Raw genomic sequence first — 503,067 nt, forward strand, 5'->3', positions numbered from 1 at the left:
TCTGTGTCTCAGTTCTCTTACCTCCAAAACAGTGATAAGAAAAAGTAATTACTTCATAGAGCTGTTATGAGTTGAATGAATTAATATGTGAAACAATTAGAATAGTGCCTGAGGATCTTTTGAGTTATTATAGGAACTTTTACTTCCAGTTAAGCTCTGATGTCATCTTTTCCCTTCTCTCCAGCTCCAGCCTGAACAAGGAGAGGAGGGGGGTTATGATTTCTTCTTCTATTCCTCCCTCTTCCTCATCTCTTTCTAGCTTTTCCTCTATTGGGAATAGGGAGAGAGAAGAGAGTAAGATGGAGGAAAGGGCAACTTTTATTTTTATTTATTGGAATTACATTGAATCTATAAAACAGTTTGGGAAGAATCTACAGATCAATATTAAGTCTTCAATATTAGCCTTCTAAGACATAGATAATCTTTTAATCCAAGACCATTGTTTATTCTGCTATTTATTTAGGTCCTCTTTTGCAAAAACTAGCATCATTCAAAGATATTCTGGAATTTAGAGCCTATAGGAAGAGAGATTTCAACATTATTCATTGTTGTTGAAGAGAAAGTAATCCCCAAGCCATATATATTATGACTTGCCTGGGTCCCATTCATTTTATGATAGACATAGATAACAGATAAAATAACCTTAGTACATGTGCTTTGTATTCTGATAATTGGTTAAACATAGAGGATAGAAATCCTTCTCAAATATATTTCCCAAAAGTAGTGGTAATTATGGAAAAATTTTTGGACTATTCTGGTGGCCACATGACAGAAAACCACCACCTCATTCTCCTTTCTCAGAAAGAACTACCACTATATAATTTAGTGTGATGGTTTGAAGCTGTATGTACCCCACAAAGGCATGTTCTTAAAACTAATCCATCCTGTGGGTGTGGACCTATTTGGGGTGGGACCTTTTGTTTAGGTTATTTCAGTTGAGGCCTGCCCCAGGTGTGTCTTAATCCTCTAACGGGCATCCTTTATAAGAGGATAAAAGACAGAGAGAAGACATAGAAAAAAGCCCCAGAGAAGCTAAGAGATGCAATTCAGAGAAGCACGCAAAGAAGCTAAAAGAGAGAAAAGCCAGAGAAGCTGAGAGACAAGGACACATGCAGAAGTTCAGAGAGGAAGATGCTGAAGCCAGAAGCTGGAAGCAATGGAAGGGCAGAGAAGGGGCAGAGAGAAGGGAGAACCCAGCAAATGTTGCCATGAGCCTGGCCACAGGACAGAGGAGCTGAGGATTGCCAGCAGTCGGTCTGGTCTTCAGGGAGAAGGTATCGCCCTGTTGATGCCTTAATTTAGACATTTTTCATGGCATGGGAACTATAAACTTGTAAGTTAATAAATCCCCATTGTAAAAGCCAGCCCATTTCTGGTGTACTGCATTTCAGCAGCTTTAGCAAACTGAAACAATCAGCTTTACTGAAATAAAATTCACATACGATACAACTGACCCATCTTAAGTGTACACTTCAATGGCTTTTAGTATATTCACAGATTTTTGCAACCATCACAATTAATTTTAGAACATTTTCATCACCCCAAAAACTAACACTGCATTCAGAAGGCATTCCCTATTTCCCCTCAGCCTTCCCAGCCCTAAGCATCCACCAATATATGTTCTGTCTCTCTGGATTTGCCTATTCTAGATATTACATAAAATAGAATTATATGGGACCTTTTGTGTCTGACTTCTTTCACTTAGCATTATGTTTGCAAGGTTCATGATGGAGCATGTATCAGTACTTCATTCTTCTTATTACCAAATAACATTCCAATGTATGGATATATCACATTTTTATCCAGCCCTTGGTTGATGGGCATTTGTTTCCAACTTTTGATATTATGAATAATGCTGCTTGGACATTCATGCACAAATTTTTGTGTTCTCTTGCATATGTAACTAGAAGCGGAATTCCTGGGCCATATAGTAACTCTCCAGTCAACCCTTTTAGGAACTGCCACACTGTTTTCCAAAGTGCCTGCATCATTTTACATTCTCACCAGCAGCGTATGAGTGCTCCAATTTCAAAACTGTCTTTTAATGAAAAAAAAAAAAAATGAATATGCTGCAGATGTATTAACTTCAGTAAATGAGGTGAGATTTTTCTACTTGCAATGAGGGAAGATATTGGAATTCTCTCAGTCATCAAGGAAAAGAATGCACCCTCCCAAAGTTCCTGACTGCATCCAGGGAGCAGTTTGGGAACTGAAACAATCTGGCTCAGATGCAGGGAAAAATGATCACTTTCACCTGTTTTCATTATAGATTAATTTTAACTTCTATTCAACAACTTTGGTTAAATGACATGAGAACTATTTTTATGTGGATAATTATCATTTGGGTATGTATAATGGTGAAAATATCAAACTACTCATCAAAGGATGTGACTTTCCTTTAAAGTTAAAACTAGAAAAATCTAGTACTGTATGTACATAAAGTACCGCCATCCATAGGATCTAATTCCTAGCAGATCCTTGTGCCACTTTGACAAAGAGCTTAATCAAGCATCAGTAATGCTTTTACATCCCTTACAAGGGAAAATCAAATATAGCACCCTATGAGCCAAGACATTAGAAACCAATATAAAAAGAGATATCTGTGTATTGTATAAATGGATATGAAAATAAGTTCATTTATCAAAAGAGATTACCTGTTCACAATTCCTAATGAGGGATCCCATTTGGTGATCATTTGGCTAATACCTCAGCAGCTGCAGAGCATTATTACTTAGTCTAATTATTTCCAAGGAGATATGATCTATGTACTACAAAAATGTATTCAGAGGAAAGAATAGGTCTCAATGTTTCTAACTATTCCAAATTAACCACAAAATGCAATAAATAAATAAACACAATATTTACCTACCAATGGGCCACCTATATTCTCAATGTAATGGTAAGTCCAGATCATCAGTGACAAAGCATCTTGGAGATGAAAGTAATTATGCAGATAATTTAAGGAAAAGCAATCATTTGTCCCCCTCCCTTTTTTCCCCTTTACCTCTCCAATTATCAGAAAATTAACATGAGATTTTTTTTCTTTTAAAAAGTGAACTATATGAATAATTGCTTTAATTTTCAGCTGGATTTTCCTAGAAGAACCGTATCAATTGAGAATTCAATTGTAAGGATTTGTTTACTCCCCAAATGGTTAATTTAAGGATTGGTGACATGCTCACTCTTCTACGTGTAGACAATGATATCAAGAGTCTCAATTTGAGTTTGAGTTACAAATTATCTGGCATGAGGGATGCAACACCATCAGCAGTTAAAGGATTGATTATTTATTGTTTCCGGGACCAAAAATAAAAGCTAGGAAAAACATTTTTGTGACAATTGGGAAATTTTGAAGATGGATTTTATACTAGATGATATAAGCAGTAATTTTAATACTCTTGAGTGAAATAATGATATTGTGATTCTCTCTTAGGAGATGCATGCTGAAATATTAAGGGATGAAGTATCCAAATAGATACAAATTACTTTTAAGCCCCAAAAAAGGTAGTAAAGATAAAGGTGAAGATAAAGTGAACATTGAAAAAAAATAAAAGATAGGTGACTCTCGGTCAAGAATAAATGGCTGTTGTTTCTTTCCATGTTTTCTAGCAGGTTTGAAATTTTTCACAGCATTATCTAATTTGGGGAGGAAATGAGAAGACACTCTTGCTGCGTAAGGAAAATCTAAATATCTTTCAAATCCTGGTTTAATTACCATCCCTTTTTTAGGGGGTGGGGGTGCGGGGAGTCTTGTTATCTATCCCATTTTGAACTGTCTCCAAATTACTGTAACACTTTTTGGCTATCCACTGAATTAACAATTAGTCATGTTCTACTCCCACTGAACATTTGTCAATTGATTGATGCAAGTTTGAAGGCGAGGCTATATTTTGTTAAGAGCTGATAGTACTAACATCAACGACAATGACAACAGCAGCTCACATTCATCTAATGCTTTTTGTGTGCCTAGTGTTGGGCTAAATATTTCACATAAAGCCCATCATATCATCTCAGTTACTTTTGTGTGTAATCCTGGATTTTCTGACTATATACATGAAGCAAAACCCTGGTTTACCTTAATAAAGCAGTTCTAGTGCAACATGGTGCTAAAAATGAATGAAACTCAGGATGTGTCCTTTCTTGTGGTGTTTAATGGAGTTTGCAGGACTTTAAAACCCAAGGAATAAGCCTTTGTCAGAACAGAACTACAGAGAAACAATTTGTGGAGGACGATGTAGTGGCTCAGTTTATACATGAGGATTTCATTTTCAGGGCAAGCTGCAGTGGAATAACCCTGAGGCAGTCAACAAACCAATCCATCAGGGTGCTGGGCTCTCTTGATCCTGAATTTACTCAGCAACCTGCTGAATGCATCTTCAAACCATCTCTGTCAATGGGTAAGATTAATTAATAGAGAGAAGCCTGGGGTCTATTTCCAAGATGGTGATTGTCTTTTCCATCTACATAAAGCTGTTTAAATGATACCCCATGGATTTTATATTAGGTGTCCTTGATTCATGACATTGAAGAAAGAATCCTTTAGGCAGAACATTGTGCATATAACTGTGAGACATCTATGGAGATAATTACACATGTAGCTCCTGGCAAAACAATTTGTCACAGCAACACTGAGGCTGGCCTAAGGATTCACATGGTTGTTAAGAAAATCATTGACATGGATTCTGTAAAAAATGGGAAGTCACTAGAATTTTTAAGGAAAGGATAAAGAATAAGATTTTTACATTCAACTTCAACATTTTAGATGTATGTTGTTATCTTTGGGTAATCAAATAAGAGTAACAGTACAGTAAATAAAATGAGTTAATTTACTGTCAATAAATTGTAATGACATATTGCTGAATTATCTCTTGGGAGAGACAATGGGATTATTCATATTTTTGAATGATTATCTTTAATCAGTAAAGTTACACAAAGCAGAGTTAAAATATTTTTTATTGACTAGAATTCCCTTCTTTGTTTCATGAAATTACTTTAACAACCCAGAAGTCTCAGTTTGCCAGAGATGCTATCAAAAATACCACACAATGGGTTGGCTTAAACAATAGGAATGTATTGGCTCACAGTTTTGAGGCTACAAGAGATCCAATATCAAGACATCAGCAAGTCCTGCTTTCTCCTGGATCTTGTAGCATTCTGGTGCTGGCTGCTGGCAATCTTCGGACTTCCTTGGGGTGTAAGCTTTGCCCCCATGCACATGGCAATCAATGTTCTCTCCTTCCTCTTCCAGGTTCTCGCTGACTTCTGGCTACTGCCTCCTTCTTGGCTTTCTCAAACTTCTATCTTCCAGTTTCTTCTCTTCATAAAGCCTCCAGTAATATGGGATTCAGACTACCCTCATTCAGTCAGACAACAACTTAACTAAAAACATCATCTTCAAGAGGTCCTATTTACAGTGGATTCATACCCACAGGAATGCAGATTAAGATTAAGAACATGTCTAAATTGATGTACCTATTTCAATATACCACAACACTTTAACTTTTTTTTTTAATAGAATATATTTTAAATACATTAGGTCACTTTGGTATTTGACCTTGGTGTGCCTCCATCTCAATAATGTCTGTCTACACAGGACCAATAGTAGAGCAAAGCAAAGGAAACATGTGTAGCCTTGTCTTCATAGACAGACCAACAGTAGATTTATAAACAGAGAGCTGGAATATTGGCACATTAATATAGCAAAAAAACTGCTCTGGAGTTTAGCTTTACTCAACCCAATGTCATCTGTTATTCCAGGTGCCACACTGGCCATTTGTAAGTACTATAAACTTGCCAAGTTATTTCCCAAGTTAGAGCTTTTGCGTGTAGCTCCCTTTGGCTGGAATGATTCTAACTCCACTCTTCACACAGCTGGGTCCTTCTCATCAATTGGGTCTTGGCTTAAATGCCACCTTCTGAGAAAGACCTTTCCTGACCTTGTTCCCATCTAAAGTCACCATACGCATGTCTTAGTCTCTACTCTAGTACACTATTTATTTCCTTCATAGCACTTATTACAACTTAAAAATATTTTGGGATTTTTGTTTACGTTTTGCTCATCTATTTATTGTCTGTTTTCCCCCATTATTCTATATGAGCCACAAATGAAGGGTCTGAAGTAAAAAAGAGAATGAATTCATTTAGATTAGGTCAAGTCCTTCTTCTAGTATACTAAGGGAAATTAGACCATGACAAAAAATAGATACAACCATTCTCCAATAATAGGAGTCAGGACTGCTTAGAGAAATGGTTGATTCTAGGACTGGCAGGAAATATAAAAGATGAGGCTGGAACCTAAAGTAAGGAAGTACTCAAACACATAAACACACATTGATTGGGTACATCAAAGAAGCACAGGAGTCAACTGAAAGAGCTCCCAGTGACAAAATGAATGAAGTAGTACTAGCTTATAAACCAAAGTATAAAATAAATATCCAGGAGTCCGTACTGATTATAAATAAATGATTGAATATATTAATATATGGGAAAGAGACAAATATTCCATGCAGAAGGATTCTAAATAATTTATATAGACAATCCACCCTCAAGGAAGTGGAGCGTAACTCTTCAATTCTTAGGTATGGGCTGCACAGAGTAAATTCCTACCAAAGTGTATAGTATTCTAAGTAGGGGGGAAAAGAATAACTGCACAGTGGAGAAACCTGACAAACATTACCTCAGCCAGGTGATCAAGGCCAACACCAACAGTCATAAATTATGTTGATAATTCCTACCCTTGATACGATGTGATGAAAATGGTATGATACCATGGGTTTCTCCCAGTAACCCATAATCCCAGTGACATGAGAAAAATGTCAGACAAATTCCAGTAGAAGAACATCATATAATGTGCCTGAACAGTCAAGGTCATCAAAAATGAGGAAAGCCTGAGAAAGTACCATAGCCAAAAGAAGCCTAAAGAGACATGACAACTAAATGTAATGTGGAATCCTGGATGAGATTCCAGAACAGAAAAAGGGATTAGGTAAAAACTAAGGGAATCCAAATAAACTATGGTCTTTTGTTAATAATAAAGTATCAATATTAGCTCATTAATTGTAACAAATGTATCATACTAAATTAAGATATTAATAATAGGGGAAATGGGTGCAGGGTATTTGAGTAATTTCTGTGCTATCTTCTCATTATTCCTATATATCTAAAATTATTCCAAGAATATTCTATTAAGAATAGATGCAAACATATCATGGCTTAACACAGTACAAGTTTTTTCTCACTCATGAAATAGCTCAGGGTGTTTTTATGAGAAAGGGGGTGGGAGTAGAATGGCTGCATTGGGCTGAAAGCATCTCTGCCATCCCACACGTGGCTCCCAAGCTCACATGGGGTTTGCCATTCCAATCAGCCAGAAGGAAAAAGAGCAGAAAAGAGTGCTCGTGGAGGTTTTCACAGGTTCGACCTGTGGTGGGCACTATCACTTCTGATTTCATTCCATTGGCAAGACTCAGTTTCGTAGCTACCCTATCCTCAAGGGAGTATAGAACATATAGTCTAATTATCTTCCCTCAAAAATTTTGGATCAACACAAGGAAAATGTTTATTTTGTTTGTTCATCCAACAAGTGTTTGTTATAGGCCTGGGTTTGTTAAAATGAATAGATCCTTCCCCATTAGAGCTCACAGATGAGTAGGGAAATACCTACGCAAATAACTAATAGCAGTATACCACGACACATGGTGTAATAAAGTTGTCTGTGATGGACCATGTCAGGAAAAGGGGGGAATAAGGGAATACCCCAAAGAGTCATCAAAACCTGAGTTGGGTCATGAAACATGAACATAGTTTGCCAGATGGAAAAGCTATTAATGGTGAGAACAATGTTAAATGTAATGTTGTAAAATTTCAAACTGCAATGTTATAGGACTGAATAATATGCACATTACATTTCAAATAAATACAACTGATACAAACTAAGCATTAAAAGCTTGGTAAAGTTTTATCCTTACAAACATAATTCCCCATGAAAGTATTTTAATAGACTGTGTTGTCCATTCCAGAGTATGAAAAGTGGAAGACATGAAATAAAATGTTTTAAAAAAATTAAACTCAATGGATAAGGCCAAAGCTTTGTAATCAAGAAGATAAAATGGAAAATTTTCTGAAATAATATTTATTCTGCATTATAGGTTTCATTTTTTGTGCCATTGTTTATAATATGTACTGGTACAACTGGAGGCATTTATTTCATTCTCAAATATTTATTAAATCAATAGTAACTTCTGAGTCCTGGAAAAATAAGAAGAAACCAGTTACAATAGTCCCTGCTGGTGGGAAAAAAAAAAATAGAATTTGTTTTTGCTTTATAGAAATAGCTCTGTGAAGTCAGATGTCCAATTACCAACAGGCCTGTAGGGTAAGTGCCAAGATAAAATGTCAGTGCTTTCTGAATAATAAGGACTAATAAAATCAACCAACATTCTCTAGTGAAGTTAAAGAATAAAAATCAGTAAAGTCCTAGAAAGATAATTAACACAAGATGGTTGAGTAAAATCAAATTACATGACAAATAATTTGGTGATTTCTACACTCTCCTAGAAGAGCAGGTTGATAAATGCAGATAATTAAACAGGAAAAAAATCACAGATATTAACTGCTATAAGAAGGGAGGTAGAGGGTGCTAGGGAAGCAAAGTGAAAGGTAAGTGCCGATTTGGCATGTCAGTAAGACTTTCTAGAGAAAGTTGCATGTCACTGTGTCCTGAAGAATGAGCAGGAACTAGGCGGGCAAACGATCGGTGTGAGGGGATATTAGAGGCAAGGAGAGTGCTTCAGGAGAGGCACGGAACGTGCAAGCTCTCGGAAGGATCGTGTCAATGCTGCATTAGAAAAACCGAAAGAACTACCCTCTTCAGACTTCTGTTACCCACGCGCCCCGCCCCCACCGGTATATCAAAGACCCGGATGTTAATCATAGGTAGGTTGGAGATTCGGTAGCATCCAGGGCCTGTCCAGAGAAAGAGGTGACACGGGCTGGCGCCCCAACTCTCAAGCTTCACACCCTTACATTTATTCATGACTCCAAAGGGCTCTTGTTTGTGCGGATTATAGCTATCAAGTTCACACAATAAAAAGGAAAATATTCATTAAGATAGCGATAATAAATCGATACAGATTAACATAAATAAATTTTAGGAACAAAAACTATATTTTCCGAGATAGTGAGGCGAGTAGATTCTCATTTGTGCCTCTGCCTCTGATCTGCTGCTTTTGGTGTTTGGGTTGAAGTAAAACGAAGAAAATCTGGCCCCACTCAGATATATAGTTGGAAAATGAAGAAGTATTTTAATAGCTGCTTCAGATAATTGTAGATATCTTTCTATAATTCTAGATATACCAAAACTCAACTAGTGGTAGTTTCTTAAAGGTTATTCACACTGTGAAATCTGAAACCATATCAATGAACATTTTGCACTGTTAAATTAAAATCCATTGGTCTATCTTGCACTTTGAATGGATCTTTTACCAAGGCATGATTTTGTAATATGATACATTTGTCATATAGAAAATATTGACTTAGTGAGTTACATAGATCTTCTAAATGATGCAACATTTTATTATACAATATGTTTAAAATTACATGTGTTAGTATCACCACCAATCTCATTAGAAATCCCTTAAGGTTGGCAAAGCTATCACTCTCACATTGGTCGATGCAAATTTTTCCAAAATTCTAATTTTTACTTGAAAGTCCTTTATTTTAAATCTTTAGGCATAAATTCATTCAGTTGTTTTCCTTGAAGTGACAGATCTACATCACTTCATTTTTGAGAAAATGTCTGCCAAATATCCAAAACTGAATAATCACAGTGAGTCAGATGCTCTTTCAAGTGAAAAATTGTGTTCCATGAAAAATACAGCAAGTTCAGTTCACAGCTCAATTGCCTAAGTTCTTTGACTCAAGTAATTTTATGTGTACTTCCTATGTCATCTTACGAAATATTAGAAAATCATATTTTTATAAGCCGTGTACGTGAGATGTGATGCCCTTCATTTCTCTGCTTTATTCTGCTGTTTGGTAGTAAACAGGGAGCACCACCTACCCTCCTTCATAAAGGGACTAGCTTCCCATATGGGATGACACAAGCACGTATTTATCTGAAGCATTCCCTACAAAGCGTAAGGCAGAATGATTTAATTCAGAGCCTTCCACTATATTAACATGAACTTATGCTCCCAGGGAATCTGGCTGGCAACTCTAGAGAAAAATACAGAATTTGGAACAGTCTCACATGCTTCCATCTTTGTTAAAATACTTTCACTGTATCTCTACTACATTTGAGATAATCAGTAGTGACTTCTAGGCACGACAAAGTAAAAAAAAATTCATTAGAATCCCCTTTCTCATATTAATATAAATAGGCATTTTTAAAGGCTTTGGATAAATATCACCCAAAAAAATGCAACCACTCTATGGTGAAGTGTAATTCACCTTACTATGAAAATGGACATTTTTAGAATTCTATTTTATGAACATGAATCTGTAAAATGTGTAGAATGTTAATAGAATTGTAGAAAGCCTGAATATGTGACCTTTTGCAAATGTAAAAATGGTCCTCTAAAATTTCTTTTTGTCATATAATTGCAGTAAAGCAGTACATTTTTCTCCTTTTGATAATCTATTATCCTTTTTGGTTCTATTAGGAAAAGTTCTTATTACACTGAGGGACTTTTGCTTTCTCCCATGTGGTGACTGACTCTTCATTCGTCAACCCCCTCGTGGCTGATGAAGTACTCTTTCCCCAGTCTGGAGGGGTTGCGTTTAAGCCCTGGCTGACCTAGAACCTCCCCGTTTTCCCTCCAAGAGTTAAAGTAGGAGAGTCTCTTTGCTCTTTATTTTTCTCTTTAAGATAGTGTTTTCCCAGAAGAGATCAGGCTTCCCCTGGAGCTGTAGGAGAAAAAGGAAGCCACCAACCCTAATGCCCAAGCCAGATATCCAAAACGTCAGGGACCTGTGGAAGTAGAGATGTAATGGGTCTTATTTTCCCCAGAACTTTCTATTTAAGATATTATACTTTTCCAGAGATAATACCTCCATATCACCCCTCAAGTTGTTTCTGCTGCTTTGTATGGTGTGTTCCCTCTTCTTCTCTTACTTCTGACCATCTTCCTCATTTCCTCCGCACTGCCACTGTATTGAATATACGCCAACAAATACGCACACCCCTTCTCTCTGTCTGAGATCCAAATTCCGCATAGCGTCTGCTCCTTCATAACTGTGTTTTCACATGCTCATCCGGCCTCTTGAACTCCTCTCTATACCCTGACCTTTCAGCTGTGGCTCCGACTGATGACTGCCACCTTCTCTTGGCCTGTCGTAGTTCAATTTCCTGATACAGTATAGGCAGTCTGGCAAACTCAGTTCTTCGTTCCTTTGCAAACCATCTCTAGGTGGTAGGGCAGTCCATGTACTAGTTCTGGCCACATCCCCGTATGAAGGAGCTGGTCGGGGGAGTAATTGTGTAGGGAGTGTGATGCCATGGCACATGGCACATGGCACAGATGTTTGGCTTTGGCTGGGGCTCTGGGCTGAGAAGTTTGCCTTACAAATGGCTGTGGGTGGGCAGGCACCGTAATTTGCTACCTCTAGTTCAAACTAGAGGGCAACTGCTTTCCTAGGTTGGTTTTATTTATTTATTTATTTACTTATTTATTTGTTTATTTATTTCCTAGGTTTTATTTCCTGCACCTGGCAAAATCCCTGCCACACAGTTCAGAAATATTTATTGAATTAGTGAGTGGCTAAATGAATGGACCTTCTATTCTGAACTCCAGAACACCAAGTGGGTTCTGTTTCATTTTTTATACCAAGCACAACTAAAGTTAACTCTACATACATGTCATGTGTATTTTGTCCCCAAACCAAATACAATTTAATGTTTTAAAACTGATTTCTCAAAAAATCAGGTTTTCTAGTGTTTTAAAGTTAACTAATCATAGTGGAATACCTAAGTGATGGAAAAAATACTTTAAAATGATTTTATATGTTGAAATATTAAATATTCTATTAAAATAAACTTTCTTATACAATCCTTAACAATTTATTGAGCTAATGTTAAATATTTTACTAAAATTATGTCATGTTAAATTATAACATTATTGGAGAAAATCCTAAGAGAAACTGTAAAACATGTATTATTGTTAAAGGACTTAGTAAATTAAAAAAAAAAAAAGCGAATATATCTGGATAATTTTTTAAGTTCTTTGCAGCATTGAAAGTATGTTTCCTCTACTTATTAATGTATTATATATCTATCATTTAAATCTTTTAATCTTTCAATAGGTGTTAATTGGATTAATTGGCACAGTAATTCACATTTTTGTATAATAGTGTATGATTTATCTAGTTATCATAATATGCACTCTTTATGGATACACTATAATTTGTATTTAAATAATTCTGGTTAAGCTTTAAGTCTTTAAAGAAAAGTTTCTATTTAAAAATTCCTCATATCCTGGGGAATGAATTAAAAGGAATATGTCACTTTTCCTGCCTCAAAATTCCTTGATGAAGAAAAACTCCAAATCATGAGCAACGCAATGAATCATCTTCAATCCAACTATATCAAAGGATATAAAAACACTTAAAGAAAAGTGATACATCTAAAGAGTATAGAGTAAATGAGATATGCGAGACACATTTAGTTTTAACTGTTCAAATTTCTAATCAACAGACTTCATGAAAAATGTTTTAAAAGAATTTCTTGCAGTTTTGAGTTCAAGGCACCTAAAATTTATGCAAAAATCTTGTCAAAATGATTGCTATAGACTTTTAATTACAAAACCCAGATATTCCATCTAGAGAATAAGTTACTTAACATTTTTTTATCCTGAACTGTATTCTACTCTACAAAAGTTAAATTACATTATTAAATATGTCATTTGGAAATGAGCATCTCCTTAGTATAACAAATGTGCAGCAAAGCAACCAAAAGAGAAACTTAGCCACAACAGTGCTGAGAAATTATTTTATCTGCACTATAATATTAAACTGCTAATACTTTCCTAATAAAACTTTAATAATAAAACTTTAACAGCTATTGTTTTTGATAAAATATCAAATTTTCTCTTTTATCCCAGAAGTTCATTCTCTTATTGGTGATGTTTGGCCTCAGCATTAGCTGAATGTGGATTTTAAAAAAATATTATTAGAGAAGTAGGTTTAAAGAACAATCATGCTGGGATGGGGACAGATGTTTGCTCTTACTTCAATCACAGGATCTAGGACGCAAAGCAGAGCCAGGCATTTCCTCCTTTCTAATGTATCAAGTTTTCAATTTTGAATCTTTTCCTAATGCCAACTCATCCCTCGTCCTTTGGTGGAGATGATTTGTGAGTTAAATAGGATGTCTAGAATTGACTGGTAAGGTTTGAGTGTTCAGAGAGCCTCCTAAACTGCTTTTCCTGCCACCAGCCTAAAATGACCTCTGTTTGTAAGATACGTATATTCCTGTTAAAATGTAAAGCAATAAATTATTATTGGCTACAAAAAAAGAACAATCATGCATAAAAAACAGTGCTCCTGTATACTTCCTATTATTAACACCTTGCATTGCTGTGGTACATTTTTTACAATTGATAAAAGCACATTTTTATAATTGTTCTATTAGCTATAGCACTTGCTCATTTGGTATTCGGTAAAATTCAGTGAGCTTCCAAATCAATATTCACATACATACATGTCCTTTCTACACAAATAAGTAATACTACAATACTATTCAAAAAATAGCTTAATGATAACATAGATCTATCTCATTCTTTATAGTTACATTTCATTCTATTGACGTACTCTAATTTATTTTATCACCACTTACCAATGGAAATCTAGTTTATTTCTAGGAGTTTTTTTGCAAACAGTGCTTAATGAATGTGATTTTACATTTATCTTCATGTACTTTCACAGGCGTACTTTCCTAGAAGTGGAAGGGCTTTCTCTGTCTGTGCATTTTAAACATTGATAGAGATTGCCAGTAGCACTACAAAAAGTAAATTGAATAAGCTTTTCTCCCACATCCTTGGATCTCTCATCATTACTTTGATTTCCTCCAAATATGTATTTTTACATGCATCAGGGATAAAAGTGAAACCCCCAAAAATTAGAGGCATTGGCTAGCTGGAAAATATACAGATATATCTAAATTTAAAAATCAATCTCATTTAATATAATTTTAACTGTTACTAAAAAAGGCAAATCAGTAAACATTAAGGTCTTTAAAATCCACACCCCTCCTCTGTTATTTTTATTTATCCATTGTTGTCTTATGAAGACTCATGGATTTAAAAAACCCCTCTAGGGCCTGGTGTTGAGAGACCCTTTTGAATCCTTTCAGAGGTTTCCAAATGACGTCCACCAGATGGCCCTCCTTCTCCACTGAGGATGCTTTTCAGAAATGCCTACTGCTTTGAGAAACATCTACTGGCAGAGTAAAACAAAATATTCCCATAAAATTTGTTTTCATTTTCTCAGGGCCAAGTTCATCTCTTTAAAAATAAACATATGAAAAGGCTTCTTTTGGAACTAGTACCTAACATGAATGAAACTGGCCTGATACAAATAGCATTTCTTCCATGCTGGGGAGAAAAAATGGACTGTTACCCGTAATGGGGAAAATTTTTTTCAGGAATATATAATTATATATATGCATCTTAACATAAAACTGGTTTACCGAAGAAAATCTGCCAACTGAACTAATTTGTTCTGATATAATAAGGATAAACCCTCTTCTAACTGAAATATTTCTAACCCTACTTAAATTTCGATGAGACCCTTCTTTAATACTTCCAAAGCTTCTCAGGGGCAAGCTCTTTCCAGTGAAGCCAATCTACACAAATATTTTTTAAACTTCCTATAGCACTTGGTATAGGCAGGGGATTCACAAAAACAAAACAAAAAGACCCTACATTTATGAAGGAGCTGGGCCAAGCAGGTTAAGGGGTGGGAAATAGAAAGGAGAACCTCAAATAGCACAAGAGAAAACGAAGTTATTGAATTTTGAATAGTTTTTATTGAGCACTAACTAGCCTTGGCAGAAGTCCATGACTGAGGAAATAAGCAGGTCAAAGTTCTCTTAAGGTGAAGTCAGATGGCTTTAAGGTTAGCAAGAGAGCTTACACTGAAAGAAGTGGAAGAGGAAAAAAATAACATGAGTTCTTTTATCACTGCAAATCTTTCAGCCCCTTCTACCTTTCTAATTTCCCTGCAAGTGGTTTCCTTAGAATTGAATGTGCAAAAGAAAAAATAGAATTCCCATCCCCCATCATCTAAAACTCTCTCATACAAGAAGACAATACTGATACTCCTATTTCTCAAAGTGTTATCTCCTTTAATGCTCCTGAAAATGCTGCAAGCTTTATTAGCTATGAAACATGGAAAGAAAAGTTAAGGAACTTGCCTACCACATATACTTGGGCATACCTAATTTGGGACCTGAACACTGAGCTCATAGAAAATTTCACCACATCAGGTCATCTTTTATATACACAGCCCCTTTCCCTTTTGTACCTCCAAGTTCCTAAACTTCTTGCCCTTCAAAAATAAATATGATTGAAACTGATCCTATGAAATTCACCAAAATAAATTTCAATGGATCAAAGTTTATTGTAAAAAACAAAATGGCATTTTAAAGAAGAAGAAAATGTATTTGGATATTTATGTAATTTTTAGGATTGGAGAAAGAAACTTTACACATAGCACTAACAGCAGAAAAATAAAGGAAAAAATAATTTTCCTTTATTTTATACTTCTGAATGTAAAGCACCATAATTAAACCAAACAATTTTATACTTCTGAATGTAAAGCACCATAATTAAACCAAAATATGGAAATGTTTGCAATTCGTATTACAGGCAAAAGATTTATCTTTCCAATGTACAGATATTGCTTATGAATCAATAAAAAGAGATGAAGACCCCATTAAAAATGGGCAAAAGACATGAACAGGCAAGTTCCACCCCAAAATACATGTGATGAATAAACATGAAATAATATGAACAAGCATGAAAACACATCCACTCTCACTAGTAATAAATGAAAAAATAAACATTTGGGTGTTTAGTTGATCTTATATCAATTTGGGGAAGATTTAAAAATTGATACTCTTGAGTTTTAGTAATGGTGTGAGGAAATTAGACATTCATAGATTTTTGGTAGGAAAGTTAATTAGTACAACCTTCTAAAATGCAATAAGGTAAAATGTTTAAAAAATCTTAAAAATATAATACACTAACCCAGAAATGTTAGATACAGCAATTTATCTTATGTTCAAAATGATTCATGTGTTCAAAGATATTTATTGATGTGTGTGTGTGTGTATATATATATATTTAAACATATAAAAATTGAAATCGACCTAAATGTCCAACTATAGGGAATTAGTTAAATAAATTACAATATGTTGTTACAATAGACTATTTACAGCCATTTAAAAATACCTTGTTGTAGAGTAATAGTTTTTGACATGAGAAGAGTTTATATTGCTAAGTTGGTAAAAAAAAAAAAAAAAAAAAAAAAAAATAGACCTCAATAAGGTATTTACATTATGAAAAATTTGGGGGGGAAATAATAATACCTATGTACAGAAAAATGAGTCTAAAGAATCATAAACCAAAATGGTCACTGGATGATGATATTATGGGTGATTTTTTTTTTTCTTTTCCTATTTTCCCAGTTGTCTTTGGCTTTGAACAAATTTTATTCTTTGCATTAGGAAAATAATATTAAAATCTAGAAGGACTACACATAGCATACCCTTGAATTCGTTTATGTCAGGCCCAACTTACTTCAGCCTGATGCTGATCAGGACAGCTTCAGAGCTGACAGAAGTATTGAAACTCGTTAGGATTTCCTTCTTCCAGCCCCCATGCAAAAGACTATCTCCAGGGGAAGGACCCTCTTTATGCATTATTTCCCTTCTGCCATTTAGTGAAGTATCTTTTTACTATATCACTATAATGAGTATTATTGCTATTTCCACAAAACAGAAGGTTTGGGCTGAGCTCTCTAATTAATTTCCGCATGTCGGTATGTGCTTAAAGAACAGTTCTCTTGCTCTTCAGGTAAAAATGACCTTATGGGAAGTTCAAGGTAAGGTTACTGATGAGCAAGCATATTTGAGTTTGAAGATATTGCTCAATCAGTAGCTTTCCTCTAATCATCCCCGTGGTAATTCAGGATTATTCAAGCCAGAGATTGAGACATCAAGGTTTTAAACGATTTAGCAAGAGCCGCTTTTTGTTTCCCAGAAGGCCTGAGTGTCTCTGGCGGGTGGGGTGGGCAGGAGTGGGAAGGGTGAGTCGCTAGGAAGCTTCTGCCCATTCCACTCCTGCCCTCTGGGATGAGAAACCTCAGTGTGAGGCTCTACTGGGAAGGACCTGGCCTGGGGGTCCCTGCTCAGTGGTTTCAGAGTCCTTCTCAGAGCCAAAACAAATGCCTCTTTCCTTCCTCAGTTTCCCCACCAGATATGCCTTTGTCTCAACTGGTTGCCTTGGGTGTCCTAAGTTTTATTGTTTTCTGACTCCAGCTCTTCATTAAACAAAATTATTTTAATGTTGAAAGATGTAATAAAGCAGATGATTAACTTTCTTTTATCAGCTTTATTTAGGAAAACCAAAAAACAAAGGTTTAATACATCACTTCTGGACTAAAAATGGGAAATGTAAATTGAGATTACTCGGGCAGATACAGTTTTTGTGGTTTATACTTTAAAAAGTAGTCAGTAATCATGAATCATATATATAGTTGAGGGGAAGAAAAGAGGAAGGAAAAAATGAACCAACGATCTCCTAAACACTGTTCTACTAAGAACAGTTTGAAGGTAAGTCCAGGGAAATTCCATACAGTACCTCAAATTCTCTAATTTTTAGTTTGGTAGCTTAAGATTTCTTGTATTAAAGTGTTTTATTTGTCAGATAATGTGGGGAAATTTATTCCCATTTGGCCAGATCTTTTGAGTGACATGCTTTATGAACTTCTCACAAGCGTGCTCCATTGCCGAAACTTAGAATGGTCGCATTAGTTAGCATTGTTTTCATGTTAAGGGAAGCTTGGTTCTTTTAAAATTCTCTTTCTTTCAGGTGCTTTTCACAAACTAACATTATTAATATTTCACTATTATTATTTTGGTGGATTCTTGGATTTTTATGTATTATCAGCTTTAAATTATCTGGTTTGCTCTGAGATGTGTGAAAGCTGGTGTCTGTAAGAAAGAGGCTCACATTTTCTTCTAGGCTTTATTTGTATGATCTTCAAAGCTCTGTGACTATCAACTTAGGGCAGATGGTATTTTCACTTTTTCTAAACATTTCACCCTGTAGTTGATCAATGGTTTTCATTTTCCTTTTTGTGCCTGATTGTATTCCAAGGGAGAGGAAGCTTCTCATGGAAAATAGATAGTACAAGTGCCGTGATTAAAACCCCAGGGATAATCTGAAACTATTTATTTGATGACATTAATTCTGAATTTCAGTTCAGTGTTGTGCTCATGGTGAATACTCAAACATTTTCAACTGTCTGTTTTAGAAGACACAACCACAAAATTCATAAAGACAATCTATCCCTCTATTTTGTTTTCTTGTGAAATAGTTAATTCCATCAGTCTACAAATACTTCCTATCTACTCCCATTTTTAACCACGAGGAATTAGAGGCAATAGATTTACTAGTGGATTTAGTTTTAATTTTTGGAGATTTCACTGACAATTTTCTGTCATATAATACCAGTGTTGGGTGAATTTTGGATGTTTGGAATTAACCTCACAGACTTGAGTAGGTTCCCCATCTTATATTAAATCTACCTGCCTGTGGGGTAGGAGAAGGAATGGAGCCTCCTTTGCCCTGTAGTGGAGAGTGGAGAGATCATGGTGAGAGGTCTCTGGATGGATGAACCTTCTCAGAGCTCAATCACAGGGGAAATTCATTATTCCATCTTCTAGTTCCTCCCCTTGCTTCTTCCTCTTCATCTCCTGCTCTAAGAGTGAATACCAGGCTGAGGAAACCCTCTAAGGGTTGTGTTTGGGCGGCTGGAAAGCCTTTTTGCCCACATTCGGCAGCGGTGTGGTGGCTCAGGGCCTCCACACCACCGTGCTGAGCTCCCTGGACAAGTCAGGGCTAGGCGTCCTGGGGTAGAAGGTGGGAATGGGGACAAGTGGAGCCCAGGGTAGGACAGGGTTGGCACCACGTGTGGCCTCAGGGCCCTGTTGGCTCCAGTACGTGTCGATGTGTCTGTCAACCCGAATGAAAGAAAGATTTGGCTACGGTGGCAAATGCAGAATGTCTGCGGTGGGAAGAAGAATTGAGAGAAGTCTTCTCTCACCCCCATCTATAGCTTTAGTAAGCTCTATGTGGCTTCCTGCAAGAACTAGGAACAAAGGATCGATCGGACTAAATTATGGGTAAGGGCCCAAATTCCTGCTCTGTTGTTTTGGTAAGCTGATTAATGACTCCCCAAAGATGCCCAAGTCCTAATCTCCAGAACCTGTTAGAATGGTACAAGAGATTCTTTAGGTGTGGTTAAGTTAAGGCTCTTATGAAGGGGTGACTATCCTGGATTATCTGGGTAGGCCCCAAATGATCACCAAGGTCCTCATAAGAGAGAAGCAGGAGGTCAGAAGGGAGAAGGTGATGTAAAGAAGTAAGCAGGAATTGGAGTGATGCAGCCCTGAGGGAACCAGCCGCACTGATCCCTTGACTTTAGCCATGTAAGACTTGTTTTGGACTTTCGACCTCTAGAACTGTAGGAGAATAAAGTTGTATAGTTTTAAGCCACTAAGAGTGTGATAATTTGTTATAGCAGCAACAGGAACAATACCAGCTAAAAATTCAGATTTGGGTCTGGAAAGAGGAGAGACGCTGGTGATGAGGCATGGTGAGTTAGCAGTTTCTTTGGCTCTATCTGGTTAAGCATGAGGCTTTCATATGGAGCTGCTTACTGATCATTGAGTCATCTGGGGAGATTCTAAGAAAGCAAAATTGACATGTACCTGCAGTCATACATATTGACTATCTGTGAAATTATTCAATAATAGCAAGTCAAGACAAGTAATGCTCTGATTCATGGTTGATCTAAAACCATTTTGTCGGGCAGAGAAGCAGGCATAAAATGACTTAGCTGTGACAGCAAATCTTCCTCATAAAACCAGCTCTCCCACTGAGAACCTGTGCCATGAAAGCATTATAAAGACATGAGTTGTGACTATTATTGGTCATAAGAACAGAAATCCAGTTCCTTGCCGAGAAATTTTGTGGTTTTCTTTCAGAGGAATGCTCCTGGGCTGGGAAGCAACCAAGAATGGCTTGAGTCCTGGGGGAGACTGGCTTGCCCTCTTTTTGAGCTGCTTCTCCAGGTTGAGACCTCAGCCAGGGCTTTGCACATCATATGTAAGAAGGTTCCTTAGGCCAACCTTGCAGGATACGATGATAAGACCCAGTTAGATTGCAGTGATCCGGAAGTTGTTCTCCAGTAAATCAGCTCCTCCCTCCCACCATTCCCCAAATACAAAATACTTAGTGGTGCTTGTGTTTTCTCTGCCTGGAAATCCCATTCCTAATCTCTGTCTGTTAAAATTCTGCCCATCCCTCAAGACCAAATTCAATTACTCCCTTTTCCGTATAATCTTCCCTGATCCCCCAGCAGAACATAACATCCCTCCAAAGCTATCTCAGGTATTTTGCCTGTTGGTCAGGGTTTCTCAACTTTGGCACTATTGACATTTTGAAATAATTCTTTGTTGTGGGGACTGTCCTGTGCATTGCAGGCTATTTACCAGCATCCCTGGCCTCTGCCCACTGGATTCCAGTAGTACCTCCCCCAGTTTTGACAACCAAAAATGTCTCTAGATATTGCCAAGTCATCCCCATTGAGGACCACTGATCTAGAACTATAACAACACTTATCACACTTTGGGACAATTGGTCAAATTCGTACGTCTTCCCATCCCTGAAGACTGTCAGTTCTTTGAAGGAAAGTACTGTATCTGATTAGTCTTTCTATCTGCACTCCATTTTCAACCACATACAAAGAGATGAGCACACCCTTATATATGATGGGTAAATATTGAATGTATGAATGCATTCATCTATGTCCATTTCCCCTCATTTATTTTCCTGATTTGGAGGGAAGAAATCATATTATAAGAGGACAGAAAAATTGGGTGCGTAAAAGAAGGAACCAAAGGACAGTCTCATTGGTCTAAAATCCTTGTAAAATCCAGTCTACTCCCTCCTCCACAAAAAAGGGAAGAGGCTTGGGGGAGTAGAGTCTGGTTGCCAGGGACACGGGGCAGCATTAATCCATTGGTCTGGGCAACATGACTCTTTCCTTCAGTCCCTGTCAATATGCAAGTCTACTGAGGCATTATCCATCCAAGGACAGAGAGGCCATGTGGCCGAATGGTTAAGAACATTAGCCCTGGAGCTGGATTGCCTGGGTTTGAGTCCCTGATCTTCCATATAATTAGCTGGGAGACATAGGCTGTGTAGTTTAAATTCTTTATGCCCCAGTGTCTTCATCTGTAAAATGTGTGTTACGTAAGAACTCAGTGAATCGATACATATTAAAGCTCTTACAACAGAGACTGGCACTTTGTTAGTCCACATTGAATGTGGATTCATTATTCGTTTATTTGTTTACCCTTTGCACACCTATTTGAAAGCTTCCTATAGTCTAGTCCCTCTGTCAGGCCCTGAGAACAATTAGTCATGATGAAAATGACAATCTAGGAAGAATATAAACTGTAAGCCGTAGTCATGCAAACAAATATAAAATTACAAAGTGTACTAATGCTATGAAGATAAAATTCAGAGGTTAGAAAAGAATATAATTAATGGATATAATTTAGAGTCAGGAAATGCTTTTATAAAGAATAGTAGGAATTAGCCAGAAGAAGAGTAGAGAAAAAGCATTCTGGATAGGAGGGCAATCAAGCCCAGGGACCCTGAGGTGGGAAAGAGTTGGTGTGTTCAAAATACCAAAGCAAGTCCCATGTGGCAGTTGTTTGTGAGCAGGGGAAGCGGTGGGAGACCCTGGAGAGGGACTTGAGACATTGGGGTAAGTTATTTTGGGCTTTTTAAGCCATGTTAAGGATTTGAACTTGCTTGTGCTCATTGGAGCACATTGATCTGCATGCAACTTGCTCACCACTTGCATCAGCCTAGCCCGTCCTTTGCTTTCTTTCCTGTGGTGGTGAAGGGGAAACTTCCAGGGTCAGCTAGCCCGATAAATGGCAGGAGAGAACAAAATGGCTTAAACCCCACGCTCTGTTAAGACCAAATGATGCTGTCAACCTGCAAGCCCATGACACAGTAGAGTCATTGTTGTCCTTCCTTTGGCCCTTAGCCAGTGACCCTGAGACAGCAAAGTCAGAAAGTTATTTGATCACAGATGACCTTTAGTGCTCAAGAGACATCTCCCACAGTCTGACCTCTATGTGCTAGGCTTTCATGTATCATAGAGTAGACAATGAATGAAAACTGCTCTACTGGAAAGTTGGAGTTGACAAATACTGCAGGGTAACATCTATTTCAAAGGAGATGTTTCAAAGTATAAGAAGCTTTAGTGTTGAATATTAGGCAGGTCCTGAACCACATTTCAATAAGTGACCCACTTCCATCTCCACCTGCCCACTGATTATTCCGGGTTCCTGTCTTTAGCCCCTTCCCCCTCTCCAATGCAACTTCTTTCTTAGGATTTTTGGGATCTTGAATCTCCTTTACAGTAATAATCAATTGACAAAAGAACCTGTTCCAAGGGGTGAGTGGGTTCTGGAAATCAAGAATCATCCCTTTGCACAAAATTTACTCAGATACTTTAATACTAATCCTTTGGGAAAAAAAGTAAGGGAAAATGTAAATTTTAGTCAACTTCCAGGCAGGCGGACGGTTTTAAGAAGACTAGGAATGAAGGTCATAGGTTAGCTACTACTAATACTTCCAACTGATCTGAAACTCCAGCAGGCATCAGAATCAGCAATACTTATTAAAACACAGATCACGGGGACATAATCTCAGAATTTCTGATTCAGTAGGTCTGGGGTGAACCCTGAAAATTTGTATTTCTCACAAGATCGAGAAGATGCTGATGCTGCTGGTTGGGGGTGGGACCTTCACTTTGAGAATCACTGATTGGAAGAGCAATTGCTCTAATTCTTTGGTATATGACTTGGCCTTTTGTTAACCCACTTGCTTTTTCTGGAAACATCTTATCTTGCCTCCTGCACTTGAGGTGGGTTTTCTGCTCCGTGAAACACTTGTTTTCCTGCTCTCCACAGGACCTCTCCTGGTCCCAATCTTTTTTGGCCCTTTTCTCTCTTCTACTCAGAAAGCTTGATGAAGACTTTGGCCAGTTGTGAGATTCTGGCCTCTACCATCTGTCATCTCTAGATTACAGACCCTTCCTGATTAGTGAACCATCCTCTCTCAATGATAGGCCCAGCCCTTGGCTATTTGCTTGCTGCCCTGATTCTTTGATTAGGAACTGAATTAAACAAGGAGCTTTCATTCGGTTCTCGTAAGTAATATCTTCGTTAAAATGAGTGACTTGAGAGGGGGTGTTTTAGGGTTTATAGGGCTTTTCAGCTCACACCATATAGAAAGCCACATATTCCATCTATGTGTCCATTAATGCAAAGTAAGTGAAGCAACGAAATGAGGTGAAATGCATGAATGGAAGGTACTTTGTAAAATATGTAATTAAATACGTAAGTTGATAAGGTGATTAAGGGGCATTAGGTCAGCCTGGATAAATGACTCCCTCTGGAAAAGATTCCTGCTGTCCTAGCCTACAGATTTCTTTATACAAGCAATTTAAAATAGTTTGGTCCCAGTAGCCACCTTTGTTGGAGGACGAGAGATGCCTCACAATTTAAGACAAGAGGCAGTTCACTGGAAATATTCTAGAATGGGGAAAATGTCCACGCTGCCAAATGATGTGATTGAGCATTTATTTTTAATATAGGTGAAATGGCTGAATAAGGGAGATGCTTGACTCTGGTTTAGGAACTGAATTGTTTCTTCTTGATAGAGTTCTGCAATTCCCCAGGAAGTCAGAGGACTTAGGGCACATGAGGAGTGTCTCTGTTTTTTGTAAATTCCCAACAAGATACTATCAGTGCTGCCTAAAGATATGTTGTTACAAGCAAAGAAACTTTGGTGAACAAGAGAAGAACTCCATGCCTCTGAATAAAGCCCCTTGACTCAGAGGTTCCTAAGAGATCAGGGCCTTCAGATGCAGAGCTGCAGATGATAGTAATGGAAGTTGGTCAATGAGACGTGGAGTAGGAGGATGGATGAGAAGAGAAGAGAGGGTAAGGAGAATAGTCTGTGCACAATATGGTACATTTCCCATTGAAATTATAGTGTAAATCAGTGTGCCTAGAAGAACTGGTATATCCAGAATTCAAAAGCAGGACTCCATCCCCTTCCTCTGGCTGGCAGGTATGTCTGGGAGGGCCAGATCTCTCAGGAGGTGACCGGAAATCTCAACTGTGAACTATACTATTACGGGTTGTACTGAAATCACTTCGGTATTCTCACATGGGCCCCAGAGTGCCTCCTTTCCCTCAGGTATCTCCACTTGACAGGAGCCAACCTAGTAACCATATTCAAGTTGTGTTAATGTCTGATGTCGACTTCATGTGCTGCTCCTTTTTGGTGCTCCCGTAACTTGGTGTATGTTCTACTATTAAACTTCTCTCCTTATCTCCTTTACCTCCCAGTTTCAGGGGGTGCATTGTAGTGTCTCCTGTTCAAGGCAACTCCCATATCCCTAAAGACTCTTCTGCTTTGGTCTTAACTATCCCCTTTTTGGAGTAGTTATATGTTTCAATATTTCACTATCTATAAAATAATGATGGCCACCTTTGTACATGAATCTTTATCTGTATTCCTAATTAATATCCCCTTTATGGATTCTATAAGCAGAAGTACTATGTTGAACACTAAATGAATTTTTAAAATCTTGATAAATGCAGCCAAAGTGTCATATGTTCTTATATGGTCTCAAACATTTTAAAAACATAGAAAAGGAAGGAAGGAAGAAGTTATAGTGGTTGCTTCTGGTGCTAAGAAAATGGGTGATATTTTTCCTTCTCCTCCCACACACTTACTTGAACTTTCCAATTTTGCTGTTTGCAATGAACATATACCTCTCCTGTACTACAAAAATAAACAAAAATTAAAAATCAGCAGAAGTTCTAACCATTCTTTAAACCTCATCTCAAATGCTGCCTCTTCCCTGGGTCTTCATTGGGTTCCCTAAAAGAGATTGTGCCCAAACTCACAGAGCCCTCAAGTTGTACCATCTGATTCCACAGATACTGAGTACTTCAGTTATTTACCTCAGACCAAATTCCTTGGGGGCAGAGATTATTTTTAAATGTTCTTCTCATGCCTTCAGGAACCTTAACACAATAAATATGTGGGCAACCCAACAGATCTTATCAAAAGCTAGTTCTTTGGAAAAATCCTGGTGTCTGCCATCCCAGCTCAGTGAAGTTTAGCTGGAGTTTGGTTGGTGCTTTGCATTCCACTGAGAAGTGGAAAAAGTAAGATTCCTTTTCCAGCGGTAAATGAATTTCAGTTCGTTATTCACCTTAGTTGCTTTTGAGGCTGTTAATCCCATAATCAGTCATGGCTTGGAAAACTCTTTGAAATGTTGTTTGATTCACTCAGATTAATAACTTCTTGTAGATGGAAAATAAGAAGGATAAATACTCTCCTTCTCTTCAAAAGCAAGGTTGACCTAACTAGGAGCCATGGGGATTTTAAGGCAGAATCATTAAGAAAGTGCTCAAACAAGCATATTAGGTAGTGATCTAAGAAGCCATCAGTGCTTTAGCCCAAGGTAGTTACTGATGCAGGAAAGTTTAGGTATTTGTACAGGCCTTTAAATAAGTCATTTATAACTCAGTCCAGTATAGGCTTCCGAAGGCTATTTGGAAAAATGCAAATGGATTGGAGTTGCTCCTGATCTGCTCGTGCAGCCGCACAATGAGCCCCTGATTGGACGTTTACTTTGCTATTGTTGTTGGGAAGTGGACGAGATTCAGGGCATCAGGTGCTACCCACTGAGAACAAACTGAGATCCAGAGAGAGGCATTAGGGGAAGAACATATGTTGCATAACTGACTGGGTGGAATCAAAATGGAAAATAGATTCTAGAAGAGGGTGAGGAGTCAATGAAAATAGTCATCACCGACTCAACAATTTTCTCTAGGATTGGCCCCAAGATGAATTATGAGTAACCCCAGTGTTTACAATGAAGATTATAATAAAATTTAGCATGCACTGACATATAAACACATAGCATATGTTACCATTATTCTACTGCAGAATATTAACCTATTTAATATCAAAACAAGTCTAAGGCCTATACTGCTATTATACCCATTTTACAGATGAGGAATCTGAGATTTGGATGGATTTGGGGCCTAGACAAAGTCATGGCTTATACATGGAACTGTGATCCAAACCCAAGTCTCTCTGCCCCCAAAGCCCATATTAATAGCTATGGTGGATCATATTCTCATTCTTCTAGAAAAACAGAACCCTACTGCACCTGAAGTGAAGAATTCCAGTGTTCTTACCCATGAGGGAGGAGAGTAATAACAACAACATCCATTGATATGATCCTTTACCACTGCAAAGTGATTTTGTGCATGTGGTGCCATTTTATCTTCAAAGTATCTTTAGAAACAAGTTTTAATATCCCCATTTGATATAGGAAGGAACTGACACCAATAAGTTTGAAAGATTCTCCCAAAGCCATGCAACTGGTAAGTGGCAGAAGCCTCCGTTCTGCCTAACTGGTTCCATGCCCAGTGCTGGCTCCACCACCCAGGATGCCCTCTCAGGAGAAGATGGTGCCAGGCCATGTTCTTCATGAGATGTTGCCATTCTGTCACAGAAGCAAGTCACGAATCCCTGGCAAGCTCAGAGCCCTATCCCAGAGAGTGGAGAGAACTGAAGAAGTATTCAAATCACCCTCCTGCCCTGGATCGCCCTCAAAACCAGAATAATCTAGCCCATTTGTCAAGAGTAGTTGATTTCTCTGTGCCTGTGTCACTAAGATGTCCTTTGGGAAAAGGTTCTATGAGCATCGGAAGTACCATCTAAATTAAAATAAACTAAAACATGTATTTCATTCACTAAAATAAATATTAAATATTTTTTTTAACCTTAATCTTTCCACACCGGAGTTGTCTTCACAGGTCCCAATAATTACTATATATATATATATATATTATCTATATATATATTATCAGCAGAACATTATTTTTCTTTTTAAGTGGTTTTTTTGCTTTGAGGAGACGTGTTTAGATAATTGTCTCACTGCGACTTAGCCAGCTCGGACAGCACCCTCCATCTGTTGCCCTTGCAGGAGGGAAGGTGGATCTTTTATCTCCCACTGACCTCCAGCTTCACCAAATCACTGCAGGCCTTTTTACTTGATTTTTTATTTTACCCAACCTCTAACCTCTATTCAGATTTGAGGTAACCTTGTAATAATACTTTCTTCAGAAGCTTCAACTTTCTTGTAACATTTCTCTTAGTCTAAAGTCAATATTAGTTGTAATTTTCTGAGTTTCAATTTTTAATTTGAGACTAGTTAAGGGAGAAGAAATGGCCACAAATATTCTGGGTTGCAGGGGAAAAGCCATCGTTGACATAGGAATTCGCCGTTATCATCACACTGAATGACAAGGAGAGCTAACGTATACTGAGCAATTGCCTGGAGTCAGGCCACTTGTTCTAAGTGTTTTTTACATATTAATTCAGCCTACACTGCAGACCTGTCAAGTAGTTGGTATTTTTATCCCCACTTTCTGGATAAAGAAACTGGGGCACAGAGAAGTTGTCATTTTTCAAAGGTCACACATTTAGTAACAGAGAGGTAGGTTTCAAATCCTGCGTGCCTGGATTTGGCATCTGTTACACTTTAACAGTTCTACCAACTATATTGAAAGACAAACATAAAACCCTTTGGGGCCCAGAAAGAAGAAAACCTGGACCTCAAGGAAAATTGAAGATATAGTGGAAAATTGAAGATATAGTGGAGAAAACATAAAGAGTAAAATGTCAGTGAAGAACATGCTTTTTCTCCCAACTGGAACTAAAATACATAAAAATAGCAATTAACAAAAAGTGAGTTAAAAAAAAATTAATACACATAGGAAAAAAATTAAAATGGAAGTTACAAAAATTTAGAAAAATTTGAAGTGAAGTTTCATCTTAGCACAGAGCCCAAAATCTGTTTCTAATCTTAGCTTTATCATGAATGCAGTGCCAAGCCAGATAATACAGGTAAAAAACCCCTTATGCAGAGCCTGCACATACCCAGCTCTTGCCCAAGGTTGTCCTTCGTCTAAACAGTGAGGAGTTTGGTTGGATGATCTCCAAGGTTCCTTCCTACCTGATGTTTCTGTGATAGTCAGTGCCTTAATATATCGAACACTTGCTTTGTTCCTTCTTCTTGCCAGCCACAGGGTTGGGTTCTTTGGGGATGCACGAAAAAGTGTAAGACATTATCCACTCCTTCTGGGAGGGGCTCTCAGTGCTCACCTGTGCCAGGTGAACCTCTTGAAGACCTGAATCCTTGGCCAGTGGGGCTTACACCTGTCACCAGCTCATCCTGATTCTGTAATTAACCACATCTGAATCATGATTATTAGACGTGTTAAATTTTTGCAACTGTCAGGATGTATATAAAAGAGATTTGAAGAGTACCTGGGGCTCATAAAGAGATTAGGAATTTGGAGTGAAAGACTTACTTCTTCCTCTAAAAATGTTTCGATTTCATTGTGGGCAGAGGCTCCTGGTTGTTCCCAAATATTTATTCTGCTTCATTTCCTTAGAAATAGAACCCAAGTTTTAGCTGGTCACATAAACATCCAGAATAAATAGTACATTCCACTGCCTTCCTTACAGCTAGGTGTGGCTGTGTGACTAACTTCTGGCAACGGGATAGAAGGGCTGACTGCAACCTCTGAGAAGTACTCTTAAAGGGAAGGATCAAGCTCCTCAATTCTCTTCCTTTCTGCTTGCGGGAATATAGACATAATAACTGGAGCTAAGGCAAACATTTTGTACTGTGAAATAGAAGCCAACTATCTCCAGTCTTTTAATGTGTGAGAGAGAAACTTCTATATATTCTTCTTCCATAACTTCACTATTATTTAGGAACATGTCACAGCTGATTGCAATCTTAAGTGATACAATTGTCCTTGATGTAGTAAGTAGTAAGCAATGTTTTGAGGTTTCTTGCTCCATTTGTAAGATAAGCCCATTTCTTCCATTTAGGACATCTGCAAATATAGAAACAAATGCAACCTATAAAGAAGAACCTATATTTCAGAATTTCTTACAAACCAAAATGTACTTTAAAGCAAAGACATATCAACAATTCCGATGGAAAAGATGACGTTAGTTTTTGTGCATAATCATTTTTGTTCCCCTGTATGTTGTTAATCAATCACACATTTGTTTTGTTTGTCCTTTGCTTTGTGGTACATTATGGGCATTTTCAAACTCATCTAGTCTGATAAGTGCAAAAGCAATGCATGGAAGAAGCCTCAGATGAAGTCAGTGTACATGGAATAATTTTAAAAAATTAAAGTGCTGGGGAAAATGATAAGCCTTGCATGTGATTTTAGGAAGAATTGTTTGATGGTAGGCACCATTTTGAATGACAAAGACTCCTGCAAAACATGGAAAGTGCTCTCACTATGCAATGGCAAAAAGCAGCCAAAGGTGACAAAATTGAAACTTTGCCCTTAGGATAACATCAATATTGGGTCCTATCACTGTAATGGTGATTAAGGAGAAGTCTAGAAGTTTTTGAGAACTCAAAGACTAAACAGGTGAAAGAAGGCAAATAATAATTTGTCAGAAAGTACAAATGGTTCCAAAGTTTCAACCATTTGTACAGTTGTACAGTATCAGAGCCAGTGGCTTAAATAGATACCTTCTACAAGGCTTCCCTAAACTACTGTGAGCATTGTCCTGGAGAAGGGCTAGAACAGATTTTCAGAGTAGATAAATAGGCCTACGTTTGGAACAAAATGCCCAACAGAACAATTTTCAAAGAAGCACCTAAAGGCATGAATTACACTCTTATTTGGTGGAAGTGTATTTGAAACCTGGAAGTTTTAATCTTGCTTGACGTTACTCTGGATTTAAGATCAAATGGAGGGACTCACAAAAGTGGTTGTAGAACATATTTTAAACAGAGAAGTTTCTTGACTGATTTTAAAAATATTATTCATTCTAGTTCAGTGAATAGATTTTTAAAATAAAAATATTAGAACATATATTTGGTTTGATATTTGTTGAATAAATCATTAAAACTGGATGGTTATTTATTGATTATGGATACTGCATTTACTATTTTCATAATACTTTACAAAATTTTTTTCAACTTATTTATTTTAACTTCTGAAGACATTTTTCACAACTCTTGACTATTTTACTATCATAGTAAACCATAGAAGTCTAAAGCAACTAAGAATCCAAAAAATCATTCCCATTCCATTTCATAAAGCAAAGAGAACTGATCAAGACAACCTTAAACAGAATCTCCTCTAACCCAATATCTAACCTAGGAAATTCATTACTAAGAAAAGATACTCTTTAAACACAAAGAATATATGCTTCCCATATTACCATCCTGCATTCTGTATTACAGGTAAAAGTAAGAGAAAAATAACTACAGCTTTTACCAAAGCATCTGGTTACTTTGGATGGCTTCTAGAATGCAAAATGTTTAATTAAAAAAAAAAATTCTTTATTGGCTGTACATTTATTAGGTCTTTAAAAAAAAAAACTTTGTTTTGCCTATAACACACATATGAAGAGTTTAAATTATATAAGATAGCACATTCAGTTTTCTTTTTCACAAGCACTGAAGTCAAAAGTACAATAGTAAAAAAAATTATTTTAATATATGCTGGGGATTAGCCCACTTACTCCCCTGTATTTGGGGATTTTATCTAGAGCTTCAAGAAATTTCCTTTCTAAAATGTAAATAGTACCTTTCATCACTCTTATATTCTATTACTGAATGATGTTTATATAATAAAAAATTATTCTTCAAAGACACATTTTTACATTTTCCAGTGTCTGAGAAAATAATACTAACTGCCATAACCAGAAATTATCTAGAGTGATGGCGATTCTAACCTCCTTTCTTAGAGCCTAATTACTCACTGAGGCCTCAAGGTCTCTGCTAATTCAAATGGCCTTTTATTGACTGTAGTAAACCAACCTAGAATTATATACAGTACAAAATCTTTTGCTACAGGAAATCTTTAAAAGAAAATATACTTTTAGAAAATATTTACAATCTCCAATTGCACACAAAATTGTCAGCTGGAGATCTGCATTCCAATGTCAACTCATAAGGTCTGGGTCTTTGGCATGGAGCTTGCCTTCTCTAGAATAGTCTTTCTCCTTTTGTACAGTCGGGAGATTGGGGGTAGGGATGGACAGGTTGCTGTAACTCTAAAGTTCTTTCCAGATTGAGAAGTGTATTCCAGCAAGAATATAAAAACCATTGACTAAAATACCTTTTTTCATGGTAAATTATCAGCAATGTGTCCTCAAAGTTACGGTATGGAGTGATAAAATGACTTCATTTTCAAAATGTATAAGTAGCAGTATATAGTATTTAGTGAATAAGCAAAATATAAAATACAGAGAATAATATTGAAAATATCAATGAGAAAGTGCAGATTCATGAACTATATCACTTTCTACATTTGAAGTGTAACTGAGTATTCTACTAAACCTTCCCTGGCACTCTCATTTTCTCTTTTAATTATTTCTTGCTGCTTAAATCCAAACCTTCACTCATTTTCAGCTGTCAGCCTTTCTCTGACACCTTCCTTGATTACTCCAACCCTCACTGATTATTCCAACCCTCTGTTTTTTTAACTCCCCAGTAGAAGAACCCTCTGTCATGATCAATATGTATTTAAAGAATTGTTCTCATTAACCACTTAAATTAAACATTTGCTTCTGCCCTACTGGCAAACAAATGCTGAAAATAATCTTGAATATGAGCATATAGAGAGCATCAGTAACAGCCAGGTGGTATATACTGGCTCAAGAAACAGCATGCAGGGAGCTAAGCACAGCAGGACTGGGTGGGCTCTTCAGCTGTGGAGTCCTGATTAGTGACCAAGGAGGCTGGTTTTACAGGAAAGGTGAAAAAATATTCTGTTCCCTATCCTGGATGTGTCAGTCAGGAACAGCTGAAATGTTTCTTTTCCAATCATTTGAACACTGGTGGGCCCAAGACTGAGCCATCGCCACATGGAAAGCCAGTGAAGATGGAGCAAGATCTCATAAGCCAAAGAGAGGTAAGAGCACCTTGGATCTGTCTCCTTTAGGGTGAAAATGTTGATGTGACTTGAGGAGAGTTGAGGGATCAACAATGTCACCTGCCATATTCAATGACAACGTCATGGTCCAGTGTTGTGGGTTCACTTGTCTTCATAGCAGGTGAAGTCACCATGGTTGAGGAGCTTTGGTTGGCCACAGGAGTAGAAGGTGGTATGGTCTGAGATCCAGGCAAGGGAAGTGGGGTAGAACCAGGGATACAGGTAACATGATTAATCTTTCCATCTGTATGAACGGTGGTATTATTTGTGGGTTTGCAGAAGTGGACAAAATATAAGACCAGAACTACAACTGTTGTGGCAATTAGACAGGCCAATAGAGACACCAGAAATGTTTTCCAGAGTGACCATGGCTTTGCTGTAACCTGCAAATGTTTATAAAAAGTGGATATTTCAATAAATAATATAGTGGTGATTTAGGTATACTGATTTCAGTTAGAATAAGGTTAACTTTTCACACTACTCAAAATGCTACAATTTAGGGCACAAAATTTTTTACCTCCCTCTCTCTCACACATGCATACACATATCTTATTCACAGAGGACTAAAAGCCCCTTTTTAGTTACTTTTTTGTATTAAAACACTAACAGCTTCATCTCAAACGCAAATAGGTTACCTCAGAGAAAATATTACATTGTTATTATCAGCTATTAAAGTCTCAGAATAAATTAAAATATCTAATTAGTCCTAATGAAGAAAAATAATGGAAAGGCATATCAAAATATTTAGATTGGTTGTCTTTGGACAGTGGAAAATTACAGTTATTTTGTTCTCATTGTTTTTATGTCCAATTTTCCATGTTATGTATTGAGATTTTTATAATTTGAAAGTTATTTGTTAAATACATTTTTATTTGTTAAACACAAATAAAATGAATTTCATTGAGCTTGGAAATACATCAAAGTAAAAAAAAAAAAAAAAAGCTCTGGCATGGAGCAGGATCTTAAAAGGGTAGAATACAGGGCTGATAATCTGTGTGGGCGGCAGATTCCTTTTGTTGCCAGGAAACTGTAGCCTGGAGGCATGGGAGAAGCACAGGGTGGCAAGAAGACTTGTGGGCCAGGGAGTGGTTAAAGGAGAGCAAAGCCCAAGGGCGGATGGTGGGGCAGGGGGTGCCCATCCGTCCCATTTTCCCATAATTCCAAAGGACTCTTGGAGATGTCCCACCTCCCGCCAGCCCCCAAAACTTACCCACTGCGGTTGCAGGGTCTCAGGATGCATTCTACAACTACAGTGGTATGTTCTTTCCTGGGAATTGTATGGATTTCTGGGCAACTGTGTAGAAAGAATATTTTTAAAAGAAAAAAAAAACAAAACACTGAATGTTAACGATAAGGAAACTTTGTTATATCCAGGAATATAAACATATAAAATAAATGTAAAATGATGTGAATCCAATATTAAGAAATAACCAAGATCTAGGAGAATCTGAAATTCTAATTACAATTTAATGATATGAAATAAGCTAATAGAGAGGAACCTAAGATGGTGACTAGGTGAGACAGAGAAAAAAACACCTCCGTGGAAAACACTAGATAAAAAACCAGAAAGGACCCAGAACACCACTTCCAAAGTAGCACCAGCTGGACAAGTTCTGCTAAAGCCACAGGGAACATGCATTTGGTGAATCCAGGAGTCTGCATCCTGAAACGAGTGAGTAAACTGAATCCCTCAGCCACGGTGCGTTGTCTTTTTCTTACTCCCTTGTTATGGTCTCTTTGAAATGTTCTTTTATTGTATGTTTTGTGTTTTTTTTTAATTTTTTTTTCATACAGTTGATTTAAAAAAGAAAAAAAGTTAAAAAAAAAAAAAAAAAAAAGGAAAAAAATATGTAGTGCCCCCTTGAGGAGCCTGTGGAGAATGCAGGGGTATTCGCCTACCCCACCTCCATGGTTGCTAACATGACCACAGACATAGGGGACAGGTGGTTTGATGGGTTGAGCCCTCTACCATAGGTTTTACCCTTGGGAAGACGGTTGCTGCAAAGGAGAGGCTAGGCCTCCCTATAATTGTGCCTAAGAGCCTCCTCCCGAATGCCTCTTTGTTGCTCAGATGGGACCCTCTCTTTCTAGCTAAGCCAACTTGAAAGGCGAAATCACTGCCCTCCCCACTACGTGGGATCAGACACCCAGGGGAGTGAATCTCCCTGGCAACGTGGAATATGACTCCCAGGGAGGAATGTAGACCCAGCATCGTGGGACGGAGAACATCTTCTTGACCAAAAGGGGGATGTGAAAGGAAATGAAATAAGCTTCAGTGGCAGAGAGGTTCCAAAAGGAGCCGAGAGGTCACTCTGTGGGCACTCTTATGCACAATTTAGACAACACTTTTTAGGTTCTAAAGAATTGGGGTAGCTGGTGGTGGATACCTGAAACTATCAAACTACAACCCAGAAGCCATGAATCTCGAAGACAGTTGTATAAAAATGTAGCTTATGAGGGGTGACAATGGGATTGGGAAAGCCATAAGGACCACACTCCACTTTGTCTAGTTTATGGATGGATGAGTAGAAAAATAGGGGAAGGAAACAAACAAACAAACAGACAAAGGTACCCAGTGTTCTTTTTTACTTCAATTGCTCTTTTTCACTTTAATTATTATTCTTGTTACTTTTGTGTGTGTGCTAATGAAGGTGTCAGGGATTGATTTAGGTGATGAATGTACAACTATGTAATGGTACTGTGAACAATCGAAAGTACGATTTGTTTTGTATGACTGCGTGGTATGTGAATATATCTCAGTAAAATGAAGATTAAAAATAATAATAATAAAAAAATAAAATAAATAAAAGCAGCCCGGGAACAGCTGCAGATAAGATGGGAGCAGTCTGGACTAACGTCTTGGTGTCTGGGGTGGAGGATACCCCTTCCCACACCCACTGCTGATTGTCTCGGGTCCAGGGAAACAAAGGGGAGACACACAACTTGCAGCAGTCTCCCCAGCGGGTGGGGCTATTCCTGCCTGGGCCAAACACACAGCATGGAGCTGAGCCGAGAGGCCCAGCCTCGCAGCCATCGCCCCAGCCCAGGGCCGAGCACACAGTGCAGAGCCCAGCCGAGAAACCCAGCCTCACAGCCATCACCCCGGCAGGCAGGGCTGCTCCTGCCCGGGGCCGAGCACAGGGCGCAGAGCCCAGCCAAGAAACCCAGCCTCACAGCCGTCGCCCCGTTGGGTGGGGCTGCTCCTGCCCGGGGCCAAGCACACGGCGCAGATACCAGCCTAGAAACCCAGCCTCACAGCCGTCGCCCTGGTGGGCAGGGCTGCTCCTGCTCGGGGTCGAGCATACAGCGCAGAGCCCAGCCGAGCAACCCAGCCTCACAGCCGTCACCCCGTTGGGCAGGGTTGCTCCTGCCCTGGGCCGAGCACACGGCGCAGAGCCAAGCCGGGAGGCCCAGCTTCCCAGCCGTCTCCCCAGTGGGCAGGGCTACTCCTGCCTGGCTGAACACACAGCACAGACCCGAGACAAGAAGCCCAGCCTGACAGGGAGTCTTTCCCACAGCATCGCTCACATGACACAATATCGGCCGTGGACAGTGGCCTTGAATACACCCACGGCTGATTGTCCCGGAGCTGGGAGAGCAGAGCTGTGCAGAAAGGGGGAAGGTAACGCGTCCCATTCAACCATCTTTGAAGCGGGCTGGGAACGCCCCTACACAGTCCGGCGGCCCAGGGCTTCCCTGGAGGCCGGTGCTCACTTGTGACGTGGCACAGCCCTCCCCCACCCCAACAGAGGTCCTGGAAAAGCACAGCAGGGAGGGGGGAACTGCTCGGAAATCCCAGGGAACCTATGCCAATACCAAGGACTTTTGTGTCAGTGGCAGAGAACAGCCTTAAATCTCCGGGAACACCTGGGAGATGTGAATGTTAGACCTGCCCTTCCTCCCTAACCACTCAGGCACAGACCCCCTCATTGAGGGCAGACAGACCGACAACACACCCAAATTAAGTGCACCAATTGGACCCCAAAAGAATCAGATCCCCACATACCACAAAGTTGGGGAGAACTGACTTGAGGGGAATAAGTGACTCATGGATGCCATCTACTGGTTAGTTATAGAAAGTGTATGTCACCAAGCTGCAATTGTAACAAATTAAAGACTCACAGATGCCATCTGCTGGTTAGTAAGAGAAAGTGTACGTCACCAAACTGTGTCTCTGAAAAATTAGATCAATATCGTTTTTTTTTGATACAACCTGAAAGAACCCTATCAAACAAAACAAATGCCAAGAGCCCAAAAACAACAGAAAATCTTAATGCATATGATAAAACCAGACGATATGGCGAATCCAGCTCCAAACACACAAATCAAAATTTCGGAAGAAACGTTGTACCTCGCAAAATTAATTAAAGAACTACAGTCAAAGAACGAAAACATGGCAAAGGATTTAAAGGACATCAAGAGGACCATGACCCAGGATATAAGTGCCATAAAGAAGACCCTAGAAGAGCATAAAGAAGACATTGCAAGAGTAAATAAAAAAATAGAAGATCTTATGGAAATAAAAGAAACTGTTGGCCAAATTAAAAAGACTCTGGATATTCACAATACAAGACTAGAGGAAGCTGAACAACATCTCAATGTCCTAGAAATCCACAGAATAGAAAATGAAAGAACAAAAGAAAGAATGGAGAAAAAAATTGAAAAAATCGCAATGGATCTCAGGGATACGATAGATAAAATAAAACATCCAAACTTAAGACTCATTGGTGTCCCAGAAGGGGAAGAGAAGGGTGAAGTTCTAGAAAGAGTATTCAAAGAAATTGTTGGGGAAAACTTCCCCAACCTTCTACACAATATAAACACACAAAGCATAAATGCCCAGCAAACTCCAAATAGAATAAATCCAAATAAACCCACCCCAAGACATATTCTGATCAGACTGTCAAATACTGAAGAGAAGGAGCAAGTTCTGAAAGCAACAAGAGAAAAGCAATTCACCACATACAAAAGAAACAATATAAGACTAAGTAGTGACTACTCAGTGGCCACTATGGAGGCGAGAAGGCAGTGGCATGACATATTTAAAATTCTGAGAGAGAAAAATTTCCAGCCAAGAATACTTTATCCAGCAAAACTCTCCTTAAAATTTGAGGGAGAGCTTAAATTTTTCACAGACAAACAAATGCTGAGAGACTTTGCCAATAAAAGACCTGTCCTACTTCAGATTCTAAAGGAAGCCCTACCAACAGAGAGACAAAGAAAGGAGAAAGAGATATAGAGAATTTTAACAGACATATATAGTACCTTACATCCCAAATCACCAGGACACTCATTTTTCTCTAGTGATCACAGATCTTTCTCCAGAAGAGACCATAAGCTGGGACATAAAACAAGCCTCAAGAAATTAAAAAAAAAAAAAAAAAAAAAAAAAAAAAAAAAAAATTGAATATACTCAAAGAACATTCTCCAAACACAATGGAATACAAATAGAAGTCAATAATTTTTGAACTATAACTCCACTATTTGCTTCCTACATGATAAAAAATACACAAACTCTAAGGACAAATCAGTGGTTTTGAACTCAATGTAAAATATGTAATTTTAGACAACTATATAAAGGTGGGGGAATGAAGGAGTATAGGAACATAGTTTATGTACCCAATTGAAGTGAAGGTGGTATCAAAGAAAAACAAGATTGATATGGATTTAAGAGGTTAATTTTAAGCCCCACAGTAAACACAAAGAAATTATCAGAGAATATAACCATAGAGATGAAAAGTAGAGTTTGGGTTAAGAGAAATGGGGGAAGGGGCAATGGGGAGTTAAGAAAGGAGTGTAGAGTTGCTGTTTGAGTGTGAAAGGAAATTTCTAGTAATGGATGGTGGGAAAGAGCATAACATCATTCTAAATGTGATTAATCCCACTAATGGTAAGTCTAGGGAAGGGGTTGAATGGGAGGATTTAGGCTGTATATATGTTTCCACAATTGAAAAAAGAAAAAAGAAAAAAAAAAAAGACAGTCTAACTGGACGACAATTGAATGCTAAGGATGAACTTGGATGGGATTGGAAGGTGGAGGACAGGTGGCTCAAAGGGACACAGTTGAGACATAAGGAAAAGGAAATATAGAATGTAAGCATTGTATCATTGTTGAATCTCTTATACTTCTTAGCTGTGCTTAATGGAATTACATAAAAGAATATTCTTGTTCATGGGAAGTACATATGTGAATTATAGTGTATGTTCAAGGATGTGTGCAGCTAACTCTCATATGTTCAGAGGACAGAGAAATATATGATGGATGATAGGGAGGGAGGGAGGGAAAGAAATAGTGATGTGACAGCATGTTAAAGTTGGTGGATTGAGCTATCGGGGGAGGGGGGTCAGGGTATGATGGAATTCTGTGTATGAGGCTCGTATTGTTTTTGCAACTATTCATGTAACTTCGAATTTATTTCAAAATAAAAAAATAATAAGCTAATAGTTTGTTCACATCAAACGAAAGAAGGAAAACCAAATGATCATATCAATAGATGCTTATGGGTGACAACACATTTCAGCATCCAGTCCAGACAAAAACAGACAACACAAATCTCAATAAACTAAGAATAAAACAATGATTTCTAAATGTCATGAAGACTGTTGGCCACAAAACAATGACCAGCATCATCTTTAATAGTGAAACAACAAGGGATTCCTTTAAAGTCAGGAGAAGTGAAAAATAATTCCTACTATCAATATCAGATAATAGTTTGGAGGAAGTTCTAGTCATTATTTGAAGACGATATGATTATCTATCCAAAGAATCCCAAAAAATAAACTACATATCTATCAAAAGTAGTAAGAACCCATTAAGTTGGCTGATTATAAAAACACGAAAAAATTTGTAACAGCAATTTTTTATATACATGTGTGTTTACTGGCAATTCTTATTCACTAGCAACAAAACACATATAATATACCTAAGAAACAAACTTAGCAATAAGTACACAGGACTTCTCAGAAGGTAACCATAAAACCAGTTCCTGAGGAACAAAAAGATAACTTGAATAAACATCCTCTTATAGAAAACTTCAATAGTGAAACATCAATTCCCCCAACTTCAGTTAAAATCTTTAAGGAATTTTTGGAGGAAAAACTTAGGTAATTTGACAAAAATTTCAGGTGGCAAAATAAATCAACCAACAGAAAATTTGAAATAGAAGACTGATGCACTATTTCATGGTCTGCTTACTGTTACAGTGTGAAAAGTGGTTTAAAAAGTGAGTTACTTACACAGAAATAGATAGAAGGGAAAGGTCAGGAAAGTGCCCTTTTAAATAAGTATTAAATACATATTTTTAAATACAGCATTTCAAATCAGTAGAGAAATGAAAGAATATTGATTAAAGTGTTCCAACAATTGTTTAATTATTTAGAAATAAAATCCAAAGGTTTGCTCTCTACTTCAGAACCTACTCCCAAGTAAACTGCCTCTGGATTAATTAGTTAAATGCTGAGATGAAACATAGGTGAATGTTTATCTGATCTTGAAGTAAAAATTAACCTTTCTATGAAAATCAGCAAAGAAGTTACAACTAGAAAATATTGATAGTATTGATTGCTAACAACATAAAACATCTACCTATAGAAGACCATTAAAAATACAATTTAAAGGCAAATGATAAAAATGAAGTTAAAGTGCAAGTAATAAAGGGATAATATCTTTACTAATAAAGCAGCTAATGAGTCAATAAGATAATGTTAAAAACCCCAATAAAAATTGAGTAGATAATTTAAACATTCATTTCACAAGTAAAGGAATAGACATTACTAAAAGCATGACAAAAATATTCAGTATCTCTAGTCAGCAAAATGCTGAAAATTCAATCAATTCAACAGCATTTTTGCCAAGCAAGTTAGCTAAAATTAATAACAGCTTTTGAACTTTTCTAAGACACTCTGCCAATTGCTTTACGTAACTATTATTGAATTTAATTTTGACATTTTCATAGGACCTTCATATGTGGAAACGTGAATAATATTGTTAATATTTGCTATAAACACAACATTTGAAATCACCAACTTAATTTTTTCTCTTGGTGCCTCATTACCAGTTTCTGCTATAAACATCAAATTTTAGGCAAAAAGTCTAATGCACAATTCCTATTTGGCATACTAATAACTCCCTCAACACTTAGGATTACTGATAGTAACATCCTAGATTTCATTTGTCCTGTAATAGCAAACATTCGGAAGGCTGCAACTTAGTTTTCTGGAAGGGTTAAATGTTAAAAGCAAAAATATTACACATGAAAGCAATTCAAAGATATTTATGGTACTCACCAGCTCGGCATCATTTTGTTCAATATCCACAGCATGTGACCCTCGTTTTCCAAACATTCTAATGACGCTGGTATGGCAAATGCAGCTCCAAAAATGCCTGTATTGACTTTTGTTTCCTAAAAGTTAGGAAACATTGGATTCATGTTAAATTAGTGATTGTGCCTTTATTCAGTGTGGATTACGTAAACTTTATTAGGTGGGAGAAATAGAAATATCTGCTCCCTTAAAAAAGAGCATGGAGAAAATTATCTGTAAGAATGATTATAGAGCTCTGAGCAGATGTAAATACTTGCCCTCTTTATTTCATCTGACTTATTTGAAATCATTGAAATTCGATTTCTCACAAGTTAGGAATTTAGTTTTGCTTCTAAAGGAACCACAAAGACACTCCTTGATTATGAATATTGTAGAATTCTATAGCCAAGTAAACAGAAAGATTACAATGATGACTAATTTCAAAACTGTCCAAAGATAAGACAATGAAGTTAGTGGATCAGGTAAATGGTGGGGAAAACACACTATGCTCTACAGGAGTAGACAAGAGAAAAAATAAGACATTAAAACTACTTTAGCTATATTTCAAGATAAAAATAGTGTGTAGATACATTTCAGTGGCTCTTTTCTGAATCAAGGATTATCCAAGGTAAATCTTGTTTGCTTCTTATGACATCTTGCTTTAGGCTATATAATTATTTTTTATCTGTTTCTGATGAATCCTAGTCTTTTAGCTCAGTAGGAAATAGAAAAAAAAAGTGTTTGGCACCTTTCCACTTCTCACAAGGTAATATGTACATGCTACAGCAGGCAAAATTGGGTGGTGTTTCCCAGTTTGAGAGTTGATGCTCTCTGACAGTTTGGCAGAGTAGTATGTGACGCAGAATAGGAAAAAAAACGATTTAAAGACCCTTCTTAGTCATGCATTCCCTATAGGCCAATAGCTTCGGGGGAGGGTTAGTGACATGAATTTCTGAAATATTAATAGACTTATGCACATCAAGAGCAGACACATCTCTATATAAAATTCAGTGTGGATTATGTAAACTTTTATTCATGAAATGTATATTCATGAAACATAAACATGTATGTAACTGAATTCCAAATCTCTGGACTTCTCATTAAACAAACAATAAATGATTCTATGCTTTAAGTCACTTACTAATAAGTAAACATAATAAAATAGGGTTTCCTCATCTAATTTATGGCCAAAACAAAGCCTCCGTAATTAATCCAGTGTTGCTCTGTTTGGATCTGAACCCACTTTATGTAAAGGTTGGATGACTTGGGATCATCAAAGTATAATTCCAAACTTCTCAGCAGTAGTAGAAATATTGGAATAGCAAACAATGAGACAAAGCACCTCGAGAAGTTAGCTTCAGGAACCTGGCTTCCCACCCTTTTTTACATTTCATTAGATAGAAAAATGACTTCTCAAAAGCAACAATGAAATCTAGAAGACATTGAAAGTTATCCTCTGTGCTGTAAAAACAACTACCGCCAAACTAGAATTCTATACTCAGCAACAATATCTGTCAAGCACAGAGGTAAAATAAGACCAATTTTAGTCAAACAAAAATCGGGAAAGTACATCACCAATAGACACTAAAAGAAATGATGACTTTAGTCAGAAGGAAAGTCATCTAAGTTGGAAGGGTTGAGGTATAAAAAGGAAAGCAAGCAGAGAAGATGCTAACTGTGACTCAATTAGCACCAACTACATAGAATGTCTTAATAAATGTTATAAGGTATTAATAAAATACGATAGAATTAAAATACCAAACAATAGCCAGAACCTGTAAATTGGAAGTATTTGGAGTTGAAATATCTGAAGATCGTTGTGTTACTGGAAAGAAAGGTGAAGAATTTTGACTTGATTCAGTTGAATATACATAACTGTGATTTCTCAAAAGTCATCAGAGGAGGAGAAGCAAAGTCTAACATAAAATTGGTAGAGAGTAAAAGGTGGAATGATTGAAAAATAATGATAATAAGCAGTTGGTGAAAGAAAGAAAGGAGAGAAAGGGGAGCATTGGACAGGCAGCACAAATGGAAGGCACTAGGGTAAAATGGAGGCTTGGAGCCAAAGTATGTCGATAATTGCATTGAATATGGATCAAATTGATGCTCCATTTGAAAACTGGGGATTGTCAGACTTGATGGAAGAACAAAATCCTAATGTGTGCTCTTAAAAGAGATAACTATAAACCTAATGATCAAAAGGCTGTTAGTAAAAAAGAATAGAACAAGATACGGGATACAAATTAAAAAGTTAGAGTAGCCATATTAATATCAGACAAAATAGACTGTAAAGGAAGACATATAACCAGAGATAAAGAGAATAATGAGAATACAGAGATAGTAAGAAAAGATGAAATTGACCAGGAAAATAAAATCACTTTTAAATTGTATGTAACTAAAAACATAGCCTTAAATATAAAGAGTGCAAAAGAACTAAAATGAAAAATAGACATATTCTCAAATATAATTGAAGATTTTATATTAAATACATATATTTATATTTAACATACTCCTCTTATAAATGATAAAACAAGCAGACAAAATTTAAGTAAGGATATAAATGACTGAAAAATACATTCACAATATAGCCTAAAGAATATACCTAGAAAATTGGACCCAGCAATTACAGAGTATGTCTTATTTTCAATATAGATAATGGAGAATATACAAAAATTGGCCATATGCTTAACAATATAGCAAGTACCATACCTTTCAAAATGTCAAAATAATACCAAGTATGTTCTCCAACCACAATGCAGTTAATCTAGAAATCAAAAATAAATAAATTAAAAAGGTAGCTAGATAACCCCCATATGTTTGCTAATGTAAAACTCCACTTCTAAATAACCAACAGGTCAAAGAAATCATAATAAAAATTAGAAAATATTTTTTAATTAATCTGTAATTAAACTATTACATATCAAAACTCAATGAAAGGTAGCTTAACTTGAATTTAGAGAGAAATATATCACAAATGTATACCCAATATTTTAAAGGTTGAAAGTTGAAAGTTATTGAGCTAAGCATTTATCTCAAGCTGTTAGAAAAAAGAATCACCAGTAACAAAAAAGAAAATACATTATAAAGACAAAAGCAAAATATAATGAAATAGAAAAAAAGCACAGCTAGAGAAGATGGAGAAAGCCAAAAATTTCTTTCAAAAGACCAATAAACTTGTTAATCATTTCTGAAGAATCTCTGAAAAATCAGAGATGGCCAAAGTAATCAATATCAGGAATAAAAAAAAACTAGACTGTACCACATCGGGAGAATTAAACAGATATTAAAAGCTATTTAAACAATTTTATGCAAATTTTTACTTTAAAAATGTGGCAAAATTTACAAAACTCTTCTGGTTAAAAGAATGAAAAAAATAAAGGAACACTCTCTTATTCATTTTTTGAGGCTTGATATTAATCCTTGGAGCAAATACGAGAAAGAAGAATTGCAGACCAATATCACTAGTAAATATATAGATGTAAGACTCCAATACAAATGATAACAAACTGTACTCAGCAATATATGAGAAAACTTTAATACCTTATTTTTATTCTCAATAATGGTAGGTTCATTAAGGAATGCAAGGTTGATTTAACAATAGAAAATCAATGATAACAGTGAACTATCATAATATCATAACATTAACAGATTAAAGGAGAAAAACCACAGAGAAATATATTTGACAATTTTTAACTTTCATTCATTACCAAACTAATAAACTAGGAATAGAAAAGGACTGCCTTAATTTGATGAAGTGTATCTAAAAAATTAAAGAAAAGAACCAACAAACTAACAACGTTTTAAAATCAGGAAACTTTAAAAACTCTCACTTGGAGATCTCTTTGAGATTGACACAAGAAAGAATGCCCACTATCACCACTGCTCCACAATATTGTACTGGAGGTCTTCAGCATGACAGTAAGATAAGAAAAAGAAATTAATTATCTGATGATGCTAAACTATCATTATTTGAAGATAATATAATGGCCATAGAAAATCCAAATAATCCACAAGCAAGCTATTAACCTGAGTAACAGCTTAGCAACATTACTGTATACACAATTGGCATACAAAAATCAATTTTTAAAAATCAATTGTTTGTCTATTATACCAGCAACATTCGTTTGGAAAACTAAATACTTAAAGAGATACTACTGGAAATTTTCAAGTATTTATGAATAAATTTGCTAATAGATGTGCAATAATTATATGGGAAAATTATAAAATTTTATGGAACAAGCCATTATGGAAATCCTAAATAAATATACTGCTAGCAGCAATATAAAATGGTAAAGCCATTAGGAAAACATTTGACCTTCTCTAGTAAATTTGAAGATATTCATATGCTATGATCTAGCAGTTCCACTCCAGGTATATTCCCAAGAGAAACACACACACACACACACACACACACACACACACACACACACACACACACGAATGTCGATAGTAGCATTATTTGTAAGTTTAAAATCAGACAACCCGAGATGGATCGAAGATGGCGACTGTGGATCCAGAAACCAGCCCTACTCCTAATCTCCCAACTGCAGAAGAGGAAACAGAATCTAAACCTGAGGTGAATCCTATATTAAACATCTACTACAGAACAGATGGAGGCTTTGGTTTTTTAAAAACGATAAAAGCAAAACTTGGCAAGCAAACCTTCGGCTGATCTTTAAGTTTGATACTGTTGAAGACTTTGGGCTCTGTATAACCATATCCAGTTGTTGTAGTGTTATGCCTTTCAATGACTTTTTAAGGATGGTATTGAGCCTATGTGGGAGGACGACCAAAAAAAAAAAAAAAAAAAAAAAGCGAGGAGGACGATGGCTAATTACATTGAACTAACAGCAGAGAGGAAATGACCGCGATCACTTTTGGCTAGAGACCCTGCTATTCCTGGCCCAGTCTGTAATCGCTTAGTAGAATTACCATTACAAACACATTTACCCATCCACAATATTCACAAAAGAACTTGCATTTCTATACCTTAAAGGGAAAAAAAAAATTCTATATTTCCATTGTATGCAGGAGCATATTTTGCTGGTTTGAAAGAATATGATGCATACAGTTTTCTAGCAATTTTCTTTGTTTTTTTTTTTTACAGCATTGTCTTTGCTGTATTCTTGCTGATGTCTGTTAGATTTCAGTTTATTTGTTTCCCTGTTTGATAACATTAGTGATTCTGATTTCAGTTATTCATTTTGTTTTGCTTTTGTTTTTTTCTTCATGTAACATTGATGAAGCATCCAGGAATATGACACACAGATGGAATAAACATTAATTTGTGCAGTCTTTGGTAATTTTTTTTGTTTTTTTTTATAACTACAAAGCTTTGCTACAAATTTATATATTTCATGCAAATCAGTGATCTATGTTTGTGTGATTTCCTAAACATAATTGTGGATTTTTAAAAATATAACATCATAATTACATTCCTAACTAGAATCAGAATGTCTAATTTTATGCTGTATTTTAATACTTTGTATTACTTAGGTTATTTTGCTTCAGTTAAAAATGGTTCAATAGAGAAGCGGTCCCATTCATACTAACACAGTGTACAAAACTGTAAATAAAAATGTGTTCAGTGAATTGTCAAAAAAAAAAAAAATCAGACAACCCAAATATATATATCAACAGCAAAATGGATAAACCAATTGTGGTATATTTAAACACCACTATTTATAATTTTCACCAGCAAAAATGGATGAACTATTGCTAAATATATCAATGTGCATGGATCTTACAAACATAGTATAGAGGAAAAACTAATATGGACATTAAAACTAAACTATATGATTTACAGTTACATACATAAGTGATAAAGCTATAAAGAAAAGCAAGAAAATTATGAATATTGAACTCATGATAGTGGTTACCTCTCAAGGGAAGGAGAAAGCAGAATTTTGGCTGGACACAAAGTAGAGGGATTGTGTGTCTTGGCCATGTTCTATGACCTTCATGGTAATAACCTGTGCTCCTTTTATAACTATCAACTACACATGAAAATTTTTCTATGTATATTACACAATAGATACAATGTTAAAAATATTTGGTGAGCTCTGTCTGATAAAATTCACATTATACAAGTCATTTGAATTTTTTTCAATACCCTCTCTTTTCTCTGTGTGTTCACAGCAACTCTGGCAAGTAACGTCAATGGCCATTTGTCTGAAGACAATGCTTGTTGCACTGAAAGCTCTAGTTTAAAGGCCTGATGGTGGAGTGAGAAGTAAAACATAAAATGGACTAATTTATATTTGGTGCCTCTCTGTGGGGCAACAAGGTCGACAAAGGGAAGCCACATTCTTGGTATTAGTCGTTGTGTACCCTTGAGCTCATGCGTAGTTTGCTTAGTTAGTTTGCTGGTTCAGCAAGTACAACAATTATGGTCAATCCTTGATCCTGAACCTGAACATTGTACCTTATGGTCTGGCCTAGTTCCCATGGCTGAAGCTGTTTTGTTCCATCTTTAATGTTTACTTTCACCTTTACCATTAAAGACTGCAGTGCTGCTTCTCTGAGAAGGTGGCATGGGGGTAGGGGAGCTCCTTTCCCCAGTTTCTGAATGCTTCTGGAAACCAGCCAGGGACCATGAGGTATTAGAGAATAGCAGCCAATGTGCATCTGGATTTCTGGTGATATTTCTTAGACTCAATTTTCTTTATACACAAAGGAAAAATAAAGGGAATTCATTGTTCAGAATCCTTAGAAGAACTGAGGAGATTCTGTTTCTGGATTCTGTCATAAATATGAAATGAAAAGTTTATCCATAAGTCAACGATTATGGAACAAATTGTAATTCACAGAATTGTCAACTGTTCAAAGAAGCTGATAATATATAAAGAGATGAAATATATTGCCCGGAGAGAATTTAGACCTTGGAACCATTTGCTCCTTTTCTTGGCTCTGAGTATAAGATAGACATCACAAGGCAGGAAGATCAATTTCTGATTCTCTCCCTTTCCTGTTTTTGTCTTGTCTTAGGACTCACTAATGGGGAAATGTACAACTTTTGAGCTAATTATCTGGAAGATCAGAAGAGTAAGGAAAAAATTGATAAACCAAAAAAAAAAAAAAAAAAAAAGTGAAAACTCTCTAGGATTGTTATTAGATACGCATCCACTAAAATAGTAAAGATTCTGTGTGAAATGCCCAAGTATTTTTTATATAATATTTTATATGTATAATTCATTGTTTGTCTGTGAAAACACATAGACCTTATACTAATACAAACACTTACTTGTAAGGGACTATGATGGGGACATAAACTAATATAGTCTTCAAAATTTCCCTCTGAAAAGTATTATCATGGCCATATTACAGATCAAGAAACCAAGACTAAATGAGTTTAAGAAACTTGCTTCAATATACAAAACTAATATTTGTTCCAGGGCAGAAATTCGAACCCTAGTGTAAGTAAAAAGAAAACACAGATTCTTTTACAAACCAGAAAATTGATTCATTTTACTTAAGGATTGCAATTGACCAATCACTTAGTAGCTAGATACCCTGATATAAATAAAGATTTGAGATAACCTATGTTGGTTGGATTTACTCATGATCTTTTTGGATTTTTTGTTGTTGTTGTTGTTCCTCAGCTTTAAAACTATGTTTTATTACCACTATTAGGGAACTCAAAGAAAATCAAGCATCCATATTGAAGCAGGATTCATCATTCTACCTTAAATCTATTAACTTTCATTCCATTACACACTGTCCCCAATTTACTGTTTTGCATCTACCATTTTTTTTTGAAGGAAAAGAGCTGTGAAACAGCTCATTATACACCTTTTCCAATTATGAAAGCAGTACCAACCTATTTTATAGAAAACTTAAAACAACAATCATGTATCTATTGTATCATGTATCTATTTTTTTTTTGCATGTCTTCCAGATATTTTTCAGTGAATATATAGGATATTTATTCTTTGTGGGTGTTTATTGGTTTCATAAACTCCATTACATAAAAGTACATTGTTAACTTAACGATGCCTCCATGCTTATATATTTAGATTGTTTCTATTTTGCTGCCATAATATTCAATCTGATAATCGTCTTTGAAATATTTTTTTCTTAATTTCTGATTGTTTCCTTAGATTGCAATTCAGAAGTGGAATTAGCTGGATCAAAGACTCTTGAAAAGTATTGCCACCTGACCAGCAAGAAATTTGTACCAGGTTATAATCTACTAACAACCTAAAAAAGACTGCCGCATTTACTTCATTCTTCCTGTTTTGACTATTTCCTCAGTCTTTGCTAATTGAGACTGGTAAAATATATTTTTTTATGTGTAAATGAGTGTATGTGTGTAGTCATGTCTTTTGTTTTTATGATAAATTCTAAAATTAAATATATTAAAATAATATATTAGTTAATATTCATGTTTCTAAATTATTCATTTGTACAAATATTCAAATATTCTTATTTGTGCTTTATGCCAGTTTAACTATTATGGTTTAGTGTTTTTTTTCCTAACAAATGCTTCATCTATCAATATATGGTTGGCTTTTTTTTTTCACTTTTCAAAAGTTACATTTATTAAGAAATTGCAAATGAAATAAAACCTTTCCTTGATTTAAAAATAAGAAAGAGAGAAAAAAAGGATAAAAAATAAAGAGAAACTACAAATCTGTATTTGTTTTTTAATCCTGACAGTCATATATCCCAATCTTCCCCAAAGCATGTTTTTTCTGCAAGTTTATTGAGATATAGTCACATACCATACAGTCATCCAAAGTGAACAATCAGTTGTTCACAGTGTCATCATATAGTTGTGCATCCATCACCACAATCAATTTTGAACACTTTCATTACTCCAAAAAAAGTAATAAAAATAAAACTAAAAGTAAAAAAGAACACCCAAAATATCCCATCTCTTCCACCACCCCTTCCCCATTATTTACTTTTTTGTCCCCATTTTTCTACTCATCTGTCCATACACTGGATAAAGGGAGTGCGAGCCACAATGTTTTCACAACCACATAGTCACCCCATATAAGCTATATAAGTTGTACAATCGTCTGTAAGAATCGAGGCTACTGGATTGCAGTTCAACAGCTTCAGGTATTTCCTTCTAACTATTCTAATACACTAAAAACTAAAAAGGGATATCTTTTATATATATAAAATGATAAGAATAACCTCCAGAATGCATAAGAACAACCTCCAGAATGACCTCTAGACTCCATTTGAAATCTCTCAGCCGCAGAAACTTTGTTTCATTTCTCTTCCCCCTTTTGGTCAGGAAGGCTTTCTCAGTCGCAAGATGCCGGATCCAGGCTCATCCCAGGGAGTCATGTCCCACATTGCCAGGGAGGGTATCCCAGTCCATCTGATGATTAACTTTTGTATCCTATGTGTTGCAAATATTTTCTCAACATTTTTTTCCTGTTTTCTATTTTTCTATTGTAAATTATTTTGGTCAAGTTCTCATAAATAATTCAACCTAGTTACAAGCAAATTTAATTATTCAAAAAGAGGCCAGGTCAATTAAAGGTCACTTGTTGGATATTTTGCCCATATTGCCCATATACAGGGCATCAGTATTTTGACAAATATGACATGAGCATCCAAACTTTTATGCTTTATTTGAGCTTTAGGAAATTGGTCTACATATGTTACATCTTATGAGGTTTATTAATAATTGGTTAAACACCTGGTTGAGTTCCAGATGACATTCTAATGTGTATTCTACACAATAATTTCCCTGATCCTTAGCAACTAATATGGGCACTTGACTTTTGACCGTTGTTCTTTCTTTTGACAACTCCTTTTTCTGAAATAACTTACTCCCTGCAATTATCGTCTGAATTTTGGCATTTTCATCCTGTGATTCTGCATTCTTTCTCTACAGATATTTCAGTCTAGGTTAGTTCTGTCATAGGACAAAGCACAAACTGTTGTAATTAAATATATTGTAATATTAGTTCCTTGAGGGTGGGGACAGGCCTATTTTTTTTTTTTAATGAATTTCTTCAGTGGTTGGTTCCCAACTACACAGTTTACACGAACTTAATTAATACTGAGTGACTAACTGATAAATTGCTGGTTCAGGATTACAAAGTTCTTTAAGTATGTAGTTTATGATAATTAAAAAAGAGGCTCTCTTTTATTTGGGAGTGCATGACAGCCAATAGATGCAGAGGGCATGTGTCTACTAGTGCATGTAAGCATTGGGTGTTACTTTCTTCATCTGAGAATTCTCTCCACCCTATAAAATGTTTCATTATAATCTAGGTTTTAAAGTTCTCATGTTTGCTGTCATGATAGGAGTTTTCAATCCTGTGTCTTCTCATATGGCTGTATCTTTAGTTTATTCCCCTGCTTTATGCTGGTCTGCAGCAAGTAGAGGCTAAAGTCCCTTGTGACCATTGTTCCTACAGCTACGACTATCTCCAGAAGTCACACCCTTGAAGGGCATCCAAGCTGCCCATTGGGGCGTGATGACATGAGGAGAGGGCATGAGGTGGGGGCATGAAGTGAGAGCATTATGGCATGAGGAAGGCAGATTGCATTTGTTAACATTATGAGAGTTTCCAGACTTTCAAAGAAAGATACTCACAGTAAAAAATATAAAGAATAATAAGACAGACATCTGTGTATCTACTGCCCACCATAAGAAATAGAAACTACAAATACAGCTGAAGCCCCAGGATGCACTTCCTAGATAATATCCCTTCCCCCCAGAAATAGCCAGTACCCAAAATTTTCTGTTTATCATTCCCTTGGTTTTCTTAAAGTTTGACCCCATATCTGTGCAGCTTTAGAAATACGTACATAGGAAAGGCGTCAAATATTTGCTTCTGCACTTGCCTTTAACTTTTTTGTTAAGACACGCATGCTGCTATGACATTGCTGTCCATGAATCCGGTACTGCCCTAGGGTATATACACCTAAGAGTGCAGTTGCTGTGTTACAGGGTCTACACATTTCAAATTTACCAGAAGATGCCAAAATATTTCCCTAGGTGGTCATGTGTGAGACTGCCTGTTGTTCTAGATCACTGCCAATGCTTGAGAATTTCAGACTTAAAAAAATGTATTTGCCAATCTAGTGAGTGCAAAGTGATATCTCAATGTGGCTTTACTTTGGACTTTCCTGGTTATTAATGAGGCTGAGCATCTTTGGATGAGATGTTTATTAGCCATTTACATTTCCTTACAAAAGGCCGGGTATGCTCGAAGGCCAGGTGACCTGGGAAATGTACCAGGCCAGGACAACTGGGACTCCTGAGAGACTTTGGGGAATGTTGTAAGACTTCCAATGCATTATCCCATTCTGGATAAGCTGGTGATGTGGTGGCTCACAGCAGTTCACCAATCTCAGCAATCCTTTCCCGGCTTGAGAGTCCCTAGAGCCATGAACTAAGTCGGCGATAGAAAACAATTGTGCATTGCTTATCAAAATAAAACGAGGGACCTGTCGTCCACAGGACTCCCTACCCAAGGAAATTTACTTTTATTCCTACCCTCTTCTTCATGGTTGTGTAACCAAACCACTTCCAAGGAGAGAACTCCTACTGGCTGTCCCCATCCCGCCCTTTCTGTTCTTAGCCAGTCAGAAGAATGCTTGGCACAGCCACCACTACTGCAGTTGGGCACTGTGGTGTGTAAGTGTCCTCTTACTGCTGTAACAAATTGCTACAAACTAAGTGGCATAAAACCATACAAATGTATTATCTTTCAGTTCTGGAAGTCAGAGGTCCGATGATCTCACTGGGCTAAAATCAAGGTGTCAGCAGATCTGTGTTCCTTCTGGAGGCCCCAGGGGAGAATCTGTTTCCTTGCCCTCCTCAGCTTCTGGAAGGCAGCTGCATTCCTTGGCTCATGACGCCTTCCTCACTTCAACCTCTTGCTTCCCTCGTCAAATCCCCTAACACTGACTCTGATCCTCCTGCCTCCCTCTTATAAGGAACCTGGGATTACAGGGGATCCACCTGGATAATCCAGGACAACCTCCCAATTTCAAGAAGCTTAACTTAATCACATCTGCAAAATCCCTTTTGCCATGTAAGGAAACATATTCATGGGTCCCAGGGATTAAGACAAGGACATTTTTGGGCGACCATTATTCAGTTTACCATACATAGTCACTAAAAGTCCATTATCTGAAAGGAAAGAAAGTTTACTAACTTTATTGGGGATTGAACAGAATTTGTTTCTAGGCTTGGCTTAGTCAAAAGCTAGTCTGATAATCGACCGCAACAACAAAGCAAGATCACCACTTCTGGGTCTGCTATAGCATCTCTGCGTGTTCCTGTAGCATCCTGGCTTTCTTCTATCACGGTATTTATCACCTGCATTGAAATGGTCACTTCCTCCTATCTCACTTTCCTCTGAATTCCCAGCATTTAGCATAGTGCTAGGCACATAGGAAAAATATCCTGTAAAGTGTTTATGGAATAAAGTGAATGATTTAGAAATATTCCTTATTAGAGGATAATGTTTAGCATAGTGCCTTGAAAATATCATCATTCAATTAATATTTGCTGATTAATTTGGTGAACCAGAAAGATTGAGGCTCCTTTTAGTACAGAAAAATCCTATTTAAATTAAAGCTCATCAATAGTTAAATACTCACTTGCCCCTGAATACTTATAATACATTGCCCTATTTTAAATTCATTATACAATGATTTACAACCAACCCAAAATTATTCAAAAAGGTATTTATTGTCTTTTGCAAAATAGAATGAATAGGCTTAGTAAGTATTTAAATAGGATTAGGAACCTACTCTAATAATAATGACACACATCAGTATGATTTACACTGAATAGCCATTTGGCAAAGATTCCCACATTTGGAACTTTAGCTAATTAACCAAAAAGAAACCTAAACAAACTGACATTAAATGGATCTAGGCAATAAGAATTGGACTTACATCAGTTCCTAAGGATTAAATACTGATTTATGTTGCTCACATTAAGCCTGAATGATAGTTAACAAGCGTGTCCACACAGAAGCCAGTGTCATCATTTTAAAGCACAAAGCAGATCCTTTATAAAGCCCTTCAATGACTTTGCATTTCGCTGAGAAGGAAATCTACAAAAGCTCAGTGTAATGTGGCTGCTGCCTCCTTTCCAAATTCCTCTCCTTTCACTTTATAGCTCCAACCACACAACGCGTGTCGGGTCACTGATTACCCCAAGCTTCTTCCTCTCTGTTCCTGTGTCTGCAAAACTCTTCCTGAGGCTTTATCACTGGCTTCTTTTTATCCTTCTAGTCTCGTTGGAAATGTTAGTTTCTTAAAGAGTCCTTCCCTGATCATCCTATCTAAAGAAGACCCTCTCCCGCCCCACCATTATTCTTTGTCACAAAACCTTGCTTATTTCCTTCACAACACTTATAGTAATAGCTACCAGGCCATAAATGCTTTATAAATGCTAGTTGTGATTGTTGTTACTGTGTGTCTAGTACAGTTCTAAGTTCTTCAATCCTTACAACAATGAAATGAAACCTGATGATAGTCGCCATTTTACAGACGAGCTTGAGAAGGGGCTCACGTTCACAAAGACAGTAAGGGGGGAGTGAGGATTTGCACCCACAGGCAAACTGGCTCCAACCATGCTTTTCCAACTATGTTACAGGTGCCTCCATCTGGAATTGGGGTATTTATTTGTATTTTATGCCTCCCTCACCAGAATGTAATATCCCTGAGTCAAGGATGTTGTCTCTCTTAACTATGACCTTACACCTGACACTTAGCACAAGGCCTGGCTCACAGATGGGGCTTTGCTCACAAGGTGTTTAATAGATGAGTGACTGGATGAATGGATGAACTTCACCTCAGAACTATAGTGTTTAAAATATAAATGGAAAAGGGCATGATGGCAAGCACTTGGGAAGGAGTACCAAATGTAGAGGTCAGTTTGTAAGGGTCTCCAAGCAGGACTGAGAGTTGAAGACTGTAGCATGGCTTTTAGTGAGGAGAGGATGCCATTCTGCCTCACCTTTCTCTCCTCCCCTCAGCATCATCACTTGGAAAGAGGAGGCTTTCCTTTTGGGGCGCTGTAAGCTTAGTGGGGGAAATGAATAGATGAGGGTTGGGAGGAGGAAGAGGCTGCTCTAACAGGTCTCCTTCTCATTCCCCACCCACCCCGAAGTTTTTCCCTAGGTCTTTCAGCATCACATTAGAAAGGCCTGGCTCATCTGCAGCTCTGGGAGAAGGCCCCTCTAAAGCAGAAAATGAGAGGAAAGGGGAAATGAAGAGAAGAAGAGCTTGCTATCCCTGAGCCTGAGGGACAGGCAGAGATGGCGTCTCTCTTGTTAGTCTTGGAGATAAAAGCCTTGAAAGCCAAGGAAGGTCTGGGCTGGGTTGGTGATGCTTCCTGGGTGCTGGAAGAGGTTCCCCTGCTCTCTGCCAAGCACCCAGGGAGTTGGTACACCTCCCAGCAGCCAAACAGCTGAAATGAGGGAAATGAGGTGCTTCTTCAGCCATTGCACACCACTTAGGGAAGCAGCCCAGCCGTGCCCAGAACCGCACGCCCCACACTGTGCTCTGGAGGACATTCTTGAGGAGTTGGCAGGGAGGAGGCCTCTGATGCCTGCACCTTGAGAGATGACCAAGTGGCCCAGTGTAGTAGCAGCTACATAACCAACCAAACAAGCATTTTGGGGTAACGCTGTTAAGCCAAGCTTGTGATAGTGACGGAAGTTTCTATTATGTAAAAAACAAACAGACAACAACAAAAACAGAAAAACCAAGACTAGAGATTTTGAGCCCTAGCAACTAGCTGGATGTCAATAAATATGATGTGTCAATAGACCAGAAGAGGTCATGGAAAGCAATGAAGTGATATGGGCAAAAGCCTTCAAAATCTAATGGTTGGTTGTCATAAATGCAGTATGGTCCTCTTGCTAGAGCACTTTTGTTTCCTTACTAAATAAATCTGCCTGAAAAGGGAGCAGGTTGAACTGGCAGTAATATTGGGCCCCCTTGATCACTCTCCCTTTCTCCATACCATTTATTCTCTGAATTTCCAGGCTGCCAATCTTCTGTGGTTCTTTTCCTACCACTTGAACCACTCCTCCTCAGAAAGTGTTGCTGGTTCCTACTTACCCTCCCACTTCTGATTACTGGAGTCCGGGGTTCAGCCCTTGGGTGGCTTCCCGTCTCTACTTTCACACCCTAGGTGAGGTCATCCAGCCTTATGGTTTTAAATACCGTCCACATGCTGATGACTCCCAAATTTCTATCTATAACCTGGAATTATCTTCTAAACATCACACATATATTATACATGCTTACACAACATCTTCCCTCTGATACGTAACAAACAACTAAAACTCATCTGTCCAAAAATGAATTCCTTTTTCTTCCTCTCATTAGCCCCCAACTCCACAAAACCTATTGGTCCCTAAACCTGCACCCATTTCAGTAAATGCAAACTCTATCTCTCATGTTGAACAAGGCAGGAAAGATGAAGTCATCCTTTTTCTCCCATGTGCCATAACCAATTCCTCAGCAAGTTCTGATGGCTCTGTCATCAAAATCGGCCCAGACTCCTAGCCTTTCCCTTCCCTCCATTGCTACCTGACTGCTCCAAGCCATACTCGTCTCTCAGCTGGATCACTTCACTTCTCTCCTAACTATTCTCCCACTTCTACCCTTGCCCCTTTACAGTCTGTTCACTAGACATCAGCCAAAATAATTATTTTCATGTAACTGTTCTGCTTAAACTCTGCCAATGGATTTCCACCTCACTTAGAAGTTGGTCCTAACAATGGTGTACAAGTCCCAACACAGTCTGCCTCCCGCCTCCCTCTCCCTGCTTCTCGGCACTGCTGTTCCCGATCTGGCCTTTGTGCTTGCCTGTCCCTCCAGGTAGAATGATCCCCCCACAGGTAATTGCATGGCTTGCTTTTTTCTTTAGGTCTCTGCCTTTCTTCATAATCCTGATATAAAATAGCACTCCTAGGCACTCCAGAATCCCCTTATTTTTCTCCATAGCACTTATCCCCAATGGACAATGTATAGATTTTTCCTATTTGTCCTTTTTATTGTCTGTCTCTACCCCTAGGTTGTATGTTCCATGAGGGCAGGGAATTTACTCTATGTGCCCTTCTTTATCCTTAGAGTCTGGAACATTGTCTGGCACATAATAAGCAACCAATGCTTATTTATTGACTGAATGAACAATGAGATTTAACCTTGAATGACTGAGTAGGGTCAACATCTTCTATACAAAGAGCTCAATGATTGTCATGTCATTTATAATGCAAATTTTTTATTCTAATTTGTTCCCTCCTTTCAGCCTACAAACATATTCAAGTCTCTGGGACTACTTTAGCCCTGCATCCCCTTTGATAATTCTTCTACTCTTTACTTCTATTTAGAGTCCAGAACTCTGTAAAGAGGGCTGAATGCAGTGTCTCTTTCTTCCCCTCCCACCCACACATCAACCCTTGCTATTTAGCTTCTCCACCCAACATTCCCTGAAAATTACTTGTTATTTTCTTAATTACTCCCTCATTATTAAATCCAATTAACTCGTGTTTTTTTCTTATTGGCACTTGCCTTCTCTGAAGATTTGACACCGTTGAAGACAACTCCTTTCTGACATTTTCCTCCTTTGATATTCATTATACCATTATCTCCCAGTTCCCCTCCTACTTCTTGAACAAATCAGTATTAGTCAAGGATCTTCAGGGAAACAGAACCAATAGGAATTTGAGATTTTTTATGGGAGTTGGCTCAAGCAACTATGGAGATGGACAAGTGTGAATTCCATAGGGCAGGCTGAAAACTAGAAACTCTGATGAAAGGTGCAAGTCCTTGGGTAAGAGTCACTCTTAAACTTAAATTTCCCATAACTTAAATTCTATGACAAAAAGTTAATTCAACTTATGTTATATGATAAGAAGATAAGACAGGAAAGGGAATAAAGATATTTGTTATCATATAACTTATGTTATATGATAAGAAGATAGGACATGAAAGGGAATAAAGATATTTGTTATGAATATATTTGTATACATATATTCATAACAAAATGAGGAAATATTCATAACCATTACAATCCTTGTTTCTGTAACAGGTCAGATGATTGTAGCTTGTATTTATATCTACTTTCTTCCTCTGCCCTTTCCATATTTCCTTTATCTTCAGCGAGCATCTCAGCTGGCCATGGTTCTTTGCCTGGGGAAAGAAGTTTCACCTTTATCCAGAAGTTTATGGGCCATTTGTAGTCCTGCCCCAATTGGTTTGTTGCTGTTTTTTATTGACTTTAATCACATGGCTTGTAGTACTAAGAGACACCATAAAGGAACTTCTATATTTCCGGGACACTCTTCTTTACCTCCATTGTATAGTAGCAGCCCTGTTTCCCCTTGATAGTCAGGATCAATCACCCCAGCCAGTACAGTAACCTTTTTTGCCTGTTGATTCAGAGGCACAAGGAGCCCTAAGCGGCCAAGTGGCAGTCTTAATTTCCAGTTCAATGGAATCATTGTTGTGTCTCCTAGTGGAAGCACTCCTCCTTTTGGAGTTTTCTCTTCCTCAGTCACCTGATTGTAAGGAACTCTCCAAGAGGCCATAGCTCTGGGCTGGGAAAGATAAAGTAATGTAGCAGGAGTGGGGGCCGTGGGCATTCGGCCACTTCCCCACGCAACTTACTTGTGCCTTCGGGACCCGCTCGAGCCAAATCTTTTATATACCATTTCCATTTTATAATGGAGTGGGAGCCATGGCCATTTGGGTCACTTTCTCATGTGCTTTTGGGGCCTGCTTGAGCCCTATCTTGGATATACCACCTCCATTTTATGATGGACTGCTGCTGTGCACACCCAACTTTATGGCTTGGTAGGTCAGACAACAGCAGTTCATTATAAGCAACTCAGTTCTCATGGTAACTTGGAGGCCCATGGGTAAGTGTTTGCCCCTCTACTGTGGTCCAGTAGCAGGCCAAAAGCTATTTCTCCAAAGGAGAGAAGTTATCTTCAGAGGATAGTAGGGCTTTGCGCCAAAATCCTAAGGGTCTGCACTGTAATTCTTCTTTAGGTGCCTGCCAAAGTCTCCAGAAAGTATCTCTATTTGCCACTGAAACTTTCAGCACAGCTTGTACAGCAGCCTGGACCTGTTAGAGAGCCTCCTCTTATTCTACTCCCCACTTAAAATTCGCAACTTTTTGGTTCACTTGGTAAATGGGCTGGGAAGCACACGCAAATGAGGAATATCTCGTCTCCAAAATCCAAAGGGGACTACTAGGCTTTATGCCTCTTTTTTGGTTTTAGGAGAGGCAAATGAAACAGCTTATCCTTCACCTTAGAAGAAATATCTCAACATACCCCACACCCTGGACACCTAGAAATTTCACTGAAGGAAAGACCTTTATATTTTTTTTCTTGCAATTTTATTGCGATACAGTCACATACCATACAATCATTCAAAGCATACAATCAGTTGTTCACAGTATCAACATAGATTTGTGCTTTCATCACCACAGTCATTTTTTTTTGAACATTTTCATTACTCCAAAAAAATAAGAATAAAAATTAAAATAGGAATAAAAATAAAGGTAAAAAAGATCACCCAAAACAACCCATCCCCCACCCCCCAGTCTCCCTATTACTCATTTACCTTTTTGTCCCCATTTTTCTTCTCATCTGTCCATACACTGGATAAAGGGAGTGTGAGCCACAAGGTTTTATACAATCACATGGTCGCATTGTATAAGCTATATAGTTACACACTCATCTTCAGAAACAAGGCTACTGGATTGCAGTTCAACAGTTTCAGATATTTCCTTCTAGCTATTCTAATACACTAAAAACCAAAATGTATAAGAATAACCTCCAGAATGACCTCTTGACTACATCTGAAATCATTCAGCCACTGAAACTTTATTTTGTTTAATTTCTCTTCTCCCTTTTGGTCAGAAGTCTTTCCCAATCATGATGCCAGGTCCAGGCTCATCCCTAGGACTCATGTCCCACTTTGCCAGGGATATTGAAACCCCTGGGAATCATTTCTCATGTAGGGGCAGGGCAGCGAGTCCACATGCCAAGTTGACTTAGGAGAGAGGCCACATTTGAGCAACAAAAGAGGTCCTCCGGGGGTGATTCTTAGGCACAATTATAGGTAGGCTTAGCCTTTTCTTTGCAATAACAGGCTTCATAAGGGCAAGCCCCAAGATTGAGGGCTCAACCTACTAAATTGGAGGTCCCCAGTCTTTGCGAGAATATAAAGAATTCCCCAGGTGAGTAAATTTAATATTTCCACATGTTTCTCCAGTCCCTCAAGGAGGATTTTCAAATACTTCTTTATCTTCTGCCCAAATAACTCTGAGGCCCTTGTATTTTTGTTAGATTTTTCTCCCATTCTCTGACACACAGATGTCTTACCAATTAAGTCTAGAGTAGTTGCTACTTCTTGTTCATTAGGTCCAATCAACATGATATCATCAATATAATGGACCAGTGCTATGTCTGTGGAAGGGAGAGACAATCAAGGTCTTTGTGGACTAGACTATGACATAGTGCTGGAGAGATGATGTACCCCTGAGGTAGGACAATGAAGGTGTATTGTTGGCCTTTTAAGATGAAAGCAAGCTCTTTCTGATGGTCTTTACTAACAGGAATTGAGAAAAAAGCATTTGCCAGCCCAATACCTGCCTACCAGGTCCCAGGGGATGTGTTCAAGAAATGATACCACCTCTAGAACAACAGCTGCAATTGAAGTCACCACTTAGTTAAATTTACAAAATCCACTGTCACCCTCCAAGATCCAACTGTTTTCCGCATAGGCCAAATAGAAGAGTTGAATGGGGATGTGGTGGGAATCGCTACCTCTACATCCTTCAAGTCCTGGATGGTGGCACTGATCTCTACACTCCCTCCAATAATCTGGCATTGTTTTTGATTTACAATTTTGCTAGGTAGGGTCAGTTCTAGTGGCTTCCACTTGATCTTTCCTACCATAATAACCCTAACTCCACAAGTCAGGGAACCAATGTAGGGATCTGCCAGTTGCTAAGTATGTCTATTCCAATTATGCATTCCAGAACCAGGGAAATAACTACAAAATGGGTCTGGGGACACACTGGACCCACTGTGAGATGGACCTGAGCTAAAACTTCATTGAACTCTGTGCCAGTTTGAATGTATTATGTCCCCCAATATCTTTGATGTAGTCTTGTGTGGGCACACATATCAGTATTGATTAGATTGTAATTCTTTGAGTGTTTCCATGGAGATGCACCCCACTCAACTGTGGGTGATGACTCTGATTGGATAATTTCCATAGAGGCGTTGCCCCACCCATTCAGGGTGGGTCTGAATTAAATTACTGGAGCACTATATAAGCTCAGACAGAAGGAGCAAGCTTGCTACAGCCAAGAGGGACACTTTGAGGAATGCACTGTAACTGAGAGAGGAGCTTCAGCTTACAGAGACATTTTGCAGATGGCCTTTGAAAGCAGACTTTTGCCCCAGAGAACCTAAGAGAGGACAAACGCCCCAAGAGCAACTGAGAGTGACATTTCTGAGGAGCTGAAGTCTAGAGAGGAACGTCCTGGGAGAAAGCCATTGTAAGACCAGAACTTTGGAGCAGATGCCAGCCATGTGCCTTCCCAGATAACAAAGGTTTTCCGGACACCATCGGCCATCCTCCAGTGAAGGTACTCCAGTGAAGATTGTTGATGACTTAACTTGGACATTTCATGGCCTTAAGGCTGTAACTGTGGAACCAAATAAATCCCCTTTTATAAAAGCCAATCCATTTCTGGTGTTTTGCATTCCAGCAGCATTAGCAAACTAGAACAATCTCCCCAAGAGGACCCAGCCTTCCCTTCATTCAAGGGGTTCTACATCTATAAACTATCTCAAGTCTTAGAATTGTGGGGCCATGACTCTCTGTCTTTGTGATTCAAGTTAAACTTTTGTTCACTTAGCCTAGAACTCTTCTGCCTAAACAGATCAAGTAAGAAGTTAGACTGCCCATCTACTTTACTTCTTGGTACCTCTTACTCTTCATAAAACTTGGATTTCTTTCCTCAGTCTCCATATTTGCCATGATTTCACGAACAGCTTCCAAATCTTGACCTTCAGCCCAGATTTTTTCTGATCTTTAGACAAATACATGACATGTCTCTGGCCACAGTCTTCTGTGTGTTCCTCCAGAATTTTAATGTGTTCCACACAGAACTCATCATCTCCTCAGAATGTCTTGTCTTAGTGAATAGTATCATTGTACACCTGGTTTTCCAACCTGTATACCCTAGAGCACTCCTAGACTCTTTTTCCTCCCTCCTCACCTACCTTTCCAACAATTCACCTTTCCATGCCTATTCTAGGTCTTAAGCAGCTTACAAAACCACCTTCTCTTGATCCCTTTCTCTAGTCCCTTATTTCAGACTCTCATAATGCCTCATGTGGACTATGGCAATCTTCTAACTGTATCACTGCCTCCATTCTTCCCCCTTTATAATCCTCCCTTCACAGCACTAACAAAATGATCTTTATACTTTTGTTTGGAAATATTTTTTAATCTTTTTGAAATTATCTTTATAAAGTACAAATTTGATCATTTCACTCCCTTAAAATTCAATTATTCTCTATTGTTATTAAGATGAACTGCAAAATGTTCCTATAAAAGACACTTGTTGATATGGTTTCTGTCCATATTGCTAGACTCATATATGCCATTTATATGCCATTAACTCTAAATAAATTGATGCTTAACCCTCTGAACTGATTGCTATTCTATGAACATGAATCTTATCTCAGATTCCTGTGACTTTATACAACCTTGGAACATCCTTCCCATCTGAACTACTTGAACAAAATAATTTTCCTTCAAGATTTGGCATAAGCATGACTTTCTCTATTAAGTGTTTCCATATGATTTCCTACTTTGTATGTTTCTATCATACTTACCACTACCTCTAATAATACAACATTCACACAGTTTTATGAGACAGTTTAGTTCAAGCACATTTGTTGAGTACCTGCTATGTTCCAGGCACCATAATAGAATACAAATATCACTACACCTCAGTCCCTGCTTTAGAGGAGCTCATAATCTATGGGTGGAAACCACATGGAAACAACTGTTAAAATACAACAACAAAATTTGGGGCAGGACTCAGAATTATGCGAGAAAAGCAGGTGATTAAATTTTTGGAGCAGTGAAAGCTTCAAAGAAGATTGGTTAAAACACTTAGATTATAATCAGTACAGATAATATTAATGCATTTTTTTCTCTTCAATGAATCATGAAATATAAACGACATGAAGACATTAAAGTTATCAAGAGTTTATAAGATAAAGTGAGTGATGGCACATTGAAAATATTCAAATATCTTATTTGCAGGTTGATGGGGACTATTTTGAAATCAGCACTAGAGTAAAAATTATTTAAATGATGTTAGAATTTGATAATGTTTGTACATAGACTTTTGGACATTTTTTAAAGTTCTGCATTTGAACAGTTCTTTGGAATATTATTTAATAGTCTGCAAATGTTAAATGGCAATATATTTTAGGCTGTTTTATGCATCATAAACTTGCAGACTGTGTCAGTTGCTCCATTTTTAGATTATCTATACCTATCTCAGGCAGACACCATGTGTTTAATGCATCTTTGAACCCTCAGATTCAAGAACATATAACAGGTGCCTAATTCACCAACTGAACGCATGCACGCGTGAACACCCACAAGCAGGGGTGCAGTCAGGGGTAACGGTTAATTATGCTGGCTTTAAAATCACACTGCAGAGATCAAATCCTGCCCCTCTCATTCACTTGACATATGACTAAGCACCTTTGTCAATTTAATGTCCCTCTCTCAGCCTCAGTTTCCTTATTAGTAAAGTGAGGATAATAAAAACTACATCATAGGTTGTTGGGAGGATTAAACAATGTAACAGATGGAAAATGCTTAGGGTGGCACATGTCATATGTGAGAGCTTAGTAACTGTTAGCAGCCATTGTTACTGTAAGAACCAGACACACAAAATAATACTTATTTCAAAGGCTATTTGCACAAGAACTCAATGGTTTTAATCATGTGAAGCTCTTTCACGGAATAAGCCATCCAAAGAGAGCATTAAAGAGTGATGATGAGTGTGTGCGAGTGGAGGGGACATGCCTGAATGTGGTGGTGGCAGTGGCCATCACGAGCTCTTGTGTTAGAGAAACATGCCACGCTAGAATCTGTCCTAGATGGTACTTGAGATCAGGGAAGTAGATCTTATGGGTCAAGCTGTTACGATGGGGCTGTGAAATTCACAGGATTAAAAAAAGAATATGAAAGAACTGTGATGGTGTAAGCCAGGAATATCAGAATGGTGCCCTCATCAGGCAAGGCCTCCCTGCCAGGTTGCTAAAAAAACGTGAGGAGGTGCAGTGATATCTCCTTATTAGCCTGGGGCTCCTGTGGGATTCCAGTGAGCAAGGCAACTCACATGACAGATTCCCTGTTGCTACGCAAGAGGGCCAACTTGCCTAGAAACAAAGCACATCAGATGGACAGCTGTGCACCTTCTGTCCCCAAACTCACATCAGAATCTCAGATGGATAAAAGGTCATAGCTCCAAGTTCTGGAGAAAACAAAATAAGATGGACAGATAAGCCTGGAGCAGCTCATGAAGCGCTCTTACCATTCCAACCACTTGACATGTGTTAGAGACGAGAGGGTAAGACACAGATAGTGAGAGCAAAAATGAGAAAGAAGGACAGAATGAGAGAGAGAGAGAGAGAACGCCAGAGAGGAAGATAGTCTAAAAAGAGATAGGAATGAAGGACAATGGATCTAAACTGCTTTCATCTTAGAAAAGCCTCCTTCCCAGGATCATGCCAACATTCTGACTCAGTGGAGCAAGAGAAGGCAAAAAGAGAGAAAGAGAAAGAGGGACTATCAGAGGTCCCAGGCCCCACTCTTTAAATGAAACAAAAAAAAAAAAAAAAAAAGAAGAAGAAAAGAAAAAAACCCTCCACCCTCACCCTCACCTCCCAAATGGATTCCTTCCTCTGTGCCTCCTGGCACTTTGTCTATTTATATACTAATGCCCTTATCAAAAGCTGCCTTCCATTTTTTAGTTGCATACCTGCATCACGTTCCTTCTAGCCTGTGATGACTTTGAGAGAAAGCAACGCATTTTGCTCACTTCAGTAACCCCAGAATGTCACATAATAATGAAACTTCCTAAAGGTATGCATTGAATGGAATTTTTCTGCCAATATGTAAAAGTCTACCGATTTTTTTAATGGTGAAATAAAGAGGCAGTTTTCTGATATGGGACATTTTCACTGCTAAAAAAAAAAAAGGATAAAAACAAGCCTATGTATAAAATCAATATTTGGGCAATTGTTCTCATTTTGCATAAGGAAACATTGGGCTAATGATGCCATAATTTTATGGTGTCATGTTTTCTACTGGATGGAACATAAAGACAAGGTAGCCAGGTGTTATTCAAAAGAGGGGAGAAAGGAGACCTTCCAGGCAGAGGGAGCTCATGTGATCATAGCAGAGATATAGGAAAAAGTATGTGACATCTGGGGAACTGCAGAAAGCCAGTGGGACTGAGCAGGATGGAGTAGGGGAGTGGAAAGGAGGAAAGAGATGAGGCTGGAGATTTACGTAGTTTCAGATCATTCCAGATCTTATAGGCTATGGGAAGGAGATTGGGTTTTATCCAAAGGAAGTGGAAAACTATTATGGAGCTTTAAATTTAGGAAGAGAAATGTTCAAGTCTATTCTTTTTAAAAAACATTTCTCTGGAAGCTGTGAATTTGGGTGGGGGGGGGGGATGCGTGCTGTGTGACTAGAGGACTAGAAAGCCAATTAGGGGTGACAGTAATACAGGTCACAAGTGATCAAAAATCTTGCCAGGGAGTTAGAAAAAGTGGAATGACACAAGAAGTAGTGCACAGATAAAATTGACCAGAAATACTGACCAATTAGTGTCAGAGATAAAGGAGAGGAGAAAATAACAGTTGATGTCTAGTTTTCCAGGCTTATGTCCTAGAGGAGGTGGCACTGTTCCCTAAGAAGGGGACAGCAGTGAAGGAGTGAATCTAGTGGAGACTATAACACCAAAACCATTTCATCTTGTGCAGATCTTTCTCCTGAGTTTGTACATGTGGTCCCTACTACAGCCCTTCTCTGGTATATCCCAAAGACACCTCAGTATGCACTGGGAGGGTCTGGCTGAGGCCAGGGCCCAGGAATTTGGCCCACTCACTGCTGGGAGAAGCTTAGAAGACAGACTGTTTGACTTAACATGGATTGTGGTCTTTCTGGGAGAACAGTGGAAGGAAAGAAGGGGAAAAGTTGAGGTTGAAGTGAATGGATAGACAAAGAAGTGAAGAAGTGAAGCCTGAAGGAGGATGAGTTTTTGAGGAAAATTAAGAGGCTTAGCAGTTCCAAGGAGGTCCACGAACAGGTATAATTGAAATCAGCAAACAGGTGATCCAGAAAACGAGTTGTGTTCTGAGTATAAAATTGAAGTTTGAACTTTCAGAGGTGGAGCAGTTCCCATAGATGACCAGGTCTAGGGTAGGGCCATGGGTTACTGGAGGCTAAATGACCACTTATTACATGTGGTGATGGTCACTCATTTTAAAGTAGTCAGAAAATTATGATGATGGCAGTAATTCGGTAGACAAAAGGACTGAGCTGGTGCCAAGTGGAAGTTCCAGGAGCTGTATAATGATTATAACAAGCAGAGATAGAAGGCAGAACAGTCAAATGGCAAGAGCCTCAAATAATGTGTTTGTTTTATGAGAAAAGAGAATTGTTTGCTAGCAACAATACGTAACAAGAATGTTTCTCTTCTCCTCACTCCTCATTCCAGTTCTCAATCTGCCTAGTATTATGCTACCAACGATACTGTGTAACAAACAGTAGTCACTAGAGAAGACGAATGAAACATTATCCTATGGGAAATTTTCCATTAAGGTAAAAAGACAGTGGGATCATTATTTGAAAAGACTGAAACATAGGCAAGTTTGTTTACTTGGGATGTAGCGGGAAAGATTAGGAAGAAAGGAAAGAATTGACGGATGACCCACAAAAGAAGAAATAGAGAGCAAGATGAGAATGAGAATCAGTTTAAGGACTGGTGATGAGAAGGGCTTTTACCTAGGTCACAAACCAGGTGGAATTTGCAGATTTCAAGATTCCAAGGAGAACTCTGGTTAAAGTGGTTTCAGACTTACAAGCCAATGCCTGATGATGACACATTCATAGAATGAGTCAAGGTCTAGTTCAACATATTCAGCAAACATTTTCTAAACATATATTATGAGCTTGGCACTATACTAAGACCTGGGGATTAAACACTGGTATATCTCAGCTTTAGGACTATAAGTACAGTTAACTTACAGAGCTGCTGTGCTCAATGAACACAATTGCTAACTTCCCTAAACTTTGATTTTATTGCCAATCTTTTAGAGTTTATTCAACTTGTCCAGGCCTGGACACTCTGAAAAACAAATATAAAGCATTTCATTAAGAAACTCTGACTCTCTCAGCCAGCCTATTTTGCAGATTCTCTCTGCCCTATGGGAAGCCTAGTTCTCATAAACAGGCTGAGGAAGAGTGTACAGAATAAGGACATAAAACTTCCACTAAGACTGTGCACTGCCTTTCTTACATCATCTTATTTCAACTCTTGGAGAACAAGACTCCCTCCACCCCCACTCCAGAATCTTTTCTGAGTGGTTTATGTAAGGATTACAAGCACAAGTCCATTCTGATACACCGGTGGAAGAGAATCTTCTAGAAAAAGCAGAGATCTTTTAAAGTACATATTGTATGTGGCACTATTAGTAATAAAATGGTAATAAACAAATTGTTTCTTAAAAAGTTTTCTGTTGAGGCTCCAAAAATTAGTTTCACTTTGAGACTGTGGTTGCTAAAGTCTTACCTAAATCCTCGTGAACCATCTAGAGATTGTCCTCTAAAATAACGTATTCCATCTTTTATCAGCAGTTGCATTAACTGGTTATGTTCAGGCTCTACTAATTGCATAGCTAATATTGTGGAAATACGTCGACTCTATAGTGTGCAAAAAGTGTTCCCTCAAATGGTTGAAACTGAAAAAAAAATAATTTAATAATATATTTAAATGATTACAGTTTAGTCACTTTCCCTGTGAAACTGTGCCTACTTTAATCTTAATATAACTAAAATAAAAACAATTGCAAAATGTATAAATCAACCAACTGTTTTTCATGACAGGTTGGAAACTCCAGGATAAGTTAAATGGAAAAAGTAAAAATATTATTTATACTATTCACTGTTTGTATTTGAAGTTGTTCAGTGTCTCTAGACTGTGTCCTATATTTCCCTTCCATTCCATAGTAACCAATTTCAGGACCCCATCTCTAGAAATATTTGTCACTTCGTTCAGTGCCTTTTTTAGTTGCAGATTTTAGGAAATACTGGGCTTAATTAGCACCAAATTAACTATGATAAATCTATTCGGGGTGGATTCAGTTCAGTATTCATTATTTCATATTATCAGATACACCTTTTGGGGATAGGATGTTTGGAACATATACATTCTGTAAAACAATAATATTAGCCACTCTACCTTTTGTCTGAAAAAAATATACAGCTGCTTTCTTATGAGCCTGCATAGCAAGAAAATGACCCTGAAATTCCAGTACGGAATTTCTTCCAACAACATATCAGTGTGTTAGTATCAATGCATTAAAATTCCCCAAAAGAAAGAGATGGACTACTTGTTTTGGCAAAAATCCAAACCCTTTGTATAATCATTAGAAAACTCTACCTGCCACCATGAAAAACATTGTAAGTGCTATCTGTGTTTATTCTCCCCAACGCCTCTCAGGTACACTTTTCCTTAACTTCAAAACCTTGTTTGGGTAAAGGTGTCAGTTACCTCCTGCTGAAGAAAAGACATCAAAGATCTATTTTACCTTCCAGCCTCCTACTTGAATCATGACTCTAGTTTGTTGTCTTGATTTGTGTAATGACTCATCTTATTTTTTTTAATTGAAACTTAAACTTAAGGGATCATAGTAATCATCTAGCCCAATTTCCTCATTAAACAGATTTGCAGAATTGTGGCAACCAATTCCACCACTCAACAATTTCTGTTCTTTCAGTTTTGTTTTAACATTCAGAGAGTCAGAAGTTGTAGTTGAGAAGCTATAGGTGAGCAAACAAGCAGAAAAAAAATCAGAGTGAGGTGAGAAGCCAGCTCATCTAAAATGAAGTAGAAAGATGGGGCAAGAGTGTTCTTTTCGCAGTTAGAAGAAACTGGCTTAGAAAAGCTCAGCCATGTATACTGTGTAAATAATCAAGTTGCCTCTAAATAAGTGGTTGCCTCCTTGCTCTTTTAAGTCCAAGCTTTTCTTTCAATTGGTAATCCTGCTTAAGACCCACATTTTCCACTAACCTTGCCTGGTGAGCTGATAAAGTGTCAATAACCATGCCATTCATTCCCTGATGACTTTATCTTCTAGTTCATATATGCAATAATAGAACAAATTATTCTGGATATTAAACCATTATCAGATATGTGGTTTCCAAATAATTTCTCCCATTGAGTAGGCTACCTTTTCACTTTCTTGACAAAGTCCTCTGAGGCACAAAAGTTTTTAATTTTGAGGAAGTCCTATTTAGCTATTTTTTCTTTTATTGCTTGTGCTTTGGATGTAAAGTCTAAGAAACCATTGCCTAACACAAGATTCTAAAGATGCTTCCCTGTATTTTCTTCTAGGAGTTTTATAGTCCTGGTACATTGTAGGATAACACTCTACTGGAATTTGTCTTATGTCTTAAACATAATTAGACTGAATTTTTTCCTTCATTTTTCAAATATATGGTTGCTGAGTATAGGATTTGGGGTTGACAGTATTTTTTTCAACCTTTAAAATTCCATTGTCGTTCTGTTGTCTTCTAGCTTGCAGTTTTCTAATAAGAATTCTGCTGTCTTATGTTTTTCTTCCTCTGTATATAAAACCCTCTGCATTCAACTATCTATCTTTAGTTTTCAACAATCTGAATATGTTTTGTCTTAGTGTGGGTTTTTGTTTTTGTTGTTGCTGTTGTTTGCTTGTGGTATTTGTCCTACTTAGAATTTTCTTTGCTTGCTGAATCTGTGATTTGATTCCTTTAATTATTTTTAGAATGTTCTCAACCATTATTTCTTCAAATATTTGTTCTGCACCATTTCTGACTCTTCTTCTTTTGAGATCCCAATTACAATTGTTTTGTGGTGTTTAACATTGCTTTACAGTTCTTAGATTCCCTGCTATGTTTTATTCCTTTTTCTTTTCTCTTTGTGCTTCAGTTTGGAAAATTTTTACTGATTTTTTCATCTGTTGTGTCACGTCTACTGATAAGGACATAGAAGACATTCTTAACCTCTGTTACACTGTTTTTAATTTTGGCATTTTAATTTATTTTATAGTTTCTATCTCTCTACTAAAATTCTGTCTGTTGAGCCATGCTGTCCACATTTTCCAAGAAGCCTTTAACATGTTAATCATAGTTATTTTACATTTGGTTTGATGGTTTCAATAGCTGAGTCATACCTGAGTCATATTCTGTGTATTGCTTTGCCCCTTGACAGTGGGTTGTTTATACTTGCTTTTTTGTATGCCTCCTAATGTTTTATTGAGTGTCTGACACCATGCGTAGGATATAGAGACTAAAGTAAACAGTGTTTGTGCCTGTCTTTTGTTAATCTATTAGTATGTGTCTGGCAGGAAGGGCAGTAAGTCAACCTGGTTATATGTTGAGCTGAATTTGAGTTTTGCTATTGCTATTGTTTCCTTCAGTGCATGATGGGCTTCAAAATCCTTTGGTGTCACTTTGTGCTTAGGGTGAGGTTTGGTTTTCGAAGGGTTTTCTTTTTTTAATTTGTTTTTAACATTTTCTTTCAAAATACTTTCAAACTTATAAGACAGTAGCAAATATAATATAAACCCAATACAGAGAATCCCAACATACCCCTACCCACTCACCCGAGATATACACAACCACCAATTTTAACATTTTGCTACATTTGCTGTATCATTTAATCTGTCTATCTATCTATCACCTATCTTTCCACTTTCTGAACACTTGAGTGAAGGTCATATGCATCATGCTCCTTGAACAAGGATATTCACTTATATAATCACCTTGAGTAAAGTTACCAAGTTTAAGAAATTTAACATTGATATAAAGCTTAAAGTTTATATTCACGTATTTTTCATGTTCCAACAATGTCCTTTTGAGCCTTTTCTCTGCCCTTGCTATTTCCCATCCAGGATCATGTATTGCAGTTCATGTCATTGTTTCTTTAGTTGCTTTTTCTTTTTTTTAAATTGTGGGAACATATATACAACATAAACTTTCCCATCTCAACCACTCCCAAGCGTATCATTCAGCAGGATTAATCACATGCTCAATGTTGTAGTAAGCTCATCACCTTCCATAACTAAAATTTCCAATCTCCCCAAACAGAAATCCTACACCCATTATGCCTTTGCTCCCCATTCCTCCTGTCCCCCACCCCTGGCAGTCTGTACTCTAATTTCTGTCTCTATGAGTTTGCATAACCTCTTATATATTTTTTGCGGTTGTCATGAGGCTTAAATTTAACATCTGAAGTCTAAAACAATCTCATTTGTTTTGATACCAATTTAATTTCAAGACTCTACATAAACTATGTGCCTATACACTTCTACACCCTGACCCCCCCACACACACCCCTTTATATAGTTCTTGTGACCAATTACATGACTATATGGTATGAATCCAAAATCATTGATTTATCATTGCATTTAATGCATTTACCATTTAGATCCTGTAGGAAGTAAGAAGAGGAGTTAGAACCAAATATACAATAGTATTTCCTTAGGAAACAGTTTCTTTTTGGTTCCGAGAGCTGCACTGTTTGCCCTCCTGCCAGCAATCGCTTGCCCTGGGCAGCCTCATTTGGCTGCTCTGCCACAGCACCGTATAGGGGAGCTCTGTGAGCTGTCATCTATGTGCAAGGCAAATTCTGGAACTGCAAGCTTGCAACAAGTATCCTGGTTCATTCCCTCGGGCCACTACCAGAGAGATTGAGCCAGACACACATGCTCCCAATTTGTGCACAGAGTTTACTCTGCTCCCTCCAGAACTGACCTGAATGGCACTGGGAGGGTGGGCAGACTCCATGCCAAGCCAGTGGTGGGAGAAGAGGAGACAGCCAAGGCATCAGGAGATCCTACTGCTTTTAGTAGACTTTTTCTTGATTCAGTACTCGCCCTCTTACTGCAGTGCTTTAACTGTTTTCTGGAGCTTTGAGAAAGATGTTTCTTCCAGTTCTTGCTGGTTGTTTAAAGCTTCTGTAGATGGACTGAGCCCTGAAGCCTCTCATTCTACTATCTTGATCAGGGTGGGGCCCAGAAGTTGTTTCTTAATACCTCCGCCATGTTCACCTTTAGGCCTTCCCTTTATGCCTGGGCCTGGGAGCAGTAGACCGCAGTTTCTCATCACTGGGTGCTTGCTAGCCTGGTCGAGGAGTTCAGGAGAACCCTGGGTCCAGGTGCTCGGCTCTCACAGTGATCCTGCCCGTCCCCCAGGAGTGCTGGACTTGCCTTTTTTCCCTTTTACCAGCCAGAATGGGGTTTTTCAGTTTGTTTCATTTTTGCCTGGATATAACAGTCCTCTCCTCTTTATCTAGTGGCTTAAGGCTTTTGTTCCTTAAGGATAAAGGATCTGGGCAGGACTTCTTTTTTCTGCTGAGGTGGCTTTCCCCTCCATGCCTCACCATCAAGGGAGCCCTTCTCCAATCTTCTCCCCAGCCGTTCTCACGAGTGCCCTGGGTCAGTCCATGGAGAAGATCCTGTGCGTGGGTACAACTCCCCTGGGTGTGTGGCTCCCAGTGTTTCTACACTCGCATGCCAGCCCACACTGGCCCTTGGAAGTGTGTCAAAAGTTTTAGCTGAATTCCTACCCGCTTATACAGTGATGCCACCTTCTGTCTGTGCTCTGACATAAGTGTGCCAGTGGCTGAGTTCCACCTTTCTTTGGAGGTATCTGTCTTTTTTTGAATTTCAGGCAAGGTGGTTGCTCTGTGATGTCAGTTCTCTGTTGTGTTCAAATAAGATATGGCTTTGTAGATTATCTAGATTTTTCTTGTTAGGGCGAGAGTGCTCCTTTTTCCAGATTCCTACATCCTGGAGCACTGATGTTTTAGGTAACATACTTAACTGCACTGAATTGCAGTTTTCCCCTTTAAAAACTAGAGACACTAACCCTTATCTCATTGAATCGTTACGAGGAATTTATGAGATGGAAAAATATCTAGCCCATAATAGGTGCTATTAAGTGTCCTCCCACCCCCATAATACCCACCAGTGTTTATTAGGAACTTGTTAAAATCTGCATTGCACAAATCATATTACTTCTACACACTTTAATGACTGGGTGGTGATTTTGGTGTCTCTTTCATCCAACATGTTTCGACATTCTTTCTGAGCTTAAAATAGTTGACGGAGGTAATAGGATTGCAAAATTCTAACCAGAGCATCAGATCAAAGCAGATCTAAAGATTTAAGAGAGACCATGGGATTTCTTTCCCTTTTATTTATTTAATTGATTCATTTATTCAACAATGAATATTAAGCTCCTACTATGTGCTCAGCTAGGTATTGCTCCAGCCTGGCTTTTATATTGCCATGACTTGGTAGGAAAAGTACAATGCAATTGGAAATTATGTATGAAGCAGACCCCAATGTAGGGCAAGTAAGAGAAAATAGGCTGAAATCAGAATGAAATGATCAATTAAGTTCCCACTTTTTCTCACAGGAAGAAAAGGGGGTACCATTGAGGGGAGTCTCAGGGAAGCAGAGATATTGAAATGTTAGCACTGAGTTCTTCACATAGCCCACTCCTCTGCCATCTGCCCCCAGATTTCCTTCACCACATCGAGAGCATGGGCAGCCTGAACCCTCCCACCCAAGACTCTCTCCTTATTCCTGCTCCCTAGGTACAGATTCTACCCAAAAGGTACCAGGTGGTCTTGTTCCAAATTCATAAAGCTATTTTCAAAAGAAAAAAAATAAAAGTGTACCAGTAGGTGGTCTGTGTTTGTTGAAAATGCAAATCAAGTTTCTTAAATAATACTTTTTCTGAATGATAAAAATATACTGGTAGAAAATTTAGAAAATAGATATAATCAGCCAAACTCCTTCTCTTTGAAGCAATTATTTTTAGTAAATTTCTTTATTTCTTTTTACTTTGTATTTTATATAGTTATAATCATATTATATGCTTTATGTTTTTTTGACTATTTGCAAAGTGTCTGAAAGTATCAGGGCTAAATTGTATTACATTGGGCAAATCTGCTTTTGGACAGCTAATTTCCAATATTTTGCATCTTTAAGTAAAGCACAAAGAAATTCTTTGTATCTTAAAAGTTTTTCTATATTTCAGGTATTTCCATGCATAGAGTCCAAAAATCAGACTTACTCTGACAAAGGGTATACAATTTATAGTTTTCAATACGTGCTCCCAAGTTTTCTCCCAATGCATTTGGGCTGGTTTATAGTACCATCTAGTAAATGTATGATTGCCTATTTTACTCTATGCTTACCAGAACTGAGTGCATTTTATTTTTTAACACTTCCCAAAACCATTAAGAGAAAAGGTAGTTATTGTTATTTTGCTTTGTTAATTTCTGTTGATGTTTTTCTGCTGAATTATTATTCTGGTTGGTTTTTTTTTTTTTCATATTTTTCCTTAACATCCTTTCTACACCTAATGAAAGCAACCTCAGTGATCTTCTTAGAGCACAATTATCTTAAGCTTTTATAACAAGTTTCTATTCCTAAGAAATGGCATTCCCCTGCCTACTCCACAGATTGTGATATATCCCTCAAATTCCAAAATACAACTACAGGAGGACATTTATTCCTTGGAGGGATTCCTTGTGTATCTTGAAGAAAATAATGGGAGGAAAAGAGGAAACTTTACTGAAAGGCACAGGGATTCGGATGCCAAAAGCTCAGAGGTAAGCCCTTAAAAATACAGTTTTTGCAAAATGAAAATGTTGGACAGGCCTTCCCTGATCCTCTTTCGGTGACTTAATCCTAAAACCGTCATAAATTTATGGACACATATGCAAAAACAAAATGTTAATAGTTGCTCTGTTTTTTAATGGGGCTGAAATCTGAGACTTTTGGAAAGAATCTCTAGGCTACATTGAAATATTTCAAAGGATCTGAAGTTCAGCCAGCCTTGGTGATGATTCAGGAAGTGGTTTTCCTTATCTTTACTTGAAACTATTTCCAATCTCAATTTGGTGGCAGTAGGCCTTAGCTTTGAGAAAAAAAATTCATGTTAGCTGCTGAGAAACCTAACATAGAAGGAGGTGCTATGACTCAAGCAATGAAAATCCTAAATAAATTGTATTATATATTTAGATTTGTGGCCAATGGCCTCAACTTTTACCCTTGAGAGGAAGTGCTGATCAAAGCAAGGTCCTGGATTGTCAAGTTCTAATGGTGTTCTACCTCTTCTCAGTCCAATGGCTGAGAAGCCATTTAAGTTAGTAAAATGGAAGCAGTTTAAATTTGTGGGCCAAGATTAAGTGCGGTAGAAGCCATTGCAATTCTTGAGGGGTGATGATATGCCAAGAAAATGGAAGAGTGTTGCCAGAAACATTAACAGATAAGACAACCGAGAAACCTACGCTGTGGCAGCCAAAGAAGAGTCACAGCACCATTCAGGAGAATTGAAGCTGAATATAAAGATCAGGGGCCATCAGGTGTGGTCCTGCAACAAAATCAAGTAGATAGAGTTTGGGCCGTGATTTTGTTGCAGCAGTCATTTTGAATGTTTATGTTCCATTTATCTGGGAAGCCTTGTCCGTCTTAAAGCAGTTGTATTCAAAAGTTGTCTGGCAACTAGCTGAAACCAAACTAGGTATTGTCTTTGATACACCCAGAAAAGTTGTTAAGTCTCCTGTAATATCATTAGGAAGGAAACATATTCAACAAAGTTTAAAGCAGCATACGCTGAAATCTGGGATAAGTGACAAGGAAACAGAAGTATAAAATGAAAGAAAGGTGTATAGAGTTTCAGTAGATAAAGAGTGGGAGAAGAATATTCCAGAAGAGTCAATGGCAAGACAAAGGTTGATGAGATGAACTGGGTATGAAATACAAGGTGGGTAGAAATAATGTTATAGGACCTGTGAGCAGAAGATTCCTCTTGGGAATGTTTAGATAAAGTTCCTCAGTGGATAAGGTATGGTAATTTGAGGAAAGGTGAATTGGTTTGAAGAAAGATAAGAAAAAAAAGGGAAACAATTAGAAGCTAGATGTCTAGCAAGATGATTAACAAGATGTCTGGTACTTAATTAATTGTGTGTTAAGTAAATAAATTGAATATTTCTTAGAGAATTCCACTTACTCTCAGCTCCCTGGAAGGCTAGGGAATTTAACCTAGCCTTTCAGGGAGAAACTAACCTATGTGTGAAGAAGTGTCAGATAATCACACTTTAAAACGGATGATACACTTCTTCACGTTGGTGAAACATCAGTGCCTGTCAGCTCCCTAAGATGCACAATACAAAGAAGGTGTCACAGCAGTTCAGAGGAAAGGATTGTGAAGTGATCTTATTTCTTTACTCCCCTTTACATACACACATTCATGTGCACACAAATCTGTAATTTGCCTATCTACATTCTCTCACACCTCCTGGGCTCCCACATTTCAGATTATTCATCCTCTTCTCTAGTCAAAGACTCAGTTAACCATTCTCAGCTAAGGAGTCTTTGCTTCAAAGGTTTCTATACTCCAGGGGAAGCCCTCTGTTGCTTCTTTTCAGCATCAGGCAATCCATGGTGTTCTCTGCCTCGGTCACCACATGGCTTACAATGTCTGGATCCAAATTTCCTCTTCTTACAAGGACATCAGTCACATTGGATTAAGAACCCAGCCTTCACCAGTATGACCTCATTTTAACTTGCCTAATTCCATCTGTAATGACCCTATTGCCAAATACGATCACATTCTGAAGTAGTGGGGATAAGGACTTTGTTTTTTGGGGGGAGAGGGTGGGGGTGGGTAAGGGACAATTCAATCTATAACCAGAAGGAACATTTATTTTAATAAAATCGCTTTAATTTCCAAAGCTATGTTGAGTCCAAATATTGTGGATGTTTTCCCGGGCCTCCATGTGCATCTTTCTAATGAGAGATACATATCGATGATTGACACTCCCATTTGTTATGAGAACTACATGATCTAGAATCTTATGAAGGGTTTCAAAGTCTTTTAAGCTTAAGATCTCATAAGAATAGTGTGCTAATTACTCTAGAAGTCAGAGATACAATATTCCTGGTTTTATGGTGAACATTACATTGATGATACTATTAATCAAAAAAGAAATTCTATGTTCAGAGAAAGAATAATGATGACCTTTATAGCTGTGGTTTTAGAAATATAAGCTCAGTCTGTGATAGTGGTGGTAAGGGTCGTGGACTCAGGTGTTGGCATCCTGGTAGCAGTGGCATCACTTCTTGTTGTAGTAGTGGCGACCACAGATTCTGCAGTTGGGTAGTCTACCATATCACTGGTGTTCAGAGGCTCAGATCTTTGGCTAGTAGTGACTACAGACTTGGTTGATATAATGGTGGTGGCTGTAATTTGCCTGTAATGGTACCTGTAGTTTCTATTGTGATGATCATGTTAACATCATTGTTAGACTTAGTTCCCCATATTCCCCTTCATTCACTCTGGTTTCTAGTTAGAAAGTGATCCTCAAACCCAGACATCGCTTTCCTACTTCTGTGCTTGTCTAGAAAGTTTCCTCCTCCTAGCAAGCACTCCCATGCATGCACTGGCATTGCCCACCTTTCTTAAGGTAAGCATAAGTGATGCACCTGCCAAGAAGACTCTGATCTCTGTAGCCAGAAACCATCTTACAATCCCCTAGATTCCCATGGTTGTTAATTTGAGTCAGTTTTATGGTGAGTAGTACTCTTGATTGGACCCAATTGTTGCTACCAGCACAGGACCCCACTTGGAGTAGCTGTGTTCTCTTGGGGCCTGGCATAACAGAGAACACTGAAGATGGCCTTAGGACATTTTTATTAATGTCATGATTCATTCTGTATCATGATTGGGAATAAGGCTATGCAGAACTTCTACTGAGTCAAAAACAGTACACTTTGAATAAGGCTAATAAATCTATTAAAAACTCCTTCTTGCCATATTTCACCATCTTCTATGGGCTTCTGAGACCACCTCTACTCTTCCCAACACAATAACCCCGAGTCCAAGAAAAGCAGAGGAGCATATCGAGAGAGCTCAATCTCCCTGACAGGTCTCATGCTTTTTCAGGCTTAGGGTTACTGGAGCTTTATAATATGCAGAACACATCAATTGGCATTTCAAAATTTCCAGATGGGTCTGACTTGATTTGGCACCAAAGGCATTGCTTTCTCCCCAACCAGGATCAGCATAAGATAAGATGAATTAAAAAAAAAAAAAGTAAAATCAAATCTTTTATTGCAGAAATTGAGAAAGCAAAATATTCTGAGTAAAAAGTATAGATTATTATCCAATATAACAGATAAATAAAATCTGACATTATATTATCACTTTACACTAGAGACACTTATCTCCTTCTCTTTTCACCCCCCTAAACCAGTTCATCTGACCTTCTCTCTGATCCTTGAATGTGAAAAAGCCCCATGGATTTCACACTTGCTTCCCTTTACCTGTACATGCTGACTCCAGACTTGCACATGACCCCTTACTTTAACTCTCAGCTCAACATCGTCTCAATAACCACTCTATCTAAAGGAGTAGGTAATTTTACCCCCTCCCAGGGACATCTGTCAATGTCTGGATGTATTTTTGTTTGTCTACAACATGGTGGAAGATGCTACTGGAATGTAGCAAGCAGAGGGCAGGGATGCCGCTAAGCATTCTACAGTGCACAGGTCAGCTTCCAGAACAAAAAAGAAAATGAATCCAGTGCAAAATGTCAACAGTGTTGAGGTTGAGAAACCTTGATCTAAAGTATTCCTGTTTTCACCCCCACTATAGGTTATCTCACCAGTTTTCTCAGTCCTCTGGCATCCGTTACTATCAGAAGTTATCCTGTTTATTCTTGCCTTTGCTTATTTACCATCTATCTCTCCCTTTAGAGTGTAAACTCTGAGAACTGAAGACTTGTTTTTCTTGTTTACTGCTTTCTTCCCAGCATCTGATACTTAGTAGGTACTGAATAAATAATTGTTGAATGAAGAAATTAGGAAATAAGAGAATCAATACATTGAACAAAGGGCAAGAAATATAAGCCAAAGAAGCTGACTCCAAACCCTGTCACTTATGAAGTGGGATCAGAAGAGCTTCCCAATTCAGCTTAAATGTAGTCTCAGCAGTAGCTATTACTTTATATCTATGTGTATTAAATCCTCTAATTAAAGTGTTAAGTCCCTCAAGGTCAGTGTCTACATCTTCCTCATCTCTAGCACAGAGCCAAACCAAGCATGGTGTGGTAGAGAGAGGGCAGACTTAGAATCACCACAACCTGTGAATTCAGGACCACCCCATGCTTCCTATAGGATCTCACTGGGCTATTGTGAGGGTTGAATGGGATATGTTGGCAGAGTGGCCGGCACAGTGCCTGCCACAGAAGAGAAGCTCAACAGATAGTAATTTCTTTACTGAATCTCATACTCCCAACTTGACCCTGCATATAATAGACACTGAATAGATATGTGTGGAAGACATGCCACTCATATATTCTTTGTAGAGATTCATTTATTCAGGCATTCTCTTATTCAAAAAATGTGGCCACTTCATGTGTCCAGGATTAGGTGTGCAGTGGCAAACAGGCTGCTCTAGTTTGCTAATGCTGCCAAATGCAAAACACCAGAGATGGATTGGCTTTTATAAAAGGGGGTTTATTTGGTTACACAGTTACAGTCTTAAGGCCATAAAGTGTCCAAGGTAACACATCTGCAATCAGGTACCTTCACTGGACGATGGCCAGTGGTGTCCGAAAAACCTATGTTAGCTGGGAAGGCATGTGGCTGGCGTCTGCTCCAAAGTTCTGGTTTCAAAACGGCTTTCTCCCAGAACATCCCTCTCTAGGCTGCAGTTCCTCAAAAATGTCACTCTTAGTTGCGCTTGGGATATTTGTCCTCTCTCCACTTCTCCAGAGCAAGAGTCTGCTTTCAACATCCGTCTTTAAACTCTCTCATCTGCAGCTCCTGTGCTTTCTTCAAAGTGTCCCTCTTGGCTGTAGCTCCTCTTCAAAAGTTCACTCTCAGCTGCGCTGAGTTCCTTCTGTTATGTCAGCTCATTTATAAGGCTCCACTGATCAAGGCCCACCCTGAATGGGTGGGGCCACACCTCCATGGAAATATCTAATCAGAGTTATCACCTACAGTTGGGTGGGGCACATTCCACGGAAACACTCAAAGAATTCCAATCTAATCAGCACTAAAATGTCTGCCCCACAAGATTGCATCAAAGATAATGGCATTTGGTGGACATAATACATTCAAACTGGCACACAGGCATATCTGATATCTGCCCTTTTGAAACTTGCTGTCTTACAGCAGTGTATCAGTGAGCTATAGCCACAAATCGCTGCAAAACAAACACTCACAAAATCACAGCAGAATATGGGAATAAACATCCATCATGCATCTGTGATGCTCAGCTCATCTAGGCTGCCTAAGCTGGTGGTTCCACTGGGCTTGCTCATAGATCTAGAAGCCAGCTGGACATTGGTTGATGTAAGCCAGCTTGACTGGGGCACCTCAGCTTTGCTTCATGTGTCTTGCATCCTCTGTCTTCCTACTGGGACCAGTAAGTTAGGTGAGGCATATATTTCTCATGTGGGTGGTGGAAGAGCAAGAGGGCAAATGAAAACAGACCCAGCTTCTTCAGACCTAGGCTCAGAACTGTTACTCTATCACTTCTTCCTTTTTCCATGGGCCAAAGCAAGCCATATGTCCCAAATGGGATCTCAGCAGGAGGGCATTGCAAAGTTACTTGGCAAAAGACATGGATACAGGGAAAGGAGAAGAACTGGGGCCATTAATGCAGTCTGCCATAGGAAAGACAATAAAGCACAGATATATCTGAAACCACGAATTGTGTCAAATGCTATGAAGGAAATATTTTTAAATTGTTACTTTTGCACAAGTTTCTTTCACATGATCTAGCCAAGGTTGCTTTAGTTAAGGAAGGTTAAGATTTAATGAATACTTTCCCTCCATAAAATAAAAATAAGAACACTAATTTCTGAACTTATATTACATACAAAAAATCTTCACTAAAATGTTCTAATAAAGCAATGACCATGAGATGAAAAATGTAAGTGAAATTAGGAATTAAATACAGAAGAGGACTGCAAGCCAAGAAAGGGCAGAGCTTAACTGTACATGTCAGAATTCAAGATTTTTAAAAACCTAAGTACTTCCTAGGCAGGGAACAAGGTGTACTTGCAAAAGCTCTCACATAAACTTTTCAAAAAGCTAATAAAAAGATCAGCCCCACCTGAAATTGTTGAACTGCAACACAGTAACCTTGATTCTTAAAGATGATTGTATAATTATATAGCTTATAGTGTGTGTGATTGTGACTCACACTCCCTTTATCCAGTGTATGGACAGATGAATAGAAAAACGGGGACAAAAATTAAATGAATAATTGGAAGAATGGGAGGATGGGGTGTTTGGGGTGTTCTCTTTTACTTTTACTTTTATTCTTATTTTAATTTTTTTGGAGTAATGAAAACATTCAAAAAATTGATTGTGATGAATGCACAATTATGTGATGGCACTGTGAACAATTGATTGTACACTGTGAATGACTGTAGGGTATGTGAATACATCTCAGTAAAACTGAATAAAAAATACAAAGAAAACAAAAAGCAAGGCAGTATCTGCTATTTTATGATACACAGTGACTTAAAGAGGCTCTGAAAGAGGGACTGCTTTCATGATTTTCAGTTAGCATATACAAATAATTCCATTCTTATATGCAAATACATGCCTCTTGATTGTGTGGTTTTTTTTCCCTTAAATAAATATTATTGCTTAAAAAAATATTAGCCCCTCTGTGTCTCACATTTCCTCAGTGTCCCTTCCCTTCCATAAGGGTCCTACATAAACAATTCTCACCACATTATAAAAAATTTATCCCTTAACATTGTGCACCAACCTTGGAAACATTTTCCTTTTTAAAGAGGACATTTGGAAAGGATATGAATTATTTAAAACTTTATTGCCTGAACTGTAGGAGGTGAGGAAGAGGTTTCTGGCTCAGGTGAGAATATCATGTACTTAACTGCTTAGCTTATCACTAACCAGGTACTGGCACAGGTACTGGGATGCCAGTAGAGATTTGGTCTTTTGGGTAACAAGAAGAATTTGCATTCAATGAGAAATTAATGTAGAATAAGGCTGTTTTCTAGCCTCTAAAATTTGCACCTGAGGTCACATCCCATCCTTCCCAAATAAAGAGTCTGTATAGCACAGTTTGGGTAGTGATTTCCTAGACATCACATCATTTGACCTCCATCATTGATTTACTTGTATAAAGACCAGCAAAATGGGATTAAATCTTCTAAATGTTAAGGAGGCTTAAAACTGAATAAAGATAACATTCCTCCTGGTTCTGGAAGGGAAGAGACCCTCTGTCATGCATCCCCACTGCATCCTTCCCTCCAGATGAATCTGGAAATGATAAGATGATAAACCAAGACAGCCATTTCCAAAAGGTTTAATTAGAGAGAACTCTTCCAAATAATGTGCATTAAATACACTAAAGCTGAGAAGAAAATCAAATACAAGTGTTGCACGTAGAAAATTCTCTAGCTTGGAGATTTATCAGAATGAAGAAGATGCTGGAGCTTATAGTGGATCGCAAATGTATCTTATGGTAAAAAATAACATGACACAAAATATAAATATGAGCCAAATGTATGAAAATCCTTTATAATCATGCCTGATATACAGTAATTGATTAATAACTACTGCTGCCTTCTCCCTTCCACCATAACTCCTCTTCAATGATGAACAATGATCTGAAACCTTCGCTGGGTACTATGAGAACTTTTGTATTCTAAATTTCTGAAAACTTTGAGCATTCAGAAAATAATCAAGTCTGTTATTAAAGGCAGAAAATAATTCTTGTGAAAAAAGATTGAGAGGATTAGAATTATTCAACCTAAACAAAAATGGGCTAAAATGTTCTATTAATGCTAACATTTAAAATGCTAAGTGTTTTTGTTTGAAAGAATCATATCTTAATAATTATATTTCATTTCCTGAATATATAGTTCTATTAGGTTAAAGTGGTAATATTGGCATTTGTGGTTGCAGGTTCAGATGAAGGTGTGGAGATTATATAGAGTGTTGAAGGAAAGTAATGACCATTGTTATTATAGGCTCAGTAGAAGTTGTAAAAGTTTTAAGTTAACTGGAAATGGTAGTGGTTGTAGGTTTAGTTGAAAATATAGTGGAATTGGTGATTGTTTGGATTGTCAGTTTAGATTAAGTTACAATAGCATTTGTTATTTAAATAGAAATTGCAGTGGTTGCAGTTTCTCTGGTAGCAATTGTGCTTTCACTTTAAGTGGTGGTGATAGCTGCTATGGTTGTAACTTGAGTTGAAGTAGTAGAGGTTGTAGGTTCAGTTGAAGTGACGGTGGTGGCTGCTGTAGTTGTAGATACAGTTTAAGCAGTGGTGGCAGCCGCTGTGGTCGTGGGTTCTGTGGATGCGGTGGTGGTGGCGGCCGCTGTGGTCGTGGGTTCAGTGGATGTCGTGGTGGTGGTGGCCGCTGTGGTCGTGGGTTCGGTGGATGCGGTGGTGGTGGCCGTTGTGGTCGTGGGTTCTGTGGATGCGGTGGTGGTGGCAGCCGCTGTGGTCGTGGGTTCTGTGGATGTGGTGGTGGTGGCAGCCGCTGTGGTCGTGGGTTCTGTGGATGCGGTGGTGGTGGCGGCCGCTGTGGTCGTGGGTTCAGTGGATGTCGTGGTGGTGGTGGCCGCTGTGGTCGTGGGTTCGGTGGATGCGGTGGTGGTGGCCGTTGTGGTCGTGGGTTCTGTGGATGCGGTGGTGGTGGCAGCCGCTGTGGTCGTGGGTTCTGTGGATGTGGTGGTGGTGGCAGCCGCTGTGGTCGTGGGTTCTGTGGATGCGGTGGTGGTGGCGGCCGCTGTGGTCGTGGGTTCAGTGGATGTCGTGGTGGTGGTGGCCGCTGTGGTCGTGGGTTCGGTGGATGCGGTGGTGGTGGCCGTTGTGGTCGTGGGTTCTGTGGATGCGGTGGTGGTGGCAGCCGCTGTGGTCGTGGGTTCTGTGGATGTGGTGGTGGTGGCAGCCGCTGTGGTCGTGGGTTCGGTGGATGGGGTGGTGGCGGCCGCTGTGGTCGTGGGTTCAGTGGAAGCGGTGGTGGCGGCCGCTGTGGTCGTGGGTTCGGTGGAAGCGGTGGTGGCGGCGGCCGCTGTGGTCGTGGGTTCGGTGGAAGCGGTGGTGGCGGCCGTTGTGGTCGTGGGTTCGGTGGAAGCGGTGGTGGCGGCCATTGTGGTCGTGGGTTCGGTGGAAGTGGTGGTGGTGGCGGCCGCTGTGGTAGTGGGTTCGGTGGATGCGGTGGTGGCGGCCGTTGTGGTCGTGGGTTCAGTGGATGCGGTGGTGGCGGCCGCTGTGGTCGTGGGTTCGGTGGAAGCGGTGGTGGTGGCGGCCGCTGTGGTCGTGGGTTCGGTGGATGCGGTGGTGGCGGCCGTTGTGGTCGTGGGTTCGGTGGATGCGGTGGTGGCGGCCGCTGTGGTCGTGGGTTCGGTGGATGCGGTGGTGGCGGCCGTTGTGGTCGTGGGTTCGGTGGAAGTGGTGGTGGTGGCGGCCGCTGTGGTCGTGGGTTCGGTGGATGTGGTGGTGGTGGCGGCCGCTGTGGTCGTGGGTTCGGTGGAAGCGGTGGTGGCGGCTGTTGTGGTCGTGGGTTCGGTGGAAGCGGTGGTGGTGGCGGCCGCTGTGGTCGTGGGTTCGGTGGAAGCGGTGGTGGTGGCGGCCGCTGTGGTCGTGGGTTCGGTGGATGCGGTGGTGGCGGCCGCTGTGGTCGTGGGTTCGGTGGATGCGGTGGTGGCGGCCGTTGTGGTCGTGGGTTCGGTGGAAGCGGTGGTGGTGGCGGCCGCTGTGGTCGTGGGTTCGGTGGATGCGGTGGTGGCGGCCGCTGTGGTCGTGGGTTCGGTGGATGCGGTGGTGGCGGCCGCTGTGGTCGTGGGTTCGGTGGATGCGGTGGTGGCGGCCGCTGTGGTCGTGGGTTCGGTGGAAGCGGTGGTGGCGGCCGCTGTGGTCGTGGGTTCGGTGGAAGCGGTGGTGGCGGCCGCTGTGGTCGTGGGTTCGGTGGAAGCGGTGGTGGCGGCCGTTGTGGTCGTGGGTTCGGTGGAAGCGGTGGTGGCGGCGGCCGCTGTGGTCGTGGGTTCGGTGGATGCGGTGGTGGCGGCCGCTGTGGTCGTGGGTTCGGTGGATGCGGTGGTGGAGGTTGTTGTAGTTGTAGTTCCAGTGGTTGTAGATAATGTTGGAGTTGTCGTAGCTGTAGGTTCAGTTAAAGAGGTTGTCACCGAAGTTTGAGAAGTAGTGGAAGTTGTTCCAGGATTGATAACTATAGGCTCCCCATTGTTCTGGGGTATCTGGATAACAATTGAGCCATTATTATTTCCTCTATTGTTCACCAAGCACACTATGAGTACTCCAATTGCTGTTGTTATCACACAAGCTAAGAGACAAGCCAGGAAGACTTTCCACAGAGACCAGTTGCTGTAGCAACTTCCTTTTACCTAAGAAGAGTAAAATAAAATAAAATAAGTAAAATAAAATAGAATAAAAATCAGTAATGGAAAACAAAAAATAATCCTTGTGACTTGTCATTTCTTTTATATTATTTATAGGTTACTGAAGCAACATCATTTGAAACACCATATATCTGAAGAAGTTTAGACTTAATGTCCAGATTTTCATTCAGGTATAAATAATTGTATTCTTTCCCTAACATTAGAAGAAAGAAAAATCTGCCAATATCTCATCTTCTCCCACTGTTATTTGCCCTTTGGTTTTTTATGTGGGCAGAAGTGCACTTCAGTGATAAAATATCTTTCACACACCTGATCCTCCACTGGATGTGGCCATTACTCCAAATTGCTCCACTTCCAAATCACTTCCTCAAGAATCTTGTCCTCTAACTACCAACTCCTCTCTTGCAGCTTGCTTGCTCAATAATTCTCACAATGACCCTTCTGTAATCTGACCAAAGCCTTTAGTCTAGAAGCCCTTGCTTCACTTGCATCCCTCCTCACCCAACTTTTGTTCCATGGTCCATTATTTCAATTACACTCTTAGGGATTTCCTAAAACTTGTTGTACTTCTTACTTCTCATCTCCTCTAGCTAACAAGAAAACAACTATCTGCTTTCTCAGGATCTGTTCTGAGAATCAATATAACAGCCTCCATCCAACCATGTTTGTGGCTGCCCAGGACCTAGTGTGACCACAAGGACCCAGCAAATCCACCTGGGGGCGTTACCTCCTTCCCAGACTTTGTACTTGAAATTGAACAACTAAAAAAGATCCCTGGAAGCTATCGAGCAATGTTCATTTTAACAAGGTAAACCAAAGGTCTGATGTATTTTCTCACTAAAACATCACAGATTGGGTTATCTACCAACATGGTTTAAAAGAATAAAAATGGAATTGGAGATTAGAAAACCTATGTGGGAATCTAAACTCTGCTTGGGGACATTGCTTAACTTACTTTTTTTATTCAATTTTATTGAGATATACTCACATACCATACAATCATCCAAAGTGTAAAATCAATTGTTCACAGTACCATCAAATAGTTGTGCATTCATCACCACAATCAATTTTTGAACATTTTAATTACACACAAAAAAGGAATAAAAATAAAAATGAAAGAAAAAAGAACACCAAAAACATCCCATTCTCCCATCCCTCCCTATTATTGATTTAATTTTTGTCCTCATTTTTCAACTCATCTGTCCATACAATGGATAAAGGGCGTGTGAGCCACAAGGTTTTCATAATCCCACAGTCACACTGTGTAAGCTATATAGTTAAACAATCGTCTTCAAGAATCAAGGCTACTGAGTTGCAGTTCAACAGATTCAGGTATTTCCTTCTAGCTATTCCAGTACACTAGAAATTAAAAAGAAATATCAATATAACACATAAGAATAACCTCCAGAATGATCTCTCGACTCCATTAGAAATCTCAGTCACTGAAACATTGTTTCATTTCTCTTCCCCCGTTTGGTCAAGAAGGCTTTCTTAATCCCACAATGCTGGGTCCAGGTTCATCCCTGGGAGTCATGTTCTATGTTGTCAGGGAGATTTACAACCCTTAACTTACTTTTGAGTCTCTATTTCACATCTATAAAATAGTGATAAAAATGGTTTGTGCCTCTTTTGTTGCTCAGATATGGCTTCTCTCTCTCAACCAACCTGCAAATAAACTCACTACCCACCTACCTCACCCACCCACCCCTGCTACATGGAACATGACTCCAAGGGGTGTAAGTCCCCCTGGCAACGTGGGACATGACTCCCAAGGATGAGCCTGGCCCTGGCATCATGGGATTGAGAATGCCTTCTTGACCAAACGAGGGAAAAAGAATGAACAAAATAAAGTTTCAGGGGCAAAGAGATTCCAAATAGAGTCAAGAAGTCATTCTGGAGGTTATTCTTGTGCGTTACATAAATATTCCTTTTAGTTTCTAGTGTACTAGAATGGCTAGGAGGAAATATTTGAATCTCTTGAATTGTAATCCAGTAGACTTGATTCTTGATGATGATTGTATAACTATATAGCTTTTATCGTGTGACCATGTGATTGTGAAAACCTTGTGACCGACACTCCCTTTATCCAGTGTATGGGAATATGAGTAATAAAATAAAGAAAAAATATATATAAATAATAGGGGGATAAAGGGTATGGGATGTTTTGGGTGTTCTTTTTAATGTTTATTTTTTTATTTTGTAAAGGTGAAAATGTTCTAAAATTGTGGCGAAGAATACACAATTATATGATGATACTGTGAGCCATTGATTGTATACTTTGGATAGATTATATGCTGTGTGAATATATCTCAATAAAACTGCATTTAAAAATGTTTTGTGACTTATAGGATTGCCTTAAGGACTGATTAACAAAACTGAATTGCTTTACTAATTCTAAAGTGGTTTTGAAAATATTTGTTTTACTGTTCTTAGTAAGGAAACATGGCATAGTGGAAGAATGCATTCTTTTTACTTGGAGAGAGTATTTAAATTTCAGAGCTAAGAAATCTTAATTTCCTTACCTTCTCTGAGCCTCCATTTTCCTTATTTTGGAATATAGGAATACAAATATTATCCTCTGTTGTTGGGAAAATTAGAAATAATATACACAAACTCACTGATCCTCAAAGTATTGTGATTATTTTTATTTTAGATGCATTGTAGTAGAGGAATTAAGAGCAAGGGTTTGGGAGTCCAGCAGATTTGGTGGTGAATTTTAGTTCTGCCATTTATTGGCTGCATTTGACAACTTACTTGATCTTTCTAAGTCTCAATCTCCTCATAAGGATAATAATACCTACCCAATAAGAAAGACAAGGAGATAAAATAAAATAATGTTTGTAAAGGCCCTGGCAAGGTGTCAGGTGTGTAAATACTAAGTCATCAGACATGATGGATTATTTCATTATCATCTAGATGGGAGCAAACCTTGAAGGAACAGAACACAACACTCATATATTTCAGAGGAATGGAGCAGGCCTTAAAGATTAAAAATATGGCCTTGGTATTTGTCAGATTGTGTGCAAAGGGTGATGGCCCCAAGCCAGCAGGAGCAAAAGGAGGGCACTGGTCACCAAGACCAGGAAAATAAAGCCACTAGGACAAGATAGCCCAAAGAAAAGATCATCTTCTTTACCTTGACCAAAGGCATGACAAAGGAGCCTTGAGAAAAGAAAGTGGCAAAAAGGCTTTACACATCTGGGAAGAGTCTAAGATACTACATTAAAAAAAAAAAAAAAGGTACAAAGAACATTAAAAAGAGAAGTTTAGCCTAACTAGACAATAGGAGACCCAAGTTCCCCTCCAATCTCTGCCACTTCTGGCAAAAGCAGTATGTGAGTTCTGGCAAATCTCTTAGCTTTCCTGCATCATGTTTTTCCCTGGTTGTTAAATGATGGAACGGGAATAGATCAGTCATTCTCATCACTGGTTGCACATTAAATTCATCTGGGAAGCTTTCTGAAAATATTGATGTGTGGGCCCCACCACCAGAGTTTCTGATTTAATTGCAGTGGGGTGGGGCCCAGCCATTGGTATTCTTAAAACAGTCCCCAGCTGATATTTAATGTGCAGCCAGGGTTAAAAACCTTCAGACTAGGGGTTATCTAAAACCTCTTTCAATTCTGTGTTTGAAATGAATTGTTTTACTTCTGCAAACAAGAAGGAAACTTTTTCTATCTCTACCCTATTTGAGCTCATTCATTCTTTCACTTTGCCCCAGCACAGTATAAACAGTTTATATTTTTTATCCAGAATCAAGAAACCAAGTCTCAGATTCTCCATAACAAGCCTCTACAGCAAGATAAAACAGTGGAGGGTGGGAATGTCAAGTCAAGGGAACCCAACCAAACTGCTAAACAGAATCAGTCATTTAAAGTCATTATCAAGTTTCTATACCAGGATTGAAGACTTAGAAATACTGTCATGAGGTAAAGTTAATTCAGCCAACAGGACACAAAGTCAGGAACTAAGGAGAGCTGGGTCTGGTCTCCAAAGCTAGTGGAGAAACTCTAGAAAACAGAGCCAGGTTTCTATGTCAAGATGACATACACAGTGGTCAGAACCAAGAGGTTCAGAGGCCGGAACAGCCTAAGGAAATGAAGTGACCTCCAATCCCTTGAGGGCCCTTGAAGTTTCCTGTAGAAGTCTAATTAGTGACTTCAATTTACATTGTCATCATATTTGCCCTCCGTCCGCTTCCCCAATCTGACATTGGTATCTCCCATTTATATCTTCGATATTCATATATTTGCTCTCTATATGTGAATATTTGAGTCCCCAACAGAGGCTATCAACTATTCACCTTCTTGAGAATTGCCTCATAGGGAATTATATTGTGCCAAAAATACAGAAAATGGTTGTAATGAACATGGACTAATTAAATGATTAAATTCATTTCCTAATGAATAGACTAAGCACATCCCCATATAGAGACATCCCAACCTGGGTAAAATCTGCTATGCCAAACATTACCTGTGTATTGCATAAATCTGTGTTGTGGCATCCCGAGTGTGCAAGGACTCCTGGGCTCACACAGACCCCGGTTAAGTTGGAGGAGACATCACCAGTTATGTCATTTGAGGGTGGACACCAGCGTGCAGAGCTGTGAGCCTCTTGGTCATTTGGATATGTGAATGGCTACAGAAAGGAAGCATAAATGGATAGGAAGTTATGGTGCTGAATTTCTAAAATAAAACTATTGTCAAAAATAAACAAGACTATGACTTTCAAAAGGAATAAATAAATGCTTTCAGATTATCCTTTAAACACAAAACATCAAGATAGATCATTATATATTACATTTTAACTAATTTTTGTAAGTTACCAATGTTACAGATCAGGAATGTATATCATCCCATCTTCCTCATCCTATTACAAGCATGTATTAAATACCCTCATGTTGAAAGCTCCTGTAGTTGGAGCATATATTAGGAAGCCTCTATAAGGTATAGAATGTTAGAGCTGAAAAAGTTCTTGCAGTTTATCAGGTACAACCTGTTCAGGTCATTTTGAAAATGAAAATATTGAATCCAAAAGAGTTGAATCAGTTTGCCCATATTGACACAATAGCAAGCACTAGAACCCAGACCCTCCAATGTTAAGGCCAGTGTACTTTCCATGACACTACCATATACTATACATATAGTATATATACTATGTCATACTATATTATTACATTAATATCCTGGCATGCTGATATAGTATATACTATATTACACATTACTAACAAAGATTCTCAGACCAAATGACTCCACTTAATTTTTACCATGGAACTATCCAATGAACTTCTGACAGGGACATAGAAGACAAATCATTTGTCCAGTTTTCAATATGTATTTGCCTGATTCTTCTTGGGTACATAGTAGTGTAAAAACAGTTGTCAATAAAGAATGTCTCTACTCTCAAGAGACTTAGACACTAAGAGAAGGACAAAACAGATTTTTGTGTAATAAATAAATATATCAATTGCAAAACATTATTGAGTAGATGTGGGTTAAGCTTGAAAATAAGGTGAGTTTGGTAGGAAAAGCTTTGGGGAAGAGATATTTAAAGTGGGGAAAGTTAAAGTGAAAACAAGAGAGGAGTAGGTTCAGGAATTTACAGTCTTGGGCAAAAGTTTTATTACATCTCAAAAATAATGTAGAATTTTTATCCAGGGCTCTTCATCTTGCAGAATGTTCATGCTTACTTTCCATTTGTGAACCAAGAGCATCTTTGCCACTCATTGACTATCTTCAACACTGGGATACTAAAACTGCCCTTTCATGGTTCTGTCGTGAGGATTAATGAATAAATAACTGCAAAATGCTTAGAGCAGTGTCTGGCATCTAATATGCAATCAATAAATACTAGCTGTCATTGTTAGCGGTAGCATTGGTATTTGTATTTCTATCACTATTACTAGTTGTCTTTGAGCATGTTAATCTAAGAACCCATTACTACATGGCTATAGAAATTGCTGATCAACCAACCAGTGAGTTCCATTAGAACTGTCAAAGCAGAACTGCATGTAATCTTTGGCCCATTAGAAACTATCATTTAAAATACCGAAAAAAATACGATTGCCATAAAATATAGATAAGATAGAGCACCTTTGGCAGTAAACAATTAACTAAGATAGATTTTTCTGTAAGTATATCAAAGAAATAAAATAGCTCTATATTTTATCAAATAAGTCTAAACAAAATTCCACATTATTCACTAGGCAAAGCTGAGGAAATTTGGATTTACCTTTATTAACACCTTTGCTTATTTTCTTAAGTGTTGATACCATTGCTTTACTAATTATCCAGTTGATCTGTGGCTGATAAACTTGGACATTTTAATGCACCTTTTGAACACAGTAAAATTCACTCGCCAGGTTGGTTTTCCAGAATCTTCTGTCCTTTTTAAAATCCCAACCCTTTCAAGAAGGAAGATGATAGGTGGTTTCTACAATAAGGGTGGAGAACCTGTGACCTAGACCCAGCTTTAACATAATATTGCAGTCCAACTAACAATTTCTGCTGTGTTAGATTGCTCTGACTCTCTTAATACAGGTGGCATCTCGATACAAAAGTGGAATAGCTGGAGAGCTGTGAATAAGGTTTAATAGGATAATCAGCATTAGCTAATAATGGCCAGAGGCAAGTGAAGTGCTTTAGCTATATTTACCAAAGAAAGTTTTATGGGTTCTGCTCCTAACTTTATACAGATTAGCTTAAGATCTCATGAATTCCTAAGAAAAAAAAACAAATCAAAACAAATCAAAATAAATCAAAATTTATTTTCTTTTTATTCATAATCTTCAAATAATTTGTAAATTTCGTTATTGAATGTGATCTTCAGAGAAAAGTTTTTTATAACCATGCCTAAATGTCCATAATAAGGTGAAATATTCAGTCGGCTACCCGGATATATACTGTAAAAACTATTTAAGATAATATTGACAAATATCTTCAAGTTTGACATTATCCAGAAAAACTATCAAGTTGATGGATACCTGGCTACAGGGATTTTTGTTTTTAATCTGAGCATTTAGGCAACCTGAATATCCAAGGGGAGCAAGAAAGAGAACAAAGAGAACATTTGCATGCGGGATCTTTGTTTAATGACATGAAAGTACAAACCCCTTTTGTTTTAATGAACCAGAAATTATCTATGGTATTGTTTATTCAACTAACACTTGTTGAGCAACAGGAATTTCTCTTTGGTTTATCTCCTAAGTGATTAATACAAGCTTCCTGACATAGCTCTAAATTGCAAAGGCAAAATATTTCTTCACATGCTTTTCATTTATTCTTCAGGCTGTGGATTTTAGCTTATTTTAATTTTCAGCACATTAATTATTTGTCCTAATATACCACATACTTAAAAAGCACCTATAATAACTGTATAGGAAGGGGTTGATTGTTGGAGTAAAAGCAATAAAAAATAGAAAAATGATCATATTTAGAATCAGGGATTTTTTTTGGAGGCTTTCTTTATTAGGCCTAAAGAAAAAATCCAAGATTAATATCTTATTTTCCACCATATTTATAAATCTTAGCTCTGATCAATATAGAAATTATATATAAAAATTTAGGCATCAAGTTATGAAAACGTAATTTTATAAATAAACTAGTGACATCATTGGAGTTTTTGTTTGCATGATGGTGAATATAGAAAGCAAAATGGATTTATGTGTATAGCATATGGTCATGGAAACATTTCTAATGCCTTATATCAGTAAAGATTTAAAATAATGTCTAAAACATAATATAGCGAAATATGAAAAATTGAAGAAAAATTAATGCGTGACTACTTTTCCTTTTGGAGAAAAATGCAAAATTTTGACCTTTACTACATAGTAATAAAGAGATTAGATTGTTTTTTAAATGCTGAAAATAATACTGCAATATAGGCAAAACATCAAAGTGGAGAAGCAAATACTCACAGGCTGGTGTTCAGTCTTCACTACATATTTTCCATGTTTTCCGTCCATTCTTGAGCTTGCAATACTTAACTCTTGCAAGCTTAACTCCAAGAACATTTTTCAATTTGTTCACTGCCCTTTATATTTGCAACCTTGAGAAATAATTAAAGCAACTGGTGAAAAATCAATTATGATGCATCGGTGCAGGTGTGGATTAAACTAAATAAGAAATAATTATTTCCTAAAATGGGATCCACCTTAGAGAAGGAAATGAGGTTTAATTACAGAAAGACACAAGAAAACCAATACTGCCTCTCAGAGCTATTGGGACTACCTCCTCAACAACCCTAGTGAAAGAAAGGGAAAATCTTACAAACCTTCCTTCTCTCGTCCCTTTGGTCCCATCCCTCAGGCATCTGCCTTCTGATTTTAGGACCATCCTAAGAAACAATTCTGTGGTAGAAGTTCACCAGTGCTTTCTCCCTGCTCAAGCAGGATCATCTTCTCTCCTTGTGTTGGCTTAAGGACACTTCACCTTTTCTGTCCCTGGGTTGATATCTGGAAGTCAAAACATTTGATTAGTTGCTCAAGTGATTCCTATACATTTAAAACTCTAAGGAACCAAACTCCTAGCCAATAATGCCAAAGGGGTAATGGAATTTTGAAAATCTTTAGGAAGAGATTTTTTTTTTCAAGAAATCTGTTTTTTCCTAAATTGAAAGATCATTAACTCTTTTATTGATTTAGCCACTCAACAAATGAGACTACTGAGTTTCTATAATGTGTCAGGTATTTTTCTAGTGAAAATGTTCAGTACCAAACAAAACAGAACTCTTTGAAATAACAAAGTGTGTGTGTGTGTGTGTGTGTGTGTGTGTGTGTATGTGTGCGTTTTAAGTGGATCCCTTTAAAAATCCTCTAATAAATTTATCCAACACCATTAGTCTGATTTTTACTGGATCAACTGAAGTGACACATCCTCAAGCCTTTGAGAACATTGAAAAACTGGTCAAGAATTGAGAAGCTGGGAATGGATTTGTTCTAAAGAGGAGTTAAACATGTAAATATGACTTTCACTTTCTCCTGTTAAAACAAAGCCAAGGTGTATGGCATGTGACTAGATCTCAATAAAACTGAATTTAAAACCAAAAAACAAAAAACAAAGCCAACGGCTCCACTGTATGACCATGGGCTACAAGAGACCTACAGGGGTTGAAAGTATCAATAATATTGAACATGACCTTCAGATAAACTGATTTATTTGAAAATCAGAATGATATAATCATAAAACACGTATAAATTTGACCCTATTTTCTTTAAAATAGTACTACAATTTTATTCTGAGGAGACATTTACTGTAATTTGGCACTAGAGCAACATAGCCATGGGGTAGGTAAAACTCCATAACTTTTGATGGCATTTGTACATTATTTCAATGGCACAAAGAGTAAAAAATTACTTTTTCACTTGCAGCTCACCTCATAAAGAGTTACAAGACCCAGTCACAAGGTTTGAAAGAAAATATTGAAAATATTATTTTTTTTATAAAATAATAGCAGAAAATATAACAATATATTGTCCTGTGACTAAATTTACCAAATAAACTTCAGGCTTTTCTCTATTTGCCACAGAACAGTACTTCAGCCTGTATGATTAACAATTCTTGTGAAAGAATCAAATTGAAAGGCCGACAGAAAAAGCAGAACACACCTGGGTTGTTACAATGAGCAGAGAGCATGGGTCTCTCTCACTGACAGAATCTCCCATGAAAGACCTTTGTTCTGGGCAGATTTATAGTCAAACAGACATCTGAAAGTCATGTTGGCTGACATGTGGTTGAGAGAACTCTCTGATAGCTGGCCATTTTTTAGGGAAAAGAATGCCTATTTATCAGTCATCTAAAAGAGAGATGAATTGCACTGCTGTCTCAAAGGCAAGGCCAAAGTTTATTTTTTTTTAAATCACGTCACCCAAACAAATTTTCTAACTGAAATTTCACCATGATGTGATTATATTTCTTTGGTCTATTGATAGTCTGAGACCCAGGTTGACAGCCTCAGCCCTCTGATCTTGGGCATTTTAGGGAAAGGAATGATTGCAGTTCATTTTTCATTGTGTTATCAGCAGCTCAACCAGTCAGTCAGAGGCAAAATTTCAAAGCCTAAGTAAAAATTCTGGCATGCAACAAAAATTAATTCAAAAGTATGAAAGATCTTTGTGAAAAAATATAGACTGAAAAATAAATTTCCAAAGTGCTTTATCAAAATTAACAAGTCATTTAGAAGCAATCATTAAAATAAAAATTAAAAATAAAACCTGAAACATTTTGCAAATTTCTTTTATACATAGTTATAAAGCTACCAGGGTATTCTTTATTGTATTTTTACATAACTATAGCAGGTGTTTCTTCACCAAATTTAAAGTAATTAACAAGTATTTAAGTAATACAACAGGATTATAATAATTATCCCTGCTTAAAATAGAAACTTCAGGGGGAAAAACATGTTTTGACACATATCATTGAATTTGCTAATTCCAAATTCAAAGTCTGCTCATGAGTTTTAAATATGTGTATATAGTCAGGGTATGGTCTTTCATAAATTCATTCCAAACTTTTTATTGAGCATCTATGAATGTCCTAACTTTCTATATCCAGACAACAGTGAACAAAACAGACAAGATGCCTGCTTATACTGCATTCTTTGCTTATTGAATGTTTGGCTTTTGATTGTAACTTTTGGATTTGTATAAAATAGTAAATTTTTATTTAATTAAAGATAATGTTCTTTTTATTTATTTAAAGGTGTATCTTTTTATTATAGAAGTTGTAGGTTTGCAGAAAAATCATGCATAAAATACAGATTTCCAATATTCCTCTTCCACCCCCATTATTTTCACCTCACATTAACGTGGTACATTTGGTATAATTCATGAAAAAACATTATTATCATTGTATTACTATTTATAGTTCATGGTTTAACTTAGGTTTCACTGTGTTATACCATCCTATTTTTTTTTTTTTTTTAGAATTTTTATTCTAGTAACATATATACAACTAAAATTTCCCCCTTTTAACCACTTTAAAATACATACTCTGCTGGTGTTAATTATGAAACTCTGTACAATTTAAAATTAACTCCCCGTTCCCTACCCACCCCTGGCATCTGGTAACCTATATCCTAGTTACAGATTCTATGACTCTTCTTATTCTAAATGAACCTTGAAGACAATATGTTGAGTGAAATAAGCCAGACACAAAAGGACAAATATTATCTGATCTCACTAATATGAAATAATATTAATAATAAAAATAATAATAGGGTTAGGGGAATTGGAGAAAGAAACCTAGCAGTTAATATATATATCAATTTCCACTGAATAAAAGGCAACTGCATAATTATTTCTGTTTGACCACAGTGACTGGGAATTGATAACTTCTCTAGGGGTTGGTATTCCATTTTAGACATCTTCAGTGTTAGAAATTTCTTTCTCCTTCTAAGGCAAATCTATCTTTTTCCTTCATCTGACTTATATCCTACTCCTGCTTTCTGGACACATTGAAAAAAAAAAAGAGCTATTTTTGTCTTCACAATATGGGTCTTTGAGCCTTCATGCATAATTTCAAAATCCAAAAACTTTAAAAACTGAAAACTATTTTGTAAGTTTGCCAAAAATGTTTTTAGCAGCAAACAAGCCAAACTAATAAGGCTATTTTTGGTCTCTAATCAATTTAGCAAGATTATTCATATGTTCAATTGCAAAAACATTAATATATATTGCAGATTATTTGCACAGATCCTTCAGAGGTGTTATGTAATATACAGTATATATACTCTATTACCTTTATAAAATTTTTAAAAATCTGAGTCATCAAACACATCTGACTCAAGTGTTTCATGTAAGGGATTAAGGCCTGTAGAAATTTTACAATTTTTTTCAGGTCAACTCAAATGTCCCTACTTATTTTTATTGACCTCAAAAAGGACTTCATAAAAGACTTCAAACAGTAGACCGATTTTTATGGCTGGCATTTTTTCTAATGTGGATGAGAGAGAGGAAAAAAAGAAAAAAGAAATAGAACTTCCAACAATTGAGGTACGTAAGATGCAGATTCACATACTATTATTGACATCCTACAGATGTTTATGCACGTTCCAGTGGGTGTACCACACTGCTCATAAACTAATCCTCAGAATACCTGGAAGAATTAAAGATTATTATCCCTGCTTTCCTGATGAGACACACACTCTTTAAGTGACCTTTTATAAACTCAAGTTAAGATTAGAGTATACGGACCTGAGGCTCCCATTCGTTTATTAATTGTCTATAACCATTTTCTAATTACATGATATGTGCCGCACTGTGCCATAAGAAGGATAGGCGAGTAAAGGTAAAAGGCAATTCCTAGGTAAAATTCTTTCTAAAGACGACACAATTGTCAAACATTTAGAGACTCTGGTGACATAAGTGAGGATTCATCAGGGAAATACGGATGTTTACGAACAGCAAGATGGGGTGGTGCTGCCACCTGGAATTAGACCTGCCCAAAAGGACAGAGATTACTGGAATTCAGGCGCCAAACAACAGCAAGGACAGAGTGACTCTGAGGTTAGAGATTTGGCTCATCACCGTGAAGGCTCTGTTCAAGAATCACACAAATACTCAGGGCTAGAGCATCCAAGAGGTTCACAGGGCAAGGGGATCAGGAATCTGCCATGCAGACCACATCTCTTTGAGGACAACAGGCCTCTCGCTCTGGGAGCTGAGATTCACCAAAGGCATTCCAAACCCCAAAGATGGGCACAAGGCTTCAGGCCGCACTGGGCAATTATAGCAAATAGACTGGTTATTAGGTCTACAAGTCAGAGCAAAGAGTGGGATTGGAGATGGTAGGCTCCAGCATGGTAACCGGATGACCACAGCTGGAGCCCTGTGGGAGATCGGGATCAACTCCAAACCTAGGATTCTAGTGGGACCCAGTGGTTCAGTGGGGGACATCACAGGCTACTGAGGGCTGCAGTACAGGCAGTTCAGGGTACCGTGTACAGCACACCCCCCTGCAAGTTAAGAGCTCAAACTGGGGCTTTGCTAATTTGATCAACCTCCCTTGGGGTGGAGAATAATTTAGAAGATGAGCTATTTAGGGCTGGGGAAGCTCACAGAACTCATATCTTGGTCATGTTTGGATCTAGGACAATGACAGGAACTGGGGCAAAACAGAAGGAGGCCACAGGTTGTAAGGCATCAGTGGATTCAGCTTTGAGAGCTGGTGGGAGGGAGCGGCAAGGCAGGGTAATGGGGTGAGACTGAGAATAAACCTATGGGAGAATGTTCAAAATAGTAGGAAAGCAAAGAAAGTGATCTTTGAGGGACGAAGATGGGCATGGTATGGAAGAGGCAATTCTAATCCAGCTCTTAAGGGCCTTGACACATGTGGTTAGGTAGAGAGGAGGAAGGAGAAACTGTAGAATAAGAAAGCAGTGGAGAAAACATGGAGCAGCAGAAAGAGGCAAGACATTGAGGGAAATGATAGAGAGGGGTCTAGGTATAGAATGAGGCTATAATGAAAACAGAGAGAAATTAGCTCAAATAGACAAAAAGGAAAGATACTGCCAGGCTATTAACTTTAAAAAATATGAATTGAGATATGACAGATTGAAACAACAGTCTTCTGGGCAGGAAAATAACATGAAAAATTTATTTGTAGCTATTAGTGTCCATAACAGAAAAAATATTCTGAATATCCCTGAATTAAATTCAATTATAATACTGTCAGTCATGTTGACCACCTATTACATCCCCTGCCATGTATTGGGATGCTAAAATATGAAAAATGATCCCATCATCACACCTGACGAGGACCACACAAACTGGCCTCCTAGCTTCCACATTTTTCTCTCTCCAATTCATTCTTCACAAGGTAGCCAGAACATTCTTTTCAAAATGTCATTGTGGACTTCTGATCAACTGAGATGGTGGCATAAGGTGCTACAGGGTACTGTTCCCTCACAGAATATTTGAACAACTAGAAAAGAACTGGAAAAGCCATCTTCCTCAAAACTCAGAAAGAAGAGGGTTGAAGTAACTGGGCAAGTGCCAAATCAAGAAAATGCCGCGTTCAAATGGTAGGAGGAGCTTCTGGCCCCTTGCTGACCCTTCCTCCACCCCATCCCTAGCACAATGTGGAGTCAGGCTGTGATCCCATCCTGGGTCCCTGGTCCTTTTCCAGAGGGAGAAGAATAACATACTGTGGTGACTGTATGTGGGTTTCAACCTATCTGGTGGCAGCCTGAAACACTGAAGGATCCTCTTCTCTGGCTCACACTTCCAGAACTTGCCCTGCAGGCAGAAGCAGCTTGCAGAGGTCTAAGGCAGTGTAGAAACAAGTCAAAGCAGTCTGGGGCAAAGAACAAGGATTTTAAGACATCTAACAGAGTGCCCAGGAGGAGGAGAAAGTATATATCACAGTGAGTAGACAGGATATTCAGATTCTTGTAAATAGAGAAATCCCTACGGTTACAAGTGAGCAAAAGCCCAGGACAAGATGCAAGCTCAGAAAAGACTGAGTGGACCCTGCATTCACTATCACCTCAAGCTGACCTTTATAGGAGGGCTAAACTCTGAAGGAGAACACAGATCTGGCACACCTATGTACATAGCGACAATAATTACAATTGCCAAAAGATGGAAGCAACTCAAATGTCCATCAGCTGATGAATGGATAAACAAAATTGGGTTAAATACATACAATGAAATGGTATTCAGCCATAAAAAGGAATGATGTTCTGATACATACCACAACACGGATGAACCTTGAAGATATCGTATTGTGTGAAATAAGCCGGACACAAAAGGACACAAACTGTATGATCTTACTGATATGAAATAAATAGAATAAGCAACTTCATAGAGTCAGAAACTAGAATACAGCACAACAGGCCTGGGATGGGGTTGGTGAATGGGGAGTTAATGCTTATTTGGTACAAAGTTTCTGTTTGGGCTGATGGAAAGGTTTTTGGTAATGGATGGTGGTGATGGTAGCACAACATTGTGACTGGAATCAACACCAGTGAATCATATATTTGAATATGGTTAGAAGGAGAAATTTCAGATTTTATATATGTTACTAGATCATAATTTTTTTAAAAAATGGAACTGTACAACACAGTGACCCTAACGTAAACTCTGGACTGTACATAATGGTATATTATAATAATAGCATATCATTAACTGCAACAAAGTTACCACATTAATGTGAAGTGTTAATAATAGAGAAAACTGTGGTGGCTGGGGGGGTGATATGGAAAATCTGTATTTTCTGATTTTCTGCATGAATTTTCTGTAAATCTACAACTTCCCTAATTCAATTTTAAAAATCAAAGGAAAGAATGTCAACCTGCTGTTATCACTGCCTGCTCAAAACCCTTAAATACCCTACCATTCCCCCTTTGGGCAAAAGCCCACATCCTGACCATGGCCCACAAGTCTCTGGGCTTCCTGTCTCTGTCTTCTCAAGCCTCATCTTTCTCTATTTTAGACATCACTTACCACACCCCTGCCACATTGTTCAAAAAATGTTTTAAATGTTTAAAATTTATATGAACCATATCATAATGTGTTTTTCTGCACTATGGGGTTCTTCTGTGACTAAGATTACGTCTATGAAATGCAATGACATTACATCTGTAAGTCTATTTCATTCATTTTTACTGTTTTTAGTATTTTATTGACTGAATATACCACAATTATTCATCTACTTTCCTATTGAAAGGAATTGAGTTTGGTTCCATTTTTTACTATTATAAACAATGATGCTTTGAGTATTCTAGCATATGCCTTCTTGGGAACATTTATTAAAATATTTCTAGCTATATAATTAAGGGTGAATGTGCAGGATCATCAGGTGTGTGTTTCTTCAATTTTACCACATATTACCAAAATTATTCCAAGATTGTACCAATAATCACTCCCATAAGAATATTTCCATTTTTTTAAAGATGAATAATCTTTAGTTTGGTCAAAATTTTTTTATTTTGCAATGTGTAGGGTATAAAATAATATTCTGCTTGTTTTATAGTTTCCTCACCCTGCTTAAATGTAAATTGTAGTTAGTAAGTCTTCAGTAAGGGTTTGTTGCAGGGTTTCTTTACGCTTTTAAAAAGAAGAGTGAGGAGATTCAGACTGGGCGGCTGTTTTCATGCTATAGGAATTAGAATGTTTCTTTTGCCATACATTTCTTTTTAAATTATGATCACATTACACACATAGACACACATACAGTAGGCTCTTTATAACTTCACATTTTATAATACGAATTTGTCCCAGTCATATAAATATTTTCAAAAACATCACATTTGATGCCAATTAAAATATATCATGCCAATGTAACATCGTTGATTTAACTCATTCCCTCATGTTCCCTCTCTAGGTTACTACATCTTTGAAATTATTAGTAATGCTGTTATTTTCTATACTTCAATTTATTTTCCAGCAGTCAATTCCCAGAAAGTAGAATTATACAATCAATGGTTATGGGCATTTTATCATCCTTAACATAAATTGTTTTCTCAAAGGGCTGTAAAATTTTGACTTGCCAAAAAAATATTAGGAACACATGTTTAAACATACTGTTATCACTGTTGAGTAAAATAATGTTTAAATATAGTTTTAACTGAATAGGTTAAGTACAAGTGCTTTTGGAATTGATTTTTTTTCCTCTTTTTTTTTTTTTAGCTATTGAGTTTAAACATTTTCCCCAGCTTTAAATACTGGGATCTTAGTGACATTTTCCCTCTCAAAAGACGTGCTAGGCATTTTGATGGGCACTCAGCATTATTTCCAAGTCCTTTCTATGCACTCCCCTGAAAGAGCTGGAAGTCCTGGAAACCACACTTCTACAAACTCTAGTCTCTGCCAAGAAGATACATTCAAGTGAGACTTGGAAAGTCAAGGGAAGTACAAGCCATTACTTCCCTGGCAGTGGGGATGTCTGACAAATGCAAGCTTCACAGACAGCAGTTTTTGCACTGACTAGCTCTTTGACTCCAGCTTTCATCTCTGGCTTTGAGGCTGCAGGAAGCTGTGGCCTGGCAGTGGGTTCCTGCAGCTGTCCGACCACGGGGAGTCAGCAGCAGGCTCCTGGGCTCTGGATCACAGCTGGCATTGCAGGCTGGGGAAAACCCAGAGGCAGCCTTCTCAATTCTTACTCCTCCAATGCTACCAGTCATTGTGTCAGCACATGATAACTATAGTCCTTTCTGCTTGTGTTACCTAAGCTGCTTTCCATATTCCTGCAGTGCGTCCCAGATAAAAAGAGTGGTTCCAGAAAATAGCTCCTCAAGATGAGAATCTTGGATTGGTTATCTGACCTGGTTGAATTTGAAGCATGATGACGTCATTCCCAGTTGAGAATGGGAAACCTTTAGTCCATGGCATACAGTGGCTTTGAGAAACCAAGTGGTTATCACCCTAGACTTTTATGGTGGTAATAAATACTACCAGAACTGTGAATTGAGCTGATTCTTTCTGACAAAACTCTAGACCATAAAGAAAAAAAATTGACAAACTCAAGGCTAAAAGTTCTCAGCTCAAGGCAAGGTAAGAAAAAAAGAGCGCTTTTCTGTTTCCTTTAAAAGACGCTCTTATTTTTTATAGCTCCAAGCCTTATCTTATATAGTTGAAAATCTGATCCTGCAAGTTGCAGAATCACAACAAAAATTAACTTTATAGTCTTGCCAGTTAAGGTATTAACTGGGAAATAATGGGGCTCCAAGGACTAGAACATCACCTATCATTCCTCCAGATCCATAATCAAACCTCAGCATGCCCCACCAGTCGGTGAATCAAAGGGTTTTGGAACAATCCATATCCTATTCTACAAATAGCTATTATCCTTGAGAAAGAGTGCCTGGATTGTTACTGGACTCTGGTAGACAATAAATGCTTGCTCAAGGGATACCAAGCAACCATATCACCTGAGCTGCCCATCATGAACTGAGTGAAATCCAATCCAGGGAGTCATGAAGTTGGGCATGTCCTCAGTGCACCATCACCAGTGGACAAAGTATAAACAAGATTGGGCTCAAGAAGTATATGAAAGCTTAACTAAGTTGCATAAATGGTGGCTCACACTCCCAAGACACCTACTTCTTCCACATTGCCACCTTTCCCTCAAACTACACAAGTGGCCTCATAGGGGAGTTGACAGCGGGAAAAAAATGAGCCCGGATTATAGATTTTAGCACATGATATGCTGACACCATCAGAAAGTGCAACCACTTCATGGAGGATTTTGTAGGTTAGTGGAGAAGGGAAATCCTTTTAGTGGGAAGAATTATGAGTAGTACAAATGCTTGGCCTCTTGGTCTGGAAAGAGAGATGGCCAGAGGGACAAATTCACACTGAATTATGGGCTGTTTGGCTAGAACTATACATATATATATAGTTGAACCTCTAATAAAGGGTACAAAATGTAAGAATATGATGTCCCATATAAATGCTAGTCAAAAGAGACCACTTAAGAAAAAGCTTGAAGCAATCAAAAAAAAAGAAAGAAAGGAAGGAAGGAAGAAAGATAACCCATTGTGTCACTCTGTTTCTCCAAATGTCCCAGGGCACGTTTAACAGTCTCATGGACAAATTGTGGCCAAATCAGAGGAAATGGAGCATATGCATGGGCTTGGAAACATGGGCTTTCCTTCATCAAGACTGATTTGGCCACAACAAATGCTGAATGTCTAATCTGCCAACTAAAAACCCAGTAAAGCACAATTACCAAGGGGTACTACCCAGCCACTCATGGTGTGTTGATTAAATGAGATTTCTTTTATCATGGAGGGGGCTGGGATATGTCTCCCTTAGAATACAGACTTACTCTGAACATGGTTTTGCCCTATATAACTTAAATGCTTTCTGCCAACACTGCCATCCTGGGCCTACTGAATGCCTTATTCACCAAAATAATGCCCTACACAGCATCACAGATATAAAACTGAGTTAAAGACTTCAGACACTGAGAGTATATACTCTGTGATTCCATTTACATAAGGTTTAAAAATCGGCAAATTGAATCTATGATGATAGAAGTCAGATAGTGGCTACCTTCAATTTGGATTTAGATACTGCTTAGGGAGCCTGTTTGGTGCTATAAATGTTCTACGTCTTGAATTGATTGGTATTTATGCTGACTATATAAATATGAAAAAAGTCATTGAACCATACACTTAGATTTGTGTACTTCAATTACAAAAAAGAAAAAAGAATTACTGTTAATTTTTTAGATGTGATGATGACATTTTGGTTATATAAAAAATGTCCTCTTAAAATTTTGAGATGCATACTGAATTATTTAAAGGTTAACTGACATAATGTTCTGGATTTGTTTTAAAATGCTCAAGCAATTTAAAAGTGGAGAGTGGCAAATGAAACATGTTTGAAAAGCTGCTGATGGTTGTTAAAGCTGGATAAAATGTACTTGAATGTATATTGGGAAATTTTCACACAAAAAAAGTTTAAAATTACACAGGTCACTGCCAAAAACAAGATTATCATTTTGTTGGGAAATAAACACATATGGAAACATGAATAATGGAATACAAGATAACCTAAGAGTAGGGTGAGAAATAAAAGGCATGTGAGATTAAAGAAGGAAGAGCTCACAAAGGAGATGAATGTGGCTTGGTGGAGAAGTTGGGGTTGATCTGGGTCTCAGAGGATGGAATTATAAGAGACAGCCAGGGGAGGAAATAAGCATTTTGGGGGAGTGGGACATGTGTCATTACATGTGACTGTCTAAAGCTTAGAATGCTTAGTACATGGTAGCGCTTCAAAGACTTTTTTAAACAAAGAAATGATTGATTGAATGATTATTTTACTGATTAGATGTTCTGGAGGCTAAAATAAGGATTCAACCATTTATTGAGCAATTATTTATTGAACACAGACTATTTGTAAGTCTGGGGAAATGTTACTGTTATTGTAAAAGGTAAAATTAGTACATGGTAGCGCTTCAAAGACTTTTTTAAACAAAGAAATGATTGATTGAATGATTATTTTACTGATCAGATGTTCTGGAGGCTAAAATAAGAATGCAACCATTTATTGAACAATTATTTATTGAGCGCAGACTATTTGTAAGTCTGGGGAAATGTTACTGTTATTGTAAAAGGTAAAATTGTATTCATTTACAAGCACAGGTCAATTCTAACACATTTCTCTTCCCGAGGAATAACTGGATTGCAAATTGGAAACCATTATTTCTTTGTTAGAAATATAAAAGTACAGTAAAGGTGGCATGTCTTCTGTAATACATCACTTGGATCATTTCAATTGCTTTTGTATTAGTGAAACAGCAATTTATACTGATAAAATCTACATTAAAGGATTTCAATGCAATTTTAATACTTATTTACATATTATTACAATTATGAGGGTGGCAGAACCTTTTTTTTTTTTTATAAATTCAGTTTTATTGAAATATATTCACCTACCGTACAATCATCCATGGTATACAATCAACTGTTCACAGTATGATCATATAGTTATGCATTCATCACCACAATCTATTTCTGAACATTTTCCCTACATCAGAAAGAATCAGAATAAGAATAAAAAATAAAAGTAAAAAAAGAACACCCAAACCATCCACCCCTATGCCACCCTATTTGTCATTTAGTTTTTGTCCCCACTTTTCTACCGATCCACCCACACACTAGACAAATGGAGTGTGATCCACAAGGCCTCCACAATCACACTGTCACCCCTTGTAATCTACATTATTATACAATCTTCTTCAGGAGTCCAGACTACTGGGTTGGAGTTTGGTAGTTTCAGGTATTTACTTCTAGCTATTCCAATACATTAAAACCTAAGAGGTGTTATCTATATAGTGCATAAGAATGTCCACCAGAGTGACCCCTTGACTCCCCTTGAAATCTCTCAGCCACTGAAAGTATTTCGTCTCATTTTGCATCCCCCTTTTGGTCAAGAAGAAATTCTCAATCCTATGATGTCAGGTCGAGATTCATCCCTGGGAGTCATATCCTGCGTTGCCAGGGAGATTTACACCCCTGGGAGTCAGGTCCCATGTAGGGGGGAGGGCATGGAGTTCACCTGCCGAGGTGGCTCAGTTAGAGAGAGAGAGGGCCACATCTGAGCAACAAAGAGGTACTCGGGGGAGACCCTTAGGCACAATTATATGCAAGTTTAGCCTCTCCTTTGCAGTAAGGAGCCCCACAAGGGCAAGTCCCATGATAGAGGGCTCAGAACATCCAACCGGGGTGGCAGAACCTTTTAAAGGATTCTTGTGGTGCTAAATGGAAGTACTATTAAAATTGCTTCTTATTAGCATAGTAGCTATTAAAATACATATTAGAAACTTTTGCTTGAAAATAATTTTTTCTACCTCCTAGATAAAACATTTCCCCTGTTCTCCCCTCCCCCCACTCCTGCCATGTGATTTTGTACCTCACAACAATACTTTCTGCACAGATTAGATTTAGGTTGTTATTAATTTATTTCATGTTTTGCTTATGTCTTAAAATTTGATTTTTCTTTTGATGGTTTTAAAAAATGTTTTATAATTTGTATCCATTTCACCAACCCCAGCAGTAGGAAACAACAAGTCAGAGTGCTTTCTGTAATTTGTTACTTGGCCAAGTGACCCTTAAACCTGGCTATATATTAGAGTGAAAAGTGTTTATAAATGTACACTCCTGGCCTACTGCTGTTGGTTCTCAGACAGTAGGTCTGGGGTAGATCCCAGGCAACATAAAACTCAATCTAAACATGCTTCTTAGCCAGGAATTCTAAATAAAGAGTGCCCAAATTAATTTGGTAAATTATTCCTACAATGTTATTTCTTCTTCTGTATCTTCTTCAGTTTTTTGGTCAACACAGGGACCTGAAAAATGTCTGATGTTTAATTGAGTTAAAATTACAGAAATAGTAGCAAATAATTAATTCTTCCAGCACTTGTGCAAAAAAGGCAAAATAATCCAGAATAAAGATTAAAATAAATTAATTTCATGCATAAAGAAAATAAAATGTGGCACTTAAAAATCATTCTATGTTTATTTAACATGCTCACAGTTCAATACAGAGAAAATTAGTAAACCAAAGAACAAAATGTTCTGAACAGTAGAAAGACTTCATCTCCATAAGATGGACCATTTAACTTTATAAAAGCAAAAATAGTATTTGCGATAAATACCAGTAAATATTAATAAGGATTCCTCTGTTAAACTCAATCAAATTTCTTAGAGTGGCCCCTAGGCTTGAATCAATTTCTAGGAAAATTACATGATCTGAAATTTGAGAGAAATTGCCATACTCTTACAAAATATAATATTAGCCCCAACAAAATGGAGATCTAAAAGGTATAGAAGACTTAAATGTAGATTTTGAGGTGGATTTGGATGTCATTGTGGTGCATCGGTGATGGGCTAAATTGTAAATCTTGGAGTAGTTTTAGTGTCATTGCTACAAGCTCTAAAGAAGTATTTCTGTTGGCCAAAACTCACCTATGATAGCATTTGTAGATACAAGTTTAGAGTCCGAGTGACTGTGGAGGTGATTAAAATTAACATAATTAAGGTAGTAATTAAAGGTCTGGCTGTTGTGGAGGAGGCCATTTTAATATTGTAGTTTGAGAGCGGTGGTGTCAGCACTTACTACAACAGATTCACCGGAAGTGAGGACAGTTCTGTGCTAGTTGTGGGCTCATTGGATGTGTTGGTTTCTTACTCCACCACTTCAGGGCACATGAGGGGGACTATCTACATCTGAGGAATACTACAAGAATGCTCAAATTCCCCTCCTTTCTGATCCTGACAATACGTGAAAGTCCCCATTAATAGGCTCCCTAGAAGCCTTTTAGCATCAGGCATTTTTAAAGGATTAATTATCGGTCCTGACACATTCTTTGGCTAAAATGTCAGCTTGGATTTCTCTCTGGCAGCATGCAATCTGGCATTGGCTTACCCTTATTGGATCCAGAGCCTACTGGCTATTTGTATTTGGAGAAGTAATTATCTTTTCTGAGCAACTATTTCCTTCTCTGTAAGATGTTGACTTATGAGACTAACATAAAGATTAGCATAAATAAAATAGCTTTGTAATATGTAAGGTGCTGTGCCACTGTGAGGCTGAATAGATGACAGATGCTGAAGCTGGACTGTTGTGTGACCTGGGCAATTTACATAAAGTCCCTGATCCTGTGAGTCCTCCTCATACAGTAGGGGTAATTGTAGAACCTGCCCCATAGGGTTTTGTGAGGCTTAAATGAGATACATGAGCAGAGTGCTTAGAACACAGCTTCCCATGTAGTAAAAGCTAGAAAAGAATCTGTGGTGATGATGAAGATGATGATGCAGCAAATATTGTTTGTCAGTATTATTGGACAGACAGAATGACATGGAAAAAAGTATGAGCTTTAGAATCAGAAAAACTTGAGTTCAAATCCCAATCCTCTGCAGTCTAGAACAAGTTTATTAACGCCTCTGAGCCTCAAGTTTCCTTATCTCTAAGGTGGTGAATAATATCTACCACAGTAGTCTTTGGGGTAGGGGTGGGGGGATTAAAAAGAGATTGCAATTTTATTTTTTAATTTAATTTTTTGTTTGTTTATTTTTGTTTTTTACCAGAAATGGTGGACCATGGTTATTAAGAGCTCTGGATTCAAAAGAATTCTGGAAGATTTGGCGCTGAATTTTATGTCTGACTCTTACAAACAGGCTGATACCTGGCAATTTCCTTAATGTACTAAGCCTCAATTTTTTTCATAAGAAAAGATATAATTATATCAAAGGATCACTGAAAGGATTAACTAGGAGAATAATGTATATATGGTGCTCAGTGCAATACCATCACTTCATTTTGAAAACTGAGTCTGATTACTGATATACTCATTATCACCCCTCCTTTCATGACTGAGCTCAAGCTGTAAGTGAGGGGAGCATAACACTGATTTCTTTGAAAGGGATGGGCTATATATTTTGCTAGAAAATGTGGGCCTGAGTCCTGGTAGGGAAGCCCAGTCTGAGTGTCCAGGGTGGCAGCTCTCGGGCAGCCAGGATAAGAACCAGATATTTGGCACCAAGACCAAAGAAACCAGGGGCACCCATGGGCACCAGGCGTCACCTATGGTACCACAAGGCTTCCTTTGACTAAAGGAAGCTTGAAGGAGGAGGAAAATAAAGGCTTCCCTCCCAACGCACAGGAGGGCAGCCTGTGATACCCCTTGGAGATATGGAAAAAAACCAGAAGCTACATGAAGGTCAGGCAGTTTGGAACCTTGCAACAGAACTGAGTTCTTAGGCTGTGCCTAACTAACTAGCTACGTGAACTCTTGCAAATATGTGAACCTTCCAGGACTTTTTCTCCCCCATTTGTTAAATAATATGTTGAGTCCGGATGGTAACTACAATTTTCTCTTCAATGACTAATAAGATTTGATTTACCCCCACAAAAAGAAGAATCATTCTAAGTAACCGCACCCAGTAAAGGTGTTTCATTCTTCACTTTTCTCTCAGACATATAAAATAAGAGTCTCTTATTTTGTATCAAGAATTAAGCTCAGACTCTTTTTATAAAGCCTCCAATCACGGGTGGAAGGGTGAAGGCTAGAGCCCAGGGCACCCAACTAAACAGTCACAAACCATCAGCAATTGTTCAAACTTAGGTGTCTTCCTAGGAGTGAGGATGCAGAGATAAGGCCACAAGGTTGAGGTGACTATGTGGTCAGGAACACAGATCTGACCCCAGTCACCACACCAAGACAGGGGACTGAAGGAAGGGCCACGGTCAGGCTCAAAGGCTGGAAGGAAAGGACAGTGTGGATCAGCCACCCACCCAGGGCCCTGAGCAATAACACATGATATTGTCTTCCACCTGAGTCAGGTCCTTCACTGCCAGGAAGGATATTTTATTTTCATATTAGTGTCTAGCTGTGTACTTATGCTTTGGTCTTTCCAACAAGAACATGGCTCCTTGAAGGTAGGGCCTCACAAAGCTACTTCTCTTCATTTCCCTTTCAGTGACTTGAACTGATAATGAATTAATTATTAAATATTTTCCCACAGAAATGCTGCACCAAGAGTACTGCTGTGACTGTTAAAAAAGCTGAAAAAGAGATCAGACTTCAGTTAGAGATATGAATGAAGCTGATCAGGTTAGGACTAAGGCAAATCAGACTAAAGGGTAAAGGATGATACTGATGGTATTTTACCTCAACTTTTGTGTAAGACCAAAGGAAGAGATGTTATTGGCGTAAAATTTTTATCTTCTGTAGCACACTGTCTAATATAACTTCTATGGTCAGTTCTTCAAACACCATAATCACATGGAACCTTGAATAGGAAGTGTGATCTTGTTGGTTTGTATGGGTTAGTGTGATGCCCCGGTTCATCCCAGAGCAATTTTGGCAGAGAATAAAAAGTATTTTTAAAGCCCCCTTGAGGGACTAGTGGTGGTGGGGGAATATTAAACTTCCCCACCTGGGAATTCCTGATATTCTCACAAATATCAGGGACTACCAATTTAATAGGCCAAGCCCTAGATCTTGGGTCTTGCCCTTATGAAACGTATTCCTGCAAAGGAGAAGCTAAGCCTACTTAAAATTGTGCCTAAGAGTCATCCCCAGAGAACCTCTTTGTTGCTCAGATGTGACCTCTGTCTCTAAGCCAGCTCTGCAGGTAAACTCACTGCCTTCCCTGCTATGTGGGACATAACTCCCAGGGGTGTAAGTCTCCCTGGCAACAAGGGACATGACTTCCAGTGATGAGCCTGGCCCTGGCATTGTGGGATTGCAAAAGCTATTGCTAGACAAAAAAAGGAGAAAAGAAATGAAACAGAATAGAGTTTCAGTGGAGAGATTTCAATTAGAGTCGAGAAGTCATTCTGGAGGTTATTCTTATGCATTATATAGATATTCCTTTATAGTTTTTAGTGTATTGGAATAACTAGAAGGAAACACCTGAAACTGGTGAACTGTAATCCAGTAGCCTTGATTCTTGAAGATGATTGTATAACTAAATAGCTTATATTGTGTGACCTTGTGATTGTGAAAATCTTGTAGCTCACACTCCCTTTATCCAGTGTATGGGCAGATGAATAAGAAAACAAAGAGAATAAATAAATAAATAATAGGGGGGATAAGGGGTATGGGATGTTTTGGGTGTTCTTTTTCTATTTTTATTCTTTTTTTTTTTTTTTGGAGTAATGAAACAGATCAAAAATTGATTGTGGTGATGAATGCACAACTATGCATGATAATAGTAAGATGATACTGTGAACCATTGATTGTACACTTTGGATGATTTTCTGGTATGTGAATATATCTCAATAAAATTGCATTTAAAAAAAAAGAGTACTGCTATGGAGGTTAAGCCTAGGGAAACAACGCAGCTCCAAACATTACCTTTCCGTAAAACAATTCTCTCTTTGGGCACCATGAGCATCCAAGTGTTTCTGGGTTGATACAGGCAACACAGACATCGGTGCCAGCATCACCAGTGACATCAGTTGATGGTGGCAACTGACATGAAGAACTGTGTGCTTCATGATCATGTGGACTTGACAATGGCCATAAGAAGAAAACAACTGGGGAAAAAGAAACAGAAAATCAGTTAGGTTTTCTCAAGCAACTTCTCAAGTAAGATTATTCCAAAAATATCATCTATATTTTAACGTAGGAACTTATATTTTATCCCCATGTTCCAAATAGCCCTTGATGGAAAGAAAAGTTTTCCTATCAGTATGTCCTGACATAGTTAGTGAAAGATCATTATTTGAAACAACACTTTTGTAAGAACAAAAAAGTCTATCATTTTTTGTTTCAAAACAAAATGTAGCCCCAGATTTCCAATTCTCCCCTTCTTCCCCCTCTGGTGCCCCAGCCAGCCAGGAGTCAACCAGCCTCTGGTCCTCTAGGTCTCTCACCACCTCACTGCAGGGCAGAAAAGATTTAAAGTCACTACCAGCCTTTCCAACCCAAACTCTGAAGGAATATCCATCCCTTGCTTATTGTGAGGACACAGTAGTTGAGCATTATTTGAAAATCAAAGGTCTGACTCAAGGTCAAGCAGTGGTCCAGTACATGAAAATAGTAGATGCTCTACCAGCTTACAGAGTCCATTACTATGCAGTAAAGGATAAACAAGGAATTCCTTGGTGGCTTGGAGTCAGCTATAAAGGAATCAGCCAGTATGATTTACAAGATAAGGTAGAGCCTCAGAAATTATTCCAATGGAAACAGCTGTAGCACTTGTGTTTCTATGAGAAAAAAAGCTGCTGTTCAAGTTCAAGATCTGCAAAGGATTTCAGTGTCAAGAAGAACCTTTCAGCAAAGTGGCCTCTTTGTGCAAACGTGGTCTGCAAACTCTTCTCTCATCAAGTCCTTCTGGGTAATGGCAATTAGTCAGCATCAGCTTTACCTGGATCAGAAGCAAAGCAAAGAAAAAATTCCTTCAGCATGGAGTTGAGATGATATTGCCATGGATTTGGTGGAGACAGGAACACCAAGGTCTCCAAACTGGTGAGCCTGGAGGGAAAAAGTCAGTTCATCATGGCAAGCAATGGCAGTCTAATCTCCATGGTTTCTCAAAACTCAGAGATTAGTGAGGGGCAAAAGAGAGAGGAAAATCCTTGAACTCAAGAAGGAAAAACTGTTGCAAGAAAAACTCTTCAAAAAAGTCGAAGTGCTTAAGAAGATCTGATGGTGGGAGGCTGAGCTCACTGGCAAAATGCCAAAGGAGTATCCACTGAATATAGGTGAGAAGAGAACCCTCCTCAGGTCAGCAGATGTGTAGGTACTGAATTCAAATTATATGATAACTTGCTGCCGAGTGAAGAGGATCCTGCTTTGCAAGAACTGGAGAGTAATATCCTAATACAGCAAAAGCTGGTTGAAGCTGCAAAGAAAAACTTCCCAATGAGCCAGACCTTTGTAAAACTGGAAAGAAAAACGAAAGCAAGATTACATGGATATAGTGAGAATGCTCCAAGAGACTGAAAATGCAATAGATGTATACAGAATTAGGTGTGGAAAGAAACCCATCCAGAAAGCAACAGTCATCTTACCAGAAGACATAATCCCATCAGAGACTAGCTCCTTGTCCAATACTACCACCTATAATGATCCTAACGACTCCTTCACTCTTGCCGGGCAGCAATCAAATTCAGTGACTTACTCTCCAAGAATTCTCTCCCCCAGTCTCTTGGTATTGAGTGAATCCAATTCAGAAGCTGCCATCAATGAACAGTTTGGGGATACCAGGTAGTCCAGAGAAATGTTATGGAAACACAGCAGCCCTTACAAAACCCCAGAGAGGCTGCCACAGGGAGGCAGAATCATGCCCACCACACCTTTCTCACCCAAAACACCTACAGCAGCAGCCACTTGGAGCCCGAATCTTCATCTCAGCACCACCGCCAATGGAGTGGAAGCCTCACGTCCCAGGCCCACATCCTTTCTAGGATGGATAATGACAAGCCTGTTTTCTCCCTCTCCAAATCCCAAAGAAGCATCAGCATTGAAATCCTTGATGACGGGTCTTCCTTACACCAGCCAGTCGAGCATGGAATATTTCCGTGTGATGTCAATTACCGTCCCGTATTACAACACCCAGACCCTGGACACGTGTCGGGGGTCAGGGAAGGTCCAAGAAACAGAAGGTTTCTACTTCAAATTCAGGAAGCATGCCCAACCTAGCACAAAAGGATAGTTTGAGGAATAGCGTCTAACTCTAAGAGTCAGGAGCAACCCTCTTGCAGGTACTATATTGCTAGGTCCCCACCATATGGAGAGTGTGATCTTTATTACAGTAGCGGCTATGTCTATGACCATGACACCAAAGGACAGTACAGTGTCAATCCCTCCTGCCGGCCCCCAGCCCACTACAGATATGACCACCCAAGGCACTACACTAGGTCCTTTCATGAAGACAAGGTGGAACAGCTGCTCCATAACCCATATGCTGCCCCATAACCCATATGCAACCCATATGACTGCCAAGGAAGGCTGCTACTAAGTCAGAGCACATCACCAAAAGCATCCACAAGGCCTTAGTCACAGAGCACCTGCGTGGCTGGGATAAGCAGGTCTCTGGACAAACCACCAGGGACACAGCCCACAGACTAGCTTCAACTCAGGGGAACACAGAGATGCCTGATTTACAGATAGTAGTAGAAAAGATAATAAATGGGCTTTCCTTAGTAATTATAATTATACATTCTTTTTTGTAAAGGATATAAGAACTTTATTTGATATTATAAGAAAAAGTATTAGGGTTTTCTATTAAGACCAGAAACAAAATTCACATAGGCAAGATATAAAAATGGAATAACAAATATTCACTGGCTGGTTTCCAGGACGTTCAATATTTACCACATATTTCCCACATTTTCTCTCCATTCTTGAGTTGGAGCATTTTTCTTTTTGAACATTGCACCTTACATCTGCAATGACCTTGAGTAATATTTTAGTTGAGTGATGGAAGATTGACTATGATGCATCAGTGCAGGTGTTGATCAAACTAAACATTAAATAGCATTCCTAGCAGAGGACCCACCTTAGAGTCAGAGGTAAGGAATTAGTTGATTATAACAAGAACCCAGAAAACCAATCCCAGCCTCGGAGACCTACCATTCGGTGGCCCACCTAGCAGAAGCAAACTATGCCAACCTTACATAATATTTCCTTCTTTCTCCTTTTGTCATTGTCCCTCAGACACCATTATTCCGTGATAGAATTCTGAAGAAGGTGAAGTTTCCAGTTGCTTACTTTCTGAAAGATAACCATCCTCTCCCCTTATTGGTACCACTACTGAGCGTCTGGCCTTGACCTTCTCAAGCTGCCCCAAACGCTCTGAAATGCCTAGTCCTACTCCCCCGCATTTAGCAAAAGGAAATCCCCTAGGACACACTTTCTTAAGGCCCAAGTCTCTGTTTTCTAAAGTGAGAGCAACAGAATATGATAAATCAACAGCTTCTAATGTATTTAGCAACTTTCTTTTCTCCTGTAGAAAAATATAAACTTCATTGTAAAGGCACATTTGGCACCTTGAAAGTAATAGTTCAAGGGTAAATGAGCAAGTATTTCTTTCCAATACTTCCATTTTACCTCAAAAACAACCTCCTTTCTTCCATTGGTAGAAATATCCTTATTGACCAGGAATTTGTAAGAGCTAAGAAATAACAGACAATTACTGAACTGAAAAGCCATCCAACAGGATCAAACACATGTGTCCAACGAAACCCTATATAAAACTACCAAAAAAGTTTTTTGTCAAGAATGATATTAGAATAATTTTTAAGTTTTCAAATAAATTTATCTGATAAACTTAAGTAATCAAAAATAACCTCATACAAATGACACAATCAAGGTAAAATAGTTTTGTTCTTTTGTAAAAATGCCTGTGTCATTAATACTCACTGCCCAGATATCCATCCAACTTGTCAGATCAAAATCATCCATGACAGGCTAAAATTAAAAGGCTGACATTACCATGTGTTGGTGAGGATATGGATTAATTGGAACTCTCATACATTGCCAGTGGGAGTGAAAAATGATACAACCACTTTGGAAAGCTGTTTGGCAATTTCTACTTCAGCTATAGATACACCTTTCCTATGACCTATAGATTCAATTTCTACATATAGACCCAAGAAACTGAGTATGTATGTCAAAAAAGGTATAAAATTTTCATAGGACAATTTTATTCATAATAACTGAAAATTTGACATGTTTCAAATGCCCGTAATGGAGAAATAAATTGTGGTACATTCATATAATGGAATACTACACAGTAATAAATAAAGAAGTACACACATATATAATTTTAAAATCAGTGATCCTTACATACAACAACATATTGCATGTTCACTCATTATGGTTAAGCGAAAGATAATCAACCATTAACAGATTTGAAGGAGAATTCCCAGATGAGGAATCCGAAGCTAGGGAGGAAAACTGACAAAACCCGTGCACTGTGGAGTCATGTTGAAGGAATCCCACGTCTTTTAGTCCAGTTCCCACTCCTGTTGCCTAGTTCATGGAAGATACATAGAAAGGTAGACATTTCAGTAGACATCAATAGCAGTCATTAGCAAATCAAAGAAAAGCAAGGATTAAGGTCTCAGTATTGCAGAAGATCTCGGGTAGCAATTGCTTTCAGTGAATTCTGCTCTTGTCCCAGACTTAGTGGATCTGGGTTTGGGTCTGAGGTTAGGGATTTTGGCCAGAAACTGAGATAATTCATATGTACATCAAAGTCCGAGCAAATCTCAAGTGTAAATATTTATAATACATGAGACGGACTCACTAAATATCTTTCAAATGACACGTTTTAATAAATCTAATTTTCCTTCAGCTTAGAAATGGTTAACTTTTTAAAAATATTTTATTCATTAAAAATGTATTTTAATTCCATGCATTGTGCTAATTGCTAAGTGTTCAATGGCATACAAAAGAATACATCCCTGCCCTATTGGAACATTATATTATATACACTGGTTTTGACTTTAAAAGAAAAAATGTATGACCTTTGCAAAAACACTCAAGAATTTATTCAACTTTAGCTTAAGGAATTCTACTGGAACAAATGGAAGCAAAACAATAACCTGAAGCCTCTTAAAGAGCGAATGATTCCTCAACCGGGGTGCTTTTGCCCCCTAGGGGACATTTACCAACATCTATAGACATTTTTAGTTGTCAACAATTGGAAGAGGGATTGCTACTGGCATCTAGTAGACAGAGGCAAGGGATGTTAGAAAACATCCTGCAATACACAGAACAGCCTGACAGCAAAGAATTGTCTAACCCAAAATATCAGTAGTGTTGAGGTTGAGAAATCCTGCTCTAGAACATAACAAGCACAAAAAAATCTGTGGAAACAAGGGGAAGACAGGGAAAGGATTTCTTCCAAGGAGCAATAAAAACATGATGCTCATTCAGCAATAAAAATTAAGCCCATGAGCCACTGTGTAGCTTCTGGGCTAGGGGGCTATATGGGGCCCAAGTGACAGAAAACTTCAATAGTAATGAACATGAACATTGAATTTAACTGAAAAATCAATGTCACCATTAACCAACAAAATATATGTACTTTAATGAGAATAGAAATTAAGTGGATTATCTTCAAATTCTGGCTACAAATTTAAAAAATAGAAGTTATCCTAAATAACCATTCTTCCCTTCATTCTCATTGTAAGAGAACCCACATATTAACTGGCCACATGGACACCCAGAATAAAGACCACATTTGCCAGCCCCTTTGATGCTAGGTGTGACTGTATGACTAAGTTCTGTGTAATGGATATTAGTGTGGTTCATGTTAGTAACTTCAGAGTGAACACTTTACTTGGAAGGGAAGGGCATATGTCCCTCTCCTTCTTTCACTTCTTCACAACTGGAATGAAGATGAGGTGGAGCACAATCTCAGACCATGTGTTTAAGGACAACACCCTAAAGGTGGTGGAGCAATAGGAGACAAGATGCAAAAGAGGCTGGACCAATTCATAGAGCAAAACTCAAGAGCAGTCCAAATGTTTTCAAAGGGTCAATAGAGTTTCATTTTGTTTGTCACTATTACTTTGGACCTCTGCCACTGAAGTTAAATTTGTATCCTAATTAAAAATACTGCCTTACAACAATACTGAGATACACATCATAATTTGGCACTGGGGCTTCATAACATAGAGCAATGGTATTCCGCAAGCATTTGATTGTACTTCTATGTTATTCAATAGCCCGGAGAGGAGTACGTCATTCTGTCACTTGTGCAGAAACTTTTAATTCCCACTTTCAAAATCCTTAAATGACACAGTTACAAAGTGTGAAAGAAAACATAAAACTGAATACTTAAAAATCAATTTTTATGTAAAATCATGTATAGTGGTATTCAAATATTTTGTTTTCCAAAATGACCCCATATTTCTTGTGCATTTGTTATTCCATATAACAAACTAATTGGAATAGAATACGTACAAAAATATGTATGGGTATTTATCACTGTATATCAGACTCCCCCATGAAAGCTCTTTACTTTCAGCAGATATTTTAGCCAAAAAATATTAAACTGAGGGCGACTGCTATTTTGTTTTTCACTGGCCAAGTTTGTTAGCACTGGGCTCATTTAGAGTCATCTATTAATAGTGAGTGAGTACCACTTTGCCTTAAAAAGTCGATACTGACTTTTTAAAAATTATTTTATCCATATCATGTACTTCCATGGACAAAATTTGACCATAGTCATTATGATGATAATAAAAACATCTGTGTAGCCCTCTTTGCTCTATTTCTATGCAGACAACCAGCATGGAAGCTTGAGCTTTCTTATATATAGGAATTTTTTTTTAACAAAGGGATTATTATATTCATCATATTTTGTTGTATAATTGATAAAGTAATTAACTAGTCAGATATCACATTTGAAAAGCTTAGCCTCGTTGCTGTTATTCATAGTTTGCATATGATTATTTTAAATCAGATACATTATACTTCTATATTGTATTTTGTATAGGATTATCATAAAATAAATGTTTCCATTTTATTTTTCATAGTTCTGCTTCTATTATCTAGATAAGAGTATCCTTTCACCAAAGTAAAACCAATCAAAAGTTATTCAAGGAATACTAGTACTACAATTAGTAGCACTAATCAAAGTAGAAACTTAATCAACTGAAAAACATAAGTTCAGTTGCAGTTCAGTGATTTTTTTTTCCATTTCAAAATATTCTAGATCTCAATTTGTGTTGGCTTAAAAAATTGCAAATGTTTTTACTGAGACAATGTTGTCTTTTATTTACTCAACAAATATCAGATTCACTCAACAAAGACTTATTGGAAGCTAATTTGGAATTTGCTCTCTAATTACTTATTAAATTGTACTTTGAAATTATCATTTTTCTGCATATATCTTGTATTTCACAATAAAAAATGTAAAAAAAAAGGTCCCATCTAAAATAGGTCTATACCCACAGGAATGGAGTAAGAGAACATGACCTTTTCTGGGGTACATACAACCTCCAAACCATCACACAACACACAAACCCAGACATTTTTGAGGTGAAAGGATTCATTATTAATAATTATTATGGCCCAATAGGTGTAATCGGAGACTGTCCTGGGAAAACCAGGATATATGGTCACCTCATCAATAAATGACACACTGAGATTTAGAATATCTTTCAAGGCTTGTTTAAATTGTAATATTTTGACACAGCAAGGTTAATGTTCTTTTGTTATTTATAAATTTATATGTATGAAATGAAAAATAAGACCCAAATATCTAATTATATCCTCCATTGCATCAAGGTCAACTGTATCATTCAGTTTCTTATGATCACTGTCAATGACTGGAGTTCAAAATTTTTATAGAATTTTGGCATTCCATATTCTGATGACACTCATTGTCAGATAATTTTTCCTTATGTTGTGTCAAAATATTCCTCCTGGTGACGTTAACTGATTTTTCCCTGGTTCTTTTTTCTAAAGACAAAATAAATAACTTTTCTTCCAAATAACAGCTTTTAAACATTGGAAGGCAATTCCAATGGTCCTCCTTATTTTTATTACTATTAAAAAAAACACTATTTCTTAAAAGACTAAAATTGGTCATTTGACTGTTATTAAAGTCTAGTACTTAAATGGTTTTTTAAAAAACATGTGTCAGTGGTAGCAAAAAGAATTGCTCTGGTTGCTATAAAATGTCACTGGTTCACCCTTAGTGGTTGGTACCCCTGGGAAGTGCAGTTGCCATTAATATTACTAAAATTTTCTATGAAAAGATGTTTAGGCTTTACCAGTGGGTGTACCACTGTGATAAAAGTCTAATTCTCATTATACCTCCACACATGAAAGATTATTATTTCCATCTATCTGGTGGGATATGAATGCTGTAAGAAACACTTTTTAATTTCAAGTTATTTTTAGACTACCAACTCCATTGACTATTCATCACTCTGTGCTAAAAGGGAAAATGATAGGTGGAGGAATAGGGAAAGACATTTAGATTAAATCTATTGTGGAGAATAAAGGCAAATAAGGAACACCAGTAAGACCCTGGTGGTATATCTTGGGATTTACCATGGTAGCATGATAAATATAACTCCTTTTTCAATTATGGTTAGGTTGGGATTGAGGAAGGAACTAGAGTGCTATGTTGGGTCAGGGAAGTTTCAGTAGATTGAGTTGAGGGACCTGGGGGTGATTCAGGCAGGAAGAGTAAAATGGGATTGAGAATAAACAGGTCTTAATTGATGTTGTTAAAAAAATTAAGAAATGGCTTGAAGCTGGCTATGGCATGTAGGAGGCAAATTCTGATTCAGTTCTTAAAGGTTTTGTCAGACAAGCTGGTAGACAAGTAAAAGGAGGGCACTGAAGAAGGACAGAAAGAAACAAGGAAGGACAGAGATTGATAGAGACGGCCTAGGTACATAGTGAGGTTATCTTGGCAACAGAAGGGCATGATATCAAATAATTACATTTAAAGAGATATTAAGTGACAGTATGGGACCTTTTATATTTTATCTAGAAATGGTAACTCAAACAGCAGCATCTTGAGCAAGAAAATAATGTAAAAATTATACTTAGATAATTAAAACTATACATACATTTACCCTATGACACAATAAGACACTCATAGGTATATGCCAAAGAGAAATGAGTGATAGATCCAAAAAAGACATGTAATAGGATGTTCATAGATGCTTTATTGAAGATAGCCAAAGACTGGAAAAAAGCAAATGTCTTGTCAAAAGGACAATGTGAAAATAATTTGAACTATTCTAGGATGATGGTTACTGCTGGGGAAAAGAGGGATTAAAACTGGGAAAATAATGACATATTTTCATCCACAGAAAAAATATATAAGTAAAATTGTTATGGTGCTTATTCTAAGTATTTCTATATTGAAAGTCTATTCTTTAAGCACATAATATATATCGACAAATATTAATAGTGATTTTACCATGAAATTTTATCACACATTTCTTAGACAAGGCTTTTTCTTAAAAACTAGATTCATTTTCTATGAAAATTAAATGATCTTAATCTTCAAGAACACTGAAAATTTTTCTAACTTCTTTGATTCTACTTTGAATCTTTTCCTCTTAATGATGAAAATCTTTGTTCTTAATGGCAATGCTTATTTGTTTTGTCCTATGATACATATAATAGTTTTAGAAAAATAGTATCAGCAATGACCAAAACCATGGCTACTGAAAAGGATTAAGATTATTATATTTTTTTCTGTTGTTAGATAGATCTCTTTGAGATATATAGCAAAATTATTATATTTTCAAAACACTTAAAAGAATACCATCTGCATCATTAAGCCATCAACTCAATACACCAGCAGGTTTATCTATCTTATTTTGCCCTTGATTTTTAGGGATTGCTTTTTCCATTTTTACATAATTTTATATATAATCATGTAAAACATTTGCATGGTTCCAAAATCAAATCTAAAGAACAAGGAATTATTCAGAGAATTCCAAAACTGAGATTTTTTAAGTAAAACTTCAGTTCAAGTGAAATGGAAGTCTAATGGGTATAGAGATAAGTAGAGAGTTGAAGTGGGTTTTATGTCTTTATAATGATGAAGCATTGGTGCTGGACTAGACTGTTGTCTTTGAGATGGTGACAAGGTTACAATGAAGTACTGCCGTTGGTTACAGAATCACCTACAGTACTAATTACAGGTATAAGCTCAGTAGGATGAGCGATAGTGAGGGTGATTAGATAATGGGATAATTAGAGACGGTAATTAAAAACAAATTTGCTTTGAAGAAATCACTGTCGTGTTACACTTTTTTGGTTGTTTTCGTATTTTTTGTTGTTTATTTATTTATTTATTGCTTTTTTGGTTTTTTCAAAGTACTGGCGGGAACAGTTATGGTACCCAATCCACCTGAAATGGTAGTTGTTAATTGTGGTAGTTTTAGGCTCAACTTAAAACATCACATCAGTTGAGTCTACACTAACACAACTACTGCCACCACTTCAGATAAATCATTGCATTATTTCTCATGGTAGCTGTAAGTTCAGCTGATGTATTGGCTTTGTGACATGTGTAAGCTTAGTGAAATAGTGGTAGTTATAGCTTCAACTGAAATTATGGTAATGTCTTTTGTGGTAGAAGACTGTGCAGAATACATGGTGTTTTAGGTTCAGCTAAAATAGTAATGAGAGCCTATTTTGACTGTTGGTTCACTGGAAGTGGTAGCCATGGTAGTTGTAGCCTTTGTTAACCTAGATGTTAGTTAGTTCTCATTTCAGTTAACTAGGAGCAGTGGCAAATATGGGACAGAATGAATGCATGATATGGAGGTGGCTGTATTATAAGAGTTAAGTTTAACTGAATAAATGGTGGTAGCTGATGTGGATGTAAATTAATTTAAAATTATAGGTTCATTGTAAGTACTGGCAATAGAGGGTTGAGATAAAATGACAGTGGTGGGGGCCATCATGATAGTAGGATGGTGGTGGTTGTAAGTTCAGCTAAGTACTCGTTCCCATGGGGGTATGGGTATAGCTTCAGTTATAATGATTGTAGCTATGGGAACTGTAGGTTCATTTGAAGTACTATAAATTCTGTTGAACAGCTACTGGGTTCTTTTGGACAATTGTTTCTGAAAAAAAGTATGAATGGTTATAAATGTGATTGAAATTGTGGCCCTTTTGTAACTGTACATATAGTATTATTTGTAGATTCAGTTTAAGTGGTAGTGACTTTTATATTTGTCAGTTCAGTGAAATTGGTTGGAGGTTTAATTTCAGTTGAATGACAGTTGGTATTGTGGTTGAGAGTTCAGCAGAAGTAGAATTTTGGGCTGTTTGGTTTGTAGTTTCTGCTGAAGTGGTTATTACAGCTGTAACAGTAGTTCGTTCAGTAGAAACTGTAGGGTTTTTAGGTTCAGTGGATGAGGTTGTATTGATCATAATAGCTGTCATTTCCAATGAAGGGGTTATGATAGTTGTAATAGCAGTAGGTTCAGTAGAAATTGTATTGTTTTCAGATTCAGAAGTGATCATTTCTGTTGTGACTGTAAGTTCACTTGAAGTACCTGTGGCCAAAAGGGTTCTCAGATCAACTGAAGTGGTAATACTTAGAGATTCACTTGAAGTGAGGGAGCTATTGCAGAAGGTTCAGAAGAAGTCATGGTGGTTGTAGATTCAGGAGTTGTATGTTCCATTGAAGTGGTTGTTGTTGCAAGTTCTGTTGAAATAGTGGTAGATAGAGCTTCTGCTGACATAGTTACAGCTGTGGTGGTGGTAGTATGGCTCAAGTGAAGTGGTAGATTTGGTTGGAATGGTGGTAGTGTCCATAATGGTAGTAGGTTCAGTTGAAGAGACAGTGGTAGTTTCCATTCTAGTAGTAACTTCAGGGGAGGTGGAGGTGGTGGTGATTGTGATTGTAGGTTGTCATTTGTAGGTTCAAGTGAAGTGATGATTGTGGGCTTTATGGCAATAGGTTCAGTTGAAGTGGTAGAGTTGTCTGCTGTGGTGGTAAAAAGTACATTTGCTGTGGTCATAGTAGTCACTTCTGTTGTCATTCTTGGTCTCTGCAGGTTGAGAAGTAGGAGATGAGGTTGTTCCCGAAATTATTATAATAGGTTCCCCACCATCTGGAGGGGTATGGATAATAATGGGAGAAATTTTATTTCCCCCTTTATTGACCAGATATACTATGCGCACTCTGATTGTTGTGGTTATTACACTGGTTAAGAGACAAATAAGGAAGATTTTCCACATAGACCAGTTACTGGAAATATTTTGTGTCACCTAAAAAAGATTGAAATAAAAGTAGTAAGAATTAAACCAAACATTTCAAGAAAAATGAAGGTCATTGCCCCTTTTTTATATTATTTGTCATTTGCTTCATCAGAGAAATGCATAAATTTCAATATTATTATTTTTTCATAATAAATATCAACTTAAATTTCTACATTTTCATCCCAGGAAAGGGTTAGTCTTGTGCTTTCCCTATTATTTGAGTAAGGAAACATGTACAAAATTATCGACCTTCCTTATTCTTATGTCTGAATATTTAAAACTTAAAAGCAAAACTTGCAAAAAACTCTACACATATCAAAAAATCCCCAAAGAAGTACCCATGCACAGGTAGGTTGTTGATAGCATACTGAGAATGAGTAATCTCCCAAATTCTCCTGATTAAAATTCTTTTCTTTCTAAGCCTGATAATACCCCAAATTTATCCATTAAGCAGGCCCCTAGAAACCCACCAGTCATGTGCATTTCAGTTATTAGGCTGAACACGTGTTTTTTCTAATCTTCAGTTCAGAATTTGTCAGTATGAAATCTTGAAAAAAAATCCAGCTTCTGCCAGCTACCAACTATGTCCACTTGGAAAACTGCTGATCCTCTCTGAGCCTTTGTTTCCTCATCTTAAAATGCTTGCAATAAGAACACATGGCTTACAATTCTGACATAAAGATTAGTGGAGGTGAAATTTCTTTCTATATTTTAAAGTACTGTGCAAGAGAAAGGCTGAATTTGAGGAGGCTGGAGGTCATAAAGTCTGGAACCAAAAATGACCAGGGCTTCAACCTGTCTCTGACACTTACTGGTGGTGTGGCCTTGGGCAAATTACTTGAACTCTGTTGCTCTGAGTCTTCATCTGTAAAATAAGGACAATAATAGAAGTTGTCTCATGGGGTTGTTGAGGGGATTATACATAAGTTCTATGTATAAAGTGCTTATATCACTACCTGGCAATTAGTAAATGCTATAAAAGTCTGCACAATTTTACTGCTATTGATGATAATCATGATGCTGCAGCAAATGTTTTGTTGCTAGTATTTAATAGACAGGCAACACGGCAATGGAAAAAGAACAGGCTTTAGTATCAGGTAGTCTTGGGTTTAAATATCAAGCCCATGAGATCTAGTGCAAGTTTCTTGGTTTGCCTGTTACTAGTCCTACCTCAGCCACTAGCTAGCTATGTAAGTGTCAGCAAAAGTTTCCTTCCTGAAGCTATTTTTCCTGCTATATTAAATGAAGGTATTGGATTAGATGATATCTAAAATCACTTTCACCTTGAAAATTAAAATGTTTTATTTTACCCTTGCAAACAAAGATGAGCATCCTCTTACCTCTCCCCTTTAAGCTCACTCCTCCTTCCACACTGTCTCAGCTCTGGCTTGATGCTTTATCTGAATAAAGTATCTGAGTTGATACTTTATTATTTTGGATCAAGGACCAGGGCTCAGACCCCAGACAGATCCTCCAGAGCAGGATTGAACAGAGGAAGGATGGATTCAGAGTCAGTATAACCCACCCTTACCACAAAGCATGTCAGGTATCAAGCAATATCAATTTTCTTCCAGGGTTGAGGTCACATGGATCATGCCATGAGTTGAAGCGAAAACAGCAAACATAACAGGAGCTCAGAAATATGGGGGAGCTGAGTCTGGGGGGAAAAAAACACACACACAAGGGGAAAAACATGGAGAAGCAAAGAGCAAAGTTAGGTTTCTAAGTCAAGATTTAAAACATTAAGATCAGAACCAGGAGCGTTAAAGAAAGATTGGAATTCTTGAGTAAAAGAATGCAGGGGCCCTTGAAGAAACAGCTAATTCTAGATCTTGTGCCGGAAAGCAAGGAATCTGCCAAAGACTAATGGGGATTTGAAAAATACACAACAGCCAACTTGAAGGAGCTCCCACTGGATTAAGAGAAAAATTTGAGCATAAGAAAGCAATGACTAAAGTTGATTGAAATACATCAACTATATAAAAGTCAGTAAGCTCTTAATGATTCTAATAACAAAAACAAAATAACTTCATTAGTCACCTCTGGAGGCTGCTAGGGTAGCAATTCATTTCTCTGAAAATTAACAAAATGGAAAAAAAAAGTATCTATGCTACCTTTTTTGAAAAAATTGTACTTCAGGGTAATGAAATGGTGTTTCTTAACAGAATAATTCTAACTAATTACTGTAGAGGAAAAGATTTCATTATAAAATCACTATAAATAATGGATCTAAGCAAAGATTATCAATAGATACTAAAGCAATTTGATGAAATAGATGATGAGGAATTATATGATGGATGTAAAAGCCTGGTACCATCTGAACCTACAATCTTAGCATTTGTTACAAAAAGTGGGAAAACAGACTTTATGTGCAGTATAATGTTTGTTATGCAGTAAAATGTACACAGCATCACATATAAATTTTTTTGCCAAAAATATTCAATCGAATCAATACTCTAGTTTTAACCCATGTTTGGATGAAATTTGGGAGATAAAGGAACAAGTTAACAGATACCACAAAGAAGCAACCAACCCAATCCTGAATGTAGGGCATTCTACATGACAAATCACCTAGTTTCTTCAACAAATCTACAACATCTGAAAAAAGAGAAGAGAAAAACTATTTCAGACTTAAAGAAGTCTACACAAATGTAGACAGGATAGTATAAAATAACACCATATACACATCATTTAGCTTCAATAATGTATGAAGCTTAGATACATAAAAATCAAAGCAACGTGTAGACTTTCTTTGGATCCTGATTAAAACCAAACAATTGTAATTTTTAAGATTACGGGTAATTTAAATGTGGGCTGGATATTAGATGACATTAAGGGATTGCTGTTCATTTTATTAAGTGTAACAACAGGAAGGTGGTTATGTTACCTAAAACGTTCTTACCTGATAAAGAAGCATCTGAGTGTAAGCAAGTGAAATGACGATGTGTGTGGAAAGGGGTAGATAACACAAGATGCAAAAATGTTGATAATTGTTGAAGCTAAATGATGTGTATATGGGGTTATTTTACACTATCCTTTCTACTTTTGTGTATATTGAAAATGTTCAACAATAAAGAGTTTAAAAAACAAAAAAAAAGACATCAGAGTCCAAAAGGCTAAAGGAAGGACTCAGAGGCTGGCTCCAGGTTGGAGGGGGCGGCAGATCCCCACATAGCACTCTCCCCACGTTACGGAGCAGTGAGTTTACACCATATGCTCCACTTGAGCATTGCTTTCCCACCTATTCCATTAAACAAACAAACAACAGAAGATTCAAGTTAATACTGAAGCACTGTCATGACGGCAACATTGAGAAGGCACTATTGTCACAAACGTTACCTGTCTGTGTTGAAATCTTTCTAGGGGGAGTTTTGAGTGTTCAAGAGTTCCTGGGTTGATACAGACAGCAGTGACTTTGGTACATGCCTCAGTGATGACATCAGTTGATGGTGGAAACCGATAGGCTGATCTGTGAGCTTTGTAGTCATTTGGACTCTGGAATATCTACAGGGACAAAACAATGGGACAAAGGGAAAGAAAAGGAAGCCATTGTGTTGAATGTTTAAAGTGAAATAATTCTAGAAGCTATAAACTAGCTTGGTGACACAACATGAAACTAATTGATCAGTATTTGAAATGAGATTTTTGTACTGAATAAATCAAAAACTTAAATTTTACTTAATGAAAAATAAATTTTAAAATAAAATTTCCTCTCAAAATAATTAAATCAAACAGGCAATTATGTTTATTATTTTATATACTTTATCAATGTTATGCATGAAATTTTACATCATCCATTACCATCAGTCTATGGTAACTGTTATTAAATATCCTCATCTTTCAAGCATATATATATATATAGGTGGGTCACATGAGGACATACCACCATGGAGCTTCCATTTGATATAGAAATAAATACTCACATTTTTACAGCGATAAGAACTTAGACTTACCAAGAACAACACCTGCCAGTTATTTTAGAAATAAGAATACTGAGGCCAAGTGGTGAAGTGACTTGTCCACAATAATTTATAAGTCCTGGAGATCCATTTTTGTCATACTAAATCTGGAATCTCTGCAACTAAAACCACCATTTAAAAAATCCCATACAAGGATACATCCTTTGTTAATAGTGATACAATGCTCTATCCAACAGAACACAAGAATCCCAGGCAAAGCAAGGAAAGACAAAGCGTTTTGCAATCTATCAACATGCACTTGCAAGTCTATCTCACTTCAAGTAGCAAATGCTCTATTACAGAGGATGGGGAAGGGAAACATCTCTACAAATAACATGATAAATAAGATTATGAGTATGCAAAAATAATAAAACCATTATTATGAGTGAAGCAGCATTAATGGAGGTGAAGAAATTTGAATTTAACCAAACTGAGGATAGTGGCTACAAATGGGGCAGGAGAGAGATGGGGAGGAAAAGAATGATGTTACTTGTGATGTTTCATTTCTTAAGCTGGGTCATGAATGCATGATATGATATTACACTCATTCTTTATACATGAATGTTTACAACATTTCATAAATAATTTTTTAAAGAAGAAAAAGAGAGGGTTCAATGATGAAAGTTTTTGGAAGGGGTATCTTCAAATCAGGTTAAAAGAGGGGAAAACCCAAGATACAGTTCTAAAGTCAGGAAGTTTATTAGGAATTTGGAGGAAATATTTTGTTATATCAACTACCTTGCTGGTAAGATGACAATCAGGTAGTCAAAACTAATTATGTGTGTATACACTGGACCTTTGGGGATCAGCACTAAAAATAAAACTAAGTATGACTGTGATTAAATAAAAAAAAGGCAACCTAAAAAATGTGGACAACTAGACAGGGTAGATTTTCATAGAGTATAACATAAATTTGAAGAAATTAAGATAGCAGTTCTATGTTTCCATTGATTCAGAGATGGTCTGATATATTCTAGCCCTTTTAAAAGTGATATCAATAGTGATATCAATAGTGATATCATTCATTAGCTCATCAGTGTTAGGCAATAATTGCTATAACATAAAACTGACATGCATTAGCCATGCTTACTAAATAAAGTTTTATGTTCTCTTTATATTTTTATAAAGATTAACTTAAGGTTTCATGTTCCCCTGGAGGAAAAAGAAACACCTAAATTGTCTTTATGTATCTTTTGCCTGTAATCTCCACTTACTATTTTATTCCATTAGTCAAACTTTCCCTCAATGGAAAAATGTCTCTCCATAAAAATGTTCAAGTGTCTAGATGACAAAAGAAAGCGATGTTCTAAATCTTATTTTAATAATATTTGAAAACATTTTAAAGGATGTCATTATCTAGAGAAACCATCAAATTAACTAATGAATATGTTACCAAAGGAAACTGTCTTTTATTTGTAAACAGAGTATTTTGGTATCATGAAGGTCCAGTGAGAGAAGTGAAAATTTAGAAGGAATCAGACCATCTTGGAGGTGATAGGTGTGTGTGTGTGTGTGTGTGTTGGGGGTGGGGAGTGGGGGTTGGCATGTGAAGTGGAAGAGAATCTCATTACCTAGGACCAAGAGAAAAAAGAGGTATCTTCTTTGAGGATCATTCATTCAACATTGAGCAACATGACTTTCTTCTTTGGTGTGTCTCTTGAGTGGGGAAACATCTCTGTACACACTTTTTTTTTTTTTTTTCATTTTATTAAGATATATTCACATACCACGCAGTCATACAAAACAAATCGTACATTCGATTGTTCACAGTACCATTACATAGTTGTACATTCATCACCTAAATCAATCCCTGACACCTTCATTAGCACACACACAAAAATAATAAGAATAATAATTAAAGTGAAAAAGGGCAATTGAAGTAAAAAAGAACACTGGGTACCTTTGTCTGTTTGTTTGTTTGTTTCCTTCCCCTATTTTTCTACTCATCCATCCATAAACTAGACAAAGTGGAGTGTCATCCTTATGGCTTTCCCAATCCCATTGTCACCCCTCATAAGCTACATTTTTATACAATTGTCTTCGAGATTCATGGATTCTGGGTTGTAGTTTGATAGTTTGAGGTATCCACCACCAGCTACCCCAATTCTTTAGAACCTAAAAAGGGTTGTCTATATTGTGCATGAGAGTGCCCACCAGAGTGACCTCTCGGCTCCTTTTGGAATCTCTCTGCTACTGAAGCTTATTTCATTTCCTTTCACATCCCCCTTTTGGTCAAGAAGATGTTCTCCGTCCCACGATGCCAGGTCTACCTTTCTCCCCGGGAGTCATATTCCACGTTGCCAGGGAGATTCACTCCCCTGGGTGTCTGATCCCACGTAGTGGGGAGGGCAGTGATTTCACCTTTCAAGTTGGCTTAGCTAGAGAGAGAGGGCCACATCTGAGCAACAAAGAGGCATTCGGGAGGAGGCTCTTAGGCACAATTATAGGGAGGCCTAGCCTCTCCTTTGCAGCAACCGTCTTCCCAAGGGTAAAACCTATGGTAGAGGGCTCAACCCATCAAACCACCAGTTCCCTATGTCTGTGATCATGTTAGCAACCATTGAGGTGGGGTAGGACAATACCCCTGCATTCTCCACAGGCTCCTCAAGGAGGCACTACATATTTTTTTCCTTTTTTTTTTTTTTAACCTTTTTTTCCTTTTTAAATCAACTGCATGGAAAAAAAAAATTAAAAAAAAAAAAATACAATAAAAGAACATTTCAAGGAGACCATAACAAGGGAGTAAGAAAAAGACAACTAACCTAAGATAACTGCTTTACTTCCAACCTGTTCCTACTTTACCCCAAGAATGTTACATAATATAGCAACATTTCTGTGAACTTGCTCCTACTATATCCATCAGAAATTAACAGACCATAGTCATTCCTGGGCATCCCCAGAATGTTAAATAGCATATCTGTTCTTCTTGGATTATTGTTCCCCCTTCCTTAATTGCTCTCTATTGCTAGTTCCCCTACATTCTACATTATAAACCATTTGTTTTACATTTTTCAAAGTTCACATTAGTGGTAGCATATAGTATTTCTCTTTTTGTGCCTGGCTTATTTCGCTCAGCATTATGTCTTCAAGGTTCATCCATGTTGTCATATGTTTCACGAGGTCGTTCCTTCTTACTGCCGTGTAGTATTCCATCGTGTGTATATACCACATTTTATTCATCCACTCATCTGTTGAAGGACATTTGGGTTGTTTCCATCTCTTGGCAATTGTGAATAATGCTGCTATGAACATTGGCGTGCAGATATCAGTTCGTGTCACTGCTTTCCGACCTTCCGGGTATATACCGAGAAGTGCAATCGCTGGATCGAATGGTAACTCTATATCTAGTTTTCTAAGGAACTGCCAGACTGACTTCCAGAGTGGCTGAACCATTATACAGTCCCACCAACAATGAATAAGAGTTCCAATTTCTCCACACCCCCTCCAGCATTTGTAGTTTCCTGTTTGTTTAATGGCAGCCATTCTAACCGGTGTTAGATGGTATCTCATTGTGGTCTTAATTTGCATCTCTCTAATAGCTAGTGAAGCTGAACATTTTTTCATGTGTTTCTTGGCCATTTGTATTTCCTCTTCAGAGAACTGTCTTTTCATATCTTTTGCCCATTTTATAATTGGGCTGTCTGTACTATTGTCATTGAGTTGTAGGATTTCTTTATATATGCAAGATATCAGTCTTTTGTCAGATACATGGTTTCCAAAAATTTTTTCCCATTGAGTTGGCTGCCTCTTTACCTTTTTGAGAAATTCCTTTGAGGTCTGCACACACTTTTTAATCGTCTTTTGGACTGCACTTATATTATTCCAAAATGCACTTATATTATTCCATATGTCCTTTGTACTGCACTTATATTATTCCGTATGTTCTCACATGTTTTAAATACCAAGTGCAAGATAATTAGATGTTCCTACTTACAAAAAACTGCAATTATAAATACTACATAGCACAGACTTAACACTTGGAATACAAACATAAACAATCATGTAAACATTGTATGTAAATAAAAGAGGGTTTTTAAAGAGAAGATTCTTCTTAGAGCTAGTGCTTATATCTAAGATTAACTTCCGATTTTCAAGGATATGGGAAATATTTGAGTTCTGATAGGTCTAGAATTTGTGGCAAAAAAAAAATCTAGGCATTAAACTTTAAAATCTAGGCATCAAGCATACAAAAACACACCATTTTGAAGGAATTAAACCAGCATTGCATAATTATTTTGAATTATGACAAGAGTATGTTAAAACAGTATACTGTTTTAACATTTGATTAAATTATGTTGTCAGAAAATTATACCCATTTTAGATCAATAAATATTTCAAATAATTTCTGAACTATGCATGTAGTGGCAGACCATATGAAGAAAAACACAAAGTTTGTGATTAACAACTAGTAGTTGAAAAGCTAAATTGCTATTTCCTGAATAACTAGGGGTGTGTGTTCTTTTTTTTAGAGATTAAAAAAATATTAGAAATTTCTGTAGAGATTGGATACAAAACTCACATTAGCATGCTATTAAAATGGAAAAATAAATACTCACTAGCTGGTTTCCAGGGGGTTCAATATTCACTATTTATTTTCCATGATCTTTTGCCATTCTTGAACATCAACCACTACAGGCTTAGCTCCAGGAACAAATTTTCAATTTGATCGTTGTCCTTTATACCTGAGATCTTGAGAAACAATTGAATTGATTGATGTTACCATGTTATCAACTATGATGCATCAGTGCAGTTACGAATTAAATTAGTAATAAGCAATCATTCCCCAATATAGGATCCACCTTAGAGAAAGATTAAGGTGGTAATTAACATAAGAAACAAGAAAACCAATCTTGCCTCTTGAAGCTATTATGACTTCCCAATCAGCCCTCCAAACAAAAAAATATCTGAACATGTATGTCATATTACCTCCTCTTATACCTTTTGGCAACACCCTCCATTTAGCTTTCCTTTTGATTTGGGGGCTGACTCGATGACAAAATACTGAAGTAGGTGAAATTTACCACTACTTCCTTTCCAACCAAGCATGGTCCCTTTCTCTCCCCTTGTTGGTGCTTCTTTTAGGTATCCATAGCTCTCTGCCTTTGGCATTTCAGGCTCTCCTCCCTTGCTCTAAGACTTTCTAGTCCTTCTCCCTCAGCCTCCAGAAAAATGTGTCTCTCATAAGTCTACTTCCTGAGGATCCCAACCGAGCACTGGCCAATCTGATATACAAATAACTGCCAGCATTTTTACCAAGTTATTCTTTCAGAGGGTCTCTTGGAAATTTAGTAAAAGGAGTCACAAACTCAAAAGCCAGTGGTGGGCTGGAAGAAACCAGGGAGAGAATGAATATGGCCAACTGGAAGGTGTCCTTCTTCACATCATTGTGGAATCATCCGTGTTTTACCATTAGCTGCATCACTCTAATAGGCTTGTTCTTTTCTGGAATTCACAAGAGAGTAGTTGCACCATCAATTATAGCCGCTTGATGCTGAACTGTATTGGCAGAGTATAATATGTCTTGTGCTGATACAGGAAAACTAATTTTGAAACAGGCCTCATGTTCAGTAACAGTCCACACTTATTACTATGGGACCTAAAACAGACTTGCTTCAAATAAGTGATACAGCAAAAAGTCATAAAGGATTCCTTTTCCAGCTGGATATGTGAAGGTCACAGCAACAACTGACAAGAAGAGTGCAATATTTACCCAGATTATCTTGATGATGACTCACATTATCAGTGCTTTTTACCTTTAATTACCTGTGTTTCAGTATCAGTGTCACTTTAGTACTTCAGATACTGCAGATATTTTTGCAGATGAAGTATGTACGGATGTTACTGGGTTAAACTTAGAAACAGAACCTCATTCAGTTTTCATAATGTATTTTTGCAAACTACTGTAAATAGCAAATCAATGCCAATGTTAAACAAAGAGGGAAAGGTTGTGTGGACTTTGTTCTCCTGCACCAGTATTTCAGGAACATCTGCTTGACATCCCCGCAGCTCTTTAAAACCAGCTATTGTGTAGAGCTGTGCCTTTCATTCTTGCACTCCTCTCTTTTAATCATACTTCAGGAAAAACATCGGAATGAGCTTAGACTGAGGACAACTCATCTCCATAAAGTTGTAAGAAATTGTAGATGTTTTGAGAAATAATTTTTGTTAAACTAGATACTGAACTTCAGCCACTACTGTGGTTGTATTTTTCAGTTCTTTGTTTTCATTTAATGCTAAATATACCTTTTATTTTTTAATAATTTTAAGAACACTCCAAAGGCTTCTGAATATACAAATTCAGCTATAAATTATGTATGGTCTGGAAATTTGATAGTCATATTATTTTAGATAATTGGATTTTATACTGTGGTAGACATGCTGTTACCCTAGTATTGCACAGGTGTAATTGCGCATCCTACTCCATCACAAGGATAACACAGAGAAGTGCCACAAACTAGAGTCCACAGTTCTCACTGTTTAGAGTGTTAATGACATACTGTATATGCATAATAGCCATGTGTACTATTAGAGCCCTTAAAATTAAACTGTTGGGATTGCTGTAAATATTTTAAAGCACTGGAGGTCTTTTTACCTGTTTATGAGAAGACTTTGAAAAGGTTTAATTTATTTCATGAGCGATCTTTTAAATTTCATTTAACATAAACCTGAAAATCCAGTAACAGGACAAAAACTTTTTAACCAGGCTGCCATTTAACTTAAAATTTGCCTATCTTGGCTTTCACATACATGACATTCTATTCTTGAACTGCAGCAATAAAACCCTCCACTCCTAAGAAGTTTTAAGAGGATATTCTATATATTCAGCATTGTTTTATTTCCTGTAAATTTTGTAGGTAAATATGTGCATAAAAATAAATTATATATATATATAAACAAATTGAAAAGTCCTGTTCATTTATGATAGGATATCAGCACCAACTGACTGGCTAGAGATCCATCTGACTTATAACTCAATCTTCCAGTGACAGACATCTTGGAGTCAATCTATTCTAAACCTGTCATTTTACAATTGAGGAAACCAAGGCCCTGAGGGAAGTGAGACCATTTAATAATGGGACCACACTCAGAACCTCTCTTTTATTGTTCAAGTTATTAGCTCAAGGTGAAGAGAGGCATTCTGTCCATCAGAAGGTCTATTACATCTCCTTTCAAAAACAAAGGGAAGTAAATAAAGTCCCAGAGCTGGAAAGGGATGGGAATTCCACTTAAGGGGTGCTTATTCCCTGGCTTCACCTGAGACTAACTCTGAGGGTGGGGCTTGTATGCTGCTCAGATAACTCACGCACATCAAAGTTTAAGAACCACTATCTCAGAAGATGTTTTAAAGGGAAGTGATGGAATACCCTGAAATATTTTGGAAGAAACATGTTATGTGGGTGACAAAATAACCATAATTTTTCTTATATTGAAATGTGCTAATTTTTATTTATTCATTCAACATGTCCTAGGTATTATGCTAGATGGTAAGGAAACAACATCCCTGCCCTCTTGAATATTGTGTGTGTGTGTATACGTTTACCCCTTCAAAAGTCTCCTTATAAGAGTTCACCACTTTTAGTTCCAAAGAAAATCAACTAAAACAGAGTGACATTGCCTAAGCCTCTAAAACATATGGGCAATGAAAAAGCTATGCCAGGAGGGCAAAGCCTGGGGAGGAATCACCCGCCAACTAATCTGCCTTCCAAGTAAGTACATTAATCCAGTGAAGTAAATTAAACCAGAGCCACTGAGCCTGTGGGCTGTAAGAGTCCACATGATTTAAATGTTTTAATAGTATTCAACATTGAATGGTCATTTAAAATTTATATGATAATCTCAGCCAAAAAAAAAATGATATTCCACTTGAATGGACTGTGAATTAGGCTGCCTTTTTTTTTTTTTTTTTTAAGCTGACCACATGTTTGACACACTGCTAGTTATCCCTAATAATCATTCTCCCCTTCACTTTCATAGTAAGAAAACCCAACTGTGTTAGCTGGGCCAAGGATGAAAACTACACTATCCAGCTTCCTATGTAACTAGGTGTAGCCTTATGACTAAATTCTGGCCCATAGCATGAAAAAGGAAGGTACATGTGCAAATTTTGGATTGTGCCCTTAAAAGAAAGGGGAATATCCTCATTTTCCTCTTTCCCTGCCCTCTTGTTTGAAAGCAGATGAGTTGGTGAGTCATCCAATAACATGGAGATAAGGGCAACACCCTGTGAACAGCAGAGTAGTCAGCCAGAAGCAGCTTGGACCTCTAAAACTATCACAAAGAAGAACTACTGGAGCAGCCTAGATTTCATAGCAGCTGCATTACATCCTTACTAATATACTACCTTCTTGTAGTATCAAAGACACTATCTTAATTTGGCCCTGGAGCATCATAACCACAGAGCAGATAAAATTTCCTAAGTGCTCATTTACATCTATACCTTATTTTGATAGCCTAGAGAGGAATAAACTCTGAAACTTGTGTAATAACTGATGTATTAGTTAGGGTTCTCTAGGGAAACAGAATCAATGAGAGATTTCTATGAATATAAGATTTATAAAAGTGACTCACACAACTTGTGGATATGCACGAGTCCAAATTCCATAGGGCAGACAGCAAACTGGCAACTCCAATGAAGATGTTCGAAGAATTCCTCAGGAAACGAGCTGGCAACTTCGACGAACTCCTCAGGAAATGAACTGGAATCTTCAACGAAAGCGTTTGATGAACTCCCCAGGAAACACTTCGCTGGTCAGCTGAAGAAGAAGTGAAGATTGTCTATCTGTCTCTCTTAAAAGTCTTCAACTGATTAACTGGATCAAATCCAGCCAACTGCATTCTCTCATTGTGGAAGACACACCCTTTGTTGAGTCATCAGTCACAGCGGTAGCCAATTGACTGATGATTTAATAAACCAGCCTGTTGGTTTATTAAAAAGCCACAAACATCCTTGCAGCAACGGTTAGGTCAGTGCTTGCTTGACCAGACAGCTGGGTACCATCACCTGGCCAAGCTGACACATGAACCCAACCATCACAACTGGAAAGTACCACTTTCAAAATGCCAAACTGATTAAACAGTTGCAAAACTCAATTGCAAAATACTGAAGAAAATATCTCTACTTTGTCAAAGAGCACTTCTTATACATGCATTAATACATTGCTCAACAGCACAGAGTAGAACAAACATGGATTAATATAATGTGCAAAGAGTTTCCAGGTGTATCCAGCACTGTCACTTTGCCCAACTCCAGGACACCTTTTGCATCATAGGCTGCAGAATGGTATACCTTGCAGTTGTACAGTGTGCCACCTTCACAGAGACTGTGCAACTGGGTATATTTCATTGTTAAATTGGGATCCCCTGTGATGACTATTCAACCTCTAGTGGGCTTTTATCCTAAAGAATTTGGAAACATTTGTTAATTAATAGTGAAATCCCATTGGTATTTGGTCATTCTTTAGTCAAAATAACTCAATGGTCTATTTCAGAGTCATCTGTTAATACTATGTCAACATTGCTTTATTTTTTTACCCACAACAAAAAATCCTTGGCTGAAATTTCACTATGGTCTGGTGACAATTTAAACATCCATGGTCCATTGATTGGTTGAGAGCAGTATGATGCCTCCAGTCCTCTGATTTTTTGCTATTTTTAGACAAAGCAATTATTATAGTTCATCATTTATATTGTTTGATATAGTGATTAACAAGCCAGATAACAGGTTTAAAATTATAGTGCAGTTATTGGTAATTATATTTCTAGTATTATTCATTTAATTTAAAAGTATGAAAAAAATTATAAAAATGTGCAGAGGTGCCAAGAAATTTTCAAAAGCCCCATCACAGTCAGTATTAATTCATTAGTGCATTTTATTAAATCATTAGAATTTATTTAAAAAGGAAAATTTTACACATTCTCTTTTGTGTGATTATTATAAGAGGGTGATTGTTTTACTCAATTCAATTCCCAATACCTATGACAGAATGCCTTTCATCAAATTAAAGTTAAAGATTATGTAGATAACATCTTGGAACAATAATCAGCACTACTCAAAATGGGATATTGAGAAGATGAAAAATATGTTTTGACCTTTATTAGTGATTTTTCTGATTCCAAACTATACTAGATTACATTCCAAGTCTACTTAAAATGTCAAATATGTTTTTGTTGATGATTATTGTCTCTTGTTAATTCATTCACAAATGTCTGAGAACATAATATAGACTTGATATTGTTCTGGGCAACGAGGATTCACACAGCAGTAAGAAAAACAGACAAGGACTTGACCTAAGGGAGTTGGCATTTTGATCTTATTACATTTGGTTATATATATACTCTTTGACTTTCAATTGTAAATTTCAAAGTTCATTTAGTTAATATCAATGATAATGTTCTTTGCTATTATAAAAGTATATAGATAAGTTTGAGATAAAAGAAGGATCTTAGTGATTCAGATCAAACTTCAATGAATGAAGGTGAAGTCTGTCTTCCAGCCTCCATGAGCTGAGTTCCAGTGGGTTCATCTGTTTTCTAGGGTTCAATATTGGGTTGACTCTCATTGCTAGATCATTCTTCTCTATATTGAGAGAAAAATCTTCCTCTTAGTCACTTCAACCTATTTACCCTGGTTCTGTTTCCTAAGGACACAAAATAAATAAATAAATAAAAGTCTTCTTCCAATTAGTAGTTCTTAATTATTTTGGCATCACACATATGCCCCCAATTATTCAATATTTTTAAGAAGATCTACTCTTAAAAGATATAGACAGTCATTTGACTTTTACCTAATATGATAATTATTTCTAATGGGCCAGAAGGAAAAAAAAAAAAAGGACAGCACTATCTGTTGTTGCAAAATGCCACTGCAGCTTCCTAAATGGAAGGTACACCTGGTTGGCATCTGTCACACTTTCAGCTTGCCAGTAGTATTACTGACATTTACTATGTAGAGAGATGCGCTCTATGTGTTTGGTGCATCTCTCTGATCATAATGTACTGTTCGTAAGCCTTCCAAGAATTAAGAGTTATTATCCCCATGTTCTTGATGAGAAATCAAATCTTTCTTAAAAGAAAACAAAAAAGACCCTTAATGAGTTCTAAGGTAAGTTTAATGTATGAAACTAAGGCCCCCAGTCACTCATCCAACAATCATTTAAGTTCATTCTATAATTATTGTGTATACTTTAAAGAATAATAGGTGAGGATTGAATGCTTTAAATGGTCAAATTATATATGTGAATTATATCTCAATAAAACTTTTTTAAAAGAATAATGGGGGAGAGGGGAGTGAAAGATATTTAGAAATCAATCAATCAAAGGGATCAAACAAAATATTGGAAAAAAAAAACTGTTGACTTTCCTCAGAGTACATCAGGGAGGGCTGATTAACTGGCAGCAAGACAGCAGTGGTGTTGAGGACTAGACTAGAAATAGGTCATCCACAGGATGGTAGAGGCAGGAGTCTAAGCTCTACACAGTAGCAAGGGCTTAGCAAATCCTATTAAAGATGCTGGACTTCCTTTGCATGCAAACATTGTAATCTCTGACCAGGATTCAGGCAATGATAAGCACAAGACCAACTCAATCAGAGAATTCGATCTGTTGCATTCCTCGTCAATGTAGGCCAGGAATCAGCAGAGTCTTAGCTCTGGAGCTCAGATTCACAGAAGAAAACCTGAGCTCAGGTTCACTCTGAGAATAAGTCCCAAAAAGAACAAGGAAAGGCTGCAAGCCCTAATGGGAAATGAACTGGATACTCACCAGGAGCTCAGAAGCAACACTCAAAGTATCACAAGCCTAAAAACTAGCTCACAGAGAAGGGCTTGTAAGCTCCAGGGCCATAATGGGGTTGTCAGATATGAAGGCCTGTAAGAGATGGGGGTGAGCTTTAAGCCTGTGACCGCTATGGGACCCAGTGATCAGCACTGGGATATATAAAACCCCTCCTCAGGGATGCAGCAAGGAAGGATCAGAGCAGAGTGGTCAGTGTGAGACCTCACTGTTGCAGAATTCAGAATTTGGGATTTGCTTACCGGTCCACCTAATCTCGGTTAAGGGTGGCAGAAGAGGAGAGTATGACATTCCCCTGCCAACCCCACAAGCTAAGGGGTTGAAGCACTTCAATGTTTTTTTTTCCCTTGACATGGTTAGGTCTGGGTCTACGGCAGAAACTGGGGCAAGACAGAGACCACAGGTTGGGAGCCGTGCTGGTTTGAATCCATTATGTACCGCAGAAAAGCCCATGTTCTTTTAATCCAATCTTGTGGGGGCAGACCTATTGTTGGGTGGGACCTTTTGATTAGGTTGTTTCCATGGAGATGTGACCCCGCCCATTTAAGGTGAGTCTTAATCTGCTTGCTGGAGTCCTTTAAGGGAGAGACATTTTAGGGAGAGCTCTGAGCTGAGAGAAGCTAAGAGAGAAACACCCAAAGACATTTTGAAAAGAAGGATTATCAAACATTGCCATGGAAGCCCAGATGCCATCAACCTTTCTTCACAGAAGGCATCTTCCTCTTGATATCTTAATACAGACATATCCATGGCTTTAGAACTGTAAATTTGTAACCTAATAAACTCCCCTTGTAAAAACCAATCCATTTCTGGTATATTGCGTCCCAGAAGCTTTAGCAAACTGAAACAGGGAGTTTGGTGGATTCAGCTGTGAGGACCTGAGGGCATATCAGGCAGGGTAGGTATGGTGGGGCAGAGAGTAAACATATTTGTTGAGATGTTGTTAGCAATATAAGGAGAGCAAAGGAAATCATCTTTGAGCAATGAATCCGGTAGTGGATTGGAGGAAATAAGTTCTGAACCAGATCTTAAAGGTCATGATGCATGTGGATTAGAAAAGGGGAGGAGGAAGGACATTAAAGAAGAGGAAAGCAGCTAAAGCAAATGTAGAGAGGAGGCCCTTTGATTCAAAGAATTAACAGTGGTCCAAGTATACAAACAGGCTATTGTGAGAATGTAGAGACGAGGTCAAATATACAATGTGAGAGAAGGTATAATGAGAACTTTAAAATTTAAATCCAGAAGTAACAAGATGCCACATCAAAAAAAAACATGGTCACTGTACTTGGAAGAAATATTGTTTGGGGAATGGACCACTTTCAGCAAAGGAGAAATGATTATATATCCCTGAATTAATCTGAGCAATAATAGTAGTATACATAGTATTGATTACTTGAGTCATGCACTGTATTGAGTGTTTTCATCCAACCCATCATCCCCTCCTACCAAACCTGCTGCAAAAATCTCTTAACTGGTTTTTCCACTTCCACTTTTACACTCTCTCAATAGCTTCTCCATAAAGCATCCACATTATTCCTTCTAAACTGAAGCATATAGGTCACTTCTCTGCTCAAAACCCCTCAAAGGGGTTTCCTCTCAAAAAAGGAAAATCACTAGTCCTTAACATGGCCTGTAAGTCCTTAAAAGTTGAACACTGCTCACCCTTAAAGCTTCATCTTACACTCTCTTATGCATCACCCATCGTATCCCAATACCCATCATCTAGTCTGAGAGACAATAATTATATATGCATTCTGTGGACATCACAGATCACTCCCCTCCCTTCCACATACTTTATATTTTCTTTATAAAGAATATATGTCCTACTATCCTACTACTTTATATTTTTGATAGGTTTGCATATATTCCTAAATGTTTGCATGCATTTTTTTCTTTATAGAGTCCTATCATACTTTCTGCAAATTATTTTCTCTCAATATTATGTTAATGTGAATCATCCATGTTGACCCCTGTAACACTAGTGCATTTATCTGCTGTATATAATCATTGAATATATACAAAATGTTTATCCACTTTCCTGATGATAGGCACAATTCCTATCTGTCTGTGGACCTGTGAAATCTAGAAGATGAGTTATCTGTTTCCAATATACAAGGGAGGGACAGGCAGAAGACAGACATTCTCATTTCAATAGGTAGAAATTGGAAGGGAAACAGGGGTCATGAGTCCTAAACAATTCTGAAACCCCACAGGGCAAACTCCATTAGATTTGAAGGTCTGAGACTCATCTATGGATCGAGTTTTGTCTTCCAGGCATGATGAAGCAGCAGCCCCATCCCTTCCAAGTGTTTTTGCAGTGACCTTGCTCTCCTCAAACACTGGGGAAGGCTCCACCTTCTCCAAGCAGCAGGATGGAGGCCAGGCTCACTGGGACATAGGTCCTACCCTCTCTAAACACTGGAGTGGCAGCCAGGCTCTCTGTGGATGCCAGGGTACAGGCCCCACCAACTCCAAGCAGTGGGGTGGCAACCCTCTTCCTGAACAATGGGGCAGAAGGCCTGCCCCCTTCAAGCACAGAGGCAGACCCACCCTTTCCACACAAAAGGATGGGCCTGCTCTCTTGATCCAAGGAGATCTCTTCAGTCCAGACCTTGACTTCCATGGTTCTGCCCTTGAAGTCATTCTTACTTCAGTTTCTCCCTTCTCTGTCCCTTTCAGTCCAGACTGGCAGTGGTTATGCATATATACATTTTGCAAAAAACCTGTCAGCTTTGCATGTGGTTCACAGGGTACCAAACCATCAGACAAAACGACTTCCCATAGGTCCTTCCTGCATGACTGCATTGCCAATCCTGACTTCTTCTGAAATGGCTGACTGGTCCCTTATTCTCTGGGGACTTGTGTCCAGAAGTTCAAGGATGTCCTTTGTAGAGCCACTTCAAGCTCTAGTCTCAGATATACTCTCTGAATAGGCTTAGAATTTTTTCCAAAGAATCAGTTTCTGGTTTCCTTGTGCCCAGGAGTTCAGTTCTCAGCTTATTTCTTTCCTCTCTCATTTCACTATAAACTGTAAGGAGAGATTAGCTGCACCTTCCACAGTTAGCTTGGAAATCTCCTCAGCTAAACATCCAAGTTCATCACTTTCAAGTTCTGCCTTCTATCTGACATCAGAACTCAATTTTTTCAAGTTCTCTGCCATTTTAAAACAAGGATTGCCTTTCTTCCCACTTTCAGTGACACATTCATTATTTCCTTCTAAGGCCTCATTGGAAGTACCTTTAGCATCCACATTTCTACCAACAGTCTCAAAACAATCTAGACCTTTTCTATCAAGCCCCTCACAATTCTTCCAGTCCCTACCCATTACCCAATTCCAAAGCCATTTCCACATTCCTTTTTTGTATTTGCAATAGCAACACCCTATTCCTGGTACCAAAATCTGCTTTAATTTCCTTGGCTGCTCAAGCAAATACCCACAAAATGGCTGGGCTTAAAAAATGGGAATTTATTTGCTCATGGTTTTGAGGTTAGGAAAAAGTCTAAATCAAGGCATCATCAAGGTAATGTTTTTTCCCTGAAGATTATGTGTTCCAGGTCTGGCTGTCGGTGATCCTTGGTCCTCAGCTTGTCACAGAGCAAGACATATGGCAGCATCTCCTGTCTCTCCTTTCTCTTTCAGGTTCTGTTGATGTTCAGCTTCTGGCTGCTCCTTCTGGCTCTCTCTGTGTCTGAATTTCATTCTGCTAATAAAGGACTCCAGTAATAGGGTTAAGACTCATACTGATTGAGAGGGGCCACACCCTAACTGACATAACCTTACCAAAAAGTCCTACTTCCAGTGGTTTCACACCCACAGAAATGGAGTAAGTATAATAACATTAGGTTTTTCTGGGGTGCACACAGCTCCAAATCACCACAGGTAGTATCTGTGTTGATTTTACTTTTAGTTGACATGGTGGCAGTGGAGGCTTAAAACGAGGTTTTACTTGTGGCAGAAAACAGACTAGATTCAATCCCTGAATAGAAGTTAGCTATTGTGAGGATATAAATTAGTTGAAGAATAGGTAGCAGTACCTGTAGATTCTGCTAATGATTGCTCATAACTGTAGGTTCATTTAAAATGGGAGCAGTTGAGGTTTGAAGTTGTTGGATGACTAACGTAGGAATAGTTTCAACTGAAGTAGAATGGTGCCCATTGGAGATAAAAAAAAAAAAAATGAGCTGAAATTGAATTTAATCTTGTTAACATGGGGCCAGTGGAAATTATGATGGCCACAGACTCAGTTAATATGAACCTGGGAATGGTGGCTGTGGGTTCAGTTGAAATGGTAGTTGCAGAATGGTATCACAGTCATTGAAGAGAAAATGTTTGGACTTATACTAGTAGTTTCAGATTAAAAAGTGGTGCTCAGAGTTGTGCTGGTAGGTTCCACTGAAATGCTAGCTGTGGTGGTGGTAGGTTCACTCATACCAGTGGCTGCTGTTGTGCTGAAAGGTTCACTTAAATTGGGAGTACTAGCTATTGTGGTAATATACTTAGTTGAAGATGAGGTGCTTGCTGTTGTGCTGGTAGGTCCATTTGATGTGTTAGCAGTGGTTGTGGTGGTACTCAGTTCAGAAGAAGAAATTTTGGTGTAGTAGTAATTGGTTCTGTTGAAAAAACAGGCATGGTAGTTACAGGTATATGCTCCGTTGAGGTCCTACCAGTCATGGTTGTGGTAGTTTCATTTATAGTGGCTATAGCTAAGGGAGTGGGGTTAGAATAAGGGATAGTTGTGGTCATTGTGGTTTGTTGCAGGACAGTACCTCTACTGAGGAATCTGAAAATGAAGAGGCTGACTCCTTCCCTCTATATAGGGATCAGACAGCTCTGGAGCCTTGCTGCTCTCACATACCACCTGATGCCTTCTGTTCTGATAGCAGGAGCCAGTTATTCCTTGCAGTATTGAGGCTTACCTAACAGAAGTTTTGTCCAAAACACCTGAGTACAATTTCCAAATGATAGAAAGTGGAAAGCCTTGCTATAATAACTGGGACCGATTATTCACATCCTTCAAGTCCTGTATTAGAAGATTGTACTGAAGGAGAAACTAAACAGCCCCAAGCAAGAAGGGAGGAAGTGGGAGACATGATGTAATGGTTAGACTAATTACAGAATGAAATAGAAACTCTATACTAATAAGTTAGTTATAAAGTAATAGTTCTTCCTCTTCTAATTTTTAGCTTTTTATATAAGTAAAGGATGTGTTATATTGCTCTTACAGGAGTCATGGCTCAGTTATAAGAATATCACCAGTAAAGTATTACGAACATTCAAGGTTAAGTTCAAATCTCTGATAATGCTGTAAATATCCTTCTTTGTTTTTGTTAAAGATTGAGCTTAGATTCAACAGTTTGTTAAGCATAAAAATAAAGTATGACTCAAATGATTAAGGCTGAAGTCTTACTCTTAGAAAAATTTCCCTGATTGAGGATGCAACCTCAATCAAAGACTCTACATATACTCTGTGACTTAGACTGGAAGGAACACATCTCACTTCCAGCTGCGACTGGAGAGACTGGAGTTCCCAGGCTTGGTAATGTATCCATTTACTATTACTTTGTAAACCTGTTCCTTTTACCTTAAGTGCTCCTTTAGCAAATATATGTAACAATTCAATTCTTGTCTTCAATACTCTTTACTTTTAAACTATTTTCTGTCCTATATATTTGAGTAAAAGGTTGCTTGAAGCCCAAACCAACTGAATTATGATCTGATGAGGCTACCCCATCATATGTATGTGACTTCTTGATTTCCCACTGCAGTTTCCATTTTTTAATAGGAATTTTCAACCCTCTGTGCTTGTCTAATGTCTGCTCGGAACAGTTCGAGACCCTGTTGCTATTTTAAAATGAATGTAGGTTAAGATGAATCTCCAACCTGAGGGAAAAATAAAACTCAAAAAGCTTTGTGTAAAACAAAAAAAAACAGAAACAAAAAACAGGTTCTAGGCTCAGCTGAAGTACTAGCAGGAGTTGTGGTAGTTGATTTAGTTGAAGTGGTACCTGCAGCTGTAGTTATAGGTTCTGTTGTAGAAGTAGGGACACTGGTGGTGGAAGAAGACCCAGCTGAAGTACTAGCAGTGGTGGTAGTAGGCAGTTCAGTTGAAGTGGTGGCTGCTACTGTGGTTGTGAGTTCTGTTACAATAGTTGTAACTATTGTGGTTGTAGACTCAGATGAAATTCTGGCAGTTGTTATGACTGTTGGTCCAGGTGGAGTTGTGGCTGCGGCAGTGGTTATAGCTTCTATTGTAGAGGGGGTGACTGTTGTGGTAATAGGCACATTTAGAGAGCTAGCAGAAGTTGTGAAAGAAGGATCAGGTGAAGTCATGGCTGCTGTCATGGCCATAGGATCAGCTGAGGTGCTGGCAGCAGTGGTAGCTTGTTCGGGTGAATTGGTAGCTGCTTCTGAGGTTGTGGACTCAGTTGAGGTGCTAGCAGTCATTGTGGGAGTCAGTTCAGGAGAGATGGTGGCTCCTGCTGTGGTTGTAGACTCAGTTTAGGTGCATCCAGTTGTTGTAGTAGTCATTTCAGGTGAAGGGGCAGCTACATCCATGGTGGTAGACTGAGTTGAGGTGCTTGCAGGTGTTGTGGTAGTCTGTTTAGGTGAGGTGGTATCTGCCACTGTAGTTGTCAGTTCCACTGCAACAGTCATGGCCACTGGAGTTGTACACTAAACTGAAGTCTTGGAAGTTGTGGCAGCCAGCATAGGTCAGGTGGTAGCTGCAGTTGTGGTTATCGGTTCTATGGCAGTAGGATAAAGGTGATGCTTGTAGACTCAGCTGAGGTGCTAGTAGTTGTGGTAGTAGTTGTTTCAGGTGAGGTGCTAGCTGCAGTTGTCATTGTGGGTTCTGTTGCAGTATGGTGGCTGTTGTGGTTGTAGACTCACATGGGTTTGTGCCAGTTGTTGTGCCTGTTGTGCTTGTAGACTCAGCTGAGGTGGTGGCAGTAATGGTCACTGATGTAGTTGTAGACTCAGTTGGGGTGTTGGCAGTTGTTGTGGGTTCTCATACCATAGTGGTGGCTGTTGTGGTTATAGACTCAGCTGACGTGCTGGCAGTTGTTGTAGTAGTCGGTTCAGGTGAAGAGGTAGCTGCAGTTGTGGTTATGGGTTCTGTTGTAGTACTGCTAGCTACTGTGTTTGTAGACTCAACTAAGGTATTGGCAGTTGTTGTAGTAGTTGGTTCAGGTGCAGTGGTAGCTACGCTAAAGTTGTGATTGTGGGTTCTAATGCAATAGTGGTAGCTGTTGTGGTTGTAGAGTCAGCTGAGGAGCTGGCAGGTGTTGTGGTAGATGTTTCAGGTGAAGTGGTATCTGCAGATGTGGTTGTGGGTTCTGTTGGAGTAGTGGTGGCTGTAATGGTTGTAGACTCAGCTGACGTGCTGACAGTTGTTGTAGTAGTTGGTTCAGGTGAAGTGGTAGCTGCAGTTGTGGTTGTGGGTTCTGTTGCAGTAGTGGTGGCTGTTGTGGATATAGAGTCAGATGAGGTGCTAGCCATAGTAGTCATTGTTGTAGTTGTAGACTCAGTTGGAATGTTGGTAGTTGTAGTGGTGGGTTCTGTTGCAGTAGTAGTGTCTGTTGTGGTTGTAGAGTCAGCTGAGGTGTTGGCAGTAGTAGTGTCTGTTGTAGTTGTAGACTCAGCTGTCATGCTGGCAGTTGTTGTGGTAGAAGGCTCAGGTGAAGTGGTAGCTGCAGTTGTGGTTGTGGGTTCTGTTGCAGTAGTGGTGGCTGTGGTGGTTGCAGACTCAGCAGAGGTGCTAGTGGTTGTGGATTCTGTTGCGATAGTGGTGGCTGTTGTGGTTGTAGATTCATCAGAGGTTGTGGCAGTTGTGCTGGTTGTCCTGTAGACTCATCTGAGGTGGTGGCAGCAGTGGTCACTGCTATGGTTGTAGACTCAGCTGGGGTGTTGCTAGTTGTTGTGAGTTCTGTTGCAGTAGTGGAGGCTGTTGTGCTTGTAGACTCATCTGAGGTGGTGGCAGCAGTGGTCACTGCTATAGTTGTAGACTCAGTTGGGGTGTTGGTGCTTGTGGTGATGGGTTCTGTTGCAATACTGGTGACTGCTGAGGATGTAGACTCAGCTGTGGTGCTGGCAGTTGTGGTAGAAGGTTCAGGTGAAGTGGGATCTGGAGTTGTCATTGTGGGTTCTGTTGCAATACTGGTGGCTGTTGTGGTTGAGGAGTAAGCTGAGGTGCTGACAGTTGTGGTATATGTTTCAAGTGAGGTGGTATCTGCAGATATGGTTGTGGGTTCTGTTGCAGTAGTGGTGGCTGTTGTGGTTCTAGACCCAGCTGAGGTGCTGATAGTTGTGGTACTCAGTTCAGGTAGGGTGGTGGCTGCTACTGTGGTTGTAGATGCTGTGGAAATGCTGCTAGCTGTAGTAGTTAACTCAGGTGAAGTGGTAGCTTCAGTTGCAGTTGTAGGTTTTGTTGCAATAGTGGTGCCTATTGTGGTTGCAGACTCAGCAGTGGTGCTGGCAGTTGTTGTGGTATTTGGTTCAAGTGAAGCTGTAGCTGCAGTTGTGGTTTCTGTTGCAGTAGTCATGACTGTAGTGGTTATATACACAGCAGCAGTTGTGGCAGTTGTTGTGGCTGTTGTGCTTATAGATTCAGCTGACATGGTGGCAACAGTGGCAATTGGGGTGCTGGCAATTGTGGTAGCTGGTTCAGGTGAAGTGGTGGCTACATTTGTGCTTAAAGATTCAGTTGAGTTGGTGACAGTTGTGGTAGTTGATTCAGGTGTAGTGGTAGCTCCAGTTGTTGTTGTGGGTTTTGTTGCAGTAGTGGTAGCTGTTGTGGTTGTAAACTCAGATGAGGTGCCAGCAGTTGTAGCAGTTGGTTCAGGTGAAATGGTAGCTGCAATTGCAGTTGTGGATTCTGTTGCAGTAGTGGTAGCTGTAATGGTGGCAGTTGTGGTGGCTGCTCTTGTAGACTCAGCTGAGGTGCTGGCAGTATTTGTGATAGTTGTCTCAGGTAAAGTGGTAGTTGCAGTTGCAGTTGTGGGTTCTGTTGCAGTAATCGTGGCTGTTGTGGTTGTTGACTCAGATGAGGTGCTGGTAGTTGTTGTGGTAGTTGTTTCAGGTGAGGTGCTATCTGCAGATGTGGTTGTGGGTTCTATTGCAGGAGTGGTGGCTGTTGTGGTCACAGACCCAGTTGAAGTGCTGGCAGTTGTTGCAGTAGTCAGTTCAGGTGAAGTGGTAGCTGCAGATGTGGTTGTGGGTTCTGTTGCATTAGTGGTGGCTATTGTTGTAGAATAAGCAGAGGTTGTGGAAGTTGTGCTGGTTGTGCTTGTAGACTCTTCTGAGGTGGTGGCAGCAGTGGTCACTGCTGTAGCTGTAGACTCAGTTGGGGTGTTGGTGGTTGTGGTGATGGGTTCTGTGGCAGTATTGGTGACTGCTGAGGATGTAGACTCAGTTGTGGTTCTGGCAGTTGTTGTGGTAGAAGGTTCAGGTGAAGTGGTATCTGCAGTTGTCATTGTGGGTTCTGTTGCAGTAGTGGTAGATGTAGTAGTTGTGGACTCAGCTGGGTTTGCAGCAGTTGTGCCTGTTGTGCTTGCAGACTGCTGACATTGTGGCAGTGGTGGTTACTGCTGTAGTTGTAGACTCAATTGGGGTGTTCGCAGTTATTGTGGGCTCTGTTGCAGTAGTGGAGGCTGTTGTGGTTGTAGACTCAGCTGAGGTGCTGGCAGTTGTTGTAGTAGTTGGTTCGGGTGAAGGGGTAGCTGTAATTGTGGTAGTGGGTTCTGTCGCAGTAGTGGTAGCTGTTGTGGTTGTAGACTCAGCTAAGGTGCTGGCAGTTGTAGCAGTTGGTTCAGGTGAAGTGGTAGCTACAGTTGTGGTTGTGGATTCTGTTGCGATAGTGGTGGCTGTTGTGGTTATAGACTCAGCAGAGGTTGTGGCAGTTGTGCTGGTTGTGCTTGTAGACTCATCTGAGGTGGTGGCAGCAGTGGTCACTGCTATAGTTGTAGACTCAGTTGGGGTGTTGGTGGTTGTGGTGATGGGTTCTGATGCAGTACTGGCGACTGCTGAGGATGTAGACTCAGCTGTGGTGCTGGAAGTTGTGGTAGAAGGTTCAGGTGAAGTAGCAGCTGCAGTTGTCATTGTGGGTTCTGTTACAGTAGTGGTGGATGTTGTAGTTGTGGACTCAGCTAGGTTTGTGACAGTTGTGCCTGTTGTGCTTGTAGACTCAGCTGAAGTGGTAGCAGTAGTGGTGGCTGTTGTGGATGTAGACTCAGCTCTGGTGCTGGCAGTTGTTATGGAAGAAAGTTCAGGTGAAGTGGGATCTGCAGATGTGGTTGTGGGTTCTGTTGCAGTAGTGGTGGCTGTTGTGGATGTAGAGTCAACTGAGGTGCTAACAGTAGGAGTCACTGTTGTAGTTGTAGACTCAGTTGGGGTGTTGGTGATTGTGGTGATGGGTTCTGATGCAGTACTGGTGACTGCTGAGGATGTAGACTCAGCTGTGGTGCTGGCAGTAGTGGTAGAAGGTTCAGGTGAAGTGGTAGCTGCAGTTGTCATTGTGGGTTCTGTTGCAGTAGTGGTGGATGTTGTAGTTGTGGACTCAGCTGGGTTTGTGGCAGTTGTGCCTGTTGTGCTTGTAGACTCAGCTGAAGTGGTGGCAGTAGTGGTGGCTGTTGTGGATGTAGACTCAGCTGTGGTGCTGGCAGTTGTTGTGGTAGAAGGTTCAGGTGAAGTGGTAGCTGCAGATGTGGTTGTGGGTTCTGTTGCAATAGTGGTGGCTGCTGTGGTTGTGGAGTCAGCTGAGGTGCTGGCAGTTGTGGTAGATGTTTCAGGTGAAGTGATATCTGCAGATATGGTTGTGGGCTCTGTTGCAGTAGTGGTGGCTGTTGTGGATGTAGAGACAACTGAGGTGCTAGCAGTAGTAGTCACTGTTGTAGTTGTAGACTCAGTTGGAATGTTGATAGTTGTGGTGGTAGGTTCTGTTGCAGTAGTGGCTGTCGTGGTTGTAGATTCAGCTGAGGTGGTGGCAGTAGTGGTGGCTGTTGCGGGTGTAGACTCAGCTATGGTGCTCGCAGTTGTTGTGGTAGAAGGTTCAGGTGAAGTGGTAGCTGCAGTTGTGTTTGTGGGTTCTGTTGCAGTAGTAATGGCTTTTGTGGATATAGACTCAGCTGTGGTGCTGGCAGTTGTTGCAGTAGAAGGTTCAGGTGAAGTGGTAGCTGCAGTTGTGGTTGTCGGTTCTGTTGCTGTAGTAGTGGCTATTGTGGTTGTAGACGCAGCAGAGGTTGTAGCAGTTGTGCTGGTTGTGCTTGTAGACTCATCTGAGGTGGTGGCAGCAGTGGGCACTGCTGTAGATGTAGACTCAGTTGGGGTGTTGGTGGTTGTGGTGATGGGTTCTGTTGCAGTACTGGTGACTGCTGAGGATGTAGACTCAGCTGTGGTTCTGGCAGTTGTTGTGGTAGAAGGTTCAGGTGAAGTGATAGCTGCAGTTGTCATTGTGGGTTCTGTTGCAGTAGTGGTGGCTGTTGTGTTTGTAGACCCAGCTGTGGTGCTGGTAGTTGTGGTAGAAAGTTCAGGTGAAGTGGTATCTGCAGTTGTCATTGTGGGTTCTGTTGCAGTAGTGGTGGATGTTGTAGTTGTGGACTCAGCTGGGTTTGTGGCAGTTGTTGTGCCTATTGTGCTTGTAGACTCAGCTGAAGTGGTGGTGGTAGTGGTGGCTGTTGTGGATGTAGACTCAGCTGTGGTGCTGGCAGTTGTTGTGGTAGAAGGTTCAGGTGAAGTGGTAGCTGCAGTTGTGGTTGTGGGTTCTGTTGCAGTACTGGTGGCTTTTGTGGATATAGACTCAGCTGTGGTGCTGGCAGTTGTTGTGGTAGAACATTCAGGTGAAGTGGTAGCTGCAGTTGTGTTTGTGGGTTCTGTTGCAGTAGTGGTGGCTATTGTGATTGTAGGCTCAGCAGAGGTTGTGGCAGTTGTGCTGGTCATGCTTGTAGGCTCATCTGAGGTGGTGGCAGCAGTAGTCACTGCTGTAGTTGTAGACTCAGCTGGAGTGTTGGTAGTGGTGATGGGTTCTGTTGCAGTAGTGGAGGCTGTTGTGGTTGTAGAGTCAGCTGAGGTGCTGGCAGCAGTTGTGAAAGTTGTCTCAAGTAAAGTGGTAGCTGCAGTTGCAGTTGTGGGTTCTGTTGCAGTAGTTGTGGCTATTGTGGTTGACTCAGCTGAGGTGCTGGCAGTTGTTGTGGCATATGTTTCAGATGAGGTGGTATCTGCAGATGTGGTTGTGGGTTCTGTTGCAGTAGTGGTAGCTGTTGTGGTTGTAGACCCAGCTGAGGTGCTGATAGTTGTGGTACTCAGTTCAGGTAGGGTGGTGGCTGCTACTGTGGTTGTAGATGCTGTGGAAATGCTGCTAGCTGTAGTAGTTAGCTCAGGTGAAGTGGTAGCTTCAGTTGCAGTTGTAGGTTTTGTTGCAATAGTGGTGCCTATTATGGTTGCAGACTCAGCAGTGGTGCTGGCAGTTGTTGTGGTATTTGGTTCAAGTGAAGCTGTAGCTGCAGTTATGGTTTCTGTTGCAGTAGTCATGACTGTAGTGGTTATATACACAGCAGCAGTTGTGGCAGTTGTTGTGGCTGTTGTGCTTATAGATTCAGCTGACGTGGTGGCAATAGTGGCAATTGGGGTGTTGGCAATTGTGGTAGCTGGTTCAGGTGAAGTGGTGGCTACATTTGTGCTTGAAGATTCAGTTGAGGTGGTGACAGTAGTGGTAGTTGGTTCAGGAGTAGTGGTAGTTCCAGTTGTTGTTGTGGGTTCTGTTGCAGTAGTGGTAGCTGTTGTGGTTGTAAACTCAGATGAGGTGCCAGCAGTTGTAGCAGTTGGTTCAGGTGAAATAGTAGCTGCAATTGTAGTTGTGGATTCTGTTGCAGTAGTGGTGGCTATAATGGTGGCAGTTGTGGAGGCTGCTCTTGTAGACTCAGCTGAGGTGCTGGCAGTGTTTGTGATATTTGTCTCAGGTAAAGTGGTAGTTGCAGTTGCCATTATGGGTTCTGTTGCAGTAGTCGTGACTATTGTAGTTGACTCAGATGAGGTGCTGGCAGTTGTTGTGGCATATGTTTCAGGTGAGGTGGTATCTGCAGATGTGGTTGTGGGTTCTGTTTCAGTAGTGGTGGCTGTTGTGGTTACAGACCCAGCTGAGGTGCTGGCAGCTGTAGTAGTCAGTTCAGGTGAAGTGGTAGCTTCAGTTGTGATTCTGGGTTCTGTTGTAGCAGTGGTTCCTGTTGTACTTGTAGACTCAACAGAGGTTGTAGAAGTTGTTGTGGCAGTTGTGCTTGTAGACTCAGCCAAGGTGCTGGCAGTTGTTGTGGTAGTTGTTTTAAGGGAAGTAATAGCTGCAGTTGTGGTTGTGGTTTCTGTTGGAATAGTAGTGGCTGTTGTGGTTGTAGAATCAGCTGAGGTTGTGGCAATTGTGGTGGTTGTGCTTATAGACTCAGTTGAGGTGGTGGCAATAGTGGTTGCTGTTGTAGTTGTAGACTCAGTTGATGTGTTGGTAGTTGTGGTAGTTGGTGCAGGTGAAGTGGTGGCTACATTTATGGTTGTAGACTCAGCTGAAGTGCTGGCAGTTGTAGTAGTTGGTTCAATTGAACTGGTAGCTGCAGTTGTAGTTGTGCTTTCTGTTGTAGTAGTGGTGCCTGTTGTGCTTTTAGACTCAGCAGAGGTTGTGACAGGTGTTGTGGTGGTTGTGCTTGTAGACTCAGCTAAGGTGCAGGCAATTGTGATAGCCGTTTCAGGTGAAGTGCTAGTTACACTTGTGGTTGTGAGTTCTGTCGCAGTTCTGGTGGCTGTTGTGGTTGTAAACACAGCAGAGTTTGTGGCAGTTGTGGTTGTTGACTCAGCTGTGGTGCTGGTAGTTGTTGTAGCAGTTGGTTCAGGTGAAGTCGTGGCTGCCACTGTGGTTGTGGGTTCAGCTGAAGTACCACCAGTGGTTGTTGTAGCAGTAGGCCCACTTGTAGTGGATGCTGTGGTGGTTTCTGTTACAGGAGTCATATCTGTAGATTCCAAAGTGGATGAGGTTGTTCTTGTAGTAGCTGTGGTTGTTTCTTGCCTTTGGGGAATCTGGATAACAATGGAAGGAACGTTACTGTTCCTGTTGTACACCAAGCACACTATGAGTACTCCAATGGCTGCTGTGATCACACAGGCTAAGAGAGAAGCCAGGAACATTTTCCATAGAGACCAGTCACTGAAGAAATTTCGTGCCACCTGGAAGAGATTTAATAAATTTACTAAGGATAACCTCAAATGCTTCAAGGAATATTTATGCCATTTATAATCCTTTTTATATTATATTGCAAAGCCTCAATTCCCTCACATAGATGTCATCGTCCTTATAGGGTTGCTATAAGTAGAAAAGAAAATAATAATTTAGATGGAGTTTGCTTAGCACACACTAAGTATTCAAATACATTTTTACTCTTTAACTCGTTATTACCCCTTTTCTTATGACTGAAAACAGACCACTAAAGGAAACAAACAGAGCAGATATCTCTGGAGCAAGTAGAGTTCTTAAATGTCACATTTAAGCATTTGGGGCATGCTTTCTGAAGGGAAACCCCATTTGAAGAGCTGCAGTCACTACACCGGGGCCCTGGGTACCAAGGCCAGGGAAAGGAAGGTCACCAAACAAGAGAGCCCAAAGACAAATGGCACCTCCTGCCCCGTGTTGCTTAGGCTCTAGAAAGAAAGCCAAAGGGGAAGAGAAAGAAGGGAACATACTCTATTTCAGGTAAAGGGGGCAATAACCCATATTTTTTTTTTGTTTGATCCTACAGGGGAGCAAGATTAATGAACCTGGCCTCAAACCTGTGTTCCAGTGCTATCAGTGCCACTAACCACCTGTGCAAATTCTTGTAAACTTTTAAAATTCCTGAACCACATTATTTGCACCTGTTTTCAAGTAAAGGGCTCATGGGGGTAGGTATCTAAGATAACCTTCAGGTCTCTGATTGGCCCAGTTTGTTTGAGGTCAGAAACATATTCTCTGAATATTTCCAATCTTACAAAACCATTCTTTCTTCCACAACGTCTCTTGACACAAATAGTTTACCCCTTATTATCTTGCCAAGAATGATATCAGCCCTCTCCAAACAGAATCTAAGAAGGATTAATCAGAGGAGAGTGTATTCCAGAGCCAGAAGCACAGAACCTGCCTTAGCACATTAGTAATCAGTCAAAATCAAGTTTTCACCTGGGGGAAGATAGCAATCAGACCTGAAGGTGGAAAAAATTACAAGAAGAAACAGGATCAGGAACACAGAGAATCTGCTTCCAGGCACCAAACCAAGGAGGGAAACCGGGGTTCAAAGTGATTTCTAAAGGAAAGTTGGAAACATGTGAGGTCAGAGCCAGGAGGGTTAAAGGTAGGCCCACAGTTAGGCTCAGAAACAGAAAGGGATGGAGAGTGAGGGAGATCACCCACAGAGTAGGGCTGGGCACATGACTATCTTCCACCTGAGCAAGACTTACAATGTCATTCACAGCCAATGATTTTGCTCTGTTGGTACTACGCACTCCTCCAAAAAATAGCAGCCCAAAACTCGGCTTTGCTTTTTTTGCTTCTCACATATATTCTGTAGACTATGAACATGTTTTTGTATCTTCACCAAGATCATTCGCTCTTTAAAAGTAAAGCTTCATAAAATATATCTCCCCCTCCAACTCCTGTCCTGTTCCCCCTCAATCCTTCTCAGTGAATTGAGATGTTCCAGGGTACTGTAGATATTCAAAAGAATACTGTCAATGATTGATTGGATGTTTTCCTCAAATAGTAGATCAAATTGTTTTGATAACCCAGAGGAATGATATTGACCCAAACCTTACTTGACAATGCTGGCATCCTCTGCTTGGAAGTCCCGAGTGTCCAAGGGTCCCGGGGTTGGTGCAAACACCAGTTAAGTTGGTATCAATGTCACAAGTTGCATAAGTTAATGTTGAAAACCGACATGTTGAATTGAAAGCTTCATCATTTCTTGGATTCAGGAATGGCTGTAGACAGAAATACTGGGAAAAATAGGAAGCTAATGTATTGGATATCTAAAGTAATATAATTCAGCAAAAATGCAAACTGGATTGTGACATCTCATGAGGTTGTTTGATTAAATAAGATCATTTGAAATCTGACTCAGGCAATGAATACATTTTCTTCTCAAAGCAAGGAAATCTAGTTAGGTGACTGTAAGTTATATTTAATCATTTATATTATTATTGATATTAAAGTTCAGGAATACACATGATCTTTTATCCTTGTCATATTTAATGCAATTATTAAATAACCATTTTGCATGCTGGTATAAGAAAATAATATTAAAAAGTCCCAGAGTGAAAATTCTAGAGGCCTTAAGATTTATCAAGAACAACTCATTCAGAGAACCTAAGATGGCGGCTAGGTGAGACAGGACAAAAAAAACATTTCTGTGAAAAATACTAGATAAAAACCAGAAGGTGACCCAGAGTACCGGTTTCGGCGATGCACCAGTTGGATGAGGTCTCCTAGTATCACAGAGGCTGTATACTTGGTGAAACCAGGAGTCTGCATTCTGAAACGAGTGAGTAAGCTGGCTGGAAGACCCGCAGCCGTGCTGCAGTGTGGGGAAGCCGGGGGTTGGCGGTTGGAGACAGACTGGTTCTTATAAAAAGAAAAAGGGAAAAACCCAGGAGCGGCTGCAGTTGCGATGGTGGAAACTGCACAGTGAAACACGACAGGAGCGAGCTGAGCTGGCCTCTCAGTGTTGGCCATGGAGGATAGCTCGCGGCAGATACCCTCAGGAACAGGGGAGTGCAGGGGAGAGCCGGAGGGAGGGAGAAGCCCCGTGGCTTGTAGCTGAATACCTGGAGGGCTGTATAAACTCCTGCCCGGAGCCGTGCCCACAGCCCAGAGCTGTGCCAGTTGCCCCGGAGCTGCGAAGGAGGAACTGTGTGAAGAGAGTGGGGATTGAGATGCCATGTTCAACCATTTTTGCGTCGGGCTAAGAGTGCCCTGGCACGGCACGGCGGCCTGGGGCTTCCCTTGAGGGACGGCACACAGTTGCGACGTAGCACAGCCTTCCCTCAGCAGAGGTCCTGAAAGATCACAGCTGAGAAAGAGGGCCTGCTCGGAAAACCCAGGGACGCTGCGCAAAGTCCGGTGGTTTGTGGATCAGCGAGAGAGAGGGTCTGGGACAGATCTGAAATGAAGGCTTAGACTCTTGCAGTGGCCTTGAATCTCTGGGAGCCTGGGGGATTTGAATATTAAAGCTGTCCTTCCTCCCTGGCCACATGGACACATGCCCCACATTGACAGCTCTAGCAACACACCCAAACTGAGTTCACCAACTGAATCCCACAAGAATCATTTCCCCACACACCGCGAGGACAAGGTTGGGGACAACTGACTTGAGGGGTATAAGTGACTCACAGACGCCACCTGCTGGTTAGTTAGAGAAAGTGTACGCTACCAAACTGTGTTTCTGAAAAATTAGATTGGCATTTTTTATTTTTTTATTTTTTACAACTTGAAAGAACACTATCAAGCAAAGCAAATGCCAAGAGGCCAAAAACAACAGAAAATCTCAATGCATATGATAAAACCAGATGATATGGAGAACCCAAGTCCAAACACCCATATCAAAATATCAGAAGATACCCAGTACTTGGCTCAATTAATCAAAGAACTACAATTGAGGAATGAAAACATGGCAAAGGATGTAAAGGACATCAAGAAGACCATGGCCCAGGATATAAGCGACATAAAGAAGACCCTAGAGGAGCATAAAGAAGACATTGCAAGAGTAAATAAAAAAATAGAAGATCTTATGGAAATAAAAGAAACTGTTGGCCAAATTAAAAAGACTCTGGATATTCACAATACAAGATTAGAGGAAGCTGAACAATGTCTCAGTGTCCTAGAAGTCCACAGAACAGAAAATGAAAGAACAAAAGAAAGAATGGAGATAAAAATCGAAATGGATCTCAGGGATACGACAGATAAAATAAAACATCCAAACTTAAGACTCATTGGTGTCCCAGAAGGGGAAGAGAAGGGTAAAGGTCTAGAAAGAGTATTCAAAGAAATTGTTGGGGAAAACATCCCCAACCTTCTACACAATATAAATACACAAAGCATAAATGCCCAGCGAACTCCAAATAGAATAATTCCAAATAAACCCACTCCGAGACATGTTCTGATCAGACTCTCAAATACTGAAGAGAAGGGGCAAGTTCTGAAAGCAGCAAGAGAAAAGCAATTCACCACATACAAAGGAAACAACATAAGACTAAGTTGTGACTACTCAGCAGCCACCATGGAGGCGAGAAGGCAGTGGCATGACATATTTAAAATCCTGAGAGAGAAAAATTTCCAACCAAGAATACTTTATCCAGCAAAACTCTCCTTCAAATTTCAGGGAGAGCTTAAATTTTTCACAGACAAACAAATGCTGAGAGAGTTTGCCAATAAAAGACGTGCCCTACCCCAGATACCAAAGAGGGCCCTACTGATAGAGAAACAAAGAAAGTAGAAAGAGATATAGAGAATTTTAACAGACATATATAGAACCTTACATCTCAAATCACCAGGACACTCATTTTTATCTAGGGATTATGGATCTTTCTCCGGAAGGGACCATAGGCTGGGACATAAAATAAGCCTCAATAAATTTAAGAAGAAAAAAGAAAATTGAATATATTCAAAGCACGTACTCCAACTACAATGGAATACAAGTAGAAGTCAATAATTTTTTGAATTGTAACTCCACTATTTACTTTCTACATGATATAAAATACACAAACTCTAAGGACAAAGTAGTGGTTTTCAACTCAATGTAAAATATGTAATTTTTGACAAGAACTATATAAAGGTGGGGGAATGGAGGAGTATAGGAACATAGTTTATGTGTCCTATACAAGTTAAGCTGGTATCAAAGAGAAATGGGGGAAGGGACAATGGGAAGTTAAGAAATGAGTGTAGCATTGCTGTTTGAGGTGAAGAGAAATTTCTAGCAATGAAGGGTGGGAAGGTGATAGCATTACAACATTCTAAATGTGATTAATCCACTAATGGAATGCTAGGGAGGGGATGGAATGGGAAGATTTAGGCTGTATATATGTTTCCACAGTTGAGGAAAAAAAAATAGTCTAAATAGACAACAATTGAATGCCAAGGGTGAACCTGGATAGGATCGGATGATGGAGGACAGGAGGCTCAAAGGGATGTAGTTGAGACATAAGGAAAAGGAAATATAGAATGTTAAGCTTTGTATCATTGTTGAATCTCTTGTACTTCTTAGCTGCGCTTAATGGGATTGCATAAAAGAATGTTCTTGTTCATGGGAATTGTATGTGAGAATTATAGTGTTTGTTCAAGGATGTGTGCAGCTAGCTCTCATATGTACAGAAGACAGAGCAATAGATGATGGATGATAGATAGGGAGAGAGGGAGGGAGGGAAAGAAATAGCGGTGGGACAACATGTTAAAGTTTGTGGATCGGGAGTATCAGGGGGTATGCTTATGGGGTTTGTATAGTTTTTGCAACTGTTCCTATAACTTTGAATTTATTTCAAAATAAAATGTTAAAAAAAATACTCTTAAAAGAAAGAAAACATATTGCCATCAAGTTAATGTTTATCTATGGAAAAATAAAAACAGAAACACATAAAAAAAAAAAAAAAGAACAACTCTTTCAGATCATATTTGAAATGAGAAAACCAAGCCCTAAAGAGGTACAGTGAGGACCTGTGCTTCTGGATATGGTAAATTGCAATAGGCAACTTCTTCAACTGAAAAAAAATAAAAGGAAAAATTGCAAACCAAATCAATGGAAACAAGGAAGAGTAGATTATCTAAAATTCCAAGGAGGAAAGAGCCTTTCCAAAGTGAACAATCCCAGGCCACTTTCTTCATTTATCATTTCTGAATATGGGCTGAGGATCTGGCTTGTTTCAAGCAGAGGGATTCAACTGGGGGGGGGGGGCAGGGGGGGAGACAAGCTAGCAAAACTTTTGGTGGCTATGTGGGGCTAGCCAGACAGATCAGAAATGAGAGGAGCCCTAGACATATAAGGTTCGTTTCTCCATGGAATCTTTCTGTATTGGATTATATGTAACCCATATATAAATATTCATGAGTCCTGAGTCCATACTGATTTAACTAAATGATTGAATAAATAAATGGGGAAGAAAAGAAATCTCCCAATTGGTAGAATTCCAAATGATTATGTAGATGCCCCACCCTCAAGGAGGTAGAGCATAACTCCCCACCCTGCATGTGGGCTGGACAGACAGATTTCCTTCCGAAGTGTATCAGATAGAGAGAACAGGGAGAGTAACTTTACAGTGGAGAATCTGCCAAACATTACCTCAGCCAGGTGATCAAGGGCAATATCAACAGTGACGTCATGTTGATAGTATGTGCCTTTGATATGATGCAACGAGAAGGGCACTTTACCCCTGTAGTCGTCCTCCCCAATACACAGAACTCCAGTCTAATCATGACAAGAACATCAAACATATCCCAAATGAGAGACATTCTACAAAATACCTCACCAGTACTCCTTAAAACTGTCAAGATTTTCAAAAGCAAGGGAGTTAGAAATTGTCACAGCAAGAAAAGCCTAAGGAGACATGGCTAAATGGATAGTAGTTATGGGTTGGTAATACAGAGGAGAAAGGGAATGGTATTGAGCAGATATAACCAGAAGATTTCAACTAGATTTATAATGCTTAATTTCTTAAGGTTGGTGTTTGGACATGAGTGCCTATTATACTATTGTTTAAATCCTTTAAATATATTTTGAAATTGAAAAAGAAGTAAATGAAGAGAAAGGGTAGATACAAATAAGAAAGGTTTGGGGACTTAGGATCTTAAAATGAGATTAAAAGAAGAAAACTATCCCAGATATAGTTCGTTTGTTTGTTTGTTTGTTTTTCCCAGATATAGTTTTAAGAAAAAGAAAGAAAATACTCTGTTAGGTACTCACGGGAGTATAAATTGGTTACATGTAAATTTATTATCACTTGAAATATTATATTATCCAGAAAGTTTTCCTCATAGGAAAGTAAGAGCATTATTTACATGTACTCAGTGCTGATAACATTGATTAAATACCCAATACTAAATGTCTTTTGAAAAGGTTGGCATTGCAATTTCAATTGATCTCTGAGTTCTATTAAAACAATCAAACTAAACATGTGTACAGACACTGCCAATTGAGAGACTACAACTAAGAATAAAAGAGCATAGTTCTGATTAAATATAGACAAGAAGGAAAACACTTGCATGTAAAGAATTAGTCGAGTCTGTTTTTCTAAAGGTACAATATCATGCCAAAGAAATCAAGATAAAAGCTATGCAGTAATACCGAATAAGAGAAAATCTGAGATACTCAGACACTTCAACACAATTCCATCTGTTTTTCCATAGGACATGATAAGAAAAATCACAAAAGATGTAGCTATTTTTAAAGCCTTGTTTTCCTGTATATCATTATTATTTCTTACTCTTCAGCTCTTCAGTTTTCTGCGGGCTGATGAACTTGGACATTTTTTGAACTTTTGTAATTAAATAAAACTCTTGCCAGACCCACTTGCCAGAATTCCATGGAAATTCTTTAAAGAAGGAAAATGGTGGGCACTGTCTATACCAAGAATAGAGAAACCACAATGCTGGAACTCTGGGAGTAACATAATTCTCACTGTGCTAGTTTCCTTTGATTCTTAATAATAATGAAGTCTCTAAAGTTAAAAATTTGAACAGTTGGGAGCTGTGAATAATATTTAATTAGCTCTTGGTATAAACCAATAATCTCCGTTTATATGCAGATAATATGCATTAGCAATGTTTGTGATATAAAATTTTTAATTCTCTGTTTATAACTTTAAAGAGATTAATATACTATTTTATGTTTCCTAAGAGGGAAAAATAAATTCCTAAGTTTTCTTTTTTTATGTGGCCTTTGATTATTACTTGAAGCCATTAGTGAAAACGGCCATCATTAGAAAAATATTTGCCTACCATTATGTCCAAATAGCCACATGTACAGTGAAATAATTCAGCCAGTGATCAAGATATGTGCCGTTTATTTGAAAACTCTCAATGTTGTTAGGGAAACTTTCAAGATGATTAACTGATGCATTGCTAAAGATCCTTTTTTGCCAGAGTACCCTGGCATTGCAAAAACACAGTGTAAGAGTTTCAGGGCTAGAAAGACCATGGAGACCATCTTTGGTGGCACAATTTGCTAATCTAGAATCAAGAGAATAATTTCTCTGCTTCAGAGGACCACAGTTAACTTCCTTGCATCTTGTAGTGCACGGGGAGAAAAATATTTCTCCACACAGAGTATAATTGTCCATTCAAACTTATCCTGATGTCATTCAGCACATTTCCATTTCTATTTCTATCAGATATGCACAGTTACATAAAAGGCAATCATAAAATTTACACAGGACTGAATTGTTTCTTATAAAAATAGTCAAAATAATGTATGGAAATGAACTCTAATATTTTACCCCAAAACTCTTCACAAAAATAGGAATCCATAATCATAATTAGTCAGTGGAGGTCAATCTAAAGGATTTGCTAGATCATTTGTTTCCAAGGCCTAGAATTCACTTACAAGATTAACTTCTGACTTTTAAAGACATGTAGAAATCTTTGAGTTCTGACAAGTCTAGACATTACACTAAAAAATCTAGACATTAAATGCAAAAATCTACATATCATATTTTTAAACATAATTTGTTATCAAACCAACTTTGGCTTATACTTGAATTATAACTAGAATATTATTTGAACATGCTATTTTAACTGCATTACCCAACAAAAGTTTTAAAATAATGAATATTTAAAATAAATTTCTCAACTATGCATGTAATGATATACAGGAAAAATATACATTTTCTAGTTAATAAATAAGAATAGAATAGCTTATAAACTGGCTTCCACATAAAACTTCAAGAATTCCTTTTTTGAGAAGAATTATCCTGAAATAAAAATATTAGTTATATAAAAGTTGAAAACAAGTATCTGGGCTATCAGAAAATATCACATTGGTGCCACCAATACTTACTGGCTGGTTTCCGGAGGGTTCAATATTCACTATGTATTTCCCATGTTTTCTGTCCATTCTTGAGCTGCCAATATCACAAGCTTAACTGCAGAAACATTTTTCAGCCTCTTCATTGCCCTTTGTACCTGCAATCTTGAGAAATAGTTGAGTTGAATAATATTAAATCTATTATGAGACATCACTGCCAGTGTGGATTAGACTAAATAATAATTATTCTCTGTATGGAATCCACCTTAAAGGAAGAAGTGGGGTGTTGAGCAATTACATAAAGACAAAAAAATCAATCCCACCTCTGTGACTACACTCTCTATATTACTCCATGAGGCAACCTGCCTAGTAGAAAGAAATTACAATCATACTCAATCCTTCCTTCTTTCCCCTATCAGCATCATCTCACAGGACCCTTCCTTCTGACTTCAGAAACAGCCCAGGAGAGAATTCTGAGATAAGTGAAGGTTGCCGTTGCTTCTTTTCTCACCAGACACGACTGTCTTCCTCTTACTTATTGGCAGCAACTTTTAGGCACATATGACCCACTGCTCATCAGGCCTAGACCTTCTGGGACTCTTCTCTATGTTCTAAACCTCTTCCAATCTATTCTTTCTCCCTGCCTCTGGAAAAATTAATCTGCCTTGTGTTACACTTCTGTAACCCCAATCTGATACAGATAGCTAATAGGATGAACAAATCTCTGTGGATGGTTCACCAGGGTCCCTTCTCTTCCTGCAGGCTCTAATTGGCATGGTAATCCAGAAGACTACTCTGATTGTGCTTACAACTTAGCACAGGGCACTTGGGACTATTCTAATATCTATAAGTGAATACTTAAAACAAAATCTCTTTTTCTTATCTGTGGAAATATCTTTGGTGGTACCTAAAATATTGGCAGGACTTAAGAAATAGCTTTAAATCTCTGAAATGAAGTTATCAGTTGGCTCCCAACATATGTATCCAGGGTACACCACATAAAATTAATGCAGAACGTTAAGAATGATGCTTAAATAACCTAAAAATCTAAAAGTCTGTCTTACATAGTAATGAAGCCTTAGAAAATTTCTTGCAAATAAGCAAAGACGGAGTAGTTATTTATGTTCTTTTGTAGCAAATCTCATGTAGCACTATTTATCTGACCTGACATCCATCATCTTCAGAAATATGTTACCCAGTAATCAAGCTGCAAGAGTACTAAGAGATCTTGTGTTGCTGACAGGGCGGCGCAGGAATGAGACACAGACACAAAGTTAAGAATTAAGGGAACAGGGGGCCCACGACATCTCGTGCTAAGTGGACAATAATGCACCTTTGCTCCAGTTATTTATTTCAGAAGATCAGGGAGTATATGCTAAATGTCCTCAGGCTCGGGAGAGCCCACTAGATACCTATGTTTACATCCTATTGCATATCAGAAGGAACAATCTAGGTTTAGGACAATAGTAAACGTTGTCGTCATAGTCACAAGACACATATCTTTACAGGGCGGGCCCGCACGTCGTTCCATGCAGGCCTGAGGCTTAGCATTCTAAGCCACCACCCTAGATATGCCTCAGGCAACATGGAAGACTCAGTTTCCCACAATCTTGGGGTACGGCCCTGCTGTCTTCAGGTTGAGAAAATTAGTACCCAGAGAAGGGAAGTGATATAACCAGTTTTGTGGTGGAACCTGGTTTTCTTCTAGTCTAGTGCCTTCTCCATGGCTAGCTTATTAGTGATGTAGAAAGACGGACAGCCTACTCAAAAGTTAAGGAAATGTCCTTGTGAAAATAAAGTGAAACAAAGAGTTCAAAAGGATGGGATGGCTGTTACAGCAGCAGATATCTAGCACTACCTGAAACTTACCAAATCAGACTTGCAAGAGACAGGGGCTGCAGTCTTACTTTTGGGCCAAGTGCCAAGAAATTCTTACGCAAACACAGTTTGAGAAAAATGCTAAATGACAACTACAACAGTGGTCATGGAGTCCCGAATATCTTCAGGAAGAGAATCGCATGTGTGAAGAAACCTAAATTTTCTTAAACTAAAAAAAAAATATTTTTAAATCATTTATTCATTCAGCAAGCCCTTATTGAGTCTCTACTATATCCCAAGCATTATGTGAGGTGCTGAGTGTTCAAGGGTGAAAAAAGAGATAAGGTTCCTGCTTACCTGGAGTAGAATAAAATGTAAGTTGATTTTGCATTAAAAAAGTGTTTGACCCTTTGAAAAGTTGTTATAAATGCATTCTTCAGCCAAAATTTTCCATTGGAATTCACTGACACTAAGCCCTGGGGCCTATGAAGCATAAAAATCATGAATAAGCAAGGGAAGCAATTTGTTCCAAGGAGAAGCAACAGGCAAGGCCTGGTCCATGCTGAAGCTAAGTCAATGAAACTATGGCTTCTAGGACTGTATAGGTAAAGTGGATCATGTAACTTATCATCCAAGCCAAAATACTTCTGAGAGCAAAAGGAGACAGTATTAATAATTTCACAGGGACAACAGGTTTGAACCCATACTGTCCCATGCAAACCAGGATGTGTGCTCACTTAGCTGTAAGGAACCTGTGTGAATTGAAATCTTCACTAGTGCTGCATATGACCACTGAGTAAACAAGTGAATTTAAAAATCAATTTTATATTTCTTTTGACCAATTATATTTTCATTGAATAAAATACAAATTTTATTTCAGATTCTTGGAAATCCATTACAGCCTTACGGTACAGAAGCACATGTGTGTAAATTTTGCCTGTAGCTCCATAACTGTCAAGTCGGTAAAATCCCAATGTATGTCATTATAATATTTAAACATATTTGTTACCAATGCAGTAATATTCAAGTCCCACCCTCACTATCATTAATTAACTGTTAAAGTGCCAAGGTATGAATGAAGTAAACTATCATGACTTAAGTTTCAATATAAAATTTACACTTTCTGTTTTTCCAAAGAACACATTTTATGCACTTATTACCTCAAAGACCAACAGATAAAGTACACTGCAACTGGATTATTATAATGTGCAAAGAATACAGTTAACTCCCACTGATATGCCAAATAGCTCCTGGGAAAGCTCTTTGAGAGCCACAGAACTTTTAGCCAAAAGAGTTTGGAGAGTGGTTGATAATCCTTCAACAACTGGTCATCAGTTTAGCCAAAAGAATGCAGAAGTCTGTTAATATAAGTCATCTGTTATTATCAAGTGAATCACACTGTTGTCTTAAAGATTACAACAAAATTAATTTATCGATCAGGTTACCCACAAGCATTTTTGTGGCTGAAATTTCACCGTGATCTGATACTAATCAAAGCACCTTTGCATTTGTGCTTTGGTCTTTTAACACGCTGAGAACCAGTATGACAGCTCCAGCTCTCTTATTCCTAACCATTTTTTAGGCAAAGGGATTATCATAGTTCACAAAGTTTTGTTGAATGATTAAGAAGGAAATCAAATACATAGATGTCAGATTTCAAAGGATTTGATACTGTGTTTAGCTTTGCATTTCCCATCAATTTCAACTTAAAAAGATAATTATTAAAAACACATAGAAGTTGTAAAAATAGTTTTCCAGTGTCAAGTCAAAATCAAACCAATACAATTACTGTTTACAAAAAAAAAAATCAAGTAGGCGAGTGAAAGTACTAAAACCATCGGCAAATTTGTTAAAGGATCCCCCTCTTTCCTACACCACCCCCAGGGAAAAACCAATGGTTTAAATAAATTAGGAATTATTTTTCTCTCTACAAGGAGAAATCTTCAGGAGGGCAGTTCAGATGTGGATGAGCAGTATGAAAACAAAAGTTGAAGAATGTCACTGGGGCACCCTAAATGGGTGCTACTCTACACCTGGATGGCTTCTGACTCAGCTGCTGCTTCTCACTAATATTATCAGCATTTTCTGTAGAGGAATTCCTCTTCTAGTACATACCATACAGATCAGAGCCTAATCCTCATAATACTTTCCTGAATTAAATCTCATTACCCTGTTTTCCTGGTGAAATACCAAAGCATTTAGTGATACTTTGAGTCCCAAGATAAAGTTTGTGGTCCCCCACTCATTAACCCAAGAAGTAGTTATTAAATACCTACTATCTTCACTGTGCCACATTAGAGATCAATAAAAATTGGAAGATGAAAGAGAGATATCAAGAAACTTAACCTCTTGTGGATAGCAAACAATATATTTTGGAGACTCAGGCGACATGCCTGAGGATCTATCAACACAGCAGCAGGGTTGTTTACTGTCAGCAGGGCAGGGGTGGTACCAAGGCCTGAGGCAAACCCACCTGCCCACCTGCTGGGGTGTAGACCCAACTAGATCACAACTTCAGGCATACTCCCCTTTTTGATGAACTCAATGGAAGTCCGACTCAAGGACTTTGTACACCTGTGTTCTTCTGCTTGGACAGTCTCCTCCCTCTCCTGACCCCTTCTCCTCAGGTTCATTCCTACCCACCTGTAGGAGACAAAAATAATGGCCCCTCAAAGATGTCCATGTCCTAATCCCTGTGGGTCTGTCAGGTTATACGGTAAAGAAGAATTAAAGTTACATATGGAATTGCCGTTGCTAATCAGATGACTTTAAAACAGGGAGATTATCCAGGATTATCTGGGTGGGTCCACTGTAATCACAGCATCTTTAAAAGAGCCAGTGGGAGGCAGGAGAGTCAGAGAAAGGAGTGAGACCATGGAAAGAATGGTCAGAGAGATGCAATGCTGCTAGCTTTGTAGATGGAGGAAGGGGGCCATAAGCCAAGGAATGTGGGGAGCCTTTAGAAGCTGGACAAAGCAAGAAAATGGCCTCCAGAAGGAACACAGGCTACTGGGGACACCTTGATTTGAGCCCAGTGGAATCCAGGTTAAACTTCTGACATTTATAGCTATATGAAAATAAGTTTGTTTTTCTAAGCTATTAAATCTGTGGTACTTTTTATAGCAGCAATAGAAAACCAATAAACCATCCTTTAGGTCTCAGTTTAAATCTCACCTTCCAAATTAAATCCTCTACTTTTATAATCTTCCAGCACTGTGTTATTTCTTAGTGCTTATCACAGTTGGTAATTATATGCATTTCTCTGGTAATTATATTGATTGTGATTTTTTAAAAATATCTATTGTCCCTTTTAGACCCAAATTTCCACAAAGATGGAGACTGTGCAGTTATCACTGTGTTCCCAGCACCTGTGGACACTCAATAAGTATTTAATAAATATATGAATTCCATATGCTTGCAAGGCATTTTACAGATATAAAAAAACTGAAGTTCAGATAATTTTCTTGAGGCACACAGCAAAATTAAGTGACAAGATCAATGTCAGATGTTCCTTATTACATATTTTAAATTAAGACCACTGGATAAAAGTCAATTATGCGGACACCAGTCAGGCAGTGTCTCCATATTTCCAGCTTTGCTATGACCTTTCATGATTCTGCACCTATGTACACACCAACTCATTTATTCATTACTTCATGCATTCAAGCAAATATCTGCTGAGCCTTATTCTGTACCAGGCTTGTGTTAAGCACTTCATAAGCATTTTCTCATTTAATTCTCACAACAGCATTTACAAGCAGGGAATATTAGCATTCCCATCTCACACATAAGGAAACCGAGCTTCTGAAGCATAAGTACCTTGCCCAAGGTCCAGAAAGCAGTAAGTGGCTGAGTTCTAGTTTTCCTCCTAGCAAACTTCCACTCATCCTTCAATACCCAGCTTGAATGACACCTGTTAGGTGCAACCTTTCCACATAGCTTCTGGCAGAGCTGCCCCTGCCTCTCCATTTGCTCCCAGAGCCATGCCATCATCTATATTTGCATCTGTTTTTCTTTCCAAAATGTAAGTTTCTCAAAGGCAGGAATGATAACAAACATTAATATTTTGTATTTGTTCATCATCTCTTAGAAAAAGGGAAAGGATAAATCCCAGGCACCCAAATCCCAGAAAGTGTAATTGATGACTTTTATTATTCCTCTTCCATTTTTTGGTAATGATTCAGGCTTAAATATGTCAAAATTAATACAATTAAAATTAAGGAGAAAACAAGTGTTCCTCTCAGGCATGGTGTTAAACAACCACAGGTCATGCCTGCCCCTGTCCATCAGGCACAGGCGGAGCTGTCTCAGCGGAAGCTCACCCCCACCCCCACCCCCACAGGGCCCAGCTTGGGCCTCCAGGACCTGCAGAAGCCGCAGGTCAGAGGGCGGACACACACATTCTCCAGATACTGTGCTGGCCATAAAACCCAGGCCCAACACACAAAAAGAGTTTGCTCTAGGGGTTAAGGAAAATGCTAAAGATAGAAGAAAAGCCAAGACATAAGAATTACCACTGATTTAGGTGTTTGCGTTTTAGGTCCTAGAAAAGATACTCCTAATGGCTTACAGGCTCGAAATCCAGAATGAAGGCCACAAATTCCATCCCTGAACCCTAAAGTCAAAGTGTGAAGCCTTTCCATAATAGAAGCCCTCCAGCACCAAGTAGAAGCATTAAGTAGAGAAAAAAGACCTTTGCTTCTCAAACCTAAGAAAAGAGAGTCACTTAATTGTATTTATTTATTTATTTAACAAATACTTAAATAGCACTGAGTGCCAGACACTTTTCTGAGTTCGTTAAAAATATTAACTCATTTAATCCTCAGAACAATCATAGCAGGTAGTAAAAGTATTTTCCTGATTTTAGAAACAAGGAAACTGAGTAACAGAGAGGTAAGGCAATTGGTTGAGGACATTCAGCTAGTCACTGGTAGAGCCAAAATATACCCCAAACACTCTGTCGCCAGAATCCATTCTTTAATCACTATACTATGCTACCTCATGTTTTAAAGTAGTATCATATTTTCATATTATAAGTGTCCCTAATTCCTGAAACACTGGCAACATTTTTAATGATCCTTTCCATCCAGCCAATTCACTAGATCCTATAAAATGCGCCTTAAAGGCCCCTTCCTGGCCATCACCCCACCTGCACCCTAGCTCAATCCTGTGGGAGTTCAGCAGCAGTCTCTGGGGCCCTTCCTGATGACAGTTTCTCTATTCACCATTCAGTTAATACAATGCTTCTTAAACAAACTTCATTAAATTCTATCTTCTTCATGCCCCCCACCCCCCGCCCTTCATCAGCAGCTTTGTATTTCCCGGTGGGTCAAGTTCAGATTCTGCCTGGTTTCAAAGCCCAATGGTCCCAGCTCATCTGTTTCACAGCCCCCTCCCCTACAGCATGCATCTTTCATGCCAGCCAGACCCATCTCCTCCCTGCATAGACACCATGCTCTTCTTAATTCCACCTCCATTTCTCTTCTCCAGACCATTCCTTTGCACTGCTTTGGATGTCCACCCTCTTCTACCTATTCAAAAGTAGCCATTCCCAAAGGAAAGCCTCAGCCTCATTGAGCTCCTTCCACCTAAATTTTCAAGCCCTTAGGGCCTGGGCCAGAGTTGTCAATTATGTACCTAAAAGCGGCTTAAACTGGCTTGAACTGGCCACTTCTGCTTCAAGGGCACTCTTCTTGTCTCCTGTGGATCTTGTAGTTAGCCTCAAATGGGACTGTCCTGAGGTTGTCTCCTTGTGTGCTCACTCCTTTTGTTCTGTTAGTGACTTACTACTGTCCCCACATATTTAATTTCTTTTCTTCTAATTTAAGTGCAGACGGTTGAGCTACTCTTAACCCTCAGTTCACCTGCTCTTATTTATTCACCGTTATCTCCACATCTTGTTTCCATTCTCCTCCACCTTACACAATTTAATGTGTGTTGATGTAGTCTTTTTTTTAAAGAAGTAAAACAAATTTATTATCTTACAGTTCTGAAGGTTTAGTTCACAGGTTTCTCTGAGCTAAAATCAAGGTGTCAGCAGGACCATGTTCCTTTCAGGAGGCTCGGGGAAGAAGCCATTTTCATGCTTGTTCCAGCTTCTAGAGCTGCCTGCATTTCTTGGCCTGTGGTCCTCTTTCTTGGCCTGTGGCCCTCCTCTCATCACATCACTCTGACCCCTCTGCCTCCTTCCACATTTAAGGACCCTTATGATTAACTTGGGCCCTCCCGGACAATCCGAGATACTCTTCCTTTTTTTTTAGGTCAGCTGATCAGCAACCTCAACTCCATCTTTAATCTTAATCCCCCTTTTCCGTGTAACCTATCATATCCACAGGCTGGGGAGTAGCAGGTGGACATTTCTGACAGGGCGTCATCTGACAGGTGCCACAGACTCTGCAAACCCCTTTGCTGGTGGTGTGGCCTTAGAGTTCCAGCTTGAGTCAAAGAGGAAGCATTCAAAGCTGGTGACTGAGAGCACAGTCTCTGGCATCAGATGGCCTGAGATTTGTTGCCTTAACTAATTATCTTTGTGACCTTGGGCAAGCTCTTTTGCTTCTCTGTGCCTCCATTTCTTGAATCATAAAATGGGCATGAATAATAGGATTGCTTTTATAGATCATGTTACCATGTTTTATATGAATGTTTTTATATGAATGTAAAATGGGCATGATAATAGGATTGCCTTCCTAGGATCATGTTACCATGTTTTATATGAATGTTTTAGGATCATGTGTTTTCAATTCATGCAAAGTTTTTGTATTATCTCACTCGGCTTCTTGCTGTTTTCATTAAGCACTGTGCTTTTAAGACCCATCCCACTGAAGCATCCACTCACCCAGGTGGGTACCTAGGTTGTTTCCAGCTTCTGTTCTCTATAAACATCTTGTCCAAGTCCCCGGATGGAACAGAAGAAAAATTTCTTTGTATACATACCTAGGAGCAGAATTGCTGAGTCTCTGATATGCGTGTCCTTAATTTGACCAAGTAGTGCCAGATTGCTCTCTGGCACTGCCATCTCTGCCAGCACTTACACAGCTTTTTACTTTTTGCCAGTATAACAGGTCCTGAATTCTGGCTGTGCAATATATGAGAAAATACCTGGGGAACTTTTAAATAAAACCAGTGTTCAAGCCCCACCCAGAATGTTTAGATCTGAATCTCCCAGAGCATTTGGGTTTTGGTCTTCGTCCCAAAAGGTTGGGTTTTGTTTGTTTTTGTTTTGTTTTGTTTTTAAATAAACTTTTAAAGAAGTTTTAAGTTCATACAAAAAAAATTGCACATAAAACAGAGTTCCAAGAGGTTGGGTTTTTAAAAATCGTTCCAGGTGATTCTAATATACAACTAGCGTTGGAAACCCCTGGTGTAAAGGGTTGCCTTATTGTTGTTTTAATTTGCTTATACCTTTCTGCTTACTCATGAGTTTGATTTTCTCTTCAAGGCTTGTTAATCTTTCAGGTTTCTTCTTTAGTAAATTATCTGTTCCCTTGCACAATTTTGATTGAAAACAGGTTAAAATGATGATCAGGTACAGCCTTGAAGGGAAAAAATCAGGCAGGCTGAGAGGTCCGTGATAGTATAAGGAAGGGGCAATCCTGCCCCATTTAGCCTCAGTGAGAGTAAGATTGTAAACCTATCTTATCCTATGAGGCTGAGGTCTTTCTAAGTTCTCCCTGTAAGCCACCGCCTCCTTACCCAGGTGTTGCTTCCTTAATCACTACTCAGCCCCAGCAGAATCAGGAAGGGGGCCAAAGCAAGAACCCAGCAGAGCAATCTCTCCATACCTCTGCACCCTCAGATGGGGCCCCAGGCGAGCCATCTGCCCTTGCTGACAGATTGGGGCCAACTGTTGGAAGTTGTGCCTCCAGCTGTACAGGTGAAAGCTACTCTGTCATTACTGACTGGCAGCCAGTGGGAGACAGTTATGGTTCCTGCCCCAGCTTGTTACAGAGTCCTGTAAGTAGCTGCTGGGTCAGCTTTGTAGCAAAGAACTCTGGGTGCCTGCAAGTGAGCTGCCAAGGGCAAGGCTGTTATCTTTATCCACAATGGCTAGCAGCTAAGCCAGACAGTTTATTTAGCTAGGGCTGGGAAAATTCTCATCTGAGGCTGGTTTGAGCAAAGACTGAGACTCAGTGCAAATTCATAGAGAGGCAGTGCAGGGAAATGAAGAAGTCCTTTCTGTGTGCCCCACTGTTCTAGGGAGTTGTGCTAAGGATGGTGTTATCATCAGTGCCAACAAACTTCAAGGGTCTTCTATAATGTTTGAGGCCTGGTCCCAAAGGAAATTTAAAAAGTAATGACTGCAAAATTTTAAAACTAAGAAATTAATAATTACTACAATTCAACTCATAATTAAATATCAGAGCTAATGTGGGATGTGGTTGCATTTTAATATGTTTGCCATGAGATGGAGTGGGAATTCCACTGTCTCTAGTATTTAAAAGTCTTAAAATAGCCCTAGAAAACCTGTGTTTGGTGAGCCTAAGAAGGGATCAAAGTGACACTTGAGTTCCAAGTCTTCCATGTATTTAGCATCACATTTGTCAATTGGTCAAAAATATTACAGAATGTACTTTTCAAGGCATATCACATCATCGCTGTAACCTAGCACTGGGTCTCAGCCATGGCTGTATATTGGAATCACCTGGAGTCCTTTATAAAAATTCCAGTGCTCAGGTTGGACCCCATCCCAGTTCCATCAGAATCTCTGGTGTGGGACTCGGAATTAGCATATTTTTAAACTTCCTCAATGTACAGGCAGGTGTGAAAACCACTGAATTTGAGAATGCCTTCATCAGTCTCTCTCAGCCTCTATTTACTTGCTCTTAATTTCACCAGAATCAAGCTCTGAGGTGGTGGTGGGGGAGGCATTTAGGGAAGACAGACCAAAAAGGGCAATTGCTTTTCTGAAATCTCTAAAACAGCTTGCTGGATCAGCTAGATATACTGCTAGAATCTTAGTGACTGCTGAGAATACTGAAAGCATTAAGGTGATAGTTTTTTGGTTCAGGATTTTTTTCTTAGGTGTCCCTGTTTGGATATTTATGATATCCCAAATTCACATCAGCAATTGCAAGAACAGGTCAAGAAATGAGCAAGTGAATACTTGGCCCCTCTCACTCTTCAATCTAAATATTGGAATCAAAAGAAATCTGGAAATTTCTGACCTTTGAGCTTTTTTAATACACGATGTGAGAAGAAAGATTGTGGGAGGAGGGGCACACCTTGACTCTCATCTTCTGTCCGTTAAGGCCAGGTCCTCAAGTCTGGTCCATGATCTGAAGCATCGGCAGGGAGCTTCTTAGAAATGCAGGATCATAGACCCTACTCTAGACCTGCAGAAGCAGAATCCCCAGTTTAACAAGATCCCCAGGTGCTTCCTATGCATATTAAAATCTGAGAAGCACTCTTTCATAGTACATGGTTTCTCCCTAAATCCCTCAGAGAAAAGATACTAAATCTACCTGATCTTTCCATATAATTCCCCCAACCTTAACCTACTCTGTATGGGATCCTTCCCCTGTGTTCTCATAAGTCTGTCTTCCCCTCAAGAATGTTAGTTCCTTAAAGGTAGGGACTGTGTCTTATTCATCCTGCATTCCCAGAACCTGCCACCGAGCCTGAAATACAGGAGGTTCTTAAAAAAGGGTTCTGAAGAATTTAAGAGCCTTCTAGCCTCTTAAACTGTAAGCCAATAAATCCCTTTGCTAAGCCAACCCATTATTCAGGATTTCAAAATCCCTCCCAGATTCTGCAATAAAAATTGGGGATCCTTTGCCAATAATCCAGGGAGGCTGACACCCTCCTAGAGACCAGATGTACAACAGAGAAGATGTGTGTCTTTAGGCCAACTCCCTTCTCAGGGAGAAGACAGAGCAGACATCTCAAGGGCACACTCTGAGGCCCTGAAACAGGCCCCAAACAGGAAACAGGGCAAGGGATCCGAACTTGCCACTGCTGCAGCTGACATTACTTTCTGCTTGCCAGTTGTTGGTATTTCTGGTGATTTAAATCAAACTGCCTTTTTCAGCTGCACATGGGTCATTGGCCCAGTGGTCACAGCTACAGATCCCTGCAGGCCAAGGCCCCTGTTTACTAACCAGCCCTTTTGTCCATATGGCACTTTCATCTACCATGTCCCTGAGTGCTAAGTGCACCACCTGGCCAATTGGCGATCTCAACACTGGAGAGCCCAGTTCCATAGACCAAGCCTGGCCTGCAAGGACAGCCACCACTGAGCTTCTCGACAACGCCAATGACTCCCTCTGGAGCACGTTCCTAGTACTTTAGAGAAGGGAGTGTCTGCTGTTTCCCCCAAGGATTCTCTGGTTTTGCATAATAAATCTCTTCTAACATAGCTACTTCTCTGAGCCTTTTGACCTTTTCCTCAATAGTGTCAAGACAATTCTGGCATATCCAGCTCATTTACTGTGGGCTATCCATGTTCTCAAGCTTCAAGGAGACATTCCTGCAGGGTTTTAGGACTGGCTCCAGGCGTCCTTGGCAGGATGTTAAATTCTAAGTCATTAGAGAGTGTACCCGTATCAACTATGGTGAGCCTTATATCCTGCCCTCCTTGGTCCGGTGCCCTCAGGTTCCAGTCCCAGGCATATTCTCCCAGTTTTGCTGGCACCTATTAGCCAGACCTGCAGCTCTTTAGGCAAATAATCCCTTTACTCCCATAGCAGGGGCAGTAGTTTCTCAATCAGACCATGCTGAGACTTGATCTTGATCTATAAGCAAAGAGAGAAGGAGGGAGCTGATCTTGAGGGGGTAAAGCATCTTTTTAAAGGAAATTCCCTCAGGTAAGGCCTTTGCATAGTCTTTGACGGAATTGAAGGCTGCTTCCTCTAACAGCCCAGGAGATTCAGGAAGATCTGGGATTTGAGGTTTTCAAGTACATCCCCAAATGAACCCATTCCAAGTCAAAGAGTCCCACTCCTTTCCTATCAAATCCCTGACTTTAGATTTTCCAGAGCATTGGATTCGGCCTCTTTTGTAACTCCACCACTCTCCCAATCAAATCTGCAGCCCGGTTTTCAGCATAGTCTTCCTTTTGGCTACAGGAGCTGTCTTTATAAACACTGTCATGGAGGCCTTCTGGCTTCTGAGTTGGCTGACCTAAACCTGCTATTTTCTTCCTTCAGGGCTTCTATGGCTATTAATAACAGCCAACCAACTCCATTTCCTTTGAATTACCATTGTCCCCATAGATTTCCAGCACTAGTTTATCTAAGTCAGTGCATCCCTTTCCAACTGTACCTTATCCCGATCCATTACAGGTATGAGTCCTGAAAATTCCAATGTTATAGTGTGCTGGGGTTATCACAGCACATTTACCAGCAATGGGGCCCTGGTGGCCTTCTGGGACCTTGTTTTCCTTGTTTCCAGAATCCCATCCTGAGGGTCTGCTTCCTAGAATCACTTCTGACAAGAACTAACCTAGTTTAGGTTTCCTCTGGAGTAGGTACTGAGACAGGAATTTGAGTACAAGTGGTCTGGGTGGGAAATGATTCCAGAGAGCACCACTAGGGGAGTAAGGAAGTAGGATTAGGAAGGAAAAGAACTAAAGATAGTTTTGGGGGTCTATTCTAGGTGAGGTTGAAATGAATATATCTTTTGTGCTTTGGAGACATTGTTTTGTTTTTTTTTTCTATTAAAAATTATCTTCCTACTACTTTCGGCCAGGTCTCTCTGGTACATTCACACTCCACCAATCTAAAGTTTTTTACCACAGTGCTTGCATATCATCTCTTAGCTTGCAAAATCACAAACAGAAAAGGTATCTCCTAAATACAATATTCAAAAGAATGTCTAATATTTGTTTCTTTATTAGATAAAATTGACGGTGCATCTTTAATGACTGCAGCTGAAATTAGAAATTATCGAATCAGTTACAGCTGCTGGGGTTTTTACTGCATCTAAAGTAACTAAGATTATAGTCTGCACAGGTCCAGATGGAAGAGCAGCATTTTAAGTGTTTTTTTCCTAGAATGGCTGCTTATGTTGGTTCAGCTTTAACATTGGAAGCAGAAGTGTAGTTCTCTCCAAATTACTTCTCAAATTAGACGATGGAAACGGAAGATGTGGAAGAGGTAGAGCTCTGGTTTTTCCATTGCAGTGATACCTTCTGAAGTTGCCTGTTATGTGGCTGTGCTAGTTGTTTCTGTGATGTCCAATGAGAGCATATATTAAAGCAATTTTTAATACACAGCATACACCTGGTTTTTGTCTCCCTGCATATCTTTGACATAATATTTTCAAAATTGTCTTTTGAGATGAAGTAGGTGTTGCATAGAGAGGTCAAAATAGACATAATGCAGTAATATCTGCCCTTCACTTATAGTTCTTTGGGGATGTTAGAGACCGAAGTTAAAGAGGATGTTATTGGTTCCAGAAGTGAACGTAGAGGGGCTGGTGCTGATATCTACAATAAATGTGCTGAAAGTGAGACCCTCAGTAACTGAGGGTAGATTGATAGCTCTTCAGGGTCTTCTCTGATGTCTGTCGAAAATGAGGTAGTCGAGGTCAGATTTTGTCTTTGAAAAAGATAATTGACTGGTGAGCTGTAAGTTTTAGTTACTCCTCCAGGAAAGTAGGTAAAAAGCCAGGAACTGCGTGGACTGGACACCACAGAGCAATCTGTCTTTGGGCATACTTCATACAACACTCATGAAAATGTCGAACTGCTGAGATCAGCGAAATCTGTAAGTTTTTGCGGCTAGGGGACCCGCGCCCCTCCCTGCCAGGCTCAGTCCCGTGGGAGGAGGGGCTGCCAGCTCCGGGAAGGAGAAGGGAGAACTGCAGTGGTAGCCCTTCTCGGAAACTCATTCTACTGATTCAAACTCCAACCATAGATAGACTGAGACCAGACACCAGAGAATCTGAGAGCTGCCAGCCCAGCAGAGAGGAGACAGGCATAGAAAAAAAAAAATAACACGAAAAACTCCAAAATAAAAGCAGAGGATTTTTGGAGTTCTGGTGAACATAGAAAGGGGAAGGGCGGAGCTCAGGCCTTGAGGCGCATATGCAAATCCCGAAGAAAAGCTGATCTCTCTACCCTGTGGACCTTTCCTTAATGGCCCTGGTTGCTTTGTCTATTAGCATTTCAATAACCCATTAGATCTCTGAGGAGGGCCCATTTTTTTTTTTTCCTTTTTTTTTTTTTTTTTTTAATCCTTTTTTCTTTTTCTAAAACAATTACTCTAAGAAGCCCAATACAGAAAGCTTCAAAGAATTGCAATTTGGGCACGTCAAGTCAAGAGCAGAACTAAGAGAGCTCTGAGACAAAAGGCAATAATCCAGTGGCTGAGAAAATTCACTAAACACCACAACTTCCCAAGAAAAGGGGGGTGTCCGCTCACAGCCACCATCCTGGTGGACAGGAAACACTCCTGCCCATCGCCAGCCCCATAGCCCAGAGCTGCCCCAGACAACCCAGTGTGATGGAAGTGCTTCAAATAACAGGCACACACCACAAAATTGGGCGTGGACATTAGCCTTCCCTGCAACCTCAGCTGATTGTCCCAGAGCTGGGAAGGTGGAACAGTGTGAATTAACAAAGCCCCATTCAGCCATCATTTCAGCAGACTGGGAGCCTCCCTACACAGCTCAGCAGCCCAGAACTGCCCTGGGGGACGGCACTCACCTGTGACATAGCACAGTCATCCCTCAACAGAGGACCCGGGGTGCACGGCCTGGAGGAGGGGCCCACTTGCAAGTCTCAGGAGCCATACGCCAATACCAAAGACTTGTGGGTCAGTGGCAGAAACAAACTGTGGCAGGACTGAACTGAAGGAATAGATTATTGCAGCAGCTTTAAAACTCTAGGATCATCAGGGAGATTTGATTGTTAGGGCCACCCCCCCCTCCCCAACTGCCCAGAAACATGCCCCACATACAGGGCAGGCAACACCAACTACACACGCAAGCTTGGTACACCAATTGGGCCCCACAAGACTCACTCCCCCACTCACCAAAAAAAAGGCTAAGCAGGGGAGAGCTGGCTTGTGGAGAACAGGTGGCTCGTGGACGCCACCTGCTGGTTAGTTAGAGAAAGTGTACTCCACGAAGCTGTAGATCTGATAAATTAGAGATAAGGACTTCAATAGGTCTACAAACCCTAAAAGAACCCTATCAAGTTCAGCAAATGCCATGAGGCCAAAAACAACAGAAAATTATAAAGCATATGAAAAAACCAGACGATATGGATAACCCAAGCCCAAGCACCCAAATCAAAAGACCAGAAGAGACACAGCACCTAGAGCAGCTACTCAAAGAACTAAAGATGAACAATGAGACCATAGTACGGGATATGAAGGAAATCAAGAAGACTCTAGAACAACATAAAGAAGACATTGCAAGACTAAATAAAAAAATGGATGATCTTATGGAAATTAAAGAAACTGTTGACCAAATTAAAAACATTCTGGACACTCATAGTACAAGACTAGAGGAAGTTGAACAACGAATCAGTGACCTGGAAGATGACAGAATGGAAAATGAAAGCATAAAAGAAAGAATGGGGAAAAAAATTGAAAAAATCGAAATGGACCTCAGGGATATGATAGATAATATGAAACGTCCAAATATAAGACTCATTGGTGTCCCAGAAGGGGAAGAAAAGGGTAAAAGTCTAGGAAGAGTATTCAAAGAAATTGTTGGGGAAAACTTCCCAAATCTTCAAAACAACATAAATACACAAATCATAAATGCTCAGCGAACTCCAAATAGAATAAATCCAAATAAACCCACTCCGAGACATATACTGATCACACTGTCAAACACAGAAGAGAAGGAGCAAGTTCTGAAAGCAGCAAGAGAAAAGCAATTCACCACATACAAAGGAAACAGCATAAGACTAAGTAGTGACTACTCAGCAGCCACCATGGAGGCGAGAAGGCAGTGGCACGATATATTTAAAATTCTGAGTGAGAAAAATTTCCAGCCAAGAATACTTTATCCAGCAAAGCTCTCCTTCAAATTTGAGGGAGAGCTTAAATTTTTCACAGACAAACAAATGCTGAGAGAATTTGATAACAAGAGACCTGCCCTACTGGAGATACTAAAGGGAGCCCTACAGACAGAGAAACAAAGACAGGACAGAGAGACTTGGAGAAAGGTTCAGTACTAAAGAGATTCGGTATGGGTACAATAAAGGATATTAATAGAGAGAGGGAAAAATATGGCAAACATAAACCAAAGGATAAGATGGCCGATTCAAGAAATGCCTTCACGGTTTTAACATTGAATGTAAATGGATTAAACTCCCCAATTAAAAGATATAGATTCGCAGAATGGATCAAAAAAAAATGAACCATCAATATGTTGCATACAAGAGACTCATCTTAGACACAGGGACACAAAGAAACTGAAAGTGAAAGGATGGAAAAAAATATTTCATGCAAGCCACAGCCAAAAGAAAGCAGGTGTAGCAATATTAATCTCAGATAAAATAGACTTCAAATGCAGGGTTGTTTTGAGAGACAAAGAAGGCCACTACATACTAATAAAAGGGGCAATTCAGCAAGAAGAAATAACAATCGTAAATGTCTATGCACCCAATCAAGGTGCCACAAAATACATGAGAGAAACACTGGCAAAACTAAAGGAAGCAATTGATGTTTCCACAATAATTGTGGGAGACTTCAACACATCACTCTCTCCTATAGATAGATCAACCAGACAGAAGACCAATAAGGAAATTGAAAACCTAAACAATCTGATAAATGAATTAGATTTAACAGACATATACAGGACATTACATCCCAAATCACCAGGATACACATACTTTTCTAGTGCTCACGGAACTTTCTCCAGAATAGATCATATGCTGGGACATAAAACAAGCCTCAATAAATTTAAAAAGATTGAAATTATTCAAAGCACATTCTCTGACCACAATGGAATACAATTAGAAGTCAATAACCATCAGAGACTTAGAAAATTCACAAATACCTGGAGGTTAAACAACACACTCCTAAACAATCAGTGGGTTAAAGAAGAAATAGCAAGAGAAATTGCTAAATATATAGAGACGAATGAAAATGAGAACACAACATACCAAAACCTATGGGATGCAGCAACAGCAGTGCTAAGGGGGTAATTCATAGCACTAAACGCATATATTAAAAAGGAAGAAAGAGCCAAAATCAAAGAACTAATGGATCAACTGAAGAAGCTAGAAAATGAACAGCAAACCAATCCTAAACCAAGTAGAAGGAAAGAAATAACAAGGATTAAAGCAGAAATAAATGACATAGAGAACAAAAAAACAATAGAGAGGATAAATATCACCAAAAGTTGGTTCTTTGAGAAGATGAACAAGATTGACAAGCCCCTAGCTAGACTGACAAAATCAAAAAGAGAGAAGACCCATATAAACAAAATAATGAATGAAAAAGGTGACATAACTGCAGATCCTGAAGAAATTAAAAAAATTATAAGAGGATATTATGAACAATTGTATGGCAACAAATTGGATAATGTAGAAGAAATGGACAATTTCCTGGAAACATATGAACAACCTAGACTGACCAGAGAAGAAATAGAAGACCTCAACCAACCCATCACAAGCAAAGAGATCCAATCAGTCATCAAAAATCTTCCCACAAATAAATGCCCAGGGCCAGATGGCTTCACAGGGGAATTCTACCAAACTTTCCAGAAAGAACTGACACCAATCTTACTCAAACTCTTTCAAAACATTGAAAAAAATGGAACACTACCTAACTCATTTTATGAAGCTAACATCAATCTAATACCAAAACCAGGCAAAGATGCTACAAAAAAGGAAAACTACCGGCCAATCTCCCTAATGAATATAGATGCAAAAATCCTCAAGAAAATACTTGCAAATCGAATCCAAAGACACATTAAAAAAATCATACACTATGACCAAGTGGGGTTCATTCCAGGCATGCAAGGATGGTTCAACATAAGAAAAACAATCAATGTATTACAACACATTAAAAACTCGAAAGGGAAAAATCAATTGATCATCTCAATAGATGCTGAAAAAGCATTTGACAAAATCCAACATCCCTTTTGATAAAAACACTTCAAAAGGTAGGAATTGAAGGAAACTTCCTCAACATGATAAAGAGCATATATGAAAAACCCACAGCCAGCATAGTACTCAATGGTGAGAGACTGAAAGCCTTCCCTCTAAGATCAGGAACAAGACAAGGATGCCCGCTGTCACCACTGTTATTCAACATTGTGCTGGAAGTGCTAGCCAGGGCAATCCGGCAAGACAAAGAAATAAAAGGCATCCAAATTGGAAAAGAAGAAGTAAAACTGTCATTGTTTGCAGATGATATGATCTTATATCTAGAAAACCCTGAGAAATCGACGATACAGCTACTAGAGCTAATAAACAAATTTAGCAAAGTAGCAGGATACAAGATTAATGCACATAAGTCAGTCATGTTTCTATATGCTAGAAATGAACAAACTGAAGAGACACTCAAAAAAAGATACCATTTTCAATAGCAACTAAAAAAATCAAGTACCTAGGAATAAACTTAACCAAAGATGTAAAAGACCTATACAAAGAAAACTACATAACTCTACTAAAAGAAATAGAAAGGGACCTTAAAAGATGGAAAAATATTCCATGTTCATGGATAGGAAGGCTAAATGTCATTAAGATGTCAATTCTACCCAAACTCATCTACAGATTCAATGCAATCCCAATCAAAATTCCAACAACCTACTTTGCAGACTTGGAAAAGCTAGTTATCAAATTTATTTGGAAAGGGAAGACGCCTCGAATTGCTAAAGACACTCTAAAAAAGAAAAACGAAGTGGGAGGACTTATACTCCCTGACTTTGAAGCTTATTATAAAGCCACAGTTGCCAAAACAGCATGGTACTGGCACAAAGATAGACATATAGATCAATGGAATCGAATTGAGAATTCAGAGATAGACCCTCAGATCTATGGCCGACTGATCTTTGATAAGGCCCCCAAAGTCACTGAACTGAGCCATAATGGTCTTTTCAACAAATGGGGCTGGGAGAGTTGGATATCCATATCCAAAAGAATGAAAGAGGACCCCTACCTCACCCCCTACACAAAAATTACTCAAAATGGACCAAAGATCTCAATATAAAAGAAAGTACCATAAAACTCCTAGAAGATAATGTAGGAAAACATCTTCAAGACCTTGTATTAGGCGGCCACTTCCTAGACTTTACACCCAAAGCACAAGCAACAAAAGAGAAAATAGATAAATGGGAACTCCTCAAGCTTAGAAGTTTCTGCACCTCAAAGGAATTTCTCAAAAAGGTAAAGAGGCAGCCAACTCAATGGGAAAAAATTTTTGGAAACCATGTATCTGACAAAAGACTGATATCTTGCATATACAAAGAAATCCTACAACTCAATGACAATAGTACAGTCGGCCCAATTATAAAATGGGCAAAAGATATGAAAAGACAGTTCTCTGAAGAGGAAATACAAATGGCCAAGAAACACATGAAAAAATGTTCAGCTTCACTAGCTATTAGAGAGATGCAAATTAAGACCACAATGAGATACCATCTAACACCGGTTAGAATGGCTGCCATTAAACAAACAGGAAACTACAAATGCTGGAGGGGATGTGGAGAAATTGGAACTCTTATTCATTGTTGGTGGGACTGTATAATGGTTCAGCCACTCTGGAAGTCAGTCTGGCAGTTCCTTAGAAAACTAGATATAGAGCTACCATTCGATCCAGCGATTGCACTTCTCGGTATATACTCGGAAGATCGGAAAGCAGTGACACGAACAGATATCTGCACGCCAATGTTCATAGCAGCATTATTCACAATTGCCAAGAGATGGAAACAACCCAAATGTCCTTCAACATATGAGTGGATAAATAAAATGTGGTATATACACACGATGGAATACTACGCGGCAGTAAGAAGGAACGATCTGGTGAAACATATGACAACATGGATGAACCTTGAAGACATAATGCTGAGCGAAATAAGCCAGGCACAAAAAGAGAAATATTATATGCTACCACTAATGTGAACTTTGAAAAATGTAAAACAAATGGTTTATAATGTAGAATGTAGGGGAACTAGCAGTAGAGAGCAATTAAGGAAGGGGGAACAATAATCCAAGAAGAACAGATAAGCTATTTAACGTTCTGGAGATGCCCAGAAATGACTATGGTCTGTTAATTTCTGATGGATATAGTAGGAACAAGTTCACAGAAATGTTGCTATATTATGTAACTTTCTTGGGGTAAAGTAGGAACATGTTGGAAGTTAAGCAGTTATCTTAGGTTAGTTGTCTTTTTCTTACCCCCTTTTTATGGTCTCTTTGAAATGTTCTTTTATTGTATGTTTGTTTTCTTTTTAACTTTTTTTTTCATACAGTTGATTTAAAAAAGAAGGGAAAGTTAAAAAAAAAAAAAAAAGAAAAGAAAAACAAGGAAAAAAAAAAAAAGATGTAGTGCCCCCTTGAGGAGCCTGTGGAGAATGCAGGGGTATTCGCCTACCCCACCTCCATGGTTGCTAACATGACCACAGACATAGGGGACTGGTGGTTTGATGGGTTGAGCCCTCTACCATAAGTTTTACCCTTGGGAAGACGGTTGCTGCAAAGGAGAGGCTAGGCCTCCCTATATTTGTGCCTAAGAGTCTCCTCCTGAATGCCTCTCTGTTGCTCAGATGTGGCCCTCTCTCTCTGGCTAAGCCAACTTGAAAGGTGAAATCACTGCCCTCCCCACTACGTGGGATCAGACACCCAGGGGAGTGAATCTCCCTGGCAACGTGGAATATGACTCCCGGGGAGGAATGTAGACCCGGCATCGTGGGACGGAGAACATCTTCTTGACCAAAAGGGGGATGTGAAAAGAAATGAAATAAGCTTCAGTGGCAGAGAGATTCCAAAACGAGCCGAGAGATCACTCTGGTGGGCACTCTTACGCACACTTTAGACAACCCTTTTTAGGTTCTAAAGAATTGGGGTAGCTGGTGGTGGATACCTGAAACTATCAAACTACAACCCAGAACCCATGAATCTCGAAGACAGTTGTATAAAAATGTAGCTTATGAGGGGTGACAATGGGATTGGGAAAGCCATAAGGACCAAACTCCACTTTGTCTAGTTTATGGATGGATGTGTAGAAAAGTAGGGGAAGGAAACAAACAGACAAAGGTACCCAGTGTTCTTTTTTACTTCAATTGCTCTTTTTCACTCTAATTATTATTCTTGTTATTTTTATGTGTGTGCTAATGAAGGTGTCAGGGATTGATTTAGGTGATGAATGTACAACTATGTAATGGTACTGTAAACAATCGAAAGTACAATTTGTTTTGTATGACTGCGTGGTATGTGAATATATCTCAATAAAATGATGATTAAAAAAAAAAAAAAAAAAAGAAATGTGAAGGAACATACCCAAGACACACAACTAGTAAATGGTAGATTCAAACTCAAGTCTCTGTAATTCCAAAGTCCAAACACTTTCTGTACAGCTCATGGCCTCCCTTGTGATTTAAATGAAGCCACAAATGAAATCACAATTAAAACCAAACCAATATCAAAATCAAACCATCACAAAAAATTTAAATCAAGCCATCATTAGTGTTCTCCCAGCATGAAGATATTAATTTGTGCAACAGCCAAATAACACATCAGAAATCTCAACACTAAGTCCTAATCTTTAAAAAGAAAATCCTGAATTGTCACAGGAACTATCATGATTTTTATAATAAAGTTACCTTAGACATATTTTCATGAGTTTACTATGTTATATTTTCAAATTTCCTCATACACTTTATCACTTTCTTACAGATGTTTCCAAAGTAATCTCATCACTTGCAGACCATAAATTTGGAGACTTGACTAGAAATGAAGTAGTATTGGTGTAATATCCAATAGTCAAAATGGGAAGTCAATATACTTCTAAAAATACCAATGAAACCAGGATATAAAATGTCAACTGTGATCATCAAAAATTGCATTTAATTGAGTCTAATTATCTTATACTCTTTTTAAGAGTTCTGTATTTTGTATCAGGGATGGCCTGAAAAATAGCATCATTTAATAGGTGGAGAGACTTTTTTTTACTATTCAAGCCCATTCTCAATGATCTAGATGTACCCATCCAATCCCTCAATTTTTAACTAATTTCAAGAAGTTTCACCAACTGGCACATAAGCTGAAGGAATAAAACAAACACTAAGTATTTCTTTTAAATAAGGATTCTAAGCTGTACCAAGCAGGCTTCAGTGCTTAAACTGCAACAGTTAATTAAAATTATGTATCAGGGTTTTCTAAGTGTCCTGCATCTTTGCACGGAGCTCTCGTAACGCTATTCATTAGTAAGAACCCTTAGAAACAATCCATTATTGGTTTTCCCCAAGAAAGTAAATTCTTTTCATGATCCAGCAAACACACACACTTAGAAAAAGTGGAGAGTTGATCTACATATCTGGTAATCCAGAATCCCTCAAAAAATTATCTTACCCAGGAATATCTAGAGAATTAAGGCAAAATGACATGTCAAATATTTGGAGAAAGGTCTAAATTAAGAAATGCTTTGAGTATTTTAACAGCCTGTAAGAAATTAAGTAAAAGACTTGACAACATCAAGTAAATGATTGCTCAGTCTAAGAAAAATAGTAAATGGTTAGGGATCCATAAAAAAAAAAAAAAAAAAAAAGATAATGGAGTAATATTTTCTCTGGCACTGGCAGTACTGTAATAATGGACACTGTGGTATCTTGCCCAGCAGGTGGTGATGCCAAAACAGTTTCCAATAAACCTCCTGGGTACAAATCTCTATCTCAGAGTCTACCGTTCAAGGAAGCTAAACTGCAACATCCTAGAGTATTTGCCTTTTTAGTTGTGTTAGGACAGGTGTGATGTTCCCACTAGCAGATGGGGTAGCAGAGAGTTCAGAAGTGAAGTTATGGGCATGTCACTTATATCCATATAGCCATACAACTGGAAGCACTGGTTTTTTCAATTATATTTAAGCAAAGGTGAAATGGCTTCTGACCTGACAACAGGGTTGTATTATTAAATCAGATAGCATGTATCAGAGACCTTACCTAGGAACAAGAGTTACCAATAAAGAGGCACAACCAATCAAGAAGCACAGAAACAGCAGAGAGTGGTCTGGGACATCCCACATGGCTTCCCAGGTTCCTTTCTTCATGTTTTGGACACCTACTCTTTGGCCCAGAATAAAAGGTAATGTTTTCAAGTTGTGCTTGCCTGGACCCACTGCTGCCCTCACCCCCACGGTCATCACAGGCAATGCTGTTGGTGGCAGCCATGGAGGTGTACTACTCAGATCTCCTTTCAAGAAAGACCTGGTCGTTCACCTGTGAGCAGTGCAGTTAGCTGCCAGCCTTCAGCTGCGGTGCCTTTAGGTTCCACCACAGCATTTGAACTGAGGCCATGCTCTTCCCACATAGCCACAGAAAATGACTGAACACAGTGGGGGAAATTGGGGTTTGGTCATTTCTGCCCATTGTGGGACTCCCTTATGGGCCGTCTGTGCTCCAGAGCTCTCTGCTGCGTGGCCAGAACTGTCTCAGAGCAGCAGCCCAGTTTGACTGACTTCCTGCCCCATCTTCCTTGCCCTCGTCCTTTCAGAAGTGTCAGATCAGCATTGTTGTCTGAAGGCTTTTCCTGCAATTCTTGTTCCATTTACCCCCAATAAATCTCTTGTACTTTTAACTCCATCTTGGCACCTACTTCCCAGAGGGCCCAAAACGATGCCCTGTTTCTACTGCTCCTGCCAAGACACAACCAAAAACCATAGTTAACAAGACACTCATCTTCCCCTCCCCTGTCCTCCAATCTCCAGCCAATACCTCAGTTTAAAGCTTATCTGATGATAGCTGACATGGAATTCTAGGTATATAAACCTTTTGGGGCCCTAGCCCTACTACAGTACATAGCAGAGCACAGAAGGGGCTGAAAGTAAACGAGAACAACTAGCAGTAATGCAGTACTGACAGAGGCATGTTAAATGAAACGGAGGCCATGGGGAATAACATACTGGAGTTCTTTTCTTTTACCTTTCAACGGATCTTTTAGGACAAATGAGGTTGTGGTAGAGACAGCAGAAGTGAACACTGTTGGAGTGACAACCACATCTGTAGTTCCTGTGAAGAAATGAGGCTTTTAATAGTTTTTCCTTTAGAAAAAGGTGCTAAAATAGGTGCTCCTGTGTCGTTGGCAGTTAACTGACCACATTATTATGTGCCGGACATTGGAGCAAAATTTTTTCTCGCATACCATTATTAGTTGTAATATATTTCCTTTCAGGAAGGAACTTGTTAGCATGGGTGCAGTGATCTCTCTTGTAAATGGGCAAGTGGTAGAGGCTGAAAAGTCTCACTAGAATATGGGATAAGAGAGGATGCTGAAATGAACCTGTAGTTTCCATTTCTAAAGTGAGTTATTTAATTGTTGTCCCTAAAGTGACTGGGGGTACATTGGCTGGTGTGATGTCTGGTGTAATTAAGAGTGACATTCTTATAGCAGTATATTTTCTGTGGTACAAGTAATTTTAATAGCACTTGGCTTTTCAGCTGTGTTCCTTAGGGAAAACAAAGTGGGTTTAATGAGAGATGAGAGAGTAGAGGTGTGATGGTTAAAAATAGCCACAAATTCTTTGCTATTTCTCCCATTAGGAGGTGGGGTCTGTCTTCCCTCCTCTTGCAGCTAGGTGGGCCTGTGACTGCTTTGACCAATAGAATATGGCAGAAGAGACACTGCACCAATATCTGGGATGAGACCTTAACAGCTTGGCAGCTTCAACTTTCTGTCTCTTGGAACACTTTTTCTAGGGGAGGCCAATCAGGATATGAGAAGTCAAACCGCCATGAGAACACTCCGTCTTCCTGAAAATACTTGTTATGACAAGTGTAAGGGCTGCTGTGTGGGTGGTATGGGACCATAGTTTGATTTCTGGTGCTTATGGCAAGACTTCCTGCAGATTTCCCTACAATGGTAGCTATTGCATTGGCTAATGTTTGTCTAGTGGCCACAATTTAGAGAGAAAGAGAGATAATACTGGTGATTTTTGCAATTTCTGTTTTGCATGTTAGGGAAGGTAAGGCAGCCTCAATGAAGGAGTAAAAGTTTCTGAAGTGGAGCTGTGTGTGTGGTTCTTATATTATTATCAGTAGTGCTTGATTTGGGACCTCCAGTCATAATTACTGGAAGTAGTTGTTGTGTTTGAGCCAGTAGTGAGAGATGCAGCAAATATTAACACAATTAGAGGAAATTGGAAAGGCATGAAATGTCTCAATTTCTGTGGTATTAATGAGACAATTAATGAGAGGTGATGGACACCTCTGATACAACTAAAGTTCAAAGGATGCATTATCAGTAGCATTGGTGACTTTTGCATTTCAGTTTTCATTTTAGAAGATGCAGTGGCCATAGGAGAAGAAGGGATAATATACGCATCCGAGGTAGTAGTCTCCTGTGTACCTCCTGTATCACTACTGGTAGTGCTTGATGTGAAGCCATCAGTAGTTTCCTCAGAAACGTAGTTGCTGTACTGAATCCGGTAATGTCAGATGCCACTGAAATCTTCTACCATAGATAAGAATGTAGACTCTGGAGCCAGACTGCCTAAGCTCAACTCCCTTCTCTGCTATTTACTCTATGTAGACACCGTTCAAATTTTTTAACCACTCTGTACCTAGGTTTCCTCATCAGTAAAATGGGATAATAATCGTGCCTCCCTCATAATATGATTATTACATGACTTAATACAGGTAAAGCACTCAAAATAAAGACTGCCATATTGTAGACGCTTGATAAATTTTGTTTGTTTTTATGATTATCATTGTTAATTTTATTGTACCCAGGTTACATTCTTGTTCAAACACTCCTGGGACCCCAAATTTTTGGCACTTTGATCCTTTGTTCATGAAAGGTCCCTAAACTGTGGTGCTCCTTGAGACTGTACCTCTGTGTAACACATGGTACTGAGGAAGCCATTGTGACCCCTTTTTCCAGGAGGAGAATCTCCCTGAGTTTGTCACAAATAGTACTTTGGCCTGAAGAAACTTTCAGATCTATAGCACTGAATTGCTTTCCCTTGAGATATTATAAGCATATTGGACACTCCAATTAGGAGTTCACGCCTCTCCTTAACTGCTTTCCGTCAGCCGTTCACCATGGTAACTATTAAAAAGGCCAGCTGGTTTCACCCTCTTACAACCCGCCCCTCACCTGTTCTTGTTCTGACTCTGGTCTCCACCAGGCTCTGAAGTCCTCCCTTCCTCTTACCCCCACTGCTCACCCTTTGGGCTTCCAGATCACATGGTTCCAGGACTTCACTTTTGGAACATGTTGAATTTAAGATCTCTGTTATACTTCCAAGTAGAGCTATTGAGTGGATAGTAGAATAAATGAATCTGAAGCTCAGGAATCTTGACCAGAGTCACTGTCCTATTGATGGCATTTTAAGCAATAAAACCAGATGAGAACACCAAAGGAGAGAATATAGATGGAGAAGAACACCAGGGACTCAACCCTGAGCACTCCAATGGGAGGAGGTCACAGAGAAAAAGGAGGAAGGAGACTGAGAAGAAGAAGCCAGTGAGGTAGGTGGAAAACCAGAAGGGTGGGTAGTCCTGGAAGCCATGTGAGGAGAATGTATCAAAGAGCAGGAAGTGATAAATTTATTCCGGTGGCACTCAGAGTAAAGTTGCAGAAAGAGGTAGAGTTGGTAGCCTTTCAGCATATTGAACCCAGAAACCTAAAGTTCCTAGAATTAAATATGAGAAATTTTTTTTGTCCCACTCTCTTTTACCCTTCAAGCTCTTTGCTTAGCACCGTCAAGATTTGAATTCCAAGAATGAGGAACATTTGCGTCCCACCCCCCACCTCACAGTGCCACCCATGTTCCAGGTAAGGAGCTCACTAGTGGTACCTCAAGGGTTCAAGGCTGAAGCACATGACTGCTGACATCACCCATTGTGCCTCAGTTTCCTTGCCTACAAAGTGTGTGGGGGGGATTGGGCCAGACACTAACTTGATCTCTTTAATCTTTATGATTCCAAAATTCTAAATATTTTTGGGTTTTGTTGTTTGCTTGCTTGTGAAAGAGAAAAAAATTACCTCAAAGAGGAACCCATCTCTGACACATTCCAAGTCAAGAATGCAGTGAAATCCTGGCAGGATGTGAGGAGCCACCTGAATCCAAACCTGAAGAATATACCTCCAACATGCTATACAGGAGCTTAGAGGCTGCACCCCCTGGTGAGGGGTGAACGTCAGATGACCCATCGGGTGCACTGCCACTTTTGCCCAATGATGAAGGGGAGGGGCCTGAATCTGTTGGTTCAACCCTTGGGTTTCGTGGTGGCTGCGGAGAGAAAAGAACATGACTGGCTCTATCTCATGCCTGCAAATCAAGACTGCAAATCAAGTCATTGGAATTGTGTCACTGTCCTTGTTACTCCAATGAACATAGACCCATCTATGATACCGTTTTTTTAAAGAAATATCCTAGAGAATATCTGAATTCTCATCAAATCCATGGATATGCATTTCTTGCCCACTACACTCAAGATGCATTAGGTGTGTTCAGGCACATAGGAAAATACACATAACCTTCTCTTCCCTTTGTCCTGCTGGAAGAGAAGAGGTTTAAACATATAAAAAAGTAACCCACGATAGATTTAAGTATACCTTGAGACACAATCATAAGACCATATTTTAATGATTAATTTTGTAACTAGTACTTCTTAAATCTGAGAGATGGAAAGGGGACGACATTTAGAGAAGTGGCAGAATTTGAGGTAAAAGCAGGGAAGAATCTGAGACAAGGTGACACCATGGCTCTAGAGCTAAAGCTTTCAAGTTGCCTAGATGAGAGGCCGAGCCCAGCTTTGTCACTTTATTAGCTGATTGAGCTTGGAGAAGTGCTTCTTGAACCCCAGTTTGTTCTCTCTAAAACTGAGGGTGGGGAAGATAACAACACCTACTTTGTGGGGTTGTTGAGAAAGGTAAATGAGATGATGTGTGTAAACACATAGTAAATGTCAAAAAAAATTGGCTGTTATGTTTACTATTCTTCTCTAAGCAGAGTAGAGAAGAACAGTCAGGTAGTGCATGGTTATTTTGATAAAATAATATATATAGAACATCTAAGTTTCTGGGCTTATAAAAGGGGAGTTGCAGGAGTTCATAAAGCAGAATGTTAGATAAGAACACAAAATCTGGAAAAGTGCCCAATGCTTACCCAACTGCAGGATGTACTAGTAAATGCAGAAATAAGCTTATAGGTTCTGATGGATTTCGAGAGGAGAATTAATCTTGACAAATAGCATAAAGGATTCAAGAGAAGAACGGAAGCTCTGACACATGAAGTTGATACTAATCCTGAGACACTGTCCTCTGTCATTTCTGTATTGTGCACTCAATGAGGTATTAAGACGAAGGAAACAGAAACAAATTCACATCTCCTCCTTAACATTCTTTTACTTGTAAGGAAGACAGAAATTAATAAATTCAATCGTGTTTCTAATTAGTGGAACTTAAGGGAGAAGAACTAACAGCAGGACAACCAGCACCATGGAGCCATATCCCAGCCTCACTCCTGCCCGGGGCCCTTGGTTCTTCCTATTCCTTCTGCAGTCCCCTTCCACCAGCTCCACGCGAGACAGCGTCTTCCTTGGCTCAAGTATCACCCCCTCAAAAAGCTTCCCCAGAGCAGCCTCCCCCATCAATTTCTGTCACATTATCCTGCTTAATTTTCCTTGAAGCACTCATCACTGCCTGAATTTCAGTGTTTTATGTAGAGGCAGGGAGGGAGTTGGCCTCTTGTTCCCCGCTGTTTCACCAGCAAGTAAGTGTGCTAGACTGATAGCAGATGTGTTAAAGGTATTTGTGAAATGGATAAAAAATAATAATAAACATATTACTCCAGGAATAGAATGAGAAAAGGAATAAGATTTCTTTTTGGAGCTTCAGCTCAAGAAAGGGAAAAGGATCACCCCTTCGCCTATGCCAGTCCCACTGGCATCTTGCTTTGAGCTCGAGGTTTAGGCTGTTATGTGACCATATGAAGACTCCATGAAAAGGGACAAGTACCTGCCAAGTGCCATCTCAATTTTCCTAAAAATCTCCCTAATCAGGAAACCTGGCCAGTGGCTCTCCCTCTCTCTTCATCTCTTGACTCTCTCCCTCTCATATTCTATGTTTCAGACTCAACAGCTTCCTGGTTGTTACTAGAACCCCCACCCCCCAGTACACCCCTATCTGAGGACACTTCTGTGCCCACTCTTCCCTCTCTTCCCCAATACTCACTCTCCCTTTCTTTAGGTCTCTGCTCAAATGTCACCTCCTCAAGGTGCCTGTCATGATTAACCTATCTATAATAACACCTCTATCCCTCTTTATCCCCTTACCAACTTTTTTTTCTTAGACATCATAACTAGGGTGTCCAAACTGGGACTCTGGATATGAATGAAAGGGGGCCCTATTGATTCTTAAGCCAGGATAAGTATAAACCAGGACTGCCGTGCAAACCATGATATGTTGTCATCTTAATTATAACTATCTGTATGTACATAGCTGTTCACTGATCTGTGTCCACCTCCACCACTAGAAAAACACCAAAAAATGCTAATCCCAGTGGTTAGAATAGTAGGTATATCAAAAAACATTTGTGAGTGGGTGGGGGTGTTTGTGTGCATGATGTATCTCTACAACAACCCAGGGCACTAAGATTACTAATCCCGTTTATCTTCCTCCCACTCTGCAGCTGGCTTGATTGGCAACATAGAGGTTTAAATTAGGCTGAGAGAGTAAAGCTTTGTCCAAAATCCCATTAGGAGTCATGTCTTCTGCAAAGATGGGGGATACAGCCAGCAGCTCCAGGGGACAGTAGACTATGCACATCTTTGTGCACATCACAGGTTACAGGTATTAACACTATTGGCGGCTTTGTGGGTATCAAAACTCTCAACAGTCACTGGTGGGTGCCAGGACAGAAAGGATGAAAACAGAAGAATCCATGTGGTTGCTGAGAGGATTGTTCCCATAAACATATTGGGAAACTGGCTGGGGCTCTTGGAGGTGGTTTGGGTAGAGGGTGGAGAGGAGCTGGGAAAGGAAACGGGGGCTCTTGCAGTAGTGTAGCGAAGCCACTGAAATACTCAATTTGACCCTTACTAGATTACCAAGACTGCTCTGGCCTTGGTTACATTTGTTTTTCACCCAGATTACACTTATTTGTCAGGCATCAGGCCTCTTGGACACACCAGCTCACGAGACAGGAACAGGTATTGTATAGGCACTTTTGAAAGCAACATTTATTTGTATAAGAACCAAGCAACTGCAAAACAATTTTCAAGAGTACAAATGAATCTCATAGACAACTCCCCCAGTCCTCCAGCTCTTTCATTTTTCTGTTATTTCAGAGAATTTGTTTCTTCTCAGGGTACATCCCAGGTTGCCTGCATGGCTCAGGAGGGGAAAGGAAGCCCCTTAGGTTGTGGTTGCCAGGGTGGTGAGGGGGAAAGGGGAGTCTGCTGGGCTGTGTGCAGAAGAGGACTGAGCAAGTGACCAGCAGAGAGGCAGCTAGAAAAAGGGACACACACTGCAGGCGCCTTTCTGGGTGGGGTTTTTGTCTAGGAAGGTGCTGTAGAAGACGAACTTCCACCTGGTTTCCTTCCTGCTCTCTGTACAAGGATAATCAAGAGTTGATGGTTGGGCTTAGTGAGTGTAGCTGAAAGATTGAGGAAATACTATTTCTATTATCCAAAAGGATGGAGATTAGAGATGTTGAATATAAACAGAATCCATTTCATACAGGGAGATTTTAACAGCCAAGGGGTGCATTGTTCTGGTCAGACTAACCAATCTCCATGATGAGGAAGCTCAAGGTAGGGATGTCCAGTAAGAGGCCCGTGAGGACATATTGAGAACACAACCAATTGCAAGTCAATACTTTCTTTGTCCAACTAGAGAAGGCACTTTGTGGGAATGTAGGTGCCAAGAAAAATCACCTTGATAAATTATCCTGTGATTGCTTTGGGTTTGACAATCAAGCCTACTATGCAGGCAGAGAAGTTGTCTTAGAGTAGTCCTGATCAACTCATGTAGCTATCTCTGAATCATATGGCAAGAGTAAATGGTAGGAACGCACACCCTTTTAGTGACCTCACCTTTATTACCTAATCATAAGTATATTTCCTTTCCCTCAAACTGTAGTGAGATACTGCTACACTCTTATAACAGATTCAAATATGTGTGTCCCCCAGATGCCCTTTACCTAACTGGTATCCCCATCTCCCAGCTGCTGTGGGTATTGGCTGCTAAAGGCTTACACTTGCACAATTCTCTGAAGGATTAACCCTTGAGGGAACTACCTCAGGCAAAGATAACGAATAGGTGGTTATACCCACACCCCACTGAGAAAGTCTCCTGGCACATGACTGACTGGTGTGTGGATATAACAGTCCTGCCACCTTGTCTGAGCACAACAGACTCCAGGGTGTCATTCACACTCCAGAACGCCTCATGGGATCAGGCAGAGGCTAGCTCCTGAAACCCCATCTTGGCATAGCTTATCCCCCTGCCAATCCTGCTTCCCTCATTCCCTTAGGGTGTCTTCTGAGAGCCCCCCTTAAGACCAACACTAAGTTCCCAAATTTAAGTTAGACAACCCCTGTGTGTGTTCACGCACATATGTGTTTGTGTAAATGTGTGTAAAAGTGTTGTGGAAAATGTGGTGGGAAATGCTTCATAACTTCCTTAGGATTCATGTGCCATATCCAGAAATATCTCTGGTTTCTTTACCTAGATTCATACGGCCCAGGAAAGAGAAGAATCCTCATGGAATTCTGGCTCCCCCATTTACTAGCTATGTAAACTTGAATAAGTCTCTTAACCTCTCTGTACCTCGGTTTCCACATATATAAAAAGGGAATAATAGCACCTAACTTAAAAGATGGTTTTCGGGATTAAATGAGTTAAAATATGTATTATACATTCACCGTCTGGTACTTAGTAGATGCGATATTATGTAAACTACTGTCACAATGATGCTAATGCTGATGACAGTGATAATGGTGAGGAGGAGGAGGAGGATGATGAAACATTTTTTCCTGTGCCCTGATAAACCTCAAAGAATCACTATCCCTTGTACATACCTATCAGGCAAAAGTCAAGAGTTTTCTAATTCACTATTTTTTCTATTAAAAGTTGCATATGTCTCGGTGATTGTAAACAACTGTCTTGTCATTCGACATGCTTTTAATATTAAATCCACATGATCGACCTCAAACAATATTGATCTACACTTTTATTACAATTTAACAAGAATCAATTGCTCACCACATAAAAGTGAGCAAGCTTCCCTTGTACTGAGAACCCATAGGCTCCTGGGAAGGGTAATTTAATCCACATCTGAACGGGCCAACAATTCGTTCTCTGAAAGTAAGTGTAGACACCATGGATCCCAGAATCACTGGCCTGTTACTGTCTCAGCAACAAAATAGTGCAGTATTAACATTTGTCTCCATTCCAATTCACTGAGCCACCTGGTAACTTGGGCAAAGGCTCAGTGGCTAGTTGCTCATCTTCTCTGGAAAAAAAGGGGATATTCACTGAAAACGGAATCCCTTGCTCCTTTTCAGTTTTTTTGTTTGTTTGTTTGTTTTAACTTTCATGCATTTTGTTTCCTTGTTCAATGTTGACCTGGTTCCCAAGAATATTCTTCTGGAATTCATTCAAATGAACCAGCCAAATATTCTCTCCAACTATTATTTAAACATGAAATCTAAATATTTTATAATATTTTAGTGTCAGTTGAAGTTCAGTGAAAGAAGGGACTACATTTATTAGCAGAGTGGCCTTCTAAAACTAGCATGCCCCTAAATGACATGTACGATTACACAAGGCCATGGAATGTTTTACATGTCAGATTTTAAAAATAAGTCTACACACCTAACTAGATGAAGTGCTAAGGAAGTGCAGGGGTTTTGAAGATTTTATTTGTGGGTGTCTTTGCATGAAAGGGATAGGATCACACTGTAACTGGTATAATTTTTTATCAATTTAAATATAGCAATATTTACTATTATATGGAACAATAATAATATTGTTAGTGTACAGAAAATTCCAGTTATATTTTGTTTAGCTAGCATGTATTAATATTTATTGAGTACTTATTATATGCCCTACACTATACTAAGTGCTTTATGGACATGATTTCATTTACTTTCCGAACAACCCAGTGGAGAAGGTTTTTTTAACCACAATATGACAGACGAGAAAATGGGGATGCAGAAAGGTTGAGTTAACTTCTCCATGGGAATGCTATTTAGGAGCGCTAACACCGGGATTTATACCAGATATGTAGAGATTTCAAAAGCTATATTTTATGGAGCACTAATATATGCCAGCTATCAGGCTAATCACTTCATGTGTATAGCCTCATTTAATTCTCACCAAAACCTATGTGGTAGGTCCTGGAATAACCTCTGTTTTACAGATCAGGAAACTGAGGTATATATAAATTAAAAACTTGTCCAAGGGCACATGTTTGTAAGTGGCAGACCAGGGATTAAAACCACACAATCTTACTTACAAATTCATGACTTTGACCACTATACTATGCTAATCACTTAGCAGTGTACAAAATACCCCCCCACCCCTGTGAGAATTTTATCTTTGCTTTTAGAATAACAGATGAAGTATCCAAATTTATCTGTAATTTAAAGAGGGGAAGAAAATATGTAACATATTATTAGGTTAAGTTTTCTGTGATGATTAGTTGTCTATCCAACACAGAAATATAATGAAACTAGTCTACCAAATAACATAAAAGGGAAATAGAAAAAAATACTTTTAAAAGTAAATTTCCGACTTTGAAATTAATTATAAAAATATCCACCTGTGTGTAGGATCTGAGGAGTCTTACGTTGTGTTAAAGTGCCATCTGCCGCAAACATTCAAATATCTGCACAAGATGTGCCTGTGGAACATTCCTTTCTCTGTTTATTTCAATAACAACTCCCTACATTAAGTCCCATTCCATCAACCATGGTCCATTTTTACTCCGTGGTTATTTCCATTCATTATTAGCAGCTTTTGGAATGCAGGGACTATTTTTGAAAGGAAATAAGCCAGTCAGACATATCTGGAGGCTTCACAGATGGCATTTTTCAGAATAGTTTTGTTTTCATTTTGCTATTAAAAAGTCCTTTTAGACCCCTCTGCAACATGCAATAATGTGCTCACATTAACTGATATATGATGAGCGCTTTTGCTATTTTTCCTCTGCTTCGCTTGGCAATTAAACACATGATTTCCCTGCAAATGACTATAATTTTTTGCTTCCATAATATTTATGTCAACTCCAGAGGAGCTGGGAGTTGGCATCCTGAAAACCTGACCATCTGAGGCAGTGGCAGCAGCCTGTAATTTCATCTGTATCCACTAATTACTGGATGATCAGAACACCAGAAATAAAAAATCATATGCTGAAAAACCATAATGCGTGCCCTCAGCTGGCTAAATCAGTAATTGGAACCCATGTGAGAATGAGCATAGAACTTTCTGAGTGATTCATTGCTGTTTTGGTAATACATGCTGAGATTTGAAAATATTTCATTTAACCTGAACTACAAACTTTAAACTGAATGTAACTCAAAGTGCCATGCAGACCTAGGAAAGACATCTGCACAGGGTACCCTTTCTTGTGTCAAAAGGTATGATCAGAACACAAGTTCTCCACAACCTTCCAAGAAATTGTTTGAACAAGGTGGGATTCAATTGAAGGCAGAATTCACATGCCGGAATGTCTGCGGTTATCTGTATTTCTACATTTGGACCTCATGAGAAGAATATGATGAGGGTTTTAAGCTCTTGTTGCATCTAGAAACTGCCAGCTCCCTCTTTTCATATTCTAAGTTTACTAGGTACATGTGGTGGCTCAGACATTCTGCTCTGTGGATTTGAAAAACAAAACAAAAAAAAACCACTTTTATATACATTTTATATACTTTTAATGTGTATACACATACACATATATAGAGGTGAATGTATGTGTGTGTGTATATTAGAGAGAAAGTGTGGCCTTAAACATTAACCTAATCCAGTTTTCTCATTTTGCATGTATAAGATAACTGAGATCTACAGAGGGGAAATTATTTCACCCAAGTTACACATTTAAACAGTGGCAGAGCCCAGCTAGGAACCTAGTTTCCCCATTCCAGAATCATTTCCACCTTACCACCCAGAGTTCTTGCTTTGCTCATAAGTTGATTCCTTGCTTCATTGCAGAGGATTCACCTCTGGCTTATGCCACAGGTTCTTCCCCAGCTGTGGTACTACCCTGGCCAAAAGACAGATCCAAAGACTCTGACCTAACTATAGCTGTAGTGAGAGTAAAACAACCTGAGAATCTGTGCCTGGTATTCCTGAAAGCTCCCAGATAGCCTGGGATGGATCAAGAGCCACAACCAAGGGGCTATAAAATCCTCATTCCTGAGTTCAAAATCAGAATGATCCCACACAGTCCCTTTTCCAAAAACTATCTTAGAGCATCTTATCTCTAAATTATCAATATCAAGTATACAATTAGGTCATTAAACCAAAAGCCCATTCTCTTTCTGAAGGCCTCCCCTCGTCACTGACTGACTGCTGAAGAACTATCACTGACCATTACACTGGGCACTCAATCCCCAGCAGCATTCAGTGATTCATGATTATTTCAGGTCAGCGAACCAGGTTGAAGACTGCTTAGACACTTCTACACTCCTTCTCCCCCACAGAGGATAAGAGGGGAAAGGAGAGACTGCAGTATTCAGGACAGTCAAATATATTACTTTCAAGCTTCTTTTATAAGAATTCAGTGGGACTACTGTGAAATTGAGAGTCAAAGGAAATAAGACATTTTTGATGTACCAAAATGCATCCAATGTGATAACCTTTCCCTGCCTTCTCCTTCCCTCTTTCTTTTCTCATTTCCTCTCTAATATTTACACTAGACTCAAAAGCAACACTTTGCTAGCAGACACAGAAAACCCAGCATATGTCTTTTTAAAATTTCTCTACCACCCTGATTACTTTGGGTTAAGTTATCTTGAAAGTATATCTCTAAAATAATTGCTTAGCTTAAATGATCTATATGCTTGAATAGAGTTGTAACATGATCCTGAAATAAATATAATAAGGGTATCAATTATTTAAAAATTACTTTATGGCGTGACCCACTCAGGGGACAGTGCCAGGTGGGGAGTTTGACTGGGGCAGTACACATGTCAAACGGTGACACAGGTGTCCTAAGGCAAGCTCAGGGAGGACAGAAACCTCCTGTGGAGCAGAAGGGCCAAAGCTTGCTTGATCTTGATTTTCAGTATGAATACAGACTGTGAAAGTGGGGCCTCACGATCCTTCTGACCTTCTGGGTTTTGAGCAGAGGTGTCAGAAACGTTACCACAGGGATAACTGGCTTGTAAAGAAACAAACTAAAAATAAATAAATAAATATAAAAATAAAAAAAATTAATTTATGGTTTAATATATATTTCAGTGAAAATCTAAAATTTATCTTAAAGATAAATAAGAAAAGTTATTAAATTTTTGAAAAATATCCTTACTAGATATTAAAAATATTTAAAGGTACAAGTTAGAAAGCTTTTTTAAGTGTGTTACTTGCTACAGAATACAGAGATAGATTAATACAGCAGAATGAAGCCCAAGAATAGACCTGAGAGGATATAATTTAGCATTGGATAAACAGGGCATTATAAATGTTTCTATTTCAATAGATATAGATAACTACTTGGAAAAATAAATCAAATTCATACCTTACAGTATATGCTAAAAATATATCAGATAAATTACAAAGTTAAATGTGAAAAATGACAATGCTAGAAGAAATATTAGTCCTACACAACAGAGGGACAACACCATTTGAAACTTACTATATGTTTCAAAAAATTCCCGACACTACAAAACACCAAGAAATGATGACTAGTATGGGTGCTGATGAGAGGTGGGGTTACACTCTAAACCAAAGTGGGAAAAAAGGCACTGAAACCACAGCTTCCATGAAGGCAAAATCTTGTGTTTTAATGGCTTCAGAAGGATCAGAAGTCAAGGCCCAAGGTAAGGATTTGGGACTGAAACCCCAGCCAAAGTGAGAACACTCAGTGGTCTATACCGTCACAGGTGAGCCTTCATTCAGCTTTGTAGTTCTTTTTTTTTTAAATTTAATTGTATTGAGATTGTTCACATACCATACAATCATCCAAAGATCCAAAGTGCGCAATCAATTGCCTATGGTACCATCATACAGCAATTTTTTTTTCAATTTTTAGGACATTTTCATTACTCCAGAAAAGAAATAAAGACAAAAAAAGAAAACTCAAACCCTCCTATACCCCTAACCACCACCCCCACCAGCATTATTGACTCATAGTATTGGTATAGTACATTCAGCTTTGTAATTCTAATGTATATTTCCTAAATGATACCAGAAACCCCAAGAAAAGACATTAATTCATAGTTCCTCATGGTTACACCCAAAGACAGCTGGCAATTGCAAAAGCAGTTCATTTCTGTAGAAAGCCACTCTAAACCCAGAACTCCTAGGATTTCCACAGATGAAACCTAGCTAAATATAAATTCACAATCTAAAATTTCAAAATGAACAAGAAAATAGGAAAACATTGCTGAGCTGAGTAACTGTCTAGTTTGGGGGAAAGAAAAGAACTTTTGAAGCAAAAATACAATTACAAAAGCACAAATCAAAAGGTTTTACATAAAAATAACACTAACAATCTTATTAGCTAACATTTGTGGAATATTTATTGAATGGTAAATGCCCTACATGAAAGATCTCATTGAGTTCTGTACAATAACCATTTAAGGAAGGATTAAAGAAGCCCAGTCATGTACTAACTATTAGCAAATGTTAGAGATGTGTGGTGACCATATGCCTGAAGGGAGGCTAAAAACTTCCCTAGCCCAAGGGGAGGATTATAACAGATATAAGTCGATCTCAATCACACCATTTTCCTCCATTGATGGGTCTAGGAACAGGCATGTGAAACAATTTTGGCCAGTGAAACATGAGGGAAAATATGCTAGCTATATTCCTTGCTGTTAAAAAGGACATAAAAGATGCTTTCTTTTTGCCTCTAGAGTTTCCCATCTGCATATGATGCCTGGAGCCACTGAAGCCATCTTGAGACTTTGAGGCAAACCATTCTAAGGGTACAAGCCAACAGGCTGACAATGGCAGAGCAAAAAGACAACAAAAATCTAAGTCCTAGATGCTGCTGAGCTGCAATACATATAAACTCTGGAACCATCCTACCTTTCTAGACCTGTATTTCTCAAAGTGGGTTCGTGAAACTAGTTGCTGTCTAGAAACTTTAACTGTCCTCAATGAAGTAAGGAGCTTGGAACATTTCCTTCACTGAAAAGTGTTACTACCAAAAAAACAAAAGAATCACTGACTGTGATGGTTGGGTTCATGTGTCAACTTGGCTAGGTGGCCTAGCTGTCTGGTCAAGCGGGCACTGGCCTGACGATTCCTGTGAGGCTATTTGAGGCTGGTTGGTTTGTCGGATCATCAGTCAATTGACTGCAGCTGACTGATGACTCATCAAGGGGCGTGCTTCCACAGTGAGAGAATGCAATTGGCTGGATTTGGTCCGGGTGATCAGTTGGAGGCTTATAAGCCGGACGGTTAGAGAACCTTCACTTCTTCTTCAGCTGCTCAGTGAAGCTTTTCCTGGGGAGCTCGTCGAAGTTGCCAGTTCGTTTCCTGAGGAGTTCGTCAAAGTTGTCGGTTCGTTTCCTGAGGAGTTCTTCAAAGTTGCCGGTTCGTTTCCTGAGGAGTTCGTCAAAGTTGTCGGTTCGTTTCCCGAGGAGTTCGTCGGACGTCTTCCTTAGAGTTGACAGCTTGTTGACGGCTCTGCAGAATTTGGACTCGTGCGCTCCCGCAGTTGCGTGAGTCACTTTTACAATTTGATAATAAGAGACATCTCTCATTGATTCTGTTTCCAAGGAGAACCCTAACTAATACACTGACTAAACAGTGTTTATTTACTCTGCTGACCAAGAGGGTGTTTCTTTGATTTACATTCTAGAATAAGCCCCCAATCTCATCACTAACTGGTAAGAAACAGTTTGTGAACCAGCATTGTGAGAACTGTCTCTTAACAATTCTTAAGAAAAGAAAAATTCTTAAGAAAGATTTCTTAAGAAAGATAACAATTTCCCTTATTGCTTAGGCCTTTTATATTCATTTTTGTATGTGGTTGTTGGCAACTGAAAGCATCTGAACAAATGGTGATATCATTATAATTATAGTAGTTCAAATAATACAATGTTATGCAACCATATTTCCAGATTTTATTTTGAGACAAATTTGTAAATATTAAAAAGAAGTAGGATACAGAACTATTTAGACAATATGACACCACTTTTCTACCCATATGGTAACATAATACTAATAAAAAAAGAAATATATCAAAATATTACTAGTAAATTATTGCTAAGTACTATGACTACATATTTTCTTTCTTTTTACTTTTATGTTTTTTCAAAAGTACTACAATGAATATGAATTAATTTTGTAATCATTAACATAAAAACAAATTGTTTTTTAAAGTAATGAATCTCTGTCCTAAAAAGAAGTTGTGTGTTCTGTTTGAAATTATTTTGCTAAATATTAAAAAGAAGTAGGATACAGAACTATTTAGACAATATGACACCACTTTTCTACCCATATGGTAACATAATACTAATAAAAAAAGAGATATATCAAAATATTACTAGTAAATTATTGTTAAGTACTATGACTACATAATATATTTTCTTTCTTTTTACTTTTATGTTTTTTCAAAAGTACTACAATGAATATGAATTAATTTTGTAATCATTAACATGAAAACAAATTGTTTTTTAAAGTAATGAATCTCTGTCCTAAAAAGAAGTTGTGTGTTCTGTTTGAAATTATTTTGCTTTAAAACAAAAATAAATACAAAGGGTTAAATATCCAAACAGAAAAACTGAAAATAAAATATAATGAGAAATATTTGGAATATATTGATAAACATGATGTGGGGAGGAGGTCTTCATAAATAAGATGGAAAACCCAGAAGTCAAATGAAAAGAGATACATATTTGAACATACAAAAAAATTGGACCATAAGTTAAAGAATAAATGATCGGCTCAGAAAAAAAAAATTGTACCACATGAAAGACAAATATGATGTCTATACTAAGAATGTATTCAAATTAATAAGGAAAGAATACAAACCAATAAAAAAATGGCAAATGGATATGAGCAAGTAGGTCTCAGAAGGAAAAAGCCAAATTAAAAATATACCCAACTTCACTTGTTTTCACTGGTCCAAGTGATATCATTGACCCAAATTTATGATCCAAGAGAATACAATTTTACACAATAGATTGGCAAAGATTTTAAGAAAGCAATATGGAGTACTCAGAAGGAAATAGGGAAACAGAATTTGTAAATATTGTTGGACACTCTTACATGCTGCTGGTAGGGTTATAAAGTGTTACATTTTTAGAAATCGATCTACCAATAACTGTTAAAGTAAACATATATATATATATTATCTTCTTTTCTTTGGCTGGGTACAGTTTACTTTATTGATGGTACATGACATAGTAGGGCTCTCTAAGCCCCTCCCCTTCTTTAGTGGTTCTGGCATGGAAATTGTTGAGGATGGGCAATTCCTAGTGTTGAGGGACTGAGTTAGAGCAAGGACTCCTCATAACCTGACTGCCTCTTTCTTGGTCTTGTGCTATTGCTGGGGCTAGTGATTCAGGGGATTCTTAATCTTTGGAGGTCATGTGGACCATAAGATCCACCGCACTGTTGCCGTAGCCATTTTCATTGTCATACTAGGGGATGAGATTGACAAAGTGACTGCTGAGGGCAATGCCAGCCCCAGCATCAAAGATGGAAGAGTGGGTGTCACTGTTAAAAAGTCACAAGAGATAACTTGTGGACCAGGATGCTGTTAAGGGGGCCCTCTGATGCCTGCTTCACCACCTTCTTGATGTCATCATATTTGGTCGTGTTCTCCAGGTGGCAGGTTAGATACACGACCACAATGGACACATTGTGGGCAGGGATGCAGAAGGTCATGATAGTGAGCTTCCCATTCAGCTTGGGGATGACCTTGCCCACTGCCTTGGCAGCACCAGTAGGTGGAGGGGGACAGTCCCACAGCCATCAAGCCATCATTTTCAAGAAGGATCATCCATAGTCTTCTGGATGGCAGTGATGGCATTTACCGTGGTCCCCAATACCAAAGTTTTCATAGATGACCTTGGGCAAGGATCAAGGCAATTGGTGACGCAGGAAGCATTGCTGACAAACTTGAGAGAGTTGTCATAATTCTCATAGTTCACACCCATCACAAATATGACAGCATCAGCAAAAGGGACAGAGATGATGACTCTTTTGGCCCTAGCCTTCTCCAAGGTGGTGAAGGCAGTAGTGGACTCCACAACATATTCAGCACCAGCATCACTCCATTTGATGTTTGCAGGATCTTGCTCCTGGAAGATGAAGATGGGCTTCCCATTGATGATAAGCTTCCCGTTCTCTGCCTTGACACTGCTTTTGAGCTTTCCATGGGTGGAATCATACTGGCACATGTAGACCAGGTCAAGGAAGGGGTCATTGATGGAGACAACCTCACTTTGCTTGAGTTAAAAGCAGTCCTTGTGACCAGGTGCCCAATATGGCCAAATCTATTAACTCCAACTTTCATCATCGTATCTCACGTATGAGGCTGGTACTGCACAAGCAGATGCAGCTGTCTGTCAAATAGAGAGGAGCAGAAAACCTATACTTACCTTTTAATTTAGCCTTCTCGCTTTTACGAATCTATCTTTTAGAAATGGAGACAATGGGACACGGGAATATACATTCAAGGAAGCTTGTGGCAACACTGCAATGTCAAGAACTGTAAATGTCAAGGTGGACTGGCTGGATAAAATATGTCTCATCCTTATTATTTGACTACGTTGCAGTTCAATATGAAGCTATTATGTTAGGAACCTCCTTTTAGGTTGTGTGCTACCTATTTCACTGCCACTATCTCCACCATCTCTGACTCAGCCACACCCATCAAGAAAACTCTTCAACTCAGCCTCCTATCCACCAAAGAATAGCTTTCCACAAAGTTTCAGCACAAATACCCTTAAATCTGCATTGACTAAACTGCTCACTTCAAGCATCCCTACAAGACCACTACAATTGGACTCTGGAACTCTCAGTCCTAGGTTTGGAGAGCTGACCTTATAGAACTACTTGACCTTTGCTTGACTCCTCTCCTACAAGGAATCTGCCTGGCCATGGTTTTCTCATCTGCCTTTCATCCCTCACCTCATGCTCGATGGTGAAGAAACTGATAATCAGCTGCACTTCGTTACTTACGATCTTGTGAAGCTCAGTATGTTGACTCACCCTTAAGGTTTGTGGGCTGCATAGGCAGTGGTGTGATGGTAAATGTTGAAACCCCAGCTCTTTGGGGAGGGAGCCTGATTTGTAGCATTTAATGATTTCCAAGGTGTGACTATTCCCACCATGTTTGATTTCAAGCTACCAATATGATGAGGTCACTGAACACAGAATTGGAAAGTCAAGCTGACAATCTGACAGTTGGTTCTCTCAATTGGCATGTACGCTTTCTCTGCAGCCCCACATACGGCCCAGGAGGTTCACAATATATTATTAAGTGAAAAATGCAGAATGTTACTCTAATTGAAATCTAGAAAGATTCCATTTTTGTTTTTTCAAAAATGTATGTGCATTTGCATAAGTTTACACAATCATTTACATAAGCATGGAGAAAGGTATGAAAGAATATACAACAGAGAGTTAACAATTTATTCAGCAGGGTGGGAATGGGGGAGATTGTCCTTTCAGTTTAGAAATACACCTCTGCATTGCTTGATTAATTATAATAAGTATGTGCTGTTTTTTAATATTATATAATGACATACATGAGTAAATGAAATTTGGACTGATCCTTCCTGCCTTCTTCCCCTCTTCTCTCAGCATAAAGAAGGAGACATCACCTTTTGATACTTGACCTTTGTTCATTTTGGCTTTTGAAAGATGACACACATGTACACACACAGTAGCCCTTTTAACTGCTTATCTGCTTTATTTTTCTCTATAGCAATTATCAACCTCCAACACTATATATTTTACTGATTTGCTTTGCTCAAAAATTATCCAAAACTTGAAATTGGGCAAGAGATTTTGGGGTGTTCTTTCAATGTAATGCTGGAATTTACTTCTCTTTTGTGTGGGCTATTTTCAATTCTATAGGAACAGAGGTTAACTTACAGATTTTTGCCTGGTAGAGATGAAAGTCAACTTTTGTTGTATTATATTCCTTTTAACAAGTTTTGTATCTAACCCAGCAAACTTCTCCTAACATTGCCTATAAATATGTAGCTCCTCAAATGATCTTTAAGCCTGTTTTAACATCTTACTGGTTCCTTCATTAATTAATGAGTTGAATTCATCTTTGACACTTGTACATTTTATATTTGCATGAGATTCATGAAATGAACTTCTTGCTAATTATACTTTAACATATTATTACCTCACTCCTCCCATTAGACTATAAGCTGAATACAGGAAAGAATTTTTTTCTGTATCACCAGTGACTACAGTCATGCCTGCCACATTGTGTGCACAAAACCCCATAAATCGGGAACAATAATCCAAGAAGAACAGATAAGCTATTTAATGTTCTGGGGATGCCCAGGAATGACTATGGTCTGTTAATTTCTGATGGATATAGTAGGAGCAAGTTCACAGAAATGTTGCTATATTAGGTAACTTTCTTGGAGTAAAGTAGGAACATGTTGGAAGTTAAGCAGTTATCTTAGGTTAGTTGTCTTTTCCTTACTCCCTTGTTATGGTCTCTTTGAAATGTTCTTTTATTGTATGTTTGTTTTCTTTTTAACTTTTTTTTCATACAGTTGATTTAAAAAAGAAGGGAAAGTTAAAAAAAAAAAAAAAGAAAAACAAGGAAAAAAAAAAGATGTAGTGCCCCCTTGAGGAGCCTGTGGAGAATGCAGGGGTATTCGACTACCCCACCTCCATGGTTGCTAACATGACCACAGACATAGGGGACTGGTGGTTTGATGGGTTGAGCCCTCTACCACAGGTTTTACCCTTGGGAAGACGGTTGCTGCAAAGGAGAGGCTAGGCCTCCCTATGGTTGTGCCTAAGAGCCTCCTCCCGAATGCCTCTTTGTTGCTCAGATGTGGCCCTGTCTCTCTAGCTAAGCCAACTTGAAAGGTGAAATCACTGCCCTCCCCCCTACGTGGGATCAGACACCCAGGGGAGTGAATCTCCCTGGCAACGTGGAATATGACTCCCGGGGAGGAATGTAGACCCGACATCGTGGGACGGAGAACAGCTTCTTGACCAAAAGGGGGATGTGAAAGGAAATGAAATAAGCTTCAGTGGCAGAGAGAATCCAAAAGGAGCCGAGAGGTCACTCTGGTGGGTACTCTTACGCACACTTTAGACAACCCGTTTTAGGTTCTAAAGAATTGGGGTAGCTGGTGGTGGATACCTGAAACTATCAAACTACAACCCAGAACCCATGAATCTCAAAGACAGTTGTATAAAAATGTAGCTTATGAGGGGTGACAATGGGATTGGGAAAGCCATAAGGACCACACTCCACTTTGTCTAGTTTATGGATGGATGAGTAGAAAAATAGGGGAAGGAAACAAACAGACAAAGGTACCCAGTGTTCTTTTTTACTTCAATTGCTCTTTTTCACTCTAATTATTATTCTTGTTATTTGTGTGTGTGTGCTAATGAAGGTGTCAGGGATTGAGTTGGGTGATGAATGTACCACTATGTAATGGTACTGTAAACAATCGGAAGTACGATTTGTTTTGTATGACTGCGTGGTATGTGAATATATCTCAATAAAATGAAGATTAAAAAAAAAAACAAAAAAAAAAACAATAGGCCATCCATCTGGCTTTCTCTCTCTCAAGGCGCTTACTCTTGTAACCCAGCCGCCATATTTTGAGGAAGCCCAGGCCATACGGACAGGCCACATGTAAGTGTTCCAGTCAGCAGCCAGCATCAATCATCAGACACGTGAGTGAACAAGCCTTCAGAAAATGATTCCAGTCCTGGCCTTAGGTTCTTCCAGCTAAGGTCTCAGACATTGTAGAGCAAAGTCAAGCTATCCTTGCTGAGTTCTCTCTGAGCTCTTGACCCACAGAAGTCATGAGAGACAATAAATGATTGTTGTTTGAAGTCAAAAAAAAAAAAAAAAAAAAAAAAAACCCATAAATCATCTTGAACATCTTTCTTTCTCCTGTTGACTTTTAAACATGATTCCATAAATCTCTGTTCCTCTTTGACCTCTGTTGCTTTTATCCTAGTGGTGCGGGGAGGCTACACAGGGGAAAATTTTTGTTTAAATTTGGTTCTGTCATGAGACTTCTTTCTTGGTGCAGATTTATAAGACAAGGTACTTAATTGGAATATGTAGCAGAAGAGAAAATTAGCCCCCAAGAACTACTAATAAATCATGTTTATTATACATATGAGCAGAAACAGATCACCTCAAACATAAACTGAAAGCCACTAACTGGTAAAGAAAAATCATCTTTTGGTTTCCAGTATTTGTTAACTGAATGAATTAAAGAACCTCTGTCCAAGTCATTTTAGAACAGCTTGCCTCCTCTCCAACAGGGCGGGAGGGGACAGAAAGAATAACGAATACTTACAGGAACAACAGGAAAGAATGTTTTGAGTATTATTTTCCAGGTAATCAACCTAGATCTCTGCTTTGGAATCCTAGAGAGTACCTTCTGAAAGAAGGAAGTGGGAGGGGTGATGTGGGGAGGGGCCATGGATCCCCAAATCCATCAAGGCAAAAACTTGAGCTTTTAAGGCAGACTAGGAAGGATCAAGTAGAGAACTACCCAACAGAAATACAATGTGAACATTAATGTGAGACACATGTGTGATTTAAAATTTTCTGGTAGCCAAATTCAAAAAATAAAAATGAAATTAATTTTAATAATATATTTTACTTAATATATCCAAAATACTATTCGTTAACATATAAGCAATATAAAAATTATTAATGAAATATTTTACATTTTTTTCCATACTAAGTCTTCTTCATATGGTATGTATTTTACATTTATTATACATCATAATTCACACTAGCCAACTTTCAATAGTTGGATAGTCCCAAGTGGTTAGCAGCTATGGACTACAGGGGTCTAGGAGGCAATTCCCTTCACAGAGACCTGGGTGAGTCATTTACTTCTACCTTTTTGTAACCCAGTGTTATAGCCAGGGATATTATCTTTCTAGGGCTAGGTGAAGAGATAACCAAAATATATCAAAGGTCACCAGAATTAACAAGGAGAAATAATTTTCTTCTTTTTTTTTTTAATTCCTGTAAAGAATAAGGCCTTAGGCTATACTTTAATTTAAGAAATGTGACCCTGAAGCAGTTTCTTTCTGACAGCTTCCATTCAGTCCTGAAGGCACATGAAGGAGTGGTTTAGAAACGTGTGAATGTTACAGCTTATTATCATGTGTAATGCTTTGCATTTTTATGCTTCATTACTTAGCTGCTTCTAATTCTATTAGGATATATACAAGCTAAAAATCATTTTGTGGGTCCCCAACTGATCTTTTTCCCAGGGCCCTCATTTAACCTACTAGCCATAATTCTTTCTAATAATAACCATAATTATCCTTCATATTTATATTGGTTTTTCACACATATTATCTTGTTTGAGCCTCGGTGCAACCTCATGAGGTAAACACAGTTTATGGGGGAGGAAACTGTGATTCCCATAGGGTGAAATAGCTTATCAAGATCATGCAGCTTGTAAGGGATTGGGGGGTAGTATCCGAACTAAAATATGTCTTAATTCATGAATACATGTAAAACGGAGATCTTCCCAGGGTGGATTTTCAGGTATTTTTGGTGTTGGTTTTATTTTTTAATATAAAAGTGAATTGTAACATTATTGAGGCATAATTGTGAGAATTAGGTTCAAGAGCCTTTTCCCATAAAATTGTCTTGGGTTTAGGTAATTTTGTATACCAAAGGCAATGATTGAGAATTATTCAAAAGTGAATAACCTCTAGCTTAAAGTCTGGCACACAGTAAACAAGTACAATATTTGACAAATGAATAAATGAATGCACAATTTTTTTTCAAGCTTTTTCAGACATCTTCATGGTGAGTCACTGAAGAATGAACATTTTATAGAAATCATTTCCCTTATTTCACTGAAGAGGAAATACATGCAAAAAAGATTGCTTTGGGTCAGCACTGGCCCATAGAAATATAATGGAAATTACAGATAATACTAGATTTTTTAGTAGCCACATTTTTTTCAAAAGGTAAAAAAACACAGTGAAGTCGATATGAATGACATATTTAACACAATATTTCCAAAATATTATCACTTCAACATGTAGTAAATATTTAAAATTTGTTAATAAGATATTTTACTTTCTTTCTTTCATATGAAGTCTGAAATCCAGTGTATTTTACACTTACAGCCTGTCTCAGTGTGGATGAGCTACACTTCAGGTGCTTAACTGCTACATGTGGCTAAGTGACTTCTGTGCTGGATGCAGAACAAGGACTTTAACCCTCTTCTTTTCCCACTCCTCACCATCCCACAAATATTTATTAAGCACATACCATGTAATTACTACTGGAAATAAATTTTAGGGGAACAAATCAAATGAGGCCCTTGAACTGTAACATATTTGAGGACTACTAAATTGAGAGATGGAATATACTAATGGAAATGGCCATACCATATACGACAATAGAACTCTGACCCATAACCTGTGTGGCAGCTAGCCAGGGAAGCCAAGCCACAACCTCTGCAGAATCTGGCCGGGAATAGTCAGGACTTTGTCATGATTGCCTGCTGCATTCTCCTCCCAACTCTCCTTTCCCCACTACAGCCCCATCCCAGCTCTCAACTCAGGACCAACCAGAGAAAGCCAAATGTGCTCCCCAAACCAATCACGTAAATGCCCGATCTACTCAGACTGCCTCCAACTTCCTCATGCCAACAACCTCCAATCAGGGTGTACCTGAAGCCTTCCCTTTCTTCACTATAAAGCTTTTCCACTCCCCCACCTGCTTTTGAGTCTCTACCAAGGAAAGTGATGATGCTGAATAGCAAGCTCTAAATAATAGTCTCTGTGTTTCCTCATGTGTTGGTCTTCATTTACTTCCACAAAATTTTTTATTAGCCTTTCCTTAACTACTAAAATAATCAAACATTTTCTTTTAACTTTCCCTGTGGTTTCATTTTTTTCATTTCTTGTATCACTCATTCATACAACGGACTTGCTGTGTCCAACTAGGTGTCAGCCATTATGCTGGAACTTAGAAACTCAGTGAAGTGCAAGTGGTTTACATCTTTCCCCTCAAGGAATTTAAAGCTTAGAAAAAGTACATGCATTAGATACATAATTATGCAAATAAACATAATAAAAATTGTACTAAGCACTACAAAGCAAAACACACTGTGCAATGAAAGTGTATATAGGGAATTCAGTTTGCATTTTCACAAGATGTGGATGTCATTAATTCCCTAGAAAGGCTTTTATCCTGCTATTTACTTGAATTTCAACAAATGCTTGGCAAAATGAAAAATGCTGTTTCCCAACAGACTTGCACATTGAAAATCAGACCTTTTTCCTTATCTCCCTGCTTCCTTATTCCTTTTTTGCTTATTTCCCATTTTACTTCTATAAACACCCAGAATGGTTTCTGGTACTCCTTAAGCAAGTGATAAAAGAAAGGAGACAAAAAGTAACATGGCTCAATCAGGGGTAGTTTAAATAATCGTTCTCTAATTTTTATTTTTTTAATACTTCTCATTTTTCCCAGGCAAAGGATAGTGCGAAGGGTTGACTGCATGAAATCCCAAGTAATTTTCATTCTTGCTAAACTGCAGCTATTTCAAAAATCAGAAGGGTTTTCTCCTCTTCACTTGGGCACTTCCTAAAATTTCACTAAAATCCTTTTGAATTTTGAAAAACTACATTGACTTATATTTTAATTTTACATATATTGGAATGCTGCATATTTTTCAATGGTTCCTTCGTTTAATGTGTTTCAATCTACATGGATGTTCTTTGGCTAAATTAAACCTCCCAATTAGCTTGAATGTTTGGCAAAATAGTATCTTCAGTGTTCTGAGATCTGGAGCCTATAAAGATACATTCAATGCTTAATTTCCCTTCATAATGTGTTAAGCAGATTACCCAAAAGAGTACTTAAAAAAACTTCTTAAATATTAATACGTATGCTCTTATTATTATCTTTTTTGTTGCAGTGCCCTTGGAATTCTCGTATCTAATTGGTCTAACATTGTGAAATCTAGGCTGACTTAATTAATTTGAAGTGAAGGTAGAATAACCCATCTGTTGACCTCTCTTAATGACAAAAAGCCAAATTTACCTTTCAAGACCATTAACTAAATAGTTTAGGGATTTTTAAAAACTATCTTTCATGAAACTTCTAATGCACATTGTTGAATAAAATATGAAATACAATATGAAATCTCTAATCCTATAAATTTATCAGAATAAAACTTGTGATAAATAAAAAACTTTTGCATTCTTTAAAATAAAATAACATCAACCATCAAGATATTATTCTCAGAAAGGGACTCTAATTTCCTGGAAAATTGAAATAAAAGCTACGCCCCAAGCAATAATTGTCAGAAGAATAAGAATTTTTATTTCCAATGTGCCATGTAAAAGATGAGATTCCAGAGCTTGACCACGAATCAGACAATTCTTGGTCCCTGTGAGTATAGATAATTTTATATCCTTTGAAAATCACTCCATTTTTGTAAAGTAATATAACCCCTCAACAATCCCTCAAGTGAATGTGAAATTAATGAGGAAGTCATCCTATTATAATCCTCTCTTAGTTTACAGGTTCAGAAAGCAATTTATGCTATGTATAAATCACTGTTAGAAGGCAAGGACCTCCTGAGACTGAAAAGAGCATCTTTCCTGGTAGTCTTTCTGTCTGAGCCTCATGCAAACTAAAAAGGCTGTCCTTGGTTAGGGCCTGAGGATCGAATTCCTGAAGATCTGAGGTAAGAGATCATGAATGACACTGGAGGACCAAGGAAAGTACTATAGAGTTCTAAAAGGGTAGCACACAGACACTCTTACATAAAGTCCAACCCTAACCCCTTTCACATCTACACTCCCTTTTCTCTCAGGGAAGTTTAGTCACCAATAATCCCTTCCTGGGTCCCTGGCCTTGTTCTTGCTGGGAAAGACTGACTTGGGAAACTCCTCTCCAATACACTCTCCCTTTCCAGAATTTGCAATCCAGGCAAAAACAGCTTGAGATAGCAAAAGCAGTATAAGAAACAACTGAGTCAGAAAGCCTGGCACAAAGGCTTAGATGCACTAAGTCCTGCAGTGGAACATCCAGGAGATAACAGAAGGTCTGTTTCCCGGGAAATAGAGGGAGCATTCAAATTCCTGTAAACAGAGAAATGCCTACATTAGCATAAGCCCAAGACAAGAAACAGGCCCAGAAAAAACAGGGAGGACCCTGCACTTTGCATTTGCCTTGAGCTGACCTGGATAGGAGGGCTGAACTCTGAAGGAAAGCATGAGCCAATGCAGAGCCAATTTGCAAAGACTGTGAAAGGTGTTTTTTTGCATTCATTTGTTTGGTTTTGTTAGCTTCTGGAACTCAAGAAAACCACTGTTATATCACTAGCTGGATTAAAAACTCAAGAAGCAGACAGTTCAAGTACTAAATCCCAGAGTTAACATATTAAACAGTAGAGTGCAAAAAAAAGATCACAAGACAAACAAAGAAACTAGAAATGATGGCCCATCCAAAGGTAGAGGATAAAAATCCAGAAAACATCAATGAAGAAGACTAGACTGTGGATATACTGGACAAAGAATTTTTTAAAGATGGTCTTCAGTATACTCAGGGTGAAAAGGAAAATACAGAGAAAGAACTAAAGAATATGAGGAAAACAATGAACGAACAATATAAGAATATCAATAAAGAAATAAAAAATTTTAAAAAGGAAGCAAACAGCAGGGGTATTCGCCTAACCCACCTCCATGGTTGCTAACATGACCACAGACATAGGGGACTGGTGGTTTGATGGGTTGAGCCCTCTACCATAAGTTTTACCCTTGGGAAGACGGTTGCTGCAAAGGAGAGGCTAGGCCTCCCTATATTTGTGCCTAAGAGTCTCCTCCTGAATGCCTCTTTGTTGCTCAGATGTGGCCCTCTCTCTCTGGCTAAGCCAACTTGAAAGGTGAAATCACTGCCCTCCCCCCTACGTGGGATCAGACACCCAGGGGAGTGAATCTCCCTGGCAACGTAGAATATGACTCCCGGGGAGGAATGTAGACCCGGCATCGTGGGACGGAGAACATCTTCTTGACCAAAAGGGGGATGTGAAAGGAAATGAAATAAGCTTCAGTGGCAGAGAGATTCCAAAAGGAGCCGAGAGGTCACTCTGGTGGGCACTCTTATGCACACTTTAGACAACCCTTTTTAGGTTCTAAAGAATTGGGGTAACTGGTGGTGGATACCTGAAACTATCAAACTACAACCCAGAACCCATGAATCTCGAAGACAGTTGTATAAAAATGTAGCTTATGAGGGGTGACAATGGGATTGGGAAAGCCATAAGGACCACACTCCACTTTGTCTAGTTTATGGATGGATGAGTAGAAAAGTAGGGGAAGGAAACAAACAGACAAAGGTACCCAGTGTTCTTTTTTACTTCAATTGCTCTTTTTCACTCTAATTATTATTCTTGTTATTTTTGTGTGTGTGCTAATGAAGGTGTCAGGGATTGATTTAGGTGATAAATGTACAACTATGTAATGGTACTGTAAACAATCGAAAGTACGATTTGTTTTGTATGACTGCGTGGTATGTGAATATATCTCAATAAAATGATGATTTAAAAAAAAAAAAAAAAAAGGAAGCAAGCAGAACTACTGGATAGAAGATCGTAATAACGGAAATGAAAAATTGCCAGGAGGGTTTCAACAACAGAATGAAGATGACAGAAGAAAGAATCAGCGAACTTGAAGACAAGACAATCGAAATGATTCAGCCTGAGGAACAGAAAGAAAAAAGAATTAGAAAAAGCAAAAATAGCCTAAGAGACCTGTGGGACACCATCAAGCATACCAATATGTATATTATGAGAGTCCCAGAGGGACAGGAAAGAAAGGAGCAGAAGGAATATTTAAAGAAATAATGTCATAAAACTTCCTAAACTTGGCTGAAGCCATGACTACCTGCATCCAAGAAGCCCATCAAACACCAAACAAGATAAACTTGAAGAGAAATAGGCCCAGACTTGTGGCAGTCAAACTGTCAAATACAAAGAGAAAAGCAACATGGTATGTACAAGTGAGTCACAATTGGATTAAGTGCCAATTCTCATCAGAAACCATGGACTCCAAGAGACAGTGGATTGAAATACTTAAACTGCTGAGAAAAAACAATTGCCAGCAAAAAAACTTAAATCCAGCAGACTTTCTTTCGAAAATGAGGGAGATTAAGACATTCCAGAATAAACAAAAGCTGAGAGAGTTCATTACCTCCAGGCTGGCAATTCAAGCAATGCTAAAGGAAGATCTTCAGACACAAGACAATGGATTAACATGGCATAAAGAAATAAAGATCCTTGGTAAAGCTAACAATTTGGGTAATTATATATTTCAGTACTACTGCATTATATTTTTTGGTATGTAACCCCACTTTTTACTTCCTAGAGATGCTAACATGCAAATGCACAAAAAGTAATGATAAATATATGGTTTGGGACATAGTACGTACAAAGATATAATTTATAACAAGTACCCCCCCCAAAAAAAAAAGTAGGTGGATGGAGGGGTATAGGAACAGTGTATAAGTATGCTATTGAAGTTAAGTTGGTAGTATATCAATAATGATTGTTATATACTTAGAATGTTGAATTTTAAACCCTTGGTAACCACAAAGAAAATATATGAGAAATATAGAGAGAAATAAATGAGAAGGGACTCAATAAGGTACAATAAAAAAAAAAAAGTCAGATAAAGGTGAACGTAGGCATTAACAAAAAGACTCAAGGGTCAAATATGTACAAGATTTCCAAAGACTAAATAGAAAAATGGCAGAAGAAAGTACTGTATTATCAGTAGTTACTTTAAAAGTAAATGGATTAATCTCTCTAGTCAAAAGGCAGAGACTGGCAGAATGGATAAAAAAGCATCACCTGACTATATGCTATTTACAAGACTCACCTTAAATTCAAAGACATAAGGAAGTTGAAAGTAAAAGAATGGAAAACAGTGTACTATGCAAGTAATAACCAAAAGAGAGCTGGAGAAAGCTAAACTAATATCAGATAAAACAGTGTTTAAATCAAAAAGTATTAGATGGGAAAAAGAAGGTCCTTATATATTGATGAAGCTGTCAACTCAATAAGATGATATAACAATTTTAAATATATATGCACCTAACAGCAGAATTTCAAAATATCTGAGGCAAAACTGACAGATTTGAAGGGAGAAATTGATGTTTCTACATAAATAGTAGGAGATTTTAATAAACCACTCTTAGTAATTGATAGAACTTCTAGACAGAAGATCAATAAGGAAACAGAAGATTTTAACAATACTATAAACCAACTATACCTAGCAGATATCTATATAGAACACTTCAGCTAACAGCAACAGAATAAAGATCCTTCTCTAGTGCACGTGGATCATTCTCAAAGTTGGAACATATGTTAGGTCACAAAACAAGTCTCAACAAACATAAAAATATTGAAATCATAAAGTGTATCTTCTCTGACCATAACAGAATGAAATTAGGAATCAATATCAGAGGGAAAAAGGGAAAATTCACAAATATGTGAAAATTAAACAATGGACTCTTAAATAACCAATGGTTCAAAGAAGAAATCAAGAGGTAACTTAAAAAATATCTTGAGGTGAATGAAAATGAAAACACAACATACCAAAATCTATGCAATGCAGCAAAGGCAGTGCTGAGAGGGAAATTTATAGCGCTAAATGCTTACATTAGAAAAGAAGAAAGATTTTAAATCAGAGACCCAACCTCAATACTAGTGGATCTAGAAAAAGAAAATAAACCCAAAGCGTGCAGAAGGAAGGAAACAAGAAATATTAGACTGGAGATAAATGAAATAAAGAATAAAAAATTAAAACAATAGAGATAATCAACAAAACCAAAATTTGATTCTTTGAAAAGAGCACTAAAATTCACAAATCTTTAGCCAGATTGAAAAAAAATAAGAGGACCCAAATAACTAAAGTAGGAAATGGAAATATATTGCTAAAAGAAATCAAAGAAGACATAATAAATGGAAGAACAGTCCATGTTCATGGATTGGAAGCCTAAATATTGTGAAGAAGTCAATTCTACCCAAAGTGATTTACAGATTCAGTGCAATCCCAATCAAAATTCCATCAGCCTTCTTTGCAGAAATGGAAAAGCCAATCATCAAATTTAAATGGAAGGGTAAGGGGCCCAGAAGGGCCAAAGTCATCTTGAAAAAGATGAAGTTAGAGGACTCACACTAACCAATCTTAAAACTCATTACAAAGTCACAGTTATTAAAACTGCATAGTACTGGCACAAGGACAGATATATAGAACAATGGAACTGGATTGAGAATTCAGAAATCAACCTTGATATATATATGTGTGTGTGTGTGTGTGTATATATATATATATCCAACTGATTTTTCACAAGGGTGCCAGGTACACTCAATTGGGAAATAATAGTCTTCAACAAATGATGCTGGGAAAACTGGATATTCATATGTAAAAGATGGACCCTTGCCTCTCATCTTATACAAAAATCAACTCAAAAAGGATCAAAGACCTAAATATAAAGAACTATAAAATTTCAGGACCTTGTATTAGGCAAAGCTTTCATAGACTTTACAGCCAAAGCACAAGCAATGAAACAAAAAATAAATAAATGTGACCCAATCAAAATTTAAAACTTTTGTGCATCAAATGACTTTGTCATGAAAGTAAAACATTACACACAATGGGAGAAAATATTCGGAAACCACATATCCAGTAAGGGTTTAATATCCAGAATATATGAAGGAATCTTACAACTCAACAACAGCAAGACAAACAACTGAATTTAAAAAATGGGAAAAAAGACTTGAATAGACATTTATCTAAGGAAGATATACAAAAGGAAAAAAAAAAGCAAATGAAAAGATGTTCAACATCATTAGCCATTAGAGAAATGCAAATCAAAACCACAATGATACACCATTTCAAACCCACTAGAATGGCTACTATTTTTTTAAAAACTGTGTTAGAAATGATGTGGAGAAATAGCAACACTCAGTTAGTGTTGGTGGGAATATAAAATGGTGCAGCTGCTGTCGAAGACAGTTTGGCAGTTCCTCAGAAAGTTAAATATAGAATTACCATATGATCCAGCAATCCCACTTCTAGGTATATACCCAAAAAACTTGAAAGCAGAGAGCAGAACAGATATTTGCCACTGATGTTCATGGTGGCATTATTCACAATTGCCAAAAGATGGAAGCAACCCAAGTGTCCATCAACAAATGAATGGGTAAACAAAACGTGGTATATACACACAGTGAAATATTATTATTCAGCCATAAAAAGGAAGGAAGTTCTGTTACATGTAACAACATGGATGAACCTTGAAGACATCATATTGAGTGAAATAAACCAGACACAAAAGGACATTATTGTATGACCTCATGACATGAAATAATTAAAATAAGCTAATTCAATTAGACTCGGAAACTGAATGTAAGTTACCAGGGGCTGGAGCAGGTATAGGGAATGGGAAGTTAATGTTTAAATTGTACAGAGTTTCTATTTGGGATAATGGAAAAGTTTTGGTAATGGATATTGTTGACAGTAGGCACAACATTGTGAACGTAATTAACAGCACTGAAACATATATTTGAATGTGGTTGAAGGGGTAAATTTTGGGTATGTTAATAGAACAAAAATTAAAATTAGAAAAAAAAAGAAAATCCAAGGGACTGCACAACACAGGACTATAGTTAATAGTAAAACTATAAAAATATTCTTTCAATTGCAACAATGTTCCACATTAATGCAAGATGTTAACAGTAAGGTGGTATATGGGAATTCTATATTTTATGCATGATTTATTTGTAAACCTACAACTGCTCTAATAAAAAATATCAGAATGCCCTAAGGAAAATGAGTAAAATGAATCTCTCATCAAATAGCATGGGGTCCAATGAAAAAGGATGCCCTTCTCTCTGTATTTTTTTGCAGGTTCTCTCTGAGCTCTTAAGCAATTGGATCGGTTAAGTCTTATACCTCACACTACATCGCCCAAGTACAAATTAAGACCTGAAACCCAGACAGCATTTTCTGACATACATCTCAGTTTAGCCAAATCTACAGATTTCAAAAAGAAACCATAAAGATGAAGACATGTCACAGCACTTCAAGGTATGAAAGAATAAACTTCCTCTAGACAAATCGGAGATGGTTCATTTTTAGTTAAAGCATTAAGTATTCTCAGTAGTAAATAAGAATAGCTGAACACAGCAAAATTTTGAGCAACGACTGTGGGCCTCAGTGTGGGACCATACACAATGTGTTTCACCTCAGCTTGCTCATTTGAAAATAGGAATACTAACAATACTTCACAGAGTTACTTAATGATTAACTAGAGAACTGACTGAAGGGTCTGGCTCCTGGCTAAAATCCTTTGTGTGATTTTTTCATTCTTGAGCATAGGCAATTACAAAGGCTTTACCTGACAGGCTTCACAGAGGAAAGCTCCCTTCCCACAGAGACGTGGTGCACAGCCAGCACTCTGCAATCTCTGAAGGGAGTTTCAGTCAAGAAGGCAGGCCCCTGAGCAGACATTCCTAACCTAAGGTCTTCCTCAGACAACTCTACTGGCATCTCCTGATTGAGAAGAGGAGCTGGAGGCCTTGAAGACACTTTGTTCCACTCTGACCCAATACTCTTTCACTCCTAACCCTCTCCTTCCTCCCAGCCCCCAGGCCCATAAAGCTGCAGGACCCTTTTGTTTGGGGCTCTCTCAGCAAAAGAGAAGCCCTATGTCTGCACTGATCCATCCGACCCCTGCCTGGTGGCGCCATTCCACAGCCCCAGGAAAACGGCGCCCTTTCTCTGGGTTAGCCTCATGCTTATACTATCACAGTAACTGATTAAAGTCTTTACAGTTACTTCCATTTTGGCTTTGATTATCTTAATTGGCTACCTTCAACACCTAGCAGCTCAGCTCAGCTATTGACAGTGACAATATATGTAAAATATATACTGACTTTTTATGACCATGCAACAAACCCATGTAGCATCCAGTCATCTACCAGTAAAGGTCTTACATCCCAAGGACTTTCTTAGCAATTGAATTCATCTCTTTCCATTTATTTCCAACCTGTTCTTACTCATACTCTTGACTTTGCCTGACACGGAGCTCCTGATACCACATCCTGCCTCGGCTTTAGTCATGGACTGTTCTTCATCTCCCCAGCCTCTGAAATCATTGCCAAAATATTTTGTCTTAAATTAATCCTTCTGCTTTATGTGCTACAAGAAGCCTTGAGTTGACCCTATCCTAGGGCTCACTGCTTGTGCTTTGGTTATGAAGTCTAGGAAAGCTTTGCCTAATACAAGTTCTGGACGTTTTATAGCTCTGGCTCTTATATTAAGTCTTTGATCCATTTAGAGTTGATTTTTATATCATCTCTTTAGTCTCCTCTTGTCTGTGACAGTTTCTCAGCCTCTCCTTGTTTTTCATGACCTTAACACTTTTGAAAGCCATGGCCAGGTATTTTATAGAATGTTCCACAGTTTAGGTTAGTTTGTATATTTTTTCATTATTAGACTGAGGTTATGAATTTTAGGAAAGAATGCCCAGAGGAAAAACACCTTCTCATCACAACATACCAAAGAGTACCTGCTTTCCACATGACATCACTGGTGATATTAACCTTAAGATTAAGGTAGCATTTGTCAGATCTCTCCACTGTAAGTTACTATTTTCCCTCTATATCGTGGAGATGTGACTCTTAATTTTTAAGAGGAAGGCAGATTTGAGATATGTTGGAGAAACTTGAAGGAGGAACCAAGAGATAGAAAGAAAACCCATGCCGTCAAGAAAGACAAAAGCATTTCAGGAATGAGGGCATGGGCCACAGTATCAAATGCTGCAGGAGGTAAAGTAAGATAATTACTGAAAAGTGTCAAATGGGAGGTTGTGATGACTCTGATAAGGGCAATTTAACTGTGTGATGAAGCAAGCCAGAGTGCAATGGGCTCAGCTAATGACAGAAAGTGGACATAGAGTATAAATTACATATCTGAAAGCTTGACTGTGAAGAAAGTATGTAGAAAGGGTGGAGGCTAGGGAGAGAGGGACTCACAAAATCAAGGGAGGTTTCTGAGGGTTTCTGTTATTTTTTAAACGTGGGGGATACTTGAAAACTGTATGCTGAGGGAAAAGTGACATCTGAGAGAGAGATGGATGGAGTGGGGAGGGTGTGGAGGAGAGAGGGAGAGAGAGAGGAGGTTGGTTAAAAAGGTAGACAGCATTACTGGGTAGAATGTGTGTGGGCTATGTCAACATCTATCATAAGGTCAGGTTGGGTTAGTCTTTGTTGAGCAATAATGTCTAAATTATTACTGATTGTTCATCAAGAATCCTCAGAGCTTTAATGAGACAGAGGCTACCAGCTCAGAAAGTACAGTTTCTCTTTAAGCAACATAGCAATACCATTTCTTAGAGGTGTCCAATCTCTAAGAAGCCGTTCTTCCAGATTTTTAATAGACTGTTTGGAGTTGGACAAGCTGTCTATTCTATTTAGTAATTCACATAACCTAGGTAAAGCTGCTTTTCAACAACACTTGGCAGAGCCCTGCCCTGGGAGTACGGAAACTTGAAAGAAATGTTTGGTTCACTTTGGCATTCTATTTCTCTTCAGTGAACTCCTTTGGGAGCAGCTTGAAATTAGTAAATGAAAGTTGATTTTTCTAAAGCACAGCAATGTCTTCTTTTTTAAAAATTTGAAGTTATTCAAGTTTGCATTACTTTTGCTAGGACAAACACAAAGGTTTTTTGTGGTTGTGGTGGTAGTTGTTTTTGAAGAGGAATTTATGTAATTCCACTAAAATAAGCAGATTTTTAAAACAACGGTTTTAGGTATAAGTTAAAAACATAGTATAGGACAAAATGCACTTAATAAAATAAAATGACAAATTTAATGCATTGGGGAACTTTGGGCAAAATTTATAAATACATAAATTTCTAAATGGACAATCTGCAACAATTTAGCAATTTTTCTTCTGAGAATCCATATTCATTCATACAATGAGTTAACTAATTAATTAATGGTAGATTAGTGAATAAATAAAGTGTTGTGGGTACATACTATAAAGATAAAAATATTCACATTTTTATTATTTTCAGCTTCATCAAAGCAACAGCAAAACAGGTGGTGCTAGAATGACCCTCAGGTAAAAATATTCTGTGCTTACGGGCAGAGTAAATCTCATTCACTGTTAAATCTCCAGCATCTGGTACAGTACCTAAATTCAAAACACTTGTTCTTTGTTGTATTAGTTAATGATTGAGGAACTATGTGAATATAATGATTAATCAAATGAATAAACCTAAGTAGCAAAATTAGGTTGGTTAAGTATCAGCCTTGCTCTCAAATTTTAGGATGAGCAAATTCTCTCTAATCCAATAGTGTAATATTTCTGAAGAAGCTAAAAATGTATCAACAGAATAACTCAAAACTCAAAGATACACACTTATTAGCATGCTATTTTACTTATTCACCAAGGAAATCAATCAACAAAGTGATTTTATCTAAAGAAGACAAAACAGGATTTATACAAGAGAAAAGAAAGAGGAGGAGAAAAAAAAAGTTGAATAACAGTGACCCATGTTTGCACATATTTTTAGACTAAACTGTATAGCTGGCAGCTACTAGAGAGATCAGGTTGACCTTGAGTAAGCTGACAAAGGTATTAGAGAACACAATTTCAGTTGTTATGGCTTCTCCAGAAAACCTTCAAATTCAGCTGTCGAGTTTATGTAACTGGTTAAATTTAGGCAGTACTGGCCAGTATCCTATCATCAGCATCTCTATCTTAGGAAAGCCAAGTCAGTGCCATTTTTTTTCATCAAGAATCCTCCATATCAAGTTCAGTTTCACTAAATAGTGTAGTATTTCTGTAGAAGATATAAAGGTAGGTTCTTAAATTCAGTTATATATCCAAAAAGTTAAAATAATCATATAGAGAAAAAAATGAATAGATACCATCCATTAAGTACGTATGGTTAATAACACAAAAAGACTCTTTGGAAAGCTAAGAAAGAATCATAAACCCTCCCTAGCTTTTCCACAACCAACGTATCACAAGTTCTATACATCAGGGATGCCCAGACTTTTGGGATTTCACTGGTCAATAAACTTCCCCACCCCAAGGCAATATAAGGATGCATTTTTTTTCTTGTTAGTGATAAAAGTATAGATTTTTAAAATATATTATCATTATCACTTCATAAAATAAAGGACAAATTAATAGACATCAATAGGAAGATATAATCTTGAACCTGTCAGTGGATTTAAACTTGGATACAAAAACCAATTTACTGATTCAAGAGGCAGGGCAAGATGGCAGACTGGTGAGCTGTATGTTTTAGTTACTCCTCCAGGAAAGTAGGTAGAAAGCCAGGAACTGCGTGGACTGGACACCACAGAGCAATCTGACTTTGGGCATACTTCATACAACACTCATGAAAATGAGGAACTGCTGAGATCAGCGAAATCTGTAAGTTTTTGTGGCCAGGGGACCCACGCCCCTCCCTGCCAGGCTCACTCCCGTGGGAGGAGGGGCTGTCAGCTCCGGGAAGGAGAAGGGAGAACTGCAGTGGCAGCCCTTATCGGAAACTCATTCTGCTGATCCAAACTCCAACCATAGATAGACGGAGACCAGACACCAGAGAATCTGAGAGCAGCCAGCCCAGCAGAGAGGAGACAGGCATAGAAAAAAAACAACACGAAAAACTCCAAAATAAAAGCGGAGGATTTTTGGAGTTCTGGTGAACATAGAAGGGGGAAGGGCAGAGCTCAGGCCTGAGCTCAGGCCCTGAGGCGCATATCCAAATCCCAAAGAAAAGCTGATCTCTCTGCCCTGTGGACCTTTCCTTAATGGCCCTGGTTGCTTTGTCTATTAGCATTTCAATAACCCATTAGATCTCTGAGGAGGGCCCTTTTTTTTTTTTTTTTTTTTTTTTTAATCCTTTTTTCTTTTTCTAAAACAATTACTCTAAGAAGTCCAATACAGAAAGCTTCAAAGACCTGCAATTTGGGCAGGTCAAGTCAAGAGCAGAACTAGGAGAGCTCTGAGACAAAACGCAATAATCCAGTGGCTGAGAAAATTCACTAAACACCACAACTTCCCAAGAAAAGGGGGGTGTCCGCTCACAGCCATCATCCTGGTGGGCAGGAAACACTCCTGCCCATCGCCAGCCCCATAGCCCAGAACTGCCCCAGACAACCCAGTGTGACGGAAGTGCTTCAAATAACAGGCACACACCACAAAATTGGGCGTGGACATTAGCCTTCCCTGCAACCTCAGCTGATTGTCCCAGAGTTGGGAAGGTAGAGCAGTATGAATTAACAAAGCCCCATTCAGCCATCATTTGAGCAGACTGGGAGCCTCCCTACACAGCCCAGCAGCCCAGAACTGCCCTGGGGGGACGGCACTCACCTGTGACATAGCACAGTCATCCCTCAACACAGGACCCGGGTGCACGGCCTGGAAGAGGGGCCCACTTGCAAGTCTCAGGAGCCATACGCCAATACCAAGGACTTGTGGGTCAGTGGCAGAGACAAACTGTGGCAGGACTGAACTGAAGGATTACACTATTGCAGCAGCTTTAAAACTCTAGGATCACCAGGGAGATTTGATTGTTAGAGCCACCCCCCGCTCCCTGACTGCCCAGAAACACGCCCCATACACAGGGCAGGCAACACCAACTACACACGCAAGCTTGGTACACCAATTGGACCCCACAAGACTCACTCCCCCACTCACCAAAAAGGCTAAGCAGGGGAGAACTGGCTTGTGGAGAACAGGTGGCCACCTGCTGATTAGTTAGAGAAAGTGTACTCCACGAAGCTGTAGATCTGATAAATTAGAGATAAGGACTTCAATAGGTCTACACATCCTAAAAGAACCCTATCAAGTTCAGCAAATGCCATGAGGCCAAAAACAACAGAAAATTATAAAGCATATGAAAAAACCAGACGATATGGATAACCCAAGCCCAAGCACCCAAATCAAAAGACCAGAAGAGACACAGCACCTAGAGCAGCTACTCAAAGAACTAAAGATGAACAATGAGACCATAGTACGCGAGACAAAGGATATCAAGAAGACCCTAGAAGAGCATAAAGAAGACATTGCAAGACTAAATAAAAAAATGGATGATCTTATGGAAATTAAAGAAACTGTTGACCAAATTAAAAAGATTCTGGACACCCATAGTTCAAGACTAGAGGAAGTTGAACAACGAATCAGTGACCTCGAAGATGACAGAATGGAAAATGAAAGCATAAAAGAAAGAATGGGGAAAAAAATTGAAAAAATCAAAATGGACCTCAGGGATATGATAGATAATATGAAACGTCCAAATATAAGACTCATTGGTGTCCCAGAAGGGGAATAAAAGGGTAAAGGTCTAGGAAGAGTATTCAAAGAAATTGTTGCGGAAAACTTCCCAAATCTTCTAAACAACATAAATACACAAATCATAAATGCTCAGCGAACCCCAAATAGAATAAATCCAAATAAACCCACTCTGAGACATATACTGATCACACTGTCAAACACAGAAGAGAAGGAGCAAGTTCTGAAAGCAGCAAGAGAAAAGCAATTCACCACATACAAAGGAAACAGCATAAGACTAAGTAGTGACTACTCAGCAGCCACCATGGAGGCGAGAAGGCAGTGGCATGATATATTTAAAATTCTGAGTGAGAAAAATTTCCAGCCAAGAATACTTTATCCAGCAAAGCTCTCCTTCAAATTTGAGGGAGAGCTTAAATTTTTCACAGACAAACAAATCCTGAGAGAATTTGCTAACAAGAGACCTACCCTACTGGAGATACTAAAGGGAGCCCTACAGACAGAGAAACAAAGAAAGGACAGAGAGACTTGGAGAAAGGTTCAGTACTAAAGAGATTCGGTATGGGTACAATAAAGGATATTAATAGACAGAGGGGAAAAATATGACAAACATAAACCAAAGGATAAGATGGCTGATTCAAGAAATGCCTTCACGGTTATAACGTTGAATGTAAATGGATTAAACTCCCAAATTAAAAGATATAGATTCGCAGAATGGATCAAAAAAAATGAACCATCAATATATTGCATACAAGAGACTCATCTTAGACACAGGGACACAAAGAAACTGAAAGTGAAAGGATGGAAAAAAATATTTCATGCAAGCTACAGCCAAAAGAAAGCAGGTGTAGCAATATTAATCTCAGATAAAATAGACTTCAAATGCAGGGATGTTTTGAGAGACAAAGAAGGCCACTACATACTAATAAAAGGGGCAATTCAACAAGAAGAAATAACAATCGTAAATGTCTATGCACCCAATCAAGGTGCCACAAAATACATGAGAGAAACACTGGCAAAACTAAAGGAAGCAATTGATGTTTCCACAATAATTGTGGGAGACTTCAACACATCACTCTCTCCTATAGATAGATCAACCAGACAGAAGACCAATAAGGAAATTGAAAACCTAAACAATCTGATAAATGAATTAGATTTAACAGACATATACAGGACATTACATCCCAAATCACCAGGATACACATACTTTTCTAGTGCTCATGGAACTTTCTCCAGAATAGATCATATGCTGGGACATAAAACAAGCCTCAATAAATTTAAAAATATTGAAATTATTCAAAGCACATTCTCTGACCACAATGGAATACAATTAGAAGTCAATAACCATCAGAGACTTAGAAAATTCACAAATACCTGGAGGTTAAACAACACACTCCTAAACAATCAGTGGGTTAAAGAAGAAATAGCAAGAGAAATTGCTAAATATATAGAGACGAATGAAAATGAAAACACAACATACCAAAACCTATTGGATGCAGCAAAAGCAGTGCTAAGGGGGAAATTTATAGCACTAAACGCATATATTAAAAAGGAAGAAAGAGCCAAAATCAAAGAACTAACAGATCAACTGAAGAAGCTAGAAAATGAGCAGCAAACCAATCCTAAACCAAGTAGAAGAAAAGAAATAACAAGGATTAAAGCAGAAATAAATGACATAGAGAACAAAAAAACAATAGAGGCTAAATAGCACCAAAAGTTGGTTCTTTGAGAAGATCAACAAGATTGACAAGCCCCTAGCTAGACTGACAAAATCAAAAAGAGAGAAGACCCATATAAACAAAATAATGAATGAAAAAGGTGACATAACTGCAGATCCTGAAGAAATTAAAAAAATTATAAGAGGATACTATGAACAACTGTATGGCAACAAACTGGATAATGTAGAGGAAATGGACAATTTCCTGGAAACATATGAACAACCTAGACTGACCAGAGAAGAAATAGAAGACCTCAACCAACCCATCACAAGCAAAGAGATCCAATCAGTCATCAAAAATCTTCCCACAAAGAAATGCCCAGAGCCAGATGGCTTCACAGGGGAATTCTACCAAACTTTCCAGAAAGAACTGACACCAGTCTTACTCAAACTCTTTCAAAACATTGAAGAAAATGGAACACTACCTAACTCATTCTATGAAGCTAACATCAATCTAATACCAAAACCAGGCAAAGATGCTACAAAAAAGGAAAACTACCGGCCAATCTCCCTAATGAATATAGATGAAAAATCCTCAACAAAATACCTGCAAATCGAATCCAAAGACACATTAAAAAAATCATACACCATGACCAAGTGGGGTTTATTCCAGGCATGCAAGGATGGTTCAACATAAGAAAATCAATCAATGTATTACAACACATTAACAAGTCAAAAGGGAAAAATCAATTGATCATCTCAATAGATGCTGAAAAAGCATTTCACAAAATCCAACATCCCTTTTTGATAAAAACACTTCAAAAGGTAGGAATTGAAGGAAACTTCCTCAACATGATAAACAGCATATATGAAAAACCCACAGCCAGCATAGTACTCAATGGTGAGAGACTGAAAGCCTTCCCTCTAAGATCAGGAACAAGACAAGGATGCCCGCTGTCACCACTGTTATTCAACATTGTGCTGGAAGTGCTAGCCAGGGCAATCCGGCAAGACAAAGAAATAAAAGGCATCCAAATTGGAAAAGAAGAAGTAAAACTGTCATTGTTTGCAGATGATATGATCTTATATCTAGAAAACCCTGAGAAATCGACGATACAGCTACTAGAGCTAATAAACAAATTTAGCAAAGTAGCGGGATACAAGGTTAATGCACATAAGTCAGTAATGTTTCTATATGCTAGAAATGAACAAACTGAAGAGACACTCAAGAAAAAGATACCATTTTCAATAGCAACTAAAAAAATCAAGTACCTAGGAATAAACTTAACCAAAGATGTAAAAGACCTATACAAAGAAAACTACATAACTCTACTAAAAGAAATAGAAGGGGACCTTAAAAGATGGAAAAATATTCCATGTTCATGGATAGGAAGACTAAATGTCATTAAGATGTCAATTCTACCCAAACTCATCTACAGATTCAATGCAATCCCAATCAAAATTCCAACAACCTACTTTGCAGACTTGGAAAAGCTAGTTATCAAATTTATTTGGAAAGGGAAGATGCCTCGAATTGCTAAAGACACTCTAAAAAAGAAAAACGAAGTGGGAGGACTTACACTCCCTGACTTTGAAGCTTATTATAAAGCCACAGTTGCCAAAACAGCATGGTACTGGCACAAAGATAGACATATAGATCAATGGAATCGAATTGAGAATTCGGAGATAGACCCTCAGATCTATGGCCGACTGATCTTTGATAAGGCCCCCAAAGTCACTGAACTGAGTCATAATGGTCTTTTCAACAAATGGGGCTGGGAGAGTTGGATATCCATATCCAAGATAATGAAAGAGGACCCCTACCTCACCCCCTACACAAAAATTAACTCAAAATGGACCAAAGATCTCAATATAAAAGAAAGTACCATAAAACTCCTAGAAGATAATGTAGGAAAACATCTTCAAGACCTTGTATTAGGCGGCCACTTCCTAGACTTTACACCCAAAGCACAAGCAACAAAAGAGAAAATAGATAAATGGGAACTCCTCAAGCTTAGAAGTTTCTGCACCTCAAAGGAATTTCTCAAAAAGGTAAAGAGGCAGCCAACTCAATGGGAAAAAATTTTTGGAAACCATGTATCTGACAAAAGACTGATATCTTGCATATATAAAGAAATCCTACAACTCAATGACAATAGTACAGACAGCCCAATTATAAAATGGGCAAAAGATATGAAAAGACAGTTCTCTGAAGAGGAAATACAAATGGCCAAGAAACACATGAAAAAATGTTCAGCTTCACTAGCTATTAGAGAGATGCAAATTAAAACCACAATGAGATACCATCTAACACCGGTTAGAATGGCTGCCATTAAACAAACAGGAAACTACAAATGCTGGAGGGGATGTGGAGAAATTGGAACTCTTATTCATTGTTGGTGGGACTGTATAATGGTTCAGCCACTCTGGAAGTCAGTCTGGCAGTTCCTTAGAAAACTAGATATAGAGCTACCATTCGATCCAGCGATTGCACTTCTCGGTATATACCTGGAAGATCGGAAAGCAGTGACACGAACAGATATCTGCACGCCAATGTTCACAGCAGCATTATTCACAATTGCCAAGAGATGGAAACAACCCAAATGTCCTTCAACAGATGAGTGGATAAATAAAATGTGGTATATACACACGATGGAATACTACACGGCAGTAAGAAGGAACGATCTCGTGAAACATATGACAACATGGATGAACCTTGAAGACATAATGCTGAGCGAAATAAGCCAGGCACAAAAAGAGAAATATTATATGCTACCACTAATGTGAACTTTGAAAAATGTAAAACAAATGGTTTATAATGTAGAATGTAGGGGAACTAGCAATAGAGAGCAATTAAGGAAGGGGGAACAATAATCCAAGAAGAACAGATAAGCTATTTAACGTTCTGGGGATGCCCAGGAATGACTATGGTCTGTTAATTTCTGATGGATATAGTAGGAACAAGTTCACAGAAATGTTGCTATATTAGGTAACTTTCTTGGGGTAAAGTAGGAACATGTTGGAAGTTAAGCAGTTATCTTAGGTTAGTTGTCTTTTTCTTACTCCCTTGTTGTGGTCTCTTTGAAATGTTCTTTTATTGTATGTTTGTTTTCTTTTTAACTTTTTTTTCATACAGTTGATTTAAAAAAGAAGGGAAAGTTAAAAAAAAAAAAAGAAAAAAGAAAAACAAGGGAAAAAAAAAAAGATGTAGTGCCCCCTTGAGGAGCCTGTGGAGAATGCAGGGGTATTCGCCTACCCCACCTCCATGGTTGCTAACATGACCACAGACATAGGGGACTGGTGGTTTGATGGGTTGAGCCCTCTACCACAGGTTTTACCCTTAGGAAGACGATTGCTGCAAAGGAGAGGCTAGGCCTCCCCATGGTTGTGCCTAAGAGCCTCCTCCCGAATGCCTCTTTGTTGCTCAGATGTGGCCCTGTCTCTCTAGCTAAACCAACTTGAAAGGTGAAATCACTGCCCTCCCCCCTACGTGGGATCAGACACCCAGGGGAGTGAATCTCCCTGGCAACGTGGAATATGACTCCCGGGGAGGAATGTAGACCTGGCATCGTGGGACGGAGAACATCTTCTTGACCAAAAGGGGGATGTGAAAGGAAATGAAATAAGCTTCAGTGGCAGAGAGATTCCAAAAGGAGCCGAGAGGTCACTCTGGTGGGCACTCTTATGCACACTTTAGACAGCCCTTTTTAGGTTCTAAAGAATTGGGGTAGCTGGTGGTGGATACCTGAAACTATCAAACTACAACCCAGAACCCATGAATCTCGAAGACAGTTGTATAAAAATGTAGCTTATGAGGGGTGACAATGGGATTGGGAAAGCCATAAGGACCACACTCCACTTTGTCTAGTTTTTGGATGGATGAGTAGAAAAATAGGGGAAGGAAACAAACAGACAAAGGTACCCAGTGTTCTTCTTTACTTCAATTGCTCTTTTTCACTCTAATTATTATTCTTGTTATTTGTGTGTGTGTGCTAATGAAGGTGTCAGGGATTGATTTGGGTGATGAATGTACCACTATGTAATGGTACTGTAAACAATCGAAAATACGATTTGTTTTGTATGACTGCGTGGTATGTGAATATATCTCAATAAAATGAAGATTAAAAAAAAAAAAAAACAAACAATTTACTATACTGTCGCTATTTTGTATCACAAACTTGTGAAAAATTTACCACAGACAATCCCTGGTTCCAAGATGAGCATTTGGGAACCCCTATCATATTCTTTAACCTCCTTACCATTTTTCAAATGTGTTCTCTTGACTGTTGCCATCATTGCCATTTGAATTAATGCCCTCATCACTTCTCGCCTTTGTATCAGAAATCATGTCTTGGAAATCTTAAACCAAAAAGTACATAGAATAATATAGCAAAAGTCCATATACCTACCTTATAAAATTAAAAATTTTCATATTTTTCATATTTGCGCAAGAAACTTTTTCAAATATAAATTAAACATTACAGATAGGGAACTTCTAGCTTCTGCCTCAAGATGTAGAGTGCTGAAAGGAGATGGAATGGCTTCAAATTCATGAGTTTTTTTAAAACCCATTGGACTAAGGTCACAGAGAAACCAAATGGCCCATCTCAGGAGAGGCAGGGCTTGCAAAGGAGCAGTGGGCATTTTCTCACTCAACCAGAAATCAATAAGAAAAATTCGGTTAAAATATTTGATAAATTGGTGAAGGCCCCATGTGGGCTGGCAGGACACTGTGAAACCTCTGGGGACCACTGAAAGTGAGAGACTCCTACCACATTACTGGCTCTTTCTCTATGAACCTTAGGTGCTTACAGAAAACATCAGAAAGAGCCCTAAAAAGTACTCATTATGGTACAGTGTTGGGGCAGGAGGGACAAGAAATTTCCCTGGATCCTTCTATGGGACAAGTAAACTTCCATGTACATTTCCTGAGAACAAAGATATTTACTTATGTAACCACTTTAAGTACTCTTATATAGTTCAAGCAATTTAACATTAATAAAAGCTTACAGTCTATGTCCCAATTTTTTCATATGTCCCAATAATGTTCTTTGGGGACTTTTCTCCTCCATTATTAGTTCCAGTCCAAGATCATGGATTGCATTTCATTGTCAGCAAAGTTGTATTTTTAATTCAACCATATCAATAATCATCTTAACTTTGAAAGGTCTAAACCAGGGATAAGCAAACTATGGTCCACAAGCCAACGTCAACCCACAGAAGGCCAAGTCTGGCCTACCAAGCCATGCCCATTCATTTACAGATTGTCAATGGAGTCTGTACTATGGTGTCAGAGTTGGCTATCTGCAACAGAGATCATATGACCATAAAACCAAAAATATTTACTCTCCAGTCCCATACAGAAAAAGTTGCTAACCCTGCTCTAAACACAACAGTTAAAAGAGACTGTCAAACTGGATAAAAAAGCAAGACCCAATTATATGCTCCCTGTAAGAAAATACAAAGGAATAGGTGAGTTAGAACTAAAAATCTGGAGAAAAATATATCATATAAACACTAATCAAAGAAGACTGAAGCAAGTAATATTATCAAGAATAAAGAAAGACATTACAAAATGATAAAGAGGGTGATTCTCCAAGAAGAAAGAACTATCTTACATGTTGTAATGATATAAAAGAAATTTTATTTGGTGCCTCTCCATCTTGCCTAGTAATAAGTTCCCCTTTTGACTGACCACCCCAGCTAGCCCTGCCCTGGGAGTAACTGCAACTAGTAAGACAAGCGTCTCTGTAAGGTTTGGATAAGAGCTGAAGAACAGCCCTTGCCACTTCTCCAAATGGCCCCTTGCCACTTCTGCCCTTTTAGGCTGCATAATTTACTAGCAAGGCCTGTCTTCATACGGCTTGGATGATAAGAAACTGCCCTCAGCTTATCTAATCAGCCACTGGTGCCTCTACTTTCTGTGCTGTATAGCTTGAAATTGCCAATCCCATTATCTGCAAGAAAGACCTTCCCCTCCCCTCTGGGTCACCCACTCCTCTACAGAGCTTTTCAGGGGCCTAGGTTAGGTAGCCCTCTCCTCCTCCACTGCCGTCAATCTCCCCTCTTCCTGTCCAGGACCTCTGATCTAACAAAGCTGTCCTTTCATGTATTCTCGGCTGGCTATCTGTTTGCATCTCATCACCTGAAAAACTTACACATATCCAAAACAAATGTGTATGTACCTAACAACAGAACTTCAAAATATGAGGCAAAAAATGATGAAACTGAAAGCAGAAATAGATACATCCATAATTATAGTTGGAGATTTTAACACACCTCTCTTAATAATTGATAGAAATGGACAGAAAATTAGTAATTATATAAAAGACCTGAATAATAATATCAACCAACTGGATGTAATTGCTATTTATAAAATACTCTACCCAACAGAATACATGTTCTTATCAAATGCACAGGCGCATTCATTGAGATAGACCATATTCTGGGCCAAAAGACAAACCTCAAGAATTTCAAAAAATAAAAATTGTACAAAATATATTTTGGAGTATAAGATAATTAAACTAGAAATTGATAACATAAATATATCTGGAAAATCCACAAATATTTGTAAATTAAACAACACACTTCTAAATTACATGTGAGTCAAAGAGGAAGTCTCAAGACAAATGTTTTAATGTACGTTTTGAATGGCATGAACATGAATATATAGCATACCAAATTCTGTGGGATGCAGTTAAAGAGTGTTTAGAGGGAAATTTACAGTTTTCAATGATTATATTAGAAAATAAGAAAATCTCAGATCAATGACCCTCCACATCCACCTTAAGAAATTAGAAAAAGAATAGGGAAATAAATCTGAAGCAAGGAGAAGGAATGAAATAATAAAGATAAGAGCAGAAATCAATGAAATTGAAAACAGAAAAACAGTGGGAAAATCCATGCATCCAAAAGTTGATTTTTTGAAAAGATCAATAAAATTAGTGAAACTTTCTGATAAAAAAAAAAAAAAGGCCAAAGTTGTAACAACTTGAGCAACAAAATAAATAACTAAATTATTGGATTATAACCCAAACAATAAAATAAATGTAAATGAATACATAGTGTGTAAGTAAATAACCAACTAAATAAATGGAGAGAAACAGGCACTCTTCCTTACAGAAGAGTTTCCAATTACTAGACATAGAAGGAACAAGGGAAATAATAAACCATCATTAAAATGTCATAGCAATGATTGCTGTAGGCAAGAGCCACCAATGGATGCTGAAATTAGTGGGAAAATGTTTAAGCAGAAATACGAAACAGGATATTTGCATACTCTCAAAGTATTGCCCTTCTCTCCCCAAAAAAAAAAATATTTAGTAATTACAAAGACAAAAGTAGTAAGTTTGTGGTGGAGAATCTGGCAAGCACTATTTTAGCCAAGTGATCTAAGTTAACATAACCAGTAATCCATATCAATGCATGGTACCACCAGTATGATGCTCTGAGACGGGTACTTGGTTTTCGGTGTTAGCCTTCCCACAATTATGCATAATTTCAATCTAATCATATGAGGAATACTCTACATAATAATTGATCAGCATTCTTCACCTACCTACATGAAATTGACAGGAACACCAGCTTGAGAGGAAATTGGAAAATTCAGACATAAATTAAAAAAAACAACAAAAAAAGTTCAAGCACCAACCAGCATAAAATATCCCCATACTATTTGGTGGGGTAAGAAGAGATGGACTTTATAATATAGAACAATAACCTCTCAGGTAGTATCTTTATATCAGCAAATCTGAACATAGAAGAATGAAAACCCTGTTCTCTTTGGGGGCCTTCCAATTACATGGTCCCCACATAAGGATACCCTTGCCCAAATAAGAAATCAGAGGGGTTTGACTGCCTTATTCACCTCTGAATTCCAAAGTGCCTAGAACAGCCTTCCCTGAAGTGTCAGGAACTTTTTATCCATTTGTCAAAACAACATTTTTTAACAGCTTTATTGAGGTGTAATTTACATACAACAAACTGCACATATTTAAAGTGCATATTTCCTCAAACATCTTTTTTAATCCATCCCTCCTGCTCCTCCCCAACCCTCAAGCCCCAAGCCACCACTGTCCTTCTTATTGCCAATATAGATTAGTTTACCTTTTCTAGAATATTCTATATATAAATGGAATCATACAATATGTATATTTTTTGGACAGGCTTCTTTACTTAGCATAATTATTTTAAGATTAATCCATGTCATTGCAGTATGAATAGTTAATTCCTTTAATTGCTGCCTAGTATTCAGTTATATGGATACACTACAATTGTTTATCCATTCATATGTTGATGGACATTTGGTTTGTTTCCAACTTGGGGCTTTTAAAAAAAATCTGCTATGTATATCAGTGTACAAGTCTCTATACAGACACATGCTGTCATTTCTATTGGGTAAATACCTAGAAGAAGAATGGCTGGGTCACATGGTAAGTGTATGTTTAACTTTTCAAAAACTGCGAAATTGCCAGAGTGATTGCACCATTTTACATTCCCACAAGCAGTGTATGAGAGTTCCAGTCACTCCACAACCTTGCCAAAAGCTGATGTAAGAGATGTTACTTTCTCATAGGTGCAGAGTAGTATCTGATTGTGGTTTTAATTTGATTTCCCTAACAATTAATGATGTTGAGCATCTTTTCATATGCTCATTTACCACCCAAAAAATTCTTTGGTGAAATCCCTGTCCCTTTTCCCCACTTTGTAATTGGATAGTTTGTTTTTTTATTATTCAGTTTTGAGGATTGTTTATATATTCTGGATATATGTGCTTTATATGATTTGTAATTTGAAAACATTTTCTCCCAAAAAGAGACTTGTCTTTCACTCTCTTAACCATGTTTTTCAAAACAACAGTTCTTATTTTGTTGAAGTCCAACTTATTAATTTTATTAATTTGCTTTTTTATGGATCATGCTTTTGATGTCATATCTAAGAAATCCTTGCTTAATACAATGTTATCTTTTAGAAGTTATACTTTCAGGCTCTACATTTTGGTCTATGATCCATTTTGAGTTAATTTGTATAGACACCGTAAGGTATGAATCCAATTTATGTTTTCTTGCATATGGATAACCAATTGTTCTAGCACCATTTGTTAAAAAGTCTATCCTTTCTCCACTAAATGGCCTTTGCATTTCTATTAAAAATAAATCGACCACATTTGATCACTTTTATTTCTGGACTCTCTATTTTTTTCCTTTGATCAATTTGACTTGACACCAGTACCACATGGACTTTATTCCTGTGGCTCCATAAAACTTGAAACCAGTCATTCTAAGTCCTCCAAATCTCATCTACACTTTCAAAGTTGTTTGGGTTACTCCAGATCCCTTTGAATTTTCATATGAATTTTAAAACCAGACTTTCACTTTCTACAAAGAGATCAAATGGGATTTTGATTGGGATTCTACTGAATCTATAGATAAATTTGGCATCTCCAAAATATTGAGTCTTCCAATCCAAAAGGATGGTATATTGTTCCATTAATTTAGGTCTTCTTTAATTTCTCTTACCAACATTTTGTATTTTCAAGATCATTGATTGACTCATCAGCAGTTGTTACCTTGGACAAAGACTCCGCCTCTAAGGGGGATCTGGTGAGCAGCACTGGACTTGTCCTGATCAAGGTACTCTTCATCCCATAAGTGAATGACCGTCTATTTGTCTCACTCACTGGTGGCTCCCCTAGGACTGGGACAATGTCTTGTTCACTTTCCACTTCCTGAGACTGGCAGCACATCATGAGAGCCTGAGAAATAAGAGCTATTCAGCACATTTTTCAGAATAAACGAATAACTTCTATCAGGTAACACTGGCAAACATGTCATAGTATATCCCCCCCATGTTGTTACTTTTTCTATTTTAAAAAATCACTTAGAGTTAAATTTCAGATTTCATGTAATATAATTGATCCCTACAAAATAAATGTATCTAATTTGAACCCTGAATATGCCAATGAGTGGTAGATAGAAACTGTTACCATATATGCCTTAATTCTATCAGTTTTCTTGTCTCTGGTTAAAAGATAAGGCTAACCCACAGCCATTTCACAGTTTACAAAATAAAACAATCACATTTAAAAAAACAAAAAGCATGAGAACAGGCCAGTGACATCAACTATATAGAAATTAAAACAGCGTTTGTGACAACACACAAGTATTTTTAAGTGTCAGCAACAACCTACACTTTGCATTGTCATTAGGCTTATGTACAAAACAATTGTTCATGAGGCATTTGATTTGTTTGGTTTGGTTTTTAATTTCCATCCTTTACTCTGACCTTTAAATAAGTATAGTTGAGAATAATATATTCAGGAAGAGCTGGGTATGTGGTGAGGCAACAAAATGGCAATAACAAGACTATTCTGGAGGATAACAGTGAGAATGCACCATCCACTGTGTATTTTGGGGGATCATATCATGGAACAACCATTAAAATTTTTGGATTGCAGAGTCCATATAACTCTTAAAAATAGCAAACAAAATGAAAGGACACTTAGAAAGAGCATTGGAATTTTTCTTAAGCCCACTATAAAAACTGTAGATATAATTGCATTTGTCATTTCTGTTTCATATTAACTAATTAGTGAGCTTGAACAAATATATTTCATGCTCTGTTTTAGATGAATTATTTTTAGAAATGGGTAAGTTCCTAGAGATATCCTTCTCATAAGTTCCTGTGCCATGGAGATGAGCATAGCACTTAAATTCTCTAATCTCTTCTCTCAGTTCTAATGATGTGTCTAGACATGCACAAAGAAGTAAAAAAATTGAAGCAATCAACTACATAATTTGGACAGAAAAATCGCATACAGCTGAAATATTCAGTTGATTGGATGAAATGAGAAAACTGCCCACCAGTTCTAATTTTTCACTGCCTACTCAGACACAATTCTTGTCTAGGATGCAATAACTGGGCTCAAAATTGGCATAAACAAATATTTTGAAAATCTATGCAATCCATTTAAATTGTTGATAATCAGTCCAGCCTCACCATAGAAATAGAGAGCACTAGTCACAATGAAATAAACCACCAGTTCCCCTGGTCACAATTTCTTGGCCAGAACCTAAGTTTGCCTGTATCCTGCCCCCAAATAACTGGATGGAAATTGACATTTCAGCCACTGATGCAGATTTGATGAACACGCAGATGTAGCATCTCATCTTGGGATTTTCAGTGTCCATGTTCACAAAGTTTCTATTACCTAAAGATTATTATACAAATATAAAAGCAGAACTAGAATTTTAGGCATTTGGGTAGGTTTGACTGAAGAGAAGGAAAGAAGGTTCTAGGAACTCTACATATAAGTTAACCCATGTAATCCTTACAAAAATCCTTTATTCCTCCACTCAACAACAACAAAAAAATGATTGAGTGCCCACTATGGGAGCACATTATAAAATATAAAAAAGTTATGGCCTCTGCTGTCATAGAGCTTAAAGGGAGACTGACACTAAGCAAATAATCACCACTGAACTCTGAGCTCCAATGGAAAACTATAATCCTCTGAAAGTATTTGACAAAGAAAACTGGTCTAGGCCAGGGATCCTTCATTTCAGACAGGCAGTCAGAGAAGTTCGGAGAGGTTAAGTAATTTGATCAAGGTCACACAGCCAAGAAGTCTTGGAGGTAAGATTCCTTCCCAATCCTGCACGGCTCCAGAGCCCTTGCTCTTTTCCTTATGTGTCTCTCAGGCTTATTAAAACAACTCTATGAGAGACAAGAAACAATCACAAAGCCAGGAGATTCTTTGCATTGGATTGTACTTCCCTTTCTTTCAAGACATTCAGTTTAACATTTTGTGCACAGCTCCATCCACGTTTCAGGATTGATTGATTCTTCTGTTTATATGTTGCACCTCTCTGGCTCCATGACTTGATGCGAGTAGCTGGGTAGGTCCATGAATTCTTGGTAGCTTGGTACCTTTCACTATTATGTGATACAGATACCAAGAAGGGTATCATGATGCAAATATTCCTGAGGCCTCTAGAAATCACAGGTCTTCTCATGACTCTCACAACCTGACTCTCACTGTTGTGCATAGAAATTAACATCAGATTGATTCCACACTTGCTAGGCAAGATTCAAGGTGGCACATAATTAATATTGACCAAGCTTTTCACATCGTGGTATGTCACTGTCAGGATTAACAACTCGTCCTGTTTTTCCTGGGACTTCCTGATTTTAAAACTGAAATTCCTGCATCCGGAGAACTTCTTCAGACCCAGGCAAACAAGGGCAGTTGGTAACCCTATTCACTGTACTACCTGGGAATCAAAGAGCTATAAGATGACCGTATATTTTGGAAACATAGGCATATAAACATAAATAGCTTGTTGATATTACATTACAGTACATGGAGTGCTTGCTCAATGACATTATATGGAAGTTCATTAGCAATATATCTTTCAGTATACTGTGCAAAATGGCAATGAATGGAGTGCATTAATAACACATTTCCACTAGTCCCTGTATGTGAATCTGTAATGTGTTGCTTCAGATTATTTGTGTCTTTAGTATTCACTAAGTAAACCTATGCCTTTAGCCTAGCCTGAAAGAAATAACCACAAGAGTCGTATCTGGGGAGCAAGCATCCCATCCCACACAGCCACAATGTCCAGTCCAGTTTGTCTAGTCCCTAACCACTCTGGTGTAATGGGGTGGTAAGACCCCTCCCCCCAACATTGGCCCCACCCCAGGGGACCTTCCCACAGCCTGTAAAATGCAGTCCTTACTTGGTAACTCGACAGAGTCAAACAAGTGTGCCTCTAGACTTACTGCTACACTACAGTGAAACATCTACACTGCCCTTCTGGATAGCATAAATCTGGGTAGTATGTATGATGGGTTTTTTTTGTTGTTGTTTCTTTGTCTTTGCTGTCACAGATGGAGACCAATTGACAGATAAGTTTTTATTTTGTTTTGTTTTTATATTTTCCTTGAGAAAACAAACATAAGGTGTCAAAATTGACATATTTAAATCATGACTCTCTGATTCATTTTTACCAACTCAAGAAGTTGTAAAAATGTTGAATATCAAAATCAAATTGTTATATTGGTGGATCTATACAGGATTGACAAAATTACTAGTTTCTTCTACAGCAAGAAACAATTACAAGTGTGGCACCAGGAACTCTAAAAGGGGAACAAGCAGTTCTCTATGTTAGGCTACAGCTACAATCTGAGTCCATATCTATTTTCCAATAGACACAATTTCCAGATTCTATGTGTGCATTATGTTGTGGGCAAAACTCAGCCCTTTGGAATCTTAGCACACCTCTAAAGTAAACAACAGAAATTATATATAATTAATTAAGAATAGATTTGGGCAAATGGGGTGGGATGGGGGGATGATTTGGGTGTTCTTTTTTCACTTTTATTTTTTATTCTTGTTCTGGTTCTTTCTGATGTAAGGAAAATGTTCAGAGATAGACTGTGGTGATGAACACGTAACTATGTTATCATACTGTGGACAGTGGATTGTTAACCATGGATGACTGTATGGTGTGTGAATGTATTTCAATAAAACTGAATTTAATAAAAAAAAAAAAAATAGATTTGGGGCAAAAGTAAATAATTGTTCCAGGGTGTTACAGGAAACAATCCACATCCTGAAAAAACATATTTCAGTCATGATTATTACAAATGATTAAAATATTTTCTCTCTTCCTTAAAAAAAAGTGAAATGTGGCTATGACAATAATAAAATGTTATTTTTCAGTGTTGTTACTCTTGATATTTGAAATAAGCAGAAACCAATACTTAATAAATTTTGCTATTAATAATAGGGTCAAGTCTCCATCTTCACATTCAGCTTAGCTAAGAAGAGAGAAAGCCAGTGAAGCCAGTAGCATCTTAGAAGGAGGAACCAGCTTGTTTTTCTGTTGGTATTGCTCTGCTTGCCCAACTCAAGCTATTGAAGCCCTACAAGGGCCCATGTTCTGCCCACTTCTAGGCTGGTAGAGGCATGTCTTATTGGTTCTATTGTTAGTTTTAACCACTGTCATTTATGGAATACTTAAATGGGTACCAGGCTCTGTCTTAGGCTTGTTGCATATATGTTATCACAAATACTTACAACTATGAATGGTCAGAATTATTTTCTAAAATTTTACAGAGAGAAAAACAGGCACAGAGAGTCATGTAACTGCCAAGATCACCCAGCCAAGGAAGCAGCATCCTCAGGATCAGAAGTCAAAGGTATGTGAATCTCTCCCCAGTATACATTCCACACTGACCCACAGTATTCAAACATGGCATAAATTAATATTTTTGTCATATTAAAATTTTTACTTCTCTCGAAATTGTCTTTAGAATATAGAAACGTTCTCAATTTCATAAAACAATGTGTTTTTGTTTGTTTTTTTTTAAGTAGAGTCTAAATCAGTTACCCAGACTATTTTTTCCATGGCATTTTAAATATTTTAAACAGTCAACTCTAAAATAAAAATAAATAAATGATACAGGTTGTTTCCACATGGATTAATTTATTTTTAAGACATAAATATTCTACATTTTATTTGGATGTGGCCTAATGTCTATGAAAAGTCTCAGTAATGGGAGGTCTGACAGTATTACTACTTCTGGTTGCTTTGTTTTAATTATCCTCACCTCCTTCCAAAAATAGCAGAACAGAATATTAAAACCCATATAAAATATGACAGCTCATTTTTATAATTGTAAAATGATTAGAAAATGATGCATTAAGTATCTGAAATAAGGTTATTATTGAAGCTGAGCACTGCATTTAGTTTAGAATTTTCCTCAGTTATATCAAATAAGTAAACATATGAGAGTATATAATTCTCATTATTCATTGAATTAAAAAGCAAACAAGTTTCTTAGAAGTGTCAAATATTTTTATGGCTGTAAATCTTAAAAGAATTTTTTTTATTTTAATTGCCACCATTTTTGAGTCTCCACTCTATGGTAGGCAGTAAGCTTGGCAGCATACATACATTATCTTTTAGAAGGGTAAACATCATATCAATCCTTAAAAGAGGCAAATGGGATAAGATAAAGGAAAACGTCTTTGACTACATTTTGCAACTATTCTGATCCATTCTTCAAATGAACATTTTTAAATTTGTCTTCTGTATAAAGGGAGGATATAGCATTAAATATTAATGCAGGAAGAGCATTTCTGCAAACTGAAACAAGATATAAGATGAAATTATCTGGCAAGTTTTATTTTCTGATGATCTGGCTTAGTGCAATAATAGAATGAAAGAACACTAGAAAAATAAAAGCAAGCAAATCCTTTCACCATCTCTGTCAAATATCAAATACCTTCAGTAAGCATAAGGCAAGTGAAAGACTACAGTCAGTTTATAGAAAGTCCTTAATATGTTTGTTTTATGGTATTAATTGTTGCCAGATGAAAAAAGAAGAAAAAAAAACCCTCTGATATACAAAAAGCAAAGTTAGAATTCTGTGGTATTGCTAAAAATTATACTGGTAGAATCTGTCATCCTGCCTTTTTTTTTTTTTAATACAGTTTTATTGAGATATATTCACATACCCTACAATCATCCATAGTGTACAATCAGTTATTCACAGTACTATCATATAGTTGTGCATTCATCACCAGAATCAATTTTTGAGCATTTTCCTTACTCCAAAAAAATAAAAATAAAAGTAAAAAAGAATACTTAAAACATTCCATACCACCCCCCATTCTACCCTATTTTTCATTTAATTTTTGTCCCCATTTTTCTACTCATCTGTCCATACACTGGGTAAAGGGAATGTGAGCCACAAGGTTTTCACAATCATACTGTCACCCCTTGTAAGCTATGTTGTTATACAATCATCTTCAAGAATCGAGGCCACTGGGTTGCAGTTTGACAGCTTCAGGTATTTCCCTCTAGCCATTCCAATACACTAAAAACTAAAAAGGGTTATCTATATAGAACGTAAGAATACCCTCCAGAGTGACCTCTCGACTGCATCTGAAATCTCTTAGCCAGTGAAATCTTATTTTGTTTCATCTTTCTTCCTCTTTTTGTCAAGAAGATTTTCTCAATCCCACAATGCCAGGTCCAGGCTCGTCTCTGGGATTTATGTCCTGTGTTGCCAGGGGGATTTATACCCCTGGGAGTCAAGTCCCACATAGCGGGGTGGGCAGCAAGTTTACCTGCCGTGTGGGCTTAGAGAGAGAGAGGCCACATCTGAGCAACAAAGAAGTTCTCTGGGGGAGACTCTTAGGCATAATTATAAGTAGGTTAAGCCTCTCCCTTGTTAGCCTCGTAAGAGAAAGCCCACAGATCGAGGGCTCAGCCCACCAATTTCTGCCTTTGTTTTTTGCCGAGGGCCGGCCTCAGCAACGGTCAGGGTCCTGATAGGGGGGCTGGAGTCAGCGAAGAAAGAAGACAGACACCTTGTCGTGTCTGGGTACGAAGATGAAATCTCCGACCAAGAAGAGCATCAGAGCTTTATTTTTATAATTTTCTACAACATACACACTAGCATTTAGGCATACAATACTAGAATAGTTTGGCTAAATTTCAGACATTATTTATTATTACACAATGATCAATGGTCTAGCAGGGACAGACTCCCTGAAGCGTAGCAAGACACAGTGTTTTTGGCACAGGCATAACACTTCCTGTTATTTGTTACCAAGCAATCTATAACTATTTTTTGTGTTCATGTTTTTGAATCTGTTAATCATTACCTTTTAGTTTCTTCTAGCTAACTTTTTCAAAGCTGGGGAAGGGGGATTACCACGTATTTGACAGGTGGCCAGTGGGAGTGAGCAGAAAGGGTGACCTATTGCCTTCTAAGAAAGGAGCAGGCATTTTCACTACGCTGACGCTAATGCAGGGTAAGCTGCTGGCTCATTAATGTAGCTAGGTGTGGGAGCATTTCACCACCACAGAGCCCAAAAGACACCAAATGGGAAAAAGAGGCAGTAAGAATATAAGAAACAGCAGCAAAAAGCAAATTCCTTTTAGGCAGGAGTCATAGGTGCCACTCGGTGCTCCGCCTTGCGGAACGGTCACCGCGACATGTACTGAAGGCCCAGGGACCGTGCCACTAGGCCGACTGCCAGGTGCTGAGTTGGCTGCCCACAGTTTTTAAATAAGCTCAGTGCACATTCTGTAACTTGGAATGCATAACATTCACTTTAGATTTGCAAATATACACTGTTTTAATTTTTTGTTTTGTTTTTTTGTTTTGTTTTGTTTTTTTTCTTTTTTATACACTTTTTAAAATGGAAAATATGATTATTTTGGATGCAATTTATATCCTTGCTGTAGGTAAACTTTGAAATTTGCTTTTGTACTTTATATTCCCCTCTGCTATTTCTGTTTTCATTATTGGAGACAGCAATGTCTACTTTCTGTAATTCTTTTTTACCTTTTTTTAATGAAATGAAGGAACTACCAATAAGGCATATTCACTTTTTGAACTGCTTCTTATTATAACATTTTAAATGTTTAGACCTGCCCAATCCAGGTATCCATCACAATACTTGAAAGGCAACAACAAATAGGATTTTCTGGTGACAATGGGGCAATATCTACCCACTGGTCCCTGCTGCTCATGAGCCAAAATGAAAAGGACAAAGGCGAACAGGTGTTCTAAATTCTACTTTTTATAAAAAGCAAGATGACAGAGAGTTGCTGATTTAAACTTCAGAATGACTACCTAGGAGTCAAAAATAAAGAGCCTATGTTCTGGAGCAGAAAAGACCCATACTAAGGCAGCTGGTTAGGATATTTGGCTTTAGAGTCCAACAGACTAGCTTAAAACCCAGCTCCACCACCAACTGGACATGACTATGGTCTTTCTGTTTCTGAGTTACAGTGTCCTCTACTATAAAGTAGAGGCAATGGTATCCACAGTATAAGGGTAGCTGTGAGGATAAATTAGAGAAAATCTTTGCCAAGTGTTTAGCTTAGTGCTTGGCATATCATCATTGTTGTCATCCTTGTTGGTGGAAACTGTCATGATTTTGACACACTTCAGTGGCTAAACAGACTTTCTCCACTTTCTATCTCTCTCACTCTGCATACTATGCCACTCTTTTGGTCCATATTTTCCATTGTGTAGACCCATCTTCATGTCCAACTGCATATATATATCTCTCTCTCTCTTGCTTTTCTCCTCCATTCTTTTCTATGCCATCCTTAAATCAATCATCATAAATAATTAAAACATATTTTAATAATTCACCATATGCATCAAAGATAGTTTTGTGTTTCCTGGGCTTTGCCTAAAACTCAAGCTGTGGATATTTAAAAACAAGATTATTCCAAATTTAAGAAAGAAAAGATATTACCATTGGTAGAAGAAAAGGGCACAGCAACAGTATTCTTCCATTCAGTTATCAGTGAATACTTACAATCTACTGCAGCAAGGCACTATAAAAAAATATGTTTCCTTCCTAAAAAGGAACTTCCATCTAGTTCAGAAAACTAGACAAGGACTTAAATATAAAGTTGAGATGACAATAAAGTGTTACGGAAGTTTAGAGGCAGAAGAGAACATGTCTCCCACTCAGGCAGCTCAAGGAATTTTCCTGAGATGTAGAAGACCACGGCTAGGATTCCTCCTGCAGAGATAAAGAAGGGCTTACCCCCACAGTGGGAACACACACACATGCTGGGTTTGGGCAGTGGAATAAGTGAGAAACATGTGGTGCTCAGTGTGATGGTTACAGGGAGATAGGCTGGAGAGTAATAGGACTAGCTCCTGGGAGGTCTTAGATACAGCCCAGGTAACACAGATTTTCTTCTGTAGGCGACAGGGAAACTTCAAAGGTTTCTGAGCACAACAGGGCTAGGCTGGGCTGTAGGATCTGAAAGTGAAGCACAAGATGGTTTAGAAAGGAGAGACCAGAGGCAGGATAATCAGTTAGGAAAATATGAGAATCTAACATAGTGGCATTGAGAAAGGAAGCAGAGGATATATAGAAAGTTTCAGAAATAAGATCAACAGAGTTTGATGATGAGCTAGAGGTGGGATCTTACAAGGAGGAGGAAGGAGTCAGTGGAGGCAAGTGTAAAGGAAGGGATCTAGAAAAATTGTGACAGTTTTAACCAGAATAGGAATGCCAAGAAAAAGAGCTGGTTTTCGGGAAACACGTGCAAGTTCAGGTTAGAAATGCTGAATTTGATTTGTCAGTGGGACATCTAGGTCATGTAGAGAGTTGGGAAATCAGGACTAATGTTAGAAAAGGAAAAATGGTAAACATTAACTGAGAATACTATAAGCCAGACATACTGCCCAGCACTTTACAAGCATTATCCATTTTAATCCTTTCAAGCATCCTATAAGAGAAACTTTCAATTGTACAAATGTTCCCTCTGTACAAAGGAAACCGAAGCTTACGGAGGGTAAGGCTCTTGGGAGAGGCCATGCACAATGAGTTGGAGAAACAGTTAGCAGGCCAGTAGTGGCCAAAGAGCAGTGAGCAAGAGGTGAGAAGGATTTCAGAAACAAGACAAAAGAAATGGCCAGGAGCCAGGTCTGGGAGGGCCTCTGTAAGGTATTTGCATTGATTCTAAAGGTGATAAGGAGTGTCTAGGGGGTAGAGATCTCACGTGATTCAGTGTTTTAGAAGAATCACTGTAGCTGCTCTATGAGACCACACCAGAGGGGGCAAGAATGAAGCAGGACACCAAGGTGCTAATCCAGAGCAGAGGCGATGGTGCTTTGGACCAGGGTAGAAGTGATGGGGTTGGGTTTGGGACATGTTTTGAAATTACAGCCTAATTCAATGTGGGGTATTAGAGAAAGAGAGGAGTAAAGGATGACCCCAATCTTTGGACTCAGCACAGCACATGGGTGCATAGCAGTGTCATTTATTAATATGGGGAACACAGTGAGTAGGGGAGCACGCTGGGCAGGGAAACCATGAGTTCTGTTTTAGACATTTTAAGTTTGTCCTCATAACTTAGTAGAAATAATGACATCCCCCATCTGGACACCTGGACATAGGCAGAGTCTGAAATACTGAAAGATGCTCTAGACAAATACTGTTTCCCTATTACCCCTGAAGGATCATCACTTTGGGGGTGAACCATTTTTTTAATTCAATTTTTTTTTTTAATCTTCATTTTATTGAGATATATTCACATACCACGCAGTCATACAAAACAAATCGTACTTTCGATTGTTTACAGTACCATTACATAGTGGTACATTCATCACCCAAATCAATCCCTGACACCTTCATTAGCACACACACAAAAATAACAAGAATAATAATTAGAGTGAAAAAGAGCAATTGAAGTAAAAAAGAACACTGGGTACCTTTGTCTGTTTGTTTCCTTCCCCTATTTTTCTACTCATCCATCCATAAACTAGACAAAGTGGAGTGTGGTCCTTATGGCTTTCCCAATCCCATTGTCACCCCTCATAAGCTACATTTTTATACAACTGTCTTCGAGATTCATGGGTTCTGGGTTGTAGTTTGATAGTTTCAGGTATCCACCACCAGCTACCCCAATTCTTTAGAACCTAAAAAGGGTTGTCTAAAGTGTGCATAAGAGTGCCCACCAGAGTGACCTCTCGGCTCCTTTTGGAATCTCTCTGCCACTGAAGCTTATTTCATTTCCTTTCACATCCCCCTTTTGGTCAAGAAGATGTTCTCCATCCCACAATGCCAGGTAATTCAATTTTATTGACATATATTCACATACCATACAGTCATCCACAGTGTACAATCAATTGTTCACAGTACCATTATATAGCTGTGCATTCATCACCACAATCAATTTTTGAACATTTTCATTACCACACACAAAAAAAGAATAAGAATAAAAATCAAAGTAAAAAAGAACATTCAAAACATCCCATACCCCCATCTCTCCCTATTATTCATTTACTTTTTGTCCTCATTTTTCTATTCATCTGTCCATACACCATATAAAGGGAGTGGGAGCCACAAAGTTTTCACAATCACATGGTCGCACAGTATAAGCTATATAGTTATACAATTGTCGTCAAGAATAAAGGCTACTGGGTTGCAGTTCAACAGTTGCAGTATTTCCTTCTAGCTATTCCAATACATTAAAAACTAAAAAGGGATATCTATATAATGCTTAACAATAACCTCCAGAATGACCTCTCGACTCTATTTGAGATCTCTCAACCACTGAAACTTTATTTTGTTTCCTTTCTCTTCCCACTTTGGTCCAAGAAGGCTTTCTCAATCCCACGATGCCAAGGCCAAGCTCAGGGGATGAATCATTTTTATTTATACCATAAACTCTAGCCCAAACAGAACTGCAGTACTATGTGATATGCCAAGCCCTAAAACAAACCTTAGAGGAGCTCAAGTGACAGATGAGAAACTGAACTTCTCCTGCTAGAGTGGAAAACTTTCCCTGGAGAAGCCTTTGTCATAACAACAAGGTCTCCCAACATTTAATGGGGACTTACTGTGCTAGGTCTTTACCTGCATGTTTCATTTAATGTCACAATAGCCATATGGGGTAGGAGGTAGTAGTTCCCTCGTTGTGCAGAGCATTCAGCTAAGCAACATACTAGAAAGGTTAAATTGGTGACAGTTTTCTGAACAGATTAGGCAGAGTGAGAATTAAAGTCCAGGAAATCAGAAGTCTAGATACAATAGCTCAGATTTATTAATGAGGGATGGCAGTAAAAATGAAGGAAATGTGAATGGCATTAGAGATATTATGTGTTAGAATGTAAGCCCTAGGAGGGCAGGAACATCATCTGCCTTGATCAGTGCCTAGAACAATGCCTGGAATGTAGCAGACACTCAAAAAATATGTGCTAAAAAAAGAAATAGACAGAAGGAAAAGAGGAGCAAAGAAGAGAGGGAGGGAAGGAAGGAGAAAGGGAGGAAATAGCAATTATATACTGGGGGCTTTTACTGTCAGACTTCTCAGATTTTCTGAGTCTCTCCAGTTCACTTTAAGCATGCTCCAGTTTCTCCATCTAAACTTGCCACCTGGTATCCTAATTTTTTTCAGTATCACAGTCAAATAGATGTTGGCAAATTAATATAATTACTGTTAGGTGTTCCTTAATTCCTTCCTCATTCCCCAGAAGGTGCCCTAAATGTTTTAAGGTAAGTAGGGCTCAATGGAAAGATAAAACACCCAACCATCCCTACTGTAAAATTTCATTATTATAGCTCACGTAATAGCTTTACTAAATCTCTCTATTTTTTTAAAAAAGGTTTATAGTTTCATGTGAGTTTAAGAAGTAGGAGTCAAGCATGAATAGAATCTCTGCCCAAAGTATTTGTTTGCTCAACATATTTGCTATACAAATGATTTTTATTTCTAAGTACACAGCTAGCTACTTTTGCTCTAAAGATTGGTATCTAGACGTGCAGATACCTGACTTAGGAAGAAAAAGAAAGAAAGAAAGAAAGCATATACTAACAGAAAGAAAAACTTCTCTGGAAATTCAAATATCTCAATAAAAACTGTTTACAATATTCATTGAATTCAAGTGATTTGTATTAAAATAAGTCCATGTTGTTTTTCTACTGTCTTTTCAAGACCTCATTTTGTTGTCTCCTTCCGTGTTTCCTTTATTTTTCCCCCCTCTTCTAATTAGTCACCATGTATGAGTTTAGGACTCAAGATCCCAGCATTATCACTCTGGAGAATTCTTAGCAAAAATAAACTTCTAGTTTTCCTAGAGTATTGTCTTCACCAATCTTTCCAACAGCGAGACAGATTGTCATAGATATCCTCATTTAAAATGAAATAAGACAATGTTTAAAAAGAAAAGTTGTCTTTGAGAACTCTGGGTGTTCCGCACTGTACAGTGTATAAGTTTAGTTGTTAGCAAAGGTTAAGAATCAAAGATGACTTTATGTTTGGGTGGCAATATCAAACACTGGGTAAGTGCACAGGCCCTGGAGGCAGCCTCCCCAGGTTTGGGTCCTGACTCAACTGCTCACACTGAACCTCTCTGTACCTCAGTTTCCTCTCTAGAAATGAGGATACTGATGATACTAACAGCATGTAACTCATAAGAGAAGATTAAATGGGTTAATTTATGTCAAACACAATGATGCCTGGCACTTACTATTATTTCTTTTGAAAACTCACATTGGTGGTAGATAAGCCACATTCAAGAAATAAAGAAGGTAAGATTCATGACTGATCTGGAATTTAACAGAAATGGAGCATCGGACCCAGAGAAGCTTGTATGCGTTTCTGCTTAAGATGGGAACAGGTTCCTCCTATGATACATAAATTTCCAGAAAAAAAGAAGATATACCTGGGTTATTTTGGTAGATTTTAGAAGGTTTGGTGGATAAATGGTTTTTAGTTACTTTAATTTCACATTTTAAATATAACATGCAAAAATCTGGTCCCAGTTCTTTCTACTCAGCCCCAAGAAAACTTTTCTTAAGATTCGCCTTTTGGTAAGTGTTCTCCAATTGCTTGATGTATGTTAGTCTTGTCCCTATCTGAACTATTAGCTCAGCGAGACCTGAAGTCATATCTTGGGCTTCTCTCAATTTTCTTCCAGAAACTAGCACTCTTTTCCAGGCAATCCAAATCTTTGTTGATTGATTACTAATAAAGTCTTAAATTTGTAAAGTCCTTTATAATTTACAAAGCACTCCCACATATACCATTGCATTTTATCCTTAACAAAAAATTATCTACTTCTTCCAGTTTAGGAAACTGAGGCTGAGAAAAACTAAGTAATTTGCCAAAGGTCATAAAGCCAGGAAGTGGGAAAGTCAAGCTTTGACCCCAGGTCCTCAAACCAAGTCCAGTGTTCTTCCCATTACACATCCCCACAACCAGCTCTCAGTTCTCACCCCTGACAGATGGGCAATTCTCAGGTATGTCTTACGCCCCTTTACATATTCAGAAGTAAAATGACTTGTAGAAGGCCCCGTTTAGAATCCAGGGACCAAATTCCCAGTACAATGCTCTTTCCACAGATGAGAAAGTGCAATTACCAGGATATGGAAGGGAGAGAACAAATTGAAAGTAAAGTTGATGAAACTCTCTTCACTCAAACCTGAAATGATCTGCAAACCCCTAGAATTTAAAAATGCTAATATTTCCTAAAATCAGCGCTGTCTAGGGTTTAGACCCCTGAGGCTATGTAGAAAAGCAAACCTATATATTTATTTACTTGTTTTACTTATCTCCTCCTCCAGTGCAAAACAAAACAAAGCAAAAAACCTGCAAGCAGTTTCTGCTGTTGTTGAGACATACTCAAAACATTTGCCTTGAGTGTGAAAGATCAATGTTTTCCCTTCGAATCAATTTGCCATGAATTAATTCTACTGTAGCATTAATTCCACAAGCTCAGGTGTTCAAAAAATATTGTTTTATTGCTTTTTAATCAACTTAATATAGCACAAAGCCCGCCTTTTTATCCCTGTTGTTGTGAGCACCCCTCCATTCCCATTTTGCATCAGAATCAGTGGGGGTTTGGGAGAGCTCAGGAAAGGCAGAAAGAACCCTGACTACTTGCACATCCTCATTCTCAAGCTCAGAGTGGTCCTGGCAAGCCCAGTGTTCTTGGTTCTTTTTTGCTATCCATGGGCATTAGGGATCTTTACTTGGACTGGCAATTCCCAGGCAGTCTTGCCTCCCCTGGGTGCCTTTTTTCTGAGGTCTTCCCACCTCTTTAGCCATTGCTCCAAAGCCGCATATTTATCCCACTTCCAATGGAAAACTCAAACCTCTTTCTTCTTATCAGTTTGGGAAGAATCTTCCTCCTCCCTTTCTTCAGATCTTCAAAGTCCTTCTCTATTTCCCTTCTCCTGATAGGACATTCCCATTAGCTCTTGAATCCTCAAGTCTTTTCGAAGGAAAGAAGGGAAGAAGAGAGGAAGAGAAAGAGGGAAGGGAGAAGGAAGGGCTGCTGCTTCTTTCCATTCCATAAAAATCCCTGAGCCAAAAATAACTGGACCAGGCTATACTCCTCAAATAAAGAAGAGAGGGAAATCACAGGAAAAAACAATAAGCTAATATTGCAGTAATTTATCCTGCCACTCTAGTTTTGCCCCTAGGTCTTTGAACTATGTAAGGCATTGACTCTAAACTATTTCACGCAAAACAAGATTTAACAAGAACTGCTCCTCAAACTCTGAACTTGAGCACAGTTGAAAGTGCACATTAAGAAGCACTACACTAACTTCAATCTTCAGACAGGCCCTGCAGACACAGCACAAAGCTGCTGGAGAAACTTAATCTCTTTTACAGGAGGCAAGCAGGCGAGAGGTGATGATGGCTGAGGCCTGCTTTAGCAAGAGTAGAAATCCCTGACACACCCCACTGTGTTCTTTATCCCAGATCCTCTCCTGATCTCTTCCACACCTTCAAATTTATCCAAACTCCCAGAGAGTGCCAAAAGGGAAACAACCCTCAGAGAACAAATAACACATTTCATTTTTCCAAAAATGTTTGGCCTTTAGCAAACCAAATAGGTTTTGGATACCCCTAAACTAATTTTCTGGAGGAAGTGGTGGTAAGAATGAGAAAAAGGAGGGAGAATGAAATAAATTGTCAGTCTACTTTCCCAGACATCAGCAAAAAATTACTACTCCAGCCTCATTTTTCCAAATGAAGCAGAAAGGAAGAAAGGGAGGGAAAGAGGAAGGAAGACTCACTCCAAGTGATCTGCCAAAACACTGTATTACAGGAATACCAAGCATGAAAAAGCATTTAAAATAAAGGTGAAAGAACTTCAAGGGCTCCCTCTTTTCAGAGACAGAAAGTTGTCTACATTATGAACATAGCTTTTTGAAGAGAGAATGTCTCCCTTCAGCCTCCCTAACCTCTCTAATGTTTAATTCATAATGAGGTGGTAAGACTTCTCTATGATGCCTCAGCTTTTTTTGTTACTAATGTTTGTTGTGTTTACTTTTACACACTTGGTTTTGATTTGGTGTCGGGAAATGGATTAGATTTGGACTTTTTAAATTGATGTGTAATATAATTTTACAGTGTAAATAGAATATAGTGAAACTAATTCATGTAAAATAGATTGTTTAATAGTTTACTAGACTTTATCTTTTAGAATATTTTTAGATTTACTGAAAAATTGAGACAATAGTACAGAGTTCTCATTTATATTATACCCAGTTTAACCCATTAATACCCTAGCATTAACATCCTATATTAGTATGATATGTTTGTTGTAATCAATGAACCAATATTGACACATTATTAGCTGAAGTCCATTCTTTATTCAGATTCCCTTAGTTTTCACCCAGTGTTGTTTCTGTTCCAGAATCTCATGCAGCACACCAAATTATACATACTTATCTTGTCTCTTTAAGCTCCTCTTGCTTGTGCCACTTTCTCAGACTTTCATTGTTTTTATGAGCTTGACAGTTTTGAGGATCACTGGTCAGATATTTTGTAGGATGCTTGTCCTTCGGAATTTGTCTAATGTTTTTCTCATGATTAGATTGGGGTTATGAGTGTTGGGGAGGAAGACCACAAAGGTACAATGTCATTTTCATTATATTACATCAAGGATACTTCTTACCAACATGACTAACATTGTTGATGTTGACCTTGACCACCTGGCTGAGATAGTGCTTGTCAGTTTTCTGTACTGGAAAATTACTCTTCCCCCCCTTTATATACTGTTCCCCATGGAATGAGGTCAGTATGCACAGCCCTCCCCCAGGTGTAGGGAGTCATGTTCTACCTCCTTAAGAGATGAGCATCTATATAAATTATTTGGACTTCTTCTGCACAGATTTGTCTATGCTCCCCCATTTATTTATTTAGTCAGTCACTTATTTATGATAGTATTTGTATTTTATACTTTGAGTTATAATCCAATATTATTTTATTTGTTGCTCAAATTGTTCCAGCTTTGTAAAATGTGTTTTTAAAAAGCAAAACAACAATAAAATATAAAAAACAGAAAAACAAAGACAACTTTATGAAATGGAGGCTATTATTATCCCCATTTTACAAAAGAGAAATAGACCTAGAGATCTTAAGTAATTTTCCAAAGAGAATGATTTGAACCCTTAACTATAGGGATCCAGTGCAAATGTAAATTCCACATGTCACATCTCCAGTAGCCAACAGAAAAAAACTGGAGAAAGGTCAAACTCAATGTCTGTATTGCACTTAAATGTAATATGAATGATCTGTTAAAACAGACTATTTAGTTAAGCCAAAATATAGTCATTAAATATAATTTTATCTGGATGTGCATCAGATCATACGAATTATGGAAGAGCAAGCAGATGCAGAAAAACGCCAAATAAATGCCTAAAAAGAGCAATAATACCTTTGCGGGCTAAACTGAAGCGATATTAATAACGTTCATCCAGGTTGCTCCATGTCTCCAAATTGTAATCAGTCAAAAGTGGCCAATTTGAATTTCCTCTCCTTTTCCTCCATTTCTTCCCCCAGTCCCTTATTTAAAAGCTCCCTTTTAAAACCATCAGATTGCAGAGATGAACTGAACCAATAATGGAAAACTGTAAAAAGTTACTTCGGAAAATTTTAAGGTCCAGTTGAAATATAAATTCTTCCTATTGTCCTTAGGAATTGTCCATGGTCCCTGGCAGAAAAGATCTGGAGAGAAGAGGGTCATGGGTAGAGGTAGGGTGAGTCCAAACTGCCACACCTCAACCCCTCACTGCATATATGGTCAGCCAAGCAGCTATAAAAAGAGATGCTGGAGGGAAGGTATTCTAATTCTACTCTAGTGCCTGAGATTCCTCTTTTCCTATGGACTTTTCCAGAGTACATAGTAAATTTAAATATTTTTGGTCAAAATTCTAACTTAAGGCCATAGTAGCAGAGCCTACCCCCTTTGTTCTCTTCCTCCTGCATCGACTTCACTGAGCTATAGCCTCACTCCACTCTTGACTAACTCAGCCACCTTGTCCCCCACCCCACAATGCACCCATGTCTTGTTTCTCATCATCCTTACTTCATTTTGGATTCAGAGGTTTTAGAATCTCAACTTTATCTCTAATTCTGCCCAATCCTCAAAGTGCTCACCAATTTATTATCTCCACCAGTCAGGCATAAGTGCTTTAGAAAAATATTTATATAACTCACTAACTCAGAATTGCATCCTACTGGAAGTAGTTCTATTAAAAGGTCTACAATGATTGTATAACTATATAGATTACATGGTGTGACTGTGTGATTGTGAAAACCTTGTGGCTCACACTCTCTTTGTCCAGTGTATGGACAGATGATTAGAAAAATGGGGACAAAAGTTAAATTATTATTTTTAATTGTATTTTTATTCTTTTTTTGGAGTAATGAAAGTGTTCAAAAATAAATTGTGGTGATAAATGCACAACTATATGATGGTCCTGTGAACAACTGGATGGCTGTATGGTATGTGAATATATCTCAATAAAACTGATTTTTTTTTTTTTAAAGGTCTATAGCAGATTACAATGGCAGCTGCATACTAGAATCACCTGTTAAATCCTAAAGCCTGTGTCATATTCATGACCAATCATCTTAAGAATCTCTGGGAGTGAGACCTACATCCTGGGATTTTTAAATGTTTCCCAAGCAATCTCAATGTACACCCAATATACAAGTTTGAGAACACTGTGTGGAGACTCTCCACTTGCTACCAGGGCTGGGTAGGTTCTACAGTCACTTCTAATTTGCTTCTGAAAAGGAAAAAGCACATGATATAAAAAAAAATCACTTTTTGTTTTTAATGGTCTTCTATTGTATCTGCTCAATTTGCATTTTTAATATTCTAAAAGCAATATTTTAGGCTCAAGTTATCCATAAGTTCTGAGAACTTCATTGTACTTAAATGTCTCATTTGCTTAGAAAGGAAGATGCAAGGAGAGAAATGGAAGGAAAAAGAAAAGAACTGCTTTTCACCTTAATGAATGTCAGTAAGTTACATGGTTCTATACATTATTTCTTTCTTAAATTTTCATATTCTGATTTTGGAGGGAAACTCTGGAAGAAAACGGTTGTTGAAAAAAGGCAAGTCAAAGTTTTAGTTAAAACTAACTCTAGCAGCTGACCAGAGGATACAACGTATCCTCAATTAGAGTTGAGCTAGGAGTCAAAGTAGCAAAGTCAGATGTTAGAAAACACAAGAGACTGGTCAAGAAAAACTGCATCAAAGCAGAAAAACTGTTGTCAGAGCATGTGCAATCAGAGAGAATTCTCAAATCATAAGAGAATTTTAAATAAATGTATTAGAAATACAACTGTAACTACCACACCCATTCATTCCCTAGCCCAAACTCTAGGATTTACTCTGAAAAGAAGTAAATATATTCTATTTTTTGTTTTATTACGGCCCTCATATATTAGTTTGGGGAGATGGGAATAAACTGAGTAAAATTTTTATCTAACCCAAAGGAAAAATAAAGGTACGATTTCAAACTTCAGTCAGTGTCTTTGAATAATGCCAGCAAAAAGGAAATCATTAGGGATAGATGGTCCTGATGTTTGAAAAGAGCATTGAATCTCCTGTGAACAAGGAGAAACTCACACTGCTCTGTGTACAGTGAGCACCTTGTCAACACTGTCAGCCAGGGTGTCTGTGAAGCTTGCTGCCCTTAAAAAGCTTTTTCTCGCCATTAATTTGGACTTAGACTGCACTGAATCTGGGAATAACTTTTGCCACTGGGGGTGGGATATGAGTGTGTGCACACACACGCACGCATGCACATATTCGTCAATCACCCAAGTTTGTCTGCAAGGCCTATCCTGGGGTTTTCTTCTCAAGTCCCTTGAGAGTAACTCTACACAGAATAACTCAGAATTTGGCAAAGGTACTACAGCAGGTTATTGTGTCTAAGGATAGTCCTGGTGGAGGGATCCCAGGGTAAGAACAACCACTGTGGAAGCAAGGGAACATAGTTTCCTTTGAAAGAGTGTATATGTACATTAAGCACCACCCTACCCCACCCCCCACCCCCGTCTCTCTCTGAAAGCAAAAGGCATGTCTGAAATAGGAAAGCAAATATTGTGATTGGACAATGTCAGTTAAGGGACAGAATCCCTCCCAGACAGATTTTAATTTGGGGGTCTCTTCTATGGGACTTGTGAACATCATATTTAGCATTCAGTTTCATATTTTTTTTTCCATACTCCCCTCTATGGCAGAGACTGGCAACTATCCTTATGTATCCTTATGTCTCCCTAAACATCCCTAATATTCACTCTTCCCTTCTCTTAGTAATAAAACATGAATTTTAGCTAACAATATTAACAATATGACTTCCCAGAATATAGACAAAATTTCCCAGTCTCCCTTTCAGCCATGTGACTAAGCTGTGGCCAATGGGATGAGAGTGCAAGTGATGTGTGCAACTTGCAGGTCATCCCCTTTAAAGACTCTACTGGATGCACTGGTTGAAGATGGCAGACTGGTGAGCTGTAAGTTTTAGTTACTCCTCCCGGAAAGTAGGTAAAAAGCCAGGAACTGCGTGGACTGGACACCACAGAGCAATCTGTCTTTGGGCATACTTCATACAACACTCATGAAAACGTGGAACTGCTGAGATCAGCGAAATCTGTAAGTTTTTGCGGCCAGGGGACCCGCACCCCTCCCTGCCAGGCTCAGTCCCGGGGGAGGAGGGGCTGTCAGCTCCAGGAAGGAGAAGGGAGAACTGCAGTGGCTGCTCTTATCGGAAACTCATTCTACTGATTCAAACTCCAACCATAGATAGACTGAGACCAGACACCAGAGACTCTGAGAGCAGCCAGCCCAGCAGAGAGGAGACAGGCATAGAAAAAAAACAACACGAAAAACTCCAAAATAAAAGCAGAGGATTTTTGGAGTTCTGGTGAACACAGAAAGGGGAAGGGCGGAGCTCAGGCCTTGAGGCGCATATGCAAATCCCGAAGCAAAGCTGATCTCTCTGCCCTGTGCACCTTTCCTTAATGGCCCTGGTTGCTTTGTCTATTAGCATTTCAATAACCCATTAGATCTCTGAGGAGGGCCGTTTTTTTTTTTTTGTTGTTGTTTTTTTTTTTAAATCCTTTTTTCTTTTTCTAAAACAATTACTCTAAGAAGCCCAATACAGAAAGCTTCAAAGAATTGCAATTTGGGCACGTCAAGTCAAGAGCAGAACTAAGAGAGCTCTGAGACAAAAGGCAATAATCCAGTGGCTGAGAAAATTCACTAAACAACACAACTTCCCAAGAAAAGGGGGGTGTCCGCTCACAGCCACCATCCTGGTGGACAGGAAACACTCCTGCCCATCGCCAGCCCCATAGCCCAGAGCTGCCCCAGACAACCCAGTGTGACGGAAGTGCTTCAAATAACAGGCACACACCACAAAACTGGGCGTGGACATTAGCCTTCCCTGCAACCTCAGCTGAATGTCCCAGAGCTGGGAAGGTGGAGCAGTGTGAATTAACAAAGCCCCATTCAGCCATCATTTGAGCAGACTGGGAGCCTCCCTACACAGCCCAGCAGCCCAGAACTGCCCTGGGGGGACGGCACGCACCTGTGACATAGCACAGTCATCCCTCAACAGAGGACCCGGGGTGCACAGCCTGGAAGAGGGGCCCACTTGCAAGTCTCAGGAGCCATACGCCAATACCAAAGACTTGTGGGTCAGTGGCAGAGACAAACTGTGGCAGGACTGAACTGAAGGATTACACTATTGCAGCAGCTTTAAAACTCTAGGATCACCAGGGAGATTTGATTGTTAGAGCCACCCCCCGCTCCCTGACTGCCCAGAAACACGCCCCATACACAGGGCAGGCAACACCAACTACACACGCAAGCTTGGTACACCAATTGGACCCCACAAGACTCACTCCCCCACTCACCAAAAAGGCTAAGCAGGGGAGAACTGGCTTGTGGAGAACAGGTGGCCACCTGCTGATTAGTTAGAGAAAGTGTACTCCACGAAGCTGTAGATCTGATAAATTAGAGATAAGGACTTCAATAGGTCTACACATCCTAAAAGAACCCTATCAAGTTCAGCAAATGCCATGAGGCCAAAAACAACAAAGAAAATTATAAAGCATATGAAAAAACCAGACGATATGGATAACCCAAGCCCAAGCACCCAAATCAAAAGACCAGAAGAGACACAGCACCTAGAGCAGCTACTCAAAGAACTAAAGATGAACAATGAGACCATAGTACGCGAGACAAAGGATATCAAGAAGACCCTAGAAGAGCATAAAGAAGACATTGCAAGACTAAATAAAAAAATGGATGATCTTATGGAAATTAAAGAAACTGTTGACCAAATTAAAAAGATTCTGGACACCCATAGTTCAAGACTAGAGGAAGTTGAACAACGAATCAGTGACCTCGAAGATGACAGAATGGAAAATGAAAGCATAAAAGAAAGAATGGGGAAAAAAATTGAAAAAATCAAAATGGACCTCAGGGATATGATAGATAATATGAAACGTCCAAATATAAGACTCATTGGTGTCCCAGAAGGGGAATAAAAGGGTAAAGGTCTAGGAAGAGTATTCAAAGAAATTGTTGCGGAAAACTTCCCAAATCTTCTAAACAACATAAATACACAAATCATAAATGCTCAGCGAACCCCAAATAGAATAAATCCAAATAAACCCACTCTGAGACATATACTGATCACACTGTCAAACACAGAAGAGAAGGAGCAAGTTCTGAAAGCAGCAAGAGAAAAGCAATTCACCACATACAAAGGAAACAGCATAAGACTAAGTAGTGACTACTCAGCAGCCACCATGGAGGCGAGAAGGCAGTGGCACGATATATTTAAAATTCTGAGTGAGAAAAATTTCCAGCCAAGAATACTTTATCCAGCAAAGCTCTCCTTCAAATTTGAGGGAGAGCTTAAATTTTTTCACAGACAAACAAATGCTGAGAGAATTTGCTAACAAGAGACCTACCCTACTGGAGATACTAAACGGAGCCCTACAGACAGAGAAAAAAGAAAGGACAGAGAGACTTGGAGAAAGGTTCAGTACTAAAGAGATTCGGTATGGGGACATTAAAGGATATTAATAGAGAGAGGGGAAAAATATATATGACAAACATAAACCAAAGGATAAGATGGCTGATTCAAGAAATGCCTTCACGGTTATAACGTTGAATGTAAATGGATTAAACTCCCAAATTAAAAGATATAGATTCGCAGAATGGATCAAAAAAAATGAACCATCAATATATTGCATACAAGAGACTCATCTTAGACACAGGGACACAAAGAAACTGAAAGTGAAAGGATGGAAAAAAATATTTCATGCAAGCTACAGCCAAAAGAAAGCAGGTGTAGCAATATTAATCTCAGATAAAATAGACTTCAAATGCAGGGATGTTTTGAGAGACAAAGAAGGCCACTACATACTAATAAAAGGGGCAATTCAGCAAGAAGAAATAACAATCGTAAATGTCTATGCACCCAATCAAGGTGCCACAAAATACATGAGAGAAACACTGGCAAAACTAAAGGAAGCAATTGATGTTTCCACAATAATTGTGGGAGACTTCAACACATCACTCTCTCCTATAGATAGATCAACCAGACAGAAGACCAATAAGGAAATTGAAAACCTAAACAATCTGATAAATGAATTAGATTTAACAGACATATACAGGACATTACATCCCAAATCACCAGGATACACATACTTTTCTAATGCTCACGGAACTTTCTCCAGAATAGATCATATGCTGGGACATAAAACAAGCCTCAATAAATTTCAAAAGATTGAAATTATTCAAAGCACATTCTCTGACCACAATGGAATACAATTAGAAGTCAATAACCATCAGAGACTTAGAAAATTCACAAACACCTGGAGGTTAAACAACACACTCCTAAACAATCAGTGGGTTAAAGAAGAAATAGCAAGAGAAATTGCTAAATATATAGAGACGAATGAAAATGAGGACACAACATACCAAAACCTATGGGATGCAGCAAAAGCAGTGCTAAGGGGGAAATTTGTGGCAGTAAACGCATATATTAAAAAGGAAGAAAGAGCCAAAATCAAAGAACTAATGGATCAACTGAAGAAGCTAGAAAATGAACAGCAAACCAATCCTAAACCAAGTACAAGAAAAGAAATAACAAGGATTAAAGCAGAAATAAATGACATAGAGAACAAAAAAACAATAGAGAGGATAAATATCACCAAAAGTTGGTTCTTTGAGAAGATCAACAAGATTGACAAGCCCCTAGCTAGACTGACAAAATCAAAAAGAGAGAAGACCCATATAAACAAAATAATGAATGAAAAAGGTGACATAACTGCAGATCCTGAAGAAATTAAAAAAATTATAAGAGGATATTATGAACAACTGTATGGCAACAAACTGGATAATGTAGAAGAAATGGACAATTTCCTGGAAACATATGAACAACCTAGACTGACCAGAGAAGAAATAGAAGACCTCAACCAACCCATCACAAGCAAAGAGATCCAATCAGTCATCAAAAATCTTCCCACAAATAAATGCCCAGGGCCAGATGGCTTCACAGGGGAATTCTACCAAACTTTCCAGAAAGAACTGACACCAGTCTTACTCAAACTCTTTCAAAACATTGAAAAAAATGGAACACTACCTAACTCATTTTATGAAGCTAACATCAATCTAATACCAAAACCAGGCAAAGATGCTACAAAAAAGGAAAACTACCGGCCAATCTCCCTAATGAATACAGATGCAAAAATCCTCAACAAAATACTTGCAAATCGAATCCAAAGACACATTAAAAAAATCATACACCATGACCAAGTGGGGTTCATTCCAGGCATGCAAGGATGGTTCAACATAAGAAAAACAATCAATGTATTACAACACATTAAAAACTCGAAAGGGAAAAATCAATTGATCATCTCAATAGATGCTGAAAAAGCATTTGACAAAATCCAACATCCCTTTTTGATAAAAACACTTCAAAAGGTAGGAATTGAAGGAAACTTCCTCAACATGATAAAGAGCATATATGAAAAGCCCACAGCCAGCATAGTACTCAATGGTGAGAGACTGAAAGCCTTCCCTCTAAGATCAGGAACAAGACAAGGATGCCCGCTGTCACCATTGTTATTCAACATTGTGCTGGAAGTGCTAGCCAGGGCAATCCGGCAAGACAAAGAAATAAAAGGCATCCAAATTGGAAAAGAAGAAGTAAAACTGTCATTGTTTGCAGATGATATGATCTTATATCTAGAAAACCCTGAGAAATCAACGATACACCTACTAGAGCTAATAAACAAATTTAGCAAAGTAGCGGGATACAAGGTTAATGCACGTAAGTCAGTAATGTTTCTATATGCTAGAAATGAACAAACTGAAGAGACACTCAAGAAAAAGATACCATTTTCAATAGCAACTAAAAAAATCAAGTACCTAGGAATAAACTTAACCAAAGATGTAAAAGACCTATACAAAGAAAACTACATAACTCTACTAAAAGAAATAGAAGGGGACCTTAAAAGATGGAAAAATATTCCATGTTCATGGATAGGAAGACTAAATGTCATTAAGATGTCAATTCTACCCAAACTCATCTACAGATTCAATGCAATCCCAATCAAAATTCCAACAACCTACTTTGCAGACTTGGAAAAGCTAGTTATCAAATTTATTTGGAAAGGGAAGATGCCTCGAATTGCTGAAGACACTCTAAAAAAGAAAAACGAAGTGGGAGGACTTACACTCCCTGACTTTGAAGCTTATTATAAAGCCACAGTTGCCAAAACAGCATGGTACTGGCACAAAGATAGACATATAGATCAATGGAATCGAATTGAGAATTCAGAGATAGACCCTCAGATCTATGGCCGACTGATCTTTGATAAGGCCCCCAAAGTCACCGAACTGAGCCATAATGGTCTTTTCAACAAATGGGGCTGGGAGAGTTGGATATCCATATCCAAAAGAATGAAAGAGGACCCCTACCTCACCCCCTACACAAAAATTAACTCAAAATGGACCAAAGATCTCAATATAAAAGAAAGTACCATAAAACTCCTAGAAGATAATGTAGGAAAACATCTTCAAGACCTTGTATTAGGAGGCCACTTCCTAGACTTTACACCCAAAGCACAAGCAACAAAAGAGAAAATAGATAAATGGGAACTCCTCAAGCTTAGAAGTTTCTGCACCTCAAAGGAATTTCTCAAAAAGGTAAAGAGGCAGCCAACTCAATGGGAAAAAATTTTTGGAAACCATGTATCTGACAAAAGACTGATATCTTGCATATACAAAGAAATCCTACAACTCAATGACAATAGTACAGACAGCCCAATTATAAAATGGGCAAAAGATATGAAAAGACAGTTCTCTGAAGAGGAAATACAAATGGCCAAGAAACACATGAAAAAATGTTCAGCTTCACTAGCTATTAGAGAGATGCAAATTAAGACCACAATGAGATACCATCTAACACCGGTTAGAATGGCTGCCATTAAACAAACAGGAAACTACAAATGCTGGAGGGGATGTGGAGAAATTGGAACTCTTATTCATTGTTGGTGGGACTGTATAATGGTTCAGCCACTCTGGAAGTCAGTCTGGCGATTCCTTAGAAAACTAGATATAGAGCTATCATTCGATCCAGCGATTGCACTTCTCGGTATATACCCGGAAGATCGGAAAGCAGTGACACGAACAGATATCTGCACGCCAATGTTCATAGCAGCATTATTCACAATTGCCAAGAGATGGAAACAACCCAAATGTCCTTCAAGAGATGAGTGGATAAATAAAATGTGGTATATACACACGATGGAATACTACGCGGCAGTAAGAAGGAACGATCTGGTGAAACATATGACAACATGGATGAACCTTGAAGACATAATGCTGAGCGAAATAAGCCAGGCACAAAAAGAGAAATATTATATGCTACCACTAATGTGAACTTTGAAAAATGTAAAACAAATGGTTTATAATGTAGAATGTAGGGGAACTAGCAGTAGAGAGCAATTAAGGAAGGGGGAACAATAATCCAAGAAGAACAGATAAGCTATTTAACGTTCTGGGGATGCCCAGAAATGACTATGGTCTGTTAATTTCTGATGGATGTAGTAGGAACAAGTTCACTGAAATGTTGCTATATTATGTAACTTTCTTGGGGTAAAGTAGGAACATGTTGGAAGTTAAGCAGTTATCTTAGGTTAGTTGTCTTTTTCTTACGGTCTCTTTGAAATGTTCTTTTATTGTATGTTTGTTTTCTTTTTAACTTTTTTTTTCATACAGTTGATTTAAAAAAGAAGGGAAAGTTAAAAAAAAAAAAAAGAAAAAAGACAAACAAGGAAAAAAAAAAAAAGATGTAGTGCCCCCTTGAGGAGCCTGTGGAGAATGCAGGGGTATTCGCCTACCCCACCTCCATGGTTGCTAACATGACCACAGACATAGGGGACTGGTGGTTTGATGGGTTGAGCCCTCTACCATAAGTTTTACCCTTGGGAAGACGGTTGCTGCAAAGGAGAGGCTAGGCCTCCCTGTATTTGTGCCTAAGAGTCTCCTCCTGAATGCCTCTTTGTTGCTCAGATGTGGCCCTCTCTCTCTGGCTAAGCCAACTTGAAAGGTGAAATCACTGCCCTCCCCCCTACGTGGGATCAGACACCCAGGGAAGTGAATCTCCCTGGCAACGTGGAATATGACTCCCGGGGAGGAATGTAGACCCGGCATCGTGGGATGGAGAACATCTTCTTGACCAAAAGGGGGATGTGAAAGGAAATGAAATAAGCTTCAGTGGCAGAGAGATTCCAAAACGAGCCGAGAGATCACTCTGGTGGGCACTCTTACGCACACTTTAGACAACCTTTTTTAGGTTCTAAAGAATTGGTGTAGCTGGTGGTGGATACCTGAAACTATTAAACTACAACCCAGAACCCATGAATCTCGAAGACAGTTGTATAAAAATGTAGCTTATGAGGGGTGACAATGGGATTGGGAAAGCCATAAGGACCACACTCCCCTTTGTCTAGTTTATGGATGGATGTGTAGAAAAGTAGGGGAAGGAAACAAACAGACAAAGGTACCCAGTGTTCTTTTTTACTTCAATTGCTCTTTTTCACTCTAATTATTATTCTTGTTATTTTTGTGTGTGTGCTAATGAAGGTGTCAGGGATTGATTTAGGTGATGAATGTACAACTATGTAATGGTACTGTAAACAATCGAAAGTACAATTTGTTTTGTATGACTGCGTGGTATGTGAATATATCTCAATAAAATGATGATTAAAAAAAAAAAAAAAAAAAAAAAAGACTCTACTGGGATATAGACATGGTGGTGCACCATCTTGGACCTCATATGCAGCTGCCTGGTGATGGCAGAGCAACAAGGTAAAAGAAGTCTGGGATTCTTGTCCCTGTCATGAAAGAGCCACCATAACAGCTCAGTCTTTTGTATGGTAGCCATCTTAGTTTCATGTTGCTGCTGCAACAAATTACCAAAAGTTGATGGCTTAAACCAACACAAATTTATTCTCTCACAGTTCTGGAGGCCAGAATTCTGGTATCACAGTGTTGGCAGGAGTCTTAGTTTCTCTTCTGCTAAAACAAGTACCATACAATGGGTTTGCTTAAACAACAATAACTTATTGGCTCATGGGTTTGAATGTAGAAGTCCAAAATTGAGGCATCAGTAAGGCAACACTTTCTCTCCGAAGACTGTGGTGTTCTGGTGCTAGCAGCCTGTGATCTTTAGGTCCATGACTTTTCTGCACCATGGCAATGCACTTAGTGATGTCCTCTCCTTTCTGTTCCAGGTTCCATTGATTTCCATCTTATTCTCCTCCCAGGTGGCTTTCTTCCTGTGGCCTTCTCTACAAGGCCACCAGTAGTAGGATAAAGATCCATCCTGATTCACTTGGCCACATCTTAGTTAAAAATAACATTTTCAAAAGATCCTGTTTACAGTGGGTTCACACCCACAGAAATGAATTAAGATTACGGACATATTTTTTTCTGGGGTACATAACTCAACCCACAGCAGGGCTGTACTCCCTCTGAAAGCTGTAGGGGAGAATCTGTTACTTGCCTCTTGCAGCTTCTGGAGGCTCCAGGCATTCCTTGGCTTGTGGCTGCAACACTCCAATCTCTACCTCCATGGTCCCACTGCCTCCTCCTTCCCTCTGTTTTCTCTGTATGTCTCATAAGGACATTTGTCATTGGATTTAGGACCCACCTGATAGTCCAAAATTATCTCCTCATCTCAAAATCCTTAATTACATCTACCACGACCCTTTTCCAAAATAAGGTCATATTTACAGGGTCTAGGGATTAGGATATAGATATACCTTTCTGGAGACCACCATTCAATTACAGATGAGAAGTCCTAAAGAGAGAGAGGTTGACACTTCGGTTATATCTAGATTTGGACAAATAAGAATGGCAGCAGATGGGCTAGCACAAGAAAACTCATGAGGGAGAGAAGTGAGGTCAACTGACTAGCTGTGTGACCTCCTTCCCCTGAGTTTCCTCATCTGGAAATAGAGTTAGCAATATCTACTTCCTGGGACTATTTTAAAGATTAAGTTAAATGATGCATGTTAGGTTCTTGGACAGTGCCTGGCATATAGAAAGAGCTCAGTGAATAGTCTTAAACCGTTCCCCTTCCCCCAGCAAAGAATCATTACACTTCCTCAGAAAACAGACCTTACTCACTCCTGTTTTGGGTCATAATATACCCTCAGTCTTAGAGGGCTCTTCTTCAAGCCCTCCCAACCATCGGTCTGGAAGAATCATTCACTCATAAGACCTTAACTGATCATCTCTCCCTTCTCTGAACTCTCTCTATATATTGCCTATATCACTCATTGCCACTTAATCCCACAATGGATTTTTTCGTCACTTAGGTGTTTCACATATGTTAGGTCTGTCTTCCAGTTTCAGAATATGTTCTTTTGCTTTAGATCACCCATCCTATTTAGCCCAACATAGTGTGCTCCAAAAATAATCATTAAAGGGATAAATGATACCCTTCAAACAAGTGTGCATGTGTAGCTTACAGAGAGCCAAGTAGAATAAATGTCATTCTATTCATATACTAAGTAACCAAATGGCAGAATACCTTAAACTTTAAAAATCAAATTAATGGAATTTTGACATTTGCAATCATGCACTAAGCTAATATCATGTACTTTAAAATTTTTCCTTGGCAGGAATAGTTCCCTCCCTAACAGCAGGTAAGTTCTAGCTGCAATCGCAGTCCTTGTACAGCTGTTTTCCCTGCCATTTCAAAGCCCATCATGATGCTATGTTTCCTTGGGCTCTACCAAAGAAATATTCATTAATTTCCTTCTCAAACATTTATGCACTAAGTAAGACCTGGGGCATCAAAAATAAATAATTCAAGGGATTGCCAATCTAATGTAGTTGCTACACACCTACTTTTTGGTGAACTCTAATATCCATACCTTTTATCCCAAGAACAAACCCTAGGGAAGACAAGAGACCTCTGCATCCATTTTAAGTCTAATTTCATGGGAAGGTATAAACTTTATGGGAACTGACTGCCACTAATGTTTTGAGTGTATAAATTAATCTACATAGAGCACTTAGAACATACAATTTATAATTTAATCTGTTTTAATTATTAATTTATTTACCTGTATTAATTAAAAAAAATAATTTAAAATCACATTACCAAAATAACCTCAGCTCCATGATACACCTGAACAGCAAAAAAGTAGGTGAGGAAGAAAATAAGTGTTTTTTGGAGTATAGATTGTGTTTGGGACTAAGCTGTAGTGGCAGCATAAGTGTCTCATCTCTGGTGAAGGCTTTCCAGCTCCTCCAGGTAGCCAATTACTAGAGTCCACTGTGGTTATTCCTCTATTCCAGGCCTGTTGGACTTAGTCCATCTCTTTACATTTCTATCTCCCCCACTAGGCTGTGAGCTTCTCAAAGGCAGGAACCCTGTTGAGGCCTAAATTCTAGATCCAGACTGCTCATGTTTGAATCCTGCCACTACCATTCCCTAGCAGTGTGACCTCAAGTAAATTATCCAACCTCTCTGGACCTCACTTTTCTGACTTATAAATGGGGATAGTAATAGGTTCATTATGAGAGTAGTGTTAACACATGAAAAGAATTTTGAACAGTGCCTAGTGCTCAAAACATGTTAGCTATTCAATTCCTTCAGAGCCAAGCATAGTGTCTGGCAAATGTGTGCTCAGGAAATATGTGTGGAGTGGGAATGAATGAATTAATGAATGAATCAATAGGTTTCTTCGAGCAAAAACTTTGATCTTTCTTTGCATCTCTCCCAGCACCTAGCCCAGTGAGTGATTATAGATCTGTATTTAAAGAAAGCCTGCAAGGAGAAGATTCTATCTAAAATAAGGAAACAAAGCCATTGGGATGGCAATCCAGATGTCCATTGTCTCTTCAAATCATTCTATGCGGGCATCTCTTTACTCACCTGTTTAATCCACCAACACATGAGATACACATGACATCTCTCTGGACTTCACCTCTTTCAAAGAAAGATGTTTACAAAAGAAGGGATGACTACTGATGGGAATGTAAAGGAATTCATCTCCCACTCCTAAAATATTGGCTGATTTCCTACAGCATGTAAGATGCTGCAGCCACATCTTCCTCGGAAGCTTTAGAGTCATTCTTTAATAACTCACAGAAGTATAAGAATTTGGAGCTAATCATTGGTTTGTGAAACACACCCAAAGATCAGGTGTAAACTTGTCCAGAATTTTATGGGTGGAGTGTTGGTGGTGTGGATAATTCCACTCAGATTCACACCAGTGTTCCCTAAAAGACAACTTATTCTCTACCAGATTGCACTCTTCAAAGATCAGAAAACACTGAGTCCTCATTTCATGTGTGAAGAAACCCAGGCTTGCTTGGGGTGAGTGATTTGTACCAAGTCACAGGCTTCTGCCCTGGGTTTCTTTTTAGGTCAACAGTGACTCCCAAGTCTAAATAATACTGTCTCTCCTTAACTTTCTTTCTCTGCTTTTCCCCTTGGTCTTTTCTTTTCCTGTAAGGAAGTTGTTTTAAAAAGCACAAAGACCATGTCACTGTGTTCACAGAAATAGGATCTGGCCTTCAGTGCAGCCTGAGCTGGGTGCTTCATAATAAGGATTTCCTGCATGTATATTAAACCCTCCTTTTGAAGAATAGAGCTATGGCCCAGGAGTCAGCAGGAAATCAATTTATGCAGATTTTAACGTGCATGGTCACAACTATCCCTTTTAGTAAACTAGAAACTTCAGTTGGAGGCACGTTGTAAAACCTTCTCTGGTGGTGCGTGAGCGCCATCTGACGCCCAGAGGCAGTATGGTTTCAGCCTCAGATCTGGTTACAGACTCGACAGCCTATCTACAGGTCATCAAAAGAGGGCCCCATCCACTCGGATTCCATGGAATTCCTTGCCAAAATCATGTAAGCAACAATATCTACTATAACTGCTAAAAACTTCATTTGTAAATTTTATTTGAATATTTTGTATGAATTTCACTTTATACTTTGACCTGAGCATATAATGTCACCTCCAATATCATTCATTCAACTAATAATTGTTTAGCCCCTACTCTGTGTGACACTCTGTTCTTGGAGGAAAGGGGGGGGAGAGGAAAGGAGGGAGGGGAGGGGAGGGGAGGGGAAGGGAGGGGAGGGGAAAGAAAGAAAAAAACTGACCCCAAGGAGCTTCCACTCACTCGCAGGAGTTAAACCTCTTGACAACTTAGAAAAAAAGTTCTCATCACCATGATGAGTGCTATAAGAGGGGGTTGAAGGAAGCTCCCAGCAAGTCCAGAGAAGGACTCCACTCTCTGGCAGCCAAGAGGATCTGGGGGCTTCGTGAAATGTCGGTTAAGAGAGGGTATGGAGAAAGGAGGGGCAAAGATGGGTGTAATTCCTCTCCTTGAGACTGGAGGCTCACAAGGGGGTAGCTAAAGACAAGCCTGCTATACTGAAACCTGGGAGGCTGGGGGAGTAACCAGGACCCAATAACCCAGAAAGAAGCGTTAGGCAGAAGAATGCAACTTGGACACAGCAAGTGTTTCCTTATTTTTAGGAGCTTGAACCCCCAATTGCTGATGTGCCCCTCCCTCCCAACCTAAGACTAAAATGGGACAAATGTCCACAAGTACCAGGACTGGACTCCCCCCTCATTGTGGGCTGCTGAGACCCCTAAACTTGAGCTTTGAACTTAAAAGTGCCTCCCTGAGGAAGAAGGAAGCCCTGAACCTCTGCACTGACTGTACACTTAGCACTGCCTTCATTGCATTGAGTGCTTTCTTGCTGGTTTAGTAGTCTTTTATCTGGGGTACAAGTACACAGAGGTTTTCAGCGTATTTGTGGACATGGACATTGTTAAAGGAATCAAGTTCCAGATTCTCAACTTCCATATTTACTCTAAAACACAGATTTGCCCTACAACAGGTATAGTGCGGGGACACCTCGGCCGCCTCCCCTGGCATAGGCCTCCTCTCCCACCTCACCAAAGAGAGGCACGACCTTCACCCAACCTTCCTGTGGAGCACTGTCCCAGGCTGGAAAAACCTCCAGGTTGAGAAGGCATCATTGCTGGAGGAGAGTTCTGAGAAGGCAAAGCAAAGAGAAGAAGGCGAGAAACACTGAAGGAGATGAAGCTTTATTTCATCCAAATGACAAACCCAAGTTGAGTCCCTAAGTCTTTGTCCATATTACTGTCACTCTTGTTCTCTTTATCTCCCTACTTTAGGATTAGAATTCAAAAGTGGGATGGCCATCACAGGAATATATTTAAATTGAATGGAAAAAAGATGAAGCAAGCCACTTTTTGTCAGAAGGAAAGCCTGATTTGACTGTTCGGATTGCAATGAGGAATGGTTCTTTCAAATTTCATCATGGGCAAATTCTATGAATAGAATAACTTAAATCTTCAGCTTCAAAAATATCTTCAAAGCACACATATAATATGCAATAATCTGGTAACTGCACCCTTTACAACTATTTAAACAAATGATGAAAATTTTTAGACATCAAAATACAAAAACAAAACTATTTTGAGGTAATACAACAAAAATGAAAAGAAAATGAAAGAAAGGCACTGCTCTAGTGAACCAAAGTGAAAGCTACTGAAGCCAAGTCCTGGTTGCCATTTTTAAGTCAGCAAGCCTGGCCCAGCCATTGCGTCCTTGCCTAGCCACGGGTCCGGGCTCTCAGCCCTCACCTGAAGTGACCAATGCAGGCTCTTGCACAAGGGCACCAATCAGGACTCTGAAGGGTGGGGGCAATTCAGAATCCCCTTCCTCTCACCTGCTTGGGCTTTTCTGTTCATTTTAAAACACTTTCTACTCTGTTTATCGTTTCTCCTCAGGCTTTCTTTTACCAGTTTAATGACCTTTACTTAGTTGTTAACTCATCCTCCCAATTCTCCTCCCTACTCCCTTTCTCCTTCGACATTGCACAGTACTCCCAAAGTGCATTCCACACTCACTAAAGATATTAATGGGAGTTGCTCTAGAAAGGATTCATTGGTCATAAATTTGGAGGATACTGAATAGTATACCTTTTCTCCTCGAGAATCACAATCTGTATTAGCATTGTGTCCCTGACTAAATTGTTGGGACAATGTTTGTGCTGTTCACCACTGTTCCTGGTATCCAGTAGGTACACAATAAATATTACTTGAGTGAATCAAGATACCAGAGACCCTGGAGAAGCCCTTCGACATAAGAAAACATGTTCAACATTCTTTAATCGACTGTTTCCCAGATTATTTTATCCCAGAACTCTGTGTGTGCACATACGTGTGTGTGTGACCTACTAAAATACTTCAGCATGCAGAGACAATCCCAGAGACAACAGCAAATGGTCTTTTTTGTAGGGTTCTTGTGGCCTAATAAGAAACAGTTCCTTCACCTGGCAACCCATGTTGCCTCAGGTACACCCTAGCTCACAGGTACTCAAAAGATCATAGGAATACTCATTACCCATATTTTACTTCCTCTGACCCTTATCTGCCATTCAGACCCCTGAACCTCTCAAAGCATCCTTGCATATTTCTAATATCCAAGGGCTGCCTCAAATGTACTCATAAACAAATCCGTTCAGCTATCATGTGGCATCCCCCAGCCACCATCTAGCACGTTTATAAATCTAAATCTCTCCAGAATTTATATTTAACTGCCCAGTGGGTGGCTCCATTTAGAGTTCCATGGACATTTTCAATTCAACATGTCCAAATCTGAGACCATACTTTGTCTTCCCACAGTAGCTGCTCTTCCTATATTTCCTATTTTTGTTCATATATTCAGAGGTCCTTCAATATGCTGTTATATAAGTATTATCCAATCTTCCCAACAAACTCATAAAAGGGTTACTATTATGTTCTAAATGTTATAGAGAATATTACTGAAATTTGGAAAGATGAAGTAAGTTTCTCAAAGGCCCACAACTGGTAAGAAACCAAGCCAGGGTTAGGCCCTGGTTCTCTATGACTTCTAAGCCTATACAATATGTATAAACAAATGGAAGGAGGCCTGAAAATGTGGAATATACATATCTTAATCTTTGCACACCCAATTCCTACACCTTTGCCAATATCACAGGTCTGTGAAGAAACAACCTCTGGTGCAAAGAAAGTCCGCAATAAGTGTGATCCTTCAATGATTAAATATTTGCTTGTTGTCAAGTAAAGCAAGGCTTTATGCTAAGGATCAAGAGAAGAGGAATAAAAGAACAAGACATGGATACTGCTCTCAAAATGTTACTATCTAATTTAAAGGAAACAACAGTACAGGCAGGATGATCCCCATCACCACTATTCTTTAATATTATTCTGAAAGTACTAACCAACACAATAAGGCAAAATAACATAATAGAAAATAAAAAATATTGGAAAAGAAGAAAAAGTATCATTTCCAATTGATATAATTTGTGTAGCCGGAAAACCCAAATTCATACTGTTTTCTAAAAATTGAGTTTAGTATAATAGACAGTTAGAAAATTAATATAACAAAGGCAATATAAATAACAAAGTTTATCTAAATATCAAAATAATAAATAATAAAATATAATGGAAAAAAATCCCATTTTAATAGTAACAAAATATAAAATACTCAAGTATCAACTTCATAAGAAATGTGAAAAAAATTTATGAAGAAAATTATAAAAATTCTGAAATAAAATAGAACTTTATAAATTATTCAACATAGTGAGTTTCTAGATGAGATGGCAGCATATGTTTAAAATGGCAATACTTTTCAAAGTATATGTTTAATAGGCCCTGTTCTAGTTTGCTAATGCTGCCAGAATGCAAAACACCAGAAATAGATTGGCTTTTATAAAGGGGGTTTATTTGGTTATAAAGTTACAGTCTTTAGGCCGTAAAGTGTCCACGGTAACACATCAGCAATTGGATCCCTTCACTGGAGGATGGCCAATGGTGTCCGGAAAACCCCTGCCAGCCAGGAAGGCATGTGGCTGGCATCTGCTCCAAAGTTCTGGGTTCAAAATGGCTCTCTCCCAGGACGTTCCTCTCTAAGCTTCATTTCCTCAAAAATGTCACTCTTAGTTGCTCTTGGGGCACTTTTCTTCTCTTAGCTTCTCTGGAGCAAAAGTCTGCTTTCAACGGCCATCTTCAAACTGTCTCTCATCTGCAGCTACTATCTCAGCTTCTGTGCATTCTTCAAAGTGTCCCTCTTGGCTGTAGCTACTCTTCAAAATGTCACTCTGAGCTGCACTGAGTTCCTTCTGTTTGTCAGCTCATTTATATGGCTCCAGTGATTTAATTTAGGCCCACCCTGAACGGGTGGGGTAACACCTCCATGGAAATTATCCAATCAGAGTCATCATCCACAGTTGGGTGGGCGCATCTCCATGGAAACACTCAAAGAATTATAATCTAATCAACACTGATACCTCTGCCCACACAAGATTACATCAAAGATAATGGAGTTTTGGGGGACATAATACATTCACACCGGCACAGGCCCCAACCAAAGCCAAACATTTATTGTCTAGAATATGGAAAAGTAACATAAAATTTATCTGGAATGAACAGAAACACAAGAATGGCTAACAATTATGGGAGAAAAGAGTAACAAAATGAGACCTATTCTTTCAGATGTTAAAACATAGAACATTGAACTAGGCTATGCCAAAAAAGACAAACAAATCAATAAAATAAAATAGAGAACCCAGAGCAGAACTAAGAAATTATTTGGGATAAAGATGACATTTCAAAACAGTGGTGAAAAGATGAACTATTCCATAATGGTTTTAGACCACAGACTAGCCTTTGGATAGCTAAGATTCTCCATTTCATACATCAGTTAGCTTTTGCTGCATAACAAACAACCTAAAATTTATAGCTTAAAACAACTATCATTTATTTAGTTCACTTTACTGTGGGTCAGTAATTTGGTCTGGACTCAACTTCACAGCTCTTCTTCTGGTCTTGGCTGGGTTTGTTATTATGTCTGCCATCAGTCACCCTACTGCTCAGCTCAGCAGGGGACCAGCTGGTCTAAGATGACCTCATTCATATCTCTGACAATTGGCTCACCTTCACCTAGAGTGAGGAGAGCAACAGGCCCATATGCATCTCATCACCAGGAGGCTTGTTCACATGCTGGCCCTGTGGGATTCCAAGAGAGCAAGCAGAAGCATGAAGGGCTTCTTGAGGTCAAGGTTTGGAACAGGTACAGTGTCACTCCCACTATATTCTGTTGGTGAAAGCAAGTCACAGGCCAGCCAAGATTTAATTGGTAGAGAAAGAGATTCCACCTCTTGATTGATGAAGCAGCAAAGTCACATTGCAAAGGGATGACTGTGAGGGGTGGAGAATTATGGCCATTTTTGCAATTTATCACACTCATTAAATCAGAGTAAACTCCAGATTATATAAGTATTTAATACAATGATAAAATCATAAAAATATTAGAAGAAAATATGGGTTAATATTCATATGATGATGAAATGGGAGACATTTTTCTAAGTAAGACAAAAAAACTAGATCTTGTAAAACTATGGCATAACCAGAAAAATCTCCATTAACAAAGATAAAAAGCAAATTGCATGCAATGTGTAATGTTAACAAATTATTTTAAAAACTTTCAACATTTGAAAATTTTTAGAGAAGAAAAATAGGCAAAGAACCATTCACAGGAATACAAATCTTCAATAAATATACAAAAAGATGCTTAGCCTCGCTAGTAATCAGACATATAAATTAAAACAATAACAATATATAATTCTATTTTATATATAAAATTACATATCATATGTATATAATATATGAGATATATTCTCCGTCTCATAATTCTGTGATATTGGCAAAGGTGTCTAAAATTACAACATGGATTGTTATCAAGGGTTTGGGATAAGGAATTAACAAACTTTTAGAAAGAATGTAAATTGATATAGTTTTTCTGAATGTATTTGGCAATGGATGGTAAAATTTTAAATGTGTGATTCCTCAAATATGCTGGGCTCTACCAAAGATCGCGCACCCTGATCAAGATGATGGAGTAAGACGCTTCAGGGATCCATACCCACAAGGAAGCTTTGAACAACCAGCAAGAACTGGCAGAAACATCTTTCTCAGAGATCCAGGAAACAACTAAAGGACTGCAGTAAAAGGGCAAGAGCAGAAACAAGAAAAAGACTACTTAAAAGTGGTAGAATTTCATGGTGCCTGGATGGCCTGTCCCTCATCCCTCATCAGTCAGCGCAGAGCTGATGTGTGCTCCCAGTGCCAATCCCTGGTCCCAGTACAGAAGGGAACAGAGTAACTCCTGTGCACATACTAGAAGCCATATGTCTGGCAAAATCAGTCTGTCAGTGGCCTGCAGGCCTCACAGTCCCAGAACTTGCCCTCCATGTAGAAGGCAGCTCACCAAACTCTCCCAAAGAACAATAAGAAAGAGAAGTCACGTTGTGCTGCCTGGGAGAAGGGATTGTTGGCTGTAAGACATACAGTGCAGTGCCTGGGTCTGTGAGGAAACTGTTTGCTAGGGAAGTGGGGACACTTGTATCCATGTAAACAGAGGAATTCTTGGGTCACATGTGCATGCCTAAGACAAAATGCATGTGCAGAAAGGATCAGGGAGACCCCTATGTACTGACCTGGAGCTATTATCTAAACTTTTTGTATGGATAGGCCCTGAAGGAGAGATCTTGCATGAGTCAATCTTCAGAGAGATTGGGAAAGGTGTTTCTTTCTTTTTTTCTTTCTCCTCTCCTCCTCCTCCTTCCTCTTTTCTTTTTTGTTAGCTCCTGGTATTCAATGAAATCTGCCTTGACATTAGCTGAATACAAGTTTAAAGAACTTAACTTATGAAACCCCACTTTTTACTTCTTACAGGTTCTAAATGCAAATGCATAAAAATAAATGATAAATCTATGGTTTTAGACATACAAGTCATAAAGGTATACTTTGTAACAAGTATAACAAAACAGTGGAGGATGGAGGAGGATAAGAACAGTGTATGTGTATGCTATTGAAGTTAAATTAGTGTTCCAGTTTGGTAATGCTGCCATTATGCAAAATACCAGAAATGGATTGGCTTTATAAAGGGGGTTTATTTGGTTACAAAATTACAGTCTGAAGGTCATAAGGTGTCAACAATTGGGTACTTTCACTGAAGGATGGCCACTGGCGTCTGGAAAACCTCTGTTAGCTGAGAAGGCACGTGGCTGGCATCTGCTTGCTCCCAAGTTGCATTTCAAAATGGCGTTCTCCTAAATGTTGCTCTTGGGGTGTTTTGTCCTCTCTCAGCTGCAGCTCCTCTTCAAAATGTCACTTCTCAGATGCTCTCTAAAATGTCACTCACAGCTGCTCTGCATCTGGGCCAATGTGGCTCTTTTTTTTTTTTTTTTTCCAATAAAGACCCACCCTGAATGGGTGGGGCACACCTCCACAGAAATAATCCAATGAAAGGTCTTGCTCACAGTTGATTGAGTCATATCTCCATAGAAACACTGAACCAATAGGTTTCAACCTAATCAACACTAATACATCTGCTCCCACAAGATTGCATCAAAGATAATGGCATTTTGGGGGACATAATACACTCAAACTGGCACAGGTGGTATCAAATCAAATGTGATTGTTATAGATTTAGGATATTAAATTTAAGCCCCATGGTAACCATGAAGAAAATCTATGAAAAATATACACAGAGAATTGAGAAGGGACTCAAAATGGTATGATACAAAAAAATCAAATAAAAATGAAAATAGTCATTAATGAAGGAATTAAGGGGAAAAAAAAGGTATTAGACTTACAAAGACCAAATAGCAAAATGGCAGAAGAAAGTTCTGCATTATCAGTACTTACTTTAAATGTAAGTGGATTAAACTTTCCAGGCAAAAGGCAGAGATTGGCAGGATGGATAAAAAAGCAAAACCAACAATGTGCAGTTTACAACAGGCTCAACTTAAATTCAGACACAAGTAGCTTGAAAGTGAAAGGATGGGAAAAATATATATACCATGCAAGGAGTAACCAAAAGAGTTCTGGGATAACTATACTAATATCAGATAAAATAGATTTTCAGTGAAAGATTGTTATGAAGGACCAAGAGGGTCAATACCTACTGAACAAAGAGGTCAATTCAACTAGAAGATGTAACAATTATAAATACATATGTACCTAATGACAGAGTCCCAAAATAAATGAAGCAAATATTGAAAGAATTGAAGGGAGAAATAGATGGTTCTATATTAAGTGTAGGAGATTACAATACACCATTTTTTTTATAATGGTTAGAACATCTACACAGAAGACCAATAAAGAAATAGAAGACTTTAATGATATTGTAAACCAACTAGACCTAACAAACATATATAGAACACTTTGGCCAACAACAGCAGAATACATAGTCTTCTTTAGAGCATGTGGATCATTCTCCAGGATAGGCCATATGTTAGGTCACAAAACAAGTCTAAATAACTTAAATATATTGAAATCATTCAATATATCTTCTCAGACACAATGGAATGAAACTAGAACAATAACAGAGAGAAAAAAGGAATAGTCACAAATATGTGGAAATTAAACAATGCATTCTTAAAACAAACAATGGGTCAAAGAAGGAATCAAAAGGGAAATTAGGAAATATCCTGAGGTGAATGGAAATGAAAACATAACATACCAAACATTACGGGATGCAGCAAAGCATGCTGAAAAGGAAACTTATAGTTCTTAATGCTCACATTAAAAAAAGATCTCAACTCAGATATCTAACTTCAAAACTGTAGTATCTAGAAAAAGAAGAACAAATTAAATACAAAGCAAGCAGAAGGAAGGAAATAACAAAGATTAGAATGTAGATAAAAGAAATAGAGATAGTGAAACAATAGAGTGAATCAATGAAACCAAAAGATGGTTCTTCAAAAGATCAATGAAATTGAAAAAACTTTAACTAAAATAGCAAAGAAAAAAGAGAGAGGTTTAAAAATAAAATCAGAAATGAAAAGGGGGACATTACTACCAACCGCACAGAACCAAAAAGGATTGTAAGAGGATACCATGTGAACAAATTACATAACATAGATGACACAGAAAAATTCCTAAAAAGCACAAACTACCAACACTGACTCAAAAAGAATTAGAACATCTCAACAAACCAATACCAAATAAATTGATTGTATCAGTAATCAGAAACTTCCAAAAAAGAAAGGCCCCTGACCACATGGCTTCACTGGAGAATTTCAGCAAACATTCCAAGAATTAACACCAATCTTGCTCAAACTCTTCCAAAAAATTAAAGAAGAAAGAACACTACCTATGATGCCAAGAAATAGGAAGATATGGCCCAGCCAAAGGAAAAAATTAAAACTTTGGAGGAGAAGTTGTTCAAGAATTTGGAACAACTAATCAAAGATGTTCAGCTAAATCTCCTAAATCAATTAAAAAAGATGAAGGAAAACATGGGTAAAGAGATAAAGGATAGTAGAAGACACTGAGTGAGCATAAAGAAGAATTTGAAAGCATGAAAAGAAACATACAGAACTTATAGGAATGATAGACTAAAGAGAAGAGATTTTAAAAATGAGCAGATTTGAATAGGTAGAAGAATCAGTGAATTAAAAGATAGGACAATTGAAATCTCACAGACAGAAGAATAGATACAGAAAAGAATGGAAAAAAAGTGATCAAGGTCTTAGAGAATTGAATGACAGAATGAAGAGCACAAACATACATGTCATGGGTGGCCCAGAAGGAGAAAAGAAAGGAAAAGGAGTAGAAAGAATATTTGAAGACATAATGGCTACAAATTTCCCAACTCTTGGGTAAGACATAAATATACATGTCCAAGAAGTGCAGTATACTGCAAACAGAATAAATCCTAATAGACCTACTCTGAGACATATACTAATCAGAATGTCCAATGCCAAAGATAAAAAGGAATCCTGAAGGCAGCAAGAGAAAGGTGAATCATCATGTACATGGGAACTGCAATAAGATTAAGTTCCAATTTCTCATCAGAAACCATGGAGGTAGGAAGGCAGTGGTAGGATATATTTAAGGTACTTAAAGAAAAAAGTTGCCAGCCAAGAATTCTTAATCTGGCAAAACTGCCCTTCAAAAATGAGGGAGAGTTTAAAATATTCACTGATAAACAGAAACTGAGAAAGTTTGTTAAGAAGAGACCAGCCCTACAAGAAATACTAAAGGGAGTTCTACAGGCTGAAAGGAAAAGACAGGACAGAGAGGCTTGGAGAAGAGAGTGGAAAGAAGAGTATCAGTAAAGGTAATTAGAAAGGTATAAGAGAGACAAAAATAAGATATGACGTATAAAAACAAAGAATAAAATGGTTGAAGTAAGTACTGCCTTTTCAGTAGTAACACTGAATGTTAATGTATTAAACTCCCCAATCAAAAGATACAGATTGGCAGAATGGATTAAAAAGTATGATTCATCTATATGCTGTCTACAAGAGACTTACCTTAGACCCAAGAATACAAATAGGTTGAAATTGAAAGGCTGGATAAAGGTATGCCATGCAAACAGCAACCAAAGAAGGGCTGGGGTAGCTATGCTAATATAAGACAAAATAGAGTTTAAATGCAAAACTGTTATAGGAGACAAAAGAAGGGCACTATATATTAATAAAAGGGGCAATCTGCCAAGAAGATATAACAATTGTAAATACTTATGCACCTAACCAGGATGCCCCAAAATACATGAGGCAAACAGTGGTGAAACTGAAGGGATAAATAGACATCTTTACAAAATTGTGGGAGACTTCAATACACCACTCTCATTAATAAATAGAACATCTAGACTGAAGATCAATAAGGAAACAGAGAAATTGAACAATATGATAAATGAACTAGAATTATCAGACATAAACAAACAGTGCACCCCAAAGCAGCAGGATGTATATTCTTCTCAAGTGCTCATGGATCATGCTCCATGATAGACCACATGTTGGGTCACAAAACAAGTCTCAATAAATTTAACAAGATTGAAATTATATACAAACACTTTCTTTGACCACAATGGAATGAAGCTGTAAATCAATAACAGGCAGAGAACTGGAAAACGGACAATACATGGAGGATAAACAACACATTCTTAAACAATCAGTAGCTCAAAGAAGAAATTGCAACAGAAATCAGTAAATAACTCAAAATGAATGAAATGAGAACACAACATATCAAAACTTATGGAATGCAGTGAAGGCAGTGCTTAGAAGGAAATTTATAGCCCTAAATGCTGAAAAAGAAGAAAAAGCTAAAGTAAAAGACCTAACTTCACACCTAGAGAAACTATAAAAATAATAGCAAACTAATCCCAAAGCAAGCAAAGGGAAAGAAATAACAAAGATTGGAGCAGAAAAAATGAATTTGAGAATAAAACAACAATAGAATGAACGAAACCAAAAATTGGTTCTTTGAGAGGATCAATAAAATTGACAAACCCTTAGCTAGACTAACAAAGAAAAAAAGAAAGAAAATACAAATAAATAAAATCAGTAATGAGAGGCGGGACATTACTTCTGATCCTACGGAAAGAAAAAAAATCATGAGTATACTAAGAACAACTGTATGCTAACAAACTAGACAACTTAGATAAAATGGTCAAATTCCCAGAAACACATGAAGAACCTACACTAACTCTAAAAGAAATAGAAAAGACCTCAACAAACCAATTGTAAGTAAAGAGATTGAATCAGTCATCAAAAATCTCCCAACAAAGGAAGCCCAGGACTAGATGGCTTCACAGGTGAATTCTACCAATCATTCCAGGAAGAATTAATATCAACCCTCCTCTAACTCTTCCAAAAATTGAAGAGGGAACACTATCTAACTCATTCTATGAAGCCAATATCACCGTAATACCATAGCCAGATAAAGATACTATGAGAAAATAAAATTACAGACCAATCTTTCTAATGAATATAGATGCAAAAATCTTCAACAAAATACTTGCAAAAAGAATGCAACAGCACATTAAAAGAATTATATACCATGACCAAGTGGCTTTTATCCCAGGTATGCAAGGGTGGTTCAACACAAGAAAATCAATTAATGTAATACACCACATTAACAAACCAAAGGGGAAAAACAACATAATCTTCTCGATTGATACAGAAAAAGCATTTGACAAAATCTGGCACCGCTTCCTGATAAATTACACTTGTAATGGTAGTAATACAAGGAAACACCCTCAACATGATAAAGGGCATATATGAAAAGCCCACAACTAATACCCTACTTAATGGTGAAAGACCAAAAAGCTTCCCCCCTAAGATGAGGTACAAGAAAATAATGTCCATTGTCATCACTGTTATTCAACATTGAACTGAAAGTTCTTGCCAGAGCAATTAGGCAGAAAAATGAAATAAAAGGCATCCAAACTGGAAAGGAAGAAGTAAAACTTTCCCTGTTTGCAGACAACATGATACCATCTATAGAAACTCCCAAAAAGTCTACAATAAAGCTACTAGAGTTAATAAAAAAAAAGCCCAGCAAAGTAGCAGGATATAAGATCTACACACAAAATCAGTAGTGTTTCTATATACCAGTAATTAACAATCTGAGGAGGAAAGCAAGAAAAAATTCCATTTACAATAGCAACTAAAAGAATCAAGTATCTAGGAGTAATTTAACCAAGGATGTAAAGGACTTGTACACAGAAAACTGCAAAATATTGCTTAAAGAAATCAAAGAACACTTAAATAAATGGAAGAACATTCCATGTTCAAGGATAGGAATCATTAAGATGTCAACTGATTTGACATCAAATCAAATTGATTTACAGATTCAACACAATCCCAATCAAACTTCCAACAGCCCATTTTGAAGAAATGGAAAAGCCATTTATCAAAAAGCCAATTATCAAATTTATTTGAAAGGGTAAGGGGCCCCAGATAGCCAAAAACATCTTGAAAAATAACAGTGTTGGAGGACCCTCACTTCCCGACTTTAAAGCATATTACAAAGCTACAGTGATCAAAACAGCATGGTACTGGCACAGAGATAGATATGTTGACCAACAGAATCAAATTGACAGTTCAGAAATAGAACCTGATAATTGCTATTTGACAAGGCTCAAACTGGAACAGAATAGTCTCATCAACAAGTGGTGCTAGGAAAACTGATATCCATATCCAAAAGAAAGAAAGAGGATTCCTATCACATACTTTACACAATAATTAACTCAAAAAATTGTTCTAGTTTGCTAATGCTGCCAGAATGCAAAACACCAGAGATGGATTGGCTTGTATAAAAAGGGGTTTATTTGGTTACACAGTTACAGTCTTAAGGCCATGAAGTGTCCAAGGTAAAACATCAGCAATCAGGTACCTTCAATGGAGGATGGCCAATGGCGTCTGGAAAACCTCTGTTAGCTGGGAAGGCATGTGGCTGGCATCTGCTCCAAAGTTCTGGTTTCAAAATGGCTTTCTGTAGGACGTTCCTCTCTAGGCTGCAGTTCCTCAAAAATGTCACTCTTAGTTGCACTTGGGATATTTGTTCTCTCTCAGCTTCTCTGGAGCAAGAGTCTGCTTTCAATGGCCGTCTTCAAACTGTCTCTCATCTGCAGCTCCTGTGCTTTCTTCAAAGTGTCCCTCTTGGCTGTAGCTCCTCCTCAACATGTCACTCACAGCTGCACTGAGTTCCTTCTGTTTGTCAGCTCATTTATATGGCTCCACTGATCAAGGCCCACCCTGAATGGGTGGGGCCACGCCTCCATGGAATTATCTCATCAGTGTTAGCACCTACAGTTGGGTGGGGCGCATTTCCATGCAAACAACCTAATCCAAGTGTTCCAACTTAATCCCCACCAATATGTCTGCCCCACAAGATTGCATCAAAGAATATGGCTTTTTCTGGGGGACATAATACATTCAAACCAGCACAATGGGACAACATGGATTAACCTTGAAGACATCATGGTGAGTGAAATAAGCCAGACACAAAAAGCCAAATACTGTATCTTCTCAGTGATATGAAATAATTAGAATAAGCAAATTCAGAGTCAGAAACTAGAATATAGGTTACCAAGGGCCAGGGTGGGGATAGAGAATGGGGAGTTAATGCTTAATTGGTACAGGATTTCTATTTGGAGTGATGGAGATGTTTTGGAAATGAATGGTGGTAATTGCAGCACAACATTGTGAATGTAATTACCACCACTGAATTATATATTTGAATGTGGTTAAAAGGAGAAATTTTATGTTGTATCTATATTCCTAGAGTAAATAATTTAAAAAAATCTATAAGATGGTACAATACACACAGTGAACCCTAATGTAAACTATAGACTATAGTTAATGTACAATTATAATAATATTCTTTCATCAAATGTAACAAAGTTACCACGATATTGCAAAGTGTTAATAAAAGGGATAACTTGGGGTGGGGGAGGTATATGTTATCTCTGTATTTTGCATGTGATTTTTCTGTAAACCTACAACTTCTTTAATTTAAAAAACACATTAAAAAATAAAAAAAAAATTAATACCTCTTGAGCCCAGCTATTCTATATCTCAGAATATTTCTATGTATATCCATATGCAGGAATTGAGGGAACATATAGGGAGATGTGGAGCCATTTTCCCATTTTAACTAGGATCATGGCATGGGAATTAGAAATCAGACCAGCGCAATCCATGCAGAGGGAACCACCAGTGTGAATGCCTTAAGACACAGTGTGTCAAGGGAGGTGGAAGCTCAACCCGGTGTGGCTAGAGTAGAGTGACAAGCAGCAAGTCAGTAGAGATGAGGTCAGAGAGGTAGTGGTGGTTGGACATGGAGGGGTTAGGGCATGGAGGGGGGCAGATCTTTTAGGACTTTGTGGGATTTGGGCTTCTATGAGCCATTGGAGGTTCTGAACAGAGGATGACATGATCTGACATTTACAAAGATTACTCTCTATAGACTAAGAATAGACTGAAAGTGGGGTGCAAAGTCAAGCTAGGAAACTAATGAAGCAACTCAGGAGAGAAATTACAATGGCTCAGACCAAGGTGGTAGGAGTGGAGGCAGCAAGAGCCAATCAGATTCACGATTAGAAACAGAGTAGATGTAGGTGTGAGCAACCAGAGAAGGTAAGAATGACTCAGAGCGTTTTGGCTTAAGTAATTGAAAGGACAGAGTTGTCATTAACCAAGAGGAGAAATGCTCAGGTGGAGTATATTTAGGAGGATGAGAAATTCACTTTTGTTTATGTTGAGTTTGGGACATTTATTAGACAGGCAAGTGGAAATGTCAAGAAGGCAGCTGCATATGAGTCTAGAGTTTGGGAGGGCAAGCCTAAAGGCAAGATGGGTTTAGCAGGTGGAGGTGTAAAAGCAAGAATTTCCAGCACCAACGCAAACTGAGTGATGGTATTCCAGGAACTGAGAGTTACGGATTAAGCACAAGCATCATTTCATCATTGTCTTCTTTAAAGTGTGAGAAGGGAGCTGCTATGGACTAAGCATAGCCTAAAATAAGAGTCTTCCCATAGTACCCTGCATTTGGCCTAACATTGGCATGAGAAGCACTAGCTGAAAGCTGTCACTGAATTCTGTCCAGAAACAATACGTGCAACCCTCCAAAGCAATGTCCCAAAGATAATCAAAGAAAGACAGCAAGAACATCCTTGGGAAGGTTAAAATCTCCATACGAAACTGAAGCTTCACAAAGTTTTGTTGCCCTTTAACTCCTCCTCAACAAGGAGAGCTGGGCCTCCAATTCCTAGAGATCATCAATATCTAGAGCAGTTTTATCACTACTACTCTCTCATGCTTTATACCAGGAAGTCAACTTTTCAGGCCCTAATTTCCTCATGTGAAAAAGGGATTAGACTAGGTCACTGAGTTTCAAACACTTTTTTTAATTATCCATATGATGTGTAAAACAGATAAAATTGAAGGTGTTTTCTTTGAAGCAGAGCAGGCTGAAGGTTGGTAGGAATTTGAGCACCCCCAGTTTGGACCCCACCCACCCCTTTTCCCCAGGTCCCAATTCTGTAAAGTCTGCTTAGGGAACTATTAGAAGCACATCCTGAACCTCCTGAACTAGCTGATCCATTTGGTCCCTTCTGAGCTCTGAGGGTCCATTTTCTCAGTGATGGCGATGATCTGGAAGGCAGAGAGAGGAGCAGCACACAGAAAGACATGGGTTCATTAAAAAATAGGGAGCACACAGCAAGTCATGTGGCATTCCGTTCATTTACTGAGATGCCACAGCAGGTGACGGAGTACTCTGACCAGTAATTCTTGAGATGTTTTTCCCCTCTCCTTTAAACAAAGGCACTTTGGGGAAAGTCTTCAGACGATAATTTAGGTTCATGGATGTGTGACTGATGGTTTTATTCACTGTTCTGCATCAATTCATCCAGTTCAGATCAAGCTGCACTTACAAGCCTCTGCTCCCAAATATTTAAAAACTAGTTATTAACCCATATTCTACCCCAAAACCTCAAGAGATGAGTCTTCTATTCCATATAAACTTTTGGTGTTGGGTTTGGAGAGTATTTAGTGTCTGCATATACAAAATGTTCAACATGTCATGCTGTAAGTAAAAATGTTCTCATGTCCCAAGTTGTCAAGAGTGGCTTTTCCAAATTGGCAGCCACCATCTGGGAACCTAAGAAAGGACCTGCCAAAGGCATTCACCACCAATTGCCCCATATTCTACCACCCTGACTTCCCTTTCTGCAGTTACTGTAGAGTTTACAGGAGAGTCTATATCTCAGCAAAAAAATAAGAAGTTACTCTCCTTCCTTACACTTCCTTCAACATCTACTTTCAACCTAAATGTCTCCCAGTGTTGCAAATGCTAATTGTAATATTCAAATAAGTATTCAAAAAAGAAGTGCACAGTTCTCCTGTAAGTACTTTGTTTTATAACCAATTGACTATGACTTAAAAATCTAATTTGACTGCAGTCCAAGAATATTTTCTGTCTTTGAGAATAGAGGAATAAGTTGGAAGAGTGGTTAGACATCCTATTGATTTTCTTGAGACTACATCAGGATTTGAAACTGATGAATCCACATAGCTAACAGCTGTAGTTCTGCATAGTGCAAGAAAACAAATGAATTTAACTTCTATTTAGTAAAATGATGACCTATAAAATTACTACAAACATAAATTTTGGACTGCAAAGAGATCTGGAAAAAAAAAAAATTATAAAATCAATTACCCAAACTTGAAATGATCAGAGCCCTTGGATTGTATTTCATCTAAATTAGGTGGTGATGCAGTTTAAGTCTCTCTTTCTTGAAAACCATATAATATCGTGTTAATGTTAAATTTATTTATATATTTTATAAAGTATAAACTCATTTTTCAAGGGCAATCTCACCAAAAGAGGGGAAAAAAATCATAAACAAATTACTAGCCAAACAAACCACCCCTTTTTTAAATCTGATCATCTGTTTCAATTAGAGAGGAAAGTGGATCCCTGTCTGTTTGGATAAAGACTGGCTTGGAATTTAATATCGTTAGTACAGCTGGCATCCACCAGGCTCTTCCCTCTTAGGTTCTGGGATGGACGGGGTTGGAGTGGAAGGAGACAGTTAAAGAAAAAGATGCTACAGGGCAAAGGAGAACAGATCTTGTCTTTTCCTCCTCTGTCTTCTTGCTTTCAGTTCTTTACAGATAACCATGTAAATGAGAAGGAATTGGGACAGCCTCAGTTACCAAAGCCACTATGAGGACCTGACTTAGAATCACTCTAAGTACATGCCATGGGTGGCAAGACTAGATCAGGTAGATGACAGATAAATGCCAAGTTTTTGTTTCTCAGAGAAGACAGAAGGAAAAATTAAGAAGCATAAAAATTAAGGGGAGGAGCAACACACAAATGTATTTCGCAAACATAATATTAAGCAAAAGAAACCAGGTACCAAAAAGTATATATAGTATGACTGCATTTATATAAAGTTCAAAAGCAAGCACAATTCATTTATTATATTGGGGGGTATTCCAGTTTGCTAATGTTGCCACAATGCAAAACACCAGAAATGGATTGGCTTTTATAAAGGGAGTTTATTTGGTTACAAAGTTATAGTCTTAAAACCATAAAGTGTCCAAAGTAACACATCAACAATTGGGTACCTTCACCAGAGGATGGCCAATGGTGTCCAGAAAACCTCTGTTAGCTGGGAATGCACGTGGCTGGTGTCTGCTCCAAGTTCTGGTTTCAAAATGGCTTTCTCCCAGGATGTTCCTCTCTAGGCCACAGCTCCTTTTCAAAATATCACTCTCAGTTGCTCTTGGGGCATTTGTCCTCTCTTAGCTTCTCCGGAGCAAGAGTCTGCTTTCAACGGCTGTCTTCAAACTGTCTCTCATCTGCAGCTCCTCTCTCAGCTCCTGTGCATTCTTCCAAGTGTCCGTCTTGGCTGTAGCAAGCTCACTCATTCTGTCTGAGCTTTTATAGGGCTCCAGTAAACTAATCAAGGCCCACCCTGAATGGGCAGGGCCACACCCCATGGAAATTATCTAATCAGTTATTACCTACAGTTGGGTGGGTCACATCTCCATGGAAACACTCAATCAAAGAATTACAATCTAATCAACACTAATACATTTGCCCATACAAGATTGCATCAAAGATAATGGCATTTGGGGGGACATAGTACATTCAGACTGACACAGGGGGTGAGGTGGTGGTGACTGGGAGGTGGGTGGTTACATAATGTTTCTTGATCAAGGTGCTGGTTAGATAAGCACATTCAGTTCACAGAATTTCATCAAGCCAGCACTTATGACTTGTGTACCCTTGTCCATGTATGTCATATTTAAATAAGAAGTTAAAAGTTAAAAACATCAGGAATGACAGTTAAAAATATAGGCTGAAGTAGATGTGTATCCCATCCAGAAACTAATGATTTATGGGGAAAACATACTACTTGAGAATGATCATTTAGAAGAAAGTTCCAGTCCTTGGTCAAGTAATGACATTTTAAACTCGAAAACTAAACTCACAGTTTTTTCCTCTCTTATGTGTTCCTGTTTCTCTCCATCTTGTAGCTGTCTATATACTTAAGAACATCTCTCTACACCCAGGACAGATGGGAGCTCTATGACATAAACTTGTAAAACCATCTCCAATGGGTTATCTTGCAAGATAGGAGAAAGCATATTTGAAAGACCAATCCATCCTTGATAGGATTTTTTTCTTTTTTTGGGTTTTACCACCTGTGATGGTTGGGTTCATGTGTCAACTTGGCTAGGTGGCCTAGTTGTCTGGTCAAGTGGGCACTGGCCTGACGATTGCTGTGAGGATATTTGAAGCTGGTTAATAAACCAAAGGGCTGGTTTGTCGGATCATCAGTCAATTGACTGCAGCTGACTGATGACTCATCAAGGGGCGTGCTTCCACAGTGAGAGAATGCAATTGGCTGGATTTGGTCCGGGTGATCAGTTGGAGGCTTATAAGCCGGATGGTTAGAGACCCTTCACTTCTTCTTCGGCTGCTCAGTGAAGCATTTCCTGGGGAGCTCGTCGAAGTTGCCGGTTCGTTTCCTGAGGAGTTTGTCAAAGTTGTCGGTTCGTTTCCCGAGGAGTACGTCGGACGTCTTCCTTGGAGTTGACAGCTTGTTGACGGCTCTGCAGAATTTGGACTCGTGCACTCCCGCAGTTGCGTGAGTCACTTTTACAATTTGATAATCAGAGACATCTCTCATTGATTCTGTTTCCAAGGAGAACCCTAACTAATACACCACCTTTAACTCCTTATGAAGAGAGACAAAATTGTCTCCAAGCACAGTGCTAATACTGGGGAAAATGTTATCTAGGTACAGGAGGCTTTTAAAGACTTTAGAACAATCACTTGAGATCAACTTTCCTAGCAATTGTTCTATTTTTCATTGAATTTGTTCCTAACACTACTAATACCTACAGCACTCTGCAACCTTAATACCAAAACAAAAACAAAAACTCTGCCTCTTACTTGCCCAATTTTTTTTCTGTGTCATGATTTAAAATTTTTAAATCTCTCAGTTGACTTGTCATCAAAAGTGGACATCTACGAATGTGTGCTAATACACTAGCTGACAATCTGAGCCTTCCTCACTACAGTTAACCGGTACATTATTCTATTTAGCCTGGACATTGCAATCTTCTCTTCAGCATGAGCTACTCCACATTCTGAACCAAGGAAGAGTCTGAATGCATCAGGCGAACATAATAAAATGTTTGATTTATTACTAGCAGGAAAAAAGTTGCATGTTATTGATAAAGTCACTAACAAAGTCTACAAAGACCTCAACAAAGTCTACAGTTAACTTTCAGTTTCATCTCTTTCTCATATAGCTTTCCATAAACCTCATCCCAGGGACCCTCAGGAAAGTTTTGAGGCCCTGGGAAGCAAGTAATGGAATTTTCCAGTCTCCCTCAAAAAAAAAAAAAAAAAAAAAAAAAGGCAAGGTGATATCCTGGGAAAAAGGTATCACAGAACAGGACCCAGGTGAGTAGGACCTACCTCACCTTCAGATGTAGGTCCTGTTGATGAGTCTGGAAGAACTGAAGACTAAATGTGAGTGTGTCCACAGAATTCATGCATACTCTTCCCTGTAGATCTCATTGGATATCCTTGTAGGAAGAACCACAGCCAAAAGAAATATCTATTTTTAGACTTGCTCCAGGAGTGCCCAATCAGATTGTTTTAACTTTCTCACCCAGTTTCAGAAAGTAACCTACTCCTAAGGATTTTTAAAAATCTAAATCCCACTATTTTATCCTTGTTCAAACTTTTTAGACTAATCTCATGCACATCTCAAACCCATTATTGAATCTAATTAAGGAACCCTGACATGAATTTTTAAAGCAAATAACTATTTAATACAGTGAATTAACCTGTTTTGTGAATACAGACACCATGTATTAGATTTGCCTTAAAATGAAGAATGATAGGAAGGAATGCTACTTCACTACTCATGAAGTTTCTTTTCATAGAGAAGAGACTCCATTTTTGCCTTTCTCTCTCTGGTCTTTTACTCATTCCTTACCATAAAGGTAGAGTGAGTGAGTAAATTTGGGAAGAATAAACTGAGCATGCTCACTTCAGCTCCTCCCTCCTTTTGTTTGGCAGCCAGCAAACTTTCAAGGAGCTTGTTCTAGCCCTTCATGCTATAGGTGTACAAGGGTTTGCCTCAACATGGGGAAGCCTATCCAATTCTGGGGATCAATATTAGGAAACCCATTTATCCACAAATGTTAGTCACATGCCCTAATATCTGCTTCATTGGGAATAAAGATGATTTCATGGATCTCTATAGGCTTACTCTTTTTGTCTCTTTTGTTGGTTGGTTCAGAACATGGAGAATGAAGAGGGATGTGTTATATTGGATCACTTACTAAGCAAATGAAAAAATTATTTGATTCTCCTTCACAAATTGGTACATGCAGTTCATTCATTCATTCATTCATTCATTCAACACCCATTTAATGAGGGTCTTCTTTGGTCCAGACAATTGTTTAGCAGAGTATTCTGCAGTTGGTTGGCACTCATCAATTTCTCTTGAGCTGGCTGATTCTTACCTGGTCTCCAGGGCTAAAGGCATGAATGAAAACAAATTCTCACCACATATGTTATTAATATATTGCTGGGCTCCGATGGGAATCATGTACATGAGCCATCACAATTCTTCTGATCACCCATTTGCACTGTCAGCAACTATACCCAACCCTCTGCAATGTGCTTTATCAGTAGGCCCCCAGGGATAATATGAAAATTGGAGAGATCAAAAGTGACTATTTTTCAGGAAAAGTGTGGGAACCTCTAAATTATATTAAAAAACATAGTTACATTATCTATAGTAAACTTCTCCCCACAGAAAGAATGGGTGAGTGTATGACCTTTCAGAGATATAAATTACTGCAATTTTTCTATTAAATATGTCATAAAGCTTGCTGCCAATTCAATAGTTACCTATGGAAATCCTTCACAAAGTAAAATAAAAAGCAATTCAGTTTCAGCAAGTTTCATTTCATTAGTAAGAACACAATATATACTCTTGAATCCATTATCCAACTTTTACAACATGCATAAGCTAATTTCTTCTGGATCTATGGTGATTGCTGCCCTGGAAACATGATACTCGTGATCTCTCTTTGCCTATGTAATGCAAACCTTCATGGTGGGATTTGTTTTCAGAAATAGTACAGACCATAAGTGACCTGGAAGCAATGTCCTCAGATATAGAAAGAAATACACCAACATCCAAGTTCTGAAGTTCATCATGCATGGAAAAGCAGAGCAAGAAAAAGCATTCTTCATTCCCCATGTTCTTTATCCAGTGTTGAGTATTTTTAGGGAAGAATATCACTTGGTCAGCTGTAACACTGTGGGTGGTAACTATTTTACGACTACCATCAACCACCCCCAATCCATGCTTGTTCCCTAAAACATGAACAGAAAATCACACCTGACATTACTTTAGAGTAGTGTTTCTCGAACTTCGTTCACTACCTCCTTTCTAAGGGACTTTCTTTTTTTTCAATCACCATCCGGTGAAATTTTAATACCACAGATATACTGTGTGCATGTATATGTGTATGTGTGTATATATATGTGTGTGTGTATATATATATGTATATCTGTGTTTTATACATAAAAAGAGTAAGATTTTTGCCCCCCAAGAACCAATTTTTGCTCCCTTGGGAGCAATACTGCCCCTATTGAGAAGGCATGCTTTAGAATTTGATAAGACTAAAGCCACCTGTGCTGGCATATGTGCATGTTCATAGGTAATCAAATGGGTATGCATGTTTGTGTATATGTATATATATATATACAGATACATGTGTATTTTCCAGATTTTAAAAAAGTCTCCATACAATGTTAATAACAACAGCTAACACTTATTGAGCGTTTTCTATGTGTCAAGAATTCTACAAAGTATATTACCTTATGTAACTCAATTATTCCTCACATTGACTCTATGAAGCAAATACTATTATTATCGCCATTGTACATATGAGAAAAATGAGTCACAGGGAAAATATATATCTTGCCCAAGGTTACTCAGCTAGTCAATAACAAAATTGGGATTTGGACCTAAGCAGTCTGGCTCCAAAGCTTATACTTTTAATCACACCACCATACTTATGACTATGCTGAAACATCATGATTATGCTGATACAGCATTCTATCCCCTCTCATTCTCTAATCTCTTCCTTAGAATTAGCCTGTGAAGTAAGTAGAGAAGATGAGAAGATAGCATTACTCCTGTTTTACCAGAGGCTCTTGGTCATGTAAGAGCGTCCTCAAGGGTGGGTGAAATAGAAATGTGTGTTCTGTCTATACCGACAATATGTACAACTCGGATCCAGAAGGGTAAGAAAGACGCACAGGAAAGGTGAACCCCTAAAAAGTCTACATGAAGGGAACAGAAAGATATATCTGTTCCTTTCAAAGGGCACAAACTCCTTAGAGCAGAAGCAGTACTGCATCTGATGGCAGACTCACTGCAGGGACATGCGTGCTGGCCCCCTCTCCTGCCCTGCTCCTCTCAGGGTCAGTCCTCCCAAAACATCCATGAACAAGTTCAGAAGCAAAAGCAAATTCCATGGGTGAGCATGTAGTGAAAGGACTTTCCTTCGCATTCTGTTGGTTGGTTCCTTACCCTGACTGTGGGAGTGAGTGTTCCTACAAATTGTCTGGGATCTAGAGAATATTCAATTCCATAATGTCTATATTTAGAAACTCATGTTAAAAACTCTCTGTGGATTCCCAGAACATTCTTCCCCCAGGTTGAGCTAGATCCCAGGGCATGCTTCAGACCAATTTCCTTCTCTTAGGGAAGTCCCCTTAGTGGGAGATTGTCCTCTTTTATGTATTTTGTACATGTGGGAAAAGACAAGAAGTCAGAAAACATGGACTTTGTCCAAACTTAGCCAACAACTACAGTTTATCTTTGGAAAAGCCATCTAATCTCTCTGAGCCTCTGTTTTCTCATGAGAAATAAGAAGGGTTTGGTTCTCATACAGATAAAACTCTAATCTCTCTTCCTGTTGTAAATTCTAAGATTGTATAAATTGTTCAAGAATTTTAAAAAAGCAGTTTTATTTATTTATTATCAAAAAAAGTCCCATAAAGTTGGCTGCACATTGATTCATCAGATCACCAGGGTAAGACTAAACTCTGAACATTTTGTGAAGGCTTAGTCACTACTGTTTCCTCGGTGTCTGGAATATAGAAAGTTACCAATAAATACTTTTTGGAATTAATGAATTATTTAAATTCAATGAATTATTTGAAATTCAGTTCTTTGAGTTATTTGAAACTCATTTCACCTCCAGCTGGCTCTGTTACACTTAACTTCATGAAAATCCTGAAAGGTCTGAATGATTTAAGGGTATCCAATTTTAATTCCATTGGCCTGACTACAAACTGAACATCAGCAAACTAGTTTGTTATTCGGATTTCTGTTTTTTCATAGGAGAAAAGCTTCGGTCTCTTTGATCATTAGATCAGAGCTGCCATTTTTAGCTTTGGCTCAAAGGACTGAACAGTGATTTTATGTTTACAATAGTGTGTGAAAATGATTTTATACTGAAGAAATAAATTCAAAGTGATGCCAAAAAATCATTTAAACAAATATGCTATAGTCTAAGACTTTAAGGAATTGTTAAGTAATCTAACTGAATATACAGCCAAAGCCTGTACTCAACATAACAAATGTTATCTATCACTCAATTAAGTAAGTTTTGCAACAATTGAAATAACACCCTGAGGACATGCAACATAGATGCTTAACAGCAGAATGTGGACAAACTGGCTATACCTATACAAGATATCTTTGCTCATGAGCATTGAAGTGCCCAGAGGTCATTGCATTTTATTCTCAAACTTCCTAGGGTCATCTGTGATCTCTGATTGTTCATGCTGGTGCCAAAGTCCTCTTTTTCAGATCACTGAGATAGTCATTGACACTATTCTTGTACCAGGCCCACTGGATACTACCACCAGGGAACTCAAATACTTCCTAAGGAATGTCAGGCCACCATGGCATATAGAGTAAGAGGGACGCAAGATGGTGGTGGAGTGAACACTGGACTCCCAAAAGGGAGAGGAAGAATAGGTAAGCAAGACTCTGTGTTGTATCATCATGCATTTTAAAAGCTGAGTTTGGTAGAGAGGATCTAAGATGGTGGCATCGAGAGGAGTGGAAGCTTGTTAGTCCCCCAGAACAACTAAAAAAAACCAGGAACAATAGTAAATAATCCAGAATAACTGCAGGGTGACAAACATGACCGTCCACTCATCATACACCGACCTGAATTGGGAGGAATGCCTGAGATCACAGCATAAAATCTGTAAGTAAAAACTGCAGATCCAAGACAGGAGATCCCTCCCCCCACAGCCCAATCTGCAAAGCCTCGTGGTGCTAGAGAGAAGTTCTCTCCCAGCAAGCGAATATAGCTCGGCTGAGCTCCAACTAGGGTTTTAATTAGCGAGTGTGAACTGCTCACTACGAGATGCAAATCCCCAACAAGCAGACAGAGGCTTTGGTTAATGACTGACCTTGGAGAGCTGGAGGGTTGCTGTGGACTAGCCCTGAAGGGAACTTTCTGTCCCTTTTTTCGGCTCAGTGGAGAAAGCCTCAGCCATTTTCAGTTCCCGGTGCTCTGACCCAGACAAGGGTGGAGACGGCACAGGCAGAGAGAGACCATTGAAATGCTAATGACCTCTCCCTAGAGGGGTCTATATTCTCCAAGAGGAAAGGGGTGGGGCTTAGCTCTGCTACCTGCCTTCCATTCAGAACCAGACCTCAGAGCCTAGGGAAAAACAGCCAAGGGCCACACCTCCTTACACCAGTCTGGAATTACAGGCTGACAGGCGCCACCTCCTAGGCAGAAAAGCACGGTGACCTGAGGCATCACAGGGTGTACCAATTTTCTAAGACACACTCTCAGGGAAACTGGATACTGAATATTTCTTCCTTCTGGGACCTGAGGCCATTCTGGTCTGGGAAAACCTGACTGGGGTAACCAAGGAAACCATGCCTAGATAACAGAAAACTACAACCTACACTAAGAAAACTGAAGTTATGGCCTAGTCAAAGGAACAAACTTACACTTCAACTGAGATGTAGGAATTAAAACAACTAATAATAAGTCAATTCACAAAGTTTAGGGAAGATATGGTGAAAAAGCTGAACCGTTTAATGAAAACACTGGGTATATATAAGGTAGAAATTGAAAGTCTGAAAAACCAACTGGCAGAATTTATGGAAATGAAAGGCACAACACAAGAAATGAAAGACATAATGGAAACATACAACAGCAGATCTCAAGAGGCAGAAGAAAACACTCAGGAACTGGAGAACAAGGCACCTGAAAGTCTACACACAAAAGAACAGATAGGGAAAAGAATGGAAAAATACAAGCAATGTCTCTGGGTACTTAAGGACAAAATGAAAAGGAAGAATGTGTGTGCCATTGGTGTCCCAGAAGGAGAAGAGAAGGGAAAAGGGGCAGAAGCAATAATAGAGGAAATAATCAATGAAAATTTCCTATTCTTATGAAAAACATAAAATTACGGGTCCAAGAAGCGCAGCATACCCCAAACAGAATAGATCTGAATAAGCCTATGACAAGACACTTAATAATCAGATTATCAAACATCAAAGATAAAGAGAGAATCCTGAAAGCAGCAAGAGAAAAGTGATTTCGTCACACACAAAGGAAGCTTGATAAGACTATGTGCAGATTTCTCAATAGAAACCATGGAGGCAAGAAGGAAGTGGGATGATATATTTAAGATACTTAAAGAGAAAAACCACCAACCAAGAATCCTATATCCAGCAAAACTATCCTTCAAATATGAGGGAGAGCTTAAAATATTCTCTGACAAACAGACAATGACAGAGTTTGTGAACAAGATACCTGCTCTACAGGAAACACTAAAGGAAGCACTGCAGACAGAAAGGAAAAGACAGGAGTGAGAGGTTTGGAAAACAATTTTGGGAGATAGTAGTACAGCAATGTAAGTACACTGAACAAAGATGACTGTGAATATGGTTGAAAGAGGAAGGCTAGGCCTATGTGGGACACCTGAACAAAAGACAAATGATAAAGACTGGGACTGTGTAACTCAGGGAAACCTAGGGTGCTCAACAATTGTAATAAAAGGTACAAATATGTTTTTACATGAGGTAAAATGAATCTCAACATTGAAAGGTATTAAAAATAGGGTGGGATTATAGGGAAAATACAATCAATGCAAACTAGAGACTACAATTAACAGAAACATTGTATTATGTTTCCTTTACTATAACAAAGGCAATATACCAAAGCTAAATGCGTATCAGGGTGGGGGGGGTGGGGGGGAAGTGTTTGGGACTCCTGGCTTTGGTGATGTTGTCTGACTCTTCATTCTATTTTAGATTAATGCTATCTTTCCTTTTGTTGCTTTCTAGCTATCAAGTTCTGTTTTGTTTTGTTTGTTTTTTCTCTTTCTCATTTTTCTTTTGCCTCTCTGCCTTCTTTAACTCTCCCTCTGTCTTTATGGAAAAAACGGATATGTCCTTATATAGAGAGTGGCAATGGTGCTGAATACATAAATACATGACTATACAGGGAACCAACTAATGTTTACTTAGGACAGAATGTATGGTGTGTGAACAAAACCATCTTAAAAGAAATGGGTTGATGAAGAAATCTTGAGGGCACTATATTGAGTGAAATAAGACAGACACATAAAGGCAAATATTGCAGGGTCTCACTGATATGAACTAACATCTAAACTCATTGACATGAAATATAAGTTACCAGGATAAAGAATGAGGCTAAAGAATGGGGAGCGATTGCTTATTATGAGCCGAATGTTCAACTAGGGTGAACTTAAATGTTTGGAAATAGACAGGGGTGATGGTAGAATGTTGTGAGAATAACTAACAGTGCTGAAATGTGTGTAAAGTTGGTGGAAACAGTAAGCTCAGAGTCACGCATGTCACCAGAAGGAAAGTTGGAGGTTAAAAGATGGGAATGTATAAAACAGTTATTCTTGTGGTGGACAATGTCCGTGATTAACTATACAAATATTAGAAATCTCTCTCACGAACTAGAACAAATGTACGACACTATAACTAGAAGTTAATAGTAAAGAGGCATATAGGAAAAAAATATATACCTATTGCAAACTATATACTACAATTAGCAGTATTTTAACATTCTTTCATCAACAGTTACAAATGTACTACACCAAAACTATGAATCAATAATGGAAGAAAGTGGGGTTATGGGTGTGGGAGGATCTGAGTTTCTTTTTCTGTCTTTCTTTCTTTTCTGGAGTAATGAAAATGTTCTAAAAATTGAAAAAAAATTAATTGTGTTGATGGATGCACAGCTGTATGATGGTACCATGGCAAGTGATTCTATACTTTGGATCTTTGGATAGTTGTATGGTATCTGAACAATCTCAATAAAAAATATATATATATATAAATGTACGAAAAAAAAAAAGTTGAGTTGTCCACTGGCCAAACAATTGACTGAAAGAGAAAAAAAGATCTAGCACACTGGGAGATCCCTAAGGGAAGAATGGCAATTCTCAGCAAAGGTAGTACTTATATACAGCTGAACGGTAAGGAAATGAAATAAGGAAACTGGTTTTTAATTTAACTGTCTTGCTGAAAGAAAAAGAAAGAAAGAGAAAGTAGGGGGGTCACTCAAATGAGAGACAAATAAGACACCTCTTTGGTCCCTTATTCAATGTGGTTTATGGTAAGAAACTGGTTATTTATCAATTTTGCCTTGAAGTAATCTGACTTTTTGCCCCCTGATGATGCATACATAGATTATAAAAACAGTTAATTTTTACTGCCTTCTCTTACAATGAGCCAGGCTATGCAACTTTTATTGCCTTCTCTTACAATGTGCCAGGGCTGTGCTAAGTGCTTTACATACTTTTAGATTTTATGATTTAATCCTTACAGTAATCCTTTCAGATAAGTACTATGATTATTCCCCTTTTGCAGGTTAAGAAACAGGCATAAATAGATGCAGTAATGGTCCGAAATTACGCAGTTTATATGTTGTTACAAAGCACCCTTTATCAGTCTTGCCGCCAAATAATGCAACTGATTTTCCTATGTGGTTTTTGGAATAATCTTGTTACTAAAAGTAAAATTTCCACATAAAATCCATTCTGCATCATCTTTCCTGGTGATAAGTGGCAGCCTGAATAATTAAAAACTGCTACCAAACAGTCCACCAACAGTCATTCATCCTTCTTTCCTTTCTATCTTCCTACCTACAGTCTTTCAATAACCATGTGTGGAATGTCTACTATATTCCAGACTCTGTGCCACTCCTTGGGGATATTAAAGAGGAGAAACAGAAAAGAAAACAAATAATTACAATTAAATGTGCTGAGTATAATGCCTGAAGAATGTACAGGGTCCTGTGATGATACAGAAGAGTGATTGAGCCTGAGGTCAGAAAAGACAAGGCTTCACTGAAATTGTAATTTTGAGCTGAGACTTCAAGTCCCAACCCGTCTTCACTAGGTAACCACACTTAGTCAATTACATTGTATTCCATATTTCTGGCTATAAGCACCTCCGGAAGAGACCATGAGGTAAGAATGTACTCTTTTGATCAGGCAGCCTATGCTCCAACAAGCCTGCAGGCTAATCTGTGCTCAAGTGATGGGGAGTTGACTTTGGGGCTTTCCACATTTCCACACTAGTGTATATTATTTCACATTTTAACATCTCTGAAAATGGGTCTCTTAAACTTCATGAAATACAGTATGACCTTTTCCTTGGTCTTATCAGCCAATAGTTCTAAATAAATCTTCAAAGCAAGTTTTACACAATTTCATGTTTTGCTGTTCTTTCTTTGAAGTGTGAAAACACAGCACTCCAAGACCAGCATTATCTGTGAGCTCTTAGCATTCATTTAAATGACAAGACAAGCAAATCATCAAACAATCTACAGTAAATCACACTGAAACATTGACTCAAAGAATGTTGCAGCTGGGCTGAGAGGCTACGCACTTTTCCCAAAGTAACACACTAAGTTGCTGGCAGAATCAAAACAAGTCCAGTTCTACTCTCTTTGCCTCAGTTAATTAACACCTGTGGTCATCAAGTAAAAGAATTATTCAACCGTGTGTTCCGAAATGATGGAATTAGCTAAATGTTTTAAAGAGAAGGGATAATTACAGAGTCATTCTTAATCTCTTAGTGGAAAAAAATTTTGGATGGTTTACTAATTATAATAAAATCTTTTGAGAAATGCATAAGTTTTTAATAATGCCAACACACTAGGTCAATAAAATATAATAATAACACAATGGCCCAAGTACTGCTGGCTATTAGAAATTTAAAGATCAAATTATTTGTGATAAAAATCAAATTTTAAAAATTAAAATCTGTAGGAAAGACAAGTACTTAAAAGTACCATGATGTAACATGTAAAACTTCACTATAAAAAAGGGATTCCCCTAAGGATCCTACAAGGAGGCCCAATATTTCAACCAACAATTAACTCTTGATAATTCAGTTCTTGCAACATCACCTGAGATTACTGAAATCCTAGAAAAGAGTCAAAATATTATACAACAATAACCAATGAAATTATAAGATCTAATACAGAAATAATAAATGGATTAAAATTGTGCTGTTGATGTTTTAGGTTTAAGCAAAACCATAGACATTTTTTTTTAATCACTCTTATTTCTGTAGGTTTTATCTGCTACAAGGGAATGTAATCACATTTATAATCATTGTTTAAATGCTCAAGAAAAGTTGATTTTTGATTTTTATATGTTAAAGGATTGATCACTAAACTACATAGTTGTTGGTGCTGCTTTCCATGTTCAGAGGTCTCTGGTACAAAGGATCTATCGATAAGTATTTAAAATATATAGAAAACTTCAGTCCTTTATACTGAGTTTCCATATGAGTATAGGTATTCAATAAATGTTTCTGCCACGTACTTAGAGGTTACTTCTCAATTCTACATTCCAACAACATTCTTCTAGAGCAGGGATTGGCAAACTTTTCCTATAAAGGGTAAGATGGTAAATATTTTAGGTTTTGCAGTCTAAGAAGCAAAATCAAAAATATTATGTAGATACTTCAAGAAAGAAAATAAATCTCCACAAAATTTTTACTAATAAAATTCAAAATATAATAATTGTGTACATTTTTGTAATACAAGTCTACTAATGAGAAAAATGTAATTTTTTACAGGATTATATTTTGCTTAATTGGGGTCTAAATTTAATGTTCCTTAACAACAAAATCAATTACAAATGTTCATCTGTTAATGCTGATCTGATTGAGACTTTATGTATTTCATCTTTTTTATCATATTTTTTATTGCAGAACATAACATATATACATGGAAGTGATAACTTTCCAAGTGCAATTTAACAAGTAGCTAGAGAGCAAATTTCAAAGAATGTTATGGGTTACAGTTCCACAGTTTCAGTTATTTCCTTATTGTGAAATATAACATATATTCAAAGTACAATTTAACAAATAGCTATAGAGCAAATTTCAAAGAATGCCAGTTATAGTTCTACCACTTCAGTCCTTTCCCTCTAGCTATTCTAGTACCCTAGCAACCAAGAAAAAGAAAATTAAATAGAGATTCAGTATTCATAATCCTTTGTTAAATTCCATCTTGTCTGTTGCTACCCATTCCTCTAGTTTAATAATGGAAGCCTGAAAAACGCTGCTGGAACTGTAGTTTGAGTTTGGAAAATATCCACGGCAAATGGACATGGGAGTGGATATCTCTCTTGGTTTATCTGAAAGCATGGGAAGTGTCTGGCATTACTTGTGATTCAAACAATGTTAGCTGTCATCAAAATTACATTGCCATGATATGAGATTTGCATATAAGCATCTCTTTACCTTGCAATTTTAGGTTGAATTCCTTAAGAAAAAATTATGAAGCCTGCTTCAAAAGCTGATATCCAAACCCATTCACTGTTTCATAACAGTTGAGGCTGGTTTTTCTACTTCAGAAAAACTTCAATATCAGCCCTGAGTTAAAAAAAATTCACAATAAAATTTAACCATTGATGTGCCTTATGGTAAGGCAAGGCAGGATATTCAACTTCTATTTCTGACAAAAAATCAGAGAACTGATTCTGATTAAGTTCAAAAGAGCAAATGAAGTTCACCATTGACACTACTGATTTAGTAATACATAGTAGTTTCAAATATTTTCTGCTAAGCACTTTCTGATAAATATCATGAATAATTATAGACTTTAGACATCTTACATTTTCACAAGATTTTTACACTTGTCCAATAAGCTTTTTTCAGCTCCAGATGTTTTTATTACTATCAGTTGGAATACATCTTAGATTCTACTTCAGGTTTACTGACAGTGTTTTCTCAACTACCTTGAATATAGTCTCCATCCATATAGACTATTCACAGAGGTTAATTATTTGTCATTTCAAACTTGGCATTGATTCCTTGAATAAATAACTGAGCAGTAGCAGTAGACTATTGAGTCATCAAAAGACAAGAAAAACAACTTGATATCATTTGCCCTGCTTTTTAATTGACCACTGATGTTGTTCCCAATGTCCTAAATAACTTGAGCAACTATTGTCTCCAAAAATCTTAAACAGGTTTATTTTCTAAGGCACATCCCTTCAGTTGCTGCAATCAAACACTGTTTAATTAACCCACCATTGGTAAGTAGCTTTCCTTACTTGGCTAACAAATGAGTCACTCAAAACCTTAATGTAGCTTCAGACTCATTTTCATTTTTTATTTTTCTGAAGAAATTATGCTGTGATGAGATGTTCCATTTTAAATTTTCTAATTTGTCTGATTGTGAGCAATCAGCGGTGAGTTGGAATCAATTGTGAGACGGAAATACTGTGATGGATGCTTAGTCTAGTAATGTTGATGTAAATTGTATTCTTTTAGCATAGATATGGTGTCACTGCATAACAAACACAATGCTTTGCCAACTAGTTCAAAAACAAAATAATCTACACTTCACTGTGCCTTAAAAGTGTGACATTTGAAGTCTACTTTTTTCTTTTGACATGAGGGGTATGCACTAGTAATAAAAACTAAGATAAAATATTGTGATACAATGATATGTGTAGCATTCAAAACACTTTTGAGTTATAATTGCATCACTGCAATCTGTAGTGTGCCGAGCGGCATTGCACAGTGATGAAAGCACCACATATGGTCTCTCTTGCAACTACTCAACACTGCTGTTTCAGTGCAAAAGCAGCCATAGAAAATACACAACCAAATAAGTGTGGCCGTCTTCCAATAAAACTTTTATAGACACTAAAATTTGAATTCTCTATAATTCTACCTGTCATAAAATATTACTTTTTAATTTTTCAACCATTTAAAAATGTAGAAAACATTCTTAGCTTGCAGGCTATATAAAAACAGGCGCAGCTAGATGTGGCCTGAGGGCAATATTTTGCCTGCCTATGCTCTACAGCACAGATCTCACTTCTCCCCAATCCCAGATTCAGGACCCAGGATCATTTAAAAAAGGTTCATGATCAGAATCAATTAATCAACATTTATTAGCTTCCCCTGCAGGCAGGATGGGTCCCACTTTATTAACAGGATGATTATTTCTAGTGTTGCAATCTAGATTATGTACAATGTAGTTCCAGTAGAACCACCTGCTGACTGCTTCTAAGTGAGTAGCTTTTGGAAAACCTGTTAGCTGTCTCTATTTCCACCCCGTATTTGAATCATCAACATCAAAAGCATTCCTGAGTGAGATACGGTAGGTTAGTATAGGCTGGAGTGAAATAGTGACACATCCCAGAGTAATTTGGGCAGATACTAAAAAGTATATTTACAGCATCCCCCTCCCCAGCCCTGAGGATCTGGGGGAAGGTGCGGATGTGTTGGACATCCTCACCTGGACTGGTGTTGATGTTGTCACAAACATTGGGACTGGTGGTTTGATGTGCTGAGCCCTCGAGCATGGGACTTGCCCTTATGAAGCTCATTACCACAAAGGAGAGTCTAAACTTGCATGTAATGGTGCCTAAGGGTCTCCCCCTGAGTACCTCTTTGTTGCTCAGACATGGCCCTCTCTCTCTAACTGAGCCATCTTGACAGGTGAACTCGCTGCCCTCCCCTCTACGTGGGACCCAACTCTCAGGGGTGTAAATCTCCCTGGCAATACAGAATATGACTCCCAGGGATGAATGTGGACCCGGCATCATGGGACTGAGAGTATCTTCTTGACCAAAAGGGGGATGCAAAATGAGACGAAATAGTTTCAGTGGCTGAGAGATTTCAAATGGAGTTGAGAGGTCACTCTGGTGGACATTCTTATGCACTGCATAGATAACACCTCTTAGGTTTTAATGTATTGGACTAGCTAGAAGTAAATACCTGAAACTACCAAACTCCAAACCAGCAGTCTGGACTCCTGAAGACAATTATATAATAATGCAGATTACAAGGGGTGACAGTGTGATTGTGAAGACCTTGTGGATCACACCCCCTTTATCTAGTGTATGGATGAGTAGAAAAATGGGGATAAAAACTAAAGGACAAATGGAGTGGGATGGGGGGATGATTTGGGTGTTCTTTTTTCACTTTTATTTTTTATTCTTGTTCTGGTTCTTTCTGATGTAAGGAAAATGTTCAGAGATAGATTGTGGTGATGAACGCATAACTATGTTATCATACTGTGGACAGTGGATTGTATACCATGGCTGATTGTATGGTGTGTGAATGTATTTCAATAAAACTGAATTTAATTAAAAAAAAAAAAAAAAAAAAAAAAAAAAAAGCATTCCTGCCTTGCCTCCTTTTTCATTCAAGATCAGAATGTGTGGTCATTGGGCAAAATACCATTCAAATTATTGATCCAGTCCCATGTTTTAACTTTCATCTCCCCAAGATGGAGAGATTTGGGTCATTCTTAACAAGTGAGGCCTAGCCAGGGAGGTCCTTGCTCACAGATGATTTAAGAACTTGAACTTTTACATCTGAACCTAAAAACAAGGATCAGAGAGAAATGGACTGGGTGGACTCCATGTGATCTCTGACTGTTCAGGCTGGTGACAAAGGCCTCTTCTTCATCACTGAGATAGTCATTGACATTGTTCCTGTACCAGGCCCACTGGATAGCACCACCAGGGAACTCCAATACCTGGAAAATCATAGGTGTCAACCATAAGCATGGAGGCCATCTCCTAAGGAACGTCAGGCCACCATGGCCTACAGAGTAGAGTGATGCAAGGTGGGAAAGGCAGTGGTGGTAGGGTATATTTACATTTCAGGACCCTATAAAGATCAAGCAAAGGGGGGCCTCCTTCTTTTATCCCCAATAAACATTACAGGATGCCTATCATTTCAGTCATCCTGGAAGATTCTCCACTCTACTACTCACACCTTCTCCCTATACCCTAATTCACGCTTTCATATTTGGAGGGTTCCTTTTGCAGCCATAGCTAAGTGGAGGCCTGACATAGTTATTGGGTCCTAACATTTGACATTCTGGGACTGAAACAAGAGAGAACTATAAGTCACATGCAGACCAGGATGTGGATGTTATAACATCTGCAAAATTACTTTGTAGGTGTGGTCACCAAGTAGAAATCCAAAGCTTCTATTAATCCTTGCAAAGATTAACCTAAACAGGATCTGTCAGTTTGAAATTGTGAGGTTATCAAATTCTGTATTTCACCTTTGGTTGCCCCTTTTTGCCTTTCCCCTTTCCCACTCCATACCTTGTCTTTTCTTCCGACTTAAAATAGGAAACAATTTGAGCAGATAAGAGATGTTAGGGTGACTACAGGCACCAATTTAGCCTACTAGATAAACTTGCTGTGTATATATAGGGAGGCAGCCTCAAGGATGAGAATTGTAGTTTAATGAAAAATTGGCTGGTCTTTGTCCCCAGTTCCTGGGAAAGCAACCTTTTAATCTTTGGAATTTCCAGTGGCAGGAATGTCTTTTGTTCTAATGGGCCCAGGACCACACCTGATAGTTATAGGGTGGGGCAAGCTAGCCACACCTACAGCCTTAGCGTGGAGGCTGGCCACACCAGAAGGACCAATCATCTGATTACAAGGTTTGGGCTTTGAGCATAGTCATATCAGCTCACCTCCCAGACCTATGTGAGGAAAAGGGGGCTACAGATTGAGTTCATCCACATGGACATTGATTCTACCAATCATGCCTACATAATGAGACCCCACAGAAATTTGTGACACTGAAAGCCCCGATGAGCTTCTATGATTGAGAAGATATATCTCTGTCCAGGAGGGTGATGTATTCTGACTCCACATGGAGAGGACATGGAAGCTTGTGTTGGAGACACTCACAGACCTTACCCTATGCATCTCTTCTTTTGGCTTATTTGTATCCCTTTACCGTAATAAAATTATAATTGTTATGTATAGCACTTTCAGTGAGTTCTGTAGGTCACTCATTATGGTGAATTACCAAACCCAGGGGGAAACCATGAATTTGTAGCCAATTGGTCAGAAGCACAGGTGACCCTGGAGACCCCCAAACTTGCAACCAGTGCCTAAAGAGGAATCCTGTAAACGACTGCCCTTAACCAGAGGAGTCTGGCCTAATTCCAAGTAGTCAGAATTGAGTTACTGCAGTATTTGCAGTTGGTAACAGATATTGTGTTGTGGACGTTGTAGTTTTTGATACTCTTTATAAGAAGTAATAGGTAACTTCCCTCGACCTCCACTCCCAGCTCACTATCTCAAACCTATACCTTGCTGAAGACCCACAGCCAATTATTATTCTTTCTACATTCTCAATGGCCACTCATTTACACTGGCAAAAAGATGTGTCAAGGCTCAAACACTCTTTCATTGTATCAGTGTGGGGAGGAAAGAGATCTGGCAGAATGCAAGTTCATTAATGGTTGTGCCAGTTTGGATATATTATGTCCCCCAGAAAAGCCATATTATTTAATGCAATCTTCTGAGTGCAGACTGATTAGTCTGTTGATTAGGGTGGAACCTCTGATTAAATTATTTCCATGGAGGTATGGACCCCACCCATTCAGGGTGGGTCTTGATTAGTTCACTGGAGTATTTAAGAGAGAAGCTAAGAGCCCACACAGACCCAGATGCTTGCTGACACTTGGAGACCACTGAGATGCAGAACAGAAGGATGTTTAGAGATGCAAAGCCAAGAGATGAAGCCCAGAGTTTGCCCCAGAGAAGCTAAGAGAGGACTCCCAGATGCTTAGAGAGAAACACCCCAGGAGAATCAAGCTGATAGCTGAGAGAAGCTAAGAGAGACAGAAGGCCAGAGACATTTTGGAGAAAGCCATTTTGACACGCAACCCAGGAGCAAAGGACTAGCAGACACCAGCTATGTGCCTTACCAGCTGAAAGAGGTGTTTCGGACACCATTGGCATTCCTTCAATTTAGGTATCCTCTTATTGATGCCTTAGTTTGGACACCTTTATGGCCTTAGAACTTTAAATTTGTACTCGAATAAATTCCCTTTATAAAAGTGAATCCATTTCTGGTATTTTGCATAACGGCAGCATTGGCAAACCAGACCAATGGTCTAACAGAAACCCTGAGCCTGAAGCCTGCTAAAGGGAAAGGAAGAAAATTTGGGCAGGAATCATAATGCCTTAAGTCTAAAGACTATTTCTAGCTTACAGAATGTAGAGACATCCTTCCCCCTCCTCAAAACAAAAAAAGCCATTATACCTTCATGTGGGAAAGAAGTAGGACACATCCTTCAAGCCTTCCTTCAAGCACAACCTTCAAGAAATGTTACAGGACAAAGAATGTCTGGCTGAATTCAAAGCCAATTTAAGGGGTGCATCAATCAGGTAGTTTCTTAATCTTGTTACTGCCAAAGTAGACAGTGCCCTCCAGTGGAAAAAAATATATATTTTACTCATCCCTCACTAGAATTGACCTATTTCTGTTGCTACAAAATATTCATAGATACAGGCAGCTGAGTGGCGGCAAGCAGTCTTAATCAATACTCTGAAACCACATACTAGCTTAATTCTGTTTGCCAATAATAGCTAACTTACCATGTGCCAGGCACTGTGCTCAGCAAATATTTAACAGGTATTACCTTATTTATAACTGTGTGAGGTAGGTATCCTTAACTCTGCTTTATAAATTGAAGCTCAGAGCTTCAACTTGCCCAAGTTAGCCCAGCTAATAAGGGAAAGAACAAAGATAACTTACCTAAATTTTAAACCCTAAGAAATATGACTCAGAAGCATACATACACACAAACGCAAACAAGAAATAGAGAAATGTGAGAAACATTGCTACACATTGTTCATTTATGAGAATATTTATTCTGCTTTGACTTGTAATAAAATAAGTAAATCCATTTCTGAATAAAATTTTTCATGAGTTTCTTTTTAAAAAAATTACTGAAATGATATGAAGGGACGATGAATTATTAGTTTGTCAGAGGCACCATCAAGTTCCCTCCAGGCTTAGCTGAGTCAAAATATGGGCAATATTCCTCCCCACAATCAGTGCTTCTAGACTGCCTCCAAGAGACTTCTTTGTACTTGTTTCCTTCCTCTTGTGCTCTGCCCCAAAATCCAACCAAGTAAATGGTTTAATAGATCAAATACCATCTACTACTGCCACCTAAGAAATAAACTTCTCTCTAAACATCAGGTTATAAAACTACTCAAACATATTCTGGGAACCTATTTTAACTAAAACATCCTAGGAACCTCAATATGAATAGCTCTATATCTCTGAGCAAAAACTAAATAGGCCTGCATTCTAGCCTTACTATCTAAAAAATTACTAAGTAACATAGTGAGTTACTATGTTGCTATGATACAGGGTTTTAAGGACTGGCTACTGAATAAAAGGGAAATGTTTTAGTATCTGAAAAAAAACTGCATGAATTTTTCAGTATAAGAATGAACAAAAAATAACATTCATTTTAGGCCACATCAAAAATGTTAAATGCTAGCCCCTTCCTTTTGTGAAAGGATAATATCCAACATTCTTAGCGGAACATACCAAGCCACTTTCTCTGTCTAAAATATTCTCTTCCACCCAATTTCTTTGATAGCAAACTTTCATTCATTTTTCTAGATCAACTCAAGTATCCCCTTCCTGAGTGAAATCTTTCTTGATTTTTCCAGGCCACTTAGCTGCCTCATCTTCTATGTTTCTGTAAGAGTTGTTCTATCTTCATTTCTCTGAATCAGCACTTACCTGGCTGTCATGTAGTTTTATCTATTTATATATTTCCACCACTGAGTTCCTCATGGTAGGTCATGCCTTCTTATTCATCACCACCTCTGCAACCCCTACACACACATACCTATACACATGTGTGTGCAAACACACACACATCTAGCGCATTGCCAGGAGCCACATAAATAATAAATTATTAAAGAATCAAATGTAGAGTCCTCCAATTCTGTTCTATGCATTTCGGACATCTGGTGCCCCATTTTTAAAGGATCATTGGAAGCTGGAAACACCCAGAAATGGGAGACAATGATGGTAAAGAAACATAAAACTTCTTCAAAGAAATAACTTGGAAAATATAAACACTTAGCCTAAAGACAGGAAGGATGGAAGAAACATTACTTCTGTTGGTTTCAATATTAGAAGGTCTGTAAAATGTATATGAAATTGTCTTGGAGGGCAGAATTAAGACTGATATGAAGACACAGTAAAGTAAATCATAGCTTAATTGAAGCAAGGGTATGCTAAGAAACAAACGGTTCCAAATGGAATCCTCTAATCTCAGAACTATTCATATAATAGCTATATGACTACCTAGATGAAAAGTAATGAAAAGAATGAGCTATACTTCTTTCTTTGATACCAATTTAGAGTACCATTCATATAATTCCAGAATATTTATAACAGTATTGGCTTTCTAGCTCATGAACTATTTTCTTTTACAAGTTATCAAATTCATTAATTTTGAAAATATTGGCCCAAGGTTTCTCACAATGCCTTAGTTTTCCAAATGACCTGAAATTTTGCTACCTTATTTATATGCCCACATTTCTTGGTTTGGAAAGGCTATATGATATGAGTTGCAAATAAGGGAGGGCAGAGAAAGATAGGTGAGACATTTCAGATTTTCCCTATGATGTTCTCTCCCACCAAAACCTTCCTAAAACCTTATTAGTTTCCATGTCAATATCAATTTATTGTCTCTCAATTCCAAATTCAACTTGAAGAGGATCTCCTGCTGCTTCCTGGCGGCTGCACCTTCAGTCATCAGTGTGGGTGTGAAGGCATCCAGTGATGCTCTGCCCAAGCCACTCTTCCAAAGTGTATGGTGGTGATCACCTTCCTGCAACCTCCCAACACAAACATCTCCCACTACAGGCATCCCGCCAGCACTACAGACCCTACACTCCATGTATACCACATACTCAGTCACGAGCATGGCTTCCCTGCTGAAATAAACAGCTCTAATAAATATCAGTTGCTCAGCAACTATAGACTAGCTCTAGTCCAGGCAAACCAGAGAACTTCTCTACCATCCAGTGGGTCTGAACCTGTCTTAGGCAGGACTTCCCTCCCAAGTTTGTCCTTCCTTGGATACTCTCTCTCAGTTCTAGGGTACCATATAGAGTTCTTTTATATCATCTTTTATTATAGTTCAAAACTTTTTTTATATTAAATTTCCCTTGTTTAAAATCACTGTGTTGTTTTATCTCTAGACTGGACCCAGACTGACAGCTTCAATCAAAACAAGCTCAAAGAAGAAACATAACGTAGAGCCAGTCGCTGAAAATTCTTCCTAGATTTAGTACTAGATCTGTAAAAGACGGTTTATCTGATGAAATGCAAAACATACAAAAATTCAAAAATCTTTAAAGTTTTAAGGGCTCAAAAGTTCAGAAAGCTCACAGCTAAATCATCCAAACTACACGTGTTAATCCCATTTAATGAACAACAGCAGCAACAACAAAAAGAACTCTTCCAAATAGGTACACTTTACCTCGTTTTAAAAAGGATCTACAGGTACTTTTCAACTCAGTAAACCTGGAGATAGGCCTTATTCTCTCTAAGGAAAACTAAAGAAACTGAGAAGGACACAAGCATCTAATAAAAGACCACTCCTCTCCTGGCACATTCCCTGGTACCATGCCCATAGATACTGTAAAATCAGAAACAATGTCTGTTTTCACCCAAAATTTTATCATCAGTGTCTAATTCAGTGTCTGGTGCATAATGTTATAAGAGAATGCAATCAAAAGCAAGAAGACGACTTCCGGGAAGATGGTGGAACAGGAGAGGCAGACCTCACTCCTCTACGGTGGAACAACTAGAGACAATGCAGAAAATGACAGGGACAGTGACTCCAGAGTACGAGTGACCATACAGGGATTTCTACATTATATAGGGAGGACTGGGATACAAAAGTGGAGAAATTATGACTGAGAGGTCAGGGTGAGTTTATTTAATTGCGCCCACTCCTGGGGCCAGCTGCTATGCCAGCCAGATCAGTGCTGGAGGAGCAGTGCACTCCCACACTCCCACCTCCACAGCCAGCTGGGAAGATCCTCCCTCTCAGGTCTGCAGTGTTGAGTTCCCATGGGGGAACCCGGGAGCTAGCAGACTTGTTTTATCCAAACACAGACACCCCACTGTGGTGCCCAGTGCCTACCCCCATCACTGAGGCAGATCACTGTGGGTGCCTGGTTTTTGGGGAGACTGGGGTGCCCTCTGCTTGAGGAGGAGGGGACATAGAGCAGAGCTGATCTGACAATTGGCTGGCAATAGGCACACTCTGAGTGCCGCTGCTTCTATTCTTTCTCTACGGAGGCCCAGAGAGCTCACAGAGAGGATGGGCAGAGAGCTGGGGAATAGGTAGGAAGCCACACTGCAGCACCAGGAGCTCTTTCCCGCCTGAGAGGCCCACGGGTGCCCTCCGCCAGGGCCTTGTGGGCCGGAGAAAAGCACGGCACTCCCAGACTGGCTGCGGGCTGTGGAAGTTGAACCTCTCAGTCCCACAGTTCGAGGTCATTCCATGCAGGAGCCTGGGAATCACCAGACCCATCGTGCCCACAAGTGGATTCTCTACCGAGGTGCACCGTGCCCATCCCCAGCTCCAGGGCTGGCAGCTTCCAGCACACATGGAGGCCTGTGGCATTGACCAGATTGTTGCCGGTATAGGCCCTCACCCAGGGGGCTACTGCAGTCGGGGAGAGCTAGAGGTAAAGAGATGACCCAAGAGCACCATCTGCTGGGAAGACAGGGAAGTGCTCTAGCAAACGGCTTTTATGCCCAGCCTTCTACAGACAACAAATAAAGTTGCACCTCCTGCTTGAGGCCCCAGGCATGAATTGACTGGGAATAACTGGCAAACCAAGTGCCAAAGGAAACATTCAATGCAAACCCAAGCAACTACAAAATCTTAAGTGAGCGAGGGAAACCAACTTTCAAAATAACCTTATCAAGATAATCAAATGCCTAGAAACAAAAAAAATCACAAAACACAGGAAGATGTAAGAAGATAAGGCCAAGCCAAATGACCAAATTAAAAAGCCAGAGAAGACACAAAATTTGTAACAACTAATCAAAGATATTCATACAAATCTCCTAAATAACTTCAATTGGTTGGCTAAAGACATAAAAGATATCAAGAAGAATTAGAAGAGCATAAAGAAGAATTTGAAAGAAAAAATAGCGGATCATACAGAAATGAAAGATACTGTAGATGAACAATAAAAATACTCTAGAGACACAAAACAGCAGATTTGAAGAGAAAGAAGAAAGAATAAGAAAACTAGAGAGCAGAGTAACTGAATTCAAACACACAAAATAACAAATGGTGAAAAAAACAGAAAAATTTGAATTAGATCTCAGGGAAATCATTGACAACACAAATCAAACAAATATAAGACTCACTGAGAAGACTAAAGGGCTAGGAAGATTATTTGAGGAGATAATTGCGGAAAACTACCAACCATTACAAAAAATATGAATATGCAAATCAAAGAAGCCCAATGAATTCCAAAGAGAATAAATCTAAATAGACCCACTCCAAGACACATAATAATCAGACTGTCATTTGCTGAAGAGAAAGAAAGAGTCCTGAAAGTAGCAAGAGAAAAGCAATTCACCTCATAAAAGGGGAGTCACATAAGACTAAGTGCTGACAACTCAAAGGGCACCATGGAGGCGAGAAGGCAGTGGTATGATATAAGATTCTAAAAGAGAAAAATTGTAAGCCAAGAACTCTATCCAGCAAAGCTATCCTTCAAAATGAGGGAGAGTTTAAAATTTTCACAGACAAACAAATGCTGAGAGAATTTGTTAACAAGAGACCTGCCCTGAAACAAATTCTAAAGGGAGTTCTGTCAACTGAAAAAAAAGACAGGAGAGAGGGGACTGGAGGAGGGTACAGAATTGAAGAGTGTTAGTAAGAGTAGCTTAAAGGATAAAAAGAAAGAAAAAAAAAATATATCTGACAAATAAAAACCAAAGGATAAGATGGTTGAATCACGAACTGTCTTTACAGTATTAATTTTGAATGTTAATGGAGTAAACTCCCCAATTAAAAGACACATATTGGCAGAATGGATTTAAAAATATGATCCATCTATATGCTATTTACAAGAGATTCATCTTAGGCCCAAGGATACAAATAGGTTGAAAGTGAATGGATGGAAAAAGATATTCAACACAACTTGTAGCCAACAGAAAGCAGGGGTACCCATCCTAATATCAGACAAAATAGACTTTAAATGCAAAGAAGGCACAAGAGACAAGGAAGGACCCCATATATTAATGAAAGGGACAATTCACCAAGATGAAATAACAATCATAAGTGTTTATGTACCCAATCAAGGAGCTCCAAAGTACACGTGGCAAACATTGGCTAAACTGAAGGGAGCAATAGACATTTCTACAATAATACCGGGAGACTTTAATATATCACTCTCTTCTATAGTTAGAACAACTAGACAGCAGATCAATAAGGAATAGAGTACTAAAAAAAAAGTCATCAATGAATTAGACCTAACAGACATATATAGATCAATGCACCCCAAAACACCAGGATATATATTCTTATCAAGTTCTCATGGAATGTTCTCCAGGACAGATCATATGGTGGGGCACAAAACAAGTCTTGATAAACTTTAAAGAATAAAATTATTCAAAGCACATTCTCTGACCATAATGGAATGCAACTAGAAAGCAATAACCACCAAAGAACTGGAACTTTCACAAATATATGGAGGTTAAGCAACACACTCCTAAACAACCAGTGAATTAAAGAAGAAATTGCAAGAGAAATAGGTAAATATCTAGAGATGAATGAAAATGAGAACACAACATATGAAAACCTATGAGATGCAGTGAAGGTAGTGCTGACAGGGAAATTTATAGCTAGCTCTAAATGCATACATCAAAAAGCAAGAAAGAGCTAAAACCAAAGACCTAACTGAATAACTGAAGAGGCTAGAGAATAATCAGCAAACTAACCCTAAAGCAAGTAGAAGAAAAGAAATAACAAAAATTAATACAGAAATAAATGAGCTGGAGAACAACAACAAAAAAAAATACAGAGAATAAATAAAACTAAAGTTGGTTCTTTGAGATCAATAAGATTGACAGATCCTTAGCTAGACTGACAAAGTCAAAAAGAGAGAAGACCCAAATAATAAGAATCAGAAATGAGAGCAGGGTAATTACTACAGATCCCAAAAAAATTAAAAAAAAAAAAATTATAAGAGGACACTATGAAAAACTGTATGCCAATAAGCTAGACAATTTAGAGGAAATGGACAATTTCCTGGAAAAACATGAACAACCTAGACTGACCCAAGAAGAAATAGAAGACCTCAACAAACCAATGACAAGCACAAAGATCCAACCAGTCATCAAAAATCTACCTACAAATAAAAGCCCATGGCCAGCTGGCTTTACAAGGGAATTTTACCAAACTTTCCAAGAAGAATTGACACCATTCCTGCTTGAACTCTTTCAAAAAAGAAGTAAGGAGGAGAGAAGATGGCGGCTAGCTGAGACAGGGCGAAAAAAACGCCTCCATGAAAAACACTAGCTAAAAACCAGAAAGTGACCTAGAATACCGGTTACAGTGATGTACCAACTGGATGAGGGCTCCTAGCTCCAGAGGGGCCGTATACTTGGTGAAACCGGGAGTCGGCATTCTGAAACAAGTGAGTAAGCTGGCTGGAAGACCCGCAGCCGCGCAGCGGGCTGGGGAAGCCAGGGTTCAGCGTATGGAGACCAGCTGGCTGTTTAAAAAAAAAAGGAGCGGCTCCAGTAGCAATTGTGGGAACCATGCAGTAAAACACAGCAAGAGGGGGCTGGGCTGGCCTCTTGCTGTCTGGCCGGGAAGATAGCCTGCAGCAGATACCTTTGGGTTCAGGGGAACGGAGGGGAGACCTGGAAGCAGAAAGAAACCCCGCGGCTAGCAGCTATCCCCCAGAGGGCTGGATAAACTCCTGCCTGGGGCCGTGCCCACAGCCCAAAGCCCCGCCAGTTGTCCCGGAGCTGGGAAGGAGGAACGGTGCGAGGAGGAGGGGGCAGAGACGCCCCGCTCGGCCATTTTTGCTTTGGGCTGGGAGTGCGCTGCCGCACGGCCCAGCGGCCCGCGGCTTCCCTTGTGGGACGGCAAGCACTGATGACATAGCAGAGCCTTCCCTTGGCTGAGCTACTGGAGGAGCGCGGCTGGGAGGGGGGATCCGCTCAGAGAACCCAGGGACGCTACGCCAAGTCTGGTGGTTTACGGATCAGCGAGAGAGAGAGGCTGGGGATGAACTGAAATGAAGGCTTAGACTTTTGCAGCGGCCTTGAATCTCCGGGATCCTGGGGGATTTGAACATTAGAACTGCCCTTCCTTCCTGGCTACCCATACACACACCCCACATTCAGGGCGGACAGCTCCAGCAACACACCCAAACTGAGTTCTCCAACTGAACCCACAAGAATCATTTCCCCACACAAAGCAGAAAAAAGGTTGAGAACTGACTCAAGGGATATAGGTGACTCACAGACGCCATCTGCTGGTTAGAGAAAGTGTACGTCACCAAACTGTGTTCCTGAAAAATTAGATCAATATCCCTTTTTCTTTACAACTTGAAAGAGCCCTATCAAGCAAAACAAATGCCAAGAGGCCAAAAACAACAGAAAATCTTAATGTATATGATAAAACCAGAAGATATGGAAAATCCAGCTCCAAACACACAAACCAAAATATCGGAAGATACAGTATACCTCGCAAAGTTAATAAAAGATCTACAATCAAGGAACGAAAACATGGCAAAGGATTTAAAGGACATCAAGAAGACCATGGCCAAGGATATAAGCTACATAAAGAAGACCCTAGAAGAGCATAAAGAAGACATAGCAAGAGTAAATAAAAAAATAGAAGATCTTATGGAAATAAAAGAAACTGTTGGCCAAATTAAAAAGACTCTGGATATTCACAAGACTAGAGGAAGCTGAACAACATTTCAGTGTCCTAGAAGCCCACAGAACAGAAAATGAAAGAACAAAAGAAAGAATGGAGAAAAAAATCAAAAAAATCTAAATGGATCTCAGGGATACGATAGATAAAACGTCCGAACTTAAGACTCATTGGTGTCCCAGAAGGGGAAGAGAAGGATAAAGGTCTAGAAAGAGTATTCAAAGAAATTGTTGGGGAAAACTTCCCCAACCTTCTACACAATATAAATACACAAAGCATAAATGCCCGGCGAACTCCAAATAGAATAAATCCAAATAAACCCACTCCAAGACATATTCTGATCAGACTGTCAAATACTGAAGAGAAGGAGCAAGTTCTGAAAGCAGCAAGAGAAAAGCAATTCACCACATACAAAGAAAACAACATAAGATTAAGTAGCGACTACTCAGCAGCAACCATGGAGGCGAGAAGGCAGTGGCATGACATATTTAAAACTCTGAGAGAGAAAAATTTCGAACCAAGAATACTTTATCCAGCAAAACTCTCCTTCAAATTTGAGGGAGAGCTTAAATTTTTCACAGACAAATAAATGCTGAGAGACTTTGCCGATGAAAGACCTGCCCTACTTCAGATTCTGAGGGGAGCCCTGCTGGAGGAGAGACAGGGAAAGGAGAAAGTGATATAGAGAATTTTAACAGATATATATAGTACCTTACATCCCAAATCACCAGGACACTCACTTTTCTCTAGTGATCACAGATCTTTCTCGAGAAAGGACCATAAGCTGGGACATAAAACAAGCCTCAAGAAATTAAAAAAAAAAAAAACATTGAATATACTCAAAGCACATTCTCCAACCACAATGGAATACAAATAGAAGTCAATAATTTTTGAACTGTAATTCCACTAGTTACTTCCTACATGATATAAAATACACAAACTCTAAGGACAAATCAGTGGTTTTGAACTCAATGTAAAATATGTAATTTTAGACAACTATATAAAGGTGGGGGAATGGAGGAGTATAGGAACATAGTTTATGTGTCCTATTGAAGTGAAGGTGGTATCAAAGAAAAACAAGATTGATATGGATTTAAGAGGTTAATTTTAAGCCCCACAGTAAACACAAAGAAATTATCAGAGAATATAACCATAGTGACGAAAAGCAGAGTTTGGGTTAAGAGAAATGGGGGAAGGGGCAATGGGGAGTTAAGAAATGAGTGTAGGGTTGCTGTTTGAGGTGAAGGGAAATTTCTAGTAATGGATGGTGGGAAAGAGCATTACAACATTCTAAACGTGATTAATCCCACTAATGAAAGGCTAGGGAGGGAGTGGAATGGGAAGATTTAGGCTGTATATATGTTTCCACAACTGAAAAAAAAAAAAAAGTCAATCTAACTAGAAGACAATTGAATACTAAGGATGAACTTGGATGGGACAGGAGGATAGAGGACAGGTGGCTCAAAGGGACACAGTTGAGACATAAGGAAAAGGAAATATAGAATGCAAGCTTTTTATCATTGTTGAATATACTGTACCTCTTAGCTGCGCTTAATGGGATTGCATGAAAGAATGTTCTTGTTCGTGGGAAGTGTATACGTGAATTATAGTGAATGCTCAAGGATGTGTGCAGCTAGCTCTCATATGTTCAGACAACAGAGCAATAGATGATGGATGATAGGGAGGGAGGGAGGGAGGGAGGGAGAGAAGGAAAGAAATAGCAATGTGACAGCAAGTTAAAGTTGGTGGATTGAGCTACCGGGGGAGGGGGGGCCAGGGTATGATGGAATTCTGTGTATGGGGCTAGTATTGCTTTTGCAACTGTTCATATAACTTTGAATTTATTTCAAAATAAAAAAAAAAAGGGAGGAAAAGGAACACTACCTAGCCCATTTTATGAAGCAAATATCACTCTTAATCCAAAACTAGATAAAGATACTACAGAAAAGGGAAACAATGGGCCAATCTCCCTAACGAATATAGATGCAAAAATTCTCAAAAAAATACTTGTGAATCAAATCCAAAGGCACATTAAAAGAATTACACACCATGACCAAGTAGGGTTCACTCCTAGCATGCAAGGGTGGTTCAACATAAGAAAATCAACATAATACAACACATTAACAAATCAAAAGGGAAAAATCAAATGATCATCTCAACAGATACTGAAAAACCATTTGACAAAATTCAACATCCTTTTTTGATAAAAACACTTAAAAAGGTAGAAATGAAGGAAACTTCCTCAATATGATAAAGGGCATATATAAAAAAACCACATCCAGCAGACTACTCAATGGTGAGACTGTATGCCTTCCCCCTAAGATTGCAAATGAGACAAGGATGCCCACTGTCACCACTACTATTCGACATTGTGCTAGAAGTTCTAGCCAGAGCAATTCAACATGAGAAAGAAATTGGAAAGGAAGAAGTAAAACTGTCATTATTTGCAGATGATATGATCTTATATTTGGAAAATTCTGAGAAATCACTGACAAACTACTTGAAGTAATAACCACATACACCAGAGTGGCAGGATGCAAGATTAATGCAATAATTCAGTAATATTCCTATACACCAGTAATAACCTCACTGAAGAGGCAGTCAAAAGAAAATTCCATTCACAATAGCAACTAAAAAAGTCAAGTAACTAGGAATAAATTTACCCAAGGATGTAAAAGACCTCTACATAGAAAATTACAAATTGTTACTAAAAGAAATCAAAGGGGATCTAAAAAGGTGGAAAGATATTCCATGCTCATGATGGGAAGGCTAAACATCATTAAGATATTAATTCTACTCAAACTCATCTACAGATTCAACACAATTCCAATCAAATTTCCAACAACCTACTCTGCAGACTTGGAAAAGCTAGTTATCAAATTTATTTGGAAGGGAAAAGGGCCTCAATTGCTAAAAACATTCTAAAAAAAGGACAAAGTGGGAGGACTTATACTTCCAGACTTCGACACCTACTATAAAGCCACAGTGGTCAAAACAGCATGGTATTGACACAAAGATAGACATGTTGATCAATGGAATCAAACTGAGAGGTCAGCAATAGACTCCTGGGGATCAATGTTCGACTGATTTTTGATAAGGCCCACAAATCCAATGAACTGGTACAGAACAGTCTCTTCAACAAATGGAGCTGGGACAACTAGATATCCATATCCAAAACAATGAAAGAGGACCCCTCCCTCACACCCTATTCAAAACTTAACTCAAAGTGGATCAAAGACCTCAATATAAAAGACAGCACAATAAAACTCTTAGAAGATAATATAAACATCTTCAAGACCTATAATAGGAGGCAGCTTCTTAGACCTTACACCCAAAACATAAGCAACACAAGAAAACATAGATAAATGGCAATACCTCAAGACTGAACGCTTCTGTGCTCCAAAGGACTTTGTCAAAAAGGTGAAGAGGCAGCCAACGCAATGTGAGAGAATATTTGGAAACCATAAATCTGATAAGGTTTTGATGTCCAGTGTATATAAAGAAATCCAACAACTCAACAACAAAAGGACAAACAACCCAATTAAAAAATGGGCAAAAGATATGAATAGACATTTTTCCAAAGACAAAATACAAATGGCTAAAAAGCACATGAAAAGATGTTCATCTTCATTAATTATTAGGGAAATTATTAGGGAAATAGATATCATCTCACATCTATTAAAATGGCTGCTATTAAACAAATAGTAAATTTTGAATGTTGGAGAGGAGATGGAAAAATTGGAACACTCATTCACTGCTGGTAGGAATGTAAATGGCACAGCTGGAATACAGTTTGGCAGTTCTTTAGAAATCTAAATATCAAGTTGCCCTATGACCCAGCAATTCTGTTATATACCCAAATCTGAAAACAGTGACACAGACATTTGCACACCAATGTTCATAGCAGCAGTATTCACAATTGCCAAAAAATGGAAACAAGAGTCCATCAACAAATGAGTGGATAAACAAAATGTGGTATAAAAATATGATGGAATATTATGCAGCAGTAAGAAGAAATGAGGTCCTGAAGCATGAGATAACATGGATGAATCTTCAAGACATAATGCCAAGTGAAATAAGCCAGGCACAAAAGGGCAGATAGTGTTATGATTTCACTAATATGAACTACCTAGAAAATGTAAACTCAGTCTTAAAATGTAGAATATAGGGGACCTGTAGATACACAGAAGCTAGAGAAGGGGAAGCAGTTACCTCATTTTTACAGATTTGTTTACAAGGTTGAACTTATATGTTTGGGACTGGATAGAGGTGCTGGTAGTTCGTTATTGGGATTATAAGTAATAGTGCCATATTGAAAGTGAATTTGATTGAAAGGGGTTTGTGCCAGTTTGATGTATTATGTCCCCCAAAATGCCATTATCTTTGATGCAATCTTGTGTGGGCAGACATATTAGTGTTGATTAGATTTTGGAATCCTTTGGGTGTTTCCATGGAGATGTGATTCAATCAACTGTGGACAAGAACTTTGGATAATTTCCATGGAAGTGTTGCCCCACCCATTCAGGGTTGGTCTGAATCAAATTACTGGAGCACTATATAAGTTCAGACAGAAGGAGCAAGCTTCCAACAGCCAAGAGGGACACTCTGAAGAAGGCACAGAAGCTGAGAGTAGCTGCAGATGAGAGACAGTTTGAAGACGGCCATTGAAAGCAGACTTCTGCACCAGAGAAGCTAAGAGAGGACAAACACCCCAAGAGCAACTAAGAGTGACATTTTTGAGGAACTGCAGCCTAGAGAGGAACATCCTGGGAGGAAGCCATTTTGAAACCAGAACTTTGGAGCAGACACCAGCCACGTGCCTTCCCAGCTAACAGAAGTTTTCTGGACACCATTTGGCCATCCTCCAGTAAAGGTACCCGATTGCTGATGTGTTACCTTGGACACTTTATGGCCTTAAGACTGTAACTGTGTAACCAAATAAACCCCCTTTTATAAAAGCCAATCCATCTCTGGTGTTTTGCATTCCAGCAGCATTAGCAAACTAGGACAGAGTTGTTTAAAGTGATATATCTCACAGATTAACATTACAAATATTAATAAGTTCTTGTATGAACTACTACAAATGTATGACACTTATACAAAGAGTTAATAAGAGAGTGGTGTATGGGGAAAGATTACCTATTGCATGCTGTGTACTATATTTAACAGTGATACCTTACTAGTACCACACCAATACTAGGGGTAAATAATTGGTGGGGGGGGGGGATGGATATGGGGTGTTTTGGGTTTTCTTTTGTGTGTGTGTGTCTATTATTTTTCTCTTTAAAGCAATGAAAATTGTCTAAAATTTAAAGTGATGATGGTTTCACAACTAAGTGAGGATACTGTGAGACACTGTATACTTTGGATAGAATATATGGTATGTGAAAATCTGCAGATTCTAAATAAATAAAAAGATTAAAGTGCTGGAGAAGATGTGGAGGGAGGTATATTTATTCAACGTTAGTAGGGAAGTATAATGGTGCAGGCCCTCTGGACGGCATTGTTGCAGAGCCACAGGAGGCTAAATGTAGGGTCACCACATGATCATGCAATCCTGTTACTAGGAATATACTCAGAATAACTGAAAGCAGGGACACCAATAGACATTTGCACAGTGATGTTTATGGCAGCATTATTCACTATTGCCAATGGGTGCAGGTGATGAAAGGGTCCATCGACTGACAAAAGGAAGGGTGAACTGTGGTGTATACATACAATAAAATATTGTGCAGCTACAGAAAGGAATGAAGTCATGACGCATGTAATGAGGTGAACGAACCTTGAGGACATTATGTTCAGCGAAATAAGCCAGAAACAAAAGGACAAATTTGTATGCTCTCATTTAGAAAACGTTTATAAGAAAATTAGGGCCCAGACTGTAAGCTCTTACAGCAGTCACATTTATTCCTCAGTTTTGTTATTTCTAAATTCTGAGATACTGTTACTACTTGTGTATAACCTATTAGTCCCTGGAACTTTAGGTACCTGTATGACACCTAAGAAATAGTTACAGTTCTACAGCTCTGAAAGTCAGCATTACTCCATATAGCAACTGTTAAGGTGAAAAAGAGATCAGATTTCAAATTGAGATATGAATGAAGCTGATATGGTTAGGATTAAGGTAAACCAGAATACAGTGTAAAGGATGATATTGTCTCTATTTTAAAACTTCAACTTCTGTGTAAGACAAAAGAGATGTTTATTTTGTCCAAAATTTAAATCTTCTGTAGCACACTATCTAACTTAACCTGTCAGTTTATTTAAGCAAGCTAATTACACAGAGCCTAGAATCAGAAATGAGATACTGTTATTCTGTGTAGTTTAATATCCTGATACATTCCAGAGTATCTTGAGAAAAAAAAAAAAAACAAGTATTTGCAAAGTCCTCTGAAGGATTGGAGAAAAAATATAGAACTTTTTAAATTCCTTACCTGGGCAATTCCTGATAGTCTCCTCAAGCCATTAGGGACTCTCAATTTAATAAGCCAAGCCCCCAGTCTTGAGGCTTGCCCTTATGAAACTTATTTCTGTAATGGCGAAGCTAAGCCTACTTACAATACCCTGGGCTCTGTCTAAGATTCTATAAAACTTCTACTTATTAAGTTTATTTTTTCAAAAACTTAAAACCTCCAGATTGTTCCTATGCCAGATAAGCCCTGAAACGCAGAGGTACCATACCAGTCTCTCCAAGAACATCAACCAGTTGCATTCCTGTACTGCATGCTGACACCCCTTTTCAGCATGAAGAATTTAGAGTGGTCATCACCCAAATATCCCTGAAGGTTGCAAGAATGATCAAATGAGAGGGTGGAGTTGTAACAGAGAAGTTAGGATTTAACAGATGATTATGACTACTGAATCATTTTATAGATACTTGTTAGCTCCTAGTGTGTTAGAACAGCCAGAAGGAAATACCTGAAATTGTTAAACTGTATAACCCAGTAGCCTTGATCTTTGATGATGATTGTATAATTATATAGCTTTTCTCATGACCATGTTGATTGTGAAAACCTTGTGACTGATACCCCCTTTATGCAGTGTGTGGTTAGATGATAAAGACATGCAGTTTATTCAAACACCATAATTACAAGGAACTTTGAATAGGGAGTGAGATCCGGTTGGTTTGCACAGTTTAGCGTGAAACCCCAACACATCACAAAGTAATTTGGGCAGAGAATAAAAATGTATTTGCAGGGCCTCCCTGGGGGAAAACGTAGAAATATTTAGCTTCCCCACCTAAGGAATTACTGATGTTCTCACAAGCATTGGAAACTACCAATTTAGAAGACCGAGCCCTTAATCTTGTGGCTTGCCCTTAGGAAGTTTGTTACTACAAAGAGGCTAAGCCTAATTGTGCCTAAGAGTCTCCCCCAGAGAACCTCTTTGTTCTCAAGATGTGGCCTCTCTCTCTCTAAGCCCACTCAACAGGTAAACTCACTGCCCTCCCCTCTTTGTGGGACATGACTCCCAAGGGTGTAAATCTCCCTGGCAACATGGAACATAGCTCCTGAGGATGAGCCTGGACCCAGCATCATGGGATTGAGCAAGTCTTCTTGACCAAAAGGGGAAAGAGAAATGACAAAATAAAGTTTCAGTGGCTGAAAAGATTCCAAATGGAGTCTAGAGGTCATTCTGAGGTTATTCTTATGCGGTATATAAATATCCCTTTTTAGTTTTTAGTGTATTGAAATAGCTAGAAGGAAATACTTGAAACTGTTGAACTGCAACCCAGTAGCCTTGGATTTTGAAGAAGACTGTATAACTATGTAGCTTACATGGTGTGACTGTGTGATTGTGATTGTGATTGTGAAAACCTTGTGGCTCACAATGCCCTTTTATCCAATGTATGGAAGTGTATGGACAGAAGGATAGAAAAATGGGAACAAAAACTAAATGAATAATAGGGGTAATGGGATGTTTTGGGTGTTCTTCTTTACTTTTATTTTTATTAATTTTTTTGGGAGTAATGAAAATGTTCAAAAATTGATTTTGGTGACAAATGCACAACTATATAATGGTACTATGAACAGTTCATTGTACACTGTGGATGACTGTAGGGTATGTGAATATATCTCAGTAACACTGAACTGAAAAAAAAAAAGACATGCATGGGAAAAAAATTAATAAAATTAATAGAAACATCAAAAAATGTGAACCTACAAACATAATACTTTACAGAAAAAGGAATTCCCAAAATTGATTCCATTTATATAAATATTCAAAAATAGGCACAACTAAACTACTACATATCATTTAGGGACGCATACCTTTGTAGAGAAAAAGGAGGTTTGTGACCAGAAATAGACACAAAGAAGGCGTCTAGGGTGTCAGCAATGTACCCTTGCCAAGTGTTTTCTCTGTAACTATTTGTTAAACTATACTTTGAAATTTGCTCAGTAACTACTTATTAAACTGCACTTTGAAATTTATCACTTTTCTGCATATATGCTGCATTTCACAATAAAAATTGTTTTTAAAAAAGGATTGAAAGAACATAATATAAAAAGGAATGTGGTCTCTCTTATCTTGGGCTTACAACCTTATTCAGGAAACTAGTCTTAGAATCATCAGCAAAGCACTTGAGACCACTATGCAAAACAGTTCTACCTTTTCCTGGTTATACAATATAAGAGATGCTATCATCAAGGAGATAAAAAAAATTAGAATAAAGCATTTAATATTTTGACACATATTCCCTCCTAAGGATACAATGCGGTATAAAAGGCACTATCCACAGAACAAAACAAGAAATACAAAATAAAAGATAAATGAGTGATGGGGGAAGAAAGGGGGAGAAGCCATTCTACCAGAGTTTAAGGGAAGCCAATCAACCAGAGGATTTGAATGTCTGGAAAAGGAAATAAAAGACTTGGTCAAGACCCAGGGGTGTAAATCTCCCTGGCAACGTGGAATATGACTCCTGGGGAGGAATCTAGACCTGACATCGGGGGATGGAGAACATCTTCTTGACCAAAAGGGGGATGTGAAATGAAATGAAATAAGTTTCAGTGGCAGAGAGATTCCAAAAGGAGCCGAGAGTTCACGCTTATGCACAATATAGACAACCCTTTTTAGGTTCTAATGAATTGGAACAGCTAGCAGTAAGTACCTGAAACTATCAAACTACAACCCAGAACCCTTGAATCTTGATGATTGTATAAAAATGTAGCTTATGTGGGGTAACAATGTGATTGGGAAAGCCATATGGACAACACTTCTCTTGGTCCAATGTATGGATGGATGAGTAGAAAAACAGGGGCAAAAAAAAAAGGCACCAAATGTTTTTTTCACTTTAATTGTTCTTTTTCACTTTAATTTTTATTCTTATTATTTTTGTGTGTGTGGTAATGAAAATGTTCAAACATTAATTTTGGTTATGAATGCACAACTATATAATGGTACTATGAAAAACTGTACACTCTGTATGACTGCATGGTATGTGAATATATCTCAATAAAATTGAATTAAAAAAATAAAATAAAAAACTTGTTCAGAACTGTAAACACATGGCAGAGTGAGCTTTAGATAAACAAAAAGACTAAACTGAGTATTTCAAGTACGGGAAATAATATGTACAAAAGTGAGAATACACATAGAAAATGTCAGAGAATCTGAGTAAAGCATTTAGGTAAAGCAAATTTGCTTAAATAAATCAGTAAGTTTAGAACAGTAGTGTAAACAGTGTCTTGCAATTGGTTTGGCTTCAGTTTGAAGGATTAAAAGAGAGGGAAAGAAATGTGTATGAATGAAACAGGTATTAGGAGACAAATGGACTAGTCCCAGTTAAGATAAGATAATAAGGGATAATAAAAGTTGTTGCATTTGTGAGAGTAGAAGGATCTGGGTCTAGGGTAAGGATAATGCAGAATAAATTGAGAGGGTAAAAAACTAAGTTGGTTTTTTCTTTTGGTCCAAAAAAGGAAAATGCTGTTAATGATAGATAAGTGTACAGGAAAGAAAGGAAGCAGAGGAGAAATGGGAAAAGAGTAATTTCACATTTCAATTATCTAACAATATAACCTGCTGTACAATGTGTTCATTAGGTTTTGACCTAGATTTATTCCAACCATTATATGGTAGGCAATTACAACCCAACACAGCAAATAACCAAATATGAAGCATGCAGTACATATATACGGAATAGAGAGATATACAGTCTTTCACATTTGAGAAACTTTAGTTGTTCAGAAATTATCAATTTTATTGGCCTTTTGCTTCTTTTGTTTCCTTTCAAGCTATGAGCTGTTAGCAGGTTCACTTATTGATAGCACTTCCACCAAATGGGTTTTGAGATACAGAGAGGAAGGTGGGACAGGAAAAATGAAACAAAAATTCAAATCTATGAGTGATCCCACGTATTTAAAATATAAGAAAAAAAAGAATCTTGTCATGATTTATCTTCAAGCAACTCTTCAGAATAACTGCATATAACAACATTATCATAAACCATTAAACACAAAATACAAAACAAAACCCACATTTATAAAATACTACAAGAAATAACACAACTAGAGAGATATACCAAAACAAATCCAGGCAGAGTTTTTCAATCTGGTTGGAAATCTCTAAGAAGCTGAAATGAATTGTCATATAAAAAAACTGGAAGCAGAGTTAACTGATAAAGAGTTTTGAGTCTTCTTTAAGTGACAGTTTTATCCCTTGATCTCAGATAATTTTTGGTATTTAGCTTTTTTATTTTTTTATATTTTTTATACTCTATTAAAATTTTGAAAAGTCTCATTAAAATTTCTTCACTTTTTCTATTTATATTTTCTAATATACCTAAAAGAGAACAAAGATTTGAAATAACTTTATGTTTACAATGCAATTTTTAAAATCTAACTGTTCTCATTATCTATTTTAGTTCATTTTCCAAAATCAGCAATCTCCATACTGTTGCTCCGTTTTTCTCCCCTGAAAACCTTAAAAAAAAAAATTTCTGAAAAATTACACTTGTATTTAATTAAATCAATTCTTTAGAGAATGTCTTCAACATTTATGATTTAGATTCTTTTTTCTTTTTTCGTTGACTCCCTTCCATATTTCTTTTGAAAAAAAAATTAGGACTAAGCACTTTGATAAAATTGATTTTTCAGGTAAAAGACCAAATCTTTCAAGATTTAACACAAAAGAAAAAAGAAATGCTCCTTTGGTAAGTATAATCAAGTTTCTTAAAATAATAGTTTTTACATAAAACTATTATCTTATTTTTCACTGGCCAGGAAAAAAAACAAAAAACAAAAGACAAGACTTACTCTAGTCTTTGACATAACAGTGCTAAAACAAAGGTATTTTTTAAATTCCTTAATAATTTAGAAAATACAAATTCTTTGAACCAAAGAAATTCCTGTCATTTTGACAGTAAATCAGCATAGCAAAGATGCTGCCTTATAGGTAATCTGTTAATATGTAGTATTTGTACACAAAGAGATTCTTTAATTTAACTGGGCTTTTTTAATATGATGTATTGGTTATGCTTTGTGACAATTTTCAGTTTTGTTGGTAAAGACATTTGTTGCTTATTAGAAGTTCACTGGGTAGAAACTACAAAATTATAGTGCTCTGTCCAGGTCCAGCTAGGGACAAACTTTGAAGACTACTGAATACTCTAAAGAAAACTCAGTTCTTATAAAATAGCTTTTAAAAAAAGAGATTTGTTTTCTGATTTTCCATTTCCAGTTCCTCTAAGTTAAGTTATTAGATATATGTTATATATAATAACTATATATATCTCATCTCTCATAGTCTTTATTAGTCTGAGCTAAACTCCTAAACTAAAATCTGGGGAATAATCCAATATCAAAACATTACATCCTCAAATATCCCAAAATAGGGTTTTGTAAACTGTCAAATACTAAGACTATCTTTACATAGAATCAAAATATTAAATTAAATTGGGAGGTTCTTTTGAATTTCACAACATTAAACTAAAAGAATATTAGTTTTAGCACTGCAACACCCCACTATTAAATTTGTCATTTGTAAATACAACATACCTAACTAAATATATGATTTATGAAAATGTAAAATTAACAGAGTTCCATATAGATAAGATACACCATAACGATTTTGATATCCCTTAAATCTCCTCAAAAGTGTATCAAAAAGTCTATTTACCTTCAGAGATTTTTTGATAGAAATCAGGAACAGTTTCCTAATTATTAAGAATCAGATAATAAAATGATGAAGATGCTGAAGAAGGTTAAGTTCATGTAACCTTCATAACAGAAATCATCCATCTCCGAATATTAGATATCTGTTGGCCTGAAGTTAGGATCTCTTGTGGATCATTCCAGTTAAGATTCTGGTACTTTGGCACAAAATGAGGATAAGTCACAAAACCCATGGACATTTTCAGTTTGGTCTTTTAAAAATATATAATATTTGAACCAATCACAGAATAATTGATGGCTTATAATTACTTTTTCAGTTTAAGTAATAGCAAAAAAAAAAAAAAATACATTTTTGTTCTGTGGTGACTATTTATTGGTTAGACAAGTTTTATTTTCCTCTTCACATTTTCGGTGACTGTTTCCCACTGGTATCATCAACCAGGTCTCTCAGGCGAGATAAATGGTGCAAAGCCCTTCATTAAAAAGTATAAAACACATTGTAATCCAATATTAAGGACTGAATAGCCACACAAACAGCAAGAAATGGTGATTACATTGTTTTTTAATTTCCAAATAACATAAGAAATTTAAAGACCAATATAAATATCAAACTTTGAGAAATTTTCCTTATAAAAACTTGAGACTTGGATAATAATCAACAGTTAAAATAATTTCTCTAAAGTTCTATAAACATTTACCTTTAAAATTTATATTACTTTTTGACATTCAAGAGGTTATTTTTTTTTTCTGAAAGTTAATCTGCCAAGTAGCCAAATAAGCAACAATAACAGATATCATCTGTCCCACACTTTATATTTTTTTCATCTGATTTTCACAACAGCTCTGTAAAAAGATACCTTTTCTTTTGGTATGCTGTGTATGACATTTAAGAAATTAAGACAAAATTTATTCTTAACATTTACATTCAAGATAGCAAAAATTTAAAAACAACATAGCACTTATGGGTCCGTTTCAATTCTTAGGAAAATTCATTTTTATTGAGAAGGGAGTAGGAGGAAATCAGTGACTTCTCCAGTAACGTTGCATAATGTGGCATAATATCAACAACCTGGATTTTTCTCTAAAATAAAGCCAGGACTGTAGGTCAGGTCTCAGTGGAGAAAACTCAATCATTCCTTGAACAAACCAGGAAGAAAGAGGCCCTTAACTTTCCAGACTTCCTCTAAAAATATTCTTCCAGTTTTTCCTCTCCCCTATCATTCAGCAACTTGAAGATCACTCAGAAAATATAAGTTAATCATATTTCAGATCTCAAATAAGATAAGAAAAACAGAGAATATAATAATTATATCTAGTCATCTCTAATCTTAGCCATTTCCATTTCCATTATGAATTCAAAGACAGATGCTATCACATAGCAGAGATTCAATAAATATATTAAATAAAATACACCTTCCACTTCACTCAGAATAAGGACATGGAGGGAAACAGTAGTATTAATTACTGCATTTATTTCTATTTCCCTGTACTCCTACACATCTTGGACACTTTTACTTAAATGTAATGACAGATGAATCGGGATTCTGCCACCCTTTTTTGGCAATTTCAAATAATTTTTGCAGTTCTCATCTTCATTAACTAAAGGACAATAACTCACCCAAAGTTACTAAGCAATCAGAGGTAAAAATAACTAGATTCTATCATTTTCTACATCCTACAGTAACATCTTTCTACCTAAAGAATTATACTCTTCCTGAAGACATATATTTTTGAGAAAGATGATGATCTGTTCATATACTTAGAACTTATTTTCCTTTTTCTTTTCAGGTTTGTTATTTAAATACCTATGATTCAAGGGAAAGTAAAAGGCAAGTGGCTAGAACTCTATCTTAATTCTTGTAATTCCTAGAAAAAAGAGTTGTAAACCTGAGAGCCACAGATCTCCTGGATTTAGACAGTCTGTGAAAATTAATGGGAAAAAAATATTCCATCTTTATTTTTACTAAACACCATCTGTAAGTCAAAATTTCCTTCAATTATGCAGTCAACAGATCAGTATCTGTGACCTTGTCTCCGAAGATATTAGATATTTGCGTATCACTTTATAGTTATTACAGGCATCTAAAAATATCTTCAAAATTATAAGTTATCTGCTGCTAGAACAACTATGATCTAAGTCTTCCTGTCTACATTCCAAAACTTCATGTGACATAACCAGCCAATGATCAGATAACTTTAAACCTAGCTGTTTTCCCACCAATGAGTGGGATTTCACTGGTGACCCAGCCATCGTTTTCCAATATTCCCTTTTCCTATTTGTTAATCCACTTGAAGAAGGAGTTAAGTAAAAGACCACTCCGCAGTTTAATATTTTCATTCAAACTAAAAACAAAAGGCCTCCATATTGATAGACGCTTTTACAAAATGAGTTTTAACTTACCTGCATTTTAAATGTATTGACTTATTTTAAATACACCAATAAAGAAGCACATATTACTGTATCACAAAATTTTCTTAATATTTCAACATAATTGGTTTCCTTTTTAATCATACATAATTTATTTTACACCTTTATAAAACAATAGCCTAGTACAACTAGCCTTGGGACAGAGAACACAAATGGAGAAAGTTAAGTGGATAAAGAAAGGAAAGGAAGAAAAGAGAAGGGAATGGAAGGGAAGGACAGAACAGGAAGGGTGGGTGTGTGTGGTGGGTAGGAAGGAATAGAGAAGCTTAGTAGAAATGTGAAGTTTTTGGTCCCCTACTTCACCTGGACAATCAGCTGGCAGTTCCTTTAATTTAACCTCTATCTACCCCTCCCTGCTGAGAATAAAACATAAGCCACTTAAAGAAGTAGCTATGAGAAAGTGACTTCTATTTCAAAGGTATATGTAGGGAGGATAAAATTGTGGAAGGAAATGACTCTTTTTTTCTTTGAAAAAGTGAAAAAGCAAGCTAGCAGGGAAAACATCAATTTAAGGGTGATGTTACAACATCTTAAATAACATAAAAGAAACTCAGTAACATAGACTGATTATATGAAGGCAGTTTAGCTCTATTTCAATTCACTCATACATAATTTGCCCTTGTTTTCCTATTAGTCCTCTACTGATTGTTCTCTTAAATACTGTTTATTGGCCAATTATCAGCCCAGATTCCAGCAAGAACTGGATGAAAAGATTATTCACAATGAACTACCCTACCATTCCCTATTAGATCTATATAAAGTATGAGTATATTAGAATAAAGAAAAACCTTTGCTTTAGATCATGTTTTGCCAGTCTGAGAGGTAACTCTATCTCTAGTATGCAACGAAGATCAGAATATTGAACGAGAGAGAATTGTGAAACTGGACAACTTTATAGCTATCATTAAGTTTGGTCTTCCAGCATGGCCTTAAAATATATATATATATGTCATGAGAATTACAAAATCTTACACATTCATTTTCAAATTATATAGAAAACAAGATACTCCAAAACCAAATACAAATTATTTCTTGGATGATTGATTACTCTACTATTGCTCACTATGAGCAACAATACGCTGGAGGCAACCTATAGGAAGTGTGGCTGGTTGCCTACATGACATAATACAAGATTCTGGGAAAGTCCCTTGCTCAACAACTACAATTCTTTTATGTACTTAAAGATGACATGTTTCTCTTATAAAGGTTTCATTTAACAAGTTTTTATTCAGTTCCCATATGTAAATGCATAGACAAAGCTAAGCATTATAGGTATATAAAACAATTACAATTTTTATTCCTATTAGAGTAGAAATCCCTTTTGAAGAAGTTACATATTAAGCTCCTATCAACCATTTATATTTCAGTCCCAATTAGTCTTCCTAGAGCATCCAAGGAAGTAAAGAAACAAAACTAAGAGTTTGGAGTTTCCTAGGGCTAATGAACAATATCTTAAAATTGGTTAGCCATCCAATCATTAAAAACAAAAAACTGTTGAGAAACAGAGAGAGACATAATCATAGGACTTTCATCTTTTTCTTTGATTTTTATTTTTTATTGTCTTTTTCTTCCACCAAAAGTAAAATCTGTTATTTTTGAAGAAGTTGAGTTGATCTATTTTAAAATATGAAAAGATGCCCAAAGGCCTGCCCAGAATATTCTGCAGACTAGAAACAAGAATTCTGAGACTGAATTACTTTTAAACTGTTCTTAAAACAATCTACAGAGAGCAAACAATGAAAAAAATGTACTAACATGCTTTTATAAATCTAAACCTAATGGTACTTTGTTATACTGCAAATGCTAATCATTTTGAAAAGCAGAGTAAAAGTTAAATTAAGACTGTTTCAGCTAAACCAACAGAATTAACGGCGTATGGATCACTATCAATTCTATGGTGATTTATTTACTTAGGCCCAGTATTTTTTCATTTTCACCAAGAAAATCCTTTCAAGGGAATATACTTGAAGTCAGAAAATACATGTTGGTCTGCAACAAAAATTCAGTATCAATACTTTTAAAGGCAATGGAAAACCTGAAGTCATCCACTTTGAATTTTAAAGCAGAATGAGGTCTTTAACCTAGTGATCAGTTAAGGCCCTTCACCTAGTCTAAATGGATAACTCACTGTTATCATTAATGAGAGGAGTGTTAAGAACACAGTGATTAGCAATACAGACTTTAGAATGGACTTTTACTGTATTACTCCATGCCTGCTCCCTCAGCTGTATAATGAAGAAAATAATAGTACTTACCTCACAGAGTTGTGGAGATAAAATGAATTATATTCAAAAGCACTTAGGACACTGACACTTGGTAAATGTTCAAAACATGTCATCATCATTATTCACTGAATACTACTAGATATGGAACACTACTCCCAAGTACTATGGAAAGCTTCAAAGAAACATTTCTACTCTATAGAGAAAATTATAAATTAAATAGAGAAAGAAAAAAAAAATCATACATAAATACATTTTTAACTATAGAAACAAAAAAAAAAGAGTGTATATTCTGGTAATTAGGGAGAGTCTAAAGCTGACATGTCTAGTGTTTCACTTTTCTACCACTTCCTTAGATAATAAAATCCTTAGCAAATTCTGAAAGGACAAAAAGCAGGCAGTGTTTGTTTGGTTCCACTTCTGGCAAAGTAAAATAGTGTTACAAGAGTAAAAATTTTTAATCTTAGTATTTCCTAAACTCAGTAATCCATCTTCTATGAGCACTTGATAGTCATACAACCAAACCCATAAATTAAGATCCTCTCTTCTGCCAATACCATAACTATAAGAAAGATTTGTATTTTTCAACACTTTTTTAACACAATGTAATCCAAAAAATATAACAGATGGATAAATACCGTTAGAGCATTTAGACCTATCTTTATATCCATAAAATTATGTCCACTTTAGATTTCTGTGACAAAGTACAAACAATACATTGATGTTTACTGTATTTATTTGAGACGTAATATATGGAAACACATATTATGAATTAAGTTGTTGTTCTAGTATATCCACAGCAACACAGACTATCTCAAATTGTTGCTATTACTCAGAAATGAAAAGAGAAGAGCTCTGGGGCATTCACATCCATTATATTTTAAGTATCTAAGATATCTCATTAAGGTCCTAAGAACATTTTAAAAGGAAATAGCACAGGCTTAAGAGAAAACTGCAGAAGAATACCCATTATTAAACAATGTGCTCCAATAATCTTAAATACACCTGGTATATCTGTTCTTGGAACTACTTAATAATTCTACCTTCTAACTTTCTGATTTCAATCAAAGGAATGGCAAAGATTGATTTGTATCTATAACATTTAAAAATCAGTAAAGAATACTTACTTTTGAAGTGACTTAGTAATAGGAATCATACTTTCCTTCAGCTGTAACTTAGAAAATTCATCTTCTGAAACCTATTATTAAAAACACCAAATAAAATATTGAAAATATTAAGTAATTATAAATATAAATGCTATTTAAAATTTGATTAGTATGAACACTAAGACATTATCTGAATTTCCAAAAAATTACTTCTAGCAAATAACTTTCATTAGAGCATCAATCTTTTTATTTTCTCTTTATTCCAAAAATACTGTAACTTCTTTTAGTTGGCCTAAAATAAATTTCTAAATTTACATCCATTAAAATTGTGACTTTATTGAGTATGTTTCATTAATGTTTAAAAGGTGTGGGGAAAGAAGGATGGATTATATTCTACATGTTAATAATCATTCAAATATTATGTTATAAACATTACAATGAAAGGAGAAAACTTAAGAAACACAACTCAAATGAGTAGCTATGATAGTTCTCAAGAGCTGATCCATTCTGTTTTTTTTTAAAAAACAATTTTTATTGTGGTAACATACATACAATTCAAAATTTCTCCTGTTAACCACCTTCAAGTGTACAATTCAGTGGTATTAATTACATTAACGTTGTGCTATCACCACCATCCATTACTGAAACTTTATCAGCACAAAAAGAAACTCTGTACCCATTAAGCAGTAACTCCTTATTCCCTCCTCCCTGCCCCTTCTTAATGAATTTGTATATTCTAGGTATTTCATCTTTGTGGAATCACACAATGTTTGTCCTTTTGTGCATGGTTTATTTCATTCAAAATAATGTATTCAAGGTTTATCTATTCTGTAGCATTCATCAGGACTTCATTCCTTTTTACAGCTGAGTAACATTCCACTGTATGGATATATCAAATTTTGTTTATTCGTTCATCCGCTGATGGACAACTGGGTTGCTTCCACCTTTTGGCTACTGTGAAGAATGCTACAAAGAAAGTTGGTATACAAATATCTATTTGAGTCCCTATTTTCAATTCTTTAGGTGTACACCTAGAAGTAGAATATCCAGGTCATAGGGTAATTCTGTTTTCCCCAGAGACTGCACCATTTTACATTCCCATCAACAATGTACAAGGGTTCCAATTCCTCCACATCCTTGCCAATACTTGTTATTTTCTATGATTTTCATAAAGGCAATCTAGAGGTGTTAAGAGATATCTTGTCTTAGTTTTGATTTGCATTTTCTGGTAACTCATGATGAACTTTTTGTGTGCTTTTTGGCTATTTGAATATCTTCTTTGGAGAAATATCTACTCAAGTCCCTTGCCCATGTTTAATTGGGTTTGCTTTAGTTGTTCAGTTGTAGCAGTTCTTTATATATTCTTGATATTAACCCTCATAAGATATATGAGGTGCAACTATTTTCTTCCATTCTGTAGGCTGGCTTTTCACTTTCTTGATAATGTCCTTTGATGTAGACTTTTAGAATTGAAAAGGTCTTCAGAGAGCATGTATGCCAAAACGCTGTTTTCAAATGTGTAAATGAAACTGGTTACCAGCTAAGCAAGGCCTAGAATTTCAAGTATAGTATTCTCTGCACACTTATAATTTTTTCATAGAGAATGATGGCTTTTCACTTCCATCAGTCACACACTCCTTGCTATCTTAACACTCATACTCATAACTCAAAATTTTTAATTTTGAAGTTCATTTTATGTTTTCTTTTGTTGCTTGAGGATTAGTGTCATATCTAAGAAATCACTGCCAAATCCAAAGGTCATGAAGGTTTTCCCCTATGTTTTTTCCCAAGAGTTTTATGATTTTACTACTCATGTTAGGTCCCTGATTCATTTTGAGTTCATTTTTGTATATGTTGTATGCCAGTGATCCACTCATTTTTAATGAAAATTGAATTTTTATGGAATAACAATAACAAAACAAACAATGATGGTACAAACAGCTATCATTTATTGAGTATTTACCAGGTACCAAGCACTATACTAAGTACCTCATATAGTCTGTCTCAATTTACCTTCTCAATAATTTCATTTTACAGAAGAGGAAATAAAAACTCAAACAGGTTAAGTGATTTGTCCAAATATTGCACTAGCTGGTAAGTGACAGAATTAGAAACCACAATTAGAACTGAGAATAGAAGTCTATACTACATACATTTCTGAAGAAAACTCATCACCTGCAGAATAGCAGCCCAAAGCAGAAACAGATTTTTAAATTTCTAGAGAATACACATATTAAAGTACAATGGTCTTAAGATAAAACTTTATATAATATAGAAAAATCTAATGTTGAAAAGATTTTCTGGGCCTCCAAAAACAACTACAAGAAGTTGGGTCATAACAGATTAATATCCTAGGGCATTAAAAACAAGTCTTATAAACCTTTCATATTGTGGCTATAATACCATTATATCTAAATAAGATGTTGTATTTACAATCATAAATTATATAGAACAATTTAGAGGTAAACTACTGCAGAAATCTAATACTATTTAATTTGAGTAACTTATTTCTAAAAAAAAAAAAAAAAAAGCGACGAGAATAGTCAAACAACTCCATAATGCGTAATGTGACATGCTTACTGACATAAAACTAGAAGTAGGTCTAAAAAAGTTTGGAGAAGAAATCTTTATACAAATTCACAGATCTCAATTCACAAATCAAATTTGTGCTTACGTGTTTAATCTCTTCTGTTGGCTCTGTGGTTTTATTATGATTAAAACTTTCTTGAACTGCTTGAAGATTAAATAACATTTGTTTCAAGGCTTCAACAGGACCATGATGTTTGCCTCCAGAAAGGGTACAGGTCTAAGGTTAAAACACATGACTCCACGGTTACCCTTCCAAACTCAGGGAAAAAAAGTATATTTTGTATTATTTTCCCCAATATAAAATTAATGCATACTTATTTCAAAAATCCAAACAATACATGTAAATAAAGTTTAAAACAATCAAAACTGTAACTCACCACCTCCCCCATAACTAGCCCCAATGAAGTTACTTAAAGATAATCATTAACAGTTTGGCATACTCTTTCTAGTCCTTGCTCTTTAAAAATGAATACTACATGTTTGTATTTGCAACACATTCATTTAGTCCATTTAAAATCATAGACTTTTAGAATTGAAAAGGTCTTCAGAGAGCATGTATGCCAAAATGGTGTTTTCGAATGTGTAAAGGAAACTGGTTATCAACTAAGCAAGGACTAGAATTTCAAGTATAGTATTCTCTGCTCACTTATAAATAATTTTTTCATAGAGAATGCTGGCTTTTCACTTCCATCAGCCACATACTCCTTGCTACCTAATTAACACTCATACCTTAATTATCAGTGACCTTACCTATGTCCAAAGAAGGAAACATCATTTAGCTAGATAAGGTGGTCAGGATTCTTTTAAAAGAATCTGTAAGGGATATTTTAAAAGTTCTTTTTAATAATCTTATAAGCCTATTGTTTTTACATCTTTAAAATGAGTTGATATGTCCTCAAAGATATCAACAAAGTGGCAAACAGGTCTCTTCAGATGCCTGAAATTACTTTAAAAGCATTGAGTTATATATAGTAATTATTGAAACTGCATTTCTAGAGGAAGTTGTTGACTCACAGAATAATGTTAGAAATGGGCTCTCACTAGTGAACGTATTTAAGGTAACTAGAATAGTTAAAAATATTTTAAAGGTATTCCCCACATTACTGAATAGGATATTAAGAAACAAGGTGTGCTGGTTTGAATCTATTATGCACTCCAGAAAGCCATGTTCTTTTACTCCAATCTTGTGGATGCAAACTTATTGTGGGAGGGGCCTTTTAATTAGATTATTTCCATGGAGATGTGATCCTGCCCATTCAAGGTGGGTCTTAATTAGTTTACTGGTGTCCTCTATGAGAGGATAAAAAGCAGAGACATTTTGAAGAGAGCTCAGAGACACTTAGAGAGAAAATGCCCAGAGACATTTTGGAGAAAGCAATGGAAAACAGAAGCTAACCCTGGGAGAAGTCCAGCAGACTCTGGCCATGTACCTTCCCATGTGACAGAGGAACAACAGATGCCCTCAGTCTTTTCAGAGAAGGTATCATCCTGTCGATGCCTTAGTTTAGATACTTTTATGGCCTTAGAACTGTAAATTTGTAACTTAAGAAATCCCCTTTATATATATTTTTTAATGCAATTTTATTGGTATATTCACATAACATACAATCAGTGTACAATCAGTTGTTCATAGTTGCGCACTGATCACCACAATCAATCTTTGAACATTTTCATTACTCCAAAAAAATAAAATAAAAATTAGAGTAAAAAAGAACATCCAAAACATTCTATTCCCCTTCTTCCCCCATTAAAAAACCAATCCATTTCTGGTATATTGCATTTTGGCCAACTGAAACACAAGATATAAGGACCCAGTTAGGCTTCTACTCTTGCACCCTCGGAGATGGCACCTAAGGTTTATCTCTAAATGAACCTACATTCAGCCATGGTTAAGAAGATTTTCTGGTTGCCTGATATCAACCATAAGAGTTACAAAAGCCTGAGTCTAGAATCTGCCTCAAGTAAACTTTTCATGCAAGGTAGTGGTCAAAGCACCTGAAAAAGATAGAAAACTACAAAAAAGATTATATAAACTGTTTTATGCCATTCACTAAATAAGATTATTATATGTGTATGCTTATTTATATCTGTTATGTATCCCAGAAAAGCCTATGTTGTTTTGGTCCAATCTTGTGGGGGCAGATCTATTGTGGGTGGGACCTTTTGATTACGTTGCTTCCATGGAGATGTGACCCCGCCCATTCAAGATGGGTCTTAACCCAGTTGCTGGAGTCCTCTGTGAGAAGATAAAAGGCAGAGACATTTTGGAGAGAGCTCAGAAAAACTAAGAGAGTCAGAAACCCAGAGATATTGTAGATAAAGCCACTGAAACCAGAAGCTAAACCCAGGAGTGAGGGATCAGCAGAGTCAGCCATGTGCTTTCTCATGTGACAGAGGAACCCCAGATGCCATCGGCCTTTCTTCAGAGAAGGTATCATCCTGTTGATGCCTTAAATGGGACATTTTCATGGCCTTAGAACTGTGAATTTGTGAACTAATAAACCCCCATTGTGAAAGCCAATCCATTTCTGGTATACTGCATTTCCACAGCTTTAGCAAACCAAAATAATGTAGAATTTTTTCTGAGACTTGCCATTAACACTTGGCAGTGAACTTCTCTGAGTCTATATATATATTTTTTATAGCTCTGACTCTTGAAACAACAGTAATGTTTCAAATATTCAAAAACTAAACAATTTAAGCCAAAAAAAAAAGTGGGACAAAACCGATACATATAATAACAAATGAACCTAACTGTATTACAAATGAATAACATAACCACACTGAAGAGGGCTGTAAAAAAAATAATCTAAGTAACTTTGGAAAACAATATTTTGACAAGATATTTTAAGGCTAAATAAGGCTAAAGAAAAAGAACTGTACACAAATAATGTAATCTGGTTAGTAAATTTGTTTCTTACTAGGGTTGTGTTAGCAGTTCTGAAACTAATTCATGTGTATACTAAGGTTGAAAAAATAAGTAAATCTATTATAGATAATGAATTGGGTTTCTCACAGGTGGAGAAAAAAGTTACAAATAAGAAGGGAAAAAGCTAAAACAAACCTGTGGCATTGTACTGTAATCAGAGGTATCAGAATAAACTCATGGTATAGAAATAAATATAGCTGTGTAGTACACATGATGGTTTGGTATACAGTACTTACATTTCCTAGCTCTGCCTGCTGAGAATGTCTAGTAAGAATGGCAACTCAGTAGAAATCACTTACTGCCCAGGTCTTAGTTTCTAATCCTCATTCTCCAATAAAAAGAACAAGGACTCCTGAGAGAATTGCTCATAAAAGGATAGGGACATGTCAAAAAGGACACAAGAGGGGACATCATCAACATAGCGATGTAAAGAGCTACTGAAATCTCCTCTCTAGAGATTCAATGAAAAAAAGGACAATTCTGAATTATATGAAACTCTGGAGGAAGATATAGACTGGAGAAGGACCCTGCAAATGCCGAACTGAAGAGAAAGAAGAAATATCAGGTAGGAATCTTCTGTTCCAGACCAGCCAGTCCTCTCCCCTCCCCCTCACTCAGTCTCTGTGTGGGAAAGGCACAGAATCGGCAGACAGGACCCCTCCAACCAGGGACACAAATTTTAAAATCTCTCACAGCGGTGACACATACCCTCACCGTTTGAAGACCCAGAGGCAGGGGAGGACATTTCAAGGCTCAGGTCAGTAAGGGACAAAGAGACTAAGAAAACGTGGACAGAGACTGCGTTTCCAGCCCTGGGTATGAAAGCACTTCCCCCACCCTTGAAGGAAGAAGCAGCCAGCAGCCATTTCCTTGCCTTGGAGACAGCTGGAATACTAGGTCAGTGGGGATGTACTCCACCACAGGTGTAGCCCCACATCAAGCCAGATTTTGGCCGGCAAAGTGAGGGCATAGTAATCCCACAGTTGCAGCTCACCTGTGTAGATGCAGCCTGTGCTCGGAGGCAAAGAAGCCTCTGAGGACAATTAAGTTACCAAAACAGCACCATATGCTGGACAGTCCACATAGCACAACGGAACAGAAACACTTTTAAAAAGATACTCCAGACCCTTTATTAAGACCACAGGAGACAGTCTACATGCTCTACACAGAAACCCAGTCCTGTTTTAGCTGAGACATATGGACAACACAACTATTAAAGCAGAGCACTAAAACAAACTCAGGTGTTGCTGGCAGGCTAATAAGAGAGCACCACTGGAAGCCAGCAGATCTATAATACCACACACGGTGAACTTGCTGGGGTGCCCAATGCCTACCTCCCATCCTTGTGGCAGGTTATGGTGGGTGCCTAACGTTGGGAGGAAGACTGGGGGCAGAGCCAATCTGACAACACCCAGTGAGAGAAACAAAGAAAAGATAGAAATCAAAGAAAACCAACAACAAAACCCAAGGCAAAAGAGAGAAAACAATCTCCAGAATAAACTAATCAACAAAATCCGATGCCTAGACAACATAAAATCATGAAACACATCAGGAAACACAAAGATATGGCCCAGTCAAAGGAACAAACTAACAACTCAACTGAGATTCAAGAGTTAAAAGAACTAATTAAAGTTCAAACAAATCTTCTAAATCAAATCAAGGAGTTGAAAGAAAATGTGACAAAAGAGATAAAGGCTATAAAGAAGACACTGGTTGGCCATAAGAAAGAATTCATAAGCTTGAAAAAACAAATGGCAGATCTTATGGGAATCAAAAGCACAATAGAAGAGATGAAAAACACAGCAGAGACATACAACAGCAAACTTAGAGAGGCAGAAGAAAGGATTACTGAACTAGAGGACAGAACATATGAAATCCTACACATAAAAGATCAAATAGGGAGAAGAATGGAAAACTATAAGCAGGGGTTCAGGGAACTGAATGACAACATGAAGCACACGAATATCTGTGTTACAGGTGTCCCAGAAGGAGAAGAGAAGGGAAAATGAGCAGAAAGAATAATAGAGGAAATAATCAATGAAAACTTCCCAACTCTTTTGAAAGACATAAAATTACAGGTTCAAGAAGTGCAGCATACCCCAAACAGAATGGATTCAAATAGATCTACTCCAAGACACTTTTGACATTTTGACACAGATTGTCAATGTCAAAGACAAAGAGAGAATTCTGAAAGCAGCAAGAGAAAAGCAATCCATCAGATACAAGAGAAGCTCAATAAGACTAACTGCCGATTTCTCAGTAGAAACCATGGAGGCAAGAAGGCATTGGTATTACATATTCAAGATACTGAAAGAGAAAAACTACCAACCAAGAATCCTATATCTGGCAAAACTGTCCTTCAAAACTGAGAGAATCTTAAATATTTACAGATAAACAGACACTGTGAGAGTTCGTGAACAGGAGACCTCCTCCAAAAGAAGTACTAAAGGGAGTGCTACAGACAGATAGGAAAAGACAGGAGAGAGAGGTCTGGAGAAGAGTGTAAAAATGAAGACACCAGGAGACAGAAAGAGGGTAGAGATTAGGCATTTGATGCTGAAGGAGTACAGAATGTTCAACAGGCTTGATTGTATAGATCTAGAAATGGTTGGCACAATACTGGGTGATGGGAATACAATATTGTAAATATAGTGAATAAAGATGACTGTGAGTGTGATGAAAGAGGAAGGTTAAGGGCATGTAGGACACCAGAATGAAAGACAGAAGATAAAGTCTAGAAAACCTAGAGGGGTCAATGATTGTGATTAAATATACAAATAAAAGAATGTTTTCACATGCGGGAGAACAAATGAGTGTCAACTTTGCAAGGTGTTGAAAATGGGATGGTATTGGGGAAAAAATACAATCAATGCAAACTAGAGTCTATAGTTAACAGTAGCATTGTAATATGCTTCCATTAATTGTAACGAAGGCAATATACCAAAACTAAATGTCTTTAAGAGTGGAATATAAGGGAGGGATATGGTTGGGGTATGACGTTGGTGTTGTCTGACCATTTTATTGCATTTTAATTTTCTTTTTTCTTTTTTTTAGATGTCTTTTTTTTTTTTTTTCATTTTCTTTTTTCGCCTCTTCCTCTTTCTTTGTGGAAGAAATGGAAATGTCCTCATACAGATTGTGGTGGTGAATGTATAACTATACACAGGGAATCATTGATTGTTTACTTAGGAGAGAACACATGGTATGTGAATAAAACTGTCTAAAAAATAAACACAGAGATACAAGTGCTGGAAAAAATGTGAAGAGTGAGATGTACCTAATCACCATTGGTAGGAAAATAGAAACCTGGTGCAGCCCATCTGGAGGGCAGTGTGGTGTTTCCACAGGAAGCTAAGCATGGGGTTGCCATATGGTCCCACAAACCCCATTATTGGAGATCTACTTGGAAGAACTGAGAGCAGGGACACAAATGGATATTTGCACAGTAGGATTTATGGTGGCAGCAGTGTTCATGATTCATAATGGATGGAGGTGGCATAAGGGTATATAGACTAATAAACAGAATGACAACCTGTAATACATACATACAATGGAATATTGAGCTGCTACAAGAAAGAATGGAATGAAGCTGTGAGGTATGCAACTAGGTGAATGGACACTGAGGACAGAATATTGAGTGAAATAAACCGGAAATGAAAAGACAAACATTATAATGCCTCACTAATAAGGACTAACCATAACGTGCAAACTCTGAGAATTGAATCTGAGAGCATAGGTTATCAAGGAAAGGCTTATCGTAAAGGTTCCTGGATTGTAAGCTCTTACCACAGCTACATCTATTCCTGAGTTAAATGGCTCTTTCTAAATTCTGAGATGCTGAGCTCTTTGTGTGTAACCTGGTCAGTCCCTGGAACTTTGGGTATCTGTGGGACACCTGAAACTCACAGTCAGCATCCAGCAGCTATGAATGTCAGCATTACCCCATACAGCAAATGTTAAAGAGTCTGAAAAAGAGATCAGACTTCAATTAGAGATATGAACAAAATGGACTTTGTTGGGACTAAGGTAAATCAGACTAAAGGGAAAAGGATGATATTGACAGTGTTTTAAAACGTCAACTTCTATGTGAGACCAAAGGAAGACATGTTAGTTAGATACAAAATCTGTATTTTTTTTAGCACACTATATAATTTAACTTGTATAGTCCATTTATTCAAACACCATAATTACATGGAACTTAGAATAAGGAATGAAATCTGGTTGGTTTGTACAGATTAATATGAAGCCCTGATACATCCCAGAGTAATATGGACAGAGGATAAAAATGTATTTGCAAAGCCCCCTCAAGAGAATGGGGGAAAATGTAGAAATATTAAATTTCCCCACCTAGGAATTACTGATATTCTCGCAAGCATTGGGGACTACCAATTTAGAAGGTCTAGCCCTCGATCCTGGGGCTTGTCCTTATGAAGCTTGTACTACAAAGGAGAGGCTAAGCATACTTATTATAATTGTGCCTAAGAGTCACACCCAGAAAACCTCTTTTTGTGCTCAGATGTGGGCTCTCTCTCTAAGCCAACTCTACAGGTAAACTCACTGCCCTCCCCACTACGTGAGATATGACTCTGAGGGGTGTAAATCTCCCTGGCAACATGGGACATAACTCCTGGGGAAGAGCCTGGTCTCGGCATCATGGGATACAGACAGCCTTCTTGACCAAAAGGGGAAAAAGAAAAGAAACAAAATAAAGTTTCAGTGGCTGAGAGACTTCAAATAGAGTCAAGAGGACATTCTGGAGGTTATTCTTATGCATTATATAGATATCCCTTTTTAGTTTTTATTGTATTAGAATAGCTAGAAGGAAATACCTGAAATTGTTGTACTGTACCCCAGTAGCCTTGATTCTTGAAGTTGACTGTATAACAATATAGCTTACACAATGTTACCAAGTGACTATGAAAACCTTGTGGCTCCCACTCCCTTTATCCAATGTATGGACAGATGAGTAGAAAAATGGGAACAAAAAGTAAATGAATAATAGGGAGAGATAGGGGGGATTGGATGTTTTGGGTGTTCTTTTCTTACTTTAATTTTTATTCTTATTTTTTAGGTGTGTGGTAATGAAAATATCAAAAATTGATTGCAGTGATGAATGCACAACTATGCAATGGTACCGCGAACAATTGAGTGTACACTGTGGATGATCATATGGTTTCAATAAAACTGAATTTAAAAAAAAAAAAAGGACAGAGGAGCCAACCTTAAGGAACTCCTAATGGCATAAACTAGAACAATTTGAGCAACAAAATAAATAATACTGGATTATAAACCTAGAATAAAATAAATATCCATGAGTCCATACCAATATAAATAAATAAACACATAAACAAGGGAGAAGGAACAACTGTTCATTACACAAGAATTTCATTTAATAAATGTAGAAGAAAATACAAGATCCACACCAATGGATGCTAAAAGTAGCTGTCAAAAGTTTGAGGAGAAAGAGGATATTTGTACAGTCCCAATGTCTCTTTCCCACGATATTTATTACCTACAAGGGGGAATAGTAACTTTACTAAGGAGAAACCCAGTAGACACAGCCCTCAAACAAGTGTTCAAGGTTAACACCAGTAATAAAACACTGATATCATGAACCCCCTGATATAAAGCAATGAGAAGGGCTCAATATCACTTCTTTGGCACTTTTGCCAAAAATTCATAACTTCCTTCGAATCATGAGAAAATATCAGACAAACCCAGATGGAGGGACTATCTACAAAATAAATGACCAGTACTCTTCGAAACTGTCAAGGTCTGGAAAGACAAGGAAAGACTGAGGAACTGTCACAGATTGAGGAGAAATGACAACCAAATACAACGTTGGATCCTGGATTGGATCCTAGAACAGGGCATTGGTAGAAAAACTTGTGAAATGAGAATAAAGTCTATAGCTTAGTAACAGTACTGTGCCAAGGTTAAATCCTTAGTTTTGATAACTGTACTATGGTTATATAAGATGTCAACATTAGAGAAGGCAGGGAGATGGGTATCTGGGAATCTGTCTTATTTTCACAATTCTCTGTACATCTAAAATTCCTTTAAAATAAAAATAAAAATAAAAAGTTACCAATAACCAAAAAACAAAAACAAAACAAAAAAACCTGGTCGTGAGGTTGTTGTGCATTGGGGGAGCAGGAGGAGGCCACAGGAGATGTGTTGGTTAGTAGTTAACAGTCTTCCATCTCAAACTTAATAAATGTCTGAAACAGAACTCTAGATCTCTTGATTCCTCATCTACTCCAAATTTGTTCCTCCACAGTGTTCCTTACCTAATTTCTCCAGTTGCTTAGCTCAAACACCTTGGATTCATTCTTTGAATCCTCTCTATCATGCTCCTTTCAGGCCTACCTTCAAAATATATCCCAAATCTAACCACTAATCCAAGACACTACAATCTCTATCATGAAATATTACAATAGCCTCTTTAGTGAGTTCCCTAATCTTTCCACAGCCCCTCTAAAGTCTATATTACACACAGCTCTCATTTTATATTAAAAAATACAAATGATTTCATTTTCCTACTCAAAACTCTCCAGCGACTTCTCATCTCAGAATATAACCTAAGAGAAAGCCAGGAACTGCGTGGACTGGACACCACACAGCAATTTGACTTTGGGCATATTTCATACAACACTCATGAACACGTCGAACTGCTGAAATCAGCGAAATCTGTAAGTTTTTGCAGCCAGGGGACCCGCGCCCCTCCCTGCCAGGCTCAGTACCGTGGGAGGAGGGGCCATCAGTGCTGGGAAGAAGAAGGGAGAACTGCAGTGGCAGCTCTTATCGGAAACTCATTCTACTGATCCAAACTCCAACCATAGATAGACTGAGAACAGACACCAGAGAATCTGAGAGCAGCCAGCCCAGCAGAGAGACAGACATAGCAAAAAACAGCAAGAAAAACTCCAAAATCAAAGCGGAGGATTTTTGGAGTTCTGGTGAACATAGAAAGGGGAAGGGCAGAGCTCAGGCCCTGAGGCTCATATGCAAATCCCAAAGAGAAACTGATATCTCTGCCTCCTGGAACTTTCCTTAATGTCCCTAATTGCTGTGTCTCTTAGCATTTCAATAACCCATTAGATCTGCGAGGAGGGCTTTTTTTTTTTTTTTTTTTTTATCTTCTTTTTTTCTTTTTCTAAAACAATTACTCTAAGAAGCCCAATACAGAAAGCTTCAAAGACTTGCAATTTGGGCAGGTCAAGACAACAGCAGAACTAAGAGAGCTCTGAGACAAAAGGCAATAATCCAGTGGCTGAGAAAATTCACTAAACACCACAACTTCCCAAGAAAAGGCGGGTGTCCACTCACAGCCATCATCCTGGTGGACAGGAAACATTCCTGCCCGTCGCCAGCCCCATAGCCAAGAGCTGCCCTAGACAACCCACTGTGACGGAAGTGCTTCAAATAACACACACACACACACCACAAAACTGGGCGTGGACATTAGCCTTCCCTGCACCCTCAGCTGGTTGTCCCAGACTTGGGAAGGTGGGGCAGTGTGAATTAACAAAGCCCCATTCAGCCATCAGTTCAACAGACTGGGAGCCTCCCTACGCAACCCGGCAGCCCAGAACCGTCCTGGGGGAACGGCACTCACCTGTGACATAGCACAGTCATCCCTCAACAGAGGACCAGGGGCTGCAAGGCCTGGAAGAGGGACCCACTAGCAAGTCTCAGGAGCCATACGCCAATACCAAGGTCTTGTGGATCAGTGGCAGAGACAAACTGTGGCAGGACTGAACTGAAGGACTGGACTATTGCAGCAGCATTAAAACTCCAGGAACACCAGGGAGATTTGACTGTTAGAGCCATCCCCCCTCCCTGACCGCCCAGACACACGCCCCATATACAGGGCAGAAAACACCAACTACACATGCAAGCTTGGTACACCAACTGGACCCCACAAGACTCACTCCCCCACTCACCACAAAGGCAAAGCAGGGGAGAACTGGCTTGTGGAGAACAGGTGGCTCGTGGACGCCACCTGCTGATTAGTTAGAGAAAGTGTACTCCATGAAGCTGTAGATCTGATAAATTAGAGATAAGGACTTCAATTGGTCTACAAATCCTAAAAGAACCCTATCAAGTTCAGCAAATGCCATGAGGCCAAAAACAACAGAAAATTATAAAGCATATGAAAAAACCAGACGATATGGATAACCCAAGCCCAAGCACCCAAATCAAAAGATCAGAAGAGACACAGTCCCTAGAGCAACTAATCAAAGAACTAAGGATGAACAATCAGATGACAGTACAGGATACAAAGGATATCAAGAAGACCCTAGAAGAGCATAAAGAAGACATTGCAAGACTAAATAAAAAAATAGATGTTCTTATGGAAATTAAAGAAACTGTTGACCAAATTAAAAAGATTCTAGATACTCATACTACAAGACTAGAAGAAGTTGAACAACGAACCACTGACCTGGAAGATGACAGAATGGAAAATGAAAGCAGAAAGGAAAGAATGGGGAAAAAAATCGAAAAAATTGAAATGGACCTCAGGGATATGATAGATAATATAAAACGTCCTAATATAAGACTCATTGGTGTTCCAGAAGGGGAAGAAAAGGGTAAAGGTCTAGGAAGAGTATTCAAAGAAATTGTTGGAGAAAACTTCCCAAATCTTCTAAACAACATAAATACACAAATCATAAATGCTCAGCGAACTCCAAATAGAATAAATCCAAAAAAACCCACTCCGAGACATATACTGATCACACTGTCAAACATAGAAGAGAAGGAGCAAGTTCTGAAAGCAGCAAGAGAAAAGCAATTCACCACATACAAAGGAAACAGCATAAGACTAAGTAGTGACTACTCAGCAGCCACCATGCAGGTGAGAAGGCAGTGGCACAATACATTTAAAATTCTGAGTGAGAAAAATTTCCAACCAAGAATACTTTATCCAGCAAAGCTCTCCTTCAAATTTGAGGGGGAGCTTAAATTTTTCACAGACAAACAAATGCTCAGAGAACTTCCTAACAAGAGACCTGCCCTACTGGAGATACTAAAGGAAGCCCTACAGACAGAGAAACAAAGAAAGGACACAAAGACTTGGAGAAAGGTTCAGTACTAAAGAGATTCGGTATGGGTACATTAAAGGATATTAATAGAGAGAAGGGAAAAATATATATGACAAACAGAAACCAAAGGACAAGATGGCTGATTCAAGAAATGCCTTCACGGTTATAACGTTGAATGTAAATGGATTAAGCTCCCCAATTAAAAGATATAGATTCGCAGAATGGAATAAAAAAAATGAACCATCAATATGTTGCATATAAGAGACTCATCTTGGACACAGGGACACAAAGAAACTGAAAGTGAAAGGATGGAAAAAAATATTTCATGCAAGCTACAGCCAAAAGAAAGCAGGTGTAGCAATGTTAATCTCAGATAAAATAGACTTTAAATGCAGGGATGTTTTGAGAGACAAAGAAGGCCACTACATATTAATAAAAGGGGCAATTCAGCAAGAAGAAATAACAATCGTAAATGTCTATGCACCCAATCAAGGTGCCACAAAATACATGAGAGAAACACTGGCAAAACTAAAGGAAGCAATTGATGTTTCCACAATAATTGTGGGAGACTTCAACACATCACTCTCTCCTATAGATAGATCAACCAGACAGAAGACCAATAAGGAAATTGAAAACCTAAACAATCTGATAAATGAATTAGATTTAACAGACATATACAGGACATTACATCCCAAATCACCAGGATACACATACTTCTCTAGTGCTCACGAGACTTTCTCCAGAATAGATCATAAGCTGGGACATAAAACAAGGCTCAATAAATTTAAAAAGATTGAAATTATTCAAAGCACATTCTCTGACGACAATGGAATACAGTTAGAAGTCAATAACCATCAGAGACTTAGAAAATTCACAAATACCGGAGGTTAAACAACACACTCCTAAACAATCAATGGGTTAAAGAAGAAATAGCAAGAGAAATTGCTAAATATATAGAGATGAATGAAAATGAGAACACAACATATGAAAACCTATGGGATGCAGCAAAAGCAGTACTGAGGGGGAAATTCATAGCACTAAACGCATATATTAAAAAGGAAGAAAGAGCCAAAGTCAAAGAACTAATGGATCAACTAATGAAGCTAGAAAATAAACAGCAAACCAATCCTAAACCAAGTAGAAGAAAAGAAATAACAAGGATTAAAGCAGAAATAAATGACATAGAGAACAAAAAAACAATAGAGGCTAAATAGCACCAAAAGTTGGTTCTTTGAGATGATCAACAAGATTGACAAGCCCCTAGCTAGACTGACAAAATCAAAAAAGAGAGAAGACCCATATAAACAAAATAATGAATGAAAAGGGTGACATAACTGCAGATCCCAAAGAAATTAAAAGAATTATAAGAGGATACTATGAACAACTGTATGGCAACAAACTGGATAATGTAGAGGAAATGGACAATTTCCTGGAAACATATGAACAACCTAGGCTGACTAGAGAAGAAACAGAAGACCTCAACCAACCCATCACAAGCAAAGAGATCCAATCAGTCATCAAAAATCTTCCCACAAAGAAATGCCCAGGGCCAGATGGCTTCACAGGGGAATTCTACCAAACTTTCCAGAAAGAACTGACACCAATCTTACTCAAACTCTTTCAAAACATTGAAGAAAATGGAACACTACCTAACTCATTTTATGAAGCTAACATCAATCTAATACCAAAACCAGGCAAAGATGCTACAAAAAAGGAAAACTACCGGCCAATCTCCCTAACGAATATAGATGAAAAATCCTCAACAAAATACTTGCAAATCGAATCCAAAGACACATTAAAAAAATCATACACCATGACCAAGTGGGGTTTATTCCAGGCATGCAAGGATGGTTCAACACAAGAAAATCAATCAATGTATTACAACACATTAACAAGTCAAAAGGGAAAAATCAATTGATCATCTCAATAGATGCTGAAAAAGCATTTGACAAAATCCAACATCCGTTTTTGATAAAAACACTTCAAAAGGTAGGAATTGAAGGAAACTTCCTCAATATGATAAAGAGCATATATGAAAAACCCACAGCCAGCATAGTACTCAATGGTGAGAGACTGAAAGCCTTCCCTCTAAGATCAGGAACAAGACAAGGATGCCCGCTGTCACCACTGTTATTCAACATTGTGCTGGAAGTGCTAGCCAGGGCAATCCGGCAAGACAAAGAAATAAAAGGCATCCAAATTGGAAAAGAAGAAGTAAAACTGCCACTGTTTGCAGATGGTATGATCTTATATCTGGAAAACCCTGAGAAATCGATGATACAGCTACTAGAGCTAATCAACAAATTTTGCAAAGTAGCGGGATACAAGATTAATGCACATAAGTCAGTAATATTTCTATATTGTAGAAATGAACAAATTGAAGACTCAAGAAAAAGATACCATTTTCAATAGCAACTAAAAAAATCAAGTACCTAGGAATAAACTTAACCAAAGATATAAAAGACCTATACAAAGAAAACTACAAAACTCTACTAAAAGAAATAGAAGGGGACCTTAAAAGATGGAAAAATATTCCATGTTCATGGATAGGAAGGATAAATGTCATTAAGATGTCAATTCTACCCAAACTCATCTACAGATTCAATGCAATCTCAATCAAAATTCCAACAACCTACTTGGCAGACTTGGAAAAGCTAGTTATCAAATTTATTTGGAAAGGGAAGATGCCTTGAATTGCTAAAGACACTCTGAAAAAGAAAAACGATGTCAGAAGACTTACACTCTGACTTTGAAGCTTATTATAAAGTAACAGTTGTCAAAACAGCATGGTACTAGCACAAAGACAGACATAGATCAATGGAATCGGATTGAGAACTAGGAGATAGATCCCCAGATCTATGGCCGACTGATCTTTGATAAGGCCCCCAAAGTTACTGAACTGGGTCATAATGGTCTTTTCAACAAATGGGGCTGGGAGAGTTGGATATCCATATCCAAAAGAATGAAAGAGGACCCCTACCTCACTCCCTACACAAAAATTAACTCAAAATGGACCAAAGATCTCAATATAAAAGAAAGTACCATAAAACTCCTAGAAGATAATGTAGGAAAACATATTCAAGACCTTGTATTAGGCGGACACTTCCTAGACTTTACACCCAAAGCACAAGCAACAAAAGAAAAAATAAATAAATGGGAACTCCTCAAGCTCCTCTGTACCTCAAAGGAATTTCTCAAAAAGGTAAAGAGGCAGCCAATTCAATGGGAAAAAATTTTTGGAAACCATGTATCTGACAAAAGACTGATATCCTGCATATATAAAGAAATCCTACAACTCAATGACAATAGTACAGACAGCCCAATTATAAAATGGGCAAAAGATATGAAAAGACAGTTCAGAGCTCTGAAGAGGAAATACAAATGGCCAAGAAACACATGAAAAAATGTTCAGCTTCACCAGCTATTAGAGAGATGCAAATTAAGACCCCAATGAGATATCATCTCACACCAATTAGAATGGCTGCCATTAAACAAACAGGAAACTAGAAATGCTGGAGGGGATGTGGAGAAATTGGAACTCTTATTCATTGTTGGTGGGACTGTATAATGGTTCAGCCACTCTGGAAGTCAGTCTGGCAGTTCCTTAGAAAACTAGATATAGAGTTACCATTCGATCCAGCGATCGCACTTGATCGGAAAGCAGTGACACGAACAGGTATCTGCACGCCAATGTTCATAGCAGCATTATTCACAATTGCCAAGAGATGGAAACAACCCAAATATCCTTCAACGGATGAGTGGATAAATAAAATGTGGTATATACACACGATGGAATACTACACAGCAGGAAGAAGGAACAATCTCGTGAAACATATGACAACATGGATGAAACTTGAAGATATAATGCTGAGCGAAATAAGCCAGGCACAAAAAGAGAATTATATGCTACCACTAATGTGAGCTTTGAAAAATGTAAAACAAATGGTTCATAATGTAGAATGTAGGGGAACTAGCAATAGAGAGCAATTAAGGAAGGGGGAACAATAATCCAAGAAGAACAGATAAGCTATCATGGGTAAATTTAACATTCTGGGAATGCCCAGGAATGACTATGGTCTGTTAATTTCTGATGGGTATAGTAGGAACAAGTTCACAGAAATGTTGCTATATTAGGTAACTTTCTTGGGGTACAGTAGGAACATGTTGGAAGTAAAGTAGTTATCTTAGGTTAATTGTCTTTTTCTTACTCCCTTGTTATGTTCTCTTTGAAATGTTCTTTTATTGTATGTTTTTTTTTTAATTATTATTTTTATTATTTTTATTTTTTATTTTTCATACAGTTGATTTAAAAAAAAAAAAAGTTAAAAAAAAACAAGGAAAAAAATATGTAGAGCCCCCTTGAGGAGCCTGTGGAGAATGCAGGGGTATTGGCCTACCCCACCTCGATGGTTGCTAACATGACCACAGACATAGGGGACTGGTGGTTTGATGGGTTGAGCCCTCTACCACAGGATTTACCCTTGGGAAGCCTGTTGCTGCAAAGGAGAGGCTAGGGCTCCCTATACTTGTGCCTAAGAGCCTCCTCCCCAATACCTCTTTGTTGCTCAGATGTGGCCCTCTCTCTCTAGCTAAGCCAACTTGAAAGGTGAAATCACTGCCCTCCCCACTACGTGGGATCAGACACCCAGGGGAGTGAATCTCCCTGGCAACGTGGAATATGACTCCCAGGAGGAATGTAGACCTGGCATCATGGGATGGAGAACATCTTCTTGACCGAAAGGGGGATGTGAAAGGAAATGAAATAAGCTTCAGTGGCAGAGAGGTTCCAAAAGGAGCCGAGAGGTCACTCTGGTGGGCACTCTTACGTACAATTTAGACAACCCTTTTTAGGTTCTAAAGAATTGGGGTGGCTGGTGGTAGATACCTGAAACTATCAAACTACAACCCAGGACCCATGAATCTCGAAGACAATTGTATAAAAATGTAGCTTATGAGGGGTGACAATGGGATTGGGAAAGCCATAAGGACCACACTCCACTTCGTCTAGTTTATGGATGGATGAGTAGAAAAATAGGGGAAGGAAACAAACAAACAAACAAACAAACAGACAAAGGCACCCAGTGTTCTTTTTTACTTTAATTGCTCTTTTTCACTTTAATTATTATTCTTGTTATTTTTGTGTGTGTGCTAATGAAGGTGTCAGGGATTGATTTAGGTGATGAATGTACAACTATGTAATGGTACTGTGAACAATCGAATGTACGATTTATTTTGTATGACTGCATGGTATGTGAATATATCTCAATAAAATGAAGATTTAAAAATATATATATATATATATAACCTAAAATCTTCCTTCTATAGCTTACAAAACCCTCCTTGATCCAGCTATTGGCTACTCTCCAATCTTCTTATCATTCTCTCCCTTGCTCACTGTTATTGAGCTACATTGACTAGATGCTGATATTCCTTGAACATGCACACACACTTCTTCCTTGTGGCTATTGCATTTACTATTAACCTCTACCTTAAAGCTATTCTCCCATGGCTGTCTGGTTCATTCATTCATTTCATGTTTCTATTCAAATAACATCTCTTTAGAGAGCCTTTCCCTGACAACTCTATCTAAAATTTCACCCACATCTCTATAACTCAATTGATTTTTTTCCTCCTAACACTTAGAACATGCCCTTATATTACATATTATATTTTTATATAGTTTATTTAAAATACAAGAGGGCCAGGAGTTCTCTTATGTTCACTGCTATGAATATAGTTCCTAGAAAAATGCTTGATACTCAAATATTTGCTCAATAAATATTTGACAATGAAGCTTCTCTTATCAAGCATCTGCTACAGTACCTTATTCTGTAATGGTCTGTACTGTGGCATGTTTCAGAGGAAAAAAACATGTAACGACAATTCAGGCTCTCTGTTGAGTTCAATCCCAGATCCCTCTATTTTAGAATACTAAAATAACATGATCAGTAATTCTGAAAGGTGTGATGGTTTTGTGGACATGGTTTGGGAGAGAGCATAGGTAATTTGTTTTGTCTAAAAATAACCTGGAAATTAATAGCTATATATTAGTCATAAACCTTCTTTTATATGTTAAAAAGATTTAATTTCACCCACCTGATTATCATTATTTAAAAAGTCTTCAAGGAACTCTTTAGCATATTTTGCCCTTGAGGTTTGTTGAGAACTGTCATCAGAATAAACAGGAACAGGTGATTTGCTAAATAGGATGTAAAGGATAGAAGATAGCAAATAAGTTACAAGTTTATAAAAAATAGGCAGTATATAATTTACTGGTTATCATTTAAATACAAGAGGTCATCCAGAAGTAACCATCATAGATGTGAATCATATTCATGTTGCTTGCTAACTCCCTCATCTTCTCCCTAAACCAGAATCCAACCCTCCTTATCTCCTTGCTTCTCATCTATCCCACGTCTCATCCATGGGAGACAGGCCAGTTTGGGAGGGGTGAAGAAAAAAGATTCAAATGATAATATTCACCCTCTCCCACCCACACCTAACATTTTCCCTGCTACCTTACTTGCAGCTAGGGTCGAGGACTTACTGGTCTCTTTGAGATTGTACCTAATTCCCTCTCTTCTCCTAAGCATCAATTATGCCTTCTACCTGACAGCCACAATTCCAAATTAAACATGGAATGTCAGCTAAATTTCAGTTCTCTAGTAATTCAAATCTTTTTCCAATCTTTTGCGTACCAAGATATTAGCATCTATATGTTTCCCCTTGCCCAAATAGCTTTAATAATTATAATTACCATATACTGACCTTTTTTAAAGTGCCTGGCACTATGCTAAGCAATTTACACACACTTTTTCCCCCCATTTAGACCTTAAAACATCCCTGGGAGGTGGCTGTTAACTTCTTTTTATAGCTGAAGTCCAGAGCAGTTGGTAAGTTGCTTTAGAGCCATGAATCAACTCAGTACTGCCTGATTCTAAAGTCCATATTCTTAAACATAATCAGTATTTCTCAAAATGAGCTGATTTACTTGTTTAAAATGCAAATTCCATCCCCAGAGTGATCAGAATGAGGTGACAGAGGTACAGAGAATCTAATTTTTAACTAGTTTCTCAAACTATCTGTACTAAAGGACCAATTTCCTTTTCTTGTTGTTTTTTGTTTTTAATTTACTACAGTCTGATACTTTGCAAAATACAATTCAAATGTCATAGCAGTGCCATGGAAGTTTCTAATGCTTACTCTCACTTACTATAGCTATCTTATCACAGATGATCAGCAATACTATTTCTCTCACAGAGGTATTGCATAAACTAAATGAATTAATTCTATTTGTATCTTATACATTTAATAGTTGCTCAATAAATATCGTTTCTTTCCTGATGTTCAAGGGATAGCAGAGGATACAGCATCCCCACAAAAACAAGAATGTTCCCCAAATCAAATTCTATCAGACACAAAGAATAAATTCATTCTCTTTTATTTATATGTCAACATAAGGTGTGATTTGTAACTCAAGTACTCAGATACCTAAGAATCTTTTTATAACACTTAAAAGTCATAATGCCAATTTTTTTTCTTAATAAGTAGCACTTCATTATTGATTCATTTGATTTGTAGTTTACTATGAGATTTTTCTTATTCTCAGTAACCTTCTTCCGCATTCTTTATGAACATGGTCTGTACATCCACACAGTATCATCAAAAAGCATTTACCTGATTATTGAAGCTGGATGCTGGGCATTTAGGGGTTCATTAAGCTATTATTCTGCTTTTGCATTTGCTTGAAATTTGCCATAATAAAAAGTTAAACAAACACGAAAACACTTATCTGGTTATGGTTATGTTCCATGTTTTACTATACTACCTTGAGGACTTCCCTATTCAATTTTGTTTTTGATGATAGGCTGATAATAATTTGTCAATATCAAACTAAGATCTATTCCTTCTCAGCAATTCATCATTAGTTTTATCTACAAATATATCCAACATAATATGAATTCAATTTTCCAAAAATACAATGAACTGGGTCAAACGACTGATAATATTAATTATCGAAGTAAGAAATTATATTATCTAATTATAAAATAATTAAAGGCATTCAAAACTTTTACTTTAATTTAAACATCTCAAATTACTTGCTCATCCATTTTGTTTCCAATTGAAAGGAAAGTATTTGGCACTTTACAAACACACAGACCAACTGAAAAGAAAATAAGAAATTAGGAACTATAACAGGTAAGAGAAGTTTAAGGATTAAACACCATGGAAACAACTTGAGGAATGAAACTAAAGTAGAAAAAGCTACTCTAGATAATCATCATCATTACTATAACTTACAAGAGAGCTCACCACAGTCAGAAAATTACCCTAAGTACTTTATATTCATTTATATTCCAAACCAGAATTATAGTCAGTGTCCACATTCAAAAAAATAAGACATTCAGCTGATCAGTAATCAAAACATAATCCACACCTTAACAGACTCTCAGTCTGTAACAAAATGGAAACATATAATAAATTACCAGAGCCTAATACAGGATATGGGGTTACCAAGAGTAAGTCCAGATGTAATATCACTAAGAATAAATTTTTCTACCTAGGCTCCCAATTCTAAATCCACTCTCAGAGCTATCTAAACATCTTTTGAATTATTCTGAAAACCAATGTTCATAGTAGCATTATTCACAATAGCCAAAATATAGAAACAACCCAACTGCCAAATGACAGATGAATAGATAAACAAAATGTGGTATATCCATACAGTGTAATATTATTTGGCCAAAAAAGGAATGAAATTCTGATACATGCTGCGATATGGATGAACCTTGAAGACATCACATTGAATGAAATAAGCCAATTACAAAAGGACAACCATTCCACTTATGTGAAATATCTAGACCAAGCAATTCATAGAGACAGAAAGTAGATTATAGGTTACCAGGGGCTGGGAGGAAGGGTATGGAGAGTTATTGTGGGTAGAGTTTCTGTTATGAGTAATGAAAAAATTTTAGTAATTAATGCCATTGAATTGTATGCTTAAAAATGGTTGAAATGGCAGGTTCCATGTGTGTGTGTGTGTGTGTGTGTGACACCACAATAACATATATATATTTTACCACAATTTTAAAAATTATTCTGAGAAACTATCATAGAAAGGTTAAACACACAAATAAAAAACAATCTTAGGAACTACAAAAATTTATACACTAGACCACACAAGAAAATGCACCATTTAGGGAGAAAAAAATGACTAAAAGACAAACTGAAATATAAATGAAAAGAAATGGATAACTCCAATATATGGAGAATATATAGGGGAAAAGGAGAGGAGCATAAAGTAAAAAGTAACAAGAATTTCATAGCATGCCTCCATTTGCAAAAATTTTAATTCCTCATATTAAGATACCAATCAATACTTTTTATAATGAAATGAAAGGAACATGTAATATAACGCATCTGGCTTATGAAACACTGAACCATCTTGTGGTAACAAATGAAAAATGCAATTGAAAACAAGCAATACTGAAAGCAATTCCTATAGAGTTGCATTTGTTTATGTCAGTTATTTTAAAATAAATAATAGGTTCCCATGACATTTTTTTTTCTCATTTGGAAAACTAAGCAATTTTTCCATTGTTGCTTACTTACAAAGTAACAGGAATATTTTCCCATGATCGTTCTGCTTCAAGTTTATCTAATGAGCAAGGACTGCCGTCATTTTTCATAGATCTCGGTAGTTCTTCAGGAGAATGCTCTAGATTTCTCTTGGCCTTCAGGATAAGCAATTCAATTTTGTCATCTAATTTAAAAAGATTATATTAATTCCTTAGGCACAATATAAATGCAAAGCAGAACAAAATCTCACAAAGGCAATGAGAATTCAGATATTCAGAATGCACACATATCACAGTTAAGTTACAAAAAAATGTGACATTTCAAACAAAGAAAAAGGGGAAGAAAAGACATTTTCTAGTTTCAAAATGCTAGATAAATGGAGACCATAAGAGTTCTTAAAAGACATATCAACCTGACATTACATCAAGATAAAAACATGAAAGCTCTTAGACCTTCAGACAAATTTACATTTCATTTGGTTCTTAAAAAAAAAAATGTATTACCACTGAATGGCTTTTTGAATTGTCCTGGAAGAAGTGAATTCTCATCCTGACATTGGCTACATTCAAAATCACATTTGTATTCATTAACTAATCTTTTATCATCGCTCAAGGAATTTGAAAAGTTTGAGGGTTCAAAAGAATATTCAAAATCTAATTTATTCATAAGCTGAGTTCTTTGTGCCTGATAACTATGCTTGGGGGAACATTGATCTTCTTTAAATATTTTACAAATCCTTTGACTATTTGTATCAGGCAGCAAGTCTTGATTGTGGAGCCAGGCAGGGTATTTGAAATCAGGTATACTAGTAATCCCTGAAACATTAAGGTCAGATTTCTGGCTAGTAAGCCATCTTGGATAATTCTTTTCAAGATTGTGTTCTGAGCTGTCCTTGAAAGAAGACTTCTTGGAAAAAGATAAAGATGATTCAGAAATGCATTTATTAGCCCTATTCACAATTTTTGGTTTTTTAAGCCTGCCGCGTTGTTTTCCATTTATGTTTGTATATACAACAGGAGTAACTAAGTTATCTTTGTCCGTCGGTGTGGAGGGTTTTTGAAAATTCAAATTCTTTCCACTATTCGATGAACCTAGTCTTCCAACACAACTCTTGTTTTTCCTGCTAGTTTGGTGACCCAGTCCAACAAAAGTGAAAGAAGGTAATGATCCATCTGCTGGAAGTTTTAATAGATCATCAGTTGTTAGGCTAATGGAGTCTATGTCATTAGTAGCCTGTCTCTTACAGGATGACAAGGAATTTGAGCCTTTTTTGTGATCAAGGTTTTCAAAAGCTGAAAAACAAAGCACAGTTTTGTTTATCTTCTAAATCATATGTAAAAACCTCATAATAATATTCAACAGTAAATGAGAATAAAGAATTTAAGAATCTTTTTTTTCAACTTTCCCGTTATCATCACTAAAGCTTTGAAAAAAACTAAAAAGATAAAGGTTGAAAAATAGGATGTGATTTCTTTCTCACATTTCTTAAAATTTATTTAACTTCTACCCTTTTCTCTCCAACCTTCTGAAATTTCCCATGTTCTCTAATTTACTGTTTCTCCAACTTTTTCAGCTAAACACACATGATGCACAAACACATTAAAATCACATTACAATCACATTAATACTGGTCACTCAATACTGGCTGCTACATAGAAAAAAAAGTAACTATTAAAACTACTTGGAAGGATAACTTGCTTTCTTGCCTACTAATCCCTATAATGGCACTAACACAGAGAAAACAGCTGTTCTAATTCTCTTCTGGAATATACTGCCCACATCCTTTTAAGAGTGGAAAGCAAACTTTTTCCATTCTAGGCCTACTTGGTAAGACTCATCTTCTTCCCCTCAAGGTCAAAAAAGGATCTTATCTGAAAATTACTGGGAATTAGAAAATTTCAAAATCATTTTACAAAAATGTCCAGAGCTTAATATTTTAAGAGCCATTTTTACCCAACAGGTACAAAAAAAAAAGTCCACCTTTCCAAGTGTTCAGTACATTTCTCAAAGACTTAAATTATTGGACATACTGTTGAAAACATAAAGAATAATAAAAGCATACCATTGACTGGTTTATAAATATATTTGGAGAATTTTGACAGATTAGTGGAATTCTCATCAATGTTAATCTTTCCAGTGCTTGCACCAGGATACATTCGGCTTAAATCAAAATCATCAATATAGGCCTGTAGAGCCTGAGAAGCAGAACTGTATAGTTTGTCCTTATAATGAAAAGAGCCATCAGAGTTTCTGGAATTGCTACCACTCAGGCTGCAGCTTGCTAGAAGAGAAGATACTGAAGATTCCCGAGAACAAACTCGGTGCTTTGCCATGGCTTCCTCAAAATGGGTTATTTCTATTCATTTCTCTTAAAAATAACTGTAATACAAAAACAAAAGGAATAATGGCCATATGCAGAGAAATTAATATGTAAACCTTTTATAATTTCCTTTAAAGAATAAGATCCACAATCTATAAACACTCCTTTTTTAGGCATTGCACATTATAGATTTTCTATTTTAATTGTTGTGAATTACTTCATCAATGACTTAGCAAATATTTACTGAGCTTCTACTATGTGCCCAGAAATATGTACACAAAAATTATCTGAATATATTGCCCACATCCTTCTAAGAGTTGAAAGCAAACTTTTTCCATTCTAGGACTACTTGGTAAGACTCATCGGCTTCCCCTCAAGGTCAAAAAAGGACCTTATCTGAAAATTCCTGTGAATTAGAAAATTTCAAAATCATTTTACAAAAATGTCCAGTGCTTAATATTGTAAGAGTCATTTTATGGAAAGTACTGAGGAAAGAGTACTCACTTTTTTTAAAAAGTCCAAAAGCCAAAGGTGAATAACCTTTTTTTCTTAGGATGATATTGTCTATGACATCACAATACCTAACATTCCCCTCTAAAGAAGGTTTTTCAATTCTTAAGCCTCTCACCATATACTGCACATAGTAGGTGCTCAGTAAAATGTTTAAATGCATCAAATGAACTTATTGGAATCAAAAAGGAAAAATGGAGAACATCCACTTTAAATGTTATAATTGCTAATATGTAAAATAGTAGTCAAAACATCCCCCCAAAAAGATTCAAAAAGAACAAAATTTACAATATTTAACTGTGAAGACTGTAAGTCTTTTTATAGAATGAGCTAGCAATATGCCCTTTTCCTAAAACAATCATTTCCTGACCTTCATTTTTGTACTGCCCTATTTTCAGTTATTATGTTGAGCAGATTCATCCCACTTCTCTTTTAAAGCTTAAATAATTTGGAAATTGACTTAATGTATTCATCTCAGTACTTTTCCATTACCAAAATGGAGGTAATTCCTCTCTGTCCTAGTAGAGCAATAAATAGTAGAATCTATATTTGAAAATCTAAGGAATAACAGAATAGGTACTTCCAGTACATGACATTGTTTTAAAACTAAGATTTTCCGTACTAAAAATGAATTCACATCTAGTACTTAAGATATGCTATGATATCAAGTTAGTAAGTTTAATTTTTGCCATATTTTTGGACATATTTGTTACAACTTTTAACTTAATGCTTAATAACTGTCAAATATGACTTTAAAATATTACAAGTTCTCCAGTTAAAGAAGAGACAAAAGTAAAATGTCATCCTGCCTCAGCCTTAGAGCAAGCAACTCCCTCTGCAAAAGATGTGAGTGGTCAATGGAAGCAGCAGAACATGAGATTATTATTTAGCCTCTTTGAGTTCCTTGAATGCTATGATACCGGTATAACTCTAAAGAATGGCCAAATTAAGTCAGCTTTGCCCTTTCTTTACCCCTCTTGCTAAAGTTTAAATTTACTCAAGTAAACACTGCTTGGATAATAGATAAAAATGACCAAACGTTTTCTCCCTTATGTGAACACAATACAGGTTACCGATTTTATTTTACAAAATCTTCAAAAACAAAAACAAAACCCTGAGGGGAAAGCTATTGGATTATACTTCTCAGTAAGTGGGTAAGTAGCATTTACTAGTTATTTTAATTCAGAAGACTGGCAAAAAGAAAATACATAATTTAACTTTTATTATGAAAAACTTTCAAACACATACAAAAGTAGAAACAACATAACAAATCCTCATGCATCCATCATCCTGCACAACAATTACCAAACTTTTTATCTATAACCCCACCCACTTCTCCCCTCTTCAGCCAGAGGGTTATTTTGAAGCAAACCCCATTTATTTTATCATTTCCTCTGTAAATACTTCAGTTCGTTATCCACCATTCCGAAGAAAATGTTAAAAACTTATGGCAAGAAATTTCAGTTACCTTTGATTCAAAAACAGAATAGAATGTTCAGTGTTAACCAATGGGAATTTTTCACGGGAAATTAAGAACCATTTTAAATAAAAGCTCTGTAATTTACAAGTTATGAAACCGAACGTTTATTTTACAGCAAAAAGGCAGTAATGAATGAAACTGGAAAGCCAAGGCTGCCAGAGCCCCAACACAGCGCATCTTTGACCCAACCCGGGAGCGTTTGGTCCAAACTTTTCCGCCCTTATTTAGGAAACACCCTCCCCTTTGGTATTCCACCACTCCCGTCGAACACAAACACAGACACAGTTTTAATTTAAATTCTTTTCATTTAGAAACCATTTATTAAGCAGCAACAGTGCGCGCTCCAGCTGGCGGACGGGGAAGGTTTCACCGAGGCCATGGACCCTAAACACAAGCCCCATCCTTCCCACGTCGGCTTCGATCCGCCCCAAGTTCCCGGAGACCCAGTGAGGTCCCTTGCGTCCCCTTCCCGGGACCCTCCACCGCCCGAGGACCCCCTCCTTAAAGTATTATTATTTCCACAGGGATCTCAACTCGCGCCCTCTCTCAGGAAAGTCATTTTCTCTCCACGCCGCCCTTCTTTTAGCCCTTTTCTTCGGGCTGTCAGAGGATGGGGCGCCCCTAGCAAATAACCCCCACCCCCCTTTCCGCTCTAACTCACCGACTAAGGCTCAATGAGAGATAAAAACGCACACCTTCACATCTCTCCGCCGAAAGCCCAGCTCTGTCACCGGGCGGGAGACGCGACAAAGCATCCCGGTCCGAGACATAACCCCTCCTGGGATCCGCTTCCCGGCAGCTTTCTTCGCCGTCACAGCCGACTGCTCCGCCCGCGCGCGCTTTCAAACAGACCCAACATGGCGCTAACTTGCGGTGCGCATGCGTGACCCTCGGGGGCTGTGGGAGGGGGAGGCAACAGCCGGGAAAAGGGGGCGATGTGGGAGTTGCGACGCCCTCCGTTCAGGGAGTTGTAGTTTTTTTCTCCCCTTCCCTCTTGGGGTTGGGGGCTTCTGGACTGCGGCCACTTTGCTGTCCCCCATGCCCTCCCCACCCACGCCACCGTTATTCTTGGCCAGTCTGCGCAGACTGCAGGCTGATCTTCTTCCGGCCGGCTCCCGAGGCTGTGTGAGGGGAGCGGGTGGGTAAGGGGTCTTGGGGCGTTGGCGGCTGCAGTTCCTGCCGGCGAGAGCAGCCGCACAGCCCCTGTCCTTCCAAGTGAGCTCGGCTTCCCGGCTTTCCGAGCAGCCCCCGCCCGAGAAACGAAATCATCTCAGCGAAGAGGGGCAGCTTCCCACTTCCAATTCCCTCTCTCCCTCCCTCCCTCCCTTCTTCCTGTACCTTCCTCATCCCATCCCTGAGCCCAGGAAGTCCTGGGCTTGCAGCCAGCCTCTCACTATGCAAAGCAGATCCGGGATTGGAGGAGGGCGTTTGACCAGGAGTGGGCTTTAACAAATTCCTTGGGGACCTGGATTCCCGAGGAAGAATGGCAGTGACCCACCACGGATTGGGGACCCAGTCAGTCAGCCCAGAAAGTGGGAGATTATACAAACAGATGTAAAGACCCGCTAACAACATGTGTGAACCTGTCTACCTGTCTACAAGGCTGGGACAGGATGTGAGGCGCGAAGAATCCAGTTTCAACCAAGTGATGTCTCAAAAAAAAAAAAAAAAATGCCATCTCAATATTGGTTTATGTTTATTTTCCTCTGACCGAATCTGTGAAGATATCCTTGACCTTTACTCCATCTGAATATGAACCAGCTCATCCGAAGTTGTATCAACAGGTAAAACAATTGTAGCCTTGACATGGCTCTCTCTTCTTTTCATCTATCTCCAGCCCACAGTCCAGAAGCCATAAAATTCAGTTTAGTGGTTCAATTAAACACACGTGTATAGTGGCAGTAAGTGTGCTAAGTGCTGGTGATGTGAAAATGAATGACACAGTTCCTTACAGCCCAGGAGTTACATATAGTCTAGTGATATGTTCCTATAATTTGCTCAATTTCTGGGCCAATCAATACAAAGTAGGTTGCTGGTAGGAAGTAAAGAATTAGAACAAGCTAGCACAAGTGAAGGTAAGGGACCAACCAGGAATAGCAATGAGCTTAAAAAGTTAGATTTCAGAAGAGGGAGCTTTGCTTGGTGGGTATAGGATGTTTGTGATTCCTCCTAAATACCTGTCCTTTTTAAAACTAACATAATTTCTTAAAGGTTCTTTTCATAAACGGTATCATTAAAGTATCTCTTACTACCTTTTTTTTCTGTCAAGGAGCATTATGGCAAATATTTCCTGCTGAGGATATAAAGTATAAATAAAGAACACTGAGAAAATATAAAGGACATTATCAAATACCTTGACCCAATTCATGGCTCAAAATAACTTCCCTTCTACTTTGTTCCTTCACAGGTTAAAAGAGATGGAGATCTCCACAAGGATTCAAAGAAGAGTCCCAGTGGTTATTAAAATTCTGCATTAGATCTTTTAGAAAAGGTAAAGAAACCAGCATTCTACTTAGGGAAAAAGGAAGTTAATGGTTTACTAAGGCTTTTCAAATATAGCAGATGGGAGCTAGCTGTTGTGGCTTGCTGGAGAACTAAACAAGAGAAAATAGGTGTATGATCAACCTAAACAGCGTTAGCTTTAAAATGGTTTATTGAGGTAGCTAAGGAGGTAGCTTTTTGGAGAGGTTTATTTTTTTCATTCCTTATTATCTTTTATTTTAATTGGGGTGAAATTCATATAACATACTCTTCCGGTTTGCTAATGCTGCTGCTATGCAAAACAACAGAAATGGATTGGCTTTTATAAAGGGTGTTTATTTGGTTAGAAAGTTACAGTCTGAAAGCCATGAAATGTCCAAATGAAGGCATTGAATCAAGTATACCTTCATCAAAGGAGGGCCAATGGTGTCTGGAAAATCTCTTTTAGCTGGGAAGGCATGTGGCTGGTGTCTGCTGATCTCAGGTTATGTTTCAAAATGGCGTTCTCCAAAATGTTGCTCTTAGGGCATTTGTCCTCTCTTCGCTGCAGCTCCTCTTCAACATGTCACTCTCAGTTGCTCTTTATATAAGACTACAGTGAATTAATCAAGGCCCACGCTGAATGGGTGAGGCCACACCTCCATGGAAATTATCTAATCAGAGTTATCACCTACAGTTGGGTGGATCACGTCTCCATGGAAACACTCAATCAGAAGGTTCCAAACTAATCAACACTAATACACCTGTCCCCACAAGATTGCCTTAAAGAATATGGCTTTTTCTGGGGAATATAATATATACAAACCAGCACAGATACAAATAACCATATAAAGTGTACAATTCAATGATATTTAGTGTATTCAAACTATTGTGCTACCACCAGCTCTCTCTAGTTTCAACATTTTCATCACTCCATGAACATATGGGTTTAAATTTGTACGTTTTAAGGAAAGAAACTAACCTTTTTGGTCATCTATCATAGGTCCCGCACTATTTTGAGCATTTTACATAAATTAACTCAATCCTTATAACAACCCTATGAGAATAGGTATCATTATCCCCATTCTATCCATAGAATGGAAATTGAATTTCAGAGGTTAAGGAATTTACCCAAAATAATACAGCTAGTGGTGAGTGAAAAAACAGGATTTGAATTCCACTCTGTGTTCTCACATCTTTCCACCACTCTACCCAACTTCCCCTAAAAGAAAAGTGGATGATGGGTCAAAGGACCAATCAGACTAAGACTTCCTGAATGAAGTCAGAGCAGAACCAATATCTTACTCAATTTTTCTTGCCATACCTTCCACAGTACCTAACCCCTAGCAAGCGTTCAGTAAGAGTGTTTAACTTGAATTGATTTGAAATTAATCCTCTCTGAGGAGGTGACATTTAAGCAAAACAGTGAAAAAGAGTCGGTCAGATGAACATTTTGGGGAAGAATGTCCCAAGCAGAGGGAATAGCAAGTACCCTGAAGTAGGAAGTTACCCAGTAGTATTTGAGTTACAGCCAGGAGGTGGATGTGATGGAGCTAGGTGGGCCAGAAGAGGAGACATAGGAAGTGTTTGGAGAGGAAGCCCAAGGTCAGATCATGTAATGCCAAACTTTAAAAAGTTTCAACCCTAAAAGTACATGATCAACATATTTTGATACTTTACAAGAAAGGACACACGATTAAGCTGTTAGAAGTAATGATGATTTATGGAATGACTATTATGTGCCAGACACTGGGGTAGAACATTTAAGTGCATGATCTCCTTTAATCTGCACACTATTTCTGCAAGGTAGGTATTATCCCAGGTTTGCAACTGGAGGAAAATGAGGAACCAGAAATAGCATATAACTTGTTTCAAGCAGTTAGTAAGTGACAGAGACAAGATTTGACTCAGGTCTCTTTGACTCCAAATCCCATGCCTTTTCCGCTATACCACATGTTCTCATTTGAGGCTATGAGTAAGGACAAAGAGTTCATACATGCATGCATTCAACAAATAATTATTGTTCATTGCTATATGTCAGGCACATAGAAATAGTATTAAAATGGAATATGGCATTTTAAAATTTCTTTTTGTTTGAGTATACTCTTACAAATCATTTGTTTTTTTTAAACTTTGCAGATAGATGGACTATAAGGCAATTGCCGAGCAAACTGCCCAAGAAGTTTTAGGTTACAGTCAAGATACATCAGGCTGGAAAGTGGTTAAAATTTCAGTAAGAAAACAAGTTAAATATGTTTCAACAGTTTGTTTTTTAATGAAAAACAGTTCCTTGTAAAGACGTTTTTTTTTTAAATTTCTTTTACAAATCAAGAAAAAAATGTATGTTTGCATTTTTTTCATTTCCATTTTTTCTGTATCTGACAGCTAATTTATTTGTGGATTTTTATTCCCCTTTGAGAAAAAGATAACTGTTTCCGGCAAGGCTTCTGAAAAATTCAATGGAAAAATGTGAGTACAATTTCCTATTTGCAATCATTTTAAATTCAATGCCCCTTCATTTACTCTAACAAATTATTACTTACTGATCAGGAAATAGAAATTAATTATGAAGTCAGTAGGTTAAAATGTGATAGTAATAAAAATAGAGCATTTATGTACCTGCTATCATTTATTTTCAAACCTGAAGATAATCAGAAAAATAATCCTTCCAGTGAATAATTCACTAAGATAGGAAATTTCTACTTTCAGAAAGAATTACTGTAAAGGCAAATTGATATTTTCTTGCTGATAGTTATATTTGATCATCTTTGAAACCCTTCACTTTTCCATTAAATGAATCACTAAACAGTAAAGTTTATTTACTCATTTTATTTCTATTGCTGTTATATGCAATTTTTTTTCCATAAGCTGCTTTTAAGGACATTTTTTATTATCCTGTTATTTCAAGTACAAGTATACTAAGGGAAATTGGGCTGATATTTTTTGACAACTTGTTCATATATTGCTCATGATGCCATCAGGTCATCATATCTTATTAAGCAGACCAAATTTTATTCAATTAATTTTCTTTTAGAGTCCACTAACTTCCTCGTTTCCAGACGCCATCAGCCATTCTTCATTGAAGGTATCCTCTTGTTAATGCCTTAGTTTGGACACTTTTATGGCCTTAGGACTGTAAATTTGTAACCAAATAAATCCCTTTTATAAAACCAATCCATTTCTGGTATTTTGCATAATGGCAGCATTAGCAAAGCAGAACAGTAGCACTTTCATAAATAAAATTGGGGGGCAATGGGTAATCTCAAACCCAAGCACACGAGGGTAATAAACTTTTGGATAAGATGGTTTTTTGGTGCCTTTCAGATCAGACCAGTAGAGACAGCCACTCACACATCAAAGAAACATTGTAAGCTACTCATGTATTCAGCAAGTAGTTACTGGGTATTTATATACAAGGTGATAAAGAATACACAATGCCTAGAACAATTCAAAGAATAGCCACAGGGAGATTAAATCTGAGACTGTTTTAAAGTTTTATTGAAAATTTTTATCAGAGATATTTAAATTTTACATGCAAAACTAAACAGACAGGCAATTGGAACATTTTGCACTCACAGTTTGAAATTTATATGCACCATGCAATATTTATCTATTGATGTGCAAATTACCCCCGCAACTTAGAACTTAATAAACATTTATTATCTCACGATTTCTGTACTTCAGGAACCCAGGCATAACTTAGCTTGGTGCCTCTACCTCAAGGATTGTCTCAAGGCTGCACAGTGTGGGCCAGGACATCTAAAAGTTCAACTGAGGGAGGTTTTACTTCCAGGCTCACTCATGTGGTTGTTGGTAGTTTCCCCTCAGTTCCTTGTGGACTGTGGGACTGAGGCCTCAGTTCGTTGGTGGCTCTTAGCTAGAAGCCTCCCTCAGTTTCTTGACACATGGACCTCTCTAGTGGGTGCTCACAACACAGCAGTTTGCATCCCTCAGAATGAGGTCTCCAATAGAGACCAAGAGAAAGAACGGGCAAGCAAGACAGAAGCCAGAGTCTTTTTGCAGTCTAATCTTAGAAGTCACATCCTATCACTTTTGCAATAGTCTTTTCTTAAGAAATGAATCACTAGGTTCAGCCCTGTTTTAGTTTCCTAGTTTGCTTAAGCAAATACCATGAAATGGGTTGGCTTAAACAATGGGAAGTTATTAGCTTATGGTTTTGAGGCTGAAAGAAAGACCAAATCAAGGTGTCATCAAGGCAAGGCTTTCTTCCCAAGACTGTGACATTCTGGGGTTGGCTGCTGGCCATTCCTTGCTCCTCTGTCACTATGGCAAGGCACATATATGGTGGAGTCTCCTGGTTTCTACTGATTTCAGCTTCTGGCCTCTTCCTGTGGCTTTCTCTCATCTATCTAAATTTAATTCTCCTATAAAGAACTCCAGTAATAGGATTAAGACTCATACTGATTAAGGTGGGTCACACCTTATCTGAAGTAGCCTCATCAAAACATTCTACTTACAATGGGTTCACACCTACAAGAATGGATTAAATTTAAGAATATTTTTCTGGGGTACACACAGCTTCAAACCACCACAAGCTCTCACCACCCGGAGGTTGTGCTTAAGTCCCTTATGCCTTTGACTCTTTGCTGATGGGTCTGTGTGTGGCTTGGTTAATGCTTTCAAGCCTGCCTCACATCCCACTCTGATTGCACCTTAGCAGTGCATCCTAGGGCATAAGCACAACCTTCCAGACCCCTAGGATAAGAGTGATCTTACAAGGGTCATTTTTTTTAAATTCAGTTTTATTGAGATATATTCATGTACAATACAGTCATCCACAGTGTACAATCAGCTGTTCACAGTGCCATCATATAGTTTGGAATTCATCACCCCAATCAATTTTTGAACATTTTCCGTACTCCAAAAAGAATAAAAATAAGAATAAAAATAAAACTAAAAAAGAACACCTAAAGCATTCCATCCCCCCATCCCACCCTATTGTTCATTTAGTTTTTGTCCCCATTTTTCTACTCATCTGTCCATACACTGGATAAAGAGAGTGTGAGCCACAAGGTTTTCACAATCACACAGTCACACCATGTAAGCTACATAGTTATGTAATCGTCTTCAAGAATCAAGGCTACTGGGTTGCATTTCCACAGTTTCAGGTATTTCCTTCTAGCCATTCCAACACACTAAAAACTAAAAATGTATATCTACATAGCACATAAGAATGCCCTCCAGAGTGACCTCTTGACTCCATTTGAAATCTCTCAGCCACTGAAATTTTATTTTGTTTCATTTTGCTTCCCCCTTTTGGCCAAAAAGATTTTCTCAATTCCACAATGCTGGGTCCAGGCTAATCTCCAGGAGTCATGTCCTGTGTTTCCAGGGAGATTTACACCCCTGGGAGTCATGTCCCATGTGGGGGGTGGGGGTGGGTAGTGAGTTCACCTGCCGAGTTGACTTAGTTAGCTGGAGAGAGAAGCCACATCTGAGCAACAAAGAGGTTCTCTGGGGGAAACTGTTAGGCACAATAATAAGTAGGCTTAGCCTTTCCTTTGCACTGACAGGCTTCATAAGGGCAAGCTCCAAGATCGAGGGCTTGGTCTACTAAATTGGTAGTCCTCAATGTTTGTGAGAATATCAGTAATAACCCAGGTGGGGAAGTCCAACATTTCCACATTTTCCCCCAGTTCCTCAGGGGGGACAAGGGCCATTTTTATTGTCTCTTTCCATGGTACTCTCCAGTTAAACTTCTGACTGGTCTAGTTTGGGTTGTTGTTATTAGTTTCATGTAGTTAATAGTCTTCTCTGAACTGCTTGCCTCTCAGATCTCTATTGTTTTTGACCATTTCTCCACATTGTTTTCCAAATAAAATCAGTCCCCTCAGGCAGAGCAGAGGAGCTCCCAGTCATTATAGATTCTCAGCTTGCCTCTCTCATTGTAAGGGAGAGGATAATTGGGTCCCCAGTATTCACAGGTTATTGTGCTTTGGGCCCACCAGTGTGAGCTGATTAGGGGAAGGGAACCCCAGTCTTCTCAGCAGCTCCTGGATGGAATGGAGCTTTCATAGCATGAGCTGGGTTGCAGGGATGAGAAAAGTTGTTAGCTTACCCCTTGTAGCACTAAACTTGCAGCTGGTGGGGAGAGGAATCCCTTGTTTCCTTGACTGCACCCACCAAGAACAGAATTTCCATAACACAGAGGTGGGGGGGGGGGGGTGGGTGTGAGTAAGTTATAGCTCAATTGCCACAGAGACTTTTCTTACCTAGATTTAATAGACTTTCTTGAATAAATGTTTCTGCATTTGCTGTATTCCCTTAGGTCAGTTTCCAGAAATTGTTAAATGATTTTTTAAAAAGAATTTTCACCATTTAAATAGTGTTTCACTATAGAGAGGGTATACTGACCTCCTCACACAGCCACTTTAGAAATCCTTCCCCTAACTCATTAGTACTACATTGGAAATACCAAAAATAAGATTGCTAAAATTCTATAAGTGTCTTGTCATCTTAAAGGTGCTTCCTCACGTTTACAATTTTTAATATGCAAAAGCAGATATTGTACACTATTTTTATTTTCTCTTCTCTCACCCTCCTAGTTGCTGTTCTGGCACTACCCGGTCACAAAAAAAATAAATAAATAAAATAAAAAATATTTAACAGGTTTTAAATTAAATATTAAGTGCCCAGGTGGAAGGAACTAGGCAAATATAGATGTAAAGTATCATTAGAATTATTATAAGTCTATTGCAATCAAGAGAGCTTTTCATAAGTTCCTATCTTTTCTAGGGAACTTCTTTCAAATGTCAGGTTGGCTTTGAATAATATATGAGGTACAATGAGGCCCACACTTAAGTGGAAACTTGATATGTGATAGAAGAGGCATTACAAAACAATGGAGGAACAATCAACTGTTCAATAAATTGTACTGATATAATTTTTATTCATATGTTAAAAGAATAACATTAGATCCCCAACTTAAACTCACATCATGCATGAATGTCCATTCCAGGTAGATTAAAGTCCTAAATGTGAAATACAAAACTATAAAATTTTAGAATAAAATGTAGGAGAGTATCTTAATGATCTTAGGGTAGGGAAGGATTTACATGAAGACAGATTTAAAAGAAAGTATTGAATGAAAAAAGGCAAAATTCAGAAAAATATGTGTGCTATACTGTTTACATAAAGTTAAAAACTGAAGTAGAAAAAACAAACACAACATCTAATGCCTGAAAGTCCTCTGTTTCAGTATCATCCATCCCTAGTACTGTCACAAATAACTATAAAAAGGTTTGGGCAAATCTTCCAAAAATATCTTCCATACAGTGTTCCCCTTCTTACCTTCATATTCTTGAGCTTTCTATCTTTTCAACATTTGTTATACAGTCCAATGATTGTTTGATTATAAGTCTGGCTCTCCACTAGACTGAAGCTACATTAGAGTAGAAAGTCTTTTCTCCTTAGGGGTCCACTTAAATACTCATTAAATGTTTGATCACTCAATCAATGAAATAATGTTATCAAAAGATTAGGGTTAGGGATTAATAAATATATGATGAATAGCTGTTTTTTGAAAGGCACCTAATTAGGTATTTGCTAGAAATAACGAAAGCTTAAAAACTCTTAGTCTTCAAACTTTTGCAATCTAATTAGAGAGAACAGATTAATAAAAACAACCCATGGCAATATATGCAAACCTCACAAAAAATAGTTTTATACTTAAATCTGAACTGTTTCATGTCTAACTTCACTAGATTGTGAGCTTCTTTTTTTTGCAGTGCTGATGATGTCAGATATTTCCTCACTGCCTTGTACAGCGCTTAATTATAAGCACTTAAAAACTTTGTAGATCTGAAGGAAGGAAACCTTACGTACTAAGGAAATTTGAAAATATTTCTTAGAGAAAATTAGGAAACAATTGAGCTTTTAAAGAAAACAAATAGACAAATATTTTACTGAATTCCTTATTGGTTTACCAAATCATGAAAGCAAAGGTTCAGAGGAATATGGTTTTTATATCACTTCCTCTAAAAATTTTAACTTTTTAGAAGTTTAAAAGTTTGATTTTACTAAAGCCTGTCCCCTTGATTTGAAAAGAATGATTAACAGAGAAGACAGGGTATAGCCAATATTGTTCAGACTTTGTTTAACAACCTTCTGCTAAATAGTAGGTGTTAATCCAGTTCTCTCACACTTTCTTAATTTTATTGATAGTTAACCAAATCCACACAAATGTTAGTTACTTGTCCAAGTTGTTGATCATAAAATAAAATTAAGACTAATTCAAGACAATACTAGTTCATCCACACTGAGGTTGGTAAACTATCTGACCCTCTACCAAAAAAAGTTTACCAACCCCTATTCTAGCCACTTTACATCCTTAAATTAAGAATTGGTTCTGGAAGTTATTCTTATGCATTATATAGATATGCCTTTCTAGTTTTACAGTATTGGAATAGCTAGAAGGAAATACCTGAAACTGTTGAACTGTGACCCAGTATCCTTGATTCTTGAAGATGACTGTAGAACTATGTAGCTTACATGGTGTGACTGTGTGATTGTGAAAACCTTGTGGCTCACACTCCCTTTATCCAGTATATGGACAGATGAGTAGAAAAATGGGAACAAAAATTAAATGAATAATGGGGGGATGGGAGGAAATGGGATGTTTGGGGTGTTCTTCTTTACTTGTATTTTTGTTCTTATTTTTATTTTTATTTTTTGGAGCAATGAAAATGTTTAAAATTGATTATGGTGATGAATGTACAACTATATGACAGCACGGGAACAATTTTACACTGTAGTTTTTAGAATTTTTTTAAAAAGAAAAAAAAGAAAAAAATTAAGAATTGGAACCATAAAATATTGCACAGCCATGCAAACTTCTCATCGATTACTGTTGGCTTATGATAAATACAGCAGGTAAAAGTTGATTAGAAAGATTTTAGAATGATCCTAAATAAAATGAAAGCACTCCTTTTAAACCTTTTAAAAAGACAACGAAGAAAACATTATGTATAAACACAATTTGTAGAAAAAATAAATTTCAAAAAAAGTTAAATAAACCTGTATATTCAAATAAACCTGGCTTGTTCCAATTGAATATTATTGTATTGAATTGCTAGTATTACCTTCAAGTTTTCTTTGCTATTATTTGCTAAATTAGCCCACCTTTATATTTGATTACATTGCATTTTCAGCTTACACTAAACTTGTTAAATTTGGAGTTTTCTTCATTTGTTAACTATAGATATCGTGTTGAAGTGATAATTCCAGAATCAGCATGCAAAGTATCTGATTTCCTTTTCCGACCTGATAACAGACTTACGTGGGATAAATCATTGAAAGCATACAAAACAGTACAGAGGATTGATTCGGTAATTTGTTGTCTTATATTGACCTTTTACTGTATTAATATATTTTTAGTTGTTCTATATCTTAGCAATTTGAGTTTATTAAACCCATGTTATATAGACACTTAGTATTTTCTCAATTCAAATTGTTTAAATCTTCATCAAGGCATTAAAACCCCTCTTTATTAGTCAACTGTTTAATTCCCATTAACTTTTTTCTATTTGTAAATACATACCACATTCTGAATCTCACACATGAGCTCTCTTGCATACTGAACTCATGGACTCACCTCCTCAGTTAGGTTAAAAAGTAAAAAGAGTAAGCTTGCCTGGTTGATTTGAAGTCAGGAGACTTAGTCATATTAAGCTCAGTAACAGGACAATGAAAACATACTATGGGGATTTAAGACCAGAAAATAGTTTTTTTTTAAAACAAAGGAAAAAGTGTGAAATAACATTATATAGGCTGTTGAAGTTTTAGAAACACTTTCAAGTACTTTAACAGAGATGATGAGAGAGAGAAAAAAAACTAGAGGAAAAAAATATAGAAAATCAGAATAGAAAGTTGAAGACACAGAGAAGTGAGGGAAAGGAAAAGGGAGTAAGAGAGGCAAGAAGGGGCTCTACCCATCCCTTCCCGGACAGATGTTTCCATTCCTATGATCGAGTAATTCATTCTACAAGTACATTTAAATTTGTTTAATTTGTTTAATTTTCTTTCAGGGAAATTGTAGGTTTACAGAAAAATCATAAAATACAGAGTTCCCGTATACCACCCTGTTATTAACAACTTGCATTAGTGTGGTATATTTGTTACAATTGATGAAAGGATATTTTTACATTGTACTATTAACTATAGCCCATGGTTTATACTTGAGTTCACTATTTGTGTTGTACATCCCTATGGTTTTTTTGTTCTTTAATTTTTATTCTAGAAACATATGCAACCTACAGTTTTCCATTTTAACCACATTTAAATATATAATTCAGTGCTGTTAATTACATTCACAGTGTTGTGCAACCATCACCAGCATCTATTACCAAAACTTTTCTATCACCCCACATAGAAATCTGTACAATTTAAGCATTAACTCCCCAATCTCTGCACCCACCTTGGCCCCTGGTAACTGATAATTCTATTTTCTGACTCTATGAATTTGCTTTTCTAATTCTTTCAGATGAATGAGATGATATAATATTTGTCCTTTTGTGTCTGGCTGATTTCACTCAACATGATGTTGTCAGGGTTCATCCATGTTGCATTGTTCTAGTTTGCTAATGCTGCCAGAATGCAAAACACCAGAGATGGATTGGCTTTTATAAAAGGGGGTTTATTTGGTTACACAGTTACAGTCTTAAGGCCATAAAGTGTCCAAGATAACACATCAGCAATCGGGTACCTTCAATGGAGGATGGCCAATGGTGTCCAGAAAACCTCTGTTAGCTGGGAAGGCATTTGGCTGGCGTCTGCTCCAAAGTTCTGGTTTCAAAATGGCTTTCTCCCAGGACATTCCTCTCTAGGCTGCAGTTCCTCAAAAACGTCACTCTTAGTTGCAGTTGGGATATTTGTTCTCCCTCGGCTTCTTCGGAGCAAGAGTCTGCTTTCAGCGGCCGTTTTCAAACTGTCTCTCATCTGCAGCTCCTGTGCTTTCTTCAAAGTGTCCCTCTTGGCTGTAGCTCCTCTTCAAAACGTCACTCACAGCTGCACTGAGTTCCCTCTGTGCGTCAGCTCATTTATATGGCTCCAGTGACTCAACTTAGACCCACCCCAAATGGGCAGAACAACACCTCCATGGAAATTATCCAATCAGAGTCATCACCCACAACTGGGTGGGGCGCATTCCAAAGAAACACTCAAAGAACTGCAATCTAATCAACACTGATAACATCTGCCAACACAAGATTACATCAAAGATAACAGCATTTGAGGGACATAATACATTCAAACCAGCACATGCATGTATCAGAACTTCATTTATTTTTACATCTGAATAATATTCCATTTTATGTATATACCACATTTTATTTCTCTGTTCATCAGTTGATGAACAATGGCTTGCTTCCATTTTTGGCAATTGTGAATAATGCCACTATGAATATTGGTGTACTAATACCTCCTTGAGTCCCTGCTTTCAATTCTTTTGGTTATATACCTAGAATTGCTAGATCATGTAGTTAATACTATACTTAACTTTCTGAGGAACAGCCAAACTGTCCTCCACAGTAGCTACACCATTTTACATTCCCATGAACAATGAATGGGTATTCCTAATTCCCTACATCCTCTCCAACACTTGTAATTTCCTTTTTAAAAAATAGTAGCCATTCTAGTGAGTGTGAAATAGTATCTCGTGGTTTTGATTTGCATTTCCTTAATGGTGTTGAACATACATTCATGTGCTTTTTTGACCATTTGTTTATCTTCTATGGAGAGATGTTTATACCAAGCTTTTGCTCATTTTTAAATTGGGTTGTTTGTCTTTTTGTTATTGAGCTATATATAGCATTTCTTTATATATGTTTGATCAGATGTGTGGTTTCCAGATATTTTCTCCTTTTATGTAGGCTGACATTTTACTTTCGTGATAAAATCCTTTGATGCACAAAAGTTTTATATTTGATGATGTCTCATTTATCTATTTCCTTCTTTTGTTACTTTTGTTTACTGTGTCAAGTCTAAGAAACTTACACTTAACACAAGGTCCTGAAGATGCTTCCCTATGTTTACTTCTAGGAGTTTTAAAGTTCTGATTCTTATATTTAGGTCTTTGATCCAGCAAGACCAGTTAGCTACCATGTAGTCCATATAGGAAATAATGGTGGCCTGAGTTAGAGTGGTAGCAGTGGAAAGGAAGATGAATCAGAGGATTCAAAGATATATTTTAGAGAGGAGTCAGTAAGACTTACTAATGGAAGGATAGAGAGGAATCAAAGGTAAGTCCTCTAAAACTGGATTGTGGTGATAGTCGCACAACTAAATACATTTACTTTAGTAAACTCTTTGAATATACACTTAAAATGGGTTTCCTCAGGGTATGTAAATAGTAGCTTAGTAAAGCTGATTTTTAAAAATGAGTTCTAGGTTTTTGGCTAATAATAACTTTGTTAATAAAATGTGAATGATGGAGTAAAACATGATTTTTACAACTGATTTGAGTTTGTAAAATTCCCATTCACTGGGTCTTTGGGTCTTTGAGACTACAAGCCTCATTCCACACATCAAATCAAACAAAAATAAACAAATACTCCACAGATCTGCCATCATCTTGTCATTTATTTAGAACTCTTCCTTTTATTAAAATAATTTTAAAGTTTGGGAGGGAAGAGAGGTTGTAGAAAAGCCCAGGATGGTAAATCAGTTTCATCTTGTAGAGCAATCCTGAAGTTCCTATCCACTCACTACACATGTCCACAACCCCTTTGGGATTTGAGCCTTCAGTTTGAGAAATATTGTCCTTCACAACTAAAAATCCAAACTTTGACTGTTTCTTTCATGATTATATGATACTGATCATACAATTCCAGTAGCACTTCAAATATTTCTGCTGTTGCTGCAAATCAGTTGTAATAATGGAAGGAATACTGGACTTGGAGTTGAAACAAAACAAAACAAAACAACAACAACAACAAAAAAAACACCACACACTTGAAAACAAACTCGGAGAGATTATGTGACTCACCCAAGGTCACCACAGTCAATACGTGACACAATCAGGACTTGTACGTCGTCTCCTGATTCCAAATCTGATTCCCTTTCCAGTATTACCACAGTTATTTCTGAATAGTATTACACTGTAATAAGAATTACTTTATCTCTCCCTATGAATGTTTTTAGTTTTCCTCTCCAGTAGTACTAAATCAATGTATTTCCTAGAACTTAATACCTAGCCAGAGTGGAATAGTAGAGAGTACTATACAGCCAGTCGGGAAACTGATTTCTAATTCTGCACTTTTCTCTAGTTGTGCATAGGATTTAACCGTTAGGAATCAATTTCTTCATTTAAAATTAAAAGAGTAGATGATCTCCAGATTCCTTCCTGAATTCTCTACATTCATAGCTATAGGCCTAATGCTGCTTTAACACAGAAAATTCATGCATGTTTAGTGATATCTTAAAACTTCAAAGCCCTACTTTTTTGAAGTAGAGGCCAACTTTGTGCAATAAAATTCTTTGGGGGAACAATACAAAGAATAGATAATTAAAATAATTGTTGCAATCTTTATGTTTTGATTTGTTGCAGGACACAGTCATATGTCATACCATTACACAAAGTTTTGCCATGGGCTCAATTTCCCCCCGAGATTTTGTCGACTTAGTATACTTCAAGTGCTACGGAGGGAATGTTAACATTATCAGTTGTAAGTTGAAATGTTTTACCCACATTTTGGAATCACTGAGTCATTAATATAATTTTCCTTTAGTTCACAGTTTGAAAGAAACTATATTTTCAGTTATTTCCTATGTGTTTTTATTTATTCAGTGTGACCAACAAGTACATGTATCAAGTAGACAAGTCTAATGTTTAACCCAGCTCCAGAGGTGCCATTTACATCCTAGTCAATGATTATGGCATCTCCTGGACTTGTGTAGGATATGCCCTATAGATAGTTATAGGCTAAAACTTAAGGAATACATTTTTAAATTCCTAAGAAACACTAATTATTATTTTTTTGGATATATAAATTTATATTTAAATTGTTTAGAATGGGCAAATACTGTAACTGACAAAACTGTTGAAGAAACTTCCACTAGATGGGTCTTTACATAAATATGCTTATAATATTTCCTTTAGAAACTGGAGGTTCTGATCTATCCCTAGTGCCCCCCCTCCCCGCACATGTTATCACTCTGCAAAATGCAAATGTGTAACCATTTCCTAACTTGAATTATTCATAAAATATACCAATTTATACCATAAAGGTCTCTGGACTCAGACAGCTTAAGGGAATTCATAGTGAAGGGACTTTGGTGAGACAGTGACATAGAGCTCTTTTTTTTCCATAATTAGATTTAATCTCACTGTGCCTATCTGTATAACTTTGCCAACTGTAAACTACTTGGAGGTAGGGGTAATTAAGTTTTGTTAATTATTACTTCCCAATGAGGTTTCAGTTACTCTAAGTAGTACTACAAGCTTCAGAGTCTGAACTGAGTCATAGTTTTATTAATACTCTCAAACACAGGTAACTCATACCACTAAGGACTGATGTTCAGAACTTCCAAATATTTTTAGTTATCTCATTTTATAAATGAAAGTGCATAAAAATTTATTTGCTTCCTACAACACAAAATACAGGCAGAATCATAAATCTGTTATTTTGCATATTTTGAAAGTAGATCATTTCTATCTCATTACTAATGGTCAGAAGAGAGGTAAAAAAAAAATAAGTGAAAGGTTAAAATCACAGCTAGAGGTAATCAGTCACTTAATGCACAAATCACTATTGAATTTGCTGTAAGCAATTTCCTTTGAATTAATTTTCAATGAATACTGATAGTTTTCTTCTTAATGTCTCTCTTTTTTTAAACTCTGTATGCACCTGATTTTGAGCTAATTACTTTGCATGCATCATCTCACTAATGAGGAAACTGAAATTCACAGAAATTAAGCAGTTAAGAAATCGTCACATCACTAATAAGCAGCTAAACCAAAATTAAAACTCAGGCCTTTCAGATTTTCCAAAATCTATGCTAACTACCACAATGTATGCCTCACAAAAGACCCACATGGATCTTTTTGTGGAATATAATAGATTTTTTTTTAGAAAAAGAAAGACAAGCATCACATCCATACTTTAAACAGAGAAAAAATATTTTAATATCACTTCTGGCAGTACCATTATGTCAAACTAATAGTCTCTTAGGTGATGATTCAGGCCCAACTTGTTGAAAATGGAAAACTAATGCAACCATACTAGTCAGCTAAGCTTCTCTTTAATATTATAATTCCCCCATAATTGATAGCTTATTTTGAAACCATATAGGAAAAACCATCTTCTCTGACAAGAGCGGGATTTAGTTGCACAGAATAAACATATATATTTTTAAATTTTTTAATATTGTTAGAAAGAGTATATATAATTATCATAAATTTAACCATAATCAAATCACCTCGTTTCTACATATACACACAACATGGATATTATGCTGCATTCTTCCCAAAATAAACTCTACTAGCAGAAGTGGGTATTTTACACTATCTTTATTGACAGGCTGTATAACCACAATATTTTTTTAAAAAACATGACTGGCAAAAATCTGTGATTCTGCTACATTAATAGAATAGTCTTTTCTTTCTGATTTCTTCTTTTGCTTCAAACCTTAGAAAGTAATTAAATGATAGTTTTAGCAACTTTTCCTTTATAAAAATGTTAGTTTATCTTTAGAAATATGAGCATGAAAAAATCTGAGAGGACAATAGTGCCAGACTGGTATTTTCCCATTTTTAGCCTGAGTGTATATTTGTATGCACAAACATACACACATATAGAAAACTAATGTTAATGTTGACAATAATTAAGTTAAATTAAATGCTGTATCAGACATTTTAAAAAATATGCTTCTGCAATTAGATTTTGTGGAATAGGTTTCATTTTTATTTTTTTTTAATCACTTAGCTGTTAGTGTGGATTTTCCACTGTATCCTCCATCTTCAAATTACATCCGTGGTTATAACCATCCTTGTGGCTATGTATGTTCACCTCTTCAAGGGTAAGTGTTACTTGCATTTGTTTATATCTTAAGTAGAAACAGAATGGGTAACTTTCTGTAAAGTATGATTTAAGATTGCTGGGAATAGTCACACATACACCTGCAAATATGTGCATGCACACACACAAACATTCCCCCACTTAACATTGAACTGATGTCTTATATTTCTCCATTAGAGTCACTTCTATAAATTAAGGAATGTTCCTGAATTACAAATAAATCTCCCCAGAATTATAATATTTATCAGCAATTAATAATATACCTTGAATGAATTCTTTCCAAAGGAAAGCAGATGCCTGCAGAATTAGGCATCCAATAGGTAAATTCAGGTAAGGGAAGAGCTGGAGAAATCTGAGATAAGTCAGTGCCTATAAATAACCAACCTAGGGATAAAATGGTAACATAAAATACACTCTATAAAAAGCATATACATTAATTCAATCCATATCATTTCACAAATTCCTCAAATTCCAATTTTTGCTAAATGACTTTTTAATAAAAGATATTGGCACATAAAACATATCAATAACTTGGTATTGATTAGCTATAAACCTGTCAATATAAGAAAAAAATATTTACGTAAAGGAAGTCAAGAAAAAATTAAATTTTAGAGCAGTATTCCTTAATGTTTTCTCTTTTGAATCAGTAAAATAAAAGAAACCCACAGTTATTTGCATGAATGGACAGGATCATTGGTGCAGATAATGATAAAAATAATCATAATGTGTTGTCTTTCTTACCCACCTATCAATTTGGAATCTATGACCAAGACTTCATTCTCCATAGCAGGGAAGACCAACACAAAAGGAAGGTTATTGCTCCAAATCAGCCAGGTAAATCAACTATCAACAGGAGTCCTAGTTGGGAAACTACAAGCCTTGAAGTGTACTTCACAGACAACATTCCCTTCTTGCACCTTGTCAGTTTTCCAAAAAAAGTGACAACTCTGATCTAGACATGTGATCAAATGTTCTCTTCTTCCAGGGAGGGAACACTGTGTAGCATCCTCCTGGAGTAAAGATATAGTCTCATTCATAGTCACAGAGAAAGATACTGACAAAAACAAAAACAAAAAATCTACTGTATTTTCCCTTTCCAGGCAGTTCCACCTTTTGGACAGTTTCCAAGCCATGTACAAAACTTCTAAAACATTGTCAGTAATAATTGTACTCCAATAAATATTGAAAAGGCTTTCTGAAGTGTGTAAAGCCCTCATAGACTCAAACAGAGATTCAAGACCATACCTACTACTAGTAGTAATATTCTCAGTCTAGCCATTTGAGGCACATAAAAATAGTCTATATTCTGCATAGAGAAGGGTATAAGGAAATGTACACACACTGTTGGTTGGCGCAGTGACCGTACTTCCTATAAGAATTTTGTGAAACTACATTCCCCCTTACACATTTTTTAGTTGACATTAAGTTTTTTCGTAAGTTTAAATTGATGAAAAGGGTGCAATGTCCAGAATACTGTAAATATTGTCATTTTAAAAACTGATTACATCCGCCTTGTAAATATACCCAATAGAATCTGAATACCATAGCAATTTGAACCCACATTACATTATCCTTTTCAAAATAAAAAATTTGAATATGACAGTAAAAAATTTAATATGATTCCTTTCCTCCTTAAAAAATTTAATATGATTCCTTTCCTCCTTAAACTCACATTTCATTCTTTTTCCCTCGTATAATTTTATCCAAATAGTATATATTTTATGTTTTCAAGTCTTTTATTAAATCACCCCATCATACTTCTCTGTGACAAAAAAGTATCAAAATTTAAATTTGTAATTTGTTTCCTGTGATTCATAAGTATCTAAATGTTAAAAAAACATATATATGCCTTCTGGATTGATTTGTTATCAGTACACATTGATCAAAAATTTTTAAATATAAATTTTGTTAAATAATTATTAAACATGGAAAACAAACTGTTGTTGGAAATGCATCTTTTATTGTTAGCAGAACTTAGCATTTACTATGCACCCATCACCATTATAGACAATTTACATTTATTTGACTCATTTGGTTCTCACAATAATCCTAAGAAGTGGGTAGGATTACTAGCCCCATTTTACAGGAAAGAAAACAAGCCCAGAGAGATTAAGTAACTTTCTCAAGGTTACACATAATTAATAGCAAACCCTGGCCTCAAACTGAGACTGGTTCCAGAGTCCATGGTTCCATCCATTACACTATTTATGTTTCATTTAACTGTGAACAGATATCACTTACTAATAAAATGAGAAGGCATTCAATATCAAATCTACCCATACCTTTCATTTTTATAGATCTTAGCCCTGAGAAGCTTTGTTCACATAAATAGAAGGTGTATAATTCTAGCAGTATTATTGATCCCTTGAATGTCTTCTGAGTTACATATAAAAATTACATAGTAACCTATCATCAAAATCATTTTTAACAATCTATCAGCTCACAACTCAGTGAAGTCCTTCCATTTTGTTGAAAGCAAATAATTAAATAGATGACTTGGAAAAGGATTTAGTCTTTCAACTCACATCCGAAAGATAAAATTTTCCCATTGGCACCTCAAAGATTTTTATATGCCGGGGTGAAGTTCCATAGTACTCTTCGTGACGGAGGACAAGTATGCATTTGTTTTGTAAAGCGAGAGAATGATGATTACGAACAGGCTGATGGGAAGGAAAACTTACATCTCCGTCAGAGACATATTCTCAGATCAGTAAAAGGAAGAAATACATATTCTTTAAAGTACAATACATTGAAAATGTATTCCCTTAAAAGTATTCATCCTCTCATACCCCTTGGAAAGTCTTCACATACTGTAGTTGGAAGATCACTGGGTAAGAGTATAACCTACTACAATATTCCTGGAGGGTAATTTGGAAATAACATTTCAAAATGTTAAATGCACAAAACCTTTGACTTGGAAATTATGTATTTATACAAGTGCAAATGGATACATTACAAAAATATTTTATCAAAACTTTATTTATACTTGCAAAAAATGAGAAACCACCTAAACAGTAGTCAGCAAGTCAAGAGGAAACTGGTTAGAGTATGAAATACTGAATGCAGTCATGAAAAATAATTAAGAAACTCTGTATGTATTGGCACAAAGGGAAATGTAAGAGGAAAAGAAAACCAGTAGCAGAAAAGTAAATCTCAGTTTTGTAAAAACAAAAATGTTTATATGTATATATGTGGGTATATATACATGTTGTACATATGTATGCTCTGTTTGTATATACAAAACAGTCTGAAAAGATAGTCAAAACTAAAAACAGTGATTATCCCTGGAGAAGAGAATGAAGAGAATAAGGGAGAGATAATCATCTTTAATTCTGAAAATTCTGTATTGTTTAATATTTTATAATTAGCATACATTACTTTCATAATTAAAAAATCAAGAAAATGACAAAAAGGAAAAGCTGTCTAAAGCTAGACTTTAAGACACATTCTGGCTTCTACTTTCTTAATGTTTTTATCAAAATTTTATAAAAATGTGTCTGCAAATCACTTTCCCTTTCCACCCCTTTCTTCTTCAGTAGCTCTTCTATGATAAGCACTATGGAGGGAAACAATGGCGAACAAGTCAAGAATCCTGCTCTCCATAAACTTGTAAATTCAGTAAGGTGTACTAAGAATTCTTTATCATGTTTAACTCTCTTTGCTTACAGGAACCCAGCATATTCCAAACTAGTGATGTTTGTCCAGACAGAAATGAGAGGAAAATTGTCCCCATCAGTAACTGAAGCAACCATGCCTTCTAACTTAGCAAGCCTCATCATAAACGCAAAAGAAGGAATAAAGGCCCTGAAGACATCTGGACATGAATGCAGTCATAGGGGTCATCCGTCATTCACAAAGAAGAAATGAGGCTGTTTTCCTCTAAGGTCATGTGTAGCAGTTACTGCAGTTTACCGTGAAAGCATAAATACTGTTAAACTACTCTAGACAGTATTCTTGTACATATTACTGCAGGTACCTGGTGAAAATAAGAACTCATAGTTATACAAGAGAACAGCATTAAAGGTAGTTTTTAATTTCACCCAAGAATGATGTTGAACAATGTGTTCTTAATATATTTGTATCTTTTGCTTTTTTCCCTGGAAAATGCTCTAAGTAAGATATGAATAAGGAAGCAGATGCAGTCAGAAGTCAGCATTTATTAGTTTAAAATACAACTTAAATTTGTTTTCCACTTCACTCACTGCTTCACTGAGCATTGTAGGAACCACGAAAATGAAAATTCCTCTAGATTTTATGACCCATGACATTTAGAATTTAAAATTGAATAAATCATGAATCAACTTCCAGTTCCAACCAAGATGTGGTAGCCCCATTCTTCCCAATTCCTTCCTTTTACAACTAAAAACTCCTGGACATAACACAACAAAGCAAAGGAAACCAAAAGTGGAAAGAAGGCACATTACCCAGGGACCTTGAAACGAAGAATAACACAGCAGTGAGTGCTCTGGGTTTCCTTATTGCTTCCCATATATCCTGGACAGGGCACTGCAGAAGCTTTCCATCTGGAACCACCAACAGGCACAGACAACCCCACCCTACCCCCCACCCTACCCCACTGCAAAAAAAGAAAGAAAAATAAAAGAAAAATCCTGTTCCTTCTAACCATAGGACCAGGGAAAGGGTGACCTAAGAGAACAGAAAACCTTATTGACCATACCCACCCTACACCTACACCACCCAAACACCAAGCTGAAACCTATCCTCCTACTTCCCTCCACCCCCACCTCATGCATGGTTTCAGAGGGGTAGAGCAGAGAGATGATCTTCTACCATGACCCCTTACTCCTCTCTCTGAAGCAGGTGGTTCTGCTCTGATTTCCCCGTTGGGGTAGAATCAGTAGAGTCCAGTGGCAAAGTGAGTCTTCCCCACCTGGCAGCAACAAGACTTAACCAGGTAGTTCAAAGCAGGGCTAGTCACCGTCACCCATTCCCTTGTGTCAGCAAGGCCCAGCAAAGAGCTGAGCCTCCGCCCCACCTGTCATCAAGGAGTCTGAACAAGGTGGTTGAAGGTTGAGCTAGTCAGCTCTTGTTTCCCCTCTATAATATGTTGAATGATGGTCCCCAAAAATATATGTCCATGTCAAATCCCTGGAACTTATGAACGTAGTCTTATTTGGAAAGAAAGTCTTTCCAGATGAAATCAAGTTAAGGATTTTTAGATCATCGTGGATTATCTGGGAGGGCCCTAAATCCAATGACAAGTGTCCTTATAAGACGTACAGAGGCAAAATACATAGGGAAGAGGAGAAGGCCATGTGAAGAGAGAGGCAGAGACAGAATTTTGCAGCCACAAGACTAGGAACATGTGAAGCTGGAAGTAGCAAGGAAGGATCTTCCACTAGAGCCTTCAGGGAGGTGAGCACCCACCAACAACTTATTTCAGGCTTCTGGCCTCCAGAACTGTGAGAACATACATTTCCACCCAGTTTCTGGTAATTTGTTACAGAAGCCCTAGAAAACGAATATAACCTCTCTGATGTCAACAGAGCCCAGCAGAGATCTGAGCCTCCATTCCCACCTGTCATCAAGAAGACATAACAAGGTAGTGGGAGGTGAGGATAGTTGACACTCCACTTTTCCACCATCTCCCCTCATGTCAGCATGGCCCAGTGGGTGCTGATGACCCTGCATCAAAGAGACAATGTGAGTCAGCCCATGCTTTCCCCTCCTTGGTGTCATTGAGGCCCAGTGGAAATCTGAGCTTACACTGTCACCAAAGGCAACAATGTTATGTTAGTGCACTACTCTTGCCAGGGAGGTGTCAGCAGAGCTGAAAGGGAAGCTGAACTTCCACCTCTCCTATATGCAATGACTCAGGATGAGTCAGTGCTCTACTTTTGCCAGGGTAGTGTTGGATGGTTCTAGTAAGAAGTTAAACATATACACCCACCTAGCCTTTGCACCAACACCTCAACAGGGAGGTGGCTGCCTGCTAAAAAGGGAGATTAATTAGGATCCAAAGTCCCACAATATAATTTACAAAATGTCCAATATTCAATAGAAAAAATCACTCATCTACTAAGAACCAGGAAAATCTCAACAAGAATGAGAAAAGACAATCAGCAGATGCCCTCATCAAGATGAATCAGATGTTGGAAGTATCTGACAATGATTTTAAAGCCATTGTCATAAAAAATGCTTTAACAAGCCATTAAAAATTATCCTGAAATAAATGAAAAATAGAAATTTCAGCTAAGAAACAAATCCTAAAAGAGAACCAAATAGTAATTATAGAATTGAAAAACACAATAAGCAAGAAAACAAAAAAATGGGATCAGAGAACTTGAGGCAAATCAATAGAATACACAGAATCTGAACAACAGTGAGGAAAAAAACTGAAAAAAAGAAAAAAGAACAGTCTCAAGACCTGTGATACAATAACATAAAAGCTAACATTTGTTTAATCAAGAGTCGCAGAAGGGAAGGAGTGAGTGGGACTGAAAAAGCATTTGAATAAGTGATGGTGAAAACTTCCCAGATTTGGCAAAAGGCATAAACCTACAAATTTAAGAGGCTGAGCAAATCCCCAAATAGGATAAAATTACAATAACAAAAAAGTCACACCAATAAACATCATAATTACATTGCTGAAAACAAAACAAAACAAAAAGCTTGAAAGCAGCCAGTGGGAAACACTCCATTAATTACAAGGGAACACCAACAATTCATATGACAGTAGATTTCTCACCTGAAACCACAGGTTCTGAAAGAAGTGGCAAAACATTTTTCAAGTGCTAAAAGAACTGTCAACTGTGAATGAAATAGCTGATTAAAATATCCTTCAGGAGTGGAGGGGAAATAAAGTCACTCTCAGATAAAATAAAACTAGGCATATTTGTCACTAAAAAACCTACTCTGAAAGAATGGCTAAAGGAGGTTCTCTAAACATAAAAGAATTGAGAGAAAGCAGCTTGGAACTTCAGAAAGGAAAGGACCTTATAAAGAGTAAAAATCGAGGCAAAAATAAAAGACTGTTCATATCAAAATGAATATTGTAAATTATATTTGATGGTTGACAAAGGTGCAAAAGCAATTCAATGTAAGAAGGATAACCTTATCAAAAAATGATTTTGGAGCAATTGGACATCTACAGGCTTTGATTTAACCTTACACAATGTAGAAAAATTAGCTCAAAATGGACCTTTGACTTAAATCTAAAACATGAAACCGTAAAACTTTTAGGAAAAAAAAAATGCAGAAAATCTTCAGATAAAGAGTCCTCAGACTTGACACCAAAAACATGATATGTAAAAAGAAAAACTGATAAATTGATCTTCATCAAAATTATAAACCTTTTCTTTGTGAAAGACCCAGTGAAGAAGGTGAAAAGACAAGCTATAGAATGGGAGACAATATTTGCAAATGACCTTTCTAACAAAGAATTTGTATTTTAGAACACAAATCACTCTCACTCAACAATAAAAAATCAAACGATCCAGTTAGCAAATGGGCAAAAGACATAAACATTTCAAATGAGCACATGAAAAAATGCTCAACATAATTAGCCATTTAGGGAGATATAAATTAAAACCAAAATGAAATATCAATGCACATAAATCAGAATGACTAAAATAAAAAATAGTGATAACACCAAGTGTTGATGAGGATGCAGAGAAACCAGATGACTCATATATTGCAAGTGGAAATATAAAATGGTGCAGGCACTGTGGAAGGGAATATGGCAGTTACTTACAAAACTAAGCATATGCTTACCAAGTATGACCCAGCAGTACACTCATTATCTCAGGTAAAGGAAAATGTCCACACAAAAACTTGCACACAGATGTTCACAGCAGCCGTATTTAAAATAGTCCAAAACTGGAAACACCCAGTTTTTAGTTGAATAGTTAAACTTTGTACATCCACATGGAATACTACTAAGCAATAAAAAGGAATGCACTATTGATACACAGGAAATCTTGAATGGTCTCAAAGAAATTATGCTGCGTGGAAAAAAAAGCTAACAAAAGGTTAAATATCATGTAGCAATTGGATTGTGTATTCTAATTTGAAAATGTTCTTGGAGGGTGTGGACCCATTGTAAATAAGACCTCCCCAAGATGTTTCTTCAGTTAAGGTGTGGCCCAATTGAATCAGGTTGGGCTTTACTCTTGATTACTGTAGTCCTTAATAAGCAGAGAAAATCAGATGAAAAGTGAAGCCACAAGGAATAGTCAAAGCTGGAAGTCAATGGAATCCAGAAAAGAAAAGAGAAAATGCCATCATGTGCATTGCCATTTGACAGAAAAGCCAAGGATCAAGAATCACCAGCAGGCAGCCCCAGAATGCCACAGTCTTTAGGGAGAAAGCATAACCTTGCTGATGCCTCAATTTTGAACTTCTCCTAGCCTCAAAACTGGGTGTCAGTAATTCCTATTGGTTGAGCCCATCCATTTTGTGGTTTTAGCAGCTGGAACACAATTATGAATTAGAATGTGCCTTATTTTGTGAGTATGCCACTTTCACTGTTTTCCAATTTAGTCTGTACTGCCAGAAGACTGTGAGCCTTTCAGCCACCCACCAACTCCGTTCACACATAAATCACCCAGTTATGCATTTCAACAGAATATATATTCCAAGAAAGAGAATGAAATAAGGAAGTAAAAAGATTACTATTTTCTTCATTTTACAAACAGGAAAATGAGATGGTTAATGAGTATGTGTCCTATTTAAGGTAAAATGCAAATTACCAGAGAAATAATACTAGGTACTATATCTTTGATTCCTTCTCTTGTACTGAAATCATCTTTATAAATTATGGTATTTTACCATTTCAATCACTTCTAAATAGCTAGGGATTGTGGAAGCTACCATCTGTAATAACAAAAATCTTATTCAACAGAGAAGAGTTTGAAGGTAAGTAATGCTGGCAGCCAAACAAAATGAAAAATAAAAAATAATTTAACACTTCTGAACTTATTTAGATTTTCCTATAATCTTTTTTTTAATGCTTTTTTATTGTGAACTTTAACATATATACATAACAGTGATAACTTTCAAAGTATAATTTAACAAATAGAGAACAAAATTTCAAAGAATGTCATGGCTCACAGTTCCACAACTTCAGCAATTTCCATTATTGTAAAATATACATACAAAAGGTGTTAGTTAACTTTCAGTGTACAACTCAACAAGTTTTTAATAGGGGATGTATTTATATCCCTGCTTTCACTCTTGCATTCCTATCACCATGCTCTTTATATAGTATTACATCTTCAAGTAAGTTCCTAAGAAAGAGTATATGGCAAGTATACCTTCTGGGATCATGCTTCTCCAAAAAGATTTTTATTATGCCCTCTCACTTGATTAGCTGTTTAGCTAGTTTTGGAACTCCAAATTGTAAATAATTCTCCTTTAGAACGTTTAAGACATCACACATTGTCTTTTGGCATCTGTTATTTATTTTTATGTAATTTTATTGAAATATATTCACATACCATTTAATCATCCAAAGTGTAAAAAATTGTTTACAGTTTCATCCTATAGTTGTACATTCAATACCACAATCAATTTTTGAACATTTTCATCACTCCAAAAAAATTAAAATTAAAATTAAAGTAAAAGAGAACACTCAAAGCATCTGTACCAGTTTGTATATATTATGTCCCCCAGAAAAAGCAATGTTCTTTGGTGTAATCTTGTGTGGGCAGACGTATCAGTATTAATTAGATTGTAATTCTTTGAGTGTTTCCATGGAGATTCACCCAGCCCAACTGTGGGTGATGACTCTGATTGGATGATTTCCATGGAGGTGTTACCCCACCCATTCAGGGTGGGTCTAAATTAAATCACTGGAGCCATATAAATGAGCTGACAAACAGAAGGAACTCAGTGCAGCTGTGAGTGACATTTTGAAGAGCAACTGAGAGTGACATTTTGAAGAGAAGCTACAGCCAAGAGGGACAATTTGAAGAATACATAGAAGCTGAGAGAGGAGCTGAAGCTTTCAGAGACATTTTGGAGACAGCCTTTGAAAGCAAACTTTTGCTCTGGAGAAGCTAAGAGAGGATAAATGCCCCAAGAGCAACAAAGAGTGACAGTTTTGAGGAACTGCAGCCTAGAGAGGAATGTCCTGGGAGAAAGCCATTTTGAAACCAGAACTTTGGAGCAAATGCCAGCCACGTGCCTTCCCAGTTAACAGATGTTTTCCGGATGCCATTTACCATTCTCCAGTGAAGGTACCCGATTATTGATGACTTACCTCGGACACTTTATGGCCTTAAGACTGTAATTGTGTAACCAAATAAACCTCCTTTTATAAAAGCCAATCCATTTCTGGTGTTTTGCATTCTGGCAGCATTGGCAAACTAGAACAGTATCCTATACCCCTCACCACCCCCCTCATTTACTTTTTTTAAATCAAAACATATTCACATACCATACAATTATCCAAAGTGTAAAACAATTGTTCACAGTATCATCATATAGTTGTGCATGCATCAAGACAATTTTTGAACATTTTCATTACTCCAAAAAATAAAAATAAGAATAAAAGTAGGAGTAAAAAGAACACTCTAAACATCTCATATTATTCGCTCACTTTTTGTCTCATTTTTTTCTACTCAAATGTCCATACACTGGGTAAAGGGAGTGTGAGCCATAAGGTTTTCACAATCACATGGTCACACCATATAAGCTATATAGTTATACAGTCACCTTCAAGAATCAAGGATACTGGATTGCATTTCAACAATTTCAGATATGTCCTTCTAACTATTCTAATAAACTAAAAACTAAAAAGGGATATCTATATAATGCTCAAGAGTTACCTCCAAAGTGACCTCTCAACTCCATTTGAAATCTCTCAGCCATTAAAACTTTATTTTGTTTCAATTCTCCTCCCCTTTTGGGTCCAAAAGCCTTTCTCAATCACACAATGCAGAGTCCAGGCTCATTCCTGGGAGTCATGTGCCACATTTCCAGGGATATTTATACCTGGGAGTAATGTCCCATGTAGGTGGGTGGGTGGGTGGGTGGTGAATTTACCTGCCAGGTTGGCTTAGAGAGAGAGTCCACATCTGAGCAACAAAAGAGGCCCTCTGGGGATGACTCGTAGGCACAATTATGAATAGCCTCTCCTTTGCAGTATCAAGCTGTGTGAGGGCAAGCCCCAAGATCAAGGGCTCAGCCTACTAAGCTGGTGGTCCCTAATGCTTGCAAGAATATCAGGAATTTCCCAGCTGGGGAAGTTTAATATTTCCACATTCCTATAATCTTTTAAATAATCTTTCTAAGAATATAACTCTCCTAATAATTTCAGAGATTAAGTTGTACTTTCCAAAACAAAAATGTTTGTATTTAATCAAATGCTTACTCCCCATGCCCCCTTATATCTTGGCTCTGATCTAACAATGATTATTGGACACATTTATAGTACTAATGAATCAGAGAGTAGTTTTCATAGACAGAATGGTACATGGCTACATTAGTTAAGAAAAACAATTGGCTGCAAACTAAAGAAACATCGACTTACAGAGGACATTTAGAGGTTTATGATCTCACACAAGTCTGGGAGTCTGCAGTACAGGGCTGATATAATGGCTTAATAATAACATTGTGAGCCAAGCCCTGTACATTACTCAATTCTGCCATACTTAGCTTCTGACTTGTGAGTTTCTGGTGGTAAAAAACCTAAGGAGTATCCAGGCATTTTCCCTACTTGGGTAAAAGGCATTTTAGCCAAGTTCATCCCTGTTATATAGTTTTCTTGGAACTTCCCTGAACCCCCAGCAAATATGTTTATGTCTCATTAGGCAGAACTGGAACACATGGCCAAGCCTGGAAAGGTATTCCAGCTGCTATAGCAAAGAAAGCAAGGGAGAAGATCCACACATATCTACATATATTTTCTTTAAACAGAAATTAAGCTTTACTAATATATAATATGTAGTTTGACCTGGATGCCTCAGTCATTTATAAGAGGGTCCTGAGACACATATAATGCATGAGACATTCTGAGGAATAAGGTTTGAAAGTGGTTGTTGGCATTCAAAATATTGTGTCAAATTGGGGTTTATAGGGGTACAGTTAGGTGAAATTTTTTTTCTTTTTTATTAGGGAAATTGTAGGTTTTCAGAAAAATCATGTTGAAGGTACCAAGTTCCCATATAAACCCCCTCAGATACAGAGTTTTCCGTATTATTAACATTTTGCATTATTGTGGCATTTTTGTTACAACTGACGAAACAATATTATTATACCACTGACAATAGTCCATAGTTTACATTAGGTTTCACTCTTTGTGTTGTACACTTCTATGGTTTTGTAAATTTTTATTCTAGTGACATTTATACAAACAAAAAGGTCCCATTTTAAACACTTTCAAATTTACAATTCAGTGGTTCACAATATTGTGCTACCATCACCACCACCCATTACCAAAACTTTTCCATCATCTGAAACAAAAACTGTACCAAATTAAGCATTAACTCCTCATTCCTTACTCCACTCCAGCCCCTGGTGACCTGTATTCTAGCTTCTGACTAGGAATTTGCATATTCTAATTATTTCATATAATGGAGATCATACTTGTCCTTTCGTATCTGACTTATCTCATTCAACATATTTTCAAGATTCATCCATGTTTTACCATGTTTCAGAATATCATTAATTTTCACAGGTGAATAATATTCCATTATATGGATATACTAGGATTTGTTTATCCATTCATCTATTAATGGACATGGGTTGATTCCCACTTTGGCAATGTGAGTAATGCTGCTATGAACATCAATGTGTAAATATCTGTTCAAATCCCTGCTTTCAATTCTTTTGGATATATACCTAGAAGTGGGATTCCTGGATCATATGGTAATTCTATATCTAACTTTCTGAAGAACTGACAAATGTTAACAGTAGCTGCACCATTTTACTTTTCCACCATCCTCTCCAGCACTTATTTTCCTGTTTTTAATAGCAGCCATTCTAGTGGGTGTGAAATGGTATATTATTATGGTTTTGATTTGTGTTTCCCTAATGGCTAATAATGAGCATCTTTTCATGTGCTTTTTGGCCATTTGTTTATTTTCTTTGAAGAAATGTCTATTCAAGTTATTTGTGGATTTTTAATTGGGTTGTCTTTTCATTATTGCACTGAAGCATTTCTTTATATGTTCTGGATGTTAAACCCCTATCAAATATGTGACCTCCAAATATTTTCTTCCATTCTGTAGGAAGTCTTTTTACTTTGATTATAAAGTCCTTGGATGCACAAGTTTTTTTATTTTGATGAAGTCCATTTATCAATTTTTGTTGTTGTTGTTGTTGTTCCTCATGCTTTTGGGGTAAAGTCTAAGAACCTACTGCTTAATTCAAGGTCTTAAAGATATTTCCCTATGGTTTCTTCTAGAAGTTTTATAGTTTTGGTCTTATATTTATGTCTTTGATCCATTTTGAGTTACCTTCCTGGATATGTTGTGAGGCAGGGGTACACCTTCTTTTTTGCATCTGGATATCCAGTTTTCCCAACAACTTTTGCTGAAGAGACAGATCTTTCCCTACTGAGCAGGCTTGGCACCCTTCTCAAAAATCAATTGACATAGATGTGAGGATTTCTTGCTGAACTCTAAAATTCGATCCCTTTGGTCTATATGTTTGTCCTTGTGCCAGTGCCATGCTGTTTTGACTACGATAGCCATGTAGTGAGTTGTAACATCAGGAAGTGTGAGTCCTCCAACTTTGTTCTTTTTCAAAATAGTTTTGGCTATTCAGGGTCCCTTACTCTTCCATGTAAATTTGATGATTGGCTTTTCTACTTCTGCAAAGAAGGCTGTTGGAATTTTTATGGAGATTGCATTGAATCTGTAAACTGCTTTGAGTAGAACTGAAAGCTTAATAATATTTAGCCTTCCAATCCATGAACATAGAATGTTCTTCCATTTATTTACGTCTTCTTTAATTTCTTTCAGCAAAATTTTGTAGTTTCCTGCGTTCAAGTCCTTTATATCCATCATTACATTTATTCATAGATATTTTATTCTTTTCCTTTCTATTGTAAATGGAATTTCTTAACTGATTACCTCTTCAGGGTTTTCATTACCAGTTATAAAACACCACTGATTTTTACATGTTGATCTAATATTCCACCACTTTGTTGAATTTATTAGCTGTAGTAGCTTTGTTGTGTATTTTGAAGGATTTTCTATACATAATGTCATGTTATCTATAAATAAGGAAAGTTTTACTACTTAGTTTCCAATTTGATGCCTTTTATTTCTTTTTCTTGCCCAATTCTTCTGGCTAGAATGCTCAGTACAATGTTGTATTACAGTGGAACAGTGGGCATCCTTGTCTTGTTTCTGATCTCAGAGGGGAAGCTTTCAGTATTTCACCATTGGGAATGTTGTTAGCTGGGGTTGTTGTGTCCTTTATCATATTGAAGAAGTTTTCTTCTACTTCTAGTTTTCTAAGTGTTCTTATCAAGAAGGGGTACTGGCTTTCGTCAAATCTCTTCTTTACATAAATTAAGATGATCATGTGTGTTTTTTCCCTTGCTCTGTTAATGTGGTGTATTACATTAATTGATTTTCTAATGTTGAATCACCCTTACATACCTGGGTTAAATCCCAATCAATCACGATGTAAAATTCTTTTAAAGTGCCACTGTATTTGGCTCAATGGTATTTTTTTTTTTTTCAGGATTTTTGCATCTATATTCATAAGGGATATCTGGTTTTGATTTAGGGTGATGCTGGCCTTTTAGAATGAGTTAGGAAGTGTTCCTTCCTCTTTTATTTTTTTAAGAATTTGAGCAGAATTGGTATTAATTCTTCTTGGAATATTTTGTAGTTTCCCATGTGAAGCCATTTGGTCTTGGACTTCCCTTAATTGGGAGTTTTTGATTACTGATTCAATCTCTTTACTTGTTATTGGCCCATTGAGAACTTTATTTCCTCTTGAGTCAGTATAGGTAGTTTATGTGTTTCTAAGAAGTTGTCCATTTCATCTAGGTTATCTAATTTGTTGGCATATAGTTGTTCATAGTGTCCTTTTGTAATCCTCTTTATTTCTTTGGGATCAGTCAGTAGTAATGTCCACCTTTCATTTATGACTTATTTGCGTCCTATAATTTTTGTCAGTCTAGCTAACGGTTTGTGATTTTTCTGATCTTTTCAACAAAATGACTCTTAGATTTATAGATTTTCTTTTTAATTATCTATTTCATTTATCTCTGCTCTATTCTTTATTTCCTTCCTTCTGCACACTTTGGATTTAATTTGCACTTTTCTTTACAGTTCCTCCAGGTAAGGAGATTAGGTTTCTCATTTGAGATTTTTATTCTTTTATACTGTAAGTATTTAGAGATAAATTTCCCCCTCAGCACTGTCTCTGCTGCATCCCATTTTTGCCACATTGTGTTTTAATTTTGTCTCACCTCAAGATATTTCCTAATTTCCCCTGTGATTTCTTCTTTGACCCATAGATTGTTAAAGAGTGTATTGTTTAATTCATATTTTTGAATTTTCTAGTTCTCCTTGTGTTATTGATTTCTTGCTTTGTTGTACTGTGGTCAGAGAAGATACACTGTATGAATTCAATATTTTTTAATTTATTGAGACTTGTTCTGTGATCTAACCTATAGTCTCTCCTGGAGAATGACCCATGTGCAGTAGAGAAGAATGTGTATTCTGCTTCTTTTGGGTGAAGTGTTCCATATATGTCTGTTAGGTCTAGTTGTTTTATAGTATCATTTAAATCTCCTATTTCCTTACTGATCTTCTGTCTAGATGTTGTATTCATATTGAAAGTGATGTATTAAAGTGGTCTACTATTAGTGTTGAATCATCTGTCTCTACCTTGAAATCTGTCAATATTTGCTTCATTTATTTGAGGCTCTGCTGTTAGGTGCCTATATATTTATAAATGTTACATCTTCTTGTTGAATTGACCCCTTTATCAGTATGTAATGTCCTTCTTTGTCCCTTGTAGCATTTTTGGAATTAACATCTATTTTATCTGATATTAGTATAACAACTCCAGCTCTCTTTTGGTTACTATTTGCATGGAATATTTTTTTCTATCCTTCCACTTTCAACCTACTTGTGTCTTTGAATATTAGATGAGTCTCTTTTACACAGCGTATTGATGGTATCATGGTGGTGGTTTGAAACTGTATGTACCCCAGAAAAGCATGTTCTTAAAGTTAATACATCTTGTGGGTGTAAACCCGTTGTAAGTAGGACTTTTTGATAAGGTCACTTCAGTTAAGGTATAACCCATTTCATTCAGGATGGGCCTTAATTGTATTATTAGAGTCCTTTATAAATGGAATGAATACAGAGAGAGAGAGAGAGAGAAAGCCACAGGAGCAGGAAGCTGAAATCAGTGGAACCTGGAAGAGAAGGGAGAGACCAGCAGACACTGCCATGTGCCTTACCATGTGGCAGAGGAGCCAAGGATCACTGTCAGCCAATCTTCAGGAAGAAAGCATTGCCTTGATGATGCCTTGATTTGGACATTCTCATGGCCTCACACTGTAAGCTGTTTAATTCCCATTGTTTAAAGTAAACCCATTTAATGTACTGCTTTGAGCTGCCTAGGAAACTAAAACACATGTTTTTTTTTAATCCATACTGCCATTTTCTGGCTTTTGCCTAGAGAATTTAATCCATTTACCTGTAAAATAACCACTGATAATACACAACTTCTGCCATTTTGCTATTTCATCTTTGTAGTCTTACACATTTTTCTGTTCCTCAATTTTTCCATTAATAACTACTTAAATATTTGGTATATTGTACTGTACCATTTTGAAACACTTATTTCCTTCTGTATATATCTTTCAGTTATTTTCTGTATGGCTACCATGGGGCTTAAATTTAACATCCTTACTCTATAAAAATCTCATTTGATTTGATATAAACTTAACTTCAATAACATACACAAACATTTTTCCTATACTTTCCATCCCCCCACCTTTTTGTTGTACTTGTTACAAATTATACCTATATATATTGCATGTCCCATACCATAAATTTATCATTATTTTCTATGCTTTTGCATTTTAGAACCTGTAAGACATAAAAAGTGGATTTATATACCCATGTATATGTACAATAGTACTGTTGTTTATAATTACCCATAAGGTTACCTCTTTTGGAGATCTTCGTTTATCTTTGCCACTTTGATCCACTGTCTATAGTGTTCTTTACTTTCAGTTTTTAACACTCTCAGTATTGCTTATAGGGCAGATTTAGTGGTGACTAACATCCTCAAATGTTGTTAATCTGTGCATGTCATTTTTGAAATATAATCTCACCAAATATAAAATTCTTGACTGGAAATTATTTTCTTTCAGCACTTTAAATATTTCATCTCTCTGCCTCGTTTCCATGGTTTCTGTTGGGAAATCAGCACTTAATCTTATTACAGCTCTCTTATACATCATGTGTTGATTTTATCTTACAGCTTTCAGAACTCTTTCCTAGTCCCCAGCATTTGACAGTTTGAGTACATTGTGTCTGGTCATGATTCTCTTCAATTTTTTTTCCTTTTGGGGGTGTGTTGGGCCTTTATAATGTGCATATTCATGTCTTTCATTGTATTTGGGGAGTTTTCTGCCATTATTTCTCTGCATATTCCTTCTGCCTCTTTATCTCTTTTTTCTCCTTCTGGGATTCCCATAATGTGTTATACTGGTACCCTTGTCAGTGTCCCAAAGGTTTCTTAGATTCTGTTCATTTTTTTCCATTCTTTTCTTTTTCTTTTTCTGCTCCTCAAGCTGAATCAAATTGTTTTATTTTTGTTTTCACTGATTCTTTCTTCTACCAGCTCTAATCTGCTGCTGAAATCCTCTAGGGAACTTTTTATTTCAGTTATTGTGGTCTTCATCTCCGGTAGTTCTGTTTGGTTCCTTTTTAAGATTTCTGTCTCTTTATTAAGATTCTCTTATTAATTCATTGTTTTCCTGATATCCTTTAGTTCTTTCTCTGTAAGAGAAAGATGTGTTTAACTCTTTGAGCATATTGAAGATAAAATTTTTAAAGACTTTATCTAGTATGTCCAAAGTGTTGTCTTCATTGATGATTTCTGTTTGTTGTTGTTGTTTTTTCCTTGTTTCTTTGTTGTTGTTGTTTTTTCCTTGTTTCTTTGGCATGCCATCATTTCTTGTTTGTCTTCTACTCTTTTGTTTCAAACTATGCATTTTATTATTTCAATGTGTTAATTCTGGGATTCTGTCCTTGAGCTTTCTCTTTCTTAAAATTGTATCTAGCTAGTGATACACCAGTGATTTCCTTAAGTGCCAGTAGATCTCAATAACAAAGCAATGTAAAACACATCTTTCTCAGTCTTTGTGAGTTGTCTTTGTGTTGGTTGGTGCTCTCCTTTAGAATTTAGCCCTCTTATCAAGAGGATCAGCTCAAGAAGAAATTTGTGGAGGCCTCTTTGTCTTTTTTGAGCCTGCCTCATATCCTGGGCATGCACATATGACTTTATGAAGTTCTTTGTGTAAGAAATTTTTGGAATGTCCATTTTTGGAATGAACTTTGATTATTTAGGATTCAAAGCTTTGTAAAAATCTCAACAACCTTTTGTCTTCAACCATACAAATGGTTGGCAGTCTTAAAATCATTTTGATAAATTGTTTTAATATTTATCCCACATTAAAAGGTTGTTTGGGGATTTAATTTATCAGAATAAATTTGGGATACTGCTTTTTTTCATTAACTTTCTTCTTTATATACTTTCTCTTTTTCATGTCTGGGTTTAAGATGAATTATTATAAATATTATCGTACATAATGATATGATTACCTATCACCACAATATTGACCCATAACAATACAAAACTCATGGATATAGAGCAATCAAACTTATCTTTTAAGTCTGTGGGGCAGCAATTTAGGATGGGATCATGCCTAGCAATTGTCTGCACGTAGGTCATGAAGTCCAGCATGGCCTGGGCTGGAACAACTGGGGTGACTTAGCTGTGCTTAATGAGTCTCATCCTCCAGCAGCCTAACCTGGGTATGTGCTCATGATGAAGACAAAGGAGCAAGAAAGGAAGTAGAAATATTGTTAAGTGCTTTTTCAAGTCTAACATCCCATTGACCAAAGAAAGTAATATGGCCAAACTCATAATCAAGGAGCAAAGAAACAGAATCTGCCTTTTAAGTGAGACAAACTGCAAATTCACATGGTAAAGAGGTATGGATTCAAGGAGTGGTGAAGAATTGAGACTACTAATGTAATTGCTCTAACATAGTTCATTCCCTAGCCATAAGTATATTCCTCTCACATGCAAAATCCACTCACTCACTCCATACAATCACAGTATCGACATTCAAGTCTAGGATATCATAATAAACATCAGGTCCGGATGCAGTAGCTCTTGATCCAGGGACCTGTGAACCAAAAGTGGTAGTTACCTGCTCCTGCCCTCAACACACACACACACGCACACACACACACATACACACACACACACAATCTATACAATGAAAAAGAACAACATAACCATAATAAATACTACCATCAGAAAGAGGGATGAATGGAAAGCAAGCAGTCTCTGGTTCATAGCAATTCTAATAACTTTCTGGGCCTACTATTCTGACAATGGGGAAATGTTCCCTGATCACAGCCCAATTCTGCTCTGTGGGAGTTGCTCCCTGGTCCATTGTTTTCCATAGCTTTTGATTATACTCTGAGATGTCCTTTTTTCCTTACTTTCCTTTATTCTTTCTGAAGAAATGGTCCTTATTAGCAATTAAATTTCTCAGGCTGCTTCCTACCCAAAGAAAGTTTGGGGCCCAGGGGCCTTTTTACAGTTCGAAACATCTTTTAGTCCAGGCAATGTGTTTTTGCTAGTACCACTCCCTTTAAAACTTTTGAACTTTTTATGATTGATTATGGTCCACTACATACCCTAAAAGCCACACCCACTATTGATATGAACATAGGCTTCTCTAGAGTTTTTACTGCTACTTGTGGATCAGGTTACTGTGGAACTATACCTTGAACTTTTGTCTACTTGAGAAGATCTACTAAATACTGTCTTTACTCTCTTATCTGATAGTCAAAACCTTGATTTGATGGGTTTGACCTCCAGTCATGTCTTACTTTGAAACTCTTGATAGCTGGAGAGGCTGAAGAAAAGACAGTTTAATTTTCCTACTTAATAGTTTCTGGCTCCTTATATTGCCTTTAACTTTTGCTTACAAACTAGCCAGTTCTTCCTTTTTTGTTTTTGTTTTTTTTTTAACTCAACTGTTTAATTTATTTCATGTACTTATCCTATGCAGTTAAAAGCCATGAGATAATGCTTTCTACAGTTTGCCTGGAGATATCCTTGGCCAGAGCTGAAAGTTCAGTGGGTATATTTTCTGTCTTCCAGGGTATTAGAGGCAGCTGCTTTATTAAATGTTTCATAACTGTCTCTAAAAGCAGTTTTCTCACCATTATTCTAGCCTCTGCTAACAATTTCCTCAACCCCTACTGCCCAAAAGTCAACAGCACATATTTTAGATTTTGGTTGTGCAGCCCTCCAGTTCTAGGCACCAACTTATCTATTACCAAAATAATGCCACAGAACAAATAAACATATTTTGTTGTTGACTCAAAAGGAATATATGTTCTTTATAAAATTATTGATCTAATGTACTCTTAATAGTTATAATACGTGTCAATATCTTTCCCTACTCAATAATTACAATAATTACAAATACTTTGATAGAATTACAGCAGAAAGCTCGTGAGATTTCGTTACAATGCTTACCTGTACTTGAAAGCGAACATTCAGATACTAGCATTAAATCTAAACGTATTGCCTTATTTTTATGACAGGAAAAATTAACACTGATTAGATATGATAACCTAAATGATGTTTACATGATGTTCAGGGATGCTACAAATGATACTGAAGCAGTTGTTCACTTATTTGGCTACCTGAAAGCCAAATAACTGAATTCAGTTGAATACCAAGGCTAAATAGCTGAACTTTGTTGCATCCCTAGTGAGTATACAGATATTGGGAGTGTGTACCTCCCAATTTTCACTGCTAGGGTGTTACATCAAAAAAGTTGGTGTCACCGAACTATACTACTGTAGTCTGGTTAAACCTAAAAATGATATATTCTACTGCCAACCTCTCAAATTTTTCTATCTTAAAATATCTGCATCCGAAGATGGTGGCATAGAGAGGAATGGAAGCTAAGTAGTCCCCCTGGAACAACTAAAAAAAACCAGAAACAACTAGTAAATAATCCGGAATAACTGCAGGGGGACAAATGTGACTGTCCACGCATCATACACTAACCTGAATTGGGAGGACTGCCCGAGATTACAGCAAAAAACCTGTAAGTAAGAACTGCAGATCCAAATCGGGAGACCCCTCCCCCACAGCCCAAGCTACAAAGCCTCGTGGTGCCAGAGAGAAGCTTTCTCCCAGCAAGCGAATATAGCTTAGCTGAGATCTAGCTGGGGTTTTAATTAGCAACTGTGAACTGCTCACTATGAGGTACAAATCCCCAACAAGTAGACAGAGGCTTTGGGTGATGATTGACCTTGGAGAGCCAGAGGGTCGCCTTGGACTAGCTCTGTCCCTTTTTCAACTCAGTGGAGAAAGCCTCGGCCATTTTCAGTTCCCAGTTCTGTGACCCAGACAGGGGTGTGGCACAGGCAAAGAGAGACCACTGAAATGCTAATGACCTCCCCCTAAGGCGTCTATCTTCTCTAAGAGGAAAAGGGTGGGGCTCAGCTCTACTACCTGCCTTTCATTCAGAACTTACATCAGTCAAGAATTATAGGCTAATCTTTGCATCAGGCCCTGCACAGCCCAGCGGTGTGGGGCTTCCCTTGAGGGATGACACGCACTAGTGATGTAGCACAGCCTTCCCTCAGCAGAGGTCCTGGAAGATCACAGCTGAGAAGGGGGGCCCGCTCGGAAAACCCAGGGATGCTACGTCAATGCCGGTGGTTTGTGGGTCAGCGACAGAGAAAATCTGGGGCAAAACTGAAATGAAGGCTTAGACTCTTGCAACAGCCTTGAATCTCCAGGAACACCTGGGAGGTTTGAATATTAAAGCGTCCCTGCCTGCCTAACCACCCAGACACACACCCCACATTCAGGGCGGACAGCTCCAACAACAAACCCAAACTGAGTTCACCAACCGAACTCCACAAAAATCATTTCCCCACACACCACAGAGACAGAGTTGGGGAGAAATGACTTGAGGGGTATAGGTGATTTGCAGACGCCATCTGCTGGTTAGTTGGAGAAAGTGTACGCCACCAACTTGTATTTCTGAAAAATTAGATTGGCATTTTTTTTTTACAACTTGAAAGAACCGTATCAAGCAAAGCAAATGCCAAGAGGCCAAAAACAACAGAAAATCTTAATGCATATGATAAAACCAGACGATATGGAGAACCTGATCCCAAACACCCAAATCAAAATATCAGAAGAGACACAGTACTTCGCACAAGTAATCAAACAATTACAATCAAGGAATGAAAACATGGCACAGGATATGAAAGACATGAAGAAGACCATGGAGAAGGATAAAAGGGACATAAAGAAGACCCTAGGAGAGCATAAAGAAGAAATTGCAAGATTAAATAAAAAAATAGAAGATCTTGTGGAAATAAAAGAAATTATTGGCCAAATTAAAAAGACTCTGGATACTCATAATACAAGATTAGAGGAAGTTGAGCAAAGACTCAGTGTCCTAGAGGTCCACAGAACAGAAAATGAAAGAACAAAAGAAAGAATGGGGAAAAAATTGAAAAAATTGAAAAGGATCTCAGGGATACGACAGATAAAATAAAATGTCCAAATTTAAGACTCATTGGTGTCCCAGAAGGGGAAGACAAGGGTAAAGGTCTAGAAAGAGTATTCAAAGAAATTGTTAGGGAAAACTTCCCCAACATTGTACACAATATAAATACACAAAGCATAAATGCCCAGTGAACTCCAAATAGAATAAATCCAAATAAACCCACTCCAAGACATATTGTGATCAGACTCTCAAATACTGAAGAGAAGGAGCAATTTCTGAAAGCAGCAAGAGAAAAGCAATTCACCACATACAAAGGAAACAACAGAAGGCTCAGTTGTGACTACTCAGCGGCCACGATGGAGGTGAGAAGGCAGTGGCATGACGTATTTAAAACTCTGAGAGAGAAAAATTTCAAACCAAGAATACTTTATCCAGCAAAACTCTCCTTCAAATTTGAGGGAGAGCTTAAATTTTTCACAAACAAATGCTGAGAGAGTTTGTCAATAAAAGACCTGTACTACTTCAGATACTAAATGGAGCCCTACCAACAGAGAAACAAAGAAAGGAGAAGGAGATATAGAGAAATTTAACAGACATATATAGAACCCTACATCCCAAATCACCAGGGCACTCATTTTTCTCTAGTGATCAAAGATCTTTCTCCAGAATGGACCATATGCTGGGACATAAAACAAGCCTCAATAAATTAAAAAAAAAAAAATGAACATATATTCAAAGCACAATCTCTGATCACAATGGAATACAAATAGAAGTCAATAATTTTTGAATTGTAATTCCACTATTTACTTCCTATATGATATAAAATACACAAACTCTAATGACACATCATTGGTTTTGAACTCAATGTAAAATATCTAAGTTTTGACAAGAACTATATAAAGGTTGGGGAATGGAGTATAGGTACATAGTTTGTATGTCCTATTGAAATTAAGTTGGTATCAAAGAAAAACAAGATTGTTATGGATTTAAGAGTTTAATTTTAAACCCCACATTAAACACAAAGAAATTATCAGAGAATATGACCATAGAGATGCAAAGTAGAGTACAGGTTAAGAGAAATGGGGGAAGGGGCAATGGGGAGTTAAGAAATGAGTGTAGGGTTGCTGTTTGAGGTGAAGGGAAATTTCTAGTAATGGGTGGTGGGAAGGTGATAGCATTACAACATGCTAAATGTGATTAATCCCACTAATGGAATGCTAGGGAGGGGGTGGAATGGGAAGATTTAGTATATATATATGTTTCCACAATTGAGGGGGAAAAAAAAAAAAGACAGTCTAAATAGATGACAATTGAATGCCAAGGATGACCCTGGATGGGATCTGAGGATGGAGGACAGGAGGCTCAAAGGGACACAGTTGAGACATAAGGAAAAGGAAATATAGAATGTAAGCTTTGTATCATTGTTGAATCTCTCGTACTTCTTAGGTGCGCTTAACGGGATTACGTAAAAGAATGTTCTTGTTCATGGGAATTGTATATGTGAATTATAGTGTTTGTTCAAGTATGTGTGCAGCTAGCTCTCATATGTTCAGAAGACAGAGCAATAGATGATGGATGATAGATAGGAAGAGAGGGAGGGAGGGAGGGAAAGAAATAGCGGTGTGACAACATGTTAAAGTTAGTGGATTGGGGTATTGGGGGGGGGGTCAGGGAATGCTGGAGCTCTGTGTATGGGGTTTGTACTGTTTTTGCAACTGTTCCTGTAACTCTGAATTTATTTCAAAATAAAATGTAAAAAAAAAAAAAAAATCTGCATCCATATAAGTTTAGTTAGATAAATCAACTACAGGCTCAATTTTATTACAGTGAAAGTTTATATTTTGGAACAAGAAGAAATTACCATTGTGACACAAATATACCGTATTAATCGCTTTTTAAGAATTCAATGGTAATTTACACACAAACACACACACACACATGCACGTACATTTGTAAGTCTGTGTAGTGGGTCTCTCAACCTCCGTTCTAGCCTGCTTCTAATTTCAGGGCTGGAAACTTAAAAAAAAAAAAAAACAACAACAAAACAAAACATATGCACCTAATCTTTGGGTTGCAGATTTGGTTACACTCAGATGAAATCTTGTGAGAGTTGTGAGGAAAGGCCACTTTTCCCCCCCATGTTTTTGCCATTTATGCTGGCTACACAGACAAGGATACATGAGATTTTTCTTCAGTGTTCCAATGTCCACCCATTAGATTCTTGTGTGTCAGTCAAAAAGTGGATGTGTCAATGACAGAGACGGCAGCAGCTTCTTGGTTCCTGGTTCCTGGTTCCTGATCACTGGCTCACAGTTATAGGTAACTGTTCACTAGCTTTCAAGTTGCGGCAGTAGTTACTCCAGTTTGCATATTGATTCTTGTTCCCCTGATATCTTTGAGAGAGAGCTTACCAGGTGGATCAATTCTATATCACAGATTCATTTCTAGAGGACAAACCTAGAACCTGCTCCTCCCACTTGCACAATTATTTTGTTCACTATATTTAATTTACTTTAATCCACTGTATTTTTTTATTCTTGCTTAAAATATCTACAGCAGTTTCATTTTTCTGAGATAAAACATTTGAAAAAGTTTATAGCTTTCTAAAAGTATTCCAGAATATTTTTAAAAGATTATTTCAACATCTTAAGCATATCCATTATATAATAATCTTAGCATATCCATTATATAATAAATTCAATTTAATAAAGAAAGGATGCATATCCATTAGCAACAAATTATGAGGGCCTCAGCATTCTCTATAAAAAGCACAACTCTCTGAATGAAAGTTGAAATTTTATTGTTAGCATGAAACAACCTGATAAGAGAACAAGGTTATTAATGGAGAGTACACCTTCCTTCAGACAAAAAATAGTACAGGTAATATTATGAAGTAACACAATCAGGGAGAATTACATATAAATCCTGTAATTCCTTTACAAGTAGTGGTAGTACACAAAGGAGAGAAATGTGGTAAATATGAACACATAAAACAATTAATTTTAAGTTTTCAGATAGAAGACAAAACCTTATATTCACACAAGGCAGACAACTGGAATGAGCCTGCCCAGGGACTTCAAAGGTAAAATGGTGAACTAGAAAAAAAATAATCCAATCGCACACACCCACAAAAAGGCAAATGAAAAGAATTTTTCTGTCTGACTCTAGGTTCTGACTAGGGGTGGGAGTATCTCCTCAGACTTCATACACACTGTTTGCCCAGTTCTGGGGTTTAATTTACAAGACAAGAAATTAAATAAAATGATCCGAGCTAGTGGTTTCTCAAAGTGCTGGCAGAAGCAAGTGCAAACATTTTCTGGAGGGACACATCTTCATCCAGATCTTGCAGGAATCCCACAAATAAAGCCCAGCAAACATGAGCTCACTCTCCAAACTCACAGAACACATGAGAAAAAGGCCACCATGCATGAGTCGTCAGCAGAAATAATAAGACAAAGAATTAAGAGTGCCCCACAAATGTTATATTGTGGATACAATGTTAAATTAAATGTTAATTGTTGGAATTAGAATTCCAACAATTGTATAACATATCAGAGAATAAAAATGACTATGTTTAAAATAGTAAGGAAAACAAAGCAGGACTAATAAACAATGTTTGGTGCAGAGATAGTATAAGGAAAAATATCCAAGCAGATTTTTAAATGAATGAAATAAAATTTTGTATCATTCTAGGAAGAGCACAGAACAATCTAGGAATCTGAAGCATAGAGGGATGGCTTTAATACTGCTAATTAGATATTTACAACCTTGTTGGAAGAGTGGGAGACGTAGGTTCTAGGACTTCAGACGCTAAGGAGGTGAACTTCCAGGGAAGCAACTACCTCTTAAGTCTACCATTTGAACTACTTGATGCAAGAACACACATCACAGCTGTAATTCAAATATCAAGACACAACTGCCTTTGCTTCCACAAATATTTCTTGACATTCATGAGCTGGTGAACAGGCAATGGTACATGGAAGCCAGTAATCACTTCCACAATTCTCATTCCCCAGAAAGCTGGAGAGTAGACTAAGGAATATTACTATAGAAATGACTTATGTTTACACAACCTTGTCAACAGAAAATAGCCAAAAGAGGCACAAAGATAGACTTCACATCACCCTCACCATTTGAATTTCACATTTTAAGTTTCATGGGAAGGCGTCTAACTGGTAAAATCTAATTTTCACCAACAGGACTTGTTATGTTTATGACGTGTTGCTAGTGGAGCCGGTACGGAGGAAGTGGGTGAAAACTAATTGAGAAACAGATCCCTAGATTCTCTCCTCTACTCCAACAAAAGACTTATTCTCCGGAGAAGAGAAAAACAGGTGTTTTCTGAGCTGCGCACAGGTAAGAACCTAGGAAGTGTACTAAAAGAGGAGGATTAAAGAATTTCATGCATGTTGAATACTGAGCTATTGTGGCCCCTTCCACTTTGTTCCCATAACCCAGACAGCCAGACATCCATAATCCATATAGGATATCTAAAGCATCCTCTTTGAGAAATATAACCAACCCAAACGGAAAGACCTAATGATACTGACATCAGGAGTCATCTCAACAATAGCCCACACAAGTAACCCTGCATGGAACTCAAAGTTAACAAGTCCTACCCAAGCTTTCAGAACTTCTAATCAGCTTTTTAGCCCCACACTCTAAATCAAATAAAAGCAACTCCCAAAGAGATTCTGAATATAAAGATTTCTTTAGAAAATTTATCATTAACATCTTTAGAGAGACGTGAAGATCTTGTACCAAAAAAAAAAAAAAAAAAAAGCAAAGGACACTATACACAGGAATATTTAGAGAACAAGAAAGGATTCTTTAAAATAAAAACAAAATAGCAGAAACGGAAAGTCAGCAACTGAGGTGAACCTTATAATGGCCCCAGCTTTCTGCCTGAAGAGTTTCCAGGGTGCAGCACTAGTAGACTCCATGAACCGAGAAGACAGAATTGGAGTGTGGAGACACCAAGGTGGCTAGTTCATAGGCAGAGCAGTGATGAAGAGAGAGCTGCACAGATATCTGCGGAGATGTGCAGAGAACAATCCTCAAGTCTTCAGCTGAGTACTGGTCAGTACATGCATGTGAAGAAATTACCTGAGGCTGGAGGAGGAAGCACCTGAAAGGAGCAGAGGGAGAAATCTCCTGGGCCCAAACAGGACCAGAAATATTTCATGTTATCACCAACCAGAGAAGAAAACCTCATAATCATGGGGCATAGAATACTCAGATGGAGTTTGTATGAAAAGTACATTGGACAGAATCAACAGCAGCTTAGATACAGCAGGAGAAAAAAATTAGTAAACTTGAAGACAATGAAAAGTATTCAAAAGGAAACAGAGAGAAATAGACTGAAAAAAAAAATACAGCATCAATGAGCTATGGGACAACTTCAAGCAGCCTAATATATATCCTATTCAAGTTACCAAAGGAGAGAAAATGAGGAACATGAAAAACATTTAAAGAAACAATGGCCAAAAAATTTCCAAATTTGATGTAAACTCTAAACTCACAAATCCAACAACCTCAACAAATCTCGAGCAAAACAAAAATGAAGAAAACAATACCAAGGAATATCAATCAAATTTCTTAAAACCTGTTATAGTGAGAAAATCATAAGGGTAGCCAGACCAAAAAAAAGAAAAAAAAAAAAAAAAAAAGACATTAGTGAGATTAACAACAACAAAAGCAGCAAAATAAGAACAGCAGCAGACTTCTTTTTGGAAACAGTGCAAGCCAGAATGGAGTGTACCAAATCTTCAACGAACTGAAAAAAAAAAAATTGTTAACTTACAACTATTTATCCAGCAAATATAACAAAATAAAAACACAAGAAAGACATCAAAAAGGCTGAAAGAACTCTTTGCTAGTAGACCCACACTACAAAAAATATATGCTAAAGAATATACAAAAGGCAGAATGACATGAGACAAAAATATGGATCTATACAAAGAAATGAGAAGCATAAAAACATGGGTACTTGTAGGAAAATATAAAAAAAAATTCTCATTTTTTAATCTCTTTAAAAGAAAATAGTATAAAACAAAAATAACAACATACTGTGGAGTTACAATTTATACAGGAGTAAAATGTATAATAGCACAAAGGCCAGGAGGAAGAAATTGAAGTATACTGTTGTAAGGTCCTTAAACTAAACAGGAAATGGTTCTTTATAGCTTGAAGGAAGACTGTAATAACTTAGAGGTGTATAATATAAACCCTAAAGCAACCACTAAAATAACAAAACAAAGTTATAGTTAATGAGCCAATAAAGAAGATAAAAGAGTATCAAAAAATACTCAATCCCCAAAAAGACATAAGAAGAGGGAAAAGGGAACAATAAATAATACATGGGGAAAATAGAACAGAAATAGCAGGTTGGTAGATTTAAATTCAACCATATCAATAATAATATTATATATATATTATCTAAAACCTTAATTAAAAGGTAGAGATTATCAGGTTGAGTGAAAAAGCAAGTCACCACTATCTATAACATACAAAAAAAAATGTCATTTTTTAATATAAAGAAACAAATAGGTTACAAGTAAACGGATGGAAAACAACACTAGTCTAACACCAAACAAAAAAAAGCTGTAATGGCTATATTGACATCAGGAAAACTAGTTTTCAGAGCAAATAATTTATCAGGGATAAAGAGAGTCATTTCAAAGTAATAAAGGGGTCAATTCATCATAAGAACATGGCATGAAGAGAATTGTCACTTCTTTGCAAAATAGCTACTTCAGGTTAGGTCATTACAGAACCTCCAAGTAAGGCAGATCCAGCTTCGTTAGGTATCAAGAACAAGTTTCTTCTGCCAGTAAGACAGGCTCAGCAGGGCTTAGTGGTTCAGAGTACAAAGATTCATCCAAATCCACCTAAATACTTTCATTCCAATGCTCAGATATTATCTTCCAAAAGTTCCCTAACTCTTCCGTAAGAGAGCAGGCAGTGTTGTGAATTCAAACCATGTTGTAATTCATCACCCATCAGCCAAATTCTCCATACGGATTTTGGTTATGTCAAACCAGCAACAAGAAACAACAGATTCTTTAAGGGTTGCCATGACAGATTCTTTAAGGGTTGCCATGGATGCTTCCTGATCCTTTAACCATGCTTTGAACTGAATTGAAAACTCTTTTTTTAAATTCACCAGTGCAGTCAAAAGCAGCCTGTCAGTTCCATGGTCTTTGTATTCTCAAAATATAAGGATAAAAAGTAGATCAGAAGTTGTCTCCAGCTACGACTAGAGGTGGGGACTAACTAGGAAGAATTATCTTTTGTGATGAGAATATTCTACATCTTGATTTTGGTGGTTGTTACACTGGATACCTTTGTCAAAACTCTTCTACCTGTATATTTTATTGTATGTAATTATACCTCAATAAGGTTGATTTAAGAAAAGGAAAGTTGGCAAAATAGTAAGGAATACCAGGGTGAATTTGAAAGGAAAATGAGAATCCAAAGGGGTAAAGAGAACACACTGTTTTGGCCAGACTGCATTTATCAATCACAGCAAACTAAAAATTTTATTTAGATGGCCTCTAAGGATAAGAGACAAAAATCATAGCCTAAAGAGTACACAAGGTAGGGAGTTTCACAAAACCTCCTCTAAAAAAGTCAGGTGTCCAAAAGTCCACACCTTCCTCGGGATAAAAGGAATCAGAAGTAAATCATCCCTTCTCCAGGTTTACTGCCCAGATTTGCACTGCCTAAATGGTCCAGGGACTTCAAGCCTTGAAACTGGATTAAGGTGGTTATGACTCAAAAACAGTAACAACTCAGGAAACTGCAGAAGCCATTACAAATCCTTACTAGAGGAAGAAAGCTTCATCCTACACCTCAAATAATTCCTACAAATGATTTTTCAAGTACAATGACCAGAATATATAGATAAGGCACATAAGAAAAACATTGTTAGCCAGAGAAACCACAAAAACAAAACAACAGAAACATTCAAAAAGATTCCAGACACTGGAATTTTCAAAGTTTTTTAACAGGTTTGTTCACTACACTACAAGGGATTTGATAAAGGACAAAACTGAGTATTTCAGCAGAGAATTGAAACTGTAAAAAAAAATCATAAAGCAGATTTAAAAACTAACTCAATAGAAATTTTAGCAGCCAAAATAAAACATTCAAACTATGAACTCAGGATGGGTTTAAAGTCAGATTAGATACAGCTAAATATAAAATTAGTAAACCAAAATACGGGGCAAAATATATAAAATAAGGCAAAGTAAAACAACAGGATAAAAAATATTAGAGCGGATAAGTCACATAGACACTGTGAAATGGCCTAATATATTTATTTAAGTGGAGTGTAAAAGAGAAAGAATATATGTCACAAACAGTATCTGAAGTTAGCTGCTAGAGAACGTTCTAGAATGAACAAAAGAAAGCAATGCAGAAATTAAGATGCTTAACCAATCCTAAACAATTTCAACAAAAACAAATCCACATGTAGATATCTCATAGTAAAACAGGAAACTAAGAGACAAAGATAAAACCTTAAAGCTGCCAAAGGAAGAAAAACATTAAAAAAAACCCCAACTGTTTTAAAAGGAGCATTAACTACATTAATAGCTGACTTCTCCACAACAATGGAGGGCAAAAGACAGGAGAATATTTTCAATGATATGAAAGGAAATAACTGCCAATAAAAAATTCTGTGTCCGGTGAAAATATCATTCAAAAAATGAATGTGAAAAAACATTTTTTACACACACATGCAAAAAAAAATTTTGATTCTGCCATCATTAGACCCACACCAAAGGAAATTCTAAAGGAATAAAAAGCAAAGAAAGTGATGAGTAGGTAGGTAAAAATAAATGAGCATTTACTATATAAAAGAAAAACAATGTCTAACAGAGTTTTACAAATATAAAATTAAAACACAAGGTAACAATTGTATAAAACCAGGAGGAAATAGAGAAATTATTTTAAGGTCCTTGAATTGTTTAAGAGGAGGGTAAAGGCATAGATTAACTATACATGGGTAAATTAATTTTGCATGTTGTAATTTCCAGGGTATCCTCTGAAAAAAAATTTAAGAGTGTACAATTTCCAAAATTGGTAAAGAAGGAAAGACAATGATAATAATGTTGTCAATACAAAAGAATAGGTGAAAATAAAAATCTCAGAATAGATGGGACAACAGAAAACAAAAAATAGGATGGTAGATTTAACCCCAAATGTCAGTAATTACATTAAATGTAAATGGACTAAATGTCCCAATTAATAAGAGAAAAATTCAAATTTTACCCTGTATATAGATACATAAAACATGATAAAGAAAAGTTGAAAAGAAATAAAGGAGATATGCAAATATTGTTATCATGCAGGAAAGGAGCTTCATAAAATTCAATACAAATACAAGATTAAAAGCTCTAAGCAAACTAGTAATAGAACTTCATTAATCTAATAAATGATATCTAAAAAATCAAAAAACTATCAACAATCTTGTAATGGTTAGGTACAAGGTAAAGATGTATGTTATCATTTCCTTTGTTGGTCCTAGTCAGTAAAATAAGGCAAGATAAAAAAAAAAAAAAAAAAAAAAAAAACGCGGATTGAAAAGAAACTAAACCATCATTATTTGCACATGCTATTATCGGATTCATAGAAAATCCCAAAAGATAAAACTATTAGAATATGAGGGCTTAACAAGATTGCAGAACACAAAATTAATATGGAAAAAAATTTTTTTTCTAATTACAGAACATGAAAGTTTATAAATGAAATAAAAACTGTTACCATTTATAATTGACTTAAAAATGACAAGCACTTAGAAATAAAAGTAAAAATAAAAAAAATATGCTAAGTTTCTAGAAGGAAAAGTGTAACACCTTACTGAGAAAAAAAAAGAATATTTAGATAAACATGTTACTGAACTATAAGATTTCTATAATGTAAGAGATGTCAATTCTTTCCAAGTTATTTTCAATATTATTACAGCTCCAAATAAATTCTAACATACACTTGCGTACATACACAAATCTAAAACATATTTGGAAATACAAAAAAGTAAAAGAACCAAGTCATTCTTAGGGGAGAAAAAGAATAAAATGTGAGAATACTGATTTACCAGACATCAGGACTTATGACGAAGCTACTGCAATTAAGACAGAGTGGCATTAGCTTAGGGATGGCAAATCGATCAACAGAGGGGAGACAAAAAGCGCAGAAATACACCCACACATATATGGACACTTGAAAAAATGACAAAAGTGGCAATGCAACAGTGAGAAAATAATGATCTTGTCAACAAATAGTGCTAAATAATTGTCTATATGGGGAAAAAAGTAATTAAGTGTCTGTATGGGAAAAAAATTAAATTGACAATACTACATTAAAATAACTTTAGCTCATAAAAATACCATAAGGAATGTAAAATAGAATATAACTGCAATAAACTGTGGCTATATAAAGAACTCTTCTAAAGTACTAACACAGACAATCAAATACAACTTTGGGGAAAATATTTGAATAGGCATCCACGAAAGAGGAAAACCAAATTGCTAATAAACATATGAAAAGGTGATTGAACTCATTAGAAATCAGGAAATTGTAAATTAAAATTTTAATCTGAAAATACCATATATCCACCAGATTCCAAAAACTATTTCTGATAATGTAAAGTGTTGGCAAGAATGGAGAATGGAATTCTTATACATTCCTGATGGGAAGAGAAATTGGTACAACCATTTTGGTAAAAGCCTTGGGCATTAACTAGTAAAGTTGAAGATATGTATTACCTTACAATTCCAAGAGGAATTCCACTTCTTAGGAGTGGAATATTCTCAAAATATTTAGAGAAGCAGAGTTTCCAGTTTTGGACTATTATGAACCCAAATGTACATAAGCAAAAGAGTAGCTACGTTAATTTTCATATATTCTTTAATGGAATACTCCTTAGTAATGAAAATGAATGAATTACATCTATATGCAACAACATGGATTAATTTTTTATAATCTTGAACAAAAGGAGACACAAAAGAATACATTCAGTATGACAGCATTTGTATAAATTTCAAAGACCAGCAAAATTAACCTATATTGTTTAGAGATGCATAGATATGTGGTAAAACTATAAAGCAAAACGGAAATAAGTAGCAAACCCCAGATAATGACTACATTTCAGGGAGAGAGTATGGACTTCTTGATTACTTGATATATTTTAATTCTTGACCTGGAAAAAGTTACACAGTTGTTGCTTATAATTACTCATTAACATGTTAATTTATGTTTAGACATTTCTCTGTGTGTATATATCACAATAGAAAACTTAATATTCAAATGAATTCAGATTTGATGAAAGACATAAATCTGAAGATTCAGAAAGCACCTGAATTCCAAACATGACACAAAGAAATCTACAGATAGACACATTATAATAGAACTGAAGATCTCCAAAGATAAAAGTGAATATCTTAAAACAGTCCAAGGGACAGTTGTAAACCCACAGTTCTAAAGACCTAAATTAGAAGGTGTTCTAGTTTGCTAATGCTGCCAGAATGCAAAACACAGAAATGGATTGGCTTTTATGAAAGGGGGTTTATTTGGTTACACAGTTACAGTCTCAAGGCCATAGCGTCCAAGGTAACAGATCAGCAATCGGGTACCTTCAATGGAGGATGGCCAATGGTGTCCAGAAAATGGTGTCCAGCTGGGAAGGCATGTGGCTGGTGTCTGCTCCCAAGTTCTGGTTTCAAAATGGCTTTTTCCCAGGATGTTCCTCTCTAGGCTGCAGTTCCTCAAAAATGTCACTCTTAGTTGCGCTTGGGATATTTGTCCTCTCTCAGCTTCTCCGGAGCGAGTCTGCTTTCAGCGGCCGTCTTCAAACTGTCCCATCATCTGCAGCTCCTCTCTCAGTTCCTGTGCATTCTTCAAAGTGTCCCTCTTAGCTGTAGCTCCTCTTCAAAACATCACTCACAGCTGCACTGAGTTCCCTCTGCCTGTCAGCTCATTTATATGGCTCCACTGATCAACTTAGACCCACCCCTAAATGGGCAGAGCAACACCTCCATGGAAATATCCAATCAGAGTCATCACCCACAGCTGGGTGGGGCACATTCCAAAGAAACACTCAAAGAATTACAATCTAATCAACACTGATAACATCTGCCCACACAAGATTACATCAAAGATAATGGCGTTTGGGGGACACAATATTTTCAAACTGGCACAGAAGGAATGTTTGAGATGCTAGAGAACAATGTGAGGAAAAAAAGATATACATGTCAGCAAATCTAAACAAATACCAAACTGTACAGAATATTAATAATATCCAATTTGGGTGTTAAATATTTAGAGGTATTTATTTGGTTGAAATTAGTATATTTTAACATCCCTAAGTAGTCTGGAAAGAGGGTACAAATAGTCACCATTTTTAGATTTAATGCATGTTAAATTTTTAAGGGTAATCATAAAAATTTACTTGTAATAGGATGTTTAATTTTAAAATTAGTAAAGGGAATATATATAGAAAACTCAATCAATCAAAAAAAAAAAAAAAGGCAGGAGGGACACAGGAGTAGGAAAGAAGCATAACATAGGAAAAGAGGACAGAAAGCACCAAATTAGATGACAAAGACAAATCCAAATAGACATAACTTAGACAGTTATGGTGGAGTAGTTACCCTGAAGAGCTTTCCTACTACAAAACACTGGATCCTAGAGAAAACTGTTTTTCATTCATTGCTGGAATTGTACTAAATAAAGGAAATCTCCAAGGCATTCCCACCCTCTACCCTCACACAGGGGGAAAAAAAAAGGCTGTAACAAAAGCAGGAAAGGAGCAGGAAGCATCAGGCTAAAAGCAAACTTGAAAGCTGATGGCTGTACTGAGGAAGTGCTGATAGTTGGCTGTAACTGACCTCTGGAGCCAAAACCTTAGGATAGTAGCAAGGTAAGAGAGCCGCTGAATCTAAAGACAACAACATTCAGTCTGGATCTCTGAAACAGGCTAAGGTGATGCCAAGGTGTTAGTACACCTAACTCAGAAGCAGCAAATGAAAACAGTATGGGAGGGAAAGCATCCACAATTTAGGCCCCTTGTTTTTCCAATTTAGGCCCCTTGTTTTTCCACAGATCAAGATCAGCCACACACTCAGTGAAATAAGCCACATTTATATACAAAAATAACAAATTTAGCCTAAAATATTAAAATTATCAGAAATATTCAGTATTTCTGAGTTTCTAAAAAAATTGGAAATGGATTTAACAAGAGATTGTAATGAATAAACAGGAAGATTAGAAAAAGAATCAAATGAAACATAAAATTATATAAAATTAAAACTATCATTAACTTTTAAAATAGCAGGAGACATTGTTGAAAAACAAATTAGTAAACAGACAGAGCTGTTGAAATTACCCAAAACGCAGCACAGAGGAACAAGATGAGAAAAAAATATGAGAGATTAAGGGACATGAAGGACAGGGCAAGAATATCTATCATTTGTATAATCATAATCCTGGAAAAAAAGAAGCAGTATTTGAAGAGCTAATGGCTGAGAACTTTACAGAATTTACACAAATTGAAAGGAAGCCAGAATATTCCCAGAAGAATAAATAAAAGCCCACACCTTCAAATATTACAGTGAATATGCCAAACACCAAAGGAAAAAAAAAAGAGAGACTATCATAAAAGCAGGCAGAGACAAAATAAACTAAAAAGTAGATTCTGTGGCACAGTGAAGTTGAAAGAGAAATCTAAGGCCACAGAATTAGCAACAGAGCTGTGATATATTCCAGGCATCCTCATTCCAGAAACTTTATTCTTAACCACTCACCCTCTATTCTACCTTCTCTTTTTAAACTGGTCAAAACAATTTACTTTCTTACTTTTCTGAACTGATTTTTCTTGCCAGAAATTAAAAAAAAAATCTACAAAAATTGATATATTCCTTTTATGAGTTTAGCTACCTAAGCAGAATACATGTGGAAAATACATGTTATTTAAGCGTCCTTAATCCAGACCACTAAATATTTGCATGTTGAACAACTTCCTGATGTTCTTGCTCAAGTTATTGCCTTTGATAACTCCAAACTACTTGTCAAAAATCTTTGGTGGTTAGGGGATTTTCAAATTCCACAGCGTCTAAAACTAAGTTACAACTTCTGACCTGGAAGAAACTATTTTTAAGCTACTCTTCATTACATTTATGTAGTTAATTTTTACTGTCTTTTCTTTAAATTATATCTGCAAAGTTTATAAATGTGACTACACAACTGTGAATTCAATTTTGTTTGTTTCTCCCCCAAGCCAATGCTGTAGGATACTCTGGTGTGTTTCTAGAAACATCCTCTATTTTTTGCAAATTATAGGATGTCCTTAATCATATATCCAATTTTTAACCTGGCAGGCAAAAGGGGAAGGCAGTGGTAACAGTGGGAGAGAGGGAACACCAACAAATTTAGCAACATTGGTATATTTGTTGTGGGGTAAGATCTTTAGTCTCATCTCTAAAATGTGGGGAGGATGTAGGACCATCCAATCCATTGCTTTCAGACCGTACAAACTGTCTAGAAGAAAACGGATTTCTTTTTATTCAGCATTCTTGTAGGCCCATTACCTCGCATTTGTGCTTTCCATACTTCCCTTTATCTCCTTCTATGGAGAATCACTCTGTTTTCCCCAACATACACAGTTCCCCCAACTCCTCATCTGGTCAATGCCCCACAGTTCTTTCACTCAATATTTACTGAATGCCCTCCAATGTGCTGGTACTGAAGTAGGACCTATGTGACCTAAGAAGTATTAACTGAATATACATTGCTTTAGTATGTTAAAAAAAAAAAAAATCAACTTATTAAATGGTACATTACACTTTAATCAAAGACATCTAAATTTTCAATAGGTTGGTTGGCAGTAGGATTTCTTATTTGGTTGTCTCATAATTGAATTTCTTGAAGTATTCCATGTTCAAAGAAAAGTAGTTCTTTGTTACAGCACAGCAATGATTTGGCTAGTCTATTTCTTAAATGCAGGCATACACATCTTTCTCCCAATTTATGAAAAATATACTAGTGTCAACCATGATATTCTTTTTATTGAAAAATGAGAGGAAGATAATATTTTACATTATTTCTTCTGTTATGACTATTTTTATGCTGTGTTCAGGAGTTTACTTCTCCTAAATCTTCTTGCTTTATTGGAAACATTTTACATCAGATTTCTACATTATTGAATATCTGATAAGGTTTAATTTAGAAAATCTTAGTAAACTGCTAATCTTAGAAGAACAAAAGCATTTCCCTTGCTTTTTAGACCTTTCTTTTTTCTGAACATGCCTATTTATGTAAAATTTGGAAATAAGATCCTGTTTTCTTCCACTCAGTCAATAGTTCTTTTTGTATCTCTTCTGGTAACTCATAGAAAACTTCAGGATCAATATCAGAAGGAAAAGTAATTTTCTCCTCCGCAGAATCTTGCTCTTTGTTTTCTGTAAGTGCTTCATGATGAGAGCCTGCTGCTATGGGCTGCTTATGGCTATCTGTAGTGCGATTTTTTGGGAAAAGTTGCTCACTTTGCAAATTTGGAAATGAGTGGAAAACAGACACAGAAGGGTTTGTATTTGAAAAATGGAACCCTTGAGATTCTTTAGGTCCTTGACTCGTTCGTTCATCTTTTACTCCACTGTCTAAATAATGTTGATAATCCTTGTGGCTAGACAGATAAGAGGACCTACTGCTACTTAAGCCTGATGTTCCCGGTTCACAGTGAGATACAGAGGATACCTGTTTACTATTGGGTAAATGGTCTCTAGGATTTGAGGGACTATCTTGCATCTGTTTTGTAGAAAAGAAAGATAATACTCCCCTGGAGGCATGTAACGGACAACTCAAACTTCCTTTCCCTTGAATTTTTTCCCTAGATTTTCCTGAAAGGATTTCTTCCTGAATATCTCCTGGAAGCTGCTTAAAGACTTCTTGGTCAATACCCTCCGGAAGTGAATGGAGCAAGAAGTCATTAATGTCTTTTTCTTTAGAAAAATTTGTAGTATCTAGTGGAGACTCCCCAGTCCTTGGACTTTCAATTCTTCCACTTGGTAGAAAATCCCAGTTTGTCTCTTTGTCTTTTGAATAATCTTCCATATGAGTGTCTTTCATTTTCTAAAACAGAGAATAAGCAGAGTAATTTAGATATCTGGTATCTTTTAAACATCCATTCTGTTAAAGTATGTCTGTGGTAGCTATTATCTGACAGCATGTTTCTATCCTATTCAACAACTTCAATCTTTTGTGGCCAGTTCCAAACAACTAGAGATGATTAAGCCACCACAATCAGTCACACTATTGTGTAGATCTTTACTCAGCAGAAGTTTCCTTCTTCCATGGCACTGAGCCAGAAGGTAAGTATGCATGTGGAGACCTGGAAAGGATAACAATCATGTAGTCAAAATTCCAATCCTTTGAATGAAAGAATGGTGGCCTAGAAAACGTAAATGACCTACAAGCATTTTTTAAACAAAATGCATGAATACAGCACCACAAGGCTTGTTTTCTAAAAATTACTTTTCTGAAATGTAACATTTAACAGAAGGGAAAAAAACAACTTCAAAAAAATAAATATTCAACATACAATCAAGATGTAACAGTATTTTATATTTACATAAAAATTAAAAAACACCTTCAATTATAATGTGTAGAATTTTTTATGAAAAGTTTTTCCACTTAATTTTCCTTCCAGTTCCAAGCTTCATAAAAACGTGCAGCCATATATAACTCAGTAAAACCAACACAATGATAACTTTGAAAAAATAAAAAGAGAACAAGAGATTAAGACCTTTACATTTACTGAGCACCTACTGTGTGCTGAATACGGACAGTGCTTTCACATATATGTAATTCTTCAATACCTCTGTAAGCTAAGGACCTTGACTTTCCATTCTCCAGATTAATTGAAAAAAAAAAAAAAAAAGGAAACACCTTTTGAAATTTCATTTAATAAATGGAATGAAAAGAAACACAGAAAAGTAATTTGAAGAGGGCACTAATTCATTATTTCTAAAACAATATTCCGTTCTCATTTAAACTTAAGTGTAAATAAAAATATTACAAAAATTACACTGAATGGCTAAACAATTATAGATAAAATAAAATATTTTAAATTAATTATAGGCATGAACAATTTAGTAAAAGACAGTTATTCTTTAAAGCATCCTACATTTGCAAAATTGTAGAAACTAGAGGTTCACCAAACTACCATATCTAGGGGTTTTCATTTTAGTTATTTGAAAATGTGACTGGCCTTTGCCTCTTTATTGCCATGATCTTAATTTCTACAACTATAAAATCAGTAATAATAGTCTATCAATGTTACCATTAGAATTCAGTATCATATCAAAATCAAAAAAATTTAAATTTTTTAACAACAACAACAACAAAAAACTGGGGGATGGGGGAAGGATGAGACTGGCAGTGTATCTATAAATGCACAGACAAAAAGATTCGATTTCGGATATCTGGAAATATTTTCCCATTTATGAGTTAATCCATTATATTCCTGTATTCTATTACAAAATGTTAATAATTCCAAAACAGAGAACCTTCACAATGGTTTTCTCTTTTGTCAACAGATGCTTAGTGGACGTACTTAAGGGCAGCAACCATATTATATTATAGGTACTGTAAACAAGTAAATTATCCAAATAGCATCACATGAAAGTGTCTCTAAATTACAACAGTTAAACACAAACTTAGTTTTGTAATCTAACCCCACAAATCCAATAACAATATACCCACAAAAAAACTTATAAAAAAGAGTATACTTACAAAACTGCGCTTGCCAGAGCATGAAGCTGTTGATAATGATGATGTTAAATAATAATCAATAGGTCCTTTCTTAGCAGTATTAAGTGCTTTAAGATTGCAGAAACACACACTTAGAAGGGTAAGGTGAAATGGCATCTTCACATTCACCATATTTCGAAAAAGTTTCATAAGTATATCAACCATTGGGGTCATCACATCGTAATTCCCTAAAGTGTTTAAAAAGACAATGTCTAAACACATCATGTAATAATTAATATTATGTGCTTAATTCTCACTTAATATTGCTATTTAGAATTAGTTAAGAATAAGGAATTAAGATCTTACATAGATATCCTTGGGACATCTCAACATAATACACTAAACTGGGACATTTCAACCTTCATACTAAATACCAAATGAGTTACAATATTTGATTTGAGATATGTGACTTCTGGCCAGGGTAGAATGAAGAGGTTGGAAAATCTTCTCTCCAAAAAACTGTAAAACTGGACAAAACTGTCAAAAATAACCATTTCAGGGATCTGGAAATGAACGAAAGGCAAAAAAAGAGAAGTATATTGAGAAGCATTGATTTATAAAAAGCTGCTTGATTGCCAAGAGATGGAAACAACCCAAATGTCCTTCAACACGAGTGGATAAATAAAATGTGGTATATACACACGATGGAATACTACACGGCAGTAAGAAGGAATGATGCCGTGAAACACATGACAACATGGATGAACTTTTAGACATAATGCTGAGCGAAGTAAGTCACGCACAAAAAGAGAAATATTATATGCTACCACTAATGTGAATATTGAAAAATGTAAAATAAATGGTTTATAATGTAGAAAGTAGGGAAACTAGCGATAGAGAGCAATTAATGGAGGGGGAATGATAACCCAATATGAACAAATAAGCTATCATGGGTAAATTTAATGTTCTGGGAATGCCCAGAAATGACTATGGTTTGTTAATTTCTGATGGGTATGGAAGGAACAAGTTCACAGAAACGTTGCTATATTAGGTTATTTTCTTGAGGTAGAGTAGGAACATGTTGGAAGTAAAGTAGTTATTTTAGTTGTCTTTTTCTTACTCCCTTGTTATGTTATGGTTTGTCTGAAATGTTTTTTTAATGTATGTTTAAAAAAATTTTTTTTTTATATAGTTAATACAAAAAAAAAGTTAAGTTAAAAAAAAATGAAAAATATGCAGCGCCCCTTTGAGGAGCTGGTGGAGAATTCAGGGGTATTGGGCTTCTCCACCTCGATGGTTGCTGATGTGCTCAGACATAGGGGACTGATGGTTTGGTGTGCTGAGCCCTCTACCACGGGACTTGCCCTTGGCAAGACTGTTGTTGCAAAGGAGACGCTAGGCCTGCCTATAATTGGGCCTAAGAGCCTCCTCCCGAATGCCTCTTTGTTGCTCAGAGGTGGCCCTCTGTCTAGCTAAGCCAGCTTGGCAGGTAAAATCACTGTCCTCTCCACTATGTGGGATCTGACACCCAGGGGAGTGAATCTCCCTGGCAATGTGGAATATGACTCCCGGGGAGGAATGTAGACCCAGCACCATGGGATGGAGAACATCTTCTTGACCAAAAGGGGGATGTGAAAGGAAATGAAATAAGTTTCAAAACGTGGCTGAGAGATTCCAAAAGGAGTCGAGAGGTCACTCTGGTGGGCACTCTTATGCACAATATAGACAACCCTTTTTAGGTTCTAATGAATTGGAATAGCTAGCAGTAAATACCTGAAACTATCAAACCACAACCCAGAACCCTTGAATCTTGAAGATGATTGTATAAAAATGTAGCTTATGAGGGGTGACAATGCGGTTGGGAAAGCCATAAGGACCACACTCCACTTTGTCTAGTTTATGGATGGATGAGTAGAAAAATAGGGGAAGGAAACAAACAGACAAAGGTACCCAGTGTTCTTTTTTACTTCAATTGTTCTTTTTCACTCTAATTATTATTCTTGTTATTTTTGTGTGTGTGCTAATGAAGGTGCCAGGGATTGATTTGGGTGATGAATGTACCACTATGTAATGGTACTGTAAACAATCGAAAGTACGATTTGTTTTGTATGACTGCGTGGTATGTGAATATATCTCAATAAAATGAAGATTAAAAAAAAAAAAAAAAAAAAGAAAAGAAAAATGGGGGCAAAAAAAAAAGGCACCCAGTGTTCTTTTTTACTTTAATTGTTCTTTTTCACTTTAATTTTTATTCTTATTATTTTTGTGTGTGTGTGGTAATGAAAATGTTCAAAAATTAATTTTGGTGATGAATGCATAATCATATAACGGTACTGTGAACAACTGAATGTACGCTTTGTATGATTGCATGGTATGTGAATATATCGCGATAAAAATGAATTAAAAAAAAAAAAAGAAAAAGCTGCTAGAACTTAGATAAGAATAGTGAGAGACAGGTCCTTTACCCAGCAGCTCAGAAGCCAGAGGGGATAGACTTGATTTGGGACAGAAGGCAAAAGCCCACATCCAGTGGTGTTGTCAATAAAATTAGAAAACTTTTAGGAAACAAATGGAAATTCCACAGGTCTGTTAGCCTGAGGTTGCCTTCGTAGACAGGGGTGAGCAAAAGATCAGTGGAGTAGCCAGAAATTTAACCAGATCTGAAAATGAGAGAGCCACAGAGGGACTAGGTGAGCTCTCCTCACAACCCCCAATGTCTGGGAGCCAGCAATCACACAGAGGGGAGACCAGACCAGAGAAGGCTCAAGCTCCCCAGACATCACTGACTGGCGTGGCTATGTGCACACACAGGGGAAATGCAGGACAGCCTAGTAGAAAGTAAAGGCCAAGGCAGACTTCAAAATGGTCTAAACTTTGAAAATGCTTTGCAACCCATGTGTAGATCTATCAGCAGAGACTAGAAACTCTCCAGATACTAGATATTTGAGCAAATCCTTTGACCAATCACTGGTTACCACTAAGCTATGCAGACACAGCAGTAACCTCTTAAGAAGTCAGAATGAAAAATAAAAATAAGAATTTTTTAAAACCAGGCAGAAAAATCAATGGCTAGACATCACAGGCAAGATAAAGTCCAGACAAGTTACAAAAAAGCCAAACAAAACAAAACCTTACAGAAAAAAATCCAAATCTAGAACTGCAATAATATGTTATCTAAACTTTTCAATAAACCATTACAAGATATACAAAGAAATAGGAAAGTATGATCCTTATTCATAGGGGAAAAGCAGTCTATAGGAACTAGTATTGAGTGGGCACAGATGTTGGATTTAGCAGACAAAGACTTCAAAGTCACTATTATAGATATTTACAAAGATTAAAGAAAACCATGTCTAAAGAAGTAAAATATGATGCCCAAAAAAGGAAACTTTTTTATTAGATACATTGTAGGTTTACAGAAAAACACTACATAAATACAGAGTTCCCAAATAACACCCAATTATTAATACCTTTCATTAGTGTGGTACATTTGTTACGATAAAAGAACATCTTTACAATTAATTGCACTATTAACTATAGTTTATGGTTTACATTATGGTTCACTGTGTTATACAGTCCTATGTTGTGTTTTTTTAACTTTTATTCTAGTAAGATACATACAACCTAAAATTTCCCTTTTTAACCACATTCACCTATACAGTTCAGTGCTGTTAATTACATTCATAATGTTGTGCTACCATCACCACCATCTATTACCAAACTATTCTTCTCCAAATAGAAACAATACAATTTAAGCATTAACTACCTATTCCCTATCCCCACAAAAGGGAATCTTAATAAAGAAATAGAATTAAACATACAAACAAAAAACAAATGGAAATTTTAGAGGTAAAAAATAACTGTAACCAAAATGCAAACTAAAAATCACTATATGGGCAAAAGCAGTTTTGAGATAACAGAAGAAAGAATCAGTGAACTTGAAGCTACTCATCAACAGAAATTATCCAATCTGAAAAACAAAGAGAAAAAGGATTGAAGAAAAATGAACAAAACTTTAGAAACCTGTGGGACAACATCAAGCCTACCAACATAATGTTCAATGGGAGTTCCAGAAGGAGAGGAAAGAAAGAAAGGTAAAGAAAGACTATTTGAAGAAATAAGAGCAAAAAACAGTGTCACATTTTATTTAAAAAAAAAAAAAAAAAGAAACAATCTACAGAATCGATAAACTCAAGGAAGGAAAAATAACTTGAATAAAAACAAAGAGATTCTACACTTAGACACATCATAGTCATACTGCTAAACGCCAAAGAGAAAGAGACAAATGACTTATCACATACAGGAAATCAACATACAACTCTGCCTGTTAAAAATTTATTGCCTCTCAGCTCCAAATTCACCCTTCAGTACCAGCTCTGCAATAAAGGGCTAAACTCTAAAAATTTTTTACAGTGAACATGTTAAGATTTGTCAATAGAGAGCCCTGGAGATGCACTGCTGTGGAGACACGGAAGGTCCTCTGGCTCGACAGATTATACATAGGGTCCATTTCCCAAAATCTGGAAGCTTGAAGGCGGGCTCCAGAATGGGAAAAGGCCAAAAGCCTTGCATGTCTGAAAGTAGACTGCAATTTAGATGAGGGAATAGTCTCAGAGCTCTTGCTGGGCTCCTTCTGTGCTCCTGTCTCCTGCCTCCTGCCCCCTGCCCCTGCTGTTTCCTGTCTAGCCCCCAAAGAAATTGTCCCTTAAGACTAAAGATATGTGAATACACCTCATGGCTTTGGAGAGAATGTACCCCTCCCTGAGTACCTGAGAACAGTCACATAGGAGACTACTTTGTATGCTATAAAGACCTGTAGAAATGAGTAGAATAAAACTTCCTTTTGCATGGACACTGAGGACAGAGTTGTGCTCTCCTTCTTTCACACACTGCAGGGTGAAAGGGACTTCTCTTCCTGGTCCCAATATATTGCCATTAACTTTTCCCTGTTCCTATTGCACAGCCTGTTTGCAGTGCATATGTGTGGCAACATCTACTCAATGCATGCCTGGAGTGCACAGTTCCTTGGCAACCTCACAATTCTGGACCAGGCCTAGTGACTAACTTATCATGGCTCTACCAACTCAACACTGCATGCTCCAGGCTAGAGCTAGAAACAGTGCTCTGACTCCCTCTGCACAACCACTCAAACGCCTTGACTCACCTACAACCTAGAGGTTTGTTTCCCCTAGCCCTTCAGACGCAGCCACTATGCCCTCCAGCCTTGCACTGGCAGCAGAATACAGATTCCTTCTGCATAATCACCCACCAGCTTCAGCTTGCTTGCATCCAGGAGGATTGTTTCCAGAAGCCCTCAAACATGAATACTGCACACCTCCATTCATGTGTTGCCTTGCCAGCAAGCAAGCTACCAACATCTTGACTCCCTGTCCATGCTCACCCACCTGACTCAACTTGTTCTCTGCTCAGCAACTGTGGACCAGTTCTAGGGCAGTTAACTCAAAGGACTTTGTCACCATCCAGTGTTCTGCAACTATACCTTCACCTTGGGGAAGGCAGAGAGGAGATCTTTTCAATTTTGTCTTTCCTTGGGTACTTTTTCTCAGCCTGAGGGTTCCCTTGAGAGCTCTCTTTATACCTTTAGAGTTATCCCCCATCACAGTATAATAATTCTTTATTTGCAACTTCCCTTGTTCAAATTACTGTTTAGTTATTGTCTCCTGAGTAGAATGAAACTGATAAAACTATTAACAGATAACTCTTCATCAGAAACAAAAGAAACCAGCAGGCAGTGAAACGACAGATTCAAAGTGTGGAAATACTGTTAAACAAGAATTATATATATAGCCAAACTATCATTCAAAAATGCTGCTGTTCAGTGGAGTGTTCCATAAATTTTAGTTAAGGAGAACTATTTGGCAGTGTTGTTCAACTCTTCTTTTCAAGCTCATTTAGAACATTCTCCAGCTAGACCATATTTGCTAGGCCATAAAATAAGTCTCAATTTTAAGAGAATTTAAATCATTCAAAGTATGTTTTCCAATAAAAATGGAATTAAATTAGAAATCAACAGTAGAAAGAAATTTGGGGAATCCTGAAATTATTTGGAAATTAAACAACAAATTTTGAAATAACTTTAGGAGCCAAAGAAGGAATCAAGGGAAATTTAAAAGTATTTTGACCTTAATGAAAAAAAAATACTACATAAAAATTTATGGAATGCAGCTGAAGTATTGCTTAAACAGAAAATGTATAATTTAAACTTCAATTATTAGGAGAAAGTAGGTCTAAAATAAATAACTTAAGCTTCCATCTTAAGAAACAAGAGAGTGAAGGGAAAGGCAAATTAAACATAAAACAAGCAGAAAGAAAAAATAAGGATCAGAGAAAAAAAATCAGTGAGATAGAAAACAGAAATATAATAGAGAAATCAAGGAAACCAAAAGTTAGATTTTGGAAAAGATCAACAAAACTAATAAATCTTTAGTTACAGTGACCAAAAGAAAGGAGAAAATACACAGATTACCAAAATCAGGAATGAAAGAGGGACCATCACAACAGATACCACACAAATTACAAGGATTATAAGGGAATATTAGTAACTTCATGCCAACAAACTAGAAAACTTGGATGAAATGCACAAATTCCTAGAAAGACACTGTGCCAGTTTGAGTGTATTGTGTCCCCCAAATGCCATTATCTTTGTAGTCTTGTGTGGGGCAGAAGTTTTGGTGTTGGTTAGATTTGTTTGGAGTGTGCCTCACCCAGCTGTGGGAGATAATTTTGATGAGATGTTCCCATGGAGGCGTGGCCCCACCCATTCGGGGTGGGCCTTGATCGGTGGAGCTATATAAATGAGCTGACTCAAAGAGAGAAAAGAGAGTGCAGCTGGGAGTGATGTTTTGAAGAGAAGCAAGCTTGCTAGAGAGGAACGTCCTGGGAGAAAGCCGTTTTGAGGCCAGAGCTTTGGAGCAGACGCCGGCTGCCTTCCCAGCTAGCAGAGGTTTTCCGGACGCCATTGGCCATCCTCAAGTGAAGATGCCCGGTTGCTGATGTGTTACCTTGGACGCTTTGTGGCCTTAAGACTGTAACTGTGTAGTGAAATAAACCCCCATTTTATAAAAGCCTATCCATCTCTGGTGTTTTGCATTCTGCAGCATTAGCAAACTAGGACAGATTTTGGTACCAGAGAAGTGGGGTGCTTTTGCTGCTGAGTTTGCAGATACCGAACATGTTGGAACGGCTTTTTAAATGGATAATGGGGAGTTTCTGGAAGAGTTGTGAGGCGCTTGATAGAAAAGGCCAAAACTGCTTTAAAGAGACTGTTTGTGGAAATATGGACTCTAAAGATACTTCTGATGAGGACTTGAGCAGAAATGATGAATGTGTTGTTGCAAACTGGAAGAAAGGTGATCCTTGTTTTAAAGTGGCACAAAATTTGGCAAAATTGAGTCCTGGTGTCAGATGGACGGAAGAATTTAAAAGTGACAACCTGGAATACTTAGCTGAGGAGATCTCCAGACTATCTGTGGAGGATATACCCTGGCTTCTCCTTGCAGGTTACAGTAAAATGCGAGTGGAGAGAGATAAACTTAGAACTGAACTCTTGGGTTCAAAGAAACCAGAAGCTGATGGCTTAGAAAATTACGAGCTTCCAGGGGGTGGAATCCCAGAAGCTACAGCCCAACGTGAGGACATAACCAAACATGGAACCCAGCCGCCATTTCAGTACAAGCCAAGATTGGAGATGGAATTATCCAGAAAGGATTTGTGGAAAGTCCTATTGTCTAATGGCTTTGACCCCTGTGTGCTTCATGCAAAGCCAACGGAATTTTTGCAAGATCTTTATAGACAGAGCCATTGCCGGTCTGGACTGGAGGAGACAGACAAGGAAAAAATTAAAGGAAAAATCTCTTCAAAGACAGAGCCATGGAGGTTGAGGTCTGGAGTCAGGAGGTCTCGGGCTGGGAGAGTGGAGCAGCTCACATGCATGGAAAGGGTGAGTTTGCCCTGGAGGTCGAGGGCGGGCTTTCCGCCTCCATGCTCTGGAAGAGTTTTGCCACCTCAGGTCCCAAAGAGGGTGGAGCACATTTCCAGGGAATTGAGGAGAGCCTGGCTGCCACCACACTGTTCTGAAGGGGTTGAGCGTGTGCCCCGGAGATGGAAGGGAATCCGGGAGCTGCCCCGAGGTTTTAGGAGGGTGGAGCCGAGAAGGTGGTCTCCCCAATGTGTGGAAATGTTGGAGCACTCACCCAAGCATTTGGAGAGAAAACGGCTGCCACAAAGGCACCTAGGAAGGGTTAGGCTCCCGCTCTCTCAAGCCCCAAGGATGCAACGTCGTTCTGTAAATGACTCTCAGACTTTGAAATCTAATGGAGTTTGTCCTGCAGGTTTTAGGAACTGTTTTGCTCCTGTTAACCCTGTTTTCCTTACTGTTTCTCCTTATGGCAATGGAAATGTTTATCCTATGAATGTCTCTCCTTTGTATATTGGGAGCACATAACTTGTTCTCAGTTCACAGATCCACAGCTAAAGAAAAATTATGCCTTAGGACTGACCATGCCTAAATTGATTTTGATGGGATTTTGTACTTGACTATTGTTACTAACATGATGTAAGTTTCTGTGATATTGTGATGAAATGAATGTATTTTGTATTTGGAAAGACAGTGTCATTTTGGGGTCCAGGGGGTGGAATGTGCCAGTTTGAGTGTATTGTGTCCCCCAAATGCCATTATCTTTGTAGTCTTGTGTGGGGCAGAAGTTTTGGTGTTGGTTAGATTTGCTTGGAGTGTGCCTCACCCAGCTGTGGGAGATAATTTTGATGAGATGTTCCCATGGAGGCGTGGCCCCACCCATTCGGGGTGGGCCTTGATTGGTGGAGCTATATAAATGAGCTGACTCAAAGAGAGAAAAGAGAGTGCAGCTGGGAGTGATGTTTTGAAGAGAAGCAAGCTTGCTAGAGAGGAACGTCCTGGGAGAAAGCCGTTTTGAGGCCGGAGCTTTGGAGCAGACGCCGGCTGCCTTCCCAGCTAGCAGAGGTTTTCCGGACGCCATTGGCCATCCTCAGGTGAAGATGCCCGGTTGCTGATGTGTTACCTTGGACGCTTTGTGGCCTTAAGACTGTAACTGTGTAGTGAAATAAACCCCCGTTTTATAAAAGCCTATCCATCTCTGGTGTTTTGCATTCTGCAGCATTAGCAAACTAAGACAGACACAAATTAACAAAACCAACTCAAAAGAAATAGAAAATCCACATAGACTTAGAACAAAAAAAGAAATCAAATTATTTTAAAATCTTCCCACAAGTAAAGGCCCAGGACCATTTGGCTTCACTGGTGAACTCTATCAAATATTCAATAAGAAATAATACCAAACCTACACAAATTCTTTCAAAAAAACAGAGGAGAAAGGAACACTTCCGAACTCATCCTATGAAGCCAGTTTTATGCTGATGCCAAAGCCAGACAAAGACACTGCAAAAAATGAAAAGTACAGATGATACCTGTTCTGGTTTGCTAATGTTGCCGTTACGCAAAATATCAGAAAATACCCTTTTATAAAGGGGTGTATTTGGTTACAAAGTTACAGTCTGAAGGCCATGAAAAGAGTCCAAGGTGGCATCAACAATTGGCTACCTTCACTGGAGGATGGCCAATGGTGTCTGGAAAACCTCTGTTAGCTGGGAAGGAATGTGGCTGGCGTGTGCTCTGGAGTTCTGGTTTCAAAATGGCTTTCTCCAAAATGTCAGTGCCAGTTTCAAACGGCCATCTTCAAAATGTGTCTCAGCTGCAGCTCTTCTCCAAAATGTCACTCTCAGTTGTTCTCTGGTCCTTCTGTCTGTTAACTCCTTTATACGACTCCAGTGATCCAATTAACACCCACCCTGAATGGGCAGGGTAACACCTTCAGGGAAGTTATCCAATCAAACATTTTCACTCTCATTTGCCTGAGTCACAACTCCATGGAAACACTCAATCAAAGGCTTCCAATCTAATCAACACTAATACGTCTGCCCCCACAAGATAGTATCAAAGATAATGGCATTTTGGGGGACATAATACATCCAAACTGGCACATTCCACCTCCTGGACCCCAAAATGACATTATCTTTCCATATATAAAATACATTCATCCCATCATAATATCACAAAAACTTAAATCATTGCAGTTAACAATAGTTAAGTACAAGATCCCATCAAAATCGGTTTCAGGTGTGGTCTGTCCTAAGGCAAAATTCCCTTCTGACTGTGGACTTGTGAAACTTAGAATAAGTTACGTGCTTTCAATATACAAAGGAGGGACATTCACAGGTGTGATGGTTAGGTTCATGTGTCAACTTGGCCAGGTGATAGTACCCAGCTGTCTGGTCAAAACAAACACTGGCCTAACAATTGCTGTGAGAACGTTTGTGGCTGTTTAATAAACCAACAGGCTGGTTTATTAAATCATCAGTCAATTGACTGCAGCTGTGACTGATGCTCACCAAAGGGCGTGTCTTCCACAATGAGAGAATGCAATTGGCTGGATTTAATCCAATTCATCAGTTGAAGACTTATAAGTGAGACAGATAGAGGACCTTCACTTCTTCGGCTACCCAGTGAAGCGTTTCCTGAGGAGTTCGTCGAAGTTGCCAGTTCGTTTCCTGAGGAGTTCGTTGAAGTTGCTAGTTCGTTTCCTGAGGAGTTCATTGAACACGTTCATCAAAGATCCCAGTTCATTTCCTGAGGAGTTCGTTGAAGTTGCCGGTTCGTTTCCTGAGGCGTTCATTGGACATCTTCCTTGGAATTGACAGGTTGCTGACTGCTCTACAGAACTTGGACTCGTGCATACCCACAGTTATGAGTCACTTTTACAAATCTGATAGTCAGAGACACGTCTCATTGATTCTGTTTCCCTAGAGAACCCTAATACAACTTGGTACCGGGAGTGGTTCTTGAGAAACAGAATCTTAAAATGGGCTTTTACAATTTGTTTTCTACTCTGATTAGATTTAAAGGCACTAATGACTCTATTTCCAATAATCAAGAGGGCACTGACAGTCCATGGCATGAGCTGGCAAAGGAGATACGCGAAATAGCACCGTTTGATTCTCCTAATCATAGTCTAGTACGAAGCAAGGCTCTGGGTGACAGTGTTTTCGACACCTTCACAGAGTTTTACAGAATTAAGAGGTATGATGTTGGCTGGCTGCTCTTAGATACTTTGGATAAAGTTGTAAGAGAAAGGGATGAGCTAAAGGCTTCAAATTCAAAACTTAAAGGCCGTATGACAGATGTAAAGGTGTCTATGTGTGCCCTGAAAGAAAATCTTATTTCCTGTGCCTGCAGACTGGAAGTTTCTGAAAACCAGACGCAGATTCTCATTGTGTGAGTAGCAGATTTACAACGTAAACTAAAATCTCAACCTCTCAGGGTGTCTGCTGTTAAAGTAAAGGCATTGATTGGAAAAGAATGGGATCCGGAAACTTGGGATGGGGACATATGGATTGATAATAATGGCAGTGAGGACACTAGAACCCTGGATTCTGCTGAGTCATTGTTAGATTTACCTGTAGAGGGCTGTCCTGAGGAAACAGCTTCCCCACCCCCAGTCTGCCCTAAGGATCCTGCCATCCAACCCCCACCTAAAGAGATTAACCCTTCAGAGCCTCCTAAGCCTATAATCACCTCCCCTGAGGAAGCAGCCCTCACTCCTCTGTCTGGAGAGATTAATCCTGTTTTAAGAGATGAAAATGCAACAGAATGTCCTGAGGTGTATGGCTTGAGGGATAATTCTAACTCTTTTCATGACCCACTCCCACCACCAGTCTTTGCTTCAAGACCTATAACTAGGCTAAAGTCCCAACAGGCCCCAAAGGGTGAGATACAAAGTGTGACCCATGAAGAGGTATGCTACACTCCAAAGGAACTGTATGAGTTTTCCAACTTATACAGACAGAAACCAGGGGAATATGTGTGGGAATGGATATTAAGGGTGTGGGATAACGGTGGAAGGAATATAAGGTTGGTCAGGCTGAGTTTACTGATATGGGTCCACTAAGCACAGATTCTGCATTCAGTGTTGTAGCTCGAGGGGTTAGAAAGGGTGTTAACAGTTTGTTTGGGTGGCTGGCTGAAACATGGATCAAAAGGTGGCCAACATTACCAGAGGTTGAAATGCCAGAACTGCCCTGGTAGAAAGTGGAGGAGGGGATTCAAAGGCTTAGACACACTGGAATGTTAGAGTGGATTTATCATGGAAGACCTGCTCACACACCCCTGGAATGTCCAGAGGACACACCTTTTACCAGGACCATAAGGAATAAATTTGTGAGACTAGCTCCTTCATCCCTGAAGAACTTTGTAGTTGCCCTTCTCTGTAGGTCAGATATTACTGTAGGAACTGCTGTCACTGAGCTGGAATCCTTAAACACAATGGGGATAATCAGGTCCCGAGTCGGCAGAAGCCAAGTGGCTGCAGTTTATTGCCACAGACAAGGTGGGCGTGGCTACCATAATGGAAAACAGGCTCAAAGCAGCAATCAAAATAATATGACTCGCAGAGACTTATGGCGTTGGCTAGTGGATCATGGAGTAACAAGTAGTAAAATAGATGAGCAGCTGACTAAATTCTTGTTTGAACTATATAGGCAGAATTCTAGGTCACGTGAACAAAAGTCTCCCTCGAATTACAAAAACAGAGAGTCACGGCCCCTTAATCAATTCCCACACTTCAGACAGTTTACAGATCCAGAGCCCCTTGAATGAAGGGAAGGCCAGGTACCCTTGGGGAAGGACCCTGTTACGCTGCCAAAAATTTACACTGTTAATCTTCCTCCCAGCCTTCCCCAGGGGGACCTACGGCCTTTTGCCAGGGTAACTGTGCATTGGGGAAAAGGAAATGATCAGATATTTCATGGATTATGGTTCAGAAGTGACATTAATTCCAGGAGACCCAAAACGTCACTCTGGTCTACCAGTCAGAGTTGGGGCTTATGGAGGTCAGATGATTGATGGAGTTTTAGCTCAGGTCCATCTCGCAGTGGGTCCAGTGGGTCCCTGGACCCATTCTGTGGTTATTTCCCCAGTGCCGGAATGTATAATTGGAATAGACATACCCAACAACTGGCAGAATCTTCACATGGGTTCCCTGACTCCTGAAGTGAGGGCTATTATGGTAGGAAAGGCCAAGTGGAAGCCACTAGAACTGCCCCTACCTAGCAAAATAGTGAACCAGAAGCAATACCGGATTCCTGGAGGGATTGCAGAGATTAATGCCACTCTTAAGGACTCGAAGGTTGCAGGAATGGTGATTCCTACCACATCCCCAATCAACTCTCCTATTTGGCCTGTGCAGAAAACAGATGGGTCCTGGACAATGACTGTGGATTATCGTAAGCTTAACCAGGTGGTGACTCCAATTGCAGCTGCTGTTCCAGATGTGTTATCATTGCTTGAGCAAATCAACACATCCCCTGGTACCTGGTGTGCAGCTATTGATCTGGCAAATGCTTTTTTCTCAATTGCTGTCATTAAGGACCACCAGAAACAGTTTGCATTCAGCTGGCAAGGCTAGCAGTTTACATTCACTGTACTACCTCAGGGTTATATCAACTCTCCAGCCCTATGTCATAATATTGTCTGCAGGGATCTTGATCATTTCTCCCTCCCACAAGACATCACACTGGTGCATATTAATGCTATCATGTTGATTAGACCTAGTGAGCAAGAAGTAGCAACTACTCTAGAGTTGTTGGAAAGGTATTTACGTGGCAGAGGATGGGAGAAAAATCCAACAAAACTACAGGGGCCTTCCACCTCAGTAAAATTTCTAGGTGTCCAGTGGTGTGGGGCCTGTCGAGATATTCCTTCTAAGGTGAAGGATAAGCTGTTTCATCTGGCCCCTCCTACAACCAAAAAAGAGGCACAATGCTTAGTTGGCCTCTTAGGATTTTGGAGACAACATATTCCTCATTTAGGTGTGCTACTCCAGCCCATTTACCGAGTGCCCAGAAAAGCTTCTAGTTTTGAGTGGGGACCAGAACAAGATGAGGCTCTGTGACAGGTCCAGGCTGCTGCGCAAGCTGCTCTGCCACTTGGACCATGAGAGCCAGCTGACCCAGTGGTGCTGGAAGTGTCAGCGGAAAATAGAGATGCTGTTTGGAGCCTCTGGCAGGCTCCTATAGGAGAATCACAATGCAGGCCCTTAGGATTTTGGAGTAAAGCTTTACCATCCTCTGCAGATAACTACTCTCCGTTTGAGAAACAGCTGTTGGCCTGCTACTGGGCCTTAGTAGAGACAGAACGCTTAACCACGGGCTACCAAGTTACCATGAGACCTGAGCTACCTATCATGAGCTCAGTATTGTCTGACCCATCAAGCCATAAAATTGGGCGTGCACAGCAGCACTCCACCATAAAATGGAAATGGTATACACAAGACAGAGCTCGAACAGGTCCTGAAGGTACAAGTAAGTTACATGAGGAAGTGGCCCAAATGCCCATGGCCCCCACTCCTTCCACCTTACCTTCTCTTTCCCAGCCCACAGCTATGGCATCTTGGGGAGTTCCTTACAGTCAGTTGACTGAGGAAGAGAAAACTCAGGCCTGGTTTACAGATGGTTCTGCACGATATGCAGGCACTACCCAAAAGTGGACAGCTGCAGCACTGCAGCCCCTTTCTGGGATGTCCCTGAAGGACAGTGGTGAGGGGAAATCCTCCCAGTGGGCAGAACTTCGAGCAGTGCACCTGGTTGTTCACTTTGCTTGGAAGGGGAACTGGCCAGAGGTGCTTTTCTATACTGATTCCTGGGCTGTTGCTAATGGTTTGGCTGGATGGTCAGGGAATTGGAAGGAATATGATTGGAAGATTGGTGACAAAGAAGTCTGGGGAAGGGGTATGTGGATAGACCTTTCTGAGTGGGCAAACAACATGAAAATAGTTGTGTCCCATGTGAATGCTCACCAGAGGGTGACTTCAGCAGAAGAAAATTTTAATAACCAAGTGGATAAAATGACCCGTTTGGTGAATACCAATCAGCCTCTTTCCCCAGCAACTACTGTCATTGCCCAATGGGCTCATGAACAAAGTGGTCATGGCGGTAGGGATGGAGGTTATGCATGGGCTCAGCAACATGGACCTCCACTCCCCAAGGCTGACCTGGCCACAGCCACTGCTGAGTGCCCAATCTGCCAGCAGCAGAGACCCACACTCAGTCCTCGATATGGCGCCATTCCCCAAGGTGATCAACCTGCTACCTGGTGGCAGGTTGATTACATTGGACCACTTCCATCATGGAAGGGGCAGCAATTTGTTCTTACTGGAATAGACACATACTCCAGATATGTGCCTTCCCTGCACGACATGCTTCTGCCAAAACTACCATCTGTGGACTTAGAGAATGCCTTATCCACCATCATGGTATTCCACACAGCATTGCTTCAGACCAAGGAACCCACTTCACAGCAAATGAAGTGAGGGAATGGGCATATGCTCATGGAATTCTCTGGTCTTACCATGTTCCCCATCATCCAGAGGCAGCTGGGTTGATAGAATGGTGGAATGGCCTGTTGAAGACTCAATTATGGCACCAATTGGTGGCAATACCTTGCAGGGTTGGGGCAGTGTTCTCCAGGAGGCTGTGTATGCTCTGAATCAGCGTCCACTCTATGGTGCTCTTTCTCCCCTAGCCAGGATTCATGGGTCCAGGAATCAAGGGGTGGAAACAGGAGTGGCACCACTCACCATCACTCCTAGTGATCCACTAGGTAAATTTTTGCTTCCTGTCCCTGCAAGCTTAAGCTCTGCTGGTCTACAGGTCTTGGTTCCAAAAGGAAGAGTGCTTCCACTAGGAAACACAACAATAATCCCACTGAACTGGAAGTTAAGACTGCCACCTGGCCACTTTGGTCTTCTTATGCCTCTGAATGAACAGGCAAGGAAGGGGATTACTGTACTGGCTGGGATGATTCATCCTGACTATCAAGGGAAAATAGCACTGCAACTACACAATGGAAGTAAAGAAGAGTTTTCCTGGAATACAGGAGATCCCCTAGGGTGTCTCTTAGTACTACTATGCCCTGTGATTAAAGTCAATGGAAAACTGCAACAACCCAATCCAGGCAGGACTACCAATGGCCAAGAAACTTCAGGAATGAAGGTTTGGGTCACCTCACCAGGCAAAGAACCACGGCCAGCTGAAGTGCTTGCTGAGGGTAAAGGGAACATGGAATGGATAGTGGAAGAAGGTAGTGATAAATACAAACTACGGCCACGTGACCAGTTACAGAAATGAGGACTATGATGGCATGAATATTTCCTCCTTGTTTTGTTACAATTATGTTTGTATTTGTCTGTAGAGCAAATATATCTGCTTTATTCTGTCATATCCCCTTATCATGTGGCATAACCTGTACTGCTCATTTCACTGTATTTAAGCTGAAGGAAATCAATTTTAAGAGCTAATGTCACCCAAGGACTTGCACCCTATTCTGGAGAGATTTAGTGCGTTTCCAGTTGTATGCTGCACAGTAGAGTATTGTTTGACAAAATATATGTCTCTTATTGTTATCTACTTAGAGATAAAGTATGGTTTTAGGTGATGTGTATAACTGCCAAGTTGACAAGGGGTGGACTGTGATGGTTAGGTTCATGTGTCAACTTGGCCAGGTGATAGTACCCAGCTGTCTGGTCAAGCAACCACTGGCCTAACAATTGCTGTGAGGACATTTGTGGCTGGTTAATAAACCAACAGGCTGGTTTATTAAATCATCAGTCAACTGACTGCAGCTGTGACTGATTACTCACCAAAGGGCACGTCTTCCACAATGAGAGAATGCAATTGGCTGGATTTAATCCAATTAATCAGTTGAAGACTTATAAGCGAGACAGACAGAGGACCTTCACTACTTCCTCGGCTGCCCAGTGAAGCGTTTCCTGAGTTGGTTGAAGTTGCCGGTTTGCTTCCTGAGTTCATCGGACATCTTCCTTGGAATTGACAGTTTGCTGACTGCTCTACAGAATTTGGACTTGTGCATACCCACAGTTATGTGAGTCACTTTTACAAATTTGATAATCAGAGACACCTCTCATTGATTCTGTTTCCCTAGAGAACCCTAACTAATACAACAGGATAAACATTCCCATTGCATAAGGAGAAACTGAAAGGAAAACAGGGTTTAAGGAACCAAAACAATTGCTACAACCTGCAAGGCAAACTCCATTAGATTTCAAAGTCTGAGAGTCATTTATAGAATGATGTTTTATCCTTCAGGCTTAAAAGAGCAGCTGTGCCACCCTTTCCAAGGACCTCCATGGCAGCCTTTTCTCTCCAAATACTGGGGTAAGTGCTCCAACATATCCACACATTGGGGAGACCACCTTCTTCTCGGCCTCACCTTCCTCAAGCAACAGGGCACCACCCAGACTCTACCTCCCCAGGGCAAAGGCTCTCCCCAACCCCTGGGGAATGTGCTCCACCCTCTCTGAGGCCTGGGGGTGACAGCATTCTTCCTGAGCATTGAGGTGGAAGACCTGCCCTCTGCCTTCGGGGCAAACTCACCCTTTCCATGTGCATGGGCCACTCCGCTCTACCTGCCTGAGACTTCTTGACTCCAGACCTCAACCTCCATTGCTCTGTCCTTGAAGAAATTTTTCCTTCAATTTGTTCCTTCTGTGTCCCGTCCAGACCAGACTGGCAATAGCTCCATATATACAGATCTCACAAATATCTGGTTGGCTTGACATGAAGCACACAGGGGTCAAAACCGTAGACAACAGGAATTTCCACAAATCCTTTCTGGAGACTCCATCTCCAATCCTGGCTTGTATTGAAATGATGTTCGGGTTCCATGTTTGGTTAAATCCTCATGTGGGGCTGTAGCCTCCGGGGATCTCACTTTTTGGAAGCCCAGAATCTTCCAAACTATCAGTTTCTGGTTTCTTTGTACCCAAGAGTTCATTTCTCAGCTTATCTCTGTCCTGTCGTATTTTACTATAAACTATAAACTATAAACTATAAACTGCAAGGAGAAGCCAGGCTTCTCCTCAGCTAAGTATCCCAGCTTGTCGCTTTGAAATGCTGCCTTCCATCCAGCACAAGGACACAATTTTGCCAAATTCTCTGCTACTTTAAAACAAGAATTGCCAAAATTTCTTCCAGTTAGCAATAACACATTCAACATTTCTGTTCAAGGCCTCATCAGAAGTATCTTTAGAGTCCACATTTCTACCAACAGTCTCTTCAAAGTGGTCTAGGCCTTTCCTATCAAGCGCCTCACAATTCTGCCAGAATCTTTCCCTTATCCATTTAAAAAGCCGTTCCAACATGTTTGGTATTTGCAAGCTCAGCAGCATCCCACTTCTCTGGTACCAAAATCTCTTCCTGTTTACTAATGCTGCCATTATGCAAAATACCAGAAACGGATTGGCTTTTATAAAGGGGTTTATTTGGTTACAAAGTTAGAGTCTGAAGGCCATGAAGAGTCCAAGGTAAGACTCAACAATCAGGTACCTTCACTGGCCAATGGCATCCGGAAAACCTCTGTTAGCTGGGAAGGCATGTGGCTGGAGTCTGCTCCGGAGTTCTGGTTTCAAGGCTTTCTCCAAAATGTCAGTGTCAGCTTCCAATGGCCGTCTTCAAAATGTGTCTCTCAGCTGCTGCTCCTCTCCAAAATGTCACTCTCAGTTGCTCTCTGGTCCTTCTGTCTCTGAACTCCTTTATAGGACTCCAGTGATCCAATTAACACCCACCCTGAATGGGCAGGGTAACACCTCCAGGGAAGTTATCCAATGGAACGTTTTCACTCTCATTTGACTGAGTCACATCTCCATGGAAACACTCAATCAAAGGCTTCCAATCTCATTAATACTAATACATCTGCCCCCACAAGACTGCATCAAAAATAATGGCGTTTGGGGGGACATAATACATCCAAACTGGCACAATACCCCTAAATCAACACAGATACAAAATTCTTAACAAAATATTAGCAAATGAAATTCAGCAACACTTAAAAGAGGATTATACACCACGATCAAGAAGGATTTATCCCAGAAATTAAGGTTAGTTTAACATTTGAAGACAACTTTATAATACATTGGTATTAATAGAATAAAGAGCAAAAACCACATGATCATCTCAACAGATACTCCAAAAAAGCATTTGAAAAAATCCAATTCCCTTTCAGAGTAAAAACTCTCAACAAACTAGGAACAGAAAGGAATTTCCTCAACTATCTGATGAAGGACAGCTACTAAAATCCCTACAACTAAGGTCATACTTAATGTTGAAAGATGAAATGCTTTTATTCTAAGATTGGGAACAACCCAAGGATAGCCCCTCTCACCACTTCTATTCAACTTCGCACTGGAAGTGTAACCAGTGCAATATGAGAGAAAAAATAAAGATGCAGAAATTATGAAGTAAGAAGTAAAACTCTTTACAAATGTCAATATTCTCTCTATACAAAACCTTACGTAATCTAAAACAATAATCCACTAGAAGAAAGAGGACTATTCCCTGATTCTTTATGGATTTTGTATATAGATTCAGGATAAAGAATCCATATACAAAAAATAACTGCATTTCTATATACTAAAAATAAAATTAAGAAAAGTTTTCATTCACGATAGCATCAAAAAGAATAACACGCTTAGGAATAACGTTAACAAAAAGCAGTCCAAGCCCTGTGTACTGAAAACTACAAAACATTGCTGGGAGAAATTAAAGAAGATCTAAATAAATAGATATGTGGGAAGACTCAATATTGTATGAGAAAGCAATTCTTCCTAAACAGATCTTCAGATTCAACCCAATCTCTACTGAAATTCCAGCAAGCTTTTTATATATATAGACAAGTTGACCCTAAAATTTATAGTGAAATGCAAAGGACCTAGAATAGCCAAAACAATTTTTAGAAAAAGAACAAAGTTTGAGAACTTATCACACCTAATTTCAAAACTTACCACACAGGTACAGTAAGTAAGATAGGGTGGAACTGGAATAAGGATAAACATAGCCTAATGGAACAAAGGTATCAAGAAATAAACCCTTATATTATGGTAAACTGATTTTCAACAAAGGTGCCATAGCAATGCGGCAATGCAATGGGAAAAGAACAGTCTTTTCAACAAATACTGCTGGAATAATCAGGTACCCTCATGTAACAGAATGACCCAAGACCCTTATCTTGTACCATACAGAAAAAATTAGCTCAAAATGGACCTAAATGTAAAACCTGAAATTAGAAATTTCTAAAATAAAACATACAAGAAAATACTTAGGGAAAGAGTTTTTCGACAGTCACCAAAAGCATTATCCATAAAACAAAAAAAGCACAATGAAATACCACTATACACCCACCAGAATGAATATAATCAAAGAGACTGACAATACCAACGGTTGCTGAAGATATGGAAAAACTGGAATCCTCATGCACTATTGGTGGGAAAGTAAAATTTCATATTCACTTTGAAAGAAGTTTGGCAGTTTCTTAAAAAGCTCAACTTACTAAATGACCCAGCAAATCCATTCTATGTAATCTACCCAAGATAAATTAAAACATATATTCATCAAATTATTTGCTTGTGAATGTTCACAGGAGCACTTTTAATAATAGCAAAAAAGTGATATTATCTAAACACCCAAAAAAAGTTATTTTCTGCTGCATAATAAATGATCAGTTTTCTTCTCTTTGAATTTGGGAAACATTTTTAACTGAGTCTTTCCTTGTATGGAAAGGGTTGGGGAGGAGAGGTAGGGGGAGGAGAGGGACATGGAGAGGGAGAAGGAGAGGGTGAAGAAGAGGGAGAGGAAGGGGGAAGAGAGGAAGAAAGAAAAGAAAGTTTGTAATGAACATTCCTGACAGAATAATGGTACTTAATTGCTTGCTAACTCCCTGTGAAGACTCCATTCTTGGTGCATATTTCTAACTCAAAGTTCTTTTTTTTTTTTTTAAGAGTTCAACCTGCCAATTAAATCCTTAGAAAATTAGTGCATACCTGTCCCTAACTTCTGAATCACATGGGATGGAATAGGGCACTGACGACTCTCACGACTATAGTGCTTCTCAGATGAATACCTACGGATTATTAATCTTATAGTATAGGGCTTTCTTCCATCTTGGCATACTCTAAAAATAAAGAAAAAGTAGAAACAAGGAATTATAAGAAGTATTACCTAAAGATTTTTAAACATTATAGCACTTCAGTTACCTAAAGCTGCCACATTTGGTAACGATAACAATTATAAATATAGTAGATAACTAAGTAATAAACAACAAGGACCCAGAAATAGCCTGAAAAAATATCACAAAATCTATGCACTAAAGAACTGAAATTTTAAATGTGAAAATCTCAGGCCTCACTCAGAATTGAGAGCTGTCAGAACAGAAATAACACATAATTATAATAGCTAATTTATAATCCAAGTCCAAAGCATAACTAAAAGTACCATAATAAAGTCAGGGGGAAATTTAAGAAAAGCACTCACTGTCAGAAGCAAATAAGTGAAAAATGACAGGAGAAAATTTTTTACAAAATGAAATTACAAAAAGAAAAATTTCTTACACAGTAAGATTACTACTGGCAAAGAAAAGAGCAGTGCCCAAATCAATGAGACCCAGTAATATCACCATTATATTGCATATTAGAATAATAACTTGAAAGTTCAGTTATATACTACATTTAGGAAGATAAGCAAATGTCCATCCATCGTAAAAGGAGTTACATCCAGACAGTATTAGATTTTGTGTTAAAAACAAAAAGTTTATAATACCACACTGAAATGGACTAACTACAAAGTGTAAACTCAGAATTGAATCTTAGAGCACAGTTTCTCAGAGAAACGCTTATTGTAATGGTTCCTAGATTGTAAGCTCTTACAACAGTCACATCTATTCCTGAACTGTAATTGCTACTCCAGATTCTGAGACACTGATCCCTTTGTGTATAACCTGATCGATCCCTGGAACTTTGGGTATCTGTATGACACCTGAAACTCAGACCTAAAACTCGGCAGACATGAATGTCAGTATTCGCATATACAGCAACTGTTAAAAAAGCTGAAATAGAGTCTAGACTTCAATTAGAGATATGAATGAAGCAGATCTAGTTAGGACTAGGGCAAATTGGGCAAAGGGTAAAGGAAGATGCTGTGTTTTTTTTTTTTTTTAAATCTTCATTTTATTGAGATATATTCACATACCACGCAGTCATACAAAACAAATCGTACATTCGATTGTTCACAGTACCATTACATAGTTGTAAATTCATCACCTAAATCAATCCCTGACACCTTCATTAGCACACACACAAAAATAACAATAATAATAATTAAAGTGAAAAAGAGCAACTGAAGTAAAAAAGAACACTGGGTACCTTTGTCTGTTTGTTTGTTTGTTTCCTTCCCCTATTTTTCTACTCATCCATCCATAAACTAGACAAAGTGGAGTGTGGTCCTTATGGCTTTCCCAATCCCATTGTCACCCCTCATAAGCTACATTTTTATACAATTGTCTTCGAGATTCATGGGTCCTGGGTTGTAGTTTGATAGTTTCAGGTATCTACCACCAGCCACCCCAATTCTTTAGAACCTAAAAAGGGTTGTCTAAATTGTGCGTAAGAGTGCCCACCAGAGTGACCTCTCGGCTCCTTTTGGAACCTCTCTGCCACTGAAGCTTATTTCATTTCCTTTCACATCCCCCTTTCGGTCAAGAAGATGTTCTCCATCCCATGATGCCAGGTCTACATTCCTCCTGGGAGTCATATTCCACGTTGCCAGGGAGATTCACTCCCCTGGGTGTCTGATCTCACGTAGTGAGGAGGGCAGTGATTTCACCTATCAAGTTGGCTTAGCTAGAGAGAGAGGGCCACATCTGAGCAACAAAGAGGCATTCGGGAGGAGGCTCTTAGGCACAATTATAGGGAGGCCTAGCCTCTCCTTTGCAGCAACCGTCTTCCCAAGGGTAAAACCTATGGTAGAGGGCTCAACCCATCAAACCACCAGTCCCCTATGTCTGTGGTCATGTTAGCAACCATCGAGGTGGGGTAGGCTAATACCCCTGCATTCTCCACAGGCTCCTCAAGGGGGCACTACATATTTTTTTCCTTGTTTTTTTTTTTTTTTTTTTTAACTTTTTTTTCTTTTTTAAAATCAACTGTATGAAAAAAAAAAATTAAAAAAAAAAATACAATAAAAGAACATTTCAAAGAGACCATAACAAGGGAGTAAGAAAAAGACAACTAACCTAAGATAACTGCTTTACTTCCAACCTGTTCCTACTTTACCCCAAGAAAGTTACCTAATACAGCAACATTTCGGTGAACTTGTTCCTACTATATCCATCAGAAATTAACAGACCATAGTCATTCCTGGGCATCCCCAGAACGTTAAATAGCTTATCTGTTCTTCTTGGATTATTGTTCCCCCTTCCTTAATTGCTCTCTATTGCTAGTTCCCCTACATTCCACATTATAAACCATTTGTTTTACATTTTCAAAGTTCACATTAGTGGTAGCATATAATATTTCTCTTTTTGTGCCTGGCTTATTTCGCTCAGCATTATGTCTTCAAGGTTCATCCATGTTGTCATATGTTTCACGAGATCGTTCCTTCTTACTACCGCGTAGTATTCCATTGTGTGTATATATACCACATTTTATTTATCCACTCATCTGTTGAAGGACATTTGGGTTGTTTCCATCTCTTGGCAATTGTGTATAATGCTGCTATGAACATTGGCGTGCAGATATCTGTTCGTGTCACTGCTTTCCGATCTTCCAGGTATATACCGAGAAGTGCAATCGCTGGATCGAAAGGTAACTCTATATCTAATTTTCTAAGGAACTGCCAGACTGACTTCCAGAGTGGCTGAACCATTATACAGTCCCACCAACAATGAATAAGAGTTCCAATTTCTCCACATCCCCTCCAGCATTTGTAGTTTCCTATTTGTTTAATGGCAGCCACTCTAATCGGTGTTAGATGGTATGTCATTGTGGTCTTAATTTGCATCTCTCTAATAGCTAGTGAAGCTGAACATTTTTTCATGTGTTTCTTGGCCATTTGTATTTCCTCTTCAGAGAACTGTCTTTTCATATCTTTTGCCCATTTTATAATTGGGCTGTCTGTACTATTGTCATTGAGTTGTAGGATTTCTTTGTATATGCAAGATATCAGTCTTTTGTCAGATACATGGTTTCCAAAAATTTTTTCCCATTGAGTTGGCTGCCTCTTTACCTTTTTGAGAAATTCCTTTGAGGTGCAGAAACTTCTAAGCTTGAGGAGTTCCCATTTATCTATTTTCTCTTTTGTTGCTTGTGCTTTGGGGGTAAAGTCTAGGAAGTGGCCGCCTAATACAAGCTCTTGAAGATGTTTTCCTACATTATCTTCTAGGAGTTTTATGGTACTTTCTTTTATATTGAGATCTTTGGTCCATTTTGAGTTAATTTTTGTGTAGGGTGTGAGGTAGGGGTCCTCTTTCATTCTTTTGGATATGGATATCCAACTCTCCCAGCCCCATTTGTTGAAAAGACCATTATGACTCAGTTCAGTGACTTTGGGGGCCTTATCAAAGATCAGTCGACCATAGATCTGAGGGTCTATCTCTGAATTCTCAATTCGATTCCACTGATCTATATGTCTATCTTTGTGCCACTACCATGCTGTTTTGACAACTGTGGCTTTATAATAAGCTTCAAAGTCAGGGAATGTAAGACCTCCCACTTCGTTTTTCCTTTTTAGAGTGTCTTTAGCAATCTGAGGCATCTTCCCTTTCCAAATAAATTTGATAACTAGCTTTTCCAAGTCTGCAAAGTAAGTTGTTGGAAATTGGATTGGGATTGCATTGAATCTGTAGATGAGTTTGGGTAGAACTGACATCTTAATGACATTCAGCCTTCTTATCCATGAACATGGAATATTTTTCCATCTTTTAAGGTCCCCTTCTATTTCTTTTAGTAGAGTTATGTAGTTTTCTTTGTATAGGTCTTTTACATCTTTGGTTAAGTTGATTCCTAGGTGCTTGATTTTTTTAGTTGCTATTGAAAATGGCATCTTTTTCTTAAGTGTCTCTTCAGTTTGTTCATTTCTAGCATATAGAAACATTACTGACTTATGTGCATTAATCTTGTATCCCGCTACTTTGCTAAATTTGTTGATTAGCTCTAGTAGCTGTATCGTCAATTTCTCAGGGTTTTCCAGATATAAGATCATATCATCTGCAAACAATGACAGTTTTACTTCTTCTTTTCCAATTTGGATGCCTTTTATTTCTTTGTCTTGCCGGATTGCCCTGGCTAGCACTTCCAGCACAATGTTGAATAACAGTGGTGACAGCGGGCATCCTTGTCTTGTTCCTGATCTTAGAGGGAAGGCTTTCAGTCTCTCACCATTGAGTACTATGCTGGCTGTGGGTTTTTCATATATGCTCTTTATCACATTGAGGAAGTTTCCTTCAATTCCTACCTTTTGAAGTGTTTTTATCAAAAAGGGATGTTGGATTTTGTCAAATGCTTTTTCAGCATCTACTGAGATGATCATTTGATTTTTCCCTTTCGAATTGTTAATGTGTTGTAATACATTGATTGATTTTCTTATGTTGAACCATCCTTGCATGCCTGGAATGAACCCCACTTGGTCATGGTGTATGATTTTTTTAATGTGTCTTTGGATTCGATTTGCAAGTATTTTGTTGAGAATTTTTGCATCTATATTCATTAGGGAGATTGGCCGGTAGTTTTCCTTTTTTGTAGCATCTTTGCCTGGTTTTGGTATTAGATTGATGTTAGCTTCATAAAATGAGTTAGGTAGTGTTCCACTTTCTTCAATGTTTTGAAAGAGTTTGAGTAAGATTGGTGTCAGTTCTTTCTGGAAAGTTTGGTAGAATTCCCCTGTGAAGCCATCTGTGGGAAGATTTTTGATGACTGATTGGATCTCTTTGCTTGTGATGGGATGACTGAGGTCTTCTATTTCTTCTCTGGTCAGTCTAGGTTGTTCATATGTTTCCAGGAAATTGTCCATTTCCTCTACATTTTCCAGTTTGTTGCCATACAGTTGTTCATAGTATCCTCTTATAATTTTTTTAATTTCTTCAGGATCTGCAGTTATGTCACCTTTTTCATTCATTATTTTGTTTATATGGGTCGTCTCTCTTTTTGATTTTGTCAGTTTAGCTAGGGGCTTGTCAATCTTGTTGATCTTCTCAAAGAACCAACTTTTGGTGATATTTAGCCTCTCTATTGTTTTTTTGTTCTCTATGTCATTTATTTCTGCTTTAATCCTTGTTATTTCTTTTCTTCTACTTGGTTTAGGATTGGTTTGCTGTTCATTTTCTAGCTTCTTCAGTTGATCCATTAGTTCTTTGACTTTGGCTCTTTCTTCCTTTTTAATATATGCGTTTAGTGCTATAAATTTCCCCCTCAGCACTGCCTTTGCTGCATCCCATAGGTTTTGGTATGTTCTCATTTTCATTCGTCTCTATATATTTAGCAATTTCTCTTGCTATTTCTTCTTTAACCCACTGATTGTTTAGGAGTGTGTTGTTTAACCTCCAGGTATTTGTGAATTTTCTAAGTCTCTGATGGCTATTGACTTCTAATTGTATTCCATTGTGGTCAGAGAATGTGCTTTGAATAATTTCAATCTCTTTAAATGTATTGAGGCTTGTTTTATGTCCCAGTATATGATCTATTCTGGAGAAAGTTCCATGAGCACTAGAAAAGTATGTGTATCCTGGTGATTTGGGATGTAATGTTCTGTATATGTCTGTTAAATCTAATTCATTTATCAGATTGTTTAGGTTTTCAATTTCCTTATTGGTCTTCTGTCTGGTTAATCTATCTATAGGAGAGAGTGATGTGTTGAAGTCTCCCACAATTATTGTGGAAACATCAATTGCTTCCTTTAGTTTTGCCGCTGTTTCTATCATGTATTTTGTGGCACCTTGATTGGGTGCATAGACATTTATGACTGTTATTTCTTCTTGTTGAAATGCCCCTTTTATTAGTATGTAGTGGCCTTCTTTGTCTCTCAAAACATCCCTGCATTTGAAGTCTATTTTATCTGAGATTAATATTGCTACACCTTTCTTTTGGCTGTAGCTTGCATGAAATATTTTTTTCCATCCTTTCACTTTCAATTTCTTTGTGTCCCTGTGTCTAAGATGAGTCTCCTGTATGCAACATATAGATGGTTCATTTTTTTTGATCCATTGTGCGAATCTATATCTTTTAATTGGGGAGTTTAATCCATTTACATTCAACGTTATAATCGTGAAGGCATTTCTTGAATCAGCCATCTTATCCTTTGGTTTTTGTTTGTCATATATATTTTTCCCCTCTCTCTATTAATATCCTTTATTGTACCCATACCGAATCTCTTTAGTACTGAACCTTTCTCCAAGTCTCTCTGTCCTTTCTTTGTTTCTCTGTCTGTGGGGCTCCCTTTAGTATCTCCAGTAGGGCAGGTCTCTTGTTAGCAAATTCTCTCAGCATTTGTTTGTCTGTGAAAAATTTAAGCTCTCCTTCAAGTCTGAAGGAGAGCTTTGCCGGATAAAGTATTCTTGGTTGGAAATTTTTCTCACTCAGAATTTTAAATATATTGTGCCACTGCCTTCTCATCTCCATGGTGGCTGCTGAGTAGTCAATACTTAGTCTTATGCTGTTTCCTTTGTATGTGGTGAATTGCTTTTCTCTTGCTGCTTTCAGAACTTGCTCCTTCTCTTCCGTGTTTGACAGTGTGATCAGTATATGTCTCGGAGTGGGTTTATTCGGATTTATTCTATTTGGAGTTCGCTGAGCATTTATGATTTGTGTATTTACGTTGTTTAGAAGATTTGGGAAGTTTTCCCCAACAATTTCTTTGAATACTCTTCCTAGACCTTTACCCTTTGCTTCCCCTTCTGGAACACCAATGAGTCTTATATTAGGACGTTTTATATTATCTATCATATCCCTGAGGTCCATTTCGAATTTTTCAATTTTTTCCGCATTGTTTCTTTTATGCTTTCATTTTCCATTCTGTCATCTTCCAGGTCACTGATTCGTTGTTCAACTTCCTCTAGTCTTGTAGTATGACTGTCCAGAATCTTTTTAATTTGGTCAACAGTTTCTTTAATTTCCATAAGATCATCTACTTTTTTATTTAGTCTTGCAATGTCTTCTTTATGCTCTTCTAGGGTCTTCTTGATATCCTTTGTATCCCGTACTATTGTCTCATTGTTCATCTTTAGTTCTTTGAGTAGCTGCTCTAGGTGCTCTGTCTCTTCTGATCTTTTCATTTAGGTGCTTGGGCTTGGGTTATCCATATCATCTATTTTTTTCATATGCTTTATAATTTTCTGTTGTTTTTGGCCTCTTGGCATTTGCTGAACTTGATAGGGTTCTTTTAGGATTTGTAGACCAATTAAAGTCCTTATCTCTAATTTATCAGATCAACAGCTTCGTGGAGTACACTGTCTCCAACTAACCAGCAGGTGGCGTCCACGAGCCACCTGTTCTCCACAAGCCAGTTCTCCCCTGCTTTGCCTTTGTGGTGAGTGGGGGAGTGAGTCTTGTGGGGTCGAATTGGTGTACCAAGCTTGCGTGTGTAGTTATGTTGCCTGCCCTGTATAAGGGGCGTGTGTCTGTGCGGTCGGGGTGGGGGGTGGCTCTAACAATCAAATCTCCCTGGTGATCCTGGAGTTTTAAAGCTGCTGCAATAGTCTAATCCTTCAGTTCAGTCCTGCCACAGTTTGTCTCTGCCACTGACCCACAAGTCCTTGGTATTGGCATATGGCTCCTGAGACTTGCAAGTGGGTCCCTCTTCCAGGCCGTGCACCCCCTGGTCCTCTGTTGAGGGATGACTGTGCTAAGTCACAGGTGAGGGCCGTCCCCTCAGGGCGGTTCTGGGCTGCTGGGCTGTGTAGGGAGGCTCCCAGTCTGCTGAAATGATGGCTGAATGGGGCTTTGTTAATTCACACTGCTCCACCTTCCCAACTCTGGGACAATCAGCTGAGGCTGCAGGGAAGGCTAATGTCCACGCCCAGTTTTGTGGTGTGTGCCTGTTATTTGAAGCACTTCCGTCACACTGGGTTGTCTGGGGCAGCTCTGGGCTATGGGGCTGGCGATGGGCAGGAGTGTTTCCTGTCCACCAGGATGGTGGCTGTGAGTGGACACCCCCCTTTTCTTGGGAAGTTGTGGTGTTTAGTGAATTTTCTCAGCCACTGGATTATTGCCTTTTGTCTCAGAGCTCTCTTAGTTCTGCTCTTGTCTTGACCTGCCCAAATTGCAAGTCTTTGAAGCTTTCTGTATTGGGCTTCTTAGAGTAATTGTTTTAGAAAAAAGAAAAAAGTTTTAAAAAAAAAAAAAAAAAGGGCCTTCCTCACAGATCTAATGGGTTATTGAAATGCTAAGAGACAAATCAATTAGGGCCATTAAGGAAAGGTCCACAGGGCAGAGAGATCAGCTTTTCTTCGGGATTTGCATATGAGCCTCAGGGCCTGAGCTCTGCCCTTCCCCTTTCTATGTTCACCAGAACTCCAAAAATCCTCCCCGTTTCTTTTGGAGTTTTTCTTGCTGTTTTTTGCTATGCCTGTCTCCTCTCTTCTGGGCTGGCTGCTCTCAGATTCTCTGGTGTCTGGTCTCAGTCTATATATGGTTGGAGTCTGGATCAGCAGAATGAGTTTCCGATAAGGGCTGCCACTGCAGTTCTCCCTTCTCCTTCCCAGAGCTGACAGCCCCTCCTCCCACGGGACTGAGCCTGGCAGGGAGGGGTGCGGGTCCCCTGGCCACAAAAACTTACAGATTTCGCTGATCTCAGCAGTTCCAAGTTTTCATGAGTGTTGTATGAAGTATGCCCAAAGTCAGATTGCTCTGTGGTGTCCAGTCCACGCAGTTCCTGGCTTTCTACCTACTTTCCTGGAGGAGTAACTAAAACATACAGCTCACCAGTCCGCCATCTTGCCCCGCTTCCTCCTGACTGTGTTTTAAAACTTCAGCTTCCATGTGAGACCAAGGGAAGAGATGCTTATTTGGTGCAGGATCTGTATTTCCTAAACAATTTAACTCATACAGTTTGTTCAAATACCATAATTACATGGAACTTTGAATAGGAAGTTAGAGCTGATAAGTTTGTACAGGTTAGTGTTGGGCAGAGAATAAAAATATATATGCAGGGCCCCCCTGAGGAGCTGGGGGAGGATGTGGAGGTGTTCGACTTCCTCACCTGGATTGTTGCTGATGTCCTCACAAACACTGAGGACAGGCGGTTTGGTATGCCAAGCCCTCTACCTTGCGATTGCTCTTATAGAGCTTGTTACTGCAAAGGAGAGGCTAAACCTGCTTATAATTGTACCTAGAGTCTCCCCCAGAGTACCTCTTTGTTGCTCAAATGTGGCCCTCTCTCTTTAGCTAACCCAACTCAGCAGGTGAACTCACTACCCTCCCCGCTATGTGGGACTTGATTCCCAGGGGTGTAAATCTCCCTGGCAATGCAGGATATGACTCCCGAGGATGAATCTGGACCAGACATCATGGGATTGAGTACATCTTCTTGACCAAAAGGGGGATGCAAAATGAAACAAAATAAAGTTTCAGTGGCTGAGATTCCAAAAGGAGTCAAGAGGTCACTCTGTTGGGCATTCTTACACACTATAAGATAATCCTTTTTAGTTTTTAATGTATTGGAACAGCTAGAAATAAATACCTGAAACTATCAAACTGCAACCCAGAGTACTTGACTCTTGAAGACTCAACATTATATAACAATGTAGCTTACAAGGGTTGACAGTGTGATTGTGAAAGCCTTGTGGATCACACTCCCCTTATCCAGTGTATAGATGGTTGAGTAGAAAAAGGAAGACAAAAGCTAAATGAAAAATAGGGTGGGGGGGGATGATTTGGGTGTTCTTTTTTACTTTTATTTTTTATTCTTAATTTTACTTTTTCTGGTATCAGCAAAACGTTCAAGAAATAGATTGGGGTGATGAATGCACAACTATATGATGGTACTGTGAACAGCTCATTGTACACCATGGATGATTGTATGATATGTGAATATATCTCAATAAAACCGAATTATAGAAGATGGCAGACTGGTGAGCTGTATGTTTTAGTTACTCCTCCAGGAAAGTAGGTAGAAAGCCAGGAACTGCATGAACTGGACACCACAGAGCAATCTGTCTGTGGGCATACTTCATACAACACTCATGAAAATGTCGAACTGCTGAGATCAGCGAAATCTGTAAGTTTTTGCGAGCAGGGGACCCGCGACCCTCCCTGCCAGGCTCAGTCCCGTGGGAGGAGGGGCTGTCAGCTCCGGGAAGGAGAAGGGAGAACTGCAGTGACAGCCCTTATCGGAAACTCATTCTACTGATCCAAATTCCAACCATAGATAGACTGAGACCAGACACCAGAGAATCTGAGAGCAGCCAGCCCAGCAGAGAGGAGACAGGCATAGAAAAAAAAAAAAAACAACACGAAAAACTCCAAAATAAAAGCAGAGGATTTTTGGAGTTCTGGTGAACACAGAAAGGGGAAGGGCGGAGCTCAGGCCTTGAGGCGCATATGCAAATCACGAAGAAAAGCTGATCTCTCTGCCCTGTGGACCTTTCCTTAATGGCCCTGGTTGCTTTGTCTATTAGCATTTCAATAACCCATTAGAACTCTGAGGAGGGCCCTTTTTTTTTTTTTTTTTTTTTTAATCCTTTTTTCTTTTTCTAAAACAATTACTCTAAGAAGCCCAATACAGAAAGCTTCAAAGACTTTCAATTTGGGCACGTCAAGTCAAGAGCAGAACTAAGAGAGCTCTGAGACAAAAGGCAATAATCCAGTAGCTGAGAAAATTCACTAAACACCACAACTTCCCAAGAAAAGGGGGGTGTCCGCTCACAGCAACCATCCTGGTGGACAGGAAACACTCCTGCCCATCGCCAGCCCCATAGCCCAGAGCTGCCCCAGACAACCCAGTGTGACGGAAGTGCTTCAAATAACAGGCACACACCACAAAACTGGGCGTGGACATTAGCCTTACCTGCAACCTCAGCTGATTGTCCCAGAGCTGGGAAGGTGGAGCAGTGTGAATTAACAAAGCCCCATTCAGCCATCATTTCAGCAGACTGGGAGCCTCCTTACACAGCCCAGCAGCCCAGAACTGCCCTGGGGGGACGGCACTCATCTGTGACATAGCACAGTCATCCCTCAACAGAGGACCCAGGGTGCACAGCCTGGAACAGGGGCCCACTTGCAAGTCTCAGAAGCCATATGCCAATACCAAGGACTTGTGGGTCAGTGGGAGAGACAAACTGTGGCAGGACTGAACTGAAGGATTAGACTATTGCAGCAGCTTTAAAACTCTAGGATCACCAGGGAGATTTGATTGTTAGGGCCACCCCCGCTCCCCGACTGCCCAGAAACACACCCCACATACAGGGCAGGCAACACCAACTACACACGCAAGCTTGGTACACAAATTGGGCCCCACAAGACTCACTCCCCCACTCACCAAAAAGGCTAAGCAGGGGAGAACTGGCTTGTGGAGAACAGGTGGCTCGTGGACGCCACCTGCTGGTTATTTAGAGAAAGTGTACTCCACGAAGCTGTAGATCTGATAAATTAGAGATAAGGACTTCAATAGGTCTAGAAACCCTAAAAGAACCCTATCAAGTTCAGCAAATGCCACGAGGCCAAAAACAACAGAAAATTATAAAGCATATGAAAAAACCAGACGATATGGATAACCCAAGCCCAAGCACCCAAATCAAAAGACCAGAAGAGACACAGCACCTAGAGCAGCTACTCAAAGAACTAAAGATGAACAATGAGATCATAGTACGGGATATAAAGGAAATGAAGAAGACTGTAGAAGAGCATAAAGAAGACATTGCAAGACTAAATAAAAAAATGGATGATCTTATGGAAATTAAAGAAACTGCTGACCAAATTAAAAAGATTCTGGACACTCATAGTACAAGACTAGAGGAAGTTGAACAACGAATCAGTGACCTGGAAGATGACAGAAGGGAAAATGAAAGCATAAAAGAAAGAATGGGGAAAAAAATTGAAAAAATCGAAATGGACCTCAGGGATATGATAGATAATATGAAACGTCCAAATATAAGACTCATTGGTGTCCCAGAAGGGGAAGCAAAGGGTAAAGGTCTAGGAAGAGTATTCAAAGAAATTGTTGGGGAAAACTTCCCAAATCTTCTAAACAACATAAATACACAAATCATAAATGCTCAGCGAACTCCAAATAGAATAAATCCAAATAAACCCACTCCGAGACATATACTGATCACACTGTCAAACACAGAAGAGAAGGAGCCAAGTTCTGAAAGCAGCAAGAGAAAAGCAATTCACCACATACAAAGGAAACAGCATAAGACTAAGTAGTGACTACTCACCAGCCACCATGGAGGCGAGAAGGCAGTGGCACGATATATTTAAAATTCTGAGTGAGAAAAATTTCCAGCCAAGAATACTTTATCCAGCAAAGCTCTCCTTCAAATTTGAGGGAGAGCTTAAATTTTTCACAGACAAACAAATGCTAAGAGAATTTGCTAACAAGAGACCTGCCCTACTGGAGATACTAAAGGGAGCCCTACAGACAGAGAAACAAAGCCAGGACAGAGAGACTTGGAGAAAGGTTCAGTACTAAAGAGATTCGGTATGGGTACAATAAAGGATATTAATAGAGAGAGGGAAAAATATGGCAAACATAAACCAAAGGATAAGATGGCCGATTCAAGAAATGCCTTCACGGTTATAACGTTGAATGTAAATGGATTAAACTCCCAAATTAAAAGATATAGATTCGCAGAATGGATCAAAAAAAATGAACCATCAATATGTTGCATACAAGAGACTCATCTTAGACACAGGGACACAAAGAAACTGAAAGTGAAAGGATGCAAAAAAATATTTCATGCAAGCTACAGCCAAAAGAAAGCAGGTGTAGCAATATTAATCTCAGATAAAATAGACTTCAAATGCACGGATGTTCTGAGAGACAAAGAAGGCCACTACATACTAATAAAAGGGGCAATTCAGCAAGAAGAAATAACAATCGTAAATGTCTATGCACCCAATCAAGGTGCCACAAAATACATGAGAGAAACACTGGCAAAACTAAAGGAAGCAATTGATGTTTCCACAATAATTGTGGGAGACTTCAACACATCACTCTCTCCTATAGATAGATCAACCAGACAGAAGACCAATAAGGAAACTGAAAACCTAAACAATCTGATAAATGAATTAGATTTAACAGACATATACAGGACATTACATCCCAAATCACCAGGATACACATACTTTTTTAGTGCTCACGGAACTTTCTCCAGAATAGATTATATGCTGGGACATAAAACAAGCCTCAATAAATTTAAAAAGATTGAAATTATTCAAAGCACATTCTCTGACCACAATGGAATACAATTAGAAGTCAATAACCATCAGAGACTTAGAAAATTCACAAATACCTGGAGGTTAAACAACACACTCCTAAACAATTAGTGGGTTAAAGAAGAAATAGCAAGAGAAATTGCTAAATATATAGAGACGAATGAAAATGAGAACACAACATACCAAAACCTATGGGATGCAGCAAAAGCAGTGCTAAGGGGGAAATTTATAGCACTAAAAGCATATATTAAAAAGGAAGAAAGAGCCAAAATCAAAGAACTAATGGATCAACTGAAGAAGCTAGAAAATGAACAGCAAACCAATCCTAAACCAAGTACAAGAAAAGAAATAACAAGGATTAAAGCAGAAATAAATGACATAGAGAACAAAAAAACAATAGAGAGGATAAATATCACCAAAAGTTGGTTCTTTGAGAAGATCAACAAGATTGACAAGCCCCTAGCTAGACTGACAAAATCAAAAAGAGAGAAGACCCATATAAACAAAATAATGAATGAAAAAGGTGACATAACTGCAGATCCTGAAGAAATTAAAAAAATTATAAGAGGATATTATGAACAACTGTATGGCAACAAACTGGACAATGTAGAAGAAATGGACAATTTCCTGGAAACATATGAACAACCTAGACTGACCAGAGAAGAAATAGAAGACCTCAACCAACCCATCACAAGCAAAGAGATCCAATCAGTCATCAAAAAGCTTCCCACAAATAAATGCCCAGGGCCAGATGGCTTCACAGGGGAATTCTACCAAACTTTCCAGAAAGAACTGACACCAATCTTACTCAAACTCTTTCAAAACATTGAAGAAAAGGGAACACTACCTAACTCATTTTATGAAGCTAACATCAATCTAATACCAAAACCAGGCAAAGATGCTACAAAAAAGGAAAAACTACCGGCCAATCTCCCTAATGAATATAGATGCAAAAATCCTCAACAAAATACTTGCAAATCGAATCCAAAGACACATTAAAAAAATCATACACCATGACCAAGTGGGGTTCATTCCAGGCATGCAAGGATGGTTCAACATAAGAAAAACAATCAATGTACTACAACACATTAACAAGTCAAAAGGGAAAAATCAATTGATCATCTCAATAGATGCTGAAAAAGCATTTGACAAAATCCAACATCCCTTTTTGATAAAAACACTTCAAAAGGTAGGAATTGAAGGAAACTTCCTCAACATGATAAAGAGCATATATGAAAAACCCACAGCCAGCATAGTACTCAATGGTGAGAGACTGAAAGCCTTCCCTCTAAGATCAGGAACAAGACAAGGATGCCCGCTGTCACCACTGTTATTCAACATTGTGCTGGAAGTGCTAGCCAGGGCAATCCGGCAAGACAAAGAAATAAAAGGCATCCAAATTGGAAAAGAAGAAGTAAAACTGTCATTGTTTGCAGATGATATGATCTTATATCTAGAAAACCCTGAGAAATCGACGATACAGCTACTAGAGCTAATAAACAAATTTAGCAAAGTAGCGGGATACAAGATTAATGCACATAAGTCAGTAGTGTTTCTATATGCTAGGAATGAAGAAACTGAAGAGACACTCAAGAAAAAGATACCATTTTCAATAGCAACTAAAAAAATCAAGTACCTAGGAATAAACTTAACCAAAGATGTAAAAGACCTATACAAAGAAAACTACATAACTCTACTAAAAGAAATAGAAGGGGACCTTAAAAGATGGAAAAATATTCCATGTTCATGGATAGGAAGGCTAAATGTCATTAAGATGTCAATTCTACCCAAACTCATCTACAGATTCAATGCAATCCCAATCAAAATTCCAACAACCTACTTTGCAGACTTGGAAAAGCTAGTTATCAAATTTATTTGGAAAGGGAAGATGCCTCGAATTGCTAAAGACACTCTAAAAAAGAAAAATGAAGTGGGAGGACTTACACTCCCCGACTTTGAAGCTTATTATAAAGCCACAGTTGCCAAAACAGCATGGTACTGGCACAAAGATAGACATATAGATCAATGGAATCGAATTGAGGAATTCAGAGATAGACCCTCAGATCTATGGCCGACTGATCTTTGATAAGGCCCCCAAAGTCACTGAACTGAGTCATAATGGTCTTTTCAACAAATGGGGCTGGGAGAGTTGGATATCCATATCCAAAAGAATGAAAGAGGACCCCTACCTCACACCCTACACAAAAATTAACTCAAAATGGACCAAAGATCTCAATATAAAAGAAAGTACCATAAAACTCCTAAAAGATAATGTAGGAAAACATCTTCAAGACCTTGTATTAGGCGGCCACTTCCTAGACTTTACACCCAAAGCACAAGCAACAAAAGAAAAAATAGATAAATGGGAACTCCTCAAGCTTAGAAGTTTCTGCACCTCAAAGGAATTTCTCAAAAAGGTAAAGAGGCAGCCAACTCAATGGGAAAAAATTTTTGGAAACCATGTATCTGACAAAAGACTGATATCTTGCATATACAAACAAATCCTACAACTCAATGACAGTAGTACAGACACCCCAATTATAAAATGGGCAAAAGATATGAAAAGACAGTTCTCTGAAGAGGAAATACAAATGGCCAAGAAACACATGAAAAAATGTTCAGCTTCACTAGCTATTAGAGAGATGCAAATTAAAACCACAATGAGATACCATCTAACACCGGTTAGAATGGCTGCCATTAAACAAACAGGAAACTACAAATGCTGGAGGGGATGTGGAGAAATTGGAACTCTTATTCATTGTTGGTGGGACTGTATAATGGTTCAGCCACTCTGGAAGTCAGTCTGGCAGTTCCTTAGAAAACTAGATATAGAGCTACCATTCGATCCAGCGATTGCACTTCTCGGTATATACCTGGAAGATCGGAAAGCAGTGACACGAATAGATATCTGCACGCCAATGTTCATAGCAGCATTATTCACAATTGCCAAGAGATGGAAACAACCCAAATGTCCTTCAACAGATGAGTGGATAAATAAAATGTGGTATATACACACGATGGAATACTACACGGCAGTAAGAAGGAACGACCTTGTGAAACATATGACAACATGGATGAACCTTGAAGACATAATGCTGAGCGAAATAAGCCAGGCACAAAAAGAGAAATATTATATGCTACCACTAATGTGAACTTTGAAAAATGTAAAACAAATGGTTTATAATGTAGAATGTAGGGGAACTAGCAGTAGAGAGCAATTACGGAAGGGGGAACAATAATCCAAGAAGAACAGATAAGCTATTTAACGTTCTGGGGATGCCCAGAAATGACTATGGTCTGTTAATTTCTGATGGATATAGTAGGAACAAGTTCACAGAAATGTTGCTATATTATGTAACTTTCTTGGGGTAAAGTAGGAACATGTTGGAAGTTAAGCAGTTATCTTAGGTTAGTTGTCTTTTTCTTACTCCCTTGTTATGGTCTCTTTGAAATGTTCTTTTATTGTATGTTTGTTTTCTTTTTAACTTTTTTTTTTCATACAGTTGATTTAAAAAAGAAGGGAAAGTTAAAAAAAAAAAAAAAAGAAAGAAAAACAAGGAAAAAAAAAAAAAAATATTTTTTGCCCCCTTGAGGAGCTGTGGAGAATGCAGGGGTATTCGCCTACCTCACCTCCATGGTTGCTAACATGACCACAGACATAGGGGACTGGAGGTTTGATGGGTTGAGCCCTCTACCACAGGTTTTACCCTTGGGAAGACGGTTGCTGCAAAGGAGAGGCTAGGCCTCCCTATATTTGTGCCTAAGAGCCTCCTCCCGAATGCCTCTTTGTTGCTCAGATGTGGCCCTCTCTCTCTGGCTAAGCCAACTTGAAAGGTGAAATCACTGCCCTCCCCACTACGTGGGATCAGACACCCAGGGGAGTGAATCTCCCTGGCAACGTAGAATATGACTCCTGGGGAGGAATGTAGACCCGGCATCGTGGGACGGAGAACATCTTCTTGACCAAAAGGGGGATGTGAAAGGAAATGAAATAAGCTTCAGTGGCAGAGAGATTCCAAAATGAGCCGAGAGGTCACTCTGGTGGGCACTCTTATGCACACTTTAGACAACCCTTTTTAGGTTCTAAAGAATTGGGGTAGCTGGTGGTGGATACCTGAAACTATCAAACTACAACCCAGAACCCATGAATCTCGAAGACAGTTGTATAAAAATGTAGCTTATGAAGGGTGACAATGGGATTGGGAAACCCATAAGGACCACACTCCACTTTGTCTAGTTTATGGATGGATGAGTAGAAAAATAGGGGAAGGAAACAAACAGACAAAGGTACCCAGTGTTCTTTTTTACTTCAATTGCTCTTTTTCACTCTAATTATTATTCTTGTTATTTTTGTGTGTGTGCTAATGAAGGTGTCAGGGATTGATTTAGGTGATGAATGTACAACTATGTAATGGTACTGTAAACAATCGAAAGTACGATTTGTTTTGTATGACTGCGTGGTATGTGAATATATCTCAATAATATGATGATAAAAAAAAATAACATTAAAAAAAAAAAACCGAATTATAAAAAATGTTTTAATGATATGGAAAATTCAATTAAAAAGTAGAAAATCCAATTACTAGAAAAGACAAACATTATTAAAGAACATCATCTTCCTTTTTATATGTATGGCAATGTACAGAAAACCAAATCACAAACATAAAATGCAAATAGTGTACACTGTTATACATACTCAAATTGAAGATTGTGAATTTGAAAAATTAGATTTTTGTATTAAGTAATTTTTTTCTTTTATATATTGCTTTATCACAAAACTTCTTGATTGTGCTTTACTAGAATAATAAAATGCCTTAAATGGCTCCTGTAACACGTTACCAGTTTAAATATCTTCCAGTTAAACTTGTTCTACTGAGTAATTATACAATTCCCAGAATGTGATTTAGTTCATGTAACTAAGACATACTAGAAAAATGTTATAGTCTAAGCAGTATTAAAGTAGTGCCTAGGATTAAAAATTATGATTTTACATCTCTTACATGCCTAAAGTATTAAGCATCTATACTCTAGAAGGAAAAACACCTTAAGTAAATAAATCAAATATACATAATTATCTTTTCGCCAGTCACTTAGATGATATTATACCTCAGTCACTAAAGTAAGAGGCCATGACGGGGGGAAAGGGAGAGCAGCAAGCAGGGGTATGGTTCAGTGCTTAGTTAGCACCTGGTATTTCACAAGTTCAGCAAACCTAACGTAATTTCTGAGTTGATTCTTCAAATAGAGAAACTATAAAACTTAAATATCTGTGGTTTTCTCTATGTGCAGAACTGTTTCCAATGGCCAAGCATTTCAGAGTAGTATCATATTTAGCTGAAGCACAGCAGAATGACCCAGTTTCACATTAACACACTTACAAGATCAGCCTGAGTCATATCACTGGAGCTGGGTCAAATTAACCAGACACAGTTGCATGCAGCAAAAGATAAGCTGCATAGCTTGGCTTGAGACATGCTGCATATGACAGCAAAGGTGTAAGAAATTTCACTTCATCAGTTTTCTAAAACTTAGAGTCATCCCACAAACTGTTTTCTCTAGTCACAGTTGGCCTTGCTAGCTTCATTATAAACGTATACCTACCTTAAACTGTTAGGTCCCCTGACAACCTATTAGAGAAATTTATAACAACAACAACAAAAAAGAATCAAAGAAATGGAGGGAAAACAGATAATAATCTATGAAGTCTGCAAAAATATAAACAATGGCAAAGGAGCATAAGAACACTAAATTTCTTGTTCAGCTTATGCTATGCTAGTCACATATTCTTAATCCCAGTTGACACTCTTAATGGACTTAATAGATCAGTAACCCTGCACACAGCTGGAATTACTCACGCTGCTCACGCATAGCCCCATTTAGCCATGCCTTCCTTCCTCCTGACTATTTCCTTTCACATTGTCTGAGACAAAGGAGACATAAGAATTCTGCTTCTTCCATCATTATTGCTCTTAATAATGTCCTATCCTTAACCATCACAAATTTATATACCTGTCCCTGTAAGGAGTTTCAATATTGTGACAGAATTACTCTACTCTGCCTTTTTTCCTTCTTTTTGAAAAGCAAATTACTATTAGGTTCAGGGCAAAGACTTTGTAATTGCCACAGGGAAAAATCCTTCCTTCTTGCCTAAGGACCAGAATAGGTTTAGGAATTCTAGAGATAGCCATAAAACCCATTTAGGTAATTGTCAGCAACTTAAGACCAAAGGAAGAAAATGGATTAAATTTAGTTAAGAGCCCTATTCTATCTTTGCAATAGTGTATAATGTAAAGACATCCAGTGATAAATGATCTATCTTTACACTGTTTAGTCTCCAGTTAAACTGAATATTCCAAAACAGAATTTCAAGTATTCTTTCTGTACACTCTGTGTAGAATGGATACATAGGAAGACTTGGCAAAATGGAAAATCACCTGTTCAAAAGACTAGCAAGTAGTTCTTCAATCTTTTTTTTAGCTTCAACTTCCGATGAACATTTTTTAAATGAATCTTCTTCACTAAAGGACTACCAAAGAAGCACAAATAAGGATTATTATAAATCTAAATAAGTATATCAAATTATCAGTATATATGTCAAGTAAATGTTCAACATGTTCTCTACTAACTTACCTCTTGGTGCTTAGTTTGAGCCATTTAGTTCACTTTTATATTAACTCTTTATCTGCAAGTTATTGTACTCCACTAGAAAGTGCACTGGAAGTCAAGAAAATGATAAAGTTCTAGTACCAACTCCAAGCTTTATTGGAGTTTATTTTATTTATTACAGTGAGGCTCAATCTCCTGGGACCTGAATTTGAGTTTAGCCTTGGGCAAGTTACTTAACCTTTCTAAAGTACAGTATCCTACAGTAAAGGGAATGGGTAAGGATAAGGATAGGGAAAGGAAGAATAGTACTATCTACCTCAAAGGTTTGTTGTGAAAATTTTACTAGGCACTTAGTAAAGTGCTTCTTACATAGGAAGAAATGAATCAGTGTTAACTGGAGGATTATACCTTTCCCCATTTCCCAAATCATTGGACTACTCTGAAAACAATATTTTTAAAAAATTAAAGTATCTTGCCTCATATATGCAATACAGGCTATTAAAATACGCTGTATTCAATCAAAGTAGCAAGTTTGAAACTTTAAAATATTAATGCCTAGATTCAATTTAAGAATATTTATTAATTTAATATAATAAATCAGACTACTCATAAGAAAGGGATTATGTACTAAGCTAACAGTACTAAAACTAGAAATCCTCATCTCAAATAACGTGACAACCAGTATTCAACTAAAATAAATATTATCACGTACCTGAGGTGGTCCTGAGGGCATTACAGGAGAGTTATCCTCTCCAAAACTGAGCTTCTGGATACGATGAGCAACTGAAATTCCTAATTCCTTCTCTAATATTTTGGATGAAAAGGTTTGGAGATCATGCACACTACTGATACCCAGTGCTTCAAGACGTTTGGTTGTTTTATAGCCAATACCTAAACAGAAAGAAATGTATACATTGTTACACTAACTTTTCTCCTTAAAATAAGGCTAATTAAAATGTAAACACTTCATGTTTAAATTCTATAATATTTTCCTAAAATCAAACTTTATTGCACATTATATAGTTCTTCTACTTAGGGCTCCTGAGTTATATGAACCCCTTTGAAGCCCTCTTAACATGTAATATAATGAAAATACAGACAGCCAATAAATCCTGCCTCAATAAAATGAAAATTTTACTACCTGTTATATAACACTATGGAAATATTCCTGAATCAGGATTATTATTCATGTAAAAGAAAGACTGTCATTAAAGCAATCAAAATTAAATAGCTTGTATTTCTTAGCTAACTTAACTGATACCTATATACATTTATCCATGAGTCATATTTGGCTTCCAGTATCTCCAGAATAAAACCATTCAGAATAAAACTAAGAACCAGAAAACAACAACAACAACAAAAACATTAGTATTAGATTACAAAGTGGTTGCACTAAAACTGTCATACTTGATTCATAGGAGAAATACTCAGGCTTGTTAGTGCCTCCTTACACCTCTCTCTCTCTCTCTCTCTTTAATTCTATAGTTATCTAATTTCCTTGCACAGTAAAACCAGTAAATCAAAGGAGATGGGTGTGTAGAGGTGAATTATTAATGTGGAGTGGCAGATATTTTCACAGAAATAAATGAGAGCTGGCAATTTGTCATAAGGAAGAAAACAGTCTGCAAAAAGTAGATACAGTAACTCAAAAAGTAAAGCCAAGTAAGAATGTTTTGTATTAGCATACAGACCCACAATCATCCAAAAACCTTCAAATTATGGTTATACTATATTAAAGAATGCAAGGTAGGGTATAATACATTTTGGAATCACACAAACACGAGTTAAAAATTCGAAGCTATGACAACTAAAGAGTTAAATTTCAGTTGTCTCTAATTCATTTCCACAAAATCCTTTTATTATAACATCATATTCCCTAGCAGTGCCACAGAAATGAAGTTTAACATATGTGTTATTGATGTTCTCTAAAAACTTGAGTATTTATCTTCAAAGATACACTTGCACGAGACCTGCATTGGTCAATGAAACAAGTCAGTTTCTTTATCTTTAAGATGAGTGACTTGACTTAGACGACTTGGAAGATCCATTCTAGCACTAATATTTCACATATAATCCCAAATCAGAATAAATAAAAGAACAATTCCCCTCCCTAGACGCAATAAACAGTGTAAAAATATGAGTAAGGAACTAGAAATGAATAAAGTATCTTATGTTTCCAGGTTATAACTTTTATGATCATATTGTAATTATATGAAAGTAGATACAACTATAAAAAGACTTTCATGTATTTCCTAACATAGAGTCATTCCAGAATACATCAGGTTATTTTGTTTTCTCGAAGAGTCAAACATATACTCTAAGAATTAATTACATTACATCTATAGTTTTTAAAATAAAAGAAAAAGAGTAAAACCACATATACTTTCCAATTATATGTGTCTTACCAGGCATTTCTTTTATGTGGTTCAAACTATGAATGAGATCTTGACAACTTTCAGGTAATAAGACTGTTTGTTGGTTTGGTTTAAAGATGCCAGAAACCAATTTCGCCAATAGTTTATTAGAAGCCACTCCAGCACAGCCAGTGAGACCCAATTGATTATATATAGCTTCCCGCATCTCTGCTGCAATCTGAGATCCAATAAGTAGTCTGACGTGCAAGATGTCATGTAGGTTTATAGCTATAAAAATAGACAATGCCATTAAATGTCACAACTAAACATTCTAATCTTCTCTTTCACAAAAGCCTATATGTACTCCACTACCACCGCCATACTACCACCCATAATCTCTCATTCTTCACAAGAATACTGGAAACAAATACAAGTGAATTCCAAGGGCATATGATAGTGGGTGCATACTGGAAGTGCTTAATGATTAATAGATTATGAAAAGTGATCTCTCATAAAAAAATTTCTACTGGCAATAATAAAACTTTTACTCACATTTATCTGCAAGTAAGTATAAAAGCATTATTATACAAATAAGAAAATTTCTTTTCTTAAATAAAGAAATTTAAAAGACTTAAATCTAAACTTTATGCACTAGCTGTATATACTACTGAAAACAATTTCTGATCTGTATACATTTAAGAGGTCTTTTATGAGATGTAGAATTGGAGTAGGGAAATTATATAGAAAAAAATGTTCTTAGGTGTGCTAATGCTACTAGAATTATAAAAGATTGCCCTTATCATGAGACTCATGTTAGAAGTATTTCAGAATGAAGTAGCATGTCTGCAATTTACTTTCAAATGCTCATTGGTCAATCAATAGGTAGTGATATAAAGCAAATGTGGCAAAGTGATAAAAACTGGTATATCTACAGGAAGGACATTAACGGGTATTCACTGTATTATTCTGCCAACTTCTCTAGGTTTGAAAAAATCTTTAACTAAAACCTTCTGGGGAGGAGAACGAATTCAGAAATAATTGGATACTTTCTTTTTAGGATATAAAACTAGTTCTCTGTAATCTGCTGTAAGCAATAAAATCTGAGTTTGCTTGAAAACATTCTATAGACATGTATTTGGAACGTTCTTACTACTTAGTTCTTGCAACAAAAGAGCATAGTTACATGAGCCATCTCGACAGGTGAACTCGCTGCCCTCCCCCCTACGTGGGACCCAACTCTCAGGGGTGTAAATCTCCCTGGCAACGCAGAGTATGACTCCCGGGGATGAATGTGGACCCGGCATCGTGGGACTGAGAGTATCTTCTTGACCAAAAGGGGGATGCAAAATGAGACAAAATGGTTTCAGTGGCTGAGAGATTCCAAATGGAGTCGAGAGGTCACTCTGGTGGACATTCTTATGCACTATATAGATAACACTTCTTAGGCTTTAATGTATTGGAATAGCTAGAAGTAAATACCTGACACTACCAAACTCCAACCCAGCAGCCTGGACTCCTGAAGACAATTATATAATAATGTAGATTACAAGGGGTGACAGTGTGATTTTGAAGACCTTGTGGATCACACCCCCTTTATCTAGTGTATGGATGAGTGGAGGAATGGGGATAAAAACTAAAGGACAAATGGGGTGGGATGGGGGGATGATTTGGGTGTTTTTTTTTCACTTTTATTTTTTATTCTTGTTCTGGTTCTTTCTGATGTAAGGAAAATGTTCAGAGATAGATTGTGGTGATGAACGCATAACTATGTTATCATACTGTGGACAGTGGATTGCATATCATGGATGATTGTATGATGTGTGAATGTATTTCAATAAAACTGAATTTAAAAAAAAAAAAAAAAAAAAAAAAAGAGCATAGTTACAAAAGACACACATGAAAAGTGTCTACAGGAGAACAGTAGCTCTACCCCTTTTCTTTAACCCCAGGGAGGTAGAGATTGATCATCAGCTCTCAAAGAAGGGGAAAAAGAGGAAACACATGCTGAGACCTAAGAGCAAGAGGATCAGGACACAGCTAACAAAAAAGCAGAGTAGCTTATCTTTTAAGTAGTATGACACGGGAGTCTTCAGCAGAATTACAAGATGTTTGAAAGTCCAATCAGATATTCATTGGAACTCATTGCACCCTATTTTTAGACACAAATATCCCTGGAAACACCATCAGGCATTTACACCTTAATAAGTGAAGATAAACCATTTTGCTTTCTTGCTAAGTGTTGGCAAAGATTATTTTAATTGATTAAATAGGAGCTTGGAGAAGATACTGGAACAGGACAAGTCAGCCTGACTGATATTTGGAATCAAAGGGTAACTTGGGAATAAGAAAATAACAGGAAGGTCTTCATGTCTCAGGGAAGAAGGGAACAAGTAAAAGAGGCATTATAGGTAAATTTAGCCTATCTCAAAATTTTGCTTAGAGGTAAGTTTTAGGAGGAGTGAGGATCTAAATTTCTTCCCAAGAGCATCCAGCCAATGTCTGTAACTTAAAGAGCTACGAGCTTAAAAATGGTAACAGGTGGACTGTGCCAGAGATGAAAACTGCACAGAGCACTAAGCTACATGTCATCAAAATCCATTTAGTTAATTAGAATATGCAAACCCATAGTCAGAAACTAGAATACAGGTTACTAGGGCCCAGGTTAAAGAACGTATCAATTAATTCTTAATTGATACAGAGTTTCTGTTTGAGTTGATGGAAAAGTTTTGGTAATGGATGTGGTATGGAAGCACAACATTGTGAACATAATTAACACTACTGAATTGTAAATTTGAAAGTGTTTAAAATGAGAAATTTTAGGTTGTATATGTAACCAGAATAAAAATTTTAAAAAACAACACAGAATTATATAACACAAGCAGTAAACCTTAATATAAACTATGGACTACGGCTAATAGTATAATAAAAATCGAATTCTCTGCATACTTAATATGGAAAAGCAACGCTTAATTTTAGTTATCCTAGACATATTACTAAATATGGCTACACATTCAAGTCACAAAACTTTCAGAATAACACAGCCAATTACTAAAGAATAAGAAATGTATGTACTTTTAGTTACTGAACAGAATGAGTAAGAGCTCACTCACACTGATTGTTATATACGTGACCTGATACAGTGACTGCAGAATGTCCATCATTTCGAAGCTGCTTTAGTCTCTTTTTAACCATTTCACTAAGATCCACAAAATTTTCATCAAATCCAAGTCTCTCAACAACTGGGCTAAATTCTTCCAATAACTCTAAATTGAAATAATATTGGAGGAACAGATGTAACTGAAATCATAACTGAAATACACTTATCTATTCAATGCTTAAGAACTACATCAGGGCAATTACTTTAAAAATGGAAAATAAGAAGTGTTTGTGAGGATCCAAAGAAACTGAAACCTTTGTACATTGTTGATAGAAATGTAAAATGGTGTAGCTGCTGTGACAGTTTGACAGTTCTGCAAAAAGTCAACCACAGAATTACCGTGTGACCCAATAATTCCATTTTTGGGTATATACCCCAAAGTGGTAAAACAGGGACTCAAATAAATACCTGTACACTAATGTTTATAGCAGCATCATTCACTATATTCAAAAGTGGAAAAAAGTCAAATGTCCATTAACAGATGAATGGATAAACAATGGTATTATATATCTATACAATGGAATATTATTCAGCCATAAAAAGGAATGTAGTTCTGATACATGCCACAGCAAGGATGAAACCTGAAAACATTATGCTGAGTGAAATATGCCAGACACAAAAGAACAAATATTGTATGCGTCCACTTAAATGAAATATCTAGAATAAGCAAATTGAGACAGAAAGTAAATTAGAGGTTACCAAGGGCTAGGGGTAGGAAGGAATGGGGAGCTATCGCTTAATAAGCATGGAACTTCTGTTTGAGGTTATGAAAAATTTTGGTTATGGATGGTGGTAAAGGTAGTACAACATTGTGAATATAATACCGCTGAATTGTACACTTAAAAATGGTTAAAATGGGAGATTTATGTTATATATGCTATTACAAAAAAATAAAATAGTATAAAGAACAAAAAAATACATCAGATATCTTATTAAAGGATTTACACAAATCCACAGTTCCACAATATAATAAAGCCCTTAGTTAAGTGGGATTTCTTTTCTGCACCACATTTTGCTTAGAGGTAATATTTCCCCCCAACCCCCCAAAGTAGTCCAAAAATGAAATTCCCAAGGCAGTTACTCATAGCAATTTATTTGCCTCAATCTCCTTACATCTATCATTTCTATATCTGTAGTACATTAAATATTGATGCTTAGTGTTAATTGTGATCTTGAAGCAGTATGTCAAAAAATAAAGTCTGCTTCAAAAAGCCAAAGAGTATAAAAAACATATTTTACCTATTTTTTCACGAGCTTAAAAAAGGCAAAAAAAAAAAAAAAAAAACCCCAATTATTATTAAGTCAAACTTAAAAGTCATTTAATCTTTAAAACATATTACAACATAGTATTTTTATTATCTCCCGGCATATTCCTTAAGGCAGAGATGGCTCACAACTTACATGTATTTGAATGCCCAGCATCCAGCACAATATCTAGGCCCCAAGTCAATGGTTTATAAATTGAACTAAGATTTGAAATGAATTCAAAAGCACTATCAATTTATATATATTAAGATGAAGATTAATAACAACTTTGAAATCACTGAGGACAATTTTTCACTTCCCTCTGAATCACTTCCTACTAATACCAGATGAATTACAGAAAAGAGATCATTAGTCTCTTAGCATCAAAAAATGCACAGATTCTTAAGGTCCTAAAATTTGAAGGTTCAGAAATAAAAGGACTATCTGTTTCACATAGACTACTTTTTCACACAAATACAAAAAATACTTTGTTTTGTTAATGTCAACATTTGCAGTATCGGGGATTAGCAATTAAGAAAGATAATGTGATCTTGTGACACCACTTGGCATCTTGTGACTACCTAGAGAAAACCATTTCCTTCTCTGAGGAGAGACTGACAATGTGTTGGACAGTATATTAAGGATTCTTTTGCATTTCCCTTATCAATTTCCAAATATTTTTCAAAAGTATGTATCTGATATCCAAGAGTAATATAGAAAATAAAGCAGTTCATCAAAAGAATACAACCTAAGGAAAACACAGGACAAAGTTTTAAGTACTAAGAAGAAAAGGAAGTTAAATACAGCATCATGCATAAAGCCGGTGGATCATTAAATACTGATTGATTACATCAGTTCTATTTCTGGGTTACAGGAACAAATTACTGAACTATCCCATTTCTGGAGTTAACTTTTTATTTTTTGCTGTAAACTTCATAAACAGGATGAATATATTAAATATATAGCAATGGAAGGCTTGAAGAGAGGAGTTTGTACCTAGAGACACTATTATCTAGACAAAAAGTTATATACACTGTAAAATGAAATATGAAATCTAAATAAGGTTATATTTCATAAACAAGTCAGATAATTATACAGTATAGGACTAAAAGTCTATGTCCCTATTTCAATTCAGAAAAATACTGAGACAAATTACCACGACTTTTTATAAATGTACAAACCATGCTTAGAATACTTCTGGATATTACATTAGTGTGCTAATTCTTTTAAGATAACTTTATAAATTAAGAACCAGTGTAAAAAATCAGATTTACTCACAGAATTTCCAGCATTATATTTTACACTGAGAAACGGTACGGTGGCACAGAAGTCAAAAGGGAAAGACTGATAAATCTGACACCATAAATAACTTAAAAAGAGAAAAGACAAAGTGGAAAAATCCTTCTAATACCTGATCCTCATAGGGCCAATTTCTTTAACTTCCAAAAAAAATGACATAAACCAATTAGATAAATATGAATAAACTATTGAAAAATACGCTCAAATGAACAGAAAAAATGTATATACATATAAAATAACCAAAAATATATGAAAATATGTTCAACCTCACTATTATAGAAATATAAATCAAAACAATGACTCACTATTTCTCACCTATTAGGCAAAATCTTTACAGTTTGAGAAAATCTAACACTCCTGTGCATAATGATGGGCTATTAGCCTGTTACCAATTTTACAATATATGCTGTGGTGGAAATTTTCATATAGAAATTTTGGCATACTTCTAAAGATATATCCATAAGGTAAATCCCTAGAGATTAACTGCTGGATCAAAGGTGATTTGGATTTAAAATTGTGTTGCATTTGAGGTTTTATCATCATACCTGCTATCACTAAAAGTAACTTGCTTTTCTGCTTAGTACTGAAAACCTTGTCCTTTATTTTTCTTATACTGTATCCTTTTGATAAATTAGCATGTATGAGAGTGTTAGATATTCTCAAACTTATGGTATAAGTTTATATATAATAATTATAATTAGTATAATTTAGCATCTAAAACAAGACAATTTTGAGTGAAAGGAGATATTCTTAATAATTATGTAGGGACAATAGGCATAAACTGGGGATCTACTATCATATCACTAAAAGACTTATGAACTAAGTATGGAACAACAATACAGAGGAATAACATGCAGGAATTAAAAAGAATGAAGAATATTCTAGTTTGCTAATGCTACCAGAACACAGAACACCAGAAATGGATTGGCTTTTATAAAAGGGAGTTTATTTGGTTAAACAGCTATAGTCTTAAGGCCATAAAGTGTCCAAGGTAACGCATCAACAGTTGGGTACCTTCACTGGAGGATGGTCAATGGCATCCAGAAAACCTCTGACAGCTGGGAAGGCACGTGCCTGGCAACTGCTCCGGAGGTCTGGTTTCAAAATGGCTTTCTCCAAGACAGTCCTCTCTAGGCTTCAGCTTCTCTCCAAAATGTCACTCTCAGTTGCTCTTGGGGCGTTTGTCCTGTCTTAGTTTCTCTGGAGCAAAAATCTGCTTTCAAAGGCCATCTCCACAATGTCTCTGTAAACTGCAGTTCCTTTCTCAGCTCCTGTGCATTCCTCAAAGTGTCCTTCTTGGCTGTAGCTCCTCTTCCAAAATGTCACTCTCAGCTGCACTGAGTTCCTTCTGTTTATCAGCTCATCTATATGGTTCCAGTGATCTAATTTAGACCCACCCTGAATGGGTGGGGTAACACCTCCATGGAAATTATCCAATCAGAGTCATCACCCACAGTTGGGTGAGGCACATCTCCAGGGAAACACCCTAATCCAAACGTTGGCACTTAATCCCCACTAATATGTCTGCCCCCACAAGACTGTATCAAAGAACATGAATTTTTCTGGGGGACATAATATACACAAACTGGTACAAAGACTTATATGAATGATATGAAAGATCAAGTACAAAGGCAAGATGCAGAACTGTATTATATAATCATTTCTGTGTATATTAAAAATTAACTCCTTAATATTCATACACACAGTATTTTGCATAAATGCATATGTGATATGAGTATAGTTCTTTATTTTCTATTTGGCTTTCCTCCCACTTCAGCACTGTCTCTTCCCCTCCATAAGTTAACCGGTGTTTAAAAAAAAAGTTGGTATATATATCCTCTCATGTTTTTCTTCTTGTTCATAAATAAACATATATCTATATAGTGGAGGGGGGGGGTTGGGGGCATTGTTTTACACATACGGGAAAATGTGATACCCAGGCTTTTGCAACTTGCCTTTAACTCACCCACTACAAGGCATATCTCTGAGTCAAACAGTTTAGCTCCAAAGCTTTCTTTTTAATGGCTGTATAGTATTCCATTGCATAGACGTCTTAGTTTATTTAGCCATTCTCCCAATGATGAGCATTTGTTTTCATTCCACATTTTCGCCAATTATGAACCATGCTACAATAAATATCTTTGCACACATCCTGATATACTTTATACTTCTGATAAATTCTCAGCAGTGGGATTGCTGGGTTGAAGAATATATATGCCTTTAATTTTAATAAATGCTTCTAAATAGTTTTTAAAAGGTTATACATAATACTTCCTATTCCTACTTTTTCTCACATCCTTTATTTTTTTGCAAATATGACTGATATAAAAATGATGTCTTACTAATTCCCTTAACCAGGAATGAATGTGAGCATTTTTTTCCCATATAATTATTGGACATTTGGGTTCGCTCTATTGTGAGCTGCCTGTTCATATCCTTTATCCATTATTCTTGGGTTTTTTTTAGGAAAAGATTAATACACCCAATATTTTTGTTAACAGCTTTTAACAAATTCAGTTTTAATTACTTAATAGAACATTACAGAATCCTCTCCTACTATCATCAATGCATACAAAAACCACATATTTCTTCAAAATTCATTTAAACTTGGCCTTTAAATTTAAAATTCAAAATATTTGGCCTTCTTTATGGTATAGCTCCCATTTTCTCACTTTTAAATTTTATTTTACATTTTTTCTGGCATTTATAAAAATACCAGTCAGAACAGAATTCAAAATACTTCCAACTATACATTTTCTTGTCAATATTTCTTATAACATATAAAGTCATCCTCATATATTTTTTCCCAAAAAATGGACAAGACTCAAAAAGTTATTAGTAAATAGGAACTGAACTGTGGCATTTTACATTTATTAAAAGATTCAAGTGGTGAATATACTTCCACATAAAAATTAATGCTAAAAAGTATACTGCCTGTAATTTGTACCTGTAACCTTATATGACATCTCTCTGTAACGGGTCAAGTCTTCTCCATTAACTAATACCAGTTGTGGGCACTTTTCTTTGGCATCTCTGACGTTCATAAGCTTCTTAACGCCAAGTTTCCTGGCTTCATAGTTGCAGGTAACCACCAAATATTTCTGCTGAACTCCTATAAAAATAGCTTTCATAAGAAAACTGAGCAGGAATGAAGAAACATCTTAAAATACAATGTACTACATTTCATATTATAATTATGCGAGTTGTAATGCAACGTTTTGACAAGGAAAAAAAGCCCTATCTCAGTTAAAAAAATAAAGCCTCCATTCATCAAAGTTCTACAAAACAGAAACAAAGGTTTTCAAGTTATCTGCTACTCATGGATTATTAGATACCAATATATTATTTTCCATACTGCATTTTTAATCTTTGCTTATTTCACCTACTTGGGAAAGGAGAAAAGTTACTAAATAATAAAACACCAAATAGAAGAAATTACATTAGAAGATGGACCAATTATTTCATATCCAAAAGGCAATCAGTACGTATTTTTTTTTAATTTAACAAAAAATTACCATAAATCAATATATTATATGGAGTCTTCAGTGCTAAGAGGCCAATCAAATCTAATATTTTTTCCTGGCATTACAAATTCAGGATTTTATTGCCATATAGAACTACAGGATATGTTTTACCACAAAAAAAGAGATGAAAACAAAGTACAATTACTGGTTGCTATTCTCCTGAGTAACTTGCCAGTGGATATAAAGCAGTGTTCTAAGTGCCAACCTACAGCAATTGTTAGGAGTCTTCCCCTCACAAATGTCCTAATTACTGAACTTTTCTTCACAGTAATTTGCAGAAAAGATTAGATAGTGAGGAGGCATTATGAGCCTCCTCCTGATCAAAAATGATCCAAGTATGATCACCTACAAACCAAAAAAATTTCAGGTTATTGGTGCCTAAGATTGTGAAAATCATTTGCAATATCTACAGAGCTTCTTGTGTTACAATGCGAATTAAAAATGCTTTTAGGAGAAAATTTAGGCATCCTAATCCTAACTGCAAATTTAACAATTCTAAATTTACCTTGGCATACGAGAAACTAGTCATCCATTGTTGTTTAATGATCAACCAGGCTGGGCTGGATTGGCATTTACCAAAATCAAACTAGGCAGAAGAAGGTAGCAGCAAGTGAACCAAAACTGCTCCCTATGCTTCTACTCAAAGACTAATCCTTCCTGCATACATTAAAGAAAATCTCTGCTTCTTGATGTCAATAATAAAAATGGTAAAACAAGCCCCATATGAATAGGCAAACTCTCAGTGTAAAATTTTTCTTTGCCTTTTATTTTAAAAGATGCTTGTTTTTATGAAAAGCTTGCTTTATGTCTTGATATTTAGGGTCCTGTTCAAAACCCAACTACTTTGTCAGAATTTCACATTTAAAAGTTAATTTCAAAAGGGGGGAGGATAAATGAAAAGATTCATTAAAAAAGTAATCAAAGAAAAGAGATTGTTTTGAGATATGAGGCCTGTAAAATTTCAGACTAATTGGGAAACAAGAAATCTGCCTAGAGAACAAAGCTACTCACTGGCATAGAAGACTAAAAGTTTATTCTGGGCTTTTTGTTCATCTGGCTTTATGACTTGTCTCAGATTCACCATTTATTAAATGAGGCTTATAAAACTTACACCTTGTAATGAAGCTAAGATTACATCTATAAACCTTAAGAATTGCTTCCAAAATTTTTATGTATTTGTTAATGCAGTTAATAAGCCAATTATAATAGACATAAACATTAATAACTAATTCTATCATTATAGAACGAAAATATCAACATCCAGAATTACCTAAAGGTTTGCCCCTTAGTTCTGGATTTGAGATCATTTCTACTTGTGCATAAAAGCAATCCAGATCCACGTGTACTATGACTCTGGATGAGGAACTTCCTGTTGGCACCACTTGTTCATGAACTGCTGCACAATATGCAAAGAAATAAAAAAATATATTCAGGCTGCTTATCATTGCTGAGCAACTGACAAATGAGTAAGAAGGCAGAATAGTTTTAAAAGTTCTTTCCTCAAATTTATTATGTGTCAGAGCACCTAAAAATTACAAAGATATGATAGATACTCCATCTTTGGTAGCCTCCAGTTCTGTTCACTTAGCATTTTTTGTGCACTCCATTTTTCTCAGGATAACAGTAAATTTGGTGGAAAAAAAATCCTGATCCTTATGGATGATTCAAAAGCTAATACTATTATCTGGAAATTTATGTTTAAAGTAAATTGGAAGAGGCACAAAAGTTTCAACTGACTTGAAATTTATTTTAAGTGGTGTGTCTTTCAACTTAAAAAGATCTGAAATGTGAAATGGCACAACACAGAACCTATGGGTTTCAGTGGACTATATTTAGCTCCCATATGACAGAATTTATCTGGCTCAACACTGAATCTCCGGTGTCTACAGCAGTGCCTGGCATACAGTAGACTACCAATAAATATTCACTAAAATGAAAGAATGTGTAAGTATTTCTTGGATTTTAGCAACTAGCTTGTCATTGGGAAGGGGCAGGGGATAAGAGAAAGAAGATTCCTGTACTTAATACCAGTTAAAAACAAAGCAGGCTAAATGCAATATGATATTCTGGTTTGGATCCTGGAACAGAAAAAAAACATTAGTGGAAAAACTGGTGAAATCTAAATAAAGTCTGCAGTCTATTAAATAGTATTATATAAAAGTTAATTTCTTAGTTTGACAATGTGCCATGGTGTAGTACATTAACATTACGGTAATCTATCTCTGCAACTTTTCTGTAAATCTAAAATTATTCCAAAATATAAAATTTAAAAACAAAACCAAGTCAGGGAAAACACGCTTTTCTCCTCCAGACCCTGGGGTTAAATGGGTCACCCGGAGCTATCTCCTCCTCGGTTCCAACCCCAGGTCAATCCCTGCCGCCCTAAGTTCGGGACCCAAACTTCACAAGGTTCTTAATTTCTGCAACCTTGAAAAGCTCGAGAGTCTACAGTTTTTGTTCGGCTGGCTGAGTGACAGATTTTTCTCCCCCGTGGGGGTGGGGAGTAAAGTACAAGTAACCTCGGCTAACAAGTTGATGCGCCCCACCCTACTCAAGGCGAAACCATCCCTCTCGAGAATCCCACAAGAGAAACAGAGGGCAGCAAAGTGCAGCCCTCTCATCCCGACTCGGTCTGTGCACCACATGTTGACCACGAAAAGGCCAAGAAGCCGATCAGGACAGGGACGGCCGCGCTCCAACGGCCTCTGCTCCGGGTGCCCTCCCGCCCCTCTCCGGCCTTCCCATTTACACGGAGGAGGGCCACTGGGCTCCTGAGGCCCCGGCGCGCCCAGCAAGCCACCCGTCGCCCCGACGTTCATGCCCTGAACCGCGTCCTCTTCCTCCTGTCGGCCGCCTTCCTCCTGCGGCTCCACCCCCAGCCTCTCCATTCCGCCGCGGCCAACCGCAGAGCAACTTCCGGTCGCTTCCTCCGAGTCTCCAGGGAAACCGCTGGCCCACCGCTCCCAGCCGCACCGGAACTCGCGCCTGCGCGGTCGCGGCCGACCGACCGGTTGCCCGAAGTGACGCGCGTGCTTGCGAATCGTCCGGAGTCGCGTGTTGGAATTCCCTGTAGCTGACTCGAGGCCGGAAGTCAGGGATTGAAAACCACGTATTTTTAACTTGAGGCCTTAGTAGTGGGGCTTAGTAGTTAGGCCCTTACCACAAATTTAAAGTTTTTATCGTGCTCTGAGACCAGCTGGTTCTCCCAACTGTTAACAAAGTTGCTAACCCTTAGATACTGAACGTTATATGGTTCTGGAGATGGGGGAAAGGGTGTAAATATGAATAACGAGTATGTTAAGTTTGTCGCGTTTTGATTTGTTCGTTGTTTGAATTAAAGAGACCGTGACAAATTAGGCCCCTGAACTTTTAATCATCAAAACTGAATAGAATTTTGATAGAAGAGCTTGGGTGTCAGAAAAATCTCCAATCTAGACCCTCCCACTTGCTAGTTGTGCGGCTTTGGGCAGGTTACATAACTGCTCTGAGCATCACTCTTGGTATTTAAAAAAAAAGGGGGTGGGCGGCAGGTCTTGGGATTAAATTAATGGAAGGAAGCATTTAATATTACAATAAATATGAAACACCCGCCCAGCACATAGGAGGTGCTCAATAAATATTCACTTTGCTTTCTGTCAGGGAGGGTGTGCATTTTTTCCTATACAGGAAATTGGGAAACTCCCTCTATGTCCTTGTATCTCTATGTATTTAGTGCACATATATTTTGTTTTTTACATGATTCTACTTCTTATCCTATAGGATATGAAAACTTTGAGAAATTCTCAAGTACATGTTGATGCATCCATAAAAGGTAAGAATCAGTAGTTTGGAGGCCGTCTTCCTCTTTGGGTATTTTATTCTTAGACATCTGTACCAGTTTCCTAGAAGTCTCTAGTCTAGGACAAAACACACTGGTTTAGAGCTATGCTGTTTTCTTTGCAGATGCTATTTGGTAAGTCTAGAGAAAGAGCTTTTGAATCATGTGCCTCTTTAGCCAGTAAGTGCCTCTTGGGCCACCAATCAAGGATCCAATTACTTGTAGACGCTAAGGTTGTTTTTGTTTTTAATTCTTCTAGATTGGGAATAGTGCAAACCTCCAAACACAACAGCAGATGAAAATAGCCCCTTCAGAAAGGCCCTGAATTCTAAAGTGAATCAACATTGAAAACCAACACATGTAATCAGACCCTCTTTAATTAGTTACATTTATTTCCTTGCCAGTTGTCAAATTTGAAGTGTGACAGTTTAGAGGAAAGATAGACAAGGGGAATCTTGAAAAACCTTGAGGAGCAAGCAGGGCCAGATTTATGAGTGTGCAACTTGTACAGTTGCACTCAGGCCCCATGGTTATAAGGGTCCTACACTTCATTTAGTCATCTGCCGTTGCCATTTCAAAATTCCTAATAATTTTTTAACAAGGGAACCCACATTTTCATTTTATACTGAGCCTTGCAAATTTTTTAGCTCGCCCTGGGGGCAAGGAAGGGAACGAGCATAGAAAATGGCATTTATTAAAACTGTATGTCAGGCACAGGGCTAAGGGCTTGAAACAGATGATCTTATTCAGTACAATCCCCTTAGAAGGAAGGTATCATCATTCCATTTTACCAAAGATGAAACAGGCTAGGAGAGACTGAGGTCCCTGCTCAAGCTTCATGAATCTAGTATACAGCAGATGTGCTTCTCAGGGTTTTCCATAGGGAAGAATTCATTAATAGTTTTCTTTCCATGGAGGAACTCAACTCTCTCTGATGCATTTTCCTCGGTGCTTCAAACACCAGCCAACTCGGAGTGGAGAAAAAAACATCTCTTAAATATGTTAGAAGACATAAAAATATATGAGCTAACATTTGCTTTGGTGTGAGGTTCTTTTTTTCCTTTTTTCCTGGTGGCGGGGGGAGGTATTTTTTTTTAATTCTATAAACCCTCCTCCTGGTTTTAATTAATAGGTTCTAATCTAGGATAATTTCAGGTAATAAATATTTTGAGCTTGGATCATAATTGTATAAGTAAGTGCCAAATGAGAAAAACAATTGCAAAGCAGAATAAACATTTAATTAAATAAAATTATAGTCAAGCAATATTCATGGGAGAGCACTGGGTTGCAGAGCGTGGCTAGTGGATAAAGAAACTGAGGGCATTTTAGACTGTCAGAAGTCAAGACATTATGAACTTATGTACAATTGAAAAGCATGAACATCCATGTCAGCAAAGGGTGGGAAACAGGTATCGCCGCCCGCTTATCTCCTCCTGGCCAAACAGGCCATATATTTATTCAGAGGCAGAACTCTAGCCAGTGTTCAAGGGCTTCAGAATGAAAAGTCTGAGGGCCTTTGTGAATGTCAGTGTTTTACTTTGGTGGGTGGCTAGGTAGGTAGGGGTTGATGACAGGGCTCAGAGGAATTTGAATTGGCAAAGGGACAAAGGGTTTGATTTTGTAAGGTCTTTGACTCAGTGAAATGGATGGGGAGGCTTTGTTCCCCAAGAGATATTTGGCAATGTTTGGAGACATTTTTGGTTGTCACAACTTGGGGCTAGCACTCTGTGCTACTGGTCTCTTGTGGGTAGAGGCCAGGGTTATGACCATCCTACAGTGAACAGGATGACTCCTTGCAAAAAAGAATTATCCAGCCCAAAATGTCAATAGGGCTGAGGTTGGGACACCCCAGTCTACTGGCAGTAATGTTTACATCATCCTACTCCCACCTGCCTTTTCTCAGCTTAGGATCTCTGGTTGTAATGAAGAAGTGGTCTTTAGATATGCTTTTTTTTAATTATGAGTAGGACATCCTTAGAGAATGATATAAGAGGAGACAAGAATTATCGAGTTGCTCTTCACTGTGGGAATTTACATTCTGCATCTATAAAGCAAATGGAAGACATTTGTTAGAAAAGAGATTTAAGAAAATATCAACATTTTTATGAAGCTCATGAGTTACCCCTAGGGCAAAAGGCTAATAAGTCAAACATAATTTACAAGGCTAAGAAGCTAAAACTAGAAAACACAGAAAGGCTTCTGGTAATCGAAAGCAAACTATAATTATGATATGTGATGTAAAATGTAAGTGTCATGTGGTACTCAGTAATTTTCATTCAAGAATTTCAAACCTTTTGCATAAAAACTTCAACTGTTGGGAACAAACCTGCTCTTCTCCCTGCCCCTGTACCCCTCCCTCCTCCCCTTCTCAGTCCTCTTCCCCACCCCACTCCGCCCCGCCCATCCACATCCACACCATAGCTGCAGTTTCAAGCTTTCTATGTGTAACCTGAAAGTATTTACTGCATAGCATGTGGTCAGGGCTCAGTGGAGGTGTAAGAGGCTGGAGTTTTTCTAACAGTCAGCTTTTCCTGGCTTTGACCTTCCTTTTGGTTCTACAGGAGGCAGGTGAAAAGCTTGCATAGTCATTTTGTTAATGACATTTTAACTGTTGCTCCTCTGTATGGTCACAGTGGAACTTTCCTCATCATTTTGGATGGAGGGAGGTGGGGATCAAGGTGATAACAATACCACAAGTCAGTTGGTCCCAGTTTATTAATAAAGTCTGCAAGCTTCAGTCACTGACAGAAATATGAGAACTACTTGATGCCATATAAAAAGTGCAAACTGATTGACATAGATCAGGTACACTGTGTTAAATTTATAGACACAACTTTGATGTAACATTTTTTTAAAAAAAGAAACTCTTTGTGAAAGTAATTCATGAATATTATGGAGAATTTGGAAAACATAGAAAGGAATAAAGAAGAAAATAGAAATAATCCATATTCTCAGTATCCAGAGAGAGCCACAGTTCTCATAAAGCACAACTTAAAAAGAAAGTTATTTCTCAAATAAACTTGTATATCTATTTCTTTACCAAACCTCTAAGACCATTGTGAGATGCATTGCTTGAATAAATAACATAGAAAAACCTTTATATACTCATTTTTAAGGAAGAAATGAAGGAAATTAATAAAGATGATGTTATCATCTTGGAAAATCATAATTCCAATTTAATCAATAATCTCCATTTTCCTGGTTTGAGATTAATATAAATTCTCTATAGAGGAAAATAATATTTATATTTATAGTGTTCATTTCTTAAGGTTGATTCAACGAATTCATTGAAATAACCTATTAATCCTAAAAGCACTGGTTGTGCCTCTGCTTAAAAAAAAATTATTTCTTCTCATCCGTTGTTTAAGAAATTTTAATAAGGCAAAAAAGTATAAAGTGAAAATAGCCCATAATCTCCTCTTCATTCTGAGATGCACACTTTAACAGAAACGATATATTTCCTCAGAATTTTTCTTGAACTGCTGAAATTAGGGTAGACATAAAGAAAATCATTTCTAATTCACGGAAGTGGGATCCCACTGCATACCATAGTGCGCCATACTTTTCCACTTAGTATCCCTTGCAGCAAACAAAAATCTGCATTCTTTTCAATGGGTGTACCATTTGACCAATTCCACATTGATAGGCTTTTATTTCTGATCTTTTGCTGTTACATATAATGCTGCAATGAATATCCTTGAATATATATCTTTGGGAGTTTGATTCCACCCTTCCCTAGGGCAATTCTACCTTCATAAACCTCTATAAGAGTATTGTCTTTCTAAATTAAAAAAAACCAACAGCATAAGTAAGCACCCTGCAACAAGGCCGGTCAGTCCTACCTTGAGTTTCTTCAGTCCCTCCCCTTCTCTGTGTCTATGCTGACACCCTCCGGCCTGAGCCACAGCCACATTCATCTCTGGCTCAGCCTACTGCAGTGTCCTCCGAACCTCTCCCTGCTGCTGCTGTCCTTGCCCCTTTACGATCTGCAGGCCCAAAAAGAGCAGCCAGAGTGATCTTTTAGTAATATATAATTTCATTGTCCTGCTAAGAACCTTTTAAAGGCTCCCTACTGCCTTTAAAATGAAATTCAGGAAAACTCCTTCCTCATCATGGTTTTCAAGGTCTTGCTAGGTAGGTTTTGCCTCTCTGCCCTGTCTCTTTTCACAGCACCTTAACATCATCCCCTGCCCTTGGGCCACACAAGCCCCCTTTCTGTTCTAGGGGACAATTTCCTGCCTCCAGACCATTCTGTACTTCAGAAGAGTTTTGACAGAGCTGGCTCATTCTCTTTTTTCAGTTCTTGATTAAGGTGTCAGCATCTCAGACTATCCTTCCCAAAACCACCCTCTCTCAGATGACCCTAATACCGCACTCTTGTGTCACATCAAGTGTCATTTATAATACTTATCCCATTCTGTAAATATCTTGTTTATGTGGTGTTTACTTCTTTTTACTCTCTCTCCTACTAGAATGTAAATTTTATCAGGGCAGGTGTTAGAAATTTCCGGGCACAGTCATAGAGGGCACGGAGACCAGTCGACTTTCAGGTAGGAAAGTTTTATTCGCGTATCAGCATGGTAGGGTCTGAAGTAAAGCTTCATCCCACTCGAGACAAAGGGAGGGCTGTATTTATGTTCTGCTAACGGGTGGTCAGTTTAGCCTAATGGGTCAAATGGTGATTGGACCTGGGGGCCTGTTGGGTGGGAATTGAGAGGGAATGGCGTTGAGCCAATGGAAAAGTGAGTAGTGGGTTTTAGTGTCCTTTTAAGGATTGGAATGTATGTAGCTGGGGAAAGGGAGGTTTTGGGCAAGATGCAATGGCTGATTACCAGGAAGTTTTGCACAAAAGGCTTGTCTAATGTGCCATTTGTGAAAACCTGCATTTGAAGTGGAATTTTCTAACAGTGGGGACCTTGTATGCCTTGTACTTTATTGGTATCCAGCAAAATTATTTGTGGATTGAATGAATAGCATTATTTCAACATCAGTGAAAGAATTGGATAACTTAGTAATGTTAGATTTGTGAAGCCCTCTATAGAAATATCTTCCATTACAGAAGAATTCCAAATAATTTATGTAGATATGCCCCCTTCCAAGAGGTGGCGCTTAATCCGCCACCACTACCCCCCTTTGCTGGTGAACTAGACATAGTGACTTGCTTCCAAAGAATAGAATATGGAAAGGGAGAAAGCAAATTTCCAGTGGAGAAGCCTGGCAGACCCCACCTTACCCAAGTGATCATTGGACATCATATACCCCAATAGGATGCGCTCAGAAGGGCACAGCATCACTTTTGTGGCATTCTTGCTAAAAACACATAATCATAAATAAACATTAGACAAATGCAAACTGAGGTGATCCACAAAATAAGTAACCAGTATTCATGAAAAATGTCAAGATCATGAAAGACAAAGGAAGACTGAGGAACCACCATAGATTGGAGGAGACAAAGGAGACATGACAGCTAAATGCAGTGTGGCACCCTAGACTGGATTCTGGAACAGAAAGAGGACATCAGTGAAAAAACTGGTGACATCCAAATAGTGTTTCAAGTTTAGTTATTAGAGATGTAGCAATGTTGGGTTTTTAGTTTTGTCAGATTTACCATGGTAATGTAAGATGTTAGTAGGAGAAACTGGGGGAGGGAATGTGAAAACTCTCTTTATTAGGTTTGCAATGTCTCTATAAACATAAATGTATTGAAAAAAAGTGTTTGTTAAAAAAATAGATAATTGAAAAACAAAATCTAAAGAAACCACATTAAATAAAAGAATAAAAACAAATAAAATAGTTCTCTAGAGAAATACTAGTATGTTGCTACTGAGATTTAAAAGCAGAATGAAAATTCTACCTTTTTATGTTAAGTAGCATATACATTGGTTAGCAACTACTGTCTTTTGAAATATGTTTAAAAATTTTAAACCTAGGTCTCAACTATTCATTTCCATTTCTGCCATCATACTTTAAAATCCTTAAAAGATGCTGTCATTGCAGTTCATGCCCATTTAATGTTTATAGTTGAAAGATGTGTTTGAACATCCTGCCACCAAACAGACTATGTCTGCTGTTAAAATCATCATGCGTTAAATAAAAATTTTTAAGGGAGATGATTCTTACTTGTCCATAAACTTTGACTTGTTTTTCTTTTTGAATAAAAACCAGAAAGACTGATAAGAAATCAGTGATAATCAGTACCTAAAGTCAGAATTGCAGCATTAGAAATGGAACACTACCAATAGATTCTTCTGCCAGTTTCTGAAATGGCTACTACCATTAGCTATTCTGGTTTGCTAATGCTGCCATTGTGCAAAATACCAGAAATTGATTGGCTTTTATAAAGGGGTTTGATTTGGTAACAAATTTACAGTTCTACAGCCATAAAAATGTCCAAGCTAAGGCATCAACAATAGGGTACCTTTGATGAAGGATGGCAATGACGTCTGGAAAACCTTTGTTAGCTCGGAAGGCACATGGCTGGCATCCGCTTGCTCCCAGGTTGCATTTCAAAGTGGCATTCCACAATGTCTCTAGGCTTACCTTCTCAGAGCAAACTCTGGGCTCGTATCTCCAAAGTGTCAGCAAAAGTCTGCTTTCAAAGGCTGTCTCCAAAATGTCTCTCCAAGCTGCAGCAGCAAGCTCCTTCTGTCTGTAAGCTCTTTTATAGGACTCCAGTGATTAAATCAAGACCCATGCTGAATGAACACGGCCAAACCTCCATGGAAATTATTCAGTCAGTTATCACCTACAGTTGGGTGGGTCACATCTCCATGGAAACAATTTAATCCCAGAGATTCCAACCTAATCAACACTAATAAATCTGTCCCCACAAGATTGCATTAAAGAACATAGCATTTTGGGGTACATGATACATTCAAACCAGCACACTAGCCAAGAACAAGGATGATTTTTGTTGTTGTTGTTGTCATTTGAGCAGTTAAATTCATCTGTATAACACCATCTGCTACATTCACTTATGTAATGACAAATTAATCCACTAGATTTGGATTTATACAGACTTATCTAAGAAATAAATGCCTACTTAAGACATTTTTAGAAATTGTTGACTTGATTTACTTTACTTTCAAGGAGTAACAGCTCAAGGTCATAAAAGACAAAGACAGACTGAGGAATTGTCACAGATTGGAGGAGACTAAGGAGATGGAACAAATAAATGAAAGTGGATCCTGGATCAGCTTCTGGGACAGAAAAAGATCATTAGGGAAAAAACTGATGAAACCGAATAAAGTCTGTACTTTAGTTAATAGTTTTGTATCAATGTTAATCTCCTGGTTTTGAGAGTTATATATGTTGTATATATATTATATATGTATGTTAACATTAGGGGAAACTGGATAAAGTGTACAGAAGAACTTTCTGAACTATTTTTGCAACGTTTTTACAACTTTGGCAAGTCTAAAATTATTTCAAAATAAAAAGATAAAATAATTGCTGGAAAGTTCCTCAGGAAGTTGTTACTTCAGACAGAGACATATTTCTCAAGAGTTCCAGTAGAGCCAGTTTTTCCTCCAGCATTGAAACAGTACTGTTCCTTCAGTTGAGCAGCGCATAAAATATAGCTGCTGGCTTCTGCTTTAGAGGTATTTTGTACAAAATTACTTATCTCAAAATACTAGAATTATTTGTGTACAGTGAGATGTTCATTTGAGAGGCCCAGTGGTAGCAAGATCAACTGATGGACAGACTCTCATTTCTCATTTTTACATATGCTAGAGTGAAGTATTGGGCCTGAATGCCTAGATGTTTTTAAATTGGTGGGGTTTTTTCCTCTTCCCATTCTATTCTTTCTTGTCAAGTGCACATAGTTGAATTTGAACAAGTTAAATATAGATATCATGCAACACTGTAACCCAAAGAGGAAGTAAATATGCTGGAACTTTGCTAAACAGGTAATGGGGGACTCATTCTTTGAGATTGCTTTATGAGTGACAGTGATTTGAAGGAGGTCCTCTTGGAGTTCAGTAATTATATTTATATTTATATTTATATTTATATTTATATTTATATTTATAGTCAACATCCTAAATCCGTAACAAATTCAGTTGAAATACCAACTTAACTTCAATAGCACACACAGCCTCTGCTCCTTTACCCCTCTGTTCCCTCTCTTTATGTTGCTTTTGTCACATGTTACTTTGTTACATTTTGTGTGCCTGTAACATAGAAACATGATTATTTCTTATGCAATTGTGTCCTAAATCTTGTAAGAAACAAAAAGTAGAATTGCATGCCCAAAATACAAAATGACATTTATTTGTATGTACCTATATAGTTACCTTAGCTGGAGATCTTTATTTCCTAATATGGCTCCAAGCTGCTGCTATTCTGTCCTTTCCTTTCAACCTGAAGAACTCCTTTAAGCATTTCTTATAGGGTAAGTCTCATGTTGACAAATTCTCTCAGCTTTTGCTTATCAGGGAATGTCTTAAATTCTTCTTTATTTTTGAAGGACAGTTATGTTGGATATAGAAATCTTGACTGGCAGTTTTTCTCTTTCAGTATTTTAAATATGATGCCCCTCTGCCTTCTCACCTCCATGGTTTCTGATGAAAAATTGACAGTTAATTTTATTGATAATCCTTGTACATGGTGAATCACTTCCCTCTTGCTGTTTTCAGAAATCTTTCTTCACTTTTGGCATTCAACATGTTGATTACGGTATGTCTTAGAGTAAGTCTATTTCGGTTTATCCTGTTTGAGGTTTATTGGTTTTCTTGGATGCATAGAGTCATGTCTTTTTGTCAGTTTGGGGTAGCTTTCAGCCAATATTTCTTCAAATATTCTTTCTGTCCCTTTCTCTTTCTCTTATCCCTTGGGGATGCCCATAATATACATGTTGGTGTATTTGATGTTGTCTTGGCCCATTAATCTAGCTCTAGTGTAATACATAACCCATCAAGGAAGCAATTGTCCCTACTTTACAAATGAGGAAATGGAGGCTTAGAAAGTGCAGTGACTGACCCAAGCGAGGCTTCAAATTCAGATTTGTCCGTCTCCAAATCTCTATCTATTTACAGTGGTTAATCTGCCATGGAACATATTCTTCTCTTAGTGAACTATGTCATAATGAAGGTTCTGTATATGAGCCTTTTAACATACTTGAAATACCTTAGTAATTTTAGAAAGAAATGTGATATTCTATTTGAAAATTATATATAATTGTATTTTCTTCAAAATATAGAAATTATGAGAAAATCCAAGGTCTTCTAGTTACTAATCAAGTTATTAAGTTCTGTTAGTAACAGAATCTATTAAGCTAATAAAATATCTATTTCAGAAGCACATTAACTCAACTATATCAAGATCCAAGAGTGCCATTTAATACTGTATACTATTGCAGTGCACTAAATACATTTTTAAAAAGCCAGAAAATTTATCTAAAAGAAGTGTGTTGCTGTAAATGTTTACTTTTAAAAGTCTGCTTCCTTGGCTCTTTATTTACTATTCAAATTAGAGTGAAAAATTTATAGGTGGTCACCTTGACTGCAAGTTACCCTTTCAAAGCAGAGATAAATAATTACCTTCACCCTGATCCCATTGAGAGTTCCTACTCAACAATTTAATTATGCACTTTGGATATGGGCAATATTTTTCAGCTGAGCTTTGTTTCTAGTGATGTGGTTGCTCTATAATTAGACTGGTAGACAAAGATCACTTACTTGATAAGCAGGGGAAAAAAATTTGTGGCTGTTTTGCTTTCGCCTTACAATTAAAAGTGACGTAATTAGATACTATACTTTAGCACAGTGTTATAAGATACAGGTTAAAACCTATCCTTTACCTCATAAAACCAGGTTTCATTCTGTGTGACCAGCAGTCCTTCCCGGTGAAATTGAAGTACATTGAAAAGGTTCTGAGATCTGCTTTGCCCAGGCAGAGGATGTTCTCAAAGCTCTTTAGAACAAGTTCAATGTTCTAAATCGTATTACACCAATGCTCCTTACTTGAGTTTTCAAAACTACAGATGACCTAGTTGATTGTTGTTTTCTAAACTTTTCTGATCACAAGAACCACCTCAGTTCCAATTAAAAAGACATTCTCCTGGAAACCTCATCTAGAAATTCTAATTTATTAGATTGGGATGTGGCCTGAGAATATGAATTTTGCAGATGATCAGGCATGTTGGAGACACACTAGTCTCAAGTTTAAAAAAGAAAAGAAAAAGAGAGGAGGGGAGAGGAGAAGGGAGGTGAGGAGAGAAGAGATGAGAAGAGGAAAGGGAAGGGAAGGGAGGGAAAAAAGAAAACAAAACAGAAAGAAAAGAAAGCATCTGCTTCTCCTATGTGGTTGTATTAGGGTACTGGAAAGGGTGAACTTTAATGTTAGACAAATTTCAGATTTCTCAATTTAAGAGTTGTTTGACTCTCCTTCAGTGTCTTTTAAAAGAGGATAATGTTATCTATCTACCAAATTTATCATAAATTTAAATTATAATTTCTTGTAATTTAAATTAAGTATGAAGGATGTAGGCCCTTGCTACATAAAAGTGTGGCCTGGGACCAGCAGCTGGCAGTTACCAAGAGCTTGTTAGATACGCAGAATCTCAGGGCCTGCTCAGGATCTGCTGAATCAAATAGGCTTGTTAAAAAAGATCCCCTGGATATTCCACATGCACTTTAAAGTTGGAGAAACACTGACCTAGTCTTTGAGTAAATGTTCAGGAAATACTAGATATTTCCTGAACATTATGGTAGTTGTAACAATAATTTAGTTGAGCTGGGTCTGAATGTCTTTCCTCACCTTTCAGACTGTTGCTTTAATCCCATCAGGCACACTTTTGGCTTTCTCATGTGGTGGAAAGATGATCATAAATAAACAAATGCATGGGCTGGAAATCAGTCTATAGCAAAAGGTAACTGGGGATTTCACTCTTGGGCCTTTGCTCCTCCACAGTGCTACAGGCATGGAACTGACAGCACACATTTTTTCAGTTTTTATTAGGAAGTGTTTTGGAGCTGCTTTTATGTGCCTTCCTGATGGTTTCCTATACAGCTTTCACAACTATATAGGAATGTCAGCAGCAGGGGAGGCCTACAGTCAATAACTAATCCGGTCACTGCTCAGATAAAAAGGTTTTGGGTTTTCCTTTTTTTTTTTTTTTTTTTTTTTTCTTTTTCATTGAACCCTGTGGAGTCAGAAGAAGAGAATTGGGTAGAACCTGTCTTACTGCATCAAAGACATATTCAGTAATTGCCTGTATTAAGGTGTACAGTACATGTTAGTGCATGACAAATGAAAATGAATATATTTTAAACTTTGGGGGTACACTCAGGGGGAAAGTAGAAAAGACTATTTGCTACTATTACCTATTTTAGCCAAAATGCTTTTAGTAAAACAGCAAATAAATTTGTTTTTTGTTTGTTTAAGAATAAATAAATAGGACCACACCAATGCCAGATGTTAATAATAGGGCAGTATAGGGGAATCCTGTATTTCATGCATGATTGTTCTGTAAACTTCTCTAATAAAAGTAAATAAATAACAGGCTAATTCTCAAGTTTATAGATATTACGGCCTCGGAAAGAAAGGCTTCTTCAATGCCTTTGTGTTTCATAAAGTGTCCTTCCCAACAGAATTTCCTGAGATCCGGTATTTGTAAATGTTCTGTCACTGATATGTTCCTTGTGAGAATATTCTTTTTTGTTTTCCCTTTAACACCCACGAACACCCATACTTGGAGGCTTCTGATTACACTATATTCTGTAGCTAAGCCAGCAGCTGGCTTCAACCACAACCACACCTCCCCTGTGTCTTGCAGAAAGTGGTAAAGTTTGTCATCTATTATTCATAGGTTTGGGGGGAAAGATCTGTATATTGAAAGACTAGAGCACCAAGTTGGGTACAACTGAAATTTCACATAATAGGTCTTTGAATTCATTGCATACTCTTTGCATTATTGCATAGGGCAAGTTTATCTGATCCCCCTCTGCATTTCAACAAGATAGTTTTAGCAGTGGAAATGAAACATGCTTTGAAATTGACAAAGCGGGGTGAGGGGGGGGGGGACAAAGAATTTTCACTAAAATCAATGGGTCTTCAAGAAAGAGGCTTCAGTGTGAAATTTAAGAGGTTCACCTGAATTCAAAATAAACCATCCTTCATGAGTCACTGGAAAGTGAAAAATGCAGTAGATAATTTTATCTACCATGATGAGGGAAGCTAAACTGTCTATTATGTGCTTATAGTATAAAAAGACAAGACTACCGATTTGATGATTTTTTTTTCAATTCTAACCTTGACTTAACTTTTAGCTTAATTATAATGACTATATATACATCATGATCTAATTGCTACAATTCAATAATGCTTTCACTTGTGTAATTTCATTCTCATTATTAAGCACTATCCATGAGCTCAGTCAAGCTTCACAGAAACCTAAGTTATGCAGGAGCTTGGCAGTCACCCTCAAGAATGGGACCAAGTACTAGGAAGAGAAAGATCACTTATACCTTCCCTCTGTAACATCTACTGATCTCCCATACTCTCATGGAACAGGACTTTTTCTTCCAATCAAGAAAAATTGTGTTGGCTGGTAACAGGAAGCAAAAATAATCTATTTTGGCTTGTGCAGAAATATCAAGGGTGAAGTGCAGTTAAGGTTAACCTCATGTAAGAAGACAAGATCTGAGGGTGCTGCCCAGGCTGCCATGTCCCTCTGCATCTCCGCAGTCCTTTCTCTAGGCCTGAGGCTCCCATCCCTGGACAAGTTTCTTGAGAGCCCCCTGGACCACTGCAAATATCCCTGGGGAGAGTTGCAGAGTTGGCATTGAAAGTTCCTTTTGAAGACTCTGTGAAAAATATAGAGATCCAATCATGACAAACTTCAGAAATGAAGCCTATAATGCAGGAACAGTTAAATGCAGCTCATTGTCACCTCATGACTGAGTTAAGAGGTTTACTCTAGCCAGCTCATTGTCACCTCATGACTGAGTTAAGAGGTTTACTCTAGCTAATTATGGGCTTTTCCTGAAAGGCCATTTTCCTTCTGATCTGAGTATACGTTCCCACAATTGAAAGAAAGGGAGGGATGGAGGGAGGAAAGAGGAAGAAAAGAGGAAGGAAAGAAGGAAGGAAGTGTGGGAGGAGGGAGGGAGGGAGGGCTGACAAGTAAATGCAATACATAATCCTGGATGGGGTCTAGCAAGGGAGAAGAAAAGCACAAAGGGGCATTATTGGGACATGAAAAAATGTCAATACAGATTGTAAGCTTTATATATAGAAAAGGGGGGAAGCTGCTCTGGTTGAATGGGGACAGGGATTGAAAGCAGGACTAGACTACCTCTTGCTTTGTTGTTCTAGGCCCAAAATACTTCTACAGAATCCAGTTTTAAATCACTGATCTAGTCAAAACTATATTTTCAAAGCCTAATCCAAGATTTCATAGATAGGATAAATGTCCTAGACATTTGTTTGGGCCAAGAATCCAGGTCCATTGATCTGTTTATGAATATTATATGAAATCTTTCTCAGCTCCATTAAGAGACTCATTACATTGTTCCATCTAATTGCTGAGTGATTATACTCCTATCATTCCTATTTTTTTTAAGTTAATTTTTTCCTCTGAAAAACTTTCAAGTTTACAGGAAGTTATGAAATAATACAAACCACATAAAGAGAACTCCAACATACCCCTACCACCCTCAAATACTCAGTCCACCAATTTCATATTTTGCCACATTTGTTGTATCATTCTATCAATCTATCTATCTATCTATCTATCTACTTATCTAATCTATTAATCCATTCTATAAACACTTGAGTGTAGCTTGTATTTATCACATTCCTTGAACACTTGATACTACCAGGTACATTTCCTAAGAACAAGTATATGCACTTATGTAACCATTTTAAGTGCAATTATCAAGTTCAAGAAAGTTAACACTGATATAGAGCTTATAGTCTCTATTCCAGATTTTTTCATATGTCCCAATAATGTCCCTTTGTGCTTTTTCTCCCCCCTTGCTACACCCCATCCAGGATCTTGTATTGCATTTAATCGTCATTGTCTCTTCCTTCCTCTCTCTCTCTCTTTCTCTCTCTCTCTCTCTCTCTCTCTTTTCAAACATATATACAATATAAACTTTCCCATCTCAACCCGTCCCAAACATCCAATTATACCATTCAGTACATTTTGGTGGGATTAATCACACTTATATTATTGCAGTGCCCTCAGCACCTTCCATTACAAAAACTTTCCCAACTCTCCAAACAGAAACCCTACATCCATTATGCATTAATTCCCCATTTTCCCTGCCTCCAGCCCTTGACAACCTGTTCTCTAATTTCTGTCTCTGTGTGTTTGCATTTTCTCTGATATTTTATTTGTTGCTACCATCGGGCTTAAATTTACCTTTCTAAATCTATAATAATCTTGTTTGCTTTGGTGCCAGCTAAACTTCAATAGTATATAAAAACTATGTCCCTATACTCCTCCGTCCCCCCACTTTTATGTAGTTCTTGTCACAGATTACATGTTCATACATTATGAGTACAAAGCCACTGATAATCATTACATTGTTTTCATATTTATTGAGATATATTCACATACCATGCAGTCATACAAAACAAAGTGCACATTCAATTGTTTACAGTACCATTATATAGTTGTGCATTCGTCACCAAAATTAATTTTTGACACTTTCATTACCATACACACAAAAATAATAAGAATAAAAATTAAAGTGAAAAAGAACAATTAAAGTAAAAAAGAACGCTGGGTGCCTTTTTCTCCTTTTTTTTTTTTTTCCCTTCCCCCATTTTTCTACTCATCCATCCATAAGTGAGACTAAGTGGAGTGTGGTCCATATGGCTTTCCCAATCACATTATCATTACATTTTATTCATTTGCCTTTTAGATCCTGTAGGAAGTAAAAAGTAATGTTACAATCCAAAAATACAATAGTACTGGCTTTGTATTTACCCATGTCATTATCTCACTGGAGATCTTTAGCTTTTCGTGTGACTCCTATCTATTGTCTATTGTCCTTTACTTTCAACCTGCAGAACTCTCTTTAGCACCTCTTGTAGGGCAGTCTAGTGGTCATGAACTCCCCCAGCTTTTGTTTTTCTGGGAATGTCTTAATCTTTCCCAAATTTTTAAAAATTTTAATCATATTTTTAATTTTGGAATATAACATATATACATAGAAGTGATAACTTTCCAAGTGCAATTTAACAAGTAGTTTGACAGACAAAGGTACCCAGTGTTCTTTTTTACTTCAATTGCTCTTTTTCACTTTAATTATTATTATTATTATTTTTGTGTGTGTGCTAATGAAGGTGTCAGGGATTGATTTAGGTGATGAATGTACAACTATGTAATGGTACTGTGAACAATCGAAAGTACGATTTGTTTTGTATGACTGCGTGGTATGTGAATATATCTCAATAAAATGAAGATTAAAAAAAAACAAGTAGTTTGATAGCAAACTTCAAAGAATATTATGGGTTATATAGTTCCATGATTTCAATTATTTCCTTATTGTGAAATATAACATATATGCAAAAAGGTGATAACTGTCAAATTATAATTTAACAAGTAGCTCTAAAACAAATTTCAAAGGATGCTGTGGATTACAGTTCCACCATTTCAGTTCTTTCCTTCTAGCTATTCTAGTACCCTATCAACTAAGAAAATTATATAGAGATTCAGTATTCATAATCCTTTGTTAAATTCCATCTTCTCTGTTGCAACCCCTTCCTCTAATTTAATCACTTTCCCAATCTTCAGGGATGTCTAGGCCATGACCATCCTAACTTGTTCATGTTGAAACGGGGTCTTGACATTATGGGAAAAAGGGATACATCTGGCTGATGTTCATGAAGAGGCTATTGCCTCTGGGTTTGGGGACTTAGCTGGCATAGGAATTCTCTGGAGGACTTAAGTTTCTGAGGAATAAACTTAGCGAGTGAAACTTTTTAAAGAGTCTCAGATAGGAATCTGGGTATTCTTTAGCATTTTTGGAACTACTATTGACTTGGGCTTATCATACTATGGCTGTTTGGCATATCTAGCTGTAGCTTGCATAGGAGTAACCTCCAAGCCTCTCAACTCTATTTGAATTCTGTTAGCTGCTAAAACCTTGTTTTGTTGCCTTTCTTTTCCCCCTTTTGGTCAAAAAGGCATTCTGAACCCCTCAATGCTAGGGTCAGGCTCATTCCCGGAATCTGTGTTCCATATTGCCAGGGAGACTCATTCACCTGGGGGATCTTGTCCCGTGTAGTGGGGAGGGTCATGAATTTATTTGCAGAGTTGGGCTTAGAGAGAGAAAGTCCACATTTGAGCAACCAAAGAGGTTCTCTGGAGGTGACTCCTAAACATAATTATAGGTGGGCTTAGCCTCCCCTTTACAACCATAAGTTTCACAAGAGCAAGCCTCAAGATTGTTTCCCTCATTTTTGACAGACCGTTTTGCTGGATATAGAATTCTTGTTGACAAGTTTTTCTTTCAGTGTTTTAAATATGTCATCTCATTGCCTTCTTGCCTCCATGGTTTCCAATGAGAAATCAGCACTTAATCTTATTGAGGCTCCCTTGTATGTAACACACTGTTTCTCTCTTGTGGCTTTCACAATTCTCTCTTTTTCTTTGGCATTTGATGGTTTGATTACAATATGCTGTGGCATGGGTCTGTTTGGGTTTATACTGCTTGGAGTTCATTGAGCATGTTGGGTATGTATATTCATATCTTCTGTTAAATTTGGGAAGTTTTCAGCCATTATTTTTTAAATTATTCTCTCAGACCCTTTTCTCTTTCTTCTCCTTCTAGGATTCCCACATGCATTTACTGGTACACTTGATGGTGTTCCACAGGGTCCTCAGGCTCTGTTCACTTTTCTTCATTCCACTTCTCAGATCAAATGGTTTCAATTCTTTTATCTTCAAGTTCTCTGATTCTTTCTTCTGCCATCTCCAATCTGCCATTGAACCCTTCTAAGGAACTTTTAGTTTCTGTTACTGTGGTCTTTATCTGTTTGGTTCCTGTGCTGGTTTGAATGTATTATGTCCCCCAGAAAAAGCCATATTCTTTGATGCAATCTTGTGGGGCAGACATATTAGTGGGGATTAAGTTGGAACGTTTGGATTAGGTTGTTTGCATGGAAATATGCCCCACCCAGCTGTAGGTGATAACTCTGATGAGATAATTTCCATAGAGGCATGGCCCCACCCATTCAGGGTGGGCCTTGATCAGCAGAGCCATAGAAATGAGCTGACAAACAGAAGGAACTCAGTGCAGCTGAGAGTGGCATTTTGAAGAGGAGCTACAGCCAAGTGGGACACTTTGAAGAGCACACTGGAACTGAGAGAGGAGCTTCAGTTTAGAGAGACATTTTGGGGATGGCCTTTGAAAGCAGACTTTTGCTCCGGAGAAGCTAAGAGAGGACAAATGTCCCAAGAGCAACTGAGAGTGACATTTTTGAGGAGCTGAAGCCTAGAGAGGAATGTCCTGGGAGAAAGCCATTTTGAAACCAGTACTCGAGCAGACACCGGCCATGTGCCTTCCCAGCTAACAGAACTTTTCTGGATGCCACTGGCCATCCTCCAGTGAAGGTACCTGATTGCTGATGACCTTGGACACTTTATGGCCTTAAGACTGTAACTGTGTAACCAAATAAACCCCCTTTATAAAAGCCAGTCCATCTCTGGTGTTTTGCATTCCAGCAGCATTAGCAAACTAGAACAGTTCCTTTTCATAATTTCCATATTTTTGTTGATACTCTTTGTGTTTATCTATAGTATTCCTGATTTCCTTTCATTCTTTGTACGTGTTTCCCATTATCTCTTTGAGTATACTTAGGACCATATTTTAGAAGTCCTTGTCTGGAGTGTTCCAGGTCTGGTCCTCCTCATTGATAGTTTCTAGTGCTTTAATCTCTTTTGCCTGGGCCATGGTTTCCTGTTTCTTTGTATGTTTTGTAGTCTTTTGTTGAGATCTGGACTTTTAAAAATTGAAAGTGTTATCACAGGAATTGAGACTCTGAGGTGTCTGTTCTTTAAGCTTATATCTAGTTAGAGTTATGACAGGGTTTTCCTTGAATGCCAGGAGCTTAAAAAAAAAAAAAAGGAGAAATGGAAACACTTTTCCTAGTCTTTACAGATTGATTTGTGCAAGTGCTTTTCCTGAGAGCTTATTCATACAGTAACTTTAGAGAACAGCTCCATGCCAAAGTCTAGGGGCCTCCCTGATCCTTTCTATACATCTATTTTGACCTGGGCATGTACATGTGGCCCTAGGAATTCCTTCATTTACACAGCTCTTAATGTCCCCTCTTCTCTAGGAAATAATTTCCTCATGTTCCCAGGCACTGCATTCTCTAGGAAATAGTTTCCTCATGCTCCCAGACACTGCATTCTGTGTCATACAGCCAGCAATCTTTTGCCCCAGATTGTATGACCTGACTGTTCTCCCTGTAGATGTAGGAGAACTCAGTGAACTGCCTTCTACACACAGGGCAAGATCTGGGATGACAAGTCCCTCAGGTCATCGCCAGACAGATTTAGCCAGATATACATGTTCCCAGTAGGTGCACAACGGCTACTCTGCTCCCTCTGGAACTGGGACCAGGGATCCACACTGGGAGCATGCACTGGCTCCATACTGAGCTGGTGAGGGGAGAGAAGGGGCCAGCCAAAGGGCCATGGGATCCTACTGCTTTAAGTAGCCTTTTCCTTGATTCATCACTCACCCTTTTACTGCAGTGTTTTAAATGTTTTCTGGAGCTTTGAGAAAGATGTTTCTGCCAGTTCTTAACTAGTTATTCAAGGTTTCTGTTGGAGGACAGAACCCTGAAGCATCTTACTCCTCATTGTCAATTGGGACTGGGCCCACTTCTTTTATTTTAACTTTTAATTTTTAAATAATTTCAGAGATACAGAAAAGTTATGAAAATAATAAAAAGAACTCTCATATGTCTTTTACCCAGAACTATCATATGTCTTTTACCCTGTTTCATCAAGTTTTAACATCTTACACATATACACATATTATTATTTTTTTCTGAACTGTTTGGGAGTCACTCCTTTTGGCATATATTTCTGCAGTTACAAACATTTTTACTGCAATCCAACCATCAAGCTTACAACCTTTCCCAATCTTAATTTTTTCCAGCATGGTGCATATATATGTTTTTCATGTTAATGCTTTTCAAATGTTTTTAGTTTATGAGCTTTCACATTAATTTTCACCTGGCTAAGTAATGAAGGCTTCCCAATTCCTCTTCTTTCCTCATGGCTTTGTTCCCCAGCTGCCCTTGTAGCTTATCTCTACTTTCCTGGAAAGGAGGGGCCATAACTGAATCATTACTTTGCTCCTCACTGTGGCCTCAAATCTACCAGCCCAGAGCTCAGCTATTATCTTTCAATCCCTTATAATTTCCCCCATACTCATGTTACAATAGAGCACCAGTTATTTTTATCACTTATATTCCTGCTATTTAACTTTAGCTTGAGTTTAGTTTGGTTTAATTGACTAAAGGAAGTATCACTTGTAGAGTAATTCATGCATATGATTAATGATTCCAAACAATTTTGCTTCCTCCTATGTGTCGTTTTGTGACCTACACAGGAAATTTCCGGGGTTAGAAGACCTTAGTTCACGTCTCTGTTCTGCCATTTATCAGTAGGTAATCTTTGCCAAATCATCTAATCTCTTACAATCTTAGTTATCACATCTGAAATTGTAACTAGCCTGTCTATTTATTCTTTAAAGACCTACATTGTCTCCCTCAGGGATTCTTGTGAGGATAAAATGATAAAGCACATCTGAAAGGGCTTTACAAGAAAGGTCAGAGTACCTAGAAACAGTGTATCAAATATATTCAAATATCCAGTGTATGGAAGGGATCACTGAAATTATCCAGTCCAACTAGGTCATTTTACAGATGAGGAAACTAAACTACAGAAAGATTAAGTAACTTGTTCTCGGCCACTGAGCTGCTTGGCAAAACCAGATTCCAGGTTCCTAAATCATTGTTGGTTTTTTTAACTTCAGCAAATGGTCTTCCTAGACAGCATCTACTTCTCAGGTTGCTCAAGTTTATCCTCCCCTCATGGTGATTTGAGCATAACCACAAAAGCCAGAGCCAGTATTTTTAAAGCATCAACTGGGCAAAGTATAAATAAATATACAAGTTTAGAAAGAGCTAGAGAATTTAAAGAAGATACCCGATGACATTCTTGCCCACTGAGGTACAGGTTTTGTAGAAGCATCAACCACTAGGATCTATATTATGCTTTGTACAGATTAGCCTTTGGTTTGAGGGCAACAAATAGCCAACTGATTTCATCACAAGATGCTGAAATAGTATAACAGGTTAATAGTAGAACAGTCCTGCCTGATGCCCAATGCAATAATGATCAGATTATTTAGACTTGCAATTATCAAAAAGGTTTCTGAGATAACATTTAGACAAAATTGGAAACAGATAATTCATCTCTAGTGTTGGTTATTGCAAGAATACCCTCCTGATGCTTGGATTGAATCTACTCTGATCCATTTAAACAGAATCACACTGATAGAATTTAAGAAGGTAAGAAGGAAGACAAGGCTTGGAGCTCAGAAATCTAAGATTTTTAAACTGTTCTGATATCAAAAGTCTTCACTCTGTATCCTTGTTAAATCAAACTTTTTTATTCAAATGAATCACAACAGGAAGTCTTAATGGATCCAATCAGAGAAAAGACTGCAATCTACAAAGAATGCTACAAATTACTCAGGGTTAGTGACTCCACAATCTCGTGTACTAGAGTTATTCCACTGCCTTCAGTGAAGGTTTGAATGACCAAATCTGGGGTTTTACACTTATTTTAACAGGAAATAAATTTATAATATAACTGAAAATTATTGGCCTCATCTAAGTTTGAACCTCCAGCTGGATCACTAATCATGGAAGTTAAAACATGAAAAGGATAAAGTCAGTTTTAGGTTGTTGTTGATCTGTTTTTAGATATCTGAGGCAAATTTCAAGAAATAAGCAATAGAATTTGAAAGTCCATGATTTTCAATCATGTCATTTTAACACCTTCTTTTTCATTTAATAATTTTTCCCCAAATATGAGAGCAATATGGTAGTCATTCATCAATTAAGGAAGTTATATTCCTAAGAAGTACTATGGTTGGCAAAACCACTATTGTTAAGGTCATGATGGTGAAAAAAATAAAGTGGTAGGAGAAAAACACATGCCATAAAAATATATGTTCGATGGGGTGGGGGTAGGAAATGAGGAGTTAATTCTTGAATTTTACAGAGTTTCTGTTTGGGTTAATCATAAAATTTTGGTGATGAATGGTGGTGATGGTAGCCCAACATTGCGAACATAATTAACAGCACTGAAGTATATATATGTGAATGCAGTTAAAAAGGGAAATTTTAGGTTGTATATATGTTTCTGCAACAAAATATAAAAAAAAAAAATAGGAAATTTTAGGTGTATATATGTTTCTGCAACAAAAATATTAAAAAAACATAGGACTGTACAACACAGTGCACTCTATTGTGAACAGTACAATTATTAAATTGTTCTTTCATGAATTAAAACAAATTTACCACACTAACATAAGGTGTTAATAATGGGGGTATATGGGAACTCTCCATTTTATGCATGATTTTTCTGTAAACCTAACAACTTCTCTCATAAAAATATATATGTGTGTGTGTTTGTAATTCTGTAAGTAAAAGTTATAGAAGACATCTGCTTTCAAAACAAAGCAGATTTGTCAGCATTTAATACTTGCTCCAATAGGTCACCTTCTCTCTCAGTCACTTTTATCAACCATTCAGAAAAAATTGCTGAGGTAGATTCTCACGTTAGCATTATTTTATTAGACTGTAACTCTGTTTAATGCTTTTGACTCAGCCCTACCTGCCTCTATCTGAAATTTACATTTCTTTTACTTATACTTTCTTTTTTTTCCCCCTTGCAAGTCTCAGCAAATGCTAGTGTAGCACCCAGTCTTTTTACAAGGTATCTCAATACCTAGGTTCTGTGAGGGAGAGAAGGGAGTCTGGTCTTGAAGGCACATAGGGACTGGGTGGGGCAATAAAAAGAACTCTCAGCAAACTACACCATGCCCATGTCCTCTAAACCAAGCAATGGGTCCATAAAAGGAACAAAATGGAGCCATGCATTTAAATAAATCAATCACAGCTTTTTGCTTTTTTTCCTTTTTTTTTGGGGGGGGGGTGGTTCTCAAATCCCAATGCTCAAATCCCCTGCAGATTCTAATTCAGAGTAAGAAATAGACCCAAGGAAGCAGAAGTTGTTTTGATTCTCAACTTTCTTAGTAGCAAAACTAGTTTAGGAGGAAAAACACTTATTCCTATGACCTTTTCCCCACCTCCTTCATGGTCCTACCAGCCATGAAGTGAAGACAAATAGCCGTAAGTGAACTGCCAAACTGATTTTTCCACCCAGTAGCAGGGTAAGAAGTTGGTTCTAAGAACAGAGGCCTGTCAGGGCCTGCAGGAGGCTTTCCACATCTGTCAGTCTACTGATGGGAACCTGGAAGCACAGGGAGCCTGCAGTGCCTGCAGGTAAGCAGGCCAGCAAGGACTGTACAGGCTGGGCTCTGGGACCATGAACCCCGCCTGGCTTTGTGATTGTCAGACTTGCCTCGGTACACTTGGTAAACAAACACCTGCTCTTACTTTGGGATGGAGCAAAGAAAGGACGGAGGTGGTGGGAGGGAAAGACAGTAAATGCGGTGCGTTTGAGAGAGTGGAACCAAAGTCCTCTTCTCATTAAAACATTAAAAGAGCCTGGGTTTCAAGCGTTCACTCCCCCATAGGCACAGTAGTTGGTAAAAAGAAAACCCTTATAATTTTAGATGTGACACCGCCTTTTTATCTGCATTTTGTCTTAGGAAACAATACTGATTTCCAATTAAGCATACAGCTCAGTTATTCAAGATTTAGAGTAAGAAGCTATCAGTTGCTGTCTATAGAGTCTAAAATACCTATTCTGAGATTGCTTTTTAATTAATCTCTCTTGTTTTAAATAGACATTGCTGAGTCTAAGGGTGGAAATACAAATACTTTCCCTAGATTTCTACCACCAATATCTAATTCTGTTTAATTTAATTTAATGGAAAAGAGAAAATTTTTCCATTTAAGTTGAAATGTTCTCCCTAAGACAAAACAAAACAAAGCAAAACAAAATGCCATCCCATTCCACAGTGATGCCATGTTGGTTTTCAGCAGCCTTACACCAATTCTAATGCTCATGTCTGCAGTAATAACCTATGGCAACATATGTGAAATTAAGAGGGCATCAAATTGTAACTGAGTGCTTTAATAGGCAGCACATGCTCTGGCAGGAATGATATAAGAATAGAAGTAGAGCGCATCCAACTTAATAGGTAATGAGATCAGGCAGCCCAGAATAGATCCTTGTTTTATGGAGAGGAAAGTAGCAGTCCCCTCAAATTTTGTAAACATCAAAGTGCTGACTCACCCTTTCCTGGCCAAAACTTTCAATGTGAGAAAATGGATTTTTTGAATGCCAAGTCTTTCCCAGCCACATTCTTTAAAAACACATCTGAAAACTCAGCAAAAAAAAAAAAAAAAAAAAAAAAATGGGCAGAATATTTGAACAGACACATTTTGTAATAGAAGATATACAAATGGCCAAAAAGCATGTGAAAAAAATGCTTCGCATCATTAGTCATCAGGGAAATGTAACTTAAAATCACAATGAGATACCATTACGCACCCATTGGAATTGCTAAAAATTTTAAAAAATTTGCCTATACCAAGTATAGATGAGGATGTAGAGCAAATGGAACATTCATACAATTCTGGTGGGTATGCAAGGTGATGCAGTAACTTTGGAAAGCAGTGTGGCAGTTTCTTAAAAAATTAAATATATATCAACCATATGTTATTCTATGCTTAGGTATTTGCCCAAGAGAAATGCAAATTTATTCCCACTTAAGGACTTGTATGTGAATGTTCATAGCAGGTTTATTTGTTAACAATAAAAAATTGGAGACAATCCAAATGTCATCAATAGATAAATAGATTAAAAATTGTGGTATGTCCACACAATGAACTACTTACTATTTAGCAATAAAAAGAAATGAACTATTGATATCTGCCACAGTATGGACTAATTTTTAGATAATTAGCTGAGTAAAAGAAGCAAGGCAAAAAAGGAGTGTGTACTGTATGATCCCATTTATATACAATTCCAGAAAATGTCAACTAATCTATAATCACAGAAAGCAGTGGTTCTCTGCAACGGGGGTGGAGGGAGGGAAAAATTACACAGGGAAAGAAAAAAACTTTTGAGGCTGCTGGAAAATTCATTATCTTGATTGTGGTGTGAATATAACTGAAGACTGATCAAATTGCACTCTTTAAACGTGTGTAGTTTGGTGTACTTCAATTAAACCTCAGTACACTTGGGAGAAGAAGAAAACACACATTTGGAAACCTAACACTTTAGGATGTTTTGATTTAGGTCCTCCTGTGGCCTCACTGTAGGAGAGAAATATTTGTCACTTAGGAAGCATATACCAAGGAATCATGAACCATATGCACCTGCAGTTAACTAAGACTAGAGATGCTAGATAAAAGGTCTGACCTATACAGGTAGATCTTGGTGGTAGACTTATTTACTCAG

The 503,067-nt window shown here is 37.9% G+C and overlaps 6 protein-coding genes, 1 long non-coding RNA gene and 2 pseudogenes across 11 annotated transcripts; 3 read left to right on the forward strand and 6 right to left on the reverse strand.

The window, feature by feature from the left end:
• Nucleotides 1-109,597: 109,597 nt before the first annotated feature.
• LOC119511251 lies at nt 109,598-114,530 on the forward strand (annotated as a pseudogene).
• A 23,599-nt stretch (nt 114,531-138,129) lies between these two features.
• Nucleotides 138,130-147,051, reverse strand: LOC119511555 (hepatitis A virus cellular receptor 1-like). Its single transcript, XM_037806028.1, has 2 exons — nt 145,880-147,051; nt 138,130-138,720 (listed from the first exon to the last, which is right to left on the reverse strand). Exons 1-2 carry the CDS (start codon nt 146,316-146,318, stop codon nt 138,689-138,691), a joined length of 471 nt encoding a protein of 156 aa, XP_037661956.1. The 5' UTR covers nt 146,319-147,051; the 3' UTR covers nt 138,130-138,688.
• Nucleotides 147,052-147,393: 342 nt separating this feature from the next.
• On the reverse strand, nt 147,394-149,418 carry LOC119511552 (mucin-5AC-like). Its single transcript, XM_037806024.1, has one exon. It carries the CDS (start codon nt 149,342-149,344, stop codon nt 147,518-147,520), a length of 1,827 nt encoding a protein of 608 aa, XP_037661952.1. The 5' UTR covers nt 149,345-149,418; the 3' UTR covers nt 147,394-147,517.
• On the reverse strand, nt 149,388-237,841 carry LOC119511252 (dynactin associated protein). The gene is made up of 5 exons (XM_037805766.1): nt 237,716-237,841; nt 162,911-163,042; nt 155,688-155,852; nt 150,731-154,070; nt 149,388-150,625 (listed from the first exon to the last, which is right to left on the reverse strand). Exons 2-5 carry the CDS (start codon nt 162,965-162,967, stop codon nt 149,388-149,390), a joined length of 4,800 nt encoding a protein of 1,599 aa, XP_037661694.1. The 5' UTR covers nt 162,968-163,042; nt 237,716-237,841.
• Nucleotides 204,512-205,461, reverse strand: LOC119511554 (annotated as a pseudogene).
• On the reverse strand, nt 237,728-363,964 carry C16H18orf54 (chromosome 16 C18orf54 homolog). Of its 3 annotated transcripts, none has more exons than XM_037806026.1 (8): nt 363,785-363,964; nt 360,876-361,192; nt 359,317-360,105; nt 358,847-358,997; nt 355,331-355,433; nt 337,344-337,475; nt 334,691-334,761; nt 237,728-237,901 (listed from the first exon to the last, which is right to left on the reverse strand). In XM_037806026.1, the coding sequence occupies exons 2-8, from the start codon at nt 361,144-361,146 to the stop codon at nt 237,892-237,894; spliced, it is 1,527 nt and encodes a 508-aa protein (XP_037661954.1). In that variant the 5' UTR covers nt 361,147-361,192; nt 363,785-363,964; the 3' UTR covers nt 237,728-237,891. The 3 variants fall into 3 exon arrangements, with proteins under 3 accessions (XP_037661954.1, XP_037661953.1, XP_037661955.1); XM_037806025.1 differs by lacking the exon at nt 237,728-237,901 and adding an exon at nt 327,979-329,386; XM_037806027.1 differs by lacking the exon at nt 237,728-237,901 and adding an exon at nt 329,423-330,049.
• An 832-nt stretch (nt 363,965-364,796) lies between these two features.
• On the forward strand, nt 364,797-385,621 carry STARD6 (StAR related lipid transfer domain containing 6). Its single transcript, XM_037806340.1, has 8 exons — nt 364,797-364,907; nt 365,531-365,614; nt 367,723-367,816; nt 368,003-368,052; nt 374,804-374,930; nt 379,148-379,265; nt 381,525-381,618; nt 385,286-385,621. The coding sequence occupies exons 3-8, from the start codon at nt 367,727-367,729 to the stop codon at nt 385,482-385,484; spliced, it is 678 nt and encodes a 225-aa protein (XP_037662268.1). The 5' UTR covers nt 364,797-364,907; nt 365,531-365,614; nt 367,723-367,726; the 3' UTR covers nt 385,485-385,621.
• A 33,778-nt stretch (nt 385,622-419,399) lies between these two features.
• On the reverse strand, nt 419,400-477,562 carry POLI (DNA polymerase iota). Of its 3 annotated transcripts, none has more exons than XM_037806164.1 (10): nt 477,357-477,562; nt 475,878-476,003; nt 474,031-474,195; nt 468,514-468,645; nt 465,434-465,670; nt 463,741-463,919; nt 462,857-462,948; nt 443,043-443,173; nt 422,143-422,348; nt 419,400-420,480 (listed from the first exon to the last, which is right to left on the reverse strand). In XM_037806164.1, the coding sequence occupies exons 1-10, from the start codon at nt 477,493-477,495 to the stop codon at nt 419,659-419,661; spliced, it is 2,229 nt and encodes a 742-aa protein (XP_037662092.1). In that variant the 5' UTR covers nt 477,496-477,562; the 3' UTR covers nt 419,400-419,658. The 3 variants fall into 3 exon arrangements, with proteins under 3 accessions (XP_037662092.1, XP_037662091.1, XP_037662090.1); XM_037806163.1 differs by having other exon boundaries at nt 468,493-468,645; nt 475,878-476,000; nt 477,357-477,559; XM_037806162.1 differs by having other exon boundaries at nt 468,493-468,645; nt 477,357-477,559.
• An 825-nt stretch (nt 477,563-478,387) lies between these two features.
• LOC119511651 lies at nt 478,388-485,573 on the forward strand. The gene is made up of 3 exons (XR_005212222.1): nt 478,388-478,418; nt 482,897-482,974; nt 485,514-485,573. It is a non-coding gene; the product is annotated as an uncharacterized LOC119511651 (long non-coding RNA).
• Nucleotides 485,574-503,067: the final 17,494 nt, after the last annotated feature.

Source organism: Choloepus didactylus, chromosome 16 (assembly GCF_015220235.1).
Source record: "Choloepus didactylus isolate mChoDid1 chromosome 16, mChoDid1.pri, whole genome shotgun sequence".
Lineage (NCBI taxonomy): Eukaryota > Metazoa > Chordata > Mammalia > Pilosa > Megalonychidae > Choloepus > Choloepus didactylus.

Excerpts from the sequence above, each read along its gene's own strand:
- LOC119511252 (XM_037805766.1), bottom strand. The coding sequence starts at position 162,967 with ATGGACAGAAAACATGGGAAATACATAGTGAATATTGAACCCTCCGGA. Across the intron at positions 154,071-155,687 it reads GAGGATGCCAGCATTGTCAA|GTGGCACGAAATTTCTTCAG; the intron begins GTAAGGTTTGGG and ends AATCTCTTCCAG. Across the intron at positions 150,626-150,730 it reads TACTACTGCTAGCACCTCAG|CTGACTCCACAACCACAGCA; the intron begins TTGTCTCTACAT and ends CCAGCACCTCAG.
- POLI (XM_037806162.1), bottom strand. The coding sequence starts at position 477,495 with ATGGAGAGGCTGGGGGTGGAGCCGCAGGAGGAAGGCGGCCGACAGGAG. Across the intron at positions 476,004-477,356 it reads GCCCAGTGGCCCTCCTCCGT|CAGTTCATGAACAAGTGGTG; the intron begins GTAAATGGGAAG and ends CATATTGTGCAG. Across the intron at positions 420,481-422,142 it reads GCTCTGGCAAGCGCAGTTTT|AAAATGAAAGACACTCATAT; the intron begins GTAAGTATACTC and ends TCTCTGTTTTAG.
- STARD6 (XM_037806340.1), top strand. The coding sequence starts at position 367,727 with ATGGACTATAAGGCAATTGCCGAGCAAACTGCCCAAGAAGTTTTAGGT. Across the intron at positions 367,817-368,002 it reads GGAAAGTGGTTAAAATTTCA|AAAAAGATAACTGTTTCCGG; the intron begins GTAAGAAAACAA and ends TTCCCCTTTGAG. Across the intron at positions 381,619-385,285 it reads GTATGTTCACCTCTTCAAGG|GAACCCAGCATATTCCAAAC; the intron begins GTAAGTGTTACT and ends CTTTGCTTACAG.
- LOC119511552 (XM_037806024.1), bottom strand. The coding sequence starts at position 149,344 with ATGACAACTGCAGATACCACTTCACCTGAACCTTCTACCACAACAACT.
- LOC119511555 (XM_037806028.1), bottom strand. The coding sequence starts at position 146,318 with ATGACTGCTAGCACCTCAACTGAGTCCACAACCTCAGAAGCAGCTACC. Across the intron at positions 138,721-145,879 it reads ACCTATAACTACAGCTGCAG|GAAACAGAACCAGGGTAAAT; the intron begins GTACCACTTCAA and ends TTGTGTCCTTAG.
- C16H18orf54 (XM_037806025.1), bottom strand. The coding sequence starts at position 361,146 with ATGGCAAAGCACCGAGTTTGTTCTCGGGAATCTTCAGTATCTTCTCTT. Across the intron at positions 355,434-358,846 it reads GAAAATATTCCTGTTACTTT|CAAATCACCTGTTCCTGTTT; the intron begins GTAAGTAAGCAA and ends CATCCTATTTAG. Across the intron at positions 337,476-355,330 it reads TTTTAAATAATGATAATCAG|ACCTGTACCCTTTCTGGAGG; the intron begins GTGGGTGAAATT and ends TTTTAACCTTAG.